The 517,787-nt window shown below is 47.9% G+C and overlaps 3 protein-coding genes across 14 annotated transcripts; all 3 read right to left on the bottom strand.

Annotated features, from left to right (window-relative positions):
• Positions 1-37,227: 37,227 nt before the first annotated feature.
• On the bottom strand, positions 37,228-142,586 carry ATP9A (ATPase phospholipid transporting 9A (putative)). Of its 3 annotated transcripts, none has more exons than XM_053925982.2 (28): positions 142,287-142,586; positions 121,374-121,518; positions 118,615-118,728; positions 113,709-113,817; positions 101,062-101,120; positions 99,732-99,783; positions 97,934-98,028; positions 94,739-94,819; positions 93,896-93,971; positions 89,032-89,108; positions 87,639-87,799; positions 86,752-86,894; positions 85,665-85,777; positions 78,387-78,599; positions 67,729-67,890; positions 60,403-60,495; positions 59,109-59,192; positions 57,576-57,746; positions 56,140-56,238; positions 53,345-53,434; positions 53,125-53,269; positions 52,367-52,431; positions 49,651-49,806; positions 46,685-46,749; positions 44,962-45,070; positions 44,365-44,422; positions 42,368-42,571; positions 37,228-40,991 (listed from the first exon to the last, which is right to left on the bottom strand). In XM_053925982.2, the coding sequence occupies exons 1-28, from the start codon at positions 142,571-142,573 to the stop codon at positions 40,855-40,857; spliced, it is 3,363 nt and encodes a 1,120-aa protein (XP_053781957.1). In that variant the 5' UTR covers positions 142,574-142,586; the 3' UTR covers positions 37,228-40,854. The 3 variants fall into 3 exon arrangements, with proteins under 3 accessions (XP_053781957.1, XP_071077835.1, XP_024415645.1); XM_071221734.1 differs by lacking the exon at positions 142,287-142,586 and adding an exon at positions 136,305-136,463; XM_024559877.3 differs by lacking the exon at positions 142,287-142,586 and adding an exon at positions 122,424-122,615.
• An 11,518-nt stretch (positions 142,587-154,104) lies between these two features.
• Positions 154,105-345,849, bottom strand: SALL4 (spalt like transcription factor 4). 4 transcript variants are annotated; one of them, XM_045194477.3, is made up of 5 exons: positions 344,237-345,849; positions 238,409-238,488; positions 158,904-161,231; positions 157,805-158,082; positions 154,105-156,131 (listed from the first exon to the last, which is right to left on the bottom strand). In XM_045194477.3, the coding sequence occupies exons 1-5, from the start codon at positions 344,260-344,262 to the stop codon at positions 155,709-155,711; spliced, it is 3,135 nt and encodes a 1,044-aa protein (XP_045050412.1). In that variant the 5' UTR covers positions 344,263-345,849; the 3' UTR covers positions 154,105-155,708. The 4 variants fall into 4 exon arrangements, with proteins under 4 accessions (XP_045050412.1, XP_045050411.1, XP_024415213.1 ...); XM_045194476.2 differs by lacking the exon at positions 344,237-345,849 and adding an exon at positions 255,058-255,170; XM_024559445.3 differs by lacking the exons at positions 238,409-238,488; positions 344,237-345,849 and adding an exon at positions 169,706-169,951.
• On the bottom strand, positions 336,897-413,980 carry ZFP64 (ZFP64 zinc finger protein). 7 transcript variants are annotated; one of them, XR_008427055.2, is made up of 10 exons: positions 413,785-413,980; positions 410,501-410,737; positions 400,814-400,975; positions 399,714-399,776; positions 396,499-396,750; positions 364,442-364,591; positions 364,146-364,208; positions 354,547-354,798; positions 349,308-351,555; positions 336,897-337,436 (listed from the first exon to the last, which is right to left on the bottom strand). XR_008427055.2 is itself a non-coding variant. In XM_053926068.2 (9 exons), the coding sequence occupies exons 1-9, from the start codon at positions 413,828-413,830 to the stop codon at positions 350,846-350,848; spliced, it is 1,935 nt and encodes a 644-aa protein (XP_053782043.1). In that variant the 5' UTR covers positions 413,831-413,980; the 3' UTR covers positions 348,168-350,845. The 7 variants fall into 7 exon arrangements, 5 of the variants coding, with proteins under 5 accessions (XP_053782043.1, XP_053782044.1, XP_024415215.2 ...); XR_008427054.1 differs by lacking the exon at positions 336,897-337,436 and adding an exon at positions 347,446-347,473; XM_053926068.2 differs by lacking the exon at positions 336,897-337,436 and having other exon boundaries at positions 348,168-351,555.
• Positions 413,981-517,787: the final 103,807 nt, after the last annotated feature.

Raw genomic sequence — 517,787 nt, 5'->3', positions numbered from 1 at the left:
ATCTCAGTTACAAGTCCCTGTTGTATTTCTGTGTAATGTTTACAAATAAATTACATGTGTATTGTGCATCATATGTCTCCCCCGCCTCCCAACTAAAATATAAACTCCACCAGAGCAGGAACTTTGCTTTATCCATTGCTGTGTTCTCAGCACCTAAGGTGATGCCTGGCATATGGCTGGACCTTGGAAATGTTTGCTGAATGAATAACAGAACACGAAATTGTCTCATCAGTTTGTGGACTTGGTTCTGACTCATCTCCCCACTAGACTAGGAAAATGGGGCATGCCTTTCTTCCTCAGGGTTTGGGGTGATGCCTAGAAGCGGTGGGTACTCAGAAAATAATCCTATCGAATGTCTACTGAGGGGTCACTCCGAGACAGGCTCTCTCCCAAGCCCTCTGCATGTACTAACTCACTTGGCCCTCACGACAACTCTGTGGGTGAAGACTACTATCGTCCCCATTTGGTAGGTGAGGAAACTGAGGCACAGGGAGAGACCCCCCCTCCCAGTCACCAAATGGTAAGTGGCAGACAGAGTGTGAACTTGGACAGTGGCTGCCTGGCTCCTAGGTCCTCCCATTTGTTTAGTGAGTGATGGCAGGTGGGTGTGGCGGTCTGGCCACCTTCTCAGCCTGTGGCCCAGGGCCCTCACCCTGTCACGGGGCCAAAGAGGTGGATGGGATGCTCAGCTGGGGTTGCCCCGGGAGAAGGAACGGGGCGATGGCCAGGCAGCTGGAGAGGCTTCCCCATCTCCGAGAGATGGAAAGGCTCACCTCATTGGGAAAAACTCCCAGTTCCGTGGTTGTGGCAGGGAGTGAGGTGTCTCCCCGGTCTGGTTCATGTCAAAATACATTGTTTTGCTTTTAATAGCCTTCCTGATCAGTTCTTGGAGGTTCTTACGACTGCCTGTTCCCAAAATAATACCCAGCACTGCTTTTTCCAACTCAGAAGTGCTGAATCTTGCTACCTCCCAATCAGCCGCTGGTGGCCACCAAGAGCCCTGGTGATCCCAGGGTCCCGGAAGCCGGAATGTGACCCAACGGGGAGGTTTCCAAGGCATTTGGAGAGAACCCCAGATGCTCCCGGCCAGCTGAGCGGGCTGCTGACAGCAAGTTTCCAGAGAGAGCTGCCCCTCTGCAGGTCTCTTCCTGCTGCTCCACACTGCCTGTCGGCCAGGGATGCAACCAGAGGCCCACGGCAGCCCTCAGCATGCCCCCGGCCCTCGGAGACAGGGAAGATTTTCCTAGAAGCTAGAATGCTGACGTGGAGTGAGAGGGAAAGGCTTTTGGCTCTTGGAGCTGCAGTCGGCTTGGCTTGCCTTTCTCCTGTGGGCAGCAGGAAGAAAAGGGGGGGAGCAGAAACGGTTTATCTCACATGCACTATTCCGAGACCTAAGCTCGAAACATTCAGGCCTTTTTTCCCCCTCACCGAGGACATGCTCATTGATTTCAGAGAGAGGGGAAGGGAGGGGTAAGAGGGAGAGAAACATCGATGTGAGAGAAAAACCTGGATCTGTTGCCTCTCACACACACTGCGTCTGGGGAGCCGAACAGGCAACCCAGGCATGTGACCTGACTGGAAATTGAACCCGCAACCTTTCGGCTTATGGGACAACACTCCAACCAACTGAGCCACAGTGGCTAAGGCCAAACCTTCTGTTGTGAAAAGAAGGCTTGGGGTGCATATAACTAGAAACTTTCTCCTCGTATTTTAAAAGTCAAATGAGCTATCTTGTTGCTTTGTTTGTTCATTCAACAAACACTGCCAAGTACCTGCAGTACTCTGGGCGCTGGGATGCAGCCGTGAGTAACAAAGATGGTACACTGCCCTCACTGGGCTTACCGTCCAGCGAACACACAAGTACGGACGACACCGCCGAGAGGCAACGTGTGCCAGGAGAAGAACAGAATGGAGTAAGAAGATAGGAAGAGCTGGGGGCAGGAGCCTGTTTCAGCCAGGGTGGTCAGGGAAGGCTTCCCTGAGGAGGTGACACTGAGAGGGACTAAATGAGGTCTGAGCCCTGGCTATGCAGGCAGCAGGGGAATGCATTAAAAGCAGAGGGAACAGAATGTGCAAAGGCCCTGAGGAAGTTTCCTCTGTGGCAGTGAGCCCACTCTCACTGGAAATAGTCATTCCTCCATGCATTTGACACGTGTTCTGCCATGTAGCCCTGAACGTGCTGCTGGCAGGGCCCAGTGGGGAAGACCAGACAGACTTTGCATGTCTGCAGGGAGCTCGCCATCCAGTGGGGGCGAGAGAGGTCAACATGCAGTACAAAGCAGGGTTCCGGGCTACAGTGGGAGAGGCTCAGCAGCCCCCAAACACATGAGAGGGCAATGTAACCTAGCCGGGGGCCTTAGGAACAGTGTCGTCTAAACAGCATCAGTGATTATAGTTGCTAAAAGGTACTGAGTGCTTACATGTTGCCCTATTACAAGTGTTTGACACTTGTAATTATTAACTCAACGAATCCTTGTAATCTTTAAAAGAAGTTCACATATTTTCCCTTTACAAAAATAACAAAAGCGGTTAAAAGACTTGTTCCTAGGTCATATGGTAGAAGAGCCTGGAATCAAACCCTTAAAGAGACAGGACATACTCTCTACTTCCCCATTTCTTCTTCCTGATAAAATGGGGACTTGATGGCTAGAGCACAAGCAGCCACTCTGGGCCATGAGATGGAAACAGTGTTAATGAAGACAAAGCCGTCAGGTATATGGACCCTAAAGATCCTGGGGCCTCCGTATCAACCCTTTATCTCCTACCCAGGTCTTTTGTAAGAGAAAAAATGATTATCTAACTTATTTAAGCTACTGCTTTTTGGGTATCTTCAGTACAACAGCTAAAGTCGTGACCTTAGCAATACAGATTTTCTTTTAAGAGTACAAGGACATTGAGTACAGAGATGGTGAGTAGCATGATCAGATATGCACGTCAGCAAGATGGCCAGCCATCAGTGGGGTTAAGATTCAGGCTCCAGAGCCAGCTGCCTGGATACAAATCCCAGTTCCGCCTCTCCCTCATTTTGTGATCTTAGGCAAGTTACTTAACCTCTCTGTGTCTCAGTTTCTTCATCTGCACAATGGGGGTAATAACGTCTGACTGGAGAGCTGTTCTGAGGCGTTAGCACATGTAAGGGTGCTTAAAATAGCCCCTGGCATGTATTAGCCCCTGGCGCCTTAGGCTCTGCGAGAACAGCAGCAAGGGGATACCCCTCACCCTCACCTGAGCCATCTGGTCTTGAGGAAGACCACACTGGAAGCTCCCTCTCCCAAAAGGCACAGGCAGCTGCCTGGGAGCGCCAGGAAGATGGCTGGAGGCAGCTCCGAGCCTTCACTGGCCATCCGAGGAAATGGTCACGAGGGAGAATACCTGAACGGGGCAGTAACCTGGAGGGCTGTATGTGGAGTAGGGTGTGGACCAGGCCACGTCACAGAAATCCACCTCAGCACAGTCCAGCCTGGGAAGCCATGCCTCGGAGCCCCATGCGGGACCTGGGCAGGCGTGCCGCTGGGAGAAACGTATGGCCCTTCCCCCTCCCGGTGGGCTCCCTAGAAGATAAGAAACCCAAGCTTCCTGAGGATGTGCTCTGAATCCTCCCGCTGGCTCCTCTGGGCTTGTCAAAATATTTCTTTGTGGAGCCATCCCTGTTTTTCCATTAATAAAAGTATTTTTGGGCTCCTGGCAACAATAAGTGAGTGTTACAAAAGAGGTCTGCCTTCCAAGGTAAACACAGCTCCTCCCGGCCCCGGGCCACGGAGCGGGGGTGTTGCTCTTCTTCTGGGGCTCTGTGTGCCCTGAGCCCTGATGGAGGACAGGGGGAGCAGGCTCTGGGGTGTCCACCTCTGTGAGGAGGATGGAGAGAGGTCAGTGTCACTCTCTCCAGGATCAGGGTGATGTCCAGGATCCCTGAGCTCTCCTGGTTCGGGACACGCACGTCTGTCCTCCCTCCAGTCGGTCAGACAGGTGGTCAGCACACACTCACTGAGGCCCTGCTCCACACACGCTGCAAAGACAGTCTCTGGCCTCAAGGAGCACAGGCGTTGCAGAGTGACAGAGTGGAAGCAGGGAGACCCACCGGCACCATGGGGACAGGTGAGGGCAGAGAGGAGAGGGGTGCCTATGGCGTGGTGGTGAAGGCTGTGGGCGCTGGATGCCAATTCAGCGCCACCATTTACTGCCCACAGTGCCTTGGGCAGCGGCTCAACCTTTCAGGAACTAAATTCCTCACCTGCAAAATGGGGACACAGTGGAAGCCACCATAAGGACCGTGCTTAGAGGAGAACACTACGCGGGCCAGAAGTATTAACTGTTAAATAGTTGTTAAAGCAGTCGACACTTGCTCCTCCCCACGTGGGCCTCTCCTTGGGGCTGCTTGGGCGTCCTCACGCCAGGGCCACTGGCTTCCCTCGGGAGTGAGCGGGTGAAGAGAAAGAACCGGGCGGCACCTGAGGCTGTGACCCATCGAGGACGCCACTTCTGTCACTTCCATTGCCTCCCTCGATGAGATGTGCTAAGTCCAGCCCACACTCGAGGGCAAAGGAATTGGGCCCCACCTTTGCCTTTTGAAGGGCAGCATGTCAGAGAACTCACAAAAAAAAACCAGTTTAAAATCCCGACAGTGACCAAATAGATTCCCTCAGCAGACCAGAAGGGCCTCACACCAGTTTCTTGGACTGAAAGAGAACATGGCCGCAGTCCGTCTGCCTGAAATGCTGGAACAGTCCAAACTCATCTGGAAGACGGCGACCAGACCAACAATGGGCTGGGTGGAGGACGGGAGGTCAAGTGCAAAAGGCAGTGAAGAGGCTCTGCATTTCGATTGGACTGGTGGTCAAAGCTGACTGAGCTGTACACTTAAAATGTGCATTTCATTACATGTAAATTACAACTTAGCGAAGTTGACTTTAAACAATACCAGCTTCCTGACTCACGGTACTAACTGTTCCTACAATCTCTTTGGTCTAGGTCAGGGGTTGACAAACTATTACCAAATCTGGCCCATTGCCTGTTTTTGTAAATAAAGTTTTATTGGAATGCAGCCACGCACATTGGTTTCTGGAGTATCTGAGGCTGTTTTCATGATAAAATGGCAGTGGTACAACTGAGCCACAACAGAGGCCATGCTGTCGACAAAGCTGAAAGTATCAACTATCTGGCCCTTTACAAAGTTTGTGGATCCCAGCTCCTGAGAAAAACTAAGAGCTTCACGCTACTTTAGATGTATCCATTTTCAGGGCCAAATGGACTCAACTTCTCAATTTTTTACCCCCAAACAGCTACAGCCCCTGACTCGTATGTGTGCATGACGGTCTCTCCCAGCAGCAGGCAGGTGGGGATGATTCCTCGGTGAGCCGCATTTGGGAACCATTTGACATTTCTTTAGAAGGACTCACCCCTCGTGCAGTCCACCCTTTTGTGTCTGGAAGCCTGGGCTGGTGAATCCAGAAGAGAGTCCTCAAACAGAACCCAGCCCCACGAAGCAGGAGATGGTGGCACTCCTGGGAAAGTGATTGCATTCCATGAATTATGTTTATCTATGTCCTCCCTTCCTCCCTCCTTCCTTTTCACTTCCCTGAAAATATTTCCTTTTCACATAGAGGTGGTTTTTTTTTTTTTTTTTTTTTGTCATTTGCAACATCTATTCCACCCATTGGCACCCTAAATCTGGAAACACTGTCCCAGTTGGTGGGAGCAGCCACCTCATTACCATGACGAAAGATAAGGATATACCAAGGGAAATGCAGAGAAATGGAACCAGCGCCTTGATCACACAATTCCTGAAAACCACCATACCACTGAAGCACCTGATAGTGAGATGATACCCTTCTTCAAGGTGTAAACCAGTTTGAGTCAGGTTTTGCATGACTTGCAGCCACAAGTTTCCTAAGTGACACACTCGGTTTTCTTATGTGTGGCACAGAGATGATCACGCTCAAGCAGCCGCTGTGAGGAAGAGAGATGGGCCAAGGCTCCATGCCAAGGCTCCAGCCCAGAGCCAGCAGACCAAATAGGGGCTCTGCATATGGTGTCCTTCACTTTTCTGACTTTTCTTCTCCTCCCTCACAGACGGCCCCACGCAGCAGAGGCCGGGGGCCCTGAGGTAGGATGGCACCCTCCAGATGTAGTGGTCACTGGTCCCTCAGATGAAATCAAGAGTGGCATCATAAGGTGAGCCAGGGGACAACCAGAGCTGGGATTTCACCCGGACCCAGGGTAGTGAAGAGTCCCACTCTTCACTCTTGGGCTATCCATTTGGAGGGGCCCCACCCCCAGCTTAAAGTTGGGTCTTATGGAGACAAGATGGCAGGCTTGTGGCCGGTTGCTGTGACCAGATAGAAATTGCTGTCCCTGGAAGCAGACTTTAAAAGCAGCTTCTCTTCACGACTTTCTTTTCATGCCACCCGATAAGCATCTTGATTCACCTTGGCCATAGTGGCAGTAAAATGGGTGATCAGGAAGAGAACAATCTTGAGACATGCATTTTCAGCCCCGAATGGAGCTTTGTATTGTGGGAGTGTCATTAATCTACGTACTCTTCTCTTCCAGAAGCAGAGCTTGCTTTGCCATCTGACGGCAGCACACCGCCCGCCCTTGCATGGGGATTCCACGCTAACACGGGAAGCCTGTCCCTCTACCAGACACTGTACGCAATAATGAAGAAACACGTGACCACACACTGAAAACCCAGGTAAAGGGAAAAGGTGAACACCTTGAACTCAGACCCATGATAGGAAAACTCAGCGAAATGCTCTTTGCTACTAAGTGTCCTTGGTATTGTCGGGGACAGGAGCACAGACGTCGTCAGGAAGCAGATTCTCCAAAAGACTGGTGACACTGAAGTTCTCAGGAATCAAAGAGAAATATGACCCTGTGCTTCATATGCCATTTGAAAAACTACAATGTGGCCGTGGCTGGTGTGGCTCAGTGGATTGAGTGCTGGCCTGTGAACCAAAGGGTCACTGGTTTGATTCCCAGTCAGGGCACATGCCTCGGTTGTGGGCCAGGTCCCCAGTGGTGGGGTGCATAGAGGCAACCACACATTGATGTTTCTCTCCCTCTCTTTCTCCTTCCATTCCCAAATAGAACCTTAAAAAAAGACACATATTACTAAAAAAAAAAGAAAAAATACAATTTGAACTTCATAATCCCTTCACCTTTCTTATGAAACAGTCACACAGATGTAAAGCATAGGGAATACAGTCAATAATTAGTAATAACTATCTGTGGTGCCAGGTGGCTACCGGAAATATCGGGGGGAAACACTTTGTAAAGTATGTGATTTTCTAACCACTATGCTGTGCACCTGAAACTAATACAAAACAATATTAAGTGTAAACTGCAAGTGAAATATAAAATTTAAAAAAATAAAATAAAATTTTAAAAACGCACTCTGGTTTTGTCATGAATGTTATGTATTGAAATAATAATAAAATGTCTTTATATACAAATAAAAGGGGGGAGAGGGAATAGGAGCAGGAGAGGAAGTGGGACAAAGAGAAAGAGAGCAAGAGATGACGTCACGTGATCAAGGGCTAAGCCAATCAGCACACGGAATTCCCCTGACCACCATGACTGGCTCCGGGATGAGCCCATGACCGAGTCTTCAGCTGGGCTCTGGGCAGACTGACTCTTTCCTGCTGGAAATGAAGGTGGGAGGGTGTGGCCACAAAAGGAGGGGCAAGCTGGAGTCGAGCTGGTGGGGCAAAAGCAGAGCCAAAAGGGTGAGAGAGAACCCCTGATGTTTGACCTCCTGAATCCAAATGAGCCTGCAGTCCACGCCCTGGACTTTCGATGATAAACTCCCTCTCTTTCCTTCAATCAGTTTGTAAGGTTGCAGAGGGCATGGATTAATTCGCCTTTCAGAGAAACTGAACACAATTTTAGTGTAGGTATGTCCCAAACAGTGCATAGGACACACTTAAGCTAAAAAAAAAGTGATGGTCCTTAAACTGAAATTCAAATTTAATTGTTTGCCCTGGGTTCTGTCTGGCCACCCTACCAGTCTGGGCCAGGCTTCAGATTACTGGAACCCAAGGGGGTCTGAAGTGATGCCCAGTCCCAGCCCCTTCCCTCAGGGCGCAGAGGTACCCACGGCCCAACAGTAGAAATTCTCACGGCCACTCCCCTGCCCTCCTTCAGACTGTGCTTCCTCTGGTCAGCAAGGACACTGCCCGTGGAAGTAAAGACCCACCGCTGACCTCCCGTTTGGACATGCCTGCTCTAGAGCAAAGGCATTATTCTAGGAGGCAGGCTGACCACCACCCTCCTTGTCTAAATGAGTAAACTGAGGCCCAGAGGCTTTGTCACTCACACGGGGTCAGGCAGCTACTCAGCGGTGGAGCATGTGATGACCAAGGCCAGGTTCTAGGAATTCCACTTCCAAGCAGGAGGGACTAGGGGAGGGGCTGGCCGCCCTCTGGTTAGAGGCAGGAGGCCTGGGGACATCTGAGTCACCGTGGCTGGGATCACTGAAAACCCTGCGGGCCCTGTCCCTGAGGGAATGCGAGGGCCTGGGCACAGGGAAAGAGAAGGGCATCGGGCAAGTTGTCCTCAGGCAGTCGGGGAGCAGAGGAAGCCAGTGGGGCACAGTTGGGGGTGGGGGGCAAGGGCCCCTCCCAGGGCGGCAGCCTCCGCGGCCTCTCCCAGGCTCCTCTCCTCAAGGGCTCCTCCCTTTCAACTGCAGTTTCGTTCCTTTCCCCTGCACCCCCCTGTTGTTACCACTTAAAATAAATAAATAAATAAAGCAAACCAACAAAGCAAACATCTGGAAAGCTTTGTGGAACACGGACCCACCCTCCCCAGAGTCAGAGCACAGATGCCCGTGGGGTTCAAACTGGCCCCCAAATGCTCTCAGGGGAGAGACTCCGGCCCCTGTGTTCTCCCAAAGCCCTGTCTTAAGCCTGGGGTCACATCCTTCCAAAATCACTACGACCTCTGGGGGTGGCTCCCAACTCCCAGCCCCGACCGAACACCCAGCAGGCTCGTGGGCTCCCTGCCTTATGCCCAGCACATCCTCCACCCTATCCCACCAGTTTCTCTCCCATGGGGTCTTTCTTCCCCACTCTCTGCCCCATCTCAGACTTCTGTCCCCTTCCTGTGACCCACCACAAACACCTCTTCTCCGTCCACACCAACCAAGCCCTCTGCCACCACCTCTGTCAAAGGTATCTTCCCAAAGGACAGCTCAGGTGATAATATTACTGTCACACTCAACAAACTTCTATGGCTCCCCACGGCCTCCGGAAACAAATACCAGCTTCCTGACTATGGCGTTAGACCTCCCTGGGAAGGCTGTCTGTTGTGCGGTCCTCCAGCACGGCCTTTCTCCCCTTTGATAATGCCACTCTTGGTTTGCTTAGGGAGCAGGGAGGAGTCACCTATCTCCCCCTTTGAATGTATGTGGTTTGGGGGCTGCCCTCAGTCCCAGGTCCAGCAGGAGGGTGTGTGGCCGACGCGTGTGTGACATTCCCCTGAACACAGGACCCACAGGAGCTGTGTCAGGGCTGGCCACGTGCGCCGGGTCAGGTCAGCCCGGCCAACTTCCTGGCTGGGACTCTCTCTCTCTCTCTCTTTCACTCTCTCTGAAGATGCAGCCAGAAGGTGCTAAGGGCCAGCATGCCACCACAAAGGAGGAAAGCAGAGCTGGGAGATTAAGAAAGAAGTGGTCTTTCCAGGGTCTTCAGGTCCCTGGATACGCCTCTGTGTTTCAGGGCTGAGCTGGACTGACATGAGTGCCTGTCACGGACCACTCAACGATGCGGCTCCAGCTTCCTTTCCTAGCTGTTCTCCATCTTCCTGCACGCCTGTGCTCCTGAGGAAATGGTCCCGTGAACAGTTAGCAGGACAGACCCCACATTCCAGCCTTTGTGCCTTGAGTCTTGCTGTTCCTTGACCTAGAAGGCCCTCCTCACACCGTGGCCCACCAAAATGCCAGCTCTTCTTCAAGGCGTCTTTCTTTCAAACAGGTCTCTCTTCTGTGCGAATGTCATACGAGTCATTTCCTTGCTTTCTGTCCCTCGTGTACCCTCAAAGAACTCATCACCCATCCTTGAATTCTGGTCATTTATACATCTCCTGTCCCTTCTCAGCCACAGGGACTTAGAGGACAAGGAGCCGTCCTTGTTTGGCTCTTTCTAAGCACAGCGTGTGACACAAAACAGAAGCTCAATCTAGTAGCTCTGCACCTGGTGAAGCTCCCTAACACTCACTCACCTGAGCCTTGATTTTGTGACAGTTGTACCTGGCAGCATCTATTACTCCATGTTTTCATATCAGCACCCCTAATCTTTTCTTTGGGGGATCACTCCATCTCCATTCTCATTCTCGTGGCTTTGGCAGAGTTCACCCTACCTCTCAATGGCACTCACCCCAGAGCCACTGGCTGGGGCATGCCACGCTCCCAGCCACAGTGATTGTCCAGCCAGGGCTAGACGTGAGGCGAACCAATGAGGTTTAAACCTAGAACATTTTTGGAGCTAATAAGGTGAAGACGCTCCTTGGGCTGGGATTGGAAGACTAGTGGCATGTGATCCCGAGCTGCTGGGGCCACCAGGCAGAGAGGTTCTGCCTAAGAAAGAAGAAAAACTCAAGCAAAACAGAGACAGGAGATGCCTGATAGCATTTTGCTCCCAGATCCAGCCATGCCTGAAGCTAGATACTCTGTACTTTTTATGTACATGAGCCAATAAGCTCCCAATTGATTGGGCTTCTGTCACTTACAACCATGAGCCTCAGCTGATAGAAGTTGCAAGTCTTTCTCTCTATCATTAGGCCTAATCCAGAGCACAAGTGGTCCATAAACACTTAGTCATTAATTAACTGATTACAGGGCATGCTCTTTGCCTCATTCCACATTCCCAACTCTAACTGGAGCTCAGATCCACCAATCCTTCAAGTCTCAGCTTCCCAATGGCTCCCAGAAAGACTTTCCTTAATACTCCAGAAAAAAATTAGGTCTCCTCTGGGCTTCATAACGCCCCAGACTTTCCCTTCATAGCACTTCTCACGGTTGGCAATTGCCTGATTGTTGGTGAAAGTAATTATTCTATGTCTGTCTGCCCCCAAAACTCCAAACCCCACCAGGTCAGACATGTCCATTTGCCACTGAATTCTCAGGGCTCGGCACGGAGCCTGGCCCACGCTCAGGGCTCCGCGAACGGCCACTGGATTAATAAATGCATCAACACCACTCAGAAACCAATGAAAAGACTATGTCTCCTGTTTCCCAACCTGAAGAAAAGATGGTAGCACCTCATCTCTGATTAGTATCGGCTCCCTTGAAGCAGGGTTCCAGGAAGAACCAGGCTTAAGGAGGCTTGAGGAGAAATCACCTCTTTGTCTGTACAAGTCCACGAGGGTCTTAGCATCAGAACTTGATCAGAAAGCCCAACACAATTTGCGATTCATTCCTGGAGACCCTGGCCACGCCCTGACGCAAACGTCAAATTTCACACATTTAATGAACTCCATACTTGAAATATGTGGCCTGTAAAATCTGATTTACACTGCTGTTAAAACCCTTGGTGCCTAAAAAGGAATGTGAAAAGTATGTATTTGGGCTTAAAGGGGGGGGGGCACTTTTTTTTTTTAGACGTTAATTCACTCCAAGGCTTATAAACGTTCCCTAAAGCATTATTTCAATTGCAATATTTCTTTCAGCACCTCAAATTTAGTTACCAACTTTTGAGAAGAGTGGCTGTGTTAGGTCACACGCCCGGGGAAAGTGCCACCATGGAACTGTCAGCCCCCTGGAAGGTAAGCGGGGCTGACAGCTGAGCGGCGGGCAGCCCCCAGCAGGCAGAGCAGAGTACCTGGCGCTATAATGAAAACCTGCCTTAAGTCAACAACGGCGCAGCCACGGTGCTTGGCAAGATAAATTTTTCTTTTTTTTCAATTCAGCCAGAGCTCTTATTCATTGGATGCTAGCACCTGTGTTTCTTTCCTCTCCACGTTCGCCACCAGCTCCTGCACGTTTTAGGTAGGTTCCATCGCTGGGCTGGCAGAGCCCCCCGAGGGTGACAGGTGTCCTCCCTCTGAGGTGCTCCATGGAGCGGTGGCAACACCACCAACTCTCATGGACGTCTCCTGGATTGAAAAGGTCCCCATTTTGAAGCCTTCCTGGCTCCGAGAAGTCTGTCCAGCAGAACCCACGACTTTTTAGACAAAGCAGGGCAGACCACTGGGGGGTCAGCCGGCTTTCAGCAACTATCCCTGGATGCAGGAAGAGCAGGGGTCAAATCTGATTGGTCATTATCTATTCCCCTCTCTTCGGTGATTGGTTTAGGAGTGAGTGTGTATCCCAGTACAGGCCAATGAGATATAAGAGAGACTTCCTGGAGAAGTTTTCAAAGCTGGTGGAAAGAGATGGCCCAGAAGAGCCCGTCCTCATTTTCCTCAAGGACCACTGGAGATTTCTGAGTGGCCCTGGTGTGGAATCGATGCTTTCATGTGACAGAGTGGGAACTGATGCCTGGAGAGGTGCTGTCTTGAGTATGGAGTTCAGTGACAAGGCCAACATTATGACCATAGAGAATAAGAGTTATTCTTGGACCACAGAGCATCCATTCACCCTTTCTTCATTGGAGCACACGAACCAAGGGTGTCAAACTCATTTTCACCAGGGGCCACACCAGCCTCGCAGTTGCCTTCAAAGGGCCAGTGTAATTTTAGGGCTGTATCAATGTAACTACTCCTTAACAGTTAAGTGAGAGCTCAGTGCCCCCGCCCGGTAGAAACAGGGTAGAGGGCCGGATTCGGCCCACCGGCCTTGTGTTTGCCACCTGGGACACAAACAATCCCTTTGGAGACCTACCTCTTCTCCAGGGCACACAGTCTGGAGGAACTGTCTGTTACTATATCCTCACGTGGACCCACCCCGGGCTCCTGAGGTTCTTCCCCCAGGACTGACTCTCCAGTGATGCCAGGTTGCGGTTGGTGCGGGGCAGTGCGGGGGGGGGACGATACAGCTGGAGGTGATAACACAAGCTGCAGTGACCTCACTGGAGGTGGTGGACTGGCTCCCACTAAGGCCATCCCCAGCGTGTCCTGGCTCTTGTCTGGTCCAAGCCAAATTCCAGTCTCTGAGCCACTCCACATTCTGGTGATAAATTCCCTCTCCCTCTTTCTTGGCTTAACCTTGCCAAGAAAAATTGTGTGTACCCCAGGGCTGCCACTGATACAGAAGGGCTTTATATGTTCCAGCACCCTGCCAGGCACTCCCTGTACATCCCTGCATTTGTCTCCCAGCAAGTACTAGCAGTTAGGGTCTGGGAGCATGCGCACGCACACACACACACACACACACACACACAAACCCACTTCACAGGTGAAAAAATCTCAGGCTCAGAATATAGGACTTGCCCAGCATTTCATGGTTAATAAGTTGCCAGGTCTGGAAGTGAAGTGTATTTTGCTCTCCTTATCTGTTACATGATTTTAATCCCACTTAACCCACACCACTGCACTAAGGACTCACCCTGATAATTCAGGTGGAAATAGTAGGCACACCCCCATTTGGAAACCACATGGTTCTCTGAAGTCTCTCTCTCCCTCTCTCTCTTTTTTCTTTAGGTATTTCCTGGGCTCAGGGAGGATTCTCTCAAGAATTAAAAGAGTTCTTGATCCTGACCAGTGTGGTCCAGTTGGTTGGGCATCGTCCCGTAAACTGAAAGGTCGCAGGTTCAATTTCTGGTCAGGGAACGTGCCTGAGTTGCAGGTTCCATCCCTAGTCGGGGTGCAGGCAGGAGGCAACCTTTGCTATTTCTCTCTCACATTGGTGTTCTTCTTTCTCTCTTTCTCCCTCCCTCCCCCTCTCTCTAAAAATAAACGAATAAAATCTTAAAAGAGTTTCTCATGGACTGATCCAGCTACCAAAAGCCACAGCCCTGGACCTGGAGAAAGAAATCAGTCAGACTGGGGGCAACGTGGCCCCACTGCCAGAGCCCATGATCTGGGCTCTGGAGTCCCTCAGCATGACAGTGAGTCTCCAAGCTGACCTCAGTCAGTCAGAAGGCAACAATCTCTGGCATGACTGAGACAGGCCCAGAGGGTAAACAGATGACCTTCAATGAGACAATAGCACTCACTTCCTGCCACTCATCGCACTGGCCGTCACAGCTCTTCTTCTTTCTGTTCTTTAATGTACTGAACCCTCCCTGCCACGGGGCATTTGCACATGCTATTGCCTCCCCCTTCGCATCCATGAATGCTGGCTCCCCTCATCTTTCAGATTTGAGCTCAAAATCCACCGAATGTAATTTCAACTCCTTCACGGTTAAGGAGTAGTGACATTTATACAGTCTTAAAATTATTTCGGCCCTTTGAAGACAACAGTGAGGCTGATGTGGCCCCCAGTGAAAATGAGTTTGATACCCTTGCTCTAAGGCATTGTACTTCAATTTCCCCATGGCCTTTATCACTGTGAAACGCAGTTTTCTCCTACGAGCCCTGCCCTCGCTGTTTGGTGGACTAGACTGGAAATAATGCTCTCATAGTACAAGTGCCAGAGAACAAATATATTAGGTTAGGGCAAGGGAGTGCCAGGGCTATCATTTTAGAGGGGCGGTCAGGGAAGGCCTCTTGAGAAGGGACGTCTGAGCAAAGACCTAAATAATGTTTGTTTGCCCCCCACCACCACCACCACACGTCTGCAACCAAAGCTCCATCACAGAGCAGGGGCCATGAATGGCATTTCCACAGTGCCTAGAAGCTGGCTGGCACTCAGTAGGTGCTTGATAAAAATACAAGCCATGCATGTGGAATGGTCCCTCCAGACAGTCCTGGGGTTGGGGGAGGGAGAGGCCTTTCTTTACCCCGGTGATGATATCCCTGTGATGACTCATGGCTTGAGGCTTCTACCCCATCCCAAGGCTGACTCTGCTCGTAATTAGAAGGTAGGAACAGCCACAATGACAGCAGCGAGGGAATGTTGCAATTCCCCGGGAACTGCTCTGTCAGGGATGGAGGTGAGAAGGGTCCCAAGGAATGATGGGAGTCAGATAACCGAGTATCCATTTGTCATCTCTGCTGGCATTTCTCAACCTCTCCTGACATGCCGTAAAGGAATGCAGCCCACTGGACAGAGGCCAGGCTGGGCTTTCACCAGGCACAGGGAAGTTGAGAGTTGAAACAGATTATAGTCAAAAGAAGCAGCTGCCTCTAAGACAACAGACCTGGGTCCCAACCTTGGCCCCGCCTCTCGGTCAGGAGCTTTGTGACCTTGAGCTTGCCTGTGAAAAAGAGGACAACAGCCTCACCCTCTTCAAACGGGCTCTGCAGACAAAGCACTTTGCATTCAGTCAGAGCTGTTGTTGGACGAAGACTCACAAAGCAGACCAAGAAATGAGCTGATGCAAATTAAACCCGCAATGAGATACCACAATGCACCAATCCGAGTGGCTAGAATTACAAATATTGACAATAAAGCAAACAAAACGACAAGCTATCAGTGGAGAGAAAAAATTACGAATGACCCATTCAACACATATTTGTATCCAGAACATAGAAAGCACTCTTTGAACTCAACAATAAGAAAACAATCTAATAAAAAAAGAATGGGCAAAAGACTTGAACAGCTCACTGAAGAAGACATGGGGGTGGCAACCAAGCACGTGAAAAGATATCCGATGTTACTAGACATTAACAAAGTACAATTAGCCCTGGCTGGTGTGGCTCAGTGGATTGAGCACAGGCCTGAGAACCAAAGGGTCGCTGGTTCGAGTCCCAGTCAGGGCACATGCCTGGGTTGCAGGCCAGGTCCTCAGTTGGAGGCACAAGAGGCAACCACACATTGATGTTTCCCTCCCTCTCTTTCTCTCTCCCTTCCCCTCTCTCTAAACATAAATAAATAAAATATATGTTTTTAAAAGTATAATTAAAAACATGAAGAGCCCTGACCAGTGTGGCCGAGTTGGTTGGGCACCATCCCACAAACCGAAAGGTCGCCAGTACAATTCCAGTCAGGGAATAGGCCTGGGTTGCGGGTTCAGCCCCTTGTTAGCGCATGTATAAGAGACCACTGACCAATGTTTCTCTCTCACATCGACTTTTTTCCCCTCTTCTTCTCCCTCCCTTCCCCTCTCTCTAAAAATAAATAAAATCTTTAAAAGAATTTTTTAGCCCTGGCTGGTGTGGCTCAGTGGATTGAGTACCAGCCTATGAGCCAAAGGGTCGCCGGTTCGATTCCCAGTCAGGGCACATGCCTGGGTTGCGGGCCAGGTCCCCAGCAGTGGGTGCGCAAGAAGCAACCACACATTGATGTTTCCCTCTCTCCCTCCCTTTCCCTCTGTCTAAAAAATAAATTTAAAAAATGTTTTTAAACCATGAAGAGCTCCCATGGCCGTCTGCTAGAACAGCTAAAACAAAGGCACCAACTGTAGAGCAACCGGCTCTCCCATGCATTGCTGCCACCTGTGCAAAAATGGTACAGCCACTCGGGAAGATAGTTTGGTGGGTTCTTCTTTAAATAGTGTTACTGAGATAGAAGTTACATGTTGTAAAATTCACCCATTGAAGGCCGGCCATGAAAGCGTTTTTAGTGCATTTCGAGTTGTGCAACCTCATCACAATCTAACGTTAGAACGTTTCCACCACCCACGAACGAAGCCCTGTACCGACCAGCAGTCACCCCTCTCCCCCCATCTTCCCCAGCCCGCGGTAACCGCTCATCTGCTTTCTGTCTCTATAGATGTCCTACTCTGGACATTCCATAGATGTGAAATCATGTGATATGTGGCCTAGAGTGTCTGGCTTGTTTCACTTAGCTTCATGTTTTCAAGGTCCACCCATGTGGTAACATGGCTCAGTAGGCTGAATGACAGTCCGTGGTGTGGACACATCCCAGGGTGTGTACCCTTCATCAGCGAGGGCCGTGCGGGTCGTTTCCACCTGTCTGTTATCGTGAATGATGCTGCTCTGCCCCGACTCAGTGGCTCTGCGGGCCTGCTTTTTTCTCATTTTTAACATTAAAATGCCGTGACAGCCCTGGCTGATGTGGCTCAGCTGGCTGGAGCATCGTCCAGCACCCCAGGAGCTTGTGGGTTTGATTCCTGGTCCCCGCAGGTACCTAGGTCGTGGGTCCAACCCCCACTCGGGTTGTGTACAGGAGGCAACCGATGGATGCTCCTCTCTCACATCGATGTTTCCCTCCCTCTGCCTCTCCCTCATCAATAAACACACACCCTCAGTAAGGGTGTTTTTAAAAAATGCCACGACAAGGTGAGGACCCCTTTTTTCTGTCGGATTCCTCCATCTTCCAGAATTCACTCTAAAAACCTCAACAATGAGCTATATATTCAGAAATGGTTAAAATGGTAACTTCTGTGTTATGTCTATGTTGCCACAATTTTAAAAAATGCTTCAGTGTCACCAAGGTTTGCTGAGCCCCAGCCCCGCGAGCCAGGCGCTGGGCGGCCCGAGGGCGAAACCGGAAGTCAGCCCCCCTCACTCCCCTCCCCCCGCCCCTGCAGATCCCCAAAGAGCAGAAACCCAGGAGGAAGCCCTGTCCCCATGGGCACCGGCCACAGCTCTCAAGCCTCGGGGTTTATTTTAACTCAAGACAGTTTTGCCTCCCATTCCATTAATAACTTTGTTTTCATGTAAAAAAAAATGTTTTTTAATGATTTGCTAATTCAATGACTGACTCCGGTCCTCTCTCCCAAAGCCCCGGGTCCCTGGAGGTTTCAGGAGGCCCCCCCTTGCTCCTTTAGCCACGCCCACCCCAGACCGGAAGTGGTGGGGCGGGGCGGGGCGGGGCTCCCCGACGGAGGCCAAGGCCAGCGTGGTAGCAGGAGGCAGGTTTGCTTCCCACTCAAAGCACCGGCTGGGGGACGAGGAGCCAGGACAGTGGTGGGTGGGAAGGTCCAGGATGGGATAGTACCTCTGCGCCCGAACTTCGAGATCTTCCAAGAACTCGAGCAGGTGGGCGACCTCAGTGTTGGGGTCACGAACCCATTTTTACGAAGGACTTTTGAGCTTGGGAGAGCCAAGCCCCTTCCATCTGCGGCCAGCCCTCTGCCCAGAGCGACTGATGTTCCTATAGCTGCCGCTTCTGCCTCTGAGCCTCACTGCCCGTCCTCTCGCGCGGGGCACCCACTCCCAACAACAGGCGAGGACCCGAATCTCCGAGTGTTTAAGGAATCGGCCCCACATCACTCACGCAGCGAGTGTGGGAATGAGTATGCCAGCCAAGTCTGTTTCGACTCCAGCTGGGTTCACGGCACCGTGCCCCACGCTGCCACCCCCCAAATTCCAGCGCATGCCCTAAAACGACATTGCATTCATTTCTTCTCCCACCGCCTTCCCCCCCGCCGCTTTGTCTTGGTGTCTTCCTCAAGCATGAGGCCATTTTAGAGCAAAAGTCTCCACGTCACCATAAGCCCTGGCTAGCAGATTTTCTCTGACTCTGGCGGTGATGAGAGCCCTAATAAAATTATGCTAAGTTATGTGCATAGAGAAGTGCATCTTACACTCTAATTATCGGCCACATCTTTGAAGAATTCCTGTGCAATTTCCAGGGTAATCAACTCACCTCTTTCTTTGGGTCTGATTAGTTGTTTGGGCCAATTTAAGCTCCCCCCTCCTCAACCCCGCCGCGCCCCACTTGAAACGACACGATTCTGGATGTCATTAGCTGCTCCAATTGCCTTTTTAGAAATCTGTTTCACATAAAAGGACAAATGAGAATGAATATTTGCCCATCTTTAAGACACTAACTACATTCTTTTCCACAGCCTGTTCTCGTTATTATTTTTCTCCGGGAGGAATTTGAACACAGTCTGGGCTCCCGCACGCAGCTCAGGGCTGCAAAAGGCTTCCTCTTCGTAATCCGACCCAACTGGGCATACTCTGGAAATGGGGCCTCTTGGGAAGAGCAGCAGCCAGTGGATGTTTCTCGACCTGTTCTCCCTCCAGACTCCCCTCCTCATTCTCCGGGGGCCTGCTCTCCAGGGTTCGTGGCACAGGCACCGTTGCCAGCCAGGGCTGAACAGAGAGACCCTTCGCAGGAGTTGCTGGAAAACAAGAAGAAACTCCATGCAACGACCAAGGACCTTGATTTCATAGCTAGTGTCACTCAGGCCAATGACGTCAGCCCCCGTGAAACACTGAGGTGGAAGCGGGAGCCAGCAGGGGCAGGTCAGTGAGGCCGAGGAGAGGGGAAGGGGTGAGACGGGGCCCCTTGGACCGAGTACAGGTGTGGTAGGCTACCTTAAATAATGCTTGCTGCCCTGGGCAGTGTGGCTCACTTGGTTGGAGCGTCGTCCCCGGACACCAGCCTGTCTCGGGTTCAATTTCCTCTCAGGGCAGTTGTCTAGGTTGCAGGTTCGGTCCCCCGTTGGGGTATATGAGAAGCAACATATCAATGTTCCTCTCTTTCTTCCCTCCCTCCCCCCCTCTCTAAAGTCAATGGGCATGTCCTTGAGTGAGGATAAAGTAATAATATTAATAATAATAATTCTTGCTTGGCTCTCATATAGGGCTTTTTAGTCCAAACGACATGGTCCCCACCCACATCTCAGCCATGGGCCCCTCTTTCTGTCCTTCCAACATGCCCAGCCTTTCCTACCCCAGGACCCTTGCATACTCCACTGCCTGAATGCCACTTCCTCCATGGCTCCCTCCTTCTCATCCTTCAGGCTCCTGCTCCACTGGCCCACTCCCTTACTCCTACTCTTACCTGGTTGTCCCCGCGTGCCCTCTCCTCACCCTGCCCTGTCTTAGGATGGTATATGACCTTTCACAGACATACAAGAATAAAATCAGTAGGAAGGCAGGGACTGTCTGTCTTGTTCTGCACTGTGCCTCCAGCCCAGAGAACAATACCCGCCACAGAGTAAGGTGCTCAGTAAATATTTCATGAATGAATGAATGAAAACGCCAACATATTCTAGACAACCCCGGTCCCCCTTTCCCCTTCTGGATTCTGCAATCTTTCTTGAAGGAAATTAAAAATATATATATTCCTGGCCTTATCTGGACCCAATAAAAGGAAAAAAAATGTTTTTCTCTTAAGTCTCTTGAAAATGGACAGCGGAGGCTGGGAACACCAAGTTCCTGGGGTGAACAAGAAGAACCTGCAGACTGAGTTCTAAGAAACCAGACCTGGCTGGTCTTCAAGCATAGGTTGTGGGGCTGGTGACCTCACATATGATTCAGTTAGCCCAAGTTTTAGGGGGAATCCATTTCGAAATCAAAACCTCAGTATGGAAAGTTCAGGGAGCGGCTTCGTTCTGGCATTCCTACAAGAAGTCAGGCTCTCAGAAAAGACGCTACGTTGTAGATAGCTCATCCACAAAAGTAGGGGGGGGCCGGCGGGCAAGAGGGAAAGGGAGAAGCCCCAGGATGGGGAGGACCTGTCTGCTAAGGCTTTGGATGAAAACTGATCCGGGAATGCGTGATCCTCCAAAAATCCACCAGCCCCCAAAGTGCTTAAGTTACCCCCATAACCACAGCCACACAGAAGATGAAATTAAATCCCGTGGAAAGAGTTGACTTTTTTGACATTATGCAATGTTTGGGTGAAAAAAAGCTGGGGGAGATATCAGGAAAAAAACTCATCTTTTTCCCAGAGGTTAGCAAAGCTATTTCTGGCGTTTAATGATACCTCTCGCCCGTCGCTTCATGGGTAGTTTTGAGAGGTGCAAAGGCGGGGCGCCTCTGTTATGTAACCCATTTAAAGTAGGAAATTAGCAAGTCCTGAATGAATTCTGTTACTGTGCTCTGACTTCTGGAAAGTTTGGAGCGACTGCAGTTCTATTTTGAGGTGAGCGAATCCATCATTTATAGATCTCTTCACAAATACCGCAGGGTTTCATGTCAGCCTGAAAAGTTTCATAACAAAAACAGTTAAAAGTACTTGGGGCTGTTGGAACATTTCGTCTCAGAACCTTATTAGCCTGGACAGTGCAGAGGGCAAGCCTGCCCAGCTGCCAATTATTCAAAAATACAAATATTCAAGATCAAATAAATATTCATCTCCCGGCCCCCACCCACCCGTTTTTGTTGGGGTTTTTTTCCCCCCCAGCAAAATAATGTGGTCAACAACATAAAAAGAAATGTCTGTTTTTTACGGAGCTGTTGGCCACGAAATAAATTCTGAAGCTATGAAAGCAGCGTCTTGGGTAAGCCGGGCCTGCCTGGTTGTTGAAAACAGGAAACAGAAACGTCTTTCGATCCTCAGGCGCCCCCTCGTGGCTGGACTGGAGAAGCGACCGCCTGTTCATGGACTTTCGGGGCAGGCAAGTGCCATTTCATCCTTTGCTGTTTTCCTTTAATGTGGCTCTGTCTTTTTGCTTCAAGATCCCACCAATTTTCTTTAAAGAGAATACCCAATATAAAAATAAAAACTTCTGTAATTTTGCTTTTAAACTGTCCTGTAACTGTCACATTAAAAAAAAAAGATGAAGTCCTGACTGGCGTGGCTCAGTCCCAAACTGGGGCACGTGTGAGAGGCAACCACACATCGATGTTTTTCTCCCTCTCTTTCTCTCTCCTTTCCCCTCTCTCTAAAAATAAAGTCTTTTAAAATAGATATTTATATGTATATAAAATCTTTATATATAGAATGAAAATGACAAATAGGAAATAGTTGGTTTCATCCTTCCTCTTCCCACTCCCACCCCCCAGTACTGAAATAAAACTAAATAAATAGTAAAGTGAACAGAACAGTAGACAAGGGAAACAGGTCAAAATCAGAACATTTCATGTGTCTCCGAGGGCTGCAGGCCACAGTCCCAACAGCTGGGAAATAGAATTTTTAAAAAGATGTCACATGCTTATTACAAAAAACCACAACCATCTACATAGTATAGAAGCCAGAAACACCTTGTCCTCTAGCAATTTCCTTATCTTCCCCACGCTTTCCTGAGGTCTGAATTACGCTGGAGAAAAAGAAGAAAGGAAAACAAGACAGAAAATAATGCTCGCTTAGGTGAATATTCTCAGCCAAGGCTGGCTCTCCAGCAGGGGCATAATTCACTGAGTCCCGGTTTGTAGAGGGACCCCCAGACAGGGGAACTCTGTGCAGGGATCCATCCCGAGCCCACCGTCACCTGGCACACAGAGGGACAGCTCAATGAGAGAGGTTTCCAAGGGCCTTGATGGGTGTCCAGGAGCACCCAAGGGGGGTGGGAGGGAGAGGAAAAAACATCTGGAATATTCCCAACTCTCTTCCCTGTTAGCATTCATGGAAGCATGAAAGGCTTCTTATCAGCCAGAGTCCCACCCATTGTTCAAGATAAGAAGCGCCTGGCATTTGCTGTGTGTCTGTTATGAGGTCATTGCCTTTGGTCCAGGAGATCTGTAAAGTCATGTAAATACTTTTTAACTGAGTGCTTCAACAGATGTTTCAATGAATGTTTTATTATTTATGTCAATGACCAAGTATAATAAACAGCCCTTTAAATTTTGCTATATGTAAGTATGAGCCCTGAGAAAGAAGGTAACTACTAAGAAGAGATCTGGGTGGCTCACTGGGCTCACATTCTTAAAAACAGAGAGCCTTCCAGCCATTTCCGCACAGGGGCCTCTCACGCAAACTGCAGTTCAGGTAGAAGTCTGCATTGAGTTACTGGCCTGCACTGTGTTCTTGCCGTTGGAGCCAGCCCTTATAAAGGAGTTCCTGGAATCCTACTTTGACCAGTAGGACTGAGGCTTTTCCCATCCAATCAGAGCTGCACAGCTCCTACCACCCTGAGCAATTCTACTCTGACCAATCAGAACACCACCTTTTGGACCAATCAAACTGCAAAAATTTGGAGTCCTCATTTGCATGAGGAGAGACCAATCAGGGACCAGGGGCAGGAACTGCTGTCTGTAAGTCAGCTCCCCTCTGGCTGGGAGCCTACACTTTCCCCTTCCATTGAAGGCTAAAGACTGTCTCTCCCTGGCTGAGCTACAACACAGAACATGATGCAAGCAAAGTGGACCCAGGAAGTGAGGAGAGCTGTCTAGCCAGAAAGGGGCTGCCTCACAGCCGTGCTTTATCCCAGTTGCACTGTTTTACACTGGATAAAGTTCCCTTGTTCACCACACCCCAAATTGGGGACGCCTGTTGGCATTGAATTGGCACAAATAACAATCTGTTGACATGTTACTATATGTGAAATGTTATATATGAAATATATACTACATATAATATATGGAATATATAATACACATACCTATATTTTCAAATATTCAAAGAATTAAATGTGTAATTATTGATTTGTTAAGAACAGAATATTTTGCTCTTGGGACTGAAAGGCTCCTGAAAACCAAGTTCAGCTCACTGGTAGGTGCCAGTTAGCACGATACATTCTGTAGCCATTTATAAATTCTGTATTTTTCTTTGGATTGTGCAAAGCTCCTAAGTCCTTGAGTCTGGTCCCCCAGCTACCTATAAAAACAGCCCCGAAAATTTAGGCAAAGCAGCCCCAGCTTCCTTGGACCCTGCCTGCTGTCCAACTCCATCCACACTTTTCTGATTTCTCACTGTCACTCTGGGCATTGTAGCCTGAGGAGGGGATGGTGAGGCTCAGGGGGGTGGGTGCTGGTGTGCAGGTGTGGCATTAATCTTCAAATATTTCTTAATCTTCCCCTGCAAGCAGAACCACTGAATGCAAATACTCTCTGTGATAAAAGGAAATACACAGCAAAATCCCTTTAGGAGATTGCAAATGAATGTAGATTAGGTCTGCAAGCTAGATAAGAAAAGATTCTGACCCCTGGGCATTATAAGAAAAATGCAAATGTCAATTGCTATGTGATACGCTTTTTTTCCCATTTGTCAGATTAGCAGGTCTCAAAATTTGATAACGCTGTCTTTGCAAGGTGTGGGGCAGCAGGAACTCACACCAAGCCTCCTGGCTGGGAGTAAAAATTGGTTCTACCTCCTTGGGGGGTATTTGGCACCATTTACTAGAGTAAAAGATGTACATATCCTTTGACCTAACAATTATGCTGCTGGAAATTCATCAAAAAGACCTGACTCAACACAAGACAAATGATGTATGAGAAGGAAATACATTGTAACACTGTATATAAAAGCTAAATAATAGAAAAAACCAGAATGTCCACTAGAGAGGAAGCTGTCAAAATAAGTGATAGCCACCTAGAATATGGCATTGTAGCTCTGCAGCTGTGTTTGAACTGGTCTGGAATATTCTATGAGTGGTAGAGCGAAATGAAAAGCAAGCTGCCAAACTGTGTTCTGAATGCTGCCCATTCAGTTGAGTGGGAAAACATACTAGGTTGAACCATGTGAAAGCACCAATCAGTATCAGACCATTTTTGGTATATAAACACGACAATTTGATGTAATTTGATATTTTATATATATTCACTCAAACTTTTAACTTTGAAATACCTGTAGATTCACACGCAGCTGTAAGAAATAACACAGAGAGCCCATGTTCTCTTTACCTAGTTCCCGCACTGGGAACATGTTACAGAACTTGAGTTCAGTGTCACAGCCAGGACTTGACTCTGATCCAGCCCAGACACAGACCGTTCCCATCACCGCCAGGAGCCCTCCTGTTGCCCTCCCTAGCCAAACCCCTTTCTCGCCTCCAATGCTGCCCCTGACCCCTGGCAACCACCACCCTGTCCTCCAGTTTGCTCATTTCAAGGGCGTAAAGTTAACGGAACCACATAGTATGTAACCTTTGGGGACTGACTTTTTTTCATGCGTATCACTCTCCGGGGGGCCGTCCAGGGTGCTCAGTGTATCACAGCTTGTTCCTCTGCAGTGCTGAGTCCCACCTGTGGTGTGCGTGTCCCCGTGTACCCATTCACCTGCTCAGGCACGTCCGTGTGGTTTCCAGTTTGGGCCGAGAGTGAACAGAGCGGCTATAAACACAGGTGTCCATGTGAATGGGACTCTTTTCTCTGGGACGAATATTCAGGGAGGCACTTGCTGGGTTACATGGTTGGTGCATGTGCAGTTTTTTAAGAAACTGCCAAACTCGTTTTTTGGAATGTCTGTAACGTTTGTGTAGATAAAGTACTATGTTGGCCAAAAAGTTCATTTGATTTTTATCATACAATGGCTCTAGTAGTGCTTAGGTGTCTTCAGCTTCATTTGAAACAATTGTGTTAGACTATATTGTGACAGCTGTCTTATCAGCGTGCATTGCTAAAACTTACCAAAATTAGTAAATTTTTGTGTAGCCATTTTAATAGTGAGGGTGGAAGAAAATGTGACATTTGGGGCACATTATGCTTTCACATTACAAGAAAGGTAAAAATGCAACTGAAACGCAAAAGAATGATCTGTGCAGCGTGCAGAGAAGGTGCTGGGACTGACAGAATGTGTCACAGGTGGTTAGCGAAGTTTCGTGCTGGAGAGTTCTCGCTGGCAGGCGAGGTGAAGTTGAGAGCCATCAAAATGATACACTAATTGAGAACAATGAACATTATACCATGCAGGAGATAGCCAACATACTCAACATATCCATGTATTTTGAGTATTTTGAGTAATGAAAAGACACATTTTTCATTTTCACCAGTAACTTTATTGAATAACAACAATAAAGTTACTGGCGGAAATGCAAAATGTGTCTTCTATTTTACGTAAAGAATAAATGGATTTCTTAGCCAACCCAATAGTTTCTCCATTCCCTCACTGGTGTTTGTTGTTATTATCCTTTTTCCCTTTTTTGGCTAGTCTAATAGGCGTGTGATGTTTCCTTGTTTTCCTATTTTGCATCTCCCTGAGAGCCACTGATGTTGTACAACTTTTCATGAGCTTATTTGCCCTCTGCGTCGTCTTTGGTGAAATCCGTGTCTTTGGCCCATTTTCTAACTGGGACGTTTATTTTGCTGTGGAGTTTCGGGGGTTCTTTCTCTACCCCGGCACCACGAGGACCCTCCGTGGCGGGCACCACTCCTATGCTGGCTGGGTGGTCTGCAAGTGTTGCTACAGGCTCGTCTTTTCATTCTCTCCACAGCGTCTCTCACAGAGCAAATGCCTTCACTTCCAACGATGCCCGTTCATCACTCTTCCCTTTGCAGACCGTGCTCTTGGTGCCAAGTCTAAGAACTCTTCGTCTAGACACAGGTCGTGAAGATGTTTTCCTGTGTTCGTCTCTGAAACTTTGACCGTTCACACCATTTCCCAAACACGCCCTCCAGAGCATCCAAAGACAGTGGCCGAGTTGGCAACAGGAGACCCTGAGGGCGCAGGCTTGGCCGAGCTGGTCACTGGTGCAGACAGACATGACCCTGTCCATCTGCATCACAGAGGGTGGGGAAGCACAGGTGAGGGTGAGAACAAATGATTCCTGAAGTGCCCAAGCCTCAACTGCTCTTCCTCTCTGACCTTGTACTTTGCACTTACTGTCAGTTGCTCCAAAAAAGCCAGTGACTTCCCTTCAGGAAAATAATACAGACTTCTTTTCCAAGTTCTTCTAACTCATCACCTTGACAACAGTGGTAGGAACTGATAAATAATGATAATTATTAACATAATTATTATCACTACTAATAAATAATAATTACCATCCTTTGCCCAACGTGGCCCAGTTACCACACCGAGCACTTTACATTTGTTCTTCCCGGGGGCTCAGAGAAATCCTAGGAGAACATGCCGACTGCCACACTCACCGCATCATTCTGAATTGGCAGGAAATCTAAATGTTCAGATTTTTCTTAAGTCTTGGCTTGGGATTTTGGTGTCACTTGAGAGAAAAGTGGCCGGAATTAGCTTTTTAAAAGTTAACAGCGGGAAAGTCTGAGCTGGGCACCTCAGCTCCTATGGGCTGAGGGAGACTGTATTTGACAGTGACCGTCTGCAGCTACCGAGGGCTCCCTATGGGGCAGGTGCCCCACCCACACAGTATTTAAGCCACTCTTCACGACAGTCCCCTGAGGGGTGCAGCAGAGGGTGCCCAAACCCTGGAAGAGAGATCACTGCCCGAGGTTCCAGAGCTGGCGGGAAAGGGCTGGGCTTGAAATGGGTCCCGTTCCATTGCGCAGCCTCCCTCTTCCCACCAGGTCACATCTAAACCGAGGGAGAAGAAACACAGCCGATTCTAAAGACTCCTAAATGCGCAGTCCCCTGAGCACAGGGCTCTCGCCGAGTCGGTCACGCTGCACCACACGCACGGCTTTCCAACAACTGACGAAGGAAGGTCCCCTGGGCACGGGGAGAGGGATGCGGGCTGTAGCATCAACGGTGACAAAGGAAACCTGGGAACCAACTGTATGTCAATCAAGAGGGCACTGAGCAATTAAGCTATGGGACAGTCCCTCACTCTGGAGCTACTCTGCCACAGCGAACGAGAAAGAGTCCTGCGTGAACTGACTGGGGAAAGCCCACATCTGTCACTGAGAGACGAGAGCAAGTTGTGAGACAAACACTGAAAACCCCCAACAATGTCACATATTCCTTACAGACGCATGCGCACGTAGGGACACACACTGAACACGTCCCAGAGACCTGCCTCCCACTGACGGAGGTTTCCACCAGGGAGGGGAGGGAAAGACACCGGGGAGCAGGTCACCAACGGGACATTAGCCTTGTCTGTACTATTTCAGCTTTCTGCAAAGAATACATTCCTTCTTCCTTCCACTCCTCCCTTCCTACTCACCTTCCTTCCACCCATGTATCCATCCACTTATCCATCCTTCTTCCTGCCTGCCTGCCTTCCACCCATCTTTCCATCTGTCTATCCTCCCATTCGTCCACCATCCACTCATCCATCTGTCTGTCCATCCACCCTTCCTTCCTTGCTTCTAGTCATCCATCCATCCATCCATCCCGTTCCTGCATCTCTGGCAGGTTTAGTTCATGTTGCTAGATACCTGCTGACACCCCTTCTCGGTTTCTCGGCGGTGCTTTGCTCGCTGACCGACCGACCATGTCAGAAGCTTCTTCAGGTGCTCCTGATGGGGCTCCGCAGCTTCTGATGGCACAGCCGGAGCTTGAGTCTCGCTGTTGGGCTGCGAGTGTTCAGACCATACACTCGCAGATGCCTGGCCTGTTTGGAGATGGTCTCTGTCCCACCAGCAGGCCATTCATTTCATTTTCTTCACACAGTTTTCTGGATACTTTCTCTTTTTCTCTTTCATACACATTTAAGTCAGCAGCCAAATGAGACCCTTCAGACTGGCTTCCGAAGGAGAGTCTGGGTGATGTCTCTCTTTCCCTCTGTTCCCAGGGTGCCAGCCTCCACAGGACCTCCTGCTGGGAGCTGGGGCCCCTGATGGCCTGCAGCACGGGATCAACCAGACAGCTGAAGCAGCTCTTTCTGGGCTGGGTGCTGTCGCATCTGTGCATTGGACACTGAACCCTGTCAGCTCCTGCGTCCTTCCCTTCCACTCCTCACGCTCTCGGGACAACGGCTTTAGACCCTCCTGCAGACAAAGGTCTTCATTCCAACCATCCACGATTGTCTCCTGAAGGGGGTGGACACTGTGCTCAGATGTGTGCAAGGTGTGTTCCACATCGGTCACTTGGGATTGGTGGGATTCGAATGTCCCTGCAAAGTGCCCGTATCCCTTGTTGAAGCCGAGGCATCATCTGCTCGTGAAATGAAAATAGAGGGGGCTCACTTTCCTGTCCTTTCTCCAGGTCTCCCATGTCAAGTGACCACGTGTTCAGGATTTTATTCAGTGCCGCCATGCCACTCAGCACAGGGTGTGTGACCGGGGGGCACTGGCCACCACCTCAGAGCTCCGGAGGGCTTCTTTGCAGCTTTGTATCATCGGTCCAGTCTCCTCCTGGGCTTTTCCACGGACTTCCTTCTGGCCAGGACACTTTCTGGCCAGTTCTTTTTCTCTTTTTAAAATACGCCGGCTCTTTACTATAAAACCCGCCAGAGCGGCACAGAGTGGGATCTCCCCGAGAGGGAAACCCCGAGAGACCTGAGCCTGGTCTCAGAGTTTCAGACACCACCAGTGGGACCTCCCACAGCTGCTGCAGGAACCTTTATCAACCTGGTGACCGCCACTCACCCCACCTGGTGTCTCACTGAGAAACCTCATGCAACTCCCATGCTGCCGAAGGCTCTTGCAGTGACTGAGTCTGAAAAGCAGCCTGCAAGCACCAGTGGGTCTTGGCATGTCTTGGGCCTTCTGCTCTCCTTCCCCTGGGTGGGTACCAGAGGAAGCCGGCCTCAGTATGGCGCAGCTAAGCCCCTCCCACATGTATCCAGTCTCAGAGAAGCAGCCACCAAATGTGGATCGCCGTGTACCTCCAACACTCACCTGCACTGGAGTCCCTCCCGAGAGGCCCCAGAACCAACACACCTGGCACTGGGCTTGAGACTACATCAGAATGTGACCCAGTCAGCTCCACAAGGGGCACATCTAACGGGAGATCTAAACAGGCACCGCACCCGTCAGGGGCAAGTCCTGCTTCCTGGGCTCCTCCCCTGCACAGCAGCTCGGTACACTGTGATCTGGGTCAATCCTCACAGCTGGCCAGCCTGAGGGTCACTCCACCCACAGATAGGCCAACAGCAATCGAGACTCAACTATAACGGGAAAGCTTGCATAACACACACAAGCACATTTCTGGAGAACTCAGCTCAGGTGGTCGGGGAGACTGAGCCAGGGAACCCCACAGGTCACGTACTACATAAGGTCACCACACCCAGACTGGGAGACACAGATCTACCTACAGAAATGAATACTGAGAGGAAGCCCAAATGGGGAGACAAAGAAACACTCCCCAAATTAAAGGGGAAATCCTCAGATAAAGACACAAATGACATGGAGGCAAGCAGTCTACCAGCTACAGAGTTCAAAACAGTGGTTATAAGAATGCTCCAGGGCTTAGGGGGGAAAAGGATGAACTCAGTGAGAACTTGAACAGAGAGATCATGTAAAAAAGGGCAGAGATACCATAAAAGAGAGCCAGTCAGAAATGAAGAACAGAATATCAGAAATAAAGGATACACAAGGAATCAATAGCAGATTAGCTGAAGCACAGGATTGATTGGTCAGCAATTTGGAAGACAATGTAACAAAAAATATCCAATCACAGTAGCAAAAAGAAAAAAAAATTAATGAGGATAGTTTAAGGGACTATTGAGACAACATGAAGCATAGCAATATCCACATCATAGGGGTCCAGAAGAAAGAGAGAGCAAAGAATTGAGAACCTATTTGAAGAAATAATGACCAAAATATTCCCTAATCTGGTGAAGGAAAAAGACACACAAGTGCAAGAAGCCCATAGAGTCCCAAACAAGATGAACCCAAAGAGGCCCACAACAGGACACATCATAATTAAAGTGGCAAACATTAAAGACAAAGAGAATCTTAAAAGCAGCATGAGAAAGACAGTTACCTACAAGGGAGCTCCCATAACCTATGAGCTGATTTCTCAACAGGAACATTTCAGACCAGAAGGGACTGGCACAGAATATTCAACGTGATGAAAAACAAGGATTTAGAGCCAAGACCACTGGTCTTAGCAAGGCTATCATTGAAAGTTGAAGAAGAAATAAAGAGCTTCCCAGACCAAAAAAAAAGCTAAAGAATTCATCAGCCCCCAACAAGTATTACAAGAAATGTTAAAGGTACTTCTTTAGGAAGAACAAAGGGAAAAAAAAGTGGTGTATAAATATGTATAAAAATGGCAATGAATACATACCTATCAATCATCAATATAAATGTAAATAAATTAAATTGTCCAATCAAAAGACAAAGGGTGGGCCCTGGCTGGGTAGCTCAGTTGGTTGGAGCATCATCTTGATACACCAAGGTTGTCAGTTCGATCCCCAGTCAGGGCACATACAAGAATTAACCAGTGACTGCACAAGTAAGTGGAACAACAAATTGATGTTTCTCTCTTTCTCTCTAAAAATCAATAAAATTTTTAAAAAGAGCCCTGGCTGGTGTGGCTCAGTGGACTGACTGCCACCTGTGAACCACGGTTTCGCTGGTTCAATTCCTGGTCAGGGCGCATGCCTGGGTTGCAGGTCTGGTCCCCGGTGGAGGGGGGGGCACTTGAAAGGCAACCGCACATTGATGTTTCTCTCCCTTTCTTTTCCCCTCCCTTCCTCCCTCTCTAAAAATAAATACATAAAATCCTTTTTTAAAAAAGACAGGGTAGCTGAATGGATCAGAAAACAAGAACTATGTATAAGCTATGTATAAGAAACCCACTTCAGATGGAAAGACACACTGAAAGTAGAGACAGAAAAGCTATTTCATGCAAATGGAAATGAAAAGAAGCTGGGGTACTAATACTTACATCAGACAAACTAGGCTTTAAAACAAAGGCTATAATAAGACAAAGGAGGACATAACATAATGACAAAGGGATCAATCCAACAGGAGGCTGTATCCCTTATAAACATTCATAGACCCAACACAGGAGCAGCTGAGTGTAATACAGAAAGCAAGTCTTGATGGACATAAAGGGAGAGGTTGACAGAAGTACAGTCATACTAGGGCATTTTGACACCCCATTGACATCAATAAATAGATCTTTTAGACAGAAAATCAGCAAGAAAACAGTGGCCTCACGTGACACACTGGAGCAGATGGATTTAAGTGATAATCTTCAGAGCATCTCATCCCAAAGCAGCAGAACATACCTTCTTTCCAAGTGCACACGGAACATTTTCTGGGACAGACTACACGGTAGGACACAAAACAAGTCTCAATATAGAACACTGAAATCATATCGAGGACCGTCTCTGAACACAATGGTATGAAACTGAAACTTACAAGAAAAAAACTGAAAAACACACAAACATACGGAGGTTAATCAACATGTTACTAAACATTGAAAGGATTAACAATGAGAAGGAAGAAATCGAAAGATACCTTAAAACAAATGAAAATGAAAAAACACCAACCCCAAATCCAGAGGACACAGCGAAAATAGTCTTAAGAGGGAAATTCAGAGAAAAATCTCAAGTAAACAATCTAACTGTACACTTAAGGGAACTTGAAAAAGAACAACAGACAAGGCCTAAAGTGAAGAGAAAGAAGGAAATAATAAAGATGAGAGTAGAAATAAATGAAATAGAGTCTAAAAAAATAATACAAAAGATCAATGAAACCAAGAGCTGGTTCTTTGAAAAGACGAACAAGATTGACAAACCTTTAATGAGACTCATCTAGAAAAAAGAGAGAGGATCCAAATAAATAAAACGAGATATGAAGAAGGAGAAGTAACAACTGATACCAAAGAGATACAAAGGATTGTAAGAAAATATTACTAACGACTATATGCTGACAGATTAGACAATCTGCAAGAAACTGATAAATTCCTAGAAACATACGATCTTTTAAAACGGAATCAGGAGGAATCAGAGAATCTGAATAGACAGATTAGAAGTAGTGAAACTGAAGCAGAAATAAAAAGAACTCCCAAGAAACCGAAGTCCTAGACTGGATGGCTTCAAGGTGAATTTTACCAAACATTCAAAGAAAAACTAACACCTATCCTTCTCAAACCATTCCAAAAAATTCAAGAGGAAGGAAGACTCCCAAAGTCATTTCATGAGGTCAACATTATTCTAACTCCAAAACCAGATAAAAAATACTACAAAGAAAGAAAATTGTATGCCAATATCCCTGATGAACTAGATGCTAAAATCCTCAAAAAAATATTTGCAAACCAGATCCAATAAAAAGATCACATACCATGATCAAGTGGGGTTTATTCTGGGGATGCAAGATTGGTGTGATGTCTACAAATCAATAAATGCGATACACGGCATAAACAAAATGAGACAAAAAATTATATGGTAATATCAATAGATGCAGAAAAAGCATTTGATAAAATCCAGCACCTATTTACGATAAAAACTCTCAGCAAAGTGGGAATAGAGGGAACATACCTCAGTGCAATAAAGGCCATGAATGACAGACCCACGGCCAACATCATACGCGCTGGACAAAAACTGAAAGTATTTCCCTTAAGATTGGGAATGAGACAGGGACGTCCACTTTCACCTCTCTTATTCAACATAGCACTGGAGGCTCTCGCCACATCAGTCGGACAAGAAGAACTAGCAAAAGGCACCCAAATTGGAAAGAGAGAATAGAACTGTCCTTACTTGCAGAACTGTCCTTACTAAGATACTGTAAATAGAGAACCCTAAAGATTCCACCAAAAAACTGATAAATTCAGAAAAGTTGCAGAATACAAAATAAGTGTTCAGAAATTGGTTGTTTTTATACACCAATAATGAACTATCAGAAAGGGAAACTTTCCCACTTACAATTGAATCAAAAGAAATAAAATACCTAGGAATAAATTTAACTAAGGAGATAAAAGATCTGTACTTGGGAAATTATAAGACATTGAAGAAAAAGATCAAAGTAGATTCAAATACACGGAAGCATATACTGTGTTCCTGGATAGGAAGAATTACCATTATTAAAATGTGCACACTATGCATAGCAATCTATAGATTCAACACAATTCCTATCAAAATACCAACGGCATTTCATGCTGAACTAGAATAATTCAAAAATTTACATGGAACCACAAAAGACCCCAAATAACCAGAGCAATCTTGAGAAAGAAGAACAAAGTTGGAGGTATCACACCACCTGAGGTCAAACCACAACACAAAGCTATAATAATCAAAACAGCATGGTGCTCGCATAAAAACAGACATAAAAGTCAATGAAACAGAACAGACAGCCCAGAAATAAACTCAGCCTACAGAGTCAATTAATATTTGACAAAGGAGGCATGAACATGGAGTGAGGTAAAGACAGTCTATTCAATAAGTGTTATTGGGAAGACTGGACAGATACATACAAAAGAAGAAACTAGAACATCTTCTTATACCACACACAAGAGTAAACTCACAATGGTCTAAAGACTTAAATGTAAGACTTGAAACCACAAAGCTCCTAGAAGAAAACAAAGGCAGTAAAATCTCAGACATTTATCTTAGCAATATTTTTTCTAATGTATCTCCTCAGGCAAGGGAAACAAAAGGAAAAATAAACAAATGGGACTACATCCAACTAAAAAGTTTTTAAATGGAAAGGCAACCCAGTGAATGGGAGAAAATATTCACCAATGTTACATCTGATAAAGGGTGAAAATCCACAATTTACACAGAACTCACACTATTCAACACCAAAAAACGCACAATCCAATTTTAAAAAATGGGCAAAGGACCTGAATAGAGGACATACAGATGGCCAACAGACATATGAAGAGATGCTCAATGTCACTAATCATCAGAGAGATGCAAATTAAAACCACCTCACACCTGTCAGAATAGCTATCACCAATAAATCAACAAACAACAAGTGATGGCAAGGATGCAGGAAAAGGGAACCCTCATGCACTGTTAGTGGGAATGCAGACTGGTACAGCCACTGTGGAAAACAGTATGGAGTTTCCTCAAAAACTTAAAAGGATCTGCCTTATGACCCAGTGATTCTACTTCTGGGTATAGCTGAAGAAACCCCTACTGTGTTCACTGCAGCGTTATTTACAGTAGCCAAGCTATAGAAGCAGCCCAAGTGCCCATCACTAGACGAGCTGGTAAAAAGTGGTGGGACGTATATGCAATGGAATACTACTCGGCCACAAAAAAGAATGAAAACATACCATTTGCAACAGCATGGACTGACCTAACGGGTATTAGACTAAGTGAAATAACTCAGTCAGAGAAAGACAAATTCCGTATGATTTCATTTATATGTGGAATCTGATGAACAGTGTAATCGAGCAAACAAAACAGAAACAGACTCATAGATACACAGAACAGAATGATGGTTGCCAGATGGGAGCGGGGTTGGGGGACTGGGTGAAAAAGCTCAAGGGATGGAGAAGCACAGATTGGCAGTTACGAAACAGACACAGGGACACAGCATAGGAAATACAGCCAATAATGTTGTAATAACTACGTGTGGTGCCAGGTGGGTGCTGGAAATATCGGGGGGAAACACTTTGTAAAGTATGTGGTTTTCTAACCACTATGCGATACACCCGAAATGAATACAAATAATATTGAATGTAAACTGCAGTTGAGAAAAATAAAACAAAAAAGAAGGTTTAAATACAAATATCCAAGATCAACTACATATTCATCTCCCACCCCCCAGCTGTTCGTTGGTTTGGTTTTTGAGTCCAGCAGAATAGTGCAGTCGACAACATAGAAAGAAATGTCTATCTTTAACGGAGCTCTTGGCCACGAAGTAAATTCTGAAGCTGTGAAAGCAGCGTCTTGGGTCTGTCGGGTCTGCCTGGTTGTTACCAACAGAAAACAGAAACGTTTTTCGATCCTCAGCCTCCCCCAGCGGCTGAGCTGGAGGAGCGCCCACACGTTAACGGCATTTCACGCAGGCAAACATGGACCTCACACGGAGAGCACGTGGTTCGGGAAAAGGGCTGTCCAGCTTCGCCTCTGAAGCGCCATAGCAAGAGCTGAGAGCATGCTTCCCCGATCTGCCCAGGGGAGCCAATGCTGATGAAGGCAGTTCATGAGCGATTCTCTTTCTAATTGGTACACTGAGGATGGCCTTTCAGAGGAGAGCCAATGAGAGCAAACCAGCAGCCCACACCAAGAGCTACTAATTAAACCATTTGCCCAGTTGGACGCACAGACGGCTGAGACAGGAGTGTCCAGTGCTGGGCTCCCTTGGAAATCAGGAAAGACGTCTGTACGTGGTAAAACTGACATGCTGGTTCTATTAGGGCTTTGCAACCTCGGCACTTTTGACATTTGGGGTCTAACAATTCTTTGTCGTGGGGGCTGTGTTGTGCGTTGTAGGGTCTGCAGCATCCCAGATTCTCCTTGCTAGAAACAGAGCTGCCCCCTCCCAGGTTGTGACAACCCAAAATGACCCCTGACATTGGCGCACATCCCCTGGGGGACAGAATCACTCCTAGTTGAGGGTCATTAGAAGAAATTGATAAAACATGTCCTCTGCTTCCTACACAACAGCTTAGAAACCTCATTTGCCTGAAACTTCAGTGACCCCGTTCCTAAATCTTCTATCACGATTAAAAAAAAAAAAGGCTATCCAAAGCAATCAAGGACCATGTATTAAATAAAATATGAATCTCGTAGAATGAGTTTCTCTTTTTCTGTGTATATTGATCACTTTTTGACACTCTGACATGTCTGGAATACAGAACTGGATAAGTAATGCATGGGTTTGGGGCGGGGTGTTTATGCCAAAATCAAAATAAGTTTTTAAATGGAAAAACAGCAAGTTAACGTTGATGTACCATGAGATCCGTACAAAATAGGGGCGTTAGCCCTACAAGCCCTCATTTTGACACCAGAATTCACGTTTCCACACAAATTAAAACAACCCCCACGGGCATAAAGCACACAAGCTTTATTGGGCAACAGCAACGGGCCGCGCCGGCAGACAATGAAAGCAGAAGCACTCAGAAACACACAGGATCACATGTGTGCCATCAACGGATCGAGAATTTAAGTCATCTGGGAGTTCCTGCGAAATTACAGTGCACTGCTCCAGAGCCCCCACCTCGACCAAAACACGCTGTCCTGCTGAGCCTGGCAACGGGGATTACCCACAGAGAGACCTTCTGACGAGGAGCTCACGGAGTCCTAGGAGTTCACCGTAGGCCCCATCACAAGACAATCATAAATTAGCCACGATTTTTTTTTTTTTTTGCAAACACCGCACCCCCCACCTGTCCCCATGAACACAATACTCGGTGACAACTGTCCAGCGCGCGACATTAGCAGACTGCACCTCCAAGAACACTGGGACGGAGAAGACCGCTTCACAGGGAACGAGTCTTTGGCGTCAGAAGATGCTACGGAACTCCAGGTCTCAGGAACGCTGCTCACACAAAGGCTTGCTTTTCAGTCCCATCCAAAAGCATCGCGTATATTCTTTCCAAGATGCAACAGACATAATTAATGGAAATACTTTCTAAGAAGTATATACAAATGACAAAAGGCTTTACACTGAAAGAAAGGGGAAGCCCTGACTGGCATGGCTCAGCTGGTTGGAGGGTCGTCCTGTTCACGGAAAGGTTGTGGCTCAGTCCCTGGTCGGGGAAGAGGCAACTGATTGATGTTTCTCTCTTGCATCAATGTTTCTCTCCCTCTCTCCTCTCCCTTCCCCACTCTCTAAAATCAATAAGCATGTCCTTGGGTGAGGGTAAAAAAATAAAAGCAGGAGGGAGAAATAATATCTCTTATATTTACAAAGCTCATATTGTTGTTCTTTTTTTTAATAAATACAAAGCTGGGCATGATGGGATTTTAACCCAAACCAAATATCTCTTCTAAAGCCTTGAGATGACATCATACACACGTACAGACACAGACATTTCAAACACACAAAAAAGATTAAGAATAGCTGATATGTGTTTGCCTTAAGTGGGATGGAGTGGAAGAACTGATAGGGTCCATCTGCAATTTTGGCAAAGGTTTAAAATGCAGCCCCCGAAAGGCAGGAGGGCGTTGCCATCCCCACCCCGGTAAAAACAGAGCAAAGTATAAAAGCAAAAGTCTGGGGAAAGAAAAACAGGTATTATCACGTCAATTTCCAGTGAGCACAGAACTCAAAATACATCCCAAAGTTGTGAAAATAACCCAAATTTTCAGCAGAGCAACTGGGGAAAGGGAATGCAGATGTCGGTATTTAAGATTGCCAGTACAAAGAAGGGTTCCCCTTCAGGGAGGTGGTCTGGGGTCTGGATGTGATCAGGCTCACAGCGGGCGAAATTCCAGCCCGGCTGCCCAGCGCCAGGTGGCTGTGGACCGGTACGTCCACGTCCACGTCAAGCTGTTCCTGGGATGCCCTTCGCTGCTTTGTGGCCGAGTCCTTGGCCCCAAGCAGCCCGAGTCAGGGCAACGAGCCTCAGCCGGCAGCACAAGCAACGCACACGTGCACACACACGCTCTCGAAGTTATGCACCTCTCAGGCATGAGAAATCACTCGAGAAGGAGAAGCTTGCCTGGCCATTTTCTTAAGAGAAAAGGAGGGAGGGAGGGAGGAGGGGAAAAAAAGGGAAACCAAACAGAACCCATTCTGCCCCAGCACAGGCACTGATCACCAAAAGATACGACAAAAACAATCATAAATAACAAAAGTGCTTGCTCTGACAAATACCTAGTGCAGTCGGAGGGCAGGAGGGTCGTCATCTTTATGTCAAGGAAGGGTTTAAACAGCTGACTGTGGCCACGGGCCCCTGGCCTCAGACAAAATGGGCTGTGGGAGACTGAGGTCCCGTTGCGTTCCAAGGCGAAGGGAAGATCTTTTCCAGACTTGAGAACCAAGCAAACAGTCAATAGAAGCCTTCTGGTTAAGGTTTATGAACTTGGGAGTTTCCCTCAAAGCAGCTCGGGGGTTCTGTTTGTTTCTTGGCAGCCCCCCCGCCCCCACCCCAGACAACTCGGACAGCCCCTGGGATGCCCGCACGTGCACTGGTTCTCTGCTGGGATTCACACTCTCACACAGTCTGAGAAGCGTGTGCCCATGTTCCTGGACACCCGAGGACCCCAGGGGGGGCGTGAGCAGGCTGCCCACGGCTGGGGTGGCTTACGACGTGGAGGTCTCCACTTGGGTTTCAGTCCCTCTCGTCCCTGACTGCCTCCACCAGAGGGCAACTCAGAAGACAGGACAAGGACGTTTCTGGTGGCACTGACAAGTGACCTTTGCCTCCCAGGATGGCTTCTTGAACCCCTCTTAGGGGCTTCCTCCCTTCAAGATGTCACGCAGCATCTTCTGAGTCAACTCACACACCTTGGTCAAAATTGGGAATTAAGGAAGAGACCAAAGAGACCACCTTCATTCCCTGTATTTGTTGGGAACATCTAAAACGTCCTAACAAGGAATCCAGGATACCAACCTGCAGGGCCCATCACCTACCCCTGAACAAGGCCGGGTCCAGGGTTTGCAGCACAGAGCGGAGTGACTGAAGTCAAACTTCCAGTCTTACCACCTGACTGCCAAGGATAGGCTGAGGGGCAAACACCTCAGCTGGAGCCCTGCGTTCTCCTCCTCTGCCCTCACAAGGGTGTAACATAACGCTGTGATGCAGCCAGACCTGCTCGCCATTTCCGAAAGTTCTGGACAAAGATCCTCTTCGGAAATCACCATCCCTTCATTGCCATACAGGGTGGGCGGCAGTGGGTTCACAGTTGTGAGTACGGAAAGGTAGTTCATTGTTATGTCATTCATTAATTACCATATTATTTTCCACACGGACCGCTGTAACCCTGCTCTTGCCCCACCCTGTATGCATTCTCTGTGGATCTTTGGGGGAGGGCAGAAATGGCTGCAGCAGAGAGGGGCCAATGCTGCCAAAGTGCGGCATCTTAAAGAGGAAACAAGTGATGCCCATCGCCCACTTGCCAGAGCCTGCGACTTGCTGTCATGTTATAGATCTAAAAGGGCAACAGAAACACGTGAGCATAGCAAGGGGGCCACAAAGGCGAGGAACGGCTGGCTCCTTGTGTCCCCAGCTCTCCAAGAGCAGGGTTGCCCTCTGCTAGTGGACGTCAGCAACCAGGCCAGCGCTTCCGTCGCGGAAGCACGCACAGGAAGCACCGTGCTGACGGGTAGAAGGGTATGTACTCATAAGGAATGAATCAGGAATCTACGATCCCGAACGCCGTCGGCTCTTGAAGGTCAACCAAGGCCCTGAACCCTTCCTCATGGCATGCACGTGTGGCCGCGACTGGAAAAACCAAGAACGCCCAGCCCTGTCACGTCCGGTGCTTGAAAACTCCCTTCTTGCCCTGAACCAAGATGCCGCAGCTTCCTAAGAAACTCACACACACGGACCCCATTCCAGTGGGGGAGGGGTCTCTACCACTGGCTGCCTTTCAGAAGTTCCCCTTGAACTCTGTAAGCTGTGGACAGAGCCCAGGCCCCAGCACTGCAGCCGGGGCCTCCTCCCACGGGGGCTCCTTGCTTGAAGCTGCCACCGTGCACGGCCACGTGGTAAGAAGCCCCTGCCTCTGTCCTTTCATCCTCAATCATTCCTCCTAACAGGAAACAGATCTGTGTGGAAGTAAAGAGCCCCCCTCCCTGACCTTTCCACTTTGGACCCAGGGTCCGAGCCGCATGAGCTACGTTGTCTAAAGAATTAGTTGCCTCTCTTATCACCCTGTCGACACATTTAGGGGCTGTCCAGTGGCACATTTCCTGCGAAAACAACTCTGAAAATGTCTGAGGGTGTCCTCAGATAGCAAGGGCTTAGTAATTGTTACCAGGTCCGAACAAAGCAGAACACCTTTGAAATTCTTTTACGAGGTGGCAGGTGACGTTAACTCCAGGGCTGTGGGTGTTGAATCAGACACAGGATGATGTGGGGTTTACGGCGCTCTGGCTCCCTGGCCTCTCCTGGGCTTTTCCTAACCCTAGGAAGCCCGTGCAGCTCCCGGGTGAGGGGCTGCCTTACAGAGCATGTCTGGCATTTCCCAATCGAGATTAGCACCTGGACAACTCTGTACCAGGTGCCACTGTCTTGTCCCCAAAACCTGCACAGAGAGCTTTCCACTTCTCTACAACCAGTTTTTAGGAGCGAGAAAGACGTCAAGAGTACAACAGACGTTAGGACTGTTGGAGAAAAGAAAAAAAAAAAAAGCAAACCCAAAATCCTCTGTACAATCTTCAACTAGACAGAAACTTTTATCACATGACAGCAAAATTCAAGTTCTGAGGGAGCTGGCACAGTGACCCATAACTCTTGGCCGAGCCACCCAGAAGGACGAATTCACATTCACTCCAATGGGCGCCACGGGGGAGTCCACCAGGCCCGCGCGGGCCCCTCCGGAGCCGCCCTCCTGTCTGGTCAGTGTAGGACTCTGGGCGCAGCCTCGCCACGTCCAAACGGCCCGTGTCCGCAGGTCCGGCCAGTCCTCGGGCGGCGGTTAAGATAAACGGAACTTGCACTCTGTCCGTGGGGAGAGCAGAGGCCAGAGCCCCCTCCACCGAACACATGGCCTACGACGTGAGCTTCGAGTAGCTGGGGGGAGAGAACCGTCTTCGCAGATACTTGAGGATGTAGAGGGGGAGACAGCTGACCAGAGTGATAACAGAGACTTTCCACAAGAAGGACAGAGAGGCGATGAAGTACACATCTGCAAGCAAACGGAAGACAGCGGTGAGCGGGCGAGGGACGCGCCGGAGGCAGCCGTCACAGCTGTCTCCCGGCCCCAACACGCAGCCTCCCGGCCTCGGCTCCTGTCCTCCGCTCGTCTTTAAGGGGATGGCTGTGCCACCAGCTGCATGTCCCTAACAGCTGTCAGGCTGACTGCCCTTGCTTCCCCCGCTCTCTGCCCCGCTTCTGGACTCCCGCTATTGGACGAACTGCTGTTTTCTGCAACCAGCAAAAGAAAACTACAGACGGACGACAGTCCTCACAGGTGTTTTTGATTTGGAATCTGACAGTTAGAGATTGTCTTCTTGAACACGGCCACGGGAGAGCAGAAAGTGACCCTCGACACTTGTTTCTGCTTCCCAACAACTTTTCCCTCCGCCTGAGTGCTGGTGGGAGCGCGCAGCCAGGCAGATCTGAGGGCAGCACGCGGTGGGCTGAGCACCCCCCACCCCCCCCCAGACAGGCACGCCCCCTCCCGGGCCTTAGGACGTAAACCTTGCAGTTATGAGGACTTGGCAGGAGAGAGAGAGGAGGGACAGCTTGTGGCTTTCAACAGTACGAGGAGTGGAGGCCCCAGCAAACATCCTCCCCACTGCCCACACCTGGGCGCAGGGTGGGGAAAACGCAGCTGGCTTTGACCAAGCACCTACTAAGTGCCAGGTCTAAGGCCCACGCTGTGCTGCTTACCCAGTCCCGTGGCAGGGCCACGTCTAAAGCGACCAACCACAGTTTCTGGAAGGCAGAGCTCCTGTCTTCTAAGCCTGTGGGACCCCCCCCCCCAAGCCTCAAGCTATTGAGCACTTAGTAGGTGCTCACAAAACCCATTCTGAGAGACTTTGGGGGACAATGTTCAAACTGTTCTAAGACTTCACTGCTCACAGGGATGCTCCTTTATCTTTACCAAAACCTTTTTAAGGAATGCTCGCTGATGCACGAGAGGCGTCATCAAAGACGCTTCTGTGGTATAGCAGCTTCTTGACTGAGTAAGGGTTAGGTCCTGCCAGACTGCCGTCCGTTCCTGAGCAGGCCCTGGACGCTCACATCGCCACAGCTCTGTGGGGCCTGGCACAGCGATCGGCCCCCTGGAGACACCCAGCAGGTTCATGTTCATTTAAAAAGCACCCTCTTCCAAGCCACTCAGCACAGCACAATTTTAAAGGAAAGCACTCTACACTGAGGCCATGCCCGATGGCCTCGGTTCCAGGTGGCTGAGTCACAACTGCCACTAGTCCCAAGGGGACACCAGTAAGAGAATGGGGGCCACGAACTCCTGCTGGACAAAGGGCCCGGACCCGAGAGCTGGCGAGACCTCTGCCCCCGAAAGGACAGGCTTTCCCCGGCAGGGGGCGCTCTTACCGATGAACTCGTGCAGGAACACCAGGGAGGCGATGTAGCAGGCCAGGCTGAGCAGCTCCGCCACGGTCATGAGCCAGTGCCAGGTCTGGATGGTCAAGGCCACCATCAGCAGCTCGGTGAGGATCAGCGACGTGAAGGAAATCGCCACGATGTGGACGAATTCCGACTCGAACAGCAGCAGCGCACCGTACATGATGGTGCTCCCTGCAAACGCGGGGAGAAGTCCGGGTGGGGGAGGGGCACGGCGCCCCCCCGCAGCCCTCTCCGCCGGCGCTGACCCTCCACGCGTCCCCACCCGAGGCTCACTCTGCTCACGCACACTAGACCCCTGCTTGATTTTTTTCCCCCCATTTAGACACGAAAGGTACCACTTGTTAAATGAGTGGTGCTTTGTGGAAGTTTTCAAGAGGCATCACATTCTCTAGTTTTCCGATTTCCCCTTTTGACCTTGTACAACAGTCTATAATTGCAGGGGGGTTGGTGGGGAGAGGGATGGAGGGAGAGAGAGGAGGACCGGGTAACTCTCTGAAGTGGATGCAAGAAGAAACAGACATTTAAATATGCTATTTAACATGATAGAGGTAGGAAGGCACGAAAAGACCAAGGTGTACGATCCCCTTAGACAAGGCGTCTGTGTGTGCAGCAGTCACAGTCCAACACGGAACGCCGGTCGAGGCGGTTGCCAGGGGCTGCCAGGAGGGGAAACAAAGGGTTTGTGGTCCAGTGGACACAGTTTCAGTCTTGCCAGGTGACAAAGGTCTGGAGACCTGTCTCACCAAAGTGTCAGTATACCGAACACTACTGAACCGGGCACCCCCGGAGTGGAGATGGTAAATTTTATATGAAATGGTAGAGCTGACCCAGAGGGGCACTCACAGAATTATGCACGGCAGGGACCGACCAGAGGGTGCCTCATACTGAGCAAAACTACTCCAGCACAGGAGCAACCCTCAGAGGCAGGGCCGGGCAGGAAACCCCCGAGCGCCCTGCAGGCCTGCCTGTCATAGCCTGTAATAACCAGCTGGAGATGCAGGGGGCGGGATGCAGGACCACCGTCTATTATCACGAACTTTTATCCAGGGTTTGCTTTCTTTAACTAGATGCATACATTGTACCTTGGTATACTCCTTAAAAACACCCCCTTTTGCTTTGATTAAAGATTTTATTTTTATTTATTCTGAAGAGAGGGGAAGGGAGGGAAGGAGAGAGGGAGAGCAACATTGACTGCTCTTGTACATGCCCCACCCAGGGACCGAACCCATAACCCAGGCATGTGGCCGGACCGGGAATCGAACTGGCAACCTTTCCCTTCTTGGATGAGGCCCAACCAACTGAGCCGCACTGGTCAGGGCTCCCCTTTCACTGTTTAATGACAAGTTAACCACCTGCCAACAAACTCAACGGTCTCTACACTCTCTGTGCACCCCATCAGCAGGAAGCCTTAGAAATAAACCCAAATATGTGTATTTGCACGTTACATACATACTGTATATATATACAGACCAGTGTATATAACGCACATTGTAAAACATAAAAACAAACTCTAAAAAGAGGGAGGAAAAATGAAAACAGAACGAAGAGAAGCTTCGATGCTGTCTTCTCAAACTTCAGTAAGTTGCCTGACAGTCGGAGGGACCCCTCCCTGGAGGCCGCTGAAATAAACACTTTTCAGAAACGACAACCTGACCTCAGAAAAAGCGATTGCTTTTTGTTACCGAGGCTCAAACACCTCAGCAGGTTTGGATCAGGACTGACTGTATCTTTCCCTGACCTCCTTTCATTAAGCCGACAGCACAGCTCACATATGGGGCTTCCCCAGCGCCGAATATTTGGGTGTGTAGGACACGCCGAGGGGGTTTTTCCCTGGGGAACACACTGTCACGCTCCGCACTCTTAGGGTCCCAGCTGCTTCGTGTTCTACAGACAACAGAGCAGCAAGGCTGGCCCTGGGGTCAAGTCCAGAGCACAAGACAGGAGGCGGTCCCACCCTTCCTTACCTTGATAGATGCTAATCAAAACCCATATCAAGAATGTCTTGTAGGACAACGGCCGCCCCTGAATGAGAGGGAGACAGAACAGGTTACAGTGAGAGGCGCATCCAGGATGCCTGCTGCCTTCACCCCACGCTTCCCAGACGAGACGAGGCCACCTGCCTGTCTCCATCAAAGGAAGTGTTTTTAGAGAGAACTGGTATTAGAAATAAACCTGTCCTTTAGTAAAAACCCCTTGAGAACAAAGAAATGAAGTTGCACACACACGCACACACTTTTTAGCAGTGTGTACAAACATTTCTAGGAGCAGACACAAGTTTGCAGGTGCAAAATGGGACCATCAGGGGCTCTGGAAAAAGCTGTTGGCTGGTTTGTTTTCAGTTTACATGTTACTGTACCATTTAGTATTCTTCGCATGTGCCTATGTGACCTTTTTAAGATAAACAATTCCTATACCTTCCTCCCCAAAGCCATCAGTTCAAGTGTGTTCGAACCAGAAGTCTTACATAAGAAACACAGGAGGAATGGAAGAAAGGAAGGAGGAAGGGGAGGAAAGGAGGAAGGGGAGGGAGGGAGGGAGGGAGAGGGAGGGCCTCCGTGGACCTTGAGGAGATCCTTATAGAGCTCAGGATACAGCATAGCAACTTCCGACTTGACGTCTTTGTCCAAGACCAGCGAGAAGACGGGGAACATGGTGTAGATGGTGGAGTACCTAGGAGAGAAAACCACCGCAGGTAAGACGCAGCCCCTGGGACAGGAGCACTGTGCTCACCCAGCCTCTGGAGCCCAAGCACAGGAGAGTCAAGATGAAAAGCAGACAAAAACGTCTGCCCTCCACGAGCTCATGAGGGAGTCAGTCACCAACCCCAGGAAACTGCTGTGTGTTAGAGGTCAGTGCTGCGGAGGGAAGTGTAGGGGGGAGGAGGGAATAAGACATGGAGTGGGGGGTGCAACTTCAGAGAGGTGGCCAAGGGAGGTGACGTTTATGAACACCCACGAGAGGTGAGGGGCAGCCCTGCAGAGTCGACGGGAAGAGCCCTCCAGGCAGAGGGCACAGTGAGTGCAAAGGCCCTGAGGTGGGAATGTGTCTGTCCTGTTTGGACAACAGCGAGGCGGCCAGGGTGGCCGAAGCTGAGTGGGCGGAGAGAGGAGATGAGAACCGAGAGGGAACAGGGGCCCAGATCACAGAAGGCCTTGTGGAACAGGGAAGGCCCTGGCCATACTCAGGCATGTTTTTCTTCTTCTTCTTTCTTTAATTCTTCCAGGACCTAACAAAAGACATCCTCTTTTGTTTTTAATCCTCGCCCAGGGTCATTTTTTCATTGTTTATTTTTTTGAGAGAGAGAGAGGAAGGGAGAGGGAGAGGCAAAAATGCCATGGGGAGAAACATGGAAAGGTTGCACCCCAACTGGGTGCACCCTCCTGTACGCACCCCAACTGGGGATCGAACCCACAACCTGGGTATGTGCCCTGACAGGAAATCAAACCCACAACCTTTTGGTCTACGGGATGACGCTCCAGCCAACTGAGCCACACCGGCCAGGGCAGAAGAGTCCATTTTTCCACTTAGAATTCTAGCACCTGCTCGCAGGCTGAACTCGCAAAACATAAGAAGGAGGAAGGCGCACTTGGTCAGAGTGTCCTCCGGGGTCAGCCGGCCTCCCTGCGCCTCTTCAGGCCTGGAAGTGCGCCCAAGCCTCCCTACCAAGGGCGCGTGGTAACCAGACTCCACTGACCTGGGCAGTTCAAAGCCTGGGCACCTTCTCTGAAGCAGGTGAAAGGTATGTCATGAATTCCAGGTCGGAGATGGGGTTGGGTTGGTGGCAGCAAATGCCCAAGTGACCCCCTTCTGACGGGTCAGTGGCACGCAGGGGTCAAGCTCTGCCGTGGACCGGTGGGAGAGAACAAGCGAGGCTCTGCCCGCCACACCAACCCAACAGCAGCAGGTCCCGCCGGGGGCAGCCGGCTCCAGACCCCGCTTTTCTCTTTCTTGAGGGCCCCAGGGGGACAGCTGCATCTGTGAACCTGCGACCGGGCTCTGGCCGCCAAATGGCCCATCACGTCGGCCTGCTGTGGGCAAGCGGCTATCCCTCGCCAGGCCCACACGGCCCAGCACGTGGACCCGACACCTATCAGACTCAACTTCCTCAGTCTGATTATGGGCTTAGCAGTTCCAAAGCATAGCAATTCCAAGAGTTTCTAAACAGCACTGCTGGACCCAGCCTGCCTGGCAATGTGGGGGCTGATCATATGACATTTCTCCTCTCTGCTGTGGCCTTCCGGGTGGCTCCACGAAAAAGCTAATACCTTGCCTGGATTTCCTTACCCAATGATGAGGAATCCCTGGTACAGAGGGACGGAGGCGAAGTAGAACACCGAGGAAAAGACAGCCTGTGCGGAGGAGAGAGGAGGATGTTACCAGACGTGGTGACGGAAGTCCTCGCTCGTGTTTCTAAAGACGACATGCAACTCCTACCAAGCGCTTATTTCACATCTGAGTACACTAACTCGTTTAATGCTCACGACGACGACCTCGTGACGTAGGTACTGCTGTCATCATCCCCACGTGACCAATGAGAAAAGGCACAGAGCGGTTAAGTGACTTGCCCAAGATCACACAGCTCATGAGTGACAGAGCCAGGACTGGCACCAGGGAGCTCAGCTCCCGAGTCCACACTCAGCCCCGCTGTGAACACGTAATTAAGTCCCAGGAGCTCAGGGAGTCTGCAGAACCACGCCTGGGACCGAGTCCTAATACCACCTGAACTGGGCAGAAGGGCAAACGGAGCAGGTGAATGGCACTTCGGGACTCTGCCCCGCTCCCCAACCCCGTCTCCAGAGGCCACGCTCCCAACAGCTCAGAAATCCCGCCCCTGTGGACGTGCGACCGATAAACAAGCTGGCCTGTGCGTGGAACCCAGTATGGAAAGCTACCCACCACCCTGAGGATATCTGCCAGTTACCCTGGAGGCCGGGGTGGAAGAGAAGGCTTTACTTTTTTCCCTACGTGTTTTAATACTTTTGAAATTGTTACAAACTGCAACTAGACAAAAGCAATAAAGATATTTACCAACCCTTCCTGAAATGTCTGCTTCCTGATTTGGAAACTATTACCTACCGGTGGTAAAAACCTAGAGGGGAGATCAAATCAGGCCTGATGCTCTGTTTCCGCCTCCTCTGCACATCTCCAGGCTCACAGAAGGAGAGTGGCCTCCGAGCTCATTTCCACCAGTAAAAACCAAAGGGAAGTGGGGAGCGACTGTTGCCTGAAGGCTTTCCGAAAATGGAACACGGAGAGAAAGGCTGAGCCAGCCTGGTGACTAGAAAGAGTGTCTAACCCGAGACGTCTCCCCCTTATCACCTGCTACAGGTGTTCGCTTGGCACAGAACCCAGACCCTGGGGCCACGGTCACTGCCACCCCTGGCCGCACCCTGGTCGTGACTTCAGACCTGAAAGGTGAAAGCTACTTCTCAAATAACTTCTCACACAGGCTGGGCCCCTGAAGACAAAGGATGACTGTAAGAAGGTCAAAAACCTGGTGTTTGGTTTTGCAAATCACCACTGAAGGCCTCTTTCTCCAAAAGCACTGGGCTGACCATAAAGACACCATCTCGAAAAGAGCACTTTGGGGGAGTGGTCAGGGAAAACCAATATACTTGGTCTATATCCATCAAAGAGACCAAGGTCAAGGTCCAATTTTCTAACAGGCACTTGCTCTTGGCCAGCCACTTTCAGCACAGGGGACAGGGGTTAAGGGCATTTTTCTAGCACAGAGAACAATCCCTCCTCGCGCAGTATATTTTCTGAATTGGTGCTCCCGGTAACATAGGAGCCTCACAGAAGTCAGCTCACCCAGGCCAGCGTTTGTGTGCCGGCCCAGGGACGAGCTGATTGATCTCCCAGCAATTAAAACCACAGTACAGTCCAGTTCAATTGATGAGCCAACATAAATTACAGGTACAGATGTGGTCGGACGAACCACACCAGCTGGTTGGGTTTAGAGCATGTTGATGAAAATCACTTTAAGGCTCCTACACTCACAAACACAGCAGATATTAAAAACACACAGTCACCCCAAAAGGCAGGCATGGGTAAGGCCAGTGAAGAGTGAATTCTCATCAACAGAGCAGCACCACCTGACTCACTCCAAAAGGCAGGATGCCTTATGCCTGTTGCCCTTGATTCAACACCTTTCCTACAAATTAAAATGTCACCTTACTTTATACATTATCCCGTTCTGTTTTCATTAATACCGGCAAAAATGCCGTTAGCACTTGATCCCTTATAAAATTCTCTGCTCTTCAAAGGAACCCTGTCCGAGAGGCGAGGCTGGTCTTATCCCCGTTTTACAGGTGGAAAGACTGAGACCCCAAGTGGTCCAGTGAGTTGCTCAAGGTGTCATAGGCACCGTAAGTCCTCGCTTAACTTCGCCGATCGGTTCTGTGCCTTTAATTGAAACGATATATAATGAAAACGTTTTTTACCATGGCTGAGTTAGAAGAGAGTTAAGCTCTCGTGACATTAAGCTCTCAACGTTATAATGAAACAATGTTGAACAGATGCACATTATTCGAGGACCTGCTGTACTTAGTGATTTGGTCAGAAAACAATGTGAGTTCCAAGATCTGTCACCTCTGTGTTCTCCCCAGTTAACCGTGAGTATTTTCACCTAAATGCCCGGGGAGGAAGATCCGTCGATAAGTTTCTCGACACCCAAAACGTTTTCTCTCCTCTGCTTTGGCCCTCTGCCTAGGACACAGCTAACTGCCATGGCCGCTCTGTACCGAGGGCAACGAGGAGGAGACCTTGGGTAAGGGTGCAGGCTTGGGGTCCCCCTGTCTGAGTAGACTGCACCCCTGAGCCTCAGACTCCCCGTCTGTAGAGTGGACGCAGGCTAGTGTGAGGACTGAGCGAGACACTGCGCTGTGAACACTTAGGCCGATGCCCAGCGTACAGGAAGTTCTCGAGAACCGCAAGGTGTTCTTCTTCTGTGGTTATTCGCTGTCGGCCCTTATTCCTGCATGAGAAAAACTCAGCATCCACTCAGCATTTCGCTGCCTTTTTTTTTCCCCTTCTGACAAACCAATTACAGCTCACTTCCAATTCTAACAACTCTGGTCATTTACATGACACCCCAAGAATGGCCTTCACCCCCTAAAAGGAAGGATCTGGGGCAATCCGAGGTCGACCAGCTGCCCGGAACGGGCAACAGCTCCAAGACACAGCCTCGTCCCAAGCTTTTCCCAGGAGAGCCACGCACACCTGAGCAGAGGTGCAGGCCGCCCACCCACCTGCATGGTGCTGATGCACAGGCTCCGGTGGATGACGAACTGGCTGAGGGCGGCTGACCGCTTGTAGCTATTCCGGCCGTGCACCATGAGCAGCCGGCCGAGGTGCTTGAACTGCGTGATGGAGAAGTCCGCCGCCAGCGAGGCCTGTTTTCCTTCCTGAAATCCGACGAAATCGGGCGCCGTCAGAGGCACGAGAGGTCAAGGCAAACACATTCGTTTTAATTGAAAAAGCAAGACACGGTAAGGAGAGCTTTGAAGAACTTCAAGAGAGAGGTTCTTCGGTTTCCAGCTATACACAGTCGGTGGTCCACGTCTAAATTTGATTTAAAAAGGGGAATTTATTTAAACGGAAAACATTCCGAATCACAGAGAGTTGTAATTTGGAGGCCAGATGGATGTAGCAGGAAGCCCTGGGGGTAAGGCCCACTCCATAACGTGCATCAGAAGCAAAGGCTCATTCAGAGACGGGCGTTTCAGAGCGCTCGGTTCCCTTAGGGGTTAAACACTCAGGGGAATCACGTGCTGCTAACAGTATTTATTAAATGGGACATTTAATGGCGCATTCACGAACATATAGCTCTGCACACTTACAGAGGCAGAAGTAACGTGTGCTGCAACCACATAATGGAATTTTTAAAATCTTGTAACTTTAAAAAGTGCGTGACAGATGGACATCAGATTCCCCTCATTTGAGGCAACGGGAAGACGCAAATTCCCCTTAGGAGCTACCCACGCTCAAAGCACAGACCGCGAATCAAACCAGCCTGACCCACCGCCATCGTGGGGCACCCTACAGCTGACCCGAGTCCTTCAAAGAGATCAATGTCATGGAAACCACCCCCCAAAGGAGACAGAGAAAGCGCACGACACTAAAAAAAGATTAAAGAGACATGAGCGCACGCTGGCAACTGCGATGTGTGACCCATCCTTGGTCCCGGCAGGTATTCTTATTAGACATTTTGAGGACAACAGCAGAAACGGAACTGTGAAAATTATGTAACATTCCAGGAGCGCGGCATTTGGTGGGGAGATCGTGTTATTTTGCACACGCAGAATGCCCGTTTTTCCCTAAGAGGTCCATGCTGAAGCACTTAGGGCCACACGTCACACCTGCCCCTGACTTTCAGCTGACTCAGGGCATGGGGTCGGGGAGACAGAGATTGCGGCAAACGTTAACAATCGGCAAGCTGAAGCGAAGAGCGGAGAGGGGCTCGCTGTTCCATCTCAACTCCCCTGAGGGAGCAACATTTTCAAACTAACGAGTCCGAGGGCTGGTGAAAACCGGTGGGTCTGCACGATCTGCTGTGGACAGAAATCCACGGCATCACAGATTTCAGCAAGTTGCGTGAAAAACGCATGATGTTTCCAATTTAAAGTGGTACCTAAAAATAACATTTACACGCATACGAGATATCTGTAGATACATATGTACATGTGTATACAGATGACACAGAGAGGTGGGCACCTACTCTGAAGGTTTAATGAGGAGTAACCTACTTTTGTAGGTTTACAGTTGTTCTTATGGAAAATACTACAATAATCAACAAGCAATACTACAAGAATCAGCTCTGTTTCACCCGCTCACTGCTACGAGCCTACTTTTGCTCACCCCGGACCATACATACTCTTCTTAACCAGTAACACACACACAGACAAAAACTCCGAAGAATAACCAGTGTCACTAGTTAGATGCAGCTCTCCAAAAAAAGCCCCTTTATCCACGTCTCAATTGTTTTAGTTTTTTATAGTGACCACTTCTTCCTTTTATACTCCAAAAAAAACCACACAGGCATCGGAATTTAGTTTTAAAGGGAAATGTTTTAGTTCTACATAGACACGCGCAAAGAATGCCATCTACCGATTAAACTCACGCGTGCTTCCTCAGACCTGCACGGAAGGTGTCTGCACGGGGTTCGGACACAACCTCGCCTTCAAGGGCCACTTAACCCAGCGCCTTCAGACCACGCCGACTCGGATAGGAACGCAAAAACCCAGAAGGGCGAAGAAGGAAAAAAAGGGCTACGGACCAGCCAAATCCACGAAGACCTGGACCAGAATGCACAGGGGAGCCTCTCGGGCCCTCACGCATGGCCTCTGTCCTCTTATTTTGCACCCAGATCTAACCAAGTTGGTGACTGATACTTCTGCCAGTAGCCAAGGGCACTAGTTAGAGAGGGCGGGGTAAACCATAGGCAGCAAGCACATGGTTGACAAGGAAGGAAACAGAAAAACTGTTGCAACTGCGTGCATGCTTGAGATGGCTGCAGCCACCAAGGTCTCTCAGTGACAGGCCAACCCTGCCACCGTGCTCTACAATCCCCAAGAGAACGGCTCACTGTGTAGTGACTCGTGCCTTCACTCACAAGGCCACCGCCAAGAAAGAGTCTGAAGAACATTCACTGTACCCTAAGAGTATGGCAAAATCCTTTATTTTCTAAATTGAGGTTTTGGCAAGCAAAAAACCAAAATAGAACAAAACAGCATTTGTCCGTAGGACACAGTGATGTGGGTTCTGGCTCCCAGGTAATAAGACTAAGTCATTGGGATACGCGGTCCCTTATAAGGTACAATTTCTAATGTGCAACTTCCAGAAGCACTAAAGCTGTGCCTTTTGAGGGAAAAAGAAACTCAAGCTCATGGGGCAGAGCAGCTCCCAGCCAAGGCCACGCCACAAGACCCTTCCACACCGAGCCCTCGGCATCCCACCCCGGCTCACCTTTCCCTCGACGCCCACGCCGCAGTCAGATTCCTGAATCATGCTGACGTCGTTGCCGCCGTCGCCTGTGGGTCACGCAGCCCAAAGAGAGAAACCGGGGAATTGGGGAGAGCGGAGAAACTTGATTACTTGCAATCATCATACCTGGTTGGCCTTTGCCTTTCTCCCTAGTGCTTACTCCAAACTGCCCTTTCTGCACGGCTCCACTTAACCACACCAGCAGCCTGAGGTATCAGGTCTGTTCTGTACGTGCGGAGGAGCGGAGAGCCAGAGGGACCCAGTGACGGCCACTGATTGGACACTGATGGGGGGCGCTGTGAAGAGTTTAATCTCTTGAGTGCCCACCGAAAAAAGCCCTGGAATGACCCTGTCCTTCCAATGAGCAGACTGAGGCTCAGACGGGTGGGGGAGGCCAGCCGGGCACCCAGCCAGTAAAAACCAGCAGCGAGTAGGACCCGCATCCAACTCCTGGGTGTGTGGTCTGCACCCTCTGTAATGCTGCGCCCCACGTCGCTGGCAAAGGAAGTGCGAGCTCGGGAGAGAAGCCCTCAGGCAAACTTATCTCCTCTTTCTCCAAGGGAAACAGTAAAAATAATAACTATGACAAAAATAGAGCTGAGTCCACGGGGGAAAGTACAATGATCTAATAAGCTAAGTGGCCCGGGTGGTCTGAAGAACCCGGCCGCAGGATCCGATTATCCTGCCTGAAAATGGATCCTGCACCCCAGCGGGACAGGCCCGGGTCGCCACCCACCTACCTACTGCACAGGTGAGCTTGCCAGTGCGTTCCTGCAGCAGCCGCACGATCTGGGCCTTCTGTGTGGGGGCGCAGCGGCAGCAGACCACGGCTGGGCACTGGCAGGCCAGCTCCATGAACTCGTACTCGTAGTACTTGAGGCAGACCTGTTGGGCGAGGGAGGAGCTGGGTCAGCCAAGGTCGCCTCCCCCAGGGCCGCAGGCAGGGGCAAGGCAGCCTACCTCCAGGGAGTCCCCAGAGATGACCAGGGCGCAGTCGTGTTTCCTGCGGAAGGCGTTCAGCTCGAGGTGTGCCTCTCCACGGTTGGTCACCTGGGGGGGGGGGCACAGAGGGGTGCAGAGGATGCCTTGCTCTCCAGGGACCACAGCACAACAAACAGCAGCTTCCTGAAGCCGGTGTGAAGACAATGGCTGCCTGGCCAAGGGCTCCCGCCCCTCCCCTGCCACTGGACCCAGAGCCAGACGAAATCCTGTTTGTGATGATCCTGTGGGAATCCGGAGAGGCCGCACACCGACCATCCCCTTACACTTCCCCGTGAGGGCTGTGACCCACATAATACATTAAGAGATAAAAGTGACCGGCACTTTCATCCTGTGCCAGGCGCTTGCTCAGCACTCTCTGCGGACTTTCCTGTGCTTTTCTCACCAGGACTCCTCGAGGTGCCAAGGATGACGGCTCTTCTTTGCACGTAAGGAAACCAAAGCAGGGCGCGATTGTCTGCCTGCCTAAAGCAACACAGCTGCAACGCCAGGGGCGGGTGCCTGGTGGGGGTGGGAGGCGGGGGCCGGCGTCCCAGCCAAGGACCCCACATTAGCCGCTGCAGCCTCTGGGCATACAGCCTGGGCACACGGCCTGGGCACCACCACTCAAGCCCGCCGCTGCTCTGCCACGGCAGTCTCAGCCGCCCGTGCGAACATGAGGGTGGACCTGCTTTTAAGTAGAACGGAGGGCCAGAACTCAGCAACCTGAGTTCTAGAACATACAGGGTGATTCTCGTTACCTGCAACAGTTAAACGTTCTCTCCAAGGGTGTCCAACCTACGGCCCATGGGCCGCATGCGGCCAACACAAAATCGTAAATTTACTTAAAATATTATGAATTTTTTTGTATGTCTCAATCTATTGAATGTGTGGCCCACAACAACTCTTCTTTCAGTGCAGTGCAGAGACGCCCGAAGGTCGGACGCCCCGTCATGCTGAACACTGAGTTAGCAAACTCGGAACCCCTGCTCCTGGGTACAAGCAGGCTAGGCGCCTGCAAGCCTCTGCTCACAATGCTTTCATCAAGCGATCAGCACCTAACCTCATTTTATGTGTGTTTCTGCTTAAAGACATCTTTTAAAATACGTATCTGTCGATGCATTAGCACCGAACGCATGGCCAGAACTCACGCCCAGAAGCAGCTGGTCTGACCCACGTGCTTTCTCCGTGAGGCCCATCCCAGCCTTCCTGCACTCAGGGACAGCAGCCAGCCCCTCACCTCTGCACTGGGGGCCACTGTACACAGTGAAATCGCTAACAGGAAGCACAAAAACGAAAAAAAGCGGCACTGAATAAACCATGAAAAGGTCCCTTGTGCACAGCGTGAGAGCTGAGGCAGGACGGCAGAGCGCAACCTTGTCCGACCTCAGCTGGGAACGTGCACGCTGGGCAACTCCCATTTTGTACCCCTGCCACCTGTCCACAGGTGACTCTGAAAGCACCTGGAGTATGGATTTCGGGGGACAGATACATTTTAGTGAGTAGGTGAATCTGCAGATACAGATGCTATGACAACGAGGATCAACTGTATCTGCTTCTAAACGCCCTCTGTGCTGTTCCGCAAACAGCTGGATTTCTAGAACTATCTGTGTGCTATGGACCAAAGGCAGGGTGAGGGGGAGACCCCCAAAACACCTATAGTCCCTGTGGTTGTTTGGCATGGTGGCTCTGATTTCAGATAAGTGGGACATCCTGCCCCAGAGGGATGTAGCTCCTCACCACCCGAATCCACAAAGCCTGTCCCAGTCCATGGCTTCCAGCCTTGGAGTAGCTACTAATGCACTGCTAATGCCTGCACTGCTTGGTCGAGTGCCTGCCACAGCGCAGGACATTTCTCCTGAGCTCACCCAACACACCTCCTTCTACAGGCTCCTAAAGCTCTGGCTGGTGTGGTTCAGTGGACTGAGCACCGGCCTGTGAACCAAAAGGATGCAGGTTCAATTCCCAGTCAGGGCACTTGCCTGGGTTTTGGGTCAGGTCCCCAGCTGGGGGCGCTCAAGAGGCAACTGATTAAAGTACCTCTCACACCACCGGTGGCAAACACAAGGCCCATGGGCCGAATCCAGCCCTCCACCTTGTTTTATCCAGCCCAGCACCTTGTTCCTACCCAGCGGCAGCACCACGGTCTCGCTTAACTGTTAAGAAGTAGTTACATTTATACAGGCCTAAAATTACATTCGGCCCTTTGAAGGCAACTGCGAGGCTTATGTGGCCCTGTGTGAAAATGAGTTTGACACCCCTGTCTTACACATTGATGTTTATCTCCCTCTCTTTCTTCCCTCCCTTCCCCCTTCTCTAGAAGTAAATAAATAAAATCTTTAAAAAAATAATAAAATAAAATAAAGGCTCCTAAAGATATTCCTTCAGGAGGGCAGAGAGGCCAGTGTATGTGAGCTGGAATTTATTTCTTATCCAAGGACTGGACCTTCAGGGGTTCCGTGAAATCCTGGACTCCCATCTGCATCCTGCACGCTGACTGGGCCTAACTTTCATCAGCTTCTCAAAGGGGCCACGACCCCCGCCAGGTCAAGGACACAACGTTAACGCACCGGGCTGGAACGAGGTGCTCCTGGACCACCGGAAGGAGTCCTTCGGCCTCTCCTGGGTCACTCTAACTCCTCCCAAACGGACGACGTTAGGCCCACCCAGGTGGTTACCGTGGTCCCCCTCCCCCAAGGGGCCCACTGGAGGTCATGAGGTTACGAGGCAAACGACAGCCACACTCCCACAAGGCCCCAGTGCAGAGAGTGCTTTACCAGCCGAAAAACGTGGATGTCCTGGTTTCTGGTCACCAGATGTGCGTTCTTCGCGGTGCACGTGGCTGTCTCCAGCTTGTCCCCCGTCAGCATCCAGACCTGCAATTACAGCAGGAAAAGGGTCCTCATTGCGGACCTCAGGGTCTGAGGCCAGCCTGTCGCCTGCGTCGGCCAAGTTTCCAAGAACATCGAGCTGAACTTGCTATGTGTCCCTTTCACCTCCTCAAGGCTCATAGTGTCCTCCCACACCACAGGAAACGCCTGGTTCAAGGGCTTCCGGACGCTGAGCAACCGCATCTGGCGGCAGCCAACACCAGTGTGACACTTTCAGAGAACTGTGGGGCCACACGCTTCAGCAGACATCACAAACCTCGGCCTCTGACCTTGTAACCCCCTTTCTGGGAATTTTTCTTTTGGAGTAAAGAAAAATTGGAGTAAAACGTCTTTTGGAGAGAATGCTTTTGAGAAGGAAAAAGAAAAACAAAAAACCTCCAGATGAAGCCAGCAGCAGAAACTAGAATCTTCAGAACTCCAGGAGGGAAAGTCTTACAAATGGCCCAGTGACAAATTCTAAACACCACAATGTAGTGGAAACAGGCCCATCTGACACTGGATCAGCTTCCCAAAAGAGGGCTCTCGCGGGCAATTTCCTGGGCGCCAAGGGTACATGACAGACAGCATTCGGCTTACAAAAATCCATGCCCACATGTGGCTGGGCTCCATGGGCATGCATGTGCCCGGAGCCCCTGCACTGCGGGCCTAACCCACAAGCTCCCGCAGCTCCACTCACACTCCCTTTTGCCAAATGCAGGCCTAGGGACATGGCCGGAGCTGCTCTGGGGCGGAGGCGGGCGGTAACACTCACAGATTTCCAGGAGCTTTGAGCCCCTGAGTTGCAGATCCTTTGCTAGGGCCTGCTCCTCAGACGCCCTCTACTGGCCTCCCCGGCTGAACTACCGGATCTATTTTGGTGGGGGTTGGGGGGCCCAAACAGTAGAGTACAAACTATAAATACAGCAGTTTGCTGGGGCAGGCGGTCACTCTGCTGGGTGGTCACCCATTCACTCAGACCGAAAGAGAGACAGCTGGCTGGCCAGTCACATGACAAAAACATAATGAACATACTGGACACTGAGGGATAAAGGGACACAGGAGGTCCTGCCTTCATGGAGCCCAGCATAGTCAGGAGGGGGACATCCAGAAAAGCACACACACAAGCCACCTTCCAAACCAGGGCTGTCACGGGGACGAGGGCTGACGGTGGCCGATCTGTGACAGGCTAGAGGTCCCTGCATGCCTGGCGCCCTCAGTTACGTCCGCCTCTCTCCCATCTGTCCTTTCACACTCTGCTCAGGGGACAAGGCGCATAATCCCAGAGCTCCTCTCCTGCGGAGGCGGTCATGCGGGCAGTGAGGCCGCACGCAGGCCCGCCCTACCTTGATGCCGGCGTTCCGCAGCGTCTCCAGGGTGGGCCGCACGTCCGCCTGCAGCTGGTCTTCCACCCCCGTCAGGCACAGCAGCTCCATCTCCATCTCCAGGCTCTCGATCACAGTGGCCACTTTGAGGGAGCGGTCGTGCACACTCAGCTTGGCCTGGACGTAGCGGGCCTGGGACACAGTGGGGGACACAGTCACTGCTCCGGGTGGGGAGGAACAAGGCTTTCTGACACTGAGAGTGAGACTGGCCATGCCTGGTGCCACCACGGCACGTGGTGTAGACCTCAGAGGGATAAAACCAAGGCTTCCTGGTCCCCTTCCCAGTTCATCATTCCAGGCCCTGGAGCTGGACTGACCTGAGTTGCACCCTTGGCTCTATACTCACCTGCTGTGCAACTTCCAGCAAATTGTTTAACCTCTCTGAGCCCCTATTGTTTTTATCCATCCAGCAGCAGTAACAGCCCCAACCTCACATCTCAAGATCTCGAAAAAAACAATAAGTTCTCCCACACGAAACATACACTTCATAACCAAGGTCCTTGGCAAAGTCCCACTTCCAAAGAGCATCGACCCACCCCTTGTCTTCCTCCCATCTTCAATGTTGGCAAAGCCCCAGGAGGAATTCAAACCCCCACCCCCAGCGGGCTGACCTGATGCCTGTAAAATGGGAAGGAAGGCAGAATTGACCAGGGCTAGAATGTTAATTAGAACTTTAGGAAGAACTCAAACACATAAAAGAGACAGAGCCAAGCACAGCTCCCCTGGGTAGAACAGGACAAGGGTCCCGGAGCCTGTCCCCCAACCTCATGTCTGTCCCTTCTCATCGTGTGTGTACACGCATTTGGCTTTATGACGGGACTGGGGATAGAAGGAGGGCCCTTCCCTTCAAGGGACACACGGTCTATGGGACAAGACAGTAAACAAGACGTATTTGTGCTGGGGCTCTTGGCCATAAAAGTCAGTGATCGAGTTCAACCCTAACATTTTCTACAGCTTAAAAAAATTAGGGCCGCAAGAGGGCAATTCATTCCAAATTTTCCAGAAGGTATACTATGTGCCAATGATTGTCCTCAATGTTAGGAATATAAGAGCCAAGCAGACTAGCCAAGTGTCTGCTCTCAAAAAGATTTTATTCCAGGAAGGAGATATTAGGAATGTTAATATATATAAGCAAGGTCATTACAGATTGTGATAAGTGCAATGAAGAAAGTTAAATGGGGTGATGGGTGGAGAGGGATGAAACCGGGCTATCTTGGGTGGGCAGTCAGGGAAGACTTCTCGGAGGAGGTGGCATTTGAGCTGAGAGCCAAAGGAAACAAGAGAGTGGGCCATGGGGCAAGCAACGCGAGGAAGGAGCATTCCAGGCAGAGAGAAGAGCGAGGGCAAAGGCCCTCGGGCAGCAGTGATCCTGTCTGTGCTCAGAAATGGCATGAGGATGGCTAGAGCAGTGTGAGCCAGGGGGAGCTGGGAGGAGACGTGACTGGGAAGTGGGCAGGGCTGGAAAAAGAACAGAAAGGTCGAAGAACCACTTACTTCAAAGTCTTGGTACTGCTCCTCAGCTAGAGACTTCTTGGCCACCACGAGCACCCGTAGCCCCTCTCGGGCCATGTTTCCACACTGAAAAGCAGACGGCAGTCAGCGGAGAGCCATGCCAAGGGCTCTGTCCCCGAGTCCCCAACTCTCGTGGAGGGGGGCTGGACACTGACGGGGACCAGGCCCTTCCCGAGGGGACAGGGAGACAGCAAATCAGAACACTGCCTTCCCCAAAGCAGTGTTCCCTGGGTAACCCTTCGAATGGGGAGGTCACCTTTGCTGTGACAGCCCACAGGCCACACATGGTTTCCTTTGGCACCGCACATGTTCTGAAATTTAAGTCAACGCTGCAAGACTCCACAGACAAATCTGAACCTCTGACGACACTGACGTTCTTTCCCAAAAAACTATAACTGAGGCCAGTGAGATGCAACTGCTTCCATGTGCGCCCAGAAAACAGGTGTCGGGTTGCAGGGGGCGGCTATGCCAATGCATTTGACATGCAGAGTGTGGCCCTCCCAGAAAAACAGGTCCTGGCCCACTCCATCCATTCGCGTCTCCTGCCTGGTCCCTGTCGGCATCTGGGCTTGCAATCTCCTTCCCTAACTGAAGGTGAAACGTTACTAAAAGCAGCACGTGAATCCTCCACCTGGGGCGGAGAGGGAGCGACAAAAGTGGCCCCAGGAAACGGAGAGCCCCTTCCCTCCCTGCGGCTGCCAATTCCGCGTCCCAACCTGGGACAGGAGCCTGTGACGTGGTCCCCAGGATCCGTCTCCTGGTACCCACACCTTGTACAACCGCCTCCCTTGAGTGTGTACTGGACCTCGTGACTTGTTCCCAACAAACGACATGACGAAGTGACATCCGTGTCTCCACCCTGTCCTTGCCCACTCTGACAAAGCCAGCTGCTGCACTGTGCACTGTCCTATGGGAGGGTCCTCACAGCAAGGAATGTGGCAGCCTCCAGACACCAGCCATCAAGGAGCCGGACCCTGCCCATGACCACGGAGTGAGTTTGGAAGTGGGTCCTGCCCCGACTGAGGCTTCCGATGAGACCCCAGCCCAGCAGAATGCTCGACCGCAGCCTGTGAGAGACCCCAGGCAGAGACACCTGGCCACACTGTGCCCAGATACCTGACCCAAAGAAACTACAGGAAAGAGATGGGTTATCCGAAGCGGCAACATTTTGGGGTGATGTGTGACTAGCCACGGGTAAGGACACCAGAGACCCGCCGCTCTGCATCGTGCAAGGGCAGCCTCCAGAACACACTGCCCAGGCCCCCGCCACGCTCACCTCCTCCTCCAGCCAGTCGTTGTACTGCACGATGCCAGCCATGACGACGTCGGCGCCCTTGATGTAGAAGGTGATTTCCCCCGTGGATTCATCCTAGGGGGGCCGGAGGGTGAGAATGAGGGAGAGGAACACCCACTCCTGGCTGCAGTGCCCACTTTCCCATGACAGATGGCGTAAGAGGGCACCCAGCATACATGATGTTTTTTCACTTGGCCAGAGATAAAACACCAGAGGTGGGGGCCTGGCTTTGGGGCAAAGGCCACAGAAAACAGAAGAAAACTCAAAGCATTTGAAAAAGTATTGTATGATGAAAGCGAGATCAAAAGGATATAAGAACTCTGTTTCTTTTGTGTGTGTTTTTTAAATTACTACCATTCCACCAGGAACAACGCCCACGCTGTGAGATAACTTTAAATTTACACGCTGGAGCGCCAAGTGTCACCAAACTGGGCTCCACCGGCCAGGCCAAGGGAGGGGATTACCCAGATCAGGGTTCCGCAGCCTCGCCACCACTAGCAGTGGGGCTGGAGAATTCCTTCCGGGGCGGGGGTGGGGGGCAGCCTGTGCACAGCAGGGTCTTTGGGAGCATCCCTGGCCCTCTACCCACTTGATGCCGACAACACCCCCCTGGGGTAACAGAGAAAATGTCTCCAGACGTTAGCACATGCCCCCCTGGGAGGCAAAACACCTCCACTGAGAACCACTGATCTAGACAACCCCCAACCCCTACGTGTACCTGAGCCCTCAGCTAGAGGTCTTGCAGTCAGACCAGCTTTTCTGGGGAGCAGGGAGCCCCCTGTATAGGCATCACAGGCTCAGACCTGGCACCAGCTCCCAGCCGATCCCCCCATTGAACAAGCTACTCCTTTTCTCTAACCCTCGGTTTCCTCGCCTGTAAAATGGGGATGCGCCCAACTCCTACTGCACAAGTGTTTGTGGCTTAGACAACATCATCTACATGGAGCACGCAGCAAAGGGCCAGACACACCGCAAATCAAATGCCCACTGAGTGACACTGATTCCCCAAGTCCCTCGGTCATACTGCATGCGGAGAACAAGCCTTATTAGCCCAGAGGTTCTCAACGAGGGCAATTCCTCCCCCAGGCAGGCGTGTGGCAGTGTCTGGAGACGTTTTTTAGTTGTCACAACTGGGGTGGTGGTGCTGCCATCTAGTGGGCAGAGGCCAGGGACGCTGCTAAACAGCCTCCCACCGCTCCAGACAGTCCCACACTCGAGAATCATCCAGCCTCCTAGGTCCTCAGCACGGAGGATGAGAAACCCTGGCTTTGGGGAATGATGGGGAAACGGCTGGTTCTTGTCCTGTCCGGGACTGTTTTCTCAACGATGCCACCATGGGGAGTCTGGAGGCGCTAAGATGGGTGAGGGAGCTGAGCGTGACCGTCACCACCCCAGGGAGCCCAGAGTGCCCACGCCTGCAAACTCCTCATACAAAATAAGGACACAAAGCCGAGTCGGGGGTCCAGTTTCCTCTTTTAAAGTAACTTTCAAATGCCCTCTGATGACTGACAATCCTCTGGAACAACATGATTACTCATGAAAAGCCCCTGCCAGCCACCTGCGTTTTGAGAGCTGCAGAGAGCACGCTGTACCTTGGGCAGCTGGCGCCTGTGCTTGCCTGCCTCTCGGGCCAAGGGGAGCTGCGGGGTGCGAATATGAAAGCATCCCAGTTGTTTTTTTCCCTTTCCCCTTCACCCCAATGGTGCTTCCCAGCTTAGCTGTAGGAAATAAGGTCCCCTCCCCAGCTTCCTCTACCCCGGAGGGACCCAGGAGAGCTGGGACAGCTCATCCAATACAAACACTGTGTCCACCGCCTCCTCCCGTTAGTCATTTCCTCCCGCCGGGTTCATCGCAAGGTTACTTCGTTCCCATATCACGGCAAGATGACGCTATAAGTTCACAGAGATCTGCTGCTTGTGCGGCATGGTCTGGGGTGCCTCATCTTTTCCCACTGCGGCCTGGTGCTGGCACCTGTTCAAAGGCCTCCTCTGTTCAAACAATGACAAGGGCATCATCTGGACCAGGGGCCTGACGTCATCGCTCCATGCGGGGGAGGTGGGGGGGGCCGTGGAGCAATTTGTGCACAGAATAAACAAAATGGGCGACCCAGCCTCCCTTCCAAAGGGCAAGCACAGGAGCCCCCAAGAAAGTGGCTTCTTGAAGCCTCACTGAGCTGCCGCAAAGCCAGACGCACGGGAAGGCCTGGCCTCGCTGTGTGAGTACGAGAAGATGCTGCCGCGTCCTGCCTCACAGAGCCCACATGTGTTTAAGAGGGTTGATGAACCAGGAGACAGCAAAACCCTAACTGTCTCCAGGCACCGAACAAGCCAAGAGCCTTCATCACCGAGCTACCACTTCCTCGAATCAGGGAGCGGACAGTTATTGTCAAAACCACAGAGGCTCTCTACAGACACGTCAGAACTGAGAGTTCTCAGCCCCGGCACAGTGACCCCCGGCGGGGGATGCTCCTTTGTGAGGAGGCCGTCCTGGCCTCTACCCTCTGAGCTGTGACAACCAAAAATGTCTCCAGGTATCTCCAGATGTCCCCTGCAGGGAAGATGGCCCCAGGATGACAGCCACTTCAGTAGAAGAGCAGACTGAGATTTTGCAAAATGCAAAGCCGGTCCAAATGCCCTGGATGCTGACTTCCACCCAGCAAAGCAAAGATAAAGAGGAAGAAAGGTCAGCCACCAAGAGAAATTAGCAAAACGATATGCATTTCATCAAAGACAGCCTGGCAAATGGCTCCCCAGTGATGGATCTTTAAGCAGTGAAGAAATGAGAAACACAAGCAGCCCAAAATACATATATTTAATTAAATAATGGTACTTGTTTTTTCAACAAAACACCATGTCCACATTAAAATCATTAAAAAATCACATTTAGTAAAATGAGAAAATTTTCATTATAAAGTTCACTGGAGAGGCGGGAGAGAAAGCCTTATGTGGCGTTCAATGCCAATTTTACAAAAATGCTTATGGATATTTACACTCACATATGCTTAGAAAAAAAGGAAATTCTCCGAAAACGTAAAACTGTCTTTGGCTGTCTTTGGTGGGAAAAATAGAGATGAACAGTTTTGATCTTCTTTACAGATTTATTTGCTCTCAATGTCTTAACTGAACGTTGATCATTTTTATAACCCGGGAAGGGTGAGTGCCATTTTAAGGTGGTCTAGTTGCCCACCCAACAGCACCCACACCTTCGGGCACGAGTCCTGGTCTTGTTGGGGGAAGACGTGGGGCCACTGCTGATAAAACAGGACGTGTGTCTGGGAATGGGAGACCTTTACAGCTAAAGGAAGGGTGGGGTGCACTACTGCCCACTCATCTGAGGAGGGCTGATACTGGGGACTCCTAGGGGATGACTCAACCTTGAAATGACTTTAGCAGAGCCCATAGCCCTTGAACTTAAAATAAAGGCTGGAACAAAATTAAAGAAATTCTACAGGAGATAATGACGCCCCAGGAAACACCCACACGTAGGACTTCTGCTGCTGCTCCCACGGCCACGGGCGTGCCTGGCGTCAGGTGTGATCTGAAGCCACTGGTCATGCCAGAGGAGGACCCGTGCAACAGCGGCAGGTGCATGGGAGACAGGCTCCCTGCAAGCCCCAGAGGTGCCAGGGATACACACCCTATGGAGCCTGAAAGTACCCACGGGCATCAGGGCCAGGCCAGTCCCTTCTCTTGGATCATGGTCAGAGTGTGTTCACGCTGTTGCCACCCGATCATCAGGGAGCTGTTTCTGTCATCGCGGGCTCTGGGTGGCCCCACCCCATGGTAGCCACACCCTCGTGTGATCTACACCCACTGAGTCGGTGTTGAAGGCAGTGGCCTCCTTCTAACCACAGAGTAAGGAAAATATAACGGAGGCGTCCATTCTGAGGTGAGGTTACAAAATACTGCGTCTGCCGTCTTGCTCACACACTCTGATGAAGCCGGGGGACATAGGAGCTGACCCACAGAGAGGCCCGTGTGGCAGTGAAGGAGCGTGGCCGATGGCCAACGCCAGGGAAAAACTGGGGTCAAATCCCAGCTCCACCACTTTCTAGCTATGAGAACTTGGGGAGATTTCTTAGCCTCTCTAGACCTCAATCCCCTCCTCTGTCAAATGCCAATTATAATAGTACCAACCTCGCTGGGCGGTGGGGACAATTAAGTGAATTAGTTTATGCAAATTATTTAGAACAGCGACTGGTGTGGGATAAACACTATTTAAATGTTACCCATCAGTACTGTAATTGTCCCTAGTGTTGCTACCTACTATTAGTACTGTTGCTAGTACTACTCTTACTAATTACTACCATTATTAATTACTAAGACTACTATTACTAATTACTATAACAGAATCTACAGCCCGGACCCCTAAGACAAGAAAGACTTGTGTAGATAGGGTGGAGGAGGTCCTCGCTTTTTTTTTTTTAATCCAGAAAAGATGGAAGGCTCTCATTCCAAAATTTCTCGTGGTCCGAGGCAGTTTCCTCCAGCCACGCCACACTGTGGGGAGCCACCCCAACACTGGAACAGGGCCAGCATGGAGACAAGGGATCCGCACTGTTCAAGCTCCCTCGGCCAATTCTGACGACCAGCCAGGTTTAAGAACAAAGCGGCCCCAGGTTACCAGGTGTCCCGGGATGGAGAACGTGTGGCCTCTCTGAGTAAGACAGCAAGTAGGAAAACGAGATGTTAATTCAGACTTTCCGGGCAGGCACAATGTTTCAAGTCTGATGCTATCCAATGTGGGTGAGCGTGGGGAGAGACCGAGATTAACACAGCCCTTTGGAGAAGGAGTTGGCGGTAGCCGGCAGAGGTAAAGACACGTGTGTTCTACAACCCAGCTACTCTCCCGCTGGGAAGACGGCCCAGGCAAACCCTGACGTCCCAACAACGGCGCCTCGCACACGGAGGGCTCTTGCTAGGGGCAGCTGACGACGCCAATCCATGCAGAGAGCACTGTGACAGACAGAAGGAAGAGCGTCTACACGCCCAGTGCAGCCTCAAAACTCACCAAGGTTGAGGGTGGGTGTACATGTGTAACACTAAGTGTATTTGGTGCTAAAAAAAACCGGGAAGTAAAAAAAATGACACATATACTACAATGCCACCTAGGTAGAGAATGAAAATATGTAACCCCACAATACATACTATTTATCTTCAAACACGTCTGATGATAGCATTTTACAATTCCTACGAGCAAGGAAGTTGGTGTAGGAAGTACATCAAGGAAGGCCCGAGGGGGCACTTCCATGGAAGGCACGCTGTATTTCTTTAAGAAATGGTTTGAGCAACAATCCGTGCAAAAATATAGAGGAATCTTAGAAATGTACATTTTAGCAAATGGATTCAAAGACAAAAGGGGTATCTACTGTGCAATTTCTTCTACACAAAGTTCGACAAGAGACCAAATGAATCAGCGATAGAAAGGGGGAGAGTGGTTACATCCTGGTTGGGGGGCAGGGATGCAGTGCCCAGAAACGGGGCACGAGGGGGCTGAAGGGTGCTGGTGGGTGGGCTTCTGTTCCTTGCCCTGGCGGCTGGTTGGTTACGTGGGTGCGTTAACTTTGTAAACACTTGAGGTGTACGCACTTACGATGTTAGTGCTTCTCTCTGTATATGTTGTAGTTCAACAAAAGTTTCAAAACTATAAAAAGAAATTCTGAAATAAATGTGGCAAAATGATGATGCTGAGTAAACGGTCTGACTTTAAAAATAATTGTGTGATTGTACGAATGAAAATATTTACAAGAAGGATGTCAAGACTATTCAACGGGGAAACAATGGTCTCTTCAACAAATGGTGCTGGGACCACTGGATATTCATGTGCAAAAGAGCGAAGATGGACTCCAACCTACACCGTATACAAAAATTAACTCAAAAGGGGTCAGTGACCCACAACCCAAAAACTACCAAACCCTTAAAAGGAAATATAGGGGTAAATTCACCACCTTGGATTCAGCAATGAACTCTTAGATGAGATATCTAGTCAAGATCAACGAAAGAAAAAAAAAATAGACAAACTGGATTGAGTCAAAATCAGTAACTTCTGTACACCAAAGAAATTTTATCAATAAAGTAAAAAGACAACCTACAGAATGAGAAAAAAATCTTTCATTATAATACCTCTGATAAAGCTCTAGTGACCAGACTGTATAAAGAACTCTCGCAACGCAACAACAAAAAAGACATCCCAATTAAAAAGTGGGCAAAGGACTGAACAGACGTTTCTCCATGGAAGATACACAAGCGGCCAGTAAGCCTATGAAGACGTCCAACATCACTAGTCACTAGGGAAACACAAATCCAAACCACAGCAAGGTGCCGCTTCGCGATCACTGGGACGGCTATAACCTAAAACGTGGAAAGCAACACGTGCTGAGGAGGATGTGCAAACCCCAGGACCTTCGTGCACTGCTGCCGGCCGGACTGTAAGATCAGACAGCACTGCAGAGAGTGTGGATGTGCCTCACGAGTTCAAAAGGCAGAATTACCCAGCAACAGAGGAACTGGCTGGGCACATCCCACTCCCAGGTACACGCCCAATAGAACTGAAAGCAGGCATTCAAGTTCTCGTGCATGCACGTTCGCAGCAGCACTAGTCACATAACCAAAAGGTGGGAACAACCCAAATGGCCATCAACGGATGAATAGATAAGCAACGTGGAATATTATTTAGCCATGGAAAGGAACGAAGTGCTGATACCTGTTACAACATTGTTAGACTCTGGAAAACATCTTGCTACGTGAAAGGAACCACACACGAAAGGGCTTCTGCTGTGTGATTCCGTGTCTACGAGAGGTAAATCCAGAGACAGAAAGCAGACGGGCAATTGCCAGGGATGGGGGGGAGAAAGCTGGGCAGCAGACTGCTTAATGGGTACCAGGTTTCCGTTTGGGGCAACAAAAATGTGTTGAAACTTGACAGAAGGGTGCACATCATTGTGCATACACTAAATGCCACTGAATTTTACATTTAAAATGGTTAATTTACATTATGTGAACTTCGCCTCCATGGAAAATACACAATTAAACAAAAGAGCACAGTGAGAAATGTATGCGTACCGACATGAGCCCCATCCACACTCCCGAGACCCTTCCCCCTGGAACTGGGTCAGCTCTCCGAGGCTCTGTCGGATGGCAGAACTAATTTCCTTTCTGCTTAGGGCATTACATTCCCTTGTGAGTTTGAGCAACAGACGATGTGATGAAGGTGCTTAGGAGGGGCTGAGAAAGCGTGGCGAGCCTCAGGGACGCTCGGAGCACACTCGGGGTTCTGGCCCTGCTGAGTGGCACACAGAAGAGGACTCACCCGCACGATGATGCCCATGCGCTTGCTTTCGTAGGTGAAAGGGAAGATCTGCAGGATGGTGAAGTTCAGGATCTGGTCACCAGGGGTCCTCAGCTGCATGGAAGACTGGTCTCGGCCCACCAGGGTTAGGCCCACGCTTTCGGTCCACTGAACCAGGGCCACCTACATGTAACACAGGGTCGAAGGTCAGACACAGGGCGGAGGGTTCTGGTTCACAGGTCAAGCGAATGAACACCATGGTGGAAGGGGGAGCAGACAGGTGAAAGGCAAGCAGTCGCTGTGTCCCTGGGGAAGAAGACTGCCACCCCAGTGCTGGCGTCTGTTCCTCTGGGCCTATGGGGGCCCTGCCCTCACGGCCACCTCCTGTAAGGTACAGCTCACCTTCTCTTCTGGGGCCCAAGGCAGGCCGAACACCAGGGCCCAGGCGGAGAGCACTGCACGGGATAAAAGGTGGTTAGGACGCCCACAGGTCCCTTCTGTACCAGGCCAGACAATTACCTGGACAGGGCAGTCTGACCTTCAGCCTCCAGTCTCCGTCTCTCAGACACTCAGCCGGGCGGTGCTCACAGCAGTTCCCAACTGGGCCATTCTGTACCTCCCCCCAAGGGGCATTTGGCAACGTTTGCGGACACTTGTGGTCGTCACCACTGCGGGAGGGGGTGCATGCTGCTGGCATGGAGTGGGTGGAGGACAGAGACACCGCTAGGCACACGAGAAAATCAGCCCGCCCCAAACATCAGTCCTGCTGAGGCTGAGAACACCAGCCACACAGATGAGGAGGCCCAGGCTTGGGGAAGGGGAGTTGACCCAGTGATGCTGGTGGGAAGTGACAAAGGCCAGGCCAGGCGGGGACCCAGCCACCACTGTACTCCTGGAGGCATGGCGTGTCTGGCGTCCACCCAGACACACTGTTACCATCAGAAAGTTGAGGGGAGGTACAGTAGGCAGAGTAACAACAGCCCCCAAAGGTGCCCCCGTCCCAGGCCCTAGCACCTGTGACTGTGTTACCTTACATGGCAAAACAGACTTTGCAGATAGAATCAAGATGGAAGGCCTTGAAACGGGAGAACTTCCCTGGCTGTGGCCAGAGAAATGTCAGGACAGGAACAGGGTCAGAGACATGTGACATTGCTGCCTCGGAGGATGGAGGAAGGGACCATGGACCCAGGAATGTGGGCAGCCCCTGGGAGCTGGGCACGGCAAGGACAGACTGTCCCTGGGCCTCGAGGAGAGGCCCAGCCCTGCCCACACCCTGATCACACCCTGGGAGACCTGTGGGACCCCTGACCTGCAGGACTACAGCGTAACCAGTCGGTGTCGTGGGGAAACTCCCAATTTACAGCAATTTGTTGCCACAGCAGCAGGAAACAGAGGCGATGTCCGGGTTCAATGCCAAACAAGCTGCCATTTTATTCTGATCCAAGTTCAGGGGCACGGTGTCTACCCCCTCCCCCTTTCTTCTTAGAGAACAATCTTTTGGGAAAGAAAAGGGGGTGGGTTTTAGGAGAGAGCCTGGACGAGTGAGGGGAGCTGGCAAAGGGTATACAGGCGGTATCAACTACCTGAAATGTCTTGGTATCTCTACTCCCGGAAGTAGGGGTATGATGTGCGTTATATTACTCGCTTGGTCTGCTTTTCTGAGACGTTTCATAATGGTTATTGTTTCATTGAGGGGCTGGTAGGTCAAGGTCACTTTTCCAGGAAATCAGGTAGTAGCTGCTGTCTCCAACACCTCTCTTTTATCAGGGTTCACCCTGAGTCCCCATTCCTTCCACCAAGAGACTCTGCAAAGGCCACCAGAGCTGCCTGCAGCCTGGCACCCCTAGGCATCACCTCGGCTGAGATGTCACGCCCTGTGGGGGTGGGGGACTTCAACCCTGCTCCAACACCCACCCCACCCCCCTCCTAGGCCCCTGAAATTCGGGGCCTGAAGTGGATTCTTTCTCCTTTCTGTTCCAGGTCTAAACATTGTTTATACATCCTGAGTTGCGCTGTACTCACAGATCTAATTAGGTTTCTGTTGCTGATATTAACTGAATTTACATTAGAAAGAAGTTATTCTTCAAGAATGGGAAACTCGACCCTGTTTTAATTATGTCACAGCCAGTCACCCAGGTGAACAGGAACTAGCTTTCCAGTCTGACCAATGGAAGGCGTTGTCACACTGACCTCCCCCGAAGAAAGGGCTAATCAAGTAATGATGGGTCTTCTTTCCTCCTTTCCTTTTTCTTTTTTCTTTTTTTTTTTTTTTTTGCTGTTAGCCTGTGCAAGTCTTTGTAAACCCATTTGTTTATTTGTTTAATTCCATAGCCCCCGTCTTACCTTCTAACAACCTTCTTTCGAAGTTTAAAATTAACAAGCCAGTAAAGATCCATATATATTAAATAGTCCCATCTGTATATAAAATGTTTCTAGAATGGTACACATGAAGAGAAATACTTCTAGCTTTTATCTTTCTATGCTGCTGAAGTATTTTTAGCATGTATAATGCAGATTCTCTTATTTTTAATTAACTAAATAAGTATCCTAACACCATACTAATACCTAGGTATGCAAAAGCCCAAAAAAGCTGAGCTACATTTACATTCCTCTACAAGAGAATTTTATGTAAAAAGAAAAACACAAATTTTTCTTTGCATGTTTTCAAACATGACTGTTATGGGAAGGATTTGTTCATCCTTATTTTCAAGCAGTTGTTACTTCACCCCTAAAAACCTAATTTCAATGTTCAGGAAAGTGCAGACGGTCTGTGAAGGTGGGCTTAGAGGGGACCTACTAATTCTCCAAAGCCTGCCCTAGACCTCACGGGAGAAGGATCTCCAACTCCAGAAGGGGCAGGGGCTTCCCGCCCAGCCCCCACACCACGGCCCCACAGGGCTGTGTGAGAGGAGAAGCTGAACTGCTGCTCTGGAAGGAGCAATGACCGATGCGCCCGACGGAGGAAGAATCAAGGATGGTCAGTAAACATGTTTTAACCGAGCTTTATTCTATAGCGAGTCTCTCAATAGTTAAGAGACCTACTTGAGACTTTGCTTGTCTCGATAAAAATAATAATGATAAAGATTATGTTTGCTGCCCCCACCCACAGCCTTGGGTCCCACGTCCTAATCAAAACCTCATCATCTCCTTGGGGGCTGATTCCAACCGGATATGAGCTTTGTGGGGGGTTGTTCATTTTCACCTTCCACTCTCCTACTGTGACTTTGTCAGCGTGCATTTAAAGCTGCTTTCCAACCCAGCACAGGAAACCCCCGAGGTCCTACTGAGACCAGACGGGCTTAGGAGGGCTTAGGATCGGGGTGCTCACTACCCCTTCTGGGCTGCAGCAGGAACAAACACCTGGGGTAAGGTGAGAAAGCCCCCCTCCTTCACATAACACGGTGGCATAAAATCAGGCTTCTCCTTCTGATGGGTCTGAGCTTCCTCCCAAAAGAACCATTCCCCACTGTCAAATCATAAAGGGTTTCAGGGTCTTGGGTCTCACTTTCCCTAACAGCCCAAGCTGGGGTCTCAGGGGACCTTGGGTCAGAACAGCAGGAGGTCAGAGCAGCAGCAGGAAAAGAAAGCTCGTTAAGGTCAATGAATGAACGAACACTGAGGTCCAAACTTGATCAAATGCTAGAAACCAAGAAGCGGACAGAGGGGGTGGGTCCCAGCTCCTGTGGCGGCTACGTGTTGGGGACATCAGGAAATCCCTCCCTGAAATGCCCGTGTGAAGGGTCCATGCCGGAACTGTCCCTGAACGGCCCTTTCCAACACTGGTGGGTCAGCTGTAAACCACCTGGGACAAGTGTCCATGATCTTCCCTTTGTACCTGGGAATGTGCGCTTGGGAAATGTGCCAGACCAGGCTCCCGAAAGAGCCTTGAATTCCTGTCGAAAGCAGGGACGTACTACCGTGCGAACACGCGTGTATCTGACCTCTGATACACACTCGCAGTATAAACACTCCCGCTCACACAGAGTGGCCAGTCGGCCCTAACCCAGCCTTTCGAGACGGTAAATCTACCCAAACCTCAGGTACCCTTCCCCTGAGTAGGAGACTCCCCAGTGCACCACGGGGTGGTTGCAGGTTCGAATGCCCACAGGGTTGGGCAGGTGGCAGACAGGAGAAGGGCGGCCCTGCAGGGGCCAGGGGTAAACTGAGGCAGCGGCCACCCAGCTCACAGGTTTTAAAATTTTTTTTTGAAACAGCACAGAGCAAACAAATCAGCTCTGTGTGTTTAAGAATCAGAGGATTAGATGGTGGAATAAAGGCCACTTGTGTTCCCGATGTCCTTGATCCCGCATTTGAATTTCAGGCCCCTGTCACTGAACTCTGATAATAATTAGTATCTGAGAAGGAAGAATGGCATCATCGACAGAGAAATGTAGCCATTTCAAAAGGACCACTCACCAAGTGCATGCTGGGCCAACACTAATGCGTGGGGCAGAGCTCTGTGGCCCAAGGATGGGCTAAGCCCCCGGCTCATTTGACAGTTTTCTACAGGGTCCCTAAACCACTCTGCCCTGCCTTCCACAGCCCCCCTCTCTTCCGAGCAGTCAAACCCCTGTTCTCAGACCCCCACCCCCTCGGTTAATCAATAACACTGATGGAGGAATTTTTCCTTGGTCCCCACCTCTGTGCTCTGACCTCACCCTCAGGTCCGAGGGGGTGGCGGCGTGGTGGGAAAGCCCCGCCGGGCACCTAAACCTTTCTAAGTCCACGCAGGTGGGCTTCCGGGGTCCAGTAGATGAAGGTTTATTATCGACAAGCCCAGAAGCTTCCCACGATGTGAAAAGAGGGAAGCTCCACTGAGCCTGGAAGAACCCAGACTCTGACCGTGGGCTCAGAACAGGGCACACAAGGGGACTAGACAGGTAGGAGTCACCGACACTCTGGACCTCACCCAGTATCTCCCAGAGTCCCCCAAACGCAGGTGCGTAGCTCTTTGCAGCACTCACGTGTTTAGAATGCACTTTCAACCCACTGCCCGTGGGTGAAAAGGCAGTATCGCGGGGCTGGGAGTCCAGCTCTGGGCATGAGCTGCCTGGGTTTCCACTTGCCGGCCATTCGGCCTTGGTTGACCATGTCATTGGCAAAATGGCACAGCCAGGTAACTAGGTGGTAAAGGGTGCTGAGAGCCTGGTGCCCGGCACAGAGCAGGTATTCAGCAGGTGCCTATTTCTCACTGCAGTCAGGACCACCACTGTCCTTGCTGTCTCTTCTCTAAGGGCCTGTGAGCTTGAGGGGGCCAGCCCCCCGCCCCCTTCAAGAGGCCAAGTGCAGCGATGATTTGCCTAAAGTCACATGGCTCACCAAGCCAGACCTGGGAAGTTCCCCGCAGCCAGCACCGCAGGAGGAAGGCACACCCCCACGTTTGCACATGTATCACACGTGTGGCCACACAGGTGTGTGCAAAACACGTGTGTCCCACATGGTGCACATGCCCGTGTGCAGTCTACACGTGAACGAACACATGCATGACAAAACATGCATGCTCACATAAGTCCTAAAGGACTATGAAAACCATATGACTTTCTAAAGGATGTATGTTACTTAACTCACTTTACCTTCCTTCGACAGGACAATTCTGTATTACAGAAACCTAAAATTACGTTTCTACACATCTGCATAAATTTGGGAAAATCTATACCAAATCATAAATAGTTGTCATCTCTAAGAATTACAGGTTATGTTTATCAACTTCTTTTTGGATCTACAATGTCTACTTTTTCTAGGGAGAACATATGTGCTTGGGATTTTCAAAGTTTAAGAATTTTTTTTTAATATGAAAGGATTCATGGAAAAAACGAATCAGTGAGTCACAGGGTTGCTCTACCTGCATCTCCTTGACTCATACCAAGAAGCAGATACATTAAAAACTGCATCGCCGCCACGATCTCTCCCGTCCCTACCACCCCCCCACCCAGAGGCTCCCCCATATCCTGCAGATGACAGAGTATCATCGGGGCCGAAGCCTGCCTGCTCGATTAGATCTCTTCCCTCCCCTGGGAGCTACTGTACGGAGGGCCCCTCGGGCTGTAATCAGTAGCTGAATGAAGACCCTTCAAGGCTTCCCAAGCGGAATGTGCACAGGAAACAAATTTAGGAAACCCTGCTTTCTGTTACAGGAAAGGAGCACAACCCCCACTGGCAGAAAGCACTCGGGCTGCTCCAAGGCAAAGCGAACCCTGGCTCCTCTATGGATTTCATAAACTGACCTTGCCTTGACCAGCGATGCTTTATGGATATAGAATTTCAAAGGTAGGATTCTAGACGCAGCCACGTCTGTGGGGAATCCCACAGGGATCTGGGAACGGCACAGCTTTCCGACAGACCTGGCTCTAATGGAGCTTTCGCCGACCCAGGGTCACGTGGTGTTTCTATTGGCATTGGCACAGGTTTGCCATTAGTGGTATGTGGCTTTTGAAATCGTCTAGGAGGCTGGTCAGTAACATACCAACAGCGGCTATACCTTTTGTTAGTAGGATTATGGTTGACTTTTTTTCTCACCTCTATTTTCACAACATTCTGCCATAAACTCAAAACAAGTGCGCAACACAAAATAATTAAGTTGGGGGGGGGAGTACCAATAAGGTAACACTGAGCCCTGTGAAGACACCAAAGGCCAAAAGAAAATACATACCACCTTTTTTTTTTTTCCAGACATTACATAAAAAAGCAAGACCAGTCTGAGCCCTAGTACAATGAATGGACAGAAGGGGTGAAGGACTGCCCACTACAACTGACAGGAGCTAAGAAGCACAGAGCACTCGTTCCGTGAAAGACTCGCCCTCATGGAAAACTCCATGCACAGCCCAACGACACGTCTCTCAAAGCTCGGTGGGGCCAGAGGGTGTGGGACGGGCACAGAGGGCGTGGGACGGGCACGGCGGGCTCCACACGTGCCTCTCAGTAGCCGACCGGGGTAGGAAAGCTCAGGGGCAGGAGGAGGACCGATCAGATCCCCAACATCCGGGACTTGTCCAAATGCCACCAATCCCCAGACGCTACTGGTTCCCAGCCTGTCAGTACCAAGAATCTGGCCCTTCCTCACGTCTACTGTTCTGTGGAACCGTCCTCCCATTCCCAAACGGAAAATCGAGATCGAACCGGCTAAACCTGGAGCAACAACAAACCTCCAGTCGCGATTGCTCGGGTCCAGCCTGAGGACATCGGTAGGGTCACCGGTACCTACAGTCCCCACATCTTCTCTCATTCTGCACAGTTCGCACCCTGGCTTTCGGCCAAGGGTCACCATATTTTTCACCCCTAAAAACCCTGGTTCACATGTCCATGGTCACAGGTGAAGTGGGCGTCACAGCTTGAACTGTCCCACCAACACCAGGCAGGCTGGAAGGAGGAGTCTCCTGGGGGACACATTCCATTGCCCCCCCCCCCAAAAAAGAGAAAGGAGTGACAAGAGGCAAAGACACATTCAAGAGTCCTTTCATTTTCTGAGCTTTGGGGGGGACTCTGTGGTATTCCCTCAATTTCCATTAACCAGGGGCTCGCCGATCTCTCAGATGAGTCCAGACCTTTGAAACACTTCGTGTGCCAGAGAAGCCCCCTCCTTCCTAACATGAACCACAAATATAATTGGGAGTCCTGTAACACTGGTGGGAGAGTACAATCGTTTTAATTGTTTTTCTCTGGGAAGCACTCTGGCCGTTTAGATCCCGGGCCTGAAAAATACTCATTCAGTTTGACCCACGGGCTTTATACTGACCCCCCAGCAAGCCTTCCAGGCACCCCGCCGTGGGTCCCACGTCCCAGCTACACACAGGCATGACGACGAGGACAGCGGCTGGCCCAGGTGCGGAGCTGAAACTCGAGGCTGGGTGATCAGCTGTCTCCCTCCTGCCACCCCGGCGGGATCATGGGCTGCCGTCCTGTCCGAGGCGTAGCCCATCGTAGGCACTCCAAAATGCCTGCTGAATTCGTGACCCCAAGCACACCACTGCTAGAAACACTAGGTTTAAGGACGCTCGCTGCGACGTTTAGAAGTGGCTGAAAGTCAGAAATACCCTGAGTTCTAGGCACGTGAGAACAGTTAAAGGGACCGGGATACACACAGGTGCAGTGATTCAGAAAAACTGGGTTTTTTGAAATAATATTCAAGAGCCCCGACCCATGTGGCTCGGCTGGTTGGGTGTTGTCCTATGGAGAAAAGGTCTCCCACTTGGTCCCCCATCAGGGCGCACGCCTGGGTTGCTAATTTGGTGTCTGGTCTGGGTGCATACAATTCTCTCCCCCTCTTTCTCCCTCCCTTCCCCGCTCTCTAAAAATAAATAAATGAAATATTTTTAAAACTATCAATATTCAAGAGAATTGGGAAACAGGCACGATAAAATGTTAAGTGAAAAAGGATGCTACAAAACCATACCTGTATTAAAATTCCCATTTTTTATGAAAAAAACTGTAAAAAACTGGAAGGCTATGTATCAAAATGTCCTCAGGGGCTTCTGGAAAAAAAAAAAAAGGGGGTTAGTAAAAGGATTGAACTTGGGCTCTGAAATCAAAGTCCCCAGGTCAGAACCCTGGCCCAGCCCCGGAGGGGGCAGAAGTCCTACAAAGGACAACAGTGGCTTTACCAGGAAGAAACTCTGGAGACCCCATCTTGGCCAAGGGACCAAAGGTAGCTTCTCCAAGAGCGGGGCACGCCCACGTTGTGTGTCTCCTGCTAACACGCCGTGAGGCCAGGGCCGCGCACGCACAACCCCAGCACACGCCAGGCAAACGTCAGGCAGACCCGATCGGGAAGCGTGCTTGTGCACAGTCACGGGCCTGCGTTCTGGCAAAGTGCGGGGCGGTGAACACCCAGGCAGGCGGAGGAACTGCTTCCCGACTGAGAGACTCCAAGGGCGTGGCAGCTGAATGCAGTGTCTGCTCCTGCTCGGGACCCTCACCAGGGGAAATTCTTTTGGCAGGTTTGGGGCGGGGGGTGGTGCAGGGAGGAGTGTAAAATGTAACTTAGCAGCACAGTCGTTGCAATCTGCGTAAGATCTGCAGGTTAGAACACAGTACTGCATCAACGCTCATTGCCCGGTCCGGATAAATCTCCTCGGTTTTTAGGTAAAAAAGGGAAACATTTTCAAGAGTAAAAGAGGATCGTGTCTGAGGTTGACTCTTCAAAGAAAAAAAGGGAGGATGATAAAGGAAAGGTGCAAAAATGTTAATATCGGAAGAATCTGGGAGTGAAGGTGGGGTAAATGGGAATTCTTTGTCCTAATTTCACATCTTTTCTGCAAGTCCGAAATTATTTCAAAACAAGAAACTTTAAAAAATATCCCAGTGACTGTAGGCTAAAACCTATCTTCTTCCTACCTCTGAATTTTCTTTTCTGAACACGGCAACAGTAACAGTGCTGCTTAGGCGCTGGGGCAATTACATTGTACACCGAAGGCACGTCAGATGGGACCAAACGCTCTGGGAAGGTTGCCTATTGTTATCCTTTATGGGTGAGATTGCAATCGCCCCGTTTTCCTCTTTATTGTCTTCTGAAATTTCCAAATTTTCTACGCTAAAAAAAATAAAATAAAATAAAATAAAATAAATAAAAAAAAATCGCTCCCTGGCTGGTGAGGCTCAGTGGAGTCAGCACCAGCTTGCAAACCAAAAGGTCACCGATTTGATTCCCAGTCAGGCCACATGCCTGGGTTGCAGGCCAGGTCCCCAGTGGGGGGCGCATGAGAGGCAACCACACATTGATTGATCCCTCTCGTCCTCCCTCCCTTCCCCTCTGTCTAAAAATAAATAAGACCTTCAAAAAAAAGGTTAAACATACAGTTACCATGTGACCCAGCAATCCCATTCCTAGATATACACCAAGAGGTGAAACACACGTGTACCCAAATGTTCACAGCAGCATCGCCCATTATAGCAAACAAACAAACATACACACAATCCAGTGGCCACCACCCAATGGATGGATAAACGAAACGCGGTGTTCTCCACACAGGCAAACTTCTCACCCACACAGAGCCACGAAGTTCTGACACATGCGACAACACAGAGAAGCCAGGCACAAAGGGTCCCCTACATATGTTTCCATTTGTGCGAAACGTCCAGAGAAGGCGATTCTGCACAGACAGGAAGTGGGCGTGGTTGTCGGGGCCTGGGGGAAGATGGGCATGGAACGCTTCCTGTTGGGGTGATGAAAATGTCCCCAAGTTCAGTGTGGTCATGGTTGCCTAACTGTGACTGTACTTAAAAACCACTGCCCTATGCACGTTCAATGGGAGGCTGTACGGTATGTGACTTTTATCTTAATAACGCTGCTTGTTTTTAAGGGGCTGGGGTTTCAATGGGACTTCGTGTCCCCTGTATGGGCCGGCCACCTGAATTACAAACAAGATCCCGTGCACTTTCCTCTGGCCTCACCTCCTTGATGCCAGAGGCACCTCCCTTCCCTGGACGTACCAGCAGATGCTGCCACATGTCCCAGGGACACCAACACCACCCAGGTTTAGAGCTGAGCAGAGCCCTCAAGTCCATCACCACTGTTTCTAGGAAAAGACCAAGTCCCGCATGCATTTGAACATGTATGTGCCCAGCAGCCCCGCAGCTCCCTGGCTCCAGTCCGCCCTGCCTGGGAAGCCCCTTGGGGGCCACGCCTGCAGCCCGTGGGAGACAGGCAGGGCGTCTCTGTGAAACTGCACCTGCCCAGGGCTTACCTCGTCTGGGCTGGACGCCTGGTACACGCGGCACGAATCCTCGTACTGCTTCTCGGCCTCGGCCTGGTCGGTCACGCCGTTGGACTCGTACACGGGGGTCACGTTGTGGCAGAGCGCGATGGCCTTCACGGCTTCGTGCACTCGGCTGCTCATGGTCCGCCGCACCTTGGTGGTGACTGTGGGGCCCTTCTGAGCCGGCGGGTCCTGGGGTTGCTACAGGGAGGAGAGAGGAACAAGGACGGTGACCAGGGGCACCGAAGCGTCGAGAGGGTGTGGAAGAACAGCCAGGCGGGGATCTGCTCTCCCCGCTGCGGGTCTAACGGGAAGCTCAGGCACGTCCACAGTGACACTGCGCTAAAGGGCATGAACTGTCAGGGAGCTGACCATTTATGCTTGGGGAAGAGAAAACATGCAAATAATTACAACGTAGTGAATGGGGGCGATTCTACCTGTGAACAGGTAACTCTGTCTACCTTTGGGTGGGGTGGCCTCCCACAGGCAGGGTCCCACCGCACTGCGAGCGATCCCACTGTTTCAGACCAGGGCTCTCAGCCTTGGCACTTGGGGCAGACTTTCTCTGCAGTGGCACAGCCCTGTGCGCTGGAGGGTGTCTACCCACACCTCTGGCCTCGCCTCCTCGATGCCAGAAGCACCTCTCTTCCCTAGACACAGTAACAGATGCTGCCAAATGCCCTGGGAGACCAACACCCCCCTTGGTTCAGAACCACAGTTTTAAATGTACACTCTTTGGTTTCAAATAAAAGACAACAGCCTTGGCCGGTGCTCCACAGCGATATCGGCCATCAGTACACAAGCAACTCGGGGCAGGGCCGGGGACAGTGACAACAGGAATGACACCTGCCTAGTGAATGTACCGCACAATGGTGCCTAGCCCTGCACTTAAGGTAGGCTTTCAAGAGTAACATTTTTTAAAGAGTACTTCTGTACACGTTCAGTATTTGCTTTCCACGCAGATGTCAGACCCTTAACCTGCCTAAGCAGCTGTTCCGTTGCTAACACAACCTTCACCATCCCCTTGTTCAAACCTTTCAACACGTGGCTGAGCCTCCTTCATGGGTTAAGGCTTGGGGAAGATGGCGTCAAGCAACATGGGAAAAAGAGTACTACTAAAGGTTAACACAACTCTGAGCTTTATTCCTGGATGGGTTGTGAGAAGTCACATCTGCCCCCTGGGCCTCAGTTTCCTGCCGATCAGAGGAGTGGGCTCCGGGGTGGGGTTCCACCCAGACTCAACACCCGAGGGGCAGGAATTCTCAGGCACCCCTGCTCAGCATCCCCAATGTGGCAGACAAGCAGCCCACTCCTCTCTACGTTACACAGTGGGTGCCATGAAGGCCTTCCTTTGAAAAAGCGTTCCATTCTATCTGGGGTGGTCCAGTGGGTTGGGCATCGTCCCGCAAACCAAAAGGTCGCTGGTTCCATTCCCGGTCGGGACACATGCCTGGGCTGCAGGCCAGGTCCCCAGTTGGGGGCGTGCAAGAGGCAGCTGATTGATATTTCTCTCCCTACCTTCCCCTCTCTCTAAAAATAAAAAAATAAAATCTTAAAAGAAAAAAGAAAAAAAATGGTTTCTGTTGCCTCAGAATATAATAAAAAATTAAGACCACTGAAAAATGACTACTGAGCTTATGGCAGCGCAGAGTTCAATCAAACTGAGATGCCTTCCCGTGGCCCACAGGGCCATTCTGATCAGGCCCCGCCCCTCTCTGCAACCTCCTTTCATGACATGATCCTCCCCATTCACTCTGCTCCAGCCATGCTGCTTCCTGCCACAGGGCCTTTGCACTTGCTGTGCCCTCTGCCTAGAACACCATTTCCCAGACCTCTGTGGGGCTGGCTCGCTCTGTCTCATCAAGGAGGTCTAAATTCAAGTGTCCGCTCCTGAAAGAGCGCTTCCCTGGGCCCCCTAATTCACGTTACCCCACTTGCCCTCCCCAATGGAAGTCAAAATTCCTGTGGGTTACTGTCCTCACTGTCTAAAAGTGGTTTGTTTACCTGATGACTGTCCTGTCAGACCATGAGAACAGCAGCTTGTTTGTTGTATCCCTAGAAAAATAAACAGTTTCCTGTCCCTAAGGAGGCGGTGGGAGCCCTGACTTGACATGCATTGTTTTTCCAGCTCCAAGAAGAAATACATATCCAGCGAACCAACGTCAGGTCCAGATTTTAAATCACAGTTTTGGACAAAGGACCTGCAGTGGTCCTCCCGCCTCTGCAGCTGAGTCCCAGGAGCTCAAGGTGGTTATGGACGCACTGGGTGCTCCATTCCGTTAAAACCACATTTTATCCAAATGGAGGAGAAGCGACCCGATCTTTCAGAATGAATCGCGTTTTATACCCGTGAACACGTGGTCGCCCAAAATAGAGAACAGATGGGATACGGGAAACAAGAAAATGGCTTTCGTTTAATTTTTTAATGCTATTTTTAGCGGTGGCATTCGACTCCTCGGGTAATTAGACAATCACTAAATTATTCTTGTCATGCAGGCACACAGCACTCCGGCTTCCTGCTCTGCTAACCTCTGGTGTCAAGAGGACATGAGTTTCACTTCCAGGCCAAAGGGCACTGCATGGTAACAATAATTAGAGTAATGAATCAGAACTACAGTTTAAATGAATCATTATTGGCCAAGTGCTTTTGATTATGAAGAATTTCACTCCCACATTATGAAGAGGACCAGCGATGTCCGGGAAGTTTCTCACAAGCGGGGAGCCTAAATCCAGAACGCTCCTTCCTAAGTTCTGTAACGTATGTTCTAGGCACCGACGTGCGCCTTCATTTTCGCCCACGTTCCTCAGCACCTGGACCAAATTATGACTTAACACGAGGGGCAGTAACGAGGCCTTTGACGAAGTAATTGCTCTGGCCAGCAAGTTTTAGTAACAGCGGGTCTGAAGGCAAGGCCGAGTTCAGGGCGCCCTTTGCAAACCTTTGGGTTTTGTAAGCAATCTGACCTCATGTCTATGGAAGACACACTCCCACTAATATTTCAAATGTGGGGTAACACAGGGAGCCCCGATTTTTGCAAGGACCTCCCTTTCAGATCAGGGGACCATTTGACAACCGATCAGAAGATGGGGGTGACCGGCCCCGACCCACAGGCCACTGGTTTAATGTCCCAGATTCATTTATTTCTCCCTCAAATTAACGCATATCCCCTTTCCCACTAAGCTGCTTCAGGGAGAAGGGGTCATAACAATCGATTCTGAAATTCTAATTGACGAGTAAAAGGCTCATTCGCACACCAAATGGCGATCCACGGGTATCATTAAGGCCCCGGTAATTACCAGGGGCGCTGCCAGTGTTGGTAGTAGGGCCCCGTCTTCAAACACCCTCACATTCCCCATATGGAAGAGTTTCAGATTGTACAGTGTTTATCTCTAGCCTCCTCCCCGTAGGCCCTTTAACCTGCACACATTTCTTCTTACTTAAAAAATACCAGGGGAAAATCAAAACAGATGTGGCATCCACAGAGGCAGGTTACGAGTCTTTCTGCCCTGGGGGAAGCAACCACTGGCCCTCTTAGGGAGGGAAGAGGGTGGCAGAGCTCCAAACAAGGTCAGGAGCGGGGAGAGGAATCAAGAGCTCCCTGCACAAAGGCCCCTGACGTGGGCCCTCAGGTGGGTACCTCATGCCATCTAATGCTTCCGAGTCATTCTACAGCATCCCGGCCACCCAATGAGACTCAGGGAATTGATGAAAAAGAGGCCCCCAGGTTCTCATTAGTGACCCAGGGCAGGGGGGCATTTCCCACCGAGAGCTCCATCCTGTAGAACAGGAAAGATCAATACAAAAATTAAATACAGAGTCGCCACGAAGATCCATTTCCTTTCTAAATGCAATTAAAACTGCACCCCAACTCCATGGACGTTCATAGTATTCATGGATATTACAGATGGGCAGCGATTGGTATAAACACACTACTGAAGAGGATGAATTCCTGTTTTGATAGTCCCACTTGACTCCCCAAAGAAAGCTCAAAGCTGATTCCTTGTTAACCTCAAAGGGGCACCTCCACAGAGGCAGGCTCAGAGCTGCTAGTTCCAAATGAATCAACTGAGTTACAGGCTGTTGAAGTGACTGAATAAATACAATGTTCGCTATTGAACAGTAGACATCTCAGAGCACGACCAAGGCAGCAAGTTTCAATGCCTTGAAATTGAACCCCAAGGGTCACAGGTTCAATTCCCAGTCAGGGCACGTGCCTGGGGTTGCAGGCCAGGATCCCAGTAGGGGGTGCACGAGAGGCAACCACACATTGATGTTTCTCTGCCTCTCCTTCTCCCTCCTTCCCCTCCAAAACTAAATAAACAAAGTCTTTAAAGAATTAAAAAAAATTTTTTAAAGACTTAAAAAGAAAGAAATTGAACCCCAGATAACACAGGAGTTCGCCCCTTGGGTGATTCTGCCCCACCACTGATGGGCGAGGTTGCTACAAACATCTAGATGGTAGAGGGCAAGGACGCTGCTAAAACCCTAAAATGGCCTTGACTGCTATAGCTCAGTGGGCGGGGCGTCCTCCCACAAACTAGAAGGTCATTGGTTCAATTCCTGGTCAGGGCACATGCTGGAGTTGTGGGCCAGGTCCCAGTTGGGGGCGTGCCAGAGGCAACGATTCTCTCGCACATCGATGTCTCTCTCCCTCTCTTTCCCCTAGAATGCCCAGGACAGCCCTCACAACAAAGAATTATCCAGCCTGATATGTCATATGCCGAGGCTAAAAAACCACAATACAAAGCCTCGGATGCTACAAAACCAAGGCCAGGAAGTGGGGGAGGCCCAACTGCACGGGTTGGGTCCTGTCAACTTAAAATTTCAGTATGATGTTCATTGTGGATTTCTGCATGAATTTTGAGTTTTGAAAATGTTACCTTAGGCTATGATTTATTTTGATTACTATGTTTTTGGGGGGGTCATCCCATTAAATTTTGCTCTCAAGGTGGATACCCCTACTTTTCTTATCCTAGTTAGTCCAGGCCCTATTATAAAACCATTAAAAATGATCAGAATCATTGACATGAGTGAAAAAAGGAAGTTGGATGGTATTATTTTAACAGGGGTTTCTTAACCAGAAACGCTTCTCAAAAGGAATAATAAATATGTTAAGAACTTTAAGAAATTCAGGTATTTGGTCCCCCCACACCTCAAGAATGCAAGAGGGTCCAGTTCAACTCTAGTTAAAAAGAATTGCGGAAATATGATGCCTTCTTATTGTAAAGAAACACAGCCCTGGCCGGCTGCTCAGTTAGCGGGAGTGTCGTCTTCTGCACCAAAAGGAACTCGATCTGGGACACGGGAAGTCAGTCTGGGCAAGGTGAAGGCGTCGGAAGCAGAAAGAAACGGGAAACTCACAAGTCCACCACCAACACACGCATTAAAAAGGAACAGGGAAAAGAGCTCCGCGAGTTCCGATTCTAACGACAACCCTAAAACAGTATCAAGAGACAAAACATCAAGTGAAAGCTGACAGTTCACAGATCAAAATGTGTGGAATAGTATCAATTACGATTTTTGAAAAGTCTGAATTTACGAGTACAAAACAGCTTGGAGGCCCTCGCAGAAGTGCTGGTCTGGGTCTTCTATGAACTGGCAAATCCATGGAGACAGGAAGTAGCCGGGTGGTTGACAAGGGCTGAGGGAATAAGGAAGAGGGGTGGGGATTCTTCTGGGGGTGAGGGAAATGTTTGGAAATCACGTAGTAGTGACAGAAGTACAATGTTGAGAATATACTGGAAAACACTCAGAACTGGTACACTTTGAAGGGGTAAATGTTATGGTTGGGGAACTATAACTGGATTGTGGTTTAAAGGTACCAACAAGTAAATAAGCCAGAGGGGAAAAATCACCACATCAGAAGCCTGTCCCGGTTTGATCTCAGAAGGTATTGGCCACTTTCCTGCGGTTTACTTGGGCTTGTAGCAATGATCTGAACCTTTCCTGCCGGAATCCTTTAAAACCACCTGCCTTCTTTCTGAGGTTACTTCAGTTAAATGACCTCCCACAAACCCCTCACCTGGACACTCCCTCAACTGCAAGCCACATGTCAATGTTCTGGAAAAAACCCGCCGTAGAATTCCGACTCCTCCCGCAGAACACCCCAAGAGCCGGAGCTGACAGATGCTGGTCTGGGGCGTGGAGTGGGGGGGTCCCTGGGTCAGTCTCAAGACTGTGAGTAAGATTTAAACGCTGCTTTCATTTAGAAGATGAAGCTAAAATGTCGGTTCTGGAGTCCACAGATTTAGGCACTGATGTTTTGAAAAGTGAGGGCGCACCTCAGGTTCCCGGGGGGCGTTCCCAGACTGTTGTACTTTGGGGCCGCCTGGTTCACCTGTTGAAACTGGGCCTGGGGATTCTGACCGTCCCCGGGGATCCAACCCTGGGGTGCCAAGTACCACACCTCACACAACACTGCTGTAAAATCCCAGTAATAAATTCTGAAGGTCAGGTGAATGGCGATTTAATGGGCTTGAGGGAATCTTTCTGGACTGGTGCGTGTATTCTGACATCGAATTGTGCTGATGGTTCCGTAACTCTTTATAAAAAGTCATCGAACTGTACAGTTACCATAGCTAACTTTTACGGTATGTAAATTATACCTCAGTAACGGTGTAAAAAAAAGCCCCGCAGGAAAGCCTCCATACCTCCCGTCACGAAAGTGCTCACGTGTTTAAGGGCACCAGGTGGGGGTTTACAGGGAAGGGGTGCTGTAATTCCGGGCTCATACCAACCTCGAAATGACCTAACCCCACGACACTTAGCTCTTTTAAACCCACGGCCAGGATGGGCAAATCAATTTATGAGCTTCACTAAGGCAAGGTGAGAAGTTAAAGTTCACAGTAAGAAATATCGTTTTCCGACTCTGAACACTTTGGTTACCTGTGCTGAACCAAAAGCGGACCATAAGCGCTGAACTATACAAATATCCTGAGAAGGAACGGCTTCTGCAAACACCCCAAGCTCTTAAAATACCATCCACATGGGCAAGGGCATGTCTCCTGCCAGGGGACACACCACGTCGGTGAGACTGTCTGATACAGTCATCGGCGGGCCAGGGGTGCTGAGAAGGGGGCGGAGGGGGTTTCAGCCTGGAGCCAAGGAGCATGACAAGCCACACAGTGAGCCCTCAGGACAGAAGTCTCAGCCCCCGTGAGGACCGTGCAAGGGGGAGTCACACAGCATGCTGAGTTGTATCTCGATGGAGGTGTTCATAAACACCAAGAACTGGTTCAGGCAGCGAAACAGAAAGCGGCAGGTACCTGAGTGTAAATGCTGAAGATGTGGCTCTGCACCTCGTCCATGGAGTCCAGGCCGTAGGCCACCGTGCCCAGATGCAGCCGTTTGAAAACCATCTCGTTCTGGGTCAGGGTTCCTGAAACGCGAGGCAAACGAGTGACCGGGCCTACATCCTGGAGCTGTTACTAGCCTTAGCAGCAATGACAGATCAGTTTTGTTCTGGGGTTTTTTTTGGGTTTTTTGGAGCGTTTACTATATATCACACTCTGGTTTTAGCCCTGCCCCTGCTGTTGCTGTGGGGCTTTGCTGGCCCAGAATCCAACTCCGTCTTTTGAAAATGGCATCCTAGGTTTCCTTGGGGAAATTATCCGCCCTCATTTCCTGGGATGGTCCAGAGGGAGTGTCAATCAGGGTGCCTGACCACTCTGCTGGCCAAGAGGGTAGCACGTGACACACACTAGTCCAATCAGGTTCTATCTTGAAGGATCCTGAACTTTGAGCAGACAGAGACCTGCACCCCACAGAGACCACCCAGGGGTCCTGACCCTGCCACATCCCGAACTTCCCTGATTTCTCTCCTTCCTGACGCCCGGTTTTTCTCTGCTCTGGTGAGCCACTCTGGATCTCTGCAATAGATTCCCTTTCATCCTGGGCCACTAAATGGTAGAGACGGAGGTGAAACTCAGTCCTCCCCGCTCCCCAGTGCTTGCTCTTAACCACTATGATACCAAACTGTGGAGCAGTAATTTGGGGTACGAGGTAAGGACTTGAAGCCAATCTGCCTGAGTTCAAAGGCAGCTTCTAACAAATCGGTCAACTTTTGTTTCATTTCTTCATCTGTAAAAATACCGGGTGGGATAAGGAATAACTAAGTAACTACATATAAACACCCCAGAACAGTGCTTTGCACAAAGCAAGCAGCATCGTGTAAAGCTTTGTTGCTATTATCATCACCACCACCGAGTAATCACTCTTCATCAAAAGCCGGGGAAAATAAAAGAGCAGCAGCATATATCTCTATCACCTTCAGAAAGAGGATCCACACACCTTCTCTCACACTGAATCCTGGGGGTGTGGGCAGGGGAGTAAGTAGGGGGGCAGGACACTCACCCGTCTTGTCGGTGAGTAAGTAAGAAATCCTTCCCAGCTGCTCAGGGATCGTGCTGGAACGAACCACAGTCCCCGGGATTTTTGAATCCCTCCGAATCACCCAGCTGTACACGATCTTGCCCATGTCCAGGTTCACACGCAAACTGGTGAGAAAGCCAGAGCAAACCGGTTAACCGCAAGGTTCCTTGTGCCTTCTTTTGTAAACAACAAGGACTCGACCTACATGTCATTTGGGCCACAGCGTCTGGAGTCACTCCCTGGAGAAGCCACTGCCGGGGCTGAATCCCCAGACAGAGCTGGAGTCAACTCCGCTGTCTACTCCCACGAGAGCCACTCGCCATGTTCAGGGGCACTCAGCGTGCACACACCTGCTATGCAAGCATTCCCACCATCCACCTCCGCAAGTGTTCCACCTTTTCCGAACTGATGTACTGTAATCTTTGGCTACTGTGCATCTTTGGCTTCTTTTTCATGATAATCTATTGCTTGTGTCATTTTTAAGCCATTTATGCAGCCCTCAAATGAGGCAAACAATTGGCATGTACTCCCACTGCTCACCAATCACAGTATTACTTCCTGTTGAGCCCAGACTGGGGCTCAGGACCCTTCTCAACACACACTCCCCACAGCCACTACCAACCTCTTGGAGCTGGCCAATGAGATGAACTCCATCTGGCATCCCTACCGTGGACTGGGCGAGGCACGGCAAGACCTTCCAAGCAGAGAGTCATTCAAGAAAGGATGGATCGTGAAGCCACATGCTTTTCGGATGCTACAGCCACCAGTGTGGCTCACGCTCCCGACCCTGACTGTTCCTGGTCCTCGCTCAGCACAGGGGCCAGCTGGCAAAGACAAGACACCATCACGGCACCCAAACACAAGCGCACCTGATGGGAATGATGTTGGAAAACAGGAGGAGGAAGCGGATGATCTGTAGGTACCAACGACCGGCAAAGTGCTGGAGGGCCACCATGACCAGGGACACCACCACCAGAGCGCCGAAGAGGATCTTTGTGAGGCAGTTCACTTCCAGGTCGAACAGGCCAATCTGGGGGGATGAAGCACAAAGGGGAGCTTGGGATTAGCGGGTGCAACCCACAGCCCACCTGGAGAATGGTCCTTCACCCATGAGCACCTCCACCCAGGTGAGACAGCGGGACCCATCGATCCCTGCAGCTTTGGTTGAGGACACTCAGCGCCGGGGGCTGGAGTCCATAATAGACATCCAATCCAAGGGACCTCAAGGAATTCTGCCATCAGGTTTTTCGTAGTGACTTAAGAAGACTTAGACTTGGAAACACAGAAGCAGGTTGCGGCCGTGCTTACTGGGGCTGGGCACTGCTCCTCGCTCTCCTGCACGGTGACCTGAGAAACAACTCAGTCCTCTGCTCCTAGGACCACCCCACACGCTGATGCAGACGTGCCTGAAAGTTCGGGGCCCACGCCTCTGGGGGTTCCCGCTTTTCAGGCGCTGCATGAATTAACATCATTAGTTTGATAATTACCTATTTATTTTAGTGTGTATTTTTTTTAATTAAGTAGCACAGCAAACCCATAACTTCACATAAATATGGCCTAAGATAAGGCAAGAGCATCGAGTAAATGACATTTATAGTCATTTATAGTTGTCATGGTGGGGTGAAAACGGCCATATTGCAGCGTCAGAAGGAAGTCATTCTGCACTGTTCTGACCTAGAAATTGGAGGAGGGGTGGGGCTGGGAGGCAGGGCCGCTGTGAATGAGCCATCTCGGAGTCACTCAGCAGACTGCAGACCCGGCCCCGAGTGCCGTCAGCGGAGGGTTGAACCCAGGCCCCCCGCACACTCAGGAAGCTCCAGCTCACAGGCAGGTGTAAGGGTTAGATGAGATGAGAGTGAAGCACCCTGTGTGACACCTGGCAAACAACAGTTTGCTTTCACGTAAAAGCTTTTAAAATGTTATGTACATTCAAAAATGGAAATAAAATGTTTGGGTTGTAAATTTTTTTTTATTTCAAAAAACAAAATTAAATTTAAAAAATAAATACAGTAAATTGTTTAAATTGTATGTATTCACACACATATGAACACCTACTTGTGTACTGCAGGTGTCATACGTGTACATCTGTATTGATGTACATGCGTACAAGTACACAGGTAGACAGTAAGTTTGCGTAAATGAAATAACACCGTCAGTGCCCCAGTCTTTAAACCTGGCTCCTCAGCCCCGGCGCCAGCCATCACAGCACATCAGGCTGCAGGCCTGGAGAGCAGGAGGCGCGTCCCGGCACCGCGCACGCACCTTGCTCCGAGGGTTCGAGGTGTTCATCACACTCCGGAGCTCTCTGCCCGTGTACAGCACGACGCCCACGACAGTCCCTGAAACGAGAGCAGCACAGCGCAGAGAACCGTCAGGGCGGACCAGTGGGCTCAGAGCCTGCACCCCCTGAAGGGGCGTCTTCCAAACCCAGTGCCCATGCCGGGAGCGTGTGGCGTGCTCGCGCTGGGGCCGACCCGCGACCTACAGCCTCACTGACCAGGAAGGTAGTGGCCGGCCATGTGCAGCAGCTTAAGCTTAAATTTGATGAAAACGGAAGTCAAGTGCAGTTCTCCATTCACTGGCCACATTGCAGGTGTCTGAGGCCTCACGGGGGCGGGTTGGTTAATGCCCAGAACACTGCTACCTGCATAAACTGTTATGGGGACTTACAGCACGCCACCCGTCTTCTACACTTTTTAAAAATTTCTTTATTCTTAGAGGGGAAGGGAAGGAGAAAGAGAGGGAGAGAAACATCAACTCGTGGTTGCCTCTTGCATGCACCCCCACTGAAGACCTGACCTGGCCCGCAACCCAGGCATGTGCCCTGACCGGGAACCCAACCAGTGACCCTTTCGTTCACAGGCCAGCGCTCAGTCCACTGAGCCACACCAGTCAGGGCTCGCCCATCTTCGTACAGCGCCTTCCTGCTGCAGCATCTGACTCCCTTCAGCTTCTATGTCTAACTGGCGTGTCTGCGGGGTGTCTGTCCAGGTGACAGGGCTTTCCCGAGAACCATGCCCACCCCCTGGGACAATACAACCCAGTGACGAATCACAGAACTGTGAAACAAACCATTTGTATCCCTGTCATAGCAAAGAAAACGCCAAAGACTGACACCCAGACTTAGCCAAGAGGTGGAGGGTAGGATCCTGTCGTACTGCTGTGGGCAGGAGCACAAATTGGAACAACCTGTTTGGGGGGAAACTGACAATATCTACCAAAAATGTTTCCGTGTGAGCCAAGAAAATGCTCTACACAGCGGGGAAGGGAGACAGACAGACAAGGAGAGAAGCAAGAAACGGTGACCATGGGAATGCTGGGCGCTACGGTGGAGACAAGCTGAAGAGCTGGGACAGGAGGCCGGGGAGGAGGGCGAGGCTGCAGTCGGTTCTGGGTGTCAGAGGAGCTGTCTCTCAGCTCAGGACCTCAGAGCTGAAACCCGAAACATGAGGAGGAGTCATCCCTGCCAAGCTCTCAGGGCAGACCCCAGGAACACAAACAATCGGTCTCTGCTGGAAAACGCAAACACCTAACCTCCTCTCCTCTGAGTAGTCCCGGCAGAAGGATATTCAGAAACTCTGAGAGACACAAGCCCGGTCTCAGTAACCCCAGATGAAGGGCTGGGCCTGTGTACCCTGGACAAAGACCCCAAAGTCCCTCGAGTTGAATGTTTAATGCACGCGGCATTCTGCCGCCGGCAGATGGCAGGCTGGGGGAGCTCGCTGGCCGCTCCCGGGCAGGTGGCCAACCCCGGTGCACACAGGCCTGTTGCCACGGCAGATGGTGGGACCAGGGGAGCCGAGCCTGGGCTGAGCTCACTTACTACACTCTTGGTCTTGATGCCCGATGCCCAGGGTTCAAGAAGTTTGACAGGAAACTCACAGAACTCTCCCCTGTTTCCTCCCGCCTCTTCTGAAATCTGTGTTACTAACAATAGCTCCCAAAGGGAGGGTCCCTCACTGGCATCAGCCAATCTCAACACCTTTAATGCTGAAGACAGCCTTCCCCTCAACATCTCCCTGTGCTCAAGACCAAAACTGCCACCAGGAGATGTGACCACGGCCTCATGCCACAGAGAAAGCACAGGCCGGCACAGCGCTTTCAAAGTGTTGGTGTTGAATTTGTCGGCAACTTGTAAAGACAGGAGCTTTCGTGAAAACAGTTGAGGTTTCTGGCTTCTCCTGGAAAACTGGAAGATCTGGTGACACTGGGCCTATGCGCCCTGTGCGACCCCAGCCTCTCCGGCCCAGCCCTCAGACCCCTACCTCCTACGCTGTCACCCCTGCTGCCCCTCCTCACCCTGCTGTCCTCGTCACCCTCCGCAGCCTGCAGACCACGGGCCCCTCTCCGACCTGCCAGCCGGCCCCTGGCCAGTTCCTCCAAGGCCATGATGGTCGGCATTTCATAAAGTTCTTCCTAATTCTACACAACAGCGTGGTCCTGGGGTCAGGCCTCCCAGTGACCCCTTTGTTCCCCGTCAGCAATGAGAAATGCCGCACCCCAGAGAGCCAGCGTTCAGCAATGGTTAAGGCAATTAGGCACTGCTGTGACACCCGAGCGTGCGGTCACAGGACAAGTCCCACTGAGCAGGGGACGACGATCAGCCAGGCACTACCAAACTCAGACTGCCAGGTACGCAAGGCACGACCTGCACGCTGGTTGCACACAGCAGGGCACTGATCCACCCACTACAGATTTGTGGGGGAGGGATGGGGGAACCCAAATTGGTCCCTCACCACTGAGAGTCTCAGAAGAACTGGACAAGGACACCTGGCCTCTGTCACCTCTAGGCCACCTTTTCTACCAAGCCTCCCCACCTCTTCCCTAGCACTGCCCTGCTAATGCCTCAGCCTAGCAGCTCAGTGCCAGGTTACCATGGCAACTGCATCCCTCACAGGTTGATGCTGAACCTCCAGTACCTACCCTGGCAAGCTTTATTATAGTTTCAACTGCCAACTAATAAGAGCAGAGTGACCAAGACACAAAAGAGTTAGATTCTACAGGAAACACAGATGCAAAATGCCGTATAATTAAGATTATTCTTGGCGGCCATTTCTTGAGTTGAGCACCAGAAGGAAATGACTTGCGCTTAACTCCATATTCACTTTAGAGTCAGACTGCAGTGAAAAGCCGGGGAAACTGAGGCCAGCTATGGAAATGCTAAATGGCCAGCTCCGCAGCCTCCCTCCAAAACATACACCCACTGAAGCGGATGGCAGGCGATGCCAGTAGATCAGGCGGAATCCCTGCTCTCTCTCCTCCTACATCGCTAAGCACAAAGAGATTATTAATTCAAACAAGTGAAAAGAAAACGCATGTTTTAACTCCACAATGCACTTCAAATGAACTGTTTCAAAATCTTTTCCCCACTCTTCAAGATTCCAATATGCCTTGCATTCACCTCCTGCCAGGAGATGACCGCTCCGAGGCTGTGTGACCTTAGGCAAGTTGCTTAACCTCTCTGAGTGTGCATTCTGCATCCCACTGAACGTCCTCATTTAATGTTGTGAGACCAATGGCAGCAAAGCACTCCATAAATGAAGAAGATGGTTGTTCATTCCTGAGAGTTAAGGCTGACAACAAGCCTTTCTACCTCACTCCCTCCGCCTCAGAATTCTCTGCCTCTGCACCTCAATCACTTGCCTTTTTACTGGTGTCAGAGGAATTTCATAGAACCTGTTTCCTCCCCCTCCTCTTCAACGTGCACTAAACTTACAGTAAACCACAAACCCCAGGAGAGTGGAGACCAGGGTTTTCTGGCACACCACATAGAGCCGGGACCTAGCGAAGGAGACTGGCATCATAGATACACATGTTTGATCAGGAATTGCTTCAAGGAAAGAAGGAAAGCAGGAAGGAAGGAGAGCAGAAAACCACCAGAATGAAACGAGACGGGCATCTGCACAGGTTCGTATTACCGAAATGTTAACATCCTCAAAACAAGGGCCAAACTAAACACATCAAGGCCATCAGAAGCCAAGGAGTGGCCGGGCAGTGGCCGGGCAGAATCTTAAGGACCAACTCCTCACATCTGCAGTCACAAGGGGACCTGAGAGACGGCCCAGAGGACGTGGCCAATGCAGGCAGGCGGAAGAAAAGAAACACGGCGAGGACCACAGGCAGAGCTCATCTCCGTCCATCTGAGTTAAGTGGTGCGTCTGTGGATGGTGACACCCGGCTGTCTGGGCTCTCCCTTGTGCTGGTCATTCCCTTCCCTTGTCATACCGTATCCAGGCTGCTGTACCAAGAGCCACAAAGGGCCATTACACAGAGGCAAATGGGTTAATAGGAAGGAGATGTTGAAAGGGGAAAAATGGGTTCCTCCCATAGTAAAGGCTGAAGGTTGCCGGTGATGAAATTATGTTAACGATAGTCTATGTTATTATGTGTTACATACTATATACTAATAGCTGCACAACGAGTTCTGCTTCTAGAGTTCGAGTCCCAGCTCACCTTTTACCTGCTGTGTGACCTTGGGCAAGCTACTTAACCTCACTGAGCCTGGGTTTCCTCATCCACAGAATGGGGACAATACTGGCACCCACCCTCACGGCACCTTTGGGAGGGCTTGTCACACTGCATGACAGACGGGGCGGGGGAGCCCACTGATATCAACCAGGGCTGTGCTCGACCCCCGGGACCCCTTCTGTTCAGTCTTGTCCCAGTGCTCAAAACTGAAAGGCACCCATCCCCACGCCACCCTGGTGTCCCCAGTATCGAGGCTCCAGCTCAGGCCCACAGCCCCTTTCAGCGCACGTAGCCCCTCGCACCAGGAGGCACAGCCCGGCAGCCCTCACGGCCACAACTTGCAGCCAGAACGTCCAGGAGGACCCCATTTCTGGGACAGATTAGCATGTCAATCTGCAGGGGCAATTAAGGGCCATTCCCGGGGCGGACGCTGCAGAGAAGTCCGCAGGCTGGCACGGCTGCTCCTCTCAATGTCTCTAAGTGTCGGAGGGGCAATTAGATGTCAGCTGGATTCCCTGGAGGTGCCGGAACAAGTGGAAAACACCGTTTGACCGACGACTAATTGTCCCAACTGACAGATGATTATTCTAATTGCACGAGAGGATTTTCCTCCCCTTTCAAATTGCTACCACGTTCCTCGGAGAGGGCGCCTCCTCACCTGACGCGATGACGGTGCCGGCCCAGAGCGCGTTCTCGATGCTCAAGCTCTCGCTGATGGCGGGGTCGCTGTCCTCCTGGAAGAGCCCAAACAGACACACGTGTGTCGGGCCAGGTTTTGACAGAAACATGCAAGCTGTCTCTACCCTGTTCTTCTCCCGACGGGCAGAGAAGGATGATGAGCCCTGGGTAGACACCCCCAGCTTGGCCAGGAGAGAGGGGGCTACTGGTCTCGGGGTGCCCCCCTTACCCCCGTCCAGAGAAACACCTGAAAAGACTGGCTTGTGATTTAAGAAGGACAAGCCTCTAACACGGAAGAAGAGTTTTATCAGGTGAGAACTACAACGCAGAAGCAGATTGAACAGGGATAGTCTTACGCCTTAGAGAAAGACAATGCGGATGTTTACTGTGGGGTCTATATATCTCTTGTCCCTGGCTCCTGAAGTAACTCAAATCCAAATTTAATTTCCACTCCAGATGGTTGAGAAGTGGCTTAAAAAGTGTAACAATGGCAGGCAGGAGTCGTAGAAATAACTGAGGACGGGGGCCCGTCTGAGGGAGACAGGAACTTCCAGACATGAGCGTTAACGTGAATCGTAACAACACGTATGTGTATGCTGTCGGGTCATTCCAGCTGTGCAGAGGCCGAAGGAAACCCCAGTGGTGTGGACCCCACCAAGAAACAACGTGTCGGCTTTCCAGGCGGGATGTCCTTCCTAGGGAATCCCACCCCGACCCCCACCTAAGCTCCTGCCCCACAAAGGCCTGTGCATGCTAGCCTGGGGGCTTCCACGGCGAGCACACACTCTACGACCGAAGTCCACGGCAAGCTGCGCTTACTTACTCTGGTAAACGTTCCCACAAAATTGTGGATGTCGATGTTCGGCTCCTCTGCGTAGATATACGATCGAATCTGAAGAAGATCCTGTTCCACGGAGGTAAGAACAAAGTCAGTTTATGATGAGGGAGATTTCAGGAGCCAGGCAGCCACTGTTTTTCAAGAGCAGCTGCATTTCCTGAGCTGAGCAAACAGGTGCTTAATTTTATGGGGCAGGTGGGAAAAAGAGGGGAAACCTTCCATTAAGTAAGTTTAGGAAGTGCCACGTGCAACAACCCAGGATGCTGAGAGACGCGACGGTGAAGATGCTGGTCCCCCAACTGTGCGACGGCACAGAACCCCTGCGCTGCGCTCTGGTCTAGTGGTTTGCTCATGGCAGTGAACGCGCTCGCCCACTCAACAAATGGCTGTCGGGCACCTGCCCCATGCAAAGCCCTGGAAAGGGCAGAGGTGAACAAGTGAACGAGGACACCTCGCACCCACTAGGATGGCTGCTGTCAAAAAAAAAAAAAAAAGCAGCAGCAGCAAGTGCTGGAGAGGGTGTGGAGAACTGGAAGCCTTGTGCAACCGTTGATGGGAATGTAAAACGCTGCCACTGTGGAAAGCAGTATGGCAGCTCCTCAAAAAAATTAAACCCAGAGTTACTGTTTGAGCAGCAATTCCATTTGCTGGAAATTGAAAGCAAGGTCTCAGAGAGGTACTCGTACACCTGCGTGCACAGCAGCGTTATTCCCAGCAGCCCAGAGGTGAAGGTGTCCACCCAAGCGTCCCCTGGCGGGTGAGCGGATGCACAAGATGTGGTCCATCCACGCAACAAGGTGCTGCTATTCAGCCTGGGGAAGGGAGGACGTTCCGACACTCGCTGCAGCGCCGATGACCCATGAAGACATTATGCTACTGAAGTGAGCCAGTCCCAGAACGACGTACACCATACATAGGGCTCCACGCACACGGGGTCCCTAGAGGAGTCAAGTTCACAGACCCGGGAAGTAGAATGGCAGTCGCCAGAGGCTGGGGCGGGGGGGGGGGGGGGGATGGAGGAGCTTGGTGGTGGCAGAGCCCCAGTTTTGCATGAATCTCTGAAGACGGATGCTGGAGATGGCTGCACCACAGTGTGAATGGACTTAGCACCACTGACCTACCCGCTTAGAAATGGCCAGATGGTAAACATTCTGCTATATAGATTTTACCACGATTTTTTAAATTGGAAAATAAGCCAATCAGGTGGCCAGGCAAGTCCTGGCCCCAATACCCCGTGGCAGCAAGGGAGTATCACGGGCCACCCCTCTCCCAGGGCCGGAGCGTACTGCTGACGACCTAGGAGTCCTCATATGCGGAAGTGTTCACACTGTGGCCTCTCTGGCCTCCTAAGAAAAGGTCCAGAGACATATTCAAAGTAAAGGGGGAAAAAAGTTGCAGAATAATTAATACAGAATCCCATTTATGTACAACCACACTCCACCAGCAAGTCCACAGCTGTCTGTGCCAGGGAGTTTGCTGCGAAAGGCCTAGAAGGATTACCACTGACTTCACATGACCCCCCAGGGGCAGAGGTAAGGTCTGGGGCAGAGGCTGTGAGCAGGCAGGAGTAGCCAGCGCTTTCGCACAATTGGATTTTTCTTCTTTAAAGAAACAAGAATGTATTCACATATTACTCAGGAAACCTTTCACGCAATCTGTTACTCTACACCTTTGTTGAAATGCTGCTTCCCACTCAGACTCCTTGGGCCACAAAGGCTGAGAGATCCCAGAGGACAGAGAGCTCTCCGGGCCCCGCCCAGGCCTGGGCCAGATGGGGGGCAGAGAGTGTTTATGAAACTGGGTGATACACGCAGACATGCTGCAGGACAGGCAGGAAGCTTCGCGATGCCAGGCTCCAGGCTGTCTCCTTAAAGGGACACCCACAAATCACTTTGAGGATCAGAAACCTTTCTTTGGAGAAATCTTACCAGAAAGTAGAACACATTGCCCCCCCAAAAAATCAGAACCCCTAATTAGAACTCCTGAGATGTTGAGCCCCATCTCATGGGCACAACAGTGCCTCCTGCAGGTTCCCAGGAGCTCCTGGCCACAGTGAGAAGCTCGCTGCTCTAGAATCCCCACTTTAATGTGTAGTAGTAATAACGGCACTCTTCCCTCGTTATCAGCAATGAAAAACTGTTAGTACCAGGGCCACGCTCGTCGTTGTGCTAACTCCACTAAGGCAGAGACCTTTCTCCTGCTCACTCCTTCCTTCTGGGGGTGGGGGTGGGCGGGGGGGAAGCAACAGCACCAACCAGTGAGACCACAAGCCCCGGAAAAGCTTGTGTGTTCTACTTAACTCCTCCAGACCACTGGGGGGGGCGTATGTTAGCCTCTGGGCATTTGAATTACATCCTGTGATTTTGTAACCTGGTGCAGAGGCCATACCCAACCCACGTGCCTTGTGTTTGAACCTACTCTTTGGCTCTCTTCACCCTCCCTCACTCTACAAATCATGGTGTAACTCAGGGCTGGTGGGGAACTGTGGCACCCTGGGGAGCTTTGAGCTACTCTGACCACCCCTTAGAGAGAGGGCCCACATGCTGTTCCACACATGGGTATATGCTGTTCCACGCACTGGGTATTAAGCAGTGAACGAATGTACTGGGCAGAACCCGGCTCTCAAAGACACTGCCTTGGAGGGAGTGGAGTGGGAATGCAGGGAGAGGGTGGTCAGAAACTGCCTCCCAGAGGAGGAGACATGTGACCAACACCCAAGGATGTGATGGAGATGCTCAGCCAGCACACGATGGGGTGTGACTGTTCCCAGGGGAGGACACAGCAAGGACGAAGATTGGGCATCAGAAGCACACCTGACAGAGAGGCTGGTGTGGCTGCAGCCAGTGGGAGGGGGGAGCGAGCTGCGAAGCCTCCGGAGGTCCTGAGCAGAGGGACGACATGCTCTAGGGCTTACTTTTACTTTTATTCTAGGTACTTCAAGGTTTAAGATTCTGAGCTTCCCTCGGAAGAGCTCCATCCTGCACACTAAGTCCGTGCTTCACATGACCACAGTACTTGGAACTGACCAGGGCTCAAGGCTCCCCAGGGCCCCAAAACACCCCAGCAGCCCCATTTCACCTTGGACCTCCCATGCCTGGCCCCAGGGGACACCTGAGTTTGAGAGCCTGGCCATGGCCGTGGCCGTGGCCAGTCCGTGCCTGGGCAGGGAAAGCTACTCACAGAGGCCGTGGGGAGCCTCTGCGTGCAGGCCACCGGGAGCCGCAGCTTCCAGTCCGTCTCCCCATCCAGCTGATCCGTCCGCAGAAAGCAAGACCCTGTGGAAGGAAGGTGGGGGCCGTCCACTCGCTGGCAATTCGAGAGGCCTTGCCCCTTGGTGGCTCTGGGGCCTTGTACAAACAGCCAACAAATGGCCAACCACCAAAAGGGAAAGTAAACATGTGCCCCATTTCCCACTCCCTCCATAAGCTCTAGGGTCAGAGAGATCTGGGTTCAAATCCTCGCTCCCCCACTCACTCGCAGTGGGAGCCTGGGCTTGCTTCTTGACCTCGCTACCCCTCAGTGTATCCTCTCCGGGACAAATGCAGACCTCACAAGCTTGCTGTGAGGGTTCAGTAGATGACAGCAGCTGGCATGGGATAACCAGCCTTCCAGTCTGTTCTGGGCAGGGGTCAGGAGCACCTTCTCAGGGACCCGGCCTCCTGGGTTCAAGTCCAGGCTCCACCACTTACTGCTAGCTGCACGCCCTCTCTGAGCCTCAGATTCCTCGAGTGTAAACGTGAAGATAACCAGCACCAACCTCATACCGTGAGCACTAAAGGGCTGGTCCACGTAACCTGGGGAGAACTAGGGAAGTCCACTGTTAGGCCGGCTGGCGCACTGCAGGGCACGCGTGTGGGTCTCACACCCGAGTCCGAGCTGCTGGCCAGCTGTGTATTTCACCAGACAATGTGCTGACTTCGCAGGCGCTGCAGTTAAGACTTCTGAGGACTCTCCAGCAAGAACACTTCTAATCTTTTGGGGGAATTTGGGGTTTTTTTGTTGTTGTTGTTGAAGAAGGGGAGAGAACCTCAGGGACCCTAATGCACAACATTCCATCTTCAGGGACCAAGACACAAGAACCAATCTGAGGGCAAAGCCGCAGTTTTTAAAAGACCGCTTTCATCCAGTGCCTTCCACCGGCCTCTGCACCGCTTCGTGAATTATTAGCATGACATTTCATCCACACTTTTATTCCGTCTGTAATAAAATAGGCTGCAGTGACCTCAAAGGGCTATAAATGTGCATTTTTTTCTCCCAAGGGTTCAAAGATCTCTGATTGTGCCTGATAGGCAAGAGGAAAACTGCCTTGTTCCCTCCCAGCGGCTTAAATAACAAAAAATTAAAAAAAGAGAGGAGATGTGAGCCAGCTGATGGGGTGGGTGGGCTGTGGTGGCAGCTCCGCGGCAGGGGCAGGGGCCCGCAGGGAGAAGGGCCCTGTAAAGCCGTGAGCGGTACCTAAGCTCCCACAGGCTGTAACAATAAACAAACTGATGGGCAAGGGTGGGCATGGCCCCGCCACTCACCATTGGAGGGCTCGAAGGGCCACCTACCTCTCTGCCCTGTTCCTCTCCCGCCCCATCACATCACACACCTCCTGGTACTGTCTCTGAGGACAGAGGATTTCTGTGTGTTTCCATTGATCAGACACACTTCCACCTCCCGCTGGCTCCTGATGTGGAGCTGGACGCAGCCCAGAGAGGCAAAGCCAAGCCCCTGTGTGTGTGACTTCACCAGCTGGGACTCAGCAAGGGACCGACTCACTGTACCTTTGTAATGATCAAAATCTACTTACCAACCTGTGAGCATGGGGAAAAAAAAAAATTTTTTTTTGAAGACCGCTCTATTAAAAGGGCTGTTTGGATTCGCCTCCGTGGCTCCAAAATGATCATCTACTTCTGTTACATTTTCAAATGATTATTTTGCCAAATTACCACTGAAAGGTTAATGGTTATTTTCAAAATTGGTCCCAGATGTTTACCGTTTTTTTCTGATGTTCTCAGGAAGATCATGTCAGCAGGCACCCGCTGGTTCTGGGTGAGGAAAAGAAAGACTGTCACTGTGAATGCCCATGTGGGGGGCTTCCGTCCCCTGGCCCCCCAGCCCCTCGGTGGGGAGGGGGCCTCCAAAACACACCGCCTCTTTTCAGTCTGCCTTTGTCAAAGACAGACTGCGGGGATTTGATTTGTTTTGAATCTGAAAAAAATCTTGCACGCTGCTGTTCCATTTCTAATCCCCCACTGAAATCCTGTCTCGGAGAGAGAGCTTCTAGTTTCCTGGAGAATGCAACCATCACCTCCCAAAATTCCAGCCAGGGGACCCGGGGCCGAACGCCAGCTCCCCTCCCGGGCTTCGGTCCGGGCACTCTGCCAAAAAGAAGGACACGCACCCCCTGCTCACACTTCGGCTTCTGGTTTTCTGGCTGGATATTTGGCTTCCAGTGGGATTTGCATGAGGCAGTCAAGTCGAGAGAAGCAAGAAGCCACAAAAGCCATTTGCAAAGAGAGAGAGAGAGAAGCCCACAGCCACCAGCGTTTAATTGTGAGCAGAGAGAACTATGTGAAAACACATGAGTGTGTGTTGTTCTTCCGCACTGCCACCCAGAAGAGCTTCACTTCACCGCAAATCAACTTGGAGTTCTTGGATTTAATCCTTTTAAAACAGCACAGTTCACTTCCTACAGACACCGGTTAAGACACAGTCTTTTTCTAATCAAATATTATTCCAACACTTTCCAGGACCACCCCCAAGACCCAATTCCTTCCAAATGTACACAGTAGAAAGAGATGTAAGTTTGCTGAAATAATGAGCAAATTAGCAGTGCTATTTTTAAAGATGCATTTTTTGGCCTTTTTACTGTTCCCACATGAGACCCTCCTCCCCATAAAAAATGATTTTTAAAAAAAGCATAAACATGACGTTTAAGTCCAAAAAAAATACAGGCTAAAATGGCTCAAGAGGTAAGAGACAAACATTTTTACATACTTATGTAGTTAACAGACTTCTAGCAAAGACTTTACATGTTAGGGAAAAAAAGCACCCCGAAACAACAACACACACATCAAACAGGCAATCAAAAGTTGTGTCTGCCAGCAGGATTTCTGGCTAGCCGGCACACACAAACTTCAAAAAATATTTTGTGCATGTGTCTCGTGGAAAAAAGACTTCTCTCCCCAGGCGGAGCTGCTGAACAGAAGTGCAAACAGGACACAATCAGTGAGTGTCGTCAGATCCACACATTACAGGGCAGGATCGTGACGGGGCGGCAGGGACTGCCCACCAGCACGCACCCGGCCACGAGACCCACTCACCTTTTCCACGATGATCAGGTCTCCGACTTGGATGTTGGCACTCTTCACCTTCATGGTCCCTGCAAGGGAACGGGTCCGAGATACATCATGACTGAATTCACCGCGACTCCACGTGTCTTTATAGAGCATCCGCCAGCCTTCAGAGTCAACGCAGTGTGCCAGATGTGAACCCTACCCCCAGCACCGTCACCTCCTGCCCCTCTGAGAAGGGGCGCACCTGTGGCAGAGCCGGCTCCAGACACTAACCCCCCCCAACAGAGCTCCGGGGATGTTCACCCCCTTCCAGTGGGATCTTCCGTCTTAAAAGTGCCTTAGAAGCTCCAAGGCCACACGGTACAAGGTCCATCCCGCCTCAAACACCCACCCACACCCACACACAGAAATGGGGAAGAAAATGAAGCGTCAGCTCCATGGACGGAAGGGCAATCCTTAATTTTTGATACAACCAAAAAGGAAGAAGCTAATCCAAAAATGACTCTTTTTTTTTGCTTTTATTAGTATTTATTTTATGTTGAATTTACTCCTGGGCTATAAGTTTCTTCAATTTCTTCTGGAATATCTTTTTCTCGTGTGGCAGGGAAAACTGATACATGGGCGGATCTACCTGGGGCCCCGCCCTGCTGCTCTGCCTCTTGGGAGCTGTGTTCTCCTGGACGTGCTCAATGACCAGAGATGCTGCATCTGAAGACTTCAGCTCAGCATCACTCTCCGCATTTTTATGCCCGTTCAGCAAAAATTCAGCCCCCTTTTGGAGCCATGGACCCAGCGTCCCGCCCCACTGCTTGGCCTGGGCACACCTACCAACTCCACCCTTGTAACTAATGACAGGTGGGTACACCTTGCTTCTGTAAAGTGACATCCTTCAGATGCTTGGTGGCTCTTCGAATATGCGCACCCTTGATGGCCTGGGGCAGTTTCCCAGGTGTTGCTAAGGTGAACACAGAGATTTGAACCTCTTGATTTGCATGATTTTGTGGGTCAAATGAATAATGAATCATTTTCAGAGGTCACCTCTGGCCATTTTCAGGAAGAGCAACGGATTTTTTTTTTAATTTATAACTGCTACATAGTTTGGTTTATACAATGATAATCAGATTACTTTTCCTGGATGGCTCTCTGGACAAAAATTAAAGCTAACATTAGGCGCTGATTCTGTGCTCAGCACCGGCTCAGAAACGGACGTGTGGATGGCTTCGTTTTCTCCTTCTCGGAAGAAGGTACAATCACCTCGTCTCGGATGAGAACAGGCTCAGAGATGCCCTATCTCAGCCTCACAGTTACAACACGTCAGCGCCAGGATTCAAATCCACATCTGACTCCAGAGGAAGGAATAAGAAACAGTAAGTGCAGTTCAACTTGAAAAACGTTTGTTGAGCGCTATATCCTCAGACTTCAGTGATGAGTGTCTCAGGCAGGAGTTGACAACCTTTGCTACAAGGGGCCCGGACAACAGACAGTTTGGGCTCTACAGGCCAAGAGACGATGTCTGCAACTCCCCCAGTGTCTCCCTGAGAAAGACTCGTAGTCTTCAGTACTTCTACATACCATATTTGAAAATGTAAAGGCCATCCGCAGCTCCCAGGGGGTGGGCTGACTTGGGCCCACCAGCTGTAATGTGCAAACCCATGAGCTGGTGAGAAGGACAGCCAGACAGATGCTGTTAGTGCAAAACAGTGTGTGAAATGATGCGCGTGAGTCCAGGGGGGTTGGGGGAGCAGACAGGAGGGAAAGCTCCCCCTTTGGAGAAGGGCTAGAACGGAGCCCTGATTATTCATTCAGCATTCCGGCATCATGCCCTGAATGCCTGCTGAATGCTGGGCACAGCCCAAGGGCAGGGACCCACGCCACTCAACTTCGGGTGGAGGCACGACTCAAATGATGAGTGAATGGGGTGGGGCACAGGGAGGGGTATATACATGCTTGACAGAAGGAGGGGGGCCCAGAAGGAACCAGATGAAGGAGACTGGCTACCAGTAGTACAAGAAAGGGAGGCACAGAGGTGATAAAGCATGTGAGTAGCACAAGCATGAGCATGGAGAGCCTTTAGCGAGACCGGACACATCACACGAAGGCAGGGAACAGACAGAGGTGACAGTGGAATTGGCTGCTCAGGGCCAGGTGTCGAGCACCACACCCTGGTAATGCGTCAAATTCTCGCCCAAGGGAGCCACGTCATAAAACATTTATGTTATTGGCGTCTCGTAAGAAGCCCATTTAACACACAAACGTTCAGCCAAGATAGAAAAGAAATCGTAATGATAACTCAATCACTTATTCAACAAATACCCAGCATTAACGATGAGGATTTTGAGCTTTTGTTTCTCCAGCACTAAAGAGAACTTAAAAAACACTAACGAAACAACCTGAGTGTACAACTGTAGACTTTTACAATTTTCACAGTATTTCACACTTTTCACATAACACCACGTCTCTTCAGTAATTCAGCATCACTGATACTTTTCAAAGCATTCCAACATTTCTATTGAAACAGCTGTAAGAGGTTCCACTAGGGTGTGATTTTCACTAATCTTTGTATTTACCGTATCTTTCGAACTATAAGATGCACCCCCAAACTTGGGAGGAAATGGGGGTGCGTCTTATAGTCTGAAGGTAGATTACCTGGCTCTCAGGGGGGATATTTCTGTTATTAAATATTTCACATTTTTGGCTTCAAAATTTTGTTTCCTATTTTCCTCCTCTAAAGCCTAGGCGCGTCTCATGGTCTGAAAAATACAGTAATTAAATTTTGTCCCAATAAGTAGAACTGCACTAGAAGAACCACCCACGAACACTACCGACTTCTAGAAAGCATGCAGCGGATGGTGACTGGCTGGACCAACCCTGAGTTCCTCCCCAAGAATGAGCATCTCACCCCAGGACGTGAGCATTTAACAGTGTCTCGTTTTCATAAAGCCCTGTGCTAGAATGCAGTCCAGTGACCTGGGCCCTGCCATGAGGGAGGCTCAAGAGTTAAGTCTGTGTCGAGGTTTGGCCGATGCATTTACAGAGGGAATAAAAGGCATCTGTTGATCCAAACAGATCCTTAGAAATGGGCGGAGGGAGGGTCCAAGGTACCCAATTCTTTTCCTGCCTGAACAATTCTTCTTGAACCACCAGGGGGCAACAGGACAACCACGCGCAGACCGGCCGCTCTTTCTGGGGAGCTTACGGAGGCATTCCTAGGAGGGAGGCCGTAAATTCAACTCGGCCCTCCGCGCCACTGAACTTTCCTTCCCTGGAGCCGGGCCCAACTTTCCCAAACGTAAATTTACACCTTGTCTTTCGTTTTATTACCAAAATTTATGCGGGTGGCTTGACCCAAACTATCACACTTGGTGTTCAAAAGACCTAGTTACATCTTTTACTATCTAACTGAAGGAGCGGCGCGTGTTTTCGTCTTATTAAACAATAATTGCGTACGTCTGTGTGTGTTTGCTAGTGAGACACAGGACTAAATCGAAGGATTATACTGAAAGGCGTGAGAGCGATTTCTTTCTGGGGATGGGGAGGTTTATCCTTTGGTATGGCACGCAATACTTTCTATGTTCTTCACGTTGATTTTTTAAAATAAGCATGAGGTGCTTTTCTAATAAGGAAAAAAAAATGGTAAATGAAGTTCACTCAAACGTCTCAGGGAGCAGGCGCGGATTGCTCCCTTCTCGTAAGAGCGTCCTGATTTATGATGGGTTAGCGTGAACTCTGCTCTCTGTCCATCTGCTCTACCTCAACAGAACCCTTTTAATCCGCTGTGTTTGCAGAGCGGGCTGCCGACCCGCACGCAGGCCCTGCTGCTGTGGGACCGGCAGCCACAGGCCGGGGCTCTCTCGCAGGCAGGCGGGGCGCCCAGGAGCCACGCGGCCAGGGTGTTTCTTCAGCAAGACTTCCTCACTGGCGTGTATTTGGGGGGAGTGGGGGGCAGTGGGTGAACCTCAGCTTTGCGGCTTCAAAAAAGGGACACCCTGTTCTCCACCACTCTACTGAGCCCCCATGCAGTCCTGACCATATATGTGGACTTCCTGTCCTCTCATCCTCACTGTTTGGTGATGAAAACATGGGCAGTTCGGGCCTGTAGAGAGGGCCCCTGTTTAGTGGGTGTCTGTGTATGCGTGCGTTCTGAGAGAAGACAAATAAAACCAAAAGAAAGAAAAGGAGAAAAGATGGCAGAAAGAAGAGAGGGGGGAAAGCAGATACTGGTACTTATCCTCGAACGTTTACTGGGCTCTTCTCCCAGCTCGGCTGAATAAAATGTCCCTACCCCGGGCTCACAGGTTGGTAGGAAAGGCACAGCTGGGGCGGGAGGAAGGAGAGGAGGGAAAGGACCCTTCAGATGAAGAGCCGAGCACTCAGTGGCTGGGGCTGACGGAAGACACGCTTCAGTTGTGGAAAGGACCCAGAACACAGCATTTCTAACTTTAATTTAACCACTGTGTTGAGTTTTCTGAGATTGTTCCTGCAAAAAGAAAAAAAAAAAAAAAAAAAGGAAGAACAAAATACAGATGCCCTCTGGTGGAGTTCCCTGTCTCCCTAGCAAAGAAACAGGAGAAATAGAAAACAGCACGTTTACAGTGACTGCACCGATCTCCCCACAGACTCCCCCGACGCCCCACTGAGAAGCTAGCAGGTGCACTTCCCAAGTTCCATTTTTCCCTCACCTACCCCAGAGGCTCCTAAGACAGAAGTGCCGCCTGCCAGCCCTTGGGCAAATGACTGGCTGTTGCCGTCCTGCAATTCTTAGTAACTACTGAACAAGGGGTCCCACCTTTTCACTTGCACTGGGCCCCAAGATCGACACAGCTGTCCTGGACAGATGCAGAAGCTCCCAGGACACCGCCTTTGTAAAGGGCACGGAAAGCCTGGCCCGGTTCTAAGACCTGAAGCCACAGAACTCTCTCACCACCGCCGCACCCCCTCCTCCTCCCCCGCCCCCTGTAAATCTCCCTTCTCCTTTGCACCCTGTAACACCTTTGTCCAACCTCTAGGCGCTGGGCATTTTAAATGCATTTGCAGAAACTCAACAGAAGTTGGCGAAGCGATTTTCACAAAGGTTAAGTGGACAATTCTCCGCCGACCACATCCTCAATCATTAAATGCTCTCTATAAAATAAATTTATTCCTTTCAGCTTTCACCACTTCACCCAAGCCCGCCTTGGAGCCGGGGGTTTATCGCAGGGAACAAACTTTCAATTAGGAGAGCTGTTTATTTCTGTAGAGATGGACCCCAAGCCTTTCATAAGCAAACCGATTGAGCCCAAACTATGCTTTTCATGGATGACAGCTTCAGAATAAGAGCGGTCTGTCTACACTGGGGGCAGAAACCAGATGTTTCCCTTGACTGGAAACAAGCAAATGACAATTCAGTCAAAATGCAGACCAGCCTGCAAAAAAAAAAAAAAAAATTAAAATAAATTCTGGGCACTAGTCTGCGTGGGCCTCAGTTTTGACCCAGAACCCCGCCAGCTTTACTCTGTTTTTCACGGTGCGCGCAGGACCTAGATGGCTCCTGCAGCTCTGAAGCGGTGCCCTGCGTGTGCTAGCCCTGGTTAATGTTTCACTCTTCAGCGCACACTCCCATCTGACTGCGACAGTGATGAGTTGTAAATTCTGCAGCATGTGGACACTTCCTGGGGGGTGATGTTCAAACGCCTCTGCAGACCCAGCCACGGTGTGTGTAGGGTCTAAAGTTGAAAATTTCATATTCCCGGAGAGTTGCCTGCGCGCCCCAAAGCCTAAGGAAACACTGTTATTGGGCAACAGGCAGAAGGGTTGAAAAGCATTACTGGAAATTCCACGGCCGCTTCCTGGGGCTTTTGTTTAAAAGAGTGGGAACTTAAAAAAGAAAAGCTGGAGTTTTGATGTGACAAGTTTATACCCAACAGAGGCTTTTAAAATAAATATATAAATGGTCCTCCTTGCTTCTCGTGCTGGATGATGATGAAATAGACCAACACTCCCAGCAGGGGGGAAATACCTTCTGGGAAAGATAATGTTGCAATTTGCATGTGAGGTTTTTTCAGGGGTTTTTTTTTAAATTAAACAATAGATCAGTTCACCAATATTTGTAATAAAGTGAAAGTGAGTACTTTGGAAGAAAAAAAAGAACCTCAGGAGTCTGAAAGAACAACTCTGCAGGTGTCAGAGAACATGTAAGAAAGTATTTGGCCAGATGTGTCTTAAATACGACTGCTAAAAGCAGAGTCTCTGAATCCTAATGAGGGAAGCTCAGGAAGGGGAGTTCTTTGCTTATCGAACAGTATTTGCGATCCTTAGTAAAGGCCTTTTGCTAAAATAATATAAAAAAGACCATCACCAGCATTCTCTTCTCTAAAGAAGGCACAAAGCCTATCTTAGCATTCTCCCATGTCTGAACGGAGTTTATACTTGAAAACGTAAATGTGTTATGCATATAGAGAATATAAACGTGTGTTTAGAAATATAGAGTTTTGAGGTAATTAATTAACTAGTAGCTAAACTACGCCTCATTAATGAACACATCTTCCCTACACTGCCTTACCGTCTGATGGACTCCCACGAAACACAGTACCCCAACAGAAACACACACATGTCCTCTGACCTCAATATGTAGTCATATAACTTGCCATCCTACACAATGGTCCAAAGTGGATTTTGAATTGAATTGAATAAGCTATCACTCTCAAATTGAGGCAAGATACTTGAGATTCGTCTGTAACTGGGGAACTATCTGGAAAGAACTGGGGAAGAGGAAAGGTTATCTCTGTTTTTGACAGCACGTGGGTACTAAAAAGCTCAAGACCTTCCTTTTGCACAGACCTTTGCCTTATGACTTATGGTCCATGGCGTGCCCAGATGTCCCCAGCAGGAAAGACACATCAGGGATTGTGTTAATTATGCTTCTGTTTGCAGTTTCTTTCAAGGCTAATTAGCCACTTGCTTCATTCATCCCTTTGATCGCAAGTCCGTCTGGGAAAACATTCGTGGTATGAAGACCCTGGAATTCATCCTATGGAAATGCAAATCCAACTGCCCCAGCCACCTGTGGTAATCGAGGCAGGCTGGTCTCCAGAATTAAACGTTTGGTGTGGGGAAGACAAGGATGAAGAGAAACCATTCATTTCCTCGTTCTGCCTTCCTGACCCAGCCCAAACCTTTCGAGTAACTAAACTAAGTTTGGCTGGGTCTGCTCCGACTTCAAGATCCTCTCTTTGCTGACTTTGGGGTTTCCAGTGCCACTGAACACTGTTAATTTGGGGAGACAGCTCCATAATCAGAGCCATAAAACCCATAAAGGTCTAGGGACTTCTCTTAAGCCTCTGATAATGCTGAAATGCGGATTTCCAGCAGGAGAAAAGGGGAAGCTTACACTGATGGGAAAGCATTATCCTGAAACGGCTTTTAAGTTTCTGCACCTTAGAATGAGAAAGGTGAGTTGAGAGGTGTCTCTGGACTCAGAAATGTGTGTTAAAATGACTTCAATTGTAAAAGTCCTGCCCTGGCCAGGTAGCTCACTTGGCTGGAGCATCATCCCAAGGCTGAGGGTTCGATCCCTGGTCAGGGCACATATAGTTATCAACCAATCAATGCATGGATGGATGGGTGGGGCAACAGATCCTCTTCCCCCACCACCTTCCTCTTTCTCTCTCAAAATCAATCAATAAAAAAAAAAAGGGGGTTTTAAATCTTAAAAGTCCCACCCTGGCTGGTGTGGCTCAGTGGATTGAGTGCCAGCCTGCGAACCAAAGGGTCGCCGGTTCAATTCCCAGTCAGGCCACACGCCTGGGTCATGAGCCAGGTCCCCAGGAGTGGGCACGCGAGAAGCAACCACACACTGATGTTTCTCTCCCTCTCTTTCTCCTTCCCTTCCCCCTCTCTAAAAATAAATAAAACCTTTAAGAAAATTAAATAAACCAAAATCTTAAAAGTCCTCCTGCAGCATGTGTACGAAGGCTAAAGACTACAACAGCCATTGATAGTCTGCAGCAAAGTGCTCAGCTCAGCTCCTGGCACACGGCAGGCGCCTGGACTTACAGGCTGAGGTTGCACATTCAGACCAGCCAGGGTAGTCACTAATGAGCTACCTCACCTTGCTTGCAGCACTTTCCCTCTCTGAGCCTCCGTTCCCTGGACAAGCTCCCCCCACAGGGCTGTTTAAAAATGACAGCCTAGGACTCCTCCAGCCCCTGGCTGGCTCGTGGTAGGTAAACTTTCTCCATTTTTCTTTGCGTCCTGCTTGCCAATGTGGACAGCATTTCTTCAAATTCCAGCGCCACCTTTTCCCCACAGCATGCCTTGCATAGAACCTGGGATTCCACCCCCCATGCTCCTGACCATCATGACCTGGGGCCTTTGAGGAACTCTTTATCAGGGCAACTTCGTGGGCACGTGACCCCAGTGCTGACCAGAAGGGTCCCTTGCTTGGTTTCATGCTCTGCTCTCACCATCTTGAAAATCCTAACAGTTTTTTAGCAAGGACCCCACCTGTTCATTTTGCAATGGACACCACAAATCACGTAGGCAGTCCTGCTCTCTCCCATCCCGTAAGACTCAGCATGAAGGTCATCTCTTCTGGGAAGACATCGTCAGCAGCTCCCTTCTGGGTTCCCATAACCTCCCATAACCCCTGGCTAACACCTCTATTTATTCACCCACCAACATTTAACAAACCCCTGGTGTGATGCATACCACCAGCACTGCACACAGCGAATCTGGGGCGCAGCCCTACGTTCTCCTCATGTAAGGGTTCCGTTTAAGCAACTCCCTTAGGTAGGTACTGACAGTGCCCAATTACTGACCAGTTAGGGGATCTGCCCACACAGGTGGGAGGGGGCAGACGCAGGAGTCTCACATCCACAGCACAGCCCAGAACCAGGAACAGAAACCAGGTCAGGAAAGGGGACCTCCCTCATAAGGGCCCCACACTCACACCCATAAAGCATAATTGTTAGGTAGGTGCTTTAAATGATCTGCTTACAGGCCTGGATGCCTCCCTGGACCCTGAATTCCCTAAGCCCAGCCCCTTGTGTTTCCCTCTTTAGAACAGAAAACTATCACCCTGGCCAGTGTGGCTCAGCTGATTGGAGCATCGTCCTGTGAACCAAAAAGGTCACAGGTTTGATTCCCAGTCAGGGCACATGCCTAAGTTGTGGGTTCCGTCCCAGGTTGGGGCACTTGGAAGAGGCAATCAATTGATGTTTCTCTCGCACATCCATGTCTCTCTGTCTCTCTCCCTCCTTCCTCTCTCTAAAAATCAGTAAGCATGGCCTTGGGGGAAAAAAGAAAAACAGAAAACAATCATAGATTTGGGACAAAATGGAGTCTCAAACATTCTTAAAAGAATGAATAAAAAGTCACTTCCATGCATATGACTAATTATGTTAATAAAACACTTCAAATCCTTCTTAGACTGTGACAATTAAATTAAAAATTAATCCCACTGGCCTGTTGTTTCAGATACACATGGAAGGAACTAAAATGATCTAAAATGTTGGAAGCAGCCTAAGATCTCTTCACATGTATATTCACCATTTGTGTACTTTTTACTGTGGATTTTCGTATACTTCAGGCATTGCTACTATCTTGTTATTGTTTTACAGAAATTAAAAAAAAAAAAAATATATATATATATATATATAATCTGAAAACAAAAATGTTGGAAGCAGCTATTAAAAGAAACAAAATAGCTATCATCCGTGTTTCCTCCCAATGGACTTCTAGGTCAGTGGTTCCAAATCAAATTCTTTTTTTCTCGAAGTTTGAAACGTTTTCAATTTGATTAACATAATGCCTCTAACACTTTGGCAACATCCTGACAAAAATCTGTGCCTTCGACATTCTTAAAGCCATATTAATTCCCCCTGAAAATGCATGCCCCGCGTCTAATCGTGAGACATCAGACAGACACAGTTATTTCTTTGCTTGAAGGACAAGCAAAGAAGTAACTGACCTCAGACTGGCCTGTCCTTTCCAAAAAACGACAGCGTGGTGGCAACGCACGCCCAGGAGCTAAGCCGGGTTGGAGGGCCCAGAAGAAAGGGCAACCAATGCAACTGGCAAACCTGGACTGGTCCCTGGACCACGGGGAAAAAGTACTAAAGGCCATATGTTAGGGACAAATGGCATATTTTGAGTAAGGACTCTAGATGGGATTAACAGTAACACCCCAATGTTAAACTTCCTGATTTGGCCAATTGTACTGTGTTAGGTAAGAGAAGCATCCTGTTAGGGATTAAACACTAAAGTATTTAGGGGCAATATGGCACGCTGTCTACACCTTAATTCCCGGATGGCTTAGAGAGGCTGGTACAGCCCAAGTGTGAAAATGTTAACAATCGAGGAAGCTGGCTGGCAGGCATGAGTTCTCTGCGTGGGTTCTGCAACTCTTTTGTTAGAAATTATTACCAAAAAGAATTATTTTTCACTCTCTTAATACAAGTACTGTTATTAATCAGGAAATGACGCAGAATGTAGATAAATCTCATGGCCTAGAAGCTAGTGGTCAAGGATGTGATATTCTGGTTTCTAAACATTTTTAAATGCAAAAATAGGATTAAAAAGTCCATTTTAAGATATCATGTGATCCCCAAAGGAAACAGCCCTGCACCGATATATACAGACCCATATCTGTTTCATTTTGCTTTTGAACTTCGCTAAATGAAAAGTTCTCGGTGAAATGCCTCACTCAAGCAAATATGATTAAGTCATTAAATACTAAAGTTAAGGTCAGAAAAGGCTTCCTTTCTCGTCCTCTCTCTGAAATCTTCCAGTTTGGGCTTCTCTCTCCAGCCCTTCCCCCAAAAGTGTATCAAATAACTAAACTCACCCCCATCAACTCTCCAAGCTGACAGTTTCTTCAGCGCCCCTTTCTGGGGCTTTCCAAACAAACTGCAGGGCCCGGGTCTGGGTTAATATTCAGCACCCTGCTCTGTCTGCCCCTACTGTCCCATCGGCACAACAATGGAAACCGAGGGCCGCCAAAGGAGACCGACAAAGGAAGACAAGTTTTTACTGCTACAGCCATCTGCCAATTCTCCTGAGGACCTTTTCAGGGATGGAGTGGAATTCAATCGGCAGCTGGGGAGGGGCCTGCAGGGGAGGGCACACACATCACTCCCCGGAAAAAGCAATCACAATGTGAAAAGAACCAGAGAGAGGGAGGCGCCTGGATGCACGAATGGAGGGCACCCCGAGCCCCTCCTCTGGGCTCTAAACCCACCCTCTCCGGTGGGCCTTTTGTCTGTTGCCAGGCATGCTAAATGTCATAGTTAGAATATGTTACTAAAGGAGGATTTAGTATACATGGCCACAGAGAACACCCTCCAGAGAGGGCTTCTGATTACCCACGTGGAAAGGCCAAGCCACCTGCCTCCGCAAAGATTGTACTGAGTATTTATTCTTAAGTTTGCAAAATGACCTGAAATACAGTGGTTTGGCAATAATAGAACATCTATTTCTAAACCAATTCTAAATTCCCCCTTGTCCCAGAGACTTGCAAATTTTTAAGACCACCAACTACGAAAATCTATTCAATGCACTAAAACATTTTCACGCCTTTAAGGGGTTTTTGTTAAAAAAAAATTTTTTTTTGGAGGTCCAAACATATTCCTCCGACATTTTTCCCAAAAGGAAAATTCTACTCAAAACCCTGAAACCGTGGATGGCCAGCTTCTCTGGAAGGCTAACCACTCAGCAAAAGCGGTTCCTACCCTGGCTCAGGGGCCAGCGCCCCGCCCCACTCCTGCTTCACTATCCTTCAGAATTCTCAATTTCCTTCAGGCAAGACATCGCTTTTATTCCCTCCACCTCTCCTGGAACATCATGAAGCCCTGAATGGGATCAGTAATCTTAGGGAATTGAGGGTACTGTTCTCTTCTTTCTGAATAAGGTCACATAGGAAATCTCCTACAGAACTGGAAGTTGGAAACCCAAGTCAACCTCGGCTGGGTGCTTCTGCAGGGTTTTGGGTGGGTTTTCAAGTTCCGCCATTTAACACGCACGTGTCTAGCAAGGGGTTCAGCAGGGAAAGGCTATCTGGTCCCTTCCCTTTGGGTCAGGCTCTCTCCACTCTACAATTTTGAGGATTTATGAGATGCCAACACAGAAATCTTCACAGATGCAGTATTGATGTAAGTCTGGTGCCTTTTTAAAGACGAAATGTTGCTAATATTGTATGTCAACTGTAATTTGATGTAAAAGTAGATAACTAGATTCATAGAAACTAATGTTGCAAAGTTGTAACACTAGTTTTGTAATGTTGAAAGAGCATCTTTTGAAGCTGTGCTCCCTTGGAAAGGGATGTAGGCCAGAGTTCACAGCCTCCCACGTGAAGGGGGCTGGCGCATACTCCTTCCCTGGCAGCCGGACTCTGTAAGGGTAGGGAATTAGCCAGCAGAGCATTCTGAAAGCACAGAATTCAGGTCCAGGTTGATGAGGCACATGTCAGCCAGCCGACAGGACAATTTCTCAGAGGACCTGGCAACCTGGGGATGCAGCCCACGGCTCCCCAAGCCCCAGGTAACGTGTTGGCCTCCCTGCTCCCAGCAACTGAGTGACTGTCCCACCACGTGGCGCCCACACATCCGCCGGCCCGAGGCCTTGAACTCTGCTCCCTGACTGTCAGCGACCTCTGATTGAGTTGCAACCCTGCAGCCCAGGCCTGGTGGCCAGAGGCCGACCTCTCACTGTGAGCCGGCTGTAGACCTGGGAGTTGACTTCTTTGTCCCGCAGGTAACATCGGATCTCCTCCACGGCCTCTCGGATGATGGTGACAGCCAGCACAAAGCCCTGCGGAGAGAGGGACAGGGGGTGAGCCCTGCTGAAGCCCACCTTCCTCTCCTGCGGCCGGGGACAGAAAAGGCCAGAGAGCAGCAGGGCGGGACGAGCTCAATACCCCGAATGCACAAGCCTCCTTCTTCACGTGCCTCCGACACACACACCCTGGAGGAAGTCTCACTGACACATGTGCATGAGGACACTCCATTTGCCACCTCCTTGGGGTTTCTGAGAGTGAAAAACGTAGACACACCCATGCTGCCCATCCACAGACAGACGGTGGCTGAGGGATGGTGACCGTTAACACGTACATCTCATCACCATTGTCTCTCACCCTCCCAGCGACCCTATGAGATCTGCCATACCAGGACCCATTCGTGAGATCGCCGTGCTACGGAGGAGGAAACTGAGGCACAGAGAGGTTGAGTAATGAAGCTCCTAGGCGATAAGCAGGAATTTTGAACTCAGGAAATCTAGCTCCAGAGTCCTTGCTCATAAGAGCCACACTGTTCTGCCTCTAGAGAGCCGCAGGGCTGGGGGTGGGGGGGGGGGTTGCGAACCACCAGCAGACAGCTAAAAAGAATGACACGCATGCAGTTTGCAGTGCAGGACCAAGGGGGGAAACGGACCATTCAGAACACACGATGTAACACGGTTCACAGAAACAGCAAAGATTCCAAGCACTGTTAAAGACTTTCCAATTTCCTTAACTACTGGTTACATTCCTCTGCCAGGAAGGGACAAGGATGGGGTGGGCAGGGGCTGAAGGAGACTTCAGTCTACCTGTAATGTCCTAAACTTTTACAAGGAAACCATTATAAAGTATTTGCTGTGTGAATACCAACTAATAAAAAGAAAATTTAAAACTGCTTCATCTTCCCGCGTCAGGTACCCCAACTCATGAACTATTTCCAGCTAGATTTTCCTCCTGTATCCATCCATAGACTCAAGAACATTCATTTCTTTTTCTTACAAAATGCCCGTCATTTCTCCTTTTAAAAATATAAAGAATACGCCCTGGCTGGTGTGGCTCAGTGGATTGAGCACCGGTCTGCAAACCAAAGGGTCACTGGTTCAATTCCCAGTCAGGGCACATGCCTGGGTTGCAGGTCAGGTCCCCAGTAGGGGGCACACAAGAGGCAACCACACATTGATGTTTCTCTCCCTCTCTTTCTCCCTCCTTTCCCCTCTCTAAAAATAAATAAAATCTTTTTTTTTGATTTTTTTTGATTTTTTTTTTGTTATTCAATTACAGTTGTATGCCTTTTCTCCCCTTCCCTCCCCCCGACCCCAGCTGAACCCACCTCCCTCCCCCACCCCCCATCCAATAAAATCTTTAAAAAAAAAAAAAAAAAAAAGAGAGAGAGAGAGAGTCTGTCTCCGCCTTTGTGAGACTAAAACACTTCACATCCTAGCGTGATCTCAAACAACTTCCTTGTCCTCCTTGGCTCCTCTAGTTCTTGCTCATCGAGTGATGAATCCTTTTCCCTCCCTGTATGTCTGGCCTCCAGTCCACAGGACCCTCGGATGACCGCTTTGGAAGAATCCAACCGAGCGGACCTCGTTTCCTACCTAGCTTTCTCAGGCATGCGAATCCCTGCAAACATCCATCTCTCCTCAGATGTATCTGCACGAATCTGTTTAAGAGAGTGAAAAACTTATACCCAGTGTGGCTCAAGTCCCCTCCCCACCACAGGGGCCCGTGATAAGGTGAACAAAGTTGTAGGGGGGCAAACAGGTCTGTACCCCAAGATCCTTTCGGTTGATAGGTTCATACCACAGGCTGGGCAGATGGATACCATGAGGGGAGACAGCACGCACCTGATCCCAGGTATCATACTTGAGATATGAGAGACAGGAGAGGGGGGAGACACACAGCTAGCTGCCTTTGTGGACATCTTGGGACCCCAACTTACAAAGCATATGCATTTACATTATATATACATATACATGTATATTTGTTTGTATACATATAATTCGCTACACTGTATGCTAGAGTGTGTATGATGCACAAGCACGTGGAAGAAGAGACTGAAAGGAAACTGACCAGAAGCACAAATGGGGTACTGGGGGTGGTTGCCGAGGTGGTTTTTGTTTTTTGTTGTGTTTTTTCCTTTGGTTGTTCTTCAAATTTTCTCCAATAATAAAAAGCCCTTTTATCATTGAAAAAAAAAAAAGAAAAGAAAAATGAACAGAAGCTGCTGGGGAGGCAGCAGAGAGCAGCAGACCTGGGTTTGGGGAGAATCAAATACACAAGATGTGCAAGGTGGGGACCGGCCCGCTCTTCACTCCCCAAGCACAAAGCCACCAATCGGAGGGACGACGGAGCTCCCGACCACGCTGAGCCCAGCGCCAGGCAGAGTGTGACCCAGTCACACGGTGCTTTAACGTTTTTAAAATGAGCTGCCAATGTTTAAAAATCAAGAAAAAGAGATGCTGGGAATTAGAAAGAAAAATTACTCAGAACCATAGATACCTTGTTACTTTTTTCTAAAAGGAGTAAAGGGGAGCAGGAACAGACGGTTTACTCACTGTACGTGCTCATAAGCTCTGGAAAGACAAACAAGTAAAAAAGATGACAGCGTTTTGAGGGCAGGAGTGGATGGACGGGAGGTTTTTGCACTAGGAACATGTTTTTTTGGTTGTTTCTTGAATCACGTAAATGTATTACCTTTCGAATAACTATCCTTTAAAAAGGTGATTGAGAAATGGTATTTTAGCCCTGGCTGGCATGGCTCAGTGGGTTGAGTGTCGTCCCACAAACCCTACAGTTGCCAGTTCGATTCCCGGTCAGGGCACAAGCCTGGGTTGCGGGCCAGGTCCCTGGTTGGGGGTGTGTGAGAGGCAAATGATTGATGTTTCTTTCTCATATCGATGTCTCTCTCCCTCTCTTTCTCCCTCTCGCTAAAAAATAAATAAATAAAATCTTTTTTAAAAAAAGAAATGATATTTTATAGACAGTACGGATTAACTTTTTTAAAAATAATTAAGGTATGTTTTTGAGTTTAAGTATGTAACAAATAGCTGTAGAACTAAAAAGCTAAATAAAATTAGGGCATTTCACACAAAACTCTAAAGTTTCTAACTCTTGGGGCCAGGCAACTCCAGGTCCACATTTGTATCTGAGGGAACAGAGTGGCACCTCCCACTGCTGGACCTGGGCAGGAGCTCCCTATGTCTCCCAACGGTCGATCCCACCGGCAGAGCCTCTGAGTCTGGGATACTCAGGAGGTAAGAATGTCTGCCACCCGAGGAAAGGATGCTCGCCAAAGGTTCGCTCCAACGTCCACCCACAGACGACTCAGAGGAGGAAGGAACTATTGTCACATTGCAAAGCACCTCCATTGCTCATGTGGAAGAAATAACACCCCCATCTCTTCTCCCGGCAGGAGCTGCTGGCCCGACTTGTCGGATAACGTGGCACCCACATGCCTGCGCACCCACTCACGGCTCCCTGAACAGCTGGCCCCCTCTACTCCAAAAATGCCCATGCACCAAATCCTTACCGTCTCCCACCCACCACCGATTAATATGCTTGTTTTTGTTTCTTTAAGGGAGACTTAGATCTTTTCTACTTTAACAATTTCTTCCATCCTGGCTCAGTGGCTCAGTTGGTTAGAGCATCGCCCCACTATGATAAGGTTGCAGGTTCAATCCCCACCCTTGCAGAACACATACAAGTGACAACCAATGAATACATAAGTAAGTGGAACAACAAACCGATGTTTTTCTCGCTCTGTCTCTCTCAAATCAATAAAAAAAAAAAAAACCTTCAGATTAAAAATTTAACCACTCTTGTGAAAAGAGAATCTAAGCGTTCCCCCTGAGTCCAGCTTAGAGAGAAATACGCAGCAATCATGCTTCATGATGTCTCTGGAGAAAAAGAGAAGTCAGTGCTGCCCTCTCCACATCCCAGTCATGCTGGGCTTCCTTCTGTCCTGCAAATGCCCTGAGCCAATGCCCGCCCCTGGGCCTTTGCACGGATGCTCCCTATGCCCGGAAAACTCCCAGCCTCCTACTCTCCTTCCCATCACCTCCCCATGAGGCCCCTCCTGGCCGCCCTGGCGAGGCCGCCCTTCCACTTCTCCCACCCCCACCTTCCTCCTTTCAACAGACGCTCAGTGTGCCTGGGGTCCCCCGTCTGCTGTGACCTTTTCCTGCTGCGTGCACAGCACCTCTCACAATCGCAAACCATCTTATTAGTCTGTTTGGCCATCCCCTCTGAAAGTCTACTCCGGGACGGCAGGAATTTGCACGTTTTGTTCATTGCTGCGCCCCCAGCACCCAGCGCCATGCCTGGAACATAGCAGGTGCTCAATAACCATTTGCCAAAGGGACGGAAGAAAGAAAAGAAGGCAAGGGAAGGAATGAAGGGGTATTCTGGTTGGTTCTGTCACACTTTATATGCTGTTTCACACCCTCGCACTAAACACTCCATGGAGTAAATAGGAAAGGGAACCTCAGAAAACAATTCAAATAGCACAATCCAGCAAGATGGAGGCTCTGTCTTTCTCATTTGCCACTGTGTCCCCAGGGTCTAGAAATGGGCAACACATGATACGCAAGCTGCGCATATTTGGTGAGATAAGGAACGGCAGAGGAGCTCAGTGACAGAATGAATGGACAACACAGGCTTCGCCATCGTTTGGCCCTGCTGATGCAGGAAATGGGGCTTCAACCTTAAGGTCTGGGGGCGCCCTCTCCCTCAAAAGGCCGCTCTCCCATCCCACATGCTCAGGTGGGAATGACACAGAGCTGTCTGTCCCCAAAACTCTGAGGTCACTGAGCAAACGATGCTGATTTACTCACCAGGGGAACCCAGTAGGTGTAGAGCGCACCCAGCCTCATTTCGGGGACAAACTGGGAGCAGGCGAGAAGTAAGAAATAGAGGTTGAAAAAGTACTTGAACTGGTTAAACAGCACCTGGAAGGTAGAGAGAAGAGGAAGGAGACATTCAAATTCAAGGCTTGTCTGATGAGGTTGGGCGGGTTTAGTGGGAGGTGACTGATGTTTAAAAACTTTCCTACAGAAGAACACAACTCACGTGATACCTGTCACATAAAGAGCAAGCAGTTCTACATGCAATAAAAGTACAATTTTTAGAAGTAAAAATGTAAATAATGACAAATGTGGAATTGTATACGCCCAATTCAAGACAGCAGTGACCTCTGGAGTGGAACTGTGTCTGTTGGGAACCGCCCTGCCTGGTTTCAGAAACTGTACCAACCCCCCCGCCCCACCCATGGCTAAGGCTGAGTAAAGGGACCTGGGGACCATAAGCCACTAAGGAGACAAAGCTTATCCTCCCAGCAGGGGCGCAACCTCTGCCCCCTTTACCACCCTGCTTGGAGGGATGACTGGTTAGCCAATGATGGGTAAGATTCCTCCTCAAGGGAGGGTCGACCTAAGACAGGCACGGTCTCGAAGGGGCCATCAGAGAAGGACTTGGGGGACTATAGAAAAAGGGGGCGATGGACTCTCACCCCTCGGCTTTGACATAGCCTGAGTCCTCATTCTGTGTGTAAGAAGTCTCCTAATCAATCGGCTGCCCGCATCCCCCACCTGACTTAACCCTGAAACAATGCTGGAGGTGGGTGCAGCCCTGTGCTGGAAAGGACAGGTTCCCCAGGGCCATCAGGCCTAAGAAAGAATGCATAAAATCTTGTGAAACCTGCTTTGCTAATACCTTCAATTTAAATGATAAGGGTCCAAGCATGAAATGAGTTTGCTTCCCGGAGTTTCATGGCCCTTGAACTAACTGACCCTAACTCAGAATAAGCCCTCATCATTCTTCAAATGTTATCTATTGTTTGATCGTTACTGCTTGGCAATGATTGATGAGCTTTACCTGTATTCCTGTGCAAACTGAACCCAATAAAAGCCCATTGAGGAACAGGCTCATGGCCCTCCTCCTTTGAGAGATGAGCTGCCTTTCCTCCCCAAGCAGATCGTGTCTTGGTAGAATTATTCTCATCCACGGCGATGGGGGTGGGAGGGGGAGTGGGGGGGGGGGGAATGGTCCAGCAGGCAGAGCCCCTCAACATGTGTCTGTTATGTTTTATCTCTTAAACTATTTTGTTAGTCCAGGTAGGCCACTCAAAATGTTGTTTTCTGCCCTGGCTGGTGAGGCTCAGTAGATTGAACGCCAGCCTGTGAACCAAAGGGTCACTGGTTCAATTCCCAGTCAGGGCACATGCCTGGTTTGCGGGCCTAGAAACACATTGCCTAGAAGCACATTGATGTTTCTTTCTGTCTTTCTCCCTGCCTTCCCCTCTGTCTAAAAAAATAAATAAATAAAATCTTTTTTTTAAAAATGCTATTTTTAACAATAAGTTTTAATAGAAAATGCCTTATGCTATAAAACTGATCAAAAAAGCAATATGTTAAAATAAGACTTAAAAAAATTTTTAATGCAAGATAAGCTGTCATTTCCATAATACCATCTCGGCACTGCAAAATACGCACACCATGTGGGGCAGGCGGGCTCCGGCAGTTTTGACTGTTCCTGTGAACCCTGGCAGGGAGACTGATCCCACGAGACTCGGCCACTCAGGCAACGAGTGAAATGACGTGTCTCTCCAAGGCTGAGGCAGTTAAGAGCCGTGGTTCAACCATCTGCTCCTGCCCGGTCACAGGGACATTCGCGGCCATGCATTCCAGAAGGCGTAGCTACCAGAGGGAAGTGGCCAGGTCTGCATCAGAGCGTCCAGGAATGAGAAATAAACTTTTGCTTGACTTACGATACTGAGATTTGGGTGGAAGGGTAGGAAGGGGTGAGACAGCTTAGCAATGAATGTAATCAAAATCATCCTTAAACAAAACAAACACACATTAAATTGACCTTAGGCTACAGTATGGTATTTGTGTTTCTGTATTATCTCTGAAGAAATTACACATACTAATTTTTTTTTTTCCTTTCCAGTACTGGAACTGCTTGCTCCTGCTGCTTCTAAGGTCAGTCAGTGTTTGGAGGCCATGCTGGATAAAAATAGGTATTTAATTCACATGTTTGGGGGGAAGGTGTGAGGAATACAAGTCCATGGATTTGTATAAGTTAATGTGAAAACGCTACGACTCCAGAGTAACATACCAAGTAAAATGGGAACACTGATTAGCAAAAACGTTAGTAGAGCAAAAATGTTAACAGCGATTCTTTCTCTGACGGTAAGATTAAAATGCACCTTTTTAAACTTTCTTTATACTCTTATCCTCCAACTTTCCCGTGGCTAAATATGTGTTTTGGGATGACGGGGGAGAAGTTTAAACACTGCTGGATCTTTTGGTGCTTTGGCTTATAATGCTGGGTTCCCATAATATCACTTTCTCTCTTACCAAGTAAACATGGAGCTACGCTAGGTGATCAGGCAGTAGGCTCACCGCCTGACAAACACAAAGCAGCCGCCTCCAGCTGCTGAGGGCCAGGGAAGATGAACAGCCCGTGGTTAAGGTGACAAGGACAGAGTGTGTTCACAGAGCTGGCCCAGGGACCTCAGTCTTCCAGGACTGGCACCATGGCGTACACTTGGTGTGGGAAGAAAAAAATGGGCGTGGTCCCGGCCTGTACATACCCCAGGAAGGAAGGTGAAGAAGTTGTACTTCTGATTGTTGATGACATTTCGAGGGTACCTCTGGTCCCTCTTCTCGGGGTGCCCCAACCACACCGTGCGGGGCCTGGGCTCCCCTCCACCACAGCATCTCAGCCACTCACAGCACCTGTGGGAAAGACAAGCCCACACTGTCAAGGCCACGCCCAGCGTCGAAGCCACACCCACAGCTGCCCACCCTTCTTGGAATGTTTTTCAAGCACCTTCACTGGGCTGGACCCACAGCCCTATCTGGGGATTCCTCCTTCAAGTGAGATGGGAAACAGAGCTGAGGCTCCTCAGAAGCTGTGTTCAAAATCAAAGACGCTTTGTGTCCACACCCAAATTATTTATTTCAAAACACATAATTCATTTTTTAACTGGTAAGATTGTTATTACTTTTACATTTCACAGATGAGAGAGGAAAGCTCAGGGCAGCTGAATAAAGCACCCAGCAGGGCAGAGATGTGAGAAACAGCCAGGTCTGGCCTCGAACCACGCCCGTCTTATTTGAAACCTGGTTTCTTTCCAACGCCCCTGCCATCAGGGTTGCTGCTTACAGCAAGATTACCCTGTAAAGGAGGGGAAGGATCTCCTTTCCGCCCCCAGGCCTCCTCTCAGCAATAAGGAAAGGCAGTGACTCCCAGCCCTGCGTGACCTGGGAGATGGGCCGGCAGCGTGCAAGCTGTAGGCCGACTGTCCCTGAGTGCCCCCACCCCCCTGGCTGTCCAGAGGACGCCTCCTTAGCTACCAGGTCACCGGCACAAGGTAAGGGAACACCTGGGAACGTTGCCTGTTCTGGCAACCTAAAGCCACTCTGAGATCCGCCCCCACATCCCCGAAAAAGGCAGCTTGTCCTTCAGGAGAGCCCACAACCAAGGCGTATGGAGAGTTACAAGCCCTCGTGGGCACTACAATGGAAACACCCCACGGTCACCTCGCGGCCCCACACACACAGGCTGGCGGGAGGCACCTAGCCCTGCCAGCCCCTGGAGACACCGCCAGCCGAAGTGAAACCAACCCCACACGACTCACATAATCACTTGTCCACCGAGGCCCTCCCTTCGCCCCTCGTCCTACAGGCCAGCCAGGCCCTGGTGGGGTGCTGGGGTGCTGAGGTGCTGAGGTCCAGGGCGCAGAAAACACACTCCCTGGGACTCAGGACTCTCGAGATTAGCCAGCCAGCAGCAGCAAGCTGCCTGCTCGATGCTCAAAATTTCCATGATGAAACTCGATCCTGCTTCTTAAAAATAGACTCCTCCTTCCAGTAAACCGTGCTTGGGTGGAGCGTGGCTCTGATAAGGGCAGATTTCATTTCTAGTAATTCATTTGTGTCGGCATCCTTCTAAGGTGTCCAAAGGCCAGAGATACACAGAAGCCTCAGGGGGCCCGCCCCTATTCCTGCCCTTGGGTGTGAATTACCCACGCTGGCCACGGGTGGACACACGAAGTGTTGAAAGAGGGAGGGAGGAAAGGAAGAAAGGGGTGGGTTCATTTGACAGGAAGCACACCCTTCTATTAGCAGAGAACTTCTAGAACAGGGATGTCCAGTCTGCAGCCCCCAGGCCACATGTAGCCCAGGATGGCTGTAAGTGTAGCCCAACACAAAATCTGAAAACACTATGAGATTTGTGTGTGTGTGATTATGTGTCCCAATGTATTTAGTGTGTGACCCAAGACAACTCTTCTTCTTCCAGTGTGGTGCAGAGACGCGAGGAGATTGGACACCCCTGTAGAAGGTCCTGACTGACTTGCTGTGTGATCCGGAAGTTCTCTCCCGTCCTGCAAAGGGACTGTCGTGATGGATCCCAGGGTTGTGTTTCTAACGAAAGCTGAAGAAGGAAATTCAGAGGACCTCATTCTGACTGGCTGACCGTCTATGTAAGTTCTGTCTGTCCCGTTTCAGCAGAAGGTTCCACCCAGCGAGCGGCCAGGTTAAACTGTTGTGACTTGGTTTGTAGGTAGGTGTGCATCCACGTGCCCAAAGCAGGAGCCCGCTCGGTGCGGCCTACGCTGTGGGGGCAAAAGACTGGACACAGAACTGACCGTCCATCAAACCCGGCCGGTCAAATAAACCGGGAACGCCCACCAAATGGAATTCCCAACAATCTTTGAAGACTGAGATACCGAGTTGTACACACCAAGCGGCCCTAGTGAAAATATGCTACATCGAAAAGCAAGGAGCTGACAGGTGCGTCCAGGATGCTATTCTCTGCATGGAAGCCAGAGCACACATGTGCTGACACGTGCTTCCACATGCAGAAAAGCTCCGCGATGGTCTGTCCATTCCCTGGACTGTCTTAGGAATCGATAAATCCGTTTTGTTTTATTTTACTTTGTTCAAGCCAATTTTAGTTGGGTATCTGTTCACCACTACCCCAAACCTCCCATCTGACAGGCCCACCTGCCACATATGCCTGGACCTTCCTTAAAGATGCACCCCAGACTTCAGGTCAAGATGGCGAGTGTAGGCAGACATGGCTCGCCTCTTCGCACAACCACATCAAAATTATAACTAAAATATGGAACAACTATCAGTCAGAACTGTCAGAAATCAAGTTGGATGGAAGTCTGACAACTACAGAACTAAAGAAACCACATCCATCCACACTGAGCAGGTAAGCTGGTGCCATACCTGAGACTCTATCAACCTGGCTAAAACTGTGTGTGACTCGCATTAGAAACCCCCAGAGACCCTGCCCCACCCATCTTACGGGCCCACCCAAGCTGCTTTTCCATATGAATGGCTGGGCTTGGCTCTTGCTTCACAACTTCCTAAATCCTCTCAAACAAGCAGCAGCCAGTCTCAGTGAGCCCCAGGCCCACGGTGTGCCCCTGCACACGGAAGGTGGAGATAGGTGGTCAGTGGTCACAGCCAATCCTTGCCCCTGACTGGCGTGGGTAAATCCCTCCCATTGATCATTGGGTGGAGGGGGGCAAAAGGGGAAAAATGGGGACAACTATAATGGCATAATCAATAAAATATAATTAAAAAAGGAGATGCATGCGTACTGGATCTGGGTGTCTGCAACACTAACCTCGTAGGGCCTGCATGCTACCATCCTGACCGCGCCATGCTGCCTCCCTGAGAGCTGAGCTGTCCCACACGGTGGCTGCTATCCCACACAGCTATTGGCCCTTTAAATTAGTTAAAATCAGGGAGCTCAATTCCTCTTTCTCACTAGGCACATTTCCCGTGCCCCACAGCCCCACATGGCCCGTGGCTATGGGCCGGACTGAGCAGATGCGGGACGCTCCAGCATGACAGAAAGTTCTAGTGGATCACGTGGCTTTACAGCATTGCTTTCACGACACCTCCTTCCAGCCTGAGCCTTGCACCAACGTCAGTGCCCAAGAAGATACACGAGGACCTTAGCAAGCAGACTGCATGACTGAAGGAAATTTCCGAAGCAGTTTCCCAAACTTCGGCCATTTTCATACACACCGGTGATTTCTGTGATATCCAACCACCTCTACTGTCTAAATTCGTGATTCTGCCTAAATTTGCATACCTGACACCAGGGATTCGCAACCATGGGGGTGGGTTAGCCACTGGGATGGGGTAGGCAGAGGAGGCCGGCTGCCACTAAACGTCCTCCGATGCCCAGGACGGCCCCCAGGACAGGGAATGGTCCAGCGCCAAACGCCAGTGGTGCCCGGGGGGAGAGCTCCATTTACATAAACTTACTCCAAAAGGTAATTTCCCATCAGTGTCCTAAACAGAAAACCAGCATTGCTTGTCATGCATAGAAGGCAAATATCAAAATCAGCGCAATGAAAAGCCAACAACTCCCCCTAATTTCCCACCAGATGCAGCGGCTCTGAGCCTGGCATGGCCGCCTGCCAGCTGCTTCTCCCTCCTGTGCCGGGAAGCCCCAAGCAAGTGCCCGCTATTAAAAAGTGGGCCCGGACAGGGCTAGAAATACCGAAGGAACGCTGGATAAGGAAGTGAGTGTCTCCGTGTGGTTTAGTTCCTGTCCCCGAGTCACTTTGACTTTATCACTGCAGCACCTAGAAACACCGCCTGCCCATGTTTGGGGAACTAATGTCCTGCGGTAGAAGCCTTGGGCTCGGAGGCAGCTTTACAAGTGGCAAGGTTCCCCCCACCCGCCCAAACAGAAGAGGTCCTAGCTTCCGGATTTATAACCTGCAAATCTCTTCCCCTCATGGCTGCTGCCACACCCAGTCTGTCTAGTGGGTGGACTTCAGCCCCCACCCCCCCAGCCCCTCCTTTAAGGTCTGGGAGGGCAGGTGCCCAGAGCTATGTTGTGACAGTTGTCACCCGGGATCAGGATTGCTACTGCTGCTTAATACCAAGCTGAGCTGTCTGTCACTTGCCAGGACAAAGTAACTCCTATGCTACATTCTGGACAGGCTGGGGAGACAGGCTACAAGACAGAGTCCCCGAGGGGGAGAAATTAATGGAGGGGCTGACGAAGAAGTAACAAGCGAGAGCCACCGATTCAAAACAGCAGGACCATGTGGCCAGAGTTAGGGACACTGGCTTCCAAGGCACCTGCTGTGTGCCTTCTCATCCTCTGTAACCCCACTTCCCCTCTCTGTGAAAAGATAATAGTAAGACCTGCCTTGCTGAATGACTACGAGGATGAATGATTTTATATAGAAAAGGCATAGGACAGTGCCTAGCACATAACGGGCATTCAACTAAAAGTAGATATTATTTCTCAAGTTATTTTTCTAGATTAAAAAAAAATGAAACCATTTTCTCACCTGTTCATATCAACAGCTATTCAAATAGGTTACCATGTAAGGCTAGAAATAATTTAGTTTGCACTGTGATCAGCTCAGACCACTTAAACAAAGAAAAAGCCAAGTAGATTTTCTTACAATTTGACTCTAAAACAGACAGAGGTTATGAGGACTGATGTGCACAGTGGCTTCACACAGCCTGGCGGAAAGCAAGGGAAAAGCAAATACTGTAAGAGGAAGGGCCAAGGCAACAATGCTTCTGGAAAAGGTAACTGCTGGAACAAGGAGTGGGCCTCCAAAGAAGTGATCATCTCCACTCTCAGAACCACAGCCACCGGCAGGCGCTCTGTCAATATTTGCTGAATTACCTGCTACAGGACGCACCAACCCTTCCGGGAGCCAGGCTCCAGGAAGCGATGGTCTCAGTGTTGACACTGGGAAGATTCGGGAAGAACGTAAAGATAAACTGAGAGCAGTACGAAGAAAAATAGTGTACAGCCTTTGGAGGGCGGAGGGGAGGGAGGAGGGTGAATCTGCCCCCCCACCCCCGACCCCGGGGACACCTGGCTATGTCTAGAGGGCTGTTTGGCTGTCACAACAGCAGGTGCAGGAAAGGTGCAGTTGGCATGGAAAGGGTGGAGGCCAGGGATGCTGCTGAGCACCTGATAACATATGGGACGGCCCCACACAGAGCAAGAGTATGAGAACCTGGTCCAGAGCATCATCACACACATTTCTGTGATGATGGAAACAGCCTATATCTGCATTGTCCCAGAGCAGCCAGTTAGCCACGTGTGACTACTGAGTACCCTAAATGTAAAATGTAAATGTTATTCTACCAGTTTAATTATTTTGAGTAGCCACATGTAGGTAGCCTTGGCCGAGGAGCTCAGTTGGTTAGAGCATCATCCCAATACACCAGGGTTGTGGGTTTGGTCCCCAGTCAGGGCACAAACAAGAATCAACCAATGAGTGCATAAATAAGTGGAATAATGAATTGATGTCGCACACGTTCTCTCTCTCAAATCAATAAATAGAAAATTAATAAATGGCCCCCATATATCTAGTGGATACTGGACTGGACTGCATGTCCAGAAGGATGTAATCCAAATTGTCAGGCACAGGCACCTGTGGGCGGGGTGGGAAGAAGAGAGGGATGCTGGAAAAAGTAGAAGGGAGGCGCGAAAAGAAACTTTTACTCTGTTCTAAAAACGTCTAAGTGGCTTGACTTTTTTTTAAGCTATGAGAATGCAAACTCTCGGGTCAGAATGCAAAGAAAGAAGCTAATTCACTGGCCTCTAAGCATATCCCTGGCCACAGGATGCTACCGGCCAGAGGAGAAATGAGACCATATCAGTGAAAAAGTCAATGTGGCCACTTCTCTTTAAACGGACAGCTCAGACCCTCTGGCGCAGCACGACCTCCTGAAGGGACGGACGCGTCCTACAAATACCGGGGCTGGTGAGTGACAGGAAGCCCACAGGGGTGCTCCCCCAGCTGAGAGAGGGACCTGGGAATGCCCACGTGTCTGTTGTGGAGGGACGCCCGGTGGCAGTAAAAGAATGAGGTCACCCACGGGCAGGTCAAGATGCAAGTGGGAAAGTGGGAGGAGAAAACATAAGGTGAAAAACATGCAATGTATTATGCTACATCTTAATAAAAACGATGTGCTAATATAGGTAAGTCTGGGGTAAAAATACTGGGAAACCAAGACACACACTCCAGCCGGTATTTCTGGTTCTCCTGGCGAGGAAAGGGGCAGACGTGGGTGGTAGGAACTGCCCTACTTCCCCTGCCTCACATCTTCCCCTACTGGCCTCTTTCTGCCCAGCAGCGGACATGCCTCCCATCGCAGCCCGCCCCCACTGTAATTCCATAATTACGGACTCCAGTCCAAGCCTCTTACCCTTGTAATCCCAGGTCCTCCCTGATGAGGCCACCGACCGCAGCCAAGGCAGGTGACCTCCAGAACTCTGGTGCTCAGGTCTTTCCTCGCTGGTCCACGCCTCTCCTACTCCCAACCCCTTGGCAAGACTGCTGGCAGCCGGCCCATCCCCCACCGACTCACCCTTCAAAACCCAATTCTCTGTTCTTCACAAGGGGACAGGAGGTGGCTCCAAGCGCCCCTTCACTGTGCTTGTCCGTCCACTCTAGATGGGACAGGCAAGCTCCAGCGACAGAAGCCTAGCAAGCATCGTAGAATAAACAAACAGTCTGGTGGGCCCCCACCCTGCCCCACCCCACCCCTGACAGGATATGTTCCTACACTAGTCCAGCAGGACAGACCACCCGATTCGTGGAGACAGAGCTGAAACACAGGCCCTGACGGGCCAACACTTCGTGAGTGGCGACTGATTGAACTTTTAAATGTAATGCAAAACCGAACCCACACGGAGGTATCGGTTTTGATTTAGGATGATGACCCTAACACCTGTGCTGGTCAGGGTGGCAAGCATCCTGTTACAGCTGGGAGGGGCCTAAATCAGCATCACCTGGAGGGAGGGCGACCTGGTGATAAGGATTAAAACCACAAATGCCCATTCACGACTTCCCCTTTGCATGTCCTAAGGAAGACTCATGATCAAGGTCATTCACTGTGACCTTGCTGGCAACAGCAAACCCCTAGAAATAACCTAAATGTCCGTCAGTGGCAGACCGTCTAAATAAAGCATGGTACATCTATTGCATAGAATCCTATAAAACCACTGAAAAGGGGGGAAGAAGCTTTTTATGTATTGAAGTGGAACGAGTCCAGAGAATATTATTAAGTAAAAAATATTATGTTGTACTGTGTAAGGTCTACCAACAATTGAATAAAAAAGGGGTAAATCTATGTGTGTGTCTAGATAGATGAAAGAAGAATCATTCATTCATTCATTCATTCATTCATGGGCTTTAAAAAAAAACAAATGCTTTAAAAATCTCTGGAATGACCTTAACAAACTGCAGAGTGGCAGCCTCAGGACAGCACAGGGTGCCTGAGTGGAGAGGTGGAAGGGAGGCTGAGGTCGCGACACGCACGCCTCTGCGCCTTTGAAACACCGCACCACGTGACTCTGCTGATGGAACGTTCACATTTAGAAAGAGAACAAAACCCCTACCCTGCCACCCAAACGGCACACAGCTCCCAGTGTGCAGCCTCGGATCTCAGCCGTGAGCTCGAAGGTTAGAGACCAGACTACCCCTCACCTCCCGCCCCAGGCCTGTATACAGAAGGTGCTCACTCACTCTGTGTGGGTTGACGACTCTCTCCTGCCCCAGGCACCTAGCACTCACGGGCCTTCCGCCTCACCTCACGCACTTGCAGTTGATGTAGGTCATCCGCTCACGGGTTCTACCAGGCCTGGTGCCAGAGCACCCAGCATGTGCCAGCGGCCCACAAAACGCCAGAGAACGGAATGGAATTAAGTGATCATATGGAAGGCAATTCCTCAGACACCAAACAACAAGCAAACATATCTTTCGCCCTGTCTGGCGGCGGATCAGTGGATTGAGAGCCGGCCTGAAAACCTAAAGGTCGCTGGTGTGATTCCCAGTCAGGGCACATGCCTGGGGTGCGGCCAGGTCCGTGGTTGGGGGCGTGCAAGAGGCAACTGATTGATGTTTCTCTTACACATTCATGTTTCTTCCCTCTTTCTCCCTCCCTCCCCCTCTCTCTAAAAATAAATTAAAAAATATTTTTAATTAAAATTAAAAAATCATCTTTTTCAGAAACTTCAGTGTTTTTTTTAAAAAGACTTTTTATTTTTAGAGAGGGGGAAAGAAGGTAGAAAGAGAGGGAGGGAAACATCAATGTGTGGTTGCCTTTTGCAGGCCCCCTACTGGAGACTTGGCCGGCAACCCAGGCTTGTGACCTGACTGGGAACCGAACCAGCAACTCTTTGGTTCACAGGCCAGTGCTCAATCCATTGAGCCACACCAGCCAGGGGTTAAAAAGAAACCATCTGTAGAGAGCCCAGCCTGGGCCAGGGGCTGCGGTGGAGTCCTCCGCGTGAAGGACTCCCTCACCGCTCACCACAGTCCTACAGGTGCTTGCAGGTGGGGAAACAGCACCTCTGACTGTCCTGCAGCTGGAGACAGGCAGAGCCTCCTGTGGGTCCAGTGCTCTTCACACAGCATTGGGCCATACAGCCAGTAGTAAGCGACAGAGCCCAAACTTGAACAGACAATCTTGCTTAAATCCACGTTCTCAACCCCCTCAGATACTCAGCAGCTGACCCTGGCCTTGGGGAGCCACCACGCAGTTAGTAACCCTTTCTCCTTCCCAGGCTCTGGCTCCGCCCCTGTTCCCATGGAGACCTGGGCAGCAGCCACTGCCATACAGGGCCCCACCTTGGATATGGCTTTGGCACTGAAACAGCCCCAGGAAGGCCAAGGGCACTTGTAGCGACACCTGTTCCTCTGGAAATAGGCAGTGGAGGTGCCGAGGGTCTGGTACAATGCCAGCTCTGGTGTGGAAAGGCACTCACCAGGGAGCTAGGTCCCACCTCTTCTGATGGTGGTGATGCTACCCGGGGCTCCAACCACGGGACCACCAGCCTCCACCCCTCTGCAGGGAAGCCAGACATTGTGCTCTTTGCTCTGTTCTCTGCACACAGCTTTTTATCATGAGAAATTGTATGTGGACTTTCCTTTTTTCATTCAACAAACATTTGTTGAATGCTTGCAGGCTGCCAAACGTATCTTCCACGACTCTCAAACACGCCACCATGAGGGGGTAAGTTCACCCAGGACATCTACAGAACATTTACTGTGTCCTCCATCAACCACAGGTCCCTCTTGCCCTCCATCCCCACCCCTCTCACTCATTGATAAACAGGAAGCCCAACTGGTGGTAGACAGAGAAAGGAAAGCCTATGTTTTTACTTCTCTCTCTCTCCTTTCTAAACTTTCCCAGCCTCGTGGGCAGGCACTGGGCTGGAGCAATATTAAAACGGCAGGTGGAGGCATCGCCCACAGCCCGCCCCTGGAATGTGGGGCGAGTCTGGGTTTCACGGGGCGTAAGACGACAGACAGAGGAGCCCTTCCAGAAAGTGCCTGAATGCCCACGTGGCCCATTTAACCCGGTGACCTGCGATTCTGGCCTGTGAAAATTCTCAAAATGTAACAGCAAGTTCATGCATCAAGACATCCTCTCTAGGCTAAGGTGTAATTTATAATGGCAAAAATGAACTGAAATCATGTCACTTCATAACCACTCGACAAAAATACAGGCCGAGGGAACATGCCTCAATGTTAATAGGATGGAGGCCTTTGAATAATTCTAGCTACTGCATCTTTAAGTTTTCTATAACATGAACCACTACTTTATGTTTTTAAGAAAGTATTACTTTCCTAATGAAAAAAAAAATAATAAACCTCTAGTGCTTGGAAGTCCCTCGCAGGGCCCCGGCGCTGGGAAGGACACTCCAGCATGGCTCCAAGTGGGTCAGGCCCCTCCTGGGCCACGCCGGCCCTCTCTGGCTTAGCAGGGCTCTTTGTGTAGCAAACCCCGGTCCCCCGAGCTGCTGGTGCCCTCATTTGGCACCAAACAGCCCACTGCTACTGAAAGGGATGTTTGTGACTAAGGCGCAGCCCCAGTGAATGCAACTGCCCGGAGACGCCAGAAATCTCGGTGATGCAGCAGACATTGCTGAGAGCCCCCAAGGACTGAAACAGGGGCAGCTCCAGCCAAGTGGCAAATCTGGGATCAATTTGAGACCTGTAATGCAAACCTGGAGACAAGATGCTGCTGTGGCTAGTTTCTTAAAGAAACAGGCTAAGTGGATGGGAACGGGGGCAGGGAAAAGAGGGACGGAGGGGAAGGAGGAGGGGGAAGGACCTCCCTTCTCTTTCCCACTGTTCCACTGCTTCTCCTCCTGCTGGCTCCAATGCTCAGCATACGCCCCCACTGAGAGCCCACCGTGGCCCGGCACCCCACCAACACCCCACCAACACCCCAATGAGTGGGGAACTGGGAGTCCCTTGGGGATCTTAATGTTTCTGAATAAAACTCAGGGCACTGGGAGCGGGCAGACCTGCCTGGAACTGGGGCTCCCGTTCTCCATCACCCACTCAACAAATACTTACAGAGCACCTACTCCATGATGAGCGCTGGGGTATAAGCAAGACAGAGGAGGGTGCTGCTTTCATGGAGCCTACTATTTTGCAGGTGGACAGGACGGCAACAGAAAACAAGCAAAATAACAATAATTAATGGGAATATGTCACCCAGTGGGAGGCAGGTCCTTCAGAGCAGGTGACTTGGAAAGGCCTGTCTGAAGAAGAGCCAATGGCACTGAGACCTGAGAGAGGAGCGGCAGCAGCATAAGAGCCGTGTGGCCTGGGGCTGGCTGGTTCTTAACCCCTCTCTGCCTCGGCTTCCTGGGAAAGGGACAAAGGGTGGCACTATGTGTCGATGCCACAAGACAATCCGCAGTGGTACCACCTACAAAACCACAGGGTTAAGCCCTGGCTGGTGTGGCTCAGTGGATTGAGTGCCAGCCTGCAAACCAAAGGGTCACTAGTTCAATTCTCAGTCATGGCACATGCCTGGGTTGCGGGCCAGGTCCCCAGTAGGGGGCACACAGGAGGCAACCACACATTGATGTTTCTCTCCCTCTCTTTCTCGCTCTTCCCTCTCTCTATAATAGAGAGACTGAGGCCATAGGGACGAACTACCAGGTGGGGCAAAAGTAGGTTTACAGTTGTGAGTATGCAAAACAGTTATTAGCTGTCAACTACTGTATTAATTATTGTATTACTTTCCATGTGCATTAACTGTAAACCTACTTCTGCCCCACCCTGTATAATACACATGCAATGTCGTCTAATCTCATAGGCAGAACGTGGAGCCAGGAAAGCCAGGCATGAGCTCTGGCAAAAAGCTCCCACTCCCCACCCCATCCCGTCCAGAAACCTCTGCTGCTAGCCATCAGGGTGTAGGTTAGGGTGGGGGCGGGGTGGGGCAGGAGGAGGCTCCTGCTGCTGGGTACGTGAGTGTGTTCACTTCACGGAAACTCACTGAGCTGTGTGCATTTAGGACCTGTGCCCTTTAGTGAGTGTGAACGTGTGTGTATATATGGGTGCCTGTGCATCATCTTTTAAAATCAGCTTATTTCCGGGGGAAAAAAACCCACCAGGTGGGACAAGTGGTCTCACCTGTTTACTACCTGGTCCTTTGATTTACCTGAACACCGCAGTCATTCCTGGTCTGACAGCCACTAACTGCCTTTAATTTGGGGGCATACAAAAATGAGGAGAGAAGATGGGGGGTGGGTGAAGGGCTCCAGTTTTAAATTTTATTTGAATTTTTATGGAGACTGTATGAACGCTAAAACGTATTCAGATTCAAATGATTCTCTCTTACAGAGTGAGGACCGACATCTGGGCAATGCGTGTCCTGCGCTTCCTCCCCTACCCGCGTAGCGTGTCTCATCCAGAGAGGGTGAGACAGAAAATACGGATCGATATGTAGCTCTGAAAACAGACACCACGTTCCTGAAGAATGGATGGTTACTAGGATAATCTGAAGTTTCTAGAATTTTCCTGTCATGCCATTTCTGCTATTAATCAGCCTTCACGAGGAACAACAGAATACACACACATACTTACTTCCAAATCACAGAAGCCTCAAAAAACCCCAAGGCCTTTCCCCTGGACAGAAATCACCTGCTCCAAATGGATAGTCTGGAAAACCTCACATAGGAAAGGGAATTGAGACAGGCTGAAAATGTATTTTGTTGCCTAAGTTCAAAACAGAATGAGTCTTTCCATCCACCCTGCAGAGGACATGTGAGAGTTTTGGGTCACTGCGGGGGTGGGGCGGGGGATCGGCTCAGTCCACGTGACTTGGCCGCATGCTCAGAGAGAGCTCTGGAGACTGGACTGTCAGAAGAATACTGAAGAAACTCATCAACATCAGTTCAAAATAAAGGTTTATTAGTACTACCGAGAGATACCACACCTGCCAAAATAGCCACAAACGAGACCCTTTTTCTGAACTAGTCTCCTGGGGAAGCCATGAAAAAAATCACACGGACTGGAATTTTTTTTTTTCTCACAGTCCTGGAAGTCCAAGATCAAGGTGTCGGCAGGCCTGATTTTTTCTGAGGCTTCTCCCCTTGGCTGGCAGACCTCACTGTGTCCTCAGATGGTCTTGCCTCCCACCCCTGGCATCTCTCTGTGGCCTCATCTCCTCTTCTTATAAGGATCCCAGTGAGACCGAATTAGGGCTCATTTCAACTTCATCTTTTCTTCAAAGGCTCTCTTTCCAAATACGGTCGTGTTCTGAGGGGCTGGGGGTCAGCTCTTCCGCATACGACTTCGGGGAGGGGGTACAAGTGGGCCCACAATACATCCCAAATGCTCCAACTGCTCAAGGATTCCTTAGTTATTAAATCAGAAGGCTGACCTCACCACTAAGAACAATAATCCAAGCATGATTTCTCGTCCAACAGGTTTTTCTTTTTCCTTTTATTTTTTTAAAAGATGAGATGAGTCACCTTATAAAGGCGATGTGGGCACAGCCACTCCGTGCACATTCATCCCATTCGTCCAGAGGTTCCTAAAGTTCTGCCCACTCCCACTCCCCACCCCTACCCCGTGTCCCCTCCCCCGCCCAGGGGACACCTGGCAATGTCTGGAGACATCTGTGGTTGTCACACCTGGGGGGAGGGTGCTCCTGGAATCCAGTGGGTGGAGGCAGGGATGGCGCCGAACATCAGACCAAGGACAGGACGGCCCCACAACGAGAACAACCAGACCCGAAGTATCCGCGGTGCCGAGGCTGAGTCTCACTTCACCTGTATCACAGCAGAAGGCCCAGTGGGGCGTGGGAGCCCCCCGCCAGGCCCAGTTCTGTGGGGAGGATGCTGCTCACACTTCCTGCTGCTGCTGCTCCCTTGGGGAGGGCAGCCACGGGCTCGTCCCTGCCATTCCACAAATGCCACAGAGATCTAACCGGGAGGAGGCAACAGCCTCTGCGCCCCCCACCAAGTCCCACAAGAAGCCTTTCTTTCCACGAGCCCCCTCTAACTGGAGACTCCCAAAGTCCCCTAGAACTGTTTAGATGACGAAAGAAACGGCATTAAGGTCCCTAGTCAAGCTGGTAAACCGACCACAGTTTAAAAGATCATGGTTTTCAGAAAACTTAGCAGAAATAAATTTTTTAATCTATTAGCACAACAATGTTACATTTTTAGACAAGAGCACCATTTTAGCTCAAGGCCTCCGCTTCCTAAATGTCAGGCATGACCTGGGGCCCATCTACAAACCTCGCGAACTATGACTCACTTCCTACTTTTCTCTAAGTTGATACTTGTTTTTACTTAAATGTATCTTTTCTTAATTTTTTTATTTATTGGCTTGAGAGAGAAAGAGACAGACAGGCAGACACTGATTTGTTGTTCTACTTATCGATGCATTCATTGGTTGACTCTTGTATGTGTGCTGACTGGGGATCGAACCACAACCTGGCACAGCAGGAGGAGGCTCTAAGCAACTGAGCTACCCCTCCGGGCGTTACTTAAAAAGTATCTTAGGAGGAAACTTCCTATCAGTAGCACAAAGAGAAAACAAGTATCACTTGAGACAAACAGAAGGAACCATGAAAATAACTGCTAACCTTTCCACGCTCGGCTCTGAGCCGCCACAGGGATCTCGGGAGCGATCTCCCACAGGCCACCCTTTGAATTCCTTCAGAATTCAAATTCCTGCCTCAATCTCTCAAAGCACACAAAGGAAGGAAAGCAGACCTAGCTTGAGAAAGCATCACCATCCCACCTCTCGGTACAAGTCCTCGTCCAAAAACCTCACCACTACCTTCTTCTTTCTAAACTGAACCCAAGTTCACTCACTGTCGTGAGTGAAGCTTGGGGAAACTTTGTGCCCATTTCCAAAGCTGGCCATGAAGTGATGAAATGACTTGCATCATTCGCGTCTGGGTAAAGATAGTAAAAGAACGTTCTGAGAAATCACAGACGAAAATCCGGGCTGACAGCTCTGGAGGGGGGCGGAGGGATTGGACAAAAAAGGAGGGAGAAAGAAAACTCACGGGCAGACAACAGTGTGGTGGTCTTGCTGGGAAGGGGTGTGGGTGCCAGTGGAAGAGGGTTTGGGGGGATACATGGTAATGGAAAAACAGAGGGAAAAATAATGTAGAAATTAAATTATAAAAAATAAAAGTTAAAAAAAAAAGGCCACAGGTGGATTTGTTCAGCAGCTCACCTCCTCCTTCTGACTCGCCGTGTCTGAGCATGTGCGCGTGGCTGAGGTCAAAGTCGAATGGCCGTGGCTGGCCTCTTTCCCTGGGGACTGGCAGGCAGGCCATTCCTCCCGGGCCTTCCTCAGGGAAGCCCCGCAAGCCTGGCCCCTGTACCCACCACGCTCTACCCTTCAGCGTCCCTCCTTGGGTTTGTCATTACGCATCCCGTGGTGTCACTGCCTGGGACAGGCAGCGTGGGCAGGGTGGGGCCTGCGGCAGGGACTCTGTGACAGGAGACGATGGCACAAGTGCAGCTGGGCTGGCCAGCAGGGGATGCAGACAGCACTTCCCGATGGGCCACTGCCAAGCCATGCCCCGACTGCTCTCCTCCGAGAGGGCTAAAGGCTGTTCATGCCACCGTGCGTCTGCCTTGGGCAGGGGTCTCAGCATGCCACCCACGAGACGACCCCCCACGGGCTCCCCCAAACGCCCCCCTCTGGTGTTACCTGCCCCCACCTCCACTGTGTCGGTGGAGAGACAATGAAAACCAGGCCTGAGTGCAGTCGATCGTGGCTTTGGTGGGTGCAAATTCACATTCCGCCTCAGAAGCGTCAGCTCCAAATCAGCGCCCGCTGCACCCTCACAGATGTGCAGAGTGCAAAACACTCAAATCACCACACGCACACCCAGCGGAGGTCACACAAGGTGGCATTCTGCCTTTTGTCATAGCTCCCGAGCCACATGACGTGTCCTTTCCACCGTCTACTTAGTGTCACACTTTTCTCGTTACTGTGCTTTTTGTTAGCAATGTCGCTGCTTAATGGCCCCCGGCACAGGGCTGTCTAGTGCTCCCAAGAATAAGAAGCCAGCCCTGACCCGTGTGGTTCAGTTGGTTGGGCATCGTCCTGCAAAGTGAAAGGTCGCCAGTTTGATTCCCAGTCACGGCTTGTGCCTGGGGTGCGGGTTCGGTCCCCAGTCGGTCAACCTGTAAGTCTCTCACATCAGTGTTTCTCTCCCTCTCTTTCTCCCTCCCTTCCCCGCCTCTAAAAAAATAAATAAAATCTTCATTCTTAAAAAATAAGCGATGATGGGTCTCACAAAGAAGATACGCGTGTGTGTTTGATCCACTTCCTTCCGGCGTGAGTGGAGTGTTGTCGGTTGTGAGTTCACTGCCAATGCATCCACCACTCACACCACAGGGCACACACAGTGCCTTTGAACAGGAGTGAACCTCAAACGAGTTCTGCATTGATCAGGTGACAGAAATGCTGTGAGCACAGGCTGGCAGGCACCTGACCCTGCACCTTCCCCAGGAGCAGTGACTCACTACTCGTTAGTTCGAGGGTGGTAGGGACGTCGGAAAACGTAACTGCTGTGACTGATGAGGGTCAGCTGTGCTCTGCACCTAACACGACCTCCATCATGTCCAAAGAGAAAGGGCACTGTGGTCCCACAGATGAGACGTAACGGCTTCAATAAAGAGTTCAGACTTTTAAATTAAATATGCGTAACTGCAAGAAGAACTCCTCGCAGCGGCAGTATAGTTCTTAGTTCCCATAAACGGTGACATTCAGTCCCAGGCAGGTATGGCTCAGTGGATTGAGCACCAGCCTTTGAACCAAAAGGTCACCAGTTCGACTCCCAGTCAGGGCACATGCCTGGGTTGCAGGCCAAGTCCCCAGTTGGGGGTGTGCAAGAGGCAACAAATCAATGTATTTCTTGCACATCAATGTTTCTCTCCCTGTATTTCTCCCTCCCTTCCCCCCTCTCCAGAAATAAATAAGTAAAACCTTTTAAAGAGAAAAAAGAAAAATGCTTCATTTAAAAAAAAAAAGGTCCAGAAGGAAGAAGAGACGTCAGTGCAAGAGTGCAGGGACAGAAGAACAATTTCTGATGCTCTCCAGGGGCTCATACACTACCGCACAGGCACTCTTACAGAAGAGGAAACTGAGGCACAGAAGAGACGAGACACTGGAATTACACAAGCAGAAAAATGGCAAAGCTGGTACATTAACCTAAGTCTGTGTGACCCTGGAATCCAAATGCTTAACCTCAGAGCAAGGAGCCCGCATCTGCTGCTGGGTCTTTGAAATTGTAACCTGCTATATTCTTATCTTCATTCTCACTGCATTTTTCAAGACTCGATATACCTTGATGCCACTCCCACATTCTCTGTTGTGCGTCACTGGGCAGAAGAATAATTCACTGTTACTGGAGGAGAAATGAAACAAATGCACTGAGAAGAACAGCACTGGAGATACAGAGCTGATCAAACACCTCCCGGCTGCCAGACCTGGCTGCTCCAGCGCACCCTCCCCACTCTTCACCTGAGTTCTTATTAGCTCCTGCCATGCGTTCTTGGCCCCCCAATAACTGCTTGATTTTTCTTGGCCTCAGTTTCCTTAGCAGGGAAACAAGGATTTAAAAAAAAAACAACCCAACGTCAAAGGGCTACTCTGTAGCACAAGAGAACACTAGGTCAGAGCAGAATGCTACAGACCCTAAATAAATATCTGTGCTCTGCCTCCGTGGTCGGGGTGTGAGTCAGGCAGCACATCGGATTAAATTCTGCACCCTGGAGCCTTGAGGTGCCCCTGCTGCACCCACCGGGCAGGTGGCCCCCAGTCACCCCAGTGGGATAGGAAGCCTAGTGGGAGAATCCATTCTCCAGGCCTCCAGGACACACCCCTGCACATTAGCTTCCCCTTCCTGCTACAACAAGCTACCACAGTTAACTCTCTGACAGCTCTGGGGGTCAGGAGTCCAGGGCAGTTTGTGGGGCTCAAGTCAAGGTGTTGGCCGGATCAGTCCCTTCCTTGACTCTTCTGGACGCCCCTGCACTCCTTCACTCAGGGCTCCGCCTCCATCCCCAAGCCGGTGGCTTGGTGTCTCCCGGTCTGGCTACAGGTCTGAGACTCAGTCTCTTGCAGACGCTTGTGATGATACTGGGCCCACCTGAGTCATCCAGGATAGTCCCCCATCTGAGTGTCAACTTCACATTTGGGAAGTCCCTTAGGCCAGGTAAGGTAATATATTCACAGGTCACACGTGAACATTCTGGGTGGGGGCATTACTCTGCCCACCTCGCCAGTAGATACGAAGGTGTACTGAGTGCTTCGTGTTCTAAACTGTACATACCCTGAGCCTCAAAACATCCCCACAAGGTATATGTAACTGTCATTCTGACCTTACAGAGAAAAACCTGAGACCCGGAGAGGTTAAAGTAACACTTCCAAGTCACACAGCTAGTGAGGGGCGAAGGCTGGGCTTGAACCCAGCTCCTCAATTCCCAAGCCCACACTTTCAGCAAGGAATCTCTGGAGTTTCACCAAGAAGAAGGGACCCCATTCAGCCAAAAGCAAAGCACACAGTGTCAGAAAATGGCTTCCAGCAATACGGGCAAGTGCCTTGTTTCCTAACTAAACGAGGGCAACAGTTTCTCAACAGCAGGATGTGGAACTTTCTCAAAGGGAAGGGGCGCCGGGCTACACGGGGTTCCTTCGGCAGGTCAACTTCACCTCTTGGCAACATGCCATGATTAACACAGAGGGACACTGTCTCCTTGGACCCGGGGCACCCATGGTTTTTGGATTTTTAACCACAAAGCCCACCAACCGCCCTACAGCTTGGAGCCATTAGGGGAAACAAACTGGTGCAAACCTGGCCCCTCACAATGGCTATCTGGGGGATGTCCAGCCAAGTGTTTAACATCACTAAATCTTGGTTTTCTTGTCTATAAAGTGGGGAAATTAATTCCCGAAACTCGCACAGTTGTTATGAGGATTAGTAAACCAGAGTCATTTAACCTCAAATGCCGGGCAGAGAGCCTGACCCATTGTTTACAAATTTCTTCTTCCTTTAACTCACTCCCCCCATTGTGTTGCAGGAAGCCTGGCCGCCACTGTTTCCAAAGTATTTCCACACACCAGGATTCCCACCTGGACTTGGCTACTTGGAAAGCTGTAGATTAAATACAAGAACACATCTGCACGTGCCTGGCTCTCTGATACATGACTCGGACCTGAATCCGTGTCACTAGTAGGAAATAAATTAGTTTCAAAGTGACAAATTCTAAAGGGGGAGTGCTCCTCCACCCCAATGCCAAACAGAAACCCTGTGGGTTTTGGGGTTTTTTTACCTGTCTGTACCACTCTCTCTGGATCCCCACGTTAACAGTGCCTATTTCTTTCTTGGTAACTACCACTTTTAAATAACTACTTGCATTTTTCTCTCACGCACTGAATCAGAGGTTCTCAACTGTGACCGCGGTTAACATCATCTGGGAGCTTTGAGAAAATTAAACACTGATAAGATACCCAGGTTGCATCCCCGGTTCTTATTTCCCAGGTCTAAGCCGGGGCTGGGATGACGGTGGGTTAAGCTCCCCAGACAGTTCCAGCACAGGCAGGGTCAGGGCGCCGGCACCTGTTGGGCAGGTCTTAGTTAATTCATCTTTGGACCTCTAGGCAGGGACCTGCACACAGCACGCATTTCATAACTGTTTGCAGCATGAATTAATAACTAACCTTTCGAGTCCACGGATCACATAAATTAAAATATTTACGCAGGGTGTGTATTACACGCAGGCACGACCCCAGACATAGCGCTCACGTCATCCTTTTGAGCCTGGACTGGTTCAGGATTAAAACACAAACCAGGGAAGGCAGGGGTGGAGGGCTGTCCGCCTTTGGGTCAGACCATCCTAAATTCAATCTCCCTTCGCAGCGTCTTCCGGGCAGTCCTTAATAACCTCGCCGAGCTCTCTCCTCCTGTTACATCGGTGGGGCCTCATCGCAAGATTCAAGGAAGGCAGGGACAAAGACCCCACAAAATGGCAGCTGACAGCATTTCTCCCCCCCCCACCACCGCGCACACCTGAGGACGCCACCCTAGGCGTTCACCCTCCCCACTCCCTGCACCCAGCAACTGACGCTGCAATTAGCCGCGGACACAGGGAAGTGCCAGATTGGACTGCGTGCCAAAGGCAAGGGCGGGTCGGAGGCCGCAGCCCCGCCCAGCTGCCGTTCTCGGCTTTTGCGGGGGAGGTGTGGGCCTCACCTGGGCGGCCTAGCGGAATGCACCCCCAAGAACTCTGATGGGTGGGTCTGGGCAGGGGACTGGAAAGCCGCATTTTAACCTAGCTCCCCTCCCCCCTCGCCCCTAGGTAAACCTGTCTCAGTTGGTGCCACAGTCCCTCAAAACCTCAACAGGTCATTGCCATCCTCGGAATAGGAAGATGGAAGGGCACAAAATATGTACCCGTCCCCTCTCCAAGTGAGGGAAGCCCACGCCTAGGCTGCCCAGAGTCTGTCACCGCCAGAAAGCCGCAGCAGGTGGCAACCCCTGCCTGCATGCCTGGGGCTCATTCTCTCACATTGTGGGGAGCGGGGGAGGGGGTCTCAGTTCAGCCAGTTAGAGTCCCTCCCGCCCTCCTGAGACCGCTGGTTGGGGTCCACCCAGGGCCGGGAGCTGAAGGCGACTGTTTTAGGGCTGGGACCTGGGGGCGCTGATGGGGGACCCCGGTGGGGGGACCTGCGGAGGGCCCCGTGCCCCCACCCCACTAAGCCGAGCACATCCAGGCATCCGAGGACTGCTCCACGCACGGAGCACGGTTTGGTAGTGACCATATCCTAATCACAACGACGAGCAGAAATCAGCAAATGAAACGGTCAGAAGGTACGGCTGATCCCAATTCCGTGCGACTGTAAACAGCGCTGGGCGGGCCCAGATTCTCGGGGTTTCTCCAGGAAGGTGCACAGGGGCGCGAGGCAGCGGGGCGCTTAGGCCCCAAAGCACAGGATCGCGCGGGGCACCCGGCCCAGGGTAGAGCTGAGAGGAGCCAGCTCCCGGCCCGCCACCGTCCGCCTGCCTGCCTCCCGCCTCCCTGGCCCGGCCGCGGGCTCCTGGCGCCAGGCGCGGCCAAGCTGTCAGGCCCGGCCAGGCTCCGGCCCGAGCGCCAGGCTCCAGCCACGCGCCGACAAAGGGGTGACCCGGCCCCAGCTCACCCGGCACGGGGCCTGCTGTCCATCCGCTTCTTCTGGCTCACCGGCTGCAGCGGGATGTTGTCCGTCATGTCGCCGGCGCCGCCCGCCTTGCCTGCCGCGCCCCCAGCGCCGCCTGGGCCGCCGCCCGGTCCAGCCTCCGTGCCGCCGCCCGCTGGCGCCGCGCTGCCCCGAGGGAGGAGGCGGCGGCAGCGGGCGGGCCGGGACCGCTGCGAGGGGGCGAGCTCGCGAGCGCCGGGCCACGCGCGGAGCCGCCCGCGCGGCCCGACCGACGGACACGGGCGCACCATGGGCCCGAGCTCCGCGCTGCGCCCGCTCGCCCGCGCCAGCCACGGGGGGCGGCTGACTGGGTCCGCGCCGCAGCAGTGTCCCCGCCCCCGGCCCGGCCCGCGCCGCGCGTCCCCCAAACGCGCCCACCCGGCCACGCACCCCCCGCCCACGCCCCGCCGTGCGCGCACGCGCCCGGCCACCGCCCGCCCACCGGCCTCCTACAGTCGCCAGCACACACGCAGACCCCCGCCACGCTCACCCCGTCACATCACATACATTGCCTCGAGGCTCACTTGCACCAACAGGCGTTCCCATGCAAGCGCTACACACACTCTCATTCTCCCCTGCTCACCATCTGACACAGTCGCACACACCTGCACACATCCCCCACTGGTCATGTACCCCTCTGGATCTCATGCCTCACACACACAAGTGTGCCCCCCCGGAATCACAATCGCACGGGGGCACACCCTATCTGACTTCACGCACCACCATCCGTCACCGTCACCGACGGCCACTCTCCCACCTGGATCCCCGGGAGTCATAATCACACAGGTGCGCACACCCAAACGTGCTCGCACTTCCTCAGCTACCTCTGGGGCTCACACATGTGCCCTCTCGGTCCCTCAGACATTCAACCACACTGCCCCACATCTCACCCACCTCAACTCCTTCACCCAGGCCCTCAGCCACACTTGCTCACACACTCTCCCAGTGTCTAGGACCACACCAGCTTTCCAAGGGCCTAACAAAATTTTGAGAACAGAAAGAAAATGAATAGTGGTGAAAAGAGAGAGGGGAGCTAAGAATCCCTATGTAATTAAAGCACCTCTAAATGTGATACCTTATACATTAACCAGCCGCAACTGAAGTAAACTTTTAAGTAGCTACACCTGTGTATTTCATGGGACGGTCTGGTGCCTTTTAATTAGTTTGTTACGAATAAGGGAGGAGCCACCAAAAATATCTGTGTCTGGGGTCCTGAGTGACAGAAGGAGGAGCTGGATGGATCCGCAACCAAAAGGTGTGACTTTTCTCATGTTCCGATGAAGTTCCTCAGGAAGAGAAGCGTGTCATTAGAAGTTGCTGCATTGCACATTTGAAGGGAAAATAGCATTCTTTGGCTAACAGACCTGGTCTGCTTTGCCTTCTGCTTTCTCTCTGCATTTAGGGCGGCAATTGATATGGTGCATGGCACACAGTGGGGCGCACAGTGGGCACTCAGTATGTGCCTGAGTGGAGGAAATGGTAACACCTTGGTCCCCAACCATGGCATCAGAGTAGGCCCCACCCTCTACCACCTGTCCCCTCTGAAACCCCACCCACCTCAGACCAGCTGATGACCCTCTTCTCCACTCTACCACGCGCAGTGACAGAAAAGACCAAGGAGACGGTGATCCTTTAACCCACCGCCCCCCCCCCCCCGCTGGGGTTCAAGAACAATGAGCTATGTTTTCATCGAGCACCTAAAACACACGTGGAGTGCCACACTTAATCCTCTCTGCTTTGCCAGCTAAATCTAAATAATTGCGCCCATTTTACAAGTGAGGAACCAGGAGCTCAGAGTGCCCTGCACAAAGTCACATGGTGAGGAACAGCCTGGCCTTTCAGGCTCCAGAAGGTAGGAAAAACGGCCGCCCATGACCAATCGAACCCGTGATTATGAAACCCCAGGTGCCTACTAATCCAGGTTCCCGATATCTCCAAGCTCCCCGCAGCCCTTGTGGAGCACGCCTGTGGCCACGTCACCAGACTAGGCCCTCATTTCCTAGAATATGGAGTGATAATTGTGGCATCCTCGTCTGGGATCCTCTTCACTCACAAACTACTGGGCCTCAGTTTCCTCATCTGTAAAATGGACTCACTGGGCTGTTAGATTATGTGAGTTAATGATATAGGAAGCAGTGTGTGAGGGTCAGTATTACAGGGTTGTTGGAAGGATTCAGAGCAGTAATGAGAACAAATAAAACACTTAATACAATGCACGCTGTGTCGTAAATACTCATCAAAGTTTATCTGTTACAATTCCTCCGCCTCCTATTACAATGGATATCATTTTACCTAAAAGAAAGAATGAACACCATGGTATTATCAAGTGGATGTCTCTGGACCAAAAGAAGAATAATAATTTTAAATATAATTAAATTAATAGGCTATTTTTTCATAGTTTTTCACTTTCAGAAAACTTGAGCAGACAGTACAGAGAGCTCCATATACGCAGCCCATTTCCACCCCCACCCCCAAACTCAACAGTCTCCCTTACTATTGGGTTGGCCAAAAAGTTCATTTAGTTTTTTCCATACGATGGCTCTAGTAGTGCTTAGTTGTCTTTAACTTCATTTGAAATAATTTTGTTAGATTGTATTGTGACAGCTGTCCTATCAACGTGCATTTAAAAACATCATAATTGGTGAAATTTTGTGCAGCCATTTTAATATTGAAGATGAAACACACAACATTTTTGGTGTATTATGCTCTATTATTTCAAGAAAGGTAAAAATGCACCTGAACCACAAAAAAGATTTGTGCAGTGTATGGAGAAGGTGCTGTGACTGAGCGAACGTGTCAAATGTGGTTTGTGAAGTTTCTGGGTACTGTTGACATTTTGGCCAAATAATTCTTTGCTGTGAGACTGTCTTCTACATTGAAGGCATTCAGCAGCGCCCCTGGCCTCTACCCACTACAAGCCAATAGCAGGAGGTAGCCGACATAGACAAAACACCCAAATCAATAAACTTATTGGTGAAAATGAAAAATGTATATTTTATTTTATGGAAAAAAACATACAGACTTGTTTGACCAACCCAATCTTAACATCATGTAATTAGTATGGTACAGCCAGCTGAATCTTTAAACGTTCCTTCTTCTTGTTTTGTCTATACTTTCTCCTTTTTTCTAGTAAACATATACCACTTTTACAATACTGCTTTTATTTAATACATTTTAATTTTTTAAAAAGATTGCATTTCTTTTTAGAGAGAGGGAAAAGGAGAGAGAAGGAGGGAGAGAAACATCATCGTGAAGTAGAAACAACAGTTGCCTCTCGTAGATGCCCAGATCAGGGACCGAATCCGCCCCCCGGGCCTGTGCCAAGACCGGGAGTCAAACCAGTGAGCTTTCGCTTTGTGGGACAATGCCCAACCATCTGAGCCGCACTGCTCAGGGCTTTAATGCACTTTTTAAAGGCCAAAGAGCCTCCTCCTCTTAATCTTCAAAAGTTAATAACATTTTCATATAAAGATAGGGATGATTTTTATTGCCTTTGCATTTTCCAAATTTTCATCAGTGCACTTTTATAATCATTGGAGAAGACACTTTTTAAGACTCCCTTTCAACAAGGCAATCCCTCAGGATGAGAGGCACTTAGAGGCTTTTTATCTCATCTTGGGAAAGCCCCAGATGCTTGCTTGCAAGAGAGCGGAGGGAGGCCCGTGGGGCCCCCAGAAGCAGCGCCAGGGTTCAGGACAGGAGGGCAGTGATGGGATGAGGGGTAGTCCTGCATCCTGCTCAGGGGGCACAGCACCCCTCTTTCCGGCGCAGACCTGCCTTCTCCCCATGGTGCTAGGAACGGTCACCTCAGGGCTCTGCTCTCAGAAGTACCCCTTCCTAGGGCGTACTTCCAAGGGCGGCCTTGGCAGCCCTCGCTGTCCATCAGCCCTGAGTGCAGCAGGCTGCCAACTCTTAGGTACCTGGGGTGGAAAGGGCCCTACGAGGTAAACCAACATAGTCCAGAAATCAGAGAAACTGAGGCCCACAGAAGGTGCCCAACCTCGCCAACCAATGGCAGACCCAGCCCATTATCTATTAGGAGACTCCACCCAGCCCAGCCCTCAGCCTCATTTTCAAAGATGTCCACGTTGGCTGCTCCTATTAACCAGGTGTTGGAGGACGACACGGCACAGGCACTTAGCTGGGATGACACGAAGCAGGGAAATTGGGAACTCAATCAAGAAAAATGTTTTGGGAAAAGTCGGGCTGGGCTGAGAAGTAATGAAGTCCTTTTGGGGTCTAGAATCTTCTCTCTGAATGAATGCTCCAAGCGGTCCCCAGAGCCCCACTGACACTTGGGCTGAATGTTTCTCCATTGCACGGCCCATCCTGTGTTAGTCGCATCCCCAGCCACCATGCACTAAGATGCTAGCAGCAGTCCCCACCCCCTCCCCGACTGTGACAACCACAGATGACTTCAGACATTGCAAAATCATTCCTGGAGGGCAAAACTGTCCCTGGCGGAGACCCACTGGGCTGGAATGTGGTGTAAGATAACTTTCAAATCCTTCCTAAGGCTGTGTCTCTAGCACTAATCTCATTCCTGTCCTTCTTTTTTGGAAAAAGTAGAACTCCTTGTGGAGATAAATAAAATGGCACTGGTCTGATCACGATAGCATGAAGTATATAAAACAAAGTGGAGTCACTCGTGTCAACCAAGATGGCTGCTAGTCAGCCATGACACTTTGGTTCGAGATGGAAACTACCTAATCAGAGCAGACACATTTGGCAAGGAGATACACCTAAGATATCTGCACATATGGTCAGAAAGGCCACGTCTGCCAAGCAGGACCACCCGCAGATAGGTTCTTGGGGAGATTCCACACTTGCCATCATGGGTGCCAAGCAGAACAGCCATGTACTGCCTGTGGGCTCCTGGGCAAATTCCCCACTTGGCATCGGAGGGCTGAGACACTTATCATGAGACCCAGAAGGGTGGAGTGCGCCACTCTCAGGGTAGAACTGAGGCAGGCTCCAGACCACTGCTGAGCCAGCCGAGCCCCACACCCCAGAGTGCTGCTCCATGCCCCCCTGATCTCCCTTGGCATCGGCTGCCAGAATCTCTGCCCTGCTGGCTGCCCACCTGGCTCCAGAGATCCTTCTCTGTAAGACAGTGACCACTCGCTTGTCCACCACGCTCTCTCCCAGACCCGCAGACTAAGACTCTGGGACTTGGGTGACTTATTCCCCATTGATTGCTGTATACATGTTATAGTTCTCTTAGATTGTTAGAGTGTGATTAGGATATTCATGTATGTTGATGTTCTACTTTGAGTGAACCTGCATTCAATAGAAGCTGAGTGAACAGCACAGTTACTGTATATGAGTCTGGTTTGTTCCTTGGTGCCGGGCTGCTCAGTGGGCAGCTAGCTGACCAGTTGTCCAGCTGACTTAGAAAAGACTGTATCACGAATCCAGGCTCATGATGCTCCTTAAGGTAAGAGCATTTCACAGCAACAGTATCCTCCAAAAAGACACTAGGGAGTTTAGAGGAAATTCCACAGAACATTCACTCATTCGAGTAACCTTCACGGAGAAACTACAGTGTTCTTGAGCACTGGGAATCCCATTAATAAGACACACACAGTCCCCGCTTCCCGGTGTCTAGGGCTCTAGGTTATAAATGACTTTGAAAAGGGCAAGGAGAAGGACTGGATGAGTCTACCTCTCTTGCAGGTCACCTGTGCCTTTCCTTGTCTTTGAGCTGTCTCACACCTCCAACTCCGAGAGGCACAAAGGATTCTTATCCATAGAAACACACATGAATTCTGCCCCTTGGGATGCACTGCGTTCTTGCTCTGTGGATACTGGCCAAGGTTTGGGTCTATTTGTAAATTCCCTTCAACATTCCTCATGTTGAAAATTGCCTAAAATTTGGGAGTTCTTTCCATTCATGTCTCAATCTGTCGTCAATCTGTTAAAATCTTTGACACGTGTTCATTTTGTATTTGTAGGACTCCTGATGTTCCCTCTTTGAACTATTGTGTGTTAACAGGGTAGAAGGACAATAAACAAGTAAGCATTTTAGAGTGTGCAATGTTATGTGGATAATAAAACAGGATAATGTGAAAGAGATGCTTGTGAATCACCCTAGTGTGCTAAAAATAAGAAGTTGGCATCCCTAAGCAGTCCTGTCCTATTTTTCACCCCCTAACTCCAATGTTTCCTAAAAACAATTTCGCTGGCCCGTGGAATGCCATAGATTAGCACTCTTAAATTCCATTCATTTCTTCCTCTCCCCTCTCTGCGGGTCTTTGCCACAGGAGAGGTTGAAGAGGAAGACAGAGTCCAACGCTTTACTGGGGACATTTAGGAAAGTCAGTGAAAAGGATTTCTCCCTTCAGGATGGCCTAAAAGCCATCAAGAGTAGTCGGCAAGCATGAGGAAAAAACAATTAACAAAACCCCTCCAAACTGGTTTATGTGAATAAGAGGAGGAAATCTTCTCCGAGATCAGGGATAGCTGGGCTTTACCACCAGCTGATATGGAAGGTCATTGGCTTCACAGCTTTTAATTTAAAGACCCCCCCCCCCCCCCCAGCTATCCCATCAGGATAAAAGAAGCCTTCTTATCCTTCGTTTCATGCCTTAGTCTTTAGAACACTAGTATTCCTTTCAATTTACTTCCGCTTTGCTTAAAACAATAGGAAGTTTACAAAGGTTTGGAGGGTGGGCAGACAGCAAACAGGGGAAGAAAGGCAAGTCATTTGGGAAGTTCCTGCTTCTCTGGGGAAGTCCACTTTCAAATCTACTTTAGACTTTAAAAGGCAGAACTTGAAGCTTTTTTTTTTTTTTAACACATTTGCAAGGTCTTATCTTACTATCTTCATACTGAAGTATGCTTCTGAGAAGTCAATTTATTTCCTATCTCCTTTTAGCCTAGTTTGCCAATGCTCCATTGTCCTTTGGTATTTAGAAAGAGTTGGAATTGGTTACAGCAACGTGATAAAGACCTGGGAGGGGGTTGGTTTGGTTTAAGACAAAAGTCTGCATTTTCATGAGTACCAAGAACATACATGCCCAGACGATAGAGCACGTCACCAGAAGCAATAGTTTCTTGGGGCAGATGAGTCGACTTCCACAGCTTGCAAAGGCAGCCCAGTCTCTCTGGACAGAATCAGGCCTCCCTACTCATTGTGATCATTTCGCAATGCACGCAAATATCGAACCATTAGGTCACACACCTGAAATTAATGTTACGCCAATACACCTCACTTGAAAAAATTCAATCTAATCATAATTCATGGTTGGGTTCATGCCACGTTGACAGTTTTATTTTATGGCAACATGTCCTTTAATTTTATAATTGAACATCTACCGGCTTTTCTTAGAGAATTCGCTTTTTAATTTAGGATACTCTGCCATTCATGTGTAATGTATTGCCTGTAATGTAAGAAAATAAAACAAGTGGCCAAAGAGATGCATTTGTTAGGTGTAAGTCATAAAATAACAGAAAAAAACTTTGAAAAGAAACGGGCATTCCTTAAGTGGTTAATGATTTTATTTGGAAACGAAAGCACAGAACTGGCGGGACCGATAGGACCAAGCCCCCTTTAAATGAACCCATAGTGGGTGCAGAATCTGTAAATCGAATGCCAGCGAGAGGAGGACGCCGAGGTGTAAGTTCGCAGCTGCAGCGTTTGGATATGACCTTAATCAGTGCAAGACCAGGAGCGCAGGTTTAGCCAAACAGAGCTTTCTGACCGACTCAGAACGGGCTTCCCCACCACCAAGGAAGAGCCTCGAATCACCAGGGTTCTGCTATTTTGTAACTTCCAACCACCTGCATTCCAGGGTCCTGGGGTGTTTGTCAAAGGCAGTGGTGAAAAAGAAATGTACAGGAAGGATCGATGAAATGTGGCAACCCCTGCCGAAATACTGTGTGGCTTGTGTGACCTTATTGGAAGTCATGTGGAAAACCCACCTTAAAGATGACCTCTACCAGCTTGGCGTTTTGCGTTTTATTACATACCTCTAAAGCGAGCGGCGAATGATGAAAGAAGCTATGGCATGCACACCCCCCTCACATAGGAGATGCAGAAAGGGACGTTATCCGTTATCTGAGACAAAGGAGCTGCCCACCACAGGGGACCTCCTGACCCACGTAGCCTCCCCCCTCAGTCAAGAGATTGAACCGAGAGAAGCCACCCAATCCACAGCTGGAACCAATCAGGACAGTGTAGATTTTCAGGGCCAAACAGGAGAAACAGTGATGGCCACCATATTGGAAAGTTTCCTGGGCCCCAGATCAAGTGATTTCATACTCTCTTCTCATCTCACAGGCTCTGATCCAGGTATTATCCCCGTTGTGCAAGTGAGTTATTGGAGGTTCCGTAATTACCTTGCCCTACAGCACCCAGCCTCCGTGCTGACATGGGCCTCCTTTCCCAAATGAAGGGCCAGTTACTTCCTCATGAACCCACCCCTTCCCGATCGGAAAGGTACCTGTATCATCTCCTTCCTATTTGTTTCTGGACTTCCTACACGTGCTAACTTTCCTGTCTGGGCTCAAGCCCTCTGCTGAGCTGTAAACAAGAGGTCGTGGTGCTGTGGGAGCTGCCTTTGAAACTCTACTGAAGAGCTTCCTGCAAATGTGCAGGCGTTTCAACACCTTCCTTGTGGGTTAGTGACACTGTCACCTGGGCCGACCTAGCACAGTCAGATTGAATCAAACATCCACCTTCCCCACTCTTGATGGCTCTTCCGCAGGTTCTGCCGCTGAAGGGGACAGCTTCTCCAAATCACCCGCACCAGACAAGTCCCTTCCCTGAACACTGATGTTTACACAGGCTCTGCGTAAAAACTAGTGGGCCAGGAGGAAAGGTGGAAGTTTGCTGCCACCCCCCAGGTTTTCTTTTTTAATCCTTACCTGAGGACATGTTTTTCTTCCATTGATTTTAGAGACAGGAAGGAAAGGAGAAACATTGATGGGGGAGAAACATCAATCAGTTGCCGCCTGTATGGGCCCTGAGCAGGATTCAAACCCACAACCTTCTAGTATAGAGGACTATGCTCCAACCAACTAAGCAACCCGCACGGCTCCCCTCCACACCCCCACCTTGCCGTTTTATTGAGCTGTAACTGGCCATTTATTTAAGATGTTGAGATTCCCTTCAATCATCTATCACAAGGGTGTCAAACTCATTTTCACCGGGGGCCACATCAGCCTCACGGTTGCCTTCAAAGGACAGAATGTAATTTCAACTCAACAGTTAAGGATTAGTTACATTGATACAGCCCTAAAATTATTTCGGCCCTTTGAAGGCAACCACAGGGCTGATGTGGCCCCCAGTGAAAATGAGTTTGACACCCCTGATCTATCAAGTATCAAAACAGAGTTCTGAATCTGCAGAACCCACAGAGCAAGACACAAGACGACAGGCAGGGCTCCAGTTAAAAGAGCAAGATCTACGGCAGTTGTACTGCTTACCTCCTGGGCGCCACAAACTCGGAGGCCTCACTGCATGATGGGGGTGTGCTCACATCACCACCTACTTCCCAAGAGTGGGCTTCCAAACCCGAAACGCTAACTCGAAAGAATGTGTGCACTCCTATGTCCATTGCAGCATTATTCACAATCGCCGAGGTCTGCGAGCAGCCCAACCGCTCATCAGCAGATGAGTAGGTAAAGCTGTAGCACATTTACACAGTGGAATACTACTCAGCTGTAAAAAAAAAAAAAAAAAAAAAAAAAAAGGAAATCTTACCTTTTGCAACAGCATGGATAGACCTGGAGAACATTAGTCTAAGTGAAGTAAGCCAGTCAGAGAAAGACAAATACCGTGTGATTTCACTTATATGTGGAATCTAATGAACAAATTGAACTAGTAAGAGAAATTGAGTCAGTCTCATGGATAAGAGAGCAGGCTGACAGCTGTGGGGGGCGGCAGGATTGAGCAAAAGAGAAGAAACTCGCGGACGGGGACAGCAGTAGAGATTGCAGCGGGGCGGGATCCTGGCGGCGGTCGGAGACCTGACTCGGAGTGGGGGACGTGTGGCAAGCAGACAGTACGGTGTACCCACGTGTGGAATCGTGCACGCAAAACCCGTGTAACTGTCAACCAGTCTCGCCACAATACATTCAAGAAGGGAAAAAACCGGAAAGCTTTTGTCAAAATAAAAAGGGCTTTCAAGATTAGGGCTGAGAAAACACACGCACGCACCGCGGACGGAGCACACGCTTAGGGAAACCACCAGTGTCTGTGCTGCCGATCCCTCCCGTGGGAACTTACCCTGAGCTACTTCAAGTGCAAAAACAGAAAAAACAAACAAAAAACCATGCCACCGAGGTGACCAAAATCCTTTAAGAAAATAGTTTGAGGGAGACAGGAGTGCTGGTCTAGCAAAAGCTAATGAAACGTTTTTGCATTATTGCAGATATTCGAAGAGGACTAGCCGGAAATGGGCTTTACCTTGGAAAGATGTCTGAAGTCTGTGTGGGAGCGGGGAAAAGGACGTACTTCTTTCCTTAAGTAAAATAATGATCATACATTTGAACCGAGAAAGACCTGACATGTAACGGTGGCTTAGTGTCGAGGGAGAAAGGCTGAACACTGCAGACACGGCCCAGTGGCTGGCGAGGGGCCTCCATTTCTATTATCTGAAGGACGGGCTTAATCTTGCTGACTCAGGCTGCTTCACCCTGAACTTCGAGGAGCTGAGGCCAAAGGGCAGACAACCTTGGAGGGCAGGGACAAAAATACCCACTTGCAAAGTTCTTGTCAGGTCAAAGGTCATCAGAACACAACCCCCAGCCTTTTTCTGAAAGTCAGAATACCCTCTGGGACAATGTGGGGTCCACACCCATGCAGGTTCTCCTGGGGCCTGATGCTGGTTCTTGCCATCGGGTTCACAAAGGCCGACACAGCAGGTGGGCAAGAGGTCCTTGACCAGTGGGTCATGAAGCTGCTCTTGCCGTGGGTCTCCCTCCAATGAGCTCTTTCCCCGCTTTCCTGAAACTCTCAGCCTATTCCTTCCTAAGAAGCCCGTAAGTATGAGATGGTTAGAAATATTCTCTCTGCCCACCAACTTGTGCCAGGTTAGGGTGGGATGAGATATGGGGTAGTCTAGGGCATGCTAAGCCCTTTATGACCATAAGCAAACCCCAGCAAAAGTTCTTTAGTGGGATTACTCTAATTAAACTTAGTAGCACTTGGTTGTCTTTAACTTCGTTTGAAACAAATTTGCTAGACTGCATTGTGGCAGCTGTCTTATCAGTGTGCATTAAAAAAAAAACTTACCAAAGTTGGTGAATTTTCGTGTAGCCATTTTAATACTGAAGACAGAAGAAGTAACATTTTCAGCATACTACGCTTTATTTCAAGACAGGTGAAAAGGCAAATAAAGTGCAAATAAAAGATTTGTGCAGTGTATGGAAAAAGTGCTGTGACTGATTGAACATGTCAAAAGGGGTTTGTGAAATTCTGTGTTGGAGATTTCTCGCTGGACGATGCTCCGAGGTTGGGTACACCAGTTGAAGTCGATAGCAATCAAATCGAGACATTAATTGAGGACAGTCAACATTATACTGTGTGAGTCAGCTGACCTACTCAAAATAACCATTATTGGTGAAAATGAAAACCTGTCCTTTATTTTACTGAAAAAAGTAAATGGACTTTTTGGCCAACCCAAGAGTTGATCGTGTGCCTGAGAAGCGGGATGTAACTGGATGTTCACCTTCATTCTAGGACATGAGGGTCGGAGGGCACCTGGAAATGATTGTTAAGTAAGGACTTCAGGTTTAGAGCAGAAACCATCAGAAAAACTCAGACACACATGGTGGGGAAACAAAATATCCAAAATTTATTCTCCAACAGGCGGCATCAGCAGGTACAAACTACAGGGTCCTCTCTGTACATCATACATTCACAAGGCGCGACAGCGAGCGAGGCTCCGGCGTGTCCTCTGTAACAGCATCCACGTCACAGTGCGAACAGGTGCTCTCGTTGTGTTCACGGGTGATCCCAGGAGGAAAGGCACAACTTGGCAAAACAAAACAATGTTTCTGGATCCTAAAGTCAGGTGCAATCACTCAGAGGCCAATGTTTGATATTCTTGATCTACACACACTTGTACACAGAGGGGGGAAGACTCCTCCAACGCAGGAATGAGGGTCTTCCCTTCTTCCTTGTTAAACCATTAAAAGAAACGTTTATTGTTTGCTTAGTATTACAGAAAAGGGGATTAAGGAAAAAAAAAAAAATCACAGAAACCTCTTGAACGTCCTGCCACTCCCAGCCATACATCAATTCTTAGGGTTGAGACAGGGACTAGGGACACTGTCAGCCTTCATAAAATAGGAAAAGAGAAACTAAGGCTACAAAAATAAAAAACAAATGAGGTAGATAAATTAAAGCTTTCATACCCAGGACTTGTCTGTTCCAACTTTGTAGCCTTCATGCAACATTCTCGGGGCGGGGTGGGGGGAGGGGGGCGGGAAATCTTCGTGATTATTTGGTGTGAGTCACATCAAGGAAGTTTTTATAAAAATTAGTATGTGAACCTCTAATAAGAAGCATGCCCTTCCATGAGTTTCTTCAATGAAAACCCCGTTTCTTTGATAGAATAGGCACTGGTGAACTATGTTAAGTCACCTGAGGTCCCCTGCTCAGGCGAACCACCCAGCCTGGTGCTCAGGAAGGGGGCGTAACCTGGAACGCACAGGGGATACATTGGCACTCTTCGGGCCCCACCTGAACTGTCCTCAATAAGCAGCAGCACGCACACTGACTCCCTAAGGACTACAATCGGTCCACCTGAGGGCTCCCTCCTGAAGGCCCAAGGTTGAGGGAATTCTGTCATTCTACAACCTTAGCTTTAAAAAAAAAAAAGTACATTCCAAAAAAAAAAAAAAAAAAAAAGGCGCAGGGTTGGCCAGCACACCAAGCAGGTCCCTAAAAACGACAGACATTGTATTTACCCGCACCCGGTCACCACAGAAGCACACGGCACCCCTCCCCCAGTCAGGCCAAACAGTTGTCTTTTCTCTTGTGGTTCAGTGAGCGCCAACTTGAAAACAGGTGGCAGTCTTTGGAAATAGTGACTCTAGCTTGTACAAAGTTTTCATGTATACAGTTTGTCTCAAGTAACAAAGCTACTTTGCAAGACCCGCTTCTTTCCAAAATTTAAAAAAAAAAAAAAAAAATACTAGTCTGTATTTCCTTTCATATGATTTTTTTTTTTTTGCAAAGCAGCATAGCAACATCGTGATTGTAGGACTTGCCTGAGGTTGTGGTCACAACTGTAAACATCGTCTGCACATCAGTAAGAAAAGAAAAGGAAAAAAAAAAAAAAAAAGAGAGTTGGGTTCCTTACACAACAAAAACAAACAAGGTCCAGTTCAGCAGCGGTTGCAGCGTCTCTCCTTCCCAACGGGCTCTCCTGCAGCTTAGCTGACCGCTATGTTGTTTTCTTCCATAAAGTGAGGGAACTGGTGTTTGGGGACACTGTCGGTGGCCCCTGGCTTTTCCACGTCGGTGCTGATGGCTGCTGGACAGCCATCTATCTTGGCGACAGCCGTGTTGTTACTGACCACGGGGCTGGCCCCCAGGGAAACAGGGAGGGCAGGAATGCCTCCACCCTGGATCACGGAGATCTCATTGGTCTTCACGGCCAGCCCCCCGTTGAGCATGGCGGTGTACTGGTTCCACATGGCAGGGTCCACGTTCACAGAAGGGGCCACGATTTCCTTGGAAAACATCTCTGGGGCCCTCTTTGCGTCTGTTCCCAGGAGAGCCATGGTGTTCTCGATGGCCAGCTTCCTCCCACGGCGGGCAGAGCTGTTGCTGGCACCGTGGGTCATGTAGTGGACCTGCGGGAAGAGGGGCAGAACAGTTTCCGCCAACACGGAGAAGTGAGTGCGATGCTGGCCAGCCATGGTCGGCCTGCACATGGGCTTGGCTCTACCCAAACATATTAATAACATAATTTGTACTTTAAAATTAGATTTTATATGTAAAACATTCCAGATTATTGGTTCTCTTGCCGAGAGGCAGGTGGGCAGGGCAGTGGGCAGAGGGTGGAAAGCGGGGCTGAGGGCAGAGGGTGGAAAGCGGATGATAGCACTGCCCACTGCTTCTTCAACCTGGCCTCCTTCCTGCATTTCTTTCTCTGGCTTTTGAGTGTTTAAACCCGTTTCAGCTTCATTAAGGAGTCAAAGAAATCTGGCAGGTGCCAGGATTCCTTCGGCATTCTCAGTTCATCTTTAGACATCCTTAGGAGTTAGGAGTTACCTCATCAAGCTCAGAAGTGACTTGCTCTTGACCCCTCTAAGAAGCTGTTAAGATGTCCCAGGCACAATGGGAAACACTGTACTAAATAACTCCTTTCATCTCCTGGATAATCCCGAAGTCATCATGACCATGTCCCCACTCCTGGGAAACCGAGGGACAAGATGCCCACTGCCTCAAACCACGTGGGCAGCAAGGGCAGCTCCAGAACTTTCCTGCGCTGACCACAGGACCTGTGAACCAAGCTAAGCTATTTCGGCAAGTCAGTATTAGAGATGAATTACTTCATGTTTCTCCTCTTTACAGTTTTGCCAACTAAAGAGAATAGGTCGTTTTGTAACAGGAAGTATTCTTAATTTTTAAAATGACACAATAGTCTTCTAAGTCAACTCCAAGATGAAGAAGTTTTAACCTTTATTCTAACTACAAAGAATTCAACTAGTTTTCTCCTCAATGCAGAGGGAGAGAAAGAACCAGAGGAAAACATGCCTTGCATAAAACTGGAGGGTGGGCTCAGAGGAAAACTGAGGCCCCTAGTTCCCATCCTGAGTTCCTATGCAGGCCACTTTCAGTCTTTCCTCCGGAGACCTGGGGTGGAACCAACTTAGAACAATAGGCCATTCTCTGGAAGAACACCCCCCCACCCCCCATCTGCAACGCACTGTTGAAAACCCGGAGGCTTTCTTTGTAATGGCAGTGGCACTGTATTACATATCCCTCCAACTTGCGGTATGGTATTTCTTTCAACCTAGCGAGCTAGGGAACAAAACCAAGAAAACCAACATGCCGTGCAGGGCGCCCATCCAGTCTGGAAGCATTATGAAACCCACAAATGACTTCTCAATTCTCTGCTGCAACTCACGACGCGTATCTTTCTTTCCGGACTCGATTTCATACACCTATGAACAACTGCTGCGAGGCCCCAGTACGGAAAATCTCAGCAGCAGAAAAGCAGACCACACACACGTCCTGCTCCTAGAGGACACCCTCATGCGTGCATCATTTTTTATGTGCCACTAAAGAAAGGGGGGAAAAATCGCTAACTGCAGACACTGACGACAAGAAGCATTCCCTCTCCGAGATGTCGTGGTATAAGAAAATGTACTCCTTTAAAGAGTATTTATTTCCAGAGCCAGGGTGGAGATGGAATACCCCACTTGCTCTTTATAGGAAGTTCACCACGGACGGAGAACACCGAGAGATGCTGCTTGACAACACCTAGCTCCCAGCCCCGCCGAAACCCGAGGAAGCTCACCTTCAGGTTGCCTTTGGTGGTGAAAGCTCGTCCACAGATGTTGCAGACAAAGGGCTTCTCCCCAGTGTGAGTCCGCTCGTGGATCTGGAGCGCACTGGCCGACGAGAAGTTCTTCCCACACCGTGTGCAGGCGTGCTGCTTGCCCTGGCGGCGTGGCTGGGCTGCTAGCAACGGTGTCATGCCTGGGGACACGGTTGCAGGTCCAAATGCACCAGGAACTTCAACTTTGACGTAGGCTGGCTGGGCTCGGACAAACGCTGATGGGAGACCGCTCCGACCTAGTGTGCAGAGAGAGAGAGAGAGAGAAAAAAAAAGAAAACCCAAACCTTTATCATCCCGCACTCATTCCCTCTTCGAACCAAAAAAGGGCTTGACAATGACTGACAATGACTGCCCTGCCTGAGCGCCTGAAGTGGCTTTTGGGAAATTTACACCTTGGAAGCAGCTTCCTGTGACTTGTTTACCAGTTAGAGAATAAGCACGCAAACACTCGGGAGAATCTGCCCCTTTGGTGTGAAGGGACGGGTGCATCCAAGTTCAAATCCCTACATTAAGAGTTCTCTTTGAAGTATGCCCAGGCGCCCATCCTTCGGTCTTGGGCTCTGCGATGCAGCTGTTCCCCCGCCTTTGCCATGAACAGGCACCCCACCGTTTATGTGTACGTTTCAAATTGGTTAGATTCTTTTTTACCCCAAGTTATTCGTTTGTGAGCATCACATTAGGGAGTGGGACCTCAGAATCAAGAAATTATCTCAGTGGCCAAAAAACAAACAAACAAAACCCAGCGCCCTCTCAAAAGTCTTGTACTGTTAAGATCACCCTTATGTCCGTCCCCACGGGGGCCCAAACACAAAAATGAAAAACAGAAAAGTACGCCGTCCAGCCAACGTGCGTGTTAACTGTCATACGTCAAAGCATGTCACTACTGGGCTAGAGGAAGTTACTCTTTCCCTCCACCCAGAAGCATGGAATGGCTCCCTGCCCTACAGAGGAGCTGCTTCACATGTATCACACTCTCCGTTTGTCAAGTTCAACCTAGGTTCCTTTTGGATGGCCTTGTGCCCACAATGGACATAAGTTAAAGTCAAAGCTCTATCACCTTCCATCTCAGTGCGGCTGTGCTCCGAGCCGTCTGCTCTGCCGCCAGCGTCAGGAGACTTGGACTTGACGCTCTCTGCCTGGCTATTGGCCGGGGAGAGGGCCTGAGAGGATGCGGTCTCCAGGACGTCTGGACTTCGGCTCTGATACTCTGGGTCCCCCATCACTGAGGACGAGGAGTCGTTGGTCAAGCCATCGCTCTCCACCGAACCGTTTTCTCTGCTGCTCTGCCGCTGCAGGGCCACGGGAGCAGGGCCCACCTTCCCCAGGGCGTCCAGGGGGGTCGTCAGGGTGAAGGCCGGCGTGGGCGACGCAGAGTGGATGCTGGGAAGAGCCACGGGGACCTTCGAGGAGCTGCTGGGGACATCCTGGGCGCTGCCTTCGTCTACATCTATACTTTCGATGTCATCGTGGCAGACGGCGCTCGCGCTGCCACTCTCACCGACCACCAGGAGCTCAGGGCCCGCGAAGTCGCAGGGGCTCTCGGGCAGGGGCGTGTTGGGAATCTGGCCGCCCATGTGCATGCGGATGTGCTGCTGCAGCATCACGGCGTTGGTGAACTTCTTCTGGCAGATGGGGCATGAGTGCTGCGTCTTCACGCAGGTGTTGGTGCGGTGCACCCCGAAGTGCGTCTTCAGGTTGCCTTTGGTGGAGAAGGCTCGGTCGCAGATCCTGCACCGGAACGGCCTCTCCCCGGTGTGGGTGCGGTAATGCATTTTGAGGGAGCTCTGGCAGCTTAAGACACGGTGGCAAATGAGACATTCGTTGGGGTCGGTGGTGGCCTTGTCGATGTTCTCCACCAGCTGCTGCAACTTGAGGGTCTCCGACCCCGGCTCAGGCGTCCCTCTCCCTTGGAAGCCGCCAACCCTCGGGGAATTATGGTTGGGCCCCACCCCAGAGTAGACGGATCCATCCTCACTTTCTGGAGACAGCCCAGGCTGCAGGTCCTTGGCCAGCGGGCCGCCCATTAGGTCCTTGGGGTTAGTCCCCGAAGAGAGATTCTGAGGTAGCCCTACAGTGGGGATCCCTGGTACCAGGACAGGTTTGCTGTCTAAAGAGAGACTCGATTCGTCTACAGGGACAGGGACAGAGAGTGCATAGGGAATGCAATTGCCTGTCGCCATTTTGTCGTGGAGCTCGGCAAACAGCTGGGGGTTTGCCTTCACCTGGGGATGTCGATGAAAGTGTACCTTGAGGTTGCCCTTGGTGGTAAACCGGTGGCCACAGACAGAGCACACGAAGGGTCTCTCTCCGGTATGGGAACGGAGGTGGATCTGCAGGGAGCTATCAGTCCCAAAAACCTTGCTACAGTACTTACACTTGTGCCGGTAGAGGGCGGCTTCGTCTTTGGGTTTGACATCCACCGGGGACACGTTGGGAGGCTTCCCTTTCCCTTTCTTGGACGGATCTAAAGCCACAGTGGAGAAAGGGCTCTGGAAGAGCACAGAGCTCGGGGCCTGAGGTAGCAAAGCACCTGGGAGGCGGTTCGGGAGCACCCTCGACCCATCCGGCCTCAGGGCGAAGGACACCAGTCCTGGGGACACAGAGCTGGTGGTGGAAGGTATGTTTGTGTGAGGTAGCTTGGCTTGTTTCAAGGTGTCCAGGGACAGACCCTGGCTTCCAGCTTTCTGGCTGAGCAAAGCCACGGCCGCGGAAACCTGCTGGGACACGTGGCTGCCTAAGGTCTTCAGGGTGTCAGCTCCCGCCACGCCGGAGTGGAGGGCGTGGGCGGCCCACATGTTCACCTGGACGCGGATCTGCTCGGTGAGCTGGATCTGCTGGAGCTGCTGCTGCTGCAGACAGAGGATCTGCTCCAGGACCCACGGGATGCTGTTGGCACCGGGCAGGGGGGCGGGCGGCGGCTCCGCGCTCCGCTGATTCACCGCCACCTTGGTGCCCCGTAGTGCTTGAAGAGTGACGTTAGTGTTGGCCACTTTGCCTTTGGGTAAATAGCTTAAGTCCTGGGGGGTGGGGGGCAGGGCAGTCTCCGTCTTTAAGTACAGAACAGACTCTGCCCCTTGCTTCTCCTTCACGTCCCCCGGGCCGCCACCATCCTCCCTGTGACTGTCCTTACTGCTTGGACTGTGTGGCTGGTGGCTCAACACGGCCCCGGAGAAGTCTTCCGAAGGCACTGGCCCCTCACTGTCGTTCATGATGAGGACAGGTGGGTGTTTAGTGCAAGTTTTCTTATGTTCTAGGAACTCGGAGAAGCTGAAGAACTCTCCACAGCATTTCTCACAGATGTGAGTCTCCTCCCGACGAGGCCTCTTTGCCGGCGCTCGGTCCCCAATCATGTCATCGCCAGTGCCCGGGTGGTTCATTGGAGCACCTGTGACAAGAGAGGAGAAGCTAAGAACTCTGCCCAAGGAAGGATGAAGGGCAATTTCTCGGGAGGAATCACGATCACACACAGTGCAACAGCAAAGACTGTGTAAGGGAACTCGGCCTCAGAAGAGGCTGAATGAACCAACCGTTTGTGCATGGGTCAATGAACACCGCCCCCCTCCCCAAATACGTCTCAGTACCAATCCTAGCACCTGTGCATGGGACCTTCTTGGGAAGAGGAACTCTGCAAATGGAGCAGTTATGAGGGAACCTCCAGAAAGCAGGAAGAAGGCAAGGGACCGGTTTGCCCTCGGAACCTCCAGAAGGAGCCGATCCTGCTGACACCTTGACTCCGTACTTCTAGCCTCCAAAACCGTGAAAAGGACAAATTTCTGTTTTCAGCCTCCCAGTTTGCAGCAATTGGTTATAGCAACCCTAGGAAATGCATATAACTTATTATACATAATCCCCTCAGAGATCTGCACCCCCCACTCAAAGCAAGCTTCCAATGGCAAATGCATTTCATGCATTTCAGTAAGTGAAAATGATGTTGGAAACGTGAACCCCAAGGGGAAAAAAAGACACTAAGAAGGGCTACCGATGGCTAATGAGGCTCAAATTTTAAAAAACAGAGCCTAGCAGTCATTTCTGCACAGGGGCCTCTCACACAAACTGCATTTCAGAGACGACAGAGCTGGACTGCCTGCCTCTTCCCTGAACTGCCTGCTGTCTTAATAAGAGTTCCTGAAATCCTATTTCAACCAATAGAACTGAAGCATTCCCTGTCCAATCAGAGCTGAGCAGCTCCGCCCAACAAGAGCAACTCTATTCTGACCAACCAGGACAGTGCCTTTTAGACCAATCCAACTGTGAGGATTTGGAGTCTTCATTTGCATGAGGACAGACCAGTAAGGGACAGGGTCAGGGACTTCTGTCTATGTAAGTGAGCTCCCCTCAGAACTAGAGGGCCAATCTAACACTCCCCTGACAGTAACAGGTTTGATGTGGTGGGCCTGCCCTGCAGAATTTCTGTGAAACACCTGTAGTCAGGACAGCCTCAGAAGGTAAGTGATTTACTTAACAAACGCTTGAGCACCTTGCACGTGCCTGGCACCAACCATTCCAGGATCTGGGAAAAGTGCAGACACTGTAGGTATTTAGGGAATATTAGTTTCCCCACCCACTTCTATTTCTTTCTTTTTTCTTTTTAAAAATCTTTTATTCTCTCCCCTCCCACCTCTTCTATCTCTAAAAGTTATGCCCGGGCAACTAGGGCTCCTGACAACAGACAACAGTCATCAACCAGCTCATTCTCACCTCCCACTGTGCGGGAAGGCTGGGGCTGGGGAACCCCATGGGGGAAAGACGAACCCACAGCCCCCAGTATTCTGACGAGGCACCCCTAGGTGCCCCATACACATTACACTTATTGAAACCCAGGCAGACAGCAGCCAGACCCCCCATTTGCACACTCCCTTCCTTCGTTCTCACACTTCCTATCACGTGCCTTCTGTTGAGACTGCAACTATCTTTGTTCTCACAGAAACCCCAGCGGGAAGCCAGGGGAGTCAAGTTGGCTGAGGGGGTGGGGCAAGGGAAGGGCCTAGAACACAGGTCACCACCTTTCTGGGACACCCAGAAATGACTTTAAAAGTAAGAGGAGGGCCCTGGCTGGGTGAGCTGGGTGGTTAGAGTGTTGTCCCAAGACGCCCCAGGTTGCAGGCTTGCTCCCCAGGCGAGGCACATGCAAGAATCAACCAGCGAGTGCATAAATGGACGGAACAGCAAATCCATGCTTCTCGCTCTCCTCTCCTCCCTCTAAAAAAAGTCAATAAAAAGAAAAAGGTTAGGACCCAAGGGCAGCCCTGAACTTTTAGGGAGAACCCAACAAGGGGGTGCTGCTTCCTTCTAGCCTCAGCACCGCCCCACAATAGCCATTATTTCAAGAATCAAGTTCAAAGTACTTGTCAATCCCCAGAGAGCATCTAAGGCGCACTTGCCAAATGCAGCTGTTTGTGGGGGTGAAAGGTAGCACAAATCTTTCTAGAAAAGCAAGCCTGGCAACTATGTGTCAAGAACTTTAAAAAGTGCCTTGGCTGGTGTGGCTCAGTGAATTGAGTGCTGGCCTGCAAACCAAAAGGTCGCCAGTTCAATTCCCAGTCAGGGCACATGCCTGGGTCGTGGGCCAGGTCACCAGTTGGGGGCATGTCAGAGGCAACCAATGGATGTTTCCCTTCCTCTTTTTCTCCCTCTCTTCTCCAAAAATAAATAGATAAAATCTTTTAAAAAATAAATAAATAAAACACTTTAAAAAGTGGAACTTCAAAAAAAAAAAGCCAGGAGGGGAATATACACTATGGGTAGGTGCATATAAATAGATACAGCGAATTTTGGTGGAATTCTTCTTTGACCCAACAATCCCCTTGCTAGAATTTTCTGTGGTCCAAAGATACATTTCTCACCAAAACCAAAAGGGGATGCACCTTGGTCGTTCAGTAAGGTTCTGGTGAAGTCAATGAGGGTACAGAAGAGAGATGATTCCTTTGTAGCCTACAAAAAGGGACCCCCATTGTACGTGCTACTCTACAGAACAATTGCCCAAGAATTATTCCAAGAGGAAAAAATAAGGAGGACAGGATCTGTATGTCACGTGCTCCCATCTGTGTTGCGGACAAAGATATGAACACGGACGTGGAAAACCTCTGAAGTATAAAAGACAAACCGTGGCCAGTGTCTAGCTCTTGCCACTTGCGCCGGGAGGCTGCTGCGGGGGAGAACCTTAAACTGTTGGCACTTTTTGTACTACGGTTTCTTTTTAATTAGCACATTTATACCCTTTGTCTCAACCAGTCTACCTCTACAAAGCTCCAGGAAAGCCCACCCAGGACAAAGAATGCCCATTCCACTTTGTAAGGCTCAGCCAAACCACCACCCTCCTCCAAACAACAAAACATACAACTTCAGACTCTTGCCCTTTAACTCATCTATCTCTGCAGCCACACAATCAAAGAGGTCTTTGCTCCCAATTCACGGATGTGTCAACTGAGACTGAAAAATTAAGTGGCTCAACGTGACAGGTTGAAAACCAGAAAACAGAAGAGCCCAGGCTGTCTTCTTAAATGCTACGAGGGCACTAAAATTACTGGCCTCACCTATCGTTCCTTCTGGAGCAGGCTTTCTCCACCTTTTCCATTTCACCCCACCACGGAGGCTTCGGATGCCTTTTTCCTAGTCACCCCCTGCCATGACACATTAATGCCACCAATATACTTTGTATCTGTTCATCCGCTGTGGTCCTTCGGAAGGCCACAAGCCGCTGAAATATCAGTAAATGTTTTTTACTCCCCCCCTCCCGCCAAAAACAATGCCCACACTCTTAAGGTAGAATATTCCCTTATCAAAAACACAAGTTTTTTCTAAAGCGCGTATTCTTAAAACTGGAGTCCATGGAAATAGATAAGAAAACACAGATTATCTTTGTTTTCTCTAACCTAAACTGAAATGGAATGTTTATGTTACCTATGAACGTAGCAGGGAACATACCACAGAGGTATCACAGACGCTGCCAGTTAGCCATCAACAGAAAACAGATTATTTTCATATGGTGTTAACGCCGCGGCATTACTGGAAATGCTGGTGATTGCCCGACCAGCTGCTAGACCTTACTGTGTTCATAAAGCACGTGTCACTTGATCACAAATGTTTTTGTTTCTGATAACTATCTCAGTGCAATTTATTTCCCTGGTGTTCCTATGTGTTTCATTTGGTGCTAGCTAAATACTTTCTGTGGAGCAGGGCTCTGTGGCACCAGAAAGGTTAAGCTCCCCTGCTCTAGAAGGATCGAACAGTTCCCGGGGTGATTTACGACCTGAATACCAGCTTGCCCTCACTGTATACACAGGCTTGCCTCTTCTGTAGCCTTACCAGCCACTTCCCATTTGAATCTTAAAAACAGCAGGAGTTCTGTTTGCTGGAGCAGTAAAAAGTCCTTCTACATCCAGACCACCACTGGCAAAGATTGAAACTGAATTTGTCCAAAGAGCCGGAGAACTGTTCCGAACGATTGCTGGGTGATGCTTAAGTGAACCCTTCCCAAAAGGAAAAGGCGAAGTTCAGAGGATTACAGAGCAAGCAGGGCTTGCAGCCTCCCACCCCACCCCCACCCCGAATTTTAGGAATGTTATCTCCCAGCATCTAGTTATCCAATAAGTTGGAAGAATGCAGTAAACCCAGCAGGGGGCTTAGATTCAATCACTGCCAAATGGATAGAAAATACTCTTTCCATTGTATAGGGAGAAAAGCTCATCTACCAGAGGGCAATCAAATGCTGGAGATGAGAAAATGCTTTTAAAAAAAAGTTTATTTTGAGAAACGCATTAGGACTCAAGCTTATCCGCCCCCATCCCTAATATTAATAGAACTACAATGAGTAGATTAAAATACCCTCCCCCCACCCGAAGGATAATTACCAAAAAAACAAAAGGAAACTGAGAAGTCCTCGTGGATTGAACTCGTTGAAATTTACCAGTTTAATTTTAGATCTGAATTCCACAATCCAAGCAACAGCTAAGTAGCAAGTCTTTAACTCAATCCACAGAAGGCAAATTAGAGCTATAATTTAGTTTCTACTTCATGGAGAGTCAAAATAATTTGCTCCAAATAGTCTAGGGTCAAAATGTAGGGACTCTGCTGAAAAGGAAGAAAAAAGAAAAAGAAGAAGGCTCTCCAGCTGCTAAGGTGTGTAAGCACCGCTATTAGTGAGACTGGAGCTCAACATCTAGGCAAATCTGTAACCTCTGTGCAGGCAGGGAGCCTTTGCTGCCTCCTTCTGCAGAGCCCCCCTGAACAAAGCTGGAGAGACACAAAATTAATTTAAAAAAAAAATCAAAAAAGGAAGACGGCAGTGACTGGAGAGGCAGTTCTTATCTGGACCTACAGGCTTTCGGAATGTTTAGATGCTTTTCAAAAATAATCGAAAGCACAATAGGTGATGAAAAGGGCAACTTCTGGAACTCTCTTCCCGCCCCATCCTTTTTCCAAAGGCAGAGCAAACTGTTTTATTTCCACCTTGCTTGGCAGGGACCTCTTCATTGAAAGCCTCCAAAGGCACACCTCAAAAATTAAAAGGGAGGAGAGATGCCAAACCCAACTAGACAAACACCATGGCCTTCTCATCAAAGAAATTGACAGAAAGCCCACCCCATAACCAACTCCTCTAAGCCCAGGACAAACGGCCCTGTAGCAAGGCTGTGATCCAACAGGACAAGGGAACCATAAGCAAGCCGTTTCAACTGGGAGCTGCGGCTTCCCCTCCCCGATGAGGGAAAATGTGAATGAAAGCTACTGTACTTAATTAACGCCCCCAGTCTGGTGCCTGGCATACAGTCGGCCAAAGATAAAAACACAAGTATCTCCAGGGGCAGTTCAGCACTATCTTGTAAACAAATAAAAACAAGAGCATTGTTACTTTGAACAATATTAATTACCGATCACATTCCCACTGTACAGAGAGCCCAAAAACTCAAGAGAAACTAGGCTCCAGGTTACATGGCTGAAAAGTCACACCACCCGACTGAAAGGCACATCCCTAAACCTTTATAAAAAAACCCAGCTTCACTTAAAAAGAGGAAGTGCCAACTCTATCCCCTGCCTCCGAGACGGGTCCCCAACTCCCCACGGGTGAGGAAGCGAGCAGAGGCTTGAATGAGTATCGTTGGCTTGTGCAATCTCTTTTTAACGGAACAAAAGGGGCTGTGGGCCAGTTGGAGCCCCTCTCTCTTTCCGAAAGACAGATGGAAACACAGCAAGTTGGCTTGCAACATTAATGCTACAAATCCACACATTTCCCTCTTCCCTTCAATTAAAATGGGAGCTCCCAAGTGCCCTATTCTCAGAACCCTTACTGGCCAATGTAGGTCATTTCAGTTTAGAAACTGGGGCTAGGCAGTTATTTGAAACTTGGGAATCTTAATCGTTGAAGGTTGTAATCCAGTTTAGCACAAAGGGCATTTGAAACTCTTTTGAGAAAATGCTAATTTTCCTGTGTGTAGCTCCAGTCCCCTTGACCACCTGCAGATGTTTTGATCTGCTAATTGATGGCCAAACTTCATTTTCCTCCCTCAAAAACCGTTTGCTTTACAAGTGGGTCTCACATTGGCTTTGCAAAATAGGGTCGGCCCCATGTTAATTTTAAACTACACACATCTATATCCATACATCTATAGCTATCTGTAGCCAAATCTGTATATACACAGATACGAACAGGCTGCTCAGATGCAAAATTCAAATGTACTGCTCCGGAAAACTGCCTGCTATCCCATGGTGTAACTGGGGAATCTGCAAAACACATTCTAGGATCGAGGAAATCTTTCCAAGAACTCCAAAGACTTGGCAAATCCCCAGCACAGCCAGGGATCACGCAGGCAACTGACTGGAGTCCCCAGGGACGCCCGTGCTTGGCCCAGCCCAGCGCTCTCCATTCCCCTCCACAACTCGTCCCATCAGGTGCGAGCCGGTACCTGCCTCTCAGCAAAGGGCGCAAGCCAGGCTGGGCCTCCAGGGGGCGCCCGCACACAACTCGGCGGCCAGCTCTGACCCAAGCGATCAATAGCTACCCCCCGCCCCACCCCACATCCCAAATTGTAGAGGGAGCGCCCTACCGGCCTGAGACCTTAACCAGCTCGGGTTAACTGATTGCAAACTCCAGCCAGCATTAATTTAAGAAGCCCCCCGCCCTAAGTAACAGGCTCCACCTAAATGTGCCGAACACCACCAAAAGTCCCACTAGCAAGCGCTCACCCAAAATGAAGGGGGAAGAGGTCAGAGCAGACCAGGGGAGGAGGGGTCAGAGCCAGGAGCTCGCCCCTCCTCTCGGGAGGAAGCCGGTGGGCGGAGGATTAACCCTTTTGTTCCAGGTGGGCCAGACGACGAAGCCTCTCCACGCTCCCTCCACCCCACCCCCCAGGCACAAAGAGAGTCAGTCCACCCTCCTGGGACCTCGGGTGCGTACTACCCGACCATCAGACACCCAAAAAGGCACAGCCCGCCCCTCACTCAACCAGATCTTTTACTTGCCCTGGAAAAATGTTATTTTGGAGGCAGGAGGGATTTATATTAACCCAGGATCTATCTGGGAACTATATTAATTTCCTCCCCGGAAGAGAAGACAGCAGTCAAAAAGCAGTGACCGTTTTCTCAACGGAGTTGTATCTCGGAATTTCTGGGTGGCCCCACTCACCCGCACTCACAGTTAAGATGTTAGGAAGCAGGCGACGACCAACAAGGCCCAAGAGGTTAAAAGCGCACCCTCCCCCCATGCGGACGCTAAAAACTTATCAGGCGACAATTTGGCGGGCCAGGACAGAAGGGAGATAGTGGGAAAGCGACTCGCTCCTAAAACCTCCTCCGTTAAGTGGCGAGGAGGGAGGGAGTTTGCGCGGCCGCTCCGGGCACGGCCGGGGTCCCGAACTCCTCCCGACTCGGGAGACGCTGGGCGCGGCAGCGTGGGCCGGTCAGCCCCGGAGTCCGCCTCGGCCGCGATCGCGCAGCTCTGGCCCGACCTCTCCCCTCTGGTCCCTGGGGCGCGCTGGCAGAAAACGGGGCGCCCCAGAAAAGCCACGCAAAACGCCAGGCCGGTGCACCCCGGTAGGGCTGCCGTGCGCCCGCGACCCCGGCCCCTGGGGGTCCGCACCCCTCCCGCACGCCGCGGTTATTTTAGGAAGTCGGAAATCAAAGATGGCTGGAGGTCAGGCCCCGAAAGGTTAGGGCGAAGATCGGGAGGCGGCGTAGCCCCGGGGAAAAAGCGAGAACCAAAAAAAAAATTTCTTTAAGGAAATATTGGGCCTTTCTCGCCCACCTCTTCGGACCCTCCAATCGCCTCCGCAGCGCGGGTGGCCGGCACCCCGGCTCCTGGGGCTGGGGAAGAGGTCGCGCCCCCTCCCCCCGCTCGGCCCCGGAGGGGCGCGAGCAACAGATCGTCCTCCCCCGGGGGTCTTCCGAGGGTGCGCCGCTTCTCCAGCCTCTTAGAAAAGCCCCCAAGGGGTAAGGGAAAGGGTGGGGACCCCCGGGGTCTTTCTTTTAAAAGCGGCGCCAGGGAGGGAGGAGGGGAACCTAAGTTACAAGTGGGGGGGGAGGTTACTAGTGAGGGGAGTGGAACCAATTAAGAGAGGGGCAGAGGACAAGGAGAAGAGAACCTTTCAGGAAAGAGAGGGACAGAGGAAAGGGTGGGGGTCAATTTTACAATAAGAAGGGAGAGACCCAGGGGTGAAATTTACACAAGTGAGGGGAAGCGATAAAAATGTAAAATTAACAAGGGCCCCTGGGGGGGGGGAGGGTCGCTGAGGTTGCCTCTCTTCTCTGGAACGTAGCCCCAGATTTCGGTTCCAGAATCTGCGCTCGAAGCCGCTAGCTCCCCGAAGCCCGCGCCTTCGAGGGTTCCGCGAACATGCGGGAAGAGTGCGCGCCTCCGGCCCCACTCACCCGGCTCCCCCGCCGCCGGCGCCGCTGGGGCCGCATCTGCAAACTCTGGGGCTGGCTGCTGCGGCTGCTGCTCCCCCTGGTCCTCCTCCGAGTTGATGTGTTGGGGTTTCGCCTGCTTGCGCCTCGACATGGTGCGAGCATCGGGGCGCCGGGAGAACCGCGGTTATTCGCCCACTCCGCCACAAATTCCTGGAGTTAGGAAATTTACCCCCCTTCGGCCGGAACGCGCATGTCCCAGTAATTATTATTATCAATAATGCATTGCGATTTATCATGAGCCCTGACAGCTGATTGGCCTGGGTCCAAGACCTCAGAGATCATTTAAATAAGCCCTCATTGATCAGGGAGGGGCGAAGCATTCTGGGCTTTGTAGTCCGGCTCTACAGGCGACAAAGGCGTGTTCGTCCCGGGAGCGCAACTAATTAGCATCCGGGCTCAGATTGGCTGAATCGCGGACGAAATCTGGGCGGGGGCGGAGGGGGACCCATCCTTCGCTCCACCGATCTGAGTCCTTGGAGAGAAAAAGAATTGTGTACTTATTAAAAATTAGGGACTTGGGCAAAAGTTTTGGAACGAAGGACGTTGGTAGGGCGCTCCGAAAATGACTTTTGTAAGGCTGGTATGCGCGCAAGCCGTGGAGGAAAGTCTGTTTAGTGACTCAATATTTACATCTACCAAAAATCCAAAAAGCAAAAAACTGATGTGACCCGTGTCCTCTTCCATCTTCTTTTTGGTGGAAATGTTAAAACTGAGTTTCGTGATGCCTGAAGAATAGTGAAAATGGTGGTTGACTCAACCTTCCCGCTCCATCTCAACTCTTAAAGTGGCCTACCAATTTCCAAAATTTCCGATGATTCCATCACCAAAATTTATTTGCTTTAAATGATAAATAGCCCCAAGGATTCTTAGTCACGAGGATTATTAGTTTGTTAGGATACGACCTTGATTCTGGTTTTTTAGTAACAGGATACTAAATACAGAAAGGGCGGAATGTGAGCACGTTCAGCCAGTATCAAAACAGCAAGCAATTGCATTTCCCCCCACGAGCCGTAAATGTCTCATAACGTCATACTTATCCACTATTTTAACTATTTTATTACATCACCCATGGAAGTACTAAACTAATCATTATTGGGTTTTTTTTTTTTTTGCAATTTAGACAATTATGGAAAAGGCATATAGTTCAAAGTGATTGTACCATCCCAGTGTGGGGATATTTGGAATTTCTAAAATTGTGTGTGTGAGTACAATATTATATCAGATGCATATATGGCAACACAATATATCTGTGTTTAATTCCATTAACTGCCTTGCACAATGTAAATACTTAATAGATGTTGAATAAATGTGAAATCTTCAGCCTTCTAAGTCTTTGATGGGTGTTGCCATGCTGCCTCTGGGCATTTGTGTTTATTGGGCATTTACTTCATTGTAAGGGGCTGCAGCTATAAACCCTCCTTCCCCATTTCTTGATTAGTTATTCATCAGGTTCCCAGCTTGTAAGAATGTCTTGTAAGCTCATCAGGAATGCAAGCAAAATAGGATGTTGGGCTCATAAGTGTGTTCACCTGGGTGTTTGGACAACCCAGGGCAGAACATAAATCACCTTGATCATCTTTTTGATATTTGTGGTCGTTAGAAAAATCTTACTAAAGAAAGGTTAAGCCTCCAATATTTGAAGTCTGTCAAAATGTTTTCAGTTGTTTTATATAAGTCCCCTAAAGCAAAAAAGATAAAACTACAGTCAACAGCCAAGTTGTAAAGGCAAGAATCTGGTTTAATAATACATGGAAGCCTTCAGAATTCTCATACTGAGTATTAAGGCCAATTAACGCCTGCCTTGCTAACTAATCTGCTTGTATTCCCAACACCTTTTCTATGGCAGATAATGTGACAGATGTAATTTACCAACCCACACGAGTGTACAGTGGGTGTACGGTGCAAAAAACTAGTATCGGTTCAAAGAGAACTGCATGGAAGAGAGGGTTGTTTATAGTTGTGTTAGTCGGTAATAGTGAAAACATGTTCACCATTTCTACTTAAAACAAGGTAATACAATTGTGCCATTGGAGTCTCCAAGTGATAATAATAATTATGATTGAAAATGCAATGCGCAAATGTGGAGGGAGGGAGGTTTTATAGCTGCAGCCCCTTACCATGAAGAAAATTGCCAGATAAAGACAGAAACACTCACCAAAACCTTACAAGGCTGAAGAGTTCCCATTTACTTAACACCTATTGAGTATCTGCGTTGTGTAAGGCAGTAGGATTAAATACACAGAAATTCACTGTATAGCTGGAGATGCATCCAACAGAATGGAATACTGTACTCACACAGAATGTTAGAGAATCCCAAATACTGCTACGCTGGGATAATACAATTACTTTGCACTACACACCTTTTCCATTATTGTCTGCATTGCAAAAAATTCCAATAATGACGATGATCATAAACCCCTGGTGTGTGCCAAAGACTCAGTAAATGCACACTTTCTCATTTGATTTTCCGGGGGAGTTGGCATTGTTTTGTCCATCACAAAAATGAGGAAACTGAGTCTCAAAGATGTGAGGTGACTTAGTTAGGAAGTGGCTGAGCAGGTGGTCAATCCTTAAACCTGATTCCAAAATTCTTCCTGCCACCGGCCCGATACCTGTCATCCAGCTGTAGCTCAATACAGATGAGAGCGCTGAACAAGAAAAAATTGTGGTAAAAGAAAACGTGAAATTAAGCCTGCCCTGGAAAATCCAGGGTGCGTAGGAATGAATTCTACAGATAACGTCAAGGAGAGGTTTTCCTCCAGCGGGACCCCTCCACGAATATCACATCCAGAAAAGAAAGGGGAGCGTTTGAGATTGCGTTTCCTGGCATGTCGTCAGTTTGGCTCCAATAAACTCTTACAAAAGAAAATTGGATTATTTAATATTCCTTAAACAATCAAAAGACCTGGGTGGGACCAGAGTTAGGGGAAAAAATGGTCACAGGAAAGGATTATATTAAACTCTTCGTGCATTCTGTTCAGTGACGTGCTTATGTAATCCCATCATTCTCACTGTTTGCCTCAGGCAGGAATTCACTTGTTCTATTTTTCAGCAGCAGTCTCTAAAACGGAGGCTTTTCTGTGGGAGGTTCTTTGGGATACATAATCTTATTTCATCCTCATTAAAACCCATGTATATTCCCCTTTCACAGACGAGAAAACAAACTCACGAGAAAACAAACTCAGATCTCCCGACAGCGCCTCCCTGAATGTAGGAATCAGTAACTTGCCACCAAGGCCCTCTCTGCTCTGTCCTGCCAGAGCCTTCTTCCTAAAACGGGCATTTCCTCATCCAAACGAGGTCCTGCCTAGTGGTGTCTGTGGCACAGTTCAAACTTCATCCTTACAGATTTAATGGTACGTCCGTTCCTCACTTGCGTTTCACACTGTGGGCCCCACGAGGGCAGACACGTGTCCCTAGCACTTGGTCATAGTAACGGGACACGGAAGTCACAATAAATAATATTGAATCCATCAAACGATGGTGAATAATTTGGGGGGGCCAAGTATAAAGTGTTACGAGGTTATTACAGTTTGTGGGAATGTTAATAGTGTGGCTGCTGCTGTGGGGAACAACAGGTCAGCCCCTCAAAAAAATTAAACTTAATTACCATATGATCCAGCATTTTCACTTCTGAATATATAGACCCAAAAGAATTGAAAACGGATGTGGAGATATCCTCGTGTGCCTGTGTTCAGAGCAGCATCCCTCACCATAGCCAAAAGGTGGAGGCAACCCGAGTCCACGGACAGGTGAATAAACAACGTGGCCCATACACCCTGGGCTGCCATTCAGCAGCAGAAACTCCGGCAGGTGCTACAGCATGGACGGACCTGACGGCGTTATGCTGGCTGAAATGAGACAGACGCAGAAGACAAATGCTGTATGGTTCCACTTACAGGAGGGACCTAGAGGAGTCAAGTTCGTAGAGATAAAGTAGAATGGTGGTCGCCAGGGCCTGGGTGGAGGGGGGCATGGGGAGTCAATTTGTTTATTTATTTCTTAAAAGATTTTAGTTATTTACTTTTAGAGAGAGGGGAAGGGAGAGAGAAAGAGAAGGAGAGAAACAGCGATGTGCAAGAGATAGGTGGATTGGTTGCCTCTCCCCCGCCCCCAACCCGGAACCCAGCCGAGACCCAGGCAGGTGCCCTGACCAGGAATCCCACCGGTGACCTTTCAGTTCTGCAGGCCTGTGCTCAATCCTCTGAGCCCACCAGCCAGGGCGGGAGTCATTGCTTGATAGGAATGGAGCTTCAGTTATGCAAGATGAAAAGAGTTCTGGAGATAAAACCACAATTTGAATGTACTTAATACCACTGAACTGCACAAACTGATTAAGATGGTGAAAATTTGTTGTGTGTATTTTACCACAATTGGGGAGGGGGGTGGGCAATGACAAACTGGAGGTTGCCCGATAGTTTAAATTTATTAACAATCACCAAACTGTACGCTTACAATGGGTGAATTTTGTGATATGTAAAGCACACCTAAATGAAGCTGTTTTTAAGACAATGACATATCTGGCTATCCCTATAATGGAAAGGGCCATAATTGAGAGTGTGGTTTTTCCTTCGTGGGATTCCCAGCATCTGAAGCTTGGAAAGACCAGAGTGGCCAGGCTGGCATCTGTCAGTCACCATCGGTCCCTGCAAAAGTGCAGCCCCTCTGGGTCTCTAAGTCTCCATGCCAGGAAGCGGCCAAGGGGCCCGCCGTGGTAACCACTGATGCTCTAGTCCGCTGATGCTCTAGTCCGGGAAATGTGAGGTTTGGGTGTGGGAAGGATAAAGCGCCGGCTTTGTGTCGACGTGGACCAAACTCTTGGAGGCTGTGGACCTGCATCGATTTGATATCTGCTGGCTTCCAGTGGAAGGCTTTAATGCCTGGAAGGAACTTTTCAAATTCTAGAGATTTAGAAGTTGAGCTAAAAATTGCTTCAGAAATCATGCTTGTAATTCATTCTCCGGGAGTGCTTTATGATGGGGCCAAATGTCCACTTTTCGGAGTGTCCTGGCCCAGAGCCCTTCGGCGGGGATGATTTATGGTTGTGAAGTCCAGCTAATTGCAACAATCACCACTTAACGCACGATATCTAGCCCCCCATCCATTTTGATCTCTGCCTGCTCGTGGCCATTTTATCCACCCCCAAATTGGTATTGAACAACTTCTAGCTCCCATTCATCTTCCATGTTGCTGCTAACATACCGAAGCCCAAGCTGTGTACTCAAAAAAAAAAGGGGGGGGTATAAATATTCCAGCGAGTCCCTTAAAGCAGGAATGAGTTGTCAGGGAATGAGAACTTTTGGCGCAGGTTCTTTGGTTGAAGACGAGCTGGACCAGGAAGGCAAAAGTGGATGGGGCTGGCTTCTTTGTCCCTAAGGCCCTTGAAAAGCTCTCTCTGGCCCACACATTCGGGGCTTTAGGTGGACCCGGGCACTGGCACACCGCAGAGAATGTTGATTCTCTAGGTCCCCAGGCAGTGGTTCTCACTGGGGGCAGTTTTGCCACATACATCCCCCCCACACACACACCAGGGGACATTTGGCAATGCCTGAGCCCTGTTTCCTGCTTGTCACTGCTCAAGATCGCTAACAGCATCGGGGAGATAGGCCAGGGATCATGCTAACACCCTACAATACCCGGACGGCCCGACGACAAGAATTATCTGACCCCAAACGTCAACAGGGCTGGAGTTCGGAAACCAGGTTTACAAGTCATATGATGTCAAGACCATGTTAGCATCTACCTGGTATTTTTTTTTAATAGTAAAATATTTTCTAATGAAACTTCAAGTACTAAATCACCATCATACCCTCTTATCTGCTCCTCAGGAGCCTTGTTAACCTCCCCCAGCAGAATCAAACCCCTGCATTCCGGCTTTTTCTTTAAAGATTGCACAATCTTATATTCACTCCTTGGGCTGATTTGAATAATTTATCTGCTTTCTCTGCAGATTAGGGAAAGATAGCTTACAGCGAATTTTCTTCCATGAATATCATAACTTTTACACTGAGATCACTTTAAAAATACAGTTTGGAGTGGGTTTTTTTTTTTTCTTCACTGAGCAGGATTTCACAAGCCCTTTTCCATTGCATTAAAACAAATACATTGTGCCCTGGCCGGGTAGCTCAGTTAGTTAGAGCATCGTCCTGATACTCCAAGCACCAAGGTTGTGGGTTTGATCCCCAGTCAAGGCACATACAAGAATCAACGAATGAGTGCATTAATAAGTGGAATGGCAAATCAATGTTCCCCTCCCTCTCTCACTCTCAAATAACTAAATAAACAAACACATTCTAAACGTGTCTTCTGATATGATTTTTTACTCTGTGAATGAAACTTGAATTTACTTACTCAATCCCTGTTATAAACATGACATATTTTTGTACAGAAAATATTGCAACCAACACCCTGTTCACACAGCTCCGCCCACATACTGGCCTTAAGGCCTCACGTCCTGAGTCCTTCTGAAATGCCTGTTGCTGTTTCCCAGATTCACAGCCCTTCGGTAGCTTTTTCCGAATACGTCTTAGTCCCTTTGTGGGCTCTTGCGCAAGACACGGACTTCGGCGATGTGAGCGATCAAGCTGAATCAGTAACCTCATAAACACGCTTATCAGGATGCTCACGTATTTCGTAACTGGACAGGAGAAACATATAGATTTTCAAAAGCAAGTCAAAGGTTCAATTGATTGAACAATTTTTCCTGCAGCAAACGGTTCCATTTCCTTCCCCTCTGTAAGCAGTTTGGATTCGCTCCCCACTCAGACGTTTCTGCAGCGGCCCTCACTCAACCTTCCCTAAAAGTGTTCTCTTGCTTTGCAAATGTTTTTAACATTTTGGGGGGTTCTCTACCAGACAAAAAAATCCTGCCTCTCCCTCTCAAAAAAGTGCCTATACTGAACTTTGTCTTAAAAAAAAAAAAAAATCCCTGAGAAGGCACTTCTATAAATTTGCCACAAGCGTTCTTCATTACAGCAAACCTTGAAGAGCTAAAAGCTCAGCACACAGGGAAGTTTACTGTCACAAATAACTACCCGTCTTTGCAATATAAATTATAATTGAAAATAAACTTGTCAGAGAACTCTACCCAACACACACAACGTGAGAGAGTTTGAGAGAAGCAATTAAGAATGTTAATTGGCACGGAGAGAAAAGCAAAGGATGGTCATTGTTAAGATAACTGGTCTATAAACACCTAAATGGATTTGGTGAGGGGGAAGAAAGGATCATCTTTTGACCATGAAAGGGAATATAAAACGCTCTTTTCTTTGTTCTAACGTGTGGAGAGATTTTAACTTCTTTTCTCAGCTCAGACTCCCAAGTAAACAAATGACTGGCCCTAGTCTGGTGGGCTTACAAAGAGATGGGGTGAGGCCCCCGGAAATGGAGGGAAAGAAGGGAACCGAAGAGGGCAGACATGAGCAGAAGACAGCAGAAACTAAGAACAAGAAATGGGCGGGGGTGATAAATGTAGGGGGTAAATACAGACACCAAAAGAGGAGGAATGAAACTCCTAGGAAACGGAATGGGAATTAAGCAGAGGGGGTAACAAAAAAAAAATTTCATTTTTCACCCTCCAGGTGATCTGAGAGTTAATTTCTTTTATTTTCTTCTTTTTTTCTTGAGAGTTCATTTCTTTCTTTTTAAATCCTCACTCAAGGATGGGTATATACGGATAATTTTGTCCACTGTGTGCTGAAACTTGAGCTAAGCACTAAGGATTTCTGGATGAAAAACTTGAGTTCACAACCCAAATAAAAGTTGTCGTTACCCCTTCGTTCCTTCCTTCCGTCCTTCGTTCCTTCCTTCCATTTGTGTTAAATGCCATATCCTAGTGGCACCTTACCAAATAGACACCCAAATAAGTACTAGGATGTGTCAAAAATGTAAAGAATAGCTCAAAAGGGATGGCTAGCAGAATGCTTAAGAAAGTCTTAATTGTCCTGAACCACTGAAGTATTTAGATAAGCTTCACGTTAATGTGACTGCTAAGAAAATAACAGTAGGACACCCTGTCTCTTTTTAAAGAACGGTGCTCTTTGTCTAGTGAGATGAAAAGCTGTTGGAGGGTTTGTGTGCCGGAATAACTCACCGTTCCTTGGGTTTTGGAAGGAGAACTCTGAATGCCCTGACAGACTGTGGCTGGGCAGGGAGGGGAAGGGCAGATGTGGGAAGGGCGGGGAGATATTATAGGGATGGCCCAGGAGGGAGAGGATGGAGGCTTGGGCCAAGGTGGAAGTGGTGGGGCAGGAGAGGGGCATGGATTGGGGACTACGTTTTGAATGTGTGGCTGATGGGACCTGCTAACAGATTGGATGTGGGTGTGTGAAAGGGAGGTCAAGGATGACTCCCAGATTTTTGACCTGAGCATCTGGAAGGATACAAGTTCCTTGTACAGAAACAGGGCAGGCTCTGGGAGAAGGCAATGTGGTGGTGGGGGCTTCCTTACTCACTTGGGACTTGTTACGTTTGAGATACCAGTTCAACACTGAAGTGGGAAAGTCAAATCAGGAGTTGGATAGACCAGTCTGGGGTTCAAGTGTGAGACCCAGGAGTCTGGTGACATCACCTTATGATGGTGTTCGAAACCTCAGGATAGGTTGGGATCATCTAGGTAGAGAAGGGAGACAAGGAAGAATCAAGTGCAAAGATGAGGCCTGGGGAAGTCCAAGTTTAAAGGAGAGAAGCTGAGGAACTTACGGAAGTGACTGAGAAGGACCAGTCAGTCAATCAGAAGGACAAAGAGAGGGACACCCAGAGAGCCAAGATAGGAAAGTGAGTCACAGGAAAGAATCTACTGTCTGGACATGACCCCGCTGATTCCAGGAAGACAAGTGCTCGGACTTGACTGTTGGGTTGAGCAACATAGAGATGGCCGATCACCAAGAGAGACTTCAGCGGAGCCGCAGGGCAAATGCTGAATAGAGAGGGTTGAAAAAAATAAAGGAAGGAGGTGGTGACTCTTCTGAACTCTTCTGAAGGGTCAACTCTTCTGAAGTTGTTTCTTGGTGACTAGGGGGGGGGAAGGGGTACAGTGGGAAGGAGAGCTTTAGGGGGAATATGAGTGTAAGGGAAATAGGACAGCAGGTGTTGGGTGATGCTAGAAAGGACTCTCCCTGGTAATGGAGTGAACAGGAAGAAGTACAGAGCAATGAATGAAGAAGGTGGGAAGGGGTGGGGTGCTGGGAACACACAGTTCACCCACAACAGCAGGGAAGGAGAACATTTGGGTGCACGTCAAGACAAAGAAATTGATTTAGCCCAACTGCATCTATTATGTCCCTGGAATTAGAAAGAAGAGTGAAAAAGTAGAGAGGGTGTTGAGGGCTGGAGAAGAAGGAAGGCGTGAAGCAGTCCACCAGGAGAGAGAGAGAATGAATGGAGGAGGAAGATGCTGTGTGTGTGAGGTGGGGGCTGGGCCCTCGTGGGTGCTCACGTGTTCAGAGAGAAGCCAGCTCCCAAGGGTGTGCGCTTTCCCCGCCTCCTTCAGCTGGTGCCCTATGGTGCGGAATGGGCTGGGAGTTGGATTGAACCCAGCATGGGGTTTGGCCAGGCAAGTCAACAGAGAAAGAGAACAGCCAGGGCATTCCGAGAACCCACGTCTGGTAAGAGGAGGCAGGATGGGAAGGAGGTAGTAACAGCAAAACAGTGATACAGTTAGTAAGTGTGGAGGCTATGGGGAAGGACAAGGAGCTGGCAGACTTGGGGTCCCAAAGGGACTGAGCGGAAACGTCCTGGGCAATGGTTGGAGGGAAAGCTGGAAGTTGAGGTGATGCAGGTGATGGAGTCGCGGGAAACGAGGAGAGTGGAGCACAGGAGGTGCGTGCCAAGACGGTGTGGACCAGGCCCCTGATGGAGAGGTGGTGAAGGGACTGAGCAGCCAAGGCATCAAAAGGATTGTCTTCAAAGATACGGAACTGTCCAGAGTGAGCAAGAGACTGAATCAGCTCTCAAAATCTTTAAGAACTGAGGGGCAGGATCTCAGGGGTCTGCAGAGGACGTGATGAGGAGGGGTGGGAGAGGAAACCTGGGTCTCCAAGAGACTGGACAGTGTGAGGAAAGAGGAAGCAAGGAGCCCCCCTTCCCTCCTCTGGGCTGGTGGACTGGGGTGCCAGGGTGAACTGGCCACTCCCTGAGAGGGCTGGGGGAGAAGCAGTGTCCCCGGAGGGGAACACAGCTCAGCTGGAGCAAAGAGACGCAGGGACGTTCAAAGAAGCAGGTGAGGATAATAGAGATTTTGCCACAAGGGACCAGAAGGCGCTGGGGAAATGTTGGGGGACTGGAAATTGGGTCAGACAAGGAACTGGGTTTATGGAATTGGTTACTTAGGACCAGGCACTGTTTTAACCACTGTTGCATGCATTTCATCATCTACTCCATGGTATAATTACTATCATCACCACGCTCATTTTCCAGGTGAGGAGACTGAGGCATGGAAAGGGAAGTGATGTGCCCAAGGTCTCCTAGGGTGAAGGCCAACATTCAGAACTAAGCAACTTCCTAGCAGCCACACCAGGCTCGGCCAACCACAGCCCAAAGGCCCGATCCAGCCTGCCATTTCTTTCCGCGTGACCTGCAGGCTAAGAAAGCGCTTCGCAGATAGACGTTCATGACGTTCTTGATAAGAAGCCTTGACTTTGGACCCTGATCAAGTAAAATGTCAGCCTCCAAAAGCATTCCATTTCTCTCAGTAATAGACCTGTATTAGAAAAAAAAATACATATATATATAATCCATTATTATCATAATATTTCATATTTCATCAACTGAAAATTTTTTTTCTCTCTTGTGGAAGGATCTACCTAATATCCTCGGCTCTGCCTCTTAGCCCACAAACCCTAAAATATCCCTGTCTGGTCCTTTACAGAGAAAGGTTGGTGCCCTGTGGACTACATTCAGATCTCTCTCAGTACAGGAAATGCTCAGTCAGGGCCCCTAGTTGCTGCTGATGTTATTATCATCACCGGCACCTCATTCATAGCGCTTACAAATGGCCCGGCTCTGTGTCCAGCCCTGGGGTGTCACCCACAAGGTACTAGATAAACATTAGCTATTGAATGAATGATGAATGGGTGAAAGAGTGGGTGGGGAGACGGAGGGAGACAGGCGTGGAGTACTGAAACTGATTCCACCTTTCACCAGACAGAGCCTATCAACAGGGCGGGGTCGGGAGCAGTGAGTTTGGTTTCAGAAAAGTGGTCGGAGGTGAGGGCTGGTGAGACCACCGGGAAGCCAGAGAAAGCTGGCTGAATCTGGGCAAACCCAGCGCGGTCCTCTGTATCTGACCCCGCACAGAAAATGCTACGGCTGCGTAGAAAGCCCTGCACACCTCTGGCATATTTTTGTAGGGAATGTGACAGTGTAACTGGGGGGTGAGGGAGAAGGTTCTGGAGGGCTGTTCCCCCGAGAAGAGTTTGTCCGGGAAGATCAGTGTTGATCGAGTCCCAACAAAACGGGAGCTGACGTCTGCGGCCCTATTGTTAGCAGCGCTCACGCTTTTGAGAAGCAGATGTTATTGCTCCCATTTTACAGACGAGGATGCTGCGAATGGGAAAAGCTGAGACCTGTTTGCCCCCGGGCACACGCCTTGGAAGCGACACTTTGTATCAGCTTGTCTGACCACCAGGCCCTCATTGGCTTCTGCATACAACCCACCGGGCAGGCACAGTGCCGGGCCATGGAGTCCGAGCGACCTCTTGGAGCGGGCAGCCCCGTGGGAAGACAGATGATAAACAAGTAAACAGCACACAGAAGTAAAGCGAGTGCAGACTGTGTGCGAGTCACGAGGGGATAAACAGGGTGAGGCAGTCAGACAGCGATGGGAGGGGGAGGCTGCTTGAGTCAGGATGTGCACGGGTGACCACTAGGAGCCAAGACCCAGAGAGCAGAAGGAAGAATGTTTTGGAAGACAGCAAGGGACCTGTGGCAGGAATGAGCTTGGAGAGTCTGAGGATCAGACATATGGAGGGTCTGGCCAGTAAGAGGGCGGCTCCTCCCAACATACTGGGGAAGACCCCAGTGCACCCCTCCAAGCCTCAGCCTGGCCAGCTGTGAAGTGGGAGGATCACGTGAGATTGTGCACCAGGCTCAGGAGACGAGGGGTGCTCATTCCGAGGCAGCTGCCGGGGTGCCCTACGCTCGTCCTCGAATAATCACGATTGAGGTTTTGAAAATGGCTGAAAGCTGGCTTGGACCGGTCTCCTTTGGGATAGGTCTTTCTTTTGTTAATTGCGACCATTTCTTCAGTGCCCTTTTTCATTTTCCTCTTTTTTTGTTGCTGTTTTTGGCCCCAAGGTCTCACTGGTTACAGGAGAATAATCCATGTTGAAATGAATTGCTCAATTGTTGGGAAAACAGAGTACCTGCCCCTTTTCATTGCAACACAGTGGCCAAGGCTTTGAATGTGTTACCTGTGTACACGAGGCCCTTCGTGAACTCAAGGGCTCATAGTCTTACTTCTGTGACCCATAAGTAGGTTCCCTGGACTACTGAGCCACCGACGCTGCGAGCCGAATGTGGTGTGCTTTCCTGGGGAGAAGGTTCATAGCTTTCCTCGGATTCTCAAAGGGGTTGTGTGCCCACCTCCCCCCCTGCTAAAGCAAAACCCCAGCTCGGGGTTTCTTGGCCTTGGCACTGGTGATATTTGGGGGCAGGTAATTCTTTGCTGTGGGGCTGTCCTGTGCACTATGGGTTGTTTAGCAGCATTCCTGGTCTCTATCCAGTAGATGTAAGTCCCAGGATGAAAACCAAAAGTGTCTTCTGACACCGGCACATGTCCCCTGTGATGGGGATAAATTTGCTCCTGGTTGAGAACCTCTGCTCTGGATGGTCCACTGCCCAGGGGGACACTGAGGCATGACACATGTCAGCAGCTGCCAGTCCCCTCCTCGCGGAGTCCCCTCCCTGTGTGAGGAAGGGAACGGGATGGAGACTTGGAGAGCCAGGATGGGGCGGGGAACAACAGCTAATCAGACATCTGAGGACCCGTGAGACCAGGCAGGGAAAGAGTGAAGTGGCTTTAATTCGGGTTGTGTGTCGGAGGTTTGGGCAAGGAATCTGTGAGGTTCTTGACGAGAGTGTTGTTCAAAGGCAAGACCCTGCCAGCCAGCGGAGGAGGGGTAAGAACAGCAGAGGCTGCTTTGGCAGAAATATGGAGAAATCCTAGCGTGAGCAAGAAATGAGGAAGAAGAGGGTGGGCGGTACTTCCTATTCTATCATTTTCTTCTTTTTTCAATCCACACCCGCAGATTTTTTAAAAACATTGATTTTAGAGAGAGAGGAGGGGAGACAGAGAAACATTGATGTGAGAGGGGAATATCCATCAGTTGCCTGCCACCCACGCCCTGACTGGGATGGGTCCCGCACCCTTTGGTGTATGGGGTGACGCTGCCACCAAGTCAGCCACCCGGCCAAGGCCTATTCTATCACCTTGCAGGTGGGAAAACAAAGGCACTGAAAGGGAAGTGATGTTCCCTGTTCCCTCAGCTAGGAAGTGACAGTCTGCACTTGAACCCAGATCTGCCACATTGCGTATCCAGGCTCATCAACCAGTGGCAAGTACACAGTCTCGCCTTTTCTTTAAGGCATGACCTGCACGCCAGTCATCTAACATCATTCTGGCTTCTGAGACAGAAAATCGAGGGAAGCATTCCAAGGTGGAGGTCCAGGTGTGGCCCAAGGTGGGGAAAAATCTTTTCCCAGGATTTCAGGACTCCGAGACCCTTTTGTTATGCTTATATTCCAGCTGGATTACTCCTGTCTCCTTCCTTCTCTCTTCTATTATTTTATTCCCTCACTGTTTCTGCCTGAGGCCTATTGGGTGTGGCTGGAAAAAAAAGAAAAACTCAACTGGAGGCCTGGAAGCTTGCAGCTCAATCCATCAGCCGACTTAATATCACCAGTTACTGTGATAATCGTTTCTCAGTAAAAGCTTTAGAGCCCTTTCCATGTGTAAATGAAGTGCTTCTTAAAGGCAGTGATTTTTAACCAGGGGTCCGAGGTCTATGTAACAAATTTTGTGCAAACCTGCTTGTACTTCTGGGAGGGAAGGAAGTGGCGGCTCTCAGAAAATTTCACGATCTCCCCACTTTCTGCCCCAAATCTCCAGTAGCTTCTTTTCAGACCTCCTCCCACATTGCAGGGGCTTTGCCCCTTCCTGCCCCCAACCCTGCCTTCCCGGGCCTTGTTAAGGCCTCCAGTTTGAGCCTTCGCTCTGGCATCTTGTCTTAAGTCCTGTCTCTGCCCTTCCTCGCTGACAAGGTCAGGTTCCTGTGGCGCCGGCCACCTCTCCCCTAGCATTTGTCACAGTTACAATGTTGCTTTACTTGTGAGTGTATTTGACCCAGACCTCTCTCCTCCAGGTTGCAGGTGCTACCTGAGGAGGGGCAGCGTATACTCTGCCCAATCTTGTACCCCTGGACACCTAGCGGGTACCCCAATCTCAGGTCACTGGGCATACCCGTGTGTCAGAGCCCTGGCCCAGGCTGAGGTCCAGACCTGAAGACTGAGGTCTGGACCTACTACCAAATACCCAAGCTCAGGCCGCCCGTATGGGCTGCTGCCCTAGACTATTTTTCCAAGGACACCCTTCGTCTCTTTATGTGGTATTGCACAGAGGTTAAGACTGCTCTCTGGCCCTGGTTGGTGTGGCTCAGTGGACTGGGCACCAGTCTGTGAACCGAAAGGAAGCCAGTTGGATTCCCAGTCAGGGCACATGCCTGGGTTGTGGGCCAGGTCCCCAGTTTGGGGCGTGCAAGAAACAACTGACTGATGTATCTCTAGCACATTAATGTTTCTCTCTCTTTTTCTCCATCCCTTCCTCTCTCTAAAAGTAAATAAATAAAATCTTGAAAAAAAAAAAAGAGAATGCTCTCTGGAGTCAGACTGCCTGGATTCTGCCTGCCAGCTTACGTGGCCCCAGCCAACTTGGTTCAGCTCCCTCTGGGCCTCACTTCACCCACCTGCAAAATGGGGACAAAAGCACATGAATGGTACATTTATTAAGTGGATGAGTGTGATTATTACATGTAAAGGCTAGAAGCAGACTCGGCATATGGCATGACTCAAATTACATACTCTTTCCATAGGACAGGCTTAGTGTTAAGTTCTTAGTTTGGTGATTTTTTACCCTGAGCTCCCGGAGATTATCAGCCCACATTTGAGGTGCACGCATTTTTATTAGGGTCACAGAAAGCTTGGCTCGGAGGTCGCATGCAGAATGCCCACACAAAGCACAGGAATCACTTTTTACCAATGCATTTCCAAGTGGATGAATTTGGTTTTGTTTTGTTTTTTTAAATTTAATTTACTGATTTGAGAGAGAGAGACATCGATTTGTTATTCCACCTATTGATGCGTTCATTAGCTGCTTCTTCTATGTCCCCGGACTGGAGACTGAACCAGCAGCCTTGGCATATGGGGACAACACTCTAACCTAGTGAACTACCCAGCCAGGGCACAGATTCAGTTTTCAAAGAGCAGTACCGTATTTTCCTGTGTACAGTGCGCACTCTCTTGCCCAAATCTTTGAGGGAAAAATAAGGATGCACATCATACATGGGTATAGTGATTACCTACCATGGGAATGACACTGCTGTGTATAATGCGCACAAAAACCGTGGGTGCGCATTGTACACGGCAAAATGCGGAAAACTTGCGAGAGATGGACAGCAGGAAGCACACGAAGGAATGGACACATTCGCAAGATGCAACGACAGCGCGGACGCCATGGGAGCCGCGGGGGGTCAGGGCGCGGATTGATCGGCAGATAAATTCGTCAGAGGCTCGCCGGGTCATAAGCGGCGTCTGCGGGCCTGATGTCAGCTGAAAGTGGATCTTCGGCGGGATTTGTCTGTCAGGCACATTTGCTGAAACATCTTGGCTTCATTACATTTATGACTTTTAAAAGCATGTAAAATATTTTACATGGTTCTTGCAAAAATGGAGCACCATAAATAACTGGCAGGGATAGGATGGATTTTCAAGAACTGGGGTCTGTTGCCTGGCCAGCGTTAAGCTCTGTGGACAGCCCAAGTGCGCAGAACACTCTGAGGGCTCTTCCAGAAAGCCTCCCCACCTTCTCTTCCCTGCTCTGCGCCCAGGAGGCTGACCTGTGGGGACTGCGTTCACTGGCTTCTGTGACATCTGGGGTTTTGTTGGCTTCAGCCTATTCGGAGCAAGGGCTGGACATGGAGGTCGTGGGAGAGTGAGGTTGGGATATTGACCCCTTGGTGTGGCAATGGCTGTGTCCTTTTGCTGAAGGTCACAGCCCCTGTGGGGTGGCCTCTCTTCTACAGCTCTTGCCAGCTCTGATAACCACTTCTCCCTGTTACCTTTTCAAGGCTAGAGGAGGTAAGGGACCCCCTCGGGTTGGGAGCCCCAGGGTGCTTCTCCACTCCTACGGGTTTTCTTTGTAAACATCCCTTTATTCAACTCCCCTCTGTTGGACTGAGTCTTGTAATTCTTGCGAGCATCCTGAACGGACACACTCAGTAATATTGTCTTATGGTTAGAAATCAAAATCTTACAAGGTTCAGCTTGAACCTTTACATGGTGGTGGCTTCCTGTCCCAGGGTGGGGGGCGGGGGGAGGAAATCCTTACAAGCTCAAAGTTGTAACCAAAAAACAAGTATTTAGCCCTGGCGGGGTGTAGCTCAGTTGGTGAGGGCATCATCCTGATACACCAAGGTTGTGGGTTTGATTCCCGGTCAGGGCACACACAAGAACCAACCAACGAATGCATGAAGAGGTGCAACAACAAATTTATGAATGAATATCAGTATTTCTCTCTCTCCCCCTCTTCCTCTCTCTCTAAAAAAAAATCAATAAAATTATTTATTAAAAATATTAATATCCAAGAGCTGCCTTCTACATATGTACTAGAGATACAGGCTTTTTGTGATTTTGACTGCCCAGCAAAACCTCTATTTTTGCACAGAAGGTAGGCAATTCAGTAAGAAACCATGCATAGGAGGAACGCGGCTGGCAGCTAAAAGTACTGGCGTTAGAGTTTCCTAGTGTTGCCCTAACAAACTAGGGGCTTAAACAGCAACATCTCTGGGGCGGGAAGCCCAAGATCAACGTGTCGGCAGGGCTGGCTCCTCCCGAGGGCTGTGAGGGAAGGGTCCCTCCGTTCCAGGGCTCTCTCCTCGGCTTTTAGCTGGCGTCTGTCTTGCCTCTGTATCTCCTCGCACTGTCTTTCCTCTACCACGAGTGTGTCTCAGTTTCCCTGAAAAGACAGCAGTCACACTGGAGTAGGGCCCACCCAAATGACCTCATTTTAACCTCATTACCTCAGTAAAGACTGTATTTCCAAACAGGGTCCCATCCTGTGATACTAGAGTGAGGACTATAGCACAGCTTTGCGGAGGGACATAGTTTATCCCACAATGGAGCCCAGCATCCATGGGTTCAAATCCGGGCTGGATCATCTTAGAGAAATTATTTAAACTGTTCAGTAAGCTTTCTCTCTCTCTCCTCTCTCTTTCTTTCTCTCTTTCTCTCTCTCCCTCTCCCCTCCCCTGTCTCTCTCCTTCCTTCCTTCCTCCCTCCCTCCTTCCCTCCCTCCCTCCTTGTTTAATTGATTTTAGAGAGAGGAAGAGAAAGGGAGAGAGAAAAACATCAATTTGTTGTCCCACTCACCCATGCATTCACCAGTTGATTCTCTCATTTGCCCTGACTGGGGAATTGAACCCACATTGTTGGTGTATTGGGATGATGCTCTAACCAACTGGGCTACCCAGCCGGGGCTGGTGAGTTTCTATTTTGTCATCTAAAATGTGGGGAGAACATGGCCACAATCAGGACGTGCAGGACGTGGTGAGACTGCCGTGAAATGACGTGTGGGATAAGGAGCACCTGGCCTGTGACAAACGCTGAGTACGTGTGGGCCTTTACCGTGACTCACACTGGGGCGACAGACTCCCAATGCCACCCCCTCGGACGTTCACCGGCATCTCAACCTCGGCATCTCAACCCGCCCTCCCCAACAACTCATGATTCCTCTTGTCTCATCCTCCCCATTTCTCAGGGCGTCTGACCAGAATTCCCCCAAAGGCACTTTACGTTCTGAGTCTGCTTCTTTCTCTCTCCGCCAGGTAGGTCTCGGGAAGAAGCAGCCCCCACCATGCTCTCTTACACCGGGCAGGGACCTCCTAGCTGGCCTTCCTGCTTCACGCTCTCCTCTGGAAACCGTCCTTGCTACAGGACCCACGGGGATCTTTTATATTTACCATTTAAGTTTAAGGTGTCACTTTGATAAATTTATATATTGTAATATGAATGATGTGACATTTATCCCACTACATCACTTAGTACAGTATTATTGTCTATATTCATTATACTACACATTAGATTTCTAAGGCTTATTCACCACTTGTTACAACTTTTGGCCCTTATACATCATCAATCTTGTCCACTCTGCCATTTCCTGTTAACCACCCTTTTATTCGTTTTTTTAAAATATAGGTTTGATTACTTTTGGACTCCACCTGTGAGTGAGATTACACAGTCCTTGTCTCTCTCTGACTTATCCTGCTCAGCACAATGGGCTCAAGCTCCACCCACGTGGTCTCGAACGGCAGGACGTCCCCTTTCTTACCCCAAATGACACTCCACTGCATATGTGGGCTGTCCCTTTTTACCCACTAGTCACTGCTGGGAGTTTGGGTGTCGTCCCCATTCTGGCTATTGTGAATGATGCTGTGACAAGCCTGGGGGTGTACCTGTCTCCTCAAGATCCTGTCTTCACACCTTTTGGGTAGATACCCAGAAGTGGAACTGCCAGAAGGTAGAAACATCTAGTTCTAATGTTTTGAGGAAACTTCATATTGTTTTCTGTAGTGGGTAAACCAGTTTACATTCCCACCAACACTGGACAAGGGTGCCAAGGGCTCTTTTAAAAATAGATCCCACCACGTCGTTCCCTGCTTCAAGCTCCTGCGGGTTTTCCATTGAAATCAGAACATGCTGAAGCCTGTCGGTCCTTGCTCTGCCTCCCCAGGTCCTCGTGAGCTGGGCTCTGCCGGCCTCTCCAGCATTGCTCCCTACCATCCGGGCACCTGGGCCTCTGGCTCTTCTTCCAGCATCACATGCAGATCCAGCCCCAGGGCCTTTGCACTTGTTGCTCTGGTCCCAGAACTTTGGCTTTTTCCTCACTGCATTCGGTGACCCTTGCTTAGATTACGTTGGTTCTCCTGCTCCCTCAACTCCTAATCCTGTCATTTTATAGCACTTACCACCCCCGGGAGTTTTCATGTTTATGGACCTGTTTTTGTCCCTGTGGTCTGCCTGTGTCAGCAGAAGGCAATTTCTCTTTCGGATAGCCGAGAACAGCACCTGGCCCTTAATAGGCAGTGAGTAACTATGTGGGGAGGGAGGGGGGTGACAAATACAAACGATACGAGTCTCTTTCTCCCCCCTCCCCCCACCTGAACAAAGCCACCAGCAGAGGAGAGAGCCAGCTGTCAAGATTGCTGCTTTGGAGAGAGGGCTTGGGGCTGGGGATCCAGGACGGACCCTGAGTGGCTGGCATGGGTTCCCACCACCGCAGTGTCTACCGGGCCGTGGAAGCCTGGGTGGGCTGGGGTAGCACACCCGCTCGGCTTGGGGGTTGGGGGCATCGCGAGGTGTGTAAGCCTGTCAGTAAAAAAAAAGCGGGGGCCGGTGCTCTGTCTCTGCGGCTGCTCAAGGGAAATAAAGCCCTTTGCTTATAAAGAATTTCCATAAACATTTCCGAGGATGTGTATTAGGGGTAATCTTGGGATGTGCATTAAACTAAACAGGGTAGTATAAACACAGGAACAGGCTGAAAGAGGGAGAATAAATGGCCGGGGTTTGCCCTGGCCGGGTGGCCTCAGGCAACTCGCGCAGCCTGCAGAAACCCAGGGTCTCCAGCTCTTCATTTAAAGAAGGCGAAGGCGCGTGGGCACGCCAAGGGGCTGCCCCGCTGCGGGCAGATCTGTGAACGGTCTCTGGAATTTAGCATGTGTTCTTTTTTTCTCCCAACGCCCCATGCTTTGGATTCCGGGACTCGGCTGTGCTGCAATACTCAGAGGTGGTAGAAAGAACTAGAAGAGGTGGCATCCTCCATGTCAGGGTGGTCTCGTTTCATCCTCTCCCTGATACAGCTGCTGGGAAAGTGACCCCACTGTTTCCATTTTGCAGGTGAGGAGACCAAGGCTCTGACAAGCGTGCTGTCCTGCTAACTGATGGGAGCAGGGGCGGGGGCACCAGAGTCTGGGTGCTTCCAGGGGTTCCCTGCTGGAGGAAGGAAAACGCTCTCTGACCCTGGTGTCTGCCTTTTGTCGCTGAGCCTCGGGAGTTACTTTGAGGAGCCTCCGAGGCCACGGTGAAATTGATCGCATGCCTCCATTCATGCTTTCATCATTGGTTTGTGCAAGAAGATTGTTTTGTTTGTTTGTCTGTTTTGTTTTGTTTTCTTAATCCTCACCCAAGGGTATGTTTATTGACGAGAGAGAGAGAGAAACATCCATCGGTTGCGTCCAGTACATCCCCGTCTGGGAATCGAACCCGAAACCCAGGTATGTGCCCTGACCTGCAATCCAACCCACAGCCTTTTGGTGCACAGGATGGCGCTTCAACCAACTGAGCAATCCGGCCAGGGCATGAAGAGTCTTTTCTAAAATTAACCATTTATTTCTGTCCTCAATACGTGAATGTGTTAACAAATTTAAAAGGTTCAGAAGGGTGTGGCAGAGAAAGACCCTCTCCCTCCTTCTCACCCTCTGTCCCAGCCTCCCCCACTCCCCCCATTGCACTGGGATCAGCATCTCTGTGGCTCCTTTGAGAGGGAGGGGCTACACACAGGCAGCACACACGCATGCACGAGTGTGCCACACGCTTGCCTTCCTGCTTACGGGCGGTCTTGCTTCTCGCTTTTTTATGTAGCAACATTTCGGAGTCCGTATTTTACCACAGGGATGAGCCACGATTCACGTGGTTGGAGCGCTTAACCCACCTGAGCATCAGGCTATTTCTGGGATTCTGGGATTGGAAGCGGCGCTCTGGGCTGGTGGGCAGGGCAGTGCTGTGTGGCTTTGTACCTGTGCGCACGCATGTCATTGTAGACATGTCTGTGTGCGTCTATAGGCTCAATACAGAGGGACAGAATATCGGAGCCCTTACAGATTATCCTGCAATTTCCCCTCATCTCCATCTCCGATCCCAGCTCCTTCTTTGCTGTGTGCAGCTACTACTGTGTGTTTAAAACGAACTCTTCCAATGTACTTGCCATGTATTTACTTATACTTGTGTTGTGCGTCTCTAAATATACGTAGGTACAAAGGTACATACGCATAGAGTGCTGTTTTGTGTGTATTTAGTTTATACAAATAATGTGTTTTAAAATATTAAAGATTCCTTTCATACCTTCCCTCCATGTCCCCTTATGGTAACACCTTACATCACAATACTGTCACTATTAAAACCAGGAAATGAACATAAGTACATTACTATTGACATTGGTCCGATAATGCTAACTAAACCAAACTACAGACTATTCAAATTTCAACAGTTTTCCCACTCATGGTCTATTTTTGTGTTTCGGGGTCCAGTGCAGGCCCCCATACTGTACGATGACAGGTCAGCCATCTTTCCTGGTCTCCCACGACTTTGGAACTTCTAGAGAATTCGTGTCAGGCACTGTGTAAAATGCCCCTCAGTTTGAGAGCCACCTGATGCTCCCTCACGCTTGGAAAGAAGTGGCGCGTTCTGGGTAAGGAAGCTACAGACGGGATGGGGTGTGTGCTCCTCAGCGAGTCTTACCAAGAGCTTCATGCTGGTGTGTCATCTCATTAGTGATGTTAACCCTGACCCCTGGTCAAGGTGCTGTCATAGTTTCAGATCGATCACTGATGCTCTGTGATTCCTTCCTCCCACCTGCCACGCAGAACTCGTCCTTTGCCATAATGTACTTATCCTGTACAGTATGCTGAAGATTTTATTCCCTACGACTCAATTATTTTAAAACTTTGGCCACATCATTGGAAGGATAGTTAAAGAAAGTGTGTTTTCTGTCATATTCTAGAAGGCTCTGCAGCTGTCAAAAAATCAAACCAAACTCACCAAAAAAAGTTAAAACTATCAGTAATGACGGGGAAAAATGCCCAAGACGTATCATTACATTTAAGAAGTTTCAGAAATATTAACATTCTCAATACAATGTTTGCAAAAAACTCCCCAAATTATTAGAATATATTTGTGGGTGAATGCCAAACGGTCTAGAAGAATAACCACCAGACTATTAACAAAGGGGACACACAAATCCAGAGAGTAGGACCTGGAGCTGGAGCTGGGAATAGATGCGAGGTGTTTACCGTATATATATCTGTATTACTTGGTATTGTCTTATGAAAAAACAAAACCAACGAGAGGGGAAGTTGTGCCTGCATACAAATCTGAAACGCGCTGGGGGAGTCGGCTGCATGCCATTGCAACTGCAGAGGACGGCAGCAGCACACACGGCCCCCGGCACGGCCTGGGGTTTCTGGTCCGCCACGCAGTGGGACAGAATGTGGCTGCGTCCAGCAACGAGGACGTTCTTACGGCAGGACACAGAATGGTCTCCAAGACACCAAGGGTGAGAGGAAGGAAAGCAAGCTGCAGACCAAAAGAGTGTGTACGGCATGTGGACGTACAGGTAAAAGAAGCAGAAGGCCATGAGAATCCATGCTGGCACTGGCAGAGAGAGATGCTGTGAGAATCCACAAGAAACTACGGGGGACCAAGTGGAGGAGGAAAAGAGGTGGGGGGGGTCTTTCCACTGTGCCTGTTCTTCCTAGGTCTTGAATCATGTAAATACACTACCTATTCCACAATTTGAATGACTTTTTAAATTTTATTGACTTTAGAGGGAGAAAGGGACACATACACACACAGATTGATGTAAGCATTCATTGGCTGATTTTGTGTGTATCCTGACGTGGGATGAAATCTGCAACCTCAGTGTAGTGCAACGACTCTCTAACCCCCTGAACAACCTGGCCAGGGCCAATATGAATTAATTGTAGAAATCATATTTGGAGGCGGAAAACTTGGAAAGAAAAGAGCAGTGCTCCCTTCCACGGAGACGTACTTTTTCAGAGGAACCGCAGTTGTGTGGATGCGGGTGGACTTTCTACACGGGGACAAGTTCTCCCAGCATTTTTACCTGCACGTTCCGAGACAGTCGGGTGCATCGGTCCTTTCAGCAGAACCTGCCTTAGGCACTTAACCTTTCGTGGCTCAGGCACCCCAAGACAAAAAAAAAAAATGGCCCAAATGAAAGAATAGCTCAAAGCTCCAGAAAAAACACAACTAAGTGATGAAGAGATAGCCAACCTATCAGATGCACAGTTCAAAACACCGGTAATCAGGATGCTCACAGAATTGGTTGAATTTGGTCGCAAATTAGATGAAAAAATGAAGGCTATGCTAAGTGAAATAAAGGAAAATGTACAGGGAACCAATAGTGACGGGAAGGAAACTGGGACTCAAATCAACAGTGTGGACCAGAAGGAAGAAAGAAACATCCAACCAGAAAAGAACAAAGAAACAAGAATTCAAAAAAATGAGGAGAGGCTTAGGAACATCCAGGACATCTTTAAACATTCCAACATCCTAATCATAGGGGTGCCAGAAGGAGAAGAGGAAGAGCAACAAATGGAAAACTTATTTGAAAAAATAATGAAGGAGAACTTCCCTCATCTGGCAAAGGAAATAGACTTCCAGGAAGTCCAGGAAGCTCAGAGAGTCCCAAAGAAGCTGGACCCAAGGAGGAACACACCAAGGCACATCATGATTACATTACCCAAGATTAAAGATAAGGAGAGAATCTTAGAAGCAGCCAGAGAAAAGGACACAGTTACCTACAAAGGAGTTCCCATAAGACTGTCAGCTGATTTCTCAAAAGAGACCTTACAGGCAAGAAGGGACTGGAAAGAAGTATTCAAAGTAATGAAAGGCAAGGACCTACATCCAAGATTGCTCTATCCAGCAAAGCTATCATTTAGAATGAAAGGGCAGATAAAGTGCTTCCCAGATAAGGTCAAGTTCAAGGAGTTCATCATCACCAAGCCCTTATTACATGAAATGTTGAAGGGATTTATCTAAGAAAAAGAAGATAAAAAATATGAACAGTAAAAATGACAGCAAACTCACAGTTATTAACAACCACACCTAAAACAAAAACAAAAGCAAACTAAGCAAACAACTAGAACAGGAAAGAATCACAGAAATGGAGATCACATGGAGGGTTATCAACAGGAGAGTGGGAGGGGGAGAGAGGGGGAAAGGTACAGAGAATAAGTAGCATAAATGGTAGGTAGAAAGTAGACAGGGGGAGGTTAAGAATAGTGTAGGAAATGTAGAAGCCAAAGAACTTATCTGTATGACCCATGGACATGAACTAAAGAGGGGGAATGTGGGTGGGAGGGGGTGTGCTGGGCGGAGGGGAATAGAGGGGGGAAAATGGGACAACTAATAGCATAATCAATAAAATATATTATTAAAAATTAAAAAAAAGAAATCATATTTGGAGATATAAATCTAAAAACTTAAAACACTGCAATGCAGCCCTGGCCGGGTAGTGTGGTCCCATACACCAGAAAGGTAGTGGGTTCGATTCTCAGTCAGGGAATACACCTAGGTTGCGGGTTGAATCCCTGGACAGGGCAGGTGCAGGAGGCCACTGATCAATGCTTCTCTCTCTCTCTCTCCCCCCGTTCCTTTCTCTAAAATCAATAAACAAACCTGGCTGGCGAGGCTCATTGGATTGAGCTCCAGCCTGCGGACAGTTCGACCCCTGGTTGGGGCACATGCCTGCGTTGCAGGCTGGGTCCCCAATGGGAGTGAGTGAGAGAGAGGCAACCGATTGATGTATCTCACGCATCGATGTTTCCCTTCTCCTCTTTCTCCCTCCTTTCCCCTGTCTCTAAAAATAAATAAATAAAATCTCTTCAAAGAAAAATCAATGAACATGTCTTTGGCTGAAGATTAAAAAAAATTTTTTTTTTAATACAATGCAAAAAACAGGTTAAACAAACAATAGAACATGGAGAAAAGCTTCAGGAATGCAGAAGCAACATGTTCCCAAAGTTGTGAAACAGCATAACCTTGCTTTTGACGTAAAGGTCAGTTGGAGAACGGAATTAGCCGGTAAACAGGTGGGAGCAGCCAGGGCTCACACTGCCTTTTCCACGTGGAAATCAGCTTTGTGGATGGTAGTCCGTCAGCTGCTTTGTTCTTCCTCTCCCTCCTCTTACTTGCTTGCACAAGTAAGTAAGCAAGCAAGTAAGGGCAGATAACTATTTCCCAGTCTGGGAGCACGAAAACCAAACGGCTGCTTCAAATGTTCTGGGAATATCTACAAAGGGCAGATGTGCAGAGCTTCAGGAAGGCCACATATCAGCACTATCGCCATTGTTTTGGTGACCGTAATGCCTGTGTACTGGGAGGCCAGGGTCAGAGAAATTGTCTCCAAGTTAGCCCGAGGCTCCTTCAAACAGAAGTCGAAACATCTGGGAGAAAGGTTAACTCAAAGGTCTGGTTGTTTCCGTGTATCTGGATTTATTCACTCAAAAACTATTTATTGAGCACTCGCCAAGTGCCAGGCCTGGGTGGGGACCAGAGTGAGGCAGGAGGGTGCCGGGGACACAAAATGCGGGAGCCTCCTGTGCCCCACCCTCGTCCCTGCACCAGGCGAGGCACTGAGGGTGGAGCAGTGAACAAAAATGAATTGGAGCCCTGGCTGGAGCGGCATAGTGGATGGAGTGCTGGCCTGTGAACCGAAAGGTCACTGGTTTGATTCTGGTCAGGGCACATGCCTGGGTTGTGGGCCAGGTCCCTGGTTGCGGGCGTGCGAGAGGCAACCAACTGATGTTTCTCTCCCCCTCTTTCTCTCTCCTTTCCCCTCTCTCTGAAAATAAATAAATAAAATCTTAAAAAAGAGTAAGTTGGAAAAAGGAAAGATGGACAGATAAGCAAGTCTTCCCATTCTAGGGCTGCATATTTGGTGCTTGATCGGCTCCGTGAGAAACAGGAGGTTTTGCCCACCCTTCACCTTGGCGTTACTAAGTGACCTCACCGGCAGTCTGGCTTTGGTTTATTTCTCACTCTGCGACCCCGGGTTGTCCTGTGGGGCTCAGGACTGGCTGGGACAATGGAACGTCCTGCTCCCTAAGCACTCAGCAATGCCTGCGGCCACAGATGCACTGACCAATCGGATCTGCGTAATACCCCACGATTATCACCCTCTTTGCACACTGAGGTCGCCGTTGGTCTGTCACTTGGGAGAGGTCCCCCCCAGAGAAGACTGCCCAAGACGAGATTCAAACCTGGGGTGGACCCGAATCACCCGAGTGGGGGCTCTTTGCCACTCCACACTGCTCCTGAGACTGGCTAGGTCTGGTCAGCTCTTACCCACCTCCTGGAGAGAGCGCTGGGCTCAGGGTACGGCCTTAAAATGCAGGAAAGGGCTGTTCTTTCTCCCTCTCAAGTACCAGCCTTGGTGAGACGCAGTCACTGCAGGTGACCTCCAAGGTGCCATCATTACCTGCCGTCCTACCTTCTGGACCGGTGCAGAGAAACGTTCTAGCTGAGGCTTCTGGCCCCTTCCACCATTCAGCATCTTCACCAAATCATTTCCGCCACAGCATCGATGACAATATTAAAAAGCCAGCGTGCCCCGAGTCCTCCCTCCTCCCTCCCTTCGAATGACCAAATGACTGCTTGCCTACTGGTCACACGCCAAGCCCTACGACTAGCACCGGGTGTGATAAAAACCAAAGCAGGCACAGCACCTGTCCTTGTGGCGCCCGTGATCTGGTGGGGGGCACGGACATCAACCACACAGTCGCTCCCAAATGTGGGGAGAGCTAGCCCTCCTCTCTGCGGTGACGGCTGTGATGAGGAGGCTCCGGGTGCTAGTGGGAGATCTGGGTTGCCCAGCCCCAGGGGGGTCCTTTGGGGAAGGGACCTCGGAGCTGAAACCTGCAGGAAGAGGGAATGGGTGACACGGGAGGAAGGGCATTCCAGGCAGAGGGAAAAGTGTGGTCTTACAGGGAGTTGGATGAGTAAAAGCAACCGAAGTCCTTGGTGCTGGAGGGTGCTGAGCAAGGGGGAGGGACCAGCCGTGACGTTGGAGAGGCCTTAGGTCTGGCCTTCGAGGGTGGATGGGGAACAAGGGAGGTGCAAATGGATGGATTCCTGATGTACGCTGGAGATTTGAGGGTGGAGTGCATGAGGGAGGAGCAGGGGAGGGAGGGGGCCCTGGCCTCCAGCGCAAATGACCAGAGTGACCTTTGGAGACCTTCCTGAATTCAAACCACCCACCCCTTTTCTTGCACAGGTGAGAGATGATGGAGACGCCTGTACACTGCAGAAAGGACTCTGTAGTCCTGTTTGCTTTTCTCTATGCTAATTAAATGGCCAATGAAAAACATTTTTGGCCAGTGAAGTGAATAATGTTAAGAGACTAGAATCTCCTGTCTTTTTCTCCCGTCTCCATGTCTGTTCCATTCTCAAAAGACACCCTAAGGTGGAGGGGGGGTGGAGGTGGAAGAGGGCATAAGGGGTATAAATGGTGATGGAAAAAAAATAAAATTATATGTATATATAAAAAAGGACACCCTATTGCTCAGTGCCAGGAGAGGATAATGAGCTGAACAGAAATAATTCTCCTCACTTGAGGCTTAATTTCACTAGCAAATAAAAACTGCTTCTCACATCACCACCAATCCTTTTAATTCAATACAATCAGTTTGGGAGTGTCTCAGAGGCTTCCCAGGTTGAGAATCAATTAAAGCAGAATTTCTTTCATAAAAGTTTAGAGTATTGATATGTACACACCACATATTAGGCCTCATCTACATCGCCTTCCCGAATGACCTGGCCTGGAAAAAAGTGAGTTGCAGAATAATAAGTAGACATGATCCCATTTATGTAAAAAAAAAAAAAAAACCCAAAACAAGTCCGAAACAGAAAAACACCCAAACTCGGCCACACTGGCGTCATCCGGGAGCTTGTTGGAAACGGGGGATCTCAGACCCCAACCCCGTCACAGTGCGTGGGAACCTGCATTTTAACAAAATCCGTAAGAGACTCTTTGGCACAGAAAAGTTTGACAAACACTGCTGTAAACTTTTATGTTTACATACACACTCACAAACACCCGTGTGCACATTGTATCTACCTACATACCTAGGTATCTGTCTAGACCTGCACAGAAATAGGTACCAAAAAAAAAAAAAAAGAAAGAAAGAAAGAAAGAGGTACAGTTGGCCCTTCTTATCTACAGTTTCCGTATTGTGGATTCAACCAACCTCAGGTCTAAAACACTAAAAAACGTGGCCTCGGGTGGCTATGGACTGTGGAGTAAGGCTCGGGAGAGCTGCGTCTGCCCTGAACAGTGCAGACTCCCTGTGTCGCCATTATTCCCTAACCACGGCAGTCTGAGAACTACTTACACAGCCACCACACTGCCCGGCGGGCCCAGGTAACCCAGAGATGGTGTAAAGCACACAGAGGAATGTGTGTAGGCTCTATGCGGACGCTATGCCATTTCATGGAAGGGACTGGCGCATATGTGGATTCTGGCAGCGCTAGGCGGCCCTGGAGCCAGTCCCCCCACGGATAGCAAGGGACGAGCATATATGAGCAGGGACACAAAGGCACAGAAAGGTCTGGAACTGCACGCACTTACAGCTCACGGTGCTTAGTTCTGAGAAGGGGAATGCGGTGGTGTTCGCTAGGGGGTTGGGGATTTAATGGGGACGTCCACATGCTACTCTCTGTCCTTCTGAATTGTTTATTTATTGGTTTAATCCACAGGGAGAACCTGTTAATGTATTACTTGGGTATCTTAAATTTAAATATGAAGGCTGTGAAACCGATGTCATGAAAAGCCAGCCTTGTAAATAACACGGGCACCTCGGGTCCTTCCTCCCCACAAATGGGCTAATAAACTCTTTGATCTACCAATTCCACTTGGAGAGATGCACCCTTCAGAATTACTCACACATGTGTGAAATGATGTCCCACGAAGATTAGTCAAGGGACCACTGTTTGTAATAGCAAAAGATCAAAGAGACCCGACACCCTCATCAATTGGGACCGGTCAAATAGATTAAGGTACATTTACAGTGGAACACTATGTAGCCATAGAAAAGATTGATGAGCTCTGTAGGTATTGAGACGGAACAATGGCCAAAATCAAGGGGTTAGAGCAAGGAAGGAGAGCCAAACAATCTGTAAGGAATGTTAACATTGCGCAAAAGGAGGGGGAGGGTGGAATCGGAGAATCCGGATGTGCTCATGCCCGCACGCCGTATCTCCCAGCGTTACACGGAATGACCGGTGGCCGTCGCCTCGAGAAGGAATCGGGGCTGCAGGACAGGAGTTAAGGGACTTTTCACTGCTGGTTAGACTTGTGATTTTGAGCCACTTGGAAGCATTAGCTATTCAAAACTTTACTGAAGCAAGAACAAAACAAAGCAAACAGGAGCCTCTAGGGTTCTCTTTATTCCTCTGAGAATCCTCACTCCTGGGAACTACATCTGGGGAACTCATTGTGAGCCTAATAACCCAGGGGCCTGGTTTCCCATGAAAAGAAGGCTGCTTTTCACGGAAGGGACAGTCTCCCTCCAAAGGGTACATGCACCGCCCCCCCCCCGCCCCGCCCCCGCCCAAAGCTCCCTTTATTGCCATTTCGTCCTTGCTGCTCTCATTTTATGTGGCTCAGACCTTTTCCTTAAAAGTCCTGCTAGTGTTCTTTAAAGAGGAGACCCAAAACCAAAATCAAAATGAAAATAAAAATTCCTGTCATTTTGGCCCTGGCCATGTAGCTCAGGTGATGAGAGCATCATCCCAATACCTCAGGGCTGCAGGTTTGATCCCGGGTCAGGGCACATACAAGAGTCAACCAGTGATGACAAACTGATGTTTCGTTCTCTCTCCCTCTTCCTTCCTTTCTCTCTAAAGTCAATTGATAAGTAAAAATTTATGTAATTGTGCTTTTAATCTGTCTCCCAACCGTCACATTTAAAAACCAATAAAGATTTTATTCTGAGAGAAAAATGACGGATAGGAAGTAGTTGGTTTCATCCTTCCTTCCCACTGCCCCCCCCACCACAATAAAACTAAATAAATACGAAAGTGAACAGTAGACAAGGAAAATAGGTCAAAATCAGAACATTTCATGTGTCTCTAGGGCTTTAGTTCACAGTCCCAACACCTGGGAAATAGAATTTTTGAAAAAGTGCCACATGCTCATTATAAAAACCTCAATCCTTTACATAGTACAGAAGCCAGAAACACCTTGTCCTCTAGCAATTTCCTCATCTTCCCCACGCTTTCCTGAGGTCTGAATTACGCTGGAGAAAAAGAAGAAAGGAAAACAAGACAGAAAATAATGCTCGCTTAGGTGAATATTCTCAGCCAAGGCTGGCTCTCCAGCAGGGGCATAATTCACTGAGTCCCGGTTTGTAGAGGGACCCTCAGTCAGGGGACCTCTGTGCAGGGATCTGTCCCAAGCCCACCGTCACTTGGCACACCACGGGACAGCTCAAAGAGAGAGGTTTCCAAGGGCCTTGATGGGTGTCCAGGAGCACCCAAGGGGGTGGGAGGGAGAGGAAAAAACATCCGGAATGTTCCCAACTATCTTTTCCCTGTTAGCATTCATGGAAGCAGCTTCTTAGCAGCCTGAGTCCCGCCCATTGTTCAAAATAAGAAACTCCTGTCATTTTCCCGTGTATTTGTTATTGGTCAAGAGTCCCACGGATGCGTTCACAAGTGTTTCAGCGAATGTCTCGTTGCTTATGTTAAATGACCAGGTGTAATAAACAGCCCTTTAAACTTTGCTACCTGTGTGTTGCCAAAGATAATATTAGGTGTGTTACTATAAATAACACGTTACTATACGTAACACTATATGTAAACACTATATGTATATAGTTCATATACAAGAAATACCTGTAATTGTTTAAGTGTTCAAAATTAAATGGCAATTATCGATTTGTTAAGAATAAAATATTTTCCCAACGACCGAATAATAAAGTTGTCATTGTATACAAGTGGGAAACTTACAGAAGAGGAAATAAACATAGGCAGAAAACTTAAAAAATTAATAAAAAAAGAATAGAATATTTTGCTCTTGGGACTGAAAGGCTCCTGAAAACCAAGTTCAGCTCACTGGTAGATGCCAGTTAGCACGATACATTCTGTAGCCATTTATAAATTCTGTATTTTTCTTTGGATTGTGCAAAGCTCCTAAGTCCTTCAGTCTGGTGCCCCAGCTGCCTATAAAAACAGCCCCGAAAACTTAGGCAAAGCAGCCCCAGCTTCCTTGGACCCTGCCTGCTGTCCAACTCCATCCACACATTTCTGATTTCTCACTGTCGCTCTGGGCATTGTAGCCTGAGGAGGGGAGGGTGAGGCTCAGGGGGGTGGGTGCTGGTGTGCAGGTGTGGCATTAATCTTCAAATATTTCTTAATCTTCCCCTGCAAGCAGAACCACTGAATGCAAATACTCTCTGTGATAAAAGGAAATACACAGCAAAATCCCTTTAGGAGATTGCAAATGAATGTAGATTAGGTTTGCAAGCTAGATAAGAAAAGATTCTGACCCCTGGGCATTATAAGAAAAATGCAAATGTTAATTGCTATGTAATACACTTTTTTCCCCATTTATCAGATTAGCAGATATCAAAGTGTAATAACTGTCTTCCCAAGGTGTGGGGCAGCAGGAACTCACACCAAGCCTCCTGGCTGGGAGTAAAAATTGGTTCTACCTCCTTGGGAGGTATTTGGCACCATTTACTAAAGTAAAAGATGTACATATCCTTTGACCTAACAATTATGCTGCTGGAAATTCATCAAAAAGACCCTAGTAATGATGTATGAGAGGAAATACCTTGCAACACTGTATGTAAAAGCTAAATAATGGAAAAAACCAAATGTCCATTAGAGGAAGCTGTCAAAATAAGTGATAGCCACCTAGAATATGGCATTGTAGCTCTGCAGCTGTGTTTGAACTGGTCTGGAATATTCTATGAGTGGCAGAGCGAAATGAAAAGCAAGCTGCCAAACTGTGTTCTGAATGCTGCCCATTCAGTTGAGTGGGAAAACATACTAGGTTGAACCATGTGAAAGCACCAATCAGTATCAGACCATTTTTGGTATATAAACACAACAATTTGATGTAATTTGATATTTTATATATATTCACTCAAACTTTTAAGTTCGAAATACCTGTAGATTCACATGCAGCTGTAAGAAATAACACAGAGAGCCCATGTTCTCTTTACCTAGTTCCCGCACTGGGAACATGTTATAGAACTTGAGTTCAGTGTCACAGCCAGGACTTGACTCTGATCCAGCCCAGACACAGACCGTTCCCATCACTGCCAGGAGCCCTCCTGTTGCCCCTCCCTAGCCAAACCCCTTTCTCGCCTCCAATGCTGCCCCTGACCCCTGGCAACCACCACCCTGTCCTCCAGTTTGCTCATTTCAAGGGCATAAAGTTAACGGAACCACATAGTTTGTAACCTTTGGGGACTGACTTTTTTTCATGCGTATCACTCTCCGGGGGGGACTGTCCAGGGTGCTCAGTGTATCAACAGCTTGTTCCTCTGCAGTGCTGAGTCCCACCTGTGGTGTGCGTGTCCCCGTGTACCCATTCACCAGCTCAGGTGCATCCGTATGGTTTCCAGTTTGGGCCGAGAGTGAACAGAGCGGCTATAAACATCCACGCACAGGTGTCCGTGTGAATGGGACTCTTTTCTCTGGGACGAATGTTCAGGGAGGCACTTGCTGGGTTACATGGTTGGTGCATGTGCAGTTTTTTAAGAAACTGCCAAACTCGTTTTTTGGAAAGTCTGTACCATTTGTGTGGATAAACTAGTTTTTCCATACCCTCTCTGGCATTTGGTGTCACTATCTTTTTCCTGTTCTTTCCTTTTTTCCCTTTTTTGGCTAGTCTAATAGGCGTGTGATGTTTCCTTGTTTTCCTATTTTGCATCTCCCTGAGAGCCACTGATGTTGTACAACCTTTCACGAGCTTATTTGCCCTCTGCGTCGTCTTTGGTGAAATCCGTGTCTTTGGCCCATTTTCTAACTGGGACGTTTATTTTGCTGTGGAGTTTCGGGGGTTCTTTCTCTACCCCGGCACCACGAGGACCCTCCGTGGCGGGCACCACTCCTCTGCTGGCTGGGTGGTCTGCAAGTGTTTCTACAGGCTCGTCTTTTCATTCTCTTCACAGCGTCTCTCACAGAGCAAATGCCTTCACTTCCAACGATGTCTGTTCATCACTCTTCCCTTTGCAGACCGTGCTCTTGGTGCCAAGTCTAAGAACTCTTCGTCTAGACACAGGTCGTGAAGATGTTTTCCTGTGTTCGTCTCTGAAACTTTGACCGTTCACACCATTTCCCAAACACGCCCTCTGGAGCATCCAAAGACAGTGGCCGAGTTGGCAACAGGAGACCCTGAGGTGCAGGCTTGGCCGAGCTGGTCACTGGTGCAGACAGACATCGACTGTGTCCATCTGCATCACAGAGGGCGGGGAAGCGTAGGAGAGGCTGAGAACAAATGATTCCTGAAGTGCCCAAGCCTCAACTGCTCTTCCTCTCTGACCTTGTACTTTGCACTTACTATCAGTTGCTCCAAAAAAGCCACCAAGTCCCCGTTAAGAAAACAACTCAGACTTCCTGTCCATATCATCAGCAGGCAACAGAAATCGAAATTTCAAAGGACGAAGGTCCTTTCAACTCATCCCCTTGATAGCAGTGATAGGAATATAATTATTATTTTGTTTAAATTATAGTTTATAGATTATGCTGTTACAGTTGTTCTGATTCTTCCCCTTTGCCACTCCTCCACCCAGCACCCCCTACTCCTTCAGACAATCCCCCCACCATCGTTCATGTCCACGGGTCATGCGTGTAAGCTCTTTGGCTACTGCATTTCCTACACTGGACTTTACATCCCCATGGCTATTCTGTAACCATCTGTTTGTACTTAATCCCCTCACCTCTTCACTCGGAATGTAATTATTAATAATAATGAATAATAAGTATCTACCTTTGTCCAATATGTCCTAGTTATCACACTGAGAACTTTACATTCATTCTCACTGGGCGCCCGAAGAAACCCTACAAGATGCTGTTAGTATAATTCCCCTTGTATAACTTAAGGCCACGCAGGCTCTGAGTGGTGAGGTGCCCAGCAAAGGCCACAGACCTACAGTGAAGAAGCGTGGGATTCTGAGTCCTAGAGCACCAGAAGAATGTCTTTAAACCTTTTCAGACTTCAGAGATGCCCTTGACAATAAGACACAAAGGGTGTCCACAAAACTCAGTCTTTGGGCTGGGATAACTAGCTGCCCATACACACGTAAATGGACCTTTCCTTCACGCCATAAACAAAAATTAACTCGAAATGGATCAGTGACCTCAACGTAAGGGCTAAAACCCTAATAATCTCAGGAGAAGATAGAGGGGTAAATTTTTGTGACCTTCTTACTGGTGGCACAAAAACCACGCGCAACGAAAGGGAGAACAGAGCACGAGCCAGCAAAGAAAAACCAGGTAATTCGGACTTCACTGAAACTGAGAACTTTGGGGCAGCAGAGGACGTCACCGAGAAAGGGAAATGCGTCCTGACCAGGTAGCTCAGGCGGTTAGTGTCATCCTGATACACCAAGGTGTGGGTTAGATCCCCAGTCAGGGGCACATGCAAGAATCGACCGATGACTGCATAAATAAGTGGAACAACAACAAATCGATGTCTCTCTCTCTCCTACCCCCTTCCTCTCTCGCTCTCTAAAATCATTAAACTAAAAAAAAAACACAAAACTATTTTTAAAAAGAGGGAAATGACACCTCACAGAATATGAGAAAATAATTGCAAATCACATACCTGATATAGGGTCTAGCATCCAAAATATATAAAGAGCTCTTACAATTCAACAACAAAAAGACAAATAACCCAATCAAAATATGGGCAAAGGGCATTTTTCCTTAGAAGATGTACAAATGGCCAGCAAACACATGCAAAGATGCTTAACATCATTAGTCGCTAGGGCAATGGAAACCAAACCCATAATAAGATACCACTTCTTAGCCAGTAAGGTAGCTATCCTCAACAAAACAAAATAAAACACAAAAACAAAAATGAAAAATAATGTGTTGGTAAGGCTATGGAAACATTGGAACACTCATCCATTGCTGGTGGGAATGTAAAGTGGTTCAGTTGCTACAAAAAAAACAGTTTGGAGGTCCCTCAAGAAGCTAAGCATAGAATTAGTACATGACCCAGCAATCCCACTTCTGGGTATACACTCGAAAGAATGGAAAGCAGGCATTTGAATCCATGCACACTCACATGCACAGCAGCACGATTCATAATAGCCCAAAGCCACAAATAAACCAGGTGCTCCCTGGCTCATGAATGCAAAAACCAAATGACGCATAGAAGCCCAATGGGATATTACTCAGCCTTGAAAAGAAATGAAGTGCCGATACGTGCTTTGGTGGGGATGAGTCCTGAACACATTACAGGAAGTGAGGGAAGTTAAGAATCAAAAACTCTCGTGGGATATCATTCCCTAAATACCCAGAGAGGTGAATCCACAGAGACAGAATGTGGAGTGGTGGTTGTCAGGGGTTGGTGGGGGGCAGGAATTCAGAGCAACGGGTATGGGGTTTCAGAGTGATGCAAATGTTTCCGTACTAGATAGAGAATATTGTGAAAGTTGTAGCCTGCCCACTTTAAAATGGTTACTGTTATGTTTTATGAATTCCACATTGATTAAAACACTGAGCCTTGAATTCCGGGGTTTGGGGATCAGCTGCCCCCACCATGGGCTTTACTGTAGCCGATGAAGGGATGACAAAGGGAGGGTACAAAGGGCATGTCCCCTTCAGGAGTGATGCTAATCTCAGGTCATTTGGCTTCTGGCACCAAAGAGCACTGGACTTGGAGCCTGAAGAACAAGTATTTCCCAACATTGACCTTGAGCGAGCTCCTCCTCTGTTGTCAGGAGTCAGCCCGGGAGGACAGCTGCGGGCCTGGGGCAGTGATGGATACGTGCAGAGTGGCCTGTCCCTTCCTTCTCTCGTATTCCGCAGGCCGTCAGGGTACAGACGGGGCTGCGGGCCAGGGCACGTCAGCCCCTGGGTCTTGGAGGCACCAAAGAACTGGTCAGCTCCGTCCATTTCATCCAGGGCCCAGTGCTGAAGGGGAAGACAGCAAACTGGCCTTTGCCAACAAACAAGACAGAAGGCCGGAGGGCTCAGCAAGTGTCCGCGTGTCCTGGCGTGAGCAGACGCAGCTGTGAGGGCTGGGCCTTGAAGGCCACCCCTCCCAGCTGCCTGCACTCCCAAGGGCTCTGCCAGGGTGGAATGGATGCTGGCCCTTGATGACAATAAGACATCTGGAAAGAAAGTGTTGGGATGTGACAGAGCACACCCTCGGACAGCCCAGAGTGGCGGAATTATCACAGAGTGGCATAAAAGGAGAGCAAAATTATTTCCGAGAAACCACGGAGGAATTTTATGACCCAGTGACATTATAAATCAACTTCTCTGTAAATGCAATAAAACAATTGTTTAGTCTGCATGATTCATACCACAAACCTTAGCATTCTGGGTTTTGATCTTATTGCCGCAATAAACTGTCTAGACAGCAATTAACAAACAGTTTTTCCCTCAGATGTTTGGAGAGCCAGGACCGCGGGAATCGGCCATCACAAACACGCGCCTTCTTCCTGGCTCCTATTAACGATGGGGCTGGGGTGACGGGGAAGAGCCCGGAATCTTGTCGGAATTAGCCGCCAAGAAGTGTCCCGCTCTCCTGCCTGCCGCACTCACCATGTCATGCAGGCTTATAAATGGCAGGAAATCTAAATGTTCAGATTTTCTTAAGTCTTGGCTTGGGGTTTTGGTGTCACTTGAGAGAGAGAAGTGGCCAGAATTAGCTTTTTAAAAGTTAACAGCAGGAAAGTCTGAGCTGGGCACCTCAGCTCCTATGGGCTCAGGGAGACTGTATTTGACAGTGACCGTCCGTAGCTACCGAGGGCTCCCTAAGGGGCAGGTGCCCCACCTGCACAGTATTTAAGCCACTCTTCACGACAGTCCCCTGAGGGGTCCAGAGGAGGGTGCCCAAACCCTGAAAGAGAGGTCACTGTGCCTGAGGTTCCAGAGCTGGTGGGAAAGGGCTGGGCTTGAAATGGGTCCCGTTCCATTCCACAGCCTCCCTCTTCCCACCGGGTCACATCTAAACCGAGGGAGAAGAAACACAGCCGATTCTAAAGACTCCTAAATGCGCAGTCCCCTGGGCACAGGGCTCTCGCCGAGTCGGTCACGCTGCACCACACGCACGGCTTTCCAACAACTGACGAAGGAAGGTCCCCTGGGCACAGGGAGAGGGATGCGGGCTGTAGCATCAACGGTGACAAAGGAAACCTGGGAACCGACTGTATGTCAATCAAGAGGGCACTGAGCAATTAAGCTATGGGACAGTCCCACACTCTGGAGCTACTCTGCCACAGCGAACGAGAAAGAGTCCTGCAGAACTGACTGGGGAAAGCCCACATCTGTCACTGAGAGACGAGAGCAAGTTGCGAGACAAACACTGAAAACCCCCAACAATGTCACATATTCCTTACAAACGCATGCACACGTAGGGACACACACTGAACACGTCCCGGAGACCTGCCTCCCACTGACGGAGGTTTCCACCAGGGAGGGGAGGGAAAGACACCGGGGAGCAGGTCACCAACGGGACATTAGCTTTGTCTGTACTATTTCAGCTTTCTGCAAAGAATACATTCCTTCTTCCTTCCTATCTAACCTTCCACACACTTTTCCTTCCTTCCTTCCTTCCTTCCTTCCTTCCTTCCTTCCTTCCTTCCTTCCTTCCTTCCTTCCGATCACCCATCCATCCTCCATTCACCTACCCTCTCCCTCATTCATGCCACCCTTGCTGGCTGGTCTTTGCCAGATTGTTGAGACACAAAAACAAATAAACAGGACTTCTGACTCCATGGGGGTCCCAGTTTAGATGGGAAAACACAACCAGGCCTCAGGTGGGAGGGAGCGTTGGATCCTGAAGGGAAGCGAGAGAGCAAACCTGGAGAAGGGCTTCCTGTCTGCCCCTGGTGGTTGTTTGGGAAGACACGTGATACCCACTCATCTCCCTGGGCTCTGGGTGGCTCGGAGCTTAGTGGAGCTTAGTGCACGAACGTGGCTAGATGTACCCGGTCAATAGCAGGAGGACCCACCTTTCGTCCAGTGCCCCCCACCGGACAGAGAACCTTGGTGGGGTTCAAGTGGGATGGTCTGTCACACTCTTTAAAACCAAAAAGGCTCCTCTGAGCTTCTTCCCCAGGTTTTCCTCCCTTCCCTCCATCAATCCCCTCGCCTCCATTTTTTTTACCAAATGTCACACTGAGGGTGGCCGCCTTATTTACAGAGAAAACAGGACTCCTCGGATTCACAGGGCTTGCAAGAGAAGCTCCCCCGGGGGAATCCCAGGTTTCCCTCCTGAGGGCAGAGAGCAGCAGCTTTGGGGACCTCAGCAACTCTCCAGAGAAACAGGCTCTTCGTGAAATCTCCCTCCTGGGAACAATCCGATTGCGGAGGAGTGTTTCCTGTACATGCTTTGGCTGTGCTTCTAGGAGCTGCCGTTTTTCATCTTGACCCGCCACTGGGCCTGGACATTGGTCACCAGCCCTGTGGACAGGAGGCTCCATGGCTATTGGGGGAGATCGAGAGAGGAACTTAGAATTACCGGGTAGTGTCAGGAAGTATCAGAATGAGAGGTACTGGGCCCATTCCATTCGGTTTCTGGGTGTGACAGGTAACAGAGCGAGCCAACTAGGGATTTTTAACTTTATAAAGTGGGGGAAGCATGTTCTGACCCATTGGTGTTCACGACAACCCTGCAGGACGGCCTTGTCATCTCTTGTTGGGTATTGCTGTCACCTCCCCACGGGTCTCCTTGCTTCCACCCCCAGGTCTCTTCTCCACAGGCAGCCTAAGTGAGATCACATCCCTCCTCTGCTCTAAGGCCTCCCGTGGCTCCCACGTCACTCAGAAGAAAAGCCAGAAGCTTGTCAGTGATGTTCCAGGTCCTCATCATCTGGCTCCCATACCCCTCTGATACAACTTCCTGACATCCTTACACCTGCTCTCTCCTTTCCACCACATGGCCTCCTTGAAACCTCCAAGCATGCTCCAGCCCCGGGACCTTTGTATGTGCTGTTACTCTCCTTCTTCTTTTCTACCAGGTATGTGCCTGGCTTGCCCCTCACTTCCTGCAGGTTCTTACTCAAAACCCAGCTCCTAGAAAGAGTCTAAAATATAATTGGATGTAGAGACTCTCCTACATCCAATTCTATTTTCCATCCAGGGCTTCCTATAACTCTTTCTTTCCTGTTTTAATTTCTGTCACCAGCACTTATCTTCATGACTGAACGTGTCAAGAATGGTTTGTGAAGTTTCTTGGTACTACTGACATTTTGGCCAAATAATTCTTTGCTGTGGGGCTGTCTTATGCATTGGGAGATGTTTAGCAGCGCCCCTGGCCTCTGCCCACTAGAAGACAATACCAGGAGAGACAGATGACATAGTCAAAACACACAAATCAATAAAGTTATTGGTGAAAGTGAAAAAATGGGTCTTCTATTTTATGGAAAAAATGCAACAGACTTCTTGGCCAACCCAACATTATATGTATTATTCATATATGTAGTGTATTTTACATGTATCACATTATAAGTATTTATAGTACATGTATTACATACACAAGTATTTATGTATATAATATGCATCTATGATGTAATACACATACATGTTACATCACTGGTCTGACTCAAGCCTAACACTGTCTCAGTGGTAAAGGCACCTCTCATCTTTGGGGGGTACCAGACTGACCCTTCTGAGTCTACTTGTGACCCCAGCACGGCCCGCCACGGGGGCATGGGAGAGGCAACCGACCGATGTTTCTCTCACATGTAGGTGTTTCTCTCCCTGTCTTTCTCCCTCCCTTCCCTTCTCTCTAAAAAATGAGTAAAATCTTAAAAAAAAATTAGACTCTTCAGATCAGCTTCCAACGGAGAGGCTGGGTGGGGTCCACTTCTGGCATCTCTCTTTTCCTCTGCTTCCGAGTGCTGACAAGGATGTGGAGAAAAGGCAACCTTTGTGCACTGTCGGTGGGAGTGCAGACTGGTGCAGCCACTGTGGAAAGCAGCATGGAGGTTCCTCAAAAACTTAAAAATGAACCTGCCTTATGACCCAACCATTCCACTTCTGGGATTATAGCCAAAGAAACCCAAACACTAATGTGAAAGATAGGTGCATCCTATGTTCACTGCAGCGTTATTTATAGTAGCAAAAATATAGAAGCAGCCCAATGTCCATCAGTAGGTAAGTGGCTAAAAAAGCTGTGTTACATTTACACAATGGAATGTGACTCAGCCATAAAAAAAGATATAATGAAATCTGCCTGTCTAGTGTGACTCAGGGGACTGAGCGCAAACCTTAGGACCAAAGGGTCACCGGTTTGATTCCCACTCAGGGCACACGCCTGGGTTTTCGGACCAGGTCCCCAGCTGGGGGCACACAAGAGGCAATCACACATTGATGCTTCTCTCCCACTTCTCCCTCCCTTCCCCTTTCTCTAAAAATAAATAAAATCTTAAAAAAAATGGATGAAATCTTACCACTTGCAATATCATAAATGGACCTAGAGGGAATTATATGCTAAGTGAAATTATTCAGACAGAGAAAGACAAACACCATATGATTTCCCTTACAGGTGGAATCCAAAAACACACAAAATAGAAACAGACTCACAGATACAGAGAACAGACTGACAGCTGTCGGGGGGAGGGGGATGGGGCCTGGGCGACAGAGGTGAAGGGGTTAAGAAGTGGAAATTCATAGCATAATGTGTTAGGCGGTACCACCCTGAGGGCGTCTGATCTCCAATCTGGTGGTTCTAATGTGCATTTCCTGATTATGGATGAGACCGGTCATCCCTTCATACATTCATTGGGCATCCACGCTTCCTCTTTTGTGAAACGCCCACTCGAGTATTTTGTCCATTGTTCCTATTACATTATTTGGGACTTTTCTTACTGATTTGTGTAAGTTCTTTATTTATTGTGGCCAATTTTCTAATAAATAAACATTGTAATTTTCTCCCAGATACTAGGTCATCTTTTCAATTTCTTTGTGGTGCCCCTGATGTAATCACACTTATCAATTTGTTGTATTTTAATGTAGTCATGCTCATCAATTTTCCTTCCTTTATGGAATCTGTCTTTTGTATCTTATGTATCATTTTCCTAGCTCAAGTTTATAAAAACATTTTCCTACATTTTATCCTAAACACTTGCCTTTCACTTTTAAGTCTTTAATCATCTGGAACAGATTTTGTTTTGAAATATAATTCACATACCATAAAATTCATGCTTTAGAATAGATGTTTACATATCACATGAGGACAAGATCAAGTTTATGTTTTTCCCTCTGCACAATTAGTTATCTTGTACCATTTGTTGAATATTTCTTTAAATTTTTTATTTGTTGATGGATTCTAGAGAGAGATGACGGGGGAGAGAGACAGAGAGAAACATCAATTGGTCGTTCTACTAATCTACGCATTCACTGGTTGCTTCTCATAAGTGACCTGCAACCTTGGTGCATTGGGACGAAGCTCTAACCCCGTGAGCTCCCTGGCCGGGACCTACTGCACATTTCTCATTCTCCACAGATCTGTGCTAGTGTATGGTAATAATAATTCTCTTTACCATCTGGCTACATTTCTGGGCTCTTTGCTCTGGCCCACTGCTCTTGTTTTCTCTCCCTATGCCAGTATCACATCGTTTCAATAAGGATAGACTGATAAAATGACCATCAGCGTTTGGCAGGGCACTTTTCTCCCGGCCCCTGCTTCCACGGGAGTTTCCTCGGCTCTTCTTGGCCATCTGCTTGGCCATAAAAACTTTAGAGTCGGCTTGTTAAATTCTTGAAAAACCTGATTGTAAAGATTGAGTCCATTTTGGCGAATCATATTTTTCTAGGAATGAACCATTTATTCATCTAGGTTTTCAAATTCATTGGCATACAGTTGTTCTAATGTCCTTGTATTTTTAAATGTTGCTCCATATGTAGTTAGAGTCTCATAGTATTGTTTATTTGTGTTCTGTGTTTTTCCTTGATATTTTAATTGGATGCTTCTCAATTTTATTAGAGCTTTCAATTCTTGCCTGTGTTGATTCTTTCTTTCATATCTGTTTTCTGTTGTGTTAATTTTTGCCTTTGTTTTTATTATTTCCTTCCTCTGCTTTTAAGATTATTCAACTGTTACTTTTCTGATTTCTTCTGTTGGATGACTGGCTAATAATTTTCACCCTTTATTCTTTTCAAATGTAAACACTGAAGTTCCTAAGTGCTGCCATGGTTGCGAACATTACGTTTTGTGTAGCACGTCAATTACTGCCGTTATAATAACTTCAAAATTCAATAAAAAGGTACCCTTTTACTCATGACTTTTTCAGAAATGTGCCTTAAATTTTCCAAATGTGTATGGTTTCTGAAGTCATTTTCTGTTACTGATTTCTCAAATTTTAGTCAGAGGACTCAGTTTAAATGTTACTCAAACTTGAAACCGGGTGAATGAGGTTGGGGAGGGATGTTAGCTCTATCTGCAATATTGTTTTCCTCTTAAAAACTGGATTCAAAAGATTTGAAACTAATTTAATGGATTCCATAGTGCCTTATCGGAAACTCCTGGGGCTGGATGTGTTTCAAAGTTTAGAACTTTCTAGATTTTTGGAAGGTAATATGGTGCATGTACCTGTATATATAATCCCAGTTGTACTTGGGCGGCCCCTGAAATCAAACACGTTAATATATTTGCAATAAAAAATAGGTACTGTGTCCCAAATTAGGAGACACATTAGGGTTATACAAAGCCTCCCGTCAGCTTTTGGTTCTCAGGGTTTTTAGTGTTTTGCGAGTGTAAAGAAAGAGTGGCGGACTTGTAAATATTAGCATTTATTAAATCTGGATGGTGTAAAAAAACAGGTCTGCCACCTTGTCTGTACTTCTCTGAATGTTTGAAATACTTCCAGATGTAAGACTATTGAAACTTCCATTAAGAAATTAGAAGGAGTCCTCTCACACGGTTTTCTACCAGGCAGTAAATAAAAATACGTGTCTGTGTGAAAAAATGGAGGCTTTATGCTTGTGGACCTTGGACCACAAAAACGACAATGATGGAAAAAGTGGTGACATCCAATGAAGTCTGCAGGTTGGTGAGTAGCATTTTCCCAACGCTAATTTTTTAGTTTTGACAAGCGCACCAGGGTGATGTTAACATTTAGGAAGCCGAATCAATGGCTTGTGGGAACTCAGTACTACCTTCAAAACTTTTCTATAATGAAGTTATTCCAAAACAAACACAACCCGTTTTTAAAGAGGGACAACATTCAGTGTGGGTGAGGGGGTAGGTTTAGGGCTGTCAGGAGCTCTCACATGGCAGCTGGTAGGAGTGTCAACTGGTTGAGCCTTTTTAAGGGAATGGTGTTTCCAGGAGCTGCCTCAACAAATGACCACAAAGTGGGTGGTTTAAACCGGCAGAGATGTGGCCTCGCACAGGTCCGGGGGCTAGAGGTCCGAAACCCTGGTGTCAGCCGAGGCAGGCCCTCTGGGGCTCCAGGGAGGACCCTTCCTTGCTTGTCCAGATTCTGCGGGTGCCTGGCGGCCCCGTTGCCCCAAGGCTTCCAGATACACCCCTCTGAGCTCTGCCTCTGTCTTCACGCGGTGACTTCTTCTGTCTCTGCGTCTCTTCTCTGCTTACAAGGACACTGGTCACTGGGTTAAGTGCCCACCCTACTCTTAACTAATTACATCCGCAGTGACACTATTTCCCAATAAGGTCACCTTCGGAGGTTCTGGGAAGGGGAAGTGCTCAGTCACACCAGTGTCAGCTGGGGCATCCAGCCGCCACCCGGGGCTAGTCACTACCACACTAGACAGTGCAGATTACAGAAAATGTCCCTCCGTGCACGGAGTCCCAGTGGACATTGTGACTGGACTCTCACTGTGGGAAGACGTGCACGGTAAGTGCTCAGAGAGGAGCAGGGGAAGGTCACTCGCTCGGTGGACAACTTCGCCGTGTCCACAGAACAGGTCGCCTGTGATTCTGCTGTGCCACGGACCCACCCACCACCCAGGCCCCCTGCATCCTTCCACCGGTTCCAAACATCCCCAGTCGATCCTGTGCAGGGTCTCCGTTCTGGTCGAACTGGTTTACACAGCCGAGATTCGAGGAGTCCGGCCTCGCAGGCGGGGGCCCTGCCCTGTGTGGCCACAGTGAGGTTATTTATGGAGGATGGAGACAACTCTTGGGGAAGATGAAAGGTTTGACGGTAAAGGAAAGCAGAAGCTCAGAGAAGCAGGTTTCTCCTCAGAGCAGTGCCTCTCCAGATAGGATAAATCACCAGGGGCCATTAAACCTTCAAGGAGAGTGCTCGTAAACCTCCGCTCGGACCCACGGACGCATTCTCTCCCGGAGCGGCCCATGGGGCGGGGGCTCCCAGCTTTTCCTGAACCACCGGCGACTCACAATTTAACCCTCTTGGGCTCTCTGTCCAGGACACTGAACCAGAAAATTACTTCCAGTGTCATTCCTTGGGGTGGCTAACTGTCCCTGTCTGCCTGGCACTGCAGAATTTCCTGAGACTTGACCTGCTCGGGGCTCAGTTCCAGACAAACCTGGACGAAGTGGACAGCCTAGGTCCTCTGCACCTTGAGGACTAGCAAAGCCTGTGGCTCAGTAGGGAAACAGAGCCTTTTTCATATCTAGCTACCAGTTACTGAGCTCTACCAGGGCTCAGGCAAGAAAACTCTTCACTTGCTTTTTCGCCTATTAATCTGCACAACCAAATGGGGGAGACAAAACTGAAGCTCGAAAGTTGAATGACTGGCCCAAGGTCATACACTCGGATGCTCTATTTCTCCTTCTTTCTTTTTTAAGTTTTATATTAAATCCTCACCCAGGGGTATGCTTATTGATTTTAGAGGGAGAAGCGGAGAGAGAGAGAGAGAGAGAGAGGGAGGGAGACTGATCAGTTGCCTCCTATACGCGCCCCAACCAGGGATCGAACCCACGACCTAGGCATGTGCCCCGACCAGGGACGGAACTTGCAACCTTTCTGTGCACAGATGATGCTCCAACCTGAGCCACTTGGCCAGGGCCCTTCTTCTTTCTTAACCTGCCTCTTGCACAAATGGGAATTCCTGGGGTTTCTAGAAGCTTCCCACAAAAAGAGACTGGGAAGCAAGTATACTTTCCTTGTTTAGCTCAGGCACTGGAGCCCGTTCCAAGAGTGGTCGGCCTTGCGGCTGGATCATGTTTGCGTGTTAAAGAGTCAAGTCTGATTTTCTCTAGCTGTCTGGACCTTTTCACTGGCAAAGGCCAACTGGAAGGACGGTCAGTAAACCCTCACAGACACCCATCGGCCGTGGCTGCCCAGACCCCGCACTGCTGGCCTCACTGCCAGGGAACCCCTGGGACAGGGTGCAGTGAGATTTCCCCACCAAACCCAGGATGCTTCAGCGTCCAGGGTGCCTGCGTCCAGAGGAGAAGCCCGGCTCCCCGAAGTTCTCTCTGGGGGAGGAGCACACTAAAGCATCCATACCGGCTCGTAGATCACTTTTATTGAGGCTTAATGTGGGCGGCTGCAAGGCCTTATTTTACCCCCTTCTCACGTGTAACTATCTGTGAAATAGATAAGGTCGTTATTCTGGCTCGGGGAGGAAACTGAGGTGTGGGGGGAACTTGAGGGACTCATCCAGAGCAGTGGTTGTCAACCAGGGGTGATGCCGCAGACGTTTTTCTTTTGTTGTCACGACTTGGCGGGGGTTCCCCCTGGCATCGAGTGGGTAGAGGCCAGCGGTCGCTGCTAAACACCCTCCAGTGCTCTGGGCAACCCCTCTCTCCGCCGACTAATAATTATCAGGATGCAAATGTCCAAAGTGCTGAGGCTGAGAGATTCTGTTCCAAAACAGAAAAAGGCTTACAGTTCCTGAGGGACTGCCCCCCACCCCGGTTCCCCTTTGTGCCCCCCCCAACTCCAGAGCTTGAGTGATTCACCTCTAGTCCCTTGCCTTGCAAGAAGCAGTGTAGCAATTCTGCCTTCTGCCTTTACCTTTGTGCACCCTGGAGAACCATTACAGAGAAGTCAGCCCAGGAGGGTGCAGGCTTTGTGTCTGTCGGATGCTGGAAGAGTACTGGGCACAGAGCAGGTGCCCAGGAAATGTTTGGTGCATGAATGAATGAATGAATGAATGAAAGAAAGAAAGAACCAAGGAATGGATGCAAACTGCCATTCATGGAAGGCTTGCTGTCTGACTTATCCTGTGCAAAACACATTACTGGTACCCTCTCATTCAGTCTTTGGGACTATTCAAGAGGTAGCTACTGCCACTCTCAGACCTAGTTTACAGATGAGGAGGCTGGGCAGTGGACAGGTCCCATGCCAGGGTCACACAGCCGGATGGTGACTGACTGGGTCTCCAGTGGGGGTGGTCCAAGTTTAAATTCTTCCTGCATGTCTCACAACAGAATCTCCAGAATCAAAAAGAACTTCCAGCAGCCCTGGCCTGGTAGCTCAGCTGGTTAGAGCAACGTCCTGATATGCCAAGGTGGCAGGTTTGACCCCCAGTTCAGGGCACATACAAGAATCAACCCGTGAATGCATAAATAAGTGGGACAACAAACTGATGTTTCCCTTTCTCACTCTTTCTCTCTCTCAAAAATATCGATGAATAAACTTTTTTTTTAAAAAAAAGAAATAAAAATACTTCCAGAGTTCATGTACAGTAACTCTTCTCACTGTCCTGGAATTTATGAGCATAGTCTTCTTTTCAGCACTGACCTCTCTTTTGTGGAAAAAAAAAAAAAAAAAAAAAAAAAATTTGATCCTAACAGATGCCACAGACTATCCCAAATGCCTCAGCGACAACCTGTGGAAAGGCCCTACTGGCAAAGTTGTGTTATGATCAGAAAGGAAAAATCGAATATTTTATAATTGGCGATGTAGTATTTTGGAGATGCCAGGAGGGGAAGCCAGTTCCCTCCCTAGGGGCCCAGCCTTGACTTCGGGACTCCTGTCCCCCTGAAAATGTCGACAAGTCTCCCCAAGATGTGGGCTCTGTATTTTTATTTTATGACTTCTTAAAAATAATATTCCAGGGCAGAGAATTCAGAACAAAAATGAGCCAGGCTTTTAGGGCTCCTTTTTATCATTAGCATTTGGTAAAAAACAACCTTAATGAGGTGTTAAGAGCATCCTGCAGCCTATTGTGGAGGAGGCCTGGGAGCTCATAAACTCCTGAAAGGCCGCAGGGCAATTTATGATCCTGGGTACCACCCCTTCCTGACAGGGCTTCGGAGGGAGCATCTTTAATTCTGGGGCCGCTTCCTGCAATTTACACGCCCAAGCTGCTTCAGCCACAAACTGAATTAAACCTTATGAAATGCCTGTGAGGATCCTTCTTGCCCAGCGCCTAGCCGCTCGCTCACTGGCCTCTGAGAAATTCTGGAGGGTCCCTCGCCCCCCACCCCCCCACCCCCGGCCCGCATGTGAGTGCCACCCTGCCTGGAGTTGGGATAGGAAGCCTCTAGAGATTAACTGTTTGCATTTCTCCCCTGACTGGTGAGGAATTTAACAGCGATACTGCTGGGGGGGTGGTGGTGGTGGTGGAAAGTAACAACTTTTGCTGCTCAGCAGGGAGAATTCCTTGACAAATAAATACAACAGTATTTTCCTCATCAGTCCACATTCTTCCTGAAATTGGCCTCGTTTATAAAAGGCTGAGGAGCTGAGGGTTCCTTTCTGCCCCCAGAAAGACATGCTGCCTGTCAGTGATGGAAAACCAGCCTGTGATGAGGACAAACTCCTCAGATTTCATCTCGGAATCTATAATTTGAGGGGAAATAAATAAATCCTTAACGTCTTCTTCAGGTGGCAATCTTTTTTTTAAAAGGAAAACCTGTTATGTCTCACTATGTATTGACCCTTCCTGATTTTTCTCAGTTAAATCTTACAGTTGGTCAACAACCCTGTTATTATTCAAAATTCTTAAGGGACTAGATCTGAAATATTCCCACCACAAAAAAGAAGTGATGATTATGTGGTATGATAGAGGCGTTAGCTAAAGCTGCTGATAGGAACCGTGTTGCAACATATAAATGTATCCAATCAACATGTTGTTATACTACATGTCAACTACATCTCAAAAGAAAAATCTTACCATTAAATCGTAGTTTATTTTTTTCACTGCTATTAAGTTGTAATAGCATTTTACACAATTCCTATTTGATTTTCACAGTTTCTTTTAATGGAATACAATTTATATTTAACTTGCAAATATATGTTTATATTTCCCTAGGGTGAAACGTAAAGAAAAAGAATAGTGCACAAATTATGTATTTGGCTATGCAGGATTTCATGGCGTTTCCAGAATCTGAGTAAATCATTCGTACGCGAATGTCTGTTTGGTCCCTAGGTCCTCTGGGGAGATGCTGTGGGAGAAAACGCCCAGGAGACTTGTGTTAAAAGCCCAGGGTAAACGTCCTGCCCTGACACTCAGCACCAGTGTGGCCTGTCACTCACTGACACTCACTGTCACTGACCTCAAATATCCTCAGTAGTAAAATAAAACCCATAATACCCATGTGGCTGATTGTTAAATTACTGCTGGTGTTTACTGTAACTGATACTTGTTTCAGTGGGTGTAGACTACGAGCAAGGTGTTGTGAATGCATTATGTCAGTTCACTTCGGAAATAAGCTATAACGAGGGGACCGTCATAAGCACACTCGTGTAACAGGTGAGGATCCCAGGCCTCAGAAGGGTCAAGTGATTTACCCACAGTCCCTCCAACCTCCAGATGGCAGAGCTGGGATTTGATCCCAGGAACATGTGACTGCAAAACGTGCGCTCCCCACTCACTGGGCACAGAGTTGCCTCCCTGGGATGATGTAAATGACTTGGTGAGCTGTAAAACCGTCTCTAAACGCCTGGTTGAGACAGATGTGGCCCAAACATCACAGATTTTTGAGGAGAAAAGGGTGCTGGGGATCATCGCGTTAAACAACCGGGTTTTAGAATGAGGAGGCTGAGAGTCTACCTTGGTCACAAACTAGGACACAGAATTCAGAAGAGAAGAAGGACCCCCAGCTGCCCTCAAGACCCCCTGCAGTGCTGTGGTTAAATACTGAGACTTGAGAACCAGAAGCCTGGGTTTAAACCTGAGCTCCACCAATTACTAGCTGTGTGACCTTGGGCAAGGTACATAAATTCTCTGTACCTTAGTTTCTGCATCTATAAAATTGGATGGATGAGAGTAATTACAGAAGAATTAAATGAGTTTAAAACACATAAAACACTTAAGACAGTGTCTACCATATGGTGATATATACCTTTAAATGCATCATTATTCTAAGCCACCCCTAATATTCTTAAAAACCATCCCGTTCCCAGTGGGGGAGTTGAACATACAAAGAAATCCATAGATAGATACCGCAATCAACTCTACCCTTTTGTAAACAGCTGAGGATGAATGAACCTGTACAAATCATCACTGATCTGATCACTTCACTGCCTGCTTAACATCTAGCCATAAAACATTTGCAAATCATTTATCTGATGAGGGACTAGTATCCAGAAGATATAAAGACCTCTTACAAGTTAATTTCATTGTTTTGAAGACAAATAACCTAATTACAACTAGGCAAACATTTTAATAGGCATTCCTCCAAAGAAGATATATAAATGGCCAATAAGCACATGAAAAGGGGTTCAACATCACTAGTCCATGGAGAAATACAAATCCAAACTGCAATGAGATACCACTGCACACCCTCGAGGGCGGTGGCTACAACGAAAACGATAGAGAGTAACAAGTGCTGCTGAGGAAATAGGGAAAGCGGAATGCTTGTGCATTCCTGGTGGAATGTAAAATGGTAGAGTCAGTCTGGAAAAGGGTTTGGCAGTTCCTCAAAATGTAAAACAGGATTTCCACTGGCCCAGGAATTTTACTCCCAGCTGTATAGTCAGGGGAATAGAAAGCATGTATCTGCACAAGAAAAATTGTACACGAATGTTTACAGCAGCATTATTCCTAATAGCCCCAAAGTGGAACCAACCCCGATGTCTGTCTGCTCGTGAACAGACAAACAAAATAGGGTGTATCCATTCACTGGAATATTATTCAGTCATAAGAAGGAAACAAGTAGACTAATGGGACAGAATAGTGAGTCCAGAAATAAACCCATGCATGCGGTCAACACGGATGCCAAGACACCACAATGGGGAAAGAATAATCCCTTCAAGGAACAGGGCGGGGAGAACTGGATCTCCACCTGCAAAAGAATGAAGATAAACCCTTACCTTGCACCAGACACAAAAATTAACTCCAAGTGGATTACAAATGTAGGAGTTTTATACTCCTAGAAAAAAACATAGGGGAAAAGCTCAGTGACATTAGAATGGACAATGATATCTTACATCTGACACTGGAGCACAGGTCTCACAGGCACAACCAGACGCACAGGACTATAGCAAACTTAAAAGTTCCTACAGAGCAAGGGAGACCATCAACAGAATGGAAAGGCAATGGACGGGGGGCGATGAGAGGAAATATTTGCAAACCCTGTACTGGATAAGGGGTTAACAACCAGAATATGTAAAGAACTGCTATACCTCAAGAACAAAAATAAATAAACTGGTTAAAAAATGGGCAAAGGACTTGACATTTCTCCAAAGAAGACATATAATCTAAATTGTTAACAAGCATAGGAAAAAATGCTCAATGTCACTCGTCATCAGGAAAATGCAGATCAAAACCACGGAGACACACTACATACTCATTATATACTGGCCACTATCTAGCACCGCCCCCAACAGAAAATAACAAGTGTTAGCGAGAATGTTGAGAAGTTGAAACCCTTACACACTATTAGTGCGGCTGTAAAATGGTGCAGCCACCAGGGCAAACAGTACGGGAGCTCCTGAAAAAAATGAAAGGTAGCACTACCATATGACCCAGCAACCCCAGTTCCGGCTCTATATCCTAAAGAATTAAAAACAGCATCTCAAAGACATATTCACACACCCACGTTCATTGCCACATTATTTCACAGTAGCCAAGTTGTAGAACCACTTAAATGTCTACTGAGGGATGGATGGATGGATAAAGGAAGTATAAACACATATAAGGGGATGTTATTCAGCCTTGAAAAGGAAAGAAATCTTGTCATATGCTGCAACATCACTGAACCTGGAGGGCATTGTGTTAAGTGGAAGAAGCCCATCCTAGACGGGTGTTGCATAACCCCATTTAGTAACAAGACCCATAGAAATATAAAGTAGAATGGTGGTCGCCAGGGGCTGGGAGGAGGGAAAAACAGGGAGCTGCTATTTAACAGATACAGAGTTTGAGTCACACAAAACGAAAAGGTTTCAGCAGTCTGCTCTACCATAATGAGTCTATAGTTACAATATTATAATGAACGCTTAAAAACTGGTGGAAGGTAAATTTAAAAGAGAGAGAAAAACTGATTACCCACCCCCAAAAAAGAATGAAGTACTAATACCTGCTGCAACATGGGTGAACCTTAAAAACATTATTCTCAGTGAAAGAAGCCAGACAAGGGACCATACGCTACATGATTTCATTTACATGAATTGTCCAGAATAGGTGAATTCACAGAGACAGAAAGTGGATTAGTTGCCAGGGACTGGAGGGAAGGGACGATGGGGAGTGACTGCTAATGGGTCCCCCAAAATGCATTTCTTTCCCCCCAAGGCACATCACAGTAGCCAGCCCTCCACAGTGCACTAACGCAAGGCTGAACCAGCTCACGGGCCTCCACGCCCTCCTCTGCAGAAAGCGGGAACAGGTGTGAAAGCGTGAGGGTCAGCAGAGTGCCCGAGAAGCGTAGTGAAAGGTAATGTTGCAAAAGGCGAACTGCTGGCTTTTAAGAAGACAACCAGCTAACATTCCTTAAGCCTTTGTTCTATTCCCGGCAGTGTGCACTGTATTATGTGATTCGCATTGCAATTTTAATTGGAATATCATTTCAGAGAGCCATCTCTGCAACATCTGATCTAAAGTAGAACCTCTCCCAATTCACTGTTTTGTTTTGTCTTTTTCTGCAGAAGATCACGACTTTCAATTACTTTACTTAAATTTATATTTGGGGCTCCCCTCACCACTAGAGTGAAAGTCCCCCCAAAGACAGGCACTTTATTCCTCTTGTTTATCTGTGTACCCCCAGCACACTGCCAGGCACATAGCAGGCGCTCGACGAATACGTGTTAACAGACTAAATGAATGAACGAACATCAGAAATCGGTGTCGGACTCGAGTCCCCGCTCTTAACACAAAGCTGTGTTCCTCCCGTGTCCTCCACCGAGAGGATGGGCGATGGCCATGGTTTAAAGCAGCGCCACGCAGCTCGGTAGCCACTAGCCACGTGTGGCTACTTCAATTTAACTTTAAAACACTTTGAGTTAAATCAAAACTAAAACTCAGCTCCTCAGGCACATGAGCACATTTCAAATACTTAGTACCCACAAGCGGCTAAGCATTGGAAGACAGTCCAGATATCAAACATTTCCATTATCACAGAAAGTTCTAGTGACAGCGCTGGTCAGAACAGCGAGTCTCAACTGGAGATGATTTTGTCCCCCAGGGGGCCAACGTCTGGACACATTTTGGGTTGTTATCACTTGGGGGATGCAACCAGCATCTAGTGGGTGGAGGCCAGGGATGCTGCTAAACTAATCCCACAGTGCCCAGGACACCCCCGCCCCTGCTGTCTGGCCCCAAATGTCAGTGGTGTCGAGGTTGAGAAATATGGTTTCAGAAAGGCACTTGGGGGACAGTTTTTGCTGTTTGACCGGAATGCTGAATTTCCTAGGGTTTGGATGGGTTCACTGGTGATTAAAAGTCTCATCAGGATTGGTCAGGGCATGTGGCAGGAAGCCCAGTTCCTGGGGTTCCTCGTTATATTTGGAACAGGGTATGCCCCTCCAGAAATCACTGTCCAGCTGTGGTGAGCATCCGCACTTTGCTGTGAGTGTGGTGAGACCCCTGAAACAGAACCCACAAACTTCAGCCCCAAAGCAGTTTCCAAGGCCAGCTTGTTCTAGATCCAGGGTCTGCAAGCTACAGTCTGCAGACCCAATCTCCCCATGAGCTAAGAACGGCTTTTACATTTTTAGATGGTTGAGAAACAGTCAAAAGAATATTATTTTTATGGCACATGCAAGTTATACATTCAAATTTCGGTGTCCATAAAGGGAGTTTTATTGGAACACAGCTGCCACCAGCATTTCCTTAAGTGCTGTCCCGGGCCGCTTTCATGCCATCGCAGAATCGAGTGGCCTCGGCCCGGACACTGCGTGACCCACCACGTTGAAAATATTCACTCTCTGTCCCTTTTGTAGAAAAAGTTTGCTAATTCCTGCTCTGTTAACTGAAGTTCTTGGTGGATTTTTCTTTCCTTTTCCCCCTTTGCTCTTTATTTTCTTTCATTATTTTAACCATCATAATTATCCTGATAATTTGTGGGTGTCGACTCAGGCCAACTGACTGAAGGGAGAGCAGGAGGGGATTAGCTGCAACGCGGGAGCGCTCATGTGAAAGATGCTTCTCCGATGAATTTAGGGAACAAAGGCTCGGCGGTCAATGATTTCTGTGGGTATGAAAGCAAAAGGGGGCCGAGTTCTTTTGTCAGTTCCGCAGCGCACATCATACAGTTACTGAATACCCCGGTCGCGGCAGTATTCTCTTAATGCTTAACTCCGTGACCTCACAAAAATAATTGCCGGGAAGCAAATTTACTCAGCCCTCTGCCTTTATTTGCCGACCAAGGAGCTCAGCCCAGAGTCATATTGTTTATGGAAATGTGGGAGGGGGAGGGGAAGGAGAAAGAACACAATTTGGCCAGAGGAGATGGATGTATTGAAAGGATTGAAGGGATTTTGTCTTTGCTTTATAATTGGAGTCAGGATTTCCCTTCGAGTTACCCTTTGCAGACGGGAATCTCACTGGGCTCCTGGGCCCGAAAGTCCTATTAAGCAAGCTCTTTCTCACTGGGTCGGCATCTGGCTTCTGCAGTCCCGTCATTTTTATAATGAGGATGAATATTACAACTTGCCCGTGAATAGGCTTTTTCAAACTTGGGGACTCCTTTCACCAGAAAGACAAAAAAAAAAAAAAAAAGTTGATTAAAAATGATGAGTGGGCTTTGGGGGCTGTTGTGAATTTTTTTTTTTTTAAGTCCACAAGAATTTTCACTTTGGATGCATCCGTCATCAGTGCCTCTCAATTCGCCTTGGAATTTTACTTTCAGAAATGGCAGACTGCATCTTGGAAGAACCCCCCCCCCCCACCGCCAACACACACATAAACAACCTTATTTTGCCCCATACCTCATCTAGAAAACAGGTGACCCTGTGTTTACAGTGGGGGATTGCTCGGTGACTGAGAGCTTGCCTTGGTGGGCCACAAAATAGGGAGATTTCCCAGCCCTGTACTTTTGTAAAATTAAAAGCTGCGTTGGCTGCAACTGATAGAAAAACAATTAATTAAAAAAAAAAAAAAAGAGCAAACATTAGCAGGCCACACCCCGTGGGCTGAGCCCCTGGAAGGCACTGGTGAAGTGGCTTCCCTGGGAAAACACTTAACCACCCACTGGCCCACCCATCTGATAATTGCTTATCTTGTAGGATGGGATTGAGATTCCTTTGGATGGCTCTTTGCATTCCAATCACAAAGCTCATCTTCGGTAAGCACCTCCAAGAGAAACAGAAATTCATGCATCTCAGCTTCTGCATTCATGGAATTTTCTTTTCACAATAGAAGGAAACACGTTAGGCTGGGCGGGGGTCGAGTGGGGGGTGCAGAGGTGGTTGACGATCTTTCAAAGGGAGGGGCACCGTGTCCAGTTTGCATGGCAAGTGCACACAGAAGGTAAAGCACACTTTCTTCCGGCTAAATGGGTGAGAAACATTCAAACGAAGATTATTTCCTGATGCGTGAAAACGATACGAAATTCCCAATTCAATGTCCAGTAAGAAAACGTCACTGGAAGGCCAGCCACTTCCAGGCTCTGGAGCTCAAATAGCAAAGCAAAGAAATCCTGCAAGAGAGGGAAGCAGGGAGGATGGTTTGGCTACCCTGGTCTCCATTTTTAGCTGCCTGGTCATGCAGGAAAAACTAAAATGTGCATAAGTGAAGATTTCCAGGCTTTGTGAGGGTTGTCACCTCCACGGTTGCCACTGAAACCCTCGACTCCACCGGTCTTCTATACAATGGAGGCGAAACAGTGATGGGAGTAAAAATTTACTAAATGGGAATAAGCCTGGCACACAGTAGGCGCTCAGAAAAACAATCTTAGCTATCATTCTTATCCTTATGAGGTTATTGTTAACAGCAATTGTTCCTTCACTGGAGAGCACCTGCTATCTTTCATTCAGAGCAACTGGGCAATGTTCATCAAATTTTAAATCAGTACGGACTTTGACCCAGTATTCAATCAATAGGAATTTATCCCCCAGGTTAACTCCCCGTCCGTGAGTCAAACGATCATGTTTTGGGGTTTTTTGCATTCCATGTACATGTGCAGTTCTTTCAGCTCTGTGTCATTACGGACACACACATTTAGGATTGTATCATTTGGTGAACTGAGCCCATTTTCATTTTGAAATGTCCCGTTTTATCCCTGGTAGTACAGCCACTCCGCTTTATCACGCTTAGTATGCGCATGGTGTGTCCCTCTCCATTCTGTACTCCCAATCTATGTCTTTATACTTCCAGTACGTTTCCTGGACACGGGATATAATTGGGTCTTGCCTTTTTAAGCAGCCTGATAATCCCTGAATTTGTAATTAGAAAGATTAGGTCATATATACTTACAGTAATTTTTTGATAAGAAGTTAAGTCTACCATCTTGCTCTTTGTTTTCTATCGTCTGTTCTTTATTTCTTTTTAAACATTTTTTATTGATTGACTGATTTTAGAGAAAGAGGAAGTGGAGGGGGGAGAGGGAGAAGGAGAGAGAGAGAGAAAGAGACTCATCCGCCATTCCACCTGTCCATGAATCCATTGGTTGATTCCTATATGGGCCCCAACCAGGGATTGAACCTACAACCCTAGTGCATCAGGACAACGCTCCCCCCGCCCCACCCCGAGCACCTGACCAGGGCGTGTTCTTTATCGCTTTTTCCTGCCTTCTTTTGGGCTAGTTATTTTTAAGATTTCACTTTCTAGCTACTCGAGAATTATTAGCTGTAGCTTTTCATTTTTCAGTGGTTGCTCTGGGGCCTGTCATATGCATCTTTAGCATCGCACTCTGCCATCAAATGGTATTAAAACACTTCACGTATAATCTAAAAACCCCGTAGCAAACTACCTGCATGTCCCCGTCACGTCCTTTGGGCCGTCTTTGTCATGGCTTTTCATTGCCACTGGTACCTATGAACCCTGAAACCCTAAAATGATCTGTACACTATGCTTTTTGCTTTTCATTACTACTGATACTTATGAATCCCAAAGTACTGATACTTACGGATCCTTTATTTTTGCTTTAAACAGTCACTTATCTTTTTAAAAAAATAAACTAACGTTTAGAACAGCTTCAGGTTCACAGAAAAAGCTGTGAGGATGGCACCAAGCACCCCCACATATCCCATACCCCCTCCATTAGGGTGCGGCATGTGTGACAATGAATGAGTGCGGAGACGCTATTAGTAACTCAAGTGCATCCTTCACTGAGATTTCTTTAGTTTCTACCCATCTGTGCTAGGACCCCCATCCAGGGTAACACGTGACATTGAGCTGCCTCGGGCTCCTCTCGGCCGCGCCAGTTTCTCAGACTGTCCATGTGCTGGACATCGGCAGTTTTGAGGAGGACTGATCGGTACTTCATAGAATGTCCTCAGCTGGGATCATCTGGCATCACACGCTTGTGGAAGGAAGACGACAGGGGCAAAGCCACTCTTGTCACGTCATCTCAAGGGTGCGTGCCATCACCACGACTCCTCGCTGTGGACGAGAGCGCCTGGCGGAGGCTGTATCTGCGAGACGTCTCCACTGCGAAATTCCTTTCCCTCTTTCTGCGCTGTTGAAGACACTAAGGAGGAGGAGAAAAGTGTTGACAGCCACCACTTTCAGCAATCTTTGTTCCGTTACGTAGGTCCAGTGTTCTATCTGGTATCATTTTCCTTCCATTCGAGAAATTTTCTTTGTCGTTTCTTGCAGTGCATTCTGCTGGTGACACTTTCTCTCACTTTTGTTAGTTTGAAAAGATCTTTATTTTGCATTTATTTTTGAAAGATATTTTCACTGGGTAGTGAATTCTAAGTTTGACAGTTTCAGCACTTTAGAGAAATTCTTCCACTGTGTCTGGCTTGCATAATATCTGACAGGAAATACAATTCTTCTCTTTTCCTTTGTGTATTAAATAACTTTTTTTTTCCCCTCTGGCTGCTTTTAAGATATACTTAGTTATTGGTTTTCAGGAATTCAATGATAATATATCTGGGTGTGGTTTTATTTTTATCTGGCTTTGGATTCACTTAGTTTCTTGCTCCCCTCACTTTCTCACTAGATCTCATCGGATTTTGAAAAATTTTGGCCATTATTTCCTTCAATATTCTTTCTGCTTCCCCTTCTCTCCTCCTACTCTGAGACCACAATGACACGTTAGACTAGATAGTGTCCCAGAGGTCACTGCCTCTGGGCATGTTTTTCAATCTTCTGTCTTCTTTGTCCTTCGATTTGATATTTCATATCGCTATGCCTTCATGCTTACTGAACTTGTCTTCTGCAGGGTCTAATCTACTGTTAATTTCATCCAGTGAATTTTCCACTTGAGATATTGTATTTTTCATCACTAGCTGTTCCATTAAGTTCTTTTTTAATCTTCCATTTCTCTCCTCACTGTTCATGTTTCTTTTAAATATTTGATAAGAGTTTTAACAGCTGTTTTAATGCCCTTGTCTGCAAATTCCATCATCTTTTCAATTCTGGGTCTGTTTCTATTGACTGATAGTTTTCCTGGTTATGGGTCATATTTTCTTGTTTATTGGCTTGTCTAGTAACTTTTATTAGGTGCAGGGCACTGCTATTTTAAATTGCGGAGTCTCTGCATTTTGTAGTCTTCCTCTAAAGAGCGCTGGGCTTTATTCTAGCAGGCCGTTCGGGCTCTTGCAGTTCAGAGTGACCCTTTTGGGGCTTGTTTTTAAGCTTTATTAGGACAGATAATGAAGATGTGGCCCTTTGAGTAGATGTGGTCTCTACTCAATATCCTGAGAGATCAAGGAGAACCTCCTATCGGGCTGGTAGGAAGTTGAAAAATTTCAAGCCCTGAGAGCTGAGAATTATTCAACTTATAGCTTCTCTGTTACACCACTCCACTGCCTGGGGCTGTAAAATTTCACCCTCGGCCCACATATCTTCGTATTCAGCAAAGACCGAAAGGGAATCTCATGGAGTTTACTAGAGCTCTTTCTCTGTGTTGTTCCTTTTGCTCCAGAGTTCTGTCCAACAACGTCCAGTCCCCTCAGACTTTCTGAACTCTAACATCTGTCTTCTCAAGTCAGCGAGACACCCGTGCTGTGCGGGAGACCCTCCTCTGTCCTCCACATTCTTTACTGCGCCTCCAGCCAGAGTCCAGCAATCACAGGGTTCACGTAATTTGTTTCCTTCCTCTCAGACACCCCAGGCTCGATCTTCCTCCTGCCCAATGTCTGAAGGAGGTGGGCCTCATACACTTAGTGCAGTTTCTCAAAGAAGAAGTCAGCATAAATCCAGTCCCTGTTACTCCATCATAGCTAGAAGGGGAAATCGTGTAGGTTTAATACTTTAAAATAGTGAGGGGCTTGAGAAGCATTGTGTTAAAATACTGGATTCATGGACATTTTATGGATGAACAACTGTACTTTCTCGATATGTCTGGCTTTTATGGTGTTACATTTGTTTCTCACGGGCAGTCACTATATACTTGTTGTTTAGGCAGTATGTTTCTCTCTTTCTTAGATTTTATTTATTTATTTTTAGAAAGAGGGGAAGGACGAGAAAGAGGAGAGAAACATTGATGCATAAGAGAAACATTGACTGGCTGCCTCTCACACTCTCCCAATGGGGGACCTGGTGCCTGCAACCTGGGTACGTGCCCTGACCGGGAATCAAGACAGCGACCTTTCGGTTTGTAGGCCTGTCCTCAATCCCCTGAGCCACACCAGCCAGGGTGGCAGTATGTTTCTTGTAGTCATAGGTCATTTTGGTTGAAAAGGTGCTGGGAGTTCTAACCCATAGATTTGGTGGACGAGAGAATCGATACCCAAAGTGGGGCCACTTCTTCATCTGGCTCTCGGCCCGTCAAACACTCAGCGCGTCCTGCCGCAGAGGACTAACGGGCCGTGTCAGACTTACTGAGAGAAGGTGCGCAAAAAAGTAACACAAATTGAGCCGCTTCTAAATGGTGTCGGGGCTGCCATCCCAGAGGAAGTGTCTTACACGTTTTACACCTCAAACGTTTGGAATGTTAAAACAGGGCAAAGTGACCTTTGGACTGGGCCAAAAGCAACATTGTTCGGAAAGATGAGAAGAAAGCAGATATTATGAGAACAGACTGATGGCTACCAGACTGAAAATTAAAAATACTGTTTAGAATTCGCTTATCGGCACCAACAGAAATGCCTATCTTCTACTGGTGCAATTGTTCCCCTTCCTTTCTCACGGATACCCTTGCCTTTTTCTCCTAATTGAAACACTCTTTGGGTTTATGCCTGAATCAGAGCTTCCCGAATAGCTAGCTACCGCTTTGATCTCAAATAGATACTGCTGCCTTTCACTCTGGCTTTCTACTTTTAGGTTAACAGGTATAATGTGCACAAAGCCTGTATTTTATTTGCAATTTAAGGGATTTTTTTAAGGGCAATTTTTTCACTGCATTTATTTTTTACATTTTCTACACTGGCTTCAAAACTAAAATTTCCACTTAAGATGCAACTTCACAAATTGTACTGCTGTAGTTGGCGGATATTAAAATCACCCAAAGTCACAGATCATTTTCCTTTCCTCTGCCCTGTACTGGCATGTGATCAGACAGAGTAAACAAGAAGAACATCTACTCTGGGTCTCAGCTCCTAGAGCACAAAGGTTTTATTGTAAAGACGAAAATTTGCATGGAGTTTTACAGCTTCTGGATGAGCACTTTCTCTTCCGGAACTTCATCCTGCAGAGCCACGGCACAAGTGAGCCACGTCTCGTGTGAAAATGGGCTTCACAGCACTGTTTGCAGCTGTGAAAAGGGGAGGGTGTGGGTGGGGAGAAACTCAGTGTTCATCAGAAGAAATGATTAAGTATATTGTTGTACCTCCATATGAAGAAAACTGATACATGATCCAAAAAATTGAAGTAGAAAATTTGTACAGAGACATAGAACTTTCCGTGCTGATGGAAACGTCCTGTGTCTGGCTGCCCAGTATGGTAGCCGCCGGCCACAGGGAGGCCTGGAAATGTGGTCAGTGCAACTGAAGAACTAAAGGTGTAATTCTACTTAATGTTTTAATTATTCAAATTTAAATACCCCCATGAGGCCCAGGGCAGTGTAGAGAGCAGCACACATCTAGAATGTGTTATTTAAAGAAAAGTATAGCCAAAAAATAGTGTGAAGAGGATGATTCCCTTAAAAGATAATAAATATGTTAATATATAAATTTTTCAAAGTCTGATGGAAAAATACAGCAAACTAGTAATAGTGGGCTTTCTCTGGGACAGGTGGCAGACTTTTACTTTTAATACCATGTATTCATACAATTTTTGAGTTTTTAAACAATGAAAATAATTTATTTTGAAATAAAAAATAATAATAAACTCCACCTCCCCGCCCGACCCCCTCCCCACCCGAGATAAAATCCAATTCTGAGATTTCGAATTACTGAAAGCTGAATGACATGGTGGCAGGGCAAATCCAGGGGATTCTCCCAGAGGGTTTACCAGAATTTCAAGAACCCCAAGGAAGAGGATGGAGCTGCCGGGTTTGGTGTCACTCAGCTGGGGCTAACAGGCTACCACAGGGCTCTGGGCAGATGAGTATAGAGGATACTCTTCATAGCTAACGACAAAGGAGAGCTGACTCCAATGCTCTGGGGAGGGGCCGGGGGCGGGGGGAGTGTTGAAAGCCCTCGGGCAGTGTCTGCTCCCGTTGCAACCCCGGTGCTTATCGCGAAGACGAGCGCAGAGTCGCTGTGCAACAGATGCAGAACGAAAGCACGGGAAGATGACCGACCCTTCGTTACCAGGAATTCAGCACCCACATTTAAACATGGTCTTTGTTGGTACCAATATACAGCCAAGAGTTTGTTTTAAAGAACACTAAATATAAAGGAAGGACGCCAGTACTTCTTTTTGCCTTACAGTTATCAGCCCTTCCCCATCGCAAAGTCTAATATCTGCCCTATCGGTGTCAACATCAGCAAGGATGGCCATTAGGGGGAGGAACCGGAAGCTCTCTCTGCCTTCAGGATGATGCAAGTTAAGTGGAGCAGAGGTGGAGGGGAGGCTAACGCAGTTAATCTAAAGATACTTGACTCTTTAAAGGTAAATGTACTCTCCATGGTAACTCTAGTGCAGGAGTGCCAAGGAGTGCTCTGATTGGCTCAGTGTGATCCCTTGTTCAGCTCTGAACCAATCAGGGAGGCAGTGTTGGTAGTAGGTGGTGAAACAGAGTTCTCTCATTGGCTGATCTATGGGTGGTGGGTACGGGATATACGATTGGGTGCCTTGACAGGCAGCCTCCCCTGAGTGGGGAGGGTTCTCCAAAGGAAGCGGGTGGCCCTGGAAGAAAACCTTGCGGGGAAGAGCAATCTATTGCACAATGTCAACGGCTGCTATTCTCACAGAGTCACATAGACAGACATATCCTTCTTCCTTGCATAAAATTCCAAAAGCGTTAGCTCAGCTACCCAGTGTTCATGGACAGTAAAACTGACTCACCCACCGCAACAGTGGGTACCTCAGCATCCGAGGGACTGCCTCTCAGTGTCTCCGGGTGATGTGTCTCCCTCGGCTTTAGTCTAGACGTGCCTTATCAGGAGCTGTCAGCCTAGGATCACATAATAAACTTATTATTATTAATAACAGACCCCAAACTGTAGATTCCAGTTATATATCTCCACACAGTACAGAGTGATCAGGCTGTATGCAACGTGGAGGCAAACCAGATAACGGGAATCCAATCATCCTACTGATACGGACTGAGTCCCTCCATGGGCCAGACACTTGCTATTTATCTCCTGAGGACTCAGGGCCTCCATCACAGCATGGGTGCGATTCTGTCTGAGGAATCAGAGGTGATGCACTGCAGCTCTCCCAGAGAGAGAGAAACACTGACCAGTTGCCTTCCACGTGCGCCCTGACCGGATCTAGCCCACCACCTCGGTATGCACCCTGACTGGGAACCAAACCTGCAACCTTTCGGTGTGCAGGACGATGCTCCAACTGAGCCTCCCGGCCAGGGCAGGACTTAATCTTTGATTGTGTAGGGAACGGCAGAAGGGGAAGCTGGAGGGTTGACAAGCCTCAGATGAAGCTGGGGTCCTGCTCTGGGACTCAGTGTGTGGTCCCAGGCCAGCAGCCCCAGGGACGCCTGCATCGCTTGGGTGCCGGTTAGAAGAGCAGACTCTCAGACCCGCCCTCAGCTGTATTGTACAGTCTGGATGAGAACCAGTGCTGTGGGCCAGTGGTTCTCAGAAAATGCCAAGGTCATTTGGACAGTGTGTGCAGACACTGATTGCCAGGCTGGCCCCCTGCCTCTGAGTTTCTGGTTCAGTAAGTCCGTGTGGAGCCCCAGAGTTTGCATTCAGAACATTTACAGACGCTGCTGTGGCTGCTGGCCTGGGACCCTGTTCGGAAAACCATGGCTTTATGTGGCCATCAGACTAGCTTCAGCCAACACTAGCTGTGCATTGAGAATGTGTAAGGAATTACAGGCGGGCACATTCTTTCCCCAAGAACTGACCATCTGCAGATCATGACTGGCACTATGTGAATTCAAATGGGAGTCGTCTTCTCACCTGGGTGGGTGGGGAGAACAGGGAGCTGGGGGATGGGTGGCACTCAGAGCAGGAAAAGCGAGGAGGAGGACAGAAAGGTGGCTCGTCCAGGGCCCTTGCGGTCCAAGTTCTGAGCAGAGTTCAGAGAGCAATGAGGATGCTCTTAAGTCTCCAAGTAGTTAACAATTATCCCCCATAAAGGACCCTGCTTGCCAGGAACTGAGAACACCCGTGTGGCCAAAACAGGAAAGCTACAAGCTAGACAGTTCGCTTTGCCCTTGACCAGCTCTCCCCAGCCTCACGGGTGTCAGGATGTAAGTCCACTTATGTATGAGGCGGAGACCAAGTGGCGGGCCTACTGAGACGGACAGAGTGTTCAGGTTGGAAGCCGGTCCACTACTTTTTGTTCGTAAGTGAGAGTGCATTCAAAGTCACCTCTGTAACAGCAGCACCCGCTCTCACTCGTGTAAACTTTTTTTCCCCTTAGAATTGTTAAAAAATTGATTTGAGAGAGAGGAAGGGAGAGGGGAAGAGAGGCACCGATTTGTCCTTCAGCTTATTTATGCATGCATCAGTTGATGCTTGAATGTACCCTGACCAGGGATCAAACCTGCAACCTTGGCGTATCGGGATGATGCTCCAGCCAACTCAGCTACCCGGCCAGGGCCAACATTTTTTTAATTGGATTGTATTTGGGGGAGGGGGTGTGTGTGTAGAATTGGATGTGTTTCGACATATGTATCAACTTGTGTGACGATGACTATAATCAGGACGCAGAACTCCCCCATCACCCCAAAGAACCACTTTGTGCTACCCCTTTTAGCCACACTCTCCTCCCGCCTAGCTAAGTAAATACTGGAGCAGGGACCACCGGTGCGGGTAAGTGAACTCAGGTGTGAGGATGGAAGACTTGTGGGCTTAGAGACCCTGCAGGTCAAGATGGAGACATCATTTCAACCTTAACCAAAGACTGAGTTAGAATAGCAAATAGACATCAGTTGGTATTCTAACCCAGACCAACCGCCTGGGAAGCTATGTGGAGGAGAGCTCTGAGGCCTATCAGGGGTTAGTGGTGTCTTTCGTGGGCACTGGCTACAGAGATGGCCCTTGTACCGGGAGGGACTGTGAGCAGAAGGGCCAGGCTGCCAACCGCGAGAGGATTCAGAGGGACGGGGCGGGGGAACGCTAGCGAGAACCCCCGGCCCAGACAGGCGCCTGTGTGTGTCTTGGGTTAGATCTGCGCGACTCCATCTTTGAAATGTGTATACTGTTCGTCTTCATTTCACTGTGCTCAGAGACAACAGAAGCCAGGACCTCCTCAAAAATGCATAAAGTCTTGGGGGAGACAGAGAATTCAAGTAGAAGAAAAGCCAAATAAGTTAGGTCCGCCTGGGTATTTATAGAAGGGCTTAGGGACCCCAGATTGATTACAATCTGCAGCTATCCCAGAGGGCTTCTAACACAACAATGCCGAAAGGAAGCGAGTTAATCATCAAAGAGGAAACTAGGAAACAACCTGATGGCCGACAGTGGGGGACCAGGGGCTGTGCAAAGCGTAGGGGAGGGTACTGGGGGGCGGGTGGAACTGCTCTGTGTCCCCACTGGGGTGGTGGGCGTACAGCCCTCGGAGTGCGTTAAAACTCATGGGATGGACGCACAATAATGAAAAAATCAAACCCCAGATGTCTGTGTAGCCTTGGACTAGGATGCTGTAGAACTTTGTGAAATGTGGTACACACACCTCTGTCCGTACACGAGATGATGTACAACCATACACAGGCAAACATTTAAAGTGTATTAGTTATGCATTTATATTAACTCACATCAGAAGCATATACAACTAGTTTATCAAGCCTATAGCTTCAAGAAGACAAGAGTATAAGGCCAGGTTAAGAGAAATCAGTGGGAGTTGCTTTAGAGGAAAATGGTAAGCCAATAATTGTATATGTGTCAGGCATGTATGTGAAAATGTGAGATTGGGGAACATGAATGAGGTTGGAGAAATACTGTTCACAGGCCCTGCTCTCACGGAGTTTATAATCTAGCGGATGCAGAAAAACACTTCGGGATATGAAAAGAATGTCATGCGGTAATAAAAAAAATTGAAAAATGGGTTACTGAACATATATATTCAGAATGAGGTCATTTGCATCAAAGAAGGACACAGTTGCGCATAGAAAGCTGAGTGGAAAGATAAGCAAGGTTAATGCTGATGATTGCTGCATGATGGGAGTATGGGTGCTTTTCAAAAAGGTGACTTGCGTTCTCCAACATTTTACAGAATCATACACAGTAATTTGCAATGAGGCTTTCTTCATAAGGCTTTTTTTCAGGTAGTGATCTCACCTGGGACACAAATATTTGCTTAGCCCGCAGTCCACACACAACTGGCTAGGAATAGAGGTACCAATGTAACCGCCAACAGTATAATCAAGGAAAACTGATTTGAAGATTCACGTTTACAGCTCTTTTTGTCCTTGGACATACACACCCCACTGAGGATCACCAGTCAAGTCACTGTATTTTAAGTCCCTCGAAATCTTTCCTCTCTGTGTAGTTACGCTACCAAGTAAATAAACCACGGCTAGGTCTGTTTTTCCCATTTTGTTTACAGATTTTGGGGATTGCTTTTTTTAAAGTTGAACTTAAGTTTTACTTATGTAAACTACTTAGATGGGACCAAAGTAAAAGTTACCAAACCGAGTAGTTTTGAGAGAAGTTCTGGCCTGATCTCTCTGTTCTTTTTTTTCTCCCTTCCCTTGTGGCTAATTAGTTTTTTCGAGTTTTTGGTTCTTCTTTTTGTTATTTACTTTTAAACACGGGCAGATATGTAGATGGACTTGCAGCCCTGCTCCTGTCCTTAGATGAACAACGGCCTATCATATACACTTTTCCTAGGTTTTTCCACCAACCACACGCCTTGGCGATCCGTCTGGAGCAGGATACAGAAGCAGCTCTTTTTACCCTTCCACAGAGGGCTTCCCCTGTGTGGGGACCATGGGTGACAGAACCTGTCCACTGCTGACCATGGCGTCCTTGGTTAAGATGAAGGAAAACTCTCCCACAGCAACACCCCCCCCAACCCCGGCAGACCTGCTGTCAAGTCTCACGGACCAGAATGGTCTGCAGCCCGTACCTGCACCCATCACCTGGCACGGCGCACAGGCCAGCTATTGGCTTGTTATATATTTTTCTAAAGCCACTAAAATAGACACATAGCGACTTAAATGAGAAAAGCTCATTGGTGCCCCACTTAACATGATCTCATTTGTGCCACCAGTGGGACAGTAACACGGTTGAGAAAATATTGAAATAAATACTCCAGGGTTCCTTTCAGGAGATCTACACTTCCGGGATTTTTAATGGATGGCAAAACAAACAAACAATACACAAACAGGAAAGAATGGAAAACCCCGGCGTGGTAGTGAGGTCAATGTGATGAAAATGAAACAAGATTAAAAAAAAAACCCCGTAAAAATGCAACGTGGTACCCTGGATCGGGTCCTGGAACAGACACAGGGCACCAGCGAAAAGCTGCTTCTCAACTTTGACAAAGGGCCCTTGGTGTGTGACGTGTTACAAAGAGGGGAAACTGGGTGAGTGAGGAGTGTGTAGGAACTCACAACATGAACTTTGTAACTTTCCTGTTAAATTTAAATTATGCCAAGATACGAAATGTATTTTAAATAGATAACTTCACAGGGTGGAATGATCTTTTTGCTTTGAAGTTTCTGTTGCTGTCGTCAGCAAGAGCCACTGAGTGGGGACGTTCGGAATTTCCTTGAGCAGCAGAACAGCACAGAGGTTAGGCAACTATTGAAATGTTAAGTTTAGTACTCCCAAAACAGAAGACAGAGATTCTCAAATTCAGAAAAGGTGGCTGTGCTCCTCCCCCACCCCACTGCCCCAACAGTCTATAGAAGATTTACAGTGACCTTGAGAAGTTCCCCTTGGCCACCACAGCCGCAGCACGCTGTCATGAACCGATGCACGCGTATGGATCGGGGACCAGCCTCCCTACTTGTGTTACCAGACACATGGGGAGGGGGTGTGCATCCCAAGGAGAGGATGCAGTCTCATGAAATCCGACCCTTTAAAAGGTGGGCTGCTGGACATTAATAAGGAAGAATGGAAAGTGCAGATCAATAAGATTTGCTGAAAATAAAACACACATTAGCATAGACTATTCCCCATAACCAAGATTAATGCCTTTTTAAACCAAACCAGAGCACCGAGGCACATCTTTTAGGCTAATTGCCACGAACGGATTGCAGAGAGAAAGAGGGACAGACTTGGGGGCGGGGGGAGGGGGGCGGTGGACAAAACCCAACTGCACAACTCAGAAGACAGGGAGTGACACGAAATCGCCCCTCAAGTTACACAGAGGATTCTGCCAGCCCTGGCCTTTGGTTTATTAGGCATGCATTTGAAACTGAAATATGTTCTGGGGACAATGCCTTCTTACACCAGGGCCAGGCGCTCGCCCAATAGGAGCCCTGCACGTTTATTACCACGGGGACATGATCAAACATAAAAAGGCAGGCTAAGGGCTCCCTTTTCTTGTACAGCCATGCTGAAAAGACTTCTGTGGCATTCCAGTCCTTTACCCGACACGCCCTGGGTCTAGGATGTGTTTACTCAAACGGCCGCCCCCCTCTCCTTTGAAATTTTATTTGTAAGTAGCGATTACTCATTGTAGAGCCACTTGGGGAGATGCTAATATCCTTGCCTATGGTGCTATTTTAAAGAACCCCAACACTGATTTTTCGTTGGTGTAACAGTTTCGCATCAAAAAATACGTACAACCAGAAGAATTGGCGGCTTGCGGTAGTCCCAGATGCGTAAGTACTTTGAATCAAATGCGCACATCTTTAAAGCGCTTTCCAGCGATGCCCCTCACTTGTTCAGAACCCCTTCAGTGGACTGCGCAGCGGTGAAGCAGGGGCAGTCGGAAACACTGTCTGGGGCCAAACCCGGTCCTCCTCCACCGTCCTCAGCCAAGTTCCTTGACCTCTCTGTACCTTACTGCATTTACACAGTGGGGCTAATGGCGGTGCCTACCTCGCTGGGCTGTTTCAGGGATATGCACGTATGTGTAGGTGTGTGTACACACACACACACACGCATATACATGTGTGGTAGCTTATGTATGTGTATTTCTATAGGTAGCACATTGAGAAAAATTCTCAATAAATGGGCGCTGCGGTAGTTTCAGCTTTTGCTTGTATTGTAACTAGTGAGGCTCGGCTGTGCTTTTGTTTCCCCCAGAGATCACTTGGCCGTGGGAGAGAATGGGGTGGGGGGCCACAGTGGGGAGACCAAGAAAAAGAGGGAAAGACTTGTGTGGCCAGAAAGAGAGTGAAGGGAAGGCAGGAGGTCCCTGCCCTTCTTCTGGAGCCTGCCAACCCCTCGCCCCAGGGCTGGAGTCTCCCTCCCTCCCCCAGGGCTGCTCCACCCTCTGAACCTCTGAGTCCCTTTCCTGAGATCCACTCACCATAACCATGACCTTCCCCCTGGGTCCTACCTGGGAAGGGAGGATCAGCAGCCAGCAGCTCAGATGGGCCTCGATCCCTGCTGATGGTCCTCTCTTGGATGGAACCACATCTGTGGACAAAGCATGGGAAGCAATGTTAACAATATTTTACTGTAGAGAAAAGAAAATGCTGCTTTCAAGTAAGCGAGGTAACAGTGGAGGCAAGGCTGAATGTTTCCTCTCTGCTCTTCAGGCTTCCGGCTGGGCCTGAGGGTAATGTTGATGGAACAGGTTACGGGGGAAAAAAGCACACAACTTGTATTTAATGATGTTTTTACATGTGCCTGGGAGCCTCCACGGGAGAAAAATGAAGGCCCAAAAGAAGTAGGCAGGCCTTAGTGCTTATATACTAAACTGAACAGAGAGTAGTAATTGGGAAAAACTTAACTAAAATTTATGGGGAAACGAAAGGAAGATAAGGGCTATTCATTTACTTGTTTTTGGTAAGGAGTACTATGAACACGGTTTGTGCAGATTCTCCTTGGCCTTGACTCCTCGTCCCTGGTGATACCAAATGTTCTTTTCTACCAGATGCAAGGAGGGCATCTTTCATGTGGGAGTTTTCTCTCCTGCTTTCCGGAAGAAAAGGGGGCGGGGCAGAAGCCCTTTTTGTATCTGCTGCTTTTGAAGGGCCTTTAATTCAAAACAGTCAATATGCCAAACTGTTGTACCTTGGGGTGGCACGTTCGGAACCCCCTCAGGACCAAGAGACCAGGGTGGTCACTTTGCTCAGGCATAGGATGCACTGTGTACTGTCAAATGGAGAATACGGTCCTCCCCGGAACTCCTGCCAGGAGACCTCGGCCTCCTCAGGGAGCCACCTGGGTGTTCCCAGAACCCGACACTGCCTTTCCTCCGAGCAGGGGAGTGGGGGCAGGCTGGTAGCTGCCGTGTGTGTGTGTGTGTGTGTGTGTGTGTGTGTGTGTAGTACAATAACTCATTTTATTACATATATTGTGGTAACTGACATGACTTTTCCACCATATATATTTTTTCTTTTATTAAGATAAATTCACACACCATGACATTCACCTTTTAAAGTATACAAGTCAGTGTTTGTTTGTTTTGTATATTCACCAAGTTGCACAATCACCACCACTGTCTAATTCCAGACACCTGACCACCACATCCGATTGCTCACCAGCTCACCACGCCAGCCTTGCTCACAGTGGTGGGAAGAATCGCTGGGGACCATCTTGGAGACTGGTGGTCACAGCACTTGAGATATTTTGGATGAGTGAATGAATGATTTTGTTAACTGAAGGGGGGTGAAAGCAGAGGCTGGAAGAGACCAACCCTCCACCTCGTTAAATTCAGTGGTTGAGTCTCAAAGACCATTCTCCTTCGCCTGCCAGTAGCACGCAACCCAGCTCACCCTCCTCAAGCCCCTCGGGGCTCCCAGACGTCACAGGCGTCTGGTTTCCCTCCCACTCACAGGCCATTGCTTAGTCTCCCCTTCTGGCTCTCCCTCGTCTCCCTGCCATTTCATGCCACAGCCCTGCACTCCCTGTCCTCTCCTCTGTGGGCACCCACCCTGCTCACGGTCTCCCCCAGCCTCTCTGGCTTCAAACACCTCATGTCCACTAACAACACACCAGCTCACATCTGTCCCCGAACTCCAGGTTCAAAGGGCCACTGCCTTCTGGACGTCGTGTAGGCCAGAGAGGCTCTGAAAGGAGCCACGTTGCGAAACAAACTCCTGGGCTCCCTCTTCCTGCTGTTCCACAGGAGTCTCAGCTTGCCTCTAGGCCGCTCTGTCCCACCACTTGGCAAAGAAACAAACAAGGGACTTCCTTCATTCCTTTTGTTCCCTGCTGTCCCCAGGCAATTGACCCATGCATCGCTATCGTCCACATGTGTCCAAAGCCTGACCTTCCCTCCCTCTCCATTGCTCCCACCCTGCTCCAAGTCTGGGGGTGCTGGTGGCTTCCCAGAGACCCTCCTGCCCCACTGTGTTGTTCTAAACAGAGTGGGCGAGGGGGCCGTGAATGTGAGGGTCAGTTGACTCGGCTGGTCTGCCCAGGTCAGGAGATGGCTGGATCCTCCCAGCCTCTCGGACCGCAGCTCCCCCACTGTCTCCCTGGCCAGCTCCTCCTCCCGCCAGTGGTGTCCTCCCTCTGCTAGTGCCCCAGGCACGACCCCACCCCTGGGCCTTTGCACTGGTTGTTCCCTGGGCCCGAAGCACTTTTCCCCAGCTATTTCCATGCCTCCTTTCCTCCCTCCCCTGCTCTGCTCTTCCTTCAAACCACCCTCTTTATGACCTTCGCTGACCCCCGGGTCTAAAACGGCAACCCCTACCATCAACCCTGGCCCCTCTTCACTATGGTATCTGTAGCTCTTACCACTCTCTAACAAATGGTGTGTTCTACTCGGATTATTTTGTTTATCGTCTGTCTCCCTTTCCTCGCCTCTCGACATCAGCTCCAGGAGGTGGGGGACTTTACCCCCCCTCACTACTCTCTCTCTTGCTAGGGCAGTGTCTGTCTGGCACAGGGTCGGGCTCACTCCATGCTTGTTGAATGATTAACATCTGTCCACTGGACGGTCATCTATTTCAGGGTCCACAGTACTCATGGGAAGGGACCGTGTCTGTGTCTGCCACTCCAGTATCTGTCCCCAGCCACTTTCCTGCAGGCACATGGAAAAGCAGGCCCAGAATGGCCAAACCTTCCCATTTCTCAAAAGAACCAGCAATCTGCATTACGATTGGGAGTGCACCCCAGGGTCAAAGGTTAGCAATTCATTTACCATTTTCAAGAATCAGCTGCTTCTTTCCAAACAAGCCACCCCAGCCCTTGGTGGATTAGTTCCCCCACTGCTTCGGTAGCTCAGGTCTTCCCGTCTAGGGCGGCTCAGATGACCTCTCCAATCTGCCAATAACCCTCCCTGGCAACACAGATCAGAGCTGCACCGCCCGCAAGCTCGGGGCTCTGGGACAAGGAGGAAACCTCAGCCAGCCCGGAGAAGGCTGGCATGAAATTAAGGTGACAAGGGAAGAAAGAGTCCTGCGCTGCACGCCAAATAATTCCGCTGAATCTCCAGGAAATGACGGTGGAAGGTGCGTGCGCGGGCGGGGGCCGGCCCAAACAGCCTGGAGGGGCGGGGCAAAACTCGTATCACAGGTGACACCGCCCAGGGCTGCGGTCTGCGGGCAACAAGCACCGTGTTGCTATATGAATGGGAGCCAGTGTGGATTTGGGGGTGGGGAACAGCCGATGATGAAGGGTGTGGACAAGCAGCCCCAAATTAAGATGAGGCCACAATTACTTGTGAACATATATATCAGTGGCTATCAGGGTCACACGTCATTTCCATTTTTATGGAATTTCCTGAATATAAACATCCCATTATACACAGGATAATATGTATACACGTTGTATAAATTATACACATAATATATGATATTCTGTACATATCATACAGAATATTCTACATATATAATTGTAAGTATATATAATTATAAGGAATATACTCTGTATATATACAGAAAAAGTGTGGTACTTTAAGTGAACTGTGATATATTACTAAACCTGTATGATAGGTTAACTGTATGCAGCTATAAATTACAGCTTTTAACAGACCAAAAAGTAAGAAAAGAAGAAATCTGAAAAGCAATGCAGTGTGACTGGGCTAGTCAGAAGTAACTGTAAAAACAGTCATTCAAGTGTACTTAGCACTGTGGTCCAGGAACAAGACTCAAGTTCAAAGTTGTGTGAAGTCCTCCTGAAGAAGGAATACAGGGTGGGGCGAAAGTCGGTTTGCAGGTCTTCGTACCGGGTAAGACACTGATGAGTAAGCAACACGAGAATAAACCTGTTTCACGTACTCGCACCTGTAAACTGCCTTCGCCCCACCCTGTGCTGAACAAAACAACTTACTCTTGAACAGTTAATGTCTGGGAGGAAGAAAAAGGTAGGGGGGGGTCACTCTGGATTTTAAAAGGGACGTGTAACAACCACATGGAACACCTGGTCCTCGGTTGGACCCTGGTTTAAATGTCAGCTGTAACGGCTATTTTGGGGGAAAACTGTGATATTATATATATATATGTGTGTGTGTGTGTGTGTGTGTGTGTGTGTGTGTGTGTGTGTATCATATGTGTATATGTATATATTATATTATATGTGTTTATATGATTATATATATGTATTATGTGTATTATGTGTATACACACACACACACACACACACAGCCCCCTCCCTATTGTTTTAAAGATAGAGCCGGAGAGACTGAGGGACAAAAATTCACGACATCTATAATCTGACATGCTTGAAGAAAAATGAATGATTGATGAAGCAAATGAGGCAAAACATCAACAATGATTACATCTAGACAGTGGGTGTGTGTACAGATACGTGTTATTCTCTGTGCCTTTCTACATGTTTGAAAATTTTCACAGTAAAAAGTAAAAATAGAGCCAAGAAAGCTCAGGAAAGCTTGTGAAGAGTATCAAGTGATACCCTGGTACCAAATATACTCATGTGTAGGGTGAAGAAGAGTGATTAGTGATAGACCACAGGACTAGTCGGGAGGGGAGGTGTATAAGGGACGCTTATTGCTGGAGACCGGCTGGTGTTGCCCTGAGTAGGACTTCATTTGACGATAATGTCAGAAGTCCCCATTGAGCCCCTCTGTGAAGGGGAAGACAGAGCCAAATGGCTTCCCAGAGCCCCTGGTGGCCGCTGTCTTTCTCATCCTGTGCTTTACCCTGACAGTGATTCTTCCAGAACCCAGACATTAGATTGTCCCGGGGGACCCACCCAGCTTCTCATAAATCCTGTTTACTTTTCAAAATAGGAGAGGGAAGGTGAGTTTGGAGATAAGAGATGAGGCTGATTAACCAGTTAAACCATTTCTGTTAGTTGACGTGATTTCAACTGTATTATCTGTAAGGTCAATAGTTAACCTTCCAGGTAGAGTCATCCAAAAGGAAGATGAATTACGAGAATAAAAGTATAACCGTAGGGGGTTTTTGGCCTTTGTCTTTCTTCTGAGTTTTTAGATTGCCCTCTGACACTTACCATTGGAAGCTGTAATACTGAGGACAGTGTTGGTTATGAAAGCACAGACAGGCAGACGTTGAGTTCATTCCTTTCTAATGAAGGAATTTCGGAAAAACCCAAGTCTATGGGGGCAATACCCTCGCAAACATTCCAACCCATCACTCAGATCTGGGATTCACCATTATCTGGAACAGACTCAAATTCCAAAACGCAAACCGTGTCCCTTGAAACACCAAAAATATTCCGAAAAACTTCTGAGGTAGGCTCCAGTCTCACCCACGCCAAAGCTCACCCATGAAAAATAGAACCTGCAGCTAGGGACAGTGACAAAGAAACAGTGCTGACAATTTTAATTTTTGAGGAACTATGAGGGCTGATATAGATGGGTGGAATTAAGCATTACCAAGAAGAGGCCATACTGATGAAAAATCTCCTATCTGACTGTCTCTGTTAATCTGGTTTCAGCAGGCGGGAGGCAGGGCCCTGTCCATCAAGATAGCATTGTCTGACTTAGCTGTGTTTTAGGTACCGTTTATCACGCGCTTTAATGAGAATGCACAGCATGCCTGTCTGCATATCTCCCCCGCAGAGTCAAAACCAAACAGCCACAGATATGTTTTTAAAGAGAGACAAGTGCTTCCCTAAGGGTTCATGAAATATTCCTTCCTCCCACGTAAGGTTCAAGCACGGCAGAAGCAGACAGAAATCCACGTCGTAGGAGTGGTTCTTTGCAGAGCAGCTAAGCCCGGAAGTCAATGAACATTATACGCCCCTGCTATGTAGTATTTGAGGCCAGAGGTGGCAAACTAAGGCCCAAGAGCCAAGTGTGGCCCTCTACCTGCTTTTGTAAATAAAGTTTTATTGGCAGATGACCAAACCCATTCCTTTTTGTATTTTCTATGGCTGCTTTCCTGTTGCAAAGGCAGAGAGTAGTTATGTTCAAGATAGTCTATTTTTAAAGTCTCAAATATTTACTACCCGGCTCTGTACTGGAAAAGCATGCCGATTCCGTGGTTGATGGCAGGAGCGCCGGAGTAAGGCAGGCCCAGACCGAGGACCCTGCCTGGCCCGGCTGTCTGACCTTGAGCACATTCCTTAAGATCTTTATGTTTCAGTCTTTCCTTCTCTTAAATGGGGCTAGTAAGAACAACAGTAGCTAAGTTTACTGAGGGTTTACAACATGTCTAGCAATGTTCTAGGTGATTTTTTAAAAAGTTTTTTAAAAAACTGATTTGAGAGAGAGAGAGGGAGAGAGGGAGAGAGAGGGAGAGACACATCGATCGGCTGTTCCACTTATTTATGCATTCACTGGTTCATTGTTGTACATGCCCTGAATGGAGATCGAACCCACAACCTTGGCGTATTGGGATGACACCCTAACCGACTGAGCCGCCCTCCATGGCTGTTCTAGGTGTTTTGAATGTGTTAATTCATTTAAGCCTGCGACAACCCTCTGAGGAACACACTGTGACTGTCCCCACGTCATCGGCGAGGAGCCAGAGCCACAGAGAGGTGAGGTGACTCGCCTCCGATCTCGTGGCCAGCACTTCGTGCCGCTCCCGCCTCTCACGTGGTCATTCTGCCGGTAATGAGGTCAGGCGGGCCCGCAGCAGGGCCCTTACCTCAGTGCCCGGATTACAGTCAGCCCTCAAACATGGTGAGTGTGGCTATCACTAATTTTGATCATAAGCCGTTACAAATGAACAAATTAGTTGGTGTCCGAGCTGACCCTTCAAATCTTGACTTTGTGGAGTGTTTGTTTAACTGACATCTTCAGGAGGGGCTGCCACCACATCAAACTGTGTTTGGTGTTCTGGGGATGCAAGGTTTGCTTTCGGCGGTTTCTGGATTGTCAGTTTCTCAAACAGGAATTTGATGCCTTAGGATCTTCCAGGAAGTATGACAACAGGTGATACCATTTTACAGAAGGGAAGGAGGCGGGGGAGGGGTAGCAGAAGAGAAGGAAAAATGTCCTGAAGGCGAGACCAGAGGCTCAGGGCGCACACTTCACATTGCAGCTCGCTGGTCACTTTAGGTTTAACGCAGACCACGATAAACCCACGCGCACAATGAGTTAAGTTGGCGTTTGGAACCCATTGACTTTACAACAAGTCACACATTTGTTGCAGAAAATGCAGATAAACAATGAGAAGTAGAAAAACAATCGCCCATTCGTAATCCCATCCCAAAATGACCACTGTTAACAGGCTGCTGTTCTAGTTCAGCTTTAACACGTTTTTTTTTTTTTTTTTCTTTTCTTTCCTGCTGCTACAGAAATGGTTTCAATAGGTCACAGTGTAAAACATGTAAATAAGTGATGGTAACAGCGGTTGCCTGGGGCGCGGGCTGAGGGCACCTCTCCACTCTCTACGTTGCATATTTCTGTAATCTTTCCTCTTTTTCTTTCCCCCACCAAGCCTGAACCTCTTTTTAAGTCAAGGAAAACCCCAACAAAGATCATTTTTTTAAGTTAAAAAATGAAACAGTTAACATGAATTCAAAGCAAACAATTTCAATCACTCATATCAGTCCCAAGGATCCCTCCACAGAAGGCAGAGCAGCCGGCAGGAACAGGCATACACTCCTTGGCTATCTGGGAAGATCTGTCAGTAACTGAGTCGTCCCCCCCACCCCCTCCCGGGATGAAGTGGCTCATCAGCCAGCAGGCACACAACTTCCGAACAAATTGTCAGTTCGGTGGGGAGAACGAATCCCAATACCAACCATCTAGTCAATTCAGAGGAAGGTTATCAGTCAACCATTTGTCACGTAATCCAAGCAAATGGTTTACTACGTAAATCTACTTTTTAATAGTCATGCCTACGTTGCATAGACACTGCCGCAAGAACAGAAGACTGTGAAAGTTTAAAGGTGATATATCAATTTAATTCCCTTTGGAGCCCACCGGGGGGTGAAAACTCACTGTTGTGTATGGCTGTTGGAAGAAAGAAGAAATTAATTCCTATATGTGTAGGAATCTCTTTGGACAAAAAAAAGAAGCTGAAGCCTTTTCAACAAAACATCCAGGTAACAACCAAACTGGATCCTCAGCAACAAATCACGCAAATGTGACACACATTTAAAAAAACCAAACCAAACTGAAAGGTAACCCTACACCAATGCTAGCAGGGACTATTGTTTTGGTAGTGGGATTATGAACCATCTTGGTTTGCTTTTTGCTTCTTGGTCAGCTCTGATTTCCCTACAATGCTCATGTAGATTACAACCATCTGTATAAGTAAAAAAAAAAAAAACAGAGGAAATAAGAATGATGTACAACATGAAGGCTGAGGAGGTAGACCCACTCCAGGGTGTTAAAAGATAAGATGGGGTACAAACCCCCACACCTGGTGTAGTATGTGACCATCCTTCCTTATCTTTCATACCTTCCTTAACCTTCTTCCTCATGTTCCAAGAAAAGGCTCAAGGTCAGAGGCCGCACCATCCCTTGAGTGAACAGGCACTGAGGCCATCAGGTATGAGACCAGCAAGTGCCAGGTCAAGGAGTCCGGACCCCTGACCCTACATGTACTCACACGGCCACAATTTGTTCTTTAAAAATGTTAACGCAGAGAACCAAAACTGTACCATCCACCCATCCATCCACCCACCCGTGCATTAGAGACAGTGCACCATGGAGAGGGAGAGAAGATGATGGACTCTAGAACCGGGCTGCTTCTGTTTGAAACCAGGCTCTACCTCTTACTGGCTGGGTGGCCTGCAGGCTCAATCTCGAGGTACCCTCTGGCCTCTGGGTCTGTTCTCCCAGTCGGTCGTCTTTTCCCAGGAAAGGCAGCACCTCTTGCCTGTGGACGTCTGAGGCGTGAAAGGCCTCTTTCCATTTCGTACTGTCTCTGCTCCTTTCAATCCAAGCTGGCTGTGTTTCTGCCAATGCACTCTTTTTTAAGGTTTTCTCTTTAAAGTTTTTATTTCTGTTTATTTTTAGAGAGAGGGAAAATACATCTCATTGGTTGCCTCTCACATGCCCCCCAACAGGGGACCCAGACCGCAACCCAGGCATGCGCCCTGACCCGGAACTGAACTGGCAACTTTTTTCAGTCCACTGAGCCCCGCCAGCCAGGGCTCTGCTGATACATTTCTTTAAGAAATTGTGTGGGTCTCCTGTGAAGTCAGGAGTGGCTTAGCTGGGTGAAGGTGCAGACAAGATGTTGGCCAAGGTTCTAGTCCTCTGCACGTGTGACTGGAGCTGGTAACTCTGTTTCCAAGGTGGCACATTCCCGTGATCAGCAGGGCCCTGTGTGTCGGTGGGAGGCCTCAGGTCCTCGCCATGCAGGCATGTCCCCAGAGCGGCTAGGTGTCCTTACCTTCTCTTGGTCACACAAAGGCATGCCGATGAGAAGGAGAGGCTCATCAGAGGCCATCTGGGTGGAGACTGGCTACTAGAGGACTCTTTCAAAACAAGCCGGGCACAAGTGTTTTAAATATCATCTGAAGTCTTGGGGTTTTCTCTAGGTCTGAGCTCTGGTCGGTCCAACAAGCCTTTGTTTAGTACCGAGCTTGGGCCAGGCGCCGTGTGAGATGCTGCAGGTACAAAGATGAGTGAAAATCTGTTGTATGTGTGTCCAGTAGGTGAGGTCTCCAGGGAGCCCCTGTGTACTTAAGATGACACACTTGCACAGTGTGACACGCTGCGTGGCGTGTGCCTCGGGGGTCAAGAGGGCGGGCCTGCAGCCAGGCCTGAGCTGGGTGGGGAGCTGGTTGCAGCAGGGTCAGGAATGATTTCCTGGAAAAATAATCATTCCTGCCATATGCAAGGCAGTTATTATGAGCCAGGCTTTATGCTACGCACCTTTAAGAGCATCATTTCAAGTAATCCACTCAATAATGAGGTGCATGCTATTATTATTGTATTTATTTGCTTGTTTATTGCCTGTCACCCCTACTCCAGCTAGAATTCAGGTGTTTGGTTCTTGTCAGCTTCTAAATCCCCAGCATCTAGAAACATTCCTGGCACACACTTTAGTCCAATCACCGACTACCCATTTTACAGATGAGAAAGCAAAGGCTTGGAGAGAGGGGACTTCCCCGAGGTCACACAACCAGGAAGTGGCTGAGCCAGAATCCCAACCCATGCTCACAGTCACGGCACTAAACTCTTCCCCCCAAACACAGCCTGAGCCCTCGAGGAGTGGATGGCTTCCTGGCAAAGCCGGACAGAGCAGGTACTGAGGCAGGTCGTCATGTTCTCAAGGTGTCATAGGGGACAAGAGGATGGGCTTAAAAACTGGTGGGCAGGTGGCAATTAGCTAGCAGAAGCTTTGTGGGCAGCCAATCAGGGGCTGCTAGGATTTGTTCTTGGTGTCCCAGAAGGTAAAGTTGAGCCTGCAGACCATATCGTGACACTGTGACTTTATTTAGGGAATCTCAGCTGGTAGGATTCAGAAACCCCAAGTTCAAGTCCTCCTTGGAAGCTGAGGAGGATAGATCACCAACCTGCTCGATCCCGGTTTCCTACTCCTCATCCAGAGCTCTCTCCTGTCCCCACTGTGTTCTCAGCACCCATCACCTGGGCAGGTGACCCCTCCCATGCTCACTGGCGCTCAGCGTCCTGTGTGATTCAGCCCAGACCACAATAACCGCCAACAGAGAACGAACAACGGTCGAGACTCAGTGTGGGATGAAGGACGAAAGGCGTGCTGGGCTCACTGCTGTCATTCACAGGACAGCGTCAAGAGGAAGACGTTATCTTTAGCCATCTTTGCTTCAGCAATAGCTGTTTCTGTGAAATGGTGGAGTCAAGTGGGGCAAAGACAGGGCTCTCTCTCACGGTGTGGGCACAACCCCCCTGCCCCTGCCAGCACCTGTGCTGTGGGCTCTCCCACTCAGTCACTGGCCACCTGGTGGACGGGAAGGGACCTCCTGTCCTTTAAAAGTTCAAGTTTAAGGAATGTGATCATCTGGCTCTCGTTCACCCCAAGTCAGATCTCAGTGACGGCTTCAATTTGGGGTTTACTTTCTCAGCACCTGCGCGGTATCTGGCATCTGGGAAGGATGTTCTGTGAGCCTGAGGAAAATGCTCTCTGTGTCTTTAAAGAACTGTGTTCCCTCCTGAATGGCAACGTCATATGTGCTCACTGCAGGCGATTCCAGAAACACAAACATGCATCAACAGAAAGAGAGGCAGCCAGAGATGACCAGTAACACCTTTGCGTCCCACTTCCGCTTTTTGCCAACACAGGTGCAAGGGTGGGGTGGTCCCTGCACAGCCCTGGGCCAGGCCTGCTCCACCTTTTCCGGCCCTGGACCCCTTTAAAATTCTGACACCCACTGACCCCTTCTCAGAGTTACATTTTAAAAAATGTATGTATTTATTTATTTATTTATTTATTTATTTTTAGAAAGAGGGGAAGGGAGGGAGAAAGAGAAGGAGAGAAACATTAATGTATGGTTGCCTCTTATGTGCCCCCCACTGGAGACCTGGCCCAAAACCCAGGTGTGTGTACTGACAGGGAGTCGAACTGGCGACCCTTTGGCTTGCAGGCTGGCACTCAGTCCACTGAGCCACACCAGCCAGGGTGCAACTTGTTTTCTTTCGTTGCACTTCAAACTAAGTATTTCATTTTATTCTCATGAGTCATGTAGGAGAGCCCCCATCATCTCGCATTTTATAAATGGGGAAACTGAGGCACCGATTCCTACATTGGTAGGCAACCTGTCCAGACGTCCACAGGTCCTGGACTAGAACTTGGAATATGGATTTGCCCAGCACAAAGGGGCCTGTTGACACTGGAGGATCCCTGGAGCGGGTAGCAGGGGTAGCATTGGCCTTTTTTTTAAAATCAGGGTGCTAACAGTCAGCAAAACACGCTGTAGATTCAAATTCCTCTCAGGTCTGGTTAGAGATGGTGGTAGTCACAGTCAAAGCTATTGCTTATTGGGCAGATACTGTTGGTCCGGTGTGTGTGTGATCTCAGTTTAGCCGGAAGGTGGTTCTACTTTTATCTGCATTTTACAGATGAAGAAACTGCAACCCAGAGAGGTTAAGCGGCAGGCACTGGGTCACACAGCTGGTAGGTGGCGGGGCCCGGGTCTCACCCTGGCACCGTCTGGTGAGCCGGAAGCTTCACCGACTAGTTCTTTTCTCCATATTTCTCTGCATATGAAAGTTTTGTTCTCTTTCCCAAAATCCCATCTCATTCTACTAACCTTTTCAACAGCTTTGACCTAAAAGCAAAGGCGGCAAACACCTGGCTCCTGGGCCGAACCAGGCCCTGCACCTTGTTTTATCCGGCCCGGCACCTTGTTTCTACCCCGTGGCAGCGCCCAGCTCTTGCTTAACTGTTAAGGAGTAGTTACATGTATACAATCCTAAAATTACATTCGGCCCTTTGAAGGCAATTGCCAGGCTGATGTGGTCCCGGGTGAAAATGAGTTTGACACCCTTGCCTAAAAGGATAAAGTAGCTGTAACCCACTTCTGGGAACTGATCCTCAGAAATAATCAGCGATATGAACAAAGGCTTCTGTTCAAAGGTTTTAGCGTGACATTATTTGTAGTAGCTTATACAAGACAAAGGAGGGATAACATGAACAATGTCCATTTCTCACGAGAACTACCATGCAATGTAAAAATGGAATTTTAAAATAACTTATTCTAAGGATATGTTCGTAATAAATCTAGGTTTTGAAAAACTGACTAAAATGTGCATATACAGCATTCGCTTGTTTCGGGGAATCAAGGACATACGTGTACTTACGCACAAGCCAGGGGTCAGCAAGCTGGGGCCCACTGCCTAGATCAGGCTCCTGTTGGTTTCGGCACAGTCTGCTAGCTAAGGATAGTTTTTACATTTTAAAATGTAAAGTATAAAAAAAAGACTGTTTGGTCTTTTGGCAAGAATATGGCGTGGGGAGGGGCTTCTTGGCCTACAAAGCCTAAAATATTTACCCTCTGGCCCTTTACAGAAGGAAAAACGCTGACTCCTGATAGGAGAAAACAAACACTCCCGCACTGGACCCACCGGACAAATCCAGGGTCATCTCCCCACCTCAAGGTCAGCTGAGTAGCAGCTGTAATCCTCTCAGTTCTATGTAATTTCCCTTTGCCACATAATGTAACAAAGTCACAAGTTTGGGGCTCAGGACACATAGCCTCAGGAGCCCCTGGTGGCCTGAAGAGAGAGCTGTGTCCCCCCACCCAAACAGATGGATGTCTAAAAATATTATTTTTTTTACTCCCGAAGGGACCCTGTAATGTCCATACCATTATCTCCATGTTGCATATGAGGACCCTCGGCTCAGACGGGGAAAGTGTTTACCCAGGATCACACAGCTATGGGGCCAGGGGTGGGGCTCAGCCCATCTGTGGGCTCCCAAGTCTGGGTTTGCGCCAGGCTAAGATGGGCTTATCAGTGATGCATGAAGAAAATCTTCTGCTCAGGGGTTGCACCAGAGAGGGTACAGAAACCTCAGCTAACTCGATTGTCGATTTCGGAGTGAAGAGAAAAGGCAGGGTAAGCTGTGAACGACCTGGGTTCAAATCCCATCTGAGGCAAATGACGTCAGCTCTCTGGGCTTCAGCCAGCTTCTCATGTGGATAACGAACCAGCTCCACAGTGAATCATCTAGGAGTGTTTGTATAACTCATATGGTAAAAATGTGTCCAGCTCTTTAGTATGCCAGGCTCCATTCTAGAAATTTCTAAAGCACTCCATCAAGGCAGGATAAGATTACTTTATTTGAACCATGCAAATAATTTTGCCATTCAGTTATGTGAATAATAAGAATAAATAATGGGCTCTGGCTGGTGTTGCACAGAGGACTGAATGCCAGCTTGAGTGCCAGCCTGAGAACCGAAATGTCGCTGGTTCGATTCCCAGTCAGGGCACATGCCTGGCTTGTGGGCCTGGTCCCCAGTTGGGGGTGTGTGAGAGGCAACCAATCGATGTATCCCTCACACATTGATGTTTCTCTCCCTCTCTTTCTCCCTCCCTTCACCTCTCTAAAAATAAATAATAAATAAAATCTTTTTAAAAAGGATCATTTGCATCTTTCTTTAAAAAAAAAAAAAAAGTAGAATGGCCAATGTTACCAAGGGCTCACTGTGTGCCAGACACTCACTGGGCTGTGAGCTTGGCAAATACGGACAGTTCTGAATCACAATCCATTCTAACAGCTGGACTTCAAAACACGTGCAAACTTCCATTTCCCTTATTCGAGTGTGCACGTGTCCCTAACGAAACCCCAGACTGAGAGACAAATAGCTCAGGATCGTAAGAAGAACCACCTGGCTTAGGGAGGGTGAGGCTCCTAGAGGAACACAAATTCTCTCATTTCCCATCCCGGAGCAGGGCTGCCCGCAAGTCCCCGGAATCCTGGAGTGAGCGTCTGTCCCCTGAGTATGAGCAGGGGCCGACACGCAGAGCCGCCTTCCTCACTCTCCGACTTTATGAGCGTTGAACTGTGAATGCTGAAGGGCCCCGTTCACTCCAGATCCATCTGCTTTTTCGCAGTGAAAGGGTGTGCATCTGCTCTGAGCTCATTGCAAAAGGGGGGGCGGTGGGCGGATCAGGAATGTGGGTGACCCAGTGTTTTTCTGGGGAGAAACTCCTGTTCCACCATGGGCTGCTGCTGAGCCTCGCCATTTGGTGCATGTATTGTCTCTCAGAACAAATTTATGACAAACACAAAAACCAAAGCAACTGAATTTGACAAGTTTCTGGACCTCGCCAACAAGATGGAGATGAAAGGAGAAAGAGCTGAGACTCGTCCTCTACGAACAGCTTTCCCGAAAATCTGGGGAAACTATCCCCACCCTTCAGGCTGGCCCCTATCTGTGGTGGAAGTGGGGGTGGGGTGGGGGAGAATCCACATAAAATGCTGCTAATTCAAAGACTCTTAAGCCCTGGGCATGTAGCTCAGTTGATTAGAGCATCATCTAGATACACCAAGGCTGTGGGTTCAATCCCCTTTCAGGGCACATACAAGAAGCAACCAATGAACGCATAACTAAGTGGAACAACAAATCAATGTTTCTTTCTCTCTCCCCCTTCCTCTTTCTCTCTAAAATCAATAAATAAGCAAAGACTCTTAGAAAATAGATTCTACTTCTCTGACCATCATCCACCCATCCACACTGTCTAAAACATGACAACTGTAGATAAAAACAGCCTGCCCAAAACAGGAAGAATAAACACTACGCCTAAACAATCGGACAGTAAGACTTTTCTTTTTCTTTTTTTAAGTTGATTTTAGTAAGAGAGAGAGGAGGGGAGGGGGAGGGAGGGGGGGGGAGAGAAACTGCTTTGTGTTTCACTCAATTGCGCGCTCACTGGTGCATTTTTATATGTGCCCTGACTGGGCATCGAACCTGCAACCTCAGTGTACCGAGACTACTGTCTAACCAACTGAGCCAGCCGGCCAGGGCAGTAATACTTTTCAATACAGAAAAGGTGCCTGGCCGCAGGTGCAGCAATGCCACACCTCGCATGTAAGCCAGCAAAACCCCTAACAGGTGCATAACCACAGATGCAGCAGGGCACTCACCACGCACTGCCACAGAAAGAACTGGAAACCACCTTTCCATGAGGAGAGCTGTCCATTACTTCTCAGCCGCTTCCCTGCTGAGTTCCTCAATCTCCCCGTCTGCAGAACAAGAACTCCAAGGCCTCACTGGTTGGCGGCGAGGACAACACGCGTTAATAATGCTGAGACAAGGCGTAGAACTAGGCCGGGCACACAGCACATGCTCAGTAACTTTGGCCATTATCACTACTACCGAACACTAGAAGTCAACGTATTTTAAAAGAGACTGCAGCTGATGTATAGGTACTGAAATGTCCATCCAGGGCGGGGCAAAAGGAGGTTTACAGCTGTATGTGAAACACAGAGTTTACTCCTGTATTATTATTTGTTAATGACCGTATTATCTTCCGTACCGGCAACTGCAAACCTACTTTTGCCCCACCCTGTATTTATGGTTCAGTGGAAAACCAACAAGCCCAGAAATGACAGGACATTTAGAATATGATCGATCACATTTGTGCTTTCGAGCCAGGGACATGCCTCGTACATAACAGGTAGGTTGGTGAAGATAAAACACTTCTCAGGAATCAGTGGCCTATAAAAACATTTCCGTCTCTATTTGAGAGGGTTAACGTTGTAACAGCAGAGAAACCAGCCCGTGTTCTTTCAAAGACATCGATTGTCTCCCAACAAGTCTCATTTATGGCTTAGGACATACATGGGATGGGACAGTTTGAGTCACACCTGTCTAATATGGCCTTGTTTGAAACCAGCGGGTTCAATTAATATAGGGTTTGAACCAGCGACTCAGAAGCACTAATAATAACGTGTTTTAAGAAAGAAAAAAGCCACATATAGCTCTTCTGGCTAAAAGTCTTTAAGTCTGAAAATGATTACTACCAATGCAAAATTTATAAAATGTAAATTTTTGGAATAAAAGAACTATAAAACCTGCGAACTGCATTTTAAAGTCTCTTCAGAGCCAAATACCAAGGATCCGTTAATGATAGAAAAAGAAAGTTCCTGTACAAGACACTACAAGGTGGATTACGAGTTGATAGGAGCCACGCTGTTACCGCTTCAATGTCTTACTTGCTACAAATAACACCGTTTCCAAAGGGAGCAGAGCCTGTAGTTCCCATTAGCTACTTACACTTCTGCATTTTGTGGTGCCGGCTCAGCCGCGCAGTGCGCCATTCACTGACGCTGGTTGGATCTTCGTTACTGGTGGAAAACCTGGGGCGTTTTACAGACACAAGTCTCCCCGGGCCCCTCTCTGAGCGGTTCGCGTGCTTCGCAGACCTCTCCCTCCCTCCCCGAAGGCTGATGCTTTCCTGACGTGCCTTTGGAATTTTGTTGTTCACAGTAAAGTTATCATCTTTAATGAAAAAATGCCTGCTGAGGCGGCTACAGGCCATTTGGTTCCCTCCCGTCATGGGAGGAAAAGAATAACACTGAGCGAGGCTGAAGGTTTTTATTATCACGTCGTAAATGAGCAGTGGCATCTGTCAATACAAAGGGACTCGGAGGGCCCCGAAGAGGAAGCTGCGGTGGGGGGGCTGTCAAGTGACAACATGGATTTTTATTAACCTCCCGGTCCGGCATCTCTTTTCCTATTTTATTTTGCCTCATTCACTTGGCAACATAATAATGCTATAAAAACACCCAAACAGGAAGCTGATAACCATTAGAAACCTCGGGGCCGCCCCATTACCGAGAAGCAGCGAGGGGTGCGACCACAGCCCATAGGCAGGCACCATGTGAGACGTGGGTATGCCCCGCGCTTGTGAAGCTCCTCCGACAGGCCCTGCCTGCTTCGGGTCCCCTTTACACGACGCTTCTGCCCGGGAGTAACGCAGCCCGTCTGCCTGCGCGTTAATGCTCACCGAGTTTTCATATTTGGGTCATAAACATCTTTCACGACACTGGTAAAATGGCCAAGGTGTTTATGAGGTGCAAGAAATGTTTATGCCAAATGCGTAAAAGCAGAAATGGAACCGTTCACAGTTCACATCAAACCCAGGGTGAGCGGCCCCAGTGTGGGGGCAGGGAGGCCGGGGGGGACCAGAATGATTTTGCTGGAAGTTGTTAAGGTGGAGGTCTCATAAAAATGTTCAGTGAATGTTACCAGTGTTCAGGCCTGTGTAGGTGTGGGCGCAGTGCTCTGCCAGGGTGACTGAAGATGAGCAAGGTGACAGGGCTGGCCCTCTGCAGGAAGCACGGCCCCTGCAAGGTGCCAGGGCAGCGCACGGCCCTGCGCGGGCAACACCAAGGCTCAGGTTCGGAAATCCTGACCGTTTGGGGCACGTCCCATTGTCCAAAGACATTGAGAGCCGGGGCATATACCTTGGGTTTCTGCCTCCACAGAAAGTCAGCAGCCCCAGTCCAGACATTTCACCCTAAACCCGCTCACACCGTGCTGGACCTAAATTCGTTCTGACGTGGAGCATGCCCACGACTTCTTTAAAAGGCAGATTTTAAAGTTATATACGGCCCAGAAGATCCTTTTGTCGTGGTGGTGGTGGTGGTGGTTGTTTAAAGAACAAACAAGCAACAACTGCATACACACAGAGAAAAGGGCCTGGGGGAGGTATCCCACACGTCACCGTGGGTTTGAACAGGCTGCACTTTGTATTTTTTGGATTGGTGGTGTTTTTCAAAAAGGGCACGGAGAAATGAAATGTCATGGAGCTACACATTCCAACATATTAGAAAGGAACGCGTGTAAAAACGGGTGACATCAGGAGGGTCTGGAGCGTCCCGGCAGTTCTGGGCTTTCATAACGGTCCCTAGTTACGTGGGATGTCGCCAGCGGGGGACGCTCGGGGGTGGGTACACGGGACCTCTCTGTACTTTTTATACCTCTCATGATCTACCGTAACTTCAAAAAAAAAATTTTTTAAACGCGCATGTATTCGTTTGAAAGTCTAAAAACAAAGATCAAGTCAAGCGACTGGTAAAATCGATGTCTGTGACATCCCGCTGTAAGCTAATGATGCAGGTGGCAGAACAGAACGTACACACGGAAGGTACGCAGCAGAACGGCCCACCTACGCTCAGAGAAACGGTGCCAGGCGGCCGCCACATCACGCCTAGCTGTCGTCGCTGGATGGGGGCCTTGGCTTTCTGGGAGGGTTCTTTTGGGTACGTAACTTTTTAAAAAAAAAACTGTGCTACACATCACTTTTAACAGTATTTGTCATTTCATTCATTGTACTTTTCTGAGGTTGATCTTTCCCCCAAACTTATATATACACACATACATACATACATACATGTGTGTATATATATTTAGTTTTTGCCCTGCTTACTGTTTTGGATAAATCATCAGGAGACTTTTCATCTGGGAGCACGGCAGTAAAGATGGTCACCTCCTCCTTTGGAACCGGCTCCAAGCCCTGTAAGGGAAAGCTGGGCCTGGTATGCCTCGCCTGGCCTCTAAGAAGAAGGGAATTAAAATATGCTGTGGACCTACCATCTGCCAGACACATTCATCCTTCATCGTATTTATTCCTCTAAACAACCTGACGGGGTGAATATTTTTGATTTCTTTTCAGCAGGTGTGGAAACTGAGGCAGTGAGGGGTTAACGGAGGTCCCACAGCTGGAAAGCTGGGGAGCTGGGCTCCAAACCCAGAGAGTGTGGTTTCCTTATCTGGCTCTCAGCCGCTGCTTTATACTGCTTCAGGATGGAAACTTCAGATATCATTGTTGTCCTCCTCCTCCTCATCAAAATGATTTATAAAGGACACATACGCTTCTGCTTTTGGATTATTAACCAATACTATAACCAATACATAACAAAGGGCTCAGAGTCCCATCTGGAGAAGGCATTGAGCAGCTTAGCCCCGACAACCTGGCTACTACTGCCATCAGAACTTTCGACAAGCAAAGCTGCCTACTCCGGAGAACAGCCCGGCCCTGCAGTGAGGTGTGTGCGGGCGGGGCAGGGAGGACCAGCATGCTGGGTGGCCCTGACGCTGCCAGGTCCTCTGCCAGAAACAGAGCTCCGAGTAGGACGGGTGTGCAAGGGCAGAAGTCTCACTGGATCACTTGGGAGGAAAGAGGGGCTGCGTGTGTGGGGAAGAAACTTACAGGGCTTGGTGGAGCAGGAAGCGCTGAAGAAGTTATGGGGACCGCGGTGGGCTGGATGCTGCCGCCACCCAGGGATGTCTGCATCCTAGCTCCTGAAGCCCAGGAGTACTCCACCTTCCAGGGCACAGGGGCCTTGGCAGAGGGGCTTAAATGAAGGATGTCTACATAACCAAAGAGTACTCTGGATGATCCAGGTGGACCCAATATAATCAAAGGGGCCCTTGTACGAGGGAGACAGCAGGTCAGAGCAGGAGAGAGATGTAACAACAAACGCAAGAGGTTGGGTGACGTGAAGAAGTTTCTAGAAGCTAAGAGATGTGGGTACAGTGCAGAAGCGAGAAAGGGAAAAGGGTTTCCTGCTAGAGACCCCAGAAGGAACCAGTCCTGTCGATACCTGGACTTTAGCCTGGTGAGACTAGTTTTGGGGTTCTGGTCTCCAGAACTGTAAGAGTGTAAACTAGTGTGATAATTAACCACGTTGAGCCACTAAATGTGTGATAGTTTGTTACAGCAGCTGCAGGGGCTAGGAATGACCAGGGGAGAAGAGGAGGAGGAGACTTTAATAAACAGTGCTACTGGTTTTGAATTGATTCCTCTTCAATATCTTTCAGGGAGGGAAAAAAAGATAAGAATTCTTTGTGTGTTAATTTTTGTTGCCCGATTATGTTGCCTTACACGTGCCTCCTTTCACTGGCTGGCGGCACAGAGCGCCTGGTTTTTCTTGGATCATACAATTGTGCATTGACTGCAACCTGCAACCACTTCCAGAGGGAAAGCCCCCGCAGGTGGATTCCCGTTTCATGAAAGACCTGGAGCGTAAGGCGGCGCTCGCCTCAGGGAAACCGCACCCCCTCTGGGATGCTGGTGGCAGCAGAGGCCGATCTCCAAAGCCTGTAGCAATGCAAGGCCAAAACTCAGGAATTTTTGCAGGGAGGACGGGACGAATGGAAACACAAAGAGTGGGTGCTTTCTTTCCTTTAAAAAAAAATGACTTAAATGGTATGTACTCCTATAGGCCGATTTAAAATACAGGCAGACAAACCCAAAAGAAAGAAATCCACTTGACAGAACAGGAAACAGAGAGCTGCTGTTGGTATAAATTACATCAGTCTGTTTTCTACGCCTAAATGTACTTCTGTGTTTTCACAAAAAAGTGATAGTTCTGCACGAATCACTTTGTGACTACTCTGTGTGCGAAATCATCATGGACATCTTCTGATGTCCATAAATAAATTTCCTTGAAAGGATTTCCCAAAGGATGAGGCTCTAGGGTGAGATTTTCTGGAACACCTGGGTGAGCGGATATTCGCAAACCTGGCTGAGGACGTCTCAGAAACTTTGACCTGACAGACACGAGGTGCAGCTCAGCCCCAGGAGGGCTATACAGCAGCACGTCCCTCCAACCGGTCTTACCATGGAGCCCTCCCCCTCCGTGTTCGTGAGGAGAAGGCTACGCCACACAAAATTAACCATTTTAAAGCGAACAATTCAGCGGCACTTAGTGAGTTTACCATGCTGTGCAGCCCCCACCTCTAGTTCCGAAACATTCTCGTTACTCCAAAATAAATCCTTGTACTCATTAACAGCTGAATCTTCCTTATCCTGAGACCCCCAAGTTCCTGGCTTTCTGGGCATTTGTTGAGTGAATACATACAGATATGATTTAAGACTATAGGAACGACTCTTTGGCCTTTGCTCTGTTGAGCTACAAGAATACAAAAGCCCACGATGTAAATCCACACTTAGTGATAACCCAAGAGGGTCATCTCTCCAGTCCTGGAGGGGGAAAGAAAAGGAATCTGCTAAGGTTTGGTTTGCTACTAACTTAGCTCCGCCAGACAATGTATTTATGGAAATCAACAGGAGAAGAGGTGATTTTTCCCCCCAAAGCATTTTGGCACATCGTAAACATTTGAGAGAGGAACTGCCTTTCATTCAACATACTAATCATCCTCAGCTCCTAAGGGACCAGCAAATAGTTACCTTGTGTCCTTCTACAAAAAGGTATTTTGGGAACAAACAAGAAGTGATGATACACCTCTATCTCTGGTGGGGCTTCCAGAGAGCCAAACCTTCCGCTGAGCAGGAAGTCAACAGATTAAATTCCTCAGTCGGAGCTTCGCAACCAGTGGTGTAAAGCTAACACCGAGATTACAGGAGTAAAAGGTCCGAAAGGCACAACCAGAAAGAGTTAAAAGTAGTTTCCTCGGAGGAGGACCACTGGGCCTGGCGGGTGAGGCGGGGCAGTCTTGCTGGTCATTATTAGCCCTTCTGCAGTTGATTAATTTTTAACCACCAGCAAGGAATTCTTTCATGTGAAATTGCTTCTTTGAAAAGAAAGAGGTACCTTTGGAGGAGAGCAATAGTAAGAAACCAGGGCTGAGAGAATGTATGAGGGTTCTGGCCACAGTTCGCAGCAGAGGGAAGACCAGGGAGGCTGAGACTTCTCCAGAAGGACCCACAAGGACGGGGGTCACACCGGTTCCTTCCCGAGAGCCAGAGAGTGAGCAGACTTTCACTGTACAGCCCATCATGCTTTTACAATTGTGGAAGGTGCGACTATATTACCTGTTTAAAACATGAATGCTTTGGGCAGGAGAACAGGCCGCAAGGCAAGAACTTTAATTTATTTGCAGCGATTCATTTTTTACGGTTATAAATGTACTAAAATGGATAGAAGCTATACGATGAATCATAAAAGTGAATTATTCGAAGCAAATGTGGCTAAATGTCAACTGTCAGTGAATCTAGGTGAAGCTCATTTTACTATTCATGCAATTAAAAATGATCCCAAATGAAACTTGAGGGGAAACACTGCAAAATAAAAATAAAATGACATACGTACAAGAGGCTTTTAAAAACCCTGGCATTCTGGCCACATCCTGGGGCAATGGAATCAGAATCTTTGGAGGTGGGACGCGGGAAGCAGCGTTTTTTTGAATTCCCCGGATGATTTCAATGTACAGCAAGGTTGAAACGGGGATTAGGTGAGGGTTGTTTTAACTTTAACTTTCTATTTTCTTAATTTTCTGCAAAATAGCTCTAAGACACTTGGAGTGATTTCTAATTTATTTTCAAAAAATCATTTTTAAAGTAATAAGAAAAATAATAATAAAATGATACATTAGGAGCAGGGAAGTATCGTTTACGGAAACACAGTTTTTTCCTCTGAGAAGCCACGAGCGGCTACAGCGTATTTGGGTTGCATGATACCAAAGGGACCCTGTGTTGGTATAATTTTATTTGATCCATTGCATGTACTAAAGTTGTATTCTCGCCCCGCTCCACACTCAGCAACTTCAAAGAGAGGGTAGGGTCAGTTCAACTAGACAGGGGAGAAGAAAGTTCTAGATTTTTCAGTATCTTGGGGAAGGTGGAATGTACTTAGTTTGGATGGTTTAGTTGCATTTAACAAAACCCCCAACTCAGCAGGGCTTGAACAATCAGGTCATTGATTAACTATCTATCAAGGAGTTGTTATTAGGCTGTCTCCAGGGGTGGTGATTTAGTTAATTTGGAAGCCGGGGTTTTTTTTTTTTTTTTTCCCCTTTTCCTTTTTCTTCTTTCCACTCTCTGATTCTCAGCTTGCTTCTCAGGCTGCCTCCCATCCTGGCCCCAAGATGGGTGTAGAGTGCCAGGACTCGGGGGCGGGCAGTGGGGGGACGGGTAGAGAGAGGGTGATACCCAGAGGCAAAAAGTCAAGTCCCTGCCTCGTGCCCCTCTCTAAGGGTGAGGGAAACCTTTCCGGAGGTCCTGTCAGCAGGCTCCCCTTCATACCTTGTTGGCCCACGTTGCGCGTGACTTGGCGGGAGAAACGAGACCGTGGTGGGCTCGTGCCCGCAGAAGGACTGCGTGCGTGCACACAGATGCACGTACGTCTGACATGCACACAGATGCACGTGCGTCTGAAATTAGTATGACAGGCTTTCCATTCCAACGTACTTTGATTTTTGTAAGTAGGCACTGTTTCCCTCTGCAATTTAAAATTATTAACTCACACAATAATTTTACAAATGCCGTATAACAGGCCCTGGTTGGGTAGCTCATTTGGTTGGAGCGTCATCTGATCCGCCAAGGTTGTGGGTTCAATCCCCATTCGGGGCACATACAAAAGGCAGCCAATGAATGCATAAATAAGTGGAACAACAAATCGATGTCTCTCTCTTTCTCTCTCTCCCCCTTCCTCTCTCTCTAAAATCAGTTTAAAAAATGCTGTATAACGAGCCCAAGAACATTTGGGAATTTAGTATGAGATAAAAGACTGCCTCTCGAACCCACAGGCATTAAGATGAATCATACAGTAATGCTAATGGAACAATTTAGTGGCCGTCTAGAAAAAGCATGAAATTGGAGCTACACTTTGAATCATACCCCTGGATAAATTCAAAATGAACCAGAAACTCAAATGGAAAAAACCCAAAATTGTAAAAGCACTAGAAGAAACTTATTGGAGAAACTTAAAATCATCTTGGAGTGGGGGACGTCTTTTTTACTGGGACAATAATTTGGAAACTCTAAAAATATCCATTTGACAAAAAAAAGTACCATAACCAAAGTAAAAAGACAGGAATTAGGAAAAAATAACTTCAACTCACATGACACAGTACAAACTTCTCTAATATATAAAGAGCACCCACAAATCAATAAGAAACAGGCCAAGAGCCCTATAGAGAAACTATAGATAGATGATAATGCACAGAAAAGGAAATGCCGATGGCTTTTAAACATAGGTGTCAACCTTTCTCATAATAGGAAACATGACAAATAAACTATACTGACACATTATTGTTTTAAAAACACATTAGATGACAAATGATCGAAGCGTCTGATAACATGCCATCAGGCAAGAGTGCAGAGAAACAGTCATTCTCATTTCTACCAAACTTACAAACACTTATGGTCTTTGAACCGGGACTCTAAGTCTAGGAACTTAACATACAGACATTGCTAGCCTATGTAAATAAATATCGAATCCCTTATGTGAAAAGTGTTCGTCAATGAGCATTAAGTGTAATAAATAGCAGAAGCTGGGAAACAACCTAAGTGTCCATCAGTAGGGGGCTGGCTGGACACATTTTGGTCATCTGTACAAGAACGAGACCACGTACTCAGGTGAAATGCACTTCAGGGCATGTTGTTTATAAGTTCGGAAATTGGAGTGTAAGCTACCGTTTGCATATCAAAGAGAAGAAACAATGCACGTAACTACCAGGTTTTATGCGCACGAAAGGCTTCTAGGAACATAAATGAGAGACTGGTGGAGCTGGTTGGCACGGAGACTTCATTCCCTCTGTGTCTTGTGTAACTTTTGATTCCGAACCACATGAACTTTTAACCTATCTAAAACAATTAATTTATACTCAGCTCCACTTAAGTTTGTACTTGGCGTTCTTAATTTTTATCTATAGTAATATGTCATGTGCCACAAAATAATCATCGATAATGACAGCTACTAGCTAGCACCCTGTGTTAAGTCTGTTTGCTCATGTTATCCCACTTAATTGTCACCAGATCAGTAATGGCTTCAGGGGTATCTTAGACAGACTTCACAACAGGCTCCCCTCCCCTTTCTTGAGCCTCACCTGAGGACATGCTCATTGATCTTAGAGAGAGGGGGAGGGAGGGAGGGAGGGAGAGAGAGGAAGCGAAACATCGATTGGTTGCCTGTTGTATGCGCCCCGACCGGGGTGAACCCACAACCTAGGCATGCATCCTGACCGGGAATCAAACTCACGACCGTTTGGTCCATAGGACACTCCAATCGATGGAGACTCGCCGGCCAGGGCCAGGCTCCCTCTCCTTTTTCTGTTGTCCTTTTATTGCTTGACCCTCCCACAAACGTTCCAAATACACCTACAATTCAAGTATAAAGAGAGAGCGTATTATGAAGACTCTCAAAACAAGTCCCCTAATGTCCCTTCCTCCTCCCCCCAGCCACACGGCAGCCCTGAGCGCCTCTCATAAAAAACTCTCCAATCATCACCCCTCGCGCACAGAGGAAGAACCCGAAGCTCAGACGGGTGGCGTGGTGTGGCCGCCATCACGCCATTTGTGGCAGTGGGGTCCTCACCCAGGCACGGGACCTCAAAGGTCTCACTGAAATCTATCATTGACATTCATCTAATTTTCTTTAAGAGAATGAACCACAATTTTGTAAAGAGAATGGAGGGAAACCTGGAGTCAATACACAGAACACCGTTTTTGTTTAGTTTCTTGGGACCTCGGTTGTTCCCCTCGTACAAGGGAGCTGGCAGCGACGGAACACCTGGAAAGGAGACGCCCTGGAGCAAAGCGATCATTTCACAGGTTAGGTGCCTGTCCCAGCATTCTGAGAACTGGCACATACGTGGTGCACGTGCACACATGCATGATGCACACACGTGTGCGTGATCTTTTCCCCTCTGCGTTTGGATCTGAGTGAGTTAAAATGAGAATTACTGCCGGAATTAGTGACATTTCGTGAGTATTAAGGAACCTGCAAGTGTAGAGACTCACGCCCCTGATGACCACAGGCTTCCGGCTCTGTAACTGGCTGGGAGAGAACCCAGTTCCCTCCGAAATTCCCAGCTCTCTGCAATAATAGGAAGCCATTCCTTTTGTACTTCCCTCCCCACCATCCAGGGATCAAAGACGGTGGGAAACTTTTAGAAACAAAGGAAGAAGCAAAAAAGCTCACGGATGAAAAGTACACTATCGGCTCTCAGCATCTAAATCTCTTATGAAGTTCTGGTCAAACTCCGTGATGGCTTATTTCTTCTGTGGCAAAGAATCAAACCCCTCTCTTTCACTGTATTTAGGTTTTTAATTTTCTTCAAGAGAAAAAGTTAAATGAGAGGAAAGCCAAGATTTGTGATTTAATCATGTATCTTTCCTTCGTCTTCCATGTCGTTGGAGATGTGTTCAGGAGCACCAAAGTGTCCTTATTCAAATGAGGTGTCTGTATTAAGTGATACATTTACTTAGAAAGCTGATTCCTTTCCATTTTGTATAAACGAAAAAAAATCATTATAAAATATCAGTGAGAAAGTTCATGCAGGCTCGCTGAAGCAAATCTGAAAAACATAGGGCAGTAGAGCTAAAACAAGGCTCAGTCGTTTGCCGTGTGACAATGCGGGTCGTACAAAGAATGTCGGATTTCATGAAGACAGTGAGGGGGCGGTGGGGAGCCACTCCGGCGGTCAGCGAAGCCATTTACAGATGACCTGGCCTGGTGGGACAAAGAAGAGAGAAATCAGGAAAATGAAGGTGTTTCCGTCAAATGAACTTATTCCGAGGATGAAAAAAACAGAGATGTAGGGAGGACGACTGGATTAAAAAAAAAGTTAAAATTGCCATTTTTGGACCTCATTTGCATCTTGTTTCACATATGCAAACTGTAAAAAATAACCACCACATTTCTGAGACAGTTGAACACTGATTGGATGTTTGATGACGTGAAGGGATTGTTGAATAATAACGGCGCTGTGGTTGTATAAAAGAAATAGTCCTTTGGTTTTGGAGAAACACACTGAAGTGTGTACAGAGCCAATGCTACAATGCCTGGGGTTTGTTTCAAGTAACCCGCTGGCGGGCGGGGGTGGGGGGGGTGGGGGGGGGTGGAGCCGGGGTAAGGCTGACGGGAGTTCCTAATGACTGAGGGCTCCGTGGGGATGCCTACACGCATCTGCCTGCTTCTGTATGTATCTGAAAATTTCCATAGTACAGTGCTGTTTTCGTCTTTTTAAAGAGAAACAGAACAGTTTCGACACGAAAAGATTACAGGAGTCCCTTGGGAAAACGAATCAACCGTCTGGATAATTATTTTTAAATATATATTTTTCAAAATTGTCTTCACGATCCAGCACCGAGTTGAATATAAAGCATCTCCCTTGCCCTGGCCTGGAGGTGCAGCTGGCTGGAACGCCGTCCTCTGCCCCAGGAGGGTGTGGGTTTGATCCCTGGTCGGGGTACGTGCGGGAGGCGACTGAGCGAATTTTCTCTCTCATATCGATGTTTCCCTCCCTCCCTCTCTCTCTCCCACTCTCTCCCCCTTCCTCTCTCTCTAAAATCAATAAACGCATCCTCATGTGAGGGCTGAAAAGAAAAAGTTAAAAATAAACCCTACTATGCTAACCAATTTTGTCAGGAAAATTAGCCAAAAGAACACTTTATTTATTCCACAATCCTGTGGAATAAATAAAGTGTTGTCCTGTGGATGTCCTCAGAATTAATGCAGAACTGTCTTCAAGGCCTGTCTTTGGCTAAAAATGACATAAAATGAGCTTATTTTGACAGCTTTTAATATTAATTTGAAGGTAAAGTCCTGATCAGACATTTTTACTCTTATATATTATAGACTTTCGGTTGCCATTCAAAGTGGATTCAACTGAACAATTACTCTCTAAAGAGAAAAGGCATCTGTCAGCTTTTTTGGTTTCTTTTTAAAATAGAAATATAAAATCTAAATGTAAAACCACAACTTTTGTCGCCTAGTTCTTTTTGATATAAAACTTGATGAAGCCGAAACCTGTACACTTGCGTCTATTACCAAATCCTACTTTTACATGAGTGGGGCTCCCCAGCTTTGGCCCACATGGGTTTTATTTTGTGGAGAGTGTTTTATGTTGAAGGGACAACAGCAGTGAGTAACATTGCGACGAAGTCGGCTCTCTGCACCCTCTTTCCGTTTCGTCTCCCTGTGAACTAATGAACGTAACCAGGCAGAGCGCAGGGGTGATGCAAAGCCGGCGCAAAGGGAGGTGGGCAACTCCGCAGGCTTCCGTCCTCGCAGACTTCGTCTTTGCAAAGAGGGGGTATTAAATTCCATTTGTTCCTGTCACATACTTACATCCAGCCATGGATGCAAGGTAATCTTTTTTCTCCCCGACTGTCTGTCCTCCGCCGGCCAACTCCACAGCGAGAGAGCAATTGACAAACTAAAGTATGGAAATGGAATCTTTTGGGCTCCCTAGAGTGACCAATTTTTCCTTTGGGCTCACCAAAGCTGTTCCAACAAGAGCTCCATTGTCCCTTTCAGGGGAGAATAATGGAAAACTTGAAATCTGGAGGTCATGTGACCTCTTAGGAAACAGGGAGGTAGAGTATGCCGCTCAACCCCCCACACCTGTTAACATGTGACATGTTACATGCACTCATATTTCCAGAGGAAAAGTGTGGATTTCTGAGGTTTCCTCATTTCGGGGCTCTGACTCTGCCGTATCAAAGAACCCGCCAGAAATACTTTATCCAAAACAAACATTAAAGCCAAGTAATAATAATGATCATCCCAGTAGCCATCTGCAGAATGGCAGCTGCCCCTTACTGAGTGCGTGATATTTAACCCGCACGGCAACCCTGTACGGTGGGCAGGGCTAGGGAGCCCGTTCTACACAGGAATGAACTGAGCCTCGGGGGCAGAAACTGGCTTATCCAGCAAGGCTTACAGCTGGTTTTCAAATGAAGATTGTTTTGGAGGCTTCTTCCTTAAACAGTGTGCGATTGTCTCTCATCTCTCGTAGGCTCTCTGTCTTTGAAATGTTTGCAAATTCACCAGGTACTTAATTACATAATAAATGTGACCACAAATTACAAACATACTGAAATTATTACAGCCATGAGATTATCAATTTCAAAAATATGGAACAGCTGTAATTGTGGCCAACACGGCCAACTACATGTCCATTCATAGGAGACTGTCCAAAACACTGTGGAAACTCACACTGGAGAATACTATGAAGCCATCAAAAAGAACGAGGAAGCATTTAACAAGCTAATGTGGATGCCCTGTCATGTGAAAGTGCTGTGGTTCAGTGGGTTGAGTGCTGGTCTGTGAACTGAAAGGTCGCCGGTTCAATTCCCAGTCAGGACACGTGCCTGGGTTGGGGGCCAGGTCTCTGGTGAGGCCACCGATCCATGTTTTCTCTTGTGCATAGATGTTTCCCTCCCTGCTTTCTCCCTTCCTTCCCCTCTCTCTAAAATATATATAAAAATATATTAAATATATATTAAAAAAGCAAGGTACAAACTGCTGTCATGCTATTTATTATTTTTACAGTTTCACATGTGTTTATTTTCTTACGGATGCAAGTAATTGCTCAGGAAGGCTACACAAGAAACTGATAAACCAATTTATCAGTTTCAGGGAGGGGAACTGGATGGTTGGGAGGCAATGGAGAAAGAAGACATTATTTATTTTTACTGTCTACCCTTTTGCACTTTCTGAACCTCTAGCATAGGCATGTACAATGCAACCAATTTAAGACAAAAAGTACCCTCCACACTGACAACGTGGAGTGCCTTTCCATCAGCTCAATCATTTCACAGATGGGAAGCCCAAGACCCGGAAGGGTCAGGGGACGCAGGGCCGGCTCCCTGCCCTCCCGGGCATCCCCACGCCCAGGGCCTCTTCTCTGAGCTGCTCCCACGGTCTCTTAGGGACTCGGGGGCAGATAGTGTGGGGCTGAGTGCTCGGAAGAAACGCATCCTTCCTGGAGAGCTGGCCATGGAGGCCCGGAGAGTTCTGGTTATGATCACACTTGACCCAGGTCGGGAAACATTACCCAGACACTGAACAGTGACAGACATCCTTACCGAGTGCCACCTCGTGCCACAGTGACTTCCCACATAACCTTGAACTCAGCCCCTGATTCACAGGCAGTGGCCACCTCCTAGGCTTGCCGCCGCCATCGACTCGGACCTGGACCACCACCGCAGTGGTCTCCAAACCCCTCCCTCGGCTTCCGTGTGAATGCCCCCTCCCCCAATGCTCTTCCCCACTCTTGTGGGGTACTTTTTTTAAAATTCTCACCCAAGGACATGCTTCTCATTGTTTAGAGCCCCAGCATGCGGCACAGAAGGTGGGCAGTAAGTAGGCGGTGAGCAGTCAGTGCCTGCCGGATGTGTGAATGTGACTTTGGAAGAACCCTTGTACTTTGACATGCCCATCTTCACTCCAGTTTACAGACGAGGAAACCAAGGCACACTTTGTCTGAGATCAGACACCGCTAGGTGACCTCAACACCAGTGGTCCAACTCCAGGTGCCCTGCTATTGACCGTGTCAACCTCAAGCTGAGATCAGAAAGGAGAGAAGGGCCCCCCAATTTGTGGCTCCCTACTCCTGTCTGGCTCTCACATTCCATCCCTTTACCTCCCTCTCACTAGAATCAACCTTTCTGTCACGGTAGGTCCAGAGAGTTACGCTAATAAGTAGACCATGCTGGGGTCACTGGAGTAGATTCAGAAGGGCCAGTCTGGTACCCCCAAAGATGAGAGGTGCCTTTGCCATTGAGACAGTGTTAGGCTTGAGTCAGACCAGTGATGTAACATGTGTATTGCATCATAGATGTACATTACATGCACACATACACAAATACTTGCATATAATGTAATACATGTAAAATACACGATACATGAATAATACATGTACTGTACATTCCTCTCTTTAGGAGAGTTATAATGCCCTTACAAAGCAAACCTCTGCAGTATAAAGTAAGAATCTAATCTGCCTGTTTTGAGAGGAAACATAGTTGTGCCAAGGAAGTGTTCATAAAATGCTAGCTGTTACCATTATTTATTTCTGGAAGAGTAAAAAAGGGCATTTGATCAAAGAACTGTGTCCTGTGTCACGACCAGGCATAAACGAGCGGCCCCAGTTCCTCTGGTGGAATGCTTAAATGTGACTGAACTCACCAAACCTTCACACGAGCCCTCGGTGTGTTGCAGCTGTTGCCATACTACCAATGGGGAAACTGAGGCTGGGCAGAGCTCAAACAACTTGCCCAGAGGTCGTGTGTAACCCATGAAGCCAGGCAGCTTGCTCTGGAGCATGCCCTCTAAACCAGGTTTCCCACAATGGGGTCCTCCCCTTAAGCGGGGTCGGCATTGCCTCGTAGGTCATCAGCAGTGTGATTTTTGGGGTCCCCCCAGATCTGCAACATCAGATAGTCTGGAGTGGGTTTCAGCCTCTGGGGTTCCAAGGCCCCTGAGTGACTGATGCTTGCTCACGTGTGAGAATGGTGGCTGGAGTCCTTCCTCAAGGACACCGACTGCTGACTGTCACATGTCCAACAGCTTACGGGCCAGCTACCTGCTCGGATGCTCCCCAGGCTAAACACGGCGCAAGAAGGGCCATAAAGCAGCTCTCCCGGGGCCCAGTGTGAGGGTCAGGGTCAGGCAAGAACGCAAGAACTTTTAGAAAACACGAATTTCCCCTCTCCCTTTGTTCCTGTCCCCTTTTAGGGTAAATGGAGATCCTTCCAAAATACCTTGGTCCAGGACTACTTTCCTGGGAAAAGCAAACTGCCTCCCTTCTTATTATTAAAAAAAAAAATTTTTTTAAATTGATTTTAGAGAGAGAGGAAGGGGAGGGAAGAGAGAAACATCAACTTGTTGCTCCACTTATTTATGCAGTTGTCGGTTTCTTCTTGCATGTGCCCTGACCGGGGATCGAACCCCCAACCTCGGGGTATAAGGATGATGTTCTAACCAGCTGGGCCACCCAACCAGAGCTACACTGCCTTCCTTCTTCAGTCTCTTTGATGATAAGGGAAGTCGCTTCATGGGTCTGTAACGCGGGGTGGGCAGACATTTCGTCTCCTTTATGACCTGAGAGGGAAGGACTGCTATGACCCCATTTTATACCCGGGAACACCAAGGCTGAGCGAGGTCAACTTCCGTGGAGCCATACGATAGAAAGTGAGTGGCAGGGCTTAGACCTGAGCCCTGGACTGAGTGGTTGAAAGTCTGGCTTCTTGCTGTCGCCTCTCGAAGCTGTCTTTGAGGAGTCCCCGACCACTGCCAGTAGCCGCCCCTCATTTGGTCCCCTGCCTCAGCATTAGTCCCGGGGTCACAGCCATCAGAGGCTTGTCCATGGCCATGTTGAGTCCAAGCTCATTCTGAACATACATAGAAACCATTGACCAAGTAATCCTTGACTTAGAAATAGTAGCCTAAAGCCCAGGGAGGCCTTTGGCTTGGTGGTTAATCATCACTTAGCAGTTTAAAAGTAATTCTCTACCCTGGCCAGGTACTCAGCTGGTTAGAGCACATCGTCCTGATACGCCAAGGTTGCAGGTTTGATCCCCGGTCAGGGCACATACAAGAATCAACCAATGAATGCATAAGTAAGTGGAACATCAAATCGATTTCTCTCTCAAATCAATAATTAAAAATTCTCTTTTTACATACTTAAGTGAAAAAAATTACAGAGCCGTTTGAATAATTGGCTACAATTTGTGGGAAAAGACAATTTTCTGGGAGACAGGGTTCAGGGGGAAATTTTATTTCTGTCTTCCAGTTTTGGACTTTTGAACTATGGATATATGGCCATGAAAAGTTAAACGTAAGGGATGTAGAACAACTTCATACTCTTCCATGAATACTCCTTCAAAGAAAACGGAACAGTTAAATGTTATAAACAGCCTACACGCCAGTCTTGGAGACAGCTGACAATGATGATTTTTGTAATAGGACAATAGTTAACGTACCCACGGTGTAGAATTTAATTAGTATGAACGAGTGCAAACACCTGGGCTTCCTCCTCCTTTTCCTCACCCATTCCTTACCTTGGAGATGACTCATTAATGAGTCCATCTGTCTGTCTGTCCACCACTCTCACCGCCCATGAGTGGGTCACACGGCACGTCTAGGTTTTACGGTTTGTCTCTCCACAGTAGTATAGCAGACGCTTCTGCAGGAACATCCCCTCCTTCCCTTGATGGAACTTCATTATTTCCATGTAGCATCCTTTAATGAATATCTACGCATTTCTCCTGATTCTACTGTTACAAATAACGGCACTGTGTGATGGGAATGTAGATGTTGATAGGAACTAGATCACCCTCATTTTTATGGTAAAATTAATTTAGCAAATCTCTGCCCTGGGCAATCTTTCCTTACCTCAATGTTTACTTGCCAAACAGGAGGGCAAGTAATATCTTTCAAAACTCAGCTAACGTTCACAAACACGCACGTACAAAAATGGCTACGGTCAAGGTCATTCCGGAGTCAGCTATAGAACGAAAGTGAACCTCAATGCTGTCAGAATTGATTTCCATATCACAGTTCTCTGAAATCTTAAGTCTAAAGAGAAAGCGAGAGACTGACTTCTAACGCACTTTAGATATAAGCATATAGGTGCATAACTTTACTCAGGTATGAAAAGAAGTGGGGTTTTTTTGATAACAGAGAAAATGAAAAAAAGTACTGCTCAAAAAGAGAAGAGGATAAGAAAAAAAAAAGGTATTTATTGCATCATTGTTTGCCACAGGGAAAAAGGGGACGAAACTTAAATGGCCACCAAGCGGACGTGGATGGGGACTATCAGGATACGTCCAACTCACGGGGCACAGTGTGTAAACAAGGGAGAAGGAGCAGACGCGTGGTGCCAAGTTAGAAACACGGGCAAACCCAGTCGCCAAGGGAGACGAAGGAAGCACGCGCAGCCTGAGTCCTTCACTTCAAAAACCACGAACACCAAACACACGCGTGTGGATCTGCGCACGGGTGTCTGTGAGCTCTGTGCCTGTGGGCACCCAGAGGAGACACCCACAGGAGGGAGCAGGGAGGGACGGCGGGGCCGAAGCAGAGCAACAGGTTTCCCTTACAGAGTGTCCGAGCGAGCGCAGGGCTCTCGTGCTCGCACACACGGGTGTTCCTGAGCGCGTTTTCCGGCGCAGCAGCTCAGATCAACGGCCCTGAAATCGGATGCTGTCAATGTAAACCTGTTTCACTCTTCTAAAGAATAATTTTGTGATTCAAATTTCATCCTTCCTTGGAAGGGCCAGCTGGCCGACTTGTGGCTCTTTCATTCTGCCCCCTCCCCGCCCCCTGAAAACAGTGACTAAACACAGCAGGATATAAATGCACAGGTCCGGAGAAGATGAACTTTTATACCAGTTCTGTGTTTTCAGCTTTCTGAAGTGCGGACCTTACCAATTTCTTTGACCTGCCTCCCCCACCCGCCACCCCATTCCAATGCACGGCGGTGACAAGGCATTGAATTACCAGTTTGTCACTAACGCCATAGGCTTTATTATTCCTTTGAACAGAAGCTGGGCTTAAAAAGAAAAGTTTTTCTTAATAAGTAGCTGTTCATCCTTTGATATGCACATCTGGATCCTGGTCTTATCTGCTGCATGCTAATGCTGCTTCCTGCAGATAATGATAAAAGAACAACTCAAAATAACAAAAAAAGGAATAAAATGGGCCAGATGTCGAAAAAATAAGGAGGACAATGCATATAAAAGCAACTGGATTTTCAATTCCAGAGGAGAATAAATTCTATCAACAATTGAAGTAATCATTTTGATGCTCAGTTGATGCAAGAATTTTTTTAAAGGGGATTAGGAAGAAAAAAAAAAAAAAAAGCAAACATCACCTGACAGCTACCAGCACATTCTGTTAGAAATTAGGAGGGAAATAAACCTAAGTATGCTATAAATCACTGTGGGGTTTCATTTTGCATCTGCCTTGCCACACTGTTTCTTCTTCCCTCCCAACCTTTTCTTCCTTTCCCCCTGACTTAAACACCGTTAATTAAAGGCCAAACTGAAAGACTTTCATAATTTTTAAAGGAATTATAAAGTATTTCAAACATACAGAAAAGTACCGAGAATAACATAAGAAACATCTGTGTGTCCACATTTAATTGCTTGTCCAATTTTTGGAGAGTAAATTTCCTTCATTCAAAGGAGTCCTTCCAAAAAGATGATTTAAAAAAATTTCTACATCCTTTTTGTTCACTGAAAGATGGTGCTCTGCTTCTAAAAATAGTATGAGTTTTCTTAGATTTAGTAATTCACAAAAAAGCTTTCTTCCTCTACACATTGTGTAAACAGGTCAGATGTTTTCAAAGTTAGTGTTCAGGATCAAAGTGTAGAATTGTTACTTATTCAATATACCTACGTGATTTACAGAGATTATATACAGTTACTATCTAGATGTTCTTGGTTCTTTACAACTTCTTTGCAAAAGCAGCCATGGTCGCCCTGCCTTGTCGATTTGTGCATTTAGCATCAGCAAGCCGTTTGGTGGCAGATTGTAACTGATATGTTAATAGACAGGCACATAAAAAGTTCTGCTTTATGTAACTTGCCCCACCAACTGGGAGCCGAGGATGGTGGCGGGGAGAGCCAAGGGCAGAAACAGCCTCTCCATCCCCAGCACAATTGCAGAGGGTGGTTTGGACTTTCTTCCCCAACCAGATGATGTTTGGGAATTGACTCGACATTAGCATGCGGCAGGCATGGGAAAATGATAAACTCCTATTAGCACTGTCATGGCAACTGAAAAAAATGGCTGCTTTGGGGGAGCAAGGCCCACGGGAGAAGAAAAGCAAAGACCCCGTCTCTTTCTTCTATTTGACATCTGTTGTTTAACATACAAAATTGTATTATCACCGACGCCAGTGAGTCAGCCCGGACCAAAGCCTGCCTACGAATTGTTACCCCCCGCCCCCCTCCTCTGGGCCGCTAAGAGTATATAATTCGACCCTGAGCATTTTCACTGAGGGCTGTAAACTCCCTCCCTTTTCATCCCAGGTACAAAGTGTGAAGTGCCTGGAGAAGGTGGGAAGTGGGGAAAAGGGTCTGGGGTGGGGTGGGGGGAGCAGGGGGTCAATTATAAAGCAAAAATAGCGCTTTTTCTTTTGTAGTGCTTTTCTAAAGTATCCGTTCTCTCCCCTCCCACCCCGCACTCCACCCTTCCCCCAGAAGCATTTCTGGGTTTCTCTGAGACGGCCATTTATTTGAGCGGAGCCTGAGACCACAAGGAGAACACAGCTGGAACGGCAGAGAGGTGCGGGGCTGGAGGCTAGGATGGTTATCGCAGGCTCCCAGGGAAGTGCCCCTCCGTGCTGCAGCCCCGACTCAGGACAGGAGGCAGCTTACTTTCTCTTTTGATTTTCCTGGTCCCAATTTTTTAATAAAGCGCCTGTATCACTCTTACAGCCAGCAAAACATCCAGTAAGTGTTTCAAAGGGGGCTACAGAAACCGGTCTTCCAAAGGGTGTCAGGGCCAGTACTCACCAAAATTTCGTATTATCCAAATGCACCCCGTGAAGCAAGGCCTTTGCTCATAAATGTAAGTATATATACCTATTTCATGTATTTCAGTCTGTATTTACACGTGTATGTTAATACCTAATATACATGTGTACTGAAATACTGTACACATACTTTTTAAAGAGGACATTTCAATGAAATGACTTCCCCACCTCTTCACAGCTGGGTGAACAGAACAAACCAAGTAGCATTTTGGGGTATTTTCATGGCACAGCAGTGAAAAGTTTTGTCCGGGGCCACCCTAAAATGGACCAAAGAGCGATGTTCAGGAAGCCCCCAGATCGGGGAAAATCAAAGGCACACACGTTTCTATCACTGCCACTGGTCGTGAGGCAAAGTTGGCAAACGAAGGTGGCAAAGCAGACAGAACCTGCTGGTGGAGCCCCTGCTGCAGCTCGGCGCCGGGGCCTTCCGCACGGTTTGACAGAGAAGCTAACAGGCTTGAGAGCAGATGCAGAAGCCAAAGAAATCAAAAAGGGCCGCGTAAGTCCGGGTCATAACCACAGGGATTTCTGGGACTCACTGTAAACACCGGGGGAGGAGTTTGCTTGGGTGGGGGGTGGGGGGAATGGAGCATGCAGGGTTGCCCAGGACTCATAAGAGGACGTCTTATTTTTAACTGTGGAGACCTCTCTTTGAGGAAGGTATCGTCATCCCCTGGAGAAGTTGTACTCCGACATTCCAGAATGAAGTCATTTCTGCTCCCGACTTCAGCTTTCAGCGCCATCAGCATAATTTCTGTTCCCAGGGTGGGAGCTTTACATTTGCAATTCTAGATTTTTCTTTCTGCTGGGTTTCCGGGCAATCCCCTGCTGTTTCTACATCTTTGCTGCACATCAAATGCGTGGAGCCCTGGAAATAGTCCTGGGATGCTTCCCGGGGGCGGGAGGTGGGGGGTCCTGCAGGATTCCTCTCTTGGCTGGCTGGGATTTTGAAAGGCATACCTTTTTGGAGGAAGGGGCCGTTAGTTCTCTGTGCCAAACTTTCCAGTTCAAGTGCTCGTTCACCTCCCTCCCTACTCTTCTCACTGGGCGTTCAGGGGTGAACTCTGCTTCCTGACAGTCCTCTAACAAAGTCATTGCCACACCTCACGAGTTTCCCCCAAATGGGGGGTTACTCTGGCTTTGCCTGCAAGGCTTTGCTTGCGAGTCAGACTCCGAAGGTCTAGAAACTATACTGATTGCCAAAGTGCCTTCAGTTAAGTGTCAAAGACCAGAAGGAACCGCAGAGAGACGGAAATACGCAATTGACATCGGGAGTGTTGTTCGATTACTCACCAATCATGGCTCAGTGCAAATGTCACCTGTTCAGAGAGACCTTCTCGGGCATCCCGTGACTCCTAGCCCCCTTCTCCACGTGGAGCTGACCTCATTTCCTTGTCTATCACCCGCTTCTCCCCACGGGGACATCAGCCCTCTGTGAGCTGGAGCCTTCTCCCGGCCTCCGAGGTCAAGTCCCAGGGCCCAGGGCAGCGCTTGCACATCTCAGGCGCTCAGGTGGTTTGTGCCGGGGGATTGCATGAGTGGACGAACGATTTGACTATAAAAGACCGGATGTGCAGGCAGGGTCCTGGTCCGGCTCTAAGCTGCCCCGCATGCTGTGCAGACGCTGGAAGGCAGCTCAGAGGGCAGACCCGGCTGGCTGAGGCTCCCTGCACACCTGCCACCACTGCTCCCTGGTCGTCTAGGGGTCAGGATTCGGGGTTCTCTCTCTCAGCACACCTGCCGTGGTGGCTGCCAGCAGCAGCCTTCTGCTCCAGTGACACCTGAGATTTTTTTTTTAATACACATTCATGGATGTGTATTACAGCATTGTTAAAGGTAGCAAGAAACTGGAAACAAGAGGAATACGGGCTGTCACATTCTCACTGTGGAATATTATACAGGCATGAAGCAAAAAATGAAATAAAACTGTGAGGACTGTGCAAAATACTACCCCATTTTGTTAAAACAAAGTGTGATACACTATTCTTGCCCAGGATTACTGGAACCTGGGTAAGAACATGGAATAATACGAAGTCAACTGTGAGGACAGGTTTATGTGGGGGGCAGGAGTATTACTGGGGTGGAGGGGTAGTGGGAGAGTTGGCACAAATCAAGGAAAAAATTAAAACTGGGGTGTAAAAAACATGTATGTTGATGTTTACATACTTATGAAAATGACATAATTACACATGTATGTACACGAACATAAATTGCTATTTTTGAAAATGGGGGATGCCCCTGAAGTGACAAAAGGAAAATACATAGCCTCAAATGTATTTTAGGAGAGAAGGACTGAAAATAAATAAGCTTCCATTTAACTAAGAACTTAGTAAAAAGAGAAACAGGGTAAAAGCAAAGCAACGTGGAAGTAAAAGGAAGTAACTGTGAACCTTAAAACAACAGAAATGTCTTAAAGCTGACATGAAACACGGATGCGTAGTTTGTCACGGGTGAAGGGTCCAGGGATGCTCACTGTATTAGTTTTTTTCTACTTTCCTAGACTTTCTTTTTTAATTTTCCTATTGAAAGAAAATAGGCCAAAAGACAGATTCAGTCAGGTGTCCACCTGAGGGTCATTTACTGCAGGAGGAGGAGACTCAGTCCCCTGGGTGGACAGGGGCTCCTTCCCCATCCTTGGGGCAGCTACATCCCACACCAGCGGTCCCTCATCAGTGGACAATAAACATCGGCAAGGGACACCCGGTTTGGACCCTCCTCTGCCTGACTTCACTCCTCTGCCCCCCTACAGAAGGCATTTGCCAGGGCGTTGTCTCGTCTCCTTGCCTCGGTGGTTGAGAGCACTCTGGACCTGACCTGGGGTCAAAGTCTTAAGAGGGTGAGGGAGGAGAAGACAGGTAAAGCGAACAGGGCGGTACCTGGCTCGGAGAAAGGAGCCGTTTTTCTTCTTGTCTCCCTGGCTAGTGATGCCCAGCCCCTGGATTGTACTCCCACACTTCAGTAGGGAAGTCTGAAATCCGTCTCCACGCCCAATCTTTTATGTAGCTTTGCCTTCTGGTCCGCTCGCCAAACGGTGCAACTCTCTGCGACCCAGGCAGTGGGCACGCAGCCCTGTCAGTGGAAACTCACCAAGGCCCCGGTGGGGAAGGTCGATGCTGACCCAGGGGGTAGCCAGGGGCAAAGTGCTGGCCTAGAAAGCCCCCACCTTACTAGCTCGCTCATCCTGGGCAAATGACAATTTCTCTGAGACGCGGTTCCCTTTTGCGGAAAACCAGAATCACACACTGGGTGTACAGGAAGTGTTCTGTGTGTGTCTTCCCATGATGCTCCTCAGGCCTGTCTTTGATGGTTTGCTTCACCAGGATTTTCTTTTTTAAAAAAATGAAAAACATCTGCTTATTGATTTGAGAGGGGGAGAGAGAGAGACATTGATGTGAGAGAGAAACATTGACCAGCCACCCCCACATATGCACCCCGACCAGGAAACGAACCCCTAACTGCTGGGAGCCCAGGACGATGGTCCAACCAACCGAGCCACACTGGTAAGGGCCACCACGGTTTTCTTAGCAACTTGCATAGTGCCTGGCCTGTAAAGATATTCCGTAAACATTGGTTGACTGACTTATTTACTTTTGTCTTATATTTCAACTTTAGAATGTAAAAGAAATGTCCCTCGCTTCCCTAAGAGATGCTCTTAAAGGTTTACCTAAGGACGTGATGAGAAACAGGATGGCTGGGATGCAGGGGACCCACACCATCAGCTTTAGCTGAGTCCCAATCTCTCTCTGAAGGGCTGTACCAATTTCTACTCCAAATCGCTATTTGTGAGGCCCCCCCATTGGACCACGTTCGTTCTAGAACCTGGCACTTTAAAATGCTTTGCCATGCCTCTTCTTGAAAGAAAAGAATGAAAATCGTGAAGCTGTTAACTTCAGAGCACACCACGTCTTTAAACATTATTTTTACTATTACTAGGTATCGACACAAGTTATGACCCAGATCTCGGCTCAAACGTGTCCTCCTGTGAGGCTGCTGCCGAATCCTTTCGTCCGTTGGTTTCCCCACAGCACTCTCTGGCCCATCTCTCCGTTTACCCTCCATGGATCGAAAGCATCTTTGACTGGGCTTCTTCGGTGCTTTCCCCTCACTGATCTGCAAGGGCTCTTGTCTGTCTCGTTCCTCACGGAACCCCAGGCCTAGTTCGGAGGCTGACCCAGGGTAGAAAGGTAGGGAATACTTACAGAATAAATGAAGGAGTGATTGGCTTTAAGAAAAAGGAAATCCTCACCCAATGATGTGTTTATTGATTTTAGAGAGAGAAGAGGGCACAGGGGGTGAAGGGGTAAGAAAGAGAGATAAACATTGATGCGAGAGAAAAACATCGACTGGTTGCCTCCCACACGTTCCCCAACACGGGATTGAACCCGCAACCTTTTGTTGTACAGGACAATGCTCCAACCAACTGAGCCACTTGGCCAGGGCAATAGTGTATGGGTTTTTTGATGGTGGCAGTGGGGAGGAGGGGAACGGCACCCACATGGTCTGTAGGGAGAGGTCCAGAAGGCCAGTCGGGGAGAGAGGGATCAAAAAGGCTTAGTCCAAAAATGTAACAGAAAAATGAGCAAAGTTTCCCGGAAAAGGAACTTCAGGTGGTCTGCCTCACCGCAACGGCGATGGGCAAATGGAGACCTCTGTACTGCAGAATGTTGCGTCCGTCACAGTGGCAGCGGAAGAACCAAGGGGAAAATGGGACGTGTCCTGTGAGAGTGAGGATGTGAGCCACGCTGCAGGTGGGACTGCCACCTGGGAACGTCTCCTGGGGAGATATCTGGCCAGGACACCCAACTTAAACACGCACACACCCTGCAACCCAGCAGTTCCGACTCTGGGGTTTATCCTCCTGCATCCTTGCATGTGGACCAAGTGATACAGACCACAGAGCTGGCCGTTCTCCGTGAGAGCAAAAGACGGGGGGAGAAAAGCCATCGGAATGTCCATTACGGGGCACTGTGCCAACTGCTCAGAGCTGTGCAATGGAATCATCTGTAGCTGCTGAAGAAGAAAGGCCTGGCATTTATGGAACGTGTCAGGCATTATTCTAGGTCTCGTGTCCTTCATTCAACAATCCACTTCAGGAGCTATTTAGGTATTACCACCTCCACTTCACGGGTGAGGAAACTGAGGCACAGCGAAATGCTGGAGGCTGCCGAGTGTTACACAGCTAGTAGATTACAGAGTCAGTATTCAGTGAAAACAAAATCGAGGTATAGAACAGTCTGTATAGCATGCTCAAACTAGAAGAGAGAGTAAAAAGTGTATGTACACGGGTGTGTGTGTGTTCAGGTGTGTTGGTGGACAGTGGGCCCTTGAGCAACAGGGGTTTGAACTGAGTAGGTCACTTATGCACAGATGCTTTCAATAAATATGTACAGCCCTGTGAATGTGCTTTATGATTTTCTTAGTGCCACCTTCTCTTCTCTAGCTAGCGCTGTACGAACACAGTCTGAAATACCTGTAACGGAAAAAATGTGCCAATTGACGGGGCTGTCAGGAAGGCTAGTCCAATCAACAGGAGGCTATTAGTAGTGACGTTTTCGGGGAATCAAAAATCGTACTCAAATTTTCCACGGCAGGGGGTGGTCGGTACCCCTAATCCCCAAGTTGTTCAAGGATCACGTACATATGTGTGCGTGTACACAGGTGTGTGTGTACACGCCTTTGTCTGTTTAGGAGATCTCCAGAAGGAGACGAGAATCTGAGACTCTCTAACTATGGCTGCCTTGGTGGATGGACACTCGGTTTCTGGAAGAAAAAGGAGGGAGTGAGATTTGCTTTTCACTGTAGAGAATTTGCACCTGCTGAACTTTTGGACCATGTGTACGAGGTATCTCCTCAGCAACTTTAAATCTTTACCTAAAAGTGTTTTAATGAAAATTTAAAAAATTTAAGACGTTTTTAAAGGGAAGGAGCTGGAAGTCCCTCTTACTGGCTCTCTCTGGACTCGTGATCTCCATTTGGTGACCACAAGCACATGGGATGCGGCTGGCCTGGACTGAGAGGAGCCCCGCGTGTAAAATACACAGTGGACTTCAAAGACTTTGGATGAAAAAGAAAAAAGAATGTACAATATCGAATTCATAATTTTTTGTATTGATTCCATGTTGAAATGATCTTTTACCTATATTGGGCTAATAGAATATATTATCAAAATTAATTTCACCTGTTTCTGTTTATCTTTTTGAAAGAAAGCTACTAACAAGTTTAAAATTTCACATGTGGTTCACATTGCATTTCTACGGGACAGCGTGGGTCCAAACCTCTCCAAAGGCCTATTGATAACACAAACGATGTGATTTACATTGCAAAAGGGCAATGCCAGAGACTCCTGGAATCTTCGAAAACCTCTGGCAGGAATTATCATCGCTGTTCCCCAGTTGGCAAGGAGGAAGTAGAGTGCTCCTTCAGGGTCCACTATACTTGCTTTCAGCCCAGAGCCCTGAGCACGTGGGAAGGGCAGGGCCGCAGAATTAAATGCACGAGGACCTAGTCCGTACAGTTTTCTCTTGAGAGCTGCGAGTGACAGAATCAATCCAGTTAGCTGAGACTCACGATGTAAGTGATACTTACTAAATTACCTACCATGTGTCCTTTTTTGTACTATTGAATACTTTATCCTGTGGCAGTCTTTCTATTTTCCCTATCAGGGACAGCTTTTTGTTTTACATTTTAAAAATGTATTGACTTTAGAGAGAGAGAGGGGAAGAGGGAGAGACAGAGACAGAGACACAGAGAGATAGAGAAACACTGATTTGTTGTTCCACTCACTCATGTATTCATTGGTTGCTTCCCGTATATGCCCTGACTGGGGATGGAATCCACAACCTTGGTGAATCGTGTTGGGGCGATGCTCTAACCAACTGAGTACCAGGCCAGTACCCCTCCACCTTTTAATTTTTTAATCCTCACTCAAGGACATTTTTTCATTGCTTTTAGAGAGAGAAGAGGGGAAGGTAGAAGGTAGAGAGAGAGACATCAATGTGAGAGAGACACCCCTCGATTGCCTCCCGTACACATCCTGACCAGGGACAGAATCTAGGTATGTCCCCTGTGCTGGAAGGGACAGCGATATCAGAGGCTCCCCATCCAGTGTCACATCAGGGCCCCTGCATGGACTGGCCTGAGGGGTGCGTTTCTCTCTCGTTAACTTCCCCGGCTCCTTGGGTGCATTCTCCCGTACATGTCCACGTGGTCCAAGTGTCTACTCTTGCCTGGCGCTACATTAGGTATTTCTGACAGGGATTAAATAAGTTAACACTCACCATACCCTTACCCACCATAACCCTCAATTTACAGATGAGGCCACAGAGGCACAGAGAGGTTCAGCAACAAACCAAGAGTTATGCAGTGGGGGATTTGGGAATAGGTTGAACAGGCCCAGAGCTTGATGCTCCATTTAAGGAAGACAGTATCTGGTTTCAAAGCTAGTGAATCAATGTCCAAAAGACAAAACTTGGGAAAAAGTATCACCTGGCCTCAGCCCTTCGCAAACCTTTGAGGAATTGTGGCCGACTGTGGGACGGGGATGAAGACGTCTAAAATGCTTTAGGCAGGCCCAACCTGAATGGCTACCTGTCGCTGGCCTGGAGGCAGCGGTCTGGTTTTCTGTACTTCCACCACGGCTCCGTGTTCGAGGTTCAGGAGGTAACTAGTGTCTCAAGAATTTGCTTACTCAGAGATGGCGCAGACAAGATGGTTTTCCAGGGACAAATTGAGATTCTGAGATAAGTGCCTCAAGGCTAGAGCTTAAATTATGTACAAGTTTTCCGTGAAAGAATTCATAGCTGGGACCTTGGCGATATAGCTGTTTGTAGGCTCGGCAGAAACGAGTTGGGGGTAACTTTAAGGATTTGCTTTGGGGAACTCTGAGTCCAGGTTAAATCTATAGTCGTGGTAAAGAGGATAATAAAAGCGTGTGGCTGGTGTGGCTCCGTGGATTGAGCGCCAGCCTGAGAACCAAAAGTACGCCTGCTCGATTCCCGCACAGGCCTGGGTTGCGGGCCAGGTCCCCAGTAGGGGGTGTGTGAGAGGCAACCAATTGATGTCTCTCTCACACATTGATGTTTCTCTCCCTCCCATTCTCCCTCCTTTCCCCTCTCTCTAAAAGTGAATAAATAAAATCCTTAAAAAAAAGAATAATAACAATCTGCCCTTTGCATTCCCAAGAAAAAAAATCACAGAAACAGCCGACAATCACAGTCAAACCTCGGTTCTTGAACGTCTCCCATCTCCAACAATTTGGCTCTCGACCAAGTTGTTCATGGAAAAAATGTCTCAGTTGCCAAACAAAACATCTGTTCTGTACCTGACAGCCCTTTCGTGTTGATACCTGTCGGCCTGGTCATTTATATGATTCAGTTTTTGAACAAATTGCCTCTCGAACAGCCTTCTGGAACGAAGGAAGCTCGAGAACCGAGGTTCTTCTGTATTTACACGGCTCTTTATTTTCTCATCACAAGACGGTAACGTGTCTTCTAAACTACAGCTTGAATTCTTTTTCATCTAACCGAGTGCACTGACGTTTAAAACCTGAAGCACCATGCCTGTTGAGAACATACTGTTTACCAGTCACGATGCTAGTAAGTTCTTTACAAATAGCAGCTCCCTGATTCCTCCCAGTAACCCAGTAAAGGTGGGGAAGACAGGTAGAGTATTATCTTTTTTTTTTTTTTTTTTTTAAGATTTTAGTTATTTCTTTTTAGAGGGAGAGAAAGGGAGGGAGAAAAAGAGAGAGAGAGAAACATCAATTCCTTGCCTCTTGCACACTCCCAACAGGGGACCCGCCCACAACTCAGGCACATGCCCTGACTGGGAATTGAACCAGCAACCTTTGGCTTTGCAGGATGATGCTCAACCCAGTGATCCACACCAGTCAGGGCAGTAGAGTATTCTCTTTATTTCATGGATGGGAAGACTTACGTTCAGAGAAACTCAACAACTTTCCCAAGCTCACATAGCTAATAACTGGCAAAGCTGGGATTTGAACCAAAATCTGTAGGGCTGTGAAGATCTTTTATTTATTTTTTTCAATATTCTTTCCTACACGGTCTCCCTAGAATATCACACAAAGCATCCAGCCCAAGTTCTCCATCTGTTTTTGAAAAACACAGCCTTTTCAATATATGCCTAAAGGAAAAATTATGAAAACTTTGGAAATTAGAAAATTGGTGTCTTTTAAACTGACTTGTCTGTGTCCCTCCGAAGTTCACGTTGAAGCTGTAACCCCCCGCTGTGATGGTATTTGGAGAGAGGGCCTTTAAGGCCTACAAATCACAGGGTGGGCCCTGTTGCCCCAGCACTGGTTTCTTTACAAAGAGGAAGAGACACCAGGACCTGCCTCTCCACGTACATGCAGAGAAGAGGCCACGTGAAGACTCAGCGAGAAGGTTCCCTCTTGCTAGCCAAGGAAGGAGGTCTCACCAGAAACCAACCTTGATCTTGGACTTCGGGCCACCGCAACGGTGAGAGAGCACACTTCTGTTGTTAAACCCCTTAGTCTGCGGTACTCTGTTGAGGGAAGCCCAAGTGGACTGAGACTGTAACAAGACTGTAACAGCTTCCCCAGAGAAAGCAATGCCAATGGCCAGTGTGCCGGCGAAGTCACAGGCTAACCAGGTGAGCAGGGCTTTGAGCCCAGCACAGCCCCCTTCCAAAGCCCGGGTCCTGGACCACCAGGTGGAGGGGAGTCCCGTCGGGGTCTCGGGGCTGCTCTCCCGCCTTATTGAGAGCTGAAGGCTGTTCCATCACCCATTCCAACAAGGGAGATGGGACAGGAGGTTTTCAGCTGCACGTACCGAGTGGACTCAGTTTGGCTCAAACAATAAAGCCATCTTTCATTTCACGTAACGAGCCTCAGTTCAAGGCACAGTTCAGGAGATCACCAATACCATTGAAAAACCAGCCCTCTCTGTCCCTCCATCCCATCATCCTTGCCATATTGGCTGGTCCTTTAGCGAGTGTCCTCGCAGTCACAAGACGGCTGCTGCAGCCCCGGACTTGCCTTCCACAGCAATGTCAAAGGTGGATCCTTGAGCATCCTTCTTTATGGAAAGAGGCAGAGCCCCCAGCATGTTCTCCCTTTGGTCTCTATGGTCAGAACTGGGTCACATGCCCACTTCTAGAACAATCCTGGGCAAAGGGGCTCAATGGACGGATGGGAAGGTAATGACAGCTTACTCTCCTTGAGCATCCACCTCCAGACCCCTGAATAAAATTCCAGACCCGGCTGGCTACAAGGAAGAAAGGGGGCGTGGCAGTTGGGTAGGTGATCAAGAACTTCGGCCACGATCTTGTTTCGGAAAACCCTCACCTGGGAAGCTGGACAACTGATCCAGTCCCGAAACCCCTGGGCTCTCTCCTGCCCTGCCCTGTGCTCTAGCATTTGGGGCTCTAAGACTACCCTGCTGCTGCCGCTGAGATAAGCTGAGATGCTACATTTCAAGGCACCATTGCTCCTTCACAAAAACACTCCTGGGAATGAGCACCTGGATTACAGGGAGTCCAGCCCGGTGTGTTTGAACTAGTAACTCCACTGGGGTCCCTCAAGGTGGAAAGAGATAAATTTGAAGAGCCTTACCACCAACAAAGTGCATGAAATCGACTTGTATGTAAATTACTCCCAGTCAGAACTCCCCAGAAGGTCAGAGCTGCAAAGATCACACTTGTTTTTGGGGTAAACTCTCCCCAAGACCATCCTATGCGTTTCCAAGTAGCTGGACACGGATGTCAGGAGGTGCGCATCTCACTGAGAAAAGAAATGCCATTTTTTCTTGCTGGTTTGCAGGGAATGGAAGTACACAGTGTGCTTTCTTGTTCATTACCTATTCTCTTTCCAAGGGGACCCACAGCCGGTACCACCCTCCACGGGAAGAAATAATAACTGAAAGACAAAGAACTGAATTGTTGGTGCTTCCATCTAGTTTATGGCTTGAGGCAAACCTCCCGGAGAGATACTGTGTTTACTTGACTGAAGGAAAGAGCTGATGATAACGAAGTGGACGGTATGATTGCGATGGCAGTAGCGAACATCCCCAGAGCACCGGCTATCGGCCAGGCAACGTGGACGGTACTTTCCTGTGTAAACTAGAATCACAGTCAGAGTTGCTATGAACCCAAGGAGGTGGATCCCTTTTTAGGATTTTATAGAAGAGACTGAAATTTAGAGAGGTTAAGTAATAATACTGGCAGTCAGAACACTTAAGCCTTGGTTCTTGCCCTTTTACCAACAAGCTATATAACTGTAGCGAGTTGAATTGTGGTCCCCAAAAGGCAGGTCCAAGTCCTAATGCCCAGGACCTGTGAATGGGACCTAACTTGGGAAATGGGTCTTCACACATGCAATAAATTTAACTCTGTCAAGACAAGATAATCCTGGATTATTAGGGTGCGCCCTAAACCCTATGACTGAGGTGTGCATATGAAGAGAAGACAGGGATACAGAGAGGAAGCCCACGTGAAGATGGAAGCTGAGATTGGACTGATGCGCCCAGAAGCCAAGGACACCTGGAGCCACCAGTGAGCTAGAAGAGGCAGAAAGGATTCTCCATTAGAGCCTTTAAGGGAAGAACCACCCTGACACCACCCTGCCTTTGGACTTTCGTTCTCCACCACGGTGAGGAAATAAATTTCAGTGGTTTTAAGCTATCCAGTTGGAGGTGGTCTATTATGGCAGCCCTAGGAAGCTAATGCCATGACCACAAACAGGCAAGCTGCTCTGGGCTTTGGGCTATACTAGTGGTTCTGAATGGGACCCCCTGGACCTGGGCCAAGCTGTGACAGAGGACAAGTCAACCACAGGTTCGCAGCAGAGGGCAGGTTCACCCCCTGGGAATACCTGGCAACGTTTGCAGACATTTTTGGTTGCCACAACTGGCTGAGAGAGGGGGCGGGGAAGATGCCACCGGCACCTGGTGGGCAGAGGCCAGGGACGCTGCGGAACATCCTACGTGACACAGGACAGTCCCCACAACAGAGAATGATCTGACCCGAAGTGTCAACAGTGCTGAGCTCGAGAGACCCTGATGTATACACCATGCTCAAGTGCTTTCTACAAGCCACATCTTACTAAGTTTTCACAGCCGCTCTTGAAGACAGATATTGTTAGTATTATCTTTCCCACTTAAAGGGCAAGAGAGGTTAAGAGAGGTGAAGTGACTTCTCTGGGGACATAGAACTAGGAGGTAGTTGATGGGTATTTGTGGTTTTACCCCCCCCCCCAAATATAGCTATAATTATTCAGTTCAAATAACACCCTATATTCCAAAATTGTCCTTCCTCCCTAATTTTTGGTATTACAAAAAAAAAAGTTGATGCTACTTTTTTAACTTAGTATTTTTTTGGTTTGTACAATAAAAAGTTAGGAAGCCTAGCCCTGGCCAAATAGCTCAGTTGGTTTAGAACACTGTCTCCATATGCCAAGGTTGTGGGTTTGAACCCTGGTCAGGGCACAGACAAGAAGCGATCAATGTATAAATAAGTGGAACAACAAATCGATGTTTCTCTCCCCGCCCAAATCAATGAATTAAAAAAGTTAGGAATCCTATATTATGCAACACATTTTCGTGGGAAATTCTACTGATCTGAGATACCCATGATTCTTGGAGACCCAGCGGAAGAGGTTATGTGTCCCATTTCTTTTGATCCTGACCCTGCAGACACGTTTCTGCCCCAGCTGGGCCTCCACAAGGTCCTCTAAGACACTAGTGACTGTACCCTAAGCATTTATTGTGCATGGACTAGTGACCTGGACAGGACAATGTCTATTTTGATCATCAACTACATCGGGGATGCAGTGATTATTATTAAAAAAAAAAAAAAAAAGATGGCTTGTATAGTACAGGATACCAAGAATTAACTACCACTCACATTTTGATTTCTGTTCATTCACATGCTAAAAGTTTACTTATCTGTGCGTTCACTCACTCCCTCGTTCATTCTGCAGCTACCACTTGCGGAGCTTGTGCTCACGTGTCTGATGCTGTGTTAGGGCCGCCAGGTGAGACCCTATCATACCCTTATGAACCACTCGCTTCAGTGTGGAACAGAAGGCAATGGTGACAGTCCCACTGTCAAGTCCAACTTTACACGTATTTACCCACTCAATCTCTTCACGATCTGTGAGGCAGGCACTATGGTTATCACCCATTCTACACATAAAAAACGGAGGGACAAGACCTGCCATACTGCACTTAAGGTCCGACAGGATTTGACCCCAAACAGCCTAATTCCAGAGTCGACACTTTTAGCTGCTGTTCTAAAGTAACCTTCTCTGTACAGAAGGAATTACAACACAAGATAATATTCGGTTGCAGTTTTTTCACCTCATAGTATTGCCAAGAATATGCTTTGTTACATCAAATTCTCAGGGCAGCTGGGCGGAAAGCGTCTGTTTTACAGATGAGAAGACTGAGGTTTGGAGAGGTCATGTGACTACTCCCAACCACCCAGCTCTGAAGAGGGGCTAGAGCTTCATTCCCCACCAGCAGGCTGGGTTTGAATCCTGTCCTGTCGCGTCCTGACTGTGTGCCCGTGGCCAAGTGTTTTAAACTTTCTGATCCCCAGTTTCCTCACCTGCAGAATGAGGCAAAGTAATTCCTACTTCACAGGTGTGTTGAGATGATAAAATTAAGAGAGAACTGGATGAGCTACGGCCCGTGGTGCACATACGTTCCACCAACCGTTTTGGTGCATCTGTGAGCTGGAATGGTTTTTACATTTTTAAATGGCTGGGAAAAAATCAAAAGAAGAACAGTGTTTTGTAACACGTGAAAATTACGTAACATTCAATGCAGTCCTACTGGCACATGGCCACGCCCCCTCTTTGTCTCCGGTTACTCTAACTCTGAAAGGCAGACTGAGTGGGGGCCAAAGGGCCTGTGTGGCTCCCCAAACCCACAACGTCTGCCCTTTGTCCCTTTGCAGATGGAGTCTGGGGACCCCTCGGTTCCAGGGCAGATGTAAATTCCATACCAGCTGCTAAGTAACTATCGTTATAAATCATAACAAACAGAACGACGTGTCATTGAACTGGCCTGTAGGCCTGAAGTCAGTGTTTAAAATTAGAGTATATTCTGGTAGAATTTGTCATTATTTGGACGGAAAAGAGTTTTTTATCCACTGAGTGACTCAAAAGTCCAAAGATACATGGAATTAACCCTTTCTTACTAAATACAAGTGTGACAGGAACAAACAGCTCAATCCCCAAAGTCTATTATCTCTATTTCTCGCCCCCCCTCCCCGCCCACTAGCTCTTGTCACCTGCAAATATGTACATTTTTCCTCTTGTTATAAGCATTTCTATAGCATTTACTTTTTTTAAAGCCTGTATTTTCTTACTGGCTACCCTAAATTACAGGAAATTTCTATGCCCAACAAGGGGACAGTAATGAAAAGAGCTTGAGTACGTTTAATGTTCCATAAAATCACATCCACTTCTACCAATGAGAATTAAGACTTTGTAGCAACGTGGGAAAGTAATTATAATATGATAACTGACAAAATACAACCTAGATTTTGTAGAAACAAGAGAAAAAATATGTTTGCATATATGCAAATATATTTGTATAGTACTAATGTAAAATATAATACATGTATTTTACAAATATATTCTAATGTTTGTTATATATTAACATACTGTAGCAACCATTTTTGAGCTACATTAATAAAATTAGTAACATTAATTAGTGTTATTTAATTTTAATGTTATCTTTAACAAACATTAGAAAGAAATATCCCTAAAAATGTTAATACAAATGATAACTGATAATGTAGTAATTTTAATTTTCCTCATTATACATTTCTGCATTTTTCAGCTTTTGTTATAATGAGTATAAGATGTTTTTATATCAGGGAAAAACATTAAAAGAACTCAGAAACACAACTGCAGGATTCTGTGGTTCTGAGTCACACACACTTAAAAAAGGACTATAAACGAATACACAAAACCAGAGTTGTTTTGTATACAGTGAGACTCAATAGGCCATGTGGTTATTTTCTATTATAATTTAAAAACTAGAAGATTATGTTGTAACTGGTCCTGTATCTTGCCATTTAGTTTTAAAATGATAATTCTACATATTTAACTCAGAAAAGTTTGTTTAAGACAACGCAACTTTAAATGGAAGTTTTAAAGTATGCTTACATTCCACAACCTCCTCATTCTTTTAATAATACCTTTTTTCTTACACAATTACCATCAGCTTGCATGTACGGGTTCCGTATTTTTAAAAAACTCTAACTTGTGCAACTAGCTTGCCAAGTACTGCCCCATATCGGACGCGAGAAGAATGTTTTCTAAGTGACCAGGTGTTACACCTCTGAAACAACTCAAACCAGTTTTTCCAGCTTATAAGTAACCTTTTAATTACGCAAATGAAAGTACAACCTATAAAGTAGATCGGGAGAGGAAACTGACCAATTAATTCAGGGGAACATAACGAGTGTTATCGTTCCATGTAATAGCATGTGTTTCACCAACCAGGTGACATTAAAGTTAAAACCAGGCAGGTTTATCAGACCACAGAATCAAAGACCTCAACATCCAGTTGGACTAAACCAGAAAAGAATTCGAAAAAAAAAAAAAAAATCAATGGGCATCCTGAGTTGAGCTTACCACACGCTAGAACCTCAAGGACAAAAGTGATGCTCATTGATGTTCACCGAGAACTCCGATCTTTTATGCTATTTTTATATTTTCATACTATTTTTAGTGTCATGGACTACTGCCTAAATAAACACTTATATGTATGGGCATTAGAATGTTAAGTTACTATTGCTGAGTGGTAGGATTTCAGGTTATTTATCCATTTTGCTTGTCTATATATTTCTAATATTCTTCTATGAACATGTAGCATATTTATAATAAATTAAATAAACAACATAAAAATGAAATCCTTAATGAACGTATCATTTAACTCATTTAGTGACTCAGGATGCGTCACGCTGGGGACTCCCCCACCTTGTTCCTCTCTTTAGAAGTGGGTTGAAAGCCAGGTAGTAAATCTAACATGGTCCACCCCAAGCATTTTGGGGAGCAATGGGCAAAGGAGCTCACAAATAAGAAAAGCATTTTGCAAAGTACAAAACCTGAAACAAAATAAGGGATTAATAGACTTACAGGCTATTCGAGCTATTCCTCCCCTCCCCCTGGGGTGAGTCACAACGGGGGGACAAGCTTTGCCAGTGGATGGGTGTGTCCCCTCCCGACCCCCAGCAGGTTACTTTTACTATCTGGGCGTCAGCTCTGCCCTGTGTTGAGAAAGCAACCACCAGGCATCGCCAGCATGTGCTTCGTGTGGCTGAGCACCAACAACACTTTACTTACGGGCCCTGACACTTAGATTTCATGATTTTTACGTGCCAAGAAATATCACTCTTCGTTTGATTTTTTTCAGCCACTGAAAAATGGAACAGCCATTCTTACCCCATGTGACACCCAGAACAGGTGGGAGGGCAGCTGGCTGACCACAGCCCTAGGGTTCCATCCTCAGACGCGGGAAGGACAGCAGAAGCCAGTGGGGCGTTTCCCAGGACACATCATTCCTGCCGCGCAGTCCCCATTTTTACCAAGTCTGGGTATTCCATACTGTACCCCACAGAAGACAATTCAACCCGTTCTTCTACTTTTTCACAAGTGTATCTTAGGAGGAAATGGTGTGCTCGTCTATCGCTATCACCCACGGAGAACCTCACATCGGTTATCATAAATAGAAGGTAATGGTACAAATACATTTGTTTAAAATTATATTCTCATTAGGTACTCACGCCTGCGAACGGCTCAGCCCCTGAGGTGTGCTGCCTCTTCGTCACCCGGGAAAGTGGTCAGTGGGGAAAGGCATTCCGGGTCAATCAGTACCAGACTGAGAGTTCAGTCGGATCCAAGGCGAGCCCTTCACTGCTGAATGCCATGTCCACGTGCCGCCTACAGGATCCAGCACAGGAGCTAAATTCTCCAGCCCAGTCCCTGGAGCCCATTCCTTGCGCTGGGAAACGGACGTGGCTGAAGTTTCTCTAAGTGTGATCCCTGGTGATAGGCATTAAAATGTCCCCTGAATCCAAGACTTTCTTCGTTTCTTATGTGTTGAGTGAAGAGCAACTTCCCTTTTTTAGGACTAAAGTTTGCTTACCCGTTAACTTACCTAAGACTAATGTATGGTCTGTGAGAGCTAAACCTCAGAGCTGACCGGGAGAGCCAACACTGACTTAGAGGACAGAATAAAACTCCTAATTAGCTCTGTCGTTGTTTGGGGGAAGATCTTCTCTGTCAGTAGGTTTAGAAAGTTCATTTGCAACCTCATTCCTGTGAGGTTTGGGTTCCTTCCATATCTATTCTCCTGCTGTGGGGCTTTTGGAGTTGCATTTACTGCCTGGGAGGTTCTCCTCTATTTCAATTTTAGGGCCAAAGAATGCCTGTTTTGTACCCTCCTCTAGGCAAATGAGATTAAATTAGTATTTAAATTTTGTGTGAAGTTTACCAACATTTCCCAGTCTTTATTTTTGCTGTTGGTTCAAAAGCAAAAGTGTGTCTGGTTCTTTTACATCATAATTGCTACTAGAGATTCTAGGTTGTAATTTTGCTGTTATGTAAATTACATCACTTCAGTAGTAAAACCCAGTAAATAGTATTTATTTCCTTCCTCTGCCTTGGAAACTGATTTCCTTTTGAAAAGAAATGCAGGAACTAATGAACGCAAGACCCAGTATCTGCCTAGATCTGGCTGATCCGATCTGAAACCAGTCCTCCAGAGGAATGAACGGATACAATGACGCAATACCAGCTGAGCATTCTCGGCTGTGTCTGATGATCCGGGAGCAACGTGACTGGTATGCCAAGTGAAAATATACTTCCTCTGTTCAAGTTAGAATAACATATTATGTGTACTAGCATCAGGAGTATACATGGCTCAGATTCCAGAAATATTTGGTGGCTCGGCAACGTAACCAGATAAAAGGGACAGCTATACTGGAAGCAGGGGGTGGGGGGGCATTGGGAAAAGCTTGCCAGTTATACACTGAGGTTTGATAGAAATCTAACTTAACATTTATTCCAGATTAAAAGAAGTGTATTAGGTAGGATACAGAAAACCCTAAAACAAAACAAAACAAACAAACAAAAACCCCAGTGCCTTACACAGACAAAAGTTTATTTTCTTTCCATTAAAAACTAGGTAGGTGGTCTACAGCACTGTAAACTCCTTGGACCCGTGTCCTTCCCCTCTCCTTCACTGCTCTGCAGACTCCCTGACCTCAGGGCCGAGGTGGCAGCAGGCAAGTTCTGAGCAAAGCTGTGCACCAGGCACGTGGCACTTCTTTCGACATCCGACCGTGGGAACTTAGTCTCAGGGCCTTACCTAAACTACAGGAGGCTTGGAAATCCAGTTTCCCTGCCCCCTGGGTGGAAACTGTCAGCCCAGCTGGAAGACACAGAATCTTGAGGGACAATGACAAGTTTCTACCAAAACAAAGCTGTCTTTCTGAACTTAACCCAAAGTATTATGTGAGTAAAGAAAACATTCATTCATCTGTTCAGTTGTTCACACCATTGTTCAACTCAACAGATATTTACTGCGCACCAGGCGCCCTTCTATGGGCTGAGCTACCTGGTGAATGAAGTGCCACTCCCTGCCCTCATGGAGCTTACGTCCCAGCTGGGAGGGAACGGCAGTGAATAATAAATCTATGTGATTAACTTACTCAGTATATTAGAAGGTGTACATTATTATAGAAAAAGAAAAAAGGACAGAGGTGTGGAAGTGAGTCGGGGTGGTTGCGATTTTATTTAGGTGGTAAGGGTCTCTTAGAGAAGGTTACATTTGCACAGAGACTTGAAGGGCACGAGGGAGAGTGTCTTCAGAAATCTGGGGGAAGAGGCTCCTAGGCAGAGGGAATGGCTGGTGCAAAGGTCCTGAGGTGGGGGCATGAGTGATGTGTGCAAAGAGGCAGGGAGGCCAGGGTTGGTGCAGAATGACTTTCAAAATGAGGCCAGATTCAGAGGGCTGGAGTGCTAAATACACAATTTATAGGTAAATACGTGCACTGACGCTGGGTGCTGCTGCAACTGCTGGGCTGCGTGACTTCAGGGGCATCCCTGGCTGGACCTGTGTTCTGCCACTGTGCACGGAGAGCGGGGACATAATGGCGTTATCCTAGACGACATTCCGTTCCTGAGCAGGAAATTTTGTTGGGCCACAGTGGGCGGCGATAACACTTCACTCGCTAACATTCATCAGGCGCTCACTGCGGCCAGCACCGACCGAAGCCCTTACTCACGCCAACCTGCTGCACCCGCACGGGCTGCATCTGTACCAGTACCCTCTCTGTTACCGAGGAGGAAGCAGAGGTAAGTGTCTTGCCCAAGTCACATGACTGGAAGCGGTGGAGGCGGGGCTGGATCCGCCTCTGAGACAAGCCAGGCGTGGCCTGCAAACCCAGTGACCTGGGAAGTGCTCCCACCACTGGCACTCGGTGAAGCCAGCAGAAGGGAAGGCACTGCCCTGAACAGCCAAGCGGGCTGCCACCTGCCGTCTCTGGTCCGTCAGTCTTGAGGCAAATGTGATCTGCTGCTCCATCATCCAGGTGTTTTCGTGTAGAAGTGGACAAGTGCCTGAAGGTCGTGAGGGTGGTCGCATATTCCTGGCGGGGCTGCTGGCACATGACCTGACAGAGTCACTCGCATTCAAACCAAGCCTCCTGCAGCTTCCTCATCCTTTAGCCTTTATACTGTGCATGTGACTTAACCTTGGCTGCCAGCACCATGTCCAACTCAAATGCAGCACAGAAGGAAGAGTGAGACACAATCTTGGGTCAGGGAAGACCTGGGTTTGGATGTCAGCTCTGGCGTGGGGCGGCTGTGTGACGTTGGGCAAGCTGCTTAACCTCTCTGTGCCTCAGTTCCTCGGTGTGGTTCCTCCTTCAGTGGTTCTGGGGAGGGTTGAATTCCATCACGCATATGAAAAGTACAGAGCAGCTGCTGCATAGATGCCTGCTATTATCGCCTTTAAACATATGGAACCCACCTACAATTTTCCGGCAAGACCCGAGTGATAACTGTTTGGAAAAGTACAAGCGTTAAGTTATAACCCAGAAATATTTGTACCCCAATAACTTGGAAAGCTGTTTCTGAAAACACACGTGTCCCAGTGTGGTTGGTATATTAGAATGCAATTCGAATACGACACAAATTTTGCGTTGGCTTATGTGCAGTATCCTTTGCAGGAAACACAGGAGATGCTGACAACTGCACCCAGGTGAACAAGACAGGTAGGGACACACAGAAGGCACACACACACACACCTGAATTCCTTCCACCCCCCTCTGCTCACCAGGTGTTATGAGCCATACCCACCCATACCTGGTATCAGAAAACCCTCCTCTATTATGGAACAGTAACACCCAGCTCCACCCTCAGTGCCCACATCCACAGCAAACTTGAGGCCTTTTTCAAGGTCAAGTGCATTTGTAGGATGTTTATTGTAGTATATGAGGGCTGTCCAGAAAGTATCCAGCCATGTACTATGAAAAATAGACACAATCGTTGAAGAAGATACAAGAAACATTGTACACAGGACAACGATGCCTCAGCCCCCTTCAAAGCAGGCACCTTGGGACCTCACACAGTTCTGACATTCGCCATCAGCTGCCCTGTTGTATCTTCCTGAATCTCATCAACGGTCTGAAATCTCTTCCCTTTCAAAGGTGAAGAGAAAAGCAAGTTTTTAGTTTTGGGAAAAGCAAGAAGTTGCAGGGCACCAAATCTGGACTGTAGAGGGGATGAGTCACCTGGGTGACTTGATGTTTCACCAAAAAACTCGGCACAAGATGTGATGCATGAGCAAGCGTGTTGTCGTGATGAAGCTGCCAATCACCAGTGGCCCATAGCTGTGGCCTTGTGAATCATCTGAATAGTTTCCGTGGAGGAATGTTCAAGCTTAACACACTCAGTCATTTTGAATGCAATGGCCACACAGAACACACGCTCACTCTGGCGTCTACCGCCCCCACTGACTAGTACAGTGAAGTCATCATTGCTCACGCATGAGCATTCCAGTCCGTTCTCCTTGGCAGCCAGGTCACATCCGTGTCCAGACCACATATACACAGGGCGGGGCAGAAGTAGGTTTCCAGTTGTGAGTATGTGAAACACAGGGCTTATTCTTATCTTTTTAGGGACGTGTGTGACACCTTACAGAGCTGACTCATTACAATATGAATTACACGCTCACTGTAGGAAATCTACAAAAAGGTTAACAAGGAAAATAAAGGACACCAAAATCCCCCATCGTTTCACCTCTCAGAAGAAATCATTCCCTAGTTTTCTCTGCATCTACACATACGACCACACACAACCACACACAAGATACCCACAACCACGCACACAATCACACGCCATTCACATGCCACACGAATGCCTCCTAGCCCCACATTCAGTCCTTGCCCACAACTTTACCTTTGTGGGCTGCACCGTATCTCATTGTACGGAGGAACCACAATTCGAGTTTAAAAACATAAGATAGATACTTTTTAATCTCAGGAAGAATACAGTTGGTGCAAATAAACTCAGACACTACTGTTTTCTGTCTCGTAGGAAGGCCAGGTTTCCTGTCATCTCACCCCCCCCATCCACCTGCAGATGTTCACGCAGAGCCCTTTACACGCTGGTCCCTAGCTAACCTGACGACTGAACAGAGGGGAGAAACAGGTGCCAAAGCAGCTCTCGGGACGAGGACGGTGTGGGGCAGTTAGGGACAAAGAGAGCGGTCAAGTGACCTCGCCGGGCAATATGAAAGGACAGGATGTAGTCGGTGCTGTGTAGGGAACATGCATTTGCAATGAGACGCTACCCTGGGAGAGCGAGGGTGCGGGGTCTGCCTGTGTGTGCGTGGGGTCTGTGTGTGTGGGGTCTGTGTGTGCATCCGTGTCTGTGTGTGGGTCTGTCTTTGTGTGCATCGGTGTCTGTGTGTGTGGGTCTGTCTTTGTGTGTGGGGTCTGTGTGGGGGGGTCTGTCTGTGTATGCGTGAGGGTCTGTCTGAGAGTGCCCCTCTAAAGTGATGTCACCTTGATTTTTCCACAATACAGACACCATTTTTTTCTTTTCTGGAAATGGAACTGTGCTTACTAATTTGTACACTTGCCTCCTTTTGCCTAACAATGCACCCGAGGCAACTTCCCAAGACCGTGTAGCACGGTATGACCCTGGCTTCTGGTTTCAGACTGGTCTGGGTTCAAATTCTGCCTCTTTATTTCCACTAGCTGTGTGTTCTTGGGCGAGGTCCACAACTCTGACTGCCTTAGTTTCTTCATCTGCAAAACGGGAATGACAGAAGGGGTGATAAAAGGATTGAAAACAGATGATGTATGTAAAACTCTCAGCACTGAGCAAATGTCAGCTATAAGCCTAGAGGCTGTATGGTATTAATGTGCTGAAATCAGGGTTTCTCAATCTCAGTAACATCGACATTTTGGTTCAGATAATTCTTTGTGGGGGGCGCTGTGCTGAGCACTGCAGGGTGTTTGGCAGTATGCCTGGTCCCCACCTAGTGATGACAGTAGCTGGACCCTAGTTACGACGGGCAAAACTGTCTCCAGACATTGACAGATGTCCCCTGGGGAGACGGGGACAAAAATCACCCCTGGTTGAGAACCACTACTTTAAGGATATATACATAATTTTAAACACACACATATAATATGGAATGTAGAATAGATTATATAACATTTAAATAAAATATAAATAATTAAATATGAATATTTGAATGTATATATACATACACTTAATATATCATAAATATAAACATATTCATTTGTATTTATAATATATAAATACATATTGTGTTTGTATATTATTTATATATTTATATATTATACATATTGTGTATATGTTTATAAATAAAATCTAAAATATATATATAAACATATATAAAGACGTACTTATTTATAATTAAGGAACGCACTGACGAGGACAGTAAAAGTTAAAAAATAAACAAGCAATAAAGCCATGTATATAAAAAGGGAAAAATCTAGGGATACAAAGGGCAGTCAGTCCAAAACGCAAGCAAATGTGGTCCGGTTTCTGATTTCCACCAAAGTGAAATGCGGACCAGATGAGGTAGGGGAGGAGTCGGCTCCATAGAGGAATGCAGTCTGCTTTGGGGAAAATAAGCCGGGGGGGGGGGTGGGGTGGGGTGGGGTGGTGTGTGTGTGTGTGTGTGTGTGTGTGTGTGTGTGTGTGTGTGTACGCACGCATACACACGCACACAGCAGGGGTGGGGTGGCCAGAACGATTCCCCGGTGGATGGCCTCTTGGTAAAGGCTCACACAGGCTTCTGGAAGCACTTGTGGGGAGAATGTTCCTACACTTTGCGTGAACAGAACTCTCACTTTCCCCTTTAAACAAAAGATGCAGGAAGTATTAACGAGGGGGGCTCCCCAGGCTGGACAGTGGGTTCGAGACACTCCTTTCCTCTCCTGGCCCTTGTCTGAGTTTCTGTGCACAGGGACAGAGCCCGGCTCGTGGGCAGTGGGTGAACGCCATGAAGCTTTGGTCTGTCCTGTGGAAGGAGTCTGAGATGGTAGGGGGACATGAAAGGACATCGATGATAACATTTACCCAGTATTTTGGGGTGCCGCGCCCCATCCTAAGCGCATTGCATGAACTGGGTCCTTGCACCCTCATAGGAAGCCCAGGAAGACAGAATGATTATTCCTATTTTACACACGAGGACACTGAGGCACAGAGGGGAGAAGTAACAGGTTCCACAGCTTGCAAGGGACAGAGCTGGGATTTGAATGTGAACAGCTGCCCCCAGAGCCCAAGCTTTTCCCTAGACCAGAGGGTCTCAAAGGGGTCAGGGTGCGGGGTGGGGAGGTATTTTGACCCCCAGGGGACATTTCCAGCTGTCCCAAGTTGGGAGGTACTACTGGAATCTAGAAGCCAGGGATGCTGCTAGCCCGTCTACAATCACGGGATGGGCCCCACCCCCAAATGTTCAGCCTCGAACGTCAGCAGTGTGGCTGTTAAAAAAAACAACAACGACAACCTATTCTAGGCTCTTACAGGAAAAGATAAGGTGATCCATTTTCCAGAACTCTTTTAATGTTTATTGCGACTTCTAAATCACAAATAATACATGCTCATTGGAAAGACAGGGGCAAGACCGCCGTCTTACAAAGGGCAGCCCGGAAGGGTTCTCCTCAGTCCTGTGCCCCGGAATACACTTCACACACCTCGGCGCCTTCTCGTCTTCTGTTCGCAATTGTTAGTCTATCTCCTCCTCTGTTCCTCTCCTCTTTTCCCTTGTCAAAATTAGATGCCATATATATATATATATATTTTTTTTTTTTCTTCATATCTTTTTTTCCCCACTCAGTTCAGTGATGAACTCCAATCCCAAGCCTCTGCACTTGCTTTGCTTTCTCCCTTTCTGGAATGTTCTTTCTCCAGATGTCCACTGGTCTGCATTCCTCTGTATTAGGATCTGAGTGTTCCTTGACTTCCCTGTGCAACTTAGTCCCCTCCCCACCTCTGTCCTTTTCCTGCTTATTTTTTTAGCCCTTGTCTCTGACACCTGGGTGGACACTTAATTTGGTCACTGGTTGTGCCCTCTAAATGTTGGCTCCAGGGTGGCAGAAATTGAGTGTCTCTCATGAAGCTGTGTCCCAGGACCTGGGACAGGGCCTGGCATACTACAGGCAGTCAATAAATATTTATTATAGTCAATAAGTGGCCAGGTAGATGAAAAACAATGAATATATCATGTGTATCCTTCAAAGTCCATACACGCCAATAAAACTCTATCTCCTTCTCCGTTATGGCTGCACAAGAGTCACTTCACTGCCCCCAGGGTGACGGGAACAAATGAAACTGTGAATCGAATCTAAACTTTTGATCCGAGCTGCCGCAGACCGGAACTCCGACGTCAGAAGGCCCTTTTCCCTGTAACCCCATCAACATTGGAGAATTAGAGCTCATGTTAATTTGCCAGTATGGTCTAAGACCTTTGCCGGTGTTAACCGAGTTCATCCTTAGAAAAATCCCAAAATAATAATAGTAAATATTTCTATAGGACCTTACTGCGTGGTAGGCACTGTGTGAAGTGTTTTGTACATCAGCTCAGTTAGTCCCTGTAACAGCTTCCTGGGGTAGGTGCTGTGGTTAAGATCACTTTACAGATGAGAAACCGAGGCACCAGGTGGGAAGGCCAGTAGTTTCTCCAGGATCAGGCAGCCAGAAGTGGGACAGCCCAGACTGAACCAGAAGGTCCAATTACAGAGCCCCCACTATTAACCACTCTCCTCTCCTGCCTCTTCATGGGGTGAGAACAATAAACACCCCCACTTTACAGAGAGGAAAACTGAGGTACGGAGATGTTTAGAAACTTGACTGAGAGTATTATCAATCTTTTTAATCATTGCAAATGTGATGGGTGAGAAACGGTACCTTTGCTTTTAATCTCCAAGGATATTGATTTCTTTCTCTCTCTCTCTTTCTTTTTAAATGTGACAACAGTATATTCTATTATTTGGGTAAAGAGACTTTCTTAATTAAAAACGTGTATTCTGATGAAAAATGTCTGTAAAATGTGACTTCTTTTTATCATCTACATCTGACTGATTAAAATAAATCCAGACTCTTTTTACTCCTAAAATGCCTTTTAAAATTAATTGTTAATTTCCAAATAAATTATTTTTGAGAAGTAAACCACAGAAATATCCGAATTTACAAACTTACAAAGAGATTTTTTTTATGTTTCATGTCTAATCTGAGAGAAATGCTGGAAAGGAGCCAGGTTTCCCCAACCTATAACTTCACATTCGCCTCTGTTCACGGCGGACGTGGGACGAGTGAACATCTGTTCGTCTTTCCCTTGTCCTCTAACAGCTGGAGCATTTCCAAGGCTGATAACAAAGAGGCCGGTGTTCAGAGACTTCTGGTCATCTCGCCCATCCACGTATCCCAGGACCTAACACAGTGTCTGGCATATAACTTGTCCTCATATTTGTAGGGCAGACGAAGGAAGAGAGAAAAACTGCCATAATATTCTTCATTCAAGGTCTTTAGCAAGGACAAAAGTGCATCCTGCTTAAGGCAGCCTGTTTGATAATATAATTAAAGGAGAATATTTGCTGCCTTTAATGCTCACATTTTAGGAACAGTCTCCATTCTAAGCAATTTCCAAATTAATAATTAGAATAAGGTAGATTATTTTCCACTTATCACTCAAATCTGACGAAGACCTCTCCGGATTATCCAGAGGCTCACATTTTGTTTTCTTTCATGAGACAAATGTAGGGGTTTATGGCTGGGCTTCTATTCAAATGACATTTTAAAACGGGAGCATATGTTTCAAGGAGTAATTAGTGATGGTTTAATAGAATGACCCTGCGGGCTGGAAAGGCTGTAGGTCACAATTGTTAACAGGGAAAGCAATGGAAAATAGCAAAGCATTCGTAGATAGCATAAATAGTCCGATCTGACCTCCAGAGGTCAAGAGAGAACTAAATAAGTTGGTCACAGCACTGGCTGACTTAAATCAATGCGATCCCAATTTCCTTTTCTGCCGGCGTGGCTTTGGTATTCCACGGTCCAGTACACGCCAGGAGCCAGGGGAGCGAGCGAGCAGGGTAGCGTCCGCTCAGTGATATAATTTTACTAAATGTGGGTGGTTTCAAGGGGAAAAAGAACCAGAAGTATCTCAGGAACCAAATGAAACTATTTAAACAGACCACTACTTGGTTTTGTTTCTCTAAGAATGATTTATGAGGGTAACACCGATATAAATCCATAGTTAACTGTGGAAGTGTTCTGTATCACACGTTTCCCCGCATTTTTCTCATTTGTCGGCTTAGAATTAACATGACATCCTTATTCTAGAAAGCTGAAAATCAGGGAAATTTGAAAATTGCTAGACCGAACGATAAACTTCTATCTAAAAAAAAAAAAAAAAAAGGAAAAAATGATCTGAATTTTTTCCAGTTTTTATCCAAAAATAGTATTTTTAACTGAGTGATTCTCTCTCTCTCAACTACTTCTACTTCTATTTTTCCATCGAGGATTACTCTTCTTTGTACCTCTCCCACGTAGCTAACAGGTGGCTGTTCAAGTTTATTTTTTAAGGCAATACACTGATACCCAGTTTTGATTACGAGAAGGGCATTTCAAGGGGGGAAAAAACTTCTGCGATTCCAAAATCACTTTAAGACCCAGGGGGAACTATGCCTCAGTGACAAAACAAATTTGCCACAAATCATTGTACAAAAGAACAGCAGGACCTGAGCCGAAACTCCGGGATGGCTCCTATTCAGCGTCCATTTGTTTTGGAAACTCCACCCTCCCCTTGCCATGTTCAATATCTAATTGGCATTCTGACCCTTCAGATAACTCAACATCTGCTACTCGGGTGCGCCTCGGAAACCCTTTGTTCCCTGCAGGCGGAGTTCAAGGGGCTCTTTGCTGATACACAGGGTTCACGCATGCCATTGTGCACGCGTCTCCTGGCCCTGCGCGGGGACAAAACTTCTGCAGGCCGATATGAAAAATTGAGCCACCCCCATATCCTACCCAAATATTCAACAGATGGAAAATTATGGACGGCTGAAGGCGAACGCGGTAAATTAACCAAACCGTGAAGCTTCGCTTCTTTCATAAGCAATTGGAGGCCGCGATCCGCACATCTCTTTTGACTCGGACTTGTTTATATATTCTGGCTTGATGACTCTTCTTTTTCATGATTACGAGCCAAGGTCTGTGCTGAGGTTTAAGCTGCTGAAATGGATCACTGGGGTTTTTAGGGACAGCCGCACAGACGACTGACTTTCTAACCCAAGGTTCCACTGAATCCAAGGCACCGTAGACTAAGGTGCGTGATTACTTTATGTACCACTGAGGAAGAAAAACTTACTCTAACTTACGACATGCCTTGGGTTCTGAGACACAGGCCTAATATCAGACGCATAAAGGGGAACACATGTGCGCCTGGGATGATGAGATTTGGGAGCACGTGTATAACCTCCCATAGTTTTATGGGGGAGATTGTGCAACTGCTGTTTCTGCAGTTTACTGGGGAAACTTGCCATCGATTGCATCCGCTTTTCCCTCCCTCGGTGACTGTGTGGTGTTGACATATCCATCCGATGGTTGTCCCTTAGCCTTCAGTTTTGATACTCATGTAAGGAAGGTCCCCTCGGAAACTGTCCCCCAAAATGTTCCCTGGTGCCACTTGCTGGGATGTGTTCCCTGGGCCGTAAGTCAGACCACATGTAGGGGCAACAGATTTCCTCTTATTATTTTAACGGGCTGGCTAAAGTGTTTGGTTTTCTGTGTGATGGCTCTAACAGCACTTAGTTGTCTTTAACCTCACTCGAAACAATTTTGCGTTGTGACAGCTGTCATATCGGCGTGCATTAAAAAAATAAACTTAACAAAATCGGTAAATTTTTGTGTAGCCATTTTAATATTAAAGATGGAAGAAACTACACATGTTTGGTGTATTATGGTTTATTGTTTCAAGAAAGGTAAAAATGCAACTGAAATGCAGAAAAAGACTGGTGCAGTGTCTGGAGAAGGCGCCGTGACTGATCGAATGTGTCAAAAGTGGTTTGTGAAGTTTCGTGCTGGAGACTTCTCGCTGAACGGTGCTCCGTCGTCGGGTACACCAGCGGAAGTTTATAGAAATCATACTGAGACATTAATTGAGAACAGTCAGCATTATGCCAGGGGAGAGATAGCTGACATGCTCAAAATATCCAAATCAATAAAGTTATTGGTAAAAATGAAAAATGTCTTTTCTTTCCGGAAACAACTAAATGGACTTTTTGGCCAACCCAATACTTGACAGTTTGGTTTAGGGTCAGGAGGATAATGTTCAATTATCTTCTGGGAAGAAGAAAAAGCCCCAGAATGAGCTGAGAAATGTTTAGGTCCCATTAAAAGTGTCTTAAGTTCTGGATCTGCCTGGAAGATCCCACTGAAAACACTTTAAGGCTCAGGAGAAGCCAAAAGAAGGGCATGAGCTCCAGACACACACTCGGGAATTTGGGGCACCTTTAGAAAAATTTAAAAATGGACTTATTTTCTTTCCTTGTTTTAAATGGTTGCGATGGGTATTATGATGTTTTGGTTCAGATCTCTGCTCTGCCTCTTTCTAGCTAGGAGGTTTGGGGGCAATGTTTGAATTTATGAAATTTAATCACAGGATTAACGAGTTAATGTGTATAGAGCGTTTAGCTCAGTGACTTGTGTGTATTATTAATTATAAGTGAGAGATGATTAGGCTTGTTAGACACAGTCCTTTTGACCCAAAGTTGGAGAAAATCTCAGGCTGGCCCTCAAACAGACGCAGTTTCTCTGGCGGTAGCCTGGAATCTCTCCGCCTTCTAAAAGGGCAAACTCTCACTTTTGTTGTTAACATTATTATTAATGATGGGCTTTTCTTTCACTGTTTCTGCTGATTCTTCCTTCAGAACGTGAAGCCAGCATTTTTCCTATATCCAGCAATAATTGACCACTCCTAGGGATACTTTCGACACCTGCTTTTTTGGTTGTTTTCCCTACTTCTAAGACCTGCTTAGAAATATTATTTTCTAGAGCTCTTGGCGTTTAAATGTCAGATTCTTCTCCTCTAATGAGTGGAAAAGCCACATAATCAATGCCCTATGTTTTGGGTTTCATCCATCATTGTCATCTTTTGACTCGTATCATTAGTTGCCGGACTTTCTGAACAGGAGGAAACACCCCAGCGATCAGAGATTTGTGCTTTAGCTCAACACTTAGACTTGCCCTTCCCGTGTGCGAACAGTTGGGGGCGTGACAATGAATGAGGCTTGCTCTCTGCTCTGGGGAAATATGGGGGTTGGGGGCAGGGCCCCAACCCAGCTATTTCATTTCTTTACTTTTAAAGACCTTTAAAATTAGTCATTAGCTACCAAGCAAGCAGGCCTGGGTGAGGCAGAAAATTTGAGGGGGCACCCGAAAACTCAGTGATCAAAATAATAGATGATATTTTAAGGCAATGTTTTGATCTGCCTCTTCTAGCTCTGAGGCTTTGGGTGAGTACCTTTTGTGCCTCGGTTTCCTCATTTGTGAAACGGGAGCAATATTCATCTCACGGGGTTGCTGAGAATTAAGTGAGGTAATATCTACGAAGCTCAGTAGCTAACAAAAATTCACAATGAAAAAAATTTTCTAATTTTAGATAAAGCCTGGATCAGTGAGCAAGGTTTCATGGAGTTTTGAAAAGATCCAAACGGGTCATTTGGATCTAAATAATTATTCTGTAACATTAATTATGATTCCAAATAAAGATGGGGTAGCGAGGCTTGGGAATTTCCTCTTTCATTTCTTCTCTCTCTTGTTAGAAAGTGGGTAACCGGGCAGGGCACAGGATCTAAAATTGGGTTGCCTTGAGTTTGAACTCAGGATCAACCACGTAGGAGCTGGGCGACCTTGGGAAAGTTACTCACCCTCTCTGAGCCCGCTGAAGGGTTCAGTGAGATCATGCATGCGGCGCAAGCACAAGGAGGGCTTTCTGCACTTCACCCGTGCAGGTGGGGCAAGCACGTTTCCTTGACTCAGAGGACGCATCCAAGCGACGCAGGACCTGGTAAAGGTCCACACCCCCTCCGCCGCTGCTCGCAACACTTTAAAACGCATACCCTGATTACTATCACTACTACCTGGGTGAAAACGTTTAAACAGGCCCCACAGTGAAGTGAATGGTACAATGAGCCCACTCCCCAGATTCAGTCATTATTAAGATTTTGCCACACACCTTCGGCTAGGCTCCTCTCCCTGACCACCCTGCCTTATGGATTTTAAAGGGTGTCTTAGAATTCGTGTCGCTTCACCCTACATACTGTAGTATCCATGTATAAAAATGCCAAGCCGTTTGTTCAGAAAATGTGCATGCTCGCGTGCGCACACACACACACACACACGCGCGCAGTGACATTATCACTTCTAACAAAACAAGCAGTGACTCCTTGCTGGCTCCCAAACAGGCGCAGCATTCTCTGGCTATGGCCTGGGATTTCTCTGGATCACCCAGCCTACTCCACAGCCCCCATCATCTCAAAAATGCCTCCTTCACTCCCGACAGGGTCCGCCCACAGCACTGGGTTGTCCTATGAAACCCTTTTCTGTAAGAACTCACAGCAGGTAACCCTTAAATTTCTAACATCTTCTGCTTCCCTGGCCTCCAAGCACAGAACAAAAACAAAACCAAGCAAAACCAAAACACTTATTTTTCAAACATGTTTATCCAAGAAAAAGGGTGGCAAGCTGGGGCCGGAGAGGAGGGAAGGGACAGAGGGGGTCTGTGTTCCCTTGCAGCATGCAGCAGCCCCAGGCCGGCCTCCAGCCTCACATCCAGGTGTTGGGCCTCAAGCCCGCTCAGCCATTGTTTGCCGCCCTCCTGTGGATTAATCCCCTGTCCATCAAGCGAGAGATGCTCTTGGGGAGACAGGCCTGCGTAGCATCCCCCATGTCAAGGGGCCTTTTGATGCGCTTTATCTGCCCTTATCCCTTCCGACCACCATGACCCCCCTGCCAGTCACGGCCCGGAGCTCAGGGCCTGCGCGCAGGGACCCCCACGCTCGTTTGGAAAGGAGGTGGGGCATTTTTCTCTTTTTTTGACGGAGATCATTGTTGATCTGATAAGACCGTTTCTTGTTTTTTGTTTTTTTTTTTTCCTGGAACTCCAGCGACAAACTGGGAATGCTCTGGGTCAGGGATTCGGCGGCAGTTACAGGGCTAAGCGGCTTTGCCTGTCCACTTCGGCTCTGAGGAGGAGGATGCCTGTGGGTCCTGCCAAAACCCCAAACCAGCGACTTCTCCGGTTTCTTTTGTTTTAGGGGGGTTGTGGCTCAGGAGGTGTGATGCATGAGTAGGATTTTAAATGCATGTGAGAGTTAAGAACTGACCCTGAATTCAAATTTCAAATCTAAAATGTCACGAAGCATTCAGCACAGGGAAGGGACAAAGACAGGGCGGTCACCGTGTGCTGCTGGTACAGTAAATACAAATGTGTCCATATTCGCGGGAAACCAATGGGTCTGGCTGAACATTTGTTTTTCTTTGTGGCTACTGCTGTTTTTATTACTCCTTACTTTCTTGTAGCAGGTTTGTCTTATAATTTTAGAACCAAACGTTAATTATAGAAGCAATGCATAAATTCAATTTTCACTGTAAGAACATGCTTCAGAGACGGAGTTAAGAGTCCTTGACCGCCCTTCCTTAGCTCAGTCCCCGTCTCCCTAACAGGCTTATCGCTGTGGGTGTGCTGGACACAATTGCAGGCCTGTTTCTACACGTGGACATCCATCTATTCACTCTGGACTCCAGTTTTAAATCCTTCCTGGAGCCAGCACAGGGGTGCTTAATGACGACTGCCTGACAGAGAGGGTGGTGATGCATTTCCAGGGACTCCCACTGCGACATATTAACACACCGCGTGGTGGATGCTGAGCATATAAACGCTAGCCAATCGCACACATCTGCTTGGTAGAAGTGCCCGAGAACCCTCTGCTATACCCAATTTCGATAGGGTCCCAAAGATCAACATGTTAGGGGACAATGCTGAAAACGACCACTCTTACCTCCTGCCCCAGATCTCAGATTTCTGGAATGGTCTATCAAAGTGGGTTGAGAAGGAATTGTTCTGGAGCAGAGAGTCCCATTCCCTTCTTACTTCTCTCCTCCCCCCTCAATAACACTTTGCATTACTTTCCTGCATGTCCGCCTCCCACTCACCCAACATGCTGAACCGCAGACAGAGCTGGAATGAGCATTCGCAATCCAAATGTTATGCTTCCTAGTGCAAACCGAACTGGGTCTCATTATCATTTGATTTTGTATTCTTTGAAATTTCCCCAAGCTAATTGTTTCCCCCTGACCACATATAGGTTCTGCCATTTTTAAGCAATGGTTACCACTTGTTAATTCTTTTTTAAAAATGAAGATTGTATTTATTGCCCTGGCTGGTGTGGCTCAGTGTTGAGTACCGGCCTGTGAACCAAAGGGTGGCCAGTTTGATTCCTGGTCGGGGTATGTGCCTGGGATGCAGGCAGGTCCCCAGTTAGGGGAGTGTGAAAGGCAACTGACTGATGTTTCTCTCCCTCTCTTTCTCCCTCCCTTCCCCTCTCTCTAAAAATAAATAAATGAAATCTTTTAGAGAGAGGGGAAGGAAGGGAAAAAGAGAAGGAGGGAAACATCAACGTGTGGTTACCTTTTGTATATCACCAACCGGGGAGCTGGCCCTCAACCCAGGCCAGTGCCCTGACTGGGAATTGAACCGGCAACCTTTTGGTTCATAGGACGATGCTCAAACCACTTAGCCACTGCAGCCAAGGCCCACTTGTTACTTTTTGATGCCAAATATCCCTGACATTAAAATGCGATCTGTGACCCAAAACAAATATAAATAGTTTGTAATTCCCATCTAATATAAATTGAAGCATCAAAAGTATAAATTCACAAAATGATAGTAAAAATATTAAGTGCCACTAACTTACGAAAGTCTTCATATTTCCACACACCACTCAAAGAACTTCACATGTATTATTTCATTCTATTCAAAACAACCCTATCAGCCAGGGACTATTATAGAAATGCTAAAGAAATCGAAGCATTGGATGAAGTGGACCCAAACCCTCCCCTTGCAGAAGCTTACGTTTCAAAGGCAATTACAGACGAATTGATAAGAAAACGGATGGTTAAACCCAATCCTTGCAAATGTTGACTAGTGCTATGAACACAGTGTGATCGCCTTTCACCTTCAGAAACCTGTCACGTGGTCAGGGCGCCTAATATCAGGTGGTGCTTTTCTAACAGCGGATTTTACTCTTTAATTCGTCCTCCCATCTTGTAATTAGGTTCTGATCCCCACTTTCCACGTACAAAGAAATCGAGGCTCTGAGGGAGTATCCAAAGTCACACAGTTGACGAGAGGCAAAATGGAAGGTGGAACCGAGGAGTCTGTGACTTTTCCATGTAACTTTATGGGGAGTGTTACATAGCTATTATTGGAAGCTTTCTCCCCCTTCTCCCTCCCCGGCCACAGAAAAACAAACAAAACTATTCCAAACCATCCCGTCGGGAAAATTTTTATACACTTGTTGTGTCGAAGAGAAAGGGGTCACTGTGTCCAATTACTCAACAGTGTCTGCTGAGTAACTGCTGTGTGGTCAGTTGCTGGGGATGCTACCGTGAGCTGGATGGACACATGTCCAGGTCCCTGACTAGAGTGGAATGCGGAAAGTAAACCTGAGGATGAAGAAATCGAGAAACAGAGAGAATGGCGCCAAGAGCGAGGCCCGCGGTGAAGTGAAAGCAGTCCTGGGGTGGAAAACGACCCAGTGGGTAGAGGACTAAGGTGGAAGTTCAGCAGCTGGTGGTCCAGGAGGGCTCTCGGAGGAGGTGAATTCTTAGCTGACACCTGAAGGATGAGATTATGCAAAACTGTGGGGGACTTGCATTCTAGGGAGGCACTGCCCAGCATGGACACAGCCCTGTTGTGGGCACCCACTGAGGGGGCTCCAGCAGGGGGTGCAGGCCCACGGCCATGGAGACTCTATGTCATGCGGGACTTATTCTAAGTTCTTTGGGAAGCCGTGGGAGGGGGGAAAAAACCCAAGACACAAACATTGTGTGACAGCCAGGACTGTAAAGTGTTCCTGTGGAGGCCCCCGGAGAGGGAGGCATTCGGCACAAGAGCTGTTGACTCCAGAGTCTCACAAAGAATCAATTAGCATCATCTCCTGTACAACCTGCTCCCATGGGATCCCAGACAGAGAGCACCGCGGCAGATTCTAGTGGGTGTGAGCACTTGGTGCAAATTTAAACTGTAGAGGCAGGGCAGGAAGCACTTGTAATGCATGGCATTACTCGGAATTCAGCTTTCAGCTTTTGCTGGCCCAAGGATGTGCTACTTTACGGTGCAGGACCTGCGAAGATGAACGTTTCAAGTATTAGAAGAAACCCAGGAGGGAAAACCCAAATCACGTCATCAGAGCCATTTGGGAGCATTTAAACGTGGTGCTGTGCATTCGACCACATGTTCTTCGATGAATGCCCTGCATGCTAGGGGCTCGCTGGGGAGCCCTGAAAGGGCACCCAGGAAGCCGGACACCCAGGGACGACTTCTCCCTGTATACCCTTTTGTGCCTTTTAAATGTTGGAATCAGACTATCCTACCCCGTTAAAAAAAAAAAAAAAAAAGTGAAGCTATACAGATTTTTCTACTCACATTTATCAGTTAAAGAGGCTGAACTTTTTCATGGACGCATGGTCTCAAGTGTATCCTAAACTGGCCATTCCTCCCCCTTCGGTTTTGAACATGCTTTTCATTATCATAACGCCACTGAATGTCTTCTCAGTGCAGACTCTTTGCTAAATCCTTCTGTAAAACAACAGCTTTCTTAACCGAAACGGGGTGAACGGCAAATCACACAAAAGTTAAACCATCATGCACCACGTTTAGTCTGCAACGTTCCTTGAAGGCTGTTTTTGTTGTTGTTTGGAGAGACTTACGTGGAATCATCATCGCAGGGGCTCGGAGCCTTGGAGTGATTTACTGGGGGGGGGCAGATGTTTGGGGCGGCTGATAACACGTGAAACGCTGTGTGCTTTGCTGTTTGTTTTCTCAGCGTGGGCTGGCCAGGAGGATAAATATTAAGGTGCCACACTACCCGGCCTCACTGACATGCCTGTGACTGATCTTTTTTTATCAGTTAGTCGGAAACACACACAGAGAAAAGAAAATTAAATATTAAGGCCTGAAAGTGTGAGTGGTTCAAGAAGTTAATTCGATTTAGATTGCTAACTTACCTTCTGTGCCTTAACAATTTTTTTAACAAAAACTCCACATGCACACCCGGTCTGCTGGACGTGTTTCTAAAGGACCACCGCTGGGTAAGACGAAAACAAAGCATGCACTGGCCGTTTGGCTTGAGTAAGTAGTACAACTGCTATTTGTATATTTTAAAAATTCCTAATCTTATTGAGTTAGATAAGTGGGGCTTGATGAAGGTGCGGGAGCCAGCCGAGCCACTTGTGTGGCTAATTTCAGAAATTTAAAGAAAACAGAAGCTGGGGAGCAAAGGGGGGGAAAGGAGGTCACCTGTAATAGTGTCAACAATAAAAAAAATTAAGAAAACACAAACTTGGGGATACCCCATTATATGGTTTTCAGGCAAAAAGCAGAGCGGGGGAGCCTTGGCCATTTGCCTGATTTTTCTCCTCGTATCTGGATAATCCAGCCGGGTCATGTCTTTGTTGTGACAGTTGCCCGGACGGAGCCGGAAGCCCCCCAGTTCCAGGGCTGGGAGGTGCCTTAGCCGGTGAATACAGCTCCCAGCCCACCCCTGTGCCCGGAGACGGGGCACCCAGCTCATTTCCAGGTTCAGACTTATTTTTGCTCCTGGGGCACCACCAGCCCGAAGTGCAAAGTGCATTCTCAAATCATCTGCTGCTCATGGGCCGACTCCTGCACGGTGTCAAGGTGAAGTTCAGGTTGTTCTCTGCCATCCAACCAAAGTGGTATCTTGGGGATAGTTTCTCTCATTTCACAGCAAACTGAACATGAGACCATCTTCCAGGCTTCAGAGATAGAAGCTTCCAGGCCTTTCTGAACAGAACTCAATTTTTGATTTCTAGAGCCAGAAATAGAACATGGTCAGCAGATCATCTGACTCAACAAAAGGTCAGTCCTCTGACTTCATGTCTTTAGACAAAAAGCTGTAATAAGAGAACAAGTTGATACTGATATGCACAGTGTGGCCACTCGAGGGACACTGTCGGCCAGAGGACGATAGCTGGCAGAGCGGGTCTTTTTTCCTTTTTTTTAGTGTGGTCCTCTGTGCACACTTAGGAGTGTCCCTGGGGACGGGAAGGTTTTTCCTCTGTTCATCTTTAATGTGAGCAAAGACTCTGACGGCTGCGGCCACATGGCCACGGGGCAAGGCCGCCCGAGCTCAAAGGCAGGCACTGAGGCTGTGTCAACAGGACTAAAAATAGCCAGAAGTTGAAAGATTCAGGTAGTCAACACCGGGGGTTGTGGACGGAGGGAAATGCAGTCAGTGACGCGGCTTTCGTGGGCTTCTCCACCTCTTTCTTATTATCATTGGAAAAAAAAAACAGTAACAGGAACAGGGGTCGAAGCGCCTTACACACAGTAACTCGCTCACATCTCGCGGGAAGGTCCCTTGTCCCCATTTTCATGAGGAGGAAACTGAGGCATGAAGAAGGACTGTAAACTGGTCCGTAGGCCGCTTCCAGCCCACAGCTAGACTTTGTCTGATCTGTAAGGGGTTTGGAACGTGGATAACACCCACATAAGATTCAAGCTTCTGGCTTGAGAAGTAAAGACTTGGTAACTTCAGACGTCAGCAAGAAGACAGACAAACACAGAGACCGACCAACTGGAGAGACACACACAGACGTGGCCCGTGTTTGGACTGGCTTGAGTTGGTGACACTTTTTTTTTTTTTAATCTTCACGTGAGGACATGCTTATTGATTTGAGAGAGGGAAAGGGAGGGAGAGAAACTCGATCTGAGAGAGAAGTTCTGATGGGTTGCCTCTTGTATCCACCCCGACTGGGACCGAACGTACAACCTACGCACGTGCCCTGACCGGGAATCAAACCCACAACCTTTCGGTTTACGGGACGCTGCCCAACCAACTGGGCTGCACTGGTCGGGGCAACTGTAGCTGCTATCTCTTAAGAGCACAGTAACCCAAGAATGCCTAATCCGGGAGCACAGGGGCGTGAGTGCTGTGGGGGCAGAAGGCCCAGTTAGGGGCTCAGTGACTATCCCAGGGACTGCAACGGACACGGAATTGAATCAGAGACGACTGTGGCCCAGCCTGTCCGTTCCTTAGACGTACGACGCAGCTCCCCTCGGCCGGTCTGAGCAGCAGGCACTCATGGCGGTAATGGTGGCTGGTGGTGCTGTTGACAAAGGAACCCGGCTCACATCCCAGCCCTTCCACTCGCATGAAACCGGATGGGGGGCCCTTCTGAGCACAGGGACAGCTGTACATCCTGAAGTTGGCCCTGTCCCCTCCCAAGGTCACCTGGGCAGAGAGCTGGCTGGTGTTCGGGTCTTGGACGATGATTTTTCAGAAGGCCCCTTCCCTGTCCTGTCACATATGTGCCCTCCATTCTCCTAACTGGCGTCTGACCCCTTGGGCTGCTCCTGATGCAGTCAGGGACACTAGAGTCACAGTCACAGGCCCGAGAGCCTCGGGCCGGACACCCCCGGGGTGGGGCCCAAACTAGCAGCCCTCGGCGGCAGCAGCAGCATCATCTTCAGGAATCAGCAGCGAGGGATTTATTTTCTTTCCCACTGAGGAAGACTGTGCTGCTGACTTCTAAAAGTTTACTTATGCTTTTGCTCCATGTGGAACGTTCTCGGTCCCCTGGGCTCCAGATATTTGGTGAGAGGTGCATGCCAAGCTTCCAATTCCTGAAGCCACAGGAAAATAAATGTAGGCCGCTTGATGCCAGAGATGAAAGAGTTAACAGCCCTCCTGATTGGCAGCGGCAGTCACTGCTGAACCAGGCAAGCAACTCCCCCCATCCCCAGCTCCCCGAAAAAGTTGTAAGTAAACACAGTGTATAATAATAGCTCGGTACTCCTTCATTCCAAGACACGGTGAGCCCTGGAAGGTACAGGACCCACAGGGACTCACGAAACGGGGGCAAAAGCAGGTTTACAGTCCTCACTACGGAGAGTGCAATTAATAAACGACAACACCACAAGAACCTGGTGTTCCGCGTACTCCCAACCGTAAACCTCCGATGGCCCACCCCCGTGTGTGAGGACTGGGGCGCGGTGCGGGGCGGGGGTCTCCCTTCTCTCAGGATAGGTTTTTAACGCAAGACTGAAGAATATTCCAATCAACTGAAAAGTACAGAATATAGAGTAACAAACCCTTACACCCCCACTGCCTCAAATTACCGAGGGCAGTCATCGCGCTGCCGTCTCTCACCTGTCCTTACAATAAGAAAGTAAGACGCTATGGGTAAGGCCGCCTCACACTGGGCCTGTCCCCAAGACGCCCCCGCGGCTACAACATTACACCACTGATGCTCCCCTGCAGCCTATGCTGCGGCCCCCAAACATTCTGTATGTCTGCAGTATGTATATCTAGGTATCTGTGTCTTCCAACGTTATTTTCCCTCATATAAATAGTTCCTTGTCCCACTCCCTTTGTTTTGGAGGCACCCACACGCTTCGTCCCATCCCCCCCAGGCACACACCAGGCTGCACTCATCTTCCTCTGCCTGATGCGCACACGGGCTGTCCGCAGGGCTCTGCTTTCCCAGCAGGGCTGCGAGCCTCCTCCGGACCTTGCGGCAACTGTGCGTTCCTAGGCTGTGTGGCGTGGACTTGGGCAGTGCCACCAGAAATCGACCCACCACTCTCGAAGTATCCCAGAAACGTACTCTGACCCTGGGCCCTGCCTTCCATTTGGTCACAGACAAGTCCCATGTATAAGGCATCCGAGCTCCTTTCCGCAGCCCAGGAGGCCCAGACCTGGCAGGAGCCCATCCCTGCCTCTCCTCTCTGCCCCGGTTGCTCTCTGCGCCCAGGACACACCCTTCCCAGCCCCCAACCGTGTGCTGTCTGGTCCGGGCCCTGGCTGCTCAGCTGTGGCTCTGGGTTCTTCCCCAGACCTGACTGGCCGATCTGACCACCACATGCCCCAGTGGCCACCGCGCTTGAAATGTGGCCGCTGCGTCCAAGGAACCGGACTCCTAACTTCACTGTAATTTAACTTAAAACTTGAAAACTGACACTTCACTCAGTTATTAGAACACTTTTAAGTATACTTGGTACAATTTGGCTATATGAATGCACCTACCTACGTTTTAAAAAAAGATTTTATTTATTTGTTTTTAGAGAGAGGGAGAGAAACATCAATCAGCTCCCTCTCGTGTGTGCGCCGAATGGGGACCGAACCCGGAACCCAGGCCTGCGCCCTGACCAGGAGTCAAACCTGAGACCTTTCGCTTTGCAGGACGAAGCCCAACCAACTGCGCCATACTGGTCAGGGCTGAATCTGCCTTTTCAACTGTGAATGTTTTGAAATCTAAATTTAGATCAAATCTGTGTGGAAATTTAACGTACAAATTGAGATGTGCTATTGGTGGGAAATACACACTAGGTTGAAAAGACTCAATCAAAAGAAGTGAAAACTTCACTTGTTATTTTTTTTCAAAAATCATTTTGAAATGATTTTGTTTTGGGTACACTGAATTAAATAAAATAAAATACATAATGATAACTAGCCTCACTTGCTTTTTTTTACCTTTTTTAAATCTGGCTCCTCGAAAACTTAACCTATGAATGAGGTTAGAGATAACAAATATTATTAAATACATTTTTAAAATAAAATAACTAATGGATAAAAATAAATTTTAAAAGTTTTTGAAACTAACAATAAATTTAAATCGTGATACAAATCATATGAAATGTATTACTAAAATATACTACACGGTATCTTTAAGTTATTCCCACCCATTTCTTTTCCCCTCTCACAGGACCATCCAGCCCAGCACATGCGGCTCGCATTGTATTCTGAACGGGGAGTGTGCCTATCTTGTCCTAAGCTGGCTCCTTCTTCCCCTTCTGGCCTTTGCTTTAACATCATCTGCTCAAGGAGGCCTTTCCTGACCCTACACACCCGAGCGTCTCGCGTTCAGGAAGCAGCGAGCCCCCATCCCGTTACCTTGTCTGTTCTCATCACTGCCACCTGCCCTGTGAGGCTGGGTAATTCGCCATGTTTTTCTCAGCAGGGAGCACACACAAGCACCTTGCAACAGGAGTGGCCTTCCCTCCCTGCCCCAGCAGTCCGCCTGGTGCCGGAATGAATGGTCCCTGCCTCGCGGTTCACGCTCACAACTGTTTACGTGCGGAGTCAGCCTCCTCCCAACCATTTCTTAGGCGCTTTCCAAAATTTACAAAACGCACTACCAACGTAACCCTGGAATCTAACACGAGAGACAAATCAAGTCCCCGCACAACTGGATCTCATGGTTCTTAATTTGTCACCAGTTCGCCTTCCTGGAAGGTGCGGACTCGGGGTGAGGCGGCGGGAAAGGAAGATGCAGTTTGAATTTAGCCAGGAAGCAAGTCTGCCTGCAGCTTGATAAAAGATCATGGCCGGAACCAAAAAAAAAAAAAAAAAAAAAGAATCAATCAATCATTCCTTCTTGATGGCTCTTTTAAATATTTAGCTGAAACTGTCCTCATCTGGGTGTCAGCTGTTTTCTCTGCACACACCCGGGCCGGTGCTCACACACACTGCGCAGAGGCTCCAGGACGGTTTTCTGCATTTTCAATCGAAAGCCTCTGGGTTGACAGGTCCCAGTAACACGGAAAGAAATACACAACTGGTGAGTTGAGAAAGCAGTTCTGACTCATAAAACCTTTGATAGTTTGGCCATCTGGCTGGAGCGCGGCCCCGCCTAAGAGAGGCCCACGGGAGGTTAAAGGGCACGCTCTCTCAGGGTCAAGGGGGCCCTACCAGAGTTTGCTCTAGCGGACGCCACTAAAAGGACGCCTGACAAATTATTGCGCATTCCACAGCCTTTTGTGTAAGTATTTGATTACAGTGGACAGGAATGTTGTTGATATTTTCAGACCTGACTCAGGGAGGAGGGGGCCGAGGCTCTGTCCGTGACCGCCTGGCAGGTCGCCTCTCCCAGCCTGGGCGGGCAAGGCGCCCCCAGTGTGGCCTTGCGCGGTGGGCGTGGGGGGTGCAGCTGTGCGGTACCAGCGCCTCTGGAAGCCTTTGCCTTTGGCAGTGGTGTGGAGGGATGCCGTCCTCCCCTTCCAGGTGCCACGCTGCATTGCTAGGAGAGCCCCTCTGCTCTTTTTCTGGCTGTTTAGTAATAAAATACCAAAGGAAACCTCCATGCTTGGTACTCTGGGCTCTTTCCGGTGTGAATGTCAACAGAACTCAACGTATTTATGGCTTTATTTCTCAGAGGAGATCACAGCAGAGGGAATTTGAGGTGATTAAGAGTCTTTTTTTCTCCAGAGGCCTGGACAAAAGCGGAGGAAATCACTTGATTTTATGGGGTCTTTGATAACGCAAGTACAGTGAGTGAGTGGTGGGTCTCTGAACAGCTCTTGGCTACAGCTGGGCATCCAAAACCTGCCAAGAAGGCATTGCCCTGCCCTGAATTAGGACGGATGAAGACATCATCTGTGATCACACTTCTTGGTGTGGCTTCCCAAGGTGATGGTCATCACGCATTCCAGGGGGGGGACGGTTTCATTCTGGTAAGAGTCACATGCAGACCTTTCTGCGTAAGATTTTTTTTTTTTTTTTTTTTTTGGTTTATTTGTAAGGTCGGGAGGAAAAGGTCAGTCCTAGGGGGGGAGGTCCGTGAACAGGGCCTCATGGCAGATTCGCTGTGCTGAGGGAGCTGAGTGTCGGGAACCCTCCTTCCCCTGCCAAGCATCCCTGAGGGGGACTGGGAAGTCCCTTGGACCTCTTTATATTCCTTATTGTGTATCATACACACAACCTCCCATTTACCATTTTAACTGCTTTTAAGTATAAGATTCGGGGGCAAGTTTGCTACACTCACAGCGCTGTGCAACCTGCCACCCTATTTCGTCCAGAACATTTTTATTAACCGAAAGGAACCCCCAGGCCCTCAGGTGGGGACAAAGCAGTGAGCCCATAAAAGACGGTGGGAAATCGCTTCTGCGTCTGTTTGTTTACTGGGCCCACTTCCTTCAGGACAGGGTATCAGGTCGGGAGTGAAAGATACAGGGTCTGACACAAATAACGCCCCTTTTTAATTACAACATCATAAGCATGTAATTCTGTAACATAACAGTATCACACTCAAGCACACCACAGGACATGTTAGGTGAAATGTTTGGATTAAAACTGTAAATTATTCCACCCATATTACTACCCTACCAACACTCGAACGGGCGTGACTTCTGCCAGACCCTGTACGTACAGACACACTCGTATGTACTTCTTTAGCTCATTGTATTTGTGTGTGTGTCCCGGAATCAGGGAGGAGCCATTTCACCATTGCCTGGTCTCGTGCCATTGTAAGTTCTGATGAGACTGAGGGCCCCATGTGTCACTTAATCACTTCGCCACCTGTGTCAAATGAAAATACCCCCTTGTAAGCCTCAGCTTCTCCAGGTCCCGAAAGTTTATGGGAATGACTGTGACTTACAACAACATTAACAAGAGTAAAAAAAGACAAGAGGGAATTAACAGCATGAGGCACGGTACCAGGGGCTCACATGCCTCGTCGCTGACCCACCCAGAGCTGAACTCCGCGCGGTGGGAACAGGGGTCCATGGTCCCATTTTACAGATTAGGGTGCTGAGGCTCCCGTACAGGCGAAGACACTGTGCAAGTTTGAAGCTCAACGCCATGCAGAAAGTGTGCGTTTGCTATTAAATCATACCCTGCAATAACACCACCACGGCAGAGGCAGTGACTTGACCACATACACAGGCTGGGCCTGCAAAGAGTGGTGGACGTCCTTGCCTCCTGAACAGCCATGCCCCTCATTCCCTCTCACCAGACCTGGTTTTGTGCAGACAGGACGGTGCCGACTCCTGGATTCATCTAAACCAGCAGTCCTCGATACACTCACTCAAAAGTGAGAGCTGAGAACGCTGTAAAATATTTGTTAACTCATTTAGAATAACCACAACAACCCCACTCCATGTTAATAAGTGTAAACAACAACTCTATGAATTACGTGTGGAACAACACTATTTTCCAAAATTAAAAAAAAACACAAAACCTTTCATGAGAAGAGAGGCACTCGGTCTTTGCCAGTGTTTGCAAATCTTGTCGCTGTCCCGCTACAACAGAAGGGGCAGGGTTCTTGCGTCTGCGTCTGCGTTCAGCCCCGTGATGCGTTGCTGTGGTTGAAGTATGAAGGAAAGAAACCGGCTCCCACAGGTATGTGTTTGGAAAAGACAGGAGTATTTTAGTGACCTTTTTAAATAGCTGTGGAGATTCTAACTTGATACTTTACCAAACTTGACATGTGGTAGTTTTTTTTTAGAGGTTAGTTATCTATAGACCCTGAAATCATATCAATGGACTTTATACACTTTTATATTAAAATCTATCGCTCTGTCTTGCACTCGGAATAGATCTTTTACCCACGTATGTTTTTTTTAAAACAACATGCATTGGTCAAATGAAAAACACTGGTGTGTTGAGTTATACAGATCTCGATGCTGGCACATTTCATCGTAAATTATCTGAAAAATTCACATTTGTTAATATCACCACTGATTCCATTAGAAAAGCCCTTAAGAATTGTGAAGCTGTCAGGACGTGGTGGCAGATACAATATTTCGAAATTCTGATTTGTGCGTGAAAAGTCAAATGGTGTCACTGGCAACAAATACTGTGCGTTGTTGTCCTTGAAATGTGTTTGCTTCATTCATCGTCCAGCAAACGTCCGCCAAACCCTGCAGTGTGAAAAGCCAGTCTGTCAGCAGTACCCGGATATAAAAACGGTGCTGCATGAGAAACGCAGCTAGTTCAGCTCCCACGACGCAAACCAGCACTTCCCCTCCGCCCATCACTGCGCCGCCGTGGGCTGGAGCGCTTTCTGTGTGGGAACTTCCTGTTTCATCACACACAAGATTCTAAAACACGTGTCCTCAGGGAAGGATGCTTATGAGAATAGTGAACTTGACTGCTTCATCAGCATCAGGGCCGTCCCCGCCCCCCACCCCCAAACTGAGGGTATGGCAGAGAAGACTACAGCGACCACCAGCGACTCCCGGACCTGCTCCCACTGGACTGGGGCGCCAGCAGTTTCACCCCCCCCCCCGTCTGCTTGGGCACCATTAGTGCAAGTGTCCACGCAATGAAAATAAGTGGATACGTTGTTAGCGTTATGATGAAAATTGTTCTGACCATGCAGCCCCCTGACTTAGAGGGTTTCAGAGACCCCGGGATTCCATGAACTACACTCTAAGGGCCAGCTGGTCCGTATCAGTCAGAGCAATTCTGTTGCCTTTTGCCAGCGACTATGCTTGAGGAGGTCATGTGATCCAGTTCTGACCAATGAGATGGACACTGCCTGGGGGCCCCTGCAAAGACTTTCCTTCCTGACAAAAGGAGGGAGCCATGGGAGGAAAAAGGCACTTATGCTCCTTATTCCATGTCCCTTTGCTGGGTGAGAATAGGAGGCTGGTGTGATGGCAACCACCTTGGAACCATGAGGTGAGACAACAGTAAAATGCTGAGAACGGTCAAATAGAGGATATGGAGAGCCTGCGTCCTGGATGACATCCCTGAATTAAGTCAAATTGGAGAAGCAAGACTTTCTGCTTTCTGAGACAATTAAATATCTTTGTTTAGACCAAACGGAGGGACCTTTGTATAAAAATGAATCCTACGCAATGTCTCACAGGACAGAGATACCAGGGACTGGAAGCAGATTTTGAAAGGCACAGGGTTGGAAACTCAGTTTATGATTTAAACCTAGGAATGTATGTACATATTGTTCACTCATTCAGTCAAGAAATATTTATTGGGTCCTGAACGAGATAGGGTTAGCTCTGGCTGTGCAGCACAGAACACTCAAATTAACAGTGGTTCAGACAAAGGGATAAGCTTATTTCTCTCTAATACATAGAAGAGTGCCAAATGGGCAATTCCATGGTGACTGGGAACTGAGGCTCCTCCCCCACAGCCATGCTGCTATCATCAAACTGTGGTCCCACCAGAGGAGCTCCAGGCATCGCGTCAATAGTTACTGAACGGCAGGGAGGAAGGAGAGAGACCACGTGCCTGCCTTCCCCAAGGCTGTTACTGGGAAGTCACACAGGACACTTTCAAGTATGTCTCCCTGGCCACGGCACAGTCACGGAACTTCTAGCTGCAAGGGAGGCTGGGAAACGAGGCTTTATTCTGGGCAGCAGTGTGTCCTGCCATCACTCAGGGTTCTCGTTTTTAGAGAAGAACAGGAGAACGGCTACTGGGGGACAAGACTGGTCTCTGCCACAGGTGCCCGCCAGGTGCTGCTTACAGAACACTGATGTCACAGTTTATTGACGCACCAGCGTACACCAGGAAAACAAAGTACACTTTCCGTTCCCTTACATATTTGTGTCTTCAGCAACGATTGCTTCAGGGATATTTGCACAACTTGTAAGATATGAGACACTCTGGTGATAGGAAAAACTAAGCAGAAGAACTTTTTATGTAATAAGAGAAATAGTCTTAATTGGGGAGAGAAAGGTTTATGATCAGGAAGTTAAAAAAAAAGAAATAAAAAGCCACCACAAACATCTTTTCGTAAAGGAATAATTAACGGTATATGCAAAGCTCTAGCTATGAGGAAGCTCACTGTACTTTCCTATAAACCCGCGGAAAATGGAAAGCATCTAAATACCCAGCTACTGTTAAAATCAATTATGGCACATAATTAATGAGGCTATAAAACAATAACCGAAGTTAGCATTTGCTCCTCACGTACATTCTGCCAGACACCGCGCCAGCTGTGTGCATGAGCTGATGGAGGTAATCCTCACAACGGTCTCCTGAGGGAGAGGATTATGACTCCCCCGTTTTACAGATGAGGACACTGAGGCACAGAAAGGTAACTTGGTCTGCAGGTCGCACAGCTAATAAATGGCAGTGCTGGGATCTGAACACAGAATCCAAGCTCTTAATCACTGCTCATTTGCGCACTGACTAATGTTTCGTGGAGCCTCTATTTTGTACCAGTGTGTTCTAGGTGCCCGGGATACCTCCTTCCAAAACTTACGTCCTGATTGAGGGGAAGGTGCTCAGACAATGAATACTAGATACAAAAATCAAGTATATTATAGAAAGTCAGAAGTCTCTATGTGCTGTGGAAAAACTAGAGCGGCAAGAAAAGGATCCAGGGTCCAGTGGGGGCAGAAGATGTTATTTATAACAACAGGGGCCAGAACTATGATTGGGAACACGACATCTGAGCAAAGCTTTGAAGGAGGTGAGGCCATATGGAGAGAAGCCTGCAGGAAGAGCGTACAGACAGAAGGAACAGCCAGTGCTAAGTCCCTGAGGCAGGTGCACATCTGAGATGCTGGAAGAACAGCAAGGAGGCCGGGGTGGCTGGGGCAGAGTGAGTGAGGGGGACAGTGGTAAAGTGACGAGAGCTTTGGGAGGGAGAGGGAAGGGTGCTGGACTCCTCATCAGGGCCTCCCCATTCCCTGCAAAGACTCTGGCTTTGACTTTGAATGAGGGGAGAGGCCCTTGGGGGTTCTGAGCAAAGGAGGGTTGAGAGCAGCCTTAGGTTTTAACCAAATGCCTCTGGCTGCAGTGTGGAAACTAGACTGCATGGGGCAAGCACACGCCTGGGAGACCAGAAACGTGTGTGCAAGGACACAGACAGACGTTCACATTAGAGTAAGAATTTTTTTAGGGTTATGCGACAGGACGTGCACATACTGCACTATTGTGGGCGCTCGGACCCATGGGGGAGCGGAGTGCAGGGACCTGTGTGCCATGTCCTGTGAGTCTGTAAGGGTTTCCAAATAAAGAGTAAGATACAAATAAAAACAGTACGGATAGAAGGATCCCAATTTTGCTTAAAAATGTCTATGCAAAGAAGTAACACTGAAATATTAACAGTGGGTTTCTCTGGGTGGTGGGATAATAGGTAATTTTTTTCTTATACGTATATTTTATACATTTTTGCAATGTTCACGTACTGCTTAAAAAAAAAAAAAGGCTTTGTAAGGCCATTTAGCATGGCCCCAACCTGAGAGGCCCGCACAGAGCCAGTAAGAGAATGAAGTTCGAGGGAGGTTCGGGAAGATGACTGTTTCTGCAAAGGCCGGCCCAGGCCGAGTCTAAAGACGGTTGACAGATTTGGGAGCTGACCTGACCCAACAACACTTGAACATCCCCCAATTTACGGCCCGGGCTCCAGCACACTGCTTCCAGCCCCCCGTCATCACATGTCATGCTTGCTTTGGAGGACGCTGCCACCCCCCCTGGCGGCTCCATTTGTCACCAGAAACTGACATGTTTGGATAGCACTCTAGCCCCCACGGAGCTCTCAGGCTCCCGGGCTCTCTGCCCTCTGGTTCCCTGACATCTGTCTCTGAGCCTGAATCTCTCTCTGGCAGGTGAGCCCCCTGAAAGCAGGTAGGGGTCCAGCTGGGCTTAGAGTAGGAGCTGATAGGCGACCTATCAGAAGAATGACCTTCCTAACTTTTGCTTGTACAGAAAGCGACAACTCACTTTCGTCCATTCTGCAAGTTCCCTTAAAGGTGGCTCTAGCGTTCAAAATTTCCCCTCGGGGTAACCATGAGTGTGCGAACTAGCCAGCTATGAGAGGTAACGCTTCCCAGGGACCCAGAGGCTGCCCCTCCAAAGCCCAGGCGGCTCCCAGACCAGTTATTTCGCATTTTTTCCAAAAACAAAGTGTTGGGTATCATTTTTCTTCTCTCTCTGTCTCTGTCCCCTCTTTATCTAGCAAATACACACAGATCATCTCCTGTGCTCTAGAACGCACGCCCAGCAATATAGATAGCACAGCGAAGAATAAGAAACACGGGGTCCCCATTCCCACGGCGTGTGCTGGGCAGGGGCAGCCAGGCGCCGAGCGAACGTGCAGATGAAACAGTGGTCCTGCAGGGCCATGGGAGTGGGAGTGAGAATGCTCAGCACAGGGCGAGGGGAGAGCAGCAGCCCCGACCACGGTTTGAGGAGGATCGGGTGGGCTGTGAGGGCTTCCCGGAAGTGGTGACATTTTGTTTTCTGGATGAGAATATTAATATTCATTTCCATAGGCAAATGCTTGGGAGTACCATTCCAGAAGAGCATCAGAAAGAAATCTGACCGTTGTTCCAACCAGCAAGTTTGGATTTGCGAGCTAAGTGTAAGAGCGTGTGTGGACGTAATTACAACTGGAATTAACAGGCCAGACTTACCTGCACCCGAGGAGAGAACGAGCCTGAACCGACGTCGGGACGACAGGCCCCGGCAAACTACTGACAGCACAGCCCCCGCAATGAGCGCTGTTCTTGTGGGTGAGCCGGAGGTCCTGCAGGAAGGCCCCATAACACAAGGCACCGGTTCCCTCTCTGTGATGGGGGCTGTCCCTCTTACTGAGAACATGTCACCGCTGGACCTGCCCACTGAGTGTCAGGGACAGTCCCTAGTTAGTGTGACAGCCACAAACGCCTCAGCAGTTTCCCACACACCCCAGGTCCGTCCCAGTGTCACTTCTTTGCTTCCTCAGGGTGTCCTTCCGTAGACCAGGGCCACGCAGTGGCCCGAAGGTGGGAAAGGGGGGACGGGCCCCAAGGAGGGCTGGATGAAACAAGGGGGCAGAGTCTTGCCAAGGTGTGGTGCTCTCTGCACGGGGGGCAGCAAGCACATTTCACAGTAGGAAGGGGGCTGCACTTTCCCTGGGACATTGGGGTGTGACCCTCAAGCACTGCACCCTGAGTCTGAAGATGGACGGCCTGATGGGGGAAGGGCGCCTGGCCTGAAAGGCCCTGGTCAGGAATCAATACAAGGATGGGGGAGACCCCTGTCCAAAAAGGGCCACCACTTCCTGGGGTGGGGTCTCTCAACCCTGGCACTAGTGACATGGGGGGCTGGATCATCCTCTGTAGTAGGGCCGTGGGGCACACAGTAGGATGTTTAGCAGCACCCCTGACCTCTACCCACTAGATGCCACCAGCACTATCCAGGTATGACAATAAAAAAATGTTTCTGGTCACAGACCAATGGCTCCTGGGGGGAATTGCCCCCATTTGAGAACCATTATTCCAGAGGCAATAATCTGGGGGCAGAAGGGTGAGCAGGAAGGGGGGCAGTAAGTTCGCCTTGCTGACAGGCAGCAGAGTTGCTAACAGGCCACAAACCTTGCAAAGTGGGATCCTCCCCAGCTCTCAGCCAGCGGGTGTCCGTTTAGGCCCTGAGTTGTTCCCCTGGCCCTTTCAGAGATCTCCAGGACTAAAAGGAGGCTGGGGATGTGGGGAGGGGCAGGCCAGGCAGGGTGCTAAGAAACAGGTTTGGAGAGGTGAGCTGGGCCCAGGTCATCGGTCTTGATTCAGGTGGTGTGGGTGTGTATTCAGGGCGCTGCTACATCATACTTTCGTCTTTACCAACAGTCACATCAACATTATTGTTACTGAAAAAGAGCAGAGCCCTGCAAATGGCAATCAGTTTAATGGTTGGAAACACGGAGTACAGACATATATTAAAGCACCACGCAGCCCTTTTTAAAGATGCGGTCGGTAGCACTCTCCACACTGATGCTACAGGTCCGTCTCCGAGACGCACACCGAAGTGAAAAAAGCAGATGAAGACCAGCATGTCTAATATGCTTCCTTTGAAGCGACAGCTAAAGAAGTGTAGAAACATTGGCTTGTGGGTGTGTAACAATCTCCAGAAAGACATACGAGAAACTAACACTGGCAGCGGCCTCCGGGCCGGGGCCGGGTGGCTGGGACAGAAGGCTTGCCCCGCACAGGCCTTTGTACCTCGCGCGTGCAGAACCGCCCCACCAATGGGGAACGGATCACCTCTTTTCAGTCCATAAACCACAGAGGCAAACAACAAACAAAAATCCCAACCACCGAAATAGCACAGGATTGCCAAAGGCATGCTGACCTGTCAAAATTAAGGAAGGCTGGCTGAGAATTTTGCTCTGACTTTAAATCCGGTTAGGTCCTCGCACAACCAAAAGGAGGACAACAACCAATCTAAAACCAATAAACAGGCAGAAGTGCCAGAACATCAAACTGCAGGGAACGCTGACAACCAAGGAACTAAAGAAACAGTCAACCAGAACAACCAGACCGGTGACAAAGAAATGTGACAAAGAAATGAGGCCCAAATGAAAGGACAGAGCAAAACTTCAGAAAGAGCGCTTAGCGATGAGGAGATAGCCAACCTATCTGATGGAGAATTCAAAGCCCTGGCAATCAAAATGCTCACAGATCTGACTGAGCTTGGTCGAAAAATGAAAAAACAAATGAAAGATACCCAAAATGAAAGAAAGCAAAATATTCAGGGAACCAACAGTGACAGGAAGGAAACCAGGACTCAAAGCAACAATTTGGAACAAAAGGAAGAAATAAACATCCAACCGGAACAGAATAAAGAAACAAGAATTCAAAAAAGTGAAGAGAGGCTGAGGAATTTCTGGGACAACCTGAAACATTCCAATATCCGAATCATAGGGGTGCCAGAAGGAGAAGAACAGCAAGAAATGGAAAACTTATTTGAACAAATAACGAAGGAAAACTTCCCCAACCTGGCGAAGGAAACAGACTGCCAGGAAGTCCAGGAAGCTCAGAGAGTCCCCAAGTTGGATCCAAAGAGGAACACACCAAGGCACATCATAATTACATTACCCAAGATTAAATATAAAGAGAGAATCTTAAAAGCAGTAGGAGAAAAGGAGACCATTACCTACAAAGGGGTTCCCATAAGACTACCAGCTGATTTCTCAAAAGAAACCTTGCAGGCAAGAATGGGCTGGAAAGAAGTATTTGAAGTCATGAAAGGCAAGGACCTACATCCAAGATTGCTCTATCCAGCAAAGCTATCATTTAGAATGAAAGGGCAGATAAAGTGCTTCCCAGATAAGGTCAAGTTAAAGGAGCTCATCATCACCAAGCCATTATTATATGAAATGTTAAAGGGATTTATGTAAGAAAAAGAAGATAAAAAATATGAACAGTAAAATGACAACAAACTCACAACTATCAACAAATGAACCTAAAAGAAAAACAATGAAAACAAAACCTAAGCAAACAATGAGAACAGGAACAGAATCAGAGAAATGGACCTCACATGGAGGGATTTCAGTAAAGAGGGGGAAGCGAGGAATAAGGGGGAAAAGGTACAGGGAAGAAGCAGCATAATTGGTAGGCATAAAATAGATGGGGAGAGATCAAGAATGGTATAGGAAACAGAGAACTCAAAGAACTTACATGTACAACCCATGGACATGAACTGAGGTGGGGGAATGCTGGAGGGTTGAGGGGTGCACGGTGGATGGGGAAAAAGGGGGAAATGGGGAAAACTGTAATAGCATAATCAATGAGATAGACTTATAAAGAAATCCGGCCAGGGAATGAGGCTTCCTGGCGGAACCCCTGGAAGGGACGAAACGCCCTCCACCTGCCTGGTGCTGGCTCTGTGGTCCTGGATCCATGCTGAGCTCCTAGTGGGGTTCCCACTGGGATCCTGGTGTGAACAGCACACATCACGGTGTCTCCAGGGTTTTCCCTGCGTGTTGGTGTCCCCTGTGACTTGTTTTGCTTCTTTGTGGCTTAAAATTTTTGTGTGTGTGTGTGCTGCATATGTACTGAGTAATTAAGAACGGAAAACCCCTAGTCCCGGTTGGGTGGTTCATTGGTTAGAGTGCTGTCCTGCTACGCCGAGTTTCAGGTTCAATTCCTGGTCAGGGCACATTCGAGAATGAACCAACGAATGCGTAGATAAGTGGGACAATAAAGCGATGTTTCCTTTTCTCCCTCTACCTTACTCTCTCTCTAAAACCAAAAAATAAATAAATCTATCTAAAACATGTGGGAAAAATTAGTGTTATTTAAAATTAAAATAACAAATATTAGGTCTTGATAAGAAAACGCAAAGAAGTCTTTAAAAAAAAAAAAAAAAAGAAAAGAAAAGAAATCGGAAGGGACTTTGTCCAGCAGCTGAGAGTATAAGGTATCTTTACTTTCTTAGGAATATTAAGCTCCCGACAAGTAGATTAAAAACTTCACCCTCCATTAAATCCTAGCACAGTGAAGGCGAATGATCCATCTCTGTAGTGTCCTGTTTCCGGAGGGGACCATGACTATGAACGTCTCTTGGATCTGTACGCTCCATTAAGCCCTGTTAAGGAAGAATACTTTCAAGCTCCAATAGACAATTACTATGTTGCTGGCAATGGCATTCTTGAATGGAGGACCAGAATTTTAATTACACGTGGGCAGAAAGTCATACTTCCAGGGCTGGGGGAAAACACCCTTCGGAAGTAAAGTTGGGGGTCACTGTAGCTGGTCATTTGTAACAGGTAACACTTCCTGGATTGAAGCAGAAGGGCATCTGCGGAGGAGGGAGGGGAGTCCAGTCCAGGGAGGGGAAGGTCTTTATGAATTCTCCCAGGTTGCAAATTCGTCAAAGTCAAGTGTTTTATTGTAAGACGGACAGAAGTTAAGGGTTGACCTCTCTATGAACTTGAAGTAGGCCCTTGCAGTTGTTTACCCCATGCATTTGTTGTTACTGTAAGAAATGCAAACATCTCACAGAGTTGGAAGGAAAACCTGGGAAAAGCCGCCACATCTTTAGATGACTTGCCTGGTCTAGCCCAGAGGTTCCTGGGTAGGGGCCAGGGGCCATTTTGGCCGCAGGGGACATTTGTCTGGACACATTTCTGGTTTTCACAACGGTGGGTGCTGCCGGCATCTGACAGGTCAGGGATGCTGCTGATACCCTACAACGCACAGAACAACCCTCATAACAGTGAATTATCCAGCTCAAAATGCCAGCAGTGCCGAGGGGGAGAAACCCCGGGTTAAGGCTTACTTGAATGAGGCGCTGGAGGGCTCTGCTCTTATAGCCAATGGAATGTAAATTCAGGGCAATACTCCTTTCTTAGGAGGTGCCCCAGCCCGGGACACATCACTTCATTCCGGTGCCAGGAGGCCTCGCCAGGAACCACCCAAACAGTGAAGATCAGCTGGGGAGGAAGGAAATGTGATCTGTCCCCTAAACAGACAACATCTCCGCCATCACTCAAGAGGTAGCTATAAAGGCATGAAAAATAGAAGGTATTTCGTTCTTTCTTTGGTAAGGAGGGTGTAATGAAAGCTGGACATAGTTGGAAGAGGAAGTCTGGCCTGCTGGTAATCTCTCTAATTGGGGAAGTACCGGTATTCTTTACAAGACGAACTTCTCGGACCTCCTTGAAATCAAATGCAGAATATAGTTTGCAGGTGCGGGGGGATGGGAGCTTTCATCAGATGCTCGGTGGGATCGGTGACCCCTCCAAAGATTAAGAACCACGGCTGCAAAGGGTTTCAAGTGCCACTTGTGGCTAAACGCACTGTCTTTCCTATTTTTGAAGAAGCTTCACCATACTTGCATGTGGCGAAAAGAAGATCAAACAGTAGGAAAGCACAGCCAGAACCAAGATGAAGGGGGAGGAGAGGGGGCCAAAACGCCTCAGGAATCACGATAAATTCTCTTTTAAGGCAATATTGTAAAAACTCAGAGTTGATGAAAATAAAAAATTCATAGAAAAATCCATGATGAACAAAATAAAAAAGTTTTTTTTTTTTTAAAAAAGGGGGTATTACTGATTTTTGCTTCAAGCTCCAAGCTGACCTGGACGGGCACTGTTACTGATCACGGATGTTTCCTGTGATTCTTCCAGAGAGATCCCACGCAAAAGCAACAATTACGCACAGATCTACGGCCTACACGCATGCTTTTTGTTCCACTATACACACCATTCTATACCTCCCTCCCCTTTTTTTTTAAAAAAGACTTTATTTATTTATTCTTTAGAGAGCAGGGAAGGGAGGGGGAAAGAGAGGGAGAGAAACATCAATGCAAGAGAGAAACATTAATTGGTTGCCTCTGGAACCCTACTGACCCGGGACAGAACCCTAAACACAGGCATGCGCCCCGACCAGGAATCGAACCTGTGACCTTTTGCTTTGCTGAACGATGCCCAACCAACTGAACCATGCAGGTCAGCGCCCTTGCTTTCTTCACTTACTGTTATCTTCGAGATTGTTCCATTTGGGAATAAAACGCATTACATAGTTATGTTATAAAATATACATTTCATGTATCATAATTATACAGGAAAACTAACTGCCTTCTCTTGTAAAGTACTGATTTAACCAACTGCTTTATATAATTAAACTTCTGCAAATCACTCTTCCTTTAAAATGCATTTCTCAGCCCTGGCTAGTGTGGCTCAGTGGACTGAGTGCCAGACTGCAAAGCATAGAATGACTGGTTCAATTCCCAGTCAGGGCACATGCCTGGGTTGCAGGCCAGGTCCCCACAAGGGGGCGTGCGAGAGACAACCACACATTGATGTTTCTCTTCCTCTCCTTCTCCCTCCGTTCCCCTTTCTCTAAAAGTAAATAAATAAAATCTTTAAAAAAATGCATTTGTCTAACTGGATGCGACATTTGTTTGCCAGGTCACATTATATTTAGAAAAAAACCACACACACACACACACACACAAAAGAACAAACCTCCAGAGAGCCACACGCAATGAGTCCTCTATTTTTAAAAAGCGCATGCCTCCCTCCCTCCCGCCCAGGGTTGCTAAAGGGTCTAGAGATGGCGAGGCAGGCTTGGCGAGACGCCCAGGTAAACGGAGTGGCCTGGGGGGGCACAAGGGCCTCCTCAAGTTACTGGTCGCTGCTAATTAGTTTAGAGAGTATAAACCCTTCATATTCTCAAATTCCGTTTTCAAAGAAGCAGGAGGCTTAAGTCGCCACAGATGCGAGTGATGTCACGGAGAGGGACCGTAGGAGCAGCGCTGGAAACTCATGGGAGGCAGGCCAGCGACACAAGCCCATCAGGCGGCCCTCCCACCACTAATGCCATTTAGCCGACCCAGGGGCCAGCGGCCGGTCCCCCCAGGAGCTCAGCGGTCTCTAACCCGTTCTGAAGGAGACATGCCTCTTGTTTCCGGTCAAGTAAAAGAAAAAAATGAAGTAAAGAAGGATGCTGGAAATTGGGTTTTTGTTGAAAATTTGACCGGTATATTGTCACAGGGCATTTTCCTTATACCAGTAAGGGTAGTGATTTTGTTCACAGTTACTTACTGAGAACGTGGACCCCAAACGGGTCCTGTCCTGTGAGCATTAAGCCAGAGAGTGCACGTGAAAAAAAAAAGAAAAAGTTTCGCAAAGTGTAAAGTCTTTCCTAAAGCTTACCTAATATATGATCTTACTGTTGTAAAGAGATTGCCCCACTTTATTTATTTTTCTTGCTAACCACTTTAAAGGAAGCAGTTCAGAGGCATTTCGGGCACTCACGAGGCTGTGCGGCCACCGGACACGCCGTCTTCGTGGGCACATGCTGCATGTGCCAAGTTCGGGCACCGGGGAGCTGGTTGTTTATCCTTCAGTAACGCAGCGCCTCACAAACACACCGGGCTCCCACAAGCCTCTCCCGGCCCTCAGGGCTTCAGCTAACGCAGATTCTGTCTCTTCTCAATCTCGCCATTGAATTTCAAAGCCTTACCATCGCACCCAACACACCGCTGTGGGTCTGTATTCAGAGTCTCCGTGGCATGTGCCTGTTTTTACAAAGCAAGTGTCTGCATCTCTGATTGGCTGCAAAGCCAAAAATAATCCACGTAACGAGACAATTTTAATTATAATCCTGCTTAGTTTTAAAGATATCCAAATACTAATATTTGTAGCCGAACTGAAAATAACCCTCCCCACCCCCCATTTTATCAGGTTCCTTGGTCCAGGTCGCCCTCGGTGCTCGCTGTTGAAAATGTCCAGAGAAAAAGTCAAGCTCGACCCCCTCTCAGACCTTTCAAAGCTGGTCCAAAGCCTCTTCTGTGCCTGATACCTGGAGCCATCATTTCTTTCTAAATGCAAGTTAGTTATTTTGAGTACTACTAGGGAAAAATTCAACTATTTGCAGAGCAGTGTAAGAGGATTACTTTTAGAAACGATGCCTGTTTTCACAGGGACCAGCCCCACTCTACTTTCTAGACAGGTAGTTTTATAGATGGAGAGAGATCCGGCTATTTCTCTAAAGCCACAAACAAGCCCCGCATTTCCGCCCGTTCTCATCGATGCTCTTGGGTAAGAGTCTGTTTGTGGTCACAGCAGCAGCGGCACCCAGTCCCAAGTGGGGGAAAAACACCCTCAACGATGCAAGAATTTCCAAAAGTCCCAACATCCCCGGCCACGCAGCTCCCACAAATGGAAATGGTGTCTGATCTGCATCATAATGGACCCTCCAGATTTCCATCCACAAAAGAAGGATGTGGTCACTAAGGACAAACACTGCCAGGGCAACAGAAACCTTTTTGCAAACTTTTCCCTCCCTCCGCCCACCGAAGTTCAGCAACCGACATCAACTTCAGCGTGATCGCCCAGGACATCGCCGGGAAGGTCCCTGAAGAGTTGGGAAGAGCGGCAAACAAGCAGACTTGTGCTATTTTTTCCTCCCTGAGATGCGAAATGCTGATAAGGAGCCACGTTAGAGGGGTTTCCCTCATAATTCTTGATTCTTCAAAGGCAAAACCATCTGAGGAGTTAAAGCTTTTGTCCTCCAAAAAAACAAGGAGGAGGGGGGAAAAGAGGGTGAAAATGAGGGAGAGTAAGAGAAGAAAGGAAAAATCTGATAGATAAAAGAAATTAAGCGCGTCATAAAGTCTGCGCTTTATTTTAACTGAGTTGGAGGGTCCAGCTGTGCTGCCCATAATCCAGCTGTGAGAGGGGCCCCTGCTGGGTGGCTAATTAAAACAATTACAAATACAAAGAGGGTATCAATGGCATTCCAAGAGTCAAACAAAGAGATAAAGCACTGCAGATTTAAATTGTCAATGGCCAATCTCTTTTAAGGCGGTTGTGAAGGAGCCAGCGTCCCCAAGACGCCCCAAGGTCTTTCTGAACTCACTCGTGTTTGCTTACGTGGGACCCTTCCTTCTCCTGGGTTTACAGACAACACAACACTTCAAGGATGGATTGAAAGAAAATGTATTTATAGACTCAAAAGGACTTCATTGTCCTAGCGTGCCAAGGTACGGGATCTGAATTGAAAAATAAAACCTTGTATGGGAAAAGGCCCCTGACCCTCCTTTTAGAATCATATTTTCAAAAACAAGAAAACAAAAGATCTTAAGACCTTCTTTGCATCAAATTAAAGTGCCAAAGTGAATGTCTATGTAACATGTGACTAAATCTTAAGTTTTGAAAAAAAGTACTGGGGGTAACTTTAGGTATGTTAAGCAAGTAGCAAGTGTGTTAGAACGTGATTTGCAGAATTAGGTTAATATATTACCCAACAAAAATGAAAATCTTTCTTAATGTCTTAGACCAAACACTCCCGCCCCCATCCCCCACCCCGGTTCTGGCGTTCACAGGTTGAACCCTTAAAGGAACACTCAGAAGTATAATAACCTACAGAATTGCATAAATTAGTGCTCTGGTTATGGTAAAGGTTCTCCAAAGGTGTTAACTGAAAGCCACAGGTAAGACCTAGGGAGATGTGGGGCCACTTTGAGGAGTTTATAGAGCAGGACGAAATGTGGGCACAGCAACATTCTCGATTCCTGTATGTAAAAGCCATCTAGCTTCCTGGGAACCCGCTGGCCTCCCACCTAAGGAACGGGACCCCAGATGCTACCCTGCACATGCCTCGTCTCAACCTGCCCCGCCAAGACCTGGGTGTAGTGGAAGGGGACTCCTGGGCTGTTTGCAGACGTTCCCAGGGGAGTCCCTTGGGGAAGGTGGTCCCTTTGCTCGAGTGAGCTTGGGGAGGACGGTGAGAGTCTGTCAGCTGTGCGTCAGGAGAAAGAGCCAGAAACTCCAACTCACCAAGGTTCACCCTTACAAGGAGTAACTGTCTTAGTGTCGGGCGAGGTGGCTAAGATGAACGCAGGGGGGCTGGAGCCCTAGAAGAATCCTTTTCCTCCCTCCCCTCCCCCTCTTTCTCAACTCCTCCCCTGCCTCTCCTTCTCCTCCTCCTCTTCCTTCTCACCCTTCCTCCTCTATTATTTTGCCTCCAACTGTGTGTGGGGGTGGGGGTGGGGAGGGGGGACCAGCACCAACAGCCTCACTCTGCCTCTGTGTTCTTTTCTCCCCCAAGTAACCAGAATTGTCTCTTCCTGGTGTCGAAATGTCAGTACAAAGCCCTGAGAGGACTCAGAGAAACTGGCCCAAAGCAACTATCTGCAACACAGGACTGTGATTAGTGGAAAGAAACCCAGAATTTGACCAGAATGGCTTTCTTTTTTGGGGGGGGGATGCTGGGGGATAAAAATGTTACCTCAAAAAAAAGGTGGTGCCCAATGAAATGCCTTTCACGCTCTGTATTTTTAAATTACTATGTGGCCAGAGCATTGATAGAAAGCACGGAAGCACCACCGAATGAATGTTCAACTCGGAATGGTTCTTGACTTTAGTAAAACCCCATGCTGAAGCAAAGGTGCAGCAACTCTGCCCACCGCCAACAGAGGGCAGTAGACACTGGGATGTGTCACCTCGGTGCCCTCAAATTTTTAGGCTCGGGTGTCAAATGTGCTCAGGGGGCAAAGCAGAACAGACAGCTGGACCTCCCAGCAACACCTGTGGCGGGCCACGGCCCCGACCACGAGTGCCAGGATGTGTAAAAGTCATAAAGCAGGCTGAACGAATCTTGCGTGAAACATTTAACCCTCTTGCTACAACGTATATACGTCCTTGAGGACAACAGCGAAACAGGTATCAAGCTATTATTTATGGTTCAAAATCAGAAAACTATCAAAGATGAGAGACCTTACCTATTGCACAATGTCTAGGTGTTCTGCTGATGGGCCTGTGATATTATCAGCATGAACAACAAATAGAATTTATAAATCATGTATTTACCTATAGCATTTCTTTACGGTGCTTCCATCTCAGTAAAAATCATTAAATATGTAGTTACAGCCACGTTTTTACATAATTTACATTCTATTAACCAAAGGTTGGCAAAATATCTTTGCAAAGAGCCAGATAATAAATGGTTTAGGCTTTGTGGTCTCTCTCATATATTTTCGTCTGTTTTATAAACCTTCAAAAATATAAAAACCACTCTCAGCTCATGGGCTGGCTAAATGTAGCCCTTAGGCTGTTAGAAATAAAGTCCTGTCCTTTGGTGACCCCCGATACTGACAACAATCATCTAAAAGATGGGGAACCCTGGCCGGTGTGGCTCAGTGGACTGAGTGTGGGCCTGCGAACCAAAGGGTTGCCAGTTCGATTCCCAGTCCAGGGCACATGCCTGGGATGCAGGCCAGGTTCATAGTTGGGGGCACATGAGAGGCAACCACACATTGATGTTTCTCTCCCTCTTTCTCTCTCCCTTTCCCCCTAAAAATAAATAAATAAAAATCTTAAAATAAATAAATAAATAATAAAAGATGGGGGAAAATCACATACAATTATGTTCAAAGTATAAAAAAATCTGAACACATTCATTAATATATATTAAAAAAATAAATACTTTATAAATGTTAAAATATTTTCTTCCAAAACACTCAAAATTAATTAAGATGGAAAGGTAAAATCCAAATCATAATTGACATCAAACTTTGTCAAAATTACCTAAGTAAAACTGAAATATGCATATTTAAAAGTGCCAGCTACAGCCTATTGCATATTTGTTATAAACTATTTTCAATTTCAGTAGTGTTCATTTCACTGCCCACGTAAAGAATCTAAGCATGTTACATCAAGACCAATAAATAAGAAAATTTGAAAGTGATGCAAATTGTTTAACATTACAAAATGTTCCTTAACTGCCACCTGCAACTGGCACAAACACTGTGAATAACGAATCGGGACGATGAGAAACAAGAAAGGGGGTGCTCTGCATTGCCGGGGAGACCAGCTGTCCAAGTGCCTGACGCGTGTATGGGAGGGCGGCCCGTTGACTCAGCAGTCAGCAGAAGTATAAGGGCAAATCCTTGAGGCATTCAGAAGCAGGTGCCTTTATTAAGAAAATTTATTAGAGAGAGAGAGAGAGAGAGAGAGAGAGAAACATTGATTTGTTGTTCCACGTATTTATGCATTCACGGGTTGCTTCTTCTATGTGCCCTGACCTGAGATCCAACCCGCAACCTTGGTGTCTTGGGGTGACGCACTAACCCACTGAACTACTCGGCCAGGGCAGCGAGCGCCTTTGGTTTGCAGGCTGAGGACCAGAGGTGCAGCAGTGTCAGTCACAAGGGCGGACATTCGGTGCCACCGCTGAGTACCCGACCCTGAGGGGCAGGTGCCCGTGATTTTAAATTATTTTGTGCATGCGCTTTCTGTTCAGAGCTGTGACAGTGGGGAGCCCAGGGTGGGGGACCTCTGGCCCACATGGAAAGGCTGGCCACAGGTGACAGGACCAAGGACTGCTGACACTAGATGGCAGAAGCACAGAGATGGCAGGAGGCAGCAGAGCCCTCGGTGGTCTGGGGAGCAGTAGTCGAAGAGAAACATCCACATCAGCCCTTCCCCCACCCCAGCCGGGTAGGACAGTGGACCTGGGGTTGCTGGCCTGTCTGCTTGCTCAACTGAATGCCAAATTCGGGTTTTTATCTAAAAAAGTTCATATGGATAAATAATCCAAATTTACAAATTAAAAAGCACATGGGTGTGGGGGGGAGAAATCACATCTTTAGGCTGGACTGGTTCCCAAAGCCGCCCCGGTCAGCCTTCTGGCGCACTGCATCCCGCCACGTCTGTGCCGCCTGCTGGAGCGCTTATGATCACTGACTTCTCGCTGTGAAACGACACTACAGCAGTGCAGGGTCAGAGTGCGGACGAAGAAGAGGCACACGGCTAGGGCAGAAGGACAGCGAAGGGTCTGTTTACACGGGTGCCCTTGGACTTGGCAGGACCTGGAGTCGGTGGTACTCTGTGTATGTGGTACCCAATGGGTACCACATTGGGACACGGTCATCTGTTTGGGCTCCGCAACTAAGTTTAGATAACTAAAAAAAATTAACGATGATTATTATTTTTAGAGGGAGGGGGAGGGAGGGAGAAAGAGAGGAAGAGAAACATGGATTGGTTGCTCACTGCATGCCCCGCAACCCAGGAATACGCCCTGACCTGGAATCAAACCGGCGACCTTTCGGTTTGCAGGAACTTGTTTCTATTCAACCACCACGAAAGCTCCCTGAGACTTGGAAATAAATACCCAGGTTTTCCAGAGCAGTGATTTTTAAGCCGTTTTTCTCGAATACTCTCTAAAGCAATTTAAAAAAACAATGTAGTCCCTTGCGTGTCTTAAAGTTGAGATCTAAACTGTTTTCATACATTTAAATAGCCCAAAAGTATTCTGGGGCATAGTCATTATTTGTTACATCATCGCTTTAAAATTTATGTAATAGTTTTGAGGGGTTTAGAAGTCTTTTATCGATCAACCTTGTCAAACTTCTATGCAATAACATTTATACACAAATTTTAAAAAGCGTCCTTTGATCAGAATTGAGTCACTGTGGTATTACAGTCACTATTTTCACGCCACGGAGGAAAACGAGGTGGACTCACTACCAGATCGGAACGACAGAGGGCGGTCATTGCTAAAGCTGGGCTGGGGGTGCAGACGGGGCCACAGAGATCCTCCTCTCCGCATCTGAAGTTTTCCGTAACGAGAAATTAGTATGTCCTAAATTCCCGGCAAACATTCCTAAACAACAACAACAAGAAAAGAGTGAAACTTTTTTGGCGGTAACATTTTAAGATGACGGATGGGAGCTGAATGGTCCCTTTCTTGGATACCGATCGAGTGTCTGTCCAGTGTCAGGGGACGAATATATAAATAAATACTCCTACTTCTTACTGTACAAATGGCAGCCTGTGGCGTGCGCATTCCGCACAACCATGCATTTTTTTTGCCCACGTATCTTCGTGTGACCCTGTCCCACCAGGGTCTGTGCAGCCGTCCACACGTACCCTTGCTTTATCTTTGTAGAATGTCTTCGGGAATTCCACCGAATGAGTGACCCCACGTTATTAGCTAAACTCCTCCCTCCTCGGGGGCGTTTCGGTCGTTTCCAGCCTTCAGCCTTTACAGTCAGCGCTGCAACAGACACGTGTCAACAATACTGTGCTCCTCTCTGCGTTCCGCTTGGGGAAAAAAAACACCACCACGAGTTTTTCAGAGCAGTTTCCATGGGAGAATGGCTTCTAGCTATAGCTTAAGAAATGCCTTTTATAGATTTAAAAACTGACCAAAGGTGACTCTCTTGGCTCAGTTTCAGGAGGGGCGGCCCTTGTCCCCTTCCTACTTTTCTAATCCGAACTGGCCAACCTCCACGACCTCACACGAATCTCACCTCTCATTATTTATTTTCCTAACCTGGCAGCGCAGCTGACTGCTCCTTTTCGGAAGCGGTGGACAGGGAGGCCGGCATTTACTGAGGATCTATGAGGGGCGGGCACCAGAGTAGGAGGTGTGTCTCATGGCACATTATCTCGTGGACCACCCTATACAGAGGACATTTTTTAAAAATGAGAAAACGGAGGCTCTGAGAGGTCACTTGCCCGAAGTCATAGAGCTGGCAAGTGCCGGGAATACTCCTTCCCAGGTCTATTTGACTTCAGAAACTCATTCGCTGCCTGGGGAGTCCTTCTGTATGCATCTGCACCATCCGGGCCAACAGTATTGCAGACTCCAACACAGCTCTATTATTAACTAGACATTCCAACTGTACTTTACCAGTTTCCCCACTGATGTCCTTTTTGCTCCGCTCTGGGACCCAATTCCAAGTACCGCATTGCCTGTGGGGATGTCTGTTACATTTAGTAATGTCTTTCCAGTGTGTCCCAGCCTCCCACTACTTGACAGCAGAGGTGTCATTGGACATTTGCAGTCTATCCTGGCGTCCTTAGGGACAGAGCTGTGCCCACAGCATGGAGTCACTCACGTGACATGATTTATCAGGCTTGACCTGACGTTCTGGCAGCAGAAAGGGAGGCTCTGGGGCTTTGGGATATCAGGTGTGCTAACGGCTGTCCTGCAAAGCCAGGAGTGCTTCAGCGCCATGCCGCCTAGTCTGCCAGGAGCTGGAGGAAGTGGGAGATTTGTTCATTACATCAGGTCATTTCCTCCCTTTCCGTCTGGACCAAACAGATCTCTCCCCAACAGCCAGCGGAAGCTGTGGGCAAGTCACTTAGTGACATCCTAAGGTGAGGCTAGGAGGTGGCAGGGCGAGCTGCTCCTAAACTCAAGGGACCTTCTAAGCCCAGAGTTCCTGTCCTTGGGTGGGTTGCCACACAGCAACAGGACACGTTTAAAGAGGAAATGGCCAACAGAAAATACTCCCTAAAAAGAAAATGTTGCCACGTAATTTTACCTGATCTCATGTCACCTAGTCCCTACTACCCATAATAAGATTTACTGGTTTGCTTGTTTTAAATGTGTGAGGCTCATTCATTTATTCATTTAACAAACATTTACTGAGTACCTACTATACTCCTGGCTCCTTTTTAGGGTCTGTAAGAGCAGTAAATGATGGAGTCCTAACCCCAGCCTTAAGAGTTTACATGGACACAGAAAGCAGAACAACAATCAATCGGTCAATTAATGCTCAGTAAGTGTTTTTGCACACCTCTGGGTGCCAGGCATTGTTCTAAATCCTGGAGATGTGACAGGGAGCGACACAGTCCCTTAACTTTGAGACACGAAGACAGATTCTAATAAAAGGGGAATCGATTTTAAATAGGAGGGGGTCAGGGAAGGCCTCTCCAAGACAGTACCCTTCAATCTAGGATCTAAAAGACAAAAAAAGGGGCTTCCGGTCAAGATGGCAGCGCAGGCAGACAGGGCTCGCCTCTTTGCACACCCACATCAAGTACAACTAAAATACAGAACCACGTCACTCAGAACCACCAGAAATCAAGCTGAACGGAAGGAAGTCTGATAACTACGAGCTTAAAAGACAAAAAAGGTGTCAGCCTTGGGAAGAGGGTACAGCGAGCACTCCAGGCAAATGGGACGGCGTGTGTAAAGGTCCTGAGGCAGAAGTAGGGTGGCAGGTTTGAGGAACAGAGAGCGCGAGGGGAACACAGTGGAGAATGTGCCTGTCTTTTTAGGTTCATTTTCCCAGGTCAGGTGTGGTCTAGTCCCTGGTACAGCCATGGCTGCTGGCTGTCTGTCCACAGCCCGGGCCCATGCTTTTCCCTATTGGATCGTTTGTCCTTTACTTATGAATTGGAAGGAGTTCTTCATTCATTCCGAATGTGACTCATTTCTCTAATATAGGTGGCAAATATTTCATCTGGTGTCCTGATTGTCTGTGAATTTTGCTATCAGTACATTATTATTACTATACTCGTGTTTTAATTCTGGAGTTTTAATTCATGGCCATAAATACATTCTTCCACATTTTCATCTACAACTGTCAGTTTTGTTACTTATGTAACAATAAGATGCATTTTTGTAACTTAAGTAGAAACCCTAACTTCTTTCCAACGCAATAGTCAATTTTCCCAGCCACATTTATTGAACTGTCCCCCCCTTTCTCTTTTTAAATTATATGTAAGGTTTAACTCTTTTACAAACTGTCGTGTGTTTTTATAATGACAACAAAAGAGATATAATTAGTTAAGAGAAATAAAATCATATAGTGATGTCCAGTTCTCTTGCATCTTCACATCTGCCACAATGCCAGGTACATAGTATGTGCTCAATAAATATTTCTGAACCCAAGGGACCAACTTTTCTGTTTTCTACTTACAAGTGTCACAGGTAATATAATCTGATGCTGGCTGTGCAGGACCACTGCAGGACTCTGGAGGAAGACCATAATACGGAGAGTTGTGTTCCTTAGTGCCAGCTTTCCAGCAAGATTACACAGAACCCCGTTCTGCGGCTCTAAAGACAATGATGCCAAGGGTCAAGATTCTGTATTTCAAAAATGAAATCAGCAAACTGTACATAATCTTCCAGCTCTCCTATGCCCTTTCTCCTGGACGATTATGCCCATCACACATTTTCCGCTACTCTGCAGCGATCCTGAATCCCTTCCCAATTAAATGAAGATAGAGAAATGAGAAAAAGCGCTGTGGGTAGCCGGTTAACAGACACTAGGCAAGCACTTTTTCTTCCTTCCTTTTAAATCCGTAAAGTTGTAAGCGAAGGCCTCCCTCCAGCTCCCCCACCCAGCCCCGAGGCGCCCATCCGTCTTCTGACTTCAACAGCTTTGTCAGCCTCCGCACTTTTCCTCCGATTTTTTGGCTGCCCTACGGGTTTCTGCAAGTCGGGCCGAGGCTGCACATCACTGTGTGTGTGTGTGTGGGGGGGGGGGGGCACCCGTCCCCATCCCATTTCCTTCATCCCGGCATTGTTCAACTATCACGAATTACATTTAATTATAGCAGTAGAAATGGTCTGGGAGGCTATTAGCAATGAAATATAATCAATGGGAAATGGCTCCCCGCTGGGCACTTTCCAAGCCGAGTCATCACCGAAACCCACTGCGCTGGCAGCTTTCGGTCGGGTGGAGCATCGCTGTCCAACTGACGTCACAGCCCCCCCACTGCTGCGCCCTGGGGTTTCCACACACACGGTGCTGAATGGTGATGAGGCGAGTCAGGGCACTTGGGGTAAACTCCTGACATTCTTGGGGCACAAAGGCCAAATTTTTAATAATTCCCCTTTTTGCTGGTTACGGCAACTCGTGTTAAACAACGCGGGCAAGTTTCAAATGACTGGGTTGCTGGCACAGTGCTTCTGGGTGAAGGGGTTGGTGGGATTTTACATTCGTGTACTGACACCTGGTCATCAGAATGCTGGTGATTTTTTTTTTTTTTGCCATTCTTTTCTTTAATATACTATACATCACTTAGACTATGCAAACATATGCTCATGTGTAGGTTTTTAAAGCTCCTCTACTTTTAATGCCATTAAAAGTTACCAACGTAACGATGATGAGCAGTTTACCTAAGCTAGTGTGGCGCTTACTAATAACACCCAGTTTGTGAGAACTGGACAGTAAACTTGGCCGTTCAGCGTTGCTGGTGAGTCCAAACTGGGATAACCTTTGTGGAAAGCAATTTGGCAACATTTAGTGAAAGCCTTAAAGCTGTTCATAACCTTTGACCCAGTAATTCACTTTCTGGGAATCTATCTGAAGAAAAGAACCTTACGGAAAGAGATTTATGCATTAAGATGACAAATGCAGCATCATTTTTAATTGCAAGTAATTAGAAGAAACCCAAATGTCCACTAAGAGAGTAACAGTAAGAAACGCCACGTTCGGTTTCAAAGTGCGCACGTTAATGTCCGTCAGCTGACGACACAGACACGTACTAAGTTGAGTAGAAGACTAGAGAGTAAAACACCAGCAACTGTTGCCTACCGGTTTGGGGCTCGATTATAGGTAATTTTACTTTTCTGCATTATTTTGTATTTTCCCAATTTTCTACAAGCATGAATTTAACATACAATAAAAGTGACTGTATTGCAAAAGCTTTTTGACATTAAAGTCAATATTTTCTTTTGGTGTGAAAACATCAGTGATACACATACTGTTCCCTAGTACAGTATTACTTGTTCTTAGGAGACGTGGTGACGTTCTTTGGGAATTTTTTATTGAAGGAGAGCACCAGAATGGGAGGTGAATTATAGATGGAATGAGGGGATAGATCTACGCTTTAACTGAGAGTCATATCTCTCTCTCCATATGTGTGTGTGTGTGTGTGCATGATTTTTTTTTTTTTTTCCTAACAGAAACAAATTCAGCCCTGGCTGGTGTGGCTCAGTGGATTGAGCACTGGCCTGCAAACCAAGAGGTCACTGGTTCGGTTCCCAGTCAGGCCACATGCCTGGCTGGCAGGCCAGGTCCTCAGTTGGGGGTCAGCGAGAGGCAACCACACACTGATGTTTCTCTTCCTCTCTTTCTCCTTCCCTTCCCTCTCTCTTAAAAATAAATAAATAAAACATCTTAAAAAAAATGACCTTCAACTACTACTCTCCACAGCAATCCATGTGGGCCAGCCATGCCTCTTGTGTTTCTGAGATTTGTGTGGTCGCCCATGAATTTGACCAGCCCTACACTCACGGAAATTTTGGTCGAATCCTGCCAACTGCTCTCACGGACAGGGCAGCTCTGCACACCCTTGTGCGTATTCACTTGCAAACTTAATCCAGTCGGTTCCATGGGAGAAATTCCCACACACGGATGGATGGGTCCAAGGGGTTAGCAGTTTATGTTTTCGCTGTGTCTCTCCATGGCTCTCCAATCAGGCTCCCTCTAGCAGAGCACGCGAGTTCTCTTCCCCCGCCTCTGGCTGTGGAGTTCAATTTTGTTTATAACGAACAGATGATTTTTATGCCATTGTGCTCACTTATCTCTATCATGTCCACTTATTTTTAAAATACAGGCGTTTTTTTTACTTGACCAAAGAGGATTAAAGTTTGTCCTAAGATATGTGTAGCTCTGTCCTCATGGAAGTTTGAGCATCAGAAATTACTATTAACAAAGTAAATCCAATGCAAAAATTATGTAATTAATCCCGAAGTCACAGATGAATGATTGGAGGATTAAGGAAACTCCCGCATCTCCTGGTAGGCACGGCTAATTGAGGATTGTCCGCAGTTATCAACTGCTCATTTAAAGTCACAAATTCTAATTAGCTGCGTCTTGATCTGGGGGCTCATGGGCCAGAAGCTGGTCTAGCTCTTATTTAACAATTCTGTGATGGTAGGCACCGCGATTTTCTGTTTTATAGATTGGAAAAACGAGGCATGGAGCTCTTACGTAACGTGGCCGACGTCACACAGCAAGTAAATGACAGAGCCAGAAGGTGAGCCAGGCACCCTGACTGTAGCCCTTGGGAGTGTGAATACCACGCCATATTCCACGTTCACCTCCAGGAGGCGCGGACGGACTCCACAGCCCCACACAGAGCTTTCCTTCAGAGCATCTGCAACAGGGAGGAGTCCCGTACCTGCCTTCCGGTGGGAGGGGCCCCCAAGCGCAAGCTGTTTTGATGGCAGGATTACAGGTTTTTAATTTTTACTTTTATTTTTACTTGTTGCTTTTCTGCCTTTCCTTCCGTGACCAAGTATTGCTTTGTAAGTCCTCACTTGAGGACATGCCCATTTTTTGAGAGAGAGTGGAAGGAAGGGGGAGATAAAGAAGTATCGATTGGTTGCCTTGTATACACGCCCCAACCAGGGATGAAACCCGCAACCTAGGTATGTTCCCTGACTGGGAATTGAACCAGTGACTTTTTGGTTTATGGAACAATGCTCCAACCAACGGAGCCACACCAGTCAGGGCAAGCAAAGCTACTTTAAAATGCTGACAGTCCTTACGAGATAATGTCTTATCAAACCTACTACCCACAACCACTCAGCATCGAGAAGGTTTCATGACCTCAAACCACAAAACCACGGGGACACCAGAGGCAAAGTTGCAAAATTCCTGATTGTAACATTGGTCACGTCCGTGTCCCCCACAAATCAGAAGGAGGCCGTACCTCTGAGACTGTCGTCCACGGGACATAGCCCGGACTGGGCACCACAGCGTCTGTGTCCCCGGCGGAGTTACCACTGGAGGGGGGTGAGCGGTGCGGACGAGAACAAAACCAGCCCCGGAGCAGAACTTAACGAAGCGGAGCCACCGTTTGCTGGGGGAGAGAAGACACGGTCCTTCGGCCGGGGCAGGTTAGGAGGTGGCCTTCGGAACAGGCTTTTGTGACCTTTCAAGAGACGGACCACACAGCGCTGAGAGAACAGGAGTGCGTGCAATTCCTCAAGAACCTCAGAACTGACTGACAAACGTACAGTGTCTGTTTTCGAAGAGGCCAGAGTCCCTCGGACTGACATGCGAGGGCTGAGCCATGTTAAGAGCACTTTATGAGAAAAACTGCCCACAGGTATTACAAAGAGCCCTGTTGGGTGAATCCCTCCCCATGCAAGATTGATGGGGGGGTTTTGGTGGGGAGATAGGTATTCAAATGCTGGTGCTAGTAATGATCTAGTTACGATGGAAGCAACTTCAAGTTCAAAGTTTACCAAGAAATTCCTTTGGCCTTGGAGGTCCCAAAGTGCAGGTCAGGGGACCGGGGATGGAATTTAGACGGGCCAGGGCTTGGATGGGGAAGAAAAGGAAATCTCTACGTCACTAGCCTCTGGCTGAAATTGGGCAACCCTGTCGATTACGGATGTGGGCGCCAAACCACAGGAGGGCCTGTGATTTAGTCAACAAAGTGGGTATTTCCACATAATGCTATGGCTGTTACACAGACCCCGAAGTGGCACTTATGCTCACGGCTACTTCGAAATAAGAGAGGTGCTAGGTGTGCTGCTGGAGCGTGTTACTGAATGTGCTAATGAAATGGGATTCAGAAAGTATGTTGAAGAATACTTCAATCTAATTGTTTCCCTGTGCAAACCTCTGCATTTTGAAAGTTCTTGTAAGCATCACTTGGAGAGGGGGCCCAGACTTCATCAGGTTGACAAAGGGGTCCATGACTCAAAAACAATGAAATCCAGATCTAAGGCAGGTGGTGTTAGGTATGAGGAGGAGTTCCACTGGAGGCGTCGAACACAGGTTCTAATCCTGGCAACTGCTGGACCTTTTCCCCTTCGTTTCTTCTCTATTAAACAGAAGCAAACCAGGGTGCACGTCCTGTGTCTCCCGAGCATGGCTGCGCATGAGCTCACGGGGCCACTTCTACTCATGGGAGTTCAAGTGCTGTCGCCGTTAAGGACTGCTGTTGAAGCGAAACCTGCTCTGCAATTCTGTGGCCCACCGAGCTGGGGGAAGTAACGCTGGGCGCCCAGCGTGGGGCTGGACGGCCCAGGGACGTTTTCCCAATCATCTGACTATACCCGTACTTGACTTTTCCCCTCAGTTACGGACTGCACCGTTCGTGTCCTGCTTTTGTGTCAACACCGGGAACTCACAAGGCCCCGTCCCTGACTCCCCGGCCCCTGTGCCACGGGAGGATGAGCTAGACAGAGTCAGTGGGGGGTGAGACTGCAAACACCACGCAGGCCCGGGGCTCCGGCTCCCCTGGGTGGGGCTGTCTGTGCCAGCTGCGCCGAGAAAAGTAACTTTTCTAAGAGCAGTTTTCCCTCACGAGGAGGAAGGCAAATGCCTTCCGCTGTGAGGTCTGAACGGAATCGTGCAGGAAATGCTTGAACATTACTGTTCACTGCACTGTTCCTTCCCCCCAGACCCCGGGGAGCCCGCCCCCATCAGGAGCCCGCATTTCAGGGGTTGAGGCCTTTTCTGTTCCAGGGATGCAGACAGGCTTTCTTCTCAGGCACATTCCCCTCTTTCCTTCACAAGACTGGCTACACAACTTGCAGGGCCCGATGCAAAATGAAAACGCAGGACCCCTTGTTCAAAAACTAAGCATTTCAAGGGCCTGGCCGGAGCATCTTCCCAATACGCCAAGGTTGTGGTTTGCTCCCTGGTCAAGGCACACACAAAAAGCAACCAGTGAACGCACAGATGGGTGGAACTCTCTCTCTCAAATCAATACATAAAAAGTAAGATTTTCGGGACAGCAACGGCAGAGCGTGCCCCACGTGCAGTCCTTTGTGGCAGCACAGGTGACTTGCCCGTGAAGGCAGCCCCGCTCCTTCAACTGAAGCAGCCGCTCCCAGCGGGTACCCCTTGGGATCACCTGCAAAACTTTAGGAAGTACCGATGCCCAGGCCTCTCCCCGCAGTGGCAGAGTCTGAACAGCTAAGAGCTTCCCAGGTGACCGCAGCCAGTAGCCAGTCGAGACCCCCGGGACTTGATTGACAGAAAACCTTGGGAGACTGCCATGGGCCAGTGTCCAGGAGCAGAAAACAGGTAGCCCCCAGGGAAGCCCTGACAAAATAGAAATGCTTGTGTAAGGTGTGCCCTGGCTGTTTGCAACCTGTCCCAGGTGTTTCATGGAAAAGCCATACCCAACCTTCACGGGCATCCCTGCTCTGAGGCACCCAGAGTCGTAACTCCACACGGCACTCTGGAGCAACCATTTCCCAGCACCCTCTGCTGCAGCAAAGCCCCATGACCAGCCGTGGGGCCAGGGACGGTGAGCAGTTTGTAGGCAGCTTCCAGGGAGTGTTAGAGGCAGGGTGTGTGGCCACCTGCTCCCCGGGCTGGAACTTCAGTTGCCACCATCCTGTCCACATGCTGAAGACGTGGGTGGGAGACGGAAGACAGGAGCCCTGGGCCCTGGTGTCGAAAGGTCGCAGTTCTAGTTCTGGGTTCTTCCCCACCTGCCCTCTCCCCAAGCAAAACTAGAAATGAGAAAAGGACACACAGGTAAAAGCCCAAACCAGTTGACTGCATCACTAGCCCAAAAGTCTGAAATGGGCCCATTTTACAGATGAGCAAACCGAGACTCTGAAGTAAAACCTTCAGCCAGAGTCAGCCAAACAAGTTGTTACCAGAGGCAGGGTTCTCGCACCTCCTGCCTCCTCAGCCCCCTTTAAACAAAAGCTGTTGTAAGTTAGTTACCCTTTGTTTGGCCTGTTCTGTCATCACCCCACTGTGGTCCATTCATTACTCTAACAAAACACTTGTTTACCAGACACCCAGCCTGGCCCCCACTCCGTTCCGGGAAGTCTCTTCACCTCTGTGCTTCAGTTTCCAAATCTGAACAAGAGGAGGAACTGGGGTAAGGTGGGTGGAGGCAGCGCCCTGGGGTGCAGATATAAAGTGCTGTCAAAAATCTCCCGGCTCAAGGTGAATACTTTAATGTCATTTTCTAAAATCCAAATGCAATGCAAGAAAGAAAAATGAACACAATGTTAGAATTTTAATTACAGGCTCCAACCCTGCCCTTGTAACGTGTCTGCCCAAACTCCTAGGCCAACTTCTAAAAAAATCTGTTTACAAAAACAAAGTGGCTGACCTGTGGGTCATGGTTGGTCAATCGGAAAAAAATACCCTATCAAGCCCTGGCTGGCATGGCTCAGGGGACTGAGCGCTGGTCTGAGAACCGAAAGGTCACCGGTTCAATTCCTGGTCAGGGCACATGCCTGGGTTTCAAGCCAGGTCCCCAAAGTGCAGGAGGCAGCCGATCGATGTTTCTCTCCCTTTCTCCCTCCCTTCCCCTCTAAAAATAAATACTGTATCGAAATATCATTCCTTGGTCACTGAGTTTTTGGTGCCCTGAGCTAATCCCTCACTCACCTCCTGGTCCCAGCCCTGGATGGCACCTGGGAGGAGAGGAGTTAACACAGGTCAAGTTCTCAGCACAGTGCCTGGCTCGGAGGGAGGACACACGTTGCCATGAGAATGGTTTGGGGGCTCATCCTTTAATATTTTTGACAGGTATAGAATTCTGGTTTATGGATTATTTAAAACATTTTTTATTCTTCAATTTGAGAGGCTGATTAACATTGATTTGTTGTTCCAGCCATTCAATGGGTTCACTGGTTGACTCTTGTATGATGAGTCCTGACTGGGGATCAAACCCACAACCCTGGGGTGTCGGGACGACGCTCCATCCCACGGAGTCATGGCCAGGGCTCACCCCTTTTCTTTAAAAAAACAGAACGTAGAGGCAAACAAAAACTTCGTGTTTTATAGTATTCAGGAGGCAGCAAGACACCTTACGCAGAGGCAAGCAGGAGGACGTCACTCCGACTTTTGGACTCTTCACTGCAAAGTCTGTAGCTGGTCTGAATCAGGGTGCAAAGGACCCAGTTTGGCCCAGTGCCCACCTGGGACTCACCCATCTTCTGCTCGAAGCAGCGCCTCCCTCGAAGGGGGCCGGGAAAAGCAGCATTCTCAGCAATTCTCCCGGCACGCACCCACGGCCGGTCACCCCTGCTGCCCACCCGTGAACAGTCCAGCTCTGGGCCAGTAAACTACAGCCCTCCAAATCACGGCCTGCTTTTTGTCAATAAAGTTTTATTGGCACACGGCTATACCTATTTGCTTAACTACTATCTATGGCTGCTTTAGTTAACCGTGGCCAAGTTGAACGAATGTGCCACAACAGCACAGGTGAACAGAGGTGAGCAGGTTCGGCAGAGACCAAGGCCAGCAAAGCCCCAAATATTTACCACCTGGCCCTTTCCTGAAAAAGTTCACCTATGCCTCGGTGCAAGCGAAGTCAAACTTTGATGCACTCATCAATCAGTTTCCCCTTTCTGACCCACGTCAACCCTGCCAAGGCAGGTGGGGAGAGGAGCTTTGCTTACGTGGTCTGCACCCTGCGGCAGCCTCTTGGCCATCACGGCCGTTCCCCAGTCTCTTTGGCGATCATCTGTCTCATCCCAGCAGGGTTAGCCGGCTTACTCTCCCACTTCCTGAATTATTTTATAAAGTTTTATTGGAACACGGACTTGAGCGTTCTTTTTATTACCTACAGCTGCTTCTGTGCTAACACCGCAGAGTTTCGTCACCAAAGAGACCTCAGAGCTCCGCCTGCCTCAGATACTTACTATCTGGTCCACAACTTTTTACTGACCCTGCTCCCCGGGAATCCCAATTTACTAGGTGACACTGGGGTAGAGGGAAGGCCCCGGAAGTCCGTGCAGCTGTTAAAAGAAAAAAAGCCTTCTGAGAAGGCTGATGTCCTTCCTGTTTACCTGAAGAGCTGTAACGGCGGAGGTATGAGGAATGTTTATGTGATGCTGATCTCCGGGTTCCCACTTGAAAGGTCAACAAGCCTCCTGGTACTGGAACAGACACGGAGATAAGACACAGGGCAAGCAGCAGACAGGTGACAACAGAGTGTGCCACGCACCTGCCTTCGGTGCCCAGACACTTTTCGGAGCCGTCAGAAACACAGTTACAAAGCAAAGCAGTGACTAATGCTACGGTGGCGGGGGCAGGGGTGGGGGGGGGTCCTCATTTTCATCTTTCCTCCTCACAACGAAGGGATTCGACAGCCTGGATCGCCTGCCTGATGGCAGACTTCAACGGCATCAGATTTGTTCAAACAGCGAAATGCCTAACGAACGATGCTATGTACTTCTCACTGCTCACGAGTGAGATATCCCCAGGTATACAGTCTGTAATAGTTTGTTTTCACGCCCTTCATCCTCCTTTACCAAAACCAGTGGATCTATTTAATCTGTTGTAAGAGCACAGATTTCACGCTTGATGAAGGGCACACGTGAATTTGTATTAAACAGAGACTGTATTTGAAAAGATGCCAAAGTAGAACAAACAAAGCAAGTCCGGACCAATCATAAAGCCCCCGGCATTCCACAGCCTCCTAAGTCAAGCCAAATGTGCATTTACAAGAGGTTTGGATTGTCGCTTGTTTGTTGGTTCAGTAAACACCACATGCTTACTGCGATGAAAGACGCTGGTGTCAGGCTGTCCCACACAGCACCTGTCCAGAACCAAGCCCAGGGCCCTTTGGGCCCCCAGTCTTTCCTGTATGAATACAAGTACACACCTTGAATTTCACAAGGCACAGTGACCGGCTGAGCTTGTGTTAGCTTGATCTTTGCTGCCACCTACAGGTCAAACTGCATTTCCGGTTGCAGCATTAAGACGGGGAGAAGTCCTGGGGGAGAAGCAGGGGTGGGATGGAGAGGAGCGCACCACACCCTGTTGATGGGAGAAATGGGAGTGTTCCCCTTGCATCCCTCTGCAGATGAGCTTGCTTTTTTATTACAAGACAACCGATAAAAGGAACCACTCAAAAATGTGTAAGGCGAACATTCTCTCAACTACCACCCAGGTGAGATACTAGACCTCTCCCAGGACCCAGCCCCATCCCAGCCTTCCCCACCGTACAGATGGGCTGCATTTCGGAGTCCATGTGGCTTAACCCGTTTAACAACTGCATCAGAAGGGGAGCGGGCTCGGCATTGCAGTCTGTCCTGAAGAAGCCATCCCCACTGGGGCGAGTGGCACCCAGTGGACGCCCATTTGGGACGACTGGTCAACGTGCTCAGGTCTCTTGGGGGGAAAGACAGCGACGTGGAGTGCTGCTGTGGGGTCTGTCCTCACGCCACAGGGGCTGCAGCCACAGGCTCTGGAGGCCGACACAGCTGCGGGCAGCCATGCCCTGAGCTGGTGACTAAAAGTCCAGCTTGATGGTCTCACCCAAAGGGTGGGGCAGCAGCATTTGCCTGGAATTCCAGACGGCTCACCACCCTCTCTGCACGAGTCAGAGGCACTGGCTGGGCTCTAGGGAGGTGTCCAGCTGCCCCACAGAGACCAGGGCGCCGAGCTGCCCGGGTGCACCGCTTTCAGGCGGGAAGGTGACCAAGTCCGAGTTCTTGTTCTCACCATGGTCACTGTGCTGCTTCATGTGGCATCTCAGAGAGTCGTCCCTGACGAAGGCAGCCCCGCAGGTCTCACAGCGGAAGGCCCTCTGCGTCACTAGTTTGGCCACGTGTGGAGAGCTGCTGTCTCGGGGCCCTTCCCTGCCCTGCGGGACCCGGTTCTCCGTCTTGGCCTCGTCCCTGTGCACCTTGTCAATGTGTTTGGCCAGGCTGCTGGGCCGCTTGGTGTCGAAGCTGCAGAAGTCGCACTTGAAGGGGCGGTCCTTGCAGTGGACCCTGCTGTGCACGCGCAGGGCGGCCGCGCTGGAGCAGGAGTAGCTGCACTGCGGACACTTCTCGGGGTGGTCGGCCTGGTGCAGCCGGCTGTGCTCCAGGAGGTCCGCTCGGTCCCGGCCCTGGAAAGCGCAGTGCAGGCACTTGAAGGTGTGCTTGATGCGGATGTGGGACTTGAGGTTCGCCTTCATGGTGCAGCGGACGTCACAGAACTCGCACTTGAAAGGCTTCTCCCCCGAGTGCACGATCATGTGCCTTTTCAAGTCCGAGCTGATTTTGAACTTGGCACTACAGAGCCAGCACTGGAAGGGGGTGTCCCCTAGCAATGGAAGGTGTGTTTCCATTAGAGCAGGCAGGCAAAACAGAGCTCCCCCCAAACATGCGTTAGGACAGTCGGCCGCAAAGAGATAGTGGGGTCTTCTAAACTCCAGCTACCTGTAGCCTCCTAGTAACACCATTTACCAGGTAATGTATTAGCTCGCTGAATCCTCACAAGAGTCCTGTGAGGGGGCACAGCCCCCCATTTTACGGAGGGGGTAACTGAGGCTCAGAGGTCAAGTTATTGATCTAAATAGCAGGGATGTGAACCCAGGCATCGTGGTATCCAAGTCCATACTCTTCACCAGGGTCACTTCAGTTTCGATTCTAAACTCTCATGTAACCTGACATCCCTGAAACTGAATGTGGAAGAAGGAAGAGGTGCATACAACGTTACAAACAACTGTTCCAAATCCAGCTCATCTAAGATTTAGAAACATGCTTCCTCTAGTGTTTAAGCTAATTACATCAGGTAATTGGCTTGTGTTACTAGTGAAAGTTTCAGTTTCACAACTACAAGACTGAATTGTATTTATAAAAGTAACACAATTCATGGCTGCAGGGGACAAATGTTAAAAAGCCAGAGCTTCCTCCGCACCCCTGGAGGCGCTGTGAAGGATTTTCACGTCTTTTGAAGGTTGTTACTTTATAAACATTGTCGGCAGTGACCATAGGCCAAGGTGAGATTCTAACCCTACACATGCATCCTGGCCCCCAGCAGCCCCCTGCATTGTTGGCTGTGATTTTACTCTTCCAGCATTACCTTCTACATAGAGTGGCAGCCCCACAACTTTTAGTCCACCAGCTTAGGCAGTTTTCTGAGGATTCCCTCCTCTTGTCAGAAAAAGCTTCATTTTTACACTTGCACTCAGTTCAGTAACACTTGCATTCCAACCCGCAACTTCTCATGCTTTAACTAGTTGTTTGCAACGTGAGAGGCAAGCTCCGCTAAGTCCCCTCTTAACAGTGGCAGTGGGTTCTTTGACTTTAGGTGGAATGATGTATAACGAAACCAACTCTACCATAGGCTAAAGAGTTCCGCTCCCATCAACGTTGTAATGAAACAATGTTATTAGAGGACGTGCTGCAGGAGTAATTTTTATTACGACTGGGTATGTGATGTTCATCAGAGCCACCTACTGCTCCAGGGTTGTGTCCGCCCTCTTTCAGGGTCACTGCCACACCTGGGCCTGCTGATGGTGTTGCCACCAGCACCAAGGTCAAATGGATCCCCTTTTCCTACATGCTCATTTTGGGTCCCATTTTATCACGCACACTTCTTGACTAGACTATGCATTTCTTGAGAAAAAAGGATCTCATAATGATCTCAACTTGTGCAGTCTCTTAACTATGTAAGCGTTTACATGGAATTTCTAATGGACTTCCCAAATTTCTGACTTGCTAATTCTTTTCTCTTAACCTCCTACACGAGTATCATCCTGATACTTCCCTGTATTGCAATCCCAGTTAACTACATTCAAATATTCACACCACGTCAAATGTTTTCTCCCTTGTTTTGCTAGAGTTTGGTTTCTAGTACCTTCCACTAGAATGGGGCTTAGAGAAAATTCGAGTCCTTGCACACACCTGTGTCTATTCTTTCATACTTGAAACAGTTTGGCTGGGCACAAAGTTCTATGCTCAAAATGGTTTTCTAACTTTGAAGGCACTGTTCCACGGCTTCCTGGAAGCCACTAGTACTGCGGCTTCTCCTTAGGGACAGCTTGCTCCGGCCACTGCCTCGGCTCTGCTGGGCACCGCGGGGGCCCTTCCACCCCCATGGCCCCTTACAATTATGAGATGCTTTTTCTCGCTTCACTTTCTTACATCTACTTCCTTTTCTTCCCAGGACTAGTCAGCAATCAGACATCCAGCTTCTTATTTTTATTCAGTTCTCCAACTCATTTTTTTTTTTCCTGGATCTCTGAAATTTTTTTAACAGCCAGCAATCCTAGTTTTCATTCACACCTCTTTGTTCTTACTACCTTTTCGTAAGAACGCTTCTTGGATGCGACATTTCTGCCAGTGGGCAGATACCGATTAGGACTGAAAAACTCCTGTCTATCACCCGACACTCTGTTAGCTCCAGCAGCCGCTATTGGTCAGACTTGGAGCTTTTGTGCCGTCGGTCCCCACAAATGACGCATAGTCCGTAGTTGATAGATTGTTTAGGAAGACTAGACTGGTATACGGATTAGACTCAGGGGCCACAGATTTTACCTGCTGGGAAGTTTGGGCCATTTGGCCAACAGGCTCCAGCTGCTCTGGGCTCCGTGGCCTCGGCAGACTACGCGCCAGTTCCGAGTCCAGAACTCTCAGGACAGCCAGACGCCGGCTGGACCGGCTGCCTCCCAACAGTGGGGCTGCCTCCCATTTGTCCGTCGGGAGGGTTTTCTTGACTCAGGTTTAGATGCCAGCACATTTCCTCCTGCCGGCCATCTTCCACGAATTCACTGAAAATTCTTACCTCCTTACGAGCTCCCAACCCCCGTTTTTCTGTACCTCCGCGGGGTGGCTGGGGCTATCAGTCGATGGATCGCTATTTCAATGGCGCCTCACAAAGAAGGGACACAAGAGCTCTTTGCAAAGTCTGGTTTCTAGAACTAGAAGTTTGCGATCTGCAGTAACACTCAGCTGATTCTGCGCCACGTTTCTGAACTGCAAGCGATGCAGTCAGTGTTCAAGGGCCCGAAACACCTACTTTACACGCCAGATCATTCAAGACACCTCTCTGCTTCTCACCGCTGCACTGGCTGCTCGCCCCCCGCTGTGCGCTATGCAGTCAAGTTCAAAAACCCAGCTGTCAGATTTTCATGTTTTACTAAAAACCACTGCCCCGGCACACGAAAAATCCACAAGCTTCACGACCACCACAGAAAACGTCAAAATTTCTTAACCACCGAGTTATTGAACTCACTTGTGCTTTGGGCAAATGAAGGTGGACACACTGCAGACCAAGTCGGGCCCCGCGGTTTCCGGGTCAGGGCCTTACCTGTGTGGGACCGCAGGTGGACCGTGAGCTGGCTGGAGTTGCGGCTGGCGTAGGGGCACAGCTGGCACTTGTACGGCCGCTCGTCGGAGTGGATGCGCAGGTGCTTCTTGAGGCTGCTGCTGTCCACGGCAGCGTAGGCGCACAGGTGGCACTTGTGGGGCTTCACGCTGGTGTGGCACCGCATGTGCATGGTCAGGTTGTCCTTCCGGCTGAAGCACTTGTCACAGAACTCGCACTTGTGGGGCTTGTCTCCTTCGAATACATGAAACAGTCAAGGTTTCACGGGTTACTCTGTGAGACGGCTGCAGAGAGACTGGGCCGAAATGGTAGCCTGGGCGCATACGGGCTGCCTCTCCCTGCTGCCTGAATGCCCAGACCACCACCCGGGGAGATGAGAAGGCGTGCCATTCACGGATGGGTCAGAAATTACAAAGAATCCTAAGGGACAGATCTGACAAAAGCCAGACTGGAGGAGAAAATCACAGGCCGCACAAACCCCATTCGGGAAAGTGGGAGTGGCCAAATAGTATTCAGGATCAGAAGTGGCAGGTCTAGGGGTCTTGAACAGCTTTCTGGCTCACTAGTTGAGGGACCACATAGAGAACGGTCAGGAGGACCCTCCCTTCCCCGTACCGACCTGCACGGGGCCATGGTTGCTACTCTCCTATTGCCTCCTTGCCCCCAGCTAGTAGGAAAGGAGGGAGCTTAGACCAGAGAAATGCCGCAAAGGCCCCAAGTAGCTAGAGATACCCTGGAAGACAGAGAACCCCACGCCTAGAACATCTTTACATCTTTACCAAATAGAGTGTGCTCCTTTCCTCCCCTACAACCCCTTTAGACTGGTCATGTCCGAACATAAGTGATTCCACCCAGGGACCAAATGCTCGGACAAGCCAGAACCGGGAAGACACGCCTACATCAATTTGCTCAAGGTCACAGGCATGGTTGAAGCTGGGAGCTGAACTAGGCATTTTGACTCCAGTGCCTGTGCATGTTCAACAGCTACACTGTGTTGTCTCGGCAACTTTTGTGGGGGACATGCCCAAATCAAGAACTTTTAGTTATAAAAGCAGTGTTCATTCCCATAATAATTTACACTCTCCTCTGGTTGTCAAAATAAAACTTGTAGTTAGATGACTAGCAGAAAGGACATTAAAAAAAAGAAAAGAAAAACTTAGAAGATGGAGCTAAAGACTCTTCCAGAAGGCTGCCCACAAGGACAACAGGAAAAGTACAAGAGAAGGCAAGACAAGAAAGCTAGTTCCAGGTTGTGCAGGGGAGAACAGAGCAAATAACGAGTTCTCAGCACCGAAGACAGCCGTGGGCCTTCAGGTGTCTTATCTAGAGGCGGGGGGTGCAGTTCAGAAGCCCAGAACGGTGCATTCTTAGAGCTCTCGGACAGGAGAATGCTCAGGCCAGCACACAACTCCCCCAGACAGCACTGGACGGTGGCAAGATGGGACCACGGTCTGTAAAGTTCTACAGAAATCATTTAAAGAGCCCTATACTTGAACTAGCATTCAACAGGAAAAGAAAAGCCAGATGACACTGGACATCAGAAAAGAAAAAAGGAAGTAGATAAAAAGTGGGATATGAGAAAGTAATGAAGCGGAAGTATGGCTTCCAAATCACAAGAGAACCGACATTAAAAACAACAAAACAGCACACAAAAGAAGATAAAAATCAAACTAAATCTAAGTACAACCAACATAAGTGGATTAAATTTCTGTTAAAAATTTCAAAAAGCTCAATATGCTTAAGATACCTATGTAAAAAATGACAGAGTACAAAATAATAGAACAATATTCTGGAAAAATGCTACAAGAAAGCAGGAACGTTAATGTTAGGCAAAATAAGAATCGTGATGGAAGCCGCCAGAAATTTCTCGTTAAAGAAGAGATAAAACTCACCCAGTAGACAGGAATCAAACTGTTATGAATCTAACTGGTCTCACAAAAGGTTTTCAAAAAAGTCAGCTTGAAAACTGCAGGACATATTTTCAAACAATTTCTGCTCCAGAGCCCACATCCGATTACAAACCTCCTAGGTGTGGGCGCAGGAGCGTGCGTCAAAGCCGACAGCCTACCGCTTTTAAGAAGGAAGTGTATGGGCTTAAATTCACTTTTTACCAAGAGCCTGAAAGCAAGTGAGCCAGGAGGAATAAGTGAAGATTACAGCACTTGATCAACAAAACCAAAACTGGTTGTGAAAAGGGGCAGCTTGCTCAGAAAGAGAAGGTCCCACTGGAGCAGGGTGACGACCTGTGGCTGGGGCCAGGCAATTCTTTGCTGGGGGCTGTCCTGTATAACTGGGCAGCATCCTTACCCTTCCCACTAGCTGCCAGGAGCACCTCCCTCCCTGCGGTGAGAGTCAAGTATGTCTTCAGATACCGGCCAAAGGTCCCCTGTGGAGGGAGGGGTGCCAAGCTGCACCTAGCTGAGGACAGAGGCATTGCCAAGAGGAAGGGGACTAGAGATAGACAAAGTCAACCACAACTATTAAGTAGAACGCCACCCCAGTAAATTCAGAGACTCAATAAAACAGATGGCGGTGCAGGGAGATATAAAGTCACCCAGGTAAGATGGGTAAGGACCATTTAATAAGTCGCCAGGCTGGAGATGCACCCAAAGTAAGCTGTTGCAGCATCTGCTGCCCTTCTTCCCGCAGGGTTGGGCTCCCTCCCTGTCCCAGTGAGCAGGCTCGGGCGTCACTGCGAGGCCAGTGCGTCATCTGCCACACTCGCTTCCCTTGCCCAAGAGGACTGGTAACATTCCAGATCAGGGATTCTTCATGTGAGACTGGCAGATAAACTTCAGAGCGTCCAGGACCCAGGATGGGATGCGGTTACATTTCTGTTGCTAAAACCTGTAGCATTTCCTCCCATTTGGAATGCAGTCAACAGACCGCACTAAGGATGGAACCCGAGACCCTCGCGAACAGACACGAGCCACGTCCACGACACCGCACTTGCTGCAGTTCTCAAAGGGTCATTCACGTTCACCACGGCTCCGCAATGAAGGGTGTCAGCAGACCTGAGCTCCTAACACTGCATGCTACCACCGTGCACTCCTATCGTCCGGTGGTGGGGAGGGTGTCCTTAAAATGCAGATTCCCGCCCTCAGCTTTGAGATACAATCGACATAAAATGCTGTGCAAGTTTAAGGTAGACAATGTGATGATTTAGTATCTATCTACATGGAGAAACAATTAACCTTATTGTGGTAACAACTGCATCGCCTCCGATAATTACTTTTTTGGTGGTGAGAACATTTAAAATCTACTCTCTTAGCAAGTGTTACATAGGTAACACATAATATAGTCTTGTTAACTGTAGACACCGCACTGAACCTCGGATCCCTAGAACTTACGCACCTTGTAACTGGAAGTTTGTGCCCTTGGACCAGTATCTCCCCATTTCTCAAGCTGAACTTGTAAAACCAAAGAGTAGGACATGGTTTCTGGGCAGGGCCTGAGATTCTGCATCTGTAACACGCTTCTGGGGAGGCTGGCCTTTCTGGTCTTTGCCACACTTTGGGTCGCCAGGGCTTAGTGTATTGAAATACCACACATTTAACACTTTGACAGCAACCGTACTGAAATGTAGTTTTTAATGTGATTTTACATTTAAAAACATTCTGGGAGGGGTTCGTACGCTGTACGAAATTGCCCGGAGTCCACAGCAGACGAAAGGTCAAGAATGCCTTTATCTGGCGTGTTCCTGCCGCCAAGGGAGGCTGCTCCACCCTCAGGCGCAGAGCTGTGGCCGACCTCGTCACAGCCTAATCTACACCCGTCAGCCTCTGAGAACAGTCACAAGTGCAGCGAGGACTGTGGGCGAGTTCTACCAAATGTCCTCGGAATGCTTCCACGTTCGATCACTGTTTCATAGCACAGCGAAAGATTAAAACAAACAAACAAAAAAAGTAAAAAAAAGCCTCACTTCACTTCCTGCGAGATTACCTCAGAAATCCACACCAAATTATACAGAGTGATATTAAAAATGCACATGTGTGAGTCGATCGGGAGGCTAGATCAACCCCACGGGACCGTCTTAAAAGGAGGCCATCTGACGTTCAGCCACCATTCCTGATTAAAGGTGGTGACGTCAAAGCTTTCCTTTCAGGGACTAAGAGAAGGATGGCTGGCTCTTCCTGGTATTCTTCAACCCAGGCCTGGAGACCAAGGCACTCAAGGTCAAGTGGGAAGACAGAAAGCAGAAAACCCAAAGGAAATAGACTCGAACAACTAGAGTAAATGAGAGGACAGCAAGGGGCCTGGAGAGAACCCGCAAATTCTTTTTCAAGGGACTTTGCTTCTATCAGCTCTCCATCATAACCACATTCTGAGCCGGGAGGCGGGGAGGCAGGGTGCCGCCACGATCAAATTAAATGCCAGGCGATTCACTGTGCTAACTAGTGCAGCCCGCCTGACAAGGAAAATACGGTATTTATGTTGCGTTTCACTTGACCGCTCACGGGCTTTTCATGCGGATACTGGCATCTCCATTCCTTTCCACTGGGTCGTCTTGGACTTGTAGGAATACGTCTATGGGCTGGAGATCCATTCTGCCCTCCACGGCAGACTTCTTCTGGTGGGACACTCGTCTGAACTTACTGGTGTCTTGTTGTAACTTTTAACTTTAGTCACATTGGTCTGTCTTCTTTGGGGTTTTAATTGTCTACTTATACCATACGTATGTCCTATATCTCCTAATACATTGGAGACTGCTATATCTAACTTCCTTCCTACATTTGGAATTGGTGAATGATGAGGGGAGGGGCAATGACCTTCGTCCAGACACCACACATCAGCGCTCACCTATGCCTCCTCCAACCTGACACGCGGCCTTACATTTGCACACACAGGTCTGTTTCTGCAATTTGTTGCTATTCACACTGTTTGTATCACAGCTTTATGGTATTTTAGTTTCTGATAAAGCAAAGGTCTTGCTGTCCAGGATTTTGGGCATTTTTGTGCCTTCTTTTCTCTTCCAGATGAATTTTACTCTCCAGAAGGTGGGTGGGATTGGGGTACGGAAGTAGAGGTGGCAAAAACCCTCACCCTGTTATTGTTGGCTTTCAAACAATACCACGTAGTCACCTTTGAGTGGGATGTTTTAAAAATTTGAAAGTAAGAGCAATATATATTCAATGTATAAAGTTACGAGAAAATTGATGCTGTTTTTAAACCTATCCAGAGACACTTTACTGTTTACATTGATTTTTCTGTATTTTCTTGCTTAAGATTTTACCTGGGAAAAAAAATAAAAATAAAGCATTTTCTATCCTGCTTCTCCTTCCTCTACTCCTCACTCTGTTTCTACGGTGTATTTGAAAGTTTAACTTTTTTTCCCATCTAGGACAGCCTCGCATTTAAGATATAAATATATATCTTAATTATAAACATGTATACGCACACCCCCCCCCCAACATGACTTTAGAATACAGGTAATAAAAAGACTGACTCCAAGTTCAAGGCCTGATTTTCCCACACTCCCCAAGGAAGCCGCCAGCAAGCCTGCGTCTAGGCGCACAGACGCCCATTCTGAGCCACTCCTGCATCTGCCTGTGGCACTCTCTGGTCCTCGAAGTGCAGTCTGGGAGACCTTGAGACTCTTCTGGTGGAGTCTGCGGTCAAAGGTATTGTTACACTCCCACCATGACAGGCTCTGCCTTTTTCATCATGGACCTTTTCACTGACACAGGAGCAAGAGCTGGCAGGCAGGCTGGTACCTCAGCCCACGGCCCCACCTCCCAGGGAAGAAGTGGGAGGCCAGTCTCACCATCTGATTAAATCTCTCCCCGATCGAACCTTCTCAACGTACTGTGTGATGAAACGGGAAGTTCGCAGAAGCGGCTTCTGTAGCAACCCACAACCCCACTGGTCGTCTGAGAATGAGCGTGGTAGGGGGGAGGTCGCACTGCCCACTGTACCCAGGAGGCGCCCTTTTGACGGGGACAACCGACAAACTGTGGTTTTTTCCAGATCTGCGATTTAGCAGAATCAACTAGGGGAGGCTGTCGCTTCACCGGAGAGTGACCGATACTGCAACAGTAGCATCTGAGCTCTGAATGTGAGCATCAGGATTTCAAAACACAGACTGCTTGCAGCTTCCTGGTTCTTAAGATTTTTTTTTTTAAATGAGATTGGTAATATTAACAGAAGAGATTTTTTCCTGTGGTTCAGTGACATCTGGAAGAATTACCTAAGCTGGTGAACCCGTGTTTCCACTGATCAGCGCATAGCACTTCGCACGGTAGGTCGGAAACCGAGCTTGGGTAAAAGCACTCACAGTGGAAAACAGACCCGTGGATTTGAACGTCGCAGTCTGAAAAGTTCAGGGATCTGCGGGTGCAGGTTCTACCTAGCAACTACTCGTGAAGAAACTACCATCTGTTGTGTTGGGACGCAGTGCTACAGAATAGTAATTGCCTGAGAAGGGTCTCCACACACCCCTCCACTTCCAAGCACACGTGTGTGGGGGGGGGGGGCAAGCAGGTGTGCGATCGTTCGTGTGGAAAAGCATACAACGATTAGTAAGTAATAACACAGGAAGGAACTCTGTTTCCGTCCTCACCACTGTGAGCCTGCTTTTGTCCACCCTGTGCGTGAGGCCGGACGTTCTTCCAAGGGGTCAACCAAAACGACGCAACAGCGGACTGTGGACAGGAACAGCCGTGAGCACGCAGCCGACTAGCAAATGAGACAGGAGATCGGCGAAGGTATAAACAATGCCGCTTTCTGGTTCCGAGCAGAATGGGCGTACTGTTATTTTTAAGTGAGTAAATATTTTAGTTTCGGATGGTTAACGTCGCAACTACAGGTAAAACAAAATAGTGGTGTGAGAACCACTGTTCTTCTACCTATTTGGCAAAGATTTGGGCTCCGTTTTTTTTTTTTTTTAATGTTTTATTTACTTTGAGAGAGGGGAAGAGAGGGGGAGAAGGAGAGGGAGAGAAACGTCGATCGGTTGCCCCTCGCAATCCAGGCACATGCCCTGACCAGGAGTGAAACTGGTGACCTTTTGCTTTGTGGGATGACGTCCAGCTGAGCCACAGTGGTCAGGGCGGGGCTCAAGGCTTCGATGGTCACCAACATGCCCTGGCTGGGTGGCTCAGTTGATTGGAGCATCATCCCATACAGCAAAAAGGTTGCAGGTTTGATCCCCAGGGTAGGGAACACACCTAGGCTGAAGGTTTGAGCCAGCAACTAACGGGTGTTTCTCTCTCCCCTTCTCTCTCTCTCTAAAAATCAATCAATATATCCTTGGGTGAAGATTTAAAAACAAATAAAGATCACCTAGTCCTGGCTGGTGTGGCTCAGTGGACTGAGCGCCAGCCTATGAACCAAAAAACAGATCACCTACACATACGTGGCCACCCCTGCCTCCCACTCACAGCTGGCTCAGAGACACCATTCAGCCTATGTACCAGCTCTCTTCTTTCCTGGTAAGAGAAACTTCTCTTTGTAGCTATGCACTTACTTGGCCACACAGAGTCAAGACTTCATTAGCCCACGTGACGTGTGTTAACATCTAGGATGTGTCCTTAAGGTCGGCAGTTCACCATCTCAGACCATGCCGGAGACAGCTACATCGTCAGGGTGTCCAGGCAACAAAATAAGAGCCTGAGTCCTGGAAGCTATGGGCCAGGCACCCTACCTAACTTGGGCCGGGTTGCAGGACAAAATACCACCATTAGTTGGATCTCACTATGTCACTCATCACAAGGGATGATACTTCTGGGTCACACCCTGAGGGAGAGATGCTGTGAGGCCCCAGGCCCCTCTCCTACTTTTCACTGGCTAGGGGACTCAGAGAACTGGAGGAGTTGCCTTAAACCCAGAGAAGAGGTCTAAGTGTATGTCTATTAAAGGAGCAATCGGTCTGCACCCCTTGCTTAGTGTACCCTCCAAGGACAGGGCCTTGCCTACATTTTCTGTACCCCCATCATGTTCTGTGTTACTCCAACAAAACATTATTAATCCAGCTGCTGCGTCTCTTTCTAGGTCCACCCTGGCATTTGGGGCCTGATAATTCTTCCCAAAGTGCCTGCCTGTGCCCTGTAGAATTCCGGCAGTACTTTTGGCCCCCACCCACTAGATGGCGGTAGCACAGCCGCAGTTGAGAACAACTAAACCGGCCATGTTCACTAGTCAGTCTCACCTTCGCTCAAATGGCTCCTGCAATTTGAACACTCTCACTGACACCGTCATCCCAGCAGCCTCATCTCTCAAGGTGAGGATCAACCATTCCTTTCGCTACGAAGCTTTTCAAGGTCCACCCTTCCCGGGAAGTACTGACCCTTAGTTCTCTTATTCCCACAGCACCATGCCCCTGTCCAGAAAGCTATCTTAATGATGGAGCTGCAGAGTTTGAGCTGGACATGTGGCTGCCCTTCTCGAAACCATTTCCCAGTCCCCCTCGATCCCCCTCCCCCGCCAATGCTTTATGTGGCCAGTTCTAGGTTTAGTTCATAGCTCAGTGGTTCACTGGTTTGCTGCTTCTGGGGCTAGAGGAGGGAGGCTGGAGCCCCTCCCGCTTCACGCCCCCTTTCCCCTGGTTAAGGAGTCTGGACCTGGAGAGGAAGCGCTAGGCTAAGGATGACAGAGCTAGTCTGCCAGCTGCGGATTGCTTGCTTCTTAAGCTGTACCTGGGAGAAATAAACCCATAACGTGTAAGCCACTTAGTTTGGCTTCTGTAAGAGTCAACAGACCAGTATCCTAACTCATGCAGCCTAGCACAGGTCTACACTAGAGAAAAGGCTGGCCAAGTTCTGTAAAAAGGCAGAGCGTAAATGTCTCCGGATGTGTGCACCACACCACCTCGCCAGCAACTGCTCAATAATGCCACTGTAGGGCCAGCACAGCCACGGACAACAGGCGGACAAAGGGGCGCCACAGCACGGGCCACCGTGTGTGGACCCTGCTCCAGATCGGGGGTCCCTTCGCTCCAGCACATCTCCTCTCTCTGTCCTCAGCAGCTGGTTGCAACTTGGAAGGCACCTTTAAGAGGCAACCTATTGTTCTTCTCTAAGGTTACTACGGCCACAGGCCTTCTGCAGCCCTCCCTCTGACTACCTCTCCAACTGCGTCTCACACCTATTTAAGAAAAACAACAACATTATCTCAGTAAATTTCTGAGGAGCCGACTAGCTGATCAGTTCTGGACAAAGGTTTCTCATTAGGTTATAGTTAAGACATTGGCTGGATCTGCAATAATGGACTAGGGCTGGAGGGTCTGTGTTCAAGTTCACGTACCATCTGGCACCCAGTTTTGCTCCTTCCTAGCTTTTGCACCTGCTGTTCCCGCTGCCTGGCATGCTTCCTTTTCTCCCGTCTTTTATACTTCAAGTCGAGATTCTGTTCCTCAGAAAAGCCTTTCACGAGCAGCCTAGGTCAAATACCTATAATAATTGGTTCGTTAGCACTTTCTCCTTACCTGTTATAGTTGCCATTTTTGCCTGTTTGACCAAGTTTCCTGAAGCAGAGACCTGTCCTGCTCACCACTGTATGCCTGGCATTTAATTCATATCCCCCACCCCAGTATTTCTGGTTTGTTTTTTTACACTAAAGTTCTGAGCAAATGAATGAACACCTACCCGTGTGGATTCGTAGGTGGCGGTCCAAATCTTTCATGCCATGAACAGTTTTGAAGTGGCAACCTAGAAGAGAAAGAAAAAACCCCAGCTCTTCTTAAAATGTAACCTCAAAAACGGAGAAGCTCCTATGAACGGAGGTTCTGATGAGTCACACACTGAGCGCTTGAGCCTCGGGACCCACAGAGGAGGTTCCTGGGATGCGTGCACAGAGAAACGCAGGGAGTCAGTGGGTGGGTCCACGCAGGGCCCGCCTAACGGCGCCTGGAGGGCTCAGCAGGCTTCCGCTTATGCTTTACCTGGGTAGCAACAGTTGAATGTCCTCTCTCCAAGGGTGGCTGTCTGTTCCTTTGACTCGGAGGGAGGAGCCAGGACAGGGGCTCTCTGGGCATCGCTGCTGTCAGTGGAGGGACAAGCTGGTTTTGGAGCATCGTTATCTAGTTCTGAAGCTGCAATGGAGACAAAAAGAACTGTTGCTTAATTTCTCAAATGTAGCCACCATGGCAAGCCTTATAAGAGAGCAGGTGTGTGCTTACTTCACCTCCCTTCGTTGCCTCTCCAAAGAGATGAACAAAAAACACGTTGAAGGCTGACAGCCACGTACGTACATTCTGGACTTACAAAAAAGTCATCCTCCTCTAACGACCCATTTCCAGGAAACACAGAGGACAGAACACGGTATGATGACAGGGATGAGCCTGGCAAGATCCAGACTGCAAACTTTTGCAAAAGCGCTCCTCAGAGACCTAGTCTGTAAGAACATTTCCGATCCATCCCGGGCCCATGTTTTATAAGAGGAAATAAACACACATTACGAGAAAAGTGCAATAAGACGGAAATAGAAGCCCAGAAGCTCCTCTCAGCTAAACCAGAAAGCTGTATCATGGCGACGTCAAGCTATTTTTAAATGCTTCCTCTCGATCTCTGAGCTCGTTCTGTCTCGAGTCAGTAATAGGTCACAGACTACACGTCAAGCCTCACTGCTCTCCAGGACAAAAATACAGGTGTTTCAGCCCATGACTCCAGAGGAGGAGGGGAAAACCAGGGGCTGAAGGGCTTGACGTGGTGGCCCATCCTGTCAAGGTTTTGGTTCCGATTTAAACACACTGTAGAACCATTTAAGACAGTGAGATGCTGAACACTCACTGGAAGTTTCATGAGGGATTTTTAATTTTTTTTTTTTTTAAGGTGGGAAGATGAAAACAGAATTTTAAAAACTATCTCATAGTTTAGGGATGGATATTTATACGTTGCCTACATGTCTGATTTGCTTCAAAATAATCCAGGGCGGGGGGACAGTTGTACGGAGGGAACAAGACTGGCCGTGTCTTTCACTGGGAGCCCAGGGCGTCATTCTATTTGCAGTAACGTGGAGCCATGTAAAATCGCTGTTTTCCTGGGCCCGAGGGGTCAGACGACAATTTCATACGGTTCGATTTAATACGTAGTTTTAAAAACTTCTGTAACTAAGATTAAGTAATCCTAAAGAGGTGCTCTCCATGGCTGAAGTCCTTAAAAAAAAAAAAAAAAAAGATCTTGACTAATTTCTGAGTCACAGGCCAAGGCCTGGCACCTGTTGTCTGCCCCAGCCTCAGAAGGCCGATTCTACTCTCCTGGAGGGTGTGTCAAGGAGAGGACCACGAGACGAGTGTGGCGCATCGCGAGGACTTCTGTCCTAGGCATCGGGCTGGCCGAGCCCCATACTAGCTACGCGCTTATTTGCAGCCCCCTGGGCCCTTCGGGGCCGCAGTTTACTCCGCTGTGAAAAGGAGCCGCTGCCCCATCTCAGGCTGTGAAGAGATGGACAATGAGAAGTCTCAGCACCGTGCCCGGGCTCAGTCAGCGCGCACTCCAGGGAGAAAGGGCCGCAGCCAACACACCCGAGTAGTCCTGGTGCAGGAAGCCCCTCAGAACAGGGCCTGAACAAGGGACCCCATCCTGTGGCCCACAACTGGGGTCCTTCTGTCCCCAGAGAACATCTGGCAATGACCAGGGGCACTTCTGACGGCCAGGATCACAAGTGTGATAATGGCATCTAGCGGGTAGAGGCCAGGGATGTTGCTGAACACCCTACAATGCCCAGGACGGCCCCCATACTGGGTCAGCACCACCTGAATTGTGGGTTAAATGTGATTTCCCAGGGGGGTGGGTGAGGGTAGGTCCCAGAACCCTGACCTTGAAAGCATTGCCCAGGTGACTGTCAATGGACTCCGGACCTTTGCTAGACAAAGGGTGGTCACAGAACACTAACGTCAGTGTGACCAGGAGCTAGTTAGCAAAGAAGAACCTCAGGTCCCACCCCCCACGCCGACCCCCCTACAAAAGCAGCCTGCACTTTAACAAGTCCCTAAGGGATCCCTCTGCACGGGGTCGAAGAAGCACAGCTCCAAGCCCTGTTTCTCTAGCACCTGCACATCGCAGCATTACCCCCCCCCCACCCCCCCAGAAGCCAGTGTCTCTCGGCTTGCTGAGAGACACTGGTGTCTGGGCCTCGCCTCTCGCAGTTCCTGATTCGGTAGGTCTGGAGTGGAGCCCGGATTTTTTCTAACAAGTTCACAGCTAATGCTGCTGGTCTGGGGATCACATTTGGGGAGACGTTCAAGTTCTCAGCTGACTAGGACTCAGTTATCGTACCTGAAGGTCATCACTATGTCCCTCAGAGGAAAACACAAAACCTTGTAGTACTTAGCAATTCCCATTTTAAAAAGAAACCCGTCAAACTCTTGAGTGTTTTAACCCCACAGAAACCGAGGGAGATGGAAAAGCTGAAATCTCAGTGAGAGGTTGTAAAGCACAGTGGTTCAGGGAACTGGACTGGGAAGCCAGCTGGTAAGTGTCAAAATCCAGTTCTATCATTTATTACCTGCGTGACCCTAGGTGTGTTAACTTCGCTGGCCCTCAGTTGCCACATCTGTAAAATGGGGATGTAGCCCCTAACTTGTAGGTTTACATGAAGAGTATTAAATTTAGCATCCATAAAAGAACTTAAGTCGGCACTATGTAAACATGATTGGTTTTCTTCACTGGTGTGAACATATGGGAGCCAACAGACTCTTGGAGAGGAAAAATGCACTGTGCAAACTTCAAAAAAAGGCAGTCGGGAGACAGATGGGTTACAGTGATCAGAAAACTGTGTCCCATAGGTAGCCTGGGCCACCCAGGTAGAATGTAAGGGCGGGGCTCTCCTCCTTTAGACAGATCCAGCTAATCCCACTCTCTCCTGGGAAAGGTATCGAGGTGGCGCTGGGGCAGATACCTTTCTGTCCTGAGATGAGAGGAGGGGCACACTGGACAGAATCCACTTTAACACAGAGGGCGTTTTCTAACCCCTTGAGAAACTGTGGACGTTTATTGGGTAAGGCTGTTTCCCTGCCCGTTACTTTATTCTTTACTGCTGGGGATTAACGTCTACCAATGGACTTGCTCCATTACACTTTCTCCAAAAGCTACTCTGCTTGCAAAGCCATTTCCAAGAATGGCCCAAATTGGGGATGGGGGGGGGGGGAGGCAAGCCTCTGGCTCAGCACCACAGACTAAAACACAGGTGAAAAAACCCATCAGCTGTAAGGCTGCGTTTTCTCTGCAGTGGTGGCTGGTACTGGGGTGTGTTTGGGGGCAATTTTCTGATTGTGCCCTGCTCCAACGGAGGGCACTCCAGGAATGCACAATGCAAAACACCCTCCCCAATGCCTTCAAACCCAGGACCAGTGCTGTTTGCAGGATTAAAAAGTAGCCCACAGCAGGAACTTTGAAAAACAGCCTGGGGTAATTCAGGAAGTCTTCAATAATCACCCCCCCCCAAAGATTCAACATCCCCAATAACTCCCTAATTCCTCTTTCAGAGGATCAGCAGGAGCCCTGGTCTGGCCCCAGAAAGACAATTCAGGTCCAAACCACCTGTCCCCATCCTAGGCCTTGGGCACAATGGTAGTTACGCTGTTTTGGTTATGGTGATTCAGGCTGCTAAGCTTTGGTTTCAAATACAAACTATTAACTCAGGAGTGGCGTGCTTAAGCTTTTGGCCTTGGGACACCTCCTTTGGAGTGTGTGATCAGCAATGTCCCCGCTGCTGGGGGTCTGAGCCTTCTCGGAGAGGAGACTCGAAACCCTCCCCTCCTCCCACCACCACCGCAGCCCCGTCAGGAAAATGCAGGGGAAGGGGCGAAGATAGTTCAAACCCCTCTCCCACTTCCTTCCTAAGGAAAGGTATCAGCTAATCTGGGTGGGGGTGGGGGGATGGAGGGGGGTGGGAGATCAAGTAAGAAACTACATTGTCGGAATCAGACAGGGAAGCGCTTTAGAAATGCAGATTACCCGACCGCACTCCACCTCCGACATTCCAAGGGGTGGGGAGGGGGTGCCAGCGAGTAGCCCTGGGAATTCGACCAGTTAGCAAAGCTCCCGACCCTCAGGCACTTTAGAATTGGTGGCTGCAGGGGCCACAGGGTGAGAAATATTGCCCGGGGTGTTAGGGTAGCTGAGGGTCTTTCTGCTTTGCCTGGACCTCCTCAGCCACGTGGTGCCCTAGGGGAGCCCGCTAAGTCTCAACTGTGGCACTGCCCTGCCCGACATCCCCTCCCCCTAACAGCTCCATTTCTCTAGGTAAAATGCAAAATCCAAAGGGATACCCTGGCGCCCCCACCACCTCTCGGACCTCATCCAACTGGCTGCAGGTTCCCGCCCGCGGACGCCCTCGCCTCCGCACTTGCTGATCCCTCGGCCGGAATGCTCTTCCCCGAGGCCACCTCCAGGGCTCACTCCCGCACAACCTTCAGTTTCACTCGACGGCGCCGTCCTCGGAGAGGCCTGGCGTGGACAAAGCATCTTGAAGGGCCGGCCCCCTGGCCCCAAGCCCCGTGTCTCCCTGCACTGCTTTTACGATGTTCCCCCAGCGCGCACCCTGAACACTTAGCAACCCACGGCTTTAGTTCCTGTGCCATCTCTCTCGTCCCCACGGGGACGTGAGTTCCAGTAGAGCTGGGATTTTGTCCTCCTTGTTTGCTACTGTCCCTTTCCAGCGCTTAGCCCAGTGTACCCGCTGAGGCTCGGCCCTTTCTCAGGTATTTCTCCATCCTCTAGAAGGTGGCCCTGCGCGCCAGTCTCAACGCCTGCTTTCCAGGCGCTTGGCCCCAGCCCAGCGCCAGGGAGCTCGGTGACCCGAGTTCCGACACGCCCGGAGGACAGACTGGGAAGGGGGCTCAGAGCATCCTCGCAGCGTGTTTGGGAGATGGGCCGCCGCTTACAAGCGTTTGGGGGGAGCGGCTGGAGAGGTCCACTTGGAAAGCGGAGTAATTTATCCAAACAGGGTGAATTTAGAAGGTGGGGGGAGGGCTCAGAGGCGCCGAGGTCCGAGCGCCAGGACCCAAGTCGGAAGCTTCACCCGCCCTTGCACGCCTGGTGCCGGGACCTCGCACTCGCGCGAGTCCAGAAACACCCGAGAAGCAGCGTCCGGCCCCCGGGCGGGACGACCGCAGCGCCACTCACCTGGCCCGCCGGCCAGCTCGCGGGCCGCCTCCGCCAGTTCCCGGCGCGCAGGCTGCGGCTCCTCGCAGCGGAGGTGCTGGGGCTTAGTCTGCTTGCGCCGCGACATGGCGTGACTATCCGGGCTCCCGGCAAGTCCCTGCGAGTGGCCTACTTCATGCAGCCAAGTCCCGGAGTTCGGCAATTACTCCCCCTCGGCCCGAGCGCGCATGTCTTGGCAATTCTGCTCCGAAGCGGAGCGGGGCGATTTATCACGAGTCCTGACGGCTGATTGGCCCAGCGCCAAGGCCTCGGGGTCCCGGGGCAACGTGGTGCCGGGCCTCGCCGCCCGCACCGACCCGGAGCTCGTTGGAAATGCAGACGCTCGGGCTCCACCCCAGCCCCGCTGCTTCAGAATCTGCATTTTAACAAGCTCCCCAGGTGATTCGTGTGCACGTTCGAGTTTGAGAAACCATGTCTGCATTTTAACAAGATCCCCAGGTGATTCGTGTGCCCATTAAAATTTCAGAAGCACAGCTCTCTTCCAACTTTAATGTGCGCGGGAATCACTGGGGATCTCGTTAAAATGCAGATTCTGACTCAGTGGGTCTGGGGAGGGGGTCCGAGCTTCCGGATTTCTAACGAGCTCCCGGGCGATGCCCGGGCGGCCGCTGCTGAACGGGCCGGGCTTCCACATTCGGACTTAATTGGCCCGGACTGAAGCCTGGGCACTAGGGTTGTCGTCTTTAAAACTCCCCAGGTCGCCCCGAGAGGAGCTCAGGCTGAAAGGTACGACCTCCACTCGTGATTCCCACCCTTGGCTGTACAGTCGAATTTAAAATTTAAACGAGGCCAGGGTGTCCCCCACTGCAGTGTCCTGGAGAAACAGATTAAATACAGATTCTGAAAGTTCTGGCTTCAGGTGGCGGCGGAGCCCGGGAATCCGTTTGCCTGCACAGCGCCGCCCCGGGTCTAAGGCCACACAGGAGAAGCCTCCGCGCCAACGCGCGCGGGCGCCGCCCAGCACGTGAACGAGGCGCGGTCCTGCGGGGACGCGGGCGGGGGTGAGTAAGCTAATTGGCGTTCGTGCTCAGACTGGCTTAGATGAGACCCGAGGGGCGGGGGAACCCCTCCTTGCACCAGGTGAACTGCACCTTACAGGGAGCAAGAAGGCCAACCCACATCCCCGGTGTTTACGTTCTCTCCATTGGGGTTGCTCCTGAAGGCGGGTCTGGGGCCCGAGCTTGCCCGAACCTGAGAATCACGTGGAGCCTTATTTAAAATGACCCAGCCAGGTTCAGCTCTGAATCCGGGCACGGGCCTGGGGCTCTGCATTTCCAACGGCGCCGCGCGGGGGCGGGGGGGGCGTATTTTCCGCTGTGGCTTGTGCAGGCCCCGTGGGGTTGCACAGCGTCGGGGAAAACGCCCGCTGTGAGGTTACTGTTGGCAAACCCTAGGGGACGGCCTGCGAGAAGAGCATTTTTTATATTTCTCAAACACTGAGCTGTTTTCCTCAACCTTCCTGTTGATTTTCAAGCTGTGAATGGATCCTAGGGATGTTTGCGTAAGGTGAAGTCCCTCGAGGTTAAATTTTTAAAAATTTTAAAGCGATTTAGAAGTTTTGTTTGGGATGTGCATGTAGCTACACAGAAACGGAATGTTTGGAAACATCCATCTGTGCTCGGGTTTCCCGGGTCTCCTTTTGGAAGGACACTGTGTAAACTGGAGGCAGTGGTTGCCTCTGTGGAAGCTGAAAGGGGGAGCGCACCCAGCATGGAGGGTGGGAGACATCTGACACCTTTGCACCGCTTGAGCAGTGCAAGCCTTTGGGTGGAGCTCTCTCATTACCCGTTAGCTCAGGGCACGCAATTGGGTCAGTCAATCCTTGCTACACGACACCTTGTCATTACTGATCCATCACTGGCCTGTATTTGGTTGGTTGTGTCTTGTCTTACTAGGATATAATAAACACCAGGGGACCCACCACCCCAAAACTAGGACTTTTAACCATAACCTAGGCCTCCCCCGCCCCTACTCGCCCCCTCCTCTAATTTAATAGGCATCAACCTAAACCCTACCTACTCATTCCTTTGCTTTTTCTTTTTAGCGAGGTGTTTTTTTTGTTTGTTTGGGTTTTTTTTGGTACCTACAAGTATTCTTTGAAAATATGTACCACTTTGCACTGGTTGGGTAGCTCAGTGGGTTAGAGTGTTGCTCACATATGCCAGGGTTCGGTTTGATCCCTGGTCGGGGCACACACACAGAGCAACCAATGAGTGCATCAATAAGTGGAACAAAAAATTGATGTTCTCTCTCTCTGCCTCTCTCCTCCCTCCCTTTCTTCACCCTCTTTAAAATCAATAAGAAAATAAAAAAATATTTTAAAAATATGTCATTTTAATTTTAAAAGAATGTCATAAAAGAGTATGTAATCTTCCAGGAATTACCTTTCCCACATGTATCAGATTACTAAGATCATCTTTCAATCAACTGCTGTCACTAGCGTTCACCCACGTGGACCGATGTGTAATATTCCATGGTGCGAACACCAGATTTCGTCCATCTGCTGTCCTGCTGATGGGCACAGAGGTTGTTTCCTGGTCTTTGCCACATGCATAGTGTAACCGTGACCTATGCCCTTTCTAAAAAGTGTCCGAGTTTCTTACATCAATGTCCATATTGGTTACATTGCAGGTGACTAAGAGATGCCAAAGCAGTGGCCCTGATTCGTACTTGCCCTGCAGTGTACGAAATACTGTGGAGCCACATCCTGTGTTACGTTTTGCCAATCAACTTGATATACAACAATATTTCGCCATGATCATGCGTGTTCGCTGTGTACGATGTTTCAAGAAAAAAAAACAATGTTTTTCACAAATATAATGACAGCAACTGGTTAAACTTGCTTCATTTTTTTTGAAGGCATTGTTTTAATATTTCTCCCTGTATGCATTCAGATTTATGGTGCTAAATTCAGTTTAATACCATGTTTAGTTTTTATGGCTTGATTGCAAGGGTCATAATTGAAAAATTGAAAAAACATAACTCATAGGATATAGAGATCTAAATGAAAGCAAGGTATCACTGGCTGTGCTTAACAAGCTATGATACTCCTTTTTCCACCCCATTCACCATTCACTGGTCATTTTCTTTTAATCCAGTTTATAAACTTTTGTCCTTCCTGATCATCAGTCTGGGGCTTCTGCAAATCAACTGCGGAGGATGCACCGCTCTGAGTTTAACACACGGATTTCAGACCCACTGAGCTCCTTATTCGGAAGATGTGTGAACAGACTGAAGACCTGCTGCTAAGTTTAAACACACAGATAGAGGTTCTTGTGTCGTAACTTTTCATTGTTTTCAGCAACGGAATCACTTAAGGAGGGAATCAAGGCCAAACATGCATTTCAAAATAATCCCTCCATTGGATGTTTCTCTTGCAAACTATCACTTTCTCATTCTCTATATATCACCTTTATCCTGATATATTATGGTTGTTAGGCGGTCCCTTTCCTTCATGGAGAAAGTCAGTAAATTTTCAGGGCTTGTCATTTTGTAAACGAAAACGAAGACTATCTGTAATTTTGATAACTCAAGTATTTTGCCCAGAGGTAGCCAGTGCACCTCCGGACTCCACCAGATTCTCCTGGCCACCCCCTCTACAAAGCATTCCCAAGTCCGGAGGCTGTGTAAGGTGGTAACAGAGAGCACAGGGGAGCGAGCCTCAGTTAGAATCCTGGCTCTGCTACCCCGTAACCTTGGGAAGGCCGCTCTGTGCCCCGCTTTCCTCCTCCGTGAAAAGGCAAGGCTAACAGCTAGGGCGGTTGGGAGGATGGGCTCCTCTGGGTCAAGCACACGGAGCAGCGGCGCAGTACAGAGGCAGGACTCCCTACGTGTGAACAGTTACTACTTACGACGATACAGTGTGAGTTACAGTTTCCTATCATGATCGCTAGCACTCATCTAGAGTTGGTGGTTCTGATGCCACTGGGCACAGACACTGTCTCACGGGGACATAAACCGGGTAACGAGGCCCGGGCCGACGTTACGCAGCCCTTCCAACCTGCATGCTACCCACGCTTTCATACCAGTTTCACGTAATGAGTAATTTAACACTACTCATTAATACCGCTCAAGTGATCCCTTTAGTTTTCAACAGAAATGGGTAAAAACACGTTATAATTGCCCCCCTGATTGCCCCGGGCCTCCCAGGGGTGCGAGCACCTCGCCTGGGTCACGTGCTCACCTCAGCCACCGGTTTGGCTTCATCATCACCACCCTACTCTCCGCGATGGGTGCAGGGCCGAACAAGTGAGTGTTTATCCAGGTACAAATGATTCCAAACGGGGTGTGCCTCTAGTCAGAAGCTCATATTCCTCCGTGGGCCAGGGGCCAATTGATTTGCTCATCTGATGCTCATGTTCTGAGCCCACACGACTTCCTGGGTCTGCTCCGGGTGTTGGATGCAGAGTGACCCGCAAGCCGGATGAGACCCAGCAGGGCAGTCGGAGGAGGAAGGAACTGATAATGGATGCATGCACACATGTATGAGTGCATGGACGCACAAGGTCATTTCCAATAACGACTGCTGCCTCGATCAAGAGGAACTGCCGTGGCCCTGGCTGGTGTGGCTCAGTGGACTGAGCAGTGGCCTGCGAACCGAAGGGTAACTGGTTGGATTCCAGTCAGGGAACATGCCTGGGTTGCGGCCAGGTCCCCAGTAAGGGGCGCGTGAGAAGCAACCACACATTGATGTTTCCTTCTCTTCCGCCCTTGCCCTCTCTAAAAAAAAATAAAATCTTTTCTTTTTTTAAAAGAGGAAATGGGGTGGAGTGATGGAGAGTCATAGGGTGGTTGGTAGGGTGGGGGGACTGTCCCTGAGTTGGGCCAGCAGGAACCTTTGAGCTAAAACCTGGCTGTCACAGGCAGCCATGGAAAGCACCAGGGAGGTGGCATTCTTGGGAGAGGAAACCTTAGCAAAGGCTCAGAGGAGGTCAGCTCAGGTGCGTCTGAAGCAAAGTGAGATTCACTGACTAGCTGGTTCCAGAAAAGGAAAACTGGCTCATAAAAATATGAAAGAAATGTCCAAGCTCACTTATGATTAAGGACGTGCAAGTTAAAATAGACCGAAATACCATTTCGATTTGTTTTCGTGTTAGTGAAGGTGAGCGTGGGCTACGATCCAGCTGTCCCTCCCCCACACTGCGCTCTCAAACTTACCACGCGGGGGAATCACCTGGGGACCTTGTTAAAATGCAGATTCTGACTCCAGTGTGTCTCAAAATTTAACACGGACACAGAGCACCTGGGGACCTTGTTAAGAAGTGGGTTGTGATTTCAGTGCTTCTCAAACTTCAATGGGCAGAAGAATGGAGATCTTGTTTAGCGGCAGGTTCTAGGCAACAGACTGCAAGAGGCGTTTAGCCTCACTAATTACAAGGGAGTGAATATTAAACGGCCATAAATTCCTCTCTCTTTTTATTTTTCACCTACCAGATCAGTAAAAATTAAGAGGGCTGACAGCGTCTGCTGTTAGGAGGATGCAGGCAAATTGGTCTTCTAAAGCATTGCCAGTGGAAGCGTGCATGTTTATAGGTCCTTTGGAGGGCAGTTTGGCAATACATTTTTAAATTGCCCTGCCAATGATCTAGCAATTAATTCTCCTTTCCCTCTATTCTTCTCCAGAGAAACATCTTCACACGTGCACAGGGGAGTGTGTCCAAAGATGTCTGTGCGACACTACTGCCACAGCAAAAAAAAAATCGACAGAGAAACTGAATGCCCAACCGTAGGGGAGCGGTGTGGTTAACCTGAGGTTTGGCCACACCCTAGGACACCAGCAGCAAAGAAGAGTAACGCGCCAGATTTACGTACGCGAGCGTGGCTGGGTGTACTGCATCGAAGACAAAAGGCAATTTCGGCCTAGATATAAACTCATGCAAATCCCTATGTATTTCCGGTGAGGAAACATGAAAATCCAGAATAAAAAGGTACTGGAAGGCATCACATTGGCTATGTGTTCAGTGCGGTGGGGGCGGAAGGACTGAAGAACCTAAATGTTCTGCGTGTATGTAAGAGAACATTACCCTTAATAATACTTCCTTCAAAAAAAAGGGGAATGTATTCACATGCTACTTTATCGTTAAAAAGTAATACGTAACTAAATTGCGTTTCTGTCATATAGTGGAGTAAGTTCTATATGTCCATAGAAAGAATAATGTATTTCTATGTGCACTGGTAGGGAATCTTATTCTTCAAGATAAATGAGTGAAATGTTCACAGGATAGGAAAGTACACAAATTACGCTGTTGTGTGTGTCCGTATGCACACAAATACATAAATATCTAACAGCATCCCTATAAAGTTTAACATACGCATATACAGGATGGGGCAGAGGAGGTGTGCCATTGTGAGTACACAAAAGTTTATTCTTGTATTATTGTTTATTAATGTTGCATTATCTCCCATACGAACAACAACAAGCCTGCTTTTGCTCTGCCCTGTATATGTGCACACACACACAAACGGCTGAGTGTGGAGGAGACCAGAGACCCGGTCGCAGGAGTTGTCCCAGAGGACAGGACAGCAATATTTGTGACCCAATTGTCTGAGTGGCCGCCATCTTGCTATGGACCTTTCTACAATGTGTCAGGTTTTCCAATTTGAAAAATCATAACATTTGGCACACATACAAGAGTGTGTAGCATAAATGTGCAATATAAGGAATAAAACAAACATGCAGGTAACCACCAACTTGAGATCTAGAACATTCTTTGTTCTAGATCTCAAGAAACCCTTCACATGTTCCCAGCCAAAAGCTTCCCCTCCCTTTTGCCACTCTGTGCCCCCCATTTCTAACTCTGGGTCATTATTATTTAAAAGTAGTTTTGTCACCCCAATAACATGTTTGTCAGTCTGGCCACTTGTTGAGCAGTATGAGCAGTTTTCCTTCCCTTCCTTCAGTTTGTGAGATGGAACACGTACCGCAGGCAGCTGTACCTCGTTCGTTTCCACTCTCCTGCAACCTCCAGTGTACGAACAGTAGGAAGGTACCACGTTTTGTCTACACCTCCACTGCTAATGGGCAGTTTCCAGTTTGGTCATCATGAGCAACGTAGCTATAAACATTCTTGCACAGGTCTCCTGATTCACACAGGCAAGTTTCTCTACGCCCAGAATCTGCATTAAACAAGATCTCTAGGTCATTTTTCTGCCCATTAAAGTCTGAGAAGCACAGAAGGCAGAATATGCTTCTTAACAAGTTTCCCAGGTGACCTGTACCCATGTTACATCTGGAGACACACTGGAGCCAGAGGCTGCATTGGAACAAGGTCCCCTGGTGACTCTCATGCGTGCTAGCTTTGAGAAGCACAGCGTGGGGGAGAAATCGCTGGGTTACAGCATATGCTCCCATTCATCTTTCCTAGGAGGTGCCGAACTATTTTCCAATGTGGCTATATCAATTTACATTCCCACCAACATATATAACTTCTAAAATGAAAGAAGGAAATTAGTTTAGAGGCCACTAGGGCACAGTCTCAGTTGAAAATGTAAATAACCAGCATACAAATACCTCACTTTTTCCTCTTTTCCTTTCTGCTCCTACCCCAAGTCCTGCTCCTGAATCTGAAATGAAGAAATGAAATTCTGGCAGGGGCTACTGTGGGGGCAACGAAGTGGATCAGGGGCTCTATTTACAGAGAAAATAAACAGCCTTCGATTCATCCGATGGCCCCTGCAGGTTTGGAAGTTCCTGAACTATAAAGGAATGTTGCCCAGGAACAGAAATTCGAAGCTTCTAGACCTGGGGAAGGGGGTGGTAGCCTGAGGTGGTCAGTTGTTTTACCTACTCCTGAGAAAAATGCATTTCTGATTCCTTCCTAGCAACACTGAAATCTCCCAGACCAAGAGTCATTTTCCATGTCTTAGGCCACAGTCCCCCTGACTCTAACACCTTCTATTAGAGCTCATTCCAAAGCCATTCATTTATTTAACAAACAGTAACTGGGTCCCATCTGGGTGTGACATGTTACGCTAACCTCTGGAAATGCAACAGCAAGCCTTTAGGGGAGTCACAGAGTAATGTGGGGAGGGGTGGTGAACTAAGTGAACAAGACTGCAAAAAAGGTTCACACAGTGGTCAGGCAAAGCTTCCTGCAAGAGGCAGATTCATAACCCTAAAAGTATAGGTCTTGGGCTGGCAAAAAAAAGTGAGGTGAAAGGGTTCCAGGCAGAGCGGATAGCTTGTGCACAGACCGGGAGGCAGAGAGATGGACTTTTGAGGAACATCAGTCTGGCTGTAGGTGGGCGGGCGGGGTGGTAGGTAGAGGCAAGCAGGACATGATTAAACCATTTCCTAGTCCTCCTTTCCCCTTTCCCTATTGAACCTCAGACACATCCAGAGGCCAATCCTAGGCTGGTTTGGGAAGGTTCCTTTACCTCTCCTCACCTAAGAAACAGTGAAGTGTAACAGTGGTGGCGGCGGTGGTAATGGCCATGAAAAGGGTGGACATTCACAGGCGTTCTCCACAGCTAAGCACTACTGTAGAAGGCATTTCACGTGTGTCTCCCCACCAGAGTCCAGCTGTTCGTGGATATGTGATTGTGAACAAGGCCTACCTTCCCTGAGCCTCAGCTTCCTGATCTCTAAAGTGAAGATAATAATTCTGCCTACCTCAAATGGTTTTTCTGAGTTTTAAAAGGGACTATATAGAAAAGGAGTGACAAACAATAAATAATCAAGAATAGTATTATTATTAGCCCTGGCTTCTGCGGCTCAGTGGATAGAGTGCTGGACTGCGAACCAAAGGGTATCAGTTCCGATTCCCAGTCAGGGAACATGCTTGGGTTGCTGGCCACGTCTCCAGTAGGTGGCGCTCAAGTGGCAACCACACAATGATGTTTCTCTTCCTTTCTCCCTCCCTTCCCCTCTATAAATATAAACAAAATCTTTAAAAAAATATTATTATTATTATTGGCAGTCATCTACCTGCTACCCTTACACTATAATAATTTTTAAAGCTATTTTAAAATAGACTATGATTATTGGAAATGTATTGATTATATTGAAGACCTACATTGTGCAGGTGTGCGGGAGACACATCTGTGAAAAGGACGGGGGGTGTGTTTGGAACACGTAGTTCAGCCATACTATAAAATGATCCCATCTTTAGTTAGGCCACTGCTTTGGGCTACTAAACACAGACCAAGTAAAAGCAACTTCAATAAAACAGAGGTTTATGTCTGCTGGATGATACTCCATGAGACCATCATGGGACTCATCTCTTCGCTTATTGCTTTACTATCCCCTGGAATGTTTTCCTTGAGGCAAAGATCCACACCAGTGACCCAGCCCATGGCAAGGAAGAGGAGGGTGAGCAGCTGTCCTTTACAGAGGTGACCAAGAGTGTGCGTCATTCTTGCTTGTGACCTGTTGGCCAGAATTTAGTCACATGGTCACATGTAGCTGCAAGGGAGTCTGGGGATGTGTATTCCAACAGGGTGGCTGTGTGCCTGACTAAAACTCCAAAGACTTCTGGGAATTTATTCTACAGATACACAGGCACACACACCAAATGACCCATTGGCAAGATTATTCATTGTAGCACTCTTTGAAATTGCAAACGCCTAGAAATAACCCAAGTATTTGTTTATAGGTCACTTGCTAAATAAACCATGGTAGAGCCCTACTCAATGGGAAAAAAAAGTGAAAAAGCTCCTATGTATTAATAAGATCTTCTGAATACATTAGTGAAAAAAGCAAGACAGAACTGTGTATATAGTATGCTACTTTTCTTTTTTTGCAAAAAGAAAGGGGTAATGGAAGAGGACATTCATATTTGCTCATGAATTTGCATGAAGCAATGTTGGAACGGCAAATGCTGTTGGTGCCTCACCCCTGCCCCCTCATCCACACCACCTGGGTGCATGCTGGACTGACTGTCATCTGCCAGCACTTGCATTTCTTTTCCTGCGGGTTTTCTCCGGTTGCCAGCATCCCCTCTGCCTTGCTGTGCAGCAGCCTGAGTGACTCGGGCCATTGATCTCCTGCCACCCCAGGAGCCGCCGTCCATCAGCGAGTGCTGGGGTCGCTGGGTAAATAGCTCCGCTCCCTTGCCTGGCGGGTGGAGAACTCTGAGGCACCAGTTCCTACCTCTACTGCAGGGGTTCCCAGCAGGAGTAAGCGCCAGCTGTCCACAGTGGTGACAGTACTGATAACACCCCCTGTGTTCTCTCCTCCTCTCCTGTTTCACTTCCCCTCCCCACGTTGTTTCATGGGATCACCTCCCAAACAACCTACATGCTCTCTGATCCTTGTCCCAGGGTCTGCTGGTGGGGAAACCCCAATATGTAAAAAAAGTTACCAAGAGACAGACTCACAGATACAGAGAATATTTTGATGGTTGCCAGATGGGAAGAGGGTTGGGGGCTGGGTGAACAAGGTGAAGGGATTAAGAAGTACAGATTGATGGTTAGAGAATAGGCACAGGGATGTAAGTACAGCATAGAGAATGTGGTCAATAATATTATAGTAACTGTGTGGTGCTAGATGGATACTAGACTTACTGGGGTGATCACTTAGGAAGTTATGTAATGTCTAATCACTGGGTTGTATATCTGAAACTGATAAAATACTGCACATCGACTGTAATTGAAAAACAAAAAATTATTTTAAAAAATTTGGAAAGTTACTAAAAGCAGTCACCCATAAGGACCGGGAAGGGAACGCAGGATGGGAAAGAGAACTCTCCACATATACCGCCTTAGAGTGCTTTGCTACTGGGACTATGAATATATGAACTGTTCATGAAAGACCTCACAAAAATGTCAGCGGCTCCCACCCTAAAAAGCTCAGCACACTAGTTACCGGGGAGAGCTAACAGTCTTCGCCAGGGTATCCCTGCCTGCCATGCCCATTTCTGCTCGATGTCAAACCGCTGCCTGCCGTAATTGCAAAGGTGTGAGTCCCCCACCTCCTCCCACTCTGTTCTGTTACGTGGACAAGTCCAAGGCTGCAAGTGGGATGGGGCAGTTGAGGGTGATGGTGGGCCTGGCGCTGCCTGTCAGGCAGTGAGCAGCGGGGACCCAGGACTTGCAGGCCTCAGTTTCATCACCTGAGGAATGGGCATAATAAACACCCATTCAGCCTTTTCAAAGTTGTAAGAACAATGACCCCTGTTGGATCTAATGAAGATCACCCTCAATAAATCTTCAGGCCTGAGGAACTTAATATGGATTTTTAAATCAACCAATCAGTCAATCTGATAAATGTATTTAACTTAGGGTGTTGGACTTTACTTCTACAAAGAAGTAAAATGCATAATCTTTTCTCCAAAGAGGCACTCCCTGGAAAGTAATGTAGCCTAATGAATGCTCAAAAATATATAAATGCTGATATAACACAGAGCTGGCGGCATCACCGCTCTATAGCCTGGAGCAAGTGGCTTACCGTTTCTGGGACTTGGTGTTCTCATTTACGCAAAGAGCAAGGCTGCATTACACACTGTTGTGGGCTGTCCTGAGGGCTGATGACATAGTTGTCACATGCTTAAGGCATTACTTGGCATAGGGGAAGACGTCAATGGAAAACGACCTTTTTCTACCCATTACTATGATTACCCAAAGCAGCTTTTAACTCAATTTCTATAATGCAGCATCTTTTAGCTGGGATTGTATGCTTAAAAGTAACAAAACACCCAACTGATATGGCCTTAAGAACAGGAAAGCAAGAATTTGTGTCACATAACTGCACAGCGGGGGTGTGTTTCTGTTTTAGCGCTGGGTCGATCCAGGCGCTCGCACTTGGTCACGCGAGCTCAGTCTTCCTCTGCTCCTCTGAGCCCAGGTTTGCTGTGCGCCGGTTCCCTCCCGGCGTCTGACATGGCTTCGACTGAGCCCTACTCCCTAATATTCTTGCTTTTGGCTAATCACCTCCTCTAGAAGTTGGGCTACACCCAGAGACCTACTTCTAATGAATGAAATTCGGCAGAAGTAATGGAATGTCACTTCTGAGGTTAGATTACAAGAAAGACTGGCTTCTCCTCATGCACCCTGTCTTGCTCTCTCGTGGTTGCTCCTTCTTATGGAAGTCAGCAGCCATGGGGTGAGCTGTGCTACGGAGAAGCCCGTGGGGCAGGACCCTGATGACACCCTCCGGCTGCCAGCCAGCGAGGATGCGAGGCCTTCAGCCCACTGGGCCCCAAGTACCCGAATCCCGCCAACAACCATGTCAGTGAGCTTGGAAGCAGGTGTGTCTCCAGTTGAGCCTTCAGCTGGGCCCCCAGCCCTGGCCAACACCTTGATTACAGCCTTGGGAGAGACCTTGAGCCAGAGGACCCAGGTACACAATGCTTGGATTCCTGACCCACCGAAACTCTGAAATAATATATGTGTTTTTGGTTTTAAGCCACTAAGTTTCAGGATAATTTGTTACACAGCAATAGATAAACAACACATCTCTACTTGGAAGTTTAGGCAGTGATAGCCTTATATCCTCATAGATCCACGGAAAAGAAAGGTAAAGACAGCCTCTGTTTTGATCACTCAAAAGGCCAGTGCTCCATCCACTGAGCCACACCAGCCAGGGCAGGACTTGGTTCTTTTCGTGAAGCTTCTCCTGGGAGGGGCTGAGTCTCAGAGCCAGTAGGGAAAATGCTGCCTCTCCATAGAGATGTCCACATGGAGACTGATGGTCTTAGGTAGACTGGGTGGGGAGTCCTAGAGGCAGGTTTCCCTTTTCCTTTCCATGAAAGAGACCAGAAATGGAGAAAAAAAAAGAGGAAGGAGAAGAAGGAGAAGGATTGGAAGGAGGAGGGAGGAGGAGGGAGGAGGAGGAGGAGGAACAGGAGGAAGAAGAGGAGGAGGAGGAGGCGGAGGAGAAGGAGAAGAAGGAGAAGAAGAGGAGGAGGAGCCCCGGCTGGTATAGCTCAGTGGATTGAACACAGGCCTGCAAACCATAGGGTCCCTGGTTCGATTCCCACTCAGGGCACATGCCTGGGCTGTGGACCAGGCCCCCAGTAGAGGGTGCACAAGAAGCAACCACACATTGATGTTTCTCTCCCTCTCTTTCTCCTTCCCTTCCCCTCTCTCTAAAAATAGATAAATAAAATCTTAAAGAAGAAGAAAGGAGAGGAGGCAAGACAGGATGAGAAGAGACTTGTATTTGCATCCAAATTTTATAAGGACAAATACTCTTTTCATTGTACGCATGCTGCGAGTGATTTTAAAGTAGAATTGTAGGGAAGACATCTTTTCATTCATTCATTCAAATAAATACTGAACCCCGGCTACGGCAATCCAGGAGCTAATCCTGAACTGAGGGTTGCAATGATCGTCTCTTGTATGGGTCAGTTTTTGTGGTGAAACAGACAACCTCAGAATCTCAGTGGCTTTCCTTAAGGAATCCTGATTTTCTTTTTCTTTTTTTTTTTTTCAGTGGGTTCACTGTGGCTCTGCTGGGCTTGGCTCTCGGCTGCCTTTGAGGTCAGGTCCACGTGTCTGCTCCTTTCTCACAGGGCAAGTTCTTCTACTGACAGGTCCCGTGAGAACCAGAGCACGAGCCAGATTGCACAGGCACCCTGAAAGCCCCTCTTCCAGTCAGGCCCACTGGTATTCTGTTAGCCAAACAGCCAAATTAGAACAATGGCTTGGCCCCACATTGATGGGGCCGGGACACACACTCCCCCCACCCCGCCCCTGCCATCATGCCCATGGGCAAGGGTGGATAAATACAATTCTGGGCCAGGGAGGGAATGCCGATGAGAAACAATAATCTCATTTACCACATTTACTAATGTTAAAAATAGGACTACAATCACATGGCTAAGACTAAACAGATTGATAAGACATATTAACAGTAATAATAAATGTTCATCGAAAACATTAGGTAGAAAACCCAAATTCTGATCCGTTTTATGGCATGTGACTTACTTTTCTGGAAAACTGACCCGTGGGCTGTGAAATTCTAATCTCTGCTGCTTCGCACCACGAGGGTGAAGCACTGGTCATTATTTTACAGCTTCTGGGTCTGGCCCTTTACCAGTAATAACGGTAAACCAGAAGCTGATTTATACCTGTTGTCCCAACACAATTATCCTCAGTGCCACGTCCCCCTAAACGGTTCCCAGTCGGATGACAAACTACATGACCATCTTGTATATGTGACAAAATGTAGTGTTTTGTTCTCCAAGAAAGAAACAACCTTCCTGAGAGCTAACTCACCAACGAGCATCAACCTTAAAAATTTTTTATTTTGCTTTCTCTTCGAGAAAAATGCTCCCATTACCAATGACCTGTCTTTCCCCAGACCTGCGTAACTTCCCAGCCCACCTCAGCATGCTCACCCCCATGTCTCCGTTCCCTGCGTTCAGCTGTGGAACCCCTACCCACCACTTTGACGTCCCTCCCCGGCGCAGTCCAAATCTGGGCTGTATGGCTTACGGGTCAGGCTGCCTGCCGTGTCCCCTACTAGCGCATTTACGTGCTGTGACAGATATTCGCTTGCCCGTCTGCCTTACTAGATGGTAAACCCCCAGCCAGCAAGGGCCTTGCTGGCCTGTGTCACTGCCTGCACACGCAGCTTTGGCAATTCATATTTGCTGAGTGAATGCAATTGTTATTATTGTTTTAATTATCAAAAAATGTCAGACATGCAAAAAACCAGAGACTACTACTGCCCTCAACCCACTTTCTACCTGCTCTTCTTTCTGATGCTCACTCTCCTCCGGCCACCTAAACCTCAGACGCCCCAGGCACATTTCTGTTTTAGGGTTTTTGTGCTGGCTGTTCCCTCTGCCTGGAAGGTCCTTCCTCTTGATATTCACATGGCCCTGCCTCCCTCCCACGGACCAGTCTTTGTTCTCATCTCAACTTCTCAGGGAGGCTCTCCCTGACCACCCTACTTAAAACGGCAACCCCTCTCCCCGTACCTCCCCCACTAAGCACTTATCCCTTCCAGGACATTGTATAAGGGACTATGTGTTCTGCTTATTATGTATTGTCTGTTTCCCCACACTAAAAAGGCAGACTTCACCAGAAGTCACTCTTTGTTCCTTGACAGTCCCAAGTTTCCAGAACTGGACCTGGCACATAGTAGGTGCTCAAGAAACACTGACTGACTGAATGAACGAGGTCAATAAGCACTTTTGTCTGGGGATTAGAGTGGTCGGAATCACTCTCAGCCCTCAAGATGCACAATTCTGGGACAGAAAACAAGAAGACAGGAAACAGCAGCACTCCAGATGATTAGATGCTTTCAGACTCGACTGCACAATCCTCGATTGTACAATCCTCGATTGCACAATCGATTGTACTACACTCGACTGTAGTGTCCTCCTGGCTCCCCGGGCCCTTCTGCAAGTCCCAGATGTGTACTCGAAGGATCTACCAATAAGCTGATATTGTAACAGCTGACGGGGCCCAAAACATCTGCCCCATAGTCTTCCTTTTCCTAGTAACCAAATTTCACCCATTTCCACCTTCCAAACTCAGTGAAGTAACTCTCAGGAAAAGATAATACTAGAAAAATGTAGTGTTATAGAAGTGTACACCTGAAACCGATATAATTTTATTAACCAACGTCATCCCAATACCTTCAATAAAAGTTAAAAAAATAAAAATAAAAATGTAAAAAATAAAAACAGTAACACTAGATAAATGACTATCACCATTGCTAAACCACCACAAGAGCAGCATTACAAACTTTGCTGCCTAAAGTAAAGCTTTTGAAATTTCATAGTTAACATTTTGGAAAACAATGAAGAGATTGGCTTAAGGAAGAATATTCAAAAGTACTATTTTAAACTTAGAGTTCGCACAAAATCCTGACTAGCCTAAGACACCATGTTTTAAGCATACAAACGAGGCCCTGGCTGGGTAGCTCGGTTGGTTAGAATATCGTCTGAGACGCCAAGGTTGCAGGTTCGATCCCCAGTCAGGGCACAGACAAGAAGTAACCAATGAGCGCACAAGTGGAACAACAAATCAAAGTTTCGCTCTCTCTCTCTCTCTGCCTCCCTCCCTAATAAAAACTCTAAGTAAAAATTAGTATAATAGAAAATGACCTAAGTACATAAAAACCAACCCCCAAAGGAACCACAAATTTTATATGAAATTGGAAAATGCTGAAGCCATTCAAGTAAAAGCTAGAGACACAACAACGATGCCAGCCGTGGCAACGCCGTTCGGAGGTTCTGGCTGATGCAATAGGACCAGAGAGCGAAATGAGGGCGAGTACTGTAAGGAAGAGATAAAGCGACCTGGAAACTGGACGGTCGTGTTGCGGCCATCAGAAACCATATTTATCATAAACCAAGAGTGCTTAATAAATACTGTCAATTCACAAGAATTTTTGCTCAGATAGCTCAGTATAGACAATTATACCCAAAACGGCTATTCTTCATGCTTGCAACAAGTAATTTTTTTAAATGAAAAAAAGATCCATTTTTACTTACAATAAAATTCAGAGTATGAAAATATAGGCCTATATAATAAGACTGTATTGTATATGCAGAAAACCAAGTATTGTAATTTCACTGAATAATGTTTACAACATTTGAATAAAAGTTTTTTGGGGGATGGTTTAACATTTTTTAAAAAGTTGTTCTTTTCATAAGTTCACATATCACACTGATGTAATTCTAATCAAAATCCTCATAAAGTTTTCTTTTTATGGGTGGGGGTGGTTCTGGACAAATGACAGTTAATTTATAAATATGGATAGCTAAGAATTGCTAAGAAAATTTTGGAAAAGCATATTACAGAGAAGCTTTGTACAATAAGTCTAAAAGATATTAAGGTTTACCTTAATGCTAACAATCAAATATTTGATGTTGGCAAACCAGAGAAGATACAAACATCAATAGGCCAAAATAGAGATTCCAGAAATAGACCCAAGTATATTTGGGTATTTCATGTAAAGGTGAAATTAAGATTTCACTTCCAAGGAAAATACGACTTTGACTAACAAATGGTCCTGGTATACATAGGCAAATAAACTCCTACATTACAAGTATATAAATATGAATTCTGACAGCAGTGACGTGCTAGCTAAAAAGAAACAATAAAAATATTAAAGAAAAACCTCAGAAGGGAGGGATTTCATAGAAAAAGACAGGAGCCACAAGTTAAATGACAAGAATCCAACTGCATAAAGAGGTGGGTATTTTTGCCCTGGCTGGTGTGGCTCAGTGGACTGAGCACCAGACTGTGAAGTAAAGGGTTGCCGGTTGGATTCCCAGTCAGGGCACATGCCTGGGTTGTGGGCCAGGTCCCCAGAAGGGGGCGCACGTGAGAGGCAACCACACATTGATGTTTCCCTCTCTCCCTTCCCCTCTCTCTAAAAATAAATAAATAAAATCTTAAATATGGGTATTTTTATAGGGAAAGAACACCATAAGAAAAGTCCAAAGAGGAAGGACAGGAGGGGAGAAAATTCTGCAACATGTGGCGAACATGGGGTTCACATCCCTGAGTTCTCAACAACCCAAGGAGAAAAATGGGTGTGTCCGAGTTTAAAGTTCACAGAAGAGAAAAATGCAAATGCTCAACCCGTCTGTGCAGAAATGTCACAGACATGCAGGTCGGAACGCCAGTGGGGGAAACTCGCAGGGTTAGATAACTCACGTCACTCATCGGACTGACAAGACTTCAAGGTGGAAGACCCCCGGGAGCGGCAATACCTGGCCCGCACTAGAGGAGGCTGCCATTCAGAAATCCATACAGGTATGAGCTATGAAAACGCTCTGGAGCTCCCACAGCACAGATGAAGACGAGAGGCATTATGTAAGATGCTTACCGGGGCAGTTTGTCATGGCAAACGAAAGCCAAAATCACCTAAGTATCCGCAAATAAGAAGATCGTTGACCAAGGCATGGTGTAGTCACACTCTTAACGTTTGCTTTAAAAAAGGAAGTCAGGACAGCGGTACGGACCTTCAACACTGTTAGTAATGGAACAGGAACAAGTTGTAGGGAAACAGACACAGTGTGATCCAATTACTACAAAGACAGGAAAAAGCCTTTTCTAGGTTATCTTGAGAGCTTGTCTATTGGTGTGGATACAGAGAAAACGTTACCTTGGTGGTACAGGGGAGGAAGATTATTGGTTTGGTTTTTGTATAATTCTGTAGTTTATTGCAAAGAACAAGTTTTTTCTGTTTTAGCGTGTTTAAAGAAAATCTAAATATACATGTGTATATGTGTATGTTTATATGGAGGGCAGTAGTTGGGTGGAGGTATGAAGATACAAAAAGAAACAGTATATAAAAAAAGGCAAGAGTATGCTCAATTCAACCTCAGCCCTGTAACTGGAGTAGAAAATGTACAGACATAAGCATGGAGGAAAGATCGGGGGACAGATTCTCAGGGCGGTACCAATTTTTACATCTGGATAAGATTATTTAGTGACTAATTTTTCTAGAGAATATGTTTCCCATGCTTTGTATTATGAATTTACATTACATTTAGAATCAGGAAAAAAGAACTTTTTAAAAGCTGGAAGAAAAAGGGGCACTCTGCGAAAAAAGAAAGAAGTAAAAAAGTTTCTTGACAATGGAAGCTTCCCAGCTAAAATTCAATAGCAGTCTTTTTTGATTCCTTATCAAACCAGAGTTAACATATTGTTATTACCATTGAAATGAAAATGAGAATAAATAAATTCTGGCAAAGGAAACACAGTGAGTTATCAGAATTGTGTTCAAATATTAAGGAGCAAAGAAAGAAAGGAGACAAACCCAGCTCAGACTCTGTATGTGTCTCCCAAGGACAGCTGACTTCTCATTTTTCTTAGTTTGTTATGTATCTTTTATGTAAAAGTGAGCTCATGTGCATGAGAAGATTAGGAAGTTTATGCGTTAGGGAAGGAAAAGTGTGTGAAAACTCTGATAAAAAAGTCTCTAAGTGTTCTTACAACATTTTAAATAGACTCCTCTCACAAGAGTAACCTCTCCAGCTCACGATCCTCGCTGACTCTCTGTGAGAGCATGATTCATTCATTCATTACTTACTAAGAGCCCGCCGTGAGCTGCAGGTCATGCTCAAGGATGGAAATCAGCGGTACAACGACCTCGGTTCCTGCCTTTGGGTATAAGCTTGGGAACCCCTAGCTTGCTCTCTGGCGCTATCTACTGGTCAAACAGCACTTCCATTGAAAACAACAACATTTGAACCTCCCCCCTCTCGGTACAGCCTATGGTTTGGAAAAACCACGGTCCTTGGGGATGCACAAACACTGGTCTCCAAAACAATGCCATCCTAGAACACTCTGTCCTGAAGGTTAGTAGAAACTTGCCTCATATTTGCAGCTAAAGAGAAATGTCAGAAACTCTGAAGGTACCATTTTAGGTCCTACACGTATTATATTTGACTGTTAAGGAGGTGAGACGTTTGTATAACGCTTACGAGAGAGGACTACAAACCTTTGCTTCTTCAAGTTCTCTTTAATACGATAATTCACATCCCCTCAACCCCAAATCATACCGTGACTACAGAATCATTAACATTCAGTATATTCTCATCAGGTATCAATTTATTAGAAAACCATTCCTTTTTATCTCATTAGCACTCAACTTTTTGGGGGGGGGCCAAATACTCATGTAACATTATGTAGAAAATGGTCCTTCATACCAGAGATTTGTATCCATGTCTTAAAACACTAGTACCCCAAACTCGGGGGGGTATTTCAGAATGGCACGTAAGAAAGGCTGGGAAGTACCATCTACTACACAAGATTAATGAGATGGGAAAAACCTTTATTAGAGTTGGGAGAACCACTTGGAAACAAATGTACTCACTCCTCAGTGCACTGAGTTCCAACCCCTAATCGGAATCAGCCCGGTAACATTTGAGATTCTACAAGTTACAACACTGTGATTCACAGGGGGTCTCAAAGTTACTACAGCGTTAAAAAATTATAGTAAGCCGTATAAAAGTACAATTTATTACAGGTGCGGGTGTGTTTTCACAACAATGTGTAGAAGCATCAAGGGCGTACCTCTTACAGAATTCTACGAATGACACTTTTTGGTCACACCCCCCATTTCTTTTGTGTTTGAAGCACTAATCTGGTATGGAGTCCGCCGGACAGAGCAAAGCTGGGTGGGCCCCGCCCTGAATGATGGAGTACGTCTGCTTGGGTAGATCTTGCTGGGCAGAGGAGAACATGGGTGGGGCCGTAGTGGCCACGGTGAGGTTCTGGCCCCCGTCGCTCACCACAGTCACTTCGGCCGTCCCCTCCTGAATCAGAGCGTTAAGGCCTTCAAAGTCAGTGCAGGCGATGCCAGAACTGGTGATGAAAGTCTGGCCACTGGAGCCTTCCTGGGCACCGCCGGGGGCGGCGGGGATGAGGGTCTGGTGCAGAGTGGCGCCATCTGTCTGGTCGTGCGTGGTCAGCAGGACGGCCGGCTGGGCCAGCGCGCCCGCCTCGCTTGGACACCCTGAGGGCTGAGGAGGGGCGATCAGGTTGACCTGGCGCAGGATCTGCAGCCGGCTGTTCCCCGGGAGTTCCTCTGGGTTCTGGGCCACCAAGGCGGACGGCACGATGTTCACCGCGGCAGCGGCGGCCTGGACGATGGTGTTTGCCTGGGGCACCTGATGCCCCACGATGATTTTGACTCTGCCCTCGCTGAACTGGGGCACCTGGCTGGGCTGGAGCGGCACCTGGAGGTGCCCCACTGTGAGGGGTGCGGCCGGCTGCCTGCTGGGGTCAATCTGAAACTGCAGGACGGTGACGTCCGAGTTCTTATTCTCATTGTACTCACTGTGCTGCCTCTTGTGGCTCCGCAGCGAGTCCTCCCGCATGAAGGAGGCATCGCATATGTCACAGTGGAAAGTCTTCTTGGCGTCCAGCTTGGCCACCTGCCGGCTGCTCTGGCGGCCTGTGTCTTTCCTCTCCAAGGCCTCGGTCTTGACCATATCCCCGTGGAACTTCTTCATGTGTTTGCTCAGGTTGCTGGGCTGCTTGGTGTCGAAGCTGCAGTAACTACACTTGAAGGGGCGGTCGGTGCAGTGGATGCGTTCGTGGATGCGCAGCGCCGCCTTGCTGGAGCAGGAGTAACTGCACTCGGCGCACTTCTCGGGGTGCTCGGACTGGTGCACCCGGCTGTGCTTCCGGAGGGTGGCTTTGCTGTCACCCAGGAAGTCGCAGTGCGGACACTTGAAGTTATTCCCACTGTGCTTGATGCGGATGTGGGACTTGAGGTTTCCCTTCATGGTGCAGCGGACATTGCAGAACTCGCACTTGAAAGGTTTCTCCCCCGAGTGTACGCGCATGTGCCTTTTCAAGTCCGAGCTGATTTTGAACTTGGCGCTACAGAGCCAGCACTGGAAGGGGGCGTCCCCTGTCAACACAAGGTGAGTTTCGATGAGAACAGGCAGGCAACAACCACAGCGGATCCCCCCGAAGCACACACCAGAAAACCGCTTACACCAAGGCGGGCGGGTGCAGACCTTCTACCTGCAGCTCCTAGCAGCCCCTGGGAGAAAAAAAAGGGGGTGGGGGCGGGGGGTTTCTCTTCTTTCCCCAAACCTGAGCCGCCACCACATGCTTGGCGCACCGCCACAGTTACAAAACCCAGGAGAAAAACGGAGATTGAAAATAACTGTTCCAAATAAAATAAGAGGTGTGAATATCCTTAGCATAATCTTGAAAACAATCAAGCTATCGTTCCTAGAGTTAATGGGACCACTCTGCCACTGGATGGTTCACAGTTGTACCATTTTGCATAATCCGTTGATTTTGATGGAGCTACATCTTGCAACAGATTGAAGGACACATTTTCCAATCAGTCACCTCCGTGCTCACTCATCAGAACATTCTTTTTACCGTGATTCAAATGCCCAGATTACACTTCAGGAAGATTTTTATTAATAAAGACTTGTTTATTGCGCAAACTTTATTTATCCCACATTGCCAGCTGCGCTCTTTACTTGTGAAGTTACAAAATCCAGCTGCTTGACTGTTTTTTTAAGACAAAATTTAACTTCACACTCGCTGAAAGATGAGCAGGGAAAGTGAAATCGCGAACATCGGAACGGCCGGGAGGTTCCAATTTGGTTTTGTCAGTGAATGCCAAGTCCAAAGGCTCTAAGGCTCCTTGGTGACCCCGCCCACTGCAACACTGTGTCAAAAAGCAAAACAAGAGCAGCTAACATTCTTCAAGGTTGCTTCCGGGATGACAGGCACTCTGCTGAGCACTCCACAAGAATGGTCTCGGATGCTCCCCACAGTCCCATGCAGTAGGGAGTCACAGCAATGTCATTATCGTTAACACCGTTATCGCGCACATGAGGGAACTGAGGCCTAGAGAGACTACATAACTCGTTCACGGTCACCCAGGAGTACGTAGCGAGGCTTGGATTCCACCCCAGGGTGACTCCAAAGCTGCTGTTCTTAGATGCCAGGTAACTATCGGTACCTATGGCCAATGTGCCCGTTTGTAGGCCATAAACTCAACAGAGTAAGATTGCGTTCCGGCTTTTGGGGATAAGACCTAACACGTCACCACGAGCTGCTGGCTACATGCAGTTAAAAGTGACAGGGAGCAAATACGGCACGCTTCAAGAAATCTGAGAAGCCCAACCCTAAACGATGCCTTATGTGTGACTAAACCCCACCACCACGGTCGTGCACACTGAATTCTAGGACAAGAAGTGGTAAGCTATCGTCAAATCTGGCCCATGGCCTGTTTTTGTAAATAAAGTTTTATTGGTGTACAGCCACACCCATCTGTTTATGTGTTATTTATGGTCGCTTTCAAGGCCGAGGCGAGCGATTCTGACAGAGGCTAGGTGGCTAGCAAAGCCTAAAATACGTACTATTTGACCTTTAACAGAAAAAGTCTGCTGACCCTGCCTTACAACGTTATTCCTAACCTTTTTTACACCGCCGACCCCCTTTTCCCAGTTCAGTGAAACTCGGGGCCCCTTTCTCAGAATGCTTACACATGCAAAGTAAATGAAACATGGATAGGACTACAAAGGAAACTGGTTATATTGAAATAGCTATTTAAAAAATTAAAAGAAAAAAAATTTGTGACACAGCAAGTTTTTGTTGCTTTAGCAATGTGTCAAATAAGAAGCTCTAACATGGGGTCTAGTAGCTGTAACCATTTCCAAGTAGAGAAGAGGACACAGACACTCTGACCTACTTGCAAGGGTGACGAAAAGGCCTGTGATTTCCCCTGGCAGCAAGTGCACGCACGCTGCCATCAGGCTGGTTGCCCGTTTCCAGAATATAAGGGCCCATCACACTTCAGTACAAGTGAGTGAAAATGAAGATGTAAAATTACTGCCCGTCCAACTCCATGGGCCTCCTCAATTCCATTCACGGATCCCTGGGTGGGTGGGGGCATCTGCAGACCCGAGTGAGGACCTCTTGCCCCAGAATGTTTCACTAGGTTTTCCTGTTACATCCCTGCCCTAAACAGTGACAATCTTTTTGTCTTTTTTAAAAATAAAAAGCAATGAGCAGATGTGAAACCCAGAAAAAGCAGATAACCCAGTCTCACAGAGCTTAACAATAAGTACTGCTGACGTGGGAGTCAAAGGTTTAGATCCTGTTGTCACCTTCTTTCTTCCCCCCTTTAACCACGAATTTTGTAAAGGAGGCACACTATCAGTAAGAGTCCCGCTGGACCGTGCTCTCTCCAAAGCCAATGACTATGTCCGCTCCTGCCCACTGCCCGATCCTCAGTACCAAAGACTGACCATGCAGTTGATCAAAGCAAAGGAAGGGTAAAAGCAAAATCCTATTAATTTTATAATTTGTAAAATTTACAAGTGCCGCGAATATAAAAGGGGCAAAGGGAACATTCCACAGAGACAACCACGTACAGGGCACACACTCACATTTTTTAGAAAATATACCTTTTCGGGACCAACGTAAAGGTGCTACTCTAAATGGTAACTTTCTGCTTGTCAGTCAAAATGATTTCTCAACCATTTCCAAACATGAATCTTTCCGCAACTCCAACTTAGGTGGTGGAGATTTCTAAGGAAAAGCAGTTGGGCATCAGTTATGTCCATGTCTTATTGTGCCCAAGTAGGTCACAAAAGTGTCCCCAAGCCCCCCATCTACCACCCCTCTCTGGAGCCGTGGCCTCTGTCCGCATGCTCCCCTGGCCAGGGCAGGACCTCAGACAATAGGACTGGCCATGCCCTCCTATTCAGCTACGTGGACTGGACACCAGTAATGGTTCGGAATGGGCTTGTCCCCTGGGGTGTGCTCGCTTGCACACCTGTCACCCGTTGTCACGAGAAGGTCAAACCTGGCCTCACCTGTGGGTCGCAGGAGGAGGATGACAGGTGCGTGGGGCAGGGCTTGCACACTGCGGTCAAGCCCAGTGGGCAGACAGGCCACAGCCAGCAGAGTCTCGGCCCGTAACAGAGCCCAGCCAAGGTGTGCAGGGCTGCCCAGACGATGCCCAGCGATCCCCAGCGTGTGAGAAGAACGGCGGGGTACCTGCCGAGGTTACGTGGGGGTGTTTGCTACACTGCACTGCTGAGTCACTACACTGACCAGTGACACAGACACCGGCAGCGGGAGGTGGAACGCCACCACACAGAAAACCAACCTACGCCGCCCTGGGTTTCCGAGTGGCTGGGCGGCAGGCCCAGGCTGGCTGTACGCTCTGTGATAGCAAACATTTGGTAAAGCTGTCATTGGCGGTACCTCAGAAGACAGAAAACACACCTGTTGAATTTTGGGCTTGATCAAAGAGATTAATTCTGGGCAAACACACCGAAAGTGTCGCCTAAGCTGCACCTGACAAGCTACCCCAAGGAAGAGACAAACAAAAAGGAACTGGCCATTTTCTAAATGGAACTCAGAGAGAACACAGAAAATCAAGGATGTGCTGGCTTGGATAAAGATGCTCATCTCCAGCCAGTAAAAGGTTTTCAAAGTAAGAAAACAGCCTGTGGCCAAAGCTCCCATCCAGGGAACCGGTCTGGGGGGAAACTGAATGAGAAGTGAAGGAAGTGAATGTCAGGGTCTCTGTTACCACCCCCAAAAGACTGCAGCTGGAGGCGAGCAGATCCTCTCGGCTGGCCCAGGACTACTCCGAGTCTCAAGGGATTCTGCCCACAGGCGGTTACGAGCTGCAGCGCCTACTGCTGGGGCTAGAGGAAAGGCAAGTCTCCAAAAGCATCGTGGGTGTGGCTTTTCCACACACAGATGCATCGGGGAGACTCAGGAAGTTTCACGACAGCTCTACCCGCAAAGCTGTCTCCAGCCTGGACTAAAAGTCTAAAAGGGACCCCAACTTTCAGTAGGCAGGACACAGAGTGAGAGAGTTCCCAAAGGTACACTTTTCACTCTGTTCAGAAGGAGCTACGAAAGGTGCGGGAAGGATGCTCCAGTGGACAGGGTCAAGACCCAGGGAGCGGAGAGAAAGCCTAATCAAGAACCATTCCCTGTCCCCAGAGTGGGGGGACCTGGGACACTGGTCAGAGGGATTTCAGCAGTGTGTGTACCTCCTGTTCTTACCCCTTCAACCTGCGAGGCTCCGGACTCATCCTAGCTCTGTCCACAGGCAGTGTGGGGATGGACAACTTGTCCTTCATGGCAGAGGTCTCCAGGTGAAGAAGCCTCATACTCAGACCTGATGGAGACCATGAGGTTCTGGGCTTTAAGTCCAGTCCTGTGATTGGACGTTACTTCTGGGCGGGGGGCTTGGGAAGGTGTGAATGCATTTGTGTCAGAAAGAGGTAAGAATGGTGGTGGGGCAGACTGTTGTTTGCAAAAATGCTCCCAATACTTATCCCTCCTCATCTCTCTGGTCTTTGACATGTTGCCCTGTGGGGCTTTCCTCCTGCGGGGGAGCTCAGCCCCATCTCTGGACGCCAGGCCCCAAATATAACCTGCTTCAGCCAATGGGATGCACGCAGAGGTTTGAAATGGGGTTACACACTGGGGCATACTTGCTGGTATCACTGCCACTGTCGTGACGAGGACAGACCTGGGGCAGCCCACTGGTGCCAGAGGGAGAAGAAATATGGGGAGCAGACGGGACTGCCCCAGCCAAGGCAAGTGGGCAGCCAGGCAGCTCACAGCCAACAGATCCCCAGCTGAGGTCAGTGGACACCCGGCCTTCCCCACACACGTGATTAAGCCCAGCCAAGGTCAAGGGAGTTGTCTAGCCAACCCCCTGCTGACCTGAAGTATGTGAGCATTAAATACTGAGTGTGACACGCCACTGAGGTTTTGTGGCCGTTGTCACACAGCATCATTGAATAGCTCACAGATACGCCTGCCAAAAGGAAAACATGCGCAGTCTGTTCAGTGACCTACTCTGCTCCTTTCTCCATCCAGCTGTCCCACACTGGACCAATCAGGGTGTCCTTTAAACAGGAGGGAAGTGACTAACCAACCAGTACGCAGGAATTTATTAGAGATGCATCATTTATATCTCTATTTCATCTAGCATGTGTCAATTAAGTACTCTACTAGCGAATAAGTTATAAAGTTGCATAAAGACATACATACACAGGGTCCGGCAGAAGTAACGCCTGCTTGAGTGTGGCTGGTAGGGTAATAATATGGGTGGAATAATATATAGTTTTAATTTCAACGTTTCACCTAAAATGTCACAGGGTGTGTTTGTGTGTGGTATTGTTATGTTACAGAATCACATGCTTAGGATTCTGTAACAAAAGGTTTTATACTAAAAAAGGGGCATTATTTGTGCTGGGCCCTGTGTACTCATAAATTGATGTTTTCTATCATTTTACTGAGAAAGGAACTTCTGGGGAGAGGAAAACAGCAAAAACTGCGTACCACGGGGTCACCGAACACCCCCAGTTCATTTTCTTCTGTCGCGACTAAACGCTGAGGGGTCTACGACCGACCGCCCATGGCGGGAGGAGGTCAGGAGCGCGGGCCGAGCGCAGGAGGGCCTCACCTGTGTGGGACCGCAGGTGGACGGTGAGCTGGCTGGAGTTGCGGCTGGCGTAGGGGCAGATCTGGCACTTGAAGGGCCGCTCGTCGGAGTGGATGCGCAGGTGCTTGTTCAGGCTGCTGCTGTCAGCGGCGGCGTAGGCGCACGTCTTGCACTTGTAGGGCTTCACGCCCGTGTGGCACCGCATGTGCGTCTTCAGCTTGTCCTTGCGGCTGAAGCACTTGCCGCAGACTTCACACTTGTGGGGTTTGTCTCCTTCAGACACACAACCAGAGCGCATCAGGAAGCAGTCGCACAGGAGGGGAAAAGGCTTAGCTGCCCCTGCCTTCTGAAAAGAGGGCTGCACGACCACCGAAGGCACGCTTCAGGGAGCCCCCGAGCTGGACGTGTGACAGCAAAGAGCTGACGTCTCGGGGGCAGGTTTGTTCTATTTTGCAGATGAATACGCTATTACTGGTGTTTTCTAATCTTCCCTACACTGAACATGAGGTTCCTATTTATTAGACACAGAATACAACTCCAATGCTTGAAGTCCAGCTAAGGAAAAGAAAGTGTTCCCTGTCCCGTGTATCCACTCTCCCCTTTTCCCCTTTTCACACGAGACACGCCCTAACACTCAGCACCCTTGCATTTTAGGAGCTCATGGCTGACCAGCTAGATGTGAGATTTCTCAGCCTCACCTGCAGCAGGTGCGATTCTGCGATGCAGTCCTCATCAAGGAAATGCCAGAGGAGGTAAATGTGTCCCTTTCGTAAAAAGACATTGCCTGCTCTATACGGTTTCTCTTTCCCCTCCTTCTCGCCAGCCGTAAGCACGGTATGGGGGTGAGCTGCAGGTGCAGGCGGGTTTGGGCAGCGTCCCTGCAGGCGGTGGATGATGTAACACAACGCACTGTAAAGGCACAGAAGGACCTCGATTCCCTGCATGGTCTCATAGGTCGGAGCCGCCCGCGTGCCCCGGGCCACCTGCTCACCTCTGGTCAGTAGCACGAGGGAGACAAAAAGCCCCAGCTTGTCTGAGAGGGTGCCTGGGTTTCTCTGCAGCAGCCACTTAATCTGCACCCACTAGACGCACGGCGGCGTGCCGCCCAACATTTTCTGACACCCGTTTTTCCAATCTCTGCTGTACCTGTGTGTGCCTGCACTTTTCCTTTGGTACAGAAAGAACTCGTGGGTGACATAAACCCTTCCTTTCTGAAAGGCACTGTGCCTCTGAGTGGTTTTACTCAATTCTCTCAACAACTGGAATTAGAATCCACGACTGTCTTGCTTTCTCAGCCAAATGCAACACTGCCTCCCCACTGGCTACATCTTTTCACACCATTAATATCCACAACATAGCTTTTCAGGCTGAAGTATTTCACATACAGATGTTACCATGAATTGCTGAACCCGTGCCTTACTTGGCCATCGGAAAGAATAAAACGTATGTACACACTGACGAGGAGAGATGTCCAGCCGCAAATGGAAAGCAGCAAGTCATGGACAACATTCTGCAGTATATAACAACATACAATGTTACCTTGGTAAGAGACGGGAAAAGTAAATTGTGTGTGACCTTTAGGCTCGGTAGAGGCATGCCAAAATCTAAGAATGAGACATACTAGGCGGTAAGACTGGTGACTTTTGGGCACTGGGTAAGAAAAAGGAGGGGCGTGAGTCAGGGTTTTTACCTTGTCTTTTATACAATAGATCAAATAGTATTTTGGACAAATCTTGAATAGCCAAGTGCTCATATCAATTGTCAGCCAAAGCTGATTGCTATCGTCATAGAAAAAAAAATCTGGCACTTAAGAACACATCTAAAATGTGTAATTTTATTATTAAAAATGTGACTGGTCCAACTGACTAATCCAGGAACAATAACTTCTCATTACTGTCAGCTGCTCATGAGCTCTCGGGGCCCCTGTCCTGGGTACTTGCAACAGAGAGCAGCCATGGGCTCCTTCTTGTCAACCCCCCAACCTAAAGGTGTTGGCGGAGACACTGCAGTTTCGTAGAAACCATCCTACAAACCCAAGCTCGGCTAACTGAATGCGAAAGATGCTTTCTGAAGGCTGGCGGAAAGGGACCGAAGGCTGCTGTCCTCACTCGTATCTTCACAAAGCTCCCCGTCCTGTGAACAGTCACGGCACCGCACCCGTGCAGCGACGAATATGTGACGCGTGACTGATGGAGCGTCAACGCAGGAAGGCCCTCGGAGAGGCCCTCGGCACCGAGAATGCTTAACAATACCTGACACTGAGTAACTTAACCTTCTGATCATTAGAATAAATGCAAGTGACGTGTCACCGTGAGGTTGATTAGACGTGACGGTGACCCCTACTGACACAAGGCAATCATCGGCCACGGCCAAGGAATACCAAAAATTACTGATCTTCCAGAGGCCGAGGCGAAAATGTCAACTTTGGGCCACGAGTGGCACCCAGGCCCAATTTCACTGTGTCCCCACATTGGACACGCCCGTTCCCTGGAGTTACAACAGCTCACACTTTGAGACAGTGTGACAAAGCAACGCCTTCTCCACGCAGAAAGCTTGGGAGACGTAAAAATAATACATTGAAGAAAATTAAAGTCACTAGAAAAAAATCACATTTTTCTTTTTCCAGGCATCAATCTTCTCTCCTTTACAAAAAAGTATTTATTTATTAAATCCCCCCTTCAAAACTGCAAAAATAACACACTCACTGTATCCAACCATATAAAGATGCATAAAAGTTACTATTCTTCCCCCTTATTCTTCTCTTTACCAATCATCTCTCCCTCCCTCTCTCCTTCCCTCTCTCTCTCCCTCCCTCTCTCCCTCCCTCTCTCCCTCCCTCTCTCTCTCCCTCTCTCTCTCTCTCACACACACACACACACACACACACACACACACACACACACACACACACACACATTTATAGGGTCATCTCCTCCAAAGGAGAAAAACAGGGACATTTACATTTTAATTAATTCTGGCAGAACGGTTTTCAAAACGGCTGTAGCCATTCACATTTCCCCCTAGTTTAGTGGCGCGTATCTGTGCCAGCCCTCGATTTCAATGCTTTAAACATCTTCCGCCAAAATATGTGTAGAAACAGCATCGCATTTGTACTTAATCTGTATTGGTTTTCCAGCGAAACCCTGTGTTGCATCACATGTCTGACTTGTCGGGACCCCCAGCTCCTAGCACAGAGCATGTATCGTGGGCACATGTGTTAAAGAAATGTTTCTTACCTGTGTGAATTTTTAAATGACGCTCCATGTCCTTCATGCCATAAGCAGTCTTGAACTGGCAACCTTAACAAAGACAAGGAGAAATTAATAACAAAGGGGAACATGGCAACTGCAGAGTGGAAAAGCGGGGCAGAAACTTCTCACTGATTGAGGAAAGTGAAGCCCACAGAAACAGGACAAAGAGCCATCCCAGGCTCCTGGTCCGGCGCACCAAGGCCGGAACGTCGCTGCCGCGCTTCCTGCCCAAACTGCATCCCTAAGTCTCATCCCTGGGAAGCATCGGACAAACCCCAACTGAGGAGCCTTTTGCACTGTACTTTGTCAAAAATGTCAGGGCCACGAAAGAAGAGTTTAGGATGAAAGGAAAGGACCGTGAAAACCAAATGCCACGTGTGATTGTGAACGGAATCCTGGACCAGGGAAAACGTGTTTTTCTTTTGAGAGAGACAACTATGGTCGGTAATTTGACAATAGTGTGCATGAAACGTGAATTCCCTGATTTTGATGACTGTACTGTGGTTATGCAACAGAATTTCCATGTTTCTGGGAAATACACACTGAGGCACTGAGGGGTAAAGGGACCACATGTCTGCAACTTACTCTAAAATGGTTTGAGGGAAAAAATTATGTACGTACAGAAAGAATGACAAAGCACACGTAATATGTGAACATTTGGGAAATCCAGACGAAGGGAATACAGACATTTTTTGAAAAATTCTGTAACTTTTATGTTATTCTGAAATTATTCCCAAATTAAAAAGTTGTGGGTTTGTTTTTTTTTTTTTTTGCAAAAAAGTAAGAAGAGCAACATTTGTCTGGATGCCTTCCTCAGCCACAGCACAACATACAAAACTCACAGAACCTGCAATTCTATTCTCACAAGTCCCACTTCAAAGTCCCATGGCTATAAGCCTATTGCACGGTGACTAGGGGTAGCGAGAGGCGGGCCATGCAGGACGGTGCAAATAGTGCGGGCTCCGGTTTTTAGGCCAGGCCACCTGGAGCACGTCTACATCGGGTTGTCGAGAGTTCACAAGTTGGAACCTGGGAACCTGCTCAATCTCACGTCCTGTACACGCAGGACACTGTGCCTCTTTTACCTGGGTAGCAACAGTTAAGCCTCTTCTGAGCAGGCGGGGCCGTGGGCTTTTTCGCACGCGACTTGGCGGGCAGGGAGATGACAGTGGCGGTCTGGTTTTCATTGCTCTCCGTGGGCAGGTACGTTTGGTAGCCATGCTCGAAGACAAATTCTGGAGCTGAAACTGAAAGACATGGTGGTTATCGATTTCCATCATATGGATGCCCAACAGCTAGCTGTCCCTTGGCCTACCTTCCTTTCTAGAGAATGAACAGGCTGGATTGCTTTCCCAACCTCCCTAGCTGCTTGGGAGTGTCCATGTGACCTTGTTCTAGCCAGTGAGACTCTTGAGAATACCTGCTGGGGGCTTCTGTAAAAGATTTTCTCCTTGATTAAAAACCAACCAACCAACCAACCAACCAAAAGAACAAGTGGAGGGCAGAAAGAGAGACAATGGAAGAAAGCTCATTCTTGCTGCCCTGGTTGTACCACTTCCTGTCTTTGGATGTGCTAGAGTGAAGACGTGATGCCTGGATCTGTGGCAGCCATTCTGTAAACACAAGAGAATGAACACCAAGGAAATCTGATGTTGAACCAGAGCTCTGAAACCACCCAAATCTAGACTTACTAAATAAACAAGAACTGTCCCTCTTGTTTACACCATGAAGGTTTCCTGTTAATCCAGCCAAATGCATTAGGTACTTTCATAAGTTTACCACAAAATCCCAACAAATGAAAGGAAAGGAACTGATTGAAGAAATTCTGGGCAAAACTACAAGTTCACTCAAAAACACTCTTTAACACAAGTACTCCTAAAAAAAATCCTTGTACTCTCACTGAAGTTTTGAGGAAGAAAGAAAATAAAAAAGAGACCAAACATCTCTATCGTTATAAAAGATAAAACAGGTAAGCTCAAATTTCTTTCTTTTCTTTTTCTTTGCTTATGAAAACTCTTTGTGACAGCTTGTTAAGCAAGTTTAGGGGTTGGGGTTTGGAAATATTTTCCTCCTTCCCTTATTATACGTAGTTTGTCACAGGGAGACTTGGTTCAAATGCAGAGTAAATGCGACCAGTGGGACTCATTCACTGGGCGAACCTGTCAGGCCAAGACGTCCTAATGATGATTATAAAAGCCACTGCCATATTCTGTTCCCCAAATTTCAGTCACTACGGCAGGCACTACCTCTGACAACTGTATTTACAGAATATACTTACGGAAATCAACCCAGACCTAACATCATTACCCACTCTGGCCACGCCTGAAGCCACAGTATCTATGCCTCAGACTTGAGGTGTTGCATTTTCTCTTAGAACAAACGTCTTCATTCTTTGACTGTAAGATGTTACAGATTATAAAATGTACCCTTATCTTATGTATAACAGATTTAAGAAGCTGACAATTAAATGCATTATGAGGCAATGCTTTCCCAGTCCCTATTTTCTACCTAGTATTGACATTCCTTAGACAATTTTTGTTTATTGAGGGTGTTCTTTTAGCCCTCTTTGGGTGTTTGGATGGCCACCTCTTGGATACCTCGGGCAATGAATGACATCACTCGGATGCATGTGAAATAACTCCCAAGTGTTTGAGTAAACTCAAGCTTTCAATTTTTCTTAAGTAAACATGCGGAGGGAAGTGGCTTTTGTTTTAAAGTTGGCCAAAATATTCTGACAAGCTGCTATTCTGTCTTCACGCCAAGTCTCTCCGATATGTGAATCAATCATACCTGCCTCTCGCTGACATGTTTTTATCTACTAGTGGGGTTTGGCTATTGCTCCCGTTTCCGCTGCTCTGCTCGGACCCCAGCCAGCAGCCCTGGGCTCCCCAGCCTGCAGTTTGTGGGACCCACCTGCGAGCTTGCTACGCAGGCCAGTTCTCGGGGCCACCCCAGCCTACTAATCAGAAACTCCAGAGCGGACCCAGCACTCTGCGCTAACAATCTGCCAGGGGACTCTGAGTTGGAGAAGCGCTGGCATGGATGACCCTTCTCCATGCATTTCAGCATAAGAGTGAGCCCCGCTTTGTCGGATGGAGGGATCCATTTTTCTCGCTGCCACTCTGCACGAACAAGGCGCTGTCCCTCCCACAACACACATGAGCTTCGTTACTGGCAGACTGAGCCCCCACGAGCGTTTCCAGGTTCTTCTGGGCACAGTCACTTTTCATCTTCAACCCGAATCACCGTGCAGCATCTTGGAAGACGTTCTGACCAGTAATGGAACTCAACACACACAGTTCCTAAAAAATGTAGGCAACTCTGCCCAAGCGACAGAAGTGTGATCAGCTCCGATCAAGCTTGCTCACGGGCACACGAAGAGTTTTGTTTGCCTGTTGGCTGGGAGCACTCGCATTAATTCCAAGGAGCACCTGCATTTTAGAAACCCTAAAATGTGTCTTTGGATTGGCATGTGTCTAGGTTCAGCCACTTATTGTACGTGTGACCTTGGGTGAGTTAGGTCACCTCCGTGGGCCTCAGTTTCCCCCGGGAAAGTAGAATTAATCACAGTGCCCACTTCCTGAGGTTGTTGCAAAGTTTACTGAGGGGCTCAGAGGCCAGGATGTGGCCATGGTCTCATAAAAAACATTAGGCACCATTGCTGGACAGAACCAGGCCCTGGCACTAGACATTAGGCACCATTGCTGGACAGAACCAGACCCTGGCACTAGACTTGCAATGGGAGTTTCATCAAGACCTAGGGTGACCAACCGCCCGTTTGCCGGGACAGAGGGTTACCGAGGACACAGGGTTGGCAGCGCCAAACTCAGACGGCTGCTCTTGCTGTGATGACTCCCCCACATTCTATTCTATCACTTTTTGAACAAAAAGAAGGCGGGAAGGTGTGGGGTGAGGGAGGGGCGTGGGAGAGGCCAGGTCCTCCCTGTAGCCCCGCTCCTGGAGTCCTCACAGTCCTCCAGGGAGTGAACGTACCCCCCCCCCCGGGGGAGTGGCTGGGCGACGTCCCCTAGCTGCCCACCTGCCCTTCTTCCAGCAGCCTCAGCATCCCCTTCATGGCAACTCACGGGAGCACTCTGGGTATTAACCACTCCTCGGAGTGGTGTGCAAATATCATCTCCCCTCCTCAGGTCGTCTTCCACGTCTGCTGTTTCCTCTGCTGCACAGAAGTTCGATGCGATCCCATCTGTCCATTCTTGCCTGTGTTGTCTTGAGGGGGGGCAGTGCAGGAAGTGAAAGGTCAGGCGCCCAACTGCAGGGATCATTTGGAGGTAAGCTAATCACATGACATGCAAATCCCCCCAAGACAGATGGCTCCTAGTCCGGAAAGGTTTGTCCAAGAACTTGGGCTCTTAAGTCACGTCTCCCTGGGTGGGCCTGTTGCTTCACCTGAAAAATGAGGGCAAATCCCACTCCAATCTCCTCGGGCTGTTGTGAGGATTAGAGATCAGGCATGTAAAACTGCTGTTGCTATTGTCATTCTTCATTGATTTATTCAGCAGGTACTTACTAAGCACCTACTCTGTGCTAGGCCCTGTTCTAGGCACTAGAAACACACAGTGAGCCAAAGCAGCAACAATCCCTGACTTCACGGAGCTGGCCCTCTAGTTGGGAGTGTGAGGGAATAAACGCTTCCAATAAATGCAACGGAGAAAACCAAAGCAGGGAGGTGGTACAGGGAATGCTGGGGGCGTGTGATTCGAAGTAAGGTAACCCTGGAAGGCCCAGCGAGAAGGCGACATCTCAATACAGAGCACGGGAGCACGTGATTCCGAATGGTGTTCTGTTGCAGGTGTTCTGGAATTCTACAGCCGACAGAGGCATTAGGGCTTCTCGGTACCCAGTCGTGCTGGAGCCTTCTGGCAGTTGTGTGGCTCTGCAGAGGGGTCCTTGGGATTGGGTTCCACTTCTAAGCCCTCTTCCCTGTCCCTTGACGGCTCAGCTGCCTCCACGACAGTGGAACTGGGCATGTGTTCCATCTTGGCCAATGGGATCTGGAATTTCTGGGAAGCACTTCCTCCCTGATAAAAAGAAGCTGTCCCTTTCCCAATCTGTGGACATGGCTGAGTGAAGACTTGAGGAAGAAAGCCGTGGCATCCTTCTTGTCACCATGAGGTACACGAAGGGCGAGGCCAAAGGACAAAGCCCACCACCAGGACACCAAGAAGATGCCAAGAACTCGCCACCTTTGAATGACAGAACTGACCCTGGGTGTGCCCTGCTCGTTCTTGTCCCTACAGATAATCAGTATCTTATTGCCTGGCCCATTTGTAGTTGGGTGTTCAGAGCAAGGGAAAGCAGTGGCTGGTGCAGATTCCCAGGGCCCTGCTCAGATCCATCAGGGTGTCATCCCCAGGGGAGGGGCCCAGGGGACTGCATTTTTCACTGAAGCTCCAGGTGTTCTTTTGAGAAACACTGGAGGAGTTTACTAAGGGACAGTGTGCAGCAGTCAAGGGCAGATTCTGCAGCCGGGGAGTCTGGGTTTGAGACCCAGTTTTGCTGCTCTATCATCTCAAACAAGTTATTTAGCTCCTTTGTTTCTTAGTTCGTAATGTGTAAAATGGGGATGATATTTCTCCGCATTTAATTTATGGTTGTGAAAAGGACTTCATACAGAGTACTTAGAAAAGTGATTGGCACTTAATAAACACTATCTATGCATTAGCAAGTGTTATGGTTGCCACACCCTATGGCCAATCATTCCATAGTTTGACTTCTCCATCACTCATGTGCTCAACAACCTTCGAAGGCTCCCGAGCTCCTTCAGAATAACTGCCAGAGTGGAAGTGTGGCTCCCGCCACATGCTCCCTGTGTATCTCTAGACACCGTCATCAGCTCTTGCTGCGAGCGGCCCCACACCAAGACCACGATAATGAAATCCCCCTTCCCACCACCATCCTCCCAAAGGCAGGTGCGTCTTTCAGAACTTACTATTCCTTCGCTCTCACAATTTTTTCCCTGGTTTCTCCCTGGGGACCGATCTACTCCATTAACTCTTTGACGAGGCCACATGCATCTCAGATGGCTGGGCTTGTGAGTCTCACAACTAAATCGTCCTCCCTGCTCATGGGCTGGGTGTTCTCCAGGGACAAGCGTCTCCACGATCCTCGCTCCTGCATGTGGCACACAGCAGTCCCAAAGCTGGGCCCTCTCACTGGGCCCTCGCGATGGGGCAGGCGCTGCGCCCTCTGCTTCACGCACACTAACCAATGGAGCCTCACAGCCGCCCTCTCCCATACTCACTCGCTAGTAAAACTAGTAACTGTTTTACGGAGTGCCCGTGTGTGCCAGGCCTGCCTACAGGGAGACTGTTTGGTAGACCAGAAACCGAACCACTGGTTTATGGCTCAGAGGCCTAAACGGAGCCTTCAGATTCTTTCTTAAGGTTTTCAGAATCAGTTAGGTGAGGTGGGTCTCCCACACGTCCACGTCCTCTGGACACAGACCACCACGGCCACACTTGCAGGTGAGTAAGTTTGTGATTCGTTGCATTGAGGGATCCCTCAGACCATGGAGCTGCGGGGTGTCTCGGTAACAGGGTGCTAGAAAGGACTCCGGTGTGGAGCTCATGCTAGACAACTTTGGGGGAGGGCTCGATGAAGCCCACACTGCACGCTGTCAGGAAGTGGGGAAAGTCTATGATTTGACATCTTAGTAAATATTACCAAGGAGCAGAGGAGGCTAACGCTGTAGCAGGCAGAGGAGCAGACGTCTCTCAGATTAGTGGGGAAGGCGGTGTCTAGTGTTTTGTGGCTCACACACAGTGACAGAGGTGTTCTGCTTTCGTCCCGTTCTGCCACAGTCCCTGAGTGGCCCTGCTTCATGCTGATGTTCTGTGGAACGGCTCCATCCAATAGGAGAGCGGGAGGGCCTGTGAGGGCAGGCCCCGCTCCTGGCAACACCAGGACCTTGACAACAGTGGCCCTGGGCGGTCTGGGCCGTCTTCCTTTCTCAACTGGCTGCCCACAGGCCCTCCCGCTCTCCACCTGCTGCGTCTGCTACACTGGCGGACCCCCAGCAGCACCTGAAGTCACTTCTCTGGCTAAGTAAAGATGGCCTGTCACCAAATAACCAATTAATCAACACTGTGGTAAGTGCTAGGTGGGGAAGCAGTGAGAAACCTAACCTCGGGGTGGGGCAAGAGGGGAAATCATGGCGAGCTTCTAGGTGGAGGTGACTTTTAAGCTGGCCTCTGAAGAGTAAAAATTAACCAAAAGAGGTGAAAAGATCATGCTGGGTCAAGTGATCAATTCAACTAGTACTGGCTGGGGCAGACCCTGTGCCAACCCTTTCTGTGCGCTGTTTCATTGAATTTTTACTGCCCCCGAGTCAGTAAGCAAGAGCCGACATGTAGGGTCCACTAACGCCTGGTTAGAACCCTCTCACCTGACTACAACTGTCATTACTTCCACTTTCCAGTTGGGGAAACGGAGACACTGAGGTCCTAAGTGACCTGCCCAAGGTCACCTGGTTAGCAAGCAGTGGCTGCAGGAGTTCGATCCAGTCTGGCTCAGGACCCCGAACTTGCTATCTATTCCCACCCCCACTTTACAAACGAGACACCAAGAGCCTTTGGAATGTGCCATGGTCGCACGGCTGGCTCCTCAGGCTGGGTTTGAGTGGAGACTCAAACCCAGGGCCCTGACACCAAAGCCCCCTGGTTTTAACCCATGAACTTAGAGAACACATGTGGGACACTTTTTTTTCCCTGCCAGCATCAACATCTGATTTTACTGCTCTTGCAGGAAAGTTCTTAAATCAAACATGAAACAACAGGGAGCTTTCCAGCAGAGAAAACAGTTTACTTCACAGCCAACTGTTACAGGATAGGGAGGAGACCTATGAGTAGAGTGGGGAAGGGCTCGGCTTAATCAAGGACCAAAGAGAGACAATTACGTCTAGACGATGTCTGGGGGTGGGTATCTGGAGCAATATGCCTGTGTCCGGGTTTGGGCGGTGGCCTTGGGCGGTGAGTGACTCTCCAAACTGGTTGAGACCAGGAATCCCCCTGGGGAGCTTATTAAAAAAAAAAAAACAAAAACAGATGCCTGAGCCTCGGCCCCAGAGATCCAGGAGGTGGGGCCCAGGTACCAATGTCTTTAACAAGCTCCCTGGGGACTCTGGTCCACAGGCAGGTCTGGGGACTGTCACAGTGGAATGCTGAAGGCCAGGCTTGGGCAGAGGTGGGCCCAGAAAAACCAAACTAAATAGTGCAAAAGAAAGGAGAAAAAGCAAGATTCTGCTTGCTCTGTGGCCCGGAAGCAGGCGCGATCAGAAAGCACAGCAGAGGCAGGCAGAAAAGCAGCCAGTCTGTTCATCACCTGCTCGCTCATTTCCGCATCCATAAACGCGGTCATTTACTGAGTCCAATTACTCTGCCCCAGGTCCTTTATGTGGATTGCTGCAGAGTCCTCACAATGACCCAGTGATGTTAGGTCTTAGGCACCTAATTCTATTACCTCATGGTGTTAGGTACCATTATGACCCCTTTGTACACATGAGGAATATTAATCGGCACGAGTAAGTGACCTGCCCAGTCTAGGGCGGTGGGATGTTTAACAGCAGACAGACTGCGGAGCCAGCAGCCTGTCTCTGGAGCTCGGAGCTCCCTTCGACATGGTGCAGTGGGTGGCACTGTGAACCGGTACGAAGAAGACTCAGGTCTGCCCTGAGCACCCAGGGCGGCCAGCAGAAATGAGGCACGGCAAGGGTGAATGGTCACGGGGCAGTGGCAATGCTGAGAGCAGGGCGAGCGTCTTCTAGCAAAAAACGAGGACAGGAGGAGGAGCAGTTACTGGCTGTGGGGTCGGCCCCACTGACGGATGTCTGGGCAGTCAGTTGCTCACTGACTCAACTGAGAATGAGAGGCTCTGTGCCCAGCTTTCTCCACTTTTCCACAGTCCTCACCATTCCCTAATTCTCATGCACAGCTCATATTTCTCTCACCAGCATTACCTGCCTCATTCCTATTCTAGAAGCTCACCATGAATATGCATGTTTTTCACACTTACCTTGAGAATTTCCCTATGTCTACACACAGATCTAGCTCCCCTTTTCAAGCCTAAGTCATACTCTACTGTCTGAATCTTTCATATTGATTTATTTCATTTCTTCTTGACGTACACATAGGAAAGCCCCACTTTCTTCACAGTGCATACTGTTCAGTTTTTTTAAGACAAATACATGGAAGTGGACCTACTGGGTAAACGTGTTTTACGTACATTTTGAAATGGGAAAGATTTTGAATATAATTATTTAAAATTTGAAAGCGATCACAAAATTGCCCATGTTATATGAATGAACATCTCCAGGAAAAACAGCAGAGCCCCGCCGAGTCTTCTGTCGACAAGCGTTTCTTCAGCTTCTAAGGCGACAGGGCACACGTTTGCGTTCAGCGGGCTCTTGTGTGTCACCCACTGCTCTTTGCTGACTTTTCCACTGCGCTCTCTTTCTCTGCTTTGTTGATTTCGGGAGTTCTTTACATGTGGGGCACGTTGGGCCGCAGTCACATACACTGCATTTTTTTCCTCCAGTTGCATTTAGACATTTTAAATATTATTTCCACTTGGGAAAAATTGCAACTTTATTTGCAACCATATATATGATTCTTTTTCTTTTTTGGGGAGAGAGTGTCTTTGGTAGGCACAGTATTAATGCGTGTGTGTGTATGTGTGTGTGTATATATATACATATATACACACACACACACACATATATATGTATATATCCTCACCTGAGGACATTTTTTTCATTGCTTTTTACAGAGAGGAAGGGAGAGAAGGAGAGAGAGGGAGAAACATCAATGCGAGAGAGAAACATCAATTGGTTGCCTTCTCGTATGTGCCCTTATCAGGGATAGAACCTGCAACCTGGGTATGTGCTGAGCAGGAATCGAATGTGCGACCTTTTGGGCTATGGGATGATGCTCCAACCAACTGAGCCACATCAGCCAGGGAGATATATATATATATATAAAAATTTAGAAATTAGAATTCCTTTAGCTAAGGAATACATTCTCCAATTCTCCACAGGACCCACAATGTCTGTACTGTCTCATAGCTGGGTAACTTCACATTCTTAAAGTTATCTGTCTGATCCCCTAAGACACAGTTATGCAGGTGTGAGTCCAGGTGTGTGTGTGTGTGTGTGTGTTTATGGGTCTCAGTGTGTGTGTACTGTTTACTCTAGGACTTTCATGGTTTCATTATACACGTTTAAATTTGGGATCCAGCCTCAGTCTATTTTTGATTGAGTAAGTGGACATGACCCAGAACCGGGATGAACTTTTGTTTTTCTGGTTGCAGCCCGGGGCAGGGGAGGCATCAACACCTGTGTGTAGGTTTAAGAGCAAACAAAAACTCTGTATTTTTTGTCCCTTTATACAAATAATACAAATTCTAGGATTGTACACATACTCCCATCACCCAAAATAAGCACCTTTTTAAAAAAAACCGCAGTGTACTTTCCGCAAGTATTTTCTTCTTAGTCTATAGGTTTTTGTTTTAGAAACTTTTCGTTTGTGTGTTTGCTTACATTGTGTAACATGTGACAAGGCTGATAACTGCGAACACTTAATGGTTTACCCCAGCAGTTCCCAAACCTGGCTGCGCAGCTGGTTTCCCAGTGGAGCTTGTTAAAAATAATGAACCGGCAACCCTCGGGGGTAGACCCTGGGAAACTCTATTTTCACAAGGTCCATGGAGGCGTCTGGTTCACGGCCCGCTCTGACCGGCTCCCCACCCCCCACCTGTACCTGTGATGGTCTGAGTCTCTGAGGTGATGGTTCTGGTGGTCTGCGCCTGGGCAGCGGGCACCGTCTCCTCCGCCACAAACTGGACCGCGCTGGGGGCCGCCCCAGGCGCGCTGGGCAGCTGGCAGCCGCTCTGCTTGTGAGCTACGAAAGTGTCCAGGTTGTTGAACTGCTGCTTGCAAATGCCACAGATGTGGATGTCGGGGGTCAGCTCCACCAGCACCGTTGTGCCTCCTGGAACTCCATGGGACAAAGGGAAAGTCACAGATTAGCTCCAAACAACCTGAAATCACAATACAACCTGGATCCACGGGAGGGAAAATGGGCACGGTGGCAGACATGGCTAGGTGCCGGCTCAATGCCCATTCTACTTCCTTCTTCTTTCTGGGAAACAGAATCCCAGTGCTGTGTTGGCAGCAACATATGGAGACCCAAGTAATGGCTCATGCCACATTTTTGTCCGGAGGGACATGAGTGGCATTTTACACAAGAAAGATCTTTGATGGGCACACCTGCCCTGCACTTCCAAGGACCAACAGCCATCTCTTCCTCAACTAAGCAGCAGTCATACTTCCCTGTCACTACAAAAACCAATCCTTCCACAGTTCCAAACCCTGTCCCTCCACTCCACCCCGAAAGAACCACTAGTCTAAATAATCTTGGTCCCTTACGTACGTGGGAACCCCTCCAGCACACTGGTAAAGGCGCTTCTGGAGAAAGTTTGGCTTTCATGATAAAAAGGGAACACTTTGCCTTGAATGCAGATGTGATGAAAGGGGCTTGTGCAGCCACATCGAAACCATGAGGAAAATGCTAAGATTCCTACAAATGCTGGTCCTTACTTCACTGATCTCCTAAACCAACCAATTCCAGACTTCTCATTGAGCTAATATAGTTCAGTTTTGTTACTTGTAGCCAAAATTCATTGCTAACTGATAGGGAGACATTATTTCTCAATAGTAACAATATCAAGAGTTAATACTGTGTTAACATTTGCACCCACCACAGTACCTGGCTCTATATCAGAAAGTGCTATGCAAATGTTTATTGAATAAAGGAACACCACTAATTAATATGTCTCTAATATGAGAACCTTAATTTTTATTTAAACTTTCTTTTCCTTATTATAAAGAAACACATGTGTATAACAGAGAACTGGAAGGAGAAGCATCTGGGGGAAATCAGAATCTTTCATGTGTATCGTGAGCACTGAAAATATTTTCTTCCATTCATCTTCAATTAAAAATTGTTTTTATTGAAATTCGTTCCAAATCATAAAGTCAATCTTTCCCCCACATAATCTCGCGTAAGTATTGTGCTACATCTCTAAAATATATTTATAAATATAACCATGTAATAATATATTCACATTAGTTCGTCTTACCCATGCTTCATAATCCTCAGTAACTATAAGGCCTTTATATTATTTCCAACTTTCCCCATGTCTAAGTAACAGAAATACTTTGTGGCTTTTTAAAAAAAAATTTAAAAAGATCTTATTTATTTAGAGAGAGGGGAAGAGAAGGAGAGAGGGAGAGAAATATCAATGTGTGGTTGCCTCTCATGTGTCCCCAACTGGGGACCTGGCCTGCAACCCAGGCACGTGCCCTGACTGGGTATCGAACCAGCAACCCTTTGGTTTGCAGGCCCACGCTCAACCCACTGTGCTACACCAGCCAGGGAGTAACAGAAATACTTTGTGCATATATGGCTGGCATCCATGCATCATAATTTTCTGAAATTTCATTAAATAGTTACATTATGCTCCCTTCCCCCCAGTCTAACTAAGGCAGGGGGTTGCTGTGTGGAACACAATTTGGCTGACTTGCTAAGGAGAGCTGTGGCCTGGCTGCAGAGCGCCCTGTGCACATAAGTTCTCCGAGGTCAATAGCGGGTCTGGAACACTGCTGCTGAGGTGCTCACGGGACCAACTGGAAAACGAGCAACCAGGAGATGAAGCAACCTGCATCGCTGAGGATTCCGTAATGATCGCACAGGACACATCCCCAGAAGTAAATGGGGAGAAAAGTTGAACGGTTCAAGGACATGGTGCTTGTAACAGGCCCCATCCCCCATCATGTCTCTTGGTTGGATTATTACTGAGGTATCCTATCGTATCTGAACTTGAAAGTATCCCCTGCTGAAAATCCGGAATGATAAAATTTTCATACCTGCCTCTTGTGCTTGGAGTGAGAATGACTGAGACCAAGTGGGCACACTTTGTGCTCACTACCATCAAAAAGAGTTTCTTTATCTTCAAAAAGCTCTCCAAACCTGTTTGGGCATCCGAATGACCTGAGGGAAGTGGGCTAGGAGTCAAACATGGACGCCTCTGAGTCTCACTTCCGAATGAGTCATGAGGAAGGTGGGGGGTGAAGGGGCAATGGGGTTTAGGGAAATCTGTGCTTTTCACAAATTATGCAAGTGTACCCAGCCAAGTTTGGAAGCCAAGTCTCCCAAATTGTTAACAGCAGCAGCTAACAGGCTCAGCGCTTACGATGTGCCAGCCATAGGCAAACCCCTGTGCCAGGGGTTTTCAAACTTTACGTGCACCTGAATCTCCCAGGGGAAGGCCAGTGGATCTCTCTTCCCCTCCATCATCCCCACCCCACGCCCCGACCTGATGGGTGGGGCCCAGAGAGCTTTATTTTATTTTATTTTTTAAAATAAACGACGTCCTCCCAGGGGGCTGGTTTGCGCTCAATCCTTGGGCCATTCCTTGGGAAACAATGCACAGGCGAAATCAGGGACTGCTTGTTCTCCTCGGGAAAATAAAAATGCACCTCAAACTCAAAGAGAAGGACCATGGCTCCATTCCCCATTCAAATCTCCACCTTTAATATAGACAAGGCTTTGCAGGAAGGCGGCAAGCCTAGCCGGCCAGACCTCGTGAAACCCTCCAATCCCCAGACTTCAAGGATTTGGGGCCACTGAAGCAGAAGTTTTCCCACCAGCATTGCAGCGGTTACCCCCAACCCGCCCAAACTCCGCCACGGGGCCCGGGAAATGTCCCACGGGGGTAGGAATGGCTGAACAGAATTCCCTCCCCCACCATTCCCTTCCAAGGGGTTTTGCAAAACTGGTGAGCGCCCCCAGCCTTGCGCCAGGTAGGGTGCCCCCACCCCAAGCCCACTACCGTGCCTTCTGCACGGCGCGCCCGCCGCGGTCTCCAAGACGCAGGCACTGGGCCGTCACCCCGATTTCGGGGCCCCGGGCCTGCTCACTGCGTCGCAGACGTGCTTGGGCCCGGGCCCCGGAGCGCGCACTGTGCCCGGAAAAGCACTTACTTTGCACGGAGCCCGGGAAGCTCTCGCTCTCGCTGTTCGTGTTCATGGCCAAAGACTGGGGGGGTCCGCGGCAGGCAGGGATGGCAGGGCGGGGGGCAATGGTCTACATGGTATAGGGGCTTTTCCTTTTATTTTTCCACAACCCCCCAGCCTTCCTTCTCCCAACTCTGCAAGGCGGGAGGACGGATGTAAAGCAAGCTCCACTTCCGCTGACTAGAGGGCGCTGGCCAGACCCAGCCGCCCCAACCCAGCTTTGCAACAGCGGCTCCCCGGGGAAGCTGCGGGCCAATCCCGATACCCCGGACGCCCGCCCGGGACTCGCGGAATCCCTCGGGATCTAGAAGGCGCACCAGCGCCCAGGAGGGTAGGCAAACGCTGGTGGCAAGGGATGCGCCCCACGCCCTCAACCCTGCGGTCTTGGCGTAGCTTTGGGCTTCCCTGGCTCTGGCGCCTTTGCACCTGCCACCCTGGGCGCCTGGTCCCCAAGGTGGCCAGGCAGCCACGTTGCCGGGATGGAGCAGTTGGGGTTGCAGAGAGGACCCCGTAGGGCTACTGCTGGTGGGTGGGTGCTTGGAGTGTTGCGGACTTGGGATAAACCCCAGCTGCATGTTAGTGGGGAGCAAATCGGAGCTGGGCCCCCTGCCCAGCTAGTGAAATAAAAAAAGATTGTGATCGAGGTAAGGCTAACAACTGGGACCAAACGGTGAAGGCCCCTTGCCCCAGGGGTGCCCCAGCTTTACCGTGCACAGGCACCTGGAGGGCTTGTGAGAGACTGCTGGGCCCACCCCAGAGTTTCTGACTCAGTATGTCTGGGGTGAGGCCCGATAATGAGTATTTCTAAGTTCACAGGTGAAGTCCCTGCTTCGAGAAGCCATCCTTGGCTTGCCCATTCTTATACTGCTACCCTCTGTCCCCCCCACCCCCGCTCTCCCCCCCAATTCGCTCCTCGTCTCCCTCCCATCTGCTTTATCATTCTTCTTAGAGCTTATTACATCCAACATTATAATATACCCAGAGTCTGTCTACTTATCTATCTGATATATAATCTGTGTACTGACTTTGATTCTGTAGAGTTTTCAGTTCAGTTGGTGCCTTAGAATGACCTGTGAAGTTGTTAAATATACGGACACCCCGCCCCATTTGTGAGGACGCCTTCAGAAGGACTTGTGTGAAGCCCAGGCTTCTGTACATTTGACAAGCTCCCTGGGCGAATTGGATGCGCTTGCTAACTTCTGCCTCCTGCTCTTAGTTTTTGTGGTGGCATAATCTCTCCTTAGACGGTTTTATTGTAATTTACTTGCTATGCTACTGGATGTTAATGGTTTTTTGGATAAAATCAATGTATCTCCATAGTTTTGATATTTATCGGTCCACATGAACACATTGTCTCCACGCCAGGCACTCTGAACAGAGCTGCTAGGATAAGTTGTTGCAGCACCGTTTGGAAGGGCTTTCCCCCTTTCCCGTTTCAGGTCCTTTTCAGCAAAGATTACATTTCTTAAAAAATTAGCAGCATCTGTTTGACTAGAATGCTCACGATTCATTCTGTTCTTAAGTTTTTGACCACTTCTCATTGAATAGATAAAATATAATTTAGAAATTTAGAAATAATTTAGATTCCTGGGAGGCACAGACATTTTTGGTAATCCTACTCCATGTTTGAAATCTAGACTATAAAATAATTGGAATCTGTTGCCAATGCCTAAAGATGATAGATTTCTTATAAAAATTGAGATTTATAGCTGCCCTTACCTTTTAAAAAATGTAAAGATTTGGCAAATCGTGGCCTAGATTATCATATAGTAGCACTGAGCCAGGCCTAGGAAGCTCCCTTGCAGGAAGCTTGATCTCTCCAGTTTACCCTCGATTCCCTCCTACTTCTGATATTAAAACTGAGTATCAGTTCACCAGGCCATTGCCCTTGAGCTACATGTCTTTGAATTTATTCCAAATTTCCACCATGTTTCTAATAGAAAAAGAGGCTTACCCTTCCCTATGGTCTAAATATTACTTTTGACTACAAATCTCTGCCAAGGAAATACCTACATTTACCTGTACTATGTCATTTAATCTTCTGAACAACGGAGAGTTGGACAGTGTTGTTGCTATTTTATTCACGTAGAAACTGAGTCTCGCAAAGGTTATATGTTTTCTCTACTCAATGGGCCAATATAAAGGACTATCTCAGATAAGAATCTTTGAGGGCAAGTAACAGAAATGGTAGAAGAGCTGCGACTTGCCGTGTTTCAAAAATCAGTCTGTTAGGATAACTTCCTTGCTTAAATCATTGCTGGAAGGAGATTTTCAGATACTTTCTTAAACTATTAAGAGAATACACATTTTTTATTCCAGTAATATTAATCATAAGAATAACAAAGTCATTGGATTCACTGACATAAGTTTTGTGAGCAAAGATGTCCTCCTCTTAATGAAACAGTTCATAATTTCAGGTGACCAAAATTTGTTGCACAGCAAACATTATAACAAATGTTTCCTGTAACAATCATGCACAGTACACTAAAATATGTAAGTTCTCAGGACAGGAGCTTTTATTTTCTTTTGTTGTACACCAGCATCTGTAACAGTGCCTGGTATATAAAAAGGGATAGACGGACAGATGGATGGATGGGTAGGTGGGTGGGTGGATGGATGGGTAGGTGGGTGGGTGGGTAGATGGGTGGGTGGATGGATGGATGGATGGATGGATGGTATCAAGGTCCCTTCGGAAGATCACTATTAAAGCAAACCTTTAACTATTACAGTTAAGCATTTTTCCCTTTTTAGTAAACATACAGACAAAAGTATATGATGGCAGAATCTAGAAAAATTATAGAGTCCATTTAAATTGTATTCAAATATTTCCAAGCCTTCCTTATTTTTCTACATAAAGGCTTATAAGAATGGCTAAATCAGGGCTTTGCATTCTCAAAAGCACTTGTTTCAACAAACACAAACTTTCTCAAAAGTGCCACAGAAAATTGCAGCCCAAGGTTTCGACTGCCCATGTAAGCAAAGCTGGTGTGATGGCCTGAGTCTATTGCCCTCAGACCCTCTCCTGGCTTCCCCTGCTCAGCTCTGCGTGTCAGGGCAGCTGACCCTGCCTGTGTCTTCCAGGTGTCTGGGGCTTCTAGCTTCCTGCTGGGTTTGGCTAATAGGTGGAAGGAGAAGCCAGAGCATTTTCTCCCCTCCTTCCCTATCTTGGGGGCAGTGGCTGCATCTCCTCTATGGCCCAGGTCCCAGATGGGTGCGCTGTGGCCTTAGCTTCTGCCACATAACTCTGGTTCCTTGTCTCTGAAAGCTGCACTTCCTCCCTTGGTTCCTAGCATCCTTCCTGGGGAGAAGGGGTAGGGCTCCAGCTGTGATTAGTTTCTGGGTTGCCAACCATTCCCGTTTGGCTTTTCAGCTCTTTGACCACCTGTGCGTTAAATGTACATTTAATTCCCTGCATTAAATGTACTAAATTCCTCGGGCGTGTCTCTTTTTCTGCTTGGGCCCTGAATGACGTAGCTGGATTAAGATTTGTGGGGCTTATAATTATTTTCTGCTTTTCTAGACACTGCAGGTGATTTTTAACTGGAGAGAGCCTTACCATCTCCTGTGAACTTGCTGAGGACACCCCCCACCCCCGGCTGCACTGGGAACGGGGGCCCGGCAGGGCCTGTGGTCCAGGCACACAGATGGGGACATGCCTGGGGTGACTCTGGCGAGCACTCCTGACTTCAGCACTGAAACCCGATGTGAAGCCTTGGAACGGGACCAGGGGAAGATGTATGCTAAACGGATCCACTAACAGAATTCACCAACCGCCTGCAATCCGTACACAAACATAAAAGTCAATGAAGAAACACTTGAAAGTTAAAAATAAGTGCTAAACCTTCTGTAATAGGATATGCTAGAGACTCCACCAGCTGGGCATTAAGTGCTGATTACACAACCAATCAGTCGAGGAGAGTTGGCTTTGGGTCTTGCCTGGCACCTGCTTGTACGTAAGCAGTCCATTCGCTTAGACACGCTCACACGGGCAAGCACGCGCAGACCTGATCCTTCCACTCTTTTGTCTGGTTCGTGCGTGAACACGGAAGTACTCAGAAGGGTGTAAGGCGAAAGTGAGCGAGCCCCCCCGAGCCTCCCAGTTTCCTTCCCAGGAAGCAACCACTATTACCAGTTTCTTGCCCATTCCTTTTTTTCCTCCCCAACTATACAATAATGCAAACAGCGGTGTGCGCTCTGCTTTTTTTCCTTTTGCATAACGATGTATGTTGGGAAATATGGCTTCTCCATGGACCTAGACTGGCCTCATTGCTTTAGGAAGAGTTCAGGCTTCCACTGTGTACGTACGTGCACTAAAATTTACTTCGACGATCCCTATTAGTGGACGTTTCATTTGTTTCCAGTTGTTTTTGTTACTTCCAACCTGCACTGAATATCTGTATCTGTATCTGTAGGTGAGAGAGTGTACCTGCAGAATCACTTCCTAAAGTAGGGTTACGAGGTCCGAGCGTATACACATGTAAAACTTTGCAGCGCTCCGCGGGGTTGCACCCCCCAGAACCCCGACAGCGACGACCTGTCTGAGTGCCTGCCCCTGCGTCTCACTCACACAGCGCTATCTATCGCGTTTCTGATCTGGGTCGGTCTGATGGATAAAAAAAATGCGCTGTGGTAGACTGCATTTGCGATTCTCTAAACTGAAACAAAGTCTGAATTTAAGCAAACAAAAGTAAACTCTTCACACTCATTTCCAACAAAGAAAACAATGTACTGGCTTGCCCAGAAAGTTCGTTTAGTTTTTTCCGTACGATGGCTCTCGTAAGCACTGAGTTGTGTTGAACTTCATTTAGAACAATTTTGTTAGATTATATTGTGACAGCTGTCGTATCAGCGTGCATTTAAAAAAACTAATCAAAATTGGTGAATTTCTATGTAGCCATTTTAATAGTAAAGATGGAAGAAAATACACAACATTTTTGGTATATTATGCTTTATTAGTTCTTTAGAAAAGTAAAAACGCAACTGAAATGCAAAAAAAATAAAAAAGATTTGTGCAGTGTGAGGAGAAGGTGCTGTGACTGATGGAATGTGTCAAAAGCGGTTTGCGAAGTTTCTTGGTACTACTGACATTTTAGCCAAACCACTCTTTGCTGTGGGGCTGCCTCATGCACTGGAAGATGTTGAGCAGCACCCCTGGCCTCTGCCCCCTCGAAGCCAATAGCAGGAGAGAGCTGACACACTCAAAATATCCAAATCAATGATGTGACTGGTGAAAATGAAAAATGTGCCTTTTATTTTACGGAAAAAAACTAAGCGGACTTCTTGGCCAACCCGATAGTTACAACCTCTGTAATTACTGAGCCTGAAGACGTTCAGGTATAATGCCTCGGTGGCGAAGGAGACACTTGGTTTCAAAGACTGAATGTCGAAGAGCTAACCTGAAGTACAAGTGAACTTGATGGGGTCCCCGGGGTGCTAAAAGTCAGCTCTAATGGCGTGTCTTCTTTCAAGTGGTCGTGAGGAGATAAAAGTTAAAGCAGAGGCTGGCTGAGCTGTTGCAACACCCTCGTGGACACCACATCTATCTCGTTCTCATGTTACACTCGGGGAAACCGAGGCCCTTCCCCTCTTGTGGGAATCCAAAGCTTTCAGTAGGAAATTAAACCACATTTAAAAATGTCGTTTTTGAATACCTTCTGAGAATGCTCTGTAGTATTTTTCAACTTTTTGTGAGTCTCAAACTATCAGCCAAAAGTTGGAAAATACGATACAGCATTCTCATGCACCCTTCACCCAGCTTCCTGTGATGATAGCATCAGATTATGTTTGAGCTGTAAAACAACGCGTAAACACTCTTCACCCACCCAGTTCGGAAGGCAGTCACTGCGTCGATAACCCAGATGTCTCATTGAAGTGCTCTGCCAAGTGGTTAGGGCCATACTTTCTGCTGAAATCAACATTCCCCAAAATACAAAGGCACCAAGTCCTAGAAACGTACCTCCTAAAACCCTGAGGAATTTTCCAAGTGTTACGCGAATGAGATGACTTTGGAAAGGCCCTAGGTAACTAAGGATGGGGACTGGTTGCTGGGGGAACCAGCCGGGGCTGAGCTTCCTACCCTCCCAAACCACCTATCCCCTCAGCCCTCTGCTTCTGGGGAGGGAAGAAGGGCTGAAGACTGAGTTCAACCACCAATGGCCGATGGCTTAAAGAGCCAAGCCCATGTAACAAAGCCTCCACAAAAAACCAGGAGGAGGATGGCCTTCAAAGTGCTTCCCAGTTGCTGAACATGTGGAGACTCACAGCGAACTGGGAAGCTCTGTGCCCCTTCTCACGGACCTCGCCCTGCACATCTCTTCCATCAGGCTGTTCCTGAGTCGGACCGTGTTATAATAAACTGGTCACCTCATTAAGTAAAATGTTTCTCTGGGTTCTGTGTGACATTCTAGCAAATTAATCAAGCTCAAGGAGGGGGTGGTGGAACTTTTGATCTACAGCCAGTGGCGGAAATGCTGGTGACAGCCTGGACCTGCTATTGGCTTCTGAAGTCGTGGGGGAGGGCAGTCTTGGAGGGCTGAGCCCTTCCTTAGCCTCTGGGGTCCGATGCGAGCTCAAGGCAGACAGTGTCGGAATTGGGAATTGAGCGGAGTTGCGAGACACCCAGGTGGGGGTGGAGAACTAACTGCTCAGTGTTAGGAAAAAAACCACGTACCTTGGGACATGTGACCAAGTTCTGTTCTGTCACACGTAGGGAAGTCTCCTGAGGAAGATTTTCCACCCCCCAAAGGAAGAGGCATGTAAGATGAAAGCCCTTCCCTACCTTCATTCCCGTCTCCATCCTCTTTGCTATGGGCATCGAAAGGAATCGATGACTCGGGCTTCAAGGATGGTGTTATCAGGAATGGCTCAGTCCTTTTTCTCTTGGCCCTAATTTAGAAAAAAAGAATTCTTCATGTTAACTTTTAAAAAAAAGATTTTATTTATTTATTTTGAGACAGAGGAGAAGGGAAGGAGAAAGAGAGGGAGAGAAATATTAGTGTGTGGTCGCCTCTCATGTGCCCCCCACTGGGGACCTGGCCAGCAACCCAGGCATGTGCCCTGACTGGGAATTGAACTGACGACCCTTTGGTTCACAGGCTGGCACTCACAGCAGCGAGGACCATGTTAACTTCTAAAATTCAGTATTAGTTTGTGTCGACATTATAAAGGCACATAGTTTAATGGGTTAAATAATTCTACAAGTCTTGTTACGAAGAAGAGTGATCTCCTCACCCCTGTTCCCCAGGCCCCAAAGGAATTATGTTTGGATAAATAGTCAGTGTTTACACTGTATAAATACTGCAGTTGAGCCATAGTGTATTCTGGTTATTTTCCTGTTCTGCACAACTTTTTGTTTTCATGAGAGTGAAAAATCTCCTTTTCTGCGCACTACTTCATCTGAATGAGTCACCACCAGTTATGGGAATCTCTTCTCAATGTATTCAAACACATGACAATTTCCGTCAATTTCATCTTCTGAAGAAGATCCTTTAACCTGGGTTGGGGCAGCTGAGCAGCTTTTATCTTGGCGTGTTGTTTTCACCACCATCCTGGGATTTTTTTTTTAATTTATTTTATTTTTATTGTTATTCAATTACAGTTGTCTGCATTTTCTCCCCATCCCTCCACCCCACCCCAGCTGAACCCACCTCCCTCCCCCGCTTCCACCCTCCCCCTTGATTTTGTCCATGTGTCCTTTACAGTAGTTCCTATAACTGGGATTTCTTATGTGTCTTCCTCATGGTAGAACCTCGGGTCTTATAAATCTTTTGTCTTCACCGGCTCGGTTCACTGCCTGTTTTGGTGTACCTGCTTTCCCTGACAAAGGACGAGATGCATGCTGTACCGATGTTTTGTATTTAAAATGCTAGGCTAGGTAGAATATTACACTGAGCCGTGAAAAGGAATGAACTGATATGTGTAAAAACTTGAATGAATATTTAAAACATTATGTTGAGTGAGAGAAGCCAGTTTCAAAACGCTCCACGCTGTATAATTCCATTCACGTGCCATTCTTTAAAAGACAGCACGTCAGTGATGGAGAGTGGGTCAGGGGTTACCGGGGAGCAGGGTGCAGGGTGGGTTTGACTACAAAGGGGCAACACCAGGGAATACTTGGGGGGATGGAACTGTTCTGCATCCTGCCTGTGATGACGATCACCTGAACCTATGCGTGTGTTAAAATTCACAGAAGTGTACACTGAAAGAAAAAACCTCACTATAAGACAAAAGCCAAAAAATAAAAACATTCTAACGTAAAATTACAGTTGATTCTTGTTATTGGTAGTGGTTGTGCTTTGTAGTCCCCACAGCCACTGAATGAGGGGACACTGATCCCCTGCTCCTGCAGGAAATAGAGGGCTGGGCTCCTTCCAGCTGCTGGTCCTGACATTTTCTGCTTAAAGACACCTTATTGAATAGACGTTGTCGATGCAGTAGCATCGAACACTCTGCCAGCAGCGCTGTTACTTATGCCTGAACAAAGCTCACCCAACAGACCAGTCTTTTCTGGAAGCACATCCCAGCCTTCTTGCTCTGAAGGAGCGCTAGACAGCACTTCAGCTCTATGCTTGGGGACCATTTCTAACAGTTTGAAATCCCTAAAAAAATCAGCAAAAAATGCGCAAAATGCGGCACTAGATGGACTGTGAAGACGACACTTGCTTAGAGGACAGGAGCTGACGTGAGTCGCCGTGGGTGACCTCAGCTGGGGACGTGTGCATTGCTCAAATTCATCGCTGCTCTGCACATGTCCCTGAACGAGCAGGGGAGCATCTCCAGCGTGGGTCTCAGTGTTAAACGTACATTTTTGTGAGGGGGTAAGTTCTAAATATTGAATCTGTGAATAAGGAGAATCCACTATAATTCTCCCTCAGAAACGTGAAGGCATTATTCCATTGTCCTTGCGTTTCTTATGCTCCTGACAATGTAAGTCCAAGGCCATTTGGACTGTTGCACTTTTAGATGAAAACTCTGAGTTTTTTCCACCAGTTTTTAGCTACCCTACTTTTCAGACTGTAAGACGCACTCCCCCCCCAAATTTGGGAGGGAAATGGGGGTGAGTCTCATAGTCTGAATGTAGCTTACATTTACATTGGTGAAGTATTATGTTATTTATGTTATTAAATATTTTACCACATTTTTTGCTTCAGATTTTTTTCCCCTATTTTCCTCCTCTAAAATCTAGGCGCATCTTATGGTCTCAAAAACATGGTACTTTTCTTTGCCCCTTAGTAACCTACAGTTTAATGGTAATATTTACTGATTGGGTCTGTTTGCACTCATTGCACGGGGGACTCAGAGGACTCCTATCGTCTCCTAACTCATGCCCCTGACAGGAGTCCTGGGACATTTCACCGAGTTTTTCTCTTCCCGTTTTCACTGCTGTCTTCCCAGAACTCCTGGTATTTGGAACAAGGACTCCTGCGCTGGTCTGTTCACCGTTCTTATTATCTTTCTCTCCAAGTTCTATGCCTTGGTCTTTCTGCTCTACTTCCTGGGATATTTTCTCAACTGTATCTTTCAAGCTTTATATTTAGTTTTTCATTCATGCTCTCATATTTTTAATTTCCTTGAACTCTTTTCTATTATCTGATTAAATTTTTTTTTAAAATCTATTTTTATTTTTAGTGAGAGGTGATGGAAAGGAGAAAATGAGGGAGAGCAACATGGATGTGAGAAACGCTGATTGGTGGCCTCTCACACCCACCCCAGGGGACCAAACCCACAAGTCAGGCATGCGCCCTGACTGGGGATTGAACCAGTGATACTTTGCTTTGCAGGACAATGCCCAACCAACCAAGCCACGTTGGTCAGGGCTCTGTTATCCGATTTTTAAAGAACAGCATCTGATTCTTATGTTGTGGGTGCGCTATTCTCTGTTGCCTTGGGGAGGGTTTTCTTCCTCCTGCACTTTGGTTTCATCTGCGTGGCCTCTTTTCTCTTCGGTTGCTTGGCCTTTGTCTTTCGGGGTTCATCAAAAGTCTGGTGCTCCTTGGCTGTGCCATCCAACTCTACAAAGAGGCACCAAAGAGCTGATTCGCAGCTCTGACAGCACGGGGTGGGGGCTGGTGGCTTGTCAAACTTGAGCATCAGCATAGGGTGACCTAGCTGGTCCACCCTATGCCCAGACCCCCAACTTCCTACACCCACATATCAGTGTCACTAGGCTTCCTTCTTCTACCCTGGGCAACTTTTCCAGAATATACTTGCCCACTCACCTGCCTGAAGGATATCGGCCTTCTTGCTGGTGATCTTGGAAGGCCGTAGGGGAGGAAGGTCAGGGGATCTCAGCAATCAGTATGCCACCCTTTCCTTGTCCCCTCAGTTTTTAGTTTTAGACTCTGTGGCTGAAGATGCCCGTCCAGGGATCCTCTCTCTAATCCTCTGAAATGACCACAAATGCAGCGCCTTAAAACATGAGTGGCTCATTATCTTACAGTTCTGGCTGTCTGATGTTCCAAAACCAAGGGGTGCCAGGGCTGTTCCTCGCTGGACCAGGTTGGTCTCCCATTTCCCATTTTCCCTCCTGTGACAGAGTGATGTCCTTCCCCTGCCAGGATGTCCACATCTTAATTCCTGGGAACTGGGACCTTGTTACCTTGCACGGCAGAAAGTACTTTGCAAATGTGATTAAATGAAGGGTGTTGGAATGGGGAGTCTCTGCTGGATTGTCTGGGTGTGTCCTGTGTAATCACAAGGGTCCTCGTAAAAGGGGGGCAGGAGGATTGGAGTCAGAGGAGATGAGAAGAGGTTGAGGAGGCAGAGATGTGAAGATGTTACGGAGCTGGATTTGAAGGAGGAGGAAGGGCCAGGGGCCAAGATGCTCAGGCAGCCTGCAGGAGCTGGAGAGCTGGGAAATGGGTCCCCCACCCTGCAGTCTCCAGAAGGAATGCAGCCCTGCCAACAGCTTGGCGCTAGGACTTCTGACCTTGAGAACTGTGAGCTAATAAGCCACTGACTGCATGGTAATCAGTTATAGCAGCAGTAGGAAACTAATACACCTCTTCGCGCCTTTATTTCAACACTCCTGGTCTGTCCTCTGAATTCCCCTTGGACCTGGCTCTATCACCTCCACAAGCAACCACAGCTGCTCACACCTTGGATTTAGCCCAGTGAAATTTATGTATTGACTTCTGACCTCTAGGGATGCGAGATAATCCATCTGTGTTGTTTCAGGTCACTGAGTTTGGGGTCATTTGGTACAGGTTGCGAGAGGAAACTTCCCTCGACTTTGGGACACTGAGAGACTTTTAGCACCGGTGCCTGAGATGGGAAGGCTGGTGCAGAGACGTGCTCGAATACCTCACTAACTTAATAAATAACTCAACATGAAGCCCGCCGCCTGAATTGAAGTCAGCTTTCATTGTGTCGGGGTCACTTATGTGGTTTCCAAAATGTATTCAAGTCCCCGAACCCCTATTAATGTAACAAATTCAACTAAAAGTCTGAGGATACAAATCCTGTGGCGTCAGCATTCATGCCCGGCCATCGTACCTGGAAGGTTCTCCAGACCTCCGGCAGTCACCGGAAATCAAGTTGCTGTTAATGAGGCCACGTCCACGAGGTGTCAAGTCACACAGCGCGTGTCATTGACTTTCATCTCTCTTCCCACGTCGCGAAGATGACTCGATGGTTGGCACAGCCGTGATGGTTGACTTCCCTTTTGATTTTTACCACACACTTCACGATTTGCTTCATTTTTTTGTTGGCAGACATACGACATATTTTTTTTTCCAAAAAAACCTTATTCAGCACTTCAAGTCATCATTACTCTTTAGTCCTGTGTCCTAGCATATTTGGCTCAAGTTTAAAAAAGGGGAGGGGGGAGTTTTGGTCTGTGCACTGGGCTGAACAGGCTTAGAGCAGAATGGAAAAAATCAGAGTTGACTAAGAAGATTTCAATAAGGTCTCATAACAGCTCATTTCTGGCATAAGTCCCACTTCTATCTTTTTTTTTTTTTTAATTTAAAAAAAATTTAAAATATATTTATTGATTATGCTATTACAGTTGTCCCATTTCCCCCCCCTCACTCCACTCCATGCTGCCCACGCCCTCCCTCCCACATTCCCCCTCCTATAGTTCATGTCCATGGGTCATACAGATAAGTTCTTTGGCTTCTACATTTCCTACACTATTCTTACCCTCCCCCTGTCTATTTTGCACCTATCATCTATGCTACTTATTCTCTGTACCTTTCCCCCCCTCTCCCCCTCCCACTCCCCTATTGACAACCCTCCATGTGATCTCCATCTCTATGGTTCTGTTCCTGTTCTAGTTGTTTGCCTAGTTTGCTCTTGTTTTTGTTTTAGGTGTGGTCGTTAATAACTGTGAGTTTGCTGTCATTTTTACTGTTCATATTTTTTATCTTCTTTTTCTTAGGTAACTCCCTTTAACATTTCATATAATAAGGGCTTGGTGATGATGAACTTCTTTAACTTGACCTTATCTGAGAAGCACTTTATCGTCCCTTCCATTCTAAATGATAGCTTTGCTGGATACAGTAATCTTGGATGTAGGTCCTTGCCTTTCATGACTTGGAATACTTCTTGCCAGCCCCTTCTTGCCTGTAAGGTCTCTTTGGAGAAATCACCTGACAGTCTTATCGGAAGTCCTTTGTAGGTAACTGTGTCCTTTTCTCTTGCTGCTTCTAAGATTCTCTCCTTCTCTTTAATCTTAGGTAATGTAATTATGATGTGCCTTGGTGTATTCCTCCTTGGGTCCAGCTTCTTTGGGACTCTCTGAGCTTCCTGGACTTCCTGGAAGTCTATTTCCTTTGCCAGATTGGGGAAGTTCTCCTTCATTATTTGTTCAAATAAATTTTCAATTTTTTGTTCTTCCTCTTCTCCTTCTGGCACCCCTATAATTCAGATGTTGGAATGTTTCAAGATGTCCTGGAGGTTCCTAAGCCTCTCCTCATTTTTCCGAATTCTTGTTTCTTCATTCTTTTATGGTTGGATGTTTCTTCCTTCCTTCTGGTCCACACTGTTGATTTGAGTCCCAGTTTCCTTCGCATCACTATTGGTTCCCTGTACATTTTCCTTTGTTTCTCTTAGCATAGGCTTCATTTTTTTATCTGGTTTTCGAACAGATTCAACCAATTCTGTGAGCGTCTTGATAACCAGTGTTTTGAACTGTGCATCCGATAGGTTGGCTATCTCTTCCTCACTTAGTTGTATTTTTTCTGGAGCTTTGAAGTGTTCTGTCATTTGGGCCTTTTTTTTTTGTCTTGGCGCGTCTGTTACTTAAAGGGGCGGAGCCTTAGGTGTTCACCGGGGCGGGGTGACGCTGTACGTGGGGGAGGGGCCGAGAGGGAGCAATGGCGCCTGCTCCACTCTCCACTGGACCTCAATCTTTCACTCCGCTACCCACAATCAAACTGGGCCCCTCTGGTGCTGGTTCCTGAGTGGGTGGGTTTGTGCACGCCCTAGGCCCCTGTGGGTCTCTCCAGCGACCTCTCCCGTGACACTGGGAGTCTCTCCTGCTGCCTCCCCAACCCCCACGGGCATTTTCAATCGGAGGTTTGAGGCTTTATTTCCCTGCGCTGGAGCCCTGGGTTGCGCAGTCTGCTTTGCTCCCCACCGTTTGTCCAGTTTATCTGTGCGCGAATGTGGGGCCACGGGGTGCTACCTGCCACTCTGCCTGCCCTGTTCTCCGCCACTCTGAGTCCGGCCCTCTCGGTTTATCTGCGTGAATGTGTGGCCGCAGGGTCTGCCAGTGGTCAGACTGCCTGCCCCTTTCGTTCCACACTCCGCCAGTCTCTGTCCTGCCACGGCAACATGAGTCCTCTCTGCCCTGGCTACCCGTCTCTGCCACTCCTACCTGTCTGGATGAATTTTTACTTTTTATTTCCTTGGTGTCGGACTTCCTTGCTGTTCGATTTTCTGTTAGTTCTGGTTGTGCGAGGAGGCACAGTATGCCTACCTATGCCGCCATCTTGGTTCTCCCCCATCTTTCTTTAAAAAAAAAAAATTAAAAATTGAGAGAGAGAGAGAGAGAGATCTGTTGTTCCAGTTACTTATACATTCACTGGTTGATTCTTGAATGTGCCCTGATCAGGGACCGAACCCACAACCTTGGCATATAGGGATGATGCTCTAACCAACTGAGGCACCTGGCCAGGGCACTTATTTGTCAATGGCTTCCTACCTGGAAAATGACTAACGAGACACATGAAGAACTTAGTTTCGGGCCTGGCTTTTGGTGTGAGTACACCCAAAAAGGTATGTTGAAGGTTTAAACCCAGATACTTGTGATTGTAACTTTATTTGGAAAAAGGCTGTTTGCAGATGGAAGTAAGGATAAGGTCATACTGGAGCTGGACGGGCTCATGGTCCAATATGTCCAACAGCCTTATAAGAGAAGAGAGACAGACAGACACACAGGGAGAGCGCTGTGTGAAGACAGGCAGGGATTGGAGAGACGCATCCAGAAGCCAAGGAACACTTAGGATTGTCAGAAATACCAGCAACTAAGCAAAAGGCATGGGACAGATTCTCCTTCCCAGAGCCTTCAGAGAGGACATGGCCCTTCTGACACCTTGATCTTGGACTTCCAGCTTCCAGAGCTCTGAGAGAATATATCCTGTTGTTTTAAGTCACCCAGTTTGTGGTCCTTTGTTACAGCAGCCTCAGGAAACTAATACAGCTTATCAAGCATGACCAACTGATATTTGAGGCGGGATCATTCTTTGTTTTGGGGGCCGTCCTGTGCATTGCAGGATGTTTAGCAGAATCTGTGGTCTCTCCCCACTAGATGCCAATAGCACCTGCTCACTTGTGGCAACCCAGAGAATCTTCAGACACTGTCAAATGTCCCCTGGGGACCAAATCACCACTGCTTTATGGTTTAGGAATCCTCTGTCTATTGAAACTATGGGGGTGTAGCTAGAAGCACTGATTACCATTAACCCGTTCATTCTGTTGGTCGATAGCTGCTTCTACCCGCTGACTGCTCTTTGTGCCGCGTTTATTCCTAAGCAACACCCTCCAGTTCTGTGCTTCTCCTGGCATGTCTCTCCCTCCAGAAAGCTGGTGGGCTTGGGTTCTCTGTTTTCCTTCTTGGGCCACACAGAAGTCCCCAGAGGGTCACACCTGAATGCTGAGAACAAGGCCCGCTTCCACATGGCTGCACACTGCCCGCCTTGCACTGTCTCAGAGGGACAACTTGGTGAAATGTAGATTTGTGGGCCTAAAACATTGACTCCAAGTATGTGAGGGGGGGACCCCAGAATATGTATTTTCACCAGCCCACCCTTGTGACTCCAGTAGGCACCTTGGGACCTCACACAGTTCTCCCAGTTGTCATCAGCTTCCCTGTCATACTCTCCTGAATCTCACTGAAGGTCTGAAATCTCTTCCCTTTCAAAGGTGATTTTAGTTTTGGGAAAAGCCAGAAGTCACAGGGCACCAAATCTGGGCTCTAGAGGGGCTGAGTCACCTGGGTGATTTGATGTTACGCCAAAAATCTCTGCACAAGACGTGATGCATGAGCAGGCACATTGTCCTGATGAAGCTGCCAATCACCAATTGCCCATAGCCGCGGCCTTCTGAATCCTCCAAATAGTTTCCGTGGAAGAATGTTCAAGCTTAATGCAAAATCTGATGCAGATTCATTGCTCTGCTCGCTTAGTCATGTTGAATGTGACGGCCACACAGTACACATGCTCACTCCATGGCGTCTGACTAGTACAGTGAAGTCGTCACTGTTCATGCATGCGTATTCTAACCCACTCTCCTTGGCTGCCCGGTCACATCAATGTTGTGCAAACTGTTCTTGTTACATTAACAATGGCTGGACTCGTTCAGGACAGACCTCGATACACATACACCCACACAAAAAAGAGGAACTTCTGGGACATAATTATGCTTTAAAGTCCTTTCAAACAGATTAATTTAAAATATTTGTCCAAGATTTATTTAGAGGGAGAATAAAGGCTGGGAGGGAGGAATACTGAGTGGAGCTGTTAACAGTCAGACTCTCTGGAACTATTCAAAGCCATTTGTTCCCTTGGGGATCCCACCGGCTCCAGGCAGCAGGAGCTTTATAGGGATGCGGGAGAGAGAGAACACATGGCGGGGGAAGAGGGAGGGAGAGGGGGGGGAGAGAGGGGGGGGAGAGAGAGAGAACACCTCTCTCTTTCACATCTTGCCTATAAGAGCACTAATACAAAGCCTCCCCCTCATGACCTAATTATCTCCCAAAGGCTCTACCTCCAGGAGCATCACACTGGGGTCAGGGTTTCAATATGTGACTTTTGGAGGGACACAGACATCACGTCCATAGCAGCTGTCCAGGACTGCCGTTCCAGACGGTCCCCCAGTCGCACGTGGCCACGAGCCCTTGAAGTGTGGTTAGTCCAAATGGGAATGTGCTGTGTAAGACACACACCAGATTTTGAAGACTCAGTACCAAAAAGAAAAAAATACTGTCCTGATGTGCCAAGGTTGCAGGTTTGATCCCCAGTCAGGGCACATATAGGAATCAACCAATGAGTGCATAAATAAGTGGAACAACAAATCCATCTCTCTCTCTCTCTCTCTCTCTCTCTCTCTCTCTCTCTCTCTCTCCCCTCCCCCACCCAACCAGTCAATAAAAAAAGGAATAGGAAAGATCTCAGTAGTAGTTCTTAATACTGACTAGATGTTGAAATGGTATATTTGACTATAATGGGTTAAACACAGTGTATAGTCAAAATCATCATGCCTGTTTATTTTTGTTTTTGTAAAAATGTAGCTATTAAAGCTTTTTGGATGACAGAGGTGGATGGCATTGCATTTCTTTTGGACAGATCTGGTTTATACCCTTGCGCCCACTCTCACTGGTGAGGGCATTTCTAGCTCCCCCTGATCCCAGGCAGAAGCGGCTTCAGAAGCTTGGGGATGACCAAAGGGCCCACGTGCTTGGCTGTGGGGAACAGCAGCACCCTGGGAGTCTGCGGTCGGGGAGAGGGAACCACAGGGCCGTGGGGCATACTGACAGCGTCTGCGACAACCTAAGTGATACTTGTCCTGTGACTTAATTATATTTTCATTTATTTGAACCTGAAAGAAAATTTCACCCTAAGCAATAATATTGTGGTATTCCAGGCTTGGTATGCTAGTAATACGTGTTTCTAAGACACATTAAAGTAAACACAAACTGTTAAAATAGAATCTTATTCATCTTTTATCCCACCAATGATGCATATTTTGGAACATTCTGGCAAAAACCACTGTTAATTTTCAGCAAAGAATTCTGTTAAAAGAATAGTCAATCATTCTCTGATGTGTGTAATTATGACATTCCTTCTCTGATTTTATGAAGCCATTTGAATTTTTCCAATGTGTTACTTTGACACTTAGTGCAATGTTTATGCAACAATCACAAAAATTAATTGTCTTCCTTCTTAAAACTATTTAAATCCTCATCCCTGGCCTGCCTTATTGACATGTGAACATTAAAGAATGACTCCGTGACAATAATAATTTTACAACAATGAATAAATGTCAAATTAATTATGTTAAGATAGTAATTTGTCTGCCTCCTTTCTAATATGGATAATTATTAATTTTGGGGAAGTGTGCTAGAAATATTAAGCATATTGTCAGAGCTGAGGTTTAACCTCTGGACTGATGTTTACTTTTTCTTCTGAAATGTATTATTTGGGAGTTTCCTTTTCTGTCAGGATCTATTACTTGGTGCTCAATAAGTTTTAGGGAAATTCCAGAAATGTCTTAGATTTCATACCAGTGGCTAGGCAGGGCCAATGGCAATATTTCTGGAACTTTCTGTTCTTGTAAGATTTGTGGGATATTATTTTGTGGGGGGGGAGGTAGGGGTTTTTTTGGTCATGATAAGAATTATATTATCTTCTAATTTTGTTTGTTTGCCAGGATAACTATGCAGCTAAAAATAAAAAGCACGTGTGATTCATTCCATTCTTCAAATATTATCCTAAATATACACCCTCGGAAAATCCTTCCCAATTTAGACTCTTTGGTAATATTCTTTGCCATCATCTCAGATGGTATAAAGGGGTGAACTGATTCCCTCTACTTTTTTTGTAATTATACTTAGTTTATAGCTTTTGCACATTTTTTCATATGTACATTTCTATGTGAAAAGGAGTCTTACGTTTGTGGATAGCAGTGGGCACTGTGGCAGGGTGAGGCTCTGCTCCCCAGCTCCTCTCTGCTGGATACGGCCGTGCGTCTTACACAGATCACAGGGGCTGGTGAACACAACACAGTCAGACCTGTTCCGTGGGCTGTGGGCCGGGCCCAGGGACGCGGGCCTGTCCTCAGGGCCCCTCATTCATTCTTCAAGCTGGCGCCTGCCTCCCTCTGGCAGGGGCCAGTGCACCTCCAATCTGCGTGGGTTCTGGGCAGACCATGCCTCCGTCTCTGGGGCCGGGGCGTGCCGCTGAGGGCTCAGCTCTTTCTTCCCTCTTCTTCCTCCCTGAGCCGTAAGGCCTCCACTTCCACCCCCATTTCTGTGTTTAGAAGGCAGCGTGGGAACCAGGGTGAGTCGTGCAAGTGGAGGAGGCATCTGTCCATAGTGAAACTTTTGACATTTGTTCCTCATAGATTTTTTTGTATTATTTTTGATTTCTAAAAAAATATTGCATTAAAACATGATGTCACTACCGCGCTTTCTGCGCCACCTTAAATTTCTCACTTGCAGGGAGTGCCTCACTGGTCTCACCCCAGTCCTGGCCCGCTTCCAAGCTCTTTCCTGGTAAACTGAGGCAAATGCGGTGCAGTCCTGACAACCAATGGTAATCCCTGGGTCTGGGAAATGAGTGAACGGGCCTTCGTTCTGTCTGTCAGACTGCATTGTGTGGGGTTTTCCAATGGAAAAAATATACTTGGCAAATACAACACAAATCCATATGCATGTAACAAAGAAAGCTTGTGTTGCTTTATGTATGTCATGTATAAATATAAGCATTAATTACACTATTTTTCGTATATTAAAATTTCTACATTTATAGTGTGAAATATTGGAAAATGTTTTTCTAAGTACGATGAAAAAGATAAAAGTTACTCTTAAATGCCGCCTTTCAGAGAATCGCTGAAAATGTTTTCATGTGTTTTGACCTCATTTTCCCTCTGTGTGTGTGTGTACATGTGTACACACATGCACGTGTGTTTGTGAGACAGTATCAATGGGACACAGATGAGGACATCGACTGGAAAGGCCCGTCACCGTGGGGATCTGGGGCTCCCAAATCTGGGGTCCTGTTTTGCAATAGATGCAGTCGGTCCCTCCCGCTTTTTTTGGCTCGCTATATTGTGTCATTAAACATTCATAAAATGATTAAAAATAACTTCTTCTATGTCTAATTCTGATTATACAAGAAAGACACGTTAGTCTTGGAAAGTCCTGTTTGCGTGTGAATGCACACCATCAAGGTACCGTCCTGCACACACCATGTTGTGTCATGTATTACAATGCAGCGAGAATTATGGCTTTGTTCCCACGTCAGTGGCAGCCCCTGGTCCCCAATGGCTTACCTTGTGGCCCATCGAATGCGCATCCACCCGTGTGCTGCTTGAGAACACAGGCTCTGGCATCTTGGCTGCCTGGTCTGATTTCTGCTCTACTCCTTATGGGTGATGGATCTTGGGCAAGTTATTGGAAGGACCCATGTCTGTTTCATTACCTGTGAAGGCAGCAAGTAACAGTACGATGTCATGTAAGGTTGTTATGCGGAGTACATGAGCAACTAAGCCCTCGGGACAATGCCTAGCAGATCGTAAGTAATCCAGGTAATACGACAACAACAGTTGAATCCCCTAATCCTCTCTGACTAGACACTCAGGTTGCTCCCCACTCTTTGCTCACTAAGGTACTGCTGTGAGCCCCACCCTTTCCTTAGGCTACATTCTTAGAAGTGAAAATATTGGATTCAAGAACTCCAACGGAGGGGACTCTTTCCTTGAGACACAAATTACATACATGTATATAATTTAATTCCCACAGCTATTTTGCAGAATAGATATGAAGATTCAATATCAATCGGTTTTAAGTGAGTAGTGTCCCCTTGGTTGATTTAGAGAATGAGGATGGGAGAGCACAGTGACACCCATGGATTGTCAGAGTGGGCGACGCGGGACCTGGGGTGAGACCCTTCATCACCCCAGAAGCATCCACCTTGCAGGTGACTGTGCTAACTGCATTAAACAGCCACTGTGACGTGCCGGGCACGGTGCTCCATGAATAACAGGCACCTGTAACCGTTCATTCCTTTAGGTATGTTATGCGGGAATGGTGGAAGCCATCTTGGGAATCGATCCTTCAATTATATGATAATACTAAAGCCAATAAAACAGGTAAGATTTTTAAAAACCACACATCTGAAAGCTCATGATAAATAACGCAGAAGCGCTCTCTAGGAAGACTGAGGCATTTCTGTTTCTGCCATTGGCTGAAATATTTTAAACATCCGTTTTGTCCAATTAGGTAGCACTGTTGTTGTTGTTATTATTATTATATTATTTTGCATTTGTGTCGCTAGACATTTGTCACTTTCCTCTCCTAGTTCCCCATATTCACACTTCTTTTTGTATCACCCCCCGCACCTCACGCGAACGACACCTGTTTAATTCCTAGCAGAACCAGTGTATAGACAAGGTGAGCGCTGTTTGAAGTAACGCGGGGTCTTTTGTTTACAAAGAGGCACGGACACAGGTGAAGAGGGAGTGCGCTTTCCTTCATGTCCTGCTCACCACGGTGACCGTTAACAGGTTGTTCAGTACCCGCTGAACCCTTTGAACAATCACTTGTAAACCACACAGTGCGTTATTAAAACGTGAGCAATGCTCAAACATAGCTATGAATACTTACTCATTTGTAAATTATTCTTACTGGACACGGAGTGCTTTTGGCGGTCAGCCCTATGTGACGCGTAAACACTCACACTGTACTTGTGGATCGGCTCAGTTTTTCAAAATGGTTGTAAAGCACCCTCTATCCTGACTCCATGCCTCTACCCCAAATTTATCAGCCATTCCCTACCGACGGACAATTGTCTCCAATCTGTTAGTGTGATACTTTGTGCATTCGATATCTTCATACCTATATTTGTGTCTGTTTGTATGTGAATAAACATCGTAACATTCAGTTGTTGGGGTGATTTGTTTAAAAATACTAATGCAGTCAGTAAACAGAGATAAAGTTAAGATTTGAGACAATACAGTTGTAATCTCTTTTTCCCCCCATCGGTTGTCTGAAGTATTCTAGCATAAATAATAAATGAGCTTAATTAAAAATGAAAACTAACCAAACAAAAGAACACTCCAGCCCAAATTTCAGTTTTAGGTTCTTGTTTGAAAAGCGACAACAGAGAAATTCATAACCATGTGTTTAAATGAATGAAGCCCAGTAAATGTGTCTTGTCTTTCCTGCTTCTGCTCTGGGAACTTTAATTTTTAACTATAACCTAAACCACCTTTAAAACAAATCATTTATCCCAGAGGTTTGCTATGTCATGAATGCCTGGTTATTTGGATGACAAACTAGTTATCTTTCGAAATTTATTTCAACATGCATTATCTAAACCACCAAAGATGAGAACACTGCATGGATAAATATTATTAAAAAAATAAGATGGATTTAGAAGCACGGTGCTCAGGTTTAGTATTTAGTCATTTTTATTACATTGTTGGGTCAAAAAACGTAAACAAAGACCAGCAGAGGAACAGCTAATGGACTTTGGAATTTTTGCCTGTTCTCTTGTCTGAGAAGGAAGTAATTCCAGCCTAGAAGCTCTTGAATGCTTTACAAGTAATAGAAACCAAGGGGGAAAAGCATGTTTTATATTTTAATGCTGACATCCCCATAGAAAAAAAATTAAAGATTCAGAATACTTGGCTGTGATTCAGTACCTAAACACTTCCTGGTGTTTTTTAGAATTTCCAGGAGGCCCATAAATGCTTCTGTGCTGGAGATGCCCATTGTTTCTGCACACTTAAGCCAGTTTATCAAACTAACGAGCGCAAGACTGATGCTATTCCCAGGTTCAAGGCAGTGAGGGAGGGACCGAGAGAAAAACAAAACCAAAATTCAGACAGAAGAGTAATCCTAAGGGCCAGCCTGACAAAAATTTATTAGCTCATACACACCAATTCTCACCCAGAGTAATATTCTTTGTGGAGATTTTACTCTACAAATCTTATGCTGGTTCCTCAGGTCTAAGCATTACAGATAAAACACTGCGCTTTTTACACTGGATGATGTTTATTGATCTAGACTTACAAACAGTAGCACTGTAGGGCTTTTTCCAAGAACATAATATTTGCAAATAACAGTGGATGGATAGAGTGTCTTTTTCTCTCGTTAGGTGCTCGGTGCTTCTTTTAAATTAACAGAAGGAGAAGGAGGTGTTAAAATTGACTTCGCGGGGCGTTTGTCTTTGCTTTGGAATCGGAATGAAGGGTAAGTCAGGCTGTGTAATTTGTGTCCTCAAAACAACACGAGATACAGTATCAATAGACAATGAGAAAAGAAAATGGAACTTGTATACAAATGTGCATTTCTTAAAAGCGTTTGTTACCTATTATTTTCTAGCCGTGTAGGTGAAAATTAGACACATTGGATACACTTATATTGGTAGTAACGTACCATGTAATTTAAAATGGTTAAGTCCATCTGACAGGTTTGCCTCCCGTCATGCTGAACCATTTTGAAATTCAACTGGTGTTTAAGTGGATTATTCAAATATTGTCAATCAAACATTTAAAAAATTTCTGAGGTGACTTACTACAGCTTGGTTTTAATATTTACAACAAAATCACATAGGAATTTTTGAGCTGGAAAGTTGTTAAAATGTTTAGCTTTACAGATTTGAGTTCTTTTTATTCTTTTCCATTTTCTTAACCCCCCCACCCCACCCTCGTCCTCTTCGGGACATATTTCCACATATAATTCAGACAAAGCATGAAAAAAATTTAATTTCCCCTACACTTTTTTCTGGTTTTATGGTAGAAAAACTAAACTGCATTTACAAATAATCTGCTAATATTTCTCAACCCTTATATTTGTGCCCAAGAGAAGACATTTTTCCTAAAATGGCATTTAAAAAAAAAGAGAGAGGAAAAGAAAGCATTATGTATATAACTGTTGCAGTCTTAGTTACATTTTTAAAACTTTAACACGTTATTATTTACATTAGTGTTTGAAGTATTTCCTCTTGAGGGACGATGTTTTTTGCGTAACGGCCTAGGTTTCAATAGCAACATTTTGTAAATGATGATGGTAAAATTTATGTTCTTGGACCTTCAGGCCATGATTTATTCTATTCTGAACCTAAACAAGAACATTCTTTCCCAACCGAATGGCCAAGCCACACACTCGTGCTGGGCGTGTGAACTGCTCTCTTTGCCTTAAAAAGGCAGGATCATCCGATTATGTTTTTGTTACCAGTCATTTCACACGGGAGCCACGGGAGCCACGCCGCCCATGGATTTATTTCCTCGTGCTCAATGTCCACTTACTGGTTTACCTTCTTGCTATACAAGGTCGATATTTCAGGGAGAAGCCTTTAGATTTAGTGTAAATTGAAACTTAAACTCTAGGCTTGCAATTAGGAATACACAGGGTGGGCAAAAGCGGTTCCTATGGAAACTAATACAATAAACAATACAGGAATAAACTCTGTGTTTCATGCAGTCACAACTGCAAGCCCACTTTTGCCCTACCCTGTATTTTTTACTCTGATACTGGAAATCAAGAGTAAGGAAAAGCCCTTTGGGGAAGCAAAGGCTGTGCCCTGGCCTCACCCTGGAATTGTATAGAGCAGGGCTTCCTGCAAAGAACAAGAAAAATGGTAATAACCACTACTTTACATCTGTATGACCTTTTATACTGTAGTTAACATTTACCTTCCCCTCCACCCTAGGCATCCCCCACCCCTTCTAGCAGTATCCTGGGTGCTTTTTCAGAAATTATCTTGACCTCCGCGAGTGAGGTCAAAGTGTTCTGACTTCTCACTAGAAAGGCCGAAGAGGCTGCTTCCAGAGACTTCTCATTCCATTGCTGCCAAGAATGGGCCAGTGACCCGAGGCCGCCCAATCAGGGTCTCAGCCAGGACCCTGAGCTGTGAGTGATTGACGTGGACAAGGGAAGATGGTCCAAGGGCAATGGCCTCCGATGGATGTTCTACACCGGGTTCCACCTTGCTTCCTGATCTTCGTTCATGCCTGATGTTGCAGACTTCCCATACATTCTAGAGGGTCTCGAATATCCTTCTAGTGAATTCCTTTTCTGCTTTTACTGACCAATACCATTTTCTGTTGCCTGCTACCAAAGAACTCTGATAGAGTATGTGTTTCTTATTAACCATGTTGGAGAGGTGGGCAGGTGTCACTGTCCCCTTTCTATAGGCTGCGAACGGTGGGTCAGAGAGGCTAAATGACTTACCCAGAAGCTCACAGTGACCAACAGAGCTACGATTTGTTCCCACCGTCTTGGCTTCTCTTTCAGAGGAGGTATGTCTTCAAAGGTTACTTTGATTTCCTATATTGGCAGAGCTTGGTTTAAACACCAAATAGCCTTGCCTTTGCATCCCGGCCAATGGCTGACACTCTCTGAGCCCTATTTCCCCGTCTCCGAATGGGGATGACAGTATCTACTCCAAAGAACTGTTGTGACGACCCAGTGAGAGAATCATCTCAAAAGCACTTAGCCCACGGCCTGGCATGCAGTATGGACTCAAGAAACATCATTCCGAAACTAGGAGTTACGACATGAAATCCAGGGTCTCTGGATGCTGCGGGGGCAGGTGCATTAGAGTGCCTTGGCTGTAGCCCAGTCGGTGAGAGGGAGGAGGACCCTGGGAACAGCAGCCCGAGTTGGACGGAGCCGGGGTGCAGGACCCGGCTCCCGCACCAGACGCCTGCTCTGCTCTCTGGGACTTCCCAGCCTCTGGAGCTGTGACACGTTAATGCTGGTTCTTGAAGCCACCCCGTCTGCGTTGTTTGTTATGGCAGCCCAAGCGGAGTAAGAGGGGGGTCCCTTCCTGGGTTATTAATTTTTTAAGGAACCAACCCTCTTTACAGAGAGGAAAGCTGATCTTGGAAGATTGGGGAGAGGCGCAGAAAAATAAAACACTTTGCCAAGAGAGAAAAGGTTACTCGAAAGACACTATTTTCAACCAAAAGAGGCTGTTTTGTCTAACCACTATGCTGTACACTGAAACTAATACAAAGTACTGAGTGTAAAAACAAATGAAGTTTGTACGTGTTGACCATACACACACCCAAAAGGGGCTGTGTTTAAACCAGAAGGGACTGAGATACCTAGGTGGCAAGTTCGATTTTTATTTCTGCACATCCGCCTCATCTGTCTGACCCAATGACTGGGGGGCTGAGAGCAGGACTAGACCAGTTATAGAGAATACAGATATTTCCCCTGCACATCCAAAATAGCGTGCTAAATGTTTTTTTTTACCTCAATGACAATAATTGTATGTTGATTTGTGTAATTATGTAATGAATGTCTGTCTCGCCTTCTTGACTACAAACTCCCCAAGGGCAAGAGTGGTGTCTGCTTTTCTTGCTCTTGGATAGAGGGCCAGGCCCGCTGCCTGGACAAGGGCGTGTGTTCAGAACATATTTCTGAACGAACAAGCAGAATGTCCTGGGCCGGCACCGAGGGTGACTCAGCCGTTTCCTCTCTCTGTCTGCACAGAGGAAGGGCCCTCAAAAGGGGATTTGGAACATGTTTTTTTGTTATGTGCCGCCTGGTAGAGATTGCTGGATTCATTTGTCTGATCCCGACAAATAGGAATTCTTATCTTTAATACATTGAGAGACGGTTACTTTAACATACTTAGATATCGACTTAACAGATTAAATTGAATTTACCTAAAAAGTTATAAACATATGATTTCTAGTATCATTTATATAGCTGAGTTTCCCCAAACTTCTTTAAGACTTTTGCCCTGGATATGTAAAACGTGTACTATTCCTTATCTTTATTAAATGAACTCATCTAAGAAAGTAACTCTACCCACACCTTTTTTTTTTTCCTCCACTTTTTGACGGGAATGTCTAGAACAGGACAGGTTTGCTGCACTAAGTTTCCCCCAGGCCACAGCGAAATGCATGTAGAACTGGCAAAGCGCAGAACTATCCTTCGTGCCGCCGGAGTACGTACCACACTTTGGGGCCCGGGATGCTTCGCCGCCAAAGTGATCTCGTGTGGATTGTCCCTATCTGTCACAGCTGGGCGGTGAGGGTCTCTGAACTCTGAACTGTGTAGCCCCCTCCACAGGAAAGGCAGTAGGTAGGTAGCGAGGGTGGCCAGGGTCCAGGTTGGCCTGGGACTTACCACATGGCGGCTCCATGGCCCAGGGACCCCCTCACTCCTGGGCCAACCAGGAGGATTGGTCACCCTGTAGCTGAGCATGCTCATAACTTAAAGCCACTGTCTTTCCAGAGATGGCCCAGTTAGCCCAAAGATCTCGGGCCAGCATGGCAATGGAGCTAAACCACCACCATCCCAGACATGGAGGTAGAAAGCTGGGTTTACAAATAGACTCTACTGCTCAGGCACCATGTACTTGTCTTAATTTGGGCTTGGAGCCGGCCCGGACTGTTGCCTCCTACCCGGGCAGGAGAGGGAGCTGGGTATCTGCACGGATCCCCTTAGTCCTAGTTGAGAAGCTTCCTGGGATGTTAGTTCTCCAGGGTCTGTGCCCTGCCTTGAGCTCAGGGGCAGAGGTGGTTCCCTCCACCAGAAAGAGCCCACAGCACAGAGCCCGGGTGCTGCTGGGTGGTGGGAGGCGGGGGAAGCTGTGGTCCAGAGCGCTACAATGAGCACGCCCCAGGGTCTGTGGGTCCCCCACCCAGCCTTGGGCAAGGCACTTTCCCTCCTGAGTTTTATTTTCTCCAGTCACGGAGAGGCTGGGTTTCCTAAACTGCGACATGGGCCCCTGGCAACCTGGGAGCTGATGTTGGTGTTTTACAGACAGTAGCTTCAAAGAACACGGAGTCACAGCGAGAAAGTGATTCCTGATTCTCATTCTTCCAGAAACAGATGCGAACGAACGTCTCCTCTGGGTGCTCCTTTCTCCCGAACATCTGCCTCTTCTTGCAGCCGCCCCTGCCCTTCCCACTTTTTTTTTTAAACAAAAGAGAGCAGGCTTCAACCTCAATGCAAACCAGCTTCTAGAAGGTAATAATACTGTTTTCTTTATTTTTATGGCTCATTTCTATTTACAGTATACAATCTTGGCTTTCCTTTATTTAAACAAAAGTCGTGCTAATTAAACATAAACATTAAGTAAACAACTGTGCAGACAGGATATAAACACAGTAAAAATTGCGAAGGTGAGCTGTTGAGTGAAATAAACCCTCAATGCCCTTCTCCTTCAGAAGCGGACGGTTGGTGTTTCTTTGAGAACCTTGTTTTGAGGAGACTCCTACGGTCGACCTTCTCAATCATGTTATACCTCAGTGTGCTAGGGTTTTAAAAATCTTTTTCCTCTCTCTCAGGTGGTGGGTCATTTGGCATTTTAAAGAGGGACAGACTGTGATTAACAGTTGTGTAAAGGTCGCCAGTCCTGGGGATTTTTCTGAAATAGGCTTCCCTGGCACCTCTCAATTCTGCCTGAAGAGGAATTTCAGGTTTGGTCCTTATCAAGCCAGCATCAGCAGACTTGCACCGACTCTAAAGAAGAGCAGCTTTTAAGGGGGACAACTGTGTTCCCATCTTACATTCATTCGGAGTCGTGTGTACATGCAAAGTTTTCTAAACAAAAGGGGGTACTTTAAGAAGAAAAAGTGATTGTGGTTTCAAGCCTTCATGCGCTTTGGGGGAAAAAAGGTACTTTAAAGGCTAAGCAATTGCATTTAATTTCGTAGTTGACAAGAAGAACGTGCAATGACTTTTTACAAAAAACGCCGTGGTTTGAAGCAATATATTCCAAGCATAGTCTGTTTTATGGATAGCTAATCTGCATGGAGCATTTTCTGCAAATAGGTCAATTTCTGAGGGTTTTATATTGCTATAAATACTACACCCCACTAGAGGGCGATCTTTAGTTGTATATTTAACATTTTCTTCCTTTTTGTAAAAAAAAAAAAAATGACTATAGGGCTATGAATTCTGATAACAATGCTTGTTGAGCATGTTATGAAAATTTCTCCCAGACATTGTTTTATTTTCAGCTTATATGTGTGAAATTCCACTGTAAGAAGTATAACACCATCCCGAATCTCTCAGTATGTATAAAATCCCCACGGTACTACGGCGCGATAGAAGCCAAAGACGTAAGTTTAAATTACTGTAATCCCACAGGTCTTTTCACCGGGTTTTTATATATGTTTCTTCACAAAGAAAATTCATTATAAATATTAATACCGTCTGCTAAGATCTTTTGTGAAAAGACAAAGAGCTCGGTGTGGTCCAGGTGGGTGATTTTGCAGGTGTTTCCAGAGTGATTTTGATCTGAACCAATTTCCAGGATGTTCGTTTAATTTGTTTTTCAGGATTTCAGTCTGTTTAGCCGGTATTGTCTCGGATCCCCAATAATCATGTCCTCCTTTTCTCTGATTCTAGTTTTTCTAGGTTCTTTACTTTCTGTTTAGATTTGGGCTCCTCAGACCACGCTGTCTGAGAGGCTGGCGTTCTTGGAACTGACTTTGAAAATAAATTATGATTTCCCCTCAGTTTTAGAAAAGAAAAATAAATGAGTCAATAGGAGTTTTTTGGTTTAAGTTCTTTCACTGCATTACATTTTTTTTAACTGTCACAGTGTAGGGCTACAGTATGATATGACAGGGGCGCAATGCAGACATGCAAAATTTAGTTATTTAGCGTCTGATAAATCGGTTTCCATGGTGTTCTACAAAAGTCTTCATCTCACCGTGTTTGGGAATTGTAACAATGTCATGAAATGGTCGTTCTTTTTAACTTTCACAATTAAACATACAGTATAGAAACATGCTCTTATAAACATGCAGACAATAACATTTCTTCATATAATGGTTAACCCGGAAGTAAACACACTGGTCCTGCCTTGCCCCTTCCTGAAAAGCCTCTTCCCCGCCCAGACGCAGCCACTGTTCACGTGTAGGTTTCAGACATTTCCCACCTACATTCGTAGTTTAAAACAAACTCAGTGCTTATCACTTTTACCGAACGGCGTCACAGCCTAAGGACGGATGCACTGCTTTGTCCAGTTAACACTGTGCCTTGGCGGTCTTCCCCTTAAACTACCTGTATCTCTAACGCTTTCGTGTGACCACCAGAGAATATTCTATGGTCTATAGGAACTGTGTTTCATTTGGTTTCTCCAGAGACTCAGGTTGAATCCAATTTTTAAAATCTTTCAAACAGCCCTGCAGTGGCTACTTTTGCCTACATGCCTTTGCTGCCTGTGCTGGGGGGTCTGCAGGGTGAGTCTGTGAGGGCTCTCCATAGGTCTAGGTCACAGAGGAAGTTTTATTTTATTTTTTTTTTAAAGATTTTATTTATTTATTTTTATAGCAAGGGGGGAGGGGAGGGAGAAAGAGAGGGAAACATCTCCTGGTTGCCTTTCGTGTGCCCCCAACTGGGGAGCTGGCCTGTAATCCAGGCATGTGCCCTGCCTGGGAATCGAACCGGCAACCTTTCAGTTTGTAGGCCGGCCCTCTGTCCACTGACCACACCAGCCAGGGCAGTTTTATACATTTTTGTCAGTGTTTCTACTCCCAGAAACAGATTCTCCTACTTCTCAGCCTCAGGAATCACCTAATAGAACTCTGGCCCCGGAGACAGTCACGGCAGTATCTGAGAGCATCACCTGAAGTTGGGAGGAACGTGGGAAAGCCTCTGAACCTCCAAAAGTCGATTTTGTGAAAAACTGAGACCTCTGGTTCCTCCAGAACATCGCCAAGTCCAAGCCCATGCAATTTCTTAGAGAAACTGCAATGGCGTTGGAAACCATTATTCTGGTGAGGTAAATTTTCCTTGGTTAAAGAAAAAACTGAGATTTCTGTTTTGTGAGTATTTGTTGGGTGCCAGTCATGGTGTGAGATTGCCAAAAAGTTAAATGTATCTTTGCTCACAAAGAGGGCAGCAGGAGCACAGTGGGATGTTTATGCAACTCAGTCTTACTCCTGGCCAGACAACAAGACATAGTGGAGGAGCCCAGAGGTCTTCTGTGTTGTGGGGTGGGGAGAGATGAATAGGAGAAGGAAAAGAGAGAGACGGGGGAGGACCCAGCTGTGCAGGATTAGGAAAGGCTCCTGAAGCAGGTGGGTCCTGAAAGACCGTGGACCTTCCCCAGGTGATGACGGAGAGAGGAAGGAAGCAGGGTAGTTGGCGTAAGTGAAACAGGATAAAATAGTATGTACTTAAAGACAAAATGCATGCATATAGTAGAAAATTTAGATAACAACAAATGCTTCACAAGAATCCCATTAATTTGACCTCCCAAGGGCCACCATAGCTGTAAGTTTGATGTGTTTATTTGGGGTATTTTTTCTAATGCATGTAATGGAACAGAGGTTCCACTGGTCCCTGCTGTGCAGGTCCGTAGGGTGACTGGCTCAAGGCCAAGAGTGGGTGCAGAAGCCTTTCCCCGCCCCCGTGAGGGCTACCTGGGAAGGGCCTGAGTGCCTGCTAACAGAGTTCCAGCTGCTAACACTTGAAACGCCATCCTTCTCTCTCAGGCTCACTCGGTCTGTGGGATACGCCACGGGCTGATGGCCTCTGCTGGGAGGCACCATCCAGTGTAGCAAAGAGCGAGTCAGACAAATTGAACACGCCCATCAAAACATGGCTACTGCCTAGACGTCATTCAACACCATTAGGCGATTTTTCTCCACAGGGGTCCGTCATTCCGGGGCAGGAATGGTGGCAAGGGATGGTTGGAAGAATTCCGGGTTAAGGAGGAAGTTTCTACTCATTCCTTAAGCCAACATTTTAAAAAAAAATATTATAAGCACCAGGGAGACCCATGTCTGTTTTAAGGGATGGCTGTCTCCCACCCAGGGGAGTTATCCTCCCTGCAAGAACGAGCGAATGTCTCTTAAGTGTAGCCAGAAAGAAGCAGAGACAACTCTTTGTGTCTTTTCAGAGACAGTTTGAAACTTCAGATCATGCAGTACAGTAGTTTCCCTCGTCCAGGAAGATACACTCCAAGCCCCGCCAGGGGATGCCCGAAACCGTGGATAGTACCAAAGGGTGTATGTACTAGGCTTTTCCTATACATACATGCCTATGGAGAAGTTGACTTTATAAATTAGGTGCAGGAAGAGATGACCAACAATAATAACATGGAACAATTTTAACAATATGCTTAATAAAAGTTATGCGAACGTGTTCTCTCAATATAACGTATTGCCCTGGACTCACCCCTCTTGTAGCCACGTGAGATGACAATATGCCTTATTGAGTCGAGAACTTTCACTTTGTTACACAAAGGAAGCACTTTACAGCTTCTGTTCGGCACGTCCCAGTTGCCAGCACAGCCAGCCTCGCGCGTTGGGGCTGTTACTAAGTAAAGCAAGTGTGACTCGAACTCGAGCCCCTCGGTATCGGACGCCACACCTGTCAGTCGGTAACTGATGGCTAAGACGGCCGCCACGTGACTACGGGGCAGGGGCGTGGGGAGAGTCTACAGTGTGGGGGCTGGGGGAGTGTGGGGGGGGGTGGGGAGCGTGGGGGCGTGGAGAACGTGGGGGTGTGGAGAACGTGGGGGCGTGGAGAACGTGGGGAGCGTGGGGGGCGTGGAGAACGTGGGTAGTGTGGGGAGCGGGGGGCGTGGGGGACGTGGAGCTGCTGGAAGAAGGGATGAGACCCGTCCTCAGTGGAATTCGTGAGATTTCATCGTGCTGCTTGGAATGGTGAGCAATTTAAATGTGTGAATCGTTTATTTCTAGAAATTTCCATGTAGTGTTTTTGGACCGCGGTGGCCGAGGGTAACTGAATCTGCAAAAAGCAAAACATGGATAAAGGGGGGACCACTGCATATTTTCAGCGTAATTTTGAACGGGATGTAGCCTGGACCGGTAGGGTTTGGAGGGAAGCGGGAGATAGCGCCTCGCAGAGCGGAATCAGCAGGTCCTCAAAGTGGGTGCTGGGAGGGGTGGGGGAGGGTCTCTGAATTGCCTGACTCCGGTGGAACAGGTGGAAGATTCTGCCAATCCAAAGGTGTCTAATACGTAGGTCGAGTCTTCCAGACCTGCGGTGGACACACGCCCTATCTTTCCACAGCCTTGTAAGCAGGGGAGAGTCACCTCGTTTTACGTCCCTGTCATCTGCCATGGAAGGTTCATCTTCCCAGCCTCCTCAGTGGCGCGCTCACAGCCACAGTCAGACGCACCCACCGCAGGTCCTGAGACCCCTGCCAATGAGAAGCAGCAGGCACCCACTGCAGGAATCTACTCTGGTGAGTGAACTGGGGGCTGCATCCAGGTTTTGGAGGCAGTGGCTGCAGGGGCTTGAGGAGGGGTGTCCAGGGTGTAGGGTGTGGGTCTAGAGGGGCCGCTGGCGTCCTCCTGCAGCCCGCTTCCTGGCTGAGCTGCTTCCAAGTTTGGTTCTCTGTCCCTCATGAAGATTCTCTGTGAGATATCTTTTATTAAGTTCTTTTTTCCACTCAAAAGAAGCAGCAAGGGCTTCTGCCGCAGCTCTGAATCTGACTTCAGAATAAGTGCTTTGGAGGGGTAGCGAGAGGGCTGGGTTGGGTGAAGTATTTGTGATGTAATTTGACTGTGAGCCAAATGTGTATTAGGACATTGGCTATAATAATAACATTTAATTTCTTAGACAATTCATAGAACCATACACCAAGCCTATGAAAAATTATGCATCCTCAGTGTAACAAAATTGCAAATAAAATCAGACAGCATTTTTATTTCAGAGAGATGGACCAGATTGAAAGAAAACGCCCAGTGCTGATAAAGATAGAGGGAACGAGACACTTGCGTTTCCGTGGGTGTAAACTTTCTGGCCGTAAGCACCACAATTTTACACGACGGTGCACCTTGACCCAGCACTTTTACTTCTAGGAGTTTATCTAGGGAAGTAATTGGATAGGTTCATAGGCAAGTCAACAGGCAGAGATAAAAATGTCAGCTTCATTACTGATGAAAGTTGTTTTTGGAGGAGGTGCTGTAGGAATGCATCTCTTGGGGGTACAGCCCACCCAGGGAAGAGTTAACACTTGTCGGAGATTGCTGCTTTGAAGATTGCATGGGTGTGGGGCAGAGAAGCAAGGGAACCGATCATGACTAGCCCTTTAATACGTTAGCCTGCCCGATGGAGCGACGTGGACCAGCGGTCCTTCCTCGCCCATCACTTAACTCGCGCCTCTGTGAGATGCTACTGTAACTGTGGCTTCCCCCACAGGGACAATGCGGGGCAAGAGAGTGTGTGTTCCCAGCCCCTACCACTACCACGTGGTTCCATTTTTGTTTTAAAAATGTGCGTGTGTGGTGTAAATCAATATAAAAATAAGCCTGAGATGGATGTGCAATAAGTAGTTTTCCCGGTGGGTTGGGGCTGTGAGGAGGATTTTCAGTTTTTCTGTATTATTTGACTTTGAAAAGCAAACAGTAATTATTTTTCATGAGAAAAAAGGCTGAAATATATTTCTATTAGAAAATGAAGTTTCTGTTCAGACTGTGTGTAATTTATACTTTATGTAAATGACATTTAATCATGCAGCGAGTATATTTTATAGTTAGCTAAACATTGACAATCAGCAGACACAGGTCCCGTGATGAGAGTAATTACTGGAATTCTTCAGTGTTCCCTGATGCCCTTTCTGCGACTGGAGGGAAACCAGGTCCCTCCTCCGCTCTCCCTCAGATCCCTTTTCAAGCCCTCTTTATTAAAACCCATTTCTCATGTTTTCCTGGAGCCTTGAGTGAGAAGTCGTTCTCAGTGTGCTCATTTACTGTGCACAGACATGAGTTACAGGGAGGTATCAGGACTGGAAGAAAGCAAGCGGTTTATGAATAATTATTCTTTGGGGGGGGTACGTAAAGGCAGATAAATCCAGAATCTGGTAAACCTGCAATGCAGATTTTGCTAAGGTAGGGGGCTGTTTCAGATTCAGTTGGGCTATATTACAACAAAAACTAAAAAAGAAAAGAAGAAAAGCAAACAATTTGTGTAAGAGGAATACTGGTCTCTTTAACTTTTTGTTTTCCCTGTTCAATTAGCTTGTGTTTTGCATTTAAGACTAAAGACGAACCAATTTCAACTCACAGCTGAGACACCAGTGAGCTTTAATAGATGATGACAAGGATGACTGTATCTTTTGATTTCAGAATTTCAGTATCAAAATCTGTTCCCTCTCGCTCCACTGTCACCTATAGAAGTCTCACCTTGTTCCAAGCTGGTTGTCTATCTAATATGTTGTCTTCTCTTCCTTGCTAGCAGACCCCAACTTTGTTCAAGGAAGCAATGTGCCCAGGTAAAATGAATGCCCTTCCCTCAGCTCCCTTGCAGCCAGGGGTGGCCATTTGACACAGTTCTGGTCAGTACCACTGAAGCCGATCTCTCCATAAAACTTCTCTTTTCCTGATACATGTGTGGCTCCTTCCTACTTCCCCCTGTTGCCCCTTGCCTGTCTCATCATTTCCATCTGGAATACAGATGTGAGGCCTGGAGATAGGCAGCTATCCTGTGACCATGGGGACCTGTGTTTACTGTTGAGGGTGATGAGCAGAAGGTCTGAGTCCTAGATGGCTTTATTGACCAGCCTTGTCCTGTCATCCTGTCAACACCTGGACTTCCTGTTGTAGGAGACAAGCAAATCTCTACTTCATTTTAAAAAATAATTTTTGTATTGTTGTTCAAGTACAGTTGTCTCCATTTTCCCCACCACCATGCCCCCCCCCCATCCCTGCCTCCCACCCTCAAACCTACCCCCTTTGGCTTTGTCCATGGGTCCTTTGTACATGTTCCTTGATGACCCTTCCTGTTCTTTCCCAGTTATGTCCCTCCCTCTCCCCTCTGGTCACTGTCAATTTGTTCTTTATTTCAATGTCTCTGGTTATATTTTGCCTGCTTGCTTGTTTTGTTGATTAGGTTCCACTTATAGGTGAGATTATATGGTATTTGTCTTTCACTGCCTGGCTTATTTTACTAAGCATAATGCTCTCCAGTTCCATCCATGCTGTTGTGAAGGGAGGAGCTCCTTCTTTCTTTCTGCTGCATAGAATTCCATTGTGTAAATGTACCAGTTTTTTGATCCACTCATTTACTGATGGGCACTTAGGTTGCTTCCAGCACTTGGCTATTGTAAGTTGTGCTGCTATGAACATTGGGGTGCACAGGTTCTTTTGGAGTGGTGTTTCAGGGCTCTTAGGGTATAATCCCAGCAGTGGAATTGCCTAGTCAAAAGGCAGTTCCATTTTTAGTTTTCTGAGGAAATTCCATACTGTTTTCCACAGTGGCTGCACCAGTCTGCATTCCCACCAACAGTGCACTAACTAGGCTTCCCTTTTCTCCACAACATTGTCAGCACTTGTTGTTTGTTGATTTGTTTACGATGGCCATTCTGACCAGTGTGAAGTCGTATCTCACTGTGGCTTTAATTTGCATCTCATCAGAGAAATTTCTAAGCCAGGAGCGGCTGGCCACCATCCCACCACCGTATGGGGCAGGTCAGCCCAGGAGTGAGACTAGTGAGGGTGGGAGGGAGCAGAGCCAAGGAACAGAGGAGCTGGGGCCTCATGAGACTTTTGAGCTCCCAGATCAGGCTGGAGGAGAAACCAGCTCTATCTTCAAAAGGTTCAAAGGTCAAATTAATCTCCACTTTCTTTCTTAAGCCCATTCAAATTGGATTTTCTGTCACGTTCAAAAGAGGACTGCTTCTCCTAGTAATGCTGTCCCCATTTTACAGATTTGGCCTTGACTCCAGGTTTATGTAATTTTCCCAAGGTCACCCAGTTTCGAGTTCAGGTCAGTATCCGCACTACAAAATCCCTTGTCCACTTCTGTCCCACCCTGGCTCTGCCCAAAGGCGGCAGTCAAGCTCCACCTTCTGGTTAGTGAGTGTGAATCTGCGCTTCCCTTGGGCTCCAGGCGGGAAACAGTTGTTGGACGTAGGCAAGAAGAAAAGAAACGTTTCTTGGAGCAGGTTAATTTTGGGACTCGGTATTCATCATTAGCTATTTTTGAGTTAGCTTCATCAACCTCTGCGGGCTATTTATGTGATTGCATATGCCTCTGACGCTAAGCGGCTTCGATTTGGTTTCCCATTAGACAGTTGGTAGAGGTCCTCCTAATTACAGGAAGTGAAAAGTGAAATCTAAACACCCTTCCTTCCCCCACAACATTCTTTGCAGAACATGTTTTGCTAGGCCCTGCACTAGTTCACGAAAACGTGCCACCAGCAAAACATCGAAGAGGCAGCAGAGCCCGACGAGCGCCTCTCCGACAAAAATATCTTCAGAGGGAGTTCTATCAGTTTCATTAAGCTCCATTGTGCGCTTCTCCATGACAGGCATATCCAGCACAACAGCACTTGAATTAGCAATCAAGTTTTAATAGTATTTGACACTTCCCCACCTTGTACTGGCAGAAGCTGTCTCCCTCCGGAGAGACGCCGGGAGAGGAGAAGTCAGCACCCACTGGAGACATGGGTGGTGTACCCAGGTGCTTTCGTGCACTTGTCGGGTGGGACTCAGGACATCTTCTTCCCATGGTAAGAAGGGAGTTGAGTGTCCTCTACTGACACGTACGAGCCGACTGAGCGCATTTCATCAATTTAAGAGGCTTTGGTTGAAAATACTAGACAGTAATTCTGGTTAATTTAAGCCAAAAGAAATGTACTGGAAGGATATTGGGAGCTCTGAATCAGTGGGAAGGTCGAGGGACCAGACTTTCAAGAGGCAGATCCAGAATGCTACAAGGCAGGACCCACGGTGATGATTGTCACTTAATGTCTGTTGTCACCCTGGCTACCGAAAACCTGGCCCTTTTGTGGTTTTCCACTTTGGCAAATGATACCTCCATTTGCCGAGTTCCACAGGCCAGCATGCTGGAATTATCCTCTACTCTTCCCCTCTCTCTCACTCCACATCCAGTTCTTCAGTGAATCTGGTTAGCTCCCCCTTCTTAATGTAGCTGGGATGTGATTGTTCCTGTAAGCCCCGCAGTTACAGCCCTAGGTCTGGATGTATCATTTCTCACCTAAAATACTGCCATTGCCTCCTCCCTGGGTGGAAAGTCTGCACTTTACCCAGCAGCCAGAGGGATTGTGATAAAACCTAAGCTGGATCATGTCACTCCCCCAAGAATGTCTGGTGTCTTAGTAAATGGCTTGATCTGACTTGACTTAACACCTGCCACTTCTCCAGCCATCTGTCCCAGCCATCCTCCTGCCCCAGGGCCTTTGCACTTGCTCTGCCACCCACTGTGTGTCTGCTTTTACTTTCTTCTCTTACCAGATATTCTCTGCTCCAATATAGTTTCCTTAGTGAAGCCTTCTCTTATCATCCTGCAAAATAGAAGTCACTTTTTCCTCATTTCTGTCACAATCCATCCCTTTCTCTATATTTTTCTTCATGGCCTCATCACCACCTGATGTTATATGGTGTAACTCCCATTCTTAGGGTATAAATTACTTAATTTGCCTGTTGTTTTCCATGTCCTCACACTGGCACGTGTTACGTGCTCACTAAATTACTTTTTTGGAAGGAGGGAATGAATGCATGCATTGGTGAATATAGAAACAACCCCATGGTGGGGATTTTAATTCAGTGCCCATCTCCCGGTGGAAGGAATGAACTCCCATAACTTTCCATTTTAGTAATCAGGTCTCAGGCTGGGCTTCTGATGAGGACAGGTTGGCTAACAGGCCCAGATCTTGGCTAAAGGAGAACAAGACGTGCATGTCTTGAGCTTGCACCCAGCAGGAAAAGACACTCCCAAAAGGAGGCTTCTCCTGATACTCAGGAAATGGTAGCAAATTCTTGGCTCAGAGGTGAAGGAACTATGCCCAACAATGTGTGTGAATGAGTGCACAGAAATAAAATGAGTGTCTCAGTTAAGGATCCTTGATGCTTCAAGTAACCAAAACCCAAGTTACTGTATCTCAGACACATAAGGGCTTATTTTTCATGTGTACAAATCCCAATCTGTGAGAAGGTAGTTGCTGCCACCAGTTCAGTAGCTCAGTGGTATCGGAACTTGGGCTAGTATTTCTTGGCCTTTTCCTCATGGTCACAAGATGGCAGCCATGCATCCTGCCCTCATACATTCTTCAAAGGAGGAAAGGAGAGACTTCCCACTTTCTTTTTTTGGAGGGCTTAGGGCAATGCCCATGTAGCCTTTCTGTTCTCTTCGGCATAAGAGTCAGATGGTGAGAAGGGTGTTGGGATGCTTTTGGGTCATCAACCAGTGGTGCCTCCTCAAGATCCTACAGCTAGAGGGTAGGGGAATTAATGTGATTGGAGTTTTGTCTGACACCAAATCCATTAGGTACTAAGTTTCATTGCTTCTTGGAAGGAAGTCTCTGTTTTCCCTTTCATTTTTAGACTAGGTCTAGACACAGAATGCCATAGAATGCATGATTCTGTTGATGGGAAATGCCCAAAACGGGCAAATGTATAGAGACAGCAAGACTAGTGGTAACCAGAGGCTGGGGGATGGCAGGGAATGGGGTGGTGGCGACCACTGAAGGGGTGTGGGTGTTTTTTTGGGGGGGATGATGAAGATATTCTGAAATTTGACAGTAGTGATAGTTGCATGATTCTGTAAATACCCTAAAAATCATTTACACTTTGAAATAGTGAATTTTATGGTGTGTGAATCACAATAAAGCTGTTATTTTTAAAAGGTAAATGCTAAACTAATGCTATAATTTTTGTAACCCCTTACATTTAAACATATACTAGAAGCTTTGAACTGTCAGCACCCCAGCCCCCCCTGTACTCCCCGAAGTCCGGGCACATTTGCTTGGGTTTCAGCCTTTGCGTTAGCTTCCCTGCTCCCCTGGTGCAGGCCAGCCCTCATTTTCCCTTATTCCCTTTAAGTATCTTCTCTAGGTGTTTTTCTATATGGAGAACAGTTAATTTCCCTTGAACTCCCATGACCTCATTAAATTGCAAATTCCACAAGACAGTACTTGACATCGTGGCGAGTATTGTTCCTAGTAGTTGTTGCTCATGTGTTGCTAAGCGGAGAGCCTGATTATAAAAATATTCGAGGACTCGGAGAAGCTCCATAGCAGTGTTTGGCTCGTGACTTTAGGGTGGAGAACCTCAACCCAGGCCGTGCTTCGGGACCCCTGGGCAGCTTTGCCCGAGCTGGGGCCTGGGTCCCAGGCTCAGACATGCTGATGCCGCTGGCGTGGGGTAAAGGCATTTAAGCTCTCTGGGTGATTCTAATGTACAGTAAGAACTAGAATAGTGGTTTTCAGTGGAGAGTGATTGTGCTTCCTTCGGTCCCCAAGGCACATTTGGCAATGGCTGGGGGCACTTTGGTTGTCAGAACTTGGGTAGAGGTATGTGTCCTGGCATCGAGTACGCAGAGACCAGGGGTGCTGCTGCTAAGCACCCTCCAGTGCCCAGGGCAGCCCTCCACAGCAGAGCGTTACCTGCCCCCAAACGTGAGTAGGGCTGAGTTAGAGAGACCCTGGGTCAGAGGGAGCAGGGAAGCTCGGCCCCTTGCATCATCAGACTCTTGGGCCCTGTGCAGGTGGTGACAAGCTGGAAGTAGAAACACATGGACATTGTACCCAGGCAGCCACATGGTAGTCACAGTTGTGGCGCAACATGACTTTGAGTTTGACCTCCTCCTGCGTTCCAGGGATCCAGCCCACCTTTGCTGGGGTGCTCCTCTGCCAGCAGGACCGAAGTTACGTCGTTAAAATTCTTGTTGTTTTTCCCAACATTCTACAGCTAAAAGCCATCAACTGTCAACCATGATGAGCAAATGCCTATTCGCTTTCAAAGTGAAGAACTTTGCACAATCACCGTGTGTCTTTTGTTCCTTCTGCATGCCTTCCGAATGATTGCTTTCCTTGTGGAGCAGGACTTGGGCCTCAGTGTCACAGTCTGGAAAACAGCACACTGTTATTTGTGACAAGGAGGGGACCGTAGATAAGAACAGACACCCATCGACTCAGGAGAAAAAAGTCTTTGTGGGCTAGAGTGGACACTCAAATTGGACGCAGACCACATACAAGCCACCGAAGCAACAAGCGTCCGATACATACACCTTGGACGAAAGTTGACCGGGTGGATTTTCATTTGCTTGTTTAAAACCAGCCATTTGAAGTGTCATAAGCTCCGGGAGAGATCGCTAGCATGGATAGTGAAAACAAAACAACAGGCCGATAAATTTAGTTGCTGTTTAAGAAATCTGGTAAGCTGTTCTCAAAAGGATGGAGATAAGGAAATCGTGTAATACGAGAGCTGAAAACAGCATTAGCTCTGGAGGGTACAAGGAAGCCAAGGGCATGGGCTGTGAAGTGCAGGAAAGCAGTTTGGGTAAGGCCAAGCATCTGCGATGCACAGGCTCATTCACTGCGGACACCAGGTGGTTGAGCCCAGGGGTTTTCAACCAAGGTTGTTCCAGAGCCTCAACCCCCTGGACAGCTTTAAAGGCTCCCGAGGCCCAGGCCATCCTCCAGACTGGAACAGTCAGAAGCTCCGGGGCGGGGCCAGGTAGCAACACGTTTTAAAGCTTCCCCAGGGGGTTCCAATGGACAGTCACGTTTGACACCCACTGGTAAGAACTCCCTGTCCCTTCCCGCTTTGGTGCAGGAGTGGCATCTTGGCTTGGCTCACATCATGCCCTGTTGCACTTGAATCTTGCAGGCAATTGAGCTACTTCATTTAGAAAGTATCGGTGGCAAAGGCATTGGGACAGTGTGGTGAGCCAATGACAGCCAAGTCCAGTAGCACCAGTGGCCAAGGGACTGAAGGGTAGTGTCTTAACGAGAGTGTCCCTGTGGGGTGACCCTGATGGGGCTCCTCTGACATGATTTTCCTCGGTTCACATCTTCAGCCTTCTTTTCTAGATGTTTCCTCAGTTTTGGGGACTTCCTGGTTTCCTCCCCATAAATCGCGTTTCTGCTAAGTTCACCAGACTTACTGCTTGCAGCCAAGAACCCTGATGGGTATATATATTAAATGTTTTTCTTGAAATTGACAGGTTAAAAAAATGCTTGTTTTAGTTTCATCCTAAGTAATGATATCCATGGAATCTCTTTAATGTGTTAGTTGTATTTTTCAGAACACACATTAAAATAAATACATAATTATTAAAGTAAAACATCGCTACACTACCTAAAACTGCCTACTGCCCTTTGGGGAAAGGCTGAGTTACGATTCTTTTATTGCAGTGAATAGAAAGCAGATGTGAACAGCTTAAGCTGAAATAAGGGATTTATTGGGGTTTCTCATAAAATCAAGGAAGCGGCCTTGGGCATAGCAGCCACTGGGCAGTTAGAGACTTAGTGAGGTTACAGCCCTTTTCTTTCAAGTGCTTCCAGTAGTGTGCCTTAACTCCAGTATTTCCAGGTGCAGCCTGCAAATGCTGGAGAGGAAGAGGTTCAGCTGTGGCCAGGTGGGGCCGCTTGTGGAGTAGGGACGACCATTGGGGGCTCTGGTCCACGTCTGGGAGCAGTCCCCAGGGAAGGGTGGTGGATAGGAGCAAGGAAACCACCTGAAGTGGTGCCTTCCACATCCTTGTGAACTGCAATAGGCTGTAAGTCAGGGAGGACATATGCAACTGCAGGAGACAAACCCCCTTGTCCCCTTCCCCCTCCCCCCAGCAAACCAACCTAAGCGGAAAAGGGGCTTTCCTGACACAGAAAACTGGAGTGTCTGGGAATGAGAACCAGCCTGAGCCATTGCTGGTTCCAGGACTCAAATGATGGCGTGGGGGCTTAGTTGCGGCTCCCCCTCCTCCCTCTCTCCTCCGTGTCAGCATCGTTCTCAGGTGGCCTTTCTCACCCGGGGCAGCCCAGCAGCTCTCTGGTCACGTGTAGTCTTTACAGGTAGCATCTCAGTTCCAGGAGCACCTCTCTCTTCAGTAGTTTTAGCAGCAGTCCTAGGAGAGATGCTCACTGGTCAGGCAGAAGTGATGTGTGCATCTATCAACCAATCATTGGGGTCCTGGGAGGCTGGGCCTGCCCTGAGTGGCGGGGCTTTAGCCAAGTGTCCCCCCACTGGGTGGGGTCAATTTCTGTCGAATCACCTGGGCTGAGATTATGGGTGAGCTGGTGTTTACCACCTGGCTGTGGGGACATTTCCATGTCTGTGCCCCCACTGTGGCAGATTCAAACTACCTACATAATGTCAAATGGCTAAAAATTTAACAGCTTTCGTGAGCTGGTAAGACAAGGAAAGGTGGCTGAGACCAAGGGAGGTATTTCCTCAAAGAAAATTATTATTCTAGTATCAATGCCAGATAATGGGGGATAGATGTGGGGTAGGAAAGCCAAAAGATGCCTCCTCCAGAATGTAAAGAAATTTCAATTTGGGGGGGGGTTAAATACTATTGAGTGTCTATTTCTAAAAAAGTGCTAGGAAGTAGGTTCTAGAAGAGAGTTCATTGATTCTTCATCAAATATTTATTAGCTACCAGAGACAGAGCCAGTCTCAATCTTGGGACAGAAATGAACAGGGTGTGGGAAACCGACATGTAACAAGAGGTTGTAAAACATATGGTTAATGCTGTAATAGAGGAAAGGTATTAGTTGGGGGAGCAGGCACCCTAAGTGGGGAGGGGGGACTAGGGAAGGTTTTGCAGAGCAGGACTTACCAGCTTTTGCAAAGCGATGGGGGTGTGAAGTAGCTGTAAGTGGTTTTGGATGGACGCAGGTAGGAGAGGGAGGGGGAGGTATTAGGGCTACATCTTTCATGATGTGTCAAGGATGTTGGATTTTATCCTGCTGGCCCTGAGACACGACAGTGTTTCGAGTGGGGACGAGGGTCATAATCACATTGGTATTTTAGAATGGTCTCTCAGGCAACTGTGTGGAGGACTGATCCTAAAGGAGGGGAATCGAAAGCAAGATCAGTAGGAACCCAAGTGAGAGGGAGGGAGAAGCAAGGAGTGGAACCGAAGGAGGGAGAGGCGAATCCATGGGCATGCTTACCGTCTGGTCTAGGGGTAGCTTTAACCCACTGGGAAGAGCAGGCCGTATACACAGGAGAGAAACTTAAAACCTGCACGCCGAAGAAACAAGGCCTTAGAAATAAAAAGTGCCTCATTTCATTTCATATCTTAAACAATTGGTGATCAGGAAGGAGAGAGATCAGTATTGGGTGGCATAATTAAAACAACAACAACAACAAAACCTCGCCAAAGAGGGAGAATGGGATAGGATCTCACGAGGAGAGGCTGCGTTTGCCAGAGCGAACCAAAGACCATCGTGCAGGTCCTGTACCGCCCCTCTACCTTCTGGGTCCCGGGCTCAGACGATGATGCCGATGATGCCGAGATTCCATCTTCCCTGAACGCAGATTCTTTTCCCGTGGGTGGCTTCATTTCCAGACAGGCTTGAACACCCTTTCTCTGGAGGGGGAAAAATAAAGAAAAAGTTTTCCCCCCCCTGGGGAAAAGAGATCTGAAATTTCAATTTCTTAGATGTTGCAAGATTGAAAGTTTATTTGTTCTAGCCTTTATAATTGAAAGCAGTAATTTGGCTGAGTATGGAATTATTGGTTGGAAAGAAACAATTTTGCATTAGCATTTTGAAGAAATGTATTGGCTTAACAGTTTCCAGCATAGCTGTTATGATGTGTGATGATGCTTTTAAATACCTTAAAAAAATCTCTCTCTCTGAAAATATTTTAGCATCTGAACTTTTATTATGATATAACTTGGTGTGGGACTTTTCTTACTTAATGAGCCGGGTAATTGATGGGTTCTTGAAATTGCTGTTCTTCAGATTGGGGAAATTTTCTTGAATAATTTCTCATGTTTATTTCCTCCTTTTTATTTATTTGTTTTCTAAAACTCCTATTATTTGAATATCATATCTTTAATTTTCTTGATCATAGTCTCTCCCCTGCTAGGTAAGTATAATTTTCTTAATATTTTCTCTCCATTGTTCATCTCTTTTTTTTTTCTAAATTTTTATTGTTATTCAATTACAGTTGTATGCCTTTTCTCCCATCCCTCCACCCCACCCCATGTTCATCTCTTTCTTGTTTGTTCTATTTTTTGGGAAAGTTCTCACCATTATCTTGCAAACTGTCTTGAATTTTTCATTGCTGCCCTACAGCTTTTAATTTGCAAAAGGTATTCACTATTTTTGACTTCCCTTTTTATGCATTTTTATTCATGAATGCTATATCTCTCTGAAAGTATTTCATTCAGCATTTTCACACTTTTTTCTTGCATGCTTCACACACTTTTTGTTTCCTGAGTTCTTTTTTCCCCATTTGTTTTCATTTCTAAATTTTATCTTAGAGGTTTTGATCAAATGCACAAATCACGTCATTTTGATCAAATGATGTTTGGGTGTCCATGTATACTTTGAAGATAGTCACTAAAAGCAGATTCAAAGCTTTATGTTTGGGATTGATTGCGTTAAATGGCAGACTTCTGAGTGGGGCAACGGGCAGTGGCTTGCCTGTTTCAAAATGTCAGTATCTGTATTTTTTTTTCCCCTCTGGGACAAACCAACTCTTTTCTGAGAGGAAACAGTGAATCTCCCGCTCGGGAGGGAGGTGAGTATAGACCAGCTAGTCCAGACTGGGAGCTGAGCGGGGAAAGGATGGTGCTGATCTTTGTCAGTGTGCTCACCTGTGTCATAAAGGGTCCCCCCCCCTTATCATCTAGTTCATCTTCCCACACTAGTACCATAGATCTTCTTTACTTTCTTTAATGGTCGGCTGGCATTTCATTAGATGAATGCATCATTTATCTATTCTTCTAATATCGATCATTTAGGTGTTTTGCTGTTACAAACAATGGATTAAGCATGATTTGTTCAGATATTCCCCTTAACCTGTTTTTGACCTTAAAAACACTTTAATGACCTTAAAGTGTTTCTAGTTTTCCATTTAAAGTTTTTTTATTGTATATACACACAGGTTTGTGAAATTGATCGTGTACATTTAGCTTTGTACCCCTGTGCAAGAATATTTATAGTCTATATGTTCCTATAAGGGTAATTTGGGGCCAAATGGAATGGCATTATACATTTTGAAAGCTGTTGCCAAAATGCCCTAAAAAAGTTGAACTTATTTATCCTCCCACCACCCATGGAGGGCACCTGGTTCTGAGAAAGGTGTTCTTGATGTGTACCCTGATTTTTTTTTCATTTTGCTGTGTTGCATTTCTCTAGTTAATTTAAATTTGATTGTCATGAGACCGTTGCGTCCAGACACTTCCAGCTTTATAGCCCCTGAGATTTGTCGTCATGCTCAGCGTCACTTACTACTCTCTCAAAGCAGCGTTGACGTTGAAAACTTTATCATTTCCCTTCCCCTAGATTTTTAAAAAGATTTTATTTATTTATTTTTAGAGGGAGGGGAAGGGAGGGTGAAAGCGAGGGGAGGAAACATCAGTGTGTGGTTGACTCTTGCACGCCCCCTACTGGGGACCTGGCCTGCAACCCAGGCATGTGCCCTGACTGGGAATCGAACCAGTGACCCTTTGGTTTGCATGCTGGCTCTCAGGCCACTGAGCCACACCAGCCAGGGCCCTTCCCCTAGATCTTGAACAGACCCTCTAAAGTATTTTGGTCTTGGACCTCTTTTGAGGTAATCATTTAATGAAAAAAAACTTAAGAAATCCTCCAAACCATACATCTATATATTGCCCCAAATCATTTTTAATCGATAACAAAATGTTATCCTTCAGTCCATATTTTAAAAAAGCAAAGCATACTTTATGTATAAGGTCATCTCTACTATCTCCATAAGCCCTTTGAAGGAGCTCAGCGCAGGCTGTGGCATGGTTTGATTGCAAACGGACCTGCAGTACTAGACGGGAAAAGCGAAGCCATCCAAGTCTGACGACTGGGGTCGGCGTGCTCCACTTCGTGATATTAGTGACAGTTGCTCACAGCACTTCCGGGAGTTATCCCCAATCACCGCCTCTATTTTGGATGAGACGTTTTCTGTAGGATTGCTCAAATTGGATCCTTGCTCCTTTTATCTGTTCCTCTCTAAGCACATGCAAATTGGGCTTGACTTAACCAAGCAGCTCCACTTTAATTTGTTGGGACGATGTGATGCGTAACCAAAATAGACTTTTAGGCCCATCAAATGTCTCTGCTGTGTGGTTCCAAACCGGAGTGACCTTTACAACTTGCACTGTGCGTTGCAAATCTGAAGTTTGAGGCCAAGATTAGAAATCCTCCCACTATTTTCCTTTCATTAGAGGAGAAAACAGAATTCAGCTGGACACATGCACTAAAATTAGATCCTTAAACAAACAGCCCAGGTCTTAATAATTCATGCAAAGACGCAGGGAAAAAATGAGGAAAATAATTGAGCAATGGCAGGCAAATACCATGTCGTTTTGCACTGCCTCAGACTAATCATCAGCACTGTTTTATCTCTGATGTACAGGTTTATTAATGAAACAAAAAGGCATCTACTATGGATAAATAATACATCACATGGAACTCACACACTCTATGTATAATAGAGATCAGGGACACCTATCAATTCATTTTAAATCAGGTCATGTGCTTTTTGCTCAGTCTGCAGTTTGTCAATCTCTGCTTTCTACTTAATAGATGTCATGATTTGCCGTGTTTAAAAAGTGCAGTGTAGTCAGGAACTAGGTGAAATATAAAAGTAATTACAAAAAATCAGCAAGACTGACTCTGGCCCCATAGAGGCAGCCTCAACAGTGACATATTTGTACACTTACCACAGTGAACATGGGCTCGGCTTAGGGACTTAGTGACAGAATTCAGACCTGCCAGTAAGGTATGAAGACATTTTGCAGACTTCCTGGGTTTTTTTTTTTTTTAAACAAAATTCTACAAACCTATTGGGATATTAATGACTGTGGATGAAGAAAAACTAGTATCATCCCCACGAAATTTTGCCAGGGAAGGTATAGAAACCAGGGGTTAGGGGGTAGGGGCAGGAAAGAAAGACGTGATCCAAATGGCAGACCTGGATCGAACAGAGGCTTCGAAAGACCCCCAAAATAACTAGTGGCATAACGCAGACGTCATTAGCTGTAGTAATGTCTGTGACAAACAAGTAACAGTTGAAAACAATAAAACTCCTGGTAATGTGCTGTGTTGTAATATTGATGGCAGCATGTGGGGAGCCTCTGACAGCTGTTAAACAGATGTGGCAATTAGCAAACCTTATGGTCATGCCTGTAAGATTATTATGCAACATGTTCCCCAGCAAAATTAGATAACTTCCTCCTTTGTGTGGCTTTATCCGCGTGGAGAGCGAGTCCAATGCTCCATTTCGGCAGTGGCGTTAGCTGATAGTGCCTAAGCCGCGCGTGTGTGTGTGAGTGCATCTACATACAGATGTATTTTTTGATGTCTTCTGGAAGATTTAGAGAAATTCAGAATTTAAACAAGAACAATATCAATTCAGCCATGTGGCAGATACTTCAATTATAACCGCTAATGGACAAATTGAGAGATAAAAAGACTTTTCTATCATGTTGAAATTCAATGAACAGTTTTCAATTAGGCTCAGGATATAAAAGGAAAAAGGAAAGCGCCTCTTCCTTGATGTTAACATTGCTGAGAAAGATGAGAGGAACTTTGCTTTTTCATTATACTGAAGAGATGCACATAATGCCGCGTATTTGAATTATAAATCAGGTCGCTATCTGCCAACTGAAAGCAATATCAATTAGAACTTAGGTGGATTAAGCTTTAAAATGCCTTATATTTAATGACAAAAGTATGACTGTTAATCTCCGCAGCCATCAAAGGGATAATTTAAGGCAGCAAGAAATCAGAGAATGATGTCACAAAAATAGGCCCTTGCAGCTTTTTGGATAGTATTATCGTAATTAATGTACTTCAGATGACTTTTTTGTGGGTTATGGGCTTTCACAAAAGCATTTATTGCGGGCATAAAATATAAAACTCTGAAGAGTGGGTTTGACTGAGGTTGACTGGAGGGTCCTTACCCTTTCTGCTACAGTAATTCCTGTAAAATAATAGTTTCATTTACAGGCGCAATTTATAATGTTGAATTTATGCCAGTTCATCTGATATAAATCATGGTAATAGCATGATCTATTGTATGTCACTTGAGCAAATGCAAATTAAATATCGTTAAATTAAAGAAAAACTGTTACAATAATGTTAGGTTGTAACTCGAGCTGCCGGAGTAAAGGAAATGTGGGGTTAAGGATGAAATTTCATATTGTAGGTCTCCATCCGATACCGTAATGTGTCGCCAAAAGCCAATGTACATACACAAATAAATAACTTAAAAAATGGTGACGTGGAGTTGCGGACAAAGTCGTAAATCCACCCAGCACATTGCTTCATTTTAATTTCTAACAGCAACTCTGCAGATGAAATGGCTGCTTTCCTGTTGGGGTTTGCTTCCTGCAATTCTTTAATGTCTTACTCAGCAATTGGAAATGGAGTTTCTTTTTTAATTACTTGGTAATATTTTCTTCTTTTGACTTGCAGGCTTTTTTCTTCTTCTTCTTTTGCAAGGAGCACTTTCAACAAAGCTATTGTTTATTTACTTCTCCAGACCCTAGACCTCCCTGTTCACAGGTCGGGTTCGGAGCCTAGACAGTTTCTGTTGGTTCTTTTTGTCGTCTCTGTAACGATAGGCTGTGAGACCGAATCAGCAGGGTTGACTACAGCTTCAGTTCCCGACTGTGGTTTTCGAAAACCGAGGTCATTAATGAAAGGGAGTCATTAAAATGCACCTATCAGACTAATCTACTTTCCCCCACAAATCAGAATTTATTCTCTGTGTCGCATTTCAGAAGTTGATTACAACTTATTTTCCAAACCAACCAGAGCCATTTTGCTAAGATAAATGGGTTCTGGGGAGAGAGTGGGGAGGAGAGAGAGAGAGAAAGACAGAGAGAGAGAGGGAATATGAAAGAATGAAACAAAAGACAGAGGCAACATTGTTTCCCTTTATAAGAAAATCTATGTGTTATAAATCATCATCAGTGGATCACACTTAGTAAGGAATAAGTTGGGATTTCGGGGGTGTGTGTGTGTGTGCTATTTCACGTGTCACCTAGCACATTGTCAGAACTCAATAAATGCTGATGGACGACAGGGCGACATACCCATTATAACATAAATTAATTTGCTGTCAAGAAAAAGTGGGCCCTTCAAATTATCTGGCCATAATCGCCTTGGCCATGCTAACTCCCCCGCGCTAACAGGTTATGTGGGTAGTCATCAACACTTAGGCTTTGGCACTGTTCAGTAAAAGCCTTCATTTACCCCCACATGCCATGGTAAGGAAAAAAAAAGAAAATTTATTGCCGTGACTGGTTACCTGTTAAGATGCGGCTCTGGGGTTATTCTGATGGACCTGGGAAGCTGTGTGGGCTTGTAGAAAAGAATACGTGCAGCCGTGATGGGTAAACGGGGCTTCAAGATGAGTTGTCAAGCTGGCACGTCCTAAGCCCAGAGCTTGCGTGCCAGGCAGACACTCACTGGGTCCAGGACTGGGGCAAGGAAGGTGACGTATTCACTGCGGGTAACAATGGGGGGGACACATCCCAAAATGCAGTCATCAAGAATAATCATATTTTAATACCAAATAAAAAAATAACATAAAAATCCATAACGAACCAAATATCAATTTAAATAAAGAAGAACCAGTAAAAATGCTGTATGAAGCCATGTTGGAACATGAGGCAAAAAAAAAAAGTGCATTTCCATATGCATGCTTTTATGCATTTTTTAAATCATTAGTTTTTCCAAAACATTAAAGAAGTTGAAAGAACTACTGAAAAATTGACAGGAAATATATTAAAACATAACATTATTTTAAGTTTAAGAATTTTACTTTTACCCCAAATAGAACTGATTATAATTTTGCTTTTCTGGCTTTAATGGAAGCAAAATCATCAATAATATTTTCAAAATCTAATTCTGAAAAACATTAACCACGAAAAAATACATGAAAGTGTGTGAATGGGGAGGCACGTTTTCTCTTTTGCCCCAGGCTCCAGTGCGGATCCACCCAGCCCTGATCCTATTTCCATGTAAAATTTTGCTATCTTGCTCATCATGGATTTTTTCCATTAATTTTGATTTAAAAAAAATATTGCATCAAAATACGATTTACCTTGATTACTGAGTTTTGGGGGCCCCTTAAATTCTATGCCCAAGGCAAATGCTTCATCTGTCTCACTTAGTCCCAGCCCTACAGCACTTTACATATTATTCACTGAATCTTTCAGGGCACCCAGGAAGTAGGCCTTATTATTATGCCTGCATTGCAGATGGGGAAGCTGAGAGGTAGCAGACCTTAAGCAGCCACGGTTCCTGCTCTGCCAAAGGCTTGCTGCAGGCCCTTGGGACTCTCAGCCCCAGGGCTCGCTCTGGTCCCAACAGCAGAGGGGTGAGGAGGCGCTGCGCAGGGATGCCCCTGAGAGCAGCCCTCCGCCCCTGACAGGTGAGAAATCCCCCAGCTTCCCTGCCAGGTGGAGTGACACTGAGGCGTGTCCCAGGCTTGTCCCTAGTCTGTAGTGTCCTAGATGCATCTCCGTCTTGCTTCCCACATCCCACCCAGTGCTTCGTGGGATCACCTCCCAAATGAACAACCCGCCCTCCAAACCTGTCTCAAGGTCTGTTCGAAGGGAGCCCAACCTGAGATGCTGTACCACACAGATACTGAGTGTGGGAGAGCTGGAGTTCTCACCATGGGGCTCGGCCTCCAGGGCCCGTGTTCTTGGCCGCACCTTGCCCTGCACTTGGCTCAACTCTGCTCTCTCTGCTGGTTCCCATCTGGTTGTGAGCTACAGATTGCTTTACCTTTTTAACGGGTCAAAAAAAATCATCATCATCATCATGTTGTGGCCTGTAAAAATGATATGAAATTGAAATGTTAGCCACCATAAAGTTTTATTGGTACACAGCCACGCCCATTTGTTTACATATTGTCTGAGGCTGCTTTCCAGCAACAAGGGCAGAGTTGGACAGCTGTGACAGAATCTGTGAAAGGCCTGCAGAACCGAAAAGTGTTTACAAACCTTTACAGAACAAGTCTGCTGGGCCTCGCTCTACTGCCCTTCTCTTCCAGCTCTTGTAACTTCTTAGTTGGATGGTCTTACATAAGTTTCTTTACTAAGTTCCCTGAGTCTTAGATGTTGCAAATGTAAAGTGGGGATAAATAGTTGCTCCTTACAGTATATGTGAAGATGTAACAGTTGAGGCAATATTTGCAAAGTTCCTAGCACAGAGTTCACCTCCAATGAATAAAATTCCCATTTCTACCACAATGAATTTTATGAAACCATTGTCATCTGACTTGTCCATCAACTTGTGAACGCCCTATTTAGTAGCCAGCAGGTTTTTCTGGAGGGGGTTGGTCTGGGACAGCACTGGCATTCTCTAAGGTAATGGTGGGCCTAATTGCCTGTTAGCTGCAGGTCCCTTTAAAGTTGGGCAGGACGTGGGGAAGCAGAGAAAACAAATGCGTGGAAACAAAGCAGCATGGAAAATGTCAGGGGTAGTATAGGAGAAACTGCAATCAATATTCAAAAATGCACGCATGTCTCAATTTTTCTTTGTTACTGTGTCACTGTTTTGGAAAGTCTAAATCACGCTTGCAAAAACTTAACGTATGCATACATATGTATGAAAGTGTACACCTGGGCAGGGACGAGCAGGCAAGCACGACGGTAGGCTTTGCTTCAAATAAGAGGCAGAAGCAAGTGGTAAAAGTCATTTCCTTACACAAGCTGGTGGGTCGCTCCCGCAGACACTTTTTAGGGCTGTATCAATGGACCTGTTTTCTTTCCTTCATGCCTACAGTCCGTCTTTATCTCTCCCCCGGTCAGGGCTGCCCAGCCTGGTCGTCTTTCCTCCAGTGGTTTTCAGCCAAGGAGATTTTGCTCCCCAGGGGATGTCTGTCTGTTGTAATCTGAGGGATGCTACCAAAATTTAGTGGGTACTGTCAGGGGTGGCGATAAACAGGACACCCCCACTCCCAGACAAAGGGTTCTCCAGCCCAGAATGTCAGTAGCGCCGAGGTTGAGGATCTCTGCTGTAGTCATTCCCTCCAGTGGGCTCTCAGTTCGGCAGCCAGAGTGACTTTTACTCTCTAAGATACAAATCCAATCCTGTCACTTGCTTAAGATCCTTTATTGCATCCTCACTGTGTGTAGGGTCAGATCGGAAACTTATTCATGGTCACAGAAATTCCCTTGCCTGATTCTTACCTACTTTCCCCTGAACTCCTTCCTCCTCTTCGTAAATACATTATGTTGTTGTTTACCTGTAACACTCCGCATGAACTGTTTCCAAAGGCTGAGTCGCTTTCCCACACCCTATTTACCCTTCCCTGGTCGACTCTTCGGCATGAGTGACACCAAATCGCAGCCTACCGGTGAGCTCTCCTTGACAGCAGCTGCTGTCTCTCCACCTTTCTGCTTCATCCCTTTCATGTAACTGCTCGGTCGAATATCACCATTCCCCTTTAGACCCGAAGCCCTCCCAGGGCAGGGACTGTCTGCCTCGCTCAGGACCACACGCGGGGCGTCTGGTGCACAGAAGGCCCTCAGCAAATATTTGCTGATGAATGGCGTGCTTGTGATAGCTTGTTTATGTGGAGCAGTCTATTTAGAGTGTTGTTAAGCCATTTACAAGTGTAGATAGAGGCGATAATTCATACTTCTGGGTTGTGATAACACTGATTTGCCATGTAATTATACCAACTGAAAAATGAGGAAACAAAGCAGAATTCAAAATGGTGGAATTTGAGCCACGAAAATTAATAGGCGGTTCTAGTTCCTTCAGAGAGAATGGAAGAGTACCGGATAATTGAATAATAATAAGCTTTAAACATAAATTAACTTGAAGAATCTTCAGACAATGGGTGATGAAACTGCCAAGGGGTGGGGACACAGGGGTGTTAAGATTTTACTTTGCTTGAAAGCTACCCAGTGAGCCTGCCACGGTTTCTTTTGTGGGTGCTGGCAGAAGACCCGAGGCATGGGGGTCAGAGACACAGTATTTTATCACAACACAGCAGGCAGCGTGGACTTCATGCACATACGCATGCATACGCGCACACACATGCATGTATTATACACACATGTATAATACACGTGGGCATGTGTGTATGCATACATGTACACGTATACATGCACACACGTGTATATATGTATGGATATATGCATGCACACATGTCTATACATGCACATATACACATGTATGTATGTGTGAAGTTCATGTCTGTCCCCCTTGACCCCGCATCGCATGTGGGCATGGTAGAGCGGCCTGGGGAGATTCTGCACATGCCGTGGGTTTATGTTACACCTGGATCCCTGAGGTTAAGAAACCTTCACTATTGTAAGGGGGGCTCCTGGCAAAACTGCCCAGCCTTTGCCTTATAGAGGGGCATGGCTCATTTTACTCTGGTCAGGAGACAAATTTGCTTTCTGCCCTGGAGGCAGCCGCTGCCTCTATTTTTGAAGGCCACATGCTATACAAGCATCCTTGAGCAGACTGGGGTAAAAGCCGTCACAGGGCCGTGGAAATGCTGTGGAGAATTGTCCCCCTCCCCCCCCCCCCCCCAGAGCCACCGTGACGCATTGAACTGTTAAAGCTTTTAGAATGAGCTTTTATCTCAACTCCTTTTTACCCTTTGAAGTTTGAGGTAACATTTCCTTGTATACTCATTTACATGCAAAATACTCGTAGGTGGGAGCCAGAGAAAGTGTGGAAACGTGCCTGGGTTTTTCTGTATTACATTATTCTCATGCATGCATAGAATGTGCCGGCCAATATTTGAAAGTGCTTTTCTCTGAGGATGGCTCCAGCCACCACACCAGCAAGCCCTGATGGTTCCATCTCCCGAATGTTTCCTGAACCCATCTATTCATCCTCACCTCCACTGCCGCCACCTATTCCAGACTGCTGTTTTCTCCCTTGGGCATTCCATCAATGGCTTTCTACGTGGTTCTCCCCTTCTGCCCGAGTCTCTCTGAGCCCCTTGAAGTCCAGTGTCCTTGTCTTTGACACGGACACAGCAAACTTCCTACCCCACAGAATTGTTGTGGGAATTACATGGAATAGTGCGCGTCAGCCTGCCAGGTATCGAGGCTCCACTGATGTTGACTCTCAAGATTTATTACTTCTCTGCATATGTACAAGTCCTGAGTTCGGGCTCCCTGTGTTTGATTTCTTCCAACTAACAAGTACTGTGAGGCACAATCTCCAAAGTAAAATCTCTTCTTATGAATGGAATTAAGTAAGGCCCCAGCATTTTCAGTTGAAAGCCACGGTCGAGGGGAAGGGCTTTGAAATCAGGAGGAAGGGTAAAGTAGACCAGTTGGTGTGCACTCTTGGAGGAAATAGAATCTGAACGATTCTCCCCGGGCAAACCAACTCCATTTCACTGGGAATGTACATTTGCTAAGCGCGTGAAAAAAAAAGATCTGAAAGCTCTTCTCTATTCTATGATTTATTGAACGTGTTTGGGCCAATACGGGAGGAATAAAATTACCACATCACTATATGTGTGTGAGATAGAATATACGATTAAAAATATTTATTGTACTGATGTGGAAAAGAATAATATGTTAAACAGATACTCATGTAATAATGCATATTTTCCCCATAAAATTTAATTTATCCCTTGGGCCAGGCATAAACTTCCCTCTTGAACAACTTGCTTTCCAACTATAGATTGCTGAGCTAAACTGCTTAGTTTTACAGCAAATTGATCACTACTGTAATATTTCAGGAGCAAAATGATCCTCACCAGTCAGTTTGATTTCAAAGGCCAAAATTTATAGTTTTGCTCCTGATTTAGTGATAAGATTTTTTAACATATTGAGCATTTTATCACCTTCTATCAGGACATGGAGTGGAACTTACAAATGAAAAAAAAAGCCAACAAAAAAGGGACCATAAATAACCCACTACAGAATGACAGAAGAGTTTAATATTCCCCCCGGACCAGTGGAGAATTACTCAGATTTCTGTCCTTGTGAACATACGTCCTGGTCTCAGCGGAAGATGTGTCATGCAGCCTCCCTGCTCCCGGGGAAGGGGTCGGAGACAGAGCTGGGGTGCCAGCCCCCAAGGACGTTGCTGAAAGCACAAAGGAAACTTTATTATCTCTCAGCCTTGCCCTGCCCAGTGTCTTCATGGGCTTCACTCAACGCAGATAAAGTGTAGTTATCGGACACTTCTGAGATGTTGAAAATAGGTGCAGACGTTTAATGATGGGGAGGTTCGTGACTCAGTGGGGATCACTCCCTGGATGGTAGCTTAGCCCAGAAAACGGTAAATTCAAATTATGGTAATCACAGGAGTCGGGAGAGAAAAGTCGGCCCACCGAGCTTTGTTTACTGCATTTTTGAATTCATTATGTACCACCTACGTTGGATGCACAGGGAACGGAGTTTTGATAATCTCAGTAGATTTGCAAAGTAAAACCATTTTGTGATTCCTGTAGTGTTTTGGGGGGGAAAACTCAAGTTTGTAAGGGGAGGGATTAGGGCAAGATGAGACGTGCAGTAATGGCGATAATAAAAATAGTCTGCTAGTGGCACAATGCACTCACATGCATCCAGAATTTACCTTTCAAATGGTTGGCTTCACATTACACCAGTGAAAACAGATGGGGTTGTCTAGATTCTCGCCACTAGAAACGTTTTTTCCCCCACACAACATTTCCATCACAGAGCAGTGTCTACCTGTCTTGACGTAAGAGTTAAACCATTGATCTGGGGTTTAAATAGGACTTTGAGCTGCAGCGGTCTATTTTATCACCTGTAACTTATGTGTTGAGTCAGCAAGGCCAAAGACACTTCCAGTAGACATCAAATCTAGACAGCTGGGGTCTGCGAGCTCTTTATTTTTTAACCTTCACTCAGATCCGTGTTTTAGGGAGAGGGCTGACAGTTTCTACATGTGACATTGAGAATATCTATTCCTGGACAGTGTCCTTGGCTGCCGAATCTCGTTGATAATTTCATACGGAATATCAGATTACATTCTGCTCTGTCCAGTCATAGCCGCTAGCCTTTTGTAAGGTGCCTTCTTGTGGGTATGCTTGTGAACATTTGCACAGTTTTTGTAGTGTGCTTAGTTTTTTTGTTTGCTAAATATTAAAAATTTGTTTTTTTTCCCTTTTGTAGCTTTAAACTATTGCCGCATACAAAAGAGCTGCAGAGGCTCAGTGACATACACATATGCATTTATTCCCCTTGCCTGAGAGTGGCCAGCTAGGTGGCCTTTGGATGATTACATATTCGGTGTCAGCTGGGGCCCCTGGGTGATGGGTGACTCATCTCTGCTGGGCGTGAGCCCCATCCTCCAGCAAGCCAGCCTGGGCACGTTCTCGTGACTGTGGCGAAGGCCAAGCGGGGCACGTAGACTCTTGAGGCCTAGGCTCAAAGCTGGCACGCCATCATTTCTGTTGGCCAAAGCAAGTCACAAGGTCAACCCAGACATAAGGGCCTCTACCTACTTGGCGAGGAACAGTGTCTGGCAATCAGGAACAGGGTAGAGATACACGGGGAGAGAAGAATTGGGTCCTTAACTCTCAGTCCCCCACATGGCTTCGAATACTGGCCATAATGCTGTGAGGTGGGCACTATTATTCCCACTTCACAACGAAGGGAAGTCACGTGCAAGGTGCTTAGTAAACAGTGAAAGGCCCCCAGCTACGAAGGGGTTGGGCCGGAAATCCAGAGAGGGTCTGGGCTCTTTGCTGCTGTGCCAGTCACTTCGATGACAGTGAACACGCAGCCCGTGGCTCACTGTCTCAGGCTTTTGAAAATGACACACCATCATGGTGAAGTGAGTACATTTTAGTTCCCAACCGAAGATGCAGAATAGAATTTTATTGTAGAACTAACTGTTAATGCGGAGCTCCCGTTCTGCTGAGTTGGCAGAAAAATTAAACTCAATTGTTTCTGAAGATGTCTGTCTTTCTGGTGATTGCTTGTTGTTTTTTTTTTTGGATGCCGAGCATCTGAGTCCCCTTTTCAAGACTGAGGAACCCTTCCGTTTACAAGTTTCAGCTTCCCTCCTGCTACCACACGGAGACGCCCAACGTGAGCCTCCTTGGAGGTGCCAGATTCCCACGGGAAGCTTGTGCCAGGGAAGAGCGGGCAGAATCCTTTCTGCCAGTACCAGAGGTTGTCTCTAGGCAGAGTTGAGAGTTGTCCTGACATCAGTGTCCCGTGTCCCGCCCTGTTGGCCTGACCACGCCCCGTGTAAACTGTAGTGTCTGTGCCCAGCCCGGGACCAGCTGTGGGGTACTGTCCTGGGCCCAGCACTACAGTCAGCTCTAGGCCGTGCTCTGCCTGCAAAGCCCCCACATCTGCTTCTTTAGAGCTCCTGGGAGACTCTGCCAGCTACAAAGCACCCTTTCATACATTTACCCCCTTAAATTAATTGGAGATAGTTTCTGTTGCTTGCAACCATGATTCCTGATCCTTCCGGGCTTGCGCCAGAGCTTTGGGGCCTTGCACTCTGCCCAGACCTCGGAGGTGGGTCCCTGATCTATTGCCTTTCAACAACGTAGGCTCCGGCAGGCCTGTGCACCACCCTATTTACCCGACCAGACGAGCAGCTTTCTGCCACCTCTTTGCCATACTTGGCATGCAGAGAGTGGGGGGAAGATGCTTACGGCCCGGCCTGCCTAGACTCACTGTGCAAAGATGTCTTTTTTGGGGGGACTCTCTGCCTTTCTGGCAGGCTACAGGGAAGGGAAGCGCAGGCCCCCTACCTGTCTGCATCCACAGACCCCCTTCCTTTCCTTGGTTCTTTAAGTTCATCTTCTCCAGCCTGGCAGGGTTCTCCTTCTGTTCTAGGGAATTCCCTTTCCTACATATTTTGTCCAAGATATTTTGAGTTTGTTTGCGAGCCGCCTCTTTCTCTCTTTTGAAAGTCACATTTGTTAATCCCAGGACTTTGGGGGAAACAAACAAAAAAAAACACTTGAGAACAATTTGTGCTCTTCCCTGAGTTACCAGATGCGCGTCTGAGTGCTTGATTAAGAGTGAGGAAGTGGTGGTGGGGGCGGGGAGTGCTGGGAGAAGACTCCCCCTTCCCCTGGAGCAACATCTTGCAGGATGAGCCTAAGGCACCTGTATGGCAGAATGGATTTCCAAACTGTGTGGCGTAATTTTGGTCTGTCATTTTGATCTCACCTCCTGGCACTGGTTCCTCCTCCTGGCCCATGAGAGCTGTGTTCCCGCCGAGCCAAACTAGCTCACAGGTCTCAGATACCTCCTTGCCGTCCTATCTCTCTGCACTATCATTTGCTCTGCCTGCAAGGTCCCCTGCATCCTAGTGCGTAGAAACCACATCCCAACTTACCTTCAGGAAGAAACAGAGAGAGGAGGTTCCCATCGGCAAGAGTAGATACTGTGTGGATAAGTGTTTCAAGGAATAGTTTGGCTATTTGGGGAACATTTCTACAGACTGGTTTTCATCCTTTTTCCACTCACGGCACACATAAACTAATTACTGAAATTCTGCGGCACACCAAAAAGATACATTGTTTGCCGATCTGACCAAAAAAAAAAAAGTAGGTATAATCTTGATTTGTTTTCAGGGGACGGCTATTGTTGTGCTGGCTGTTGTCATGTCTGTATTTGACAATCTAGGGGAGAAGAGGCCAGCGCCCTGACTAAACAGTCAGGCAGTGCGTGTTTTACAGATTCTTGCGGCACACCGGTGTGCCTCTTGCAGAACAGAGGTTGAAAATCACTGATGTAGGAGAAGTCCTTAGTTTCCGGATGCTTACGTTTTGGTGGAATAACTAGTTGAAAACCTGAGCTTCTGGGACTCTGGGGTGGCCTGTGCTACGCTTCTCCAAGAAAATATACGTTCCAAGCCTGTTCTTCCCTGGAACTCTGCGTTCTTGTCAGTTTCATTTGTCCACTGATTTAATATACAGGAACGGGTGCAGGGGAGAAAATTTCAAGTGCCCAGGAATAAATGGAATGATAATTTTAATGTCATTTTAAATTAAAGTAGGCTAGAATTACCTATGGGGATTTTTTTTCCTCTCTCTCTCATCTTGAATGGCAATTTTCAAAGATGTCTTCATTCTTTCAAGGACATTTATTGAGAATTTACCATGTGTAAGACATTATGCTAAGCAGTGGCTTTATGTCTGTAACAGAACATTAAATAAGTTAGGAATAATGGGATGTAAACATAGAGCAATTTTATCTTATCTACCACTATCACTTAAAACTTTATTAAACGGAAAAGGCTTCTTTTCCTGCCTCAGATGATTTTTTTTTTGGTCACTAATTCTAGTAGAAATTTCAACAGTTGCTTTAAGTTCCTAAACACAATCTTAGTTCAGAGATTAGATGGTTTTGCACTGTATAATAAGCCAATTTCTGAACTTGACTTAAAGTAAAATCTCCTTCCCTTAGATGTGGTCTCCTGGGAAAACGACATGCAGCAAATAGGGTCCCAGACATCTTTCTTCCCTCCCTGCGAGCGGGTTCCGAGGGGTTTCTGATCTCTGTGTCTCAGAGACTGGGGAGGGAGGCGGAGTTGGGGGAACAGGAGAGTGTCTGCTTTGCTGGTGCTCCTGTAGATGGCTCCACAGCCTCAGGACTCACGGCGGGCTCTCCACTCTTCTCCCTCTGGGCATTGCTAGGAGTTCTTCCGAGATTCCTCTCCCGTTATTGGGAAAGTTGAGTAAGGACATTTCTGTTTTTCTGCTGTTAGATCTTGCTCAGGGGCTAAGGATTTCCCTTGACTTCCTCTCGTACTGAAGTGTTCCAGGTGCCACACTCTTTGCTCAGAGGGACTGGCTAGTATCTCAGGTTATTGGATTGGACTACCTGCTGGGCACATGTGGGTCCCTTACATTCTGCTCTGTGGTCCCGGAGAACAAAATCCAATTGGCAATAAATTCTCTCTCGCCGTTTCAGGACTCAAGCTTCTCTCTTACTCCTGTCTGAGTCCCTTGTGTGTCCCTCCTCCTCCTTTCCCACAGTGCAAGTCTGACCAATAGTTTTGGGGATCTGAACACTTCCTTTATAAACATACGATTCCATTTTTCTCTCTCATAGTTAGTCTTATGGCACCTCTGAGTCTTTTGGTCTGGGGGGAAATGTCCTGTGGAATGCTGGGGGGAGAGGGCAGGGAGCGAGGGAGCTAAGCCGGAACCACACGGGATGGTGGCTCAAGCTCTCCTCCTGACTCAAGGGTCATCGGTAGCTTTTCAAAGAGGTGTTATTTTAGCTGGTGTTAAAAGATAAGTTTGCCTCTGAGGTAACATAAAAAAAAAATAAAAGTGAAAAATGTTGTTCTTGGTCGAAGGAACGGGGCACCAAAGGGAAGGTGTCTGAAAGCACGTCCAATGTCTGTGAAAATGGGCACAGCTTTAGGAGAAGATCCTTAATGAAGAAGAGCTTGGTGTGTTAAGCTAAGGAGCGGGACCTTTCCCCGGCTGCCCATGGGGGTGCTCTGGGACGTTCCCAGTGGGGAAGTGATGCGTTTCCGAAAGGCAGTGGCACCTAGGAAGAAACCGACAAAGGGTGTGCGGCAGGTCCATAGAGAACGCCGCAAAGCGCTCGTGAAGGAAATGGAGCAGGTGCTTTCAAAACGAACACCTCTGCCAGCCTATGGCCCTCGGCTGTGCCTTTCGACACCGGTGTTATTTGTTGGTCCGCTTGTCTTGTCTGTTTTCTCTCTCGACTGCTGCTCTGCTAGCTGCGGAAAGGAGAGCAGGTTAAATAGGCAGCGCTGGCTCCCTCCCCGCCGTGCTTCAGGGAGTAGCTGGAGAGTTAAACAAGATGAAGCAAAACCACGTGGGCTGTAGACATAAGAGGGGAAAAACAAAGTTGCTGAAAATACGTGTATTTGTGTATTTATTGGTGATGAACGAACGAATGGATGGATAGATAGGACAGTACCTAAGGACGGTGCTCACGGAGAGAAACTGGATGCGTATACACCTCCAGATACACACGGCCTGCGCCGCTCGACAACAGGGACACGCCTGAGAAGCAGGGGGCCGGGCCATTCGTCCCCGTGTGAACACCACTGAGAGCTCGTCCACAGCCTAGATGCCGCAGCCCCCACTGCAACTGTGGGCACCGTGCTCGTTACATTTATTTTTACATCACAGCTTGCCGCCAACCTTATTTTGTGTTGGTTCCCGGTGCACGGCATAGTGGTTAGACAGTCACACACTCTACAAGTTATTCTCCTGGGTGTTCAAGTGCCCGCCTGGCACCGCACGTGGTTCTTACAGTGCTGTGGGCGGCAGCCCCTGTCTGTCCCTTGAGTGTGTGCCGTCCTCCTATACGACCGCAGTGCGGCAGGCCCGTTTGCGCCAGCGCCACACGAACACGTGAGCAGTGCGTCCTGTTACATTAGGGCAGCTGGGATGTCGCTAGGTGACAGGAATTTTTCAGCTCTAGTAAGACGTGATGGGACCCCTGTGGTATATGTGGCTTGCTTTTGACCAAAATGTTGTATAACACATGACCGTATTGTATATTATAAAATACATATTTGTGTTTGGGTGTAATCTTTCATGTTTAATATTATTTGTTTAGTTACAGTTGTCCCAATTTTTTCCCCCATTGCTCTCTCCTACCCCGTCCACCCCCCACCCCCAACCCACTCCCACCATCAATCCCCACCGCATTGTCCTTGGGTCCTTTGTACGTGTCCCTTTACTTGACCCTTCAGTGCTTCATATTTTTGAAAACACTGAGTGTGTGCTACTTCTGGACCCTCGCACGTATTTACCTTTTCGAGAATCTATCTAGGAAGATGTCGCCCGTAAAACGGTATCCAGAGTCCTCAGCAGGGCTCTCGCCATTTCTGACCTAGTCTCCTCCCGCCCTCCCGCTTGCCCACGTCCCTGCAGCGGCCTCCGTGCTCCTTGGCCAGGCCAAGCACACCCTCACTCCACAGCCCGTGCGTTTGCTGTGCTCTCTGCCCCCGGGGGCCTGCACGGGTCCCTTCGCCACTTCAGTTGCGTCTCGCTCAAATGTCACGGCCTCAGAAACGCCGTCCAGGAAGTCACCATCTTCTCTGCCTGCTTTACAGGTCTGCATAGCACTCGCTCACAGGTCGCGTCATGTCTGTTTCTTATCCACCTCTGTGTCGTCGATGCCCCAATCCATCAGTGTAACCCCGTGAAGACTTTGTCTAGAAGAGACTCTGACACCCAGTAGGAACCACTGGCTGCGGAATAATGAGTGAACATACAGGAATCATTTCTGTAAACAGGCAGTAATTCTTCTTTTGAGTGGTAAAGACTGAGTGGTAATATTTGGGTTTATGTACCCTCAACTTAGCGCAGCTCAAACATTGTTAACCGTTTCTTATTTGAGACCTTTCTTCCTCCTGGGCAGAATTTTTTCAGCCTCAGAACCGTTAAAATCTGGGGATGGACAGTTCTTCGTTGAGGACTGTCCTTTGCAGTGTGGGGTTTTAACACCATCCCTGGCCTCTCCCTCCCTTCCCACACCCCACCAGTGGTGACAACCAGAAATATCACACCCCACCAATGGTGACAACCAGGTGTTGCCAAAGGTCCTCAGGGGGTCAACACTTTCCCCCTTTCCCCCACAAGACCTGCAGCTGTCAGAGAAACCTAGTGTCAAATACTTCCTCATCCTTCTAAAAACACGCACAGCGTCATACTGAGGGGACAGTAAGTTTCGATCTGCTGCTGTTGTTAGAAGGGAATTGCTGAAAATGTCGTCATGGGTTCTTCTAGTTTAATGAGAGCTACTCAGGTCTGAGCACCTCTCCACATTTTGGTTTTCTTATTTGGTATAAATGCAATCCAATTGAATCTGCATATAAACACATCCACTGCATATTAAAATCAACATATAAACATCAGGCTGAATGCTTTCTAGAAGAAGCAAACTAAAAAAATTCATGTATATTAATATCGCAGATAAGCCAATTATTATATGGAGTAGTAAATAAAACAACAATATGATTAATCTAAAGCTGGGAGCTTCATAAAGCAAAATGTATGATATTAAGATTAGACTGCTTTAGAAACAATATTACGAATCCTTGCATTTTACATGTAATTTGTTTAAAATTAATTTCCCAGTGTGCTAGCTTATTTTTGTTTCACCTAGACCTACACTAATAAGTTTTATGAAACATTGATATTACTTAAAATCACAACACAGAGAAGAAACCATTTCTCTGCTCTTAATGGAGGCAAACCACACCAGTTAGCTTCACAGTGCCCAGGCCCCGAGGACTTCCAGGTGCACTGAAATCCCAGTTTATACTCCGCCTACCTGGTTTATTAACAATCAACACTTCTGGCCACCTAATAACAACAATAATAACCTTTATAATAAAAGCAAAATAACTTTTGAGAACTTACTATGTGCCAAGCCCTTAGCTTTATGATGATTTAATTCACTCCTCATAACCACCTGGCATTTTGATATTATTAACCCCATTTTATAGAAGGGGATACTGAGGCTAAGCTGCCCAAGATCACATGCCATTATTAAGTGATGGAGGTGGCTTTGTTAGACTCAGCCCTGTTAGACTCCCCAAACTCATGTTAACTATTACACCACTAATTAGCAGACTGGTATGTTCTCTCAGATGCTATTGTTTGTTAAATTGCTTTCTACATTGATAAATTGTCAGTTTGTATATTCGGATTCATAACATGCCTGTTTGCAAGATCAGGTGAACCCTAGCAGAGAAGGAATGCGCCACGAACAAATTAAACTACGCATCGTAAGCTTAGGGAACGTGGCAAGACTATGGCGAGGGGGCCAGCTGGGGTGAAGCTGCTGGAACAGTCTAGAAAAGAGAAGATGACAGCCTGGAGCAAGTCAGTAGCACAAGGCAAGCCAAGAAGAGGATGGAGTTTGGAGACCTTTAAGAAGCAATCGGGTTGGCCAAAAAGTCTGTTTAGTATTTTCCGTAAAATAAAAGACACATTTTTTCATTTTCACCAGTGACTATTGATTTGGATATTTTGACTATGTCAGCTATCTCCTGCATGGTATAACACTGATTGTTCTCAGTTAATGTCTCAATTTGATCGCTAGCAACTTCAACTGGTCTACCTGGCCGTGAAACCTCATCCGGCAAAAACTCTGCAGCACGCAACTCCGCCAGCCACTTCTGGCACGTTCATCAGTCCCAGCACCTTCTCTGTGCACTGCACAAATCTTTTCTTGCATTTCAGTTGCATTTTTACCTTTCTTGAAATAATAAAGCATAATAGGCCAAAAATCTTGCGTATTTTCTTCCATCTTGAATATTAAAGTGGCTGCACAAAAATTCACCAATTTTGAAAAGCTTTTTAAAAAATGCATGCTGATATGACAGCTGTCACAATACAACCTAACAAAATTGTTTCAAATGAAGTTGAAGACAAGTAGCGCTACTGGAGTGACCATACATAAAAAAGAAAACAAACTTTTGGGCCAACGCAGTAGGATCAGCAGGGCTTCACGACGTGGACGTTGAGAATGAGGAAGAGCCAGGAGAGAAGACTGGTGTCCCCCAGTCCTGGGAGGGTGGCACCCTGGGCGGGGGGTGTGGCGGGAGATGGTGGGCGCTTCCTCTCCCACATTGGTGTGCACGCCCTGTGTGGGACGATGGGGTGAGTGTGTCCACCAGGCTGTTGGATAAGCAAGTCAGTTTCCCCCAGAAACGTAGATGCTTCCCAACATTTTGTTCTTTCCAGGAGCGGAAACTCTGTCGGGGCAGTGTCCACACTTAGTTCATCTCTGTCTCCCCCAGAATGCATGTCACATTCCAGCACTTTGGGAAATGGGACGAAATCTAATCCAGGTCTACCTTGGTCTTGCCGTTACTCTTCCTGGGCGGTCTTATAGTTTCTGTTTACAGTCGTCCACTTACTCTGTTTCCCCCACTGTGTTCCAAGTCAAGTCTGCGTTCTTACTCCTTCTTATCCTTCTAGGCCCACTGGCGCACTCACTTCCCCAAGGGAAGGTCCTTCTGAGCTTTCTCTGTGCACTGGATGTAATAGTTTTCTCTTTTTAGCCACTGAAGCATTTTATTTGTAGCTTTTTTGCAGCTCACCATAAGGTTCTTTCTATACTGATTTGTATTTTACAAGCCTCTTACTGGTGCCTGGTACATACTAGGCAGGCAACATGTTACCTATCTTTATTAAAGGCTTGAATTGTGTGTGTGTGTGTGTGTGTGTGTGTGTGTGTCCAGGCACCCTTTCAAATGCCTGCAGGGTCCTGCCAAATGCTAGCGTTGGACCTTGGGCAAGTCACTTAACCTCTTTAATTCCCGGTTTCCTCATCTGGGGAACTAGATCATAGTAATTCCCACTTCATACAGTAGATACACAGAGATTAAATTTATTTAAATATGTAAATTTAATTTAAATACAAATATTTTCTACTGGGCTTAGAAAACTGTCTGACATGTAGTAAGAGCTGAGTGAGTGTCAGCTGTTATTTTCACAGGGACCTACCAGTTAAGTGAATCACGTTAGCTGGAACCAAGAGCGCTTATTTTCTTGAAGCATGAATTGCTTGGTCTGACTTTAATTTTCTGACTTTCGATGGAGACATAGATGCAAGGAATACTATGCGGGTGTCTTAAATTCCCTATAAGAAAAGCGATAGTGTAAGCATGATGATACGTGGTCCATAAGCATATGATAAGTGGTAACTCAGCTGCTGTGACAGAGGACACGAGGGAGGGGCAGGTGCCGGGGAGCAGCAGAGCTTGCGCCCTCTAAAGGGGGTGGACACGGCTCGGACAGTCTTTGTCACGGGGGAATGCGGACCTCGTGTTACCAGATTGTCGGGTTTTAAAGAGAAGCTAGAACCTGAATTTTACATATAATCTCCTAATTAAAAAAAAAATCTTCCCCACAGGATACACCCAGCGATTTTAGAGAGAGGGAAAGGGAGGCAGAGAGGAAGGGAGAGAAACGTCGATCAGCTGCTTCTCCTACACGCCCTGACAGGGAACAGAACCTGCAACCTGGGCATGTGCCCTGACCGGGAATCAAACCTGTGACCTTTGGTGTGTGGAATGATGCTCCAACCAACTGAGCCACACCGGCCAGGGCTAAAATCTCCTAAGTTTTAAATGCTGGCAGCTAAGTAAAAAATAAAATCTAATGTGCTCTGTAGTGTTGGTTAAGTGAGGGTTAAACAAGATGCATCTGTAGCCCTGAGTGGCCCCCAGGCCCCCAGTTTGCACCCTCTGCTTTATCTTATAATGTCCTTTGGCATTTGAGCCCCGGCCTGCCCACAGTAGAGGGGCAGATAGATGCGTGCTGAACTGCACTTTGGTCAGAGAACTCAGGAGTGCTTTCCATACATAAAACCAGGCTTGTGAGTTTAAAAAAAAAAATTGAAAGGATATTTCCCATTGTTACTATTTTTGTCTTTGCACACCGGTGCAACATGCCCTAAATGCAGAGAAGCCATAAACTAGGTCATTTCCTTGAGCAGGGAAATTCTCTGAAACAAAAGCAGCAAAAAATTGATCATATTCCTGCTAAAAAACACATGCTTCCACCCTCCACTGTACACGCGGTTCGGTATAATAAAGCCGAGGCTGACAAAAATCTTAAACTCGTGCAGTTTACAAGCAGAATTTTTAATCGTATTAATTTAAGGGGATATCCTAAATCGCTTTTTCTGTAAGAACACAATCACTGCTTCATTTCCCTTAAGACAACGTTGACCTCTGCAAGGAATGTGGTGATTTGTTTTGATTTTTTCCCCCCTTCCCTCTGGATGTTTTTTATTTTTTTATTTTATAGAATTTAATAATGGGTGAAGTAACAAATGAGAAATAAAAATATCCCTGAACACTCCAGGTCATCTGTGGGTATGTAAACATACACTGTAACCCTTTCCTTGAGTTGAATTATTTGCCTCACTATCTGACTTTATAATTTGAACTCTGTGCTTGTGACTGAATTTGACTGGTGTATGGTAGTACGTGACTGTCCCTGAGTGTCAGCAAATGGCAGGCTCCGAGTATCAAAATGCCAGATAACCTATTTCATCTGCGTTTCGGCCAATTTATGTACCTGTTCCTGCACTGATCCGTTTTTGCCGGGATCTATCAGAAAGGCGTTTCCACGTCTCTGCTTCTCCTGCCTTCTTGTTTACCAAGAGCAGGCCCTCCCCTCTGTCTCCAGTTGCCCCCTCTCCCCATCGGCAGATGTTCCTGGTATAGATATTTCCTTCATTATTCCCTCTAAACTTTCTTTGTTCCCATCTCTGTCTTTTATTATTTCTACCGTGTCATCAGAAACTGACTGCTGGAGCCTGCCAATTAGCCTGTGTCAGCGCCAGCCCGAGCCTTGAAGTGCGAGTGCCAGGCAGGGCGGACAGGCCCTATTTCGTATGCAGCGCTGTGTCCCCGCGTGGAGATCTGCCATCACTGACAGAAGAGCGGTAGATGGGCTCCGAATAGCTGCTGACAAACTTCCTGTGCGTGCATGTGTGTGCGTGTGCGTGTGCGTGTGTGGTGGCCGGGGCTGGGGTGGGCAGGCCAGAGCAGGAAAGGGCGCCAGGCCCTAAGTGTTGAAAAGCAAATTTCCCTTTCAAGACAGCTTTTCAACTCTACACCAAAATGCCAGTGGATCTGAGACAGTCTCCAGCATGGGTGTTGTCCACCTGTGTTAGTGACTGAGGATGGGGGACGGGGCGCACACAGGGGCGGACAGGAAGAGTCCACCTTCTCTGCCTCTTGATTCCACCTGCTCAACGCTCCACCAGCAAGTACCCACCTCCCTGATGAGTATTTCTGGGTATGGACCAGAAATACGGGGGCAACACAAGGGAGGCACTGGCCTTGGGTGCAGACTTTGAGGACACACCTGAAGCTCAACGGTCAAGATAAATATTATAATAGAATATTTTAAAAAATCAAAATTCACGCAAAAAAAATCCATGAGGAGCAAAATACCAAAAATGTGAATGAAGACAGGTTCATTACGATGTTTCCTGATCCTGTCTTTAAAACTTTGTTTTGTTCATCGTGGTTTTTTGTGCCTGAATTTTGATTTTTGACAAGATTGCTTTCATATATCATTTATGTTCTTCACTGAGTTCCTTGGCAGCCCCTTCAATCCCGCCCCCGACTGAGTGCCTTGCCCGCCTCCCCCTGGCCCTGGCCCTGAGGGTTTCTCTCGTGGACTCAGATGTGCTTTTGCTCCTGTCCGCAGCTAGTACCACTGACCCACACGCACTCAGAGGGCGCTGTGGGGCTGCTGGGCCAACACCGGGCACACCTCCTTCTCACTGGGCAAGTCCATCCTGTGGAGGGAAATACTGAGAAATCGGGACCCCCAAGAGGCCAGAGTGTGCTGAATTATGAGGAAGAGTAGGGGGCCCCATTATATGACTCTTTGATAGAGGGGCCCAGACAGTCTGCGGATACCCCCCTGTCTACGGGGTACTGTGGCTGCAGCATCCTCCGTTTTTCCCTGCGTTTCCTCACTTCTCCGTCAGATTTGGGAATGAGCCCCATAGGGTCTTGGCCAGGAGACAAGGCCGAAGGTCCCGAACCGCATCGTATTCCGAATTGCCCCTTCTCTTAGGCAATTGGGGCCTTGGACCAGGCCAGCCTCACTGTGTTTGAATGCCCCCACCACTGCGATGAGCTCTGCTCCGGGATCTGCTTCAGGCTCTGCTACCTGTACCTCGGACGTGCCCATTGCCTGCATGGCCATCGCTCTCAGTTCACATTTACTGCACACAAAGCTGGCCAGTTCCCATTTAGTCATCACAATAACCCCGACCAGTGGAAACAGTGATTATCTGCCAGGAGTCAGTGAGGGCGCCAAGAACCCAGGGAGTGAATCCCCTGGCACCCTCTTGCTCAGAAGCAGTTGGGCTTGGATTTGAACCCACATCTGTCTCATTCTGGAGTGTGAGCTCTTAACCACTTCCCAGTCTTGCATTTGCCCCGCAGGCTGCTGGGGAGTCTCAAGAACCAGGAAGCTTTTGTAGGACTTCATTTGCTCTCCTTTGCATAATGGAAAAATTTTTTATTCCACAAATGTAGTTACATTATGAAAGTTTAAAGTAATGTTGAAATGTTTGTTTCGAACCGTGCTTTATCTTATCTGTTAGGGTTGTTGGCTGTAAACAACTGAAACTTACTCTGGTTAAAATAGACAGAGCCTGGACTTATCAAAAAAAAAAACTAGCCTCTTACAAAACCTTAGGAGAGTTAGAGACTCGGTCTTGGCAGCCGCGCAGCAGTCTGGCCCCGAGTTCCGCTGCCCCGCCCATTTAACCACTCACCTCTCTGCAGAGACGCCTTTGATGAGTACTGCCCTGGATGAGGCGGGTGTGAGGTGGGGATTCAGTAAGAGGTGATAAGTCCCCCCAGGGACCATCTTAAATCAGAACGACAGCCCTTCCTGAAATTACGAAGTGTAATGTCTCAGGCCGAATGAGTTACCCAAGGTTACCACGACCCTGTGAAAGAAATAATCCCGTAATAATTCCCACCATACAGATGAGAAAATGGAGAACTAGTGAGGTTAAGTAACTTGTCTAAGGTTTCAGAGCCAATAAGCGATAAAAGCGGGATTTGAATCAGAGTATCTGCCTCCACAGTCCAGGCTTGTAACCATCCGGAAAAAAAAAGAATTTTTAAAATTTAAAAACATATATAAAAATTTATAAGTTTTAGAAAGTTTAAAAATACATCTAAATTTGTGTCCAAATATATACTCTAGGGCTGTCTGACTGAGAGGTAGGTGCGTCCTTTTGCTCTTGATACTAAATTCTTCATTTAAGTTCTACAGAGTTGCTTAAAAGCACTGGCTTTGTATCTATCATCTAAGAGTTTTCTGTAAAAACGTTCATAACTACATATATTTACAAGCAGTGTTACCTTTCAGGATGCGATTTCTAGAAGTTTACCATCTATTATGAAAAGGAATTGAGAGCTTTAAAAGTGTTGCTTAGAATATGGCAATTGAAGTGTATCTGTGAATTTAGGACAATTACTAGCCTTGGCATTCTCAGATACCCTGGAATCCGTGTCCCAGGCCTCAGCAGCCAGGTGTAGAGATAGCGTGCTGATCACTCACCCGCATCACAGCCTCCCTGGTGTCATAACACAGCTCCTGCAACCTGCTCCCCGCCCCCCCCTCACCCCAGCCTGTCTGAGAGTTCCCATGTGAGGTCTCCCAAGTGTACAAACCACAGGATCGGTACTCGTCCATCCAGCTTCTGTTTGTGGCAACGACTTCCACAAAGGGTTTAGAAAAGAGGCTGTTGGGTGAAAAATAGACTCCATTTTCTGCTCCCAATCTGAGCAGAACTGAGTTTCTGCATATTTCTTCCCCCTTGACCTGGGCAGAGAGTCCGTCGTCTTTAAATCTCTTCCAGAAGCAGAACTTTGTGGCAAGTCGATTACTGGGGAGGTGGTACCGAGAAGTACTGAGAGAGGGATAAGGAGCGAGACAGGGAGGGAATGTTGCATCAGACAGCTGCCACCACGGGTGGCTGGGGTCGAATGCTTCCTGGGACGCTCTGGAAGCCAGTGTAGAAAATGCCTTGCAGTTATTCCCCTTGAGGAGGGAGGGAGTTGGGGTATTTTTACACCAACTGTCCTTTGGTTGAAGACTGTTTCAGGCAGAGTGTTAATTGCTGGTACTTCGATCTACGATGCCAGTGGCCAACTGGTCTCCAGAAGCCAGAAAAGTCCCTCAGGCAAAGTGCAGGTAGAGCTGGCTTTGGACATCAGCATCATTCACTCAGGTGGTCAGGGCTTGGCCGCGCCGGTGATGGGTACAGATGCCCCTGGGCTGCCCACGCCAAGTCCTTATTTCAGCTTTGTGTGTTTCTGTTCGACAAAGTTCTTGATTCAAAAAACTCCTCATCACCCATCTTCCTGTTTCAATGCCAAGAAAACATTGGAAGAAAATGTTAATGTAAATCTATGTTTTTCCAAGAGTAAGGTATTTTTTTTTTAACCTATCTTGGGGCACATATTTCAAATTTGTGAAAGGGCATTTTCTTGCCCCCTTCCCCCCACCAGTAGATACAGCTGAGAGTCATTCATCACAGTTTCTCTATTTTGATGTGACAATAAGAAGATTAAATCACACAGCTTTGGGATTTTTGCCCATTTTTTCTCTTGCCTTTGCTGTTACTTCTAATCCTATTTATTTTAATTAGAATTTAGGTTTTTTTAATTGAACCTGTTTTCTTTCTGCGGTATTTTTATAAGCTGTGTTCAGGAACTCATAGAGTTTCCAATAAACTAGAAATAAATCTGTGGGGTTTTTTTTTCCCAGACAAGATGCTGTGTGCTATCCAGACCTGGATCCAGTGGGCTAGAATTCATTTCAAAGATCAGGCAAATGGATCATCCTAGCAAATGGAGCTAAATTTTATTCTTTGGAATTGTTCTAGTTCTGGTACCTAAAAAGCAAGCTTTAAATTTTCTTGTTGCGATTATATTCATTGGCCTTTCCTTACTGTGCCCTAGCTCCAGCAGCCCCAGCGCCAACAGCGGCTAGTGTTGGATGGGGCCACACTGCTTCCAAGTGCTGGAGTCGTCCCCGCTCTGCCTTCTCTGGCTGTGTTATCTGGGGTGACTTGCTCCACCCCTCCTCAGTTTCTTCATAATCAAGTGCACGTGGTAATAAAACCCAGATCATAGTTCCCTGGTATTTACTAACCAGATGTAGTGTGCACAGAACGCTTAGTCCAGTAAGCGTGTGATCAGTATGGACCAAATTTTACCCCGAGTAGCTCTGTTTCCCCATCTTGGTATGTGAATGTCTGTGATTTTTCTCAAGGAAATGAAGTCATGGTTACATCTAGAGAATGCACTGCGATGATTACTCTGAACTGAATCTCTCTCGCCCCGTGCTCCTTCACCTACGTTAGCCGCTGTGGCTTACTTCTGGCAGGATGGGGAATGGCTCTCCTGTTTAACTCCCAAGTCGTAGGAGAGGAAAAGCACCGATGATCCAAGCAGCCGACAGTTATGAGAACTCACCACGGGTGAGCATTTCACTGCAAATCCCCTGATCCCTCCAAGGAGTCCAAGCCTTCATTCCTGCCGTCCCCAGCTGACGGATGAGACCGCAAGTGCGTGAACGCCCGATGGTGTTGGATAAATGCATGGCGTGGCCAAGATCGCAGTCCCAATGGTCAGTCGGCTCCGGAGTTTGCCATTGAAAATAAATAAACTTCTGTTTTCTAAGCAGTTTTAGATTTGCAATAAAGCTGCAGTGGCTGCAGGAGCCCACTGTTTCACCATTGCATTTTATTGTCTCTTAAGGTCGAAGCTTTTACCAAATCATGTCGACTTTATCACCACTCATCCAGCTTCCTGAGTGTAGATCTGGCCTTCCTTAGAGGCTCTGACGGTCTGCGGTCAACGCCCTGTCAAAGAACATAATGCAAGTTTTTTCCACTCAACAAATAATGATTGTTTTTTGTGTGCCTTAAACAGAGTTACTTAGGTACCGTGGTTACGGTGGTGAGCACGGAGGTCCTGCTCCTTGTCCCTGCAGAAATGGATGTCCCACACCCACGCATACACATATACACACACACACACACACAGAGTCGGCAGAGCATACATTTATAAGAAACGAGCAACAGCGAGCATTTGGTCATGGAGGATGGTGCAGCCTGTGTGGCGTGGGGCAGGGCGAGCCAGGCGGTGGCTGTGCCCACAGGAGGTGATGGCTGAGCCGGTCCTTGAAGTGTGAGTGGGAACTCGCTGTGAAGGGGCGGGAGAGGGGGACATGCAGGCAGACAGAACATCTACACCGTTTCTGGCATCTGCCATCAGCTTTCCTTTAATGAGTTTCTGGCTCAGAGAGGTGGGAAAAAACTTCATTTCTCAGAATGCCTGTGCGGATCCCTTTACATTCTTCAGCCCCCTTTTTTGGTTTCACTCCCTCTGTGATTTTGAACTTGGCCCACTCTCTCCTTCCCAGATTTAACCAGCTTGTACTATATCTGGGCACCGGACATGCTTCTGGAAACTCGTGCAAACACTATTTTAATTATTTAACTGGAAATATCAATCTGCTCTACTACTTGGTTTGCTCCTTGGGAATCCATTTCATTTATGTTTTGTATCGATAAATAATGCGTACGTAGCACTTACTGCACACTCGCTATGCACCAGACACTTGGCTAAAACTTTGGAATTATTCCCCAGGACAAACCTGTGCAACATTTGCTCCTTATCCATTTAGCAAACTTTCAGGCAGTGAACACACAATACAATACACAGATGGTGTAGTATAGAACTGTACACCTGTAACCTATATTATTATATTAACCAATGTCACCCCAATAAATTCAATAAAAAAAGTGTGTTGGGTACCAACCACAGTGTCAGGCACTGTTCTAAATCCCAGTCAGCAAAACTAGAGCCCACTGGTCAGATCTGGCCCTCTGCCTGTTTATGTAAATAAAGTTTTATTGGGACACAGCCAAGCTCGTTCATTTACACATTGTCTATGGCTGTTTTCATTCTATAGTGGCAGGGTTGAGTAGTAGCAACAGAGGCCATGGGGCCCACAAAGTCTAAATATTTACTATCTGGTGTTTTATAGAAACAGTTTGACAACCTCTGTTGAGATGCCAGGGACGCGGTGATGAACAAATAGAGAAAGGCCTCACCCAGCAGACTCCCTAAGGCAGTAGCAGAGATGACCAACTTCAGCGCAGCGCCTCCTGGGCAGCAGCTGCGCTCTGCGTTCCCTAGCCTCTCCTGCGGTGCTTTGTGGCCGTATGACAATTCTAACCCGTAGATGATTCCTGGGCCTGGCCCATAAACGTCTCCCAGGTGTGGTCTTGCACGATTCTTCCTCAGGGAGGGAGAGGACCACCGTGAGCTGCAGGCCGCTTCTTGCAGGTGGCAGCACTCGATTGTCCTGGCCCTGAGTGACTGCGTGGAGCGGAGGCGGAGTGACTCCGCCACCCACAGACACGCTGCTCTGGAAGCACTCACTGCTGTTGCACCAGCGAGAAGTGTGTCAATTGTGTTTGAGCCATTTTCTGTTTTGGGGTCAGTTCGTGTTATCAGCCAGAGTTGCTCCAACTAATGTGGTTCTGTTATCCCCACTTTACAGTTACTGTCCCCATTTTAATGAGACTCGGGTATATTGGCTCTCATCTGAAGACCTGGGTGATAGGCAGTCCATGACGTTGACCCTGACCTGGATTCCTTCTCTTTTGTGGTTCTGCCATCTCCAGGAGTGTTGCCCTTGACACCATCAAGCCTGGTTCATTGCTGCCACCCACCTGCAGAAATGGGTGTACAGTTCGTATCTAAGTTCTACTCTTCCCTTCCATTCATACCCTCCTGGCTAATGGGCAGTCACCTGGCCGTGTTAGGGTAAAAAGGAGACTGGGAAATGTATGCTGCAGCTGGGTGGCCAGGGGCCCCTCTGACCTGCCAGAATTTCTGCTGTTAGAAGGAAGCAGGGAGATTGGTCCCCGGGGATGGTTAGCTGCCTTTCATACACACAGTGAGTACTCAGACTTAAGATCCAGGGGTAAATTAAGTCATTATAGCCCCAAATAAACAATTTGTAAACACATCTGCTTTATTTTTTAAGAAAAATATGTTTAATTTGGAGGTATAATATTAATAGCTCAGTGATTCAGAGCGTATTATGAGTAAGAATCTGGGTTACAGGTTGTGTGTGCATTAGCTCTCTGATGTCTCACCACTACAAGTAGAGTGCATTGTAATTCACATTTTGCAGATGAGGAGACTGAGGCTTACGGAGGTTAAATGATTCGTGTAAAGTCTAAAAGTCAGGAAGAGACAGACCCAGGGTGTAGCCCCAGAGAGATGGGCTCTAGGATCTTCCCGCTGGACTCCGTGCGCTCTGGTTTCATCTCTGCGATGGCGCTAAAAATCTCCACCTTATGAGGCTGATGCATGAAACACCACCTGGAAGAGGACACAAAGGAGCTTATTTATTTTTTCTTAATTTGTTTAAATGTACTCACTTTTATATATAGTACAAATTTATAATTTACAAATATAAATTAAGAAATTTCAACTTACCCAATTGTAGTGTACGGTAGTTTTCCTAATTAAAAAAAACATAAGCGTGCTTGTAAAATGAACCCAATGCCTATAGATTCAAGTTCCTCTTCATCCTTCTGCTGATTCTCCACTTGTCTCCCCCCCGCTCCCCGCCCACACAGCACCCATTTCTTTGGAGCAGGGCCCGGCCAACTCCACCCTGCCTGTTTTTGCGAATAAATTCTGCTGGGACCCAGTCACAGGTTTTTGCTTTGCGTTGTCTGGGCCTTCATTTGTGCTGTGAGGACAGAGTTGAATGGCTCTGCCAGAGACCGCGTGGCCCGGGAAATGGGAAATAGTTACCGTTGGTCCCTTCATATTAAAGGTTTGCCAACCTCTGCTCTGCGGCTAATCGCGGTTTACATTTTGTGCCTCTTGTTCCAGGTTCTTTTTCATGTTTTGCATATGTCTGAGTGTATATATGTGCAGTTACACAAAAACATCTTTATACACACGTATACACACACACATACCACATGCATATCCACACATGTTTGTAGCTAAATGGAGTCATACTATGTGTAATGGTGTTCATAGCATCTTGGAGATTTTACCTGAGCGGTGCCTATGGAGCTACTTTGTTATTTTGAGGAAAGCGTATGTTTCAAAGTATGGGTGTACAATAATTTATCTGATCATTCCCTTACTCCAGTGATGAGCATAAAGCTTGTTTCCAATTTCTGACCGCTCTCTTAAATGAGTCATCAGAATGCCTTCGGAAGCCCAGGTGTGGCCGCCACTCAATCTACACAACGTGAAGTCTCCGAAGCCGGGGAGGCAAACTCCTTTCCATCCTGGAGTTTCTCACACACGGAAACAGGACCAAAAATACATTCTGCTTTTCCGATCTTAATTATGCATTATGCACCTAATTAAAATTCACATTGTCAGTAAAAGGTAAGGACTATATTAGATTGTGGTGGTTGGCATCGTGATTAATACACATTTAAGCTTTAAAAATCTGTTGTTACATTATGGTAGATTTTCCAGAAAGAAACACGAAGCTTTAAAATGCATTTTGAAAAAGACAGAAGGAGATATGAACTCAGTGGAAGAAATCCAGCTTATTCCAGAACAGATGATAGCTATATATAATTAAAAAGGGAGGCAAAAGTCACACCTTAATCTGCATGTTGTTTAAAGCAGGCAGGTTCCTCTCGCTCTTTCTCAGAATTATGTAAAACCAGAGGATGGAAAATGCAAGCCATCAAACTCGAGACTAAAAGTTGCCTGCAATTTTCTGTTTGGCAAAACCAAGTACCCAAGTTTTACCAAAACGTGGGTCAGTTTTAGGTCAGAGCAGCTGCTTGGCTTCCTCCTGAGATTTACCTTCCTCCGCATGGCCACACGTTTCTAGGTGACAGTCTCATTTTCCTTTTTTTGACCCTAAAATGTTTCCCTTTGTTCTGAGACTTATCTGGGGGCTTGATGTGAATTTTCCACTTTGTTTGATGTGTTTCCATTTATAAGCTGTGTTTTTCTCACCTTCTCTGCTTCACGCTCAGTTAATTTCCCTGAAAGATCAAGAAAATGACTGTGAAAAGTTTGTTCACATTTTGAAGTGGCCTCAATTCTTATACTTCCGTTCACTGCAATCTGCCCCTCCCCCCCCCGCCCCCCTATTGACTCTGCTTTCTCTTCCTATTTCAGCTCTTGGCCACAGTGAATTGTATAATCTTGACTTTGTGATTACTAACATTAATTCTGCTTTTTTCATTGTGCTGTCTTCCTTTGCTCCTTGGTTCTTTGTTTTCAGTGTGTCCGACTGATTGCTTCTCTGGGACTGTCTTTCTACCTGGAACAGTTCTGGGGTGGGTTAAACAGCTGAGACAGAGGTTACTAGTTCTCTCTCCTCCTCTCTCAGGAACTGGACCCCAAACGTTCGTTATCCAGGCATGCGTGACTGAACGTAACATGACCCATCCCAGCCTTTTTTGTGGCCGTGGCCACTTGACCAATTTCTGGCCAATGGGATGTATGTAGAAATGCTCTTTGTCACAACTCGGGAGCTTCTTTGCCCACAGAGGCCATGGATTGCCTGCTTGCTGGGATGTGGTTGTGGTGCTTGGCACGAGAGTGGCTCACTTGAACTTGGATGTGGACCTGTATGTTGATCTTGGTAGAGCTAATAACAAGAGACACAGGGGTAACATGGGCATCTCACTACATGCCAGAAGATAAATGCCAACAGCACAAAAGGCCAGAGAATATTACCAGATATAAGGGAGAGCAGAGTACAGCAACAGGCCAGACCCTGCTTCCTGATGTGATGAGACTCCAAAATGTTATTAGGCCTTGGAGGCTGCCTGAGGGGGCAGGAAAGAGCGTGTGCGGTGCAGGTACATCTGGGGTCCTCAGCTGATGGTGTTTAACTTAAAATGATGGCATTTACCTGGGAGTGACTACATTTTCTGCTATTAGGTACACTAGGGACTTAAGAAAAAAAAAAGAAATTAAATTGAGTCACAGAAAAATAAAAAAATTATGTTTCTTGCACATGCAAGTTTGGGTTCTGTGAAAATCATATCCACTGTGGGAGTCTTGGCTCACGTAGGCAACTGGGAATCACTGCTGAGTTTTAAGCACAGCAGCGACACTGTCCGATTTGTGTTTTCTTCCAAAGCCCTTTCTCTGAGAGGCCGTGGCCACGTGGTGGTCACGGCTCCTTTCATCCCCTCGCGGAGACTCTCAGCCGTCCTATATATGTCACTATATTTTTGCCGAGTCAGATAGTCTTTCCTGAATTATTTCCTATTGTCATCATTTGTGATCTCCACTCTAGCCCTGTCTTTATATGTTTTCTTCAAAATAGACTTGCAGTCAATTTTCAGAGTGTGCGTAGATTCTCTCGGTCAAATTTAAGAACTGCGACTGGCTCATGCACTCTGATAAGAAACACTGGAAAAAATAGGGCATGACTTTCATTTGAGAAATGAATTTTTAAAATATGTGGCCTTTTCATCCATCCATCTTTTTTCCATTTTATCTGTGGTTGAAGTGATAGTATAGAGATACTAAAGGACTTTGTAAAATAAGGGAAAAAGAACCCTTTAACAATGACCTCATTTAGGGTTTTTGGTTGATGTTAACAGGAACTGAATTAAAAAAAGCTTAGATGGAGGGAAAAAACCATACGGGTTTAAGTCACTACAAAACCCAGGAATAGGGCAGGTTTCAGAGGGAGCTCGGTCTAGACACTCGGTGCCCATCTGGTGTGAGTGCGCCCCCGTTCTGTTTCAGTGTGGGCTCCAGTCTGGGGCAGGACCAGCCCTGGAGTGGCCGGCTGGTCAGGGACACCTCGGGCTCCTCCACTGTGACTTCAGCAACTTCAGCGGAAGGAGGCCTCCTCTTCCTTAGTGGCACAAAAAACCTGAGGGGGTGATTCTTATTGGTCTGCTTAGGCTGATGCTCCCCTCTGAAAGAAGTAGTGTGGCCAACGCAATGAGGTGACTATGGGGGCCGGGTCTGGGGTGCGTAGCTTGTTATGGATTTGGGGGTGAGTTAAGTAAGCCCTGGGACCTCATGGATTAAAGATGGTGGAAAAAGTGGTTCTCTCCCCCCTCCCACCCCCACATCAGAACACTGTCCCCGGAAGGATAAATACATACTGATTAGGTGAAAGCCACAGAGAGCCACCAAACTCACAACTCCGTTCCCCACACACAACCAACGCTTCCATTCTTCTGTGTTCCTTTTGTCTATGTTCGTAAACATTAATCTCTATGTGATTATAATGATAACATAGAATAGATCAGATGTCAGCAAACCATAGCCCAAGGGCTAAATTTGGCCCATTGCCTGTTGTTGTAAATAAAGTTTTATTGGCACACAGCCACGGCCATTCACTCACACATTGCCTATGGCTGTTTTCAGGCTACAGCAGACCGTTCAGTAGTTGTGACACAGACCAGATGGTCTGTGAAACCTAAAAATATTTACTATCTGGCTCTTTACAAAAAGTGCTTTTCGCTTAATGGTTTCTTGAGAACAATTTCATGTTTTCAGAATCTTCATAATTATGACTATGTATTTTGGCTACAGCGTAATTCGGTTGGGTTGGACGAATCTCCGTTACTTGTGTGCCCCCCGGGGAGCGAGGAGTCCTAAGGTTTCCTGTAGGGATGCACTCCTTTCGGCAATCTCAGCAGAATGCAGGCTCCCGGTAGGTGCTGGCTCCATGTCCCACCCCGTAGCTTATCTCTAGCGAAACCTTTGTCAAACTGTAATTATGTTTTCTTTATATCCTGAGAGTAGAGACAACGATTCCTTCAGCATCTCATTCCTAACGTCGGACGCAATGGTAGGCATCGCTTAGGGTGTTCTCCGCTACCACCTGTGAATTTACAACTGCTGCTGCTCGTGCAGATCAGATATCCACTGCTTCAGTTAGAACCTCCCGTGGTCCTCCTGTTGCTCTTGGAACAAGGTGAAAAAGACCCTGAACATGATGCATCAATCTTGCATGGTCTGGCACTAACTTTCTTCTCCTCTGGCTTCCTGTGAGCCAGCTGTGCTGGTCTAGTTTCCGTGTTTCAATGCTGCACGCTTCTTCCTATCTCAGGGCCTTTGCACGTGCTGTCCTTGCTGCCTGGTCGTCTCCCACTCAGACTTCCTTCCATGGAAACTGTCAGCGCAACGGGCCAGGAGTCAATACCCAAGACAGTGTGTGACTCTTCCTACAGGGTATGTAGCACACGCCCTCTCTTCAACCCAAAACGTACCAGACATGTATGTATTCCCAGTGCCAGGTACTGTTTCAGAGCCACGGCACAGCGCCACAGTAAATTAGACAGGTTAGCCTTGACCGTGTGGGGCTTGTAGTCAGTGGAGGCATTGGACAAGAAACCTATCAACCATCACACAGAGTGACGGGGAGGTGCAGGAAGAGAGAAGGAACTCTCAAAGACCATGATACAGGAGGCGATGCTAGAAGATGCAGATTCAGCCGGTGTTTTTCATTATAACTTATTTAGACAAACAGGTAGTGGGCAGGATTTGACTGAAGGGCCATAATTTTCTGACCCCTAATTTAGATGATCAGCAATATCTTTGTATAGGTCTTGATTTACTGTTGGGGGAAAAAGCTGTTATGGCAGTTTTCAAGTTGGGCTCTGCTGCCCTCTGGGGTTTCAGTGGACTTGCCCAGAGTCTGGGGAGGCATTGGAAGGACAAGGTCCAGGGAGAGGGAGGCCACCGACCCAAGGCAGCCACATGTTCGTGAACCTGACATTTTGAGACACCCATGTTTGGAAGCAGAACTTCCTTACGTATGCATGGATATAAAAGCCTAATTGTGGTGGTAAAGAGACTGTGATCCCCTCCTGCCCCCCGACAGGAAAATTGAGTTTTTGTGAATCACCATTTATGATTTCCATCAAGTCCCAAAGGAATTGTCTTCCAGGTTGAAGAAGCAGGAAGTTCAGAATTTATTTAGTTTGCCGTGACTTCTTCATTTCAGGAGAAATGATGGCTCTTGTAATGATTCAATTTACTTTTCAGTCAAACCTACCTAGTGATAAGGTTTTGGGTGAAGGTCAAATTCTTATTTTCTTTGCCCACCAAAGACGTCATTTTGATGTTCTATCTAGTAGTGCCTCCTCTCCACCTGTGCTGGGGTTGGGGGTAATACTTCTCTCTTCCCTTCCGCTGTCTCCCACTCACCCCCCCAGCCTGATTCACGAACTCTTCTCTGGCCCCACACTCGAATGTGCGGCACCCACCCGCACTTGTGTTCAGCTGGGAGCACGGGAGGGTGATTAGCTCTGTGCCCACCTCCCCCATCAGGGAGTCAGCACCACGTGGGCAGGGACCAGACCTGTTGGGTTAGCTACGCACTCCTGACGGTGGGCGCGGAGACGCTGCTCGAAGAACTTGTCGGATGAAATTAGTATTTGTGTCATTTCACTGGTGTGGAATTGGAGAGAGATGTGAGTGGCACCGGTGACTTAGAGGAACGGTTCCACAGTGCTGTCAGTTAGGAGTAACTTCTGCCACCAGTATCAGACTATTGATAAATAGTGACTCCAAGGGCAAGACTTTCATGGTTTACTGTAGACGACGCTGTTGAGCTGTCACCATCCCTCCTAACATCACGTGTTTCCTCCACCCTCTACACACACCACGTTCCCTACGTCATTGGTTTTATTACTCAGAGCAGGGCGCCCTGCCTCAGGGATTCTCTGGATGGGGTGCTGGATGCCCACGGGGTTACCCGCTCCTTAACACACTCTGAACTGATTTCCTCCCCTCCCTCTCTAACTTCTCACTCCCCTACTGGTGCTTCCTGGGATCTCCTTCCACGTAAATTATTCCCACCCAAATGCTTGTCTCAGGTTCTGTGTCTGGGGGAAGCCAGGACAAAATATTTACGGAACAAGGAGCCTGGAGGTGCTCAGAGCTGGGGCTGGGAAACTCAGCGGCTCAGCAGGACCACCGAGTGCCCAGGCTCTTCTATCCTTCCCTCTTCCCTCCTTAGCAGGTGAGCAGGTGGCTCTTCACTTCTAGGCAGGTCCCCTCACGACGGCCAGATGGCTGTTGCAGCTTCAGAGAATGCCTGCTCCCCCGAGCATCCCAAGTCGGAAGTGGTGGGGTAGGGGTAAGAGTAGAGATACAGCCGGTTAAAAATGTCTTTCCTGCTTCTGTCCTTGAAACAAGGATAACACCCCTTTATGTCTCACTGGCCCACGCTGGATCACATGACCAGGACTTGCTGAAAAGGAGGCTGGGAAGGGGAATCACTGATCTTTCCTCTCTGGAGTGGGAGGTGGGTCAGGGCGTTGGGAACAGACAAGCTCTGCCACAACATTCACCGCAGCAGGGTGTGTTTTCCTCTTTTAAAACAGTTTTGTAGCCATGGCTGGGGGTGGGTGTGGGGGGGAGTAAGCCCAGTGCTTCAAAAAAGGGGCTGCAAAAACCAAATGTGCCTCCAGAAAGGAATTTTAATCTAGTCATGGCTGAAAAGTTTAAATTTTACAGGAAAAGTTTGAAATCTTTGTAAACGGCAGAGATGAAAAGGTCTGCATTTAAATCTGTTTCCTTAACAGATGGCTTCCCGAGTGAGCGAGCTCAGGACTCACTTTCCGGGCTCAGTAGCTCTCTGTAAGGCTGGTCGTGCGGTTTAGGACATCGGCGGAGCCCCAGAGTGAGTTAAGGCGCATCCTTGTACTCAGCGCCGGGCCATCCATTATGCCACCGTCTGTAATGCTGATTAGGAAGGTGTCTGTGATAGGCCAGTAGGGGAAAGCGCTCGTGTTAGAGGGCTGAGTTACAGTGCCAGCCCAAGACAAAGGTGCACACAGAGGGGTCAGACAGTTAATAGCCATCTGCATTTTTGCGTCTGTGCATGAGAAGGGAGAGTAAGATTAGATGGAGTCATTAAAAAAGGGCGCACTCCACGTTCATGGACAAAGACTTCCCTGTTTCCTCCCTTGACGTTACCAATCCCTCGTATTGCCTGAAGGAGGTCCTGCTGCTCACTCACCGCTGGCTGCCACGTACACACGTCTCAGCAGTCGTTTCTGAGTCTTGAAAAAGGAGAGCTGCCCATCATTCTTGGTCTCTGAAAGTGAAGGTCGTAGGTCATAGTTCATGACAACACTACCGAAGGGATGGTCAAAATCTTTCTCCTCCACTAGTTTTTCACTGGGTTACATATTGCTGGAAACAGCCATTGGTTGGAGCTGGGACATTTTGTGGGTCATAAAATACTCCTAGAAGTGGTATTTGTTCAACATTATTTGACCTGGAAGAGTTGAAGAGATTTCAATAATTGATGTAAGGATGACCTTTTTTCATAAACTATACACAGTGCCTCTCAAACTTTGGGGTCCACCAGAAGCAGGGACACCTGTATTTTTAACAGTCTCCTCCAGAAGTTCTGAGGTATCGCACCAAAGCACCATATCTCTGCCATGGGGCGTCCTTGAAAGCCCTGGGGATACCTTGGATGCACTTACCAGTGTCTGTGCCGGGCCTTAGGCGCCAGACCCGCCCACTATGATAGCCAAGTTACAGTGTGTCAAGTAAAATGTAAAACTTAGTTCCTCAGTCGCACTCGCCACCCTTAAGTGTCTGGTAGCCACAGGTGGCTGGTAGCTACCGTATTAGACAGCAAGCATACGGAGCATCTTCAGTGCATAAAAATTCTATCGGACAGCCCTGGACCAGACAACAAACAAAATAGACACCATTTCTGCCCTAATGGAGAAAACAGATTCGCTCTCCCACATCCCCCACCCCCAATAAGTGGACACACCCACAGTAACAAATTCTGTTTTATGAAGGAATGAAGGGCTCTGATCAGGAGTGGCTGCATGATTGGTGGGGCCCAGTGGGAAAGGAAAACGCAGGGCGCTTCCCTGGTTAAGAAAATTAAGAATTTCAAAGCGCATGACACCCAGTATAGGGCCCTTTGGAGGGGAAGTTGCACACCCATCCTGGCAGTAGTAGACCAAAACCCAGGTCTACCAATGCTTCTCCCGGAGAGGTGGAAAAGACGAGGAAGGGCGAGAAATGCAAAGCATGCAGGAGAAGAAGGTTTTGGGCTCAGAGCTCAGCCTGCACAGGGGACCCAAAGTGGGAGAAAGGATGGCGCATTCCAGAACCCAGAAGCATTCCAGGATGGCTGGGGAACAGCAGCAGCAGTCAAGGCTGCCCGGCTGGGCACTTCGTGTCTTTGTGGCTAGGAGTGGTGTCGCTGCCCTCCCCCCGACACCCTCAGAGGCTTCCTTGTGTGGGCCTGTGCCTCCTGGCTTCCTCTGTGAGTTTGTGAGCATCCCTCACTACCATGGAATCCATTTGACATGGAGTGAAATTCTGTTTTTTATTTATTTTTAAGAGGAGAGGAGCGAGGCACAGGAGGTGACTTGCTCTGGTTCAGTCTGGTGGGGTAGCCGGTCAAGCACATCCGTGAGGACGCGCTAGGCTCCCCCGGGTGCAGGGCCCAGCGGCACACTCCTGACTCTTCCACGCGTGGGAGAGAAGCGTTTGCCTTGCACGTGCTCCATCCCGGAAAGGCGCTTCTCGACGGAAATGCTGGTTCTCTGGCTCCCGATGCTGCATTTAGACTTGACCTTTGCATTTCCGCAGATCGCGGGTTCTGTTGGGATGCAACTGCGACAGCTCCGCTGTGACAGCGAACGTGCTGCCCTTTACTTTTCCCCACTTCTCCTTCCTGGCTGTTGGGAATCAGCAGGATTAGGAGGCATCCATAATTCGGTAGATGAAAATGGTCACGTGTGATGAAGTCGTACATGTCTGAAGAGGTCAAAAGGGACCAGTATCTAGTTTTTCAAAAGGGCTGCGGGCAAATTTATCTTACATTACCTTTTCTGTCTCATTCACTAAAAATACCTTTATTGACTCTCCGAATACCTTTAGAGACTCTCTATGCTAAAGCATTCCCTGCCCCCAAAATCCTTTCAAAAAATTATTTTTGGCTAATTTTGCATCTGAGTTTCTGATACCATAAGTGGCTTACTTGGTAGTTCAAATTCAGAGAGAAACTGCTTTTGTTCAGCAGTGAAACATTATTTCATTGAGGCTTTATGTCTGTGGTATGTGTGTGCATGTTATTTTGTGTCTAGCATAGCTGAAATGTTCTAAGTATTACTTTTTGACATATTTCCATTGTGGCAAAGTACTTTTCACAGCTATTGATAACGAAGGAAAGGATCAAATATCCCACTTCCTTGTCAAGAGGGTGGGGAAAAATGGAAATAATAAAGATAGCCCTTGGTGCCCGTTAATCTATAGGAATTCTGACCCACCTTTGGTAGTAATATTCTACAGCCTTCTGGAACCCGATGAAGGGACCCCATAAAATGATGAGCATGTGTCACCATCAGAGGGCAGTGTGCACTCTCTCCAAGAGCCCATAAAAATTATATGTTTTCCTGCCATAGCTAAAAGGATTTGTCTGGCAAAGGGCAAACCCATTAGGCATAAACATGCAGCATTTTTTTGCTGTTGCCTGTCATAATGGAGACGAAGGTTTGAAAGTTCTGATTAAACCTGCAAGATGTCCTCTCTAGCGCACTGTCTCCAAGCACGTGCTTTCCAACCTCACTTCCTTTAATTTCCCACCGTGCGAAAGAGACGCGAGTTAGACCTGGGATGACTTTTTCAGGACTTGGTGGGAACACGCACCTTAATCTCAGCATCGAAGCTGTGAGCGGGATATAGATGGTCATTAAGTAATAGGTAGGTCTTTATCAAAAAAATACCCAAAGTTGAAAAACATACTTTAAAAAAAAAGGAAGAAAGGAAAAGAAATGTAACGATTAGCTCCAAAATGTGCTGGAAATTTCCCACCCACCGAAACCTAATGCAAACAGGAAGATTTACTGAGTTCCTTTCTCAGTCCTGGTCTTTCTGAGACGCATAAAAAAAAAAAAAATCTCTGTAGACGTGGGCAGGCAGGTAAACAAAGGCCAGAGAGCACATCGCACAAACCTGAGCATTTGCATTTAAAATATGGTTTCCTGTTACTTTGTAGAATATCAAGAATTTGATTCATCTGTGAGCATAAAATCATAGTGTGGGAGAGTGGACCTGGAATTGGCAAAATTACGATTGTGTCAGCGTGCGAGCCAACACCGGCTCCTGGTTCAGGTGTGAGATTGCAAAGGAAGGGTCGAGGAGGCTCGTCTTTCAAAAAATTCAGCAAATAAATTGTTTGCTTTACAACGGCCAGGCACAGTTGCATCTGGCAGCGTTGTTTTTCTGCTGACGGCGACAGATTGAGCTCTTCTGCTGGAATTTCTCTAGAGGGCAGTAAGGATTCGAGGCTCTTTCCGTATTTTTCTGAAATGACGGCTCATCACCGGGCAGCGGTCAGGGAGTGCAGCACCCGCTCCTGGGCTGGAGAGAGCTGCTGAGCTCTCCCAGAGGAGCCTCGCCTCTGCTGCTCCCTGTTAGGTGGTGATCCCTCCCTTTTCAAGAAGAAACATCTGGATTCATTAATGGAGTATAGCTCCAGATACAACATATATGTATTAATGATTGACGGAGGATTTAAAAAGTAAATGGCTCCTGGGACGTTGCCTTGGAGGGATGGGAAAGCCGGGAGTGGTTAATCCAGACAGAAGGGCTGGGAAGAGAAATTCCTGTAGCACAGTGCTCTTCAACTAGGGGCAATTTTGCATTCGGGGAGGACGTTTGGGGACATTTTTGATGGTCACATCTCGAGGGTGCTACTGGCATCGAGTGGGAATAGGTGAGGGATGCTGCTAAACACCCTGCGATGCACAGGACGCCTCTACAACAAAGAAGCATGCGGCCCACAACGTCAGTCTGCAGAGCTGGCGAAGCCCTGCCACAAACCGCGGGGCAGCCAGGAAGGCCGTTCGAAAACAGACCATGGGAAGTCAGAGCGAATCTTGTTTTTGTTTTCAGTGTGTTAGACTCTGCAGATGAAAAGCCAGGAAGTCTGATATTCAGGATTGTGTGTGTGTGTTAGCAAAAGCACCGAATTCTGAGAACCAAGCAAATCTGAGCACACTTGGTGAGAGGAGAGCGTGAGTGGGTTTGCCGAGAGGCGGGACGATGCCGTTTGTGAGCTGCTGTGAGTTTGGGGCTGGCCTTCGCTGCAGTTCCCTGGACGCAGGGCCTCCTGATGCTACTTTTTGTTTTGTTTTGTTTTGGAAATTGCAGGTTCAGCATAAACACTGATTGCCATGGGAGGAACGGTCTCTCAGGAAGGAGGTTCTCCAAATGGGACCTTTGTAAATGGCAGACATCAGTTGGTTGGGTCTATGGGCTGGATCTCAAGCAGGGGTGATTTTTGTCCCCGGGGGAACATTTGACAATGTCCGGAGACATTTTGGTTGTTACAAGTTGGGGTAGTGTTACTGGCCTCCGGTGGGTAGAGGCCAGGGATGCTGCTCAGGACTCTGCTGTGCGCAGGGCGAACCTGTCCCCTTCAGCTGCACAGAATTACCAGGCCCACTCTCAATAGTGCCGGGGGGAGGGGCAGGGGAATGAAGCTTGCTCTGTGATTTCTGGCTTTGCACAATACATCCTGATACATTCCCCTTCTCCTATTACCCCAGAATCACAAGTGTTCACACAGTGAACATTTCCCACCCTCAGATAGTCCACACATGACTTGCTTGTGGGAATGAGGGTGGGATTGCATCCAGTGTGTGTGTCACGGGTGGTTCGGTGTTGCCCAGCATTTAAAGAGACAGCTCTGTGTCCAGCGGAAGGCATTTAGATAGAAAAAGCAGGCTGGGTACAGGCACTGGTGTGGGCATGGTGAACTTTTAGAAGACCCAGGCATGGGGGCGCGTCTTTGAAGAACTAGGAGGTGTCATGGCTTGACAGAACTATCCAGGGAAGAGTGGACGTGGTAGCCTACCAGGGGGCAGTTGGGAAGAATAATGACAACATGGGGGCAGGGAGTGGAAAGCTTGCAGTCAGGAGGTAGACTGAAGGGGCTTGAATCCCCAGCCCCACTGTTTACCGGCTCTGCGGTTTGAGGCAAGCTGTTTTACTCCTCTTAACTGTGGTTTCTGCATCTGTAAGATGGGGATGAAAAGACTTTAGTTTTAATTACATTAGGGTTTTAATGTAATGGTGTGTTAAAGAGTGTTGCAGAGTGCCTGGTATCTAGTAAGTGTTTAGTAAATGCTAGCTATTTTATTATTATTGTTTTTTTTAAGATTTTATTTTTATTTATTTTTAGAGGGAAGGGGAGGGAGAAAGAGAGGGAGAGAACCATCCACTGGCCACCTCTTGCACTCCCCCAGCTACGGAAATGGCCTGCAGCCCAGGCATGTGGCCCAACTGGGAATTGAACCGATGACTCTTCGGGCCGACACTCAATGCACTGAGCTGTGCCAGCCAGGCCACTGTTTTATTATTATTATCATCACTGTCACCGTCATTATTTTCCATGTTCCAGATTCTTCACTTGTAAGGAACTAAGCTTTTATGTGTCCAAAGCATTGTTTATCTCCCCCTGTCCCTTTTTTAAAAAAATCTGAGAAGCTAGAATTTTAATTGTATGATTTTGGCATCTCTTTCATATAGCTTTTCTCATTTTGAGAAGTTTAGTCTGTGTAATAAAAACATTTTAAACCATTAGGCAAAATGCAATTGTTTTGGTTACTTGTGTGATCAAATGGGAAGAGATATATTTCTTTTTTGCTGTTTGGGTTAAATGACCAGAATTTAAACAGTGTTGCAAGGTAAAAAAAATATTCTTGACAGGTAGCACTAGTATTCTCTAAGATACGAAATTGTCTTTGGGAAAATAATTTGAGTGTCCTTGGGGGCAGAAGTTGATTCCCGAAAACCTTAAAGTTGTTGAGAAATGAGGTTTGGAGGATAGGGGAAAAGTTCTCCGAATGAAGTAAAGAGGAGAATTTGCTTGTTTGCCTTGGGAAGGACGTGTGGGCAGATGGGAGAGAGAAAGGCAGGAGGGGGAAGGGGAGACCAGCTAGGGATAGACATAGATCTGGGTTTGGTCAGTCAGAGCAGAGCATCTCCCAACTCCAGAGAACAGCTCTGGGATGAGCATGTAGAGCCAATCAGCCTGAAACCTAAGATGTTTACTGGAGCAAATGGGAACACGATTTCCTCTCTCTCTGCTGGACATGAGCAGAAGGGATGTCAGTTTTGGGGTTGGTAGCAGCCATTTTGTCACTATGAGGCACAACCTTGACTTAGAATGGAGCTAACTCAGGGAGAAATAGAACTGAGAACAGGGGAAAGACTAGGTGCTGATGATGTTGGTGGAACAGCCTCCCAAGCCAAGTCCAGCTGTTAATTTTCTTTTGTGTTTTAAATCAGTTTGAATTGATGTTTCTGTCACTTGAAGTCAAAGGAGTGCATGACGCATGCTAATAGAAGGGGGCTTCTAGCCGATACGTAGCATAGGTGAGTCAACACAGGTCTGACGCTGAAGTCTGGGGCTGTCTCGCTACGAGGCAGTTACTCCGTTCCACTAGGAGACAGAGCATTTAAATTCACTTTTCTCACCTGTGAAACGGGAGCTATTCAGACTCTTGAGCTATCTGAAGTTAAAAGTGAGGAAGACAAGGCAAATTTAATTTTCAACCTCCTGAATTGAAATCTGAGATTTATAGAGTATAGGTACTCACAAATTAATTGGAATACTCACCTTTGCTTTGGATTTACAACTCATTTAGGAAGGAGAGTTAGCTGTTGCTGACCAGGAGGTCCAATGTGCAATGCTGCTCATTTTTAAAAATGGAAATAGAGATAATTGTTTTAGAAATGCATCCTAGTAGCTAAAAGCTTTTGAGAAAAGTAGGGTCATTTGAAAAATGAGCTATTGGGGTAAGACAGTTTGAAGACTGGGACCTTCAGGTATAAACATAGATAATAGAACATTTCCAATAATACAATCTGTCCATCAAGATTTGAAATCAGATATATCTGCTTCAGACGGTAATAAGTTGGTATGCTTTGCCTTTAATTCCATGCAAAAATAATTCATTGAAATACTCTTCTGCCAATCAGAAAAAAAGTCCCATTTGATATAGCAACAAGAAAGTACCTAGGAATAAACCTAACCAAGGAGGTAAAAGACTACACAACACTGAAGAAAGAAATTAAGGAAGACACAAACAAATGGAAGCATGTACCATGCTCATGCATTGGAAGAATTAACATTATCAAAATGGCCATACTACCCAAAGCAATTTATAGATTCAATGCAATCCCTATTAGAGTACCCATGACATATTTCACAGATATAGAACAAACATTTCAGAAATTTATATGGAACCATAAACAACCCCGAATAGCTGCAGCAATTTTGAGAAAGAAGAATAAAGCAGTAGGAATCACAATACCCGATATCAAACTGTATTACAAGGCCACTGTAATCAAAACAGCCTGGTACTGGCATAAAAACAGGGACATAGACCAATGGAACAGAACAGAGAGCCCAGAAATAAATTCAAGTCTTTACGGTCAATTAATATTTGACAAAGGAGGCAGGAGCATAAAATGGAGCAAAAACAGCCTCTTCAACAAATGGTGTTGGGAGATCTGGACAGCTACGTGCAAAAAAATGAAACTCAATCACCAACTTACGGTATACACAAAAATAAACTCAAGATGGATAAAAGACTTAAATATAAGTTGTAACACCATAAAAGTCCTAGAGGAAAACATTGGAAGGAAAATCTCAGACATTCCACGCAGCAACATCCTTACAGACACATCCCCTAAAGCAAGGGACATAAAGGAAAGAATAAACAAATGGGACAAATTCATCAAAATAAAAAGCTTCTGCATGGCTAAAGAAAACAGCACTAAAATACAAAGAGAACCAACAGTCTGGGAAAACATATTTGCCAATGATACCTCAGACAAGGGCCTGATCTCCAAAATATATAAAGAACTCACATGACTGCACTCCAGGAAGACAACCCAATAAAAAAATGGGCAAAGGACTTGAACAGACACTTCTCCAAGGAAGACATACAGAGGGCCCAGAGACATATGAATAGATGCTCAGCATCACTAGCCATCAGAGAGATGCAAATTAAAACCACAGTGAGGTACCATCTCACACCGGTTAGAGCGGCCACCATAAACAAATCAACAAACAAATGTTGGAGAGGATGCGGAGAAAAGGGAACCCTAGTGCATTGTTGGTGGGAATGCAGACTGGTGAGGCCACTGTGGAAAACAGTATGGAATTTCCTCAGAAAACTAAAAATGGAACTGCCCTTTGACCCAGCAATTCCACTGCTGGGATTATACCCTAAGAGCCCTGAAACACCAATCCAAAAGAACCTGTGCACCCCAGTGTTCATAGCAGCACAATTTACAATAGCCAAGTACTGGAAGCAACCTAAGTGCCCATCAGCAAACGAGTGGATCCAAAAACTATGGTATATTTACACAATGGAATTCTACGCAGCAGAGAGAAAGAAGGAGCTTACACCCTTTCCAACAGCATGGATGGAACTGGAGAGCATTATGCTAAGTGAAATAAGCCAGGTGGTGAGGGACAAATACCATATGATCTCACCTTTAACTGGAACATAATCAATAGAAGAAAAAAGCAAACAAAATATAACCAGAGACATTGAAGTTAAGAACAATCTAACAATAGCCAGGGGGGAGTGGGGAGGGGACAGTGACGAGAGGGGATTACAAGAACTACTGTAAAGGACACATGGACAAAATCAAGGGGGAGGGTGGAGGTGGGGGAGGGAGGTGGGTTCAGCTGGGGTGGGGTGGAGGGTTGGGGAGAAAAGGCATACAACTATAATTGAATAACAATAAAAATTAAAAAAAAATACTCTTTTGCCAATTTTCTCAACAAATCACTGTGCCACTTTATTCATTGATTCAGCAAAAATTTACTATGTGAGTCTTATTGGTCAGGCACTGTTCTAGGTGCTTGGAATGAACAAAATAGAACAACTGACATAAACATCTGTGCCTGGGGGACAGATGATAGTAAAACAAACCGGTAAAGTATACAGTATGTGAGATGGTGATACAGGCTATGAGGAACATAAAGCAGGACAGGGGAGAGGGAGCTGTGGGAGGTGCTATTTTAAAGTGTGCGGCCGAGAGCCTTGGCCAGCTGGTTCACTTGGTTGAAGCATCGTCCTGTACACCAAACAGTTGCGGGTTCGATTCCTGGTTGGGGCACATACCCAGGTTGCGGGAGGCGACTGATTGTTGTTTTTCTCACACATCAGTGGTTCTTTCTAGGTCTGTGTCTCGGTTGAGCCATACTCACTCAGCAATAATAAAATGAGTCTCCAAAAATCACAAGGTAGGCCGTGGTAAGCACCACCAAGTGGGTGGAGGAAAAGGGCCACAGGAGTTCAAGAATGGCTTGGTGAAGGAGGTGGCATTTGCACGGAGTGCCGAAGACAGGGCAGAAATGAGGGGAAGAGCGTTGCGGAGACAGGGGATAGATAGCCCAGGCAAAGGGGCGGTGGTAGGAGCGTGCAAGTGCGGGGGAAGCAGCGAGAAGGTGTGTTCTGCACAACACACCTTCATGGAAGGATCAGTGACAGGGACCACCGATGGTGGGACCACCGATGGTGGTGGGTGGGGCCGGTTCTGGCTGGCCTCCAGAGCCACACTAAAGAACCCACAAACTGTCCGTGCTGAGTGATATGGAATATTCAGGAGCTTCTACAGTGTCGTTGAAGAGGCACCAGGTAGGGGACTCTACTTACTACCTGGTATTCTACCATCATCACTTATGTCCTCAGAGCCTAAAAAAATTCGTGACTTACAAGAGTCAGCTGACATGGCAGGATAAAAATAATACCAGTCACGGAATGTTTCTCATCCTTTCCACGTTCCTTGCCCGCAAACGAAGACTCTGGCTCAGCTCGCTTCTATCTCTTCCTCGTTTCTGCCCTTCAAAGGGGTCTGGTGTCACTTGGGCCTTGTTGGGGGAGCATAAAGAGGAAGGAGGGTGAACTGAGCTGGAGGAGCGTTTCTGAGCAGTTCAGGGGAGAAGCTGGCTGCTTGAGACCGTGTGGGAGGGCGTGCGGGAGGCGGGGAAAATACGGGAAGGCCTACTTCTTGCAGCCAAGAAATGGAGATAAAGGGCTGCGGTCATTCCGACATCGCTTTTGCTCGTGTACAACATGCTCCTTTAACTGTGATGCAGAAGAAGGGCTGCACAGGATGGGTCCCGGGTCCTGGTTTTGGAAGTATTGCCCCTGGAGGTCACCTTCAGGTTCTCGTCAGCCACGCACAAGACACTAATCCTATACAGGAGCTAGGTTCTGAAGCCGTCGCCGAAGGGAAACGTTCTCATAAAGCCAAAACGACCCTCCCCCCAAACCTCAAACTAGAACATAAAACGCAGCATCTTTCAGTGAGCTCAAGTGAGCCAGGCTTTCTTCCAGGCTTATCTCCGATCAGAGCTGCCTTGGTGCGATCCAGCTGAAAGAGCTGGCTTGTGCTTAGGGGCCACGTGGTGTGGGCAGTGTGCCCCAAGTCTGTGCTCAGCGAGGTGAGACGCCCACCTGCACGCGGATGTGGGGATGGAGGACGGCGGGAAGACCAGATTTATGCTGCACACCCGCAGCGGCTCTGGGCACACGATCCCTGCGGAAAATGGGGAGCGCACTCTCCAGCCTGCACGCTGCCCTTCCTTTCCTCCTCTGCCTCTCTTGACCTAGCACACATCCTCGATTTGGCAGGAGTTTAATGCATGGAGGATGTGACCGCATGGCACAGCATTATCATGAACACCCCAGACGGCTTCAGAGGACCGTGACATGGTGGGGGGAGGTCAGGGAAGCCCCATCGCAGGTGCCCACAGCCCATTCTGTTCGCACGGAGAAGAGCATGCAGGATGATTTTGGTGGTTGGGGAGACAGGTTAGCTAGAGTTTACTTGTATTCTTTACTGCCGGGGCTGGCTCCCAGATGCTAAATAAATCCAGCCCTGGGACACAGACAGCGTGACAGGGGTAGAGGCGGGCATGTGCCCTTCCTCTGGAAGCCAGCTAATATTTTCTCATTAGCAAGAACACGTTGAAAAGATTGCTGTTCCCTCAGAAACCTATTGAATACAATAATGGCCACTCCTCTGCCCCTCCATCGCCCCCCCCAACCCCAGCCATCCACGCTCACGTTGAGGCCGGAGACCAGACCTTGTGCCTTCCTGCCCCAGCCCAGCTATGCAACCTTCTGGAAACGGCATAAGCTCTGCATGACCTTGGGGAAGGGAGGAGCCCATCTTCCCCCCCAGAACATCAGAACCGAGTGCGTGAAGCGTGCTCCTCACAGCTAAGCCATGGATGTGACAGTCCCATTGTTTTCCTGCCGCGTTTGATGTGACCAGAGGGAGGTATCGGGCAGATTCTCCCTACATGCTACCATTTTCTGTTCTCTCAGCTTACACCCGTCTTTTTTACTTTTTTGAGTTCCCTTCTCTCCTGCTTTTTCCTCTCAAGCCGCCTTTGTGTGGCTGCCACAGAAGGCCTGCACATCTGATGGGAGGAGAGGGTGATGTGTTGTCGTCAAGGCCGGCATTCACTCTGTGAGTTCTCCGACAGAGGGGCCATTAGAGGCTTGTGACAAGCATCTCCCCTCATCGGAGGCTCCCCCCCACAGCGCTTTATCGGACTGTGTCACAAGGCCTGTGAAGTCCCACGTGACGAGCAGCAGGTGTCCTTGAGGTTGGCTTTCGTGGGGCTGGGGAGAGCTGGGAGAAAAATGAGCCACTTGACTACACCTCAGTAGTCAGGCCAGAAAATTCCTTGTGTTCTTTGAGGCCCTGACTTCTGTGGGCTTCAACACTTTGTACGTTGGTTAGGCTGGAGCCTACCGAGGCTTTTTCCTGCAAATTCTGTCCGTGGTCTAATTTTTTGTGCCCTTAGATTTAGGGAATTTTAGTATTGAGCAGTGATATTAAAACCGCTAAACCATAGGCCCCAACCAATCGGAAGTGGAGCCTAGTCAATCAGAACAGATGCTGAAAAAGGAAACTTGGCTCTGGGTGTCCCACCCGAATGCGACCTTAAACCTATGCTGTGCTGTTCATGTATTCCGTGTAGCATTGAATCACACAGCTCGCTGTCTTAGGGACTAGTGGGGTCTGTCATATATGCGTTTAACATGGGTCAACTAAAATCATATGAAGCAAAGGAGAGCAAGAGAAAAGCTAAACAAAGCTGGCGGGTACACTCACCAGTCCACGTGACACTTTGTTTCAACCTGAGCCTGAGATGGAAAGTGAGATTTTGCTCTTCCTCAGGGTTTGCAGCGTTGTGTCCACAGAGCAGAAGTGAGCACGGTGTGTTTGGCGGCTGGGCCATCCGTTTCACTCCTCTCACACGAACCTCTTCCGCCCTCAACACCTGGGTGTCCCTGCTTGCGAACAAGTCCAAATCATACAGGAGTTTAAGCCAGACTTTCATCCAGATAAATGGCCCCACAGATCTGGGAGGAGGAGATTGATTTTAAATTTAGTGGCAGAACGAGGGCCACTAAACATATCAGTTCCGTATTTTACTTATGTATGTTTTGGCTTGAATATTTTGGGCAAATTCGATTTTAAACCTAGTACCCCATCTAAAGTTTTGATTCCAGGTGGGTTCCAAGCAGAATGTGTTCAGTAACACAATTGTGTGTGATCTGTTTGCGGATCAATACTAGGGTTTTGCGAAAGAAAACATCCATTTATTATTTACCTACATTAAATCATAAAATTGGATAGAATTTCTTTTTCTGACCCCCAAGAGGATCTCTTAGCTAAAAAAAAAGTAGTAATAAATACAAAAAGACAGGAAGAAAATTTAGTTTCTCGGTACTAAGTGCTGTACTAGTCACCAGTATTCAATAAGCCTTGTTGATTCAATTTAAATTGAACAGAGAAATGAATAATTGACATGCTTATATTGGTGACTGCTGTGAAGACCAAAATGAAATTTCTGATAAAGTGGAAGAGAGGTCAAACTTTAAAAGACAATTGTATATATTTTGAAGTAATGAGACTAGCAATGTCTCAAATATGACACCTGAAGCGCACATCTGCAATACAGAAACTGTCACCCCATCTCTTTGATAATAACAAATGCCTAAACAGGTGCTGGAATAAAGGCAGCTTCCAGGGGGAGCTTAGGTATTGCTTTCCTTAGGAAGCTCGTCGTCCTGACTGATTCTTCTGTGTTTCTTAATACGATGGTTTCCACTTGTGAGAAATTGATTAGTTTGAAGAATAACTTTGAAATCCACACCTTTATACACTGATTTTCTTTAAAAATAATAAATGATAATCAAGAACGTGTCTTTGAACGAACACACACACACACACACACACACACACACACACACACACACCCCTTTGCCCAGTTCCCAGTGCATGGGGTCCATTAGCTTAGTCGCATTTTTGCTCACGTGGTAAATTACGGCAATGTGCAGCGCGTGTTCAGGGGTAGTGCTTAGTGTTGGGTAACGTTTGTTCCGAAGAGGATGGCAAGCAACAGCCTTGATCTTTTTTTGCAAATTGATTCCCTCTCTCCTTCTCCCTCCCTCTCTCCCGCCTTTCCTTCCTTCTTTCCATTTCTGGAAGAAGGAAGCCATGACAGGACTTGTGGACCATGAACAGGATACAGGGGTCTGCTGGGGGTTTCGACACATTTTCCCACTCACTCCTCTGGTCTTCCCAAAGTCCTCACACCCTCTCCTTGCTCATGCCATTCGCTTTTCTTGGAGTACATCTCTGCACTCTCTCTCTTTCCGGCTCAATCCTACTTGAACTTCAGGGGGCAGCTGGAGCCCCTGGCAGTTAGGTGCCCCTGTCTGGGCATTCTCCTTGCCCTCTGGGAATACATTTGTGCTAACACATTGGTACTTATTATTCTACCGGTGCATCTCCCCCCCAACCTGTGTTCACCTGAAAGGCAGGGAGTTTGTCCTTTATCTCGTTATCCCCAGCATCCAGCAGAGTCCGGAACGTGGTGAGGCTCCGTTAGATAGTCTAGTCAATGGAATACATTATCTTCCAAATGACTCTATTTTTCAGGGGGTGTCTGGAGGTAGGTGCACCAGTACACTGCGGGGTGGGGGGTTGGGCTGTGCGTGTTTTCCCAACACTGTAATACTTGAGTTTATTGCTTTGGTTCATTTTCCACAATGATACCTTTTGAATATCAAATAACATATTTAGAGGGAATATACTTTTTTTGTTAAAGGGAGGGGTCTCCTGTTTCAAATATAAGAAAATATTCGGAAGTATTCCTTTTTAATCATAACAACAGCTAGTGTTTGTTCAACTATTACTTATGACCCAGACAAACTTGCCAAAACAGATCCCTGCTGCTGAGTGCCTAAAGGTCATCCTTTAAATTTGGCTTGGGGGCATTCGATTGGCTGAGAATGGGTCATGTGCCTGTACCCTAGCTGCAAGGGGGGCGTGAAATGTGAATATATGGGTTTTGGCCTTTATAGTTACAGGTGGTCACTATGTCTCACTAAGATTCATAAGAGTCACTTCAAATAAACGAAAGGAAGTTCATTTGGGGACAGGCGAAGAGCATGGCAAACGGCCACCCGATTCGTAAGCTGCAGCAGGTACTCTGGGCGCCCCACCCCTGGCCCCGTGCCCTCACCGTTTCATTGCACCTTGGCCCAAATCCCCAAACCCAGGGCCCGCATTTCTTTGCCAAAGGTCTCTTGCCGGTGGGTCCTGCTTTATTTTACACTGAATGCCAGGGCTGCTCAGGAGGACTGATCTCCAAGTACCCAACCGTGGTAACCGCATCGATAACAAACTGCACTGGCCCCTTCCCTTTTCCTGTGTCAGGTCCCCACTCCCTCCCTGGTGTTTCCTGGCGACCTTGTCCCCACCTCTGTAACCTGGACCTGGGGTAAACCTTGCTTAAAACACGTGGGCCACAGGTGGTGGAAAATTTCCAAAAGAGATCCTGGGGGAAATTATCCAAATAAGAGAGAATCGATTCTGAACAGATCAGAAGATGAGTAATCCACTACACTATGTCAGTCGGCACAGTAGGCGACTCCAGCAGGAGGGGAAGGAGAGTTGCCAGAGGAGACTGGAGTCAGGTGCCACTGAGGACACCTCGGTGGACACGAGGGGGATGAACACGGCCAGTGATGGGGGGGGGCCGGGCGGAGCAGTGGCTTGACCAAGTGGCCGTGGGTCTGCACTGAATGCAGTTGGCTTTCCCGGTTCAGCCCTTACACGCTTGTCACTCCCTGGAACCCAGACCAAGGCAAGCCTCTGCCGGCTGCCGTTCTCTCCAGCCGGAACTGTGAAGAATAATAAAACTCTAACACTAAGAGCTGTGAATGTACAGGAAATTACTGAGATGTGCTTACCTCTCGATCCCCACCACCAAGAATTTTTAAAATGCGTGAACCGTTCTATCATAATTTTACTTCTCCTCAGCAAAGTGTTTTGAGATAATTCTTACGGAAGATGCCATATAAAAATAGATTGGTTTGAAATGGCAGAGGCTTGAAGAGATTATAATAGATTGATGAAGTGGGTCACCTCCTTACATGCTTGGCATGGCGCCCGGAGAAAAAAGTAAAAAAATAAGAAAGACACAAAAGTTGGGATAGGGCAGGAAGCATTTTAGCTGAGAAAGGCAACTACACTGATATTCAATGATAACAGTGACCTTTTGACTTTCAAAGAGTGACCTGTGTTCTCATGCTCAAAATATATTCTGCTTGGAAAATACTCCAAGAAATTTAAGGTTTATGAGAGCTGAGAATAGTATGTGGGAGAGCATGTGTGAGAGTGAGTGTGTGTGTTCATTTCAAAATCAAAAGCACATTACGAGCATAAAATTGCTCCCACTTAATATTCCAGGGAGGATGGGAAAGGCAGAAAAATGCAGGACCTTTGCCGTGAGCAGTTGGCGCCGGTTGAGGAAACTGCTGGGTGTTAGCACATTGCTGCTTCCACTGCACACCTGGGGAGTCTTCGGATGCCAGTGACTGTGCCTCTTCCCGGACTGAACTCTCCTCTAAGAAAACACTGACTGAGGGAGTAGGATATTAGCTCAGGCTCAGGGCAGAGATCCGGGCAGCAGGAAGGAAACCTTTGCACAGTCCACTCCTGCTCCCTGCGAATGCGGGCCAGGGTTTCAGAGGCACGCTCTGGTGACAGCCACTTGAGCTAGCTGCTAAGAAGGCAGAGTCTTTGGTCCTGCCTTAGGCTAAGCGTGTCAGGGTCTTGGAATCTTTTGCTTCTTCTTCAGATGGTTGAGTTCATTTACACATTTAAATTTAAATCGTATTTGCTTTTGCATAGATGTATTATATCTTCATAATTACAAACTCAAAGGAATTAAAAGGATAAAGAGGGAAATGTAAGGAGTAGTCCCACACCTGAATTTTTGGATCCTCGTTCCCCTACAAGATGCAAACCCTGTCTCCAGACACTTCTAGAGACATTCCATACTTGTGCAGGCATTTGGGGCATATTCTCTCGCTCTCTCTGTCTCTCTCTCTCTGTACTCGCATGTATATGTATACAAACACACAAATACACATGCATGCTCTGCACACACATGCACACGTATGCATGTGACGATATATGACTACACACACACACTTGTCTATGTAAAACAGAGTAGCAGTCCACGTACATGGGTCTGGTTTTCAAAAACAATCCTGGAATGGTCTCACACACTCGCTCAGAGTCGCCCTGTCAGCTCAGGCCATTGACTTGCTGTTTCATCATTGATCTCTCTCCCACTGATGGATACTGAGGTTGCCTCTAGTATTTGCCTCTGAAAGACAATGTCATAATGAACATGCCAGTTATTTTTATACATAGGGAGGACAGACCCCTTATCAGGTGGTCTTTTCAGTTTCGAGCCGCAGAGAATGGACTCTGGCTTATTGAGACAGAAAATGGATTTATTAGAGCATCTGCCTATGGCCAGAGGACCCGAGATGCTAGGAAAAGGGCCAAAGTCAGTGTGCGGGAGGAAGGGGTGTCCCGAAGCTGACACTGCGACACTGCTGGGCCCTGGGGCTGCTGCTGCCTCCCTGGAAACAGAGCTTCAGCTGCAGTCCCAGCCCTGCCCCTTCCGGGGGGCCGGGTGTGGCTCTGCCACTGCCGCTGGTGCCTTTGCCAGAGTAGCCCGTACTGGTCTGTGTCAGGGCCCCTCTGTGCCAGAGACTCACTGATTGGGGTGTAGCCTGACTGCCAAGCAGTCCAGGAAAGTGAGAGGGAATCTCCCACTCCAGGAAACTGGTTCTGACCTCCACCAAGTTTCATAAGAGGGTCAAGTCCTTACACAAAAGCGTGGGTATTGACTGGGGTTCTCCCCAAAGTGGACCCCTTTCCAAGGGCATGGATGCAAGCAGTATATTGGGAAGGTGATCCTGGGGAGCACTGGTGAAGGAGTTGGGACATGAGACAGGCTAGGGAGGAAAGTCCATCCAAGATGCGTCCGTGACTGGCTTGCCACTGGGAATCCGGGTCTCAGTCCTGTGGGGCCCTTTGAGAAGCTTTAGAATCGCCTCACCGAGTGGTGGGAAGGCTGGGACGGGACCCATCCAATGCTCATTGTTGGTTGAGGGTTGTCCTTAAATCCCTAGCCAAATAAGCGCCCCTGGTACCAGACAAGATTCCCAGCGAGAGGAAGAGCCGTAAATGCTGGAGGAGGGTCGCTGTCATCGTGTGCAGAAAGTGTCCAGCTCGGCTTCCGGTGATGTGGAGGTGAGCCGTGGGCACTGGGCAGCCACCAGCAGTGTCTGCCACGGTGGGTTCATGTGCTGGCTAACCAAGCACGAGAACATCTTTATCAATGAAAGAGCAAACACAATATGGCTTATTCATTGACTGCCAAACAGTTGCCCTCTCGATATATCTGATCTCTAGTGAAGAATGCATAAAGATACTAGTAGTAGGGTCGATACTGTTAGAAACTTCTAATTTGTTTACTATTGATAGATATCAGCTAATAGGCGGACATTAGACACAATGTTTACGTTATAATTATCAGTTTGTGGGAAGATACTTCTATATGTCAATTTTTTTTTCCTGCGCAGCACTGACGAGGACACGCGAAATCGTGACTGCCCCATTAGGTTTGATGAATCCATCTAATTGCTGCACAAATATTTTGAATTTAATTGCATGTAATGTAGTTAACACTCTGCTATCAGTGCCAGTAAGGGGAGCGGTGGCATGGATAATTCAAACCAGGGAAAGCCCAAATCATTTATGTGAGCCTTTGAAGGTCAATATTTGACTCAGGGCTACAGATTCACCCTTCTAATTGCATTTTTGTGTAGGCTAGTAGGAACATTTATTTTCACTTGAGAAAACGTGGACCAATGGGAGAGGACAGTTGTTGAGGTGTATTCTGGCTGCTGGCAGAAGCTGGCCCTAGAAGTTTTTAACAGATAGCCATGTCTTAGTGATTGAGAGTTCGCTGGCTCAGATCTCATTAAAGTGAGTCATATTATTTCTGTTTTCGTGCATGGTAAGGACCAGGCACTGTATGAAGTCCTTTGCAAAGATGGTCTCGTTCCTTCCTCAAACCACCTATAACTAGAGGGTGTTGTGCGGGACAAAGGATTGAATCTCCAAGAATTAACCCATGAAGGTGAAGGGTTCACACCGGTTCAAGTTGTTAAATCAGATGAGTTTCCACCCTGGCCAGTGTGGCTCAGTTGGTTGGAGCATCATCCCGTACACCCAAAGGCTGCAGGTTTGATCCCCAGTCAGGGTACATACCCAGGTTTGCAGGTTCAATCCCTGGTTGGGGCATGTACGGGATGCAACCAATCAGTGTTGCCCTCTCACATCAATGTTTCCCTCTCTCTCTCCTTCCTCTTTCTCTAAAATCAATAAATATATCCTTAGGTGAAGGTTAAATAATTAAAAAAACTAAATCAGTTGAGTTTCTTTCTCTGCCAATAATAACAGCATTTAACCCAAAGCGTTGCCGATGGCCCATGGTGGCTGGTTTGTTACTATCATGTCCAGTCCATTTTACAGACAGCTGAGTTTCGAAGTCAGCCTTCACGGCATGTTCTGCCTCCTCCCCAGTGTGAGCTCTCTGCGAGCCCTCTAGAACAGCACTCCCCAAACTTGTGCATGTGTGAGGTGCCTGGGGGCCTTGCTGAAACGCACACTCGGACTCAGTGCACCTGGGGTGGGGCCTGAGGTGTTCCCATTTCCAGTAAGCTCCCGGGTGACAGTTAACCTGCCGACTGAGGGACTGACTGAGCAGCAAGGCGCTAGATAGTTTGGGTGAAATGTTTCAGTTTCTGCCTAATTTTGTCTTTTGCATCCATAGCAGGTTCAGAGAAAAACAACATTTTCTGTCTGCTCTTCTTTGGCACACATGGTCCAATGCAGGCCCCAGACATCCGGGAAGCCTTCCTAGTCCCCCAGGTCCCCTGGGTATGCCCCTTTTCCCCATGGTTGACCAGATGAGCGAGCAGGTTTTGGAAGGGCTTGGGATCAGGAGTCCAGACCTATTGTGTTTCAGATTCTATAGTTCTAGACCTATTGTGTTTCAGATTCCTGTTGTGCTCTCCAAAGTTTTGGAACTGCTATGGGCTAAAGATAGAAGTAAGAGGGAAGCCTGTAAGCCTATATTTGTGCCTTCAAACTCGACCACCCTACTTTAAGAAACCTGTAGGTCTCCCTACAGCGAAGAGAGAGTGGGTGGAGAATTCTCAAGGGTTTCTGAGCTTGCCTGCAAGGTTTCTGTAGGTCTGCAAACCTTTTCTGTAAGGAGCTAGTCAATATTTTAGGCTTTGCAGGCTGTATTAGCCAGGGCTGCCATAACAAAATACTACAGGCTGGGGGCTTAACCACAGAAATTAATTTTCTCAGAGTTTTGGAGGCTGGAAGTCTGAGATCAGAGTGGCCAGGTTCTGGTGAGCACTCCTCCTGACTTGCAGGTGACCACTGTCTCACAGTGTCCCCACTCGGTGGTGCGTGGGGTGGGGGGGGGGGCGGGGGAGAGAGAGAGAGAGAGAGAGAGAAATGTATCTTCCTCTTCTTATAGGGCCACAGCCCTATTGGAGTAGGGCCCCACCCTTATGGCCTCATTTAACCAAAATCATCTGCTGAAGACCTTCTCTCTAGATACACTCATAATAGTCGCAGAGTTAGGACTTCAACATAAGAATTTAGGGGGGGGTAGACAACTCAGTCCATAGTATGGGCCATATAGACTCTGTCCCAGCTACTCAACTGTAGTGTGAAAACAGCCACAGACACTGCCTGGGCAAATGGGTGTGGCTGTATTATTCCAGTACAACTTTTTTCACAAATCAGGCAGCAGGCTGGGTTTGGCTCCCAGGCCCTAGGTGGCTTACCTTTGGCCATTCTATAAATGCAATAGATGGGTTTGCCTGGGGAGTGCGGGGCCAGTGATGTTCACACACACAAAGTTGTACCCAGAGTGCAGTGTGGAGTGGGTGCTCCACACGTCTTGGCTTTGCTAATGATCAAGTCGACATCTACTTTGTTCTTTAATAAAAGCATGTCGCTACCCATTTTCCTAAATCGTCACCTCCTGCTCTGCCCCCATCATTCGCAGGCCCCTGGCATCGCTCTCACAGCCCCTTACCTTGCGGTGAGATTACATCTGACAGGTGCATTAGGGTCTAAAGTCAGTGTTCAGTTGGTGCTTGATGCAAAATCACTGTGTCACTGAATCTTCTCTACCGTGGCCGAACCCAATTCCATTCCCGTCAACAGTGTATGCTGTAGAGAGAGGGTCTCGGTACCAGCATTTTGACCACCTCCTCACATATGTATTCCTACGTTTAGGGCAGGAGAGAAGTCGATCCCTTCATCAGTAGAGCCTGCGGAAGGAGCAAGGATTTCTCTGTGGTTCTGAAACTTTTTCTGCAAGAGTAGGCGATGCAACCGGGAGTGTCTGCACTGGGTGGCAGATGGTGATTTATCGGGGTGTGACCACTGGGGCTGCAGAGGGGTGTCACTGCTCTGAGTCTTGTTAATGCAGAAGACATCCAGCCTGTGCCCACTCCCTGCGCGCCTCCGACGGGAGAGGTGCAGTGTGCGGGACAGCGAGGTTCTTTACTGGAAATACGACTCTGTATGCTTCTCTTTCATTGCTGTGTGCGGCTGGGAGAAATCAAGAGGAAAGAATCAAGGCAGCGAATGGTGGAAATTGCGGGGAAAGATGGCCTATGTGGGGTCTGCAAATGGGTATTGAAAATGCAAAATCCTTACTGACGTGTGGTTGTATGAGGGCAGGGGCTCAAACTGGTGGCGGTAGTGATGGGGTTTTGCACTTGTTGGTGGACAGGCTCCCGTGAGTGTGCGAATACGGCATGTGGTCATCTGAGTGGCACCTCCAAAGCCCCCTCCCTGGAAACAAAACCCCTCATTACTTGCATCTCCCACCCTGTGCTAGAAGGCTTAACG

Source organism: Desmodus rotundus, chromosome 6 (assembly GCF_022682495.2).
Source record: "Desmodus rotundus isolate HL8 chromosome 6, HLdesRot8A.1, whole genome shotgun sequence".
NCBI lineage: Eukaryota > Metazoa > Chordata > Mammalia > Chiroptera > Phyllostomidae > Desmodus > Desmodus rotundus.
This window is presented reverse-complemented; position numbering and strand designations above follow the sequence as displayed.

Coding starts and splice junctions, on each gene's coding strand:
- ZFP64 (XM_053926066.1), bottom strand. CDS start 413,830: ATGAACACGAACAGCGAGAGCGAGAGCTTCCCGGGCTCCGTGCAAA. Junction 396,751..399,713: donor TCATTTAAAAATTCACACAG/GTAAGAAACATT, acceptor GTGTGTCTGAAG/GAGACAAACCCCACAAGTGT. Junction 390,937..396,498: donor CCACCTGCGGTCCCACACAG/GTGAGGCCCTCC, acceptor TTGTGTTGACAG/GGGACGCCCCCTTCCAGTGC.
- SALL4 (XM_024559445.3), bottom strand. CDS start 169,835: ATGTCGAGGCGCAAGCAGGCGAAACCCCAACACATCAACTCGGAGGAG. Junction 161,232..169,705: donor GCCGGCGGCGGGGGAGCCGG/GTGAGTGGGGCC, acceptor CTCTTGTCACAG/GTGCTCCAATGAACCACCCG. Junction 158,083..158,903: donor CAGCCGCACTGAGATGGAAG/GTGATAGAGCTT, acceptor TCTGCACACTAG/GTCGGAGCGGTCTCCCATCA.
- ATP9A (XM_053925982.2), bottom strand. CDS start 142,573: ATGGTGCGCCCGTGTCCGTCGGTCGGGCCGCGCGGGCGGCTCCGCGCG. Junction 56,239..57,575: donor TGCGGAACGCCGGCATCAAG/GTAGGGCGGGCC, acceptor CTGTAATTGCAG/GTCTGGATGCTGACGGGGGA. Junction 42,572..44,364: donor TTTGATTAGCATCTATCAAG/GTAAGGAAGGGT, acceptor CCGCGTTTGCAG/GGAGCACCATCATGTACGGT.